Here is a 517,500-nt window from a genome sequence, read left to right as displayed (position 1 = left end):
TGGTAGGAATAGACGTAGATTAGCTTGCTCGTTACTCGGTTTTGACATTTCATTGTCATCATCGTCGTACTCATACGCTATGGTCTATGATATGCACTCTACTTCGGCTACCTGTTATGCAACGTGCAGCAGACACGACATGCGTTTCGTTGAGAGTTTGCTACTCATCGGTGCAGTAGTCAGTTTAACCCTCGTCGTCTTTTGGCCGATTGCCAAACGCGATCCAAGACGGAAATATCACTCGAATTTATATAACATCAATACGGCGCCGGTTGATTTTTTTCTTTCTTTTCCTTTTTTTTTTTTATTTCAACCCATCAAGTGATTATCTTTCGTAATTTATATTTCCAGTTTATATCCGTCACTGACGTTTGCGAAGTAAGACTTGCGTCCGATCGGGATTTTTCGGATAGGGACTCTTGTCAGGCGCCAATATATCTTGTAATAATTGTAATTATATCCATATCTCATTAGATATTTATTTCGAATTGATCGATCTTAAATTATTCAATCAATAAACACGAAACAAATGTACCTATCATACATACGTACGTACACACGTATGATTTTTGTTAGGAACGGCGCGCATTTTTCACGAAATCTTCCTTATCTTGCCGCTGTAGATGTAAGTAATAGATCTCGAGAAAATGTGAGTTAAAGAGTAGAAATTACGATTGTTGTTTCAACGATGAGCGGTGAACAGGCAACGGCGATACCTCGCGGCGTGTAAATAAATTGGCGGGAAAACTCGAAGGCAGTGACTATTATAAAATTGATGATTCATGGAATGAGGTCACGTTTCTAGCGGTAGTCTTACGTCGAACTTGTATTAATCTCAAAACAGTCGCTGTTCCTGACCCCCGCGGATGCAAACGTTGTATCGGAAGTGTGTCAAAGAGAAAGCGTTCCAAATGTATTTTCTACGGTGAAAAGATTTCATCGATTTTACAGTTCCAACATTTTATTCTGTTGGACGAGGCATATCTGATTTGTCAAGAGATAAAGAAATAAACAGAAATTCAATTCGAAAATATCGTTCTAAGGAGATCAAGATTCTTTTAAAATTCTAAACGACAAGGTGATCATACGAATAATTTAATTCGTTTCAACGATATCGTCTTCCTCGCAAAAATTGTCTTATCAAAATATTCGGTGATAAAAAAAATAATACAACTAGGATGCTCAAACGATCGTAAAAAGATCGACAATGATCATTCTATCTACGGATCAAAGGGATACTACGCACAATTGCGAATAATCAGTGATGTAATAATTATGAGGCACACGTAACTCGTACCGCCTCTAAATTGTCTCTATACCATCGTATATGGCGTTGACTGTACAGAGTACTTATTGTGCACTGTATGTTACCTCGTAACAGTGCACCAGTTCACTTATTACCAAAGCACAAGACAATATAAGCGACGCTCCTCGTTATTTCTAGTTTTCCTACTGTTTTCTTTTTTATTTTCTTAATTTCGTTTTCTTAAACGTCAACATCGTTCTTTCGTTCGAAATGGCAAAGGGAAAGGCAAAGAGAAAAGAATCAAAAGGGATGACATGCTGCGGGTGTGCACGCAGCAGGAACAGCGACATAATATGTAAATATACAATTATCCTGGGTGTTATTTCGTTCCATGCACATTATTTTATGCACGGTCATCATACGCACGTTTGTCATTATGCTTTTCTTAATCATTCACGATGAATTAACACGTATATGTTCTTCAAAATTTCAAAACTTTCGCGCCATTCATATTTAACGTTCATTCAACGATCGAAAGGAAGTATGCGTTTCTTTCACTTGTTTTTTTTCGATATGGTTATATATTTCGATATATTTCGATATGGTTAAATGCATATCGAAAATCGTTTTTTGTATATTACATAATATAAATGGATATGGAACCAATGTGACTTTGTTTTAAAGGCTTGCGCTCATTAATAAAATTTAAATAATCCTTCTGGGTGTGTATATATATATATATATATACAACGGAAGTATACTATAACAATGGCGCAGACATGCGTTCTGCATTGCAAATATAAACGTAAGCGCAAGACAAGGACAAACTATAGCACCAATCTTTCAGACACAAACAATTCGTTTTATATTAAGCCATGACCACCTCCTACTACGAATTACGTTATAGTATCAAATAGTTGCTATTTTGCTATATCGACTAAATCCTCTAGTGGTTTTACGAACATTAATGACGATAGAAATGGTTTTTATCGACATCCATGACGATACAAATGTATACGTATTTTTACTTGTATATATTTTTTTGTTTACCACAAAATAAATAAGTAGAATAAGTAAAGAAGATATAATATAGTCACATTGGTAATAATACAAGTATATGAATAGCGCGTATATGCATTCAGAAAAGTGACAAGAAGTTATTATATCTAATTAAGTTTATAGGAAGAGAAATATGCAGTATGTTACGTGAATACGACATAACGATGAAACAGACGGTTGTATCAAAATGACATAAGAAATATTACATACGACAATGACTAAGAATACGAATGTGAAATTCATCCAACCGTGACTTTTAATTTTTTTTTCCAAATCAATAACAAGATTTGATGACACTAAACGTATTATTAAAAACTATAATAATATAATCTAATATAATAATATAATATAATATAATATAATATAATATAATATAATATAATATAACATAATCTATAAATAATATACTCTTTTCGTAGATTATTATTAGACTATTTTCGTCTATGACGCTTCAGATCATCCTTATTCAACGAGATTTGATACGATTACATAGCTGATCTTCCTAGAGATGATTAGCGCGCGAACTCTCCAGAAGATATAGGTCACTGGCTATAAGATTGGCTGTTTTGTAGATAGAATCGTCTTAGAACAGGACCGTTTCAATAGCACGTGTCCTTGAACGATGGTAAAATTAGCGTTTCTATGTTACGGTTATGTTCATATCGTTCATAAAGTTAAACATATCTAAATGTGTGGACGACTTCAGATTTCGAGCTAGTTCCGCAACAGTTACCCGAAAGCTTTTCCAAAGAAAATTCGAACTAATATCGTTCTATTCATTAAGTATATATCGTTTCAAAATTACGTAGCGATTGTACGAAAAAAGGACGGGGAAAAAAAGACAAAGAAAAATGAGATTATTTGACAGCAATCATCGCGTAGCATCGACGGTTCAAGGTCTTTTCATATGCTCGATTAACTCAGCATAATGTTGTTTGTCTTTATTTTTAGATATTACTACATCTTACATGCTTTAACATACACAAGTGCGAAGAATAATTTGCTTTTATGCCGATAATATTAGATGTGGGCGGTGAATTTGTGGGTTGTCCATCTATTGAATAATTGTGGCCTATATTCTTTCAAGAATATTTGATAATATGCAATTGCAAATGCAGGAAGATTTTACATCATTCGTGTGAAAAATGAGTTTCCACTCATAATGACTGTCTTTTATTTAACGATTCGACGATAGATAATTTCGGCGAACTACAGAAGTATGATGTACTTCATTGTTTTCTATCTTAAGCGACAGAGATTTGATCAATATACTTAGAGTAAACAGTTACAAAATTAAACAAACGGAGATAAGAAAGAAAAAGAAGAAGAAGGAGAACTCGACGTGTTCTTTTCTTTGTTAAAAAAAAATATGATAGAAAAAAATTAGTCACTTGGAAAGTTCTTCGAACGCTACAATTCTGATCTCGCTTTTTCTGGCTTATTCCTAATGATTTTATTGGCAATGATATTTATTTCCTTTGCAGGCATAATCATGTCCATACATTTTATATTAGTGCATACGACTTTATTATGTTATCGTGACGTCGTATTACTCATACGATATTTATAATCTATCATTTTTTATTCATTCTAACGTAGAACATTTTGACAAGTATAGCGTAATCCATAATAAAGATGTTATTGTTCGTTTCTATAGGTGAAGATCCAATGCTCAGCGACCAACATCAATACCGTTACATGACTGTTGACGATATGAAATCTATGGGAGACGATTCCATGCGTGTCAATGTGACGGATGATGAGAGAGATAATCGACATGCTGGAGGTATGCTAAAAGATAATTTTCTTTTACCTTTTAAAGTCGTTCAACAACGAGAAATATTATTACGATTATTATCGCAAATAGCATTTCTATTTCCTCTTGTTTACATCTTTCTAGCTCCTACAATAACAGAAATGATCACCAAGGAAAATTGTCAACGTTCAAATGCCGCAATTCTCAAGCCGGACAATATAGATATCAATAGGCATCCAGTTCATGTTGGGTATGTATCGATTTATATTATTTCGTTATATACTTTATAATGAGAATTAGCTAATTCATTAAAATTACGACAAATTTCAATAAGCTGTGTTATTATTAGTAGTTACATATTATTCGATCATATAAAAAAAATAAATTTAAGTATTGACTATAACAAATAAGTTATGAAAGTATATATAGAAATAAAGACTTGAGAAGCGCGTGTGTATTTATAAAAACTTTGTACACACAGCGATTAAGTACCGTTGGCAAATTCTTGGGCGATAAAAATTAAAAATATTTATATCGATGCCAGAAACATGCATAAAATACTGCATCTCGTATATTAGCGTACTCTCGTGCCGTAATGGTATAGTGTTGATTATAAAGAAACAATAATGTTGTGTATTATAGTGTGATACGGTGTGTGTTGATGAAAGTATCCTGCTCTAACTAATCCTCAAATTATTGGTTGCTATGTAATTTATCTTCTAGTTTACTTCTAATTTCTCTCTTAAGCTATAACTGGCGATATTATCGATGTTTATAGACATTTATTAGACACATGAGAGATCATGTTACGAAGTTGAACTAATCGTATCAGAATAAATTAATTGATTGATTAAATTAATTGATGAATATTTCGAGATTCAAAAAATATATAAGGAAAAAAAAACAACGCGTATAATACGTTAAAAAGAAAATATTCATTATATCCTTGCATATATCATATCACTTCTTCTATGTATAAAACATCGCGATTCATCGATACTTTAATGCAATTCGTTAGTTAGTTAAATGAAAGCCAGTTGTTCCGTTTACACCTTTGCATTCATACGTGTTTTTATTTTGCCGCTTGTCTTGCCCGTAGCATTGTTAAACGATGTAGCAATTTAGCATGAAATGTTCATAATTTTGTGATGAACGATTCTTTTCGATAACACGATAATAATTTCGTTTAGTATCATATATATATATATATATATATATATATATATATATATCGTTTTAACTAATACGCACCGATTGAATCTCTAATATAGGTTTATGTCTGAGGAAGAACTTACGTCATATAATTCTATTTATTTCCAAAATGTTGAGTGTGATTGTTTCGAGTATATTATGAAGCACAATTTTATGAGTTTCGAGAAAGACATTTGGCATTATTGCATCAATTACAAAAGGTTCTAAGAACAAAACGTGAACTGCACGATTACAAACAGAACATTAAGCATGTGCATGAAATAAAACAATTGTCGATAATCATACACGGTTTTCTTCCGAGATTAGTGCCTCTATAGAGTTCCTAATTACATCGCTGGCTGTACTCGGTACTGTGTCAAAAGGACAAGGAATGTGGAGGGACAGGTATACCATTCCGTTTTTATTATATACAACTCACGTGCTTGATGTAATACACAATTTTTTCTTATTTTTTTCTATCAGAGATTACACGTGCATATATCGTAAATATTTTAATGGCATTCTCTATGATAGAATATATAACATTTTTTTATACCCGTTAAATTAAGCACATATTTATATCGATTGAAATTATCAATGAAAATAGTACGCAATGTGCTTAAGTTAGATTAAGGTCATAGAGAATGTTTTCGTTTTAACGTCAGAAATGATATGAATAATAAAAAATGTATTTTTCACATAACCTTTTGCACATAGCAAATCATTTTTACCGCGACCGATTACATAAATTACTGTGGCTAAGTTATCTCTTGATTATTACAAAAAGAAGAATCGTTCATCCGTCGTGAATTCTAAAGAAAAGAAAAATTACGGAATATTAATCTTTAAAGTGGCTGTTGTTCGTGCAGATATATATTAGTAAAATTATTTTTTGTTCAGCTATGTTATGCGCATAAACGGGATCTGTCGTCTTTTATGCTGCTAATAATAATAATAATAGTAATAATGATAATGATGATGATGATGATGATGATGATGATGATAATAAAATAGAAAAAAAATATTTTATATACATTATTTAGGGATTAATATAATTTCATTTTCGATAGAAAATGTTTATATATTCTTGTCGTAAATTTGGATATACTATTCACATAAAAATTTATATATTATAAATAATATATAAATGTAAATTTATATGCGTATAAATTTGTGTGTATATATATAAATATATATATATAATACAATATATATATATACACAAATATACATATATATATATACACACACACATATATATATATATATGTATTTTTATGAATGATTTCAATTAACAGCATATCATCAGGCAGATTTCGAAATTGTTCCTCTTACGTTGCAGTCCCAATGTATGTCTATTTTCCGCATAGTGTGAGTGATGTGTTACTTCACGCGTCTCTACTATAATACATAATTATTATTGTTATTTCTCCCTTCCGCAATGTGTACAATATACAAATGGTTTGCGTGTGATTATTACGGGTTTTCGAAGTGATCAGCGATTATTAATTGAGAATATTTTAAGGAATATTTAAATGATTTATTAACTATCCGCTGATATATTAAAACGTTCGAAAATCTGTAAAGTTGTGGCAGAATATAATAATCATGATCTCATCTCTCTCTTTCTCTCTTTCTCTATCTCTCTCTTTTTTTTTTATTCATCGTCATATTTATAGAACGAATGAATACTAACGCGTTTTTTATTTTGTTTCCGATCCTCTGTTATTTTATTTGCGCTACTCGCAGAATCCCACAATGGAGAAAGTAAGTGATCTTCACTTGAATCTATTAGCTTCTGCTATTAGATGTTATACTCCTGAATTGTACTTTCATGCGTTCAACACTTTCATTCCTGCTGCACATTACCCCTGTAGTCGAAGATTTTTAGTGACATTTTAGATAAACATAGTTCGTCTAGCAGCGAACACATACCAAAAGAGAAATTACGAAACGATGTCGATCGTTTGTGTAAAATACTTATTAAAAAAGTTTTATTAGAATTCTATTTTATCGGTTTATGTATTCGCTGTAAAAACGTTGCCTACAGCTAACGTATATCATACAAATTCAATCAAATGATCTTTCTTCTCTAGTATCATTAGTCATTCGTATATAAAAATTGTTGGAATGAATTTTCAATTGATACTCTTTTATATTTTTAACAATTTACCTTATCAATGTTTTCATATAGTTCACATTGGTGTGACATTTTGTTTAGCTTGCAGCTTCATTTGTTAAAAAAAAAGCAAAAAAAAAAAATAAAAGTTATAGTGCTTAGCTTTTCGTATAGCTTATCCTTGTCGTTATTATTATATGTCTTATTTAATATTCATTTTATCGATCAGAATAAAACTCTTTCAAAGAAACATTCGTAAAAAGATCAATACATATGATAAATACAGAGATTCATTTAAATTTTGTCTGATTTGTTATTCGTATTAAATTCGAAAAGCACATACATATACATATTTATTATATCAAATCTTTACAATATCAAACATATCGCATTTCTAATCTATTCTCTTGAGATTGACTCGTTTTTGCTTTGCGTTTCATAATATTACTATATCACTCTGGCGATGCATATTAAATCTTTCACATTACTACACGCTTAGCGTACAATGCGATTTGGCTATGATATAATTAATTATAAGGTAATGAATATCGTATTGGAAAAAGAAATTAACCGATCTTAATTAAATAAGTTTTATTATCAAGATTTCCATGTCCGATGGAATTAAACTTGAAATTTAATGTTTCTTCAGGATAATAGGAATGAACGAAACATCGATTGTGGTTTCATATGTTTATCCAGAAAATTATTTATTTATTATTCTTATTAAAGATTTGTATATTATATCGATGTATAGTATTCTACGGCAAGTCGTTCAAAGAGAATTATCAATATGAGTTTTCTAAAATCAATCTACTACAATAGCTTCCTGGTTTCTTTCCTGGTCGACGCACGGGGTGGTGCGATGCGGGGATGTAGACACAGTGGAGTTCGGGTTATCGTGCCTCCTCGTAAAGCGGCGATGCCGATGCGAGTAACTTGCAGGTACCTAAGGAGAGATAAATTGACCAATCCGCCTCCTTTAATGGAAGGCGAGGCTTTAGCTAGTCGTATTTTGGAACTTGGACCAGTCGGTGCTAAATTTTTAGGGTACGTTATAAAACAAAATTAACATTATATCTCCATCGTATCTATTATATTTTTAGTTCGATACAAATTTTAATCTATCATCCATTTATTTTTTTTAAATCCAGACCCGTTATCATAGAGGTGCCACATTTTGCATCATTAAGAGGAAAGGAACGAGAAATAGTTATCTTACGTTCCGATAATGGAGAAACTTGGCGCGAACACACCCTGGAGGCTAGCGAGGAAGCTGTACAGGATGTTCTTAATGAGAGCTTTGAAGGAGAAGGTATATTTCTTTTTTAGGCTTGGTTCTTCATTGATTGTTTTAATATCTTTTCTTTTATATTCTACCTTTTCTTAGAATTAAGCCAGCTAGAAGATCTCCAAACGTCACGCATCGTAAGGATACTTACCGCAGATTTTCCCCATTATTTTGCGGTTGTCTCTCGCATAAGGCAAGAAGTACATGCAGTTGGACCGGAAGGTGGTACTGTATCTTCATCAGCCGTTCCTCAGGTTCAAGCTGTCTTCCCACCTGCAGCTTTGACCAAAAAGATTAGGGTTGGCTTACAGGTAAGATTTCAAATGTTATTTGGAAAATTGTTTTCGCCATTATGAAGTTGATTTGCAATGTAGTAATCGTTATACTTCAAGAAATCGCATTAATTAAAAAAATGATACATCGACGTAGAAAATAATGAATATTCCTTATTTAAGTGACGATGTATTGACATTTGAATTTATGTTTAGGCCCATCCTATACCAGCTGAATTAGTAGCAAAACTACTAGGTAATCGAGTCGCAGTATCGCCCATAGTTACGGTAGAACCACGACGGCGAAAGTTCCATAAGCCCATAACTTTGACTATACCGGTACCACAAGCAGCTAATAAAGGCATGATTAACCAGTACTCGGGGGATGCACCGACTTTAAGGCTCCTGTGCAGCATAACTGGTAATATATGCTTGCACGTAATATTGTAGAGCAGCGTACCGTCTTACTGGAAAATCTCTTACCGATAAATTGCTGAAAATCGTTATGTCGCAATCAATTTGGGTGTCATAAATATATATCTTGTCAGATTTTTTAAGCATTCGAGTAATCGACTTGTAGTTTAGTTAGGCATGATGATAACGTCGGTAGGCAATCTCGTCTGTTCTCAGGTCGTCGGGACTGCGCGGCATGCTGTCGGTTTTTTATTTTATATCATACACATATTTAATAATATTTGCGATATTTGAGTCTTATATTCTACGATAGTCTATTATGTATTTTTAGTAACACATATAAAACTACTTATGTCGTTTTCATATTTGCGATCACAATATATTTTATTTCTTTCTTTTTTCTTTTTCTTTACCAAGTAATTTATAATTTATCTGTAGCTGATAAACACTGACTGCGGTTCACCCTTTGGTATCGGGCGAAATAATTGTTTCTTCAAATATTATATTATTATTTATATAAAGTATTTTTTCAATTATATAAACAAATAACTCAGGATATAAACTTGTTAAATATTGAGTACACTTAATGAAGGGAAACGCATAGTATGTATAAAAAGCTCGTTAATTTGTGAAATGTGAAACGTACGATATAATAGACGATACGATTATTTACTTTTACAGTTAGTTCATAATAGCTTGCAAAAATTAGTTTTTTTTTTAATAGTTGCATAAATCAGACACGTAAACGATTTTTCTCTTTTTAAAAAAAGGAATATCGATACTGAAGGGTCGAGGAAGATCTCGTCTATCGAGTAAGTGTCAGCCAAGTGAATTATTTTCAACTGTAATTTATAATCTTCTTATTGAAAGTGTATGCATCGTTTAAAGTTTTCTCGTTACCAGTGGCAGTATCCCGAAGACCTTCGGATAGAGATTTAAAAGGGAGATGGTAGCTGCATGTTCCATAGAAACATTTCGTTGAGTACCATTGTTGTATACATATCTTGTTGTGATTCATTGTTAATGCTTGCATATTGTTAGGATTGAGTCATTTAGGTATGGATTATTAATTAAAGTAGATCAAAGTCTTATTACTTAGCTCATCGTAAGCGTTAACTTAAAAGTTTTTGTTTCAGCACATTCAATTGAATGGTAATTGCTTCAATATATCAAGCTTTTATTCGAATTCAATTTCTCTAATTGACATTGTGCTTATTGTAAAATATATGCATCTCTTTGAAATCGTGGAAGTGCATTCGACGTTAGAGTATATTCTAATAATGAGGAAATGTTGCAAAAAATTGCATTTCTTTTACATTAAATTATTACATACGCACAACCACACTTTTTCGCTTATATTTTAATCTGAAGCTTCGTAGCTGTTTAACAAATATCACATATTCAATCACATTTTTCGTTATTAAAATATTATTTGATGGAATATATCACACTATATTTTCCAATTATTTCAATAAATTTGCTAATATTTGTGCGATGTCTTTTAAATATACATCTTTGAAGTAGGAATACACTCGTGTTGCTTTTTATAGGTATTTATTATAAATATTACCTTTTCTCACTTGGTGCGTATAAAAATATGCAAATAATGAAGCTTTTTTGTATTATATACGTCTTGTGTACATAATAATCCATAGCACGTAACGTTAGCACATTTATAGAGACCGATATTAAATACAAAATGTTTATAAGTTCCTACAAACAGCACATACGTACATATATTGTTCTATATGTATTTTCAGGTTTTAATAAATTTGTATTTTTTACACAATTTGTAAATGTGTGTTTGTGTGTATGTGTATATATATACACACACAAGCATATCTATACCTACAATATATAAATGTATTTTTATCATATTTTGTATATCAAGAAAAGTGACATTTCTGAAGATCATTGTTCATATTTATTATAAAACGAAAATAACTACGTCAAGCATCCTTCTGTCCTTTTTATCTGCTAATGAAATCAATATATTTGCACTCATAATCATTAAAAACAATTTCAATATTATAAAAATTACTTTATTCTTTTCACATTTATTCGAGACTGTAATTAATTTTGGTCGCATCGGATAAAAACACACGTTTCACTACTGTTATTGAGCATTTCTAGCACGGACATATTTTAATAATGTTATTGGATTTGACGTGTATGTCGTTCAGGGGGTCAGTCTCGGGCAGTCTGGGAGGATGTCACAGGTTCTACACCATTAACTTTCGTCAAGGATTGTGTCTCTTTCACTACCACGGTATCTGCTCGTTTTTGGCTAATGGACTGTCGAAATATTTCGGAAGCGACAAAAATGGCAACAGAATTATATACCCACGCTACCCATGTACCATTTATGGCTAAGTACGTTTGATATTTATACTGAATCAAAACAACAACTATTAACAAAATAATTATATTTATTTCAACGAATATATTTTTCAATTTTGAAACATTACTTGATATTATTTATAGATTTGTAGTCTTCGCGAAACGTATAGATCCTTTGGAGGCCAGGATACGCGTATTTTGTATGACTGATGATAAAGAGGATAAAACTCTTGAACATCAAGAGCATTTTACAGAAGTTGCGAAAAGTAGAGATGTTGAAGTAAGTGCGTTAAATTTTTCATTATGATAAGAAATAAAATTTAATTTTTTTTTGTTGTTGTACGTTTGCAGGTGTTAGAAGGGAAAACTCAATACATGGAATTTACGGGTAATCTTGTACCAGTATTAAAAAGCGGCGAACAGCTTCAATTACCATTCAGAGCATTTAAAGAAAATAGAGTACCGTTTACTGCGCGAATAAAAGATCCAGATGCAGCAGATATGATGGGTCGAATAATGTTTATGAGCGAGCCTAAGGTTCCTAAAGGCGAAGTGCCACAAACACCGATATGTACATTGAATATTTTGTTACCTGAAAAGATTTCTCCTGAACCTGCTGTTTCAGAATTGGATTTACTTGAATTATCAAAAAATTACAGTTTTCTACGCGATGGTGGAATCAGTATGTAACAATGATTTATTATTTTATTTTTATAATTGTAATTAGGACTATTTTTTTGTTATCAGTTACGTATTCAGTAAAGATTTTTTATTCTCTTTATTTTTAGGTCGACCAGATGCTATACATAGAGCAACTATACGTTTAAGGGATATAGCGAATTTACTAGGCAAGGACTGGGAAAAATTAGCAGAAGAACTTAACATTGCTTCCAACGATGTGTCTTTGATAAAACAGGAATATCCTGATAAACCAGCTCAACAAGCGGCAGCAATGTTCAAAGTCTGGCAAAGTAATGGAAATAAAGCAACGGGTAAGTTCAAATACACTTAAATATTATTGTAATTTCTAATATACATCGTAGAGTTATATAAATAGACATAAAATGAATTAAATCTATATTAGTAAGATGCATCATAATTATACCATAATCGTTGAAGCGCGATCATCACGCAAGGTCAAAAAATAAGATTTGCTCACTGCGATTGACTCAGACGTGTGGAATCTCAATCGTAACGTTGTTGATGATCTCATACTACATTATTATGCCTGACATAACTCACAACTCTCTCTCTCTCTCTCCCTCTCTCTCCCTCTCTCTCTCTTCCTCTTTCTCCTTCTTCTTTCTTTCCCGCTATAATGATTCCATCTTATTCTGACAAAGTACGCAAAACGTCTCTGCAATCAGTGGAACGACAAACAGTCGCGTAGTTTCAAGAACACGAAGAGGATATGGTCAAATTTATTCGTGTTTATTGCTCATTACTTGTTAGTTCTTCGTTTAAGAATTTATATTAATTACTTAGTAATAATTTTATCTGTTTTTGATATTAATATCAGTGACATTCTGAAAAGATAGTAGTGATTTTAAAAAAATAATTTTTATACAGTGCATGTTATTGTAAATTAGAAACTAAGATGTACATAACTTTATATCAAGAGTACAAAAATCCAACAACAAATTTATATACTAGCGAACTTTTGTTAATATTTCATAAAACATCTTCGATATGTCTTCACACTTCCAATGTTTCAGGTATGTTTTATTAGATGTGCGTTGCTTAGAAAAAAATTTTTAAATATAAATATTTATTTATGTTTTGTGTGTTACTTATAGAGAAAAATTTCTGAGTATAAATATTTATTTTTAATGTGTTGGATAGAAAACATTTTTGAATATGTATATATATTATTTATTTGATGGAAATTTTTCGTATTATTACATTGCTGTGAATACTTATTACGTAGTTGTACTTTAAGCATATTATATATAAGTTCATACATACATATAATACAATATAAATATAATTCTTTTTATAGGTAATACCTTAGAAAAGGCGCTCAATAAAATTGGCCGAGAAGATATTGTAAACAAATGTATATTTAACGTAGAACTTGTCACTGATGATGTCGAAAAAGCAGTTGCAAGAGTTCAGTTAGATCAACCAGGTTTTGACTCCTTGAAAGAGGAGTTAGGACCTTCAAGGGACACATCTCTTCGACGCGATGCAACCATGGATCCAAAAATGGATCCTGATTATGAAGAACCAGATAGAATGAAGGTATGCGGTATTATTGATAAATCCTGTGATACCATTGCGAAGTATCAGACATTATAATAAAATATTAATCAATCCTAGGAATCTGAATCCATAGAAGAGCTTAGTAACATCAGTCGTTTGCAGGATAAACGATGTAAGTAGAAGATTGTGAATAATGATAGCAACAGTGTGTGAAAAAAAAGTAATAACGATGTTTATAATTTAATTTTATTATAATATATGATCATAAATTTTTTATCTCTCTTAATTGAAATATACAATGAATTTTTTTTTTAAATTATTACTTAATAAAAATAATAAGCAGTAGAAAAAAAATATCTTAAGTTTTTAAAGTGATATAAATAATATATGCACGCTAAGTAATTACTCAATCATGATTTTGTGTTATCTTCCATTTTTTAAATACATCACTTAGCAGATGAATCACGTCATAATTTAACATATTTTAACACGTTATATTTTGGGCTCTTCGTTCACAACACGTTTCTTGCACTTAACAGCTAAGCAGCATGTCACAATCGCAAATGGCACTGTATTCAACGGAACCTCGACCCCTGTCAAAGATAAATATGCAAGTGATGAGAAAGAATTGGGAGATATGATGGCTGATTTCATTGAACATAAATGTCACGTTACCGACACAATGAGCAAAAAGTCACGCGACGAGCTTGATGACGAAGAAAAAAAGCGACAAAGAGTGATTGCTGACGCTAATAAAATTGTTTCTGGTAAGTGATTTAGTGTATTTCTTCTAAACTGGTGGGTTGAGGGGCCGTGCTTTATCTGCAAAAAGGATACTATTATTAAAAGGAAACGAAAAGCTATTGATGAGCAGCTACTTATTTTATTCGAACTTTCGCAGCATGTTCAGCCAAATACGGTAACGCACGCTTGATTTTAAAGTACAATTAAAACAGATTATTAATTTAATTATTAATAAAATTCTGTGAAACTTATACAGATTGCGAAATTTTCTGGTATAATAAAAATTGTTAACTATATTTATATATATATATATATATATATATATATATATATATATATATATATATATATATATATATTTAAAAATAATTCAATCATTGAACAATTAATATTAATTTTTAGTAATAAATAATTTAATGAATATACTCCGTATCGACACTTTTAACGCACTGAATAGCACGTTATCATTTAATTATTTACTGTGTAATAAGAACGAAAAATATATTTTTAATTTTCTGTGTATATAATTTTTAATTTCTGTGTATATAAGGTGTCATCTTATAACAAATTATGTTTTTATATTGTCTGATCGTAGTAGATTTTTTTAAATGAGCTTTTTTTTTCTCCTAAATTGAAGTTCTTCGTATAACAATTTAGAAGAGCAATAAATTTGAGTATTATCTTATTATTAGAATAATTAATTTATATTTAATATGTGTAAACGCGCCGATACATTTGCGTGCTAATGCACTAGAACGGTTATCATCTTGTCTTTTAATTTTACTCACAGGTTCCGGACGCCGCTGTGGATATCTTCATATTTCAGCTTGCTTATCTTTTTTAATAAGTAATGATTTATTTAATTTGCCTCTCGATCGACATTTCATATATGTATATATCGTATATGACTATACGATTTCTAACATAATTCATTTAATCATTTCGCTAATACATTTTCTAGTTTTCAACACATTCCTAGCAATTTGTTTCAGCAAGATTATGCTACAATTATTTGGCGATGCATGAACAGTCAAATGTGTGTGGTCTTACTGTGTGGACGCACGGAGCAGCCGTCTTTATAGATTGTAATAACAAATAGATACACATGCTTATTAATGAAATAAAAGAAATAGTAATCGAATAGATAGTTTTATCAAAGTTTATAGTAATAAGTAATTATTCAGGAAAGGAAAAATCCCGAGTTTTATGTATTTTTATTTAATATTGTTCATTTAAATATTTATTCCCTTCAGTGTAAAGGAATATTCAAATATTTTTCACAAAATAGAAATAGTTCCTACATAGAAAATGATGGATAATTAATAATGAATTATTTATATATATTTTATCGTCATTCATTGAGAAATAGCTTATGTAATTTTATTAGTTGAAGGATGGTTGCTCCACTGCACATACACTCTACGCACAATCCACGCGGCAATCTAACCTCTGCTCCAATCAAAGAAAAATGATGAACGAGTCGGCTTACACTAATGATGACGCAATATGAACGAATAAAATGTGTTTCTTTATATATGTTACGTTTACAGATGCCTAAAATATATAATACTTAATTAACAGGTGTAATAGCAGAGGCAGAGAAAGAAAAGGAGAAGTTAGCGAAGGAAGGGTGGTCGGTGTTTTATGATGATATGCGGGACAGTGAGAAGGTGAGAGGTGCTGTAGGGCAAACTTCATTTGATAAAGAGATAGTTAAAAGTTCAGATCAATTCAGGGATGCAGAATTAGGTATAATTCTACAACCAAAAGTTAGAGATGATGTAGAACCTCTTATAATTAAACAAGAACGAGCATATGGTAGGAAAAAGGATTCAAAAAAACAAATTTCTTTTCCAAAACAAGTAGAAATTTTAAAGAAGGATTTAATAGTAGAAAAACCAGTTGTTAGAGAGATTACGATTATAAAAGATATTAAACCCACAGTAGTTATAACATCCACAGATTCTTCTACTTTACCTCATGCTAAAGTAGAAGTTAGTGAAAAAGAGAAGATGTATAAAGAAGGTAAAGAAGTAGATGAGAAGTTGTTACAAGATGATGGACCATGTCAATCTATAAAAGACACGGATAAAAAGATTAAAATGACAGAAATAAAAACGAATATTGGAACGGATGTTCCAACAAAAAGCGAAGTGGAACAAGATGTAACATCTATTATCGATAAGCGTCTTTCTGCGTATAAAGATGTATATGATGCTCAAAATCCCGCAAAGAATCTCGACGAAGAAACAACTGATACATCAAAAAAGGTAAAAGATAAAAGCAGTGGTATATTTTCGAGTATTTTTAAAGGTCCTAAATTAAAGAAGGGTAAATCTAAAGATTCAAAAGAGACATCTTTCGATAGTGGAGATGAAGAGAGTAAAACTCCTTCACTTTCCGATATAGTATCAAAACCTATAAGTATGTCTCATGATAAAGATCCTTCATTACAAAAAGATTCAGAAACTGGCCTATCTGATATTAAACTTACAACTATAAATTTATTGGAGGATGCTAAGAATACTGCTGCTCTCTTACATGCACCAACAGAATCTAATGAAAGAAATGGATCAGTAACAATTTCTGTAGAAGATAAAAAGGGCAGATCATCGACCGAAGCTCATACTAAGCCTCAAATAGTATCAGAAGTAAAAGAAAAAATTGCGATCGTAGGAATTAAAAAAGAACATATTAATGGAACGACAACGATCAAACTAAACCAGACAATAGATTCTCTTGATGGTACAGACAAAAATATAGAGCAACAAGATAACCAGAAATTTGAAATAATGTCAAAGAGTAGTCCAACTAAACAAGACAATGTTCAAAAATCTGACTTAAAAGAATTATTAAAGAAAGAAGATAAAGATGATGGTGATGCAGGTACAACTGGTAAAGAACGTGGTGGTTTATTCGGAATATTTAAAAGTCCAAAATCGAAAGAAAAAAAAACGAGTAAAATAAAAGATTCATATTTAGATTATAGCGATGAAGAACTTAAATCTACCACAGAAAAATTCCTTGAAGAAACACGTAAAGTTGCCAACGAGGATGTAATTCATGTAGGTTACAAAACAGAGGATACAAAATCTCTTGCTACAAGTCCAGTAACTACGTTTAGTGCTGCTACTTACGATAGCTCTGATGTACCAATAGATAAAGTTAGTAAGCATTCATATGATGTAACGGATAAATATAAATTGGAATCAATTCCACTAGCGGATAAGAAATCTGATAAAGAAACTGCAGAAGAGAGTAAGGAGAAGGGTAACTTCTTTGGGATATTCAAAAGTCCTAAACTAAAATCTAAGAAAGGAACAAGAGATCGTAGTACTTCGAAGGAGAGATCATTTGATAGCGCAGATGAAGATTCCTATAATGCAGATGTAAAATATACTGAACATTCAAGTAAATCATCGATTCAAAAAGAAGAAGAAAACCAGGAATCAGGATCAGGAGATGAAGGAATTAAAGAAAAAAGCGGTGGACTTTTCGGAATGTTTAGAAGTCCTAGATTGCAACGTAGTTCTCGAAGTAAATCTAAAGAAAAAAGTTTACCTCCTGAAATACCACAAAGTAATTTTAAAGAAACAACAGCTGCATTCCTAGAGGATACGCGCAATACTGCCGAATTGATCAGCAGTTATCAACAATCACCTATAATTTCACCACGAAATCAAGAAGATTCGTTTAAAGAAAAAACTTCACCTACAAAAAAAGCAGCTGTTGATAAGGCTGATACTGCATCTCAAAGAGTTGTAAACGGTGTAAAAGATATGAAAGATGCTGTAGCAAAAGAACTGAAAGAAGATATTAAAACTGTAAAAACAGCACTCGCTGTTGATAATGGTGCTGTTGTAGATGGTGCCCAATCAGCAAAAAATAAAGTTGTGAAAGAAACTAAAAAAGCAAAGGACAAAACATCTGGATTTTTCTCAGGTATATTCAAGGGTACTAAACATACAGCTGAAGACGTTTCCGATGATGTTAAAGATTTTGTAGTAGAATCAAAAACTGAAGCAACTTCACAAGCTGTAAAAGCTACTAATGACGCAAAAAATAAACTTACTACTGGTGTTAAGGATATGAAAGATAAGACAGTAGCAGAAATGCAAGATGCTAAGGAGAAAATAGCTGCTAATGTTAAAGATGGAAAAGATAAAACAGTAACTATAACGCAGGATATGAAAGAGAAAATAGTAACTGTCACTAAAGATACAAAGGACAAAGTAGTAATTGGAGTACAGGATATGACTGAGAAAACAGCAGCTGGTGTAAAAAATGCAAAAGACAAAACAGTAGATAAAGCCGAGGATCATACAAAGAAAGCAGTAGCTGATGTAAAAGATATCAAAAATAAAACTGTTTCAGCAGTTACAGACGTAAACGAAAAAATTGTGCTTCATAGTCAAATAGCTGTTGATAAAACAGAAACAATAGCTCACGGAGTTGCAGATAATGTGAAAGATGCAAAAGATACTATAGGAAAAGAATTAAAAGAAGATGCTGAAGTTGTAAAGGGAGCACTTACTATAGGTACTACTACTGTTATAGATGGCGTCCAATCAGCAAAAGATAAAACTGCAAAAGAAACTAAGAAAACTAAAGATAAAACATCAGGATTTTTCTCAGGCATATTTAAAGGAGCTAAGCATGCGGTAGAAGATATTTCTGATGAAGTTAAAGGGTTCTTAGAAGAAACTAAAATCGAAATTGAAGAAGAAGAGGCACGTGTTAAAGAAACTGCTTCACGAGCTGCTAAATCTGTTGATGATGTAAAGAATAGGACTACTCTTAAAGTTAAAGATTTAAAAGATAAAACAGCAATAGAAGCGCAAGAAGCTAAGGAGAAAACTGTCGCTGATGTTAAAAATTTACAAGACAAAGTAATATGTGGAGGAAAAGACATTGCAGATAAAGAATTGACTCGAGTAAAAGACGATAAAGAAAAAACAATGGAAGGGACAGAAGAAATCATAGACAAAGCAATAATCATAGTAAAAGATACGAAAGATACAACTGATACAGCAGCGATAAAGATAGAAGAACAAATTTTAGAAGACGGGAAAAAATCTGTTGAAAAAATAGAAACTGTAGCACGCGGAGTTGTGGAGAAAGCGAAAGATACGAAGGACGATGTAGCAAGGGAACTGAAAGAAGATGCCGCACTTGTAAAGGATACGCTTTCCACTAGTGTTGATGCTGTTACAGGTAGTATGCAGTCAACGAAAGATAAAGCTGACAAGGAAACTAAAAAAGCTAAAGACAAAACATCCGGATTTTTCACTGGCATTTTTAAAGGTGCTAAGCAAACAGTTGACGATGCTTCTGAAGATGTAAAAGAATTCTTGGAGAAAACAAAAACCGAAGCTGCGGAAGAAAAAGCACGTGCAAAGGGAGTTGCTTCAAGAGCTACTAAATCTGCGGATGATGCAAAAGATAAGACAATTGCTGGAATTAAAGAGCTGAAAGATAAAACAGTAGCAGGAGCAGAAGATGTAAAAGACAAGACATTAGCTGGCATGAAAGATGCAAAACATAAAACTGTTGCTGCAACGAAAGATATCAAAGAGAAAGTAGGATTTGGCTTAAAGGATGCTAAAGATAAAGTAGTAAGTGAAGCATATGATACAACACATAAGGCAGTAATTGGTGTAAAGGATGTAAAAGAAACAACAGTGGAAGGAGTAGAACATGTCACGAAGAAAACCCTGGCAGACGTAAAAGACGTCAAAGATAAAGTAGTTGATGTAGGAGCAGCAGTAGGCGACAAAATGATTTCCGGTGGAAAAAAATCTGTTGATATAGTAGAAACTGTAGCACATGGAGTTGTGGAGAAAACGAAAGATACGAAGGACGATGTAGCAAGGGAACTGAAAGAAGATGCCGCACTTGTAAAGGATACGCTTTCCACTAGTGTTGATGCTGTTACAGGTAGTATGCAGTCAACGAAAGATAAAGCTGACAAAGAAACTAAAAAAGCTAAAGACAAAACATCCGGATTTTTCACTGGTATTTTTAAAGGTGCTAAGCAAACAGTTGACGATGCTTCTGAAGATGTAAAAGAATTCTTGGAGAAAACAAAAACCGAAGCTGCGGAAGAAAAAGCACGTGCAAAGGAAGTTGCTTCAAGAGCTACTAAATCTGCGGATGATGCAAAGGATAAGACAATTACTGGAATTAAAGAGCTGAAAGATAAAACAGTAGCGGGAGCAGAAGATATAAAAGACAAGACATTAGCTGCCATGAAAGATGCAAAACATAAAAGTGTTGCTGCAACGGAAGATATCAAAGAGAAAGTAGAATTTGGCTTAAAGGATGCTAAAGATAAAGTAGTAAGTGAAGCACATGATACAACACATAAGGCAGTAATTGGTGTAAAGGATGCAAAAGAAAAAACAGTGGAAGGAGCAGAACATGTCACGAAGAAAACCCTGACAGACGTAAAGGACGTCAAAGATAAAGTAGTTGATGTAGGAGCAGCGGTAGGCGACAAAATGATTTCCGGTGGAAAAAAATCTGTTGATATAGTAGAAACTGTAGCACATGGAGTTGTGGAGAAAGCGAAAGATACGAAGGACGATGTAGCAAGGGAACTGAAAGAAGATGCCGCACTTGTAAAGGATACGCTTTCCACTAGTGTTGATGCTGTTACAGGTAGTATGCAGTCAACGAAAGATAAAGCTGACAAAGAAACTAAAAAAGCTAAAGACAAAACATCCGGATTTTTCACTGGTATTTTTAAAGGTGCTAAGCAAACAGTTGACGATGCTTCTGAAGATGTAAAAGAATTCTTGGAGAAAACAAAAACCGAAGCTGCGGAAGAAAAAGCACGTGCAAAGGAAGTTGCTTCAAGAGCTACTAAATCTGCGGATGATGCAAAAGATAAGACAATTGCTGGAATTAAAGAGCTGAAAGATAAAACAGTAGCAGGAGCAGAAGATGTAAAAGACAAGACATTAGCTGGCATGAAAGATGCAAAACATAAAACTGTTGCTGCAACGAAAGATATCAAAGAGAAAGTAGGATTTGGCTTAAAGGATGCTAAAGATAAAGTAGTAAGTGAAGCATATGATACAACACATAAGGCAGTAATTGGTGTAAAGGATGTAAAAGAAACAACAGTGGAAGGAGTAGAACATGTCACGAAGAAAACCCTGGCAGACGTAAAAGACGTCAAAGATAAAGTAGTTGATGTAGGAGCAGCAGTAGGCGACAAAATGATTTCCGGTGGAAAAAAATCTGTTGATATAGTAGAAACTGTAGCACATGGAGTTGTGGAGAAAGCGAAAGATACGAAGGACGATGTAGCAAGGGAACTGAAAGAAGATGCTGCACTTGTAAAGGATACCCTTTCCACTAGTGTCGATGCTGTGGCAGATAAAGTACAGTCAACGAAAGATAAAGCTGACAAGGAAACTAAAAAAGCTAAAGACAAATCATCTGGATTTTTCACTGGTATATTTAAAGGTGCTAAGCAAACAGTTGACGATGCTTCTGAAGATGTAAAAGAATTCTTGGAGAAAACAAAAACCGAAGCAGCGGAAGAAAAAGCACGTGCAAAGGAAGTTGCTTCAAGAGCTACTAAATCTGCGGATGATGCAAAAGATAAGACAATTACTGGAATTAAAGAGCTGAAAGATAAAACAGTAGCGGGGGCAGAAGATATAAAAGACAAGACATTAGCTGCCATGAAAGATGCAAAACATAAAAGTGTTGCTGCAACGGAAGATATCAAAGAGAAAGTAGAATTTGGCTTAAAGGATGCTAAAGATAAAGTAGTAAGTGAAGCACATGATACAACACATAAGGCAGTAATTGGTGTAAAGGATGCAAAAGAAAAAACAGTGGAAGGAGCAGAACATGTCACGAAGAAAACCCTGACAGACGTAAAGGACGTCAAAGATAAAGTAGTTGATGTAGGAGCAGCGGTAGGCGACAAAATGATTTCCGGTGGAAAAAAATCTGTTGATATAGTAGAAACTGTAGCACATGGAGTTGTGGAGAAAGCGAAAGATACGAAGGACGATGTAGCAAGGGAACTGAAAGAAGATGCTGCACTTGTAAAGGATACGCTTTCCACTAGTGTTGATGCTGTTACAGGTAGTATGCAGTCAACGAAAGATAAAGCTGACAAGGAAACTAAAAAAGCTAAAGACAAAACATCCGGATTTTTCACTGGTATTTTTAAAGGTGCTAAGCAAACAGTTGACGATGCTTCTGAAGATGTAAAAGAATTCTTGGAGAAAACAAAAACCGAAGCTGCGGAAGAAAAAGCACGTGCAAAGGAAGTTGCTTCAAGAGCTACTAAATCTGCGGATGATGCAAAAGATAAGACAATTGCTGGAATTAAAGAGCTGAAAGATAAAACAGTAGCAGGAGCAGAAGATGTAAAAGACAAGACATTAGCTGGCATGAAAGATGCAAAACATAAAACTGTTGCTGCAACGAAAGATATCAAAGAGAAAGTAGGATTTGGCTTAAAGGATGCTAAAGATAAAGTAGTAAGTGAAGCATATGATACAACACATAAGGCAGTAATTGGTGTAAAGGATGCAAAAGAAAAAACCGTAGAAGGAGTAGAACATGTCACGAAGAAAACCCTGACAGACGTAAAGGACGTCAAAGATAAAGTAGTTGATGTAGGAGCAGCGGTAGGCGACAAAATGATTTCCGGTGGAAAAAAATCTGTTGATATAGTAGAAACTGTAGCACATGGAGTTGTGGAGAAAGCGAAAGATACGAAGGACGATGTAGCAAGGGAACTGAAAGAAGATGCTGCACTTGTAAAGGATACGCTTTCCACTAGTGTTGATGCTGTTACAGGTAGTATGCAGTCAACGAAAGATAAAGCTGACAAAGAAACTAAAAAAGCTAAAGACAAAACATCCGGATTTTTCACTGGTATTTTTAAAGGTGCTAAGCAAACAGTTGACGATGCTTCTGAAGATGTAAAAGAATTCTTGGAGAAAACAAAAACCGAAGCTGCGGAAGAAAAAGCACGTGCAAAGGAAGTTGCTTCAAGAGCTACTAAATCTGCGGATGATGCAAAGGATAAGACAATTACTGGAATTAAAGAGCTGAAAGATAAAACAGTAGCGGGAGCAGAAGATATAAAAGACAAGACATTAGCTGCCATGAAAGATGCAAAACATAAAAGTGTTGCTGCAACGGAAGATATCAAAGAGAAAGTAGAATTTGGCTTAAAGGATGCTAAAGATAAAGTAGTAAGTGAAGCACATGATACAACACATAAGGCAGTAATTGGTGTAAAGGATGCAAAAGAAAAAACAGTGGAAGGAGCAGAACATGTCACGAAGAAAACCCTGACAGACGTAAAGGACGTCAAAGATAAAGTAGTTGATGTAGGAGCAGCGGTAGGCGACAAAATGATTTCCGGTGGAAAAAAATCTGTTGATATAGTAGAAACTGTAGCACATGGAGTTGTGGAGAAAGCGAAAGATACGAAGGACGATGTAGCAAGGGAACTGAAAGAAGATGCCGCACTTGTAAAGGATACGCTTTCCACTAGTGTTGATGCTGTTACAGGTAGTATGCAGTCAACGAAAGATAAAGCTGACAAAGAAACTAAAAAAGCTAAAGACAAAACATCCGGATTTTTCACTGGTATTTTTAAAGGTGCTAAGCAAACAGTTGACGATGCTTCTGAAGATGTAAAAGAATTCTTGGAGAAAACAAAAACCGAAGCTGCGGAAGAAAAAGCACGTGCAAAGGAAGTTGCTTCAAGAGCTACTAAATCTGCGGATGATGCAAAAGATAAGACAATTGCTGGAATTAAAGAGCTGAAAGATAAAACAGTAGCAGGAGCAGAAGATGTAAAAGACAAGACATTAGCTGGCATGAAAGATGCAAAACATAAAACTGTTGCTGCAACGAAAGATATCAAAGAGAAAGTAGGATTTGGCTTAAAGGATGCTAAAGATAAAGTAGTAAGTGAAGCATATGATACAACACATAAGGCAGTAATTGGTGTAAAGGATGCAAAAGAAAAAACCGTAGAAGGAGTAGAACATGTCACGAAGAAAACCCTGACAGACGTAAAGGACGTCAAAGATAAAGTAGTTGATGTAGGAGCAGCGGTAGGCGACAAAATGATTTCCGGTGGAAAAAAATCTGTTGATATAGTAGAAACTGTAGCACATGGAGTTGTGGAGAAAGCGAAAGATACGAAGGACGATGTAGCAAGGGAACTGAAAGAAGATGCTGCACTTGTAAAGGATACCCTTTCCACTAGTGTCGATGCTGTGGCAGATAAAGTACAGTCAACGAAAGATAAAGCTGACAAAGAAACTAAAAAAGCTAAAGACAAATCATCTGGATTTTTCACTGGTATATTTAAAGGTGCTAAGCAAACAGTTGACGATGCTTCTGAAGATGTAAAAGAATTCTTGGAAAAAACAAAAACCGAAGCAGCGGAAGAAAAAGCACGTGCAAAGGAAGTTGCTTCAAGAGCTACTAAATCTGCGGATGATGCAAAAGATAAGACAATTACTGGAATTAAAGAGCTGAAAGATAAAACAGTAGCGGGGGCAGAAGATATAAAAGACAAGACATTAGCTGCCATGAAAGATGCAAAACATAAAAGTGTTGCTGCAACGAAAGATATCAAAGAGAAAGTAGAATTTGGCTTAAAGGATGCTAAAGATAAAGTAGTAAGTGAAGCACATGATACAACACATAAGGCAGTAATTGGTGTAAGGGATGCAAAAGAAAAAACCGTAGAAGGAGTAGAACATGTCACGAAGAAAACCCTGACAGACGTAAAGGACGTCAAAGATAAAGTAGTTGATGTAGGAGCAGCGGTAGACGACAAAATGATTTCCGGTGGAAAAAAATCTGTTGATATAGTAGAAACTGTAGCACATGGAGTTGTGGAGAAAGCGAAAGATACGAAGGACGATGTAGCAAGGGAACTGAAAGAAGATGCTGCACTTGTAAAGGATACCCTTTCCACTAGTGTCGATGCTGTGGCAGATAAAGTACAGTCAACGAAAGATAAAGCTGACAAAGAAACTAAAAAAGCTAAAGACAAAACATCTGGATTTTTCACTAGTATATTTAAAGGTGCTAAGCAAACAGTTGACGATGCTTCTGAAGATGTAAAAGAATTCTTGGAGAAAACAAAAACCGAAGCTGCTGAAGAAAAAGCACGTGCAAAGGAAGTTGCTTCAAGAGCTACTAAATCTACGGATGATGCAAAAGATAAGACAATTGCTGGAATTAAAGAGCTTAAAGATAAAACAATAGCAGGAGCAGAAGATGTAAAAGACAAGACATTAGCTGGCATGAAAGATGCAAAACATAAAACTGTTGCTGCAACGAAAGATATCAAAGAGAAAGTAGGATTTGGCTTAAAGGATGCTAAAGATAAAGTAGTAAGTGAAGCATATGATACAACACATAAGGCAGTAATTGGTGTAAAGGATGCAAAAGAAAAAACCGTGGACGGAGTAGAACATGTCACGAAGAAAACCCTGACAGACGTAAAGGACGTCAAAGATAAAGTAGTTGATGTAGGAGCAGCAGTAGGCGACAAAATGATTTCCGGTGGAAAAAAATCTGTTGATATAGTAGAAACTGTAGCACATGGAGTTGTGGAGAAAGCGAAAGATACGAAGGACGATGTAGCAAGGGAACTGAAAGAAGATGCCGCACTTGTAAAGGATACGCTTTTCACTAGTGTTGATGCTGTTACAGGTAGTATGCAGTCAACGAAAGATAAAGCTGACAAAGAAACTAAAAAAGCTAAAGACAAAACATCCGGATTTTTCACTGGCATTTTTAAAGGTGCTAAGCAAACAGTTGACGATGCTTCTGAAGATGTAAAAGAATTCTTGGAGAAAACAAAAACCGAAGCTGCGGAAGAAAAAGCACGTGCAAAGGGAGTTGCTTCAAGAGCTACTAAATCTGCGGATGATGCAAAAGATAAGACAATTGCTGGAATTAAAGAGCTGAAAGATAAAACAGTAGCAGGAGCAGAAGATGTAAAAGACAAGACATTAGCTGGCATGAAAGATGCAAAACATAAAACTGTTGCTGCAACGAAAGATATCAAAGAGAAAGTAGGATTTGGCTTAAAGGATGCTAAAGATAAAGTAGTAAGTGAAGCATATGATACAACACATAAGGCAGTAATTGGTGTAAAGGATGTAAAAGAAACAACAGTGGAAGGAGTAGAACATGTCACGAAGAAAACCCTGGCAGACGTAAAAGACGTCAAAGATAAAGTAGTTGATGTAGGAGCAGCGGTAGGCGACAAAATGATTTCCGGTGGAAAAAAATCTGTTGATATAGTAGATACTGTAGCACATGGAGTTGTGGAGAAAGCGAAAGATACGAAGGACGATGTAGGAAGGGAACTGGAAGAAGATGCCGCACTTGTAAAGGATACGCTTTCCACTAGTGTTGATGCTGTTACAGGTAGTATGCAGTCAACGAAAGATAAAGCTGACAAAGAAACTAAAAAAGCTAAAGACAAAACATCCGGATTTTTCGCTGGTATTTTTAAGGGTGCTAAACATACAGTTGATGATATTTCTGAAGATTTTAAAGACTTTTTGAACAAGACAAAAGTCGAAGCTGCGGAAGATGAGGCACGTGCTAGAGATGCTGCTTTACGTGCTGCTAAATCTGTAGATGATATGAAAAATAAAACTGCTACCGGGGTCGAAGATGTAAAAGATGAAGCAGTAGCAGGAGCACAAGATACTAAAGACAAGATAATGATTGTCGTTAAAGATGCAAAAGATAACATTGTGACTACAACTCAAAATGTCAAAGAAAATGTAAGATTTGATACTGAAGATCCTAAAGAGAAAATAGTACATGGAACTCGTGAAATAATAGAGAAAACAGTATATGATGTAAAGGATGTAAAAGGAAAAACAGTGGAAGCAGTCCAGGATCTTACAATAAGAACAGCAGCTGTTGTTAACGATGTCAAAGATAAAGCTGCTCTTACAGTTTCAGATGCAAGAGATAAAATTCTTTTTGAAGGAGTGAAAGCTTCTGATAAAATTGGAATCACTGCTCACGAAGTTATAGATGGTTCGAAAGATGCTTTAGAGAGAGAACTGAAAGAAGATGCAGAAGTTGTAAAGGGTTCATTCGTTTCTGCTTCTGGTGTTGCAGATGATGCTCAGTCAGCAAAAGATAAAGCTGTAAAGGAAACTAATAAAGCAAAAGACAAAGCATCCGGATTTTTTTCATATATAATTAAGGGAGCTAAACATGTAGTTGAAGATGTTTCTGAAGATGTAAAAGAATTCTTAGAAGAAACGAAACCTGAAACTGCCGAAGAAGAAGTACGTGCTAAAATAACTACTGCACGTGCTGCTAAGACTGTAGATGATGCAAAGGATAAGACTGTTACAGGCGTAAAAGGCCTGGAAAAAAAAGCAGTGTCAGGAGTAGACGATGTTGAACAAAAGATCGTCTCCAATGTTACATATGCTAAAGATAAAAATTTTGCTATAATAGAGGACATTAATGAGAAGATTACTGCTGGTGCGAGTGATGCTACATTTATTGTAGTAGAAGATACACAATTCATTACAGAACAAGCTGTCGGTAACGTGAAAGATACGAAAGATAAATCTATTGGTGCGACTAAAGATATTAATGAAAAGACTGAATCTAGAGTATCTGATATCACACAGAAAGCAGAGGCCGTTACAGTTTCTGCAAGTGAACAAATTTTCTCTATCGGAAAACAAATATCTGATAAGAAAGATTCGACAGCTCATGGACTTGTAGATGCGAAAGATGCGAAGGGAACAGTTTCCAAAGAAATAGAAGAGAAAATACAATCTAATAAGGAAATTTCAACTGGTGGTAGTGCTATTGCTGACAGTGCTAAAATAGCGGTAGAAAAAACTTCTAAGGAGGCAAAAAAGATTAAAGAGAAAGGATCTGGATTCCTATCTGGTATATTTAAAAACGCCAAGCATACAATAGAAGACGTTACTGATGATGTGAAAGAATTTTTTGAAGAAACCAAAGCTGAAGCTGTAGCTGAAGAGGCACGAACTAAAGAAGCTGCAGCACATTCAGTCAAAATGGCGAAAGACTCAAAAAATAAAACTGCAGATGTTGTTGAAGATACTAAAGCAAGGGCAGTACCCGAAGTATCTGGCATTGCATGCAAAATTACAAGCATCATTTCTTCTGGTAATAATTTCCTTCCTAGTGAATTTGAAGATAATCGAAAAATTAATGAAAAATTCGGAGATAGAACGACTACAACTATTAGTACTGAAATAATTCCTTCTGCAAAAGAGGTTTCTACAACATTTTCAGAAGGTTATATTTTTCCTACGTCCACAGTCGATCCAAAATCTGGTGTGAGTACAATTAGTTCCGTTGTTAGTAGTGGTCAGGATTTGATATCACGAGATAGATCGAAAAAGATTTCACGCATTCCACAACGTGTTAATAGTTCTCCTGATGATAGAACTGAACAACTAAGTACAAATTTGGGTTCAGATAGGGTAGTTGTGATATCTAGAGAATTAGAGCACCTTGAACCTCACACAAGGCAATCCGTCACCACAGTCGTTACAAAGTCTGTGCGGACGGCAGCAACACCACCACCCAGTCTCGCCGAGTTCACTGACAGTAGAATCGAAGGTATCTTGCAATAATTGCGTTATTCAAATTACATTCCAGCTGTGTGTAACATAATTAATTATGTTGTTGCTTTTCTCTGTAACTTCATTTTTAATAGTTATACAAAAACGTGCAAACTAGTTGTGCACTTTCATTACTTAGAATTAATTCTAACCTTCTAATCTAAATCACTTTCAGTCCACTAATGTTACCAACTTGTTGTTTATAGGTAATACATTCGTACGAAAAAATATAAAGGAGAGTGGAATGATTATTTCTATATTATTTCAGATTATACACGCTAGATAATAATATTCTTACATATATATTTATTGCTAATTTGGTTAACTGTATTTCTATCGAAATTTTTATCAGATTATAATCTGAACCGAAGAATACTTTGGGGTACGAATGTGTTCAAAAGATACTTGATTGGTGAAGATATATAACAACAAATTCCGCGTTTTTATTTATTGCCCTGAACTCCGTATATTTTTCTTATTTGAACATTTATTTAATGCATGTTTCCAGGTTTTCAATACAATAATTTATATTATTGTTGACTGTTATCACACTATATAAATAATTTTTCATATTTTTTAAGTGTAATAGATTTTATTTGCAAACCCTTATTTTTCTTTTTATAAAAGTATATAACATAAAATTCACATACTTTTTATTCCATAATTTATTTAATTGGATTAACAGGACGCCACAACTATAAAGAAGCATGAGCAAGGTATACCATGCAGGGAAACATCATTCATCTAATCTTTGTTACTTCATTGCTTTTTATGTTAATTTTATCTATATATCAATATTTAAGTAACATTTCTCATTTTACAGATGTAACAGAGGAAGCTGCTAGACGAGCACAAAACCTTGTTCAACAAACATATTCTGTAACAAAACCAGGTAAAGTGGAAGTAACAAAAAAGTAATAATCATGAACACAGATCGCAGGTCAAAAATCTATGTATTAGCAAATTCTATTTTGGTGCCCTCATTTATATTTAGCTTTATCTTCCATAGTTAGCACCTGCCGATGCTTTCACACTAACGGATACTGTGCGCATGTTTCTTACTAAATATTTACCAGTATTTGCCAAGAATATATATACATGTAAATTTTAAAAACACATTGCTGTAATTTACATACTGTAGTGGTTCATATGGAACGAGAAAATTATCATTGTTTTGGAAATGGCAATATATTGAGAACAAATATGGTTTACGATCTCTATGATTTATAATAGTTCATCTCATAAATGTATAATACATTATAAAGTGTTTCAACTCCTTTTTTTTATAAATATTTGTTAAAAGAATCTTTCAAAAAAGATGTCTTTATATAAAAAAATTATTTTTCCTACATCCTTCTTTACCATAATTAATTGGTAACTATTCAAGTAAGTCTTCTATTATTCTAATAATACAAAACTATTTGTAATATATTAAAACGTATTCGAGATTAAATTTTTGTAATGGTCCATTTTAGTAAGATCCAAGCGTCACAATTAGACACTATTTAATGAGTGTTTTTTTTATAAACAAACTAATCCTGTTCCAGTATTGATACTAACTAAACTTATCGTAGAAGTGCGACGTACACACCCACGTACATGCAGAAAAAATGCGCGTGAGCGTGCGTGTGTACGCGTGCGCCTGTTAGTGGGTATGGGCGTACACACACATATGAATGTCAAGCAGACACGCTAAATCTTTATGTCCAACTCACGAAGTTGGATTAAAATGATTAATTTTTAGTGTGTATCAATGTGCTTTATGTCCTTGTTCCTGTTCTTGTCCATGTCCTTTTGGATGGGTCAGGGCATGATTCGGCTGAGATTGATGGGACTGTAGAGAGGCATGCTACTTCTGCTCCAACAAAACAACCTGTTCCCGCCCCACGTCATTTCACCACCAAGTCGTCCACCAAAGCTGATTTTCATCTAGATTTTGGTGATGCCTCACGAATATCACATGGTCTTAAAATTAAGAAACCATTCGAGTGTTCCCCTGAATCTCCAGAAAAAAGCAATTCAAAATCCAAAATTCCTGTGAAAATAAAAAAGCAGATGGAAGACGAAGAGAGCGTAATTAATAAAACTATAGAATCAGATATTCGTGGCCGATTAAAGATGGAATCTCATATTCCTTTACCAAGATCAGCCGATGTAATACGTATTACAAAGGATGAATTGTTAGGCAAAGATCATTCAATCCGTTCAAAATCGAATACTGATCATCTTATTGATAAAGATAAAGATATTATAAAGACTGAATATTTGACGAAGAAGGAAAGAATCGAAACGAGTGATACGTATCCATCAAAAATATTTGATTCTGATAAAACTTATACTACAGTAACAACGATCGTGTCTTCCTCGGAACAAGCGATCGATCCTGACAAGCTAAACGAACTTATGCAAATGGATGAAGTTTTGAAAACAGTTAAAACTGTAACCACTACTTCTACATTTGAAATAACAGATTCAGAATATCCTACGGAAGTTATTAAAAGGAAAACTACTAGAATCACAGAAGTCTTACCTGATTTTAAAGGCATTGATGTTTATGAAGATGAACCCAGTATAGGATTAAATCCAAGTAACAGTAACCAGAATATTAAAACGAACGAAGATGGAACGCTTATAGAAAGATTAACTACAATAAGGCAATTTACTGGACCTTCTTATTCGGAAAGATTAAATCAATCGATGTTAGAATCGATGAGAACTGATGATGATCGATCAGATGATCCATTTTTTTCTTCAGACTTGAAGACATCGGAATGCGAGATTGATAGAAGTTATATGAAAGCAGGAAAATCAGAAAGCGATGAACGAGACACATGGACGCAAGCCGGAGTGGCAGAATACTCGTCCATTAATAATTCCGAGCAATGGGAGACGCAGCTTTCTTTAGACACATCACCTGGTTCTGGTAATGGTGACATTTATACAAAAAATGATAGTTTGCGGCACGAATTGAACAGCGATACAGATAGTGACGGTTCTCCTCGGCCAAGAAGAAGATCCCCATGCAAGAGACGTACTTTGGGCAGTTCTAGCGGGTCGGACGTAGCACTGCACGAAGGTGCGGAACTGTCCCCATTGGAGGACGACCAAGGTACCACACTCACAGCTAACCTTCTAAGTAAGCAATGTACGAATCCCGCTAACCAGTTACCTCGAATACGTAATTGCGTCCGTATATAGAATATTTTATATATCGATATGCTTTCTTTTTCATTTGCTTTTATTTCGCATGTACACGCAATCTCGCACAGGCCTCTATTTTCAACACTGGAACGTAGCTACGTTCGTAATTCGTCCTAATCTCAACGGTTCACTCTTCTACGGGATGAAATTGTAACTGGCATATTTGGATTCTTTATTCCTTCGGATCTTTTAAGGCGATTTTTGACATTTTCATTATTTTAATCTCTTCTTCGAAATAAATTTACTGTACTTACGTTCAATTAGTTACAATCTTCTTTACAGAAGAGAATCGAGTTGGTGCGATACCTGCAGCAACGCTTCTATTACTTTTCTTTCTGATCTTGAAGTAGTATATGTGCGCGCACTGATCAGCAATGTCTGGGAACTGCATGACATTAAGATTTCTACGATGTCTTTTAATTTGATGCATTCGTACAAGGTGTAGGGCAGGTATTCGGTATTTGTATGGTGCAAATTTAAATGATTGGTTGCAAAGAAAAACAAAGCTTGTGTACCAGGATCACAAACTTATATACGTGTGTGGCTCCTAAATTACATATTAGGGGTAAAATATGCGTCCTACGGTGTATTGCTCGGATTAACGTGCTTCGTTATTTGGAAATGTTGTCGGTGAAAAAAGATTTTGCCTTCCTACCGTTGGTCTTTGCTACGAAATGGACGAATTTGTCATGAGGGGCTTCTGGGGCTAATGTATTATCATTGAAACTTACTTGCAATAAAACGTGTCTGTACATTCAATTTCGTGCTCTTGTTATTAGTATAATGAAATGGCAAGTACATTCGAATAACTTAGATATTTCGACTGTTCACATTTTATTGTTCACATTTATTTTATAATTCACATTCAAGGGAAATCGAAAATTTCATTATTCATTTAGAACAGATGGATTAGTTTTTGTTTCTTTTTCTTTGTTTAATAAACATAATACTTAACAAAGAGACTTAACACGTGAATAATTTGTGTGCAAAGTCTTCAGTTTCATTAAACGATCAAATGTTGATTAAGCATCTTTTAAACGAACTTATCGGTCTATGTCGACTATATTTCATTGATTTAATTGTTTCGTCGCAAAAATATTTTTCTTAGAAATAACTTGGAAGAACGAAAAGATTTGTTGTATTGTGATTTACACTATACTCGCCTGCTGTTTCTTCATACTAATTATACGGCAGGGAGACGTCATGAAATTAAAAAAAATAAAGCATCTGCACGAAGTCCATACGCTTGAAAGAAATTTACGAAAGGCATAATCTTTAAGTGACAGAAACAGACAGTACGGTACGATCAGTTTGCTCGAGCATGCAGTGCAGTGTGATAGAGACGAAGCCTAGGACGAAGACTACCGGTAGGACGAGCTGTGCTTGTTGGATGAGTGCAGCAGCTGCTGTATTGATGGTCCTACTAGCACTTTTACTTACCGTGGAGCCACGTACATTCCAACGTGCCATCTACACTCTCTCTAACAATATCCCGAGGCAAGCTGGGTACGATTACCCTTCATTTTATTCTTCTCTATAAAGTAACCACTCAGATCGAGCTTTAATTTAAAATGAAATTTAATATACAATGAAAGTCGATACATACATAAGAGAAGTTAAAAATTTCGATGCACGAAGCATCTTTAATAAGAGCATTTTAATAAGGAAAAGTTCGTATCCATGAGCATTCCGTATCAAAAGCGTAATAAATGAACGACTTGACATTCTATCCTGTAGGTACTGGAGATATCTAATTAGCTCATAATTAAATAGCACCTTGCTACAACGAAATCGGTTCCCACTGACTCGTGCTTTTTTCTACCCAAATTTACAGTTTGCCAAATTAAAATATATTCGATTTAATTCATAGAAAAATGTCTATAATCAAATTTTAAAATATATATATATACATTCTTTGTGCTTAGAACTAAAATGCAATTACATCAATAGCAGCGAGTCCAATCTTCAGTAGCGTCGATAACCGACTGGAATCTCCAAATCTAAAGAATTTGTCGTATTAATTATTTTACGATGAATATTTGTCGCCCGCGAAATCTCTGATTTATATATGTCCATTTTCGATAAAATTAATTTTGGGCTAATTACAATGATCGTGCTGATTGATTAATCGGAACCAGATTTCTCTTTCCATTAATTATAAAAACAGATATTTTCTCAGATATTTCAAATCATTGTTCTCCTGTAGGATTCAATCTTCATTTTTCTCAACAAATCAACACTTGGTAACAAAGCTTTTTACATATTTCTAACATTTTCTCGACAACCAAAGTATGTTTAAGTACTTACAAGTTTTTTTAATTTTCTTTTTGTGTCAAAATCCGTTAAATTATCGACCATTTTTGTTTCTTCTACTACTAATACATGTTTTTGACTTTCTCATATGCTTAACAGCGGCTGATTGAGACATTTTCAAACCCTTAAGGTGTTCACAAAAAAGATATAGTTATTTCTACTTCTTTTCTCTTATTTCCGTACAAGAATTAAAAATAAAACAAAAAAGAAGGAATTAGTTGTCACCGATTGTGAATTGGGCCGAACATGTTATTATCAGATAAATTGTATATTCCCCTAATCGTAACACTATCCGATCGAAGGGACATTGGAAAATTTTCGAGTAAGAAATTTTGCGTCACCATCTAGACTTTCCCTAAGTGCAGGAAAATCTCGGTGATTGTAAAGGTGTTTTTTAGGCAAAGTTTCTATATTTTTTGTCTCGATGAATGGCTTGCTATTTCGTAGATACCGACGCGTTTATAATTTTATTACTCAGATATGCGTTGGACCTTTTTCATTATTCGGCCAGTCAATCATCGTGTCTGGAAAATACCCTTCTCTACATATTCTATTACTATCATGATGATAACTCTTATGTACGAACATATATATACAAAACACGCAAAAATACTTATATGCATACATATAATACAATTTCACCGACACAGGTATATCCTCTACAATGATATTCTACAATTTATATGCATTGAACAGGTAACTTTGATTCTTAAGATAGGTGCATGAAGGAGTAAACTCTTGAATATAGAAAGATATGCAAGCTTTCTTTTTCTCGTATTTACCGTTTACCTAAACGAAGTATCAACTGTTTTTGCATGGTTTTTTATTATTAGTACTAGTTCGCATGACATTGCCTATAATTTCTTTGAACGTTATATTCCTGTAGCATCTTACAGTTATGTGTAATCTGTGTAAAGGGCCAACGATTAATAATATGTTATTTTCATGCGTTTATCAGCTAGTGCACGTACACATTGAGAAAAGTTCGATACATCATTCTTAAGCATCCTTTAGTTCTTTTACCCTTCTAGCTCTTCTGACAATAAGCCACGCAAGATAAAGCTAAAGTGTAGAGGGACCAACAATCGTGTTTTTAGTCACGTTAGGATTGTTAGGCGAATAGTCATGTAAGTAAGCCTTTATTTGTGTATAGTATATACTATAAATAAATAAATAAATAAATAAATAAATATATATATATATATTTAAATACATATATATATATATATATATATATATATATATATATATATATAGGTATATACATATATATATATATAGGTATATACATATGAAAATTATAAAATTGCCCGTCATAAAATACTATGGATTAGCAAATCATCCGAGAACCTTGACAATTAACTTTATTATGTGCCGAAAGAAGTGAGTTTTAGCGTGACAACTAATGTAACTTTTCTCTTTTCGATGGCGCAGCTACCGAACGCTATGCAATCTGCATATTTTAAATGAAACATCCTAAGCTTGTAGAAATGCACATTTCCTTTGCTAAGTATAGCTAATAAGTATAGCTAATATAAAGCTTGCAATATAATACTCCAGTATTATTTGACCGTTCGTCTAACAATACTAAATAAGTAGTTAGTATGTGCTACTTAAAAATTTTTGATTAGTATTCAGAACATATGAGATACAATTAAAGAACAAGTTAAACAAGTTAAAAAAACTACAGTAATAAAAATAAAAAGAAAAGATAAGAAAAAGAGTATTTCCATTGGTCGACAATAGTAGAAAATAAGATGTTTTCATGAAAGAGCAATAAAAAATACTTGAGGTATAGAAAGAGTACCAATGAAAAATGACATTCAACTATTTTTTAAAACGATATCAGACGATAAATATTTTTATTACGTTAACGTAGTGCATATGTAATCAGATCTTAAGATCTCGCACATTGCACGAAATTATTTAATAGTAGCATTGAAATGAAACGGGATCAACGACTTAATTTCTAGCAGTATCTAATTTCTATTCATGTACTCGATGTTCTTGCTTCAATTAAATCGATGAATACTCCTATTAGATTGTATTGTAAAATATACATACATATATTTTGATTGTACTGATAATATTGAGTACTCGTATCTCTTACAACTAACTGCTAAATGCTTTATTCGGCAGCTTTTATCGGCGCTTCACACGAGCTCGCTGCGTGCAGCACAGTTATACTGAGAAATAACTTGAATCTCAGTTATTGACCATTAATTTTTGAGCGCTGACACGACAGTGCTACTTGCCAATATCTATCTATTGAAAGAAAATAATTCTCGAAAGACGCGTCTATATATAAGGGACGCTGTTACAGTAATTCAATTTCATTCAGAGTCAACGATATAAACTCATTTCCCTACTTACATATTAATATATAAAATGAAATGAAACAAATTTGTATATTGTCCGTTATCATATGGCTCGTCGCACTGGAATATAAAAAGTCCGTTTGAATACATCGAGGCAATATCAATCACTCGCAACATATTTTCTACAAAGTACAAAGTAAACGTGTCTATAAAAAGCGTTAAAATAAAAAAAGAAAGAAAAAGAAAAAAACAATTGCATAATGTTTGGCTGGTTGAGTGAAAATGCGTATTATATATTTATTATGTATCGTCAAATGTTTAGCGATGTTGCAACTTTTTTTTATATGTGTCTAGTATTATTACCCCTTGTTTTTGGGCATGATGTAAAATTGAAAGGTATAAGATTGGTACTTGTCTTCATGTGAACAATCGACATAGTAAACTTGCTTACGTTTTTAGAACAAGATAGTTGATTAATTTTCTTTTGTTACACAGAATCTGACTTTTTGCAACAAAGCGAGCCAACCTTTATAGAAACAACAACGACCGAAATGGATCCCTTAACGCAGGAAAGGTATTCATTTCGTTTCTTTAACTTTTTCTTTGTAATCATTCTTTGTTTTACGTTGATGTTCCAATTGAATTCTATTTTTAGAGTAACAAGAACGATGCAAGTAGTGACGACAACAACGACGATACCAATGGCAGGTGGCATAGCTGTGACGGACGATTTGCGGGAATCAATGCAGAAAATAGTCGACCAATTCATGGCAGAGGAAAGGAAAGGCCAGTAAAGATGTGAAAGATGAGAAGCTTGAAAAAAAATAATAATAATAATAACAATAATAATAATAAAACAAAACAGATTCAAAAAAGAAACAGTCGTCAAAAGGATATAAAATTCCTCTAAGGAAATAATATTCTCTTTTGCGTTGACTTAACGAAGCATCTGTTCGAACAAAATACTCCATTAAAATTCACTATCCAATAAAATAAAGCTCTTCATTCTCGCGACGTTTCCTGAGAAATAAACAAGGCATATACTATGTATGTATTGTAAGACGTTATATCGTCACGCCGCTTATGGCCTACGCTTCGAATTTGCTTGCCCTTCTGTTCTATTTCGTTGCCTTATATCTTTTGTGTTTGAACTGGTAATTATTATTAATAATATATGTATGTATGTATATGTCGTTGCTAGTCCGACTAGCTCTCTGCTAGTCTTCACTATGCCAACCCGTCCACGTACAACGCCTTCTCTCGTGTTGTTCAAAACAAAATAAGGAAACGAATTGTTTTTGCCTTCAAATAAAAAGTTATCAAGGCAAATCAAAGTATCGATCGAACAACTAAAAAATCATATTGAAATTAAAAAACGAAACGATGATAAATGCGTCTTATTCGAAGACGTCTATCTGAAACGAACGATATGCCATGGCGAAAGCAAATATTATATTTATAATGTATAATGAAATCTCGATAATATAACGAAATTAAACGACAGATTTTACATTGCGGCTTTGCTAATTGGTCGCTGGGGAATCTGCTTTAGCTTTAGAATGACTGTAATGTCTATCTGCGCAATACATCGCTTAATTAGAATAGTAAACTTTTATTCATATTACCGACAGTGAATTTCGCAGATGATCTTGTTGTCACTTGCCTCAGAAACAAATTAAGTGCACAATAAATTGTAGGATCGATGAGTCGTTTCTGATTCAATTGACAACGAGAAACGAATGTTTTTATTGATCGAGGCGCAATGTAACTGTAATTTATTTAAAGAATATTTCCTAACAATTTTTAATTATATATATATAATAATTTCTTAGCATAACTTATACAAATGTACTATTATACAGTTGTAATAATGACAAGATTATAACACGAATATTTTATTTATATAGCTAAAAAAAGAAGAGAAGAAATCATTGGTATAATGTTACATGCGTAAATCTTGAAATGAGAGTAATGTTGTTGGCAATCTGTCCATATGAATTGTATAAAATATAAAAAAAAAACGAGGCAGCACGATGATTATGAAAAATATATTGTTTAAATTTATTAGTTTGAATTTGTCTCAGTGAAAGTGTTAGCTTTCAATGTACAACACAATTAAAAAAAAAAAAAGTACAGGAAAAAATAATATGTGTATTAAAAAAAACGTTACGAATATGACATTCGATTTATGTATGATACATTGAAAGATATAATTATTACATATACGAAATTTATAACTTATTACTTGTAATAACTGTTAAACTACAATTAATAGACTTGCCTAGAGCCTATTTGACCTAAGGACCAAAGGCACAATCACGCGCGCATAAAAATGAATGAAACGCTCCAATGTATTGTAACATTTAGTGTAATTTCACGAATGTTGTAATACTGGTATTTAAAAATTCTGGGTAAATCAAACTACGGATTACATCGCGAAAGAATAACTATTTTCCATAATTTATGTGCAAAAACGCATTAACATCTGCTAAAAGAGAAATGTCTCGTAAATACAAGAGTGGTGATTATAATATAATTACTACAATTCGGGACGAAAATTAAACATAACCCTTTGACGATATTCGATATTTGATATTCATTCGCGTACGGAAAAGTTATTAAAAATATTTCAACCTTTAGCGAAGATTATCCAATTATACCAGCAGATTTTGCGCAACAGCGTATAATCAAAATAATGGTAAAAACTCCATAAATCGGTAAGTTATATTAGCATTAGATCAAGAGAGACAAAGTTACGTCAAAGGGTTAATATCTTCTACTTTGTTATGCATTGTTACAGTAAGTTAAAGAGACCAATCTATAGTATATCATTATTTCTTGTAATATATCTTATATTACATGATATATAGGTCTAAGAAGTATTTAATTTTCAATCTCGCATTAGTAGTTTTCACAGATCCTATAATTTTGTACAGTCCACTTTTTCTGAGTAACATGACATGCACGCAATCAGCAACAGCCATTTTACTCTGTGCTATTTACATATGTCTTTGCTATTTAATATATCGTGTTAAGTTATAATATTGTAATGGCATTGCACGGCATTATATCAACCAAAAAGAGAAGGTATGAAGTATATAGCACTGTGTGGTTGAATTATCAATGACAGCATAATAAACAAAATGTTCTAATGCAGTTATAATGTATTACAAAAAAAGAAAAAAAAGAGTAAAGACAGACAGAATTCGTTTTGTCTCGTTCTTTTATTCATAGATAAAGCACAAATTATGCTGTAACGTTTCTTGTCATGTTTTAATCTCATTAAAGTAATAACATTCACTCCATTATAGAAGTTTTATATTCTAATATTAAAAATAGTACATTTTAAGAAAATATTAAAAAAATTCACTTATAAACGCATGCAATCAATTAATTTTAATATTTGGTAAGTATATTAATGGTGAAATAAGATCTATAGAAAATATTGAAATCACTTTTGTTAATATATTAATAAACACTAGCATATTTATATTTTCATGTTACCATTACAGACATCTATAACAAATTCATAAATATTTTTAATGTGTACAATATCATAATATATAAAACAAATATTTCTTTATTTTACACATTGTACAGAATATTTATATATAGTCGCTATATTTTAAACTGAATAAACAAGATACATTTTATCTTCATCCTTTCGATATGGCGAAGTTGGCTGCCACTATGTCACCGCTGTATGGAGCAATTGAATCACGAGTATATATTTTACCGCAAAGTATAAGATTTAATACTTTATCGTATTATACAAATTATTGGTTTTTTATTGAAATTATATGAAATTAATATAGAACGAATTATAAATGAATATACGTTAGAAGAACATTGGTTGCCATGAAAATATTAGAATATGCTACATTCGTTTAAAGTTCTTAACTTTAGCAAAATTTTGCGTTTTACTATTTTAATATAAATGAGCATTTAACATTGACCAACTATAATCAGGAAGGAAACGGTTTATAAACTAGCTTGGAATTAAGACATTTTTTTTTCTAATAAACAGTTTTTAATGATGCAGATTAATACACATAAAAATTTGTAGTGTTATACATATGTATGTGTATATATATATATATATATCTATATATACACACACAATATATATTTGTATATATATACTATTTTTCTTCTGTTTAAAATGGTTATACATTCATATATCATCAAATTACTTACAATGATATACAAAAATGAAGAGGTATATATGAGAACATTGCTTACTTAGATCTCTATTAAGTGCATGGTAATATAATGTACTTTAGCCAAATCTATAAAATTTATAAATTAAATATAAATGATAGATATGCGTTTATAGTGACACAATTTGGATAAAAGATATCTTACAAGACTTGAGAAACAATATAATTGCAAAACAAGTACAATATTAATGGGAAACATGTTATTTTATTCATAGATACAAGAAAAATTGGCTACTTATTAGAAGCAAAATTTGCTGTTTTAGTGAAGTGTCCATAGTTGCATCTATTGAAATAAATAGATACTCCTATACCATCTGACACTATATATTTGCACCTGACTGTATTATAGATCATCAGATCTGTAAAAGTGAATGCATATATATAATTATTTTTTGTGTTTCTTTTATAAGCAGAAGCATTGAAAGTTTTGATTTCAAAACTTACATTGTCTACATCATCTTCATCATCATCACTGATTTCATCACCAAACTCAATATCTTCATCAAATCCATCTTCAACAAAGGTAACAGTGTCATTGATGCGTACTGAAACAATAATGTTTTCATATTATCAAATACTGAAACTTTAAAATAAATATGAATTAGCATAGTTATTTGATACATTTATATATAAATAATTGTTCATATATTATCATATAAAAAAATTATTATACTTACCAGTTTCAGGAAATTCACCATAAGTTTTTAAATTTCGAGCTTCATCAGATGTATATTTTAAAATAACATCTGCTTTTGCATCTTGATAATCTCGAAGACCAATTAAAATGATATCACCTTGATTAATCCAAACCTTTTTACGAAGTTTACCTCGAATGTGGCACAATCTCTTTACACCATCAAAGCACATTGCTTCTAGCCTGCCATTACCAAGCATCTTTGTTACTTGTGCATATTCTGAAAAAATTTTAATATTACTGTATATAATCATTCTACAGGTTAATTTAGATATATCTATATTCAACAGTTTACCTTGACCATCTTCTTTAAACACCAACTCTCTCTTTTCTGTTTCATTCTCATTTTTACCTCTCCTCCTATTTTTACCTCCCTTTCCTAGAAAAGTAAAGATATTGTTATAAGATGATATTAAAGATGAATCAATAATTATAATTATAACGTAGTAAAAAATGCACATTGTAATACATGATTGACACTAATAGGTTATAACAGTCTAATCATATTACACTATGAAAATTACACATGGTATAGAAATTTCTATTTGGATGTAAACTTTTAAAGTAGAAAAAAAAGGGTTTACTGACCCTTATTTTTCGGCATGATGACTTAAAATGTATTCTCGCGTATATAATCTCTTAATGATTTCACACAACGCGACTGGAAGAAGTAAAAGTACTTAGCTTACAGTTTTTCTTCTTTCTTTTTATATATAATATTCTATGACTAGATGTCACTAGCTTCGCTTGACTGACGCTCCCTATGGTCTGTGTCTATAGGCCAAAATCTACTTATCGGCCGATATAAAAGTAAATGGTATTACCAACTGTGATAAAATTTAATAATAGTAAGTGAGAGACGAAAAAGCAACCTGAAAACAAAAATCATGAAATTAATGCGTGACCAAATGCACTAAACTGTAACTTATATGTATAGTACATTAGGAACTATGAATGAAGTATCCAAATAAAGTAACATAGAATGCGGTAAATCTAAAAAATTTGATTAACTGCAAAAAAAATACAATACAGTAGTTAATTATGTTTGGAAAAAGAAAACAGAAGTAAAATGTTAAAATGTTTATTTCTTGTGACACTAATAATTTTCACTTTCTGAAGTTTGTCACAGATTCAAATTGGACAAGTTGGAAATATTTAGAAATGTCCTTTATGTTAGCGATAAATTTTAATTATACCTGCTAATTAATAATTACTATTTATTTAATAACATAATATATATAAAAAGAAATATAATAAAAAAGCAAATTAACAAGATAACTCATTATGTATGAATTTAATATTGTTTGTTATCTGTATTATTTCTAGTTTAAGAAATGGATAAAATTTAATTGGATATTCAATTGGATAAAGTTATAAAATTAAAATTAAAATTGTCCAACAAAAAGAAAAATTTTAATTAATGATTAAATAATATAGTTTTCTTTATTATATGTACGACCTTAAATATTTTGGCATATTTACCTTTGATTTTTTTTGTATCGTTGTTATTTTTTATTATTTGATGTGTATGGACGCGCGCGTGTGTTTCGTATAAACGATCTACTGACGAATGGAACGTATTGGACGGTTAGATGTGAATGTCCAAGTTCGATTTCAGTAACTGTAACGGTTGTTTCAAGAAAAGACTGAAAATTTTATTTAGAATATGTACGTGTCATTTTTGGTGATACAATATAAAATATTTGTTCCATTTCAATAGTTCAGACTATGTCCTAAACAATATAGAAACGTGTTTATATATATGTGTTTGTATATCATATATAAATATATATATATTTTTTATGTATATTTAATACATTCAACGATAAATTAAAATTAATGATGAATTAAACAAAAAAAAAGAATTGTTTGAAAATAATGACTAAAATATAATTGATATTTAATACATAAGCTTATTAAAATAACATATTGCTGGTTTAACAAATTTATAAATATCTTTTCATTCTGCTAGGTTATTGATATGAATCAAACTTTTATAAATTTTGGTCTTTAATTAATGCTTTCGTATTACAGAAACTTAATTATATAAAATGCCAAAATCAAAGGAATATGTGTCAAGTGATAGCGAAAGTGATAGCGAGCAGGTAATTTATTTGTTATATTTATTTTGGATTATTTTTTATTGTATGCAAAATACATTAAACAATTTTAAATTTAAGTTGTTATTATAAAATTTCATAACAGTCTGTTTTATATGATGAAAAAAAATAATTCCATTTATATACTTATAATTTGTTTTATAATATATATAAATTTATATATTTTACAATTACAATTTAAATATGAAATTTTTATAAAATACTTGAATATTAATTTATTTAATAAATTGTCAAACATTGCATTATTATAATTGGAAGGAAGAGCAAGTCAAAAAGAAACAGAAAATAGAAAAAGAAGAAAAAGCTGTCGCTAGTAAAAAGCCAAAAAAAGAAGTAAAAGAATCAAAAGATGAAGATGAAACTGTGTGGGATTTAGGTAACAATCGTCAAGTAAATGTTAGAGATTTTAAAGGAAAGCTCTTTGTGGATATAAGAGAAATGTATTATGATAAAGCAGGAGATTTAAAACCAGGCAAGAAAGGTATAAATACAAAGTAAATTAATTTTATGAATATTTTGATAGGAAAAACAATTATACTTCATAGTTAACAATAATTAATTAATGACTATTTATTTTTAATGCAGGTATATGTTTAAATATGACACAATGGCGTAAGTTCATGTCAATCGTGGAAGAAGTTGATAGAGTTGCAAAATCAAAATGTTGATAAATTATTTTGTCTTTGTTGATTAAAGTCATCTTACCTGATTATAAGATGTACATTTTGGGTTTTCTTATTACATTAAAATATTCTTTGATATTAAATGTATTTGTTTCTATAAGAATCTAGGTTTTTTTACAAAATAGATAATGGACATTTGTCGTTTTTTCTTCTTATATAATTGTCATTTAAAACGTTACTATTAATATTATTTGAAATATTGTTATTAATAATATTTCATGTATCACATACACAATAATAAATATATAAATATTAATAAATTATAGTAAATTATTTTTAATTTAAAAAATTAAATTTTTCTTGTTTATATTTCCCTTTTAATTACTTTAAATTACCTAATTAAAACAATTTTATTATAAAAAAAAGTTAAAAAGATTTTTGAAATCTAACAAAATTTTTGAAAACTTGTACTACTATCTCATTTAATTTAATAGATTTCTGTAATTATTTACATATATGAATAGTAGATATCACTTTTGGAGATAAGCAACACTTTACACAACATCAATAACAATAATTCATATTGAATACTATAAAGATGTAAAAAAGTAGCGTTTAGAATAAAATGTTTTAAGTAAAATAAAAAAAAAAATAAAAGTAAAATAAAAGTAAAATTGTAATTTAATTTATACTATGATACAAGTTAAATATCATTCAGAAGTATTTTATTTTAATATTAGTTTAAATACGCTTAATGATAAAATAATTTTTGTATGTTCTGTGTTTACTGTTTGAAAAGTATATTGTATATATAATTCAGAACTTGATATTTAAATTCGTTCGTATATATTCACTTAAAATTAAATTGTCACGATTAAAAGCATGAAGACTACTAAATTTTTCTATCGAAATGAAATCCTTTGAACATGTGTAAAGGCATGTTCAATATATGTGCAGTCGATTTAATTGAGCAAGTTCTTGTATTTTCATTTTGAGGATGAGAGTTCTTCATCTCTACACTGAAATCGTCAATTTTACCGTGAAAATGAAGCAATTTATTTTGTCTCTCATATTTAAAAAACAAAAATGAAGCAATCTGTGTTAGAGAAAATAAAGTAAAAAGAAGCAAACGTTGGAAGCATACGTATTGATTGTAGAAGGGATATGCGAGAAAATCTGAAAAAATGAACATCCTCAAAAGTTATACAGTGCACTTCGGAAAATGGACTTCTTCAAGAATCGTTATTATAATATTAACAAAGCATTAATGTACGTCATTGATATTTGGCATTACCAAAATTCTATGAGAACTTTTCAAATGATCTTGAGCTATACGATTTTAAACATCACTACAACAGTTTTGGTAAATTTGCTTATTAGTTTGTTCGTGTTTTTTTAATTTTTTAATTTCTTTTTTCTTTTTTTAATATCTTGCGTTAATAAAGATTGTCTAAAATGTATTTTTATCGAAAGAATTGTATTTATTTTCTTTTCTTTATTTGTTTTTCTTTCTTCAACTAGCAAAATTGGTTACAACAACGGAATACAAAATAAATCTATTTATCGATATATTTATATTTCTATTATATTTAATCTTATATATTTAATCTTTGTTATTGCTCTGATTATTGTACTTTTCGTTACAATATGAAAAAAGTAAACAATATGAAAAATGACGACATTATTAATAGAATATAAACATATATATATTTAAAATTCTTTAATAAATAGATCAAAAAGTTCTTTGATATATTAAATTCGATTAGGAAGAATTGAAAAATCCGGAAAAAATGGCTACTATTAAAAAATATGCCACTAAAAGAATATAATTAGTATGCCACTAATAATTATATAATCATTTTAATAGGTAATGAAAATCTTTTTTGACTATAAGCGTTAAATTATTTTAGATTGTTGATGTTGATATTACAATGAATTTCTTTCAGTAATATTCTTTGATTTCTTGTTCATAATTGTTTTAATATACCTCTTATCAAATTTATTGAATATTGTCATCCCATTAAATCAATCACGCAAATCAAAATCACTTCCTATTAAAACATTTTTCCAAATCGAATGTTCTATCTATGGACTTATATTAATAATTCTTGTATTAGCGTGTTTAAATGTTATAGCATTGGCAGTATATAGTAGTTTTTTACTTTTTATTCAATATGCTTCTAGAATGTTAAGTCTCACGGGATATGATTGAAGAAAAAATTGTATCAATAACATTTTTAATGATTATTTACAATATTCTACATATATAATATCCAATTATATACCATTTCGAATTTGTCTTCAGATTTATTTTGGACATGATTTTATCGATAGCGGACGATATATTTACGACAGCAATAAAAATGAAATGATTTATAAAAGCATCGTTCGAAATATCTGGTTTCATATGAAAACTTTAAAGTTACCAGAAAATGATAGACGTAATATTTTAATCAATATATTTTAATTAAAAAACTACTTTCTTATTTTTCAAGGTTTATCGTTTTCGTAAAAGATATATCCGAGGAATGTTATACTATTCAAATTTCATTAGTTTTAATCCTCATTCCTTCTATGTGAAGGTATATGAACTTAATAACAAATATTCCATAAATATGAGAATATTGTAATAAAATTCGATAATCTGGTTTATGCAGATAAAGGTGGAAATATTTAAGAATATGGATGATACAATAGTATGTATCATCTTATAGGTATAATGTTTTCTTTATTAATTAATTGCCACGATGGTCAGTAAATAATAGATCATAACAACTACGTGTTCCACAAAGCAAGAGTATTCAATTTAATATCGCTAATTCTACAATACGAAAATAAGGATTGATAATTTTCAAAAGAATTTACCGTGGTATTTAGTTTCCGTAAAGATATAAAAATCAGTGATAATAATATTAATGAGAAGTCAAAAATTATGTTACTTAGAAGTAGGTAAAACATTTGTCTCATAGTACGAATTGTTTGTTTTAGTAAGAAGAAATGTTTTTCTTTTTGTTCTGATTAATGTTTTAGAACATAACAGATATATTTTTATTTTAAAGGTATTAAAAACTTCGACCGTCCTATGCAACGGTATGTTATTCAATGTAATAAATGATATACGACTATACCAGAACACTATATTTTTTTTTAAGCAACAATATTTTATTAATTTTATTCACTAATTGTCATGTTAATCAATATATCTACATATATTTACAATATATCTAGATAAATCTACAATATATTTACATTATCATGTAAAAAAAAGTAAATTTCGATCTTTTTTTATTATTATATATATAAAATGATAATTACTAATATAATTATGAAAAATCTATATTTTCTTCATGATATGATATTTAATATTCTATAAATCAAAAAAATTGATAGTCATGATAGTGATCTTTTTTCAATATCAGTAAAATGTCGAATTTCATTTTGTAGAATTTCAGATACACACATCATGTATTTACTTACACATTATATTATACCTACGCATTATATTTACACATTAATATTATCTTTTATTAATTTATATTGATTGAAAACGATAAAAGAAGAAAATATTATTAATCTAATCACTACTATTTCATTTATTTACTTACTTATAATAGGTATCAAATTAGTGGCTAAAGGATCTTCGAAGTCAATAATTTTACATTCATCAAGAATTCTAAATAATTCTTTTTTATTCTTTTTCACAAATATATGAAAACATGAGTATATATTAATAGTTTTAAAGTTAGAATTTACTTTGAATGGATAGTACGAGCATTCGACATGCTCCGTAAAAATATCTCAAACTAAAGAAGGAGCAATGAGTGAGTACGCATGTCAAGGAATATTTTTATGCAGAGAGAAAAAGAGGGGAAAAATACCTACCATTACGAGTTAATTATGTTCGTCAAGAAAAGTTAGATGCATAAATTCGCGATCGATGAGAAACAATTATCAGTAACCCTTTTATTTTGTTATTGATTATATGTTTTCGTGTAAAAGAAAGGAAGAAAAGAATTATTATGAAAGTAATAGATGTAAATTCGAAGGAAGAGAAAAAGAGAAACGACATGAGCTCGATCGAACTTTGACTCTTTGTCTCATGGCAGATTCGTTTCAACCTTGCTAAGAAATGGACGTTTTCAAAGAGATGTGTTACTACAAATATAATCAAGTTTTTCTTTCGATAATCGGACTATGGCCTTATCAAGACATAAAAACTCGACGAATTCGTATATCCTTTGTGAGCGTTATTTTAATGATTATTCTTTCCGTTCAGGTAAATCTTTGAATAATACATTTTTTCTAATTATGAGCAATTATAAAAATTACAATGTATTGTGAATAATAATAATAATAATAATAATAATAATAATAATAATAATAATAATAATAATAATAATAATAATAATAATAATAATAATAATAATAAGCTTCAACATTGATTTAATTTTTTCTTTAAGAAAAATTTAGTTATAATTTAAAGAGATTTTATATGATCTTTCATAGTTGGCCAAATTATTAACATCAAATTGCAGCGTGAAATTACTCATTGAGATTCTATCTAATTTTCTTCTCTGTTTTTGCATCATGCTTGCTTTTATTACTGCCTATATCAATGAAGAAGGGGTATATTATTTATATTATCTATCTTGTCTCTTCTTTCTCTCGAAATATTAATATAATTTCCAGTAGATTAGAATAAATTATTTAATCAGTACCATCGTAAAACATTTGAAATCTTGAAAATCCGTAGTTGACGGAGTTATTAGAACAGATCAAATTCGATTGGACAAAATTGGAGACGGAGCAAGAACTTAAGATCTTTCAAAAGTATGCCAATGAAACTCGCATGTGTACTCTCTTCTTACTGTGTAAGATCGAATATTATTTGATAATATAATTTCGATTAAGAATATAATAAGAACGAAATTTTTTATAGCAACGCGATCAAATATTAATATTCAATTATATTACCATATTTTACTTTATTTTCAGTCATATTATTCGGATCTGTCAATGCTATCTCACTTTTAACTCTATTACCAATGTTATTAAATGTTGTTGCGCCGTTAAACGAATCACGTCTCTACGAGATTCCGTTTCCAGTGGAAGTCTTTTTTGATACTACTAAATACTTTCATACAACTTTTTTTTTAATATTCTTTCTGCTAAATATTATGGGATGTGTATCGATAGGAGTATACAGTTTAATTCTGATGGTTTTACAACATTGTAGTGGATTATTTGAACTTGTTGGGTAAGACAAGCGATTTAAGTAACATGAACAATATTTATTTTTGTTCCAAAATCTAATTCTTTCTAAATGATTGAAATTTTATCAATATTTAGATACATTTGGGAAAATTCAGTTGAGGATAAAAAAGAAATTTTCACAAATAAAGAGAATAAGAAAATTTATAAGAGAATAATACGTGGTGTGTGGTTTCATAAAAGAACAATCAAGTTAGTATCAATATAAAAAAATAAATTTTCTTAAATTTTAAAGAAGCTTAAGATTCTAACGTATGTATTTCTGAATATAAAATTTATGTTCGATCTGTTCGAAGATTCATCGCTAATATAAATTCAGTTTGCCAGAATAGTTATTTGATCCAGATTATCTTTTTTGGAATTTTAATCGATATCGACATTCTTCGAGTGAGTGATATTACTTTTATTATTTATAAAACTATAACTGTTATGATAAATAATTATATTGTTTAGGTATGACAACAGACAACTTTTATGTTCATGATATTGCTAAAATACAAATATTTTCAAATTTAAATAAAGTATCTCTTTTAATCGTTATATTTTGCGTTTAAATACGCAAATATCACGCTTGAACAATAATGTTGCAAACAAATCACATATATATATATATATATATATATATATATATATATATATATATATCGATAAGAAATATTTTTAAATTATCATAAAAGTGTCTTTAAGAAGAGTTTATTTCCCTAATAGATAGAAAAGATACATATTTTTTTAAGTAGATGTATATTATCGACGAAATATAAAGTATTAACGGTCTTTGTGACCGCATATGAAAAATTATAAATAATTTAAAAATAAATATAACTTATTTATATTAATCTTAAAAACTGAACGATGAAAAAAATATTTATTTTACATGGAACATTATTGTTATTTTCCGATATTAATTATTAATGAAGAAAGATTCATATTTCATATTCGAATATTTTTGAATCAATGGATCACATAACATAAAAGCATTATTAATAACATTTTTTATCTTTTTCTTAGATATTAAATACAAAGTTAAAGTTGGAAAATTTCAAGGAAATTATGACTTGTATAATGCATATAATCGGAAACCTAGTCTGGGCATTTATAAACTGTTATTTTGGACAAAGAGTGATAGATCGTAGTTCCGACGTACACACAAAAATGTAAATATTGAGTTATAGATTTAAATGAATAATATTTTATTGAATAAAAAAAATATATTTTTATAAAACTTTAAGATGTAATGCAAGATGGTATTTATCTTCTACAAAAATACAAAAATTAATTTTGTTAATAATAACGAAAAGCATAAAACCGTCTTACGTATCGATTGGTGGAACATTCACATCTTCGTTGGAACTTTTTGCCTCGGTAAAATCTGTAATTAGATTGTATATTCTTATCACATTCGATTATTATTAATTAATTATTCTTGTTTTTAGATGATGCAAACTTCAATCTCGTACGCCATGGTATTACACTCACTATAATAATACTTTTATGAATGTCGAGATTTTGCTGTCACTTTTTTACGTAACATTACAATTTCAATAAATACAAGGATCTGAAGACGTGTTAAATTTAATGAATAGATTATCAAGAATATTAAGATATAATAACGTTAGAAATAATTCTTTATCCTCGATTCACCAGAATTTCTGATTTCGTACTTCTAGTTAACACTCCTTTTTTTTCTTTTCTTTTATTATCTTTTTTACTTTTTTTAAATTCACGAGATAAATTGAACGCCGCGCGAGGAATCGATTGTAGTAAGTAACGAATGACGATATGTATCTGACTGAAGAAAAGTACATAGTACATACTCTCTGTTCAAGTATCATCGAAATGCGCAAGTCTTACTGAAGAGAGGGAGGTGCTTTATACTAATAAAAAATTCCCTTAATTATAGTGTGAAGAAGGCACTCATACAACTATCCTACAAAAGATTCATATAACTGCAGTCATTATCATCAATATAATATCCCTTCCTTCTTTTTATTATTTCTCGATTTCCCTCTCGATGTTTTCTCCTTCGAGAAAAAAAAATATTTTTTACAGTGTCATATTGCCATACAATTTATTATTCATTACTAAAAATACGAGAGAATCTACAGATAAAGAAAATGAAAATTATAGGAAATATTTAATAAAGAGACAAAGATAGTAAGAATTTCTCAGTTTCAATTCTCGATTTCGCGTATTATATTCGAACGTTCATCGTCAGGAATGGACTTCTTCGAAAATGGTCATTACAATTTTATCCGGATCAGTCTTTCTCCAATCGGACTTTGGCCTTCCACCGAACCAAAAACCAGATTAATTCGAAGGTTTATCGTTATACTTAATTGTTTCTCTATTTTATTGTTACAGGTATTAAAAATGTAATAAGGGATTAAAAATGTAACAAGCATAATTTTTAGTAACAATGATGACTTTACTTGCCCATCGAAGATAAGAAAGCATAAATTAATTTTTCTCTTTCAGACACTAAAGATCATTATGAATAATTATAAAATAGATATCATTTTCGAAATTTTACCGTATTTTCTTGTCTGTTTAGCTGGTATGTTTATGCACTTAAATAATTCTATCAACTCATCACAGGTACATACAACGAAAAAAGAATTCGACAGTTTTCAAATGGTTTATCTCTTTTATTTTTAAACAAAATTCTTTTTTCTTTAATTCATAATTTTTGTTTTTAGATGTATAGACTTTTAGAGATCATCAAAGACGATTGGCGCGAACAAGAAGGGACGAAAGAATTTGAAATAATGAAAAAATATGCATGGGATTCCAAAAACTACTCGATAATAATGTTGGGTAATTATAAAACAAAAAATTGTTGATAATCATGTATTATAAATTAAAATATAAAAATTTTACAACGTTCGTTCTAGCAATACTTTTTTTGCCGATTTATATAATAATGATTGCATCTATTCTACCTCTTACTCTCGATTTCATCAATCCCTTAAACGAGACTCGCCCACGGGTCCTTCCATTTTTAATGGAATTTTATGTCGATGACCAGAAATACTTTTGTCCACTGTTAATGATAATATTTATTATGATATTAATATTAGGCCTAACCGTGATAAGCAACTGTACTCTATTTTTAGTCTTCATACAACATCTTTGCGGAATGTTCTACGTCGTTGGGTAAACGAATTATCGTTCATTATCGTTGAAGTAACTTGTTATTAATTAAAATAAAATGAATTGAATTTTATTGTTATTTCAATCGTATCCTTATGTATTATTTAATTGCTTATTTATATTTTCTAGTAACATGGTCGACAATGTCTTCAACGACAAACATTGTTCTGAACTTGAAACTTATGCGAAAATAGTCCGTTGTATAAAATATCATAAAGAGGCATTAGAGTTAGTATAAAATTTAAATAGCGTATCAAGTTTTTCATATTGAAAGTTTTTCTTATGTAACTTACTGTATTTACCTATTTTAAGATTTGAAATGAAACTGCGTGCCTTATACGAACACGTTTACTTGGGATTAGTTATAATAGGGCTCTTTCTTATGGCTACTTCTATTATACAGGTAAAGAATATTTCTATAATTTCGGTAATATTCAACTTTATTACGTAATGAGTTGTTGAGTAATGATTGAGACAAATTACCAACAACGCATTTTTATTCACAAATTACTTTTTTTTAATTGTTCGTAGCTAATACAAAAAAATGCATTCAAACTGGAAAATCTGATAGAATCTTCGATATCCATCATCATTTTTATCAGTAGTACGATCATAATATATTTAAAGTGCTATTTTGGTCAGAAATTAATCGATCACAGCACTTATCTATTGAACAAAATGTAATTCTTTTTTACATATTGATTTCCATTAAGTTTTTATAAAATTAAAGAAAATTAAATTTTTTAAAAACTTATTAATTATATAAAAAAAAAATTATTATTACAAGAGAAACTACGAAATATTTAAAGAATCAATGTTTTATCATTGATTTTTCAGATTCAATACGCCTTGGTACTTGCTTACTAAAAAATCACAGATATTACTCTGGTTTATGATGGCAAGAAGCACAAAACCATGTTATTTATCATTTGGCAAGCCCTTTTGTATATCTATTCAATTTTTCGCATCGGTAAGACATGAAACGAAACATATATCATTCCGTAACATCTATTTTCAATGAAGTATATCTATGTATTTTTTTTTCAAGATGCTACAAACTGCAGTATCTTACGCGATGGTTTTTTGTTCTTTACATTAATTAATTCGTCTTACTTGCATGTACCATAATTTCGTAATCCAATATGTATTGTTATTATAATGTGAAAGTTGAAGTGATTAATTTTCTTCAAACAAACAAGAAAACCAAATAAAGAATAGCATATAAAATTAATAGCATATCATAATATATAATAATAATAGCATATAAATTCCACTAAACATTCTAACGCTTTAATTCTTTCGAACAAATCGAAAGCAAAAACGAACGTTAAAACAATCAATAATACTAAATATTATGTTTCCAAGAAAGGACAAAAAAATATTCCTTAAATATCACCCTTTTTCATCGTAAACCGAAAGAATACAGGTTACATAGTACTGAATTTCATTACCATTGACATATGTCAAGTTTTCTACTTCATAGTCTAGACCTTATATTTTTTCCCCTTTTTTTAGGGTAATATACATGCTTGTAATACATATTGCCTATTGTAGGAGTTATAAAAAGTTTCTTATTGATAGATGACGCAGGTAAGTAACATTTCAATGAAGCACAAAATGTTGGCTGATTTCAGACACGACACTCAAAAATTATATTTAATTATCGATATAAAATTTAAAGATAATCTCAATTAATTTTAAAATCGTTTTTCTCTTCATGTAAAAAATTAAATAATACAATTATACTTACATACGTAGGTAGTAGAATGATAACATCACAATGCATATCTTCAATTTTTCTCGTGAAATTATAAAATAGTTAATGTCACCAAAAAGGTAAAGATAAAAGAGGAAAGAAGGAAAAAATTATATTTCTTAAAACTATTATATAAATTTTTTACATATAGTATTTCCATATAGATTCCATTAGCTTCGATATAGATATTTTTATTTTCCTTATATATTATTTTTTCTTACTTTTCTTTGTTATATCATATTCCTTAATACGAAGTATGAATTAAAATTTCATTGCAACGAAACGATTGATGATACAGCGCACTCCGACTAAAAAAAACGATTGTACTCTGCGTTACCTTCGCTCGGACGAACACAAAGATATTGAAAATAAGGGGGAAATTCTGCTTGCAGACTATTTTTCTTTAATTATTGATTAATAAACGTAAGTGTAAAGTGGGAGTACGCGTGACAATATCATTATGATTGACATCTCTCACTATCACCTTTCTTTTCCCTTTTTTCATTACACGCATGTATATACAAAGAAGTCATTTATTATTCATCGACTGGAAAAAAAAGAGTTTGTTTTCACGAAGATAGAAGGGAAATTATTATTCGATGATATAATAGCTAACAGAAAGAACCATAAGAGTACAAAACATAACAGAAAATAAATGAAAGACACATTTCATATGGCTCACGATTGTCAAATAGGAGAAATAGATTTCTTTGAGAAACATTACTGCAAACTCAATCGAATTTGTCTATCACTGATCGGACTTTGGCCTTACTCCACACCAAAAAGGAGATTCTTTCGAATGCTAATCGTAAACGGTACTTTCTTATTTGCTTTCATAATACAGGTAAACAAATCAATTTAAATCACTTTGTCCGAAAATATGGAACTTTGATAATATCTTACTTTCAGATAATATTGATCATTACAATAGACAATTTTCAATTATTCATGGAAGTTATTTCCAATTTTTTCTTATATTTAACCTGTGTATTGATGTATTACAATAGCTTATTCAATATGCCAAAGGTATGAATGTTGAATAATTCAAATGATATTAGCAAAAATAATAAAAATAATTCTAATTAATAATTCGTGAGTAATATTATAGATAAGTCAACTATTGGAGTTTATTAAACAAGATTGGTCTGAAAAGAAAAATATGAAGGAATTTGAAATCATGAAGAAATACGCAGAGGATGGTAGAACGTACTCTTTGATAATAATAAGTAAGTCAAATAGAATAAAAAGATAATTTAATTTAAATTTAGAAATAATTAACTTAATGATTTTTCTTTTTTAGTATTAACTTATGGGTTGATCTTTTCGGCGATGTCTGTACCAGCTGTACCATATATTCTAGATATATATTTCCCTCTAAATCAAACACGATTTCATACCTTACCATTCTCGGTAGAATTGTTCATGGACACAGACAAACATTATTGTCTGGCACTGTTTATCATTTTTTTCGCATCTTCTTTATCATGTTTGGTTGTAGTAGGGAATTATACATTATTTGCAGTACTTGTTTATCACATTTGCGGAATGTTTTGCGTGGTTAGGTAAAAACATTTCAATAATTTATAATTGATTAAATATCTCATTTAGTAGTTTCATTGTCCATCTATTTTCAGAAATATGTTAGATGATGTAATCGATATCACAAAGGTATATATACGTGATCGTAATACAGAAGACAAGATCTATGCAAAAATAGTTCGTAGTATAAAATATCACAAAAAGACTTTAGAGTTAGTATGAGCTAAAATATATAAGTTTTTATGTTCCCTTTTCATTAAGAAATTTATATTTTTCAAGATTCGACTCCATCTTTAATTCCTCCTTCGAACAGAGTCTTTCGATCCTGATAGTACTTGGTTCAATTATTATAATAATTACATTTATACGGGTGAGTAGTTATTCTTTTGTTTTTTTTATTATTTAATTAAACAACAAATTGTATTTACTAAAGCTTTTATTTTTCGTAGCTATTACAAAATATCGAGTTCGAGCATGAAAATATAAGAGAAACCATTTCTTCGGTATTAAATATTGTCGTCAACTGTGGTATACTCTCCATGAAATGTCATTTAGGTCAAAAAATAATAGATCACAGCGTTCTTATATTCGATAAAGCGTAAACTTCTTTTGTTTTTATCTTCAATTAATTCTAAGACTTAATAAGATTAACTACGATGAAAATATATAATTTATTTTATTATGCAACAATTGATAATTCACAGGTTTGATATACCATGGTATATGCTTTCTAAAAAATCTCAAATGTTATTATACTTCATGATGATGAGAAGTCTAAAACCTTGTTACTTTTTGCTTGCCAATTTTTTTATCTTATCTATCAAACTTTCCATGTCGGTAAGCAATTAATTACTCGCATAATTTCATTTTTATTTTTACGTTAAATTTATATGTATACTTTCTGTTTAAGATCATTCAAACGACTTTGTCTTACGCTATGGTTATTTATTCTCTGCAATAATTTTTGCGATAATATGATATTCGAAATTGTTTTTCTAATCGAAATTTCTAAATGATTATTGATATTTAAGAAATTAATACTATGAAAAAAGAAATAACAGCAAAAGATAAAAACATAAAATAAATAAAAGTAATATAAATAAAGTTGACAAGTATTATCTTTCTGTTTCATATAATTCCGGAATTAAGTTTTTAATTGTAATTATTCTTTCTAATCATATAATTTGTTATAAAGTATACCTAGCTATAAATTAAGGACTAATTGAATATCTTGTTTGTTAGGAAAAATAAAAAAAAAATTTATTAAGAAAAATATTTTATGATTTCATAATTTTAAGAGTACGAAATAAAATACTCGACTTCCGATTAAACCAGAAGTTCAATGATTTTTAGGTTTTCTTCCGGAACCTGTATTTTTTTAATTAGTTAGACATTTTATTTAATTATCTTTAAAAAATTATTAAACGAGTATAGATCTAAAGTTAATAATTAATGAAATGACTAACACTTTCAAATGTAAACACTCTTGAGACGTCATGAAAAAATGAAAAACATACCAAACAATCTTACAATAAGTTTTATTACTACATTACTAAGGCCATTAATTGGAAATAAAAACTTAAAAATAAAACTTAAAATTAATTTATAATAACAAAAAAATATAACAGCTTATTTAATTCAACACATATTCGAAGTGTCCACCATTATTTTATATACACATTTAACATCTTGTAATCACACTTTTTAATTCTTTGTACTTATATTTTGTAACATTCCAGGTGTTATTTAATTAATGATGTTTATAATTGTTACTTGTAATTCTAGATTTCTATGTATTCTTTGGTATATATTATCTTTTATAAATTCTTACACAAAAAAAAATCTAAAGGTTTTAGGTTAAATTATCTAGTTGGCCATCTAACGGGACTTTTTTGTTAACAATGTAATGGTTATCAAATTGTGCTCTATACGATAAATTTTACTATGTTTAGTATTAATGTTTCTATCTACACAATATATTTCACACGTTCACATCTCGTTAATTTTAACGTTAGGACTATACTTGTTTAAGAATTGTTTACAGATAATTGATTAAAATATCTATTTAATTAAAACAATGCAGGGTGTTCCATAAGAAAAACTAAATATCATTAAACTTTCAATTTAACCAGAAGTCAGATGTTTTATTCCGTATTCCTAAAATATTTGACACGTGAAATCATGAAACGTTACATTATAACATATTTTTCTATTGCTCCTAAAAAAGAAAATATTCAACTGATCCGTAATGTATAATCAACCGTATATTCTCTTCTTTTGTCTTTTCATCACTTTAAAGAAGTCCACTGATTAAATGTATGACACATAAGTATGAAATACTGTAAATTCATACAAGTACAGTAATAAAAATCGATAGTAACCAGTTATTAAAGACGGCGTATATTCAACTAAAGAAGCTTAATTCACTCGTAATTTTTAACATACGAACTATAACACCGAATGTATATTCTGGTTGAAAAAGAGGGAGAAGAAAATTTTCTTGATTATGGGTTACGTGAGAAACATACACCTATATATACACGCAAAGTTATAATAACACCGATACGTGTTTGTTTCTCATCCCGCCGATCACTTTTCTATATTCTTATCTCTTATCATCATCTTTTATATTTATATTCTTATCTCTTAAATTCTTCATCTCTTTGGCTTGAAGAAAATAAAAAACATTATAATGAACATCGATACCACGCATTGTTTAAATATTAATCATAAGATAGATAGTAGAGAAAATGAAAATATTGTAAGAGGGTTAATTTAACACATTGCGTACGAGTCACGAGATATCTCGTTTTCATGTTTTTTCGACTGAATCGATAACTTAAGCAACCAGGACAAATGTTTTTGTTACGTTACCAGGGTAATGAAGCCTTGAGCGTTCTTATGACAAATGATTAGCGAAATAACTGAATGTTGACATTTTGAAAATGCAAAAATAATCAATATAGTCAGTACATCAATAGATCTGTGCCGATCGTCGTATGTACCATACCTTATAAATTGTTTTATTATTGTACATTTTGGAATTTTAAAGTTCGTGTTTTAATTTGTAAGTAAACAGCTTTTTAAAAATCATTTATATTTTCGATTTGTTACTGATAATTTATAACAAAAATTATTTTATGAAATAGGCCATAATTCTATAAAAGTAGCAAAATGACATATAGATGTAATGAAAATGAAAATCGAAGTGAATTGCTGTTTGATGATTTATCGGATGCACCAAACAACACTTGCGATGAAAATTAATTCAATGATAGCAGCAATATTTTTGAATTAAGTGATGTGATTAGACATAGAAGAAGACTGAATAAAAAATATAATTTTTCAAGCAAAAGTGAAGATTCGGAGATGGAGGCTGATAAGCCTATAATTGAAGAATGGACCGATGAGAATACTTTTCCAAATCTGGAACCTTTTAAAGGAATTTGTGGTACGTCAACATCATTACAAAGAAACTGCAGTGTGAAGGAAGCTGTCGATTGTATATTTGGCAATGAATTTTTCCAAATTATTTCTCCAGAAACAAATCGTTATCATTTACAAAATGTACATAAATATAAGGCTAATTCTAAACAAGGAAATTGTCTCATGTTCAAAAGTAAAAAATTTGTTCGGAGTATTTTAATGAGACAAATACGAAAGGAAAACATAAAAAAATACTGGTTCGTGGATCCATATTTGGCTACCTCTTCAAAATTAATGAGTAGGAACAGGTTTGAACAGATTATAAAATATTTACATTTTAACAATAAGATGAAAATGAATGAAAATAGTAATAGACTCTACAAAATAGAACCTGTTTATAATTATTTGATAGAAAAAATTTAAAACCGTTTATACTCCTTATCAGAACCTGTCACTAAATGAAACCATGATCCCTTGGCATGGAAAATTAAAATTTAAGATGTACAAACCACGAAAGCTTACTAAATATGGAATACTTGTAGGAGTATTATCGGAGAGTCAAATTAGATATATATGTAATATAGAAATTTATTGTGGACAAGGCAAAAAACTGCAGGATACTGTAACAACGATTTTTACACCGCATTTCGGATATTAGCACCACCTTTATATGGATAACTATTATAATACTTTGAATATTGATGAATTCTCATTACAAAATAAAATTCGAATATGTGGCACAATACGCGCCAATAGATTATCAAGATGTTTGAAAATAAAGTCGTTAAATCTAAAAAAAGGGGAGAGTATTTTCAAACGGAAACGTGAGATTTTTTTGCAAATTTGGAAAGATAAAAGAGAGGTACGAATGATTTCGACATTTCATAAATTTGAAATGGTTGAATCTACTGGAAAATATAAAACCATGCAGAAGCCAAAATGCATTGCAGACTATAATTTAAACATGAACGGTGTCGACCTTACTGATCAGTATCTATCAAATTACTCAATATTGAGAAAAACAATTAAATGGTCAAAAAGATAGTATTATATCTCATCAACTGCGACCTGTTCAATGCATTCAAGATCTATAATTCGTGTAATAATGAAAAAATGAAATATAAAGATTTTCTACTTGCTCTGATGAAATTATGGACGACGGAAGAAAAATCAAAGGATACAGTTATGGATATAGAACAAAGTAATACAACAAATCTACGTATCATCTACGCTTCGACTCACTATATAGACTCTCTGATAATATTAAACAGCATATACTTGAACCAATAATGAGTAAAGGCAAGAAGAAGTTCCCAACCAAACAATATAAAGTTTGTTCGTCCAATGGAAAAAGGAGTGAAACAAGATACTGTTGCAAATCGTGTCGAACACTATTGCACAATGGAGTATGCTTTACCAGATATCACACTCTAAAGCATTATTCAAGCATGTGAAATAAATAATAGTTAAAATGTAAAAAATCTTATATAATAAATAGAAGTATAAAATATATAGTTATAATTAAGAATAATTTATATAAATATAATACCAAATAGAAATTAAAAATGTACATATACGCATCCTATTACTTAACAAGCATGGTTCTGGAGCGTTCAAAAATGTGCGGGCCTTGGGAGCGCATTGAGCGCGCAGGACACCGTATGTAATGTGTTAATAAGAGAAACATTTAGAAGACTACTTTCAAAACCGCGAAGAGTTTTTTGTCAGTTTATTATTTTGATTTTCGATACGGAGAAATGAATTTTCTGGAGACTTATTGTTTCAATCCACATCGAATTTGTTTAATTACCGTGTTATTTATTTATTTTTGCGACATATCGGATAGCATTTTCTTTTCTTTTCTTTTTTTAGAATAATTTTACAGATAAGAGAGCTTCTAACACTTACTAATCATGATTGGTATGAGAGAGGAGGTACGAAAGAATTCGAAATTATGAAGCAGTATGCGGAGGAAAGTAGGATTTACATGATTATCATGATAAGTAAGTAGTACAATTATTATTAACTTACAGAATTATTTATTATTAATTATATAATATTCTTTCAGTTACTATGCATTATTATTTGCAAATGCTTTTACATCAGCTACATCTTTTATTCTTGATGTTTTTTATTCATTAAATGGAACCAGGCCACGCTTATTACCATTTCCAGCAAAATTTTTGATAGGCATACAAAAATATTATTATTTCTTATTAATAATAACTTATATCAGTGTTTCGTTATTACTCTTAGCTGGCACATTGCATTACACATTTTGTCTTTCGTTCGTACAACACGTATGCGGAATGTACATGGTCGTTGGGTAAGAAAAAAGGAAGCATTAAATATTTTACACCTTTCAATATTTATGATATCATGATATTATTATCTATTTTTATCTATTTCATTTTATTTATTTATTTATTTTTTTTTTTTAGAAATATGTTAGAAGATCTGTTTGATGATGGAAAACTCGATAATTTTAAGTCGGAGGATGAATCTTATTCAAAAATCGTCCAAAATATAAAATACTACAAAGAAGCTTCGAAGTTAATATAATATTCGTTGACATGAATTTTATCAGAGTTAATTGTAATTTATTTTCATGAATTCATTGTCCAAAGATTTAACGCTGATTTAAATTCTCTATATGAAAAGACTTACCTTTTTATGTTGATACTTAGACCTTTTCTCATGTGTTGTGGATTTATTCAAGTGAGTAACGTTTACAAGTATTTTATCAAATGACAGAAATAAAACAAAATGTATTAACAATGGATTTCTTATTTAAACGGAAATCGAATTGATCAACTAAATGAACTTATTTTATAAAATTCATATAAATATTAAAAGATGATGCATTTACAATTGAATATCTAGCAGGATCTATTGTAATTATTATAAACATTGTCTGCAATCTGATAGTAATATATGGAATTGATATTTGGGTCAAAAAATAATAATCATAGTGTTTTTCTACTTCACAGAGAGTAATTTACATTTATATATTTAGATTTTGATATATATTAATATAAAAAATAGATAAAAAGCGAAATAATTGTTTGTATTTTTATTCAACAAATTTAAATAGTTTTATTTTACAGATACAGTATGCCATGGTACATTTATCTGTTAGATCATAAATGCTATTTAAGTTTATTATAATGAGAAGTATGAGAACTTCTTACATTTCTCTTGGCAAGTTTTCTATCTTATTAGTCAAGTTCTTTACTTTGGTAAGAAATTTTTGATCTCTCAATTATTTTTATAAGAAATATAAATATGTTTATTTGATACGTTTTAATTAGTACAAACTGCGGTGTCCTACGTGACAATTGTCAACTTCATACGATAATCCTACTAAAAGAGTTTCAGAAATGTAAGAACTCATTATTTGTTAGTATTAATAGATTTAACTTATATGTAGATACGGGCAAAAGTAGTATGAAGAAAGAAATTCAATAATAATTGTAGAATCTATAAAATAAAAAGTAATCATTTGAATTACTCTTGCTAATGTAGCGTGTAATTTGAGCCTCTTCAGCATTAAGTTTTTTGAAGATCTCCGAGTTAAACTATCTAACATAACTCTCTAATTTTATTTCTGTATCACTTTTTTTTCAAGGAACTTATAGATTCAATACGTAACGAAAGACATCAGACATAACCGGCTGAAGATGGATATGTCACTTGGTTGAACTGCAACTCAAGAGCGCAAATCGTATTCAAAAAAAGAAGATAGAAATTAATATTTATAGAAAATGTCTTTCATTATAAGTTAAAGAAACATATGAAGTAGTGATAATCGTCGACAAATGTTTGAATTTTCCCCTAGAACAATTACATGTCTCTCATTTTTTCATAATAACGCATAAAAAAAAGAACGGAGAGTATAAGGGAAACATTATACCTGTTATTATTAACGAATCGGACGAGAACATAATCCGAGGGAGAAAAAATAAAAAAGCGAACATTATCATTCAGTTATTTCAGTGAAGAAAAAAAAACAAGTCTTTGAATCGCCGAAAGAAAAATAAATTTTTTTGAGAGTCGTTATTTCAATACGAATCGAATCGCTTTGTTTTTGATCGGTCTTTGATCTTATGCTAAGCCGAAATGGAGGTTTATTGGAACTTTTATCACATATGCCAATTTTTTTAGCATGGGAAAATCACAGGTGTGTAAAAGATTTTTAAAAATCTCTTAAAATATATGATATAGCGATAGTTAATGAATTATTCTTCTTTTTAGTTAATAAATCTTATTTTTAGGGGCAAATATTCTTCTAACATCAAATTAATCGTCATAATTCTTTCAAATTTCCTAATATACTTTTGCCACATCGTGATATATTACAATTACTACGATCTGTCAGAAGTATTTGTCTTATTAATTATTTTACTGCCTTGTTATACACCTACTTTAGTGAATTATTGTATAATAAGAACAATATTGGTTTATCGTTCATTTTGAATTTCGTAAATAAAAACGTAAACAAAAGTTTAATGTCATTATTGCTATTTTTTGTTTATTTTCAAGTAACTCTACAGATAAATATTCTTTTGGAACGTATTCAGCGTGACTGACATAATAAAGAAGGTACAAAGGAATTTGAAATTATGAAAAAATTTGCAGAAGAAGGAAGAGTATACATGATAATCGTAATAAGTAAACATATTTCTTTCAATGATTGTTTATTTTTTATTTACTCAACGTTTAATGCATATTTAATACAAATTTTTTCAAGTAATTTATCTTACGTCTATTATTGGGATTTCGCTTATATCGATTTTCCCTGTTTTCCGATATTATTAATCCATTTAATGAAACTAGATATTACGAACTATCTTATCTAGTAGTAGATTTTATAGGCCAAAAAATATTTTATTCACTTGACGATGCTATCTTTCATGGTCATATTAGTTATCGGTTTTTGTGGAATAGCTACAGTGTTGGACAAAATAAATCATACATCTTTCAACAAATTAAATTTGTTAATATAACTATTTTTTTTTAACAAGCAAATAGATTATTAGATACAAAAAAATGAAAGTATTTCAGAGTATTTAAATAAAGGAAATATGAAATAATAAAAAATTGTGCTGAATTTTTGTGCAAAAAAATTATTATTCAATATTGTTACATTTTGCCCTGGATAAAATAAATCATACAGTTTTAGAAGTAATATTTAACAAATAAAATTAATTCTAATGATTCTTAGTATTTGGTGTGACCGTCTTTAGCTTTTAATACCGTTTCCAATTGGCGAGACATACTTTCAACTAATTTCTTTAAGTATTCAGGATCAATATCCTCACAGGCTTGCTGGAGTGTTGCATAGTACGATGTTTTGTCACTTACGTTCGTTTTATCCACGTCCCCGTCCAAATAAATCCACAGATTTTCAATGAGATTTTATTCTGATGATTGTGGCAGTCATTCGAGCAGTTTTACTTTATTAGATTTAAAAAGGCAGTGGTTTTCTTCGCCTTATGCTTTGGGTCATTATCTTGCTGGAAGATAAAATTGTTTTCTAAATGCAATTTCAAAATAGATTCTTCCAAATTCTTGCATAATATATGGACATATCTTTCTGCCGTCATAATACCTTCAATTCGAGCCAAATTACCGATATCAGACCATGCAAACCACCCCTATACCATAATATTACCGTATTATTTTACACTTTTTTGAATATTTACTTCTTCGAAAGCCACGCCAAATTTTCGCAACACTCTAGACCATCGAATAATTTAAACTAGCTCTCATCAGACCACAATATTTTTTTCCAAAAGTCTAGAAGCATATTCGCATACTTCTTAGCAAACTCGAATTGCTTTTTCTTATTTCTTTTATTAATACTTTGACGTGAACACGCTTTTTAGTTCAGATTTCCTATCCTGCTGATAGTCAGTTTCATCAATTCCACAATGTTTCTCGATGATAGCTTCAGATTTTGCTTTACCATTCGAACGATTCTGGTATCATTATGAAAAGTTGTAGCCCACTTTTGATCTTTTCCGGAATAGTTTGCCACAATCCTATGTGTTTCGTATTTCTTCCAGATGTGCTGTACTGCTCCAACAGAGATCGATTATTTATTCGCAATTATCCTAAAAGAATCATCATTTTATCGGTTGCGAATGACCAGATTTCGAATATCAAGAGAAATTTATCTTCGATCTCATTGTTATTGCACGTCATAGTTACTACTGAATCACCGAGCACGTAAAGTCTAGTCGTAGATACAATGTAAACAAACAGTTAAATAACGAACAATAGCAGAACGACGTAATGTAAATATTAACAGTTCCCTACGTTATAGTATTTAAATGTATGATTTAATGTATGATTTATTTTGTCTATGGCAAAATGTAACAATAATAAATAATAATTTTTTTGCACAAAAATTCAGTATAATTTTTTATTATTTCATATTTCCTTTATTTAAATACTTTAAAATGCTTTAATTTTCCTGTATCTAATAATTTATTTGCTTGTTGAAAAAATAGTTATACTAAAAAATTCAATTTGTTGAAAGGTATATGATTTATTTTGTCCAACACTGTAGCTGTGCTTTATCTTCATACAATATATGCGTGGAATATTTTCCCTCGTTAGATAAGAAAAAATATAATTAAAAAATCTGCCTTGAAATATTAAATTTCTACGATCCACTTTTTCAGAAATAGGAAATGCACTAGACAGTAAATTAATAAAATCTGTGGATTCCAATAAAGAAGCTGAAATTTATGCGAAAATTGTCCACAGTATAAAATACCAAAAAGAAAAGCTAATGATTTATGCGCGCGCATAAACACTGTGTGTGTGTGTGTGCATATATATATATATATATATATATATATATATATATATATGTATAACTTATCGATTAACTTATCTATTTGCAATCATATTTAGAAAAGTTTCATATTTATTTTAATGCTTTATTTGAAACCACATTCATGTACCTTATAATAGTGATATGTACACCTATTCTCATAACTCTAGGATTCGTTCGAGTAAGCAACATTTTTATAAATCATTTCTAAATGTATTTTCATTATAGTATAGATCAACTAAATATATGTTTAAATATCACATGATAATGCATTTGAAACAAAGAATCAAATAAAAACTATCTATAATTCGATAAATGATCTATGCAACTTGTTTTTTGTATATGGAAATTGCTATTTAAGCCAGAAAGTAATAGATCAATGTGTTTTTTATTTGACAAAGTGTAATCTTCTTTTATATATTTATATTTGATTAATTATTGTTTGATTAATTATTGAAAGAATAGATTTATTAAAAGCTTAACATCAAAAACACATGTTCCATTTATAGATTTAGCATATTATGGTACTTGCTCTCTAAAAGATCATAAATTCTAATTCTATTTATTTAATCGTAATTATTATTACAATGTTTGGTTACTAGCTGTCAAAAAATTAAATAAAAAAGCAAGCATGGCTTTTTCATTGATTACAATGAAAAAAGCACATTGCATCGAAAGGACAATTGATTATTCTCAATTATATTCGACGAGAAAGGAAATATAAAATTTAAATGAAATTGAATTCCCTCAAGAATTAAGGAAACATTTATTTATTAAAAAAAGAGGTAAAAATTTTATACAATCATAATGTTCTTTTGTTTATATTTATCCAACTGGTGGACCATAAACTGGTGGCTTATAAGTGTTCCGTGTAACATCACCGAAGTTATAATTATTGTCCAGTGCATTTGTGCCAAATTGATAATTATTCTGATTGTAATTGCTACCTCCATATTTGTAGTTATTATTATTATTATTATTGTAACCAGCATTATTACCTGAAAAAATGATTCATCATCAATGCACAGTATTTTTCTTTTCTGTAATAACTTCAGATTAAACGAACAGTCCAATAACAATCAGGACAGAAAGAAAAAGAAGATTACCTCCGTTATATCCATTATTTATGCTATTCCCTTGAAAGTCGTAGCCTTGATTGTTATTATTATTGTTATTGTTATAAGCATTGTTCTGCGTATTATACTGATCAGGATAAGTCGCAGTGCCTTCATATCTCACATCTGCGTGAAAGCCAGTTCTCCAGTCAGCTGTATATGTTACAATCTGCGTCCTCCCATCAGGAAGTTGTACCCTATACTCTCCACGAACTGTTTCACCGTCACTCGACTCGCGACGACCAAAATCGTTACCTGTAGTAGCGTCTTTTATCGCATATCCGAACTCATACGATTTTGGCTATAAAAAAAACAAAATTAAGACAAAAATTATCTTCTTTTTTCATTATAATTCTAAGTAAAAATAGAGTAATATAAGAAAACATTCGAACAGCATACATATTTTATTGTCTAGCGAGACAAATCCTTTGCATAATAAAATCTTTTGATTTTAAGTATAACTACAGAAAATCCTGTATATATTCGATGCAAAGGTCGAACAGAAAGTGTAATAGACAAATTTCTCCGAAATTAATTAAGATCTTATGCATCGGATTAAATATTTATTAACGCGCTTAAAAAAGAAACAGACAATATTCCATACTTCGTCGATAATATTGCTTATGTCGAGTACTATCTGTCAATAATCAATTTTTTTAACTCTTATGATAGGTGATTTATTCATATATGCTTATAATATGTTACTTGCCACAAGAGATAAAAAAGTTGCTAGTTGATAGATGGCGTACGTAAGTGACATTATCGACATTATAGTATAGAGTGTTGCCTATTCCTAGGCGCGATGCTTAATTAGATGTAAATATTTGCGAAAAATTAACGAATAAATCTTGACGAATTCTATTTAAAACAAAAAATAATTTAATTAACAATGAAAAATCAATTAATGTTCTTGATATCTGATGAAAGTTTAATAAAAACTTCTCTCGGCAATGAAATATATTCTAATAAAATGCACTTAAATAATAATCAAATATACATATAATGCAATTTAGAGCGATATAAAACATATAGATTGCAGCGAATAAAATATTTTTCGAGCATGTAGGGATCAAAAGAATCGCAGAATAAAATGTAAACTATTTCGAAATGGCGTCATACAAGTAACGAAATTTCTTTGATCTTTACAAATTTAATGAATTTTCGAAGCTCATCTGAAATTTTGCAGAAGTGTCATTGATTGTCAAGCGCACTCACGCGATTACTGGCTGTAACAAAAGGATCAAAAGGAGCTAGTTCGGTCGTAAACCCTCATTACTCACGTAATTATCGGCGTAATCTTGATTGTCATTGTGTCCGTCATCGTAGGAGTGACCGCCATCGTGGGGCCTGTAATTGTTGTTACCACCGCCCAAATTTCCGTTGTTGCCACCGACGAAATTTCCGTTGTTACTATTTCCAGGGTAACCGTACTGATTACTCAATGGTGGCTCGCAATACGCCAGCCCAATACTAACTATCAGTAGGAAGTATATCTGCCGAAATGGAAATTCTTCTTTTGAGTGGAAAATGAATTTCGAGTAGAGATCGACTACTTGAGAGCTTATTGGAAAAACTTATAACAATGAAACCACTTGGAAAGGCCATCTCTCTATCTTTGTTCTCTATTTTTACAATATCGATTTTAAAAATTGAATGATCGTTATCATCGAAAACGTAAGATGTACAAAGAATTCATTCCTTTCCGAAAGGCTATTCACTCGTTAAAGAATAAAGGATTCGATGATGTAAGTTTTTTGTTGTTATTATGCAAAAGGAAACTAGCAATCCTGCATCTATCAAAGTGTGAAATTGAACCGACTTGCGACACTTTTCACCGAGGTACATTCTCACGACAATGAGCGAACAATATGTACGGTAAATGCATCAAGTACATAGCGTTAACTTTAATCGTTATATACATGTGATAGGTTATTTAAGCCGCAAATTTTTTTCATGTTAAAACGAATTGAAACAATAGCAAAATATGAAGGAATGAATACTCTTGTAATTTTGTGACGGAAATATTTTTCAAACAGTGTTTGAAAATCTCTTCATAGTTGCGTTAAGATTACAAAAGATAAAGAAAAGTTCTTTTTACAAAAGCTTCCGTTCTCTGAGTGGTAAAAAACGTATGTAGCAAAAGTATTCGTGGTTAAATTTATCGTTTTTGTCGATCGTAGCACCTGTATAATATCCCTTTGCGCAGGATAATATGTAGGTACTACCTGCGAAGTGAGAAAGGGGGGAGAATAAAAAGAATGAAAAAAAAAAGAAAAAAAATAAAAAGAAAAATAAAGATCACACTTCGCTTTTCCCTCATCTCTGGACTATTCACTGGCTTTTCACGTAGTTACGTTCGCAGTAGTAGGAAAGCAAGAGATGATGGAAAAAGAAAAGGAAAAAAAGGAGACGAGAAAGAAAGAAAGAAAAAAAAAATATTGTAAAATGCAAAGAAAAGTAGAAATAAAGAAACTCGCTGCTGCACACCAGCCGTTTATCTCGTGTATTTCACTATACTTTTCATTTACCTGATGACGTACTGACGCATCCATGTCGTGAAGGAGTAGAAGGAAAAAAAAAGAAAAGAATGCGACTAGATGATCCGCGGTAGACGCATACAATGATGACGACGATGACGACGGAAATGATAATGACGAAAAAAAATAAAAAAAGAACTGCGAAAATCAAAAAATCGCGAAACCCGGAATGGTTCTTCTCTCTCTCTCTCTCTCTCTCTCTCTTTTGCTCTCTCTCTCTCTCTCTCTCTCTCTCTCTCTCTCTCTTCGTCTCTCTCTTTTTTTCTATTTCTTTCTCTCGTGACACGACTCTTCTCGCGGAAAGACAAACGTTGACGTTTTGCAGGATGTTACAGTCTCTCTTATATAGCCAGCGCTCCTACTTCCACGAAGATTCCATTTCCTGCATCGGCTCGTGCTCGCGGATTCATCGTTCGAGTCTCTAGGAGGAGAATGGTGAAGAAAAAGGAGTAGGGGGATGACGAAGAGGACGAAGAGGGAGAATCCTCGGACCACTCATCGCAATTCCATAACGTATGTCGCGTGTCCTGAACTATACATATCTATGTATGCTCTATAAAAAAAATCTTTCGTTTTTTGTTTTTTAATTATTAAATATAATAGACAGTAGATAATTATCAATAAAATTAACTGTCAGATATATTTTAATCGATTTTATTAAATGATAAGGAATTATTACAAAAAAAAACCAAAATTCTTTACAGAACTAAATTTATCCTGAATTTTCTGATTTTAAAAGCTTCCTTATTTATTTATTCAAATAAATAAAAATTATAATTGTTACTACCTATTATCAAACACATAACAGGTTAGTTTAATAAAATTAACAGGTTAATTTAGAAAATTAATATTCTGTAGCATCATTTTCAGGATAATTAATCATCTTTAAAAATATAATTTTTCAGACAATTACCATTAAAAATCATCAATCAAAGATACATAAAACTTTTTCGAGGGATTGTATACGCGGGCGTTTGTTTACGTGTATACGTGTAGGCACTCCAGTTCACATAGGAACGATGGAAAGCCCGCGCTTTATTTCACCATTGTTTCAGGGCCCTCGTGTACGTGCGATTTTTGGTCCCCTCACGTAAGAACGAAGAGAGCAGTAGCAACAACAGTCCAATGATGATGACGACGACAGCTATGAGAAGAAGACGTAGGGATCTTCTCTCACTCGCACGGAGAAAGCTGATTGCTTCATTGCGAACGCGCGGTAGCCGTGTGACGCCGTGGGATAATGTGAGCTAACACATATCGACCGCCTTTTTCGAGGGAACGTTAATTAGGCAGTTGAGCCTTCATTATGACGACAGGACTAACATCCCTCTTTGCTTCTCCATTTTTTTTTAATTATTATAAAATTCGAACTCGAACATATTTTTTCAATTTTTTAACAACTTTCTCAAAAGAACTCATTTAATTTTCTCTCATTTAATTAGGTCTTTATTATGACAACAAAACTGACATCTTTCACTCACTTATTTCTTTCATTATTCAAAAATTTGTATATCATATTTTACCAAATTCAAATATTTTCTTTCATTTCTGTTTACAAATTAGTTTTAAAAAAGATTCATTCAATTCCCTTCTATTAAGATATGATAAACAGTCGAATCTTATTTACGACGAATTGTTCTATGTATTTCTTACTAGTTTTTTTATCATTCAATAATTCGAATTTGAACATTTTTTCTCTAATTTGATAATGATTATCAAACGATTAATTACACAACCCGGATTTGAAAAATAACTACATTTTCATCAACCAGATATATCGCTCCAAATAATGTCACATCTTGATCGAGCAATGATATCCTTTGATCTCGTTACGCAAGATAGGTTATTGCAAAGTGTTATCTCTGATAGCCCAGATTTTTCGAAATCTCTTAAAACATGCCTCAAGTTTCTCAGCGATAGATACGGTGAATTATATTATCTATCACTTTTCTATTTTCTTTTTATTTTACTTTCTGCAACGACCTCCAAACGAGAGATAAAGTTCTTGGATACCTACGATGAATCCTTTCCTTTCAATCTAAGCCATTTTGATTCAATTTACTCTACGTGAACGCGTTCTTTTGTTCGAAGAAAGGATATCACGAGATTGTACCCATTAAAAAACTCCTTCTACCTATCTGATTTATAAAAAAGAATTCTATCCTAAGAGTAGGATTTCATTTGTTAAAAGATTCTAATATAAAAGATAGATAGATAATGAGAAAGATACTCGAGGAAATAAAAATGATACATGAATGAAACAAGAATATTGATGTGTTATTATGATTATGTGTGATTATTGATGTGTTATATTAATTACATGAGTCAACAGGATTCAAAAGAAACATAAAGACTAACAAGATTTAGTTTTATAAAAGCGCCCACGAAAGTTACCATCATGAAATATATACCTAGGTAGCTAACGAGCGAGAACCAAAAGAGCTATTATTCTGTGTTACTAATTGTAACTCGGTCTACCTTCGAATTTAATCAACGCTTGCGTAAATCTAAAAATCCCGTGTGGATTAAGACGTTATTCAAATAATTACGCCCCTCTTTCTATGCTCTTCATGTTATTTTACGCAAACTTTACTTTTGCATGGGTGTCGAGTCAATGGGAACGTTATGAAGGCCGTGGGACAGTATGCCTTCGCATTTTGATTCTTACTATTTTTTGATGCTTCACTCGGAAATTCTCGTTCGCTGATTTTTCTCGAAATAGCAAGAAAGATAGACAAAGAGAAAGAGAGAGAGAGAGAGAGAGAGAGAGAGAGAGAGAGAGAGAGAGAGAGAAAGAAACAGGGTGGCAAAAAGGAAGAAACGTTGGCTCTGGCTGCTAATCAGCATCGAGCTGTGTAATTAGAGCAACCGGTGTGTTTGTATGCCAAAAGAGAAAGAATTCAGGCTCGCAACCCGCTGTGAGGCTCACTCTTACGAATAAAAGAAAGAAGGAAAAAAAGAAAAGAAAGAGAGAGAGAAGCATTGCGTGACCGTTATGCTCCGTTACGAAATGAATTATTCGCCGTTAGGTAATCATAGGTAAGAAGAGCATCAAATTTAAATCAGATTGTATCGCTTCGCTGTAAGTCCGTCGGCCGTTAATGGTTCTTATTTCTCTCCTATACACCTCGCATAGAAAGCAAACGTTAAATAAGCATTTACCAAAAAAATTTAACTCGCGATGGAATCTTCAAGAATGTATGAAATCGAATTTACAAAATCGCAATATTAAAATCGTTTAATGTAACTCGTCTATCCTTAAAATTATTTTATTTTTTGAAAATTACTTGTAAGTATAAAAATTAACAAATAAATAAAAGTCGGACAATTTATGACGATATAAAAAGAAATCATTCATTAAGATTGTAAAATTTCAAAGATGTTTGAACCATTATTTATCTCAATCTTAAAAATACGTTCGCGTGAGTGAAAAATATCATCATTTATCATGAACTCGTTAGATATTCTAAACAAATACTTTACGAAAGAAGCACTCTCCGTTACGATGTTATACCATTTACATGAGAGGTCACGAACGAAGAAGTACTCATCTTTCATCTAAAAACACACGTGCGATAGCATTTCATTAGAAGAAAATGTCTCCTCGGTTCTTCGGTAAGATGCGTTTACGCGAAGCAAATACTGTAGGACGTATACTATCATCTAAAAAGAAATACATAGGTACATACTTTCTTCGTGAGACACAACGACGTGCCTTTGCAGCCGCATCTAATTAATTTAATTAATTTATTCTCTCACGTGTCGTATTTTTTATAGATTTATTTCAAGCTCCCTTTAAGAGGACAAACGAAATTTTACGTCGACGATACGATTATCTATTACTTTTCTATACGATGATACGTAAGAATAATTTAATACTCTATAAAACAATGTAATTTTGATGTCACAAATTTATTTATCTGTATTTTAACAATTTTATTTCATTTCATTCAACGCAAAATTAATTGTTTATACATATCCGAAAATTAATATTTGATAAGTCTGATTATACTTAATATAGTATAATTATACTATAAATCTTTTACAATTACACATTACGTATGAATAACTTTTATTAATACCTTTTCTTTTTAAATACTATTATATTCACATATGATTTTCAAATTTAAAAATGTTTAACACATTTTAATATTTGAGTATAATACATATATAATTATATATAATTATATATAAATACGATATATAATAACATAACTGTATTAATATAATTTTTATTTTTATATAGGCGTCAAAAAATCTGACTTATCAAAGATTATTTCACTATTTTTTTATAAAGGAGATATATTTTTGTTTAATTAAATAACAAAATAAGAAGCTGATTTTTCTGAACATGTTTAACGTATTATGCAACGAATTATTCGAAAACCCTCATCGATTTTTTCGACATCTTTCGTCTTTCATCCGGTTTCATGTACAATCATAGTGATGGTAATAATGGTGGCGGTACAATTGCTATTTTCAGAGACAAATGTGTCCACCATCAATGCTCCGAAGTGGCGTATTAAAGGGTAACGTGAGGAACCGTTGAAAGATTTTTTCTGTATCTTTCGCGTGAAATCGACTGACTGGACACAAGCCTCCATTAACGAATGTAAGTTCTGTCCCTCTTCTCTCTCTCTCTCTCTCTCTCTCTCTCTCTCTTTCTCTCTCTCTTTCTCTCTCACTCACTCACTCTCTCCTTTTTTCCTTCTCTCAAACGCTCGATTTTCAGCATGGATCAAATCACCGTTACGCTGTAGAGAGCCCTTACTCAATCCTCAACTACGTAATCTATTTTTCGCATCTTCGTCTTGGCCAGCCATTCGAAAGCAGAGAACGTGAGGATCTCGAGCATACGAGCTTTTCTTTTTCCGAATCGATCATCGAGAATCACTTCCTTGATAAATACAAAAAAATCTCTTGGAAAATCCAAGTGAAAGATAATTATTGAAAATTGGATTGCGATGAAGGAAATGCTGGGAAATGGCATAGGAATAATTCCGCGATGAAACAATGGGGATCATTAAGTATTGATTTAAAAAATGAGCCTAGTCATTAGAAGATCGTACAGGGTGTCTGATTTTATTCGAACTATGTATTTCGTTGAAGCTGTTATAAATATATATATATATACACTCATGCACACACTCACAAGAATATTTATTCTTAATTATTCTTTCCAACGACTATAGTTACCAATTTTCCTTTAAGGTCTTTTATAATCGTATAGAACCTTAAAAGAGAAACGATTCAATTTCAAGTGGATCGATTGAAATCCTGTATAGGATTGAAGGACAAATCGAACGTTCCTTATAGTACAACTACATCTCATTTATTTCGTTATTAACATTTCTATCCGATGTTTCTTCATTCGACTTTACGATCAGATAAAACTCACTTTCTTTCAATCGTCCAATAGATGATCAGACAAAAAGTAATCACATCTTTGTACGCTGTATTTGCTTACCTGCTTGAGAAGGCATAGCTTGGACTCGAGACGTCTCACCGTACTGTTGTCTCGTCGTACTGACGATAGCTAGGGCGGGAAAATTTCGAATATTATATAACATCAAGTATCATTATGTAATATCATCGTCGGAAACTAGCGAATTACTCTGTACGTAATTTATATTCCCTTTATTTTCTTATTACGAGAGAATGGAATTGTTTGTCTTTCAAGAATTTACGCACATAGGTATGGAATGGAACAAAAATAAAATTTAAATTTGTACAACGAACACGTTTTAACAAGTGTCCTAATTTTCGAATCAAATTTTCAATATATTTTCGTTATGCAGTTTTGTCACATATTTCCGTCATATATCCGAAAAAATTCGTTTTAATTCATAATAATATGTTCGTAAAATCGAACTCTACATTTCCTATTCACTTTGACGATTTTTCGAAAAAAAAGAAAAGAGAAAGAAAAAAGAAAGACGAAGAAAATCCTTGAAACTGCTGCATATTTGGAGCTCTTGAAATTCTCTTTTAAGAGCAATCGAGCTTGAAATGTTACAGAAGTTGAGCTAGTTCAAAAGTCAAAGGACCATGAACATTCTGAAATCGTCTTTAAAAATGTCCTTTAAAACCTATCAATCTATCACAGCTCGACTCCTCAAATTTCCCAGTGATCTCATGAAAAAAAAAGCGATTATTTCTAATATTTCCTACGTCAGCAATTTTTGCGATAATTTATTCTCGCAATTTATATGATATCCTGCGATAAATTTCGATTAGTATAAATCGTATTTGAAGCGTACATCTGATTTAAATAATAAAATGTTTCCCGGGGAGATTGCTACTCGTAATAAATAATATCAATATCGATTTTGTATTTTGTTTCAATATATATTATCTTTGTATGTTATTAACTTTCAGTTTGATTATCTAACAATAATACGTATCATGATTGATATTCCTTCATTGTTTCATGAAATACGTCCGCTTCAAATAAGCAATATGATTGAAAAGTTGTTGAAATGTATACACATATATTATACATATATAAATGGAATGAGAAGATAATGTAGGAAATTTTTTAGATAAGAAAATGTAGGAAAAGAACAAACAATAATAAAAAGTGTATCTATATTTTTCTATCAATTTTAATATCGTATCTTTTTCGTTCAGGTAACCTGCATAAAATGCATAATAACCAGCCCACACATTGGCAACGTTACTCACAATTAGTTAGATAATAATCGCAAAAACTCTCGAATCTCCTCAAAACGTAAATACGAACATAGTTATATTATTAATTGGAACGCAGGTTTATAAATTACTTCTTTTCCGTTAATAACTAAATTAGAAATTAAAATGATATGTACAAACTGTAGTATCACACACCCGCAGTTTCTTACTTTCTTATACTGTACAACAATACGTATGTAAATATCTGGCTATACACGTGCCCTACTAAATGCACCGGAATATATCCAACGAGTTAATACAAAAAAAGATAATTGATTAGGTCCCTTAGCGATAATTATTGACGTTTTACGTATACTTTTTATTGATTATGTCAACTTTTTTCGCCATTAATTTTGTTCCGAGTTGATTTACATTATTATGATAGAATTATCTTGAGAAAAGCGTAGAAATTCTTTTCGAATTATTAGTAGGGCGATATGATCAATAAGATAAAGTTATCTATTTATTATATCGAATAGCGTAGAACATCGCATAATACGTATATATGAACTGATGTGATCTATATTTAAATATCGAATAATCATAAAACGATAGATCGTTTTATAGAAAAATAGAATAAACTTACTCGCAAAGAGGAAAGATTTTTCCACAGTCGTTTCGCTGTTACTCTCGTATACTTTTACGCTTAACAAAAGAAAGAAAGAAAGAAAGAAAGAAAAAACATTCACGCGTAAATTAATGAAATCTATTGTCTACCAAAAACATACATTTTTACGTAAACCTTCATGGAAAAACAGAAAAATCTATTTGACAAGAAAATACAACAAAATCTACGCTATGTGCCACGATTATCGAGAGAATTTTCAAAATAAACAAAGAAAATTTTACTTGCTATAAAATATTTAAAGTACTCGTTATATAAGTTGGTCGACAAATCTTAAGTACAATTCGTTTACAACGTAAAAGCATTTCTTCGAACATTGTATACATATATGCATATGCTTGGGTGTACGTCTGTGTGTGTGTGTGTGTGCGCGCACGCGCGGCAGGAGGGGGCCCGTGTAATAACAAAACAATATACTTTCATAACATGCAATATATGTATATAAAAGAGACAATATCAAAAAACACATAAAACTGAAGATCCATACAACGTCGAGGCAGTCACGCGCAAAAAAAATGAAACAACGAATGCCGAGGTTAAGGCTTAAGTACATACACAAAACTACATAAACTTTCATATAAACACGAGATCACAGTCCCGAAAGATACGTTCGAATCTACCGGAGACTTATACTTGAACGTTCAAAACGTAAATCCTCTTCGGAATATTCCCCAGAGAAGCAAATAGGATAGGGCAAATACTCCTCGAGGTATCGAAATCTCTTCTGTCCCTTATCCTCCTTCAGCTTTACTCGAAAGTTCAATATCCTCGATAACGATGAAAAAATAAAATGGTGCAGTAACTGAAAAAACATTTTTCAGTTTTTCATCTCCGATAAAAAAAAAAGAAACAAAAAAAAATAAAAAAACTTTATTTAACTCTCGCCTATTTTAGATTACTATTCAACAGCTGTGTATTCGCATTATTGGCAGCTATACGTTGCTGTTCCTTTTTCAGCTTCTGCTTCTTCCTCTTGTTACGTTTGTGGAAGCAAAATAGTACGAGAAAGACGATAACGATAAAGCAGGCAACGCAGCAAACCACAATGATCCATATATTGCGTGCCTTTTTAGTTTGAATTTGTATCCTCAGGATATTCGTACATTCATCGTAAGTCGTTAAAGTTTCGTTGCTAAAGGTAACGTTTCCACAACGCTCAAATGCCGCAGGAGTGCAATTGTACTCTGGTTTAAAGATAATCTTGCGTAATTTCAACCATCTCCGCATGGTAACGCATTCGCAGTTGTCCTCTTCGAGATTGAGTGGATTCTTCGAGGCATCAAGAACCTCTAAGTAACAGAAACGAGCCAGCTCCTTCGTTGTAATTTTACTAATCATATTTTCGGAAACGTTAAGGTTTAGAAGCGTTGGTAAGTATCCCATTTCTGGCAGCTTTGTTAGTTTGTTACGATGAAGTTGGAGAAAATTAAGGGGTGAGGTAACTTCGGTCTGAAAGACGGAGTTACCAAATTTATTCACGGCTAGATAGACCCTACGTAGGTAGGGAAGCTGAAACAGATTCTTCGGAAGATTGTCGCAACCGTTCTTCGTCAGGTCAAGGACTTCAAGATAATATTGTTGAGCAAACGCAGACTCCTCGATGTTTTGAATAAAATTGTCGCCAAGATAAATATAGAGCAGCTTCGTGTATGACGAAAAACTGTCGTTGTGGAGATCTCGGATTCTACTGAAGGACGCGTCAAGAACCTGTTGAATGAAAGAGAAAAAGGAAAAAGATTATTTTTCTTAATTAATTTATCATTAATCATAATTATTTGCACGAATCGGATATACTATTTCAATGATAGATAAAAAAGTGAAGAAAATAACGATTCTCATCTGTATTAATGGCAAAATATAAGAATTTAATAATCAATGCAGATCACAATACCTTATTTAACATACAACATTGTTAATGTTTGTATCTCTATATTGTATGTTAATATTTGTATCTCTAATGATTGTATCTCTCTAAAATCGTATCACTATTTTAAAAGGTTTAAGAAAATTATAGTATTGTGTTGTCTTATCATAGAATATTCATGTTTTAGGATATCTCACCTGTATATTCGAATTTAAATCACGAGGAATTTCCTCCAACTTTGGATCGGAGCATTTAACCTGTAGCATCGAATAGGCCTTGCTGTATCGGCAATGAACTTTAGACTCCTGTTGATTTGCGTATCCCATAGACGTGGATCCAAGAATCAATACGTCGGATGCAGTGGTCATGGTTAGACCAACCACAAAAATATTGAGAACGAAGAATGTCATATCTGTAAGATAGAGAGAATTTCACTTGTGAAAGTTATTAACGTTTAAGTAAATTGTTTTTCTCCTAATATACTTTTCACGTTTCTTTGGAATGCAGCTAATATAATATCGAAAATTAATAAAACAAATAAAGCAGTAAGCGTTTATAATTATTAGGATTCGTATCGATTCGTGAGGACCAAATATTTATTAAAAGTATAGACGACGATAAAGATTTAAGAAATGTCTAAGCATTTGTCTTATAACAAGTATTGCGCGAGTATAACAACAGAAGCAACGATGAGAATATAATGTACAAAGGAGAAGAAAAGATGGAACAAAAGAGAAAAAAGATAGAACACGCAAGGAGGGAAAGATTTCAAACTAGACTATTTTCCAAGCACTAATCTTAGGTAATTTAAGTGTAGGAAGAAACGCGTATTGAAAGTTTAAAGTGTGTAAGACTTTTTTTTCTTTATAAAGGTAGTACAGTGGTACTTAAAGAAAATGTTAGCGAACAAGAAAGAGAAAAGAGAGCTAGGCAAAGCAAGGTTGATAGCAATGTTGATGGTTGTGTTAGTCTTGCTTTACCGCCGTTCGAGACTAGAGAAGAAGCTTTGTTGGAAGCTGCATACAGAAAGAAATGGGAAAAGCAACTGCAAAACTTTTAGAAATAGTATAAAGAAACGAAAAAAAAGAATTTTCGGCGGATCCAAAGATAGCGGATCCAAAAATAAACACACGCGAGCGTACATATGAAACCTAGTTAGTTAACAAAATCTGTTTTCACAAGGGACACAAAGTTATTCTGAAATTGATTAAGTAGATTTATTTCCAAATTTGTCTCGATTTTTCCGTTAATGTCATTTGACTTATGTAAAATTACTTTTTATAAAATGAAATACGAGCTCTGCTAAATGAGAAAAACTTGCAATAAAAAAAGAAAACAAAAAAGAAGAGTTAAATAAAGAATTAATCGAAAAACGATTTGATTCAATTAGAAACTTTAACTGCAATTCCATGCGAGTATCGATTTCAAGGGATCCCCTTTAGTTATCTAAAACTTTCAATTTTGCCTATATCTCCTCCTCGACTTGGACATAAAATAATGGCTTAGAGAAAAAAAAACGAACGTAGACCAGCAAAAATCACTCCAATACTTCAACATCCAAGAGTAAATCCGACTGAATGAGAGACTACAGCAAAAATAAAAAGCTTCACGAACTCGAGAAAAACCTCCGGATAAAGGTGTTGAAGTTTCGTATCCTTGTCTCCAAAAATCCGAGATAACCCCATAAAAAGTTTTCATGGGTCACTGTAAGTATTTTATAAAACGGATGAGAAGACATAGATTAATAATCCAACTATTATTTGACAATTTAAAAGGAATGTTTCGAGGCTACTCAGTGTAATATATATAATCCAATAAACAAGACATTTCGATCAAATTTCTCTAAGTAAAACGAGATCTGGATCTGAGAACTGGATCCGATATCCATAAACTCATTTCGTATTCAAGATGGAATTCATTATTATTTTGTTTTTTGTCACAATCCTATCTGATTAAGAAAATAGTTCCACGAGCAAATAAATATTCGTGAACTCGTTATCCGAAGAAGAAATCAAATGGTTTTCTAGCTCGTTATTTTTCATCGAAATCGAAAAGAACCATTTACCTCGTTATCATATTGCATGATGATAAGAAAAAGTATTTCTGAAGAAATGATGTTCCTACGATAATACTGATAGTGCATGACGAAGCAAGGGGAATAGTGATCATCGTTTCGATGAAAGTGAAATAAGGTCGATATCAACACAACACATTTCAATCTCATCGAAAACGCGTTAAGCGACTTTTTATCGATTCCTACATAGTTTTGTCATCTTCTTATCAGATTCCTAGCATTTTCAAAAACTTGGACTTCGATACTGGAACTTCGATGAAGTTCGATACAAATAGGTTGTCGAAAATTTAATTAAATATAGTTTTTTAAAATCGTATAAGAACAAAAAAAACTTTACAAAAATTCATTGAGAATATTAGTCATTGTCAAATTCTTAAAAAAAAAAAAAAATATCGATCGAAATTTTCTATAAAGGTACTTACATAATAAAGTAAGTATTGAATAAAGTGAAATAAAAATAGTAAAATGTACAGAAGCATGGATTGACTTCGAGTTTGGTGCAAACGAAAAAGGAAGCAAATGCAATCTCAAATAAAAGAACCATTTATCGAGTAAGCATCGAACAACAACAACAGCAACGACGGCGACAACAACGGCGACGACGATGGTGTAGACGAAATTGGACAAATACCTTTTATTCATCAATAAAATTCGAGAGAGAAAGAAAGAGAGAAGTAAACGACTATTTGTTGGACAAAAGTCGACCCACATTGAATAACGAAAAAAGCGTCTGGGCGACACGCCGAGATGGGAAAGTATTGCCAACACGGTGACAAGCTGGAAAAGAGTTTGTCAAGCGACCTGATAAACTACTGTCGAAAGGCTGACAGACGCGGATGAAAAAATAGAAAAGTGTCACGAGTATAGTCTTCGAGCGATTTCACGGAAGTGGAAGCGGTAGAGTAAGTGATGAGAAAGAGTGTGATAGAAAAAGAAGAAAAGAGTGAGTGAGTGAGTGAGTGAGAGAGAGAAAGAAAGAGAGTAAGAGAAAGAGAGAGAGAGAGAGAGAGAGAGAGAGAGAGAGAGAGAGAGAGAGAGAGAGAGAGAGAGAGAGAGAGAGAGAGATAAATAGAGAGTAGGGCAAGGGACAAGAAAGGTCAGTTTTGTTGGATAAGAAATACGGAAAAGATCTAGAATCATAAAAAGCGAATAACTCAAGATAAAAAAATTATAAAATTTTAAAATAAAAAACGTTCGGTGACATCGTTTTCTCTTCATATTTGTTCTTTGATTTTTACTATCAGTTTATTTATAAAAGGAAATTTTTTATAAAAGGAAATTCGAAAACTCCCGTATCATCGTTTATCGCTTTCTTTGTAATATAATACTGTATTCGATTTAAATGTCTATTCACGAATGGTCCAAGTAATTGATTATTGACGACCACTTATAAGCGCTTCTGTAACTTATTGAATAATAAACGTCAATATATATCATAATTTCTCGCGTACATCTAGTCATGCTTGCGAGATTTTATCTTCAGAACTTTCAAACGATCGAAGTAAGCTCGTTACTTAGGATTTAACAAACACAAGAAATAACCTTATACTAAGGGACCTAATACTAAGGGAAACGAGTAAAAGTATTTGCTTAAATACAGAAAGTGAGAAACGCGTTAAAGAACCAATTTTAAAAGGGAGATAAGAAAAAAAAGATTTGTTATATCTTACGAGTATTTTAAATAAGCTAGCAGACAATTTCTAAAAAGTAAAATGATCAATGTGAACGATTTTCGTATTTAGAAGCAAAACAAAAAAATGATAAAAGGAATCCATTCGAGCGCAACTGAGCGTGCATTTTATTATATTAGTTATATTAACATGGAGATAATCGTTCGAACGTGCATTTTGCTTTCAACGAATAGGAAGTAATGCATCGATCAATATATCTATGACTTGTTCTCGGATAGCAATAGAATCTAACGTTACAGTGACATTGATTTTTCTTACAGTTGCATAATAATTAGCTATCACATTCACAAAGATCGAATGATCGAAGCAATATATAAATATATAGGTATATACGTATACATTACGGTGAACGTAAGAGTAAAAAGAAAGAAAATAGAGAGAGAGCTTGAAAAGATCAGATTGATCTTTTTATACAAATTCGAATTAAAAATAATTAAAATACCCAAACGCTCAATATAAACATCGATCTTAAAAGCAAACGGTCTTATTAACATCCTTCAATATTACAAAATTTTGTATGAAAAAGAAAAATGTTTAAGTGTGTTACATTCCAAATAAACCGTAGATATCTCTCGTTTCGCTTATTACAAGTGAACGGAATAAGAGAATTTGAGAAATTTCAATTACAGTGTCGGTCTCGTATTGAAGATGAAAGATCGAAGAAGAAACGGACATGGCTCTTGGTTCTTCTCATGTCCTCACAGAGGATAGATAGATAGGGAAAGAAAGTGAGAGTGAGAGAGAGAGAGAGAGAGAGAGAGAGAGAGAGAGAGAGAGAGAGAGAAAGGAAGAGAGAAAAGGAGAGAGTAAAGACGGATAGAAATAATGTGGAAACGACTAAATATTATTTTAACGGCCGATTTATAGAGTAAGCCTGTCAGTTCGACGAGAACCAAACATTGTTGCTCAACTATTCGCGTTTCTGTTGCCATCGTCCTCTCCTTGTGAAAACTCGCTCTGGTGGCGTAAACAATTCGTTCCTTGACACGAAACAGAGAGAGGGAGAAAAGGAAAGAGGGAGAGGGAAGGGAGAGAAAGAAAGAGAGAACAATATCGTTATAAAGCTTCAGCTCAAATGAATAGTTTTGTTAATTTTGTACATTATTTATTTCGCAAATGTGAATATCTAATGACTCAACATCTACGATGATATAATGTACTATATATATATATACACACATACACTCACGCCCGAGATGAATTCTCAATCGTTTGATCGTTTTAATTTACAATTTTTAAATGAACATTCCAGAATATTCCATTTAAAAATCACATATCATCGTCGAATTTCAATCCAACGAATATTTGTTCACTTACACGTACATTACTCCAATACGTCAAGATATCTCATCGTGACCATTTAAATCTAAAAGGAACGGAGATACGAGATTCTCCGAGGTTTCTACGCTCTAGAATAGAATGACTAATTTCTACAAGCTAATGGATCCTCGTTTTAATATCTCTTCACTAAACGAATGTGTCTCGAAATATAGAATCGTTCGTATTTACTTAAATGGCGATTTAAAACGAGATTCAGTACATCGAATAGGAAAAATGGTTTCATCTTATAATTTGGTAGACGCGAATTCACGAAATGAAGGACGTGGCTTGAGAATAAACTAAATGTCTCGAGGGTATATGTTCGAGCGAAAAAGATTCTACAAACAGGCAAACAGGAGTGTATGTATTGCAAACCTAAACGCACGAATAATTGTAACGTAAGCTATCGATCGTCGGGTCGAAAGCGAACTAACGAAATTAGGTGCACAAGATAGATACCAGAAACTCGTTCGATATCTCCAATACTATCTATCTCTCTTTCTCATGTTAAAGAGAAATAAAGAGAGAAAGAGAGAGAGAGAGAGACCGACGGGAATGACTTTTACGTGCCGACACGGCGAAACCAGCGAGTTAGTCTACGTGACATTTATGGTAACGCGTGCCGCTACGTAAAACCTTCAACCATCAAACATACTTTTCAGTTATAATTATAGATTTTACAGGAATTGTACGACTTTGACTTATTCAGATCGATGAAATTACGTGAAAATACATTAAAATTAAAAAAAACTTGTTTTATTAAATCGAAAATAAGAAATAGAAAATACATTTGAAAATATTCAAATTGAATACTCGAAAAGAATGATAATACATTACTTTAGAAGAATCGTCTGAGGTATCAATTTACGAATAAACAATTACAATAATGATCAACTCGTCATTTTTCAATCGATCGAATCGATTTAATGCGCTAAGTATATGATAAAAAATATTTCAGAAGGATCATGAGGATAGAAATGCATTCAATGAAATATAAATTGCTCGAAAATGATGCAAATAATCTTTTATATAATATCTTCTCGATTAGGTTCGAAACTCCAATATCTTCGCATGACTGAGCGTTAACTATGTGTCAAATAATCGTGCATGTTAGTCCATGCAATTATTACGTTCGCTTCTCATTTCACTTCGTATTTTTATATCCATTTCGAAAAACGAACACATAGTAAGACTTTGAAATCGTGATCTCGGAAACAATCTTAATCCTTGGACTAATTCAATCCTACGAAGACATAAAGAATATTAGGTCAAGAAGAAGAGATTAACTTCGAAGGACGATATTGATCATGGCCTAAATTTAGATAAACTATACGAAAAATTACAGTCATAAAGACACGAACACGAAAACGAATAGGAAAGCATTCAAAATTCACCAAAGCGAACATAGAAAAAGTTTATGACCGAAAAGCGGAGCAAAACTCTGTACTCGAGTTCATAAAGATGGAGGAGAAAGAGGAGGAACTACAAACCGAACGACGAGCGACGAATTCGCACGAACGATTCTCTCTGCATTTCTGTGTGTATATGCAAAAGATAAAAATATTGATAGTAGTGTTAGTAGTGCTGCTGGTGGTTTTACGCATCACTGCTCGGCCGAATACACGTATTCCATTTACCTGGGTATTTTTTCTTTAAAAAAAAAAAAACAAAAACGAAAAAAAAGAAGAAAGAAAAATTTACTTTACTCGCCAACCCCATGACTGTCGACTTTTTAAAACTTCGTTGAAAAACAAATTGCGAGTTCTTTGGAAAAAAAAAGAAAGAAGAAAAAGTATCTAACCGAAAGTTCCGCCCTTCTTTTCACGCGTCAAGTTTATTAATAAACGCTAATTAGTAATACATTTTAACGGCGAATTAACAGGTGTTCGCCTCCGCCAGTGATGTCGTTACTGTTTGTCCTCGAAGCGTATTTCGCATTTAAAAATAATGCACCGACGCGACAAGCACGCGCGAACGAGCAACCGAGTACGATGCAGCAAGTCCACAGTAGACGTCATCATCGTAATCGTCCTCGTATTTTGCTGTTACAGCAGCCAAGTTGAGGCCGAGCTTCACGTGCATACCACGAGCCAACACTACGTGAGAAAAAATGTTCATCTTCGAAAGATCCATGCAAAATAAAGCGACACCTTAACCCATATCACGATAGTAAAGATGTATGTGTATATATATATATATATATAGTCCTTTCAGAATATATAATCTTTATTTCTCCGAAAAGGATTTTTTTTTTCCTAACTTTAATAAAAATCAAAGATCTTTCTCGTTTAGTGCAGTGGAGACTTATTGAATATTCGTCATTCGATATAATCGAAATAAAATGTAGACCACAAAAGATTCTCGCTGACAATTAGAAAAGAAAATTTTTCTTTTTTTTTTTTTTTTTTTTTTTTAATGTTTCTCATGAATATTCATAGTTCGACATATGTTGATCTATTTCTTTTAAGAAAGGGAAATAATCTTTGAAAATCATGAATGTTTTGAGATTTCGTTCAGACTGCGTTTTGATCATTTTAGTGAAAGTATCAGAGTAAAGTACTTCGTCATCAGGGTCATGATTACCATTGAAGCGTCACAGTTGTTGGAGGACTCGTGACGACACGAACAATACCGATTGGCGATTTAATTACTTTCTAACGCTCGTGAGATTTACATTCACGTGTACTATTGTACTGTTTTGTTCTACGATGAACCCAAAGAGAATGGAGTAAAATAGTTGCAATTTTCTGTGTATGGTAAACTTTTACTTTTGCAGCATCCAAGCACGTAAAGTTCATTTCACATCTCTTGTAACGAATAATTAGGTAAAATGATCCTTTTGTTATTTATAAATTGTGTCTTTCATTCTATCCTTCTTTTTCTTCAATTTTTATAAGAACAAATCTATTCCTTTGAAGTAATTCGACACGACTCGTCTCAGAAATTTTTTTTCTCAACTATGTTCTGCCATCTAGCGATGATGCTTTTTACAGCTAAATGCAGTGAGAACGAAGCCTTAGATAAGGTGCACGCAGCAGCGGTTCTCAAGCAATCTGACAATCTTCGACCATCTCGTAAAGAGATGCGAATAAAAAAGCGTACTTGACGTAGCTTTAATATTGAAAGTTAAACTCCGCTTTTTCCTTCTTATAAGAATTTTATTCTCTCTGAATTCGCTTTTAACAAAGTAAAAAATAAAAGAAAAATCTATGTGAATCCACTTTAAAAATATTTTGTAAAAAAAATTACCTTCAAGATATTTAGGTCATTCAGGATTAATTACAGGGAAAGATTAAAATAAAAAAAGAAAAGAGAGAAAGAGAGAGAGAGAGAGAGAGAGAGAGAGAAAGAGAGAGAGAGAGAAAAAGAAAGAGAGAGAGAGAGAGACAAAGGGAAAATAAAAAAATGTGATTTTTCTTTTCGCTCTACTATATATCGCGTTTTGAATCATTGACAAATTGAAGTGTTATAAAAAGTGAAAAGCGAAAAAGCAAGCAAAAGAAGCAATCAGGAACATACTCTTTATAAGCAAGCGGGCGCGTGAAAGTTAGCAGCCAATCGGGAAACAAGAATACGCAATGTGCCATACTTTTGTTCTACTCTGTCATATAGGTAATCGATTTTGCCCTCTGATTGAAACGTCCGCTTTTGATCAAAGCAACTAATCTCTGCCATACGCGATTTCATCGTTCAAAATTTCCCTTCGAAAATATGCATACTTTCACCTTTATCATATATACTTCGTTGAATACTTTTAACCTAAACCATTTTCTTATACAATAATAGCAGTTTCTGAAAAGACTAATATTTCTTATTCGAATTTCCCTTCATTCGGTATCGTTGTAATACTCATCATAAGTTTTTCGAACTGTTTATATCGAATCGAAAGCGACAATCTGAATGATCATATTAACACATATAGAATAAGAAGAAATAGCAATGAAAAATATGGAGAAATGCAATTTTATTCCATATCTTTTTAATTATCTAAATACAAAAGATATTATTTAAATTATTTTCATAATCATATATATATAAAGTAAATTTTCAGACTTTATCATTGTGTTTAACTATAATCGTTTTCTTTGAAACATGAATTTTTATCAACATTCAAGGTAGCAATGAAGAAAAAAGTTCGTTTCGTGTCACCGGAATTTTCAGAAAACGTTTTCGACCCTTTTATACCGCATAACTCTTCTTCCTCTCTCTCTCTTTCTCTCTCTCTCTCCCTCTCTCTCTCTCTCTCTCTCTCTCTTTCTCTCTCTCTCTCTCTCTCTATTGCTGCACGATCACTGGCTCGCTCTTGTTCGGCCCTTCGAGAGGGGCCGTCGAACAAAACTGCATTCACCGTGTGCGGAGGTCGTAAGTAATAAAAGGGATGCACGAGGTCTTTCTCGGTATTGATCGGCCCCTATTCTCTGACGTAAATAAATGTATGTAAAACGATGTACGTGATACGTAATTACGAGTAACGCCATCCGATTAACAATGTTTCATGCGTAATCCAAAAATTTATCTTAATTGGAATCTTTTGCGATTCGGTCAAAACCATGAAGAAATTAGAAAACGTCAAACCTCGAAATTACTTTGATTTAACGTTAAACGTTAGAAATGAGAAAATATCTTTGAATTTATATTGAACGAGTCATACAATCTGTTACAAGACATTTTATCTATATCTTTCGATAAGAGAAGCAACTTGTATCGATATCTGTGACAATACGTTTAAACTCCGAGTCATTGATTTTATTTATACCAAGGAATGATCTTTCAAATTATTTAACATTGATTCTTTATTCTTTTTTACTGTATCGATCAAAAACAAATTATATAACTTATCCAGAGTAACATAAATCTTTCACGAATGAATAATGGGTTTTTTGAAGGTAACAATCGATTTTTTTTTATTTTTCTTCCACGTTTCGTATTTCACATTTCCCCTAGTGGCAATAGATTATCACTCATCAGCACACAAAGCAGGTGCGAGTTCGACCTTTCCAACTAACATATCATCGAAACATCTGTGCTTTGAACGGACAATCGGTATCACGTTATTGCACGGATACAAAGAGAAAAGCATCGGCTAGTAAATATTTATGTATGCTTCTCTATTGCTCGTTCTCTAACTCATTCCTTACTTCGATCGCCTATATCGAATAAATTGAGCGTTGTGATTTTTCTACCTGTAAAAGATCTAAACTTAGAAAAATATATTATTTTTCCTTACTTTTCCACGAACTTTTATATCATCTCCTTTCGAAGTTTTATCGTCAGCAAAAGGAATGAGAGGATCCATGAAAGAGTCGCTGAGTTCGTTATCTTTTCATCTACGAGCCAACGAAAGAATCAGCTCAAAGTTTGGTACCCAGAATGCTCGGTTTTTACGTTTTGCAATCGAACTTCTCATAACTTTTGATAAAGAAGAAAAGAAAAACTAAAAATCAACTCTTTCTTTCTCTGAGTGATATCGACGATAGTTATACGTTTATTCGTAGCACGTTTCATCTTTTATCGGAGGAGGAATTATCGTAAACTGTATCGACGTATAAACCTCGAAAGTGGCGAGAAACGTGAATAAGAGAGAGAGTGAGAGAGAGAGAGAGAGAGAGAGAGAGAGAGAGAGAGAGAGAGAAAGGAAAAGACGTAAAAAGCAACATATGTGTATCAAGTTTTTATAAGTATCTTCGATCGTTCGTCATCCTTTGTGTTATTCGAATAATCAATTCACCCACTGTTTTTTCTTCTTTCCTTCGCGATGCGCGAAAGCAGTGAATAAAAGCATGAACTCGTTCCCCACTCGAATCGGCGTTTATTTAAAGAAAACTTTCAATACTCGAGAGAGCCTGATCGACACTTAACATTTCACAACAGAAGACAGGAAATACGTTCGAAGGAAGATTTGTACAATTCTTTCTTTTTCCATCATATTTTTTCTTTTTTTTCCCTTTAATTTGGATAAATAAAAAGAATAAAGAAACAAAAGAAAAATACATTTCACGTCGTTCATTATGACATAACGATTTGTCTTCGAGAATACAGACATAACATATTTAAGCATATATCATTTTCTTTTCATGTCTTATAAATATAATTGATAAGATTGCACCTATATATATAATAATTCGATTCTTGTATGATAACTATGTTTATACGCTTCGAACGGATTCTCTCTCTCTCTCTCTCTCCCTCCCCCTCTCTCTTTTTCTATCTATCTTTCTCTCTCTCATAATTCTTTTCATTTGCGGTTTTTATTCATTTGTCTTAAGAATAAGCATGCCCGTATACGTTCGAAAATCATTTACCTTGAGTTTCACTTAAATAGCAAAGAGAATAACACGTTGGAACGAACCATAATGTTTTGAAATGAAACTATTGTATTCTTAGTCTTCGTAGAGAGAAGGCAGTCGTTTGAGAAAGTAAGATTTTTCGAGAATTTAAAAATTATATCCGGATTGAGTTTTTATCCTTGAAGAAAATAAAATACGAAAGATCATCGTAAATTCGCGAAAGAAATAAGATAGAACTTATCTTCTTGTCACATCGTACACACACACATACATATATTACACAACTACACTACAAAAACTTAGTTTGTATAAGAGGATACACATTTATTCATCCTTGATAAAGGTAGCAACTGAGAACTCACAAAACAATAAAACGCGTCGAGGTAAGTCATTCAACTTTAGGATTAACGGTCTGACAGCGGAAAAAGAATTTATCTCTACGGCCGATGAGTTTCTTCGAGCGAAACCAACAGACTTTTTTTGTGAAATCCTTAGAAACGAAGTTGTTCAACTACGACGACACGACGACGGCAGTTAGTTCCGTTGTTAATTACGAACTGCTAGGAGCTACCGTAGTGTGAAACTTCGCTTTCAGACAAACTTCTTCGACAGAAATTCGAAAAGTCCGTCTCTTCTCTGAACATACATTCGAAAAAACCGGTTTTGCCTTTCCACAGGAGAGAGAGAGAGAGAGAGAGAGAGAGAGAGAGAGAGAGAGAGAGAAATTCAACTACTCCTACTACTGTCGAAAGATTTCGACGATGAACAACTTCATTTTCCATTTTCGAATCTATCATACACGTCTCCTTACTTGTCTCTAATGCGATAACCTTAAGCCTTTGGGAACTGACAAGACAATGTAATCGCCAGCCAAAGATAAGTTTTATTCACGAGAAATACATTAGAAAGCCCTCAAAACACAAAGTTTCTCTCCTTTGTTTGCGCATTTTCTTACTATATATATACATAATAAACAAATACCGAAGTAGATCGTAAAGAGAACAAAAAAGATATTGTTGGAAAAATAATATAAAATTTATTTTTAATCATTATCGACCATCGAAACGTGCTGGAATACGAATCGTGCGATTAAGCTATAACACAGAGATGACTTTCGTAAGAGGAGCACGAGGAAGAGTCGGCTAGCAATCCTGACACATGCGTCAGCAACAATGAAAGTGATAAAGGATTAAACAAAAAGAAACGTGATCGTAACTACTCTCTACAAATCTCGATTGTTCTCTCGTTCCTTGTGATACATCGGTTTTATAGTAAAAGAATTTACTACGAAGGAAAAAGAAAACAAAATAAACGAAAGATTGTTTATGTTTTCTTACAACACATTATCGGCTTATCTCCCGATCGCACGAGATTCAAAGATTCCCTCCTCTCCCCTCCCCCCTTTTCCTCTCTTTCCATTGAAAAATGAATCTTTTCTGCGAAGTTGACTACGAGATGCTTATCGCGATTGTTAAATCGCGAAGTAAATTACGAATCACATCCTTTCACGGAAGAATTGCGTCACACCATTTCCAGATTGCAAGAGAATCAAGAATGATTCAAGAATAAGAATGCTGTCTTACCTATCTCGTTTATCATTAAATCCCTCGAAGGCGTTCTTAGTTATGAACGAAATAATATGTTTCAAAAGAGAACAAGAGAAAAAATGAGAGAGAAAGAGACACTAGAGAAGCGTTATTGCAAGAGAACGATGAAAACCGTTAAGTCGAATGCGTCGTCGTCCAGTTTCTCCTGCGGCGTAACAAGAGCGTCGCGACGCCGTTACTCATCGTTCCTTCTTGAAAACGCTCGCAGTAACTTGAAGAGAAATCCCTCTACTTCAAAAAGAAAGTGAGAGAGAAAGAGAGAGAAAGAGAGATCTAAGAATGCACGTCACTCACGACCAATAAAGATGTTGATAATGAGACGAAGACGTAATACACCTTGCGAGATATGTAGGTGCGCACGCGTTCTTCTTTCTCTCTCACTCTTCCTTTGATCTACACATCTATCTATCTCTCCCTTTCTCTCTCTCTCTTTATCTCTCTCTCTCTCTCTCTTTATTTCCTTTTCTCAAACTTTTCCACGAAAAAGAGAAACTCTCTTTTTCCCGCTCGAATGTCCTTCTTCCCTGCACGGATCGTTTCTTTCCCCTCTTCTCCTTCTTTTTCTTCTCCTTTTTCTTCTGCTTCTCGACTTTCGATGGAACTCGAAGGTCTGCTTTTATTCTTTTTTCTTTCTTCCCTTCTCTCGGTCTTCTTTGAAAGATCGAGAATCGTTGAAGTCCTGACCGCACAGGAAACACGCTGGTCACGCTATCCACTGACGGGGTGGTAAAGTTCGTTGAAAACGAACGGTTTCGTGAACGAGTGAAAGAGAGAGAAATAATATACAGTGTAATGGAATAGAAAGAGAGAAAAGAAAACACGGTCACGAACGAATACACACATGCACACACAATAAATACACAGTATGCGGTAGCAATGGGAATAGCAAAAGCTGCCTACGGCAATGTGTACCGCACTCGACTACGTCGCGCGCTCGACTGCGGTCGGTCGGTTTGCTGAGACCGAATGTCGAAGACCACCTAGCAGAGTACGGAGCAGAGGAGCCTAGCAAGCAGAAGCAACGAGTCGATTACCCGCACGCTCCATCGTACATCGAGACTCTTTTTCAAAGTCTCTCCTTACTTACACTCAGAAGATCCTGCTAACTCGACTGATTCTCTTATTCTTTTGGGATCACTCGAGATAACTCGGAATCATTTGAAACATCAGTTCGAACGATTTCCTGTTACATGCATGTGGCAAGATTTAAAAAGAAATTCTTTCTTATTAAACCAATAGAAAGACGTTTCACGTTAAAGAGTAGCATGATCTAGAAGAAAATTTTTTACTCTACGATTTGTTTTTTTCTTTTTGAGAAAAATTTCGAATTTTGAAAGTTAATAAAAATGATTACCGAATGATCATATGAGAAATTCCATGATATTTTCAAATTGAGTAATTGTTTTAAATAACCAGGTATTTCTGCTCCACGTTATACTCATAGCTGATTTAATGTGAATTGGATATTATAGCTTTGATTAATTTATTAATATTTGTTGGTAATCTACAAGTGTTGAGACTTCTAATGTATATGGTATACATATATGATATATGGTAACATATAACTAATAACATATGTGCAATCATGCATTAAATAAATCATATATAACGGACAGTTATAAATAAATTAATATCTTTCTTATTAAGGAAGATTACTTGATCCTAATCATTTTATAAAGTTTATAGAGAAAACGATGCAGCTTTCTTTGCATCCGAATTGTGTGCACGCGTGCTGTGTTAAAGCTTTACACGAGAATAAGCTTTGTCGAAAAAGGCAACATTTCTCAAACGGCAGATATTTTGAAAAAAAAGAAAAAGGAAAAAAAATCGTGCTTTAAAAGCATCACCGCGCGAGTACCATTGTTGAGCGTGTTAGATGCCTTGCGGAAACTAGGGCATAGATAATGCCGAAAATACAGGTATACATATAGTAAAGCGGCAGACTTAATTGTCTGTAGAAGATGGATTTGGATTTCTGCTTCAAATTCGCGGATCGATCGCTCCGAATTTACCGCAAAATTATCGTCCCGTTCGTTTAAGTGAATTCAATTTTTCGATCATTTTTTTTCATTGTTCAGTTTTATTTATAGTTTATTACTCTATTTTATTGGAAAACAATCAAATATATTTATAAAACTACTTATACATGAATTAATTTCACCGTTATATTTAGGTATTGTTAATAAATTCCATTGAAAGTTCAAATACTTTTAACACTGGATTTGGAATCGAAAGAATAAACAGAATAAACCTTTCACGAAATTAAGTCGATCGTCAGAATTGTTTTTGAGGTCGTTTAACGCCAAATTAAAATGTATTGTAAAGCAAAAATACAGGGGGATTAAAAATACACCGAATTTACTGACCTGGCCGTCATCCGTAGTCAGCTGCACTGATTACAACTATACAGAAGAGGCTGTTTGAGGTAAAGGGGAAAAGAATGAAAGATAGAGTCAGCTAGAGAGATAGAGAGACGAAGAAGGGGAGAAATAAGGGCAGCGCATAACGCTCTTTTTCATGTTTAGATTCCTTTCAGTGGTGCTCAACGAAACTTGAAATGATCTTCCAAATTTCGAGCGACATCTAAAGTTATCTCATTTGTCCTCTCATTTGTCGAGAACTTTACTATTTTCCAAAATAATGACTGTCAAATATACTCAATGTTTCATCTTATCATTCGTTTTGAAAAGTGTTAAATTTATATTTGCAAAGAAAAACGAAATCAATTCGCGATTTACAAATTAAAAACATATATTAAATATCATAATTATAATGACCCATAATAAATTTTAATTAAAAATTTTAATATTTCCGCATTTTATCATATCAATCATTTATATAGAATAATAAGAAATATAATATAAGAAACAGACAATAAAATTGATAAAATAATAATTAAAAAATATGTTAGAAATATATATGACAGTCACGGTCGATACACATTTTTCAAAATAAAGAACATTGTGGATTCGCAGGAAGGAGATGAGAAAAGACCTCAGATACAACGTGCAGAGGGCCAAACGTATGAATCGATAGTTCTCTCTTCCTAAAAGATCATACATTAAAGCGACGAAAAAAAGGATCTCTCTTACCCTAATGGGTTAAATATTCTCACTGCGCCATACTGCCTTAATTATTATTTAATGACATCCCTATCGCGTTCAATTCCGCATATATTGCAGAAATCCCGCGAATCGACCGATAAAGAAAAAGTTCGACGTTTAAGAGAACAGTTTTAACAAACATGTGAAGAGAACCCGATGATGCATTTACACGAAGAAAAAAAAATTGGATCGGCTTCGTGTTTAATGTTATAGCATTATAAAATATCGAATCAATTCAATTTCTACACTCGCATCAGTCTCGAAGCAAACGTCAAATTTATCCGTTCGAAATGAAAAGAAGAGAAATAAAAAAGTATACAGTATACCACATATAAACGTGTACGTATGCGTATGTATGTGTTTTTACCCCCTCTCCCCTTGTGCATGTATGTGAGTACATATGTGCAAACGAAAAATTGAAATCGAATTATTCGTAAAACTATTTGTCGAAGAACAAACGGAATCCTTTCGTTATCCTAGGTTTACCCAAATTATATATCCCCTATTGTTATTAACGTTTTACCGGCGTCGAACGTTTTCAGTTGGAAAAAAGAGTAAGAAGAGAAAAAAAAGAAAATAAGAAAATATAGTCCACAGTGCTCTTTTCATACTCGTAGTTCAAAGGCCTGCCATTCGCCCCGTTCCTCGCACCATTGTAAGCTATCTGCATCTCTGCTTGGAGACTTCCGAGGGTTGAGAATCATAATGGCGCGAAAACAAAAGATTCCCTCGACAAGGGCACCTGGAACTTTTTCTTTAAGCGTTGGTCCACCGTACCTGCGTTGTATTTGAATTTTTGTCGGACAACTGCGATACATCCTGCTCGATGTACATGCTCGATGAAAAAAATTTTAAGAAATAAAAGCAAGGTAGAAGTACGAAAAGGAAGAGGAGGAGAAGAAAGTCTTGAAAACTTATACAATTTTAAAAATTCTACTCGAAAAACTAATTAATACATATACATACATATACATACACATATGTACTTACGTGTATCGACCTGAATGCATATACGGTTTACTAATGTAATTGTGTAAAAAGTTACAAAATTACTCTTCATTATATAATATTTTTTCACTATATTCCGATATACATATATCGAACGTATTTATACCTCGTTTTCTTTTAAACATAGTCACATAACACACAGTAGATACTCGTGTTCTCGACGCGAATGTTTTATCTAGTTTTTATTTTTAAACTCTGTAAAGATTTACATGCAGTTAATTGAACTTGGATACAAAAATATCTGCTACATATATGGATATACGTGTGTGTACACGAAGACTGTATTCAATCGTGTGTGTAAAAACGCTCGGAAATATATATGTATGTGTACGCATTTAATATACATCTGTGAGATGTTCCATCCATATTTGCATGAACACACCTAAATTCCTCACCGAGAATTCTTCAAAAGGATCAAAAATATAAGAGACATAGAAAATAAAAGACGTTGCATACGCAGAAGAAAATTTTTACCTCGATCATTTTATATTCGAAGTAACCCTTTAAAATTCCTCTATATATTTCTGTATCTCTCTCTTTTATTAAAAAAATTATCTTTCGAGATGTTAGTAGATATGTGCAAACAGCAAACAAAATTAATTTGTAAGAAAGGAAAAATGTTAAAATAGAAAATAATCAAAAATAGATTTTCAAGTCATAAATTCATCGATGATCATTTTATCAAAATAAAGAAAAACTTTTTATACGTTCATATATATTGATTGTACATACTTCATTTAATAAGAAATGAATGAGAAGAAAAGGAACGTTCTGCAGCGAACAATGTAACGAAATATACATAATTAAGTATATTACAGAAAAAACATAAACAGGCAAAAATTATATATAGGAAAAGAGGAAAAATAATCCAAGAAACTACAAATTATTTTCTATAATATACAAGTGCAATAATTAATTCCGTTATGTTAGTTTCGTTATTACTTACGTATCAAAAGCAACGAATAAATCCTTTCAGGATTGTGATGAATAGGAAAGATAGGTGCAACTTGATAAGACAAAAACACACACATACGCAGCACACATACGGCACGTATTCGAGTAAATTTGAGACTAGCGATGTCGGGTTGCGATGGCGCAGTAGAAAATGATGGCCGGAAACTCAGTTTGAACCGATTCCCAACGGTAGAATTAACTTCAACTTCTATATCAAGTTGAGGTTCTATTCCAGATAGTATATTAACTTGAGACTTGTGCAAACTCGTCGTATATGAAAGTGTTGAATCTAATAACTTTAATTTAACGTATGCGATTTGTAGAATCCTTTGATAACCCATCTACACGTATAAAAATCGAATAAAAATAACAAGAAATAAATTAACGAATATCAAGAAATTATAAATTTTTCAAATTACACATGTGTCTATTAAATCGATAGGCATTTTAAATAACCTATTCGCAGTCATAAACATGGATAAATATCTATCCAAAAATCTCACGTTCTTCCATTCGTTTCTTTTTCTATTCTTGTAGTATCATATCAAACTATCAATATAAATTTACGATACTTACAGATAAAAACAGTTGGTCCTACTCGGTACATTGACTATGAACCACTTGAAAGATGTCGAAACGCACTAATGTAAATACGTAGATCTGTTCGAAGACAAATGAATAACAGAAGGAATCATTGGAAACGTTTCTTTTGATAAGCGAATAATATATGATTTTGACATATATTAGCTATAACTAATTCGTATTAGTATCATAATACATTATTTAAGAAATGTTATTACGTCTGTTTTCGAAACATTATTAAGCTATTATAGGTATGATCCATTTGATAATTCTATATTCGATTCTGTACGCGATACATACGAGATTTAAAAAGAAATTTCTAAGTACTCGAAAAATGATCAAATGCTAGCACATGCTCCTTCTTTGCTCATTCTTTTTTCGTTTAATAGCAACAAATGACGTCAATTTCAAAAATAGTCTTACACGTGTGCTGCTGACAAATTTCTATCGTTACGATATCTGGTTACTATCATGAACTGCTTACTCGATTAAATCTCACAAATAACATCGTATATACTTTAACCTGCGAGAATAAAAAACTTGAAAACAATATTTGACCCAATCTTGCTTCAAATAAAAATATATGAAAAAATGACAAGTACTAATGATTTTTTTTAAAAACATCCCTTTTTCAGGAATGAAAGAATTACATTTATTATTTTATTCGTATGTGTGTGTATATTGGGTTTAAGTGAAAAGCATTATTTCATATTGTAAAGATTATTAATATATTAATATTACAAAAGTAACTAACATAGTAAAAAAATTGCACATGAGTATTTAAATTACTATATATTTTCATATAGTCTACCAATATTGTTTATTAACGATGACATTCTAAAGATTAAAATATGTGTTATTTATAGATGAGCAAGACTCATAATGTGGAATTAATATAGTATGAATTCAATCATTTTGTTATTTTGTAAATTTGATAAATACGTTCCAAAGATTATGTTTTGTATAATTTAATGTTGGTAATATATATGAAGTAAAAGTTAAGCAGATGATAATGCATGCTATCATACTGATAATCATAAATATATGAATATGTATGTATACAATATATAATGAATATTGCATGTTGATATAAGATGAGTTGAATTCTGGAAACAATACCGGGTACACTTCATACGTCGGCTAAAAGATACAAAATATTCGAAAATATTTTGTATCAGTGATACATGTAACATTTCAAAAGTACATTGGTACATATTGCAACTGTATAAAATGATGATAAGTGACCAGTTGTGAATACATTTAAATAGTATTAGTGATATTGTTGTATCTTACTTTATATATTGAGTCTAAAATCCTAAAATCTCAATAAGCGTTTGCTTATAGGTTTTGTACTTTTTATTCATCAGGTATATTCTCCAGACCCTGTAGATAAAAAGATCTATTATTTTCTTACTTACATAATTTTATTTTACCAGAGAGAAGAACTATAAATTATATTATGTTTTTTATTACCACTGTGTTCCACGGTGCTCCAGAAATATAAATATCCCTTGTGAACGTTTGACATTTCCATGATACTTGCATTATTAATATATTGACTATAGAAATGAATTATTACTGTAGTCAAAGCCAAGTCCATTGTTAGTTACATCAAGTAATACAAGTAGAAATCCATAAAATCATATTGATGTACTTATACCTTAATCAAATATATTTATAAGAAATATTAAAAATTATAATTATTCTTACATATATGTTGTTATACAAATCTGTTTCTAAGAATCTAAAATCTTAAAAAAGTTTCTAAAAAACTAAAATCTTAAAAAGATAGTTTATAATTAAAGAGAGAAGATTTGTTGAACTACTGAACTGGAAGAAATATAAATTTGAATGTCTAAAAGAACGATTAACTTACATTTCTCAGAAGAAATTAATTTTCATTAAATGTAGCATAATTTGTTATAACCAGGTAAAATATGCTCATAAAGCCATCTTTGATATTATTAAGTATCACATTGTAACTTTAATATTGAATAGTTCGTAGCGTGTTAGAAAAAACCGGAAAACGCACCTTCAAAAAAAAAGATTCCGTGCTGCAGAATTGACGGAAAACCATAGAATAAAATAATCAAGATTTATCAGCTATAAGTGTTACCACCTTAAAACAAAAATTTCGTAAAATACCTTCTTTCCTACAAATGTTGCAATAAAAGAAACAAGCTACATAAAATATCCAATCCCATCCAATCATTTTCTTTAATCTTCAGAATATGTTAAACATGACCGGTTGTTCACAATCATTTCCAGTGATGAAAATGCTCAATATCAATTAAATTTTTTATATATAATTAACGTTTATTGGTCAATTTTTGTTTATTCTATTATACGAATATTAAAAATTACTGGAAATAAGCAACACATTGCGACAAATAAATGTCGTCTATTTTGTTTTTTTTATAATCTCATATATTCCTTGCAATTTGTCCGGATGAGATAATCAATAAATTGTTCTGTTTTGATATAGGATAGCATGTGGTTCCTATTCTCATTGGAATAGCTACTTCAAAGGAGATGCTCTGTAGAATATGTTTATATTTCTAATTGTATTGCAGATGCTTTCTTTTTAATCTTTTAACAATATTTTTAATGAACAAACTATTTGTCTGTGAATTTGGATGGATTGATATTTTTATGAAGATTTCTATCTTAATAAGAAATTTATATATTATAATATTATATATATTATAAGATTTATATCTTTCATAAAATCGTATTATATATATATGTATGATACGCATGAGCATGTGTGGAATATTATATATATTGTTATTTCCTCATTTGTAATGGGAAACATGTAAATCTTTGCACATCCCTTCATTTCCTCTAGTACGGTATATTAGCTATTGTTAAAAGTAATAACTTTTTACTGCTATACTCTATAATTAAATGCCATAAGTCCAAATAAGTTTAATTATGACTATAGTAGTTTGTTTTCTATGTTTAATTTCGATCTTCGACTAGTTAATCAATGTATATTTCTTTTTTTGATTCTAACTTGTTCTACATATATAAAAGAAAAAAATATATATATTTATAAAAGAAAGAAATTAAATATATATATATATTTTTTTCTTTTATTTTCTTTATTTTTCCATATTAATTTCGAGTCTACCATGAACAAAAAGACTTAAGTCATTGATTTTAATTCACCAAGTGTCAGGTTCGCTTAAAATCATATATATAAAATTCCATAAGGATGTAAGACATAAATGTAGGAAATCGGCCAATTGTAATAGAGTAATCCTTTTACTTTTGTCCAAAAAACTTGAAACGTAATATCAACAAATTCCGTAAAGACGAAATTTTTATACGTCTTCTGAATAAACAATCATAAGTTATCACAGAGTACGCACTTTAATCCTAAATTAATGAAATTATGTACTTAATGCATAATGTCTTATAAAATGAATGATCATAATCAATATTATATGTTTAATAATTTTGAAAATGAAGCTTCAGTAAGAAGAGAAATATAAATATAATATCTAATTAAATGTTTATTTAACGATTTAGATACTTTCAATATGAGATTACTTTCTTTTGTTAAATATAAATAATCCTAATATTCGTATATCTAAATAGATTTTATATTTATGCAAAATCGACAATTCAATACAAAATTGTTAGTAAATTATAAAAAAGAAGCGTATTTATTCTTTGGTGAAATAGCAAATTACATTAATATTTTTAGATTAAACCTTTATAAATTAAAAAGAATATTTTCCCGCTTTTGTTATTCGTTGAATTTTACATTTGAGATCAATTGTCTGTCATGAACTATACGTTTTACATTTTAAGTTTACGACCTAATTCCTTACAAAATTTTGTTTGCGATGGCTTTAAGAGCTTAGCAAGTTAAGGCTTTCACATATATACATTGACATAAAATATATAAATAAAGTACGTAAAGTTATAAGTATAGTATATAAGCGGCATCGCATACGTCTACCATAAGCTATAATTCGACCAATCACAATCATCATCGAAGAAATTACACGAAAATATTATATAATTTTTATGTATTGAGTGCTGTTTACTGCATCTTTATTTTTGTATTAATTTGTTTAGTATAAGTATACAATGATAATATATTTACAATATCATATATTTTAATATTTCTAAATTTACAATGTAAACTAGTCGTGTATATTTATATATTTTTATTACAAAATCATCAAAGGAATGAATGTTATTTATAATTTCTATATGTGATGCTGTATTGCTTAGGATTTATGATCAATTTTTATGATCACTCATTTATTAAAACCTAAAACACAATGCTCTTGTGTCGCATTTATAAAATTTCAAGGATCGACTTTAAATATCGACATAGGGAAGTAAGACATAAATAGTAAGAATTTTATGCTTACGAATTTTTTCATTGTTCATCTTACATCTAACATTAAAAAATATAGGGATGAATAATTGGTTACAATTAATGGATTTTCTTATGTCTTACATCAATGGAAAGGCCTTATAATTACTGTATTGTCAGAATGTGTGTATGAAGATTCTAAAGGTTAAATTAGAGACGCTACAACATATCATAAGGTATAGACCATGCTTGCAACGCAAGTGATGTAAATGTAAACTAACTTTGTTGTTACTTAAATGAAAGATCTGTGCTAACGGTTTTTAAGATGGGGTTTCTTTCGAATCTTTCTGCAGAACACGAAGAACAATTAGAAGTAAATGACGGGCATGAATGTTCGCAAAACGAAGACAAATTAACAAATGCCCTCAAATATTGTAACAATTTGTGGCAAACAGAAGGTTGTTTTAACAAAAATATCTTCTACCGAAATAAATTCCATTGCTATGGAATAAATAATCTGTAAAGAAATTATCAACATTATGAGAGAAATTATTATAAAAAATGATTTGGTATTGTTCAATGAAAATGATTCGAAAGGAATTTACAAAAAAGTATGTTATAGTTTTTCTGTTGCTGAAGATAAAATGAATTTTTTACGAAATGAGTTCATTTTTCGTAATTTTGTCATGCAATTTCATTTAAATTTGTAGATAAAAATTAAAGAAAATGAAGATTATGAGTCTCTATTCTATGAGCATATTTCTTTGGAATACGGAAGGTGAGAATCGTTTTTCTTGATGCTCATCTATAATTATCTTTAGTAATTATTCATAAAAAAAGTAAGCACTTAAATAGAAAATAATGTCACAAATAGAGAAAAATGTGAAGAATAATGGAACATGTTATGATAAATGATTGCATATATGAAAGAAACTTTTAATCTTTTCAAAGAAACTGGTAAGCTTATTGTTTTATCTACCCAAAAAGAAATAAATAAAAATAAATCTATTTCTAAAAGTATGTACAATATATTAATTTTTAATTTTAATGGATGATTAATCAGATAATTCAGCAATAAGCAATGGTAATGGTATAAATAAGGCAAAACTAGAAAAAAGTGTAAAGCAGAAAGTTTTGTTGCATATTATAATAATAATAATAATAATAGTATTGAATGAAACCATAAAAACTGGGCCTGGATGGAACATGCGATCTCCAAACTTATAGTACTGTACTTAACTATTGCTGGCATATGCTGATATTTGACAAATGATTTGTCTCTAACACTAAAACAGTATGGTATAATTCAAACAATAATTTCTTATTAAAAACTGAGTAGTGCATTGCATTCAAATAGCATTCGTTATTTCTATATCAATAATACATTCTTTATTTTCCATTGATTAGGTCAAATCTGAAATTTTGTTTGTTTTGATTTTTGAAACAAATTGTTCCTTATAGTGTCACGTATTTTACTATTTTGCTTTATGTTGTGAGTGACCTTGTCTGTTATTGCATTTCCTAGTGTAGTAATTTGTGAATTAAATATTTTATAGAGATATTGTATAAATGTTGTAACATGTTCTAATTAACCTTTTGTTGAGGATCCATTTGGTTTTCTTATTGCTAGTGTTAATATTGTTGGTTTTCTTAATCTTAATAGTCTACAATAATTACTAATTATCAAATATTTGATACATTATCATTTAAGCTTAATTTGCAAATATAGAATCACTTTTGACGTATAGGTAAATCCTTTGAAAAACTGAAATTGATTATATATTGCTATTATTCATTAGAAGAAATTTATTAAATAATATTAATATTTCTTATACACCTATTTGTAGAATGAAATAATTTCTATTTTTGATATTTTTCAATCATGCATAATTTAGGCATTTTCATACAAAAAAATCTATAATATATTTTAATAATATAATACAAAAATTATCTTAAATTTTTAAAAATATATTAAATTAATAAATTTCTTATTACTTTAATCAATGTTTTAGCCAGTTTTAGGACAAAAGTTAGCTTATTTTTTTTTATTGAAAAAATTGTCACGTATGCGTATAACCAACAAATGATATATTTCCGATATTTTTTGACAACAAATAGCAGTATATGTCTCATATATGAGTATATATGATATATAATAATAATAATCTGCCCACAGGTTCTTCTCGACCTCCAATGTATATATTTGACATAATAATCTTTTACATACAAATACTTATTACAGAATTAAAAAAAAAAAATTTTTTTTACCTCAGATGGCATTTGTAACTACAATTATCGATAAAGTTTGAAAGTTGCGTCTCTCAAATGTAGTCTTCAATAGATATTTCCATTTTTATATAAAATATAGAGAATAATTAATTTATTTTAAGTATCTCTATCATTATATATGTAATGCATATTCACGAATAGATTGTAAACTTATTTGTAATTAACAAACCTTCAACACAAAATATACATTTCATGATTGTTAGTTTTATAATAATTAGTTATAGCAAATAGAATAGAGCACAGCGTATTTTCCTATTCAATGACAAACTGTGCATATACACGAAAATACATGTATTAAAATAATTATAAGGTAAAAATTATTTTATCCTAACACATAAATTTATATACCTATTTCTAACTTACATGATAATAATGAATCTCTCGCATTTGTTAAATTTTTAGATTAATAGTTAATAATACATCAATTTTTTCACATAATGTCTATTACAACGTTAAAAATTATTCGATTGATACAAACATGTATGATATACAATAATATTTATAATTTACTAACATAATGAATAATTTTATCGTAAGAAAAATTCATTATAATTATCAACATTCCATTAATTCGATACTTCAATGCCACTATCAATGAAATCTGTTATATGAGTTAATGATTTTTCAGGCAAATTTCTGTAATAAAAAATAAATATAATTTAAATAATCGTTCGAATTTACAATTTTACATGGTATATACGATATTTTTTACCTAAACATTGTGTTTAATGGGAGCAAGGCTCTAGGGATGGATATGTTTGAATAGTTCTTTCTTTGTGCTCTTACTATTAGATCAACAGTCTTTTTCGGTGAAAGCATCGCCAAGATGTTCGTGAACCTGCAAAATCGAATAATTGGCAAAACATAAGAAATCTTAAGTAGCTTGAAAACAATTATATTCGTTAAGGCTGTTCAATACCTTTTGTTTAGCGACAAGTATAAACAAAATATGAAATACGGATACAAGCGGAGAACAATGTTCCCACCATACGTCTATCATATCGTTGTATAAGCTTGTGGTTATTCCTTCTCACGCATATATAATAATTGGTTTCGTATAAGTAAAATAAGTAGTTTAGAAGACTATGAACTCACACTTATAATTCTTTCATATGTACATTTTTCTTCGGTGGTAGCGTGGATCTCGCAGAGATCCATATGACGTCGGTACGCATTTGTTTAACGATAAATGCATAGAAAATAATAAATATAAATGACACATAAGAATTAGTATATAAATCTGCGATAAAAAATAAGAATTTATCGAATATTTCCTTCAAAAAAAATTAATAAATACTAATATATTATATTATTTTAATACACATTAAAATATGAGTTTATTTTCACACTACCTATAAAGTAGAACTCCCAGTGTTTTTTTTTACATGGTTTCTCCTGTAGGACTAGTTCACTCTACTATTATTATTATTATTACTACTATTGATAATAATAACAATAATAATATAATATAATAATAATAATGCAAATGTACTTAAATATTATTTATATACATCTAGTTATTATTTAATACATTTTATATTATAATAATAAAGACAATTAGCTTCGACTGATCGTGAATAAAAAACAGTGTGGAAACAAATGTATAACGATTATAAGATAGTAAGAAACAAGGAGAAACGGACGAAAACAAAAGAAACGTTTCGTACTTTTTTCATATGTTGTTTGTATTAGACGTATCTATTGATGGGCGATCATGAGTCGAAATTATCAAGGATACGATGTAAAGTGTCATGCGTCAAACGCTACGTAAAATGATACATTTTTTCTTCTTTTGTTATCATAAATTACCGTCATCATATATGTTACGATGTATACAATATAAATATTCTTCTATTTCTTCTATTTCTATAAATATTCTTCTATTTCTTCTTCTGATTATTGCTTTTATTACTATATTATTACACTACATATTATTGTTATAGTAATAATATGAAGTGAACTCTTACAGAGTAAACTATAACAAAATAGCGCTGGGAAAATTCTCGTAGATAATGTGGAAACGAACTCGTGTTATGATTTTTATTAGAAATTATGTATAATATATATGTTCACTAATTATTAATTTTGGAAAAATAATCGGTAAATGTATATACTTTATGTGTATGTCATCGAATAAAATAATACTGCTGCTGTGTTTTATCTACAATAGCATGGATTACCGCGAAATTCACGTCAGTTATCAGTGAAAGAAATAAATATAAAAGATTGGATAGTAGCAACTAACACCTTACTAAATTATCAAATAAGGAAAAAAAAGTAAATTAATTAATTATTTTCGTTTACATCGATACAATAAAAAAACCACTGGAATCATTTAGCCTCGAACCTAAGATTTCCTAAATCACGAATCTAGATGATTGTCAATGTGCATGCTCACGTTGCTTATAAAATCTCTATCTTTTTAGTGTATAAAATGTAAAAGAAATTATAAATTTTTCCAAAATTTAACAATATTTCAGAAACTCAGATCCTTTAATATAAACAATTGGATATGTATTTTCTTATTCTTACCATAGAATCATCTGGCCAAAGCTTATTAAAATGATTGAGTGAGTTACCGTAGCTTCTCCTTGCGAGTATCGAGAAACTTATCACTTTACGTTTGGAAATGTTCAAAAAATTTTAGCATCAGCTATTTACGTAACAACCAAGTAAATAATCGCTACTTCACGGACATAAACATACACCATTCAAGTGTGCATGTGAAAATCAGTGTGGAGGTACGAGCTTTATCTCTTTTGCCACAGATTTTGAGCGGCGCCATGGTACTAAACTTTTTCTTTGCGAAAAATGTCGAAAACCATTTTTACGCCATCAATCAAAAAGAACAGGAGTAATTCTTTATTAATTTTGATGAACAAGATCTCATTTTAAAGATGAAGATTTAATCTATCGCGAATTGGTTTAGAATTTTTGAAAAAGGTTTTTATTTGTGCATAAACTATTCCCAAATAATAACATTTTTTAATAAGATTTATTTTCAAAAAAAATGAAGCTTTTTTAAAAATTCGAAACTAATATGCGGGTAGATTAAATCTTCGTCTTTAAAATAAGACCTTGTTCATCAAAATCGATCAAGAATTACGCTTGTTCTCATTGATGGAGTAAACCATTAAAAAACCTGGGGTAATGAATAGCCTTAACGACTACTTTAAATAATAAAATCTGTCGTATAAATTAATATAACCTACCACCCTGAGTCCAACAATCCAATCTGCATGTGAATATAATAAAATGTAAATTTTATAATATAATATTATTATAATATTATGTGATATTTTTTATATACCAATCTTTTTTTAATTATTATTTATTAAAATTTCTTACTTTATCTTAGGCTTCTTACAGAGACCAGTATCCACCATGTACGGATAAATAGTCGTAAAGTTTATGTTCAAGTTTTTTCCCTTAGAGTATTCTCGAAGTTCTTCGCTGAGGGCTTCCATGAAACCTGTACGATATTAAATAAAATTTAATGTAATTATTATTACAATAATTCATCATTTTTGCAGATATCTGATTCTCTCATCGTTACCTCGAACTGCAAATTTCGATGCACAATACGGTACCAAGTTAGTCAGTCCAACTATTCCAGCCATTGAGGAAAGTGCCACTATGTGACCATGATTTTTTGTGATCATGTTTGGTAAGAAGGCCTGCAATACCTGCAAAACATTTGAATGTATGTATAATCTTAACTGATATTTTAGATCGATCGAAATATTTAGAATTTACCCAAAAGTGAGCCAAGACATTGACGTCAAATATTTTTCTAATTTCTTCTGGTGTGTAATCCAAAAATGAGTGGCAAGGCATTATACCGGCATTGTTAATTAGTATTGTAACGTTTCCTACTTCTTCTTTAACCCTTTCGGCAACTCTTAATACTTCTTCTCTATCCGTGACGTCACATCTGCAAAAAAAAGAAAATCGATCTTAATTATTTGTAATCGTAATATCGATAAGAATGCACAAAGATTATTTCTCAAATAATTTATTTAATTTAAAACGATCTGCGTACTTGTAAGCGTAAGCAGATGTTCCACCCATTTTTTTAATTTCTGCTACTGTTTCTTGATTCATTTCTTGATTCAGGTCCCAACACACCACTGTAGCTCCCAAAGAGGCATATTTAAGAGCAAGTTCCTTTCCAATTCCATGACCAGTCCCAGTTATCTGTTATAAAAATATATTTTTTATATAAATATCTTTTCGATATAAATCGATAGATGAATTTTTGATACTTACCAAAACAATTTCACCTGTGACGTCTTTCTCTTTCGTAGGTACGAACAATTTATATATAGCTTCACCAATACAATAAAGAATTTTCAAGAGCGTCAGGAGCACATCCACCACGACTAATGCACCTGTATACACTTGAGCCATATCCCCTTGTAATAACAATCTAAAAAAAATAATTATTCAGAAAATACGAATTTGATAATGTAAAAAACATTGTTTGTGTTGTTATATAGTGCATACGCCAAGAATATACTTCGACTGGCGTTTGTGCATATTGTTTTCTTTGTAATATGTACACTAGTAATAGTTTTACTTTGTAATATAACACTTTACCCTTCGGTAAATTTTAATGCTCAGGCGCTAAACTTGAAGTTTATTGTACTAAATATTACAATTCTCTATTGGCGACAAGAATATTTACAATCGAGGTTACACAATTAATTATTTAAATTTTTGGTAAATCTTAGGTTTCTGCGAATCTACTTTTGCAATCCTTGATTGATGCTAATATAATTGATCCTGAGTGAATCTTAGATGGTACTTTCTTCATCAGATTTTTGTCTTAACTCACTATTTAGATTTTTAAATTGTGGCGAATTTAGTTGTCGCGATTCTTGGTGGATCCTAGTTTCCGCCGATTGATTCTGGTGAATCTTAAATGCTACTTAGTTCGTAGCTTGTGTTAGATTTTTTCTTGATTCAAAATCCAATAAATGAAATAAAAGAGAAGAATAAAATTAATGAAATTAATAAATAATACTATATATTATTCTAATGTTCTAATTAATACAAAAATTTATTATTAATGAAACTAATAAATAATCTAAATTAACTGCAATTTGTAATTAAATATTTTTTAAATTATTATTTTATTTATAATAAAATTATTAATTTGCAAGATTAGAGAAACTATTCAATTAAGGAAATTATTTTCAAAAAAAAGGAAAAGAGAAAGCTAAGAATGTGTAAGAAGAGTTTACGTTAAAAGTAGAAAGAAAGGAAAGGAGTGATCTTCAATCGATCGAAGTTATGTTCGTTTCGGATTGTTCGTTTCGAGTATGTTTAAACGATTCCTCTGATTTACAACTAAATTAAATAATTAGATAAACGTTTTTCAATCCCATTCTACTCCGATTTTAATTATGTCTATACGGTATATTTACTTAAGAACATGGAACATGGAATTATGGAACACAAAAGTTCGCTTTCAATTTCACTGTGAAATATTGTCAGTATTACCAAAGTACGTATACTTCGTTAACTCACTTATTTCATATGTACATATATATACGAGAACGAACGAGAATTCATGAATACATAAACTTTTCGTTTTTTATTATCAACAATAGAAAGTTTTGATTTGTTTTTGATTATTCAAATTTTTAGTTAGCAGTAAATAAGTTCTAGTTTATTTGTATAATTATATACAATTATCAGTCCTTCTATGAAAATTTATTTCTTTGTTTATGTGCAATAAAAATATTAACGAGCATAAAAGTCGCACGGAAGAAAGTTCAAAAGTATTTAAAACAACTATTCTATGTATCTCCGCAAAAATATTATAGTTTTCATATTTTCCTATATGTTGTTACTTACTAAATGGTAATTTTCAAACAATATTTGTATTTATTTTTTGTTTCTTTTTTGTAAAAATAAATAATCATTAATCTTATCTTTTGTAGTACAAGTAGTTCTTTTAATTGAATATTCCTATAAATACATATTAAAGACAATTTTTATCTTCATGATTAATAGCATATGACATGACATACTTATTTACACTTACTTGTTTTTTTTATATAACTGATAGCGATGGTAGTAATAAAATGGGTAGAAGATCATAAGTTAACGAAACAGAGAGGAAAATAAGTAATATTAAATTGCATACTCTAACAGCATCATTGGATCAATGACGACAAAAATGATTGAATCATTATGTGTATATGACATAAAATAGCAAATATGATACCATACATTAAGACAGTAAATAATCTATTATCTTACATCTTATTAATAGCATAAACAATGTCATGGATTGCTTAAATTCAGAAATAAAAAAATTAAAAAAAAATGAGTTTATAACGTGTGCATACTATATTTAGATCATTATAGACATATGATAGTGCGAGGACGTTACATAAGTAAAAAAATAAAAAAATAATCCGAACTGGTAAGAAATGATAATACAATTTAATCTTTAGGAAAAAAAAAAGTATAAGGAGAAAAAATGAAAAAATGATAATATAATTTTTATATAAGCATTTTATGTGTAAGTGAGTACCATGGAACTTCATCAATCAATCTTGTGTATTGGTTTTTCATTTAAATGAATTTTGCTAGTCGTACGAGATCATTAAGTAAAAAAAGAAAAATAAACAAAAAATGAAATTTGAAATTGAAAACTTACTCGGCTGCAAACAAACAAGTCCTATTTTAAACTCGCCTTCCTGTTTTGAATCTTTGAAAGTACCGTAGTCAATAAGTAATCGCCGCGAAAAGAGAAACAATATAGGAATTAGGAAACAATATAGGAAGTCGTGAAGAATTGTTAACTGATACCATTCGCGTTCAGATAGCGATTGCAGACTGACTGACTGTCTGGCTATAATGCTTCTTCGATCACTACAAAAACGACGATCTCATATTTTAAGTCTCTTGCCGAGAATTCTCTCTATCTCTCTCTCTCTCTCTCTCTCTCTCTCTCTCTCTCTCTCTCTCTCTCTCTCTCTCTCTCTCTTTCTCCCTCTCTCTCTCTCTCTCTCTTCCTCTTTTCTGTACTATGGAAATATAGCAGTCGTACGATACAGTGAATAGATATACGAACAGTATGTATACTTGCGAACATTAATTTATCATGATGAGGGGTTCTTTCTTCATACGATTGAATTTCCCTTTCTGTATCTTATTTCTTCCATCTTATTCCACTGTACAAAATAAAAATGTGTCATTAATATCTGTATATAGTGAAAATACAATTAACTAATGACGTCTATCTAATAAAAACTAACAAATCGTTTTTTTTTGTTATGGTTATTTGCAATTAATGAAGATACTTGGTGTGTGTATATGAAAGAGAAAGAGAGTTAAATAGTACCCTCAAAATTAAATTGTTTATTACTTTATAATAATTTCACATAATGGATATTTAATATTTATTTATATCTTCTTATTTTAATTAAATTTTTTTTCATTCAATTTGGAAATTTTTATATTGAAAAGCATTTATTTTTTAACAAATAAATTAATATTCGTAGATGTACATACTTTTGGTATGTCTACTATAGATGTTGAGCTATAATCCTTTCTACCATGTGCTATACACCGTATAGTGTATATATATACGATGCGTATATGATCAAACCAACTTATACCTCGAAAGCAATGTTTTGCTTGTGTAAATCAATAGAAAAAAGAAAAATTTCTTCTTTTGATTTTGAAATTTAATAATGACCAAATTTAAATCTTGATAATTTCAATCTTAAATTAGTAGCGAGATTTATAGTTAAGATGATACTTCAGTTGAGATGATACTTCATTCGTTTCGATATCGATATGAATAATTTCTGAATCATATTTCAAACTTAATTTCATTATTATAAAAATAAATAACACGTTGATCGTAATATTGTAACTGATAATTTAAAATTGAGTAACATTGTTTCCAAAACAATGGTGAATTATGTTTTTTGAAATTAATTGAATTATTATTAAAAAGAAATGCATCGTATATTATGTTACTGGATTTCCGTATGTATAACGTAATAATGGATTCGTCATAATCGAAAATAAACGGCTTTGGATTAGACGAAATATATAATGGCGCGCAAATACGATATTTTAAACCATTCAAGAGATCAAAAATAGCAGAGACTTATACCAAAATATAAAATACCGGTAAACGTAAAAAATATACGAAAATAACGATGTTTTTACCTATATTTACCATTAATTTTTTTATCATTTTTATTTTATTACAATTTTCAAGATATTTGTAAGAAAAGATTTAAAATCATTATTATTTTGTTATCGGTATTATGTTAATAAAGTTATATCTAAGCCGAAACCAAAATAATAAATTAAACCATAAACTTCATAGAGCTATACAAAAATCGCAACATGAATCCTTTAGCCATTATATCACTAGTCTATTGGTCTACAACTAATCTGATGATTACACAATTTGAAAGGCCACGAAGAAAAGAGTTCAAAAGATCAACAGTAGTAGTTTTCTCAATAAGAAAAGATGATGGCGATTGAGCAAGGATTAATAAAAAAAAAACCAATGTTTTTGCAGAATATTTTGTAAAAGTATTTATTTCACTTCCATCTCAAAACATAGCTAACGAAATAGTAGTAAGGCCTTTTCCTAGTAGCTTGTGTCAAAAGACACTGTCACTGAAGGTCTTCTCATCAGCTGAAGTAAGACAAGAAATCTACAACATCAAGCTACATAAACCACCTGGTTACAATATAATATTGGGTTGGTGACTAAGTGATTGCAGATTTTAAATAAGAAAGAAAATTCAACATTTTTGCTTAAAAATATATCTTTATTCAATTAGGTATTATCCGTTTTTGCTGATGATCTTCTGCCATCTTTCAGGCAGTGTCATAATTCCATATTCATGAAACTTCTGATTTTTGCCAACAAAAAACTGAATTAAATGTGATTTTACATTACCAACGTCATTAAAAATTTTACCATTTAAGGAGTTCTACATGGAACGTAATAAATGATAATCTGAAGGCGCAAGGTCAGGGATATATGATGAATGTGACAACACATCCCAATCTAGTTCCAAAAATTTTTGACGAATGACCAAAGATATGTGGGCTTTTGCATAATAATGCCAGAAAACAAAACTCTTACGATTTGCCAATTCTAGCCGTTTTTTTTGAACTGCATCGCTCAATTTAGCGAGTTGTTGAGCGTACACGTTTGAATTAATCGTTCGATTTTTTGGTAAAAGTTCAAAGTGCAGAATTAGATAAATATTTTCAGGTTAATAAACTTATGGAATTAAACTTGAAGTTAATCTTTCCAATTGAAAACCTGCGGATTATGACAAATTCTTCATGAAATATTTCTAATCAGACACTTCACGATCTTAAGATACCCTTCATCAACGACATATTTGAACCTCGTAATAAAGCATCAGTAAGGCATAGAAATAGAAATGCAGATCATAGTAATCCATTTATTAAAGAATTAACAAACCTGAGAAAAATTAAAAGAAAATTCAAGAAAAATTGGCTGAAAAAGCTGGCTAAATAACTATTAACGGTAAAAAACATTTAGCCGTCAAGAATTTCCCTCCCTTGCCATTGTTATCAGAGATGATTCTTTCCTTCCTGTCTACTGTAAGGTGTTTTAAAGGAAACATTTTAGAATTTTTGAATAAAGAAAGAAAATGTTTTTTAGAATTGTATTCGCTAGCTGAAGTTGCTTTAGCAATGCTATCAACACAAGGTAATGTCAAAAGATTGTTTTCACTTTTAAAGTACTCATTAAAATAATCACTTACAATAAGATATAATTAAAACGTGATGCGTATTGTCACATTATGATATAATTTATCCGATGATATATTAATACTTAAGATTAACAAATATTTAAATTTATAAGTTAAATATATGTTTATTATTTTTAGTTATAGAGAAAAAAGATCATATCTTAATCTTAAGTTACCATGTCTACAGTAGAAAAATTGATAAAATATTGGTATTTATTTTCGATAACTTATCAGTTTCCATAACATATTATTTCAGCTTCGGAAATATCAATTGATAAAAATTCTGAGCAAAATATCAGTATTAAGTCTTTGGAAAATAGCAACATAAATTCATCGGTCGGGTCATGTCACGAATTTATTTAAACTCTTATCTAAATTCGTATGCTGATCTTAGATAAAATTGTATGTAAGGAGGTATTATTGGGATTTTGTATATTACATTTCACTTCAACGAACTTCCTTTCAGAAGCAAATGTATTGCATAATCCTTAGGGTAAAAATATTTACAAAAAAGATCGTAAAATCGCTGATATCATAAAGACAGGAAAGGGTTTTTAAATTTCTTTTCTTTGAAAGAAGAAAAGAAATTCTTTTTCTTCTTTTCTTTGAAGATTTACTGAAAATCATTTCTGTTTATTGAACATCTTAAAAAAAAAAGTGTGAATGTAAATATATCGCACTTTGAACTAAATAAATATTTTAATAACCAAGGAAAAACGAATTATTATAAGATTAAAAACTCATAGCAATTAAGTAATTCACATTTCAGAGAAATAAAAGTAAACAGGATGTATCCGTGATATCGCCACCAAATGGTCTTGGAATTGAATTAACAATGACAATAAATTATAATATCTACGATTGGATCTATGTTTAAAATATTAAAAATAGCACGAAGAAATAGAATCAAAGCGATTACTTTCATAATCACGACAACAGCAATGTTGTTTGTATGTTATTTAAGAAATTGTAAAATACAAATTCTATGTTTCACGAGAAGGAATAATAGCATTTTTCTTGCATGCATATTTATGCACACGCAAGCACGCATACGTGTATGATGTGTACTTACAAATAATGTACAATATATATGAGTAAAGTATTTATCTCATAAGAAGCGTAACAAAAAAATCAAACAATTCATACGTGATTGTACACTAATTATAAGATATATAAACGTATGTAAATGTTAGTGGCTCACGAAAGTTTTCGAACGTTCGCTATTAAAACTTTATGTAATAATAATATACATGTTAGACTTACGTTCTGAAAGTAATGTTGCAACTACTACAAGACGCAACTATCGAGATTATATATACAAAATTTGAAGAGAATCGAATAATATTTGTAAAAGTTATGTAATATTCATTGTAATGATGTATTGAAACAGAATCACGAAAGTATTTAAACGGTATTAATTATACGTACTTTATTTTATTTAATATTTAGTTGGACCTCCTTTGGCTTCAATTATGGCTTTGAGAAGATGTTGCATGCCGTTCACTAGTTTTGGATTTGTTGTAGATTAAATAGAATTCCATATTTCTACAATTTTCTGTTTAATACATCTTTCGAAGTTATATCATAATTTTTTAGTTTCTTGCCTATTTCCGCCCACAAATGTTCGATGAGGTTGTCAGGACTTTTTAGGTTTTTTATTACGAGTATATAATAACCATTTTTTTACAATTTTGCCTAGAGTCATTGTCTTGCTGAAAATAAAAATTTTAAACAACCCTAATTTTGTAGCAGTTTCTTTTAAATTATTTTTTAGAATATTTAAATATTTATATTTATATAATAAAATACCATCTATGAAAATAAGATTTTCAATACCGTTTGCAGCCTTAGACTCTCACATCACACCAGCACCATCGTGTTTTACAATCGGACGTAAATTTGGAACATTCATTTCTGAATTTGGTTTTCTCCAAAAATATCGACGTTCACCTGATCCAAATATATTAAATTTGTTTTTGTCAGAAAAAATAATTTTCCCGAAAAGCATTATTTTTACTTATATATTTTTTTGCAAATTTCAAATGCTTGGGTTGATTCGTTTTGTTATTAAATGGTTTCTTTCTTGGAATTCTATCATGAAAATCACTGTCGCGTCTGGGTTGTGTCATTCAAAATGAACATCTTTTTTAAAGTTATTAGCAACCATTTGAGCCAGATTTGTAGCCGAAGTATTTGAATTTTGTTTTTTATTTCGGGTATACGAATTTTATTTTTTTACTAGTTATTTTTTTCGGTTGATCTCTACGGTGATTGTTTGTAATTGTTTTTTCGGTATATGATTTTTTAATAATATAATTTATTATGGATATACATCTTTTCATTAATTTGGCCTATATAATTTCCCTTTTTTATGCAATTTTAATATTAATTTTCTCTCACATATCTGCGTTTCCGATTTTTTTAGACTCACTATATAAATTAATATCACCCACAATAAAGCACGAAACTCGCTATACGATGTCATTACATAAACTGAATCTACAAATGTTTACAGTCTTACTAAAAATGCATTGTTTAATTGCTTGATCTCTAAACGTTCAAATACTTTTGTGATCTTGTTTCAATAAATGAATATTTCTTAACTTCTACAAATATTATTCGATTCGCTTCAAATTTTGTATATATAATCTCGATAGTTGTGTCTTATAGTAGTTGCAACATTACTTTCAGAATTTAGATCTAACATGTATATTATTATTATATAAAATTTCAATAGCGAATACTTTCGTGTGCCATTAACTATACATACGTCTTTATATACTTATAGTGAGTATATAATTACTTTCGTTCGAAGCGTTCGATCAGATGCAAGCCTCCCACTGCAATATGTTCTTTTTTACTTCGCATACGGAGTACATCTCATTTCTAGATCGTTATTCCATTCACGACACCTCATTTCGGAACTAGCTCACGCTTTGTTCATGATCGTTGACTCGCGATCGCTCGTTTAATTGAAGGAAAGTTGTCTTTTCTATTTCTTTGTTTTTCTTTCGAATTAGAATATATTTTCTTCTGTCATTTATCTTTTCAATTATAATCAATTGTAATCAAAATAGTTATCAGAAATCTCTCTGGTTAACAGATTAGATATATATTCAGAACATTACAAAAATGAAAATTATTTATTTCGGCGAAATATTTCTTGATTATTAAAAAAAATGAAGTTTTTTGCATTTAGTCAATATTAATTAAATAGAAGCTTTATTATGCAAACACACATTATCTGAATACCCTAATGTCCAAACGTTCTATTAATCGAACATTCTATTATTCGCCTTATATACTATCTTTAATCATAACAATATAAACAGTCTGTCCTTAACACAGCAGGAGAAATAAAATTTAATTCAAAATTGTTTAAACAATTACGTAGTATTTGTAATGTTATACAATGAAACGTAAATGTGTAGTGCTAACTGTTGAAACGAAAACAGAAATACTTACAAAATTAGAAAACGATATTGCGATATTGCATAAAATATCAGAATAAGGAAAATGCGAAAACATTAACGTCACAGAGTAGACCAAAATATAGAATAATTCATTTAAGAAAAGTCTATATTCTATTATCCGAAAATTTCCTTATCAGAACGATTTTAGATCTCCCTATTAGTTCAAATAATAGAGTTTCTAATATATAATAAATATTTAACGAAATAAAAACTAAGAATTAGTAACTAAAAACTGAACTTACACATCTGAGTACCATGTAACCTATAAAATATATGTATGCATCACGGAAATATGAAATTAATTAAATAAATTATCATCGTACAAATATTTTAAGTGAACTAATACAAGGAAATATATAAGATATTTAATAATGTATATTAGGAATATTTTATAAGTTTGAAACGATTTTATTTTTATACAAATATACTTCTTCAATTAACAAATATAGACTTCGAAAAAAATAATTACTTAGCATATAGAATTAATAAGAATCAATCAGCATAATTAAAGAATATCTTGCAAAGTAGGATAACAGAGGAAAAGAAACCATAAATAAGAAAATACCCTGCATATGATCCCGGAGTCTGTTTTAAATATATCGAACAGTTGGAGCAGCGAACGAGAAAATCAAACTAATTCAATACAAGATGTGATTATAGTTGTATATAGACGCCTACGTATACTTCGTGAAAATGCTCACAGCCTGCGTTGCTGACTTAAATGATCATATAGATGTTATGTATATCTATATGGTGAAAGGGTATATAAGAAAAAAAAAAGCTTATTTTATTTATATTTAAATGTAATTTATTTGAACGTTTTCTTTTTAATATCAATTTTGACCTATTTGTTCAATAATTTTTATATTTTTTCCCTAGAAAATAATTATAATTAAACTTCGAATAAAGGCGCACAATTTAATTATATATACGAAAAAATGATCGAATATAATTGGATTGATTCCTTATTTTTTTTTTTTTTTTTTTGTTATAGGTATTACAATTCTACTCAAAGAAATTGTCAAATTCATTTTACTTTTAAATTATTTTTATGTTTCATAATTTAACGATTGCACATGCATAAAAAAAAGAATTCTTGATATATAAATATATCGCATAAACCATACCAGTTCATCGTGTAATATATTTAGAAAAAGGTCGATAACACTCGATAGATACGTGGATGATATGCACGTTCTGAAATTCAAAGTGGCAATCCATGGATTTATCGCCACTACAATCTACAGCCTAACAAAAGGTACATCTATTTTTGGTTTAACTTATACGTGATTTTACTTTTGCGTGCATTTAGTACTTACAGGTCAATATTTTTTTCAGATACTTTCATAGAATTTCTTCTATTGTCAATGAAATGAAATTATTTCAAATATGTTAGAAGAAAATCTAAACTCTGTTAAAAAAAACCTAACTCTACTATGTAAATGCTTTGTTTTAATTCGTTATTGTTTTTTTTGTATAATCCGTACATTTTCTAAGATATCTCGAAAGTACATTTTATTGCACAATAAAGTTTAAGATAAATTTTTATTACCGGAAAGCAAAGAAAAGAAGACAAGTCGCTTGCTATAACAAGCAATAGTCCATTGACCATTTCCAAGTGTTTTCCATGAATAGTAAAATCAATATGTACATACGTAGAGTTCACGAACCCTTGTCCATAGCAACCACAAAAACTTCGATCTTCTAAACTTGATTCTCAACAATGGTTTCATGGAAATTTCTATCCAGAATGAAATATAATTACATAAGATCCGTATTATTTATGCAAATTAATCCATGTAAATCATGTATCCGTGATTTTTAACATTTATTACTTTCCTCTAGTAAGAGTACAATTTTTACACTATATGTATATTTCTATAGAAATTATATATAATACATAAGTATGTTTTTTACAATGTAAAATATATGTGAAATATTTTAAATTAGATAATAAATCTATTCTCCCGCCAAATTGCTTTAAAAATCATTATACCCATCTTTAACAATCCAAAATCCCCAGATATTCAAAATATTTTGATATAATTGATGTAATATACTTTTGTGAAAAATAAGTCACATAATCGATTAAAAGTCTTATTATTCTTTTCATTTTTCATTCCAAAATGGATCTATAATATTACAAAATTATTTTAATTGATTGCTTTAAGGACTATTATTGGTATATTTATTTATGTATTTATATCATTACAAATTATACAAATGCTTGACTATCTCTTGCATGACATCTTTCGTCTTATTTGATCAACACTGATTCCATGTCAAAATTTTAAATTAACAAAGCGAGAAAACAAGTCGTCCAAAAATGTCGATTACAAGCTTAGATGAAAATACAATAAGACTTGTAACTACTACACAAATTATAACATCCATATATAGTGCTGTCAAAGAATTAGCAGAAAATGCTTTTGATGCAAATGCAAAAAACATTGAAATTAATCTCGTACGTATTTAATTTTAATTTATATTGCTTTTTATATACACTTTGTTTACTTATGTGTGTATTTCATATATAAATATAACTAATTAAAACTTATGTCACAAAAAATGAATCAATTTTATATATCTATTTTAATTGTTTATTATAATGTTTTTAATTATTATTAGGTTGATAATGGCACATCACTAATAGAAGTAAAAGATGATGGGGATGGTATTTCAAAAGTAGATGCTTCGTATATGGCTTTACCATCCTGTACTTCTAAGATATCAAATTTTGCAGATTTAGGTAATATTTATTGTTATAAGACAGTTTAATTGCTATTTTATATGAATTCAGTTATTAATAATAACCATTTTTTATCTTATTTATATAGATATGCTAAAAACTTATGGATTTCGAGGTGAAGCATTAAATGCATTGTGTAGAATCAGTGATGTTGTTATTATGACAAGAACAGATAAGGATGAGGTAGGCAGATTGTATAATATGGATAACAATGGAAATATTATGACATCAGAATTATATCCAAGGGCCAGAGGTATTAAAAGTTTATATTAATAATTGCGTAATGAATTTTGTTTACTTTATATAATTTTTTATGTTAGGTACAACGGTTCAAATCAAACAAATGTTTAAACAATTACCAGTAAGAAGAAAATTAATTACTAACAAAAAAAAAGCAAACCAAGATATTAAATTAATAGAATGGCTACTTAAAAGTTTTGGAATATGTAATTACACAGTAAGAATTAGTTATAAAGTAAACAATAATGTCATATTTATAAAACCAAATCTAGATAGTATCAAAGAAGCAGCAGAACATGTGCTTGGGAGCAAAGTTATATGTAATATGAAGTGGATTACTTATGAAGAAACTGAGGTATATATAAAAATATGATTTTATACTACAAGAATAAGGAAATAGTCAATCAAGAATAAGGCATAGTCAATCAATTAAAATATAATAAGTAATATTGTACTACACTTTTTATGGTATTTTAGGCTACAATACAATTAATGATTCCTGATAAAGAAATACAGGATATAAACGAAATTTGTCAAACTAATCATTACATTTTTATCAATAATCGTCCTGTTAAATATAAAGACATTGAAAAGGTATGATTTTAATTGTATAAAGATTAATTAAGCTTTGTTAGACTTTTATATTACAATTTTTTTATTGGTACACATTACTTTCTCTATAAAATAAAATATTGCTGAAAAATAATATATCATATATATGTTATATTAAAAAAAATACTTGAAAGAATTTCGTTTTTTTATTATTAGGCAGTGAATGACATAATCTCAGAATACTTTAGTCATAAACTGTCAGTAAAAAAGAAACTAATATTTCTTGTACATATTTTGATGGATCCAATGGATGTTGATGTTAATTTAGAACCTAATAAAGATGCAGTACTTTTAAGAAATCAGGTATAATTTACAGATTGCATAAAAATTATAAAAATCATGGTACATATAATTATGGTACATATATTATGGTACATATATTAAAAACTATATATATTGTAGCAAATAATTCTTGATGCTATCAATCGACTTTTAACAAATTTTTATGGTATACAAAGGGAGGAACAGAAAAAAAAAAATTCTGATGAAATAAGTAATTATGATCAAGATTACTCATTGATAACTAACGAAAATATTTCAAAGACAGAATTACCTGTATATAAAAGACGCAAACTTTCACCTAATATGGATGAAAAAGAAATTAAAAAAACTATAAACAGAGAATCAGTTCCACAAAAGTTTAATAAGAATACAACTGAGGTATTGAAATACCAAATTATTGAAGACATACCCCAGTGTAAAAACACATTAAAGGATCCAATAGATCGTATAGATGGGAAGAATAATGTTTCTGAGGATGAATTACAAGTTATCGCAAATTATTTAAACACTACATTAGCTTCACATAATTCAAGTATACATAATATAGATACTAATTGTACAGATCGTAATCAACTTAAACATGATTATACGTTAGTATAAATATTATATAAAAAATAGTTTTTAAAAGGATATGCATTTAAAAACGAAATTTAAATATTACATTTAGTTTTAGCAACAATCCAATATATACCAATGATTCATTACTATATAATTTGAATTCGACTGATAAAAAAGTTAACATTCACCAGACTATAAATACATTAGATAATCAAATTGATATTTCAAATGAAAATATTAGTCAGTTACCTGTAGTAGACCTAGGTGAAGATTTTGAGTTTGATTTTATATTAAATGAAAGAAGTAATGTAAATACACATATTAATAAGACACACGATATACAAAATAATGAAAAGGATAATAACTTAAATGTAAAAGAAAAGAATTCATTGAAAACATGGAGTAAAGGACATGTAGAAGGTTTAAAGGTATATCTACTTTTTTTAATTCAACAAAAAATAAATGTGTATCATTTTACAACAAATATACTTTTATGTGATGATAGGGAGGTACAGATGTAAAACCATTTATCGATTGTACAAACCATATATCATTAAGTAATAATTCTTACAATATAAAGACAACATTTGCCAAATTTGCAAATGACATCAGATCAGAGAGTAAATATATTGCATCATTTTCCTTTTTATATTATTAATATCGTATTCTTTGTAATTTGTGTACTACAAGTAATTATAATAATTATAATAACTTTTTTTAGTAATAAAAGAAAATCCTAAACTATCAGCAGTAGAAGTTGCTCGTAAAATAACAGATATTTGGAAACATTTGCCATCTCAAGAACATGGCTATTATCAAGATCTTGTCCATGAAGAGAAAGCAAATAAAGAAAAAGTAAAAGAAGAAAAACTAAAACAGAAACTTGATGAAGGTGTTAAGAAAAATAAAAGACGATTTTTACGTATGCTTGAAAATATGAAAAACTTGAATACACCAAAATCAGAAAATCTAGCAATGAGAACTACAGTACCTTGGGATATGAATATAGAAAAAGTTACAAAAAATTTCCAAAATAGGTAAATTATAAGCATGAGAAATTATAATTATTAAATTGAATAAATATTTTATTACATTTAATATTATTAAATATTGAATTAATATTTAATCATATAACAATTAAATTCATATTTCAAGATTAATATTTTTATATCCAGAAAAATAACAATACTTTTATCTTTTAGGTGTGATTATAATAATACTCATCATGTAGTAGGATTAATTAGTGTAAATTTATGGATCATTAAAAATAGTGCACAGCTTTGGTTACTAGATATTTCTCATATTTTGAAAGGTTTAAATAGCACTGACTTAATCTTAGATAAGGTAATTTTCTAATTGTATTATTATATTTTTACAGATATTAATTTAATTTATTTTACTTCAATTTATAATTAACAACACTTTTAATGCTTGTGTACTTACAGATACAATCTCAAGATGTTGAAAAACTTTTTAAACAATGGATTTTAGAAAAAAAAAATATGTCAATGATATTTCCGATATACACATTAACATGAAATATATGCTTATTAAATTAAGATTTATATACACATATGTACATTTAACAAAAATTTAATATAATATTAGTACTTATTACATTAAGGTTTTATTTATTATAATAAAATATAAAATATTTTACTTACTGAAAAATAAATAAAATATATTTACTTTTGTATATTATTTTTCAAAAAATATATATTTAGACAAAACATTATCAAAGAAGTGACATAAAATTATTCTTATATGATAATTAATTATTTTTATTAGTTTTACGAATATTCTGTGTATGGATTATAATTATTGATTTCCCAATATCAATAATGTCAGCACGATCATTGCATGGCGCTTTAAGAGTTATTGACAATTCAGTACTAGTGTTAAAATATGTAGAAATATAAAATTATATTGTAGTTTTAAACATTATATTCTTTAAATAGAAAATTAATATAAAAGGAAGATTATATATAATAAGATTAATTAAATGTTTAATACAAATAAATAATAAGAAATTATTCTTGAAGAATATTTTAGGTTAAGTATGGTGTCGATATCATAAATTAATATCTTGAAAACATTAGAATGGATAATGTGATAACTGCAGAATGTTTGACACTTGATTTTGGACCTTTTGAAACTGTACATCGTTGGCAACGTATGCCTGAATGTGATGAATTTGTTGGTGCTAGGTAAATTTATTTTTAATAATCTATTAAAGGTTATCATTAAACTTTAATTAACAAAATAATATTTATGTAAATTAATTCTTTTGATATTTAATTGTAAATATTCATAAAAAATTAATATTATTCTCGTATTTATGTCAATTATGCAATTATAATTACATTTAACTTTTATATATTTATATATTTATATATTTATTCTTAAAATAATATATAACAAGATTTGATTTAACAGACGTAGTAAGCATACGGTTGTGGCATACAAAGATGCTATTTATGTATTTGGTGGTGATAATGGCTCAAGAATGTTAAATGATCTGTTACGCTTTGATGTAAAAGAAAAATCATGGGGTCGTGCATTTGCAACAGGAACTCCACCAGCACCACGTTATCATCACTCAGCAGTAGTACATGATGCTTCAATGTTTGTATTTGGTGGTTATACTGGAGATATACACTCAAATTCAAATCTTACCAATAAAAATGATCTTTTTGAATATCGTTTTTTAACTGGACAATGGACAGAATGGAAATTTATTGGGGTGTATGTTATTATAATTGTATTTTATATAATTGTATTCTAATAATTGTATTTTATAGTAATCTTTATAAATTTGATAAAAAAATATTCCATTGTAGAACACCTGTTGCGAGATCTGCACATGGTGCTGCTGTATATGACAATAAATTGTGGATTTTTGCTGGCTATGATGGAAATGCAAGACTTAATGACATGTGGACAATATCTTTGTTGGTAAGATTTATATTTAGAATGTGTTAATTATTTTCACTAGCTTGAGGAATGTGTATTTTTTTAGCCTGGTGATACACGCATTTGGGAGAAAGTAGCTCAGTCTGGCGATTGCCCTCCAACTTGTTGTAACTTTCCTGTTGCTGTAGCTCGTGAATCTATGTTTGTATTTAGTGGACAAAGTGGAGCCAAAATTACTAACAGTCTTTTTCAATTTCATTTTAGAGAAAGACGGTAAATAAATGTAACAATAAATAATATAAAATATAATACTTCACATTCATAATTATTCGATTTTTATTAGTTGGACCCGTATATCAACAGAACACATTCTTCGTGGTGCACCTCCACCACCTGCACGTAGATATGGTCACACAATGGTAAGCTTTGACAGGCATCTCTATGTTTTCGGTGGAGCAGCTGATTCAACTTTACCAAATGATCTTCACTGTTACGATCTGGATACACAAACTTGGAATATAGTACTACCATCTACTGACAGTCAGGTTTGCTTAAAAATTATTTTTTATTATATTTACTATTATATCATAATTATTATTACTATTATAGGTACCATCTGGTCGTCTTTTTCATGCTGCAGCAGTGATTGGAGAAGCCATGTTTATTTTTGGTGGTACAGTTGATAACAATGTACGTTCTGGAGAAACGTACAGGTTTCAATTTTCTTCCTACCCTAAGTGCACTCTTCATGATGATTTTGGAAGACTGTTAAATGCTCGTTTATTCTGTGATGTAGAATTTGTAGTAGGTGAAGGCGATACAAAAATACCAGCACACATAGCTATGGTTGCAGCTCGTTCTCAATTTTTAAGAGCTCGCATTAGGCAAGCGCATGAAAAAAGAGAAAAACATTTGGAAGAAGTTTTAGGTTCTGCAGATGTACCAGTTAAAGATTTACCTTTATTAGAGGTATATTTTAAATAACTATCAATTTAGAGGAAAAAAAATCAATTTTTTTATGAAACATGACAATAAAATGTTATTTTTGTAGGTAAAATTAAAAGATGCTGTTCCAGAAGCTTTTGAAATGGTATTAAATTATATCTACACGGATCGTATTGATCCTACAAAAAGATTTGAGGATACATCAAATAGTCGATTTGATGATCCTTTAAGCAATGGCATCGTCCTTCTTATGATGGATGTTTATCGTCTTGCAGTTCAATTTAATATGAAACGTTTAGAACAATTATGTGTGCATTATTTAGAAGCAACTATAAGTCATGCAAACGTATTGGAAGCCTTACATAATGCTGCACATTTAAAGTTATACTTCATTAAAGAATTTTGTCTTAGTTTTATAGTAAAGGAAAGTAATTACAATCAAATCGTTATGAGTCAAGAATTTGAGACATTGGATCAACCATTAATGGTAGAAATTATTAGAAGACGACAAGTGCCACAAACGAGAAACTTTTCAAAACAATACGAATCTGGTACAGGTATGTTTCATTGAAATTAATTTCGAATATTTTTCAATAATAATTTATTTTTATTAGGAACAACTTTAGAGCAAGATATGGAGGCATTTTTAATAAGTATTGGTAAAGAATTCTGTGATATAATTTTGATGTTGGATGGTGTGCCTATACCAGCACACAAAGCTGTTCTCGCAGCACGATGCAGTTATTTTGAAGGCATGTTTCGCTCTTTCATGCCTGAAAATAATATTGTTAATGTGGGTAATAAATTTACTATTAAATCTATATAATATAGTTTATTTGTAATATTAATAATTTGTTACAGATACAAATTGGCGAGATGATTCCATCAGCAGAATCATTTGCTTCTTTAATGAGATACATTTATTATGCAGATGTTTCAATGCCCCCTGAAGATTCTTTGTATTTATTTACAGCTCCAGTTTTTTATGGTTTTACAAATAATCGGTTACAAGCATTTTGCAAACAAAATCTTGAAATGAATGTTACTTTTGAAAATGTTATACAAATTTTAGAAGCTGCAGATAGAATGCAAGCTAGTGACATTAAAAAGTATGCATTAAATCTTATAGTACATCATTTCAGTAAGGTAATTTATAATCATTTAAATAATGAATGCTATTATTACATATATAAATTTTATTATCCAACATATATTATTTATATTCATAAGGTTGCAAGACTACCAAGATTGAAGCAATTGAGCAGAGAATTATTGCTGGATATATTAGAAGCATTGGCAGATAAGCACAGCGAAGCAAGAACGTGTCAAGATATGACAAATGATTGCTGATAAATGTAAGAGTTAAATCAGTATTTATATAATTCATATATACATTTGCTTCTAACCTTTCAAGATAAATATATAGTTTATTATAAGTAATCAGGTATATTTACCATTGTTTATTATTTTCAGGATTCTAATTAACACATTTTATATATAATATATATAAAGATTATATGTTAGTATTGTATTGTATCAAATTGTACTGCTGTTCATAATTGACAAAGATTCCACTCAAAGATAACTGTGTACAAGTAATTTTATCCATTTAAAGAATCATCATATAATTTAACAATATAATTCAACATTTTTATATACCTGTATAATTATATGTTTATATCATTATAGGATAATGTACAAATTTATAATAATTTATTAATTTTGGAATATTATAAAATTATTTACAAATAATGTTCTCATATCAAATCATTATATTTCTAAAATATCAGTTATTATTATGATATTTATGATAAAATATTGTATAAGATTAACATGATAGCGTCTAAAAGACAGGCACAACATCTTCGGATCCCCTGGTGCTATTCTTTTCTCCTAGATTTAATATTACAGAACCCTACATTATGTATCAAATATCAAATATTACATATAAAAATGCTCAATACGTTTAATTACTAAAATAAATCTGTATGATTAATATATATTGCGCTAAAAATAGTATTATATTTAAGATGAAATCGATCCTTTTTTTCTAAATATATAAATTTATTCGAATTTTGTAAATATCTTATCAAGACCATCATAACCTTTCATTCCTATTTTGGTACCAGCAACATGACAAGCAAAGGTTATAGCTGCCTGTAGAATATTTTGATCAATAAATTCTGTTTGACTAAATTTTGAATTTTCAATATCATGTTTCTTTGACTGACTTTTTTTAACAGGACTGTTTGAAGAACCTTTGTCTTTATTTTTAGCAGAAATTTTTACTTTGTTCAAATAATGTATAACCCCTGCATTAAATGTATCCCCAGCACCAAGACTGTCTATTATTTTTTGTGGTGGAAAAGCTGGTGATTGTACTGTAACTCCATCCGAAATACATGCCATTGCACCTCTATCACTCCAAGCACAAATAATAATTGTTCTAAAAAAATATGTTAAAAGATACATACTATATTTCATATAATTATAAATTTAATTTTTTATTTCTTATACCCTGGTTTAGTTTTTGCACTGATATTTTTCAATGTTTCACTCATATTGTTATATCCTCTACTTCTTGCAAAGTCTTTTGATATAAATACTATATCGACATAAGATAATAAATCTAATAATTCAGGTATAGATTTTTCTATCTCCAGACTAATAGTAATAGTCATATTCCATTTATTACTTTTTTCTATATTTTGCTTATCTGATAATCTCATAGACTTATTGTAGCTTTCTATATTTTGCATCATAGATAATACTTCTGTTATATTTCTGCCCTGAAGAAAAATAGTGATTAAAACTATTAAAAATATTGATCAAAGTTAATTATGTTCCTACTTCAAAATGGATCCAACTGTAGTTCTGCAATTTCAGTTGCATAAAATCTTTTAATGTCAATTCTGGTAGATCCAGATTATAATGTAAAATTGTACGAGTTCCAGTACTTAAACTTAGTATAACTGTTGATACAGGACATCCAACACCTTTGATCTCAGGACAATGTGAAAAATCAATATTATATTTTTTCATGTCATTTTGTAAGAAATTAGTATATTCTTCTGCACTAAATACTCCTAAGAATTCACACAAATTTCCTAACAAAGAAAGAACAGTGCATGTATTTGAACTATTTCCACCTCTTTGCTGTTTATATTCAACAGACCTAAAAACTTTTATTCGATCAGTAATAATAAAATTAACGAATATTTTGTTATGTTGTAAATTAACACATACTTTTGTTCACAATCCTCAAGAGGATAATATTTACATGTTTGTACTATATCAACACAGCTTAATCCAACAGTTAAAATTTTTGTATTACTGAACTCCATTGAAGAAGAGTACCAATAATCTTCTTGTAGAAATTTGGAATTATATTGCTATAACACGAACTTTAAATAATAAAATAGTAAATACAAAATCTATCAAATAATCACCATTAAAGATGATAAACAAGTTGAAGTTCGTATTTTACTAATCTTTCCAAATTACGTTTAATTTATATATTCAGATAAATCGCCCAGCATATTTCATAAAAATAACCATTTTTTTGCATTATCTGAATATATTATGTAAATATGGTGTAAATAAATCAGTGAATATTAGTAGAATCACTTTATCATGTAATTTATCATGAGTGATAAAAATATGACTTAATGTACGATAATATTAAGTACTTATATAGAATTTTAAATTCTTAAAATCATATTTCTTAGATAAAATATTTTTACAATATTAATAAAGTAATTTAGCAATATTTACATATAAATTAACTTCGATTATAATAAATACACATTAATATTTTATTTAGATGATTGTATATGTATATATGTTATGATATAAATATGTTATAATGTGCTATAATAATATGAGTATAAGAATGTGTTATTTAATATAATAAATTATTTATTGTAATGATGAAGAAAATATTCTCAATTATGCGATTGGAAAATTAAATGAAATAGTCTTTTATGTATTGGCTGTGAATTATCTCAAGTATCTAAGATCTTAGTATCAGAAACAATTTCATTGGTTGCTATTGCGTAAAGAGGAATATTTGTTCGATTTTACAGGATTAAATTATTTGTTAAATAATAAGTTATAATTTATTTTAAATTTAGATTTTATATTAAGTTTTTATTTTAAATGAATGGAAAAATATAATTTTTTCTTTCTTTACAATTAGAGGAAAAAATTAATAAAATCACACAACCTAGTTTATTTTAGGGCCATCTAGATTTTTTCCGACATATTGCTGATGATTACTACAATCATGCATACCATACATACGTACATATATGTAGAGTAATAATTCGATAAATATATATTCAATATTTGTTTCATATAAAACAATAGTTTTCTTTCGATTGTATTGAATCATTTATATAAATTATTTGAATTAGAAAATTTATTTGTATTTAATAATATGTGGGCAGATACTATTTTAATTGTTTTCATTAGTGTATGTACAGCATTATTAGGTGAAGGTAACTTTAAACCATACAATAAATTTTAATTTTTCGAATGATGTTGTAATTGAAGTAGTTTACTTGGTTTAGTTATGATCATAAATATTATTTTTGCTCTTATATTTCCAGGATTAACATGGTTGATGGTGTATAGAACTGAAAAATATCAGAAATTAAAAGCAGAAGTAGAAAAACAGAGTAAAAAATGTATGATGTCAAATTGTTTAATATAATGAAAATATATGATTTTTAATGTTATAATATAACCTTTATCTTATTTTTAGTGGAAAAAAGAAAAGAAGCTCATGGCGATTCATTAGATAAACAACAAAAAAAGAAAATAGAACGTGAAGAAGAAAGGCTAAAAAATAATAATAGAGATTTATCACTTGTAAAAATGAAATCTATGTTTGCAATTGGATTTGCATTTACTGCCCTTTTGAGTATGTTTAATAGTATATTTGATGGCAGAGTAGTAGCAAAATTGCCATTTGTACCAATAAGTTGGATACAAGGTTTATCACATAGGAATCTACCAGGCGATGATTATACAGAGTGTTCTTTTATATTTCTGTATATACTTTGTACCATGAGCATTAGACAAGTATATATAAACAGTTGTACAAGTATATCTAATGTCAAATATTTGATATTTAAAAATTTAACATTTATATTTTAATTTTAGAATATTCAAAAAATGCTCGGCTTTGCTCCTTCAAGAACAGCTAGCAAACAAAGTGGTAGTATCTTCGGACCGCCACCTCAACAATTTAAATAATTTTAAATTATAAAAAAATAAATACATTTGTATATTATTTGGTATTAGTTATTTCAAACTATTTCAGCACATTAAAACTATTCAAGCATAATATTAATAATTAAAATAATCAAATTTTACATTATAGACTAAGTGTATAGTATATATAGAAAAGTACTTACCATACTATTAAAACTGACTTATCAAAACATTAATTACAAAGTTATTAGGAAGATACAATTGATTATTTAATGTAATTTAGCTGTAGAAAACACAAAAAAGAAAAATATCAGCTATTAGATTATTTATCAATATTTAATTATATTCAATACTAAAAAGAAAAATTGTTTACGATCATTGCAACGTTATGTTATAAATATTTCTAAATGTACATATAATAAGATTAAATTATTTGATCATGTAATAGTATCTTAATTAATTGCCTTAATGCTAGAATATTTTAAAATGAACGTAATTAATAATTAAATAAAGTCCAAGTTATGTAAAAATAAAAATTACTTTCTGAATGAATAATAATATTTTATTTTAGTTTATTATTATTATTTATTGCATTTATTGTTAATTTTATAATTTTTAACGTGGAATTTTGAAAAGTTCATTAAAAATTTTAATTTAAAATATCAACGAGATAATTGGTTATCTTTTGCCGCTTAATTGGTAATATCCAATCACTGCAAACATATCTCTATTTTTCTGCTAATAGTAAGGATTCAGTATAATTCTCAAGATGGCAGAAACAGCGAATTTTTAGTAGACTGAGAACTACGTTGTTGTTTATTTATCATATATATGGTACAATATATAAGTAACGTTATAATCTACGAAAAAATATTTTTTTGTAAATATAAGCAAAAATGTTTTATTTTTAAACAATATAGTCTGTGCAACATTAGTGTCCTTATGTGTATTTTTCTTTGCGATCTTAGAAAATAATTTTTTTACATCAAAATTTTAGAAAAAAACTTTTTTTTATTTTCGAATTATTTACAAATAAGATGGATCCACGAATACATAGGAGATTAGAGTCAGAAAAAGGGCCAGGCGATTTGGTTAGTAGTATAACCTCACATTTTAATTCAGTATTGAATATGTATATGCATGTTGACAATTGTATACATTATTATACTTGCATTCAATGTTATATAGATTTTTATGAATTAGACTATTTATATATTTTTTATAATATTGATATTTTGCAATATAAGAAAAATAAAATTTTATTGTAGTTATATAGTTATATAGTTTATAATTATGTTTCAAAACTATTTTTTTCAGTACAAAATGTATGTTTATTTTTATCTTTGCCAAATTCATACAATATATATTATTATATTACTTTTTATTGAGTTATTTGGTCCATTGTATTTTAATGGAATTTATAATATTATCAACATATAATAGTAAACAAAGTCTTATCAACTTTACTTGGTGAATATACTATTATGTGATGAAATAATAATTTAACTTATAAAAAATCTATGAATTTTCAGATTGTTGAATGGTTAAATGAAGCTTCTACGTGCCTTGCTATAGATGTAAAAGTTTCTAATTTATGTAAAGTCCAAGAAATTTTATTTAACAAGGAACCACAATTACTTCCATTGTATTTGGATGAAACCATACAATTTTCTTTAGATAGAATTGCTGAGGTTAGAAAGACAGTTACAGGGTTTATTGAGGAAGCAGGGTAATTGTTATTGCTATTTTTTTATAATATTTTGTTAAATATATTTTTATTAAATTAATTGATAACTAGCTTTTATATTATATATCTACATATCTAAGCCAAATACTAAATATAAATTATAGGGTAAAACAACCAGAAACAATACCACGAATAGTTCCAGTATTATTAAGACTTGTCTCTGATAAAGCACCTTTAGTAGCTAAAAGAGCTCTTCGAGCTAGTGGGAGAATTCTCAGAGCAGCTTTAAAATGGATTTCTTATGCAGCCGTAATAACACCAGAAATGGAAATGGCATGGACTCAACTTAGTTCTCTAAAAGTTCAAATTATTAATATGATAGATAGTGATAATGATGGGTAAGCATTCTGAATAGATATAAATAAGGATGCAAATAAATTTATAAAGTTATAATTAAAAAATATTGCATTACAGTATTAGGACACAAGCAGTAAAATTTTTGGAGGGAGTTGTTTTGATTCAAACTTATCCAGATGCAGATGCTCCAAAAAAACCAGATGATTTCTCTCTTGAAGATATTCCATTAACATTAAAAATAGCTCGTAGACGGAAATTAGAAGAAGAAGCGAATCATGTAATGGATTTACTTATTAAATTTCATGGATCTCCACATGTCAGTAGTGTCAATTTAATGACATGTATGGGTTCTTTGGCCTTAATTGCTAAAATTAGACCACAATTTATGTCTAGTGTAATTCAAGGTAATTGAATATGTTGATTTAATAAAGTAATAAAAATAAGACTAGGAAAAAGAAATATAAAGTAAATTAGGCATATTTTATCAGCTTTACAGAAATTACAACATGATTTACCTCCTACCTTGTCTGATTCTCAAGTCACAAGTGTACAGAAGCAATTAAAACTTACTCTGCTTGGATTAATGAAACATCCATCTGGTATAGAATTTGCTTCAACTATTGCTAAGTTATTAGCTCAGCTTGGTGCCAAAGAACAGGAAATTATCAAAGCTTATCCTAAGCCAGAAGATGTCAGACGCATTAAAAAACGTCAACAAGTAAATTAAATTTTAATTGAATATAATATTTAAATTAATATAATATTTAAACATTTTCCTATTGTTATTGTTACATAGGAAGCAGTTGCAATTGCTGCTAAGCGTGCAAAATTTGATACTCCTTTAATACTTGAAGAAACTGAAGCAGTAGTAAGTCCAGTTCCAGTACCAAAATTACCTGAATTAATTGAACTCTCTGAAAGTTTTATAGCAGAAAGATTAAGTGTAGAAATAGCCACAGAATTAGTAATGGATAGTATGGTATGTAAATTTTTATGTAACAAAGTATATTATAATGTATTCAATATAAAGTAATTGAAATATTATAATGTATTCAATATTTTTAATAGGCATGGGTTCCAGATACTATGACAACTATTTTTCAAAGAGAATATCAACCAACTTCAACAACAGATATAAATGTACAATGTCAAACGATTGCAAAACTTTTAGCTGCACAAATTAAACAAGCAAAGGCAAAGAAAAGTAAAAAAGATGCCAAAGATGAGGATGCTGTAATGGAAGATTTGATAAAAAATCCAACCATTAGCGTAGCCGAAGCAAAACGAGAACGAAAACGTGAAAAAGATAGAGAAAAGGAAAAAGAGGCAAAAGCATCATTAGAAGCACATGAAAAATCGCTTGCCAAAGCAAGGAATCGTTTGAAATCTTTAAAATTATCAGAAGTTACAAAACCACTTACTAAAGAAGGAAAGGAAACGATGCTATTAATGGCAGTTAACAGAATTCTGATTGCAGAAAAAGTTGCAGTTCTTGGTGGTGTTTCTGCTGTAAGGTATAATAATTAATAATATTAATATGAAGAAATTAATATTAAGAACAAATAAAAAGTATCAAAAGTAAAACAATACGATATATAATAAAATATTAATTAATGTTGTAGGTCAAAAATCTTAACAACTTTAGCAGCAACTTTTAATCCATATATTAAAGAAGCAGTACTACATTATATTACAGATGATATGAGAAATCGTCTAGATTTAGCTTTAGGCTGGTTGTATGAAGAATATGCCTTATTACAAGGTTTTCAAAGGCGAACAACATTAAGTACAAAACCACAAGAAGCACCACATCAAGCCTACAATTTCTTGTTATGTACTTTAGTTTCTGCAATAGACTTAATTCAAGGAAAAGATCGCGACACTTTATTATATAGGTAATATTTGTTTACTTATTATATGCTAATTTTGTTATGTTATATAATATTATATTTGTCTATTAAAATCGAACATAATCATAAAATCAATATCGTAATAGATTGTATTTAGAAGCTCCTTTAATTACGGAAGATGCAGTGGAGGCTTTGAAGATGGTTTCTTCAGACGAAACAAGAGGTCTTGCACCATTGCAACTATTAAAAGAAATGGTTATCAGAAGACCTACAAAGCAATTAGTTTTTTTGAATGTTCTGTTATGTCATACAGGACACGAAAATAACGCGGTATGTTGTTTTTATAATATTACTATAAATATTTTATGATATTATTTTATGATACTACTATAAAATGTAGCGTTATTAGCTGATTTATTTCTAGAAATTATATTATATGATATTATTCTTTGTTTTAATAGATAAGAGAGGCAGCAATACAATTGGTTTGTCAATTATATGGCCGACCCGAATTAAGCAAACTTATAGAAGAATATGCAGTTCTTTATTTAGGCTTTTTACGTTTGCAAACTCCTCCTGAAATAGTTTTTGGTCAAGATAGAGGAAGACCTCAAATAGAAAACCAATGGACAGAATCCACTACTAGAGCTTGCCTAGGATTATATCTTGCTTTATTAAGTGAACATCAAGATCTTATTCATGAGTTAGTTCTCTCATGTTTTCTAAAATTTTTATATGAAATCAAAATAAAAAATGTAATATTTATTTCATTAGGTTAGCAAGAGTTTATACATCAATGGGAGCTGATGTAAAACGCATGGTTCTCAGATTAGTTGAAGGACCTGTAAGGTCGTTAGGAATGGGTAGTCCACAATTACTTGCACTTGTTGAAAATTGTCCAAAAGGTGCAGAAACTTTGGTCACTAGAATTATACATATCCTTACAGAAAAATGTGAGTAAATTGAAAGTTTGATCTACCCCATGATTTATAATGATTTATAATATTATAATATATTATTTTATATGCAGCTATTCCAAGTGCGGAATTAGTAGCAAGAGTACGAGAATTATATCAGACAAGAGTATCAGATGTAAGATTTCTAATACCCGTTTTAAATGGTTTGACCAAAAAAGAAGTTATTGCTGCTCTTCCCAAGTTAATAAAATTGAATCCTATTGTTGTTAAAGAAGTAAATATCTTTTTCTCGAAGTTAATTCATGAATAATTTTTAGTCAATGCTAGTATATCAAATGTATAAAATTTATCTGTATTTGTATAGGTATTTAATAGACTTCTAGGTACACACAACAATGATAGTGGTGTACCACATACATCTCCAATTACGCCTGCAGAATTATTGATAGCTTTACACAATATTGATCCTAGCAAAGCAGAATTGAAAACTATTATAAAAGGTTTATTATTTTATTAATTCATTATATTAGTTAAAATAATTAATATTTTCTTCTTTATTTAATCATAAATTAAATTACTTTACAGCAACTTCTTTATGCTTTGCGGAAAATCAAGTTTACACACAAGAAACTGTTGCCGTCGTAATACAACATCTAATGGAAATGACGCCCTTACCAACGCTATTAATGCGTACTGTTATACAGAGTTTAGCTCTTTATCCTAGACTTAGTGGATTTGTTATGAATATTCTTCAGCGTTTGATACTTAAACAAGTATGGAAACAACCCAAAGTTTGGGAAGGTTTCGTTAAATGCTGTGAACGTACAAAGCCACAAAGTTTTGCTGTTATTTTACAGTTACCTCCAGCACAATTAGCTGAAGCATTAAAAATGGCTCCAAATTTAAGAGCACCTTTGCTAGCTCATGTTGAAGCATTTGCTGAAAATCAGGTAATTTTTAGTAATTTGCATATAATACTAATATTTTCTTTTATATCTATTAGTATTTGTTATTAATTATATGTATATTATTACAGAAGGCACACATTCCACAATCCATAATGGACGTTATACAAGGCAAATCACTATGTGATATGCATGATGAATTTGATATTGTAAATATTTTTTTATTATAACTATAGAAATCTCTGATACATTTTACTTTAATATTTATTTAATTTAATAATTAAAAATAGCTTGATTTACTATAAAAATAATTATTATAATAATTTAAATATTTTATATTTAAAATTTTATTTACAGGCACCTCCTGGTGATTATCCATCCGAACAAAAAACAGATACAACAGAAACAGATTTATCAGAACCAGCTCCCCCTGGTTTAGACTAGCATAAATTTATTTCAATTTTGGGATCTGAAGCATCCTCATTTAAGTATCTCAATTTTAATGAATTCTCATTATAAACTATAATTTATTTTCATCGTAAATACTTCAAATATGATATCTTTTTATAATATGATATCAATACTCTTTTATTCAGGAAGAGTTCTATAATTGTTTCATAATAGACCGTATAAATTTATCTGTCAAGAAAAATGCACTTTATTTGTGTTCATAATATTGTGCTATGTTGATATTTTACGTACGTAAAATACTTAATATTTTATAAAATTTTTCATATTTATCATACATATATGACATAAAACAAATCGATGTATATTACTTAGTAAATGACGTCTGTTAATAAGAACGTACTCTTGGAAAAGTGCTCTATATCTTTTATAGACAACGTCCGTATATAAATATAATACTAGAAAAGTTGAAATTCGTAATCATACCACTGTAATATGAAAGTTATTTTATAAAAACTACAAATTAGAAGAATATAAATTTTATGAAGTTTTTTCAGAGAGTTTATTTACTTTTGTAAGTAATTTAAAGAGGTTTCATATTATTAACACTATTTTTGATTGCAGACACTATAAATAATTTGTCATCCTTTTTATCATCGTACTTTTGATATATATACATTCGTTTTAATTTATTTTTTTAATTTATCTTATTAAACACATTATTCGAAAGGTTTTCTTTCATACTGTTTGTTTTAGACAAATGAAAAAAAAACAGTTATTATTGTCAAATTCTTATGTTAAAATGTATATTATGTTTATCCTTTTATTCTCTAATAAGAATATATGAGAGTTCCTACATAAAAGCTATTAATTATAACTAGTATAATTGCATTTGTATAAAATCTTACTGTTTTTTTAGTAATAATCAGTATATAATTTTTTAATGTTTTAATGCTATTTTTTTTTTTTTAATAAATTAAATATACGAAAGTTAAAGCAAATACGAATTTCAAAGTAATTAAAATATTGTAAAATTTATAAAATCGAATTGAAAATTGAAAAAGATAAAGAAGAAGAAATAAAATTTTGTATATAAAATATATTTCTTAGGTTCATTTTTTCAATATTATTTTATTTCTAATAAAATTTAACTTATTAATAAACAAAAACCGATTACTATTATCTAAACAGTCTTTATTATTTTTTGCAATAAACAAAGATGAAACTAGATTAAGAGAACCAGATCCAATAACCTTGACATGTTATCAAGGTTACTGTCTTAAGAAACAATCTAAGTTTCAGTTTAGCTGAATCGTAATTATAAATTTTAAACTGCAGCAATAAATACTACAAGCAAATTCGAAGACATTGAAGACGGAGAAAATCTTATAAATTAAAAATGAGCTTATTTCATGGTACTTTATTCGCGAAAGACCATATTTTATGGATAGCCTTTTATCTTTTTATTATTTTATCTCTTCATTCATTACTATCAACAGCTACTAATACAATAAGTTATTGACTAACAATAACAAATTGATGGACATAGAATCGTTGTTAAAATAGACGAAGCAAAATTAGGAAAAAAGAAAATATAATAAAGGTTATGTTCTTAAAGAACAACAGCTTTTCGGAAGAATAAAATAAGATAGTGACAAATTATTTATTGTTTCCGTATATGATCCTAAAGGTATACTTTAATTCTTGTTATAACTCGCTATATAGTGTTAAGATTCATTATTTATTTTTAGAGAATATATATAGCGAAAAATAATTTACCTTACGAACACAAATGTTAATCGCAAAAAAAATTTAATTGATACCATTATAAACATCCAGGTATAAAATATAGAACACTTGTGGCGTGAAATGAGAGCGACAATATCATATTATGGTACACGTATATACATAACATTATAAAATATTGTAAAATTTATATTTAAAAAATATAATAAGTTCAACGGACATATAAATGATTTTATTGTATTGGTAATAACCATATTCATTATAATAGATATTTATAATAAAAGTTTTTCTATTATATTATAAAAATGTATTAATTTTTGAATGCAATTCTCGTTCCGTTTCGAGTAAAAGTCATAAATAAAATAAATATTCGAAAATTTTCCTCGAAATTCGATAATTTCTCAAAATAATATTTTGACGTATATATGTATGATATATTTTTCACCTCTAGAGTATAAATTGCATCAAAATTGCATCTTTTTCGTATATGGAGAGAAGTGGAGCCTTACCCACGTTCAATCATTCAATTTATTACATATAAATTAATGAATGTTAAGAGTATATTTTATAAAATGTACATAGTATTTGAAAATTACACAAAAATCATGTAAATTTTTTAGTTAATAAACTTTTGATAAACAACGAATGGCTAAGATCTTTTGATTGTTACTCAGAATAGTTATCTTGACATGTCATGGCTAAGATTATTCAGACTGGTTTCCCTAATCTAAAATGTTACTCCTAAATGAATATAAATTCAACAATATATTTATGATGTATGTAAAATTAAAATAATAGAATGATGAAATATATCTATAACCTATTCGTTTATATTGACAACAAAAAAACAAGTAAAATGCCATGATATGTTGCAACAATATACTCAATATTCTTATATCATCCAAAATCAACTCCAGTATCTAATAGGTCTCTCAACATGAAAGAAGCCTTCTTGGGTAACATTCTATAAATAAGAACATAACATTTTTTTAATACACATATATATGAACCGTTCATAGGTCAAAGCAATTAATTCCACTTTTAGAATTTTTTAAATTTTAGTGCCAAAGAACTTCATTGATATTTAACTTTTTATACTTAATAAAATTCCTTAATAATGTATACAACTTTATCAATTTGCTCTACTTATTGTTTTGTGGAGTTAATCAATTTGCCAAAAAAGCAATTCATATAAAAATAATATTATTAGTATATAATATTAAAATTTTACTATATGATATTAAATAATATATATAAAAAAGAAATATATATATATAATGAATATTCACAAGTTACCTAAGTAAAAATCCAATATATAATAGATATCCTGGTACACTAAATTCTGTATAATTTTTACGAACGCCATCCAAAATTTTTTTGGCTGCTTCTGAAGCAACCATTGTTCCGAAATAACTAGGTATCCTGTAATAGAAAGAAAAGAAAATTATATATCTTTTAAAATTTATTTTTCATTAGAATATCAAAATAATGTAAAATTAAAAACAAACATACCTAAATCGAATATCTTTAACTAGTTCTGCTCTAACAATGAATGGGTATACATGAACTAAGGTAATAATAATATTACTATTAGAGTGCCTTAATTCTGTATGTAAAGATTCTGCTAAACCTTGAACTGCAAATTGTGCAGCAGATAAAGGAACATTTCCTTTACCACCTGTAAAACCAGAAAATTCTACTATAGATGACAATTTATTATACAAATTTTTATACAAATTTTATAAATATAATGTCTGTTATACCAGAAAGTCCTGCTACAGAAGACAATGTTACAATGTGTCCTCGGCCTGCTCGTTGCATACTTGGCAACACTGAATCTAATAACTAAAATATGAATTATACAATCTTTTAATTATATTATATATAATAATTTAACTTATAGAAAATAATATCTATATAAACAATGAATCAAGTATAGTTATTGTTATTTACCCAAAAATGACTAAGAACTGAAACATTAATGGTTTTTCTTATTTCTGGTGGTTCTCTTATTAAAGTATGTGAGCTAGGAAAGCCACAACAATGAAACAGCATTGTGATTTCACCTATTTCTAAGATAATTTTAGTTACTGTAGCAGTTACCTGTAAAAATATATGTATTGTAAAGACATAGTTTAACCATAAATGCATTATTATGTATAGAAAATCTTATGTACTTGATCTTCGTTTGTCACATCACAAATATATGGTTTTGCATTGCCTGATAGTTTTATAACGCATTGTACAGTGGCATTACAATTTTCTGGATTGATATCGACACAAGCAATAATCACACCTAATTGACTTAATTGAACAGCTATTTCTTTGCCTATTCCTCTTCCAGCTCCAATAACCTAAATTATTAGACATGATATTTACTATTGTAATCTTGTATAAATTTATAAATATCTGTTATAAATGATAGATATTTAGAAGCATATTTTATAAATATCATTACCATTGCTACTTCTCCATTAAGACTTTTTAATGATGGTGGATTAAAAGTTCGATAAAAAGCAACCAACATTGAACAACAAATCTCTATTAATAGGATTATGAGATCTAATATAAGAACAAGCAATGAATATAATCTGAGGAACATATTTGTTGTAGTTTTTAAACTTTTCCTATAAATGCAAAATTTTTATTACTTCATGTTGAATTGAAATTTTATTTGTAAATATTTTTATATTTATAAATATATTAAATAAAATATATTAGAAATATAAAATATATTATAAATATAAAAGATTTAGTATAATGTGGAAATGAAATTAAAGTTATATTCATTATATCGAAAACTATACCCTATATAGAAGAATTAATTTAACTTCATTCTGATAACATATCACTTTATGAATTAACTTTTCATTATTATATCGCGATTATTTAAGTTTGAAATCTTTCTATTTGTATCATACATAACCTGAATATTAAGATAAGTAGAAATAATTATTGATATGATAATTTGTTGTGCTTGTTACTCGTATACAATTTCTAATATATATGAATAAATCGTAATAACTGATATGTGTTTGATTATATGTTAAATATACAAATAAATATAATAAATTAAATAGCATATGAACCATTTCGGTTATTCAATGGAATATACATTTGTCTTTATTATATATATACATAATCACTGACAATATGTAATAAATATTATCTGATAGGATCAATTAATATTACTTACTTTTATTATGCGTTTTGAATAATCAAAATTAATTATTAAATTTATAATGCTTATTTATTTGTAAGTTGATTTAAATTATTATTTAATTTAATATTGTAATTTCGTTGTTTTATTCTGAATGTTATATTTGTTTTATAAGGACATTGAATTAAAACAAAAAGTTTTCTGGTGAGTAATAATTGTAAACACTTTTTTTCAGAATTCAAACAAAGCGCGGCAATATGTTCGAATTTAAGAATTAACCATATGTAACCAAGCAACTAAATAGTTTGTATAATAAGTGAATTTTTCTACTCGTTTACTGTTATCTCAAGTTTGATTTTTGATATCAGACGTGAAGTACTTTATATAAATATAATTTTCTTAATATTTTTCGAAAATTTCTATATAACATTAAATTATATTTTGCCTCTTTTATGAGAATGGTATCAGTAGAATCAGAAGAAAATGAAGTAATTACAAACCTTATTCTTGACCCTCCAATAGAGTATGCGAAACGAAAGAGGTAACATTAAAAATATTATGCAAATAGAGAATTAAAAAATATTTCTTTTTTTTTTACGTTTCATATTATTATCTTGCATATAAAGCATGTTTTTCTTAGAACTTCCCCACATTTACATTTCACTATTTATGTTTCTGTAACTGTTTAAAATATGTCATATAATATTAATATAACAGTTTTAGAATAATTATTCTTTTTTTTTTTTTTGAAGATATGTTTCTAAATATAAGGAATGTATAAAAGCAGAAATTAAGAAAGAAAAATATGCACATCGTACATTTGGTCCACCAAAAGTACTGTTACAACTACCATCTCAATATTTGAAAAAAAGAAGCCGGAAAGAATATCACAAAACAGGTATAGAACATGTACATATTCGTAATCCAGAATATCAACAAAAGTTACCATCATGGGTCCCAATAAAAATGAAAATTAAAGAAAAATGTGGAGAATTGCCTATAGATCCTGTAAAATTAGGGCATATCAATTTTAAAAAACAGAATATTATTGATGTTAAAAAATTTCATCCCCATAAACTTAAAGAACGATATGTAGATACACGGAATGGAGATTCTCATGATCTAAAATCTAGTGGATTATATCCTATTTATATACATAAAAAGGTATCTTGTTTGTATAAGCATGCAATTTATAAATAATTAAACATTTTCTTCTTTTCTTATTATTAAAATTTGTTCATTTTTAGGGCTTTGGAAAACTTCCAAAAATTATGAAGAAGATAAAATATGAAGTAATGAATAAGGAATTAAAAGAAGATAAATCAAAAAATGATAAACATATTGATGAACTTAATTACCACTGCATCTCTGAAGAAGAAAGAAAAGAACTTTTAGATGTATGAATATATCAGGATTATTGACATTGAAAATATTTCTAAATATGTTAATAATTTTATTTTCATTTTAATAGGGACTGAAAAAAAGGTGGGATGAAATAATGAAAGAATTTCAGTGTTTACCATTTATAATTGATACTCCACCAAAGGTACAGAGAAAGGCAAAACTAGAACATGAATTACAGCAACTTGAGAAAGATATTGCAACTCTTGAAAGACATTCTTACATATGTGTTAGTAATGATAATGAAAATGAATGAAAAAGAAAGAGTACATTTGTAAGTATTCAAAAATAAGACCACGAAAGGCTACATCATTGATCATATTTTTAACTATATGAAAAATATTTATTACATACATTTATTAAAATTTATTAATAAGTGAACCCATGACAGATAATGATCAGAAGAGATTAAATAAAATAAACAAATATTGATAAATATAAGTTTTCTTTATTTTATTAATATTATTATATAATAATGTTCAGAACTCTCTCCAAGTTTCAGTGATACTACAAGACTCATCTTTATCATAATTAACAACCACTGAATAAGATTGTGCCTCAGTTTGATGTTCTTCTGTATAAGAAAAATTTTCAGATATTTCAGAATCTTGATTTTGTGTTAATTCTACTAAGGACACTTGTGGTTTTGATAAATTTCTTGTATATAATTCTGAATTTTGTATATCTAATACACGGCTGTCATATAAAACAGGTATATTACAAAACAGACATCGTACTTCTTCATATTCTTCGTCTAAGCAGAGGTGATAAAGTTGCCCACATATTGGGCAAGATCGATATTGGACTGTAGTAATTTGAAGAAGGGTTAAAGCACATCTGGGTAACTTATGTCCTAATGGACATTTTGTAGTATTCCAAGATAAATCATTAATAATTTGTCCACATAGATTACATGATTCCACTTTTAATTTGAAATGAGACGTTTTATTTAATGCTTGACGCACGTATTGTGTTGTACTTGTTTCTTCTTCTGTATCTTCACCAGCAAGATATATTTCTAAGTACATTCTTAATAGACTTGCAGACAATTCTTGATCTTTTGATAAATGTTTTTTATTTGTTAAACGATTGAGATATGCACATGCACAATGTACAAAAATTAGTGGTTGAGCTTCTGCTATTTCACCTATATTTTCAATTCTTTGAATCATTTTTTTTTTTGTTAATACTTCAGTTATAAGTGATAGCCACATTGATATCCTTAATTCGTATAATTTAAGTGATTCTAAATTTTGTGACATCTTAGGTAATACAATCATTGGATCTGAAACTTTTGCAGCTTTGAGTCTAATTAATTCGAAACAATCCCAAGGAAAGTTAGAATTTATATCTTTATAATTTTTTATTATATTAATTGGATCCCATTCTTCTCCATCTAAGGATAATATGTATAATACGCTTGGTTCTCTTGTAATTAAATGATCGTATGTACTATTAGGACTGGTTATACAAACTAGCATAGTACGATTAGGAGAACAGGCAAGACCTAAATATTGAACACGTGTCTGAGGTAACTTATGTTTGATTGAAATGCTTTTTAAGTTATTTTCTTGTGTATCAAAAGCATACATCATACCATTTTGTGTTGTAATTAAAATACATTCAGATGCAATAACAGAGATTCCTAAAAGTAAATTTGAAATTCTTTAAATTACTTAACAAATTAAAATTTTTATTTAAATTTAAAACATTTAATTATACATGCATATATATATATGTATATATACCTGAAATAGTAAATCCTTCTATTTGTAAATAATGTGTATACATTAATTTTCCCATTATAGTCAACCCAAATAATAAAAGAAAGAAACCTTTACAAGCAATAAATTGTATTCTATTTTCATTCTGTGAAACCATAAGTAAAGAATTGACTGAGACACGATCTGGATATGTATAGTATTTTTCTATCGATGTATTCTCAAAACATTTATTATTATTGCTATACAGGATACCTTGTATCTGACCATTACAACATCCAATAATAATTAAGTATGTATTGGGTTTTATAGTACACCACAATAACACATTAATTTTTGTGTTCATATTTAATTTTATTCTAGATATTATAATTGGTTTCATATTTTTACTGGAATCGGATACTTTATGTATTTTCCAAATCACTATGTCTGAACTACGAAAAGCAGTTACAAAGTATGCATAGTAAGTGTCTTCTAATTTAAATAATTCACTCCATGTCATTGCACAAGCTTGCAATTGTCTAAGATTTTCTTGTATCTTTGTAAAACGTGATTCTTCATTTTTACAACTATCAAAATTAGATTTAATATTATCTTCAACAGTTTGTAACCATATAGATGAAATATCACATATAGAAAACCAATTTCTTAATACTTGATGTAAAAGTTCAACAGCACCAACAGAAGTTATAATTGCAAGCATGCACTTACTGGGATGGATTAAATTTTCTGGTGACCAAGATACACGGACTATTTTTGGTAATATATTGGTTGCATCATCGATCTTAGGTACTAAAGCAGCTTCCATTAAGAGTGCATATACTTCTCTGCGTTTTATATTCCATGTCAACGAAGTTATTTCATTTATAAATGCATATGCGGGCAAAATATCAGAAGCATATATAAAAGATCGTGAAAATTTAATATTTGGCTGAGGATTCATCGGAGAAGGTATTAATTCCTAAAAGTATGTATTAAATCAATGAAATTTCAACATATATTTTTCTTTAATATAATATAATATATAATTATAATTATATATATATATATAATTATTTAATATAATGTAATATAATGTATATACAAACATTTTCAGTAATATTGTAGATTAAAATAATACATTCAAAATAAGACACACACAAATATATATATTATATTATTAAATATTTGTAATTGTATTTACTTACAAATACATGAATACCTTTTTCTGTAATAACACAAATACTATTATTTGACGTCCATTGTACTGCAAATAACGTTGTAACCAATGGAGAAAACGTTATATTATAAACTTCTTCTAGCGATATCATATTTAAAAAGTTATAATTTTTTTAATTAAATAAATATATATTACTATTTATTTAATTCAACAAATAATTCTAATGCAACAGTACGCTAGTTAAGACATTCAAGAAATGAATTTTGACTGAATTACATTCAGCAATTTATATGAAAAATACATGTATATTTTTCAGAGACAAAATGTATTTTTTAATCAGGTTATGACATTGTAAAAAATAGTGCTCAAACTGTATCTCGCAAATCAAATCAGTTTCGAAATATCGTTTAACAAACAGTATCGATATCGTGTAGTCGATAGTCACAATGATGGAAGAAACGACTTAACGATGACTTCATATCTTCATCCTTATATATATATATATACATATATATATATATATATATATATATATATATATATATATACACATATATATATAGTGACAAGCAAATGCAACATGCTGCGCTGTAAATCGTCACAAGTTTCTCATTTCATTGATGTTGTGACCATCTGTCTATTGGACGATCTTCTTTTTGGTGTAATTTAATTGTTTCGGACAGGAGTAAAACGTGAACGTTAAAAATATTTGTAGTAATTAACGTTATCGATACAATAAAGATATTTTAACTTAATAACTATGGCAATCGACAAAAGTTTTATAAATGTTGTGGTCTTAAGTTTTGGTTTCATGATGGTGTTTGCGGCCTTTCAAACCATGAGTAATATCGAGGTGAGTTTATCACGTGACCGTTATATTTGCGATGTTCGATTTTCTATTGTGTGCTAATACGTTGTTCTTACGATAATATATAGGCATTCATTGAAAAAATGTTTCTTATGTTTAATTAGAACTATTTCACCGTATTAACTTTATCAATTTTAATATTTGATACTTTACCTTTTCCGTTCATTTTATATTACTTTCAAAAACGCAATATTTTTAATAAAGTAGTCCTGCTCGATATTGAAATGATTGTGAAATATTAAAGCTGTAACGAACAATTCATTTTTATGAGGCTAAAATATCGAACCACCTGTTGAACATTGCAGAATGAAGTAATAATTATTACGTGTTTCATGGTGTACCTTATCATTGTCGTAGATAAATGTACTCAACTTATTGAAAAAAGTTTTACTTTGATAACAAAAAAACATAAAAGAAAATGCGTTTTCAAAAAGCTTTAAATCGTTTTTTATTAAATAACGAAGTCGTATACTTTACATAAGAATTACGCTCATATATTCGTATTTATTACATAAATGTATGTATGTATATAAATTTACTTGTTATGTAAAATGCTAAGTTAATGTGAACAGTCACGTGCAAATTTTTGAAGATTTCCACTTTGGCGAAGAGCTTGTTATAATTTTCTTTCAAGATTATTGTATTTTACAATCGAAGGTTAATTATCGGCTCTTCAAAATTTATTATTTTATTTGAGAGCGTATTAGAAATGTAATTTTTTTAATGTTATCTTTCACGAATTACAAAAAATAATTGATATCGTTTGAGTTATCTAATGATCAAGGCAATAATAGATTTGATTCTGAGTATCTCGAGAAATGAATTTAGAACACTTTGAAATGCTTTTTGAATGATCTCTTCACAAACATTTTAAATAAAGAGAGTAATCGTATTCGTTAAACCAAATAAATCAAAGAACCAATCGAATAGGTTCCGACAGACTATTGAACGCCATAAGATTTAATTAATAATAAAAATATAATGGAGGTCGTAAATTTTTATGGATTTTGTAGTGACCAGAGGTTGTTGTCATAGTTCAATAAATTCGTTGTATTAAAAGTCAAGATCGCTTTCACTTTGGATGAATAATTATAGTGAAATGTTTTATAAGTATGTTATAATAGTGATGCGAAATAAAAAATGTTGACGAACATTTTTACAATTATGCTTTCACACTTTGTATTTAAGTCACACACACACACACACACACACATACATACACACACACAAAGAGAGAGAGAGAGAGAGAGAGAGAGAGAGAGAGACGTGCGCGCGTTAACAAGAATACCAAACGGTGAAAGGCAACTAAATAATATACGTATACATAGAATGTTAACATATTGCGTACGGGTCACGAGATATCTTATTTTCATATTTTTTCGACTGAATCGATGACTTAAGCAACCAGAGATAAATGTTTTTGTTACGTTACCAGGGTAATGAAGACTTGCGCATTCTTATGACAAATGATTAGCGAAAAAACTGAATGTTGACATTCCGAAAATGCAAAAATAATCAGTCAGTATAGCCAGTATATACCTATATTTTCAAAATTAATAAGTAGGAGCAGGTTTGAACAGGTTATAAGATATTTATATTTTAACGATAACATGAAAATGAATGAAAATAGTGATAGACTCTAAATAGAACCTGTTTACAATTATCTGATAGAAAAATTTTAAACCGTTTATACTCCTCATCAGAACCTGTCGCTAGATGAAACCATGATCCCTTGACGTGGAAATTAAAATTTAAGTTATATTTAAGAAAAATTTATGTAAATATAATACCAAATGCAAATTAAAAATGTGCACATACGCATCCTATTGCTTGCCAAGCATGCTTCTGGAGCGTTCAAAAATGTGCGGATCTTGGGAGCGCCATACTTAATGTGTTAAATTCAAGAAATATTTTTAAACATTTGTTTTAGTATATATTGTACATCCAGAGGTGAATTGAGCAAAACCGTCGATTATTTCTTGATTAGATAGCAGCTACATCGTTCAAATATCACTATTTGTTGAAATTCCAGATTTCATTATATTCTAATATTCTGAATACGTAATAAGCGAAAATTAAGTTAGTTTCTCTCACTTCTTAATTTATCGGATTCTTGGTGGTTTATGATCGAACGATTTTATTTCATTCTTAATTTCTATTTTTTTAATAAAAAATGAGGCCAATATACATTAAAAATATCATCAATGCAACTAAAATCGAAGTACGTTATTAGAATGTTATTAATGAAACAATATCAAAACACAATACATATCAGTACAAAAATAATCTAAACAATTATTTTATCATTGAAATATTTTTGTACTTATTTATTGATACTCAGATATCGTTAAAATTAGATTAATTCTATAATATTATTGAAGAGAAAAATCTTCATTAATTTTCTATTTCGCTATCGGTCATTATTGATTGTTCGTTGCGATGTACCAAATCGTGAATCTACTATTGAAAAGATGGCTGTTTCAAGTGATGTCACAGTCTCTAAAATAATTTACAATTTAACGAAAAACGATGTGAATTATAAATTAGTTCATTATGAAATAGGTAAAAGTGATATAACAATTACACTTTTCAAGCGAGATTAGAAAAATTTTAGTATGTAATACTAAAAAAGAATCATATTTTACTATGATGTACTTAAATATAAATAATATGTAAAAGTTAAGTATAAATAATGTAAAATTCATTATTTCTTAAAAAACTATTTTTCTTTGTGTAACATAGCAGTTTATTATCTAAAGTAAAACTTAGTTGTACAATTTAGTAGTGGAGAGTATCATTTATCTAATCAAATATTGAATAAGAATTATTAAACAAGTTATCAAGAAAATAATTGACGAAGTGCGATTTAAAAAAAAATTATGATAAATCGAGAATGCTTTAGATATCAAGTATCACTTCAATATGTTCTGTGAGAACTTAGCAAATGTATCAGTTTTTTGAATTTTATATGAAACAATTTATGTCTCATGCATGTACAACCTTCCAACGTTAATATCTCTGTATTATCTCTATTGAAATAGGGACGAAGTTAGATATAAACTACACTTGTTTTCATAAATGTGAAAATTGTACATAAAATTATAGCAGCATATTGATCTTATTGTTAGTACTGTGATTGTGTCTCATGAATTTTATTAAAATATTATATAATTAATGTATAAACATTCATAGTTTTTAATAATTATGTTTTCTTTAAAAGAAAATATATTCGTTCAATCAAAATTAATTTATTACATTTCGTGTATCGTTGTTTGAATAATTCACAACCATTCAATCGATATACAATCAGATATATGTTCGTTTACAAATACGTGTTTTTTTATAGATTAGTGAATGAAAAGTTTATTAATTTATTTATTTTTGCGACATAATCGTATATTTTAAGATAGATGTCATCTAGTTGTCATGATTATTTTTTTAAATTAATTTTTTGTTATACTGGTAATTAAAAATATTATTTTCAGGTTTTCGAAAATATTTTTTACAAAAATAGCTATTGTTTTTGCATTCCTTTTTTTAAATTAGTAATATTGTTATTAATCGAGTATTCTTCTAAATTGGTACTATTTTGCCGTCTTTTTTTTTTTTTTTTTCTTTTTGTCAGATCTTAGGCCCCCTGAGCCCGGTACTCAGGGGAGTGTCGGATTCAATCCACCTGAACATACTCTCAGGTTCGGTCGCCTACCGACTAAAAAACCTCCCGATGCTTAATACTAGAGAGTGAGGAGGTGGGCGGTATTGCGCATAAACGTAGTACATATTCGCCCAGTACCCCTCCTCGGTGAATCAGGTCGGTATTCGCCTTGCTCTCATTCACTCATCCACACTTATACCACAACTATTTACAATTACACCGCACTTGAAAGGGGCCCACGAGCCCCCGGAGACGCAATTACTCCCTACATATATACATATATACATACATATACATATATATACATACATATTGGCCTGATCATTACCCTATGGTGCGCTGACCAGGCCCATTCACATCTGTATACACATGAATACACTCAACCTAATATTTTGCCAAGTTTTACACAAGTCTTACATGTATACATGCGTATATCTATAGATAGTGATATGTACATAGGGATTTACATGCACACGTTCGAACGTGATAGGCTACTTCCTTCGTTCGTGCTGTGGCTATGCCTTTTTGTAGTTAAACTGGAAAGTAGAGAAAATATCGATGGCTAACGACGGCCAATAATGGCGAACACGGCACAAATGATGTATAAACTCTTACACATAAAACAATGGTAACAAATTCAGATCCGATGCGTAACCAGAACATGAAACGCCAGGGTTATATACAAATGGGCCTTTAATCATCATAGATTCTTTATAAATCATTTATTTTCATTTATGTTACTGTACGAAATACAATAAAATAGAAAGTAAATATAGCAAAATGAGATGAGTGTGGATATCATATCATTAATATGACACCCTATATGATTCAATATAGTATAAAATCGATCGGTTTATCCCGATGAGCAATATTAATATATCTATACAATCAAGATTGCCTGATAATCGACGAAATTTAGATATCTTTAAAAATGTTATTACTGAATAATATCTTTATATTGCAAAATTATATAAAAGTAAGGTTATGGAATTAAATCTATAAATAAAAGAGTATAAATTAATATGTCACCTGTTACAGACATTAACCTTTAGAGCTCTGAATACTCCCGGCCGAAACGGTCCGTAGGGACGAAGCGCGGCTATCGCTGACCATTGCTGAGCCGTAATACTTTTTCGCCACATTGAAGTGACTGTTCAAGGCGCAAACAGTAATAAATTATAGTAATTCGTTTACAGAAGATTAAATAATTAAAGACTTCTTTTTGAGCATTAAAATTATTTATTATAAACATTAAAATTTTTAAACATTAAATTTTATAATCAACTAATAAACTTAATTTGATATTTACAACAGAAATTAATAATTTAATTGTGTGTGAAAAATTTCAAAACAATTATCAATACATAGACCGACATCGCATTTTTTGCATTCGTATCGCTCCTTCTCTTACTCTTTACGCAAACAACACACTTTCTTCTTGTTTTTTTTTTAATTTTACACAAAAATGACTGCATATTGATTGAAAAAATCGACAAACGCATATATGCGCCCTTAGTCTTGGCCGATGATTTCAAGAAAACACATATATGCGGCCTTAGACTACACGGATGACTTTCGCCAAACGCATATATGCGTCCATAGAGCTCTAAGGGTTAAAAAAAAACTATTCGTGATATTTTCACTACTGGCATTAATATTTCAAAAATTAGTATAAATCGAAGACGGTCCTGTTGAGAAATTTGAATCTTTGTCATTAAAGGCTTTTAAAACGTAGAGGATAATTAGACACTATTAAAATATAAATATATATATATATATATATATACATATATATTATATGTATATATATTATATTATCGCCAAAATATATGCACTGATTAAAGTCTATTTGTTTTGTTTACAGAATACCGTTCTAACAAGTATACACAATGAAGATACTAATTTCAACGCTAATGCATATACTAGTCTGGCGATTCTGTACGCTGTGTTCGCAACTTGCAATTGGCTAGCACCATCGTACATTTTATTGACCGGCCCAAGAATCGCCATAGTCACTGGTTGCTGCTGTTACGTTCTTTTTATAGCGTCCTTTCTATGGCCGCATCCGGCCTTTCTCTACACTGCGTCAGCGATTCTCGGAGTTGGTGCAGCTTTTATATGGACTGGACATGGTCAATATCTTACCGAAAACAGCGATAATGAAACAATGTCAAGAAACGCTGGGATCTTTTGGGCGATATTTCAATCATCTCTTTTCATCGGCAATCTTTTCGTTTATTTCATGTTTAATAGTGAACATATTGAAAAATCAGTACGACGGACCGTCTTCATTGTACTCATTGGCTTAGCACTTTTTGGCACAATAATTTTAGCAGTATTGAGGAAACCATCTCAGAGATTAGCTCTGGGAGAAGCCGAAGGAGTATCCAGCGCTGATAAGGAACTTCATATACCCGAGCCAGCGAAAGAGAAACCTCTTTTAGCCGCTTGGTACGCTTTGAGAGACGCATTTTCTCTTTTCCTTACACCAAAGATGCTTTTTCTATCTTTTACATTCATTTATACAGGTCTTCAGCTCACTTTCTTTTCCGCTGTATATGCTTCTAGTATAGGTTTCACCAAAGCAATGGGTGAATCGCGCAAGAGATTAATCGGTTTATCAGGTATATTTGTAGGGATTGGTGAAGTCGTTGGAGGTACCTTATTCGGTATTTTTGCATCCAAAGTATCCGAAGCTTGCGGTGGTTCACCTGTTGTTATTATTGGTTGCTTCACTCATCTCTTCGCTTTCATTAGTATATATTTGAATTTACCAAATTCAGCATCTTTCATAGATACAGATGAAAAGAGTTTCATTGAGCCCTCTTCTGTCCTCGCTATGGCGGGAAGTCTCGCCTTGGGTTTTGGCGACGCTTGCTTCAATACTCAGGTTTATTCCTTACTAGGAATTCTTTTTGCAGTAGAGAGTGCATCAGCGTTTGCGCTCTTCAAATTCTGTCAATCGGTAGCCGCGGCAGTTAGCTTTGCCTATAGTAGTAAAACTGGTCTACATGTTCAATTATTAATACTAGTCATTTCGATTATTATTGGAACAACAACGTTCGTTTCAGTTGAACGAAAAATGCGAAATTCTCAAAGCCAAAATCAACCGGACATCGATCCAGCACTTGTCGAAGGACAAAGTATAGCAGATTGAAATAATTCTGTTTTGTAAAAAGATTTGATAAATTCTAAGAGAGTTATGGCAAGGTGTAATTCAACAATCGGTGTATCATATTCAAATTTAACAATCGAATTCTTTATTACGATATACATGTGATCATTGTTTGAACACACAAATCTTGAAATTAATTAGAACTTCGACAATAATCTATTTGTTATAGTATTGAATCAACAATAGATGTATCGATGAAGTTATTATATTCGTAAGTAGTGCTGAGTTTTCTCTTTCTTATTTTGTCAGTTGATTTTTATACTATTATAAGTATTAAAACTTAAAATAAGTGAAAGATAACGCATAACACACATGTGTTATGCGTTACATGGCGCACACATATGCATACATATATGTATTACGTATACATTATGTGTAGTTTATGATTCGTAAATTTGAATTTTCTAAAATCGTATAATTTATACAAATATTTGAAAGATATTATAAATTCGAACGATTAGATGTTATTAAATATTATTAAAATAATTATATCGATTGTTATTAATAGAAAATGATAAATGTTCTAGATGTAAGTTTTTAATCTGATTAAGTAATGTAATTTTCTACAAAGAAAAGACTGTAACAGAGTGATCGTCATTTATATATATATATATATATATATATATATATGGTTAACTTCCATAGAACGTTCAGACCAATGTTCTACAAAGAGAATCGAAAGGAATTATATAAATTTGATTTTCTTTGTAGAAAAACATTTATGCATTCGGTTATGTACCTGACGATGAGAAAGACTTCTATGATATCTTTATCAAGCATTTATAAGATAACGATAGAATTACAGTCTGTCCAAAGAGTCGATTCAGCAAAGATAAACGAATGTACGTAATTGGGACAAGGCATATCCACAACTTTCAGATACTGGTAACACTTTCGGAACAGAAAATCAAAGCAAGTCTTAAATATGACCTATGTAATTTCGTTTCCGAGTTCAATGATTCATCATTGTTTATTAGCCAATAGCTGGAATCTTTTGTATCTATCACGTGATTAATATGCGAATGTTTTATTTACCTTTACTGACTTGATTTGTTGGGTAGACTATAGATTTAAGGTATTATATTTACATGATCAATGAAGCACTTCTAACTTCGTTGTTATTACAGTTGACTTTTAAAAGGATAAGCAGTTATGTATAGATTTTCTCATTCTATGTACATATATATATATAGAATGATATTATATATATATATATATTTCGTATGAAAACATTAATATATTTGAAATGAGATAAAATATGGCGATTTGTTGCAGATAAATATATATATTTATAATAAAATCTAAAGTGACTAGCTTTTTTGTCATTACATTTTGTTTATATCATTTTGCATGGAAAACAATATTTATATAGGATAATTGTTGTAGCCAGTACAATTAAAACTTTGGTCTTATTTAAAATAAAACTAATTATTTCAGGAAAAATACTTTAATCATCTAGCTGACAAAGACTGGCGACACCTCTGTTTATCCAATGTGATTCATCGATTAATGTTGGAAGAAGAATGAACATAACAAAGTTAGAAGAATGTCCTGTAGTTGCTAAAATACCACGTCGCGCACTCGTCTTATAAATGGGACAAAAGTAAACTGATGAAAACTGGAGTTCGGATTTCAATTTCGGTTTCAACCAAATTATAGGCAAAGGATCGAACATAATTTTTGGTTTTGATTCATCGAGCGAAGCTGTTTCTCTGTTCCATCTTGAACCTTCCAGGAAAAGACCCTAAAAACCAAAAGATCAATGCCAAAAGAGAAGGATAAAAAAAATTTCTTGATGAGAAAAAATATATTATACCCTTATGTAAACTCCAAGAGGTGGTGAACTATCAATCGTCGTTTCGAATTTAGTAACTTCAAAATCAAACTCTATCAGGTCAATAGGTATCTTATACTTGCGAGCATAATTCTGTAAAACGCCAGTAAGAAAGGACTGAGTAAAAAAGAAACCGGAGATCCAAAATACAACTGGTGCGTCATTATCGATCCAATCTTGTAAAAATTCTATTCTTGCTAATAGATCGTTTATGTAACTTCCTAATGGTTTCAAAGAAGAATACGATTTTCTATTCCATGCAGAAGGTACTTTACCGATACTCATACTGATAAATATTTCCTCCAGTTCGGATGACATTACTACTTGACCTTTTATGGCTTTCTGTATATTCGCTAACGTACTCTTTATAACGTTTGTTAACTGATTAAATTTAATAAGTTCCTGACGTAAAACAGTGTTCATACTATTTATATAGAGCACAGGATATTTTTCCGTAACGTATACCATATTGAATTGAGATGGCACTTTCGATAATATATCGGCAGCAAGATTATATACCGTTTCATCCAAATCTCGTTCAACGCCTACTCCACTTATTTGTGGTTGTGTCAAGAGAACATCCGAAAGTAATTGCATCGATTCTTGATTATCTTTTGAAATATCTGCATTATCATGCAAGCCATATACTTCAGGCGTCTGATTAATAGGTAAATTTCGTATATATTCGATACAGCCTTCGTAATCGGTGTCTTCAGGTAAATGATAAATTCCACTTGGAGAGAAGGAATATCTATAATAAAATAAGTTCGTAAAAGCAAATAATCGATATTAAATAAAAAAATAATATTCGATACATAGAAACGTATTTACTTCCTATTTGTAACGACTTCTGGATTATAGAAATTTTTTAATAACGAATTAAGTAAACGTCTGTCCTTATCATCAGTTACTCGTCCTCCGTAATTGCACTCTCCTGTTAGATATAGAAGCGCTTCGAATGGTATATTGTCATAATCGTTTAGAAACAGCTGAAAAAGATCGAAATTAAAATTTTATGTTTGCGTAATTACGTTTAGAGAATATTTTACCTGCAGTTGTAAAATGCTAATGCGTAAATCAGACTCGTTAAATTCGTAAGGAATGTTCCATCCTAGCGGTCCAAAGTTTCGTCTTTCTTGAACTACAGCATGAAAGAAACATAAAGAAAATAAAAGACTTCTCCATTCAAAAATTTTGGAAGAACTATGAAAGAATTTCATGTCAGAGATAGGATCATTCAAATAACTGCGCAGTAAATTATTCTTCAAGCCCTTTGGAGGTTCGTTTGTCATTTTAACGCCGTTCTGTAAGATAGAAACGGGAAATTCATCGGACGGATAACTGGTAAGCCAGAGCCGAAATTTAAGGTGCGTGTTTTCTGGTACAATAATTTCGTCACAAATTCTATCCAATTCCTTCATCCAGGAAATAGCAAGATGGCAATTCTGCAAAATGACCCATTTACCGCTTTTGATACTTTCTTCGATCATATTGGTTGCTATTGGACCTTGACCTTGACCTAATGAAATGGTCATGAGGTCTTGTTTCGACAAGCCATTATCTTCCGCGAATTTAATTAGACCTGCCATTGGATCGGAACCCGGAGAAAGTATGAATATCAAAGGAGTGACGTTACTAGAATCATTGTAAGATCCTTGAAGATCAAACGGCGGGGGCTCAACGAACGATTGATCCATATTTTCTATTATAAATATTTGGACTGCTGCCACGATCTTGTCAGGTCTGATACATCGAATAATAATAAGTTTTTCAAGATTCCATCCTTCTAATTGTTCAAATGGTGCTGGTAAAGTTTGCTTTTGCGGATTCGAGGAGTCATAGCACTCTTTCCACATTGAAATATTTTGTTCTAACGATATCCTTAATTTTTTCATACCAGATAAAGTGGAGGCTTGCACTACTTCCGACCAGCATTTATCAGAAAGCCAAGATGGTACTGGATTCGGATAAGGATTGTCCAGCGCAACTCCGCCTGTTAGCAGAAATGCCCATAAATCCTCGTTTAATTTTTCTTCGGCACGCATAAGACCAACGCACAGGATTAGCGAAAACATCAATTTATGTTTTTCAAAGAGGGAACGACATATGTTTCTGTAAATACTTGCGGTGAAATGAGAGTTAAGATATTTTATTCGTATATTTAAACTATTGGATTGTTCACTGTTGGTTATTGACATGATATAAAGATGAATAAACCATGACAATGAATACTGATACATGGGATCGACGTTACCTAATTCAGAAATACAAAAGAAAAGAACCGAGCCATGCTTAGAGACTGGTTTATAACCATCACGAGCTTGATCGATTTCGACTGCTGTTTTAGCCGCTACATCTTGTTTAGTTTCGATATCTTCTGACAAAACTTTTGAAGTGGAAAGTATTTTTATAGCTGTTTCATCCTCCAATATATTTCCTTCCGACATCGATAAGACCTCCAATATTTTATCTTCTATCTCTTTTAATATGCGTCGATTATTTGCACCTTCAACGATTAATTGATTTTTTTTTTCTTCGAGAACCGGTAATTCCTGTGCGACAACTATTCCTAAAAGCTGATCCTGCAGACCTTGAGGTGTAATCATAAAATTTAACAGTGTTACTTTTACAACTACATCTGGTAGGTAATGAGGATTCCTAAGACGAGTCGTGATATAGAAGCGGAAATTCGAATTATATTCGAGTACATTTTCGCCAAATTTTATGTATAATACACCTCTTTGTTTATATATGTTCTTAAGCAACACAGGTTCCAATATTGCATCTATATCTTCGAGAATATTTTCCAGCAAGACTGGTGTACCAAATTGCAATGCAGTTTCTACGACTTTCACGTAGTTAGGATCGGTGAGTTTTATAACAGTCAATTTGTTTTCTTTTTCCATGTTCTTCACCCATTTATTCGCTTGATTTTGTGGATCTATCATAAGTGGCCATCGATCGGCATTCTTTACAATTATACCATTTTCAATAGAAAAATTGTCCGCAGGTAAACCATAGATCGTCCATGATCTGATCTTCACTGGTTCACCAAGGATGTCTATCAAGCTGAAATGCTTTCCACATGGAATATTTTCTCTTGTGCACGATGCATGCCATTGAGCTATAAGATCATTTCTATATTCTACGGTAAAGGCACCTAAATAAGCAACAACACCGGAAGACAACAATACATCTCCAATAACGCTTTGAAGGTTGGTACCAAGAGCAACGGCTGTTTCGCTCCACCTACTTTTTTCTCCGCTTAGACCACCTAATAATTTTTCAGCTCTATCTAACTTCTGAGTACAATAATCAATCTGATCCTCAAGCTTCTTTTTCTCTCTCATACATTCCGCAAATTCATCATTCAGAGATTGCAATTTTTGCGTTACTTCCTGGAGAAGAGCTCTTTTCGCATTTAACATTTCCATTTGAGCAGCTAATTCGGCCTCGGCTTCGGCCAACATTGCTCTTTTTGGTGCAACGACTTTGATAACGCGGTCATAAACTTCCATAGCACGCACCCATTTACAAAGACCTTCGCAAGCAGTAGATACCTTCTTAATCGCTTCAGGCTGAAAACTTCTGTCATTAATAAATTTTTCACGAATTATTTTCATATACGCAGATGGAATATTATCCTTATCAAAATTCTTTAAACTGTCGAGGAATTTCATATCACTGAGCATTCTAATGGAGGCTAGCCAATAATCTTCAACAGTTTTACCGGTTTTTGGATCCTGTACTCTGTCAGGCTTTACACCTTTTAATACACAAACAGCCTCCATAACTAATTTAACACCTGCTGGTGGACTCTTCATGGATTTTACGATAGTAATATCTGCTGGTTTTAAGGTATTCAATGCTGAAAGAGCTGCCTCTAATGCAGGCGTTGCTTCGGCTAAATCACTCTCGCAGTCATCTTTAATAGCTTGAGCGGCTGCAGCAGCTTCATTAGCCAATGCTTCATCTGCAGCCACTATCTCTTTTCTAGCTTCTACATTAATAGTATCTTGCTCGATTCTTATCATCAGTTTATCACTCAACTGTGACTGTGCTACTAATTTTGGTTGTAATGTTCTCAATTCTTCTTGCATGACAGCGACTTGACCTGCTGCAAAATCCAACTTTTCTAATCCAGTAATGTATCGATTTTGTTGCTTTGTAATTTGATTGATTTTTTCTCCGTAAAGTCTGTACAGAGATGCGATAAGTTGTAGAAAACTTGTGGGCGTTACGTAATATCTTCTATGATGATTCTTATAATAATCCTCGCTCGCTACGAAAACACTTGTGTGAAATTCTTTACAAATGTGAACACATTTTTCTCGTAATTCTGAGCCGATATTCAGATTTTGTAATGACGTTCTAGCTACTTTTTCTAGGGCATCCTCTGGCCATAAAGTGTACCAATCTATGGTACAACAATTTATGAGAGAAGGAAACATCCTAATTCGATTTCTAAAGGCATCGCCGATCGGTGACATAGTGAGAACTATGTGAAGATTTTTCTTAATTCTTTCGATGAAAAGATTGTAAAGCATCATCGGCGTCGTCTCAATTTTCCTACCACCCATCCCTCTCGCTACACTCATCATTTTTTCCAAAATCTCAGCCATCTCTTCAGTACCATATAAATTCGGTACATCGCCAGTATTAAGAAGTATATTTATGTCTTCGACGAAAGTTTCATCTTTTATTTGATTGTCTCCAAAGAGAAAAACCGTAGGCTTTCCATCGCATCCAATACGTAACAAAAGTTGCTTTAAATCTTCTCGCCATTCAGTATTTCCGTAAGTTCTAGACATTTCTACTTGATACAATATATATTCGCACATACTAGTCGCTAATTTCGTACATGAATTTCGACCTGAACCACCAATTCCAACGAGCAATGCATGGCCATTGTCTTGCAATAGCACGCGAGAAATACGAGAAATATGTTCGATGGCAAATCTAAAAAAAATAAGCGACATTGGTGTCCTCGATGTCATATTGTACTCTTTTAAATAATACTCCATTTTCTCCTGTAAATCCTCCAAGTTCGTTACTTCGTCGTAAATCTTAGGATCAGTATCGGGTTCCATATAATTTCCGAAGAACAAGTCATGAATGTGAGCGCTCTTTATTGCCTTTTCATCCTCTTTTAAGAAACTGGAAAGAACTTTTTCCAATGGTTGACGCAAGTGTTCATAACATGTATGCTTTACCATGGTGAAAAGCATTTCACGATCATCATCATCAATAAGCCTGTCGTGAAAAACTCTATATACTTCGTGTATCCATAATCTGATGAGTTTATCGGGATCTTTCAATTTTTCTCCTGGTACCAATAATATACCCTCGACCACACGACTAAAATCACGCAAATTAAAGGTATAATGACTTTTAGCTGGCGTAGGTAAAAATCTTTCAATAGCTGTAAGAAATATGTCCATGGTAGCGTTAACAATCATCTTTCCCAATCGAGAAACTTCCGGTATGAAGCCTTTTGCGAAATGCCACTCGAAAATCGAAGTAAAAATCTTACTCAATGTTGCCTCTTCGAAGAATTCTATGCCAATTATATGCATGTGACGAGTCAGTCGGTGAGTTACAACGTTGGAACCACCTCCCGGTGGTAGCATAGCTGCGATTAATAAAATATCTACTAGATATAATATACTCAATTCTTTCACATCGAACCAATAACCATGATCTATAAACTGACGTAAGAGTTCGATAGGTAGTTGTGCTCCGTATGTTTCCTTCAGTGGCATACTCAAATTGTCTACAAAAAGCACACACTTCTTACCCATCGCTGGCCCATAAACTCCTTTTCTTCTTCGATCTAGCTTTGAGATTACAATCTCTTGAGTTTGCGAAGCACTGGTACGTGCACTAAAGTTTATTATATTTTCGATATATTGCTCTCGTGGTAATTCTTTTAAATAATTGAGAATTATAGCTGATTTGCCGGTACCGGTTGGCCCCACAAATAGTATCGGAATATTCTTGTATAAAAAATTCTTGATAAAGAAATATTGCATAGAAACTTGAGTTGTTTGAATAATGAGATTGCTTGCTTTAGCATGTGCTGGTAAAGGTGCCTACGAATTAGAAATATTTTTTATATATTTTTCTTATAAATGCGTAAGGTGAAAAACAGATATTTTCATACTTGCGCTATAGTATCCATCCATGATATCCAACATCCATTGTTTCTTTTATCGTACACCCAGTCATAAACAGTATCTCTATCAGGAAATAGTTGTTGTTTCGTCAGCTTGAATGCTTTTGGTCGTGGATATTTATCTATATTACCAAGCAACAGTTTCCGAAAATAGACGTCAAATATTTTCCTGCTATCGCCGGTTAATGTTGAACAAATACCCCAAATTATACAGAATAAAAGCACACATTGTAACCAAACTGTACTAACTTGAATCTCTTCTTCTAGCATTGTAGTCAAAAGCCTTGTCAATGACTAATAACCGTAATGCTTTAATTATATATTTTATATTACTTTAACTACCAATAATTTAACTATATATAATTACCAAAAACATATGAAGTTCCGACGTATCGATGAATGTCATGCAGTTATATTTGATAAACGTTAAGACTGGTTCAATTAACCATTCAATGATTTCCACTATAAGTTCGAATTGCTCTACAAGTAATTTCTCTTTGAGATATTTCTTGTAAGATTCAAAGAAGGATATCCAGCCTAGCTGAGAAGGTTCCATATAAATCATTCCACATCTGCTAACAGTGGCTGGTGATGCATGTTCTAAATCGGCTGGCTCGAATATTATATTCATTTTTTTAGACATTTGAATAATTTCACCGGACATTAAACAGAGCTTTTTATTGTCATCCAGAACAGTATTCATACTTTCAATCCATACCGCATCCACTGGTCCATCAAAGACAATCCATTTTCGTTCAACCGACATAGATAGTGCAAACTCACGAAAAGTATTTGCCAATACACCATCGCTCCATTCATGAGATATCGGATCAAAGCTGCCATACAGTTGATTGAGTGAAATAGCTTTTGGATTGATAATCCTATAGATTGTTCTAAATTCTTTCATAGTGGCTCTTCTTATTCCAGCGAGATTACCCAATGATTCTGCTAATGTTTGATATGCTTGAGTTTTTCCTCCTAATGCACTGCCAACGATCATCAATCCATGACGTACTAATATTATTTCGTAAATTTGTATGATTTTTTCTATGTACCAAGAAGTAGGTTGAAGATTTCTCTTCTTTAGATTAATTTGGAGAAGGTCTATAAGTTCTCCACGATCAGGTTGAGACAAGACAACTCCTGGAAATAGATCACTATATATTCCCTCAAACAAAGGTACATCTTGAGCTAAAAACTTTGGAAGATTCACATCCACGATTGCTCGCAAAACTATAACTGACTCGTCTCGTGTTGGATGTTTCAGTTTCAAATTGCCAGCAGCAATAAGAACAGTTTTTACTGCTCGCATACCGTAATCATAATGATTTTGTGAGCTTAATTGTTCCGAACACAACTTGTATGTATGAACTATTTTTTCAGCAAGATTCTTAGCATTTGTGAAACCATAAGAATAAAGAGTAATCTCTCCTATCATAATGTAATCTGGTACCATCATAGCAACGGTTCGAAAGAGTACCTTCAAATTATCTGGAAGTTCTTGACGTCCAGCGTAACCAGGATTCATTGTAATCATAATGTAACAACTAGGATTTAACTTTATTTCTGTACCTTCGAATATGAATTTTTCCATTTCCATACTTATCGCCATCTGTATAGATAGAATCTGTTGAGCAATAACAGAAAGAACCTCAAGTTCTATGCGATTAAATTCATCGAAGCATGCCCAAGCACCGGATTGTGCTATGCCCTTAAAGAACTTCCCCATTGCTTTGTAATCGAGACCATCGGAACAATTAAAGACTACACATTGCTTAGCTACCGCTTTCGCCAAATCTTTTGCACTTTCAGTTTTTCCAGTACCCGCTGGACCTTCGGGTGATCCACCTAAGTTTAGTTTCAGTGCACCCATAAGCGTTCTGTAGCAACGATCTGTTAAAGGTGTTATTACTAAACGTGGTGTGTTTCCAAGATACTCAAAAGCATACTGAAGTTCAGTCGTGATCATCGCAACCGTAATGCTGTTGTCGATCCAATAATAACGCAATTGTGATATCCACTTAAAATCCATTACATCTCTAACATTTTCTTCAATGAGCAAGTTCACCACGTCTCTTGCATGTACATCGATCACGATAAGAACATTTAAAGTTACACGAGCACCTGGATCCAGCTTGCCTCGAACAAGAGCCACAGTTTTTTCTATTTGATAGCCACACTTTTTCAAATAATCTGTCGTTGATTCATCTTCGAATGATTCACATACTTCATTGGTCCAATGAATTTGATTGCAGCAAATAATTATTTGACCAGGCCAAGACAGTATCCATTCTTCGCGCACGGTTTCGAAATATGAAATTAGACTCTGCTCGGCAATATCGCGAAGAGATGCGATCATGAGTTCCTCTACTTGACACAACCATCTTTCAACCATGCCTTTTGCATCGGCAGGATAAATCTTTCCACTAAACGGTACGTATTCTTCCTCACTCGATAACATTCCGATTATATCTTCTTCTTTAGTGAAACGTAACTTATTTATACCTTCGAAACACTTTTTTAAATGTGGCTGTACTCTTTGCGGATCCTTCGTCTCTGAAAGAATCTCCAATAACTCATCGTTAGATAAGAAGAAAAATCTTGGAAAGAACAAACGTTTCTTTTCTAGGTAGTCATTTAAGCCTTTCTGTATCTCTTCCAATAAAGTATTGCAGAGCATAAATTCTTGCAACATATTTGGCTTGGTAGTAGCATCTATAACCCTTGTATTGTTCGTCACATATGTCATAATATTACGCCAAATCTTGTCAATTCGTCTAAAGTTCTTAGCCTCTGTAGGCATTTGACGCATTATATCTTCGCTACTAAATATTGGTTCAAGGTACATCCAAGTAGCTTGACATGTCAACCACTGATCAATAATATCCTGCATCATGATTAATTTTTCTTCCCAAGCTTGCATATCTCTTTCAAAAGCCTTCACAAAAACTGAACCTCTCATTGTCTGAGCTGTCAATATATGATCGTCTAATAGCATTTGAATATCATCTATTGCCGTCAGTATGTTTACACCAGTATCCCGATATAATGTTAATTCAAAATAAATTTCGGCCCATTCACTTTTCATCTTTTGCAAGTTTTTCAACAGTGCGTGTTCTTTAGTAGCAGCAGATGAAATTTCTTCAAGTTTTTCTATGTGAATAGATAGACCGTATTCAATCATGTCGAAAAGACAACTAGTATCTGAGATCTCTATAGGTACTTTAACAATTTCACTAATTTGTTCCCAATGTCGAGCTTCTAAACCAGGAGTACAAATCGTTTGAAGAACTGGAATAAACTGTTGGAATTTTTCGACTTTAGCACGTACCATTTCAGCGACGCGTCTTGCACCAGGAATATCACTGAGCACGCGAGACAATTTGTAGAGCGTTCTCCAGATCTCGTCAACCTCCTCGCGAATCTCATCGGCGTCAAGCCCAACGAATGATCCGTAAAACCATTTTTCGTAATTCTTGTAGAAATTCAATGCAATGTGCCATAATTTATTGAAGACATCCATAATAGATGACATCGCAGGTATCGTCATATATGGACTTAATTCTATCTCGAGAAGAGTCTCCTCTTCGTTAATCTCTTCTGCTTCTTTTCTTATATCCGCCATATCCTTCGATAATTGCTCAACCTCCTCAGTTGCCCGTTCCATTTCTTCCATAGTCAATACAGGCGGATCCTTTCTTTTGAATCGTTCGATCGCTATTTGCATAGTATTTATTTTCTTCTCAAAATTATCTCGTCTTGTTCGCAGTACACTTTCAAGAAATTCTTTTCTCATGTTCAATCTAGTCGTTGCTAAATCCATTATGTTTTCCATTTCTTTGGGCCACGTAATCGTACGCGAATTCAATTGAATGTCTTCATCCGTCAATGGTTGATAATTAAAAAGAAACAAAGTCAATTCCGTAGAACGTGCCAATCGAGTCTTCAAATTAAACATTGTAGTATCTCGACTTTCACAAAGATAATTATAAAGCTCCACTACTTCCTGCGTCGTTTCTGGCATTTTTGAAATATTCTCTGCTATTTCATCAAAAATAGAGCACAATTCACGATTGTTCAGTCTTAATTCATCCGCGAAAAAATCACAAATTTTTGTACGAAGTTCATGAAGTATTTGTCGCATGATATCGTTTACAATGGTGCAATCAATTTCAATCATATTCAGAGGTATCTAAATCGAAAAATATAACTGTTTAAATAATATTTTTAAGATGCTGTTTTATTATTAATATACCTTGTATCGAAACATAGATATTTCTTTGCTTAAATTATCGTAGGACACGATCTTTTGCTCGAACTCTCTCAAAACTGGAAATGGTTGAATATTAAAGAAATCATCTAAATTCTTCTTTGCTCTTCCATCTATGATGTATAATAAATCATCATAACACTTAAGATATTCCCGTGGGCCAGGAATGTGTGCGCTGATCGTATCTAATGTATCGGTAATTAACATCAATACCTGCATATATGAATGTAAATATACATATTGCACTTACATGCATATTCTATTATTTTCATAGAATTAACATCACCTCGTCTTCATATCGTGATATTGAGAACAGAAAACCCTTTTGATCCAATTCAGGAAATAAAATCACCTCGATTTTGGGTAAGACCATAGCAACGTTAAGAATTTTATTGAAACATCTAGAAATGATAGTATGTATATCCAAAATACTTGGTTTACAACACACACTCATTGTTCCAACTTCCACTTCTACGTTCACTGTTATGAAAGGGGGTCTAAAATGAAATTATATTGCGTTACATATTTGCTAAATTAAAAATTGACGAACAAATTATCATGCTTACTTAATAAACATCATATCTTCATAATCGCCTTCATAATAATTTCCCGTTCTATACTGCATAAAAAAATTTCTCAAATGTTGTATAGTTTTCAATACCATGATTCTTAACTGTCTTGACAACAAAGAATTAACAGCTCGAAAATATTTTTCGATTAAACTCGTTGATGCGTGTAGCTCCTTTTCAAAAAGTCCCGACCAAGCATATTTTTTCTTAAAAAAAATATCAGCTACGTCAGCTAACCATTTTTTTGTTAATATATTAACAGCATTGTTGCACAATTCGTTTATTTTTGATTCAATTTCCGTGGCTGCCACAGGGAATGTTCCCAAGTCTTGAATTTGTAAAATCATGATGTTATAATATCTGAGAAAAATAATTATATACTTATAATCATAATAACTATGTAATAATATTTGCATATTTTTTACTTAAAAAACTAACTTAGAAAACCATAAGTCGCGAATATCTTTCAATATCTCGTTCGTTATAAAAAGATTATGTTCCATAAAATGCTCAGCTAGAATTTTATATTGATGCCATGGTACTGGAGCACGGATAACTAAAACAGGATATTCTATAGGCATTGTCTCTATAAGCAAACGTTTTCTTTCATCGGCATCCAAAAGAATATAATTGACTATGGAATAACAGAGACTCTTTTTATAATCATCAATTATTTCTCCTTCTAATTTTTTAATTATTCCGTTAAAACTGAAAAAAAATTTGTTAAAGTTTTTGTTAAACGAAAAAATTTTTATAAAAAATTCGTTAAATGAAGAATAAATTGCATTCATTATTAATTACAAAATGTGATAGATGATAAGGACTTACTCCTCACATTTGCGTAATCTACCAATGATAAATTTTTTCGCATTCTCAATATTATCATAATTATATGGTTCTAAATGATGATCGGCAATGCATTCATTTCTTAAGTACAAAAGCCTTTCAATATCTTCGTCTCGTATCTTTCGATTTTGCTCTTCCTCAACCCGAATCATCAATTCTTCTAATTGATCTTCGATTGACCTTGGCATTTCTACTTCATTATTTCGCAAAATCTGTAATATCTTTTGTTACTTCATGCGATTGTAAATGTTAATTATCATTATAGATTATATTAAATAGTATAATCAAACAATTTCTTAATATCGTACATACTTCTTTCCCTGGAATGTTTTTCTTCAATTTATTTTTTTGTTCCTTCAATAATTCTTTATTCTCAATATTTTGATTAGCCTCTTTTTCAGCTTTTCTACGTGACCATGAACCATCTGCCAAATCTTTCAAATTAATAATATTTTTCGAAAGAATATTTCGTTCTTGTTTGAACTTCCTTGTTATTTTTCGTCGTCTTTCTTCTTTATACAATTCAATATATTCGCGTGGTGGCATCCTTAACTTGTTTTTGACTCCAAATGGTAAACAATCTAATGGCTTTTTCTTTTTTGTTAAAGTATTTACACGATATTGTGCTGAAGTTGGAGTATATATACTTCCTATTCCTTCACTTGGTTTCGTATAAGTAGACCAATATTTATATGGTACTGCCTTTGTCCATAATTGATCTTTTAATAGTTTTGGATATTTAGCATATTCTAATACCTTGGTTATTTCTGTTGCCGAATTTACACAATCTTCTACTACCGGTATCCATGATATAGTTGGAAATGTATTATTACAAACAAATCTTTTATCCGTCATTTTTTATCTTTTGATTAAAAAAAAATAATAATAAGCATTTTTAGGCTGTCATAAAGTTATGTACGTTAGCCTTCTTTACATAGAAAAGTGACTTACGTTAACTTTCCATTAATCACGTGCTAATTATGACAAAAGAAAGATACAGTTTTATAAAAAAATATTATAAATCTATATTAATGAATAATTAAATATTTGTGTCAAATTTGTAATTATTACACCTCACAATATGATAATCCTTGAACTTCGACGTATCGAACACTCATACTTACGATGTAACTATGGTAACAATATTATATTATCGTTATAAATAAAAATGCATATATATGTCATGTATTTGTAGTAATACGAAAAATTAAAAAATATTGCTTTGCAATAATTATTTATATTTTAACAAATATATCTGATATTTATTTTCGATAAAATATTATGTTTAATCTCAATAATATTTTATATTACAATTTTTTTCCTTATTTAGACTATTCATTAAAAAAATTAAATATCTATATATAATTAAAACATATATTTTCATATAAACATTATTACTTAAAAATAATATAAATGTGTAATACTTTTAAAAATATAGTTATTATTTATTTGGTTATTTCATTATTTGGCACATAATAAAAATAATACTTTCTAGATATATATATATTTTATATTTTATATATATATAAATTATCGTTAATTAAATCTTAATGAACATTAATGCTTTGTACATAATCTGCTGTTAGGTTGAAGCTTTATTCTTATTCAGTTTGGTTACCTCCTATATATTACGGTGATATATTACCATATATTATCGTAAAGTTACAATATCTCGTCACATATGATCAATAAGGATTAAAAAAAAAAAAAAAAAAAAAAAATTATATTTATATTATCATTTTATTGAATTGTATATTTCGTATCTTATTTTAATTCGTAATTTGTAAAATATTTTATCCACATTTCCTGCATGATATTTATTCTCTTTCATTTGATAAAGTAAAATTTTTTGTTTCATCAATAATATAACACTTAAAAGATCTTTAATGACTTCGTCTATAAAGTTTACCTAGCATAAAATATTATGCTTAGAGTAAATTTTTACATATTTTTCTTATATCATATATCATTTACCTGCATTAGTAATCTTAGCAAAAAGAAATTGCTTATCTCGTACATGTAAAAAGAGCATATCTTGCAAAATTGTCAACATTTCCTTATTTGCTTGTGCTTTAGCTCTAAGCCAATAGACTCCAACACTGTAATATAAAAGAAACATATTAGAAATAATTTATAAAAGTAAATTTATAAATAAAAGTGATACCTCATTGCAATCAATACAGCTGCTCCAATTGATGGTCTTGCAAGCTCACTTATAAGTAGCCAAAAATCACTATCCCTTTTTAGTTCAAGGACACCATCAACTACATATTCCCAAGTATAGTTATGTCCTTTAAAAGGCCCACATTCATCACTTCGTACATTTGTAATGATATATCCTATCATAATCAATACACTAATTATTCCAATGAATGAAAGAGCTAAAAAAAGAGTCTGTGTTTGTGCTGCTCTCCAAGGTCTTGAAGATGGCTCACAATAGTTTAATAAGCTATGCTTTTTTGCATAAAAAGTTAAAATCATTTTTACAATGATTATTACGGATAATAATGGACTAAAATAACAACCTAACCAAAAAAGCATTTGATTATAAATAAGGTTCAATGTACTACGGGCAATATTAAATTTTGTTCTTCCGACTCCTTTCCAAACTGTTAAATATATAATAGAACGCATTGCCTCAATTACATATAAAATAAAAACAGAGATAATAAAATCTAAAAATATAAGTCGATAAATTTCCTTTCCTAATTCTGTTTGCCAACAACCATCTGTGCTATGTATTAGCCAAAAAGCAAAAAGGGTACTAATTACTATAGCAGCTAATGCGTGAATTCTAATCACAGTTACATACAGTTCAGTGCGTTTACTGTTATATCTTTCAACTTGTGCCTAAAATAAAAAATAATATATTTAATTTTCTACTTATAATTATTTTAATTAGTTAAACTAATATCGCACAAAATATAATCATATACTCATTAGTCAATTAGTAATAAATATAATCATATACAAAATAGTATTATATACTCACTAAGCAAGAGATAATTATTGAAAATATATTCATAATAATTGTGATAACCACAGGTACAATCATTACTGATGTCTTCGATTTATCCGTTTCATGTATATTTAATAATACCCATAATATTGCACTAGTTCCACATATCATAAAAAAAGTGATTATAGAAATTATTATACGTACAAACATAACACAAAATGTTATAAGACAATTTTGTCGTGAATGATTTTCTGTTTCTGCTAAAAGTTCTTGTAATTCTCTATAAATTGATATAGATTGTAAAGTTGCAGCTTTCGTAGAGGATATAGCAAAGTCCCATCCACAAAATACTTTGTTACAATAGAAATAGTGTACTTTCTCACGAATTTCAATATAATGTTTCCGATAAGATAACACTACTCTACAACAAATAATGTAATTATATAAAAAATAAATAAAATAGATAAAACGTATGTTTATATACAAAATTTTAATAATGAATTTATTAAATATTACTTACTTAACAGAAAGTACAATGAATGTAAAAATATAAGCACAAAGTAATGTAATAAAATAAGCGGAAGGAATATTGTATGTACTGTTAACCATTTTTTCCACTGAACCATTATTATAGAATCCATAATACATTATCGTATTTTCAAAAAATCCCTGCGATATATACAAATAATATTTTTATTATTAATAATGAGAAATCACCTTTTTTTTATTGGTTAATAATATGTTAACAATCTTACACTGCCTGTTACAAAATCCAAAACATTAATAGATGAAGGCAAATATACTTGATCCAAAGATTGTGGAAGAACAATAAAAATAATGCTATAAATGTACAAAACTTATATAAAATTTCTCAAAAATAATTTTTTACGAAATATAAATATTAAACAAATAAAATATAAATATTAGAAAATACCTCATGAGAGAAAAAATAATATTTAAAAGAATTAGCCATCTTAAAAACTTGAAATAAACAGCTACTCCACTTCCAAACTGACCTTCTATTGATTTTATGATATGGTACCAAATTTCCATATTCTGCCCAATATCTTGAATTATTATATGTATCTAAATAAAAAAAAAGTTTATTTTATAATTAAAAAATATGCCTATGTATTTCATTGTAAGTAATTATTATATAATAAAATAAAACCTTTCGGAAACTGAAACTGATTTTATATTTCAATCTTTTCCAGTAGCTAATAGATTCCTTTTTTGATCTCTGTTGCACTGTGTGTAATTTAGACTTTACCAATCTTCTTACTGTTAAACATTGTGGCATAGATTTTAAGATATCTATTCTAAGTTGTTCAGCAGTTAAATCGTCTTGTATGAGTCGTTTGCTGCATTGTAAACGAGATACAATAGTTTCTGCATGATCTTTAAATGATATTTTTGTGGATCTTCTCGTATGACAAGTTGCATATGGGATTATAGAATCTAAATCTTTCAGGATATTATCTTCATCAAGCTGTACTATAATCAGATAATTGTTTTAATTATAATGATACAATTTTATTCTATAATTTATTATATTCTATAATTCTATAATTCTATATAGAATATAATAAATTATACAATATAAATTATACAATATAATTTATTATATTCTATTCTAGTTTATTAACATTATATATGTATATTTTTTTACATGGAAATCGTGATGAACTTTGTTGCACATAATCTTGCGTGTCTAAAGTATTATGCAATTCTGTAATATCCATCGTTGGGATATTATCATTATTCACATCTGAATCCATATTTTTTATTACATATGCTAAAAAATTAATTAAATCAATTAATTTAAAAATTATATGAAATTATTGATAATTTTTAGGAAATTTACTTTTTACTTGCGTGAACTTACATTTTGCTGTGTTTAATAATAAATATTTATGACAGATCTTCTTTAAAGATATTAATGTTGGTTATGATGTTAAGATAAGTGTCAGATATGAATTTTTTCCATTGTAATAGATATGTGGAATGAATCATTTCAGGGACGAATAACGATATTTTATATACAATAATAATTAAATCTTTCCTGTTTTCACATTATACGTAGATATAAAGTTTTTTGATTAAATTTATGTGTAAACTTTATATGTATTTAATTTATTGTATTTATGTCATTATCAAGATCATTTCAATATTTTAGTTTATTTATTATTAAAAAATAAATTTTTTAAAAACAAAATATAATTTTTTAAATACAATTTTTTATTAAAAAACATTTTACATTTCTTTGCTTAATTACAAATTTTTAATAATATAACTCTTTAACAAATATATATAATATAATGCAAATAATGTTTTTATGTCTTTCAATTGCAAATCTTTTCACATATAATCGTATAAGAAAATGTTACTATTTTATTTTATATGTAACCATTAAGTTAAATGTTATGGCTCATTTGATATTTGTTATAGAATATATTTGTAATGTATGTATACAATAATAAATATTATTTTAATATTTTACTTAAATTTCATTGAATTATATTTATTATTTAAATAAATTAGTTTTATTTGGAAAAGTATTTTTCTTCTAATTAAAAAATTGCATATTTTATCGCAAAAATGAATATCTATTTTTATTTATTTATAATAAATTAAAAATATTTTGAAATTGACTAACCTAAACTTTTCGAGTGAAATGTATCTTATGAAATGGTTTTATTGAAATGTAAAACTTTATTTAATAAGAAATTTTTATTAATCACCTCTGTACCTAGGCGAATTTTATTTTTATAGGATAGCATAAGATATAACAACAAATAATAAACTTTAATTTTATTATTATTATAATTATGAAGGTTTTTTCTTATATTAAATAAAAAATAAAACTTTTATATATATATTTATATGTATATATATAAAAGTTATATATGTACTTCATATATCCTTGCATTGTTACATTTTTTGATAATTCTATCAATAAAAAGATATATGTTTCTTATATGACAAGTGTGTTATTCTTAGATTAAAATTTATAATTTGATCATCAAGCTGTATTATGCCATCATGTTCTCTAATATTAGTGCATTATTATTATACTAGTTGATATAATATTAATATCAACTATGTTGTAATAAAATCGATTTTTTCATATTATGTAAATAGTGTACAATAGGTTTATATTGTTTTAGTATTAACATATAGCTGTTAGTCAGCACATTGCATGATTTTCTTTATCTCTCTCTTTCTCTTAATGATCTCATAGAAAACCTACAAATATACATAAATCATAGAATAATAAGCAATAATAACAGTAATTTTTAATATTTACCTTTTTTGTAAGTACAATAAAGTATCACTTCACCACATATTATAATCTACATCATCTTGTTCAAAAGTTACAAAAAATCCAACTAAGGTCAAGTAAACAATAACGTTCCCTGCTAAAGTTAAATAGCAGGCACCCCAATGTATCTGTAAAAATAAATATCCAAATATTAAACTCTAATAAGTAATAAAAAATTAAACTATGAAAAAATAATAATCGAAACTTACAACTGGATTTTCATCAGGTGCTCGTGCCAATACAATAGGAAGAGCAAATGAAGATACAACAAATCCTATTGTAATAAATATTGCCAACTCTAAACATGGATTACTATTACTTGCTGGGTCTTCTGTATAACGACGTGCAATTATTGTTGGAATTGGTGCCAATACATAGAATAAAACTACAAAAAATGGCCACCATACTCTGAAAGACATATTTATAATCAATATTATTAAATATATTAAAATATAATATTAAATGATATAAAGAACATACTCATATTGTGGTAATGCACAACCAAGGATGACTAATGTCATACCAATAGAGCCTGAGAATGCCAGAAGAACCAATCTATAATATATATAATTAGTTTATTCCAATTAACTGACAAAAAATAAAATATTTACATGTCTATAAAAAAGCACTTACGCTGTTGAATGATAATGGATAGCAGATTACATAACATGAAACAAAAAATGATATAATTTTATATAAATATTAAACTGATATATTTTATATATTAAAATATATGACTATACTATTATTTTGTTTTATATAAGTACATTTGTGTCTATTACATAAGAAAATTTTATTTTTCTGCCAATAAGCTATTAGCTTATAAATAGCTAGAGTTGTATAAAATGCATGTTAAAATTACTGACTTTAAACCAAAAACAAGTTATAACAGAAATTTCGGGACAAAGCTTTCTCTCCTCACTTTTTAATATCATGTTGAACACGACGAAGTTGACTATAATTATGACGAATTAAATAGCATAAATATGATACACTTTCGTTCGACATTGAAAAACAGATATATTTAAATTATGAAATTTAAAGCAAAAATTGAAGTATGTACAAATTTTTGACAGTGACAATTAAAGCAAGAAGGTTATGTTTCGATATTTCATATCGCGTTTCACAGTTTATATAGAAACTTCCTCCCGTTGATGCCATTTCTTCGAAATTTCACAAAGTGAAAAATCGCATATCAGACGATCAAGAACATGCCGAATAACCTTTTATTCCGGCCATTGCAGATCAATTTGACAAGTGTGTATATTTATCGAACTCTCACTTCATACATACATATGACTATATGACGTAATTTATTTAAAGTCTAACACACTATGCCAGTAAGGAATTTCAAGTCAATGTAATGAATTTAGCATAAGTTCGAATATATCTTTTCATTGGTCGAATTAAAAATTTTAACAATAGATATTATTTCATGGAAATAATTTGCAAATTGTTATAGAAGTATTTTTACTACTTATTGATGACAGAATTAAAAGTATTATGTACAGATAGATATCTTTTCTCCTAAAGATTTTTATTCAATAAGTCATACGTGACCATTTGTTATAATTGAGAAAGTGTAATCAACTGTGTATCTTAATCATCAACAAAATGATCTATTTATGTTATAAACAAGTTTAAAACAAATAAAAATTAATTCTCCTAATCATTCGAATTAATATTTATAACAAAATTCATCCAATGATCTTCCCAAAATTAAAAAAAATTTTCCAATTACATAGTAGAAGTGATACTTGTAAATTATTAATTGGAGGATTTCGCGCGCGCGAATAATGATATCCAATCATCGATATTTAACAATAAACAGTCTGACTATGCGCGCGCATCTTAATCTACAAATTTGATGGTGGGGAGTCCAACGCAAGCCATGACAGTTTCGAATGTGGGATAATCATTGGACTGGGTGATATTGTTGCTGAGTTGCGAGTTCCATAGATCGAATTGTGACCGTTGCGTATACATTTTTCCTTCGTTAAATCAGGCGTATAATGGGTGATACAAAAGGGTAAGTGAAAATATAATTACGTAGGATAAATTTCTGTACCTATGATGATTTTCGTCATTTTTGCCGCTGTTTTTTTTTATTCAAGTATAAGACACGTAGATAATTGTGCGTCGGTCGAGTCTCAATTTTACGTTGTCATCATGTCGTCGCAAGGCTATGTTTTCTAAGATATAGATATCTTATTTCTTCCCGACTGCTAGATTCCACCTGAACAAAAATCGATTTCTTTTTTTCAATCTATTTTTTGTCAGTGTTACTATTCTATATGATGCGAATGCCTCTTATCATTTGAGCGATCATGACTGAATGGTGGTAGGTTCAGCGTGACAAAGGGATTTTAACAATCAGTCAAATCAAAGTTGTTTGATATTCGAAATTAAATATTAAATTTAAATTGTATTCTAAAGAATAACATAAAGATTTTCATGAAAAAATATAGGATGCCTGAGATAATCAAATGTTTATTTAATGATTTTAATAATAATGTGATCCATGAATTAGGAATCTATATCGATTACTAATAAATGTATGTTTAAATCATATATATATTAAATATTGTAATATTCTATATCAAGCTAATTAAAGTTGAATAATCAATTAAAAGAACACTTTATAATATATAATTTATATAGTATGCATATATTTTATAATTTATTGTTAGGTTCTATTGATGACTAATTCTTATTTAAACTATTAAATATGATGAAAAATAATTTAATAAAATTATTTTAAATTAAATTATAATAATAATTGTTAAGTTTAATTACTATTATATATTTATGATATACTTTATAATTATTACAGAGAAGATTTGGCGACAGCAATCCTTCGCAAGAAGGATAAACCCAATAGATTAATTGTAGATGAAGCAACTGCAGATGATAATTCTGTAGTTGCTCTTTCACAAGCAAAAATGGACGAATTACTATTGTTTCGTGGAGATACTGTATTATTAAGAGGAAAAAGACGTAAAGAGACAGTATGCATTGTTCTCTCAGACGACACTTGTCCAGATGAAAAGATCCGTATGAATCGTGTTGTCAGAAATAATTTACGTGTTCGTTTAAGTGATGTTGTATCTGTTCATGCTTGTCCTGAAGTAAAATATGGTAAACGAATTCATATATTACCAATGGATGATACTGTAGATGGACTTGCTGGGTAAATTTGTATATATAAATTATAAATAATTTAATCCTAATATACAGTACATAATTTTATAATTGTATATAATTTTAACAATTTGATTATTTTACAAGGTATTAAAAATTATTAATACTTATTATTTAATTTAATAATATTCATTATTTTATAGAAACTTATTTGAAGTCTATTTGAAACCATACTTTCTGGAAGCATATCGTCCACTTCATAAAGATGATAATTTTATTGTCCGTGGTGGTATGAGAGCAGTAGAATTCAAAGTTGTTGAAACTGATCCAGGTCCATTTTGTATAGTTGCACCAGATACTGTGATTCACTGTGAAGGCGATCCTATAAAAAGAGAAGTTAGTATCAGATGAATATTTGAATTTATCTAATGATTCAATTATCAAATAAATATTACATTTATACATAATTGTCTTTACAGGAAGAAGAGGAGGCAATTAATGCTGTTGGTTATGATGATATAGGTGGTGTCCGTAAACAGTTGGCTCAAATCAAAGAAATGGTAGAATTACCATTGCGACATCCATCTCTCTTTAAAGCTATTGGAGTAAAACCTCCACGTGGTATTTTGCTGTATGGTCCACCAGGTACTGGTAAAACACTTATTGCACGTGCTGTTGCAAATGAAACTGGAGCATTCTTTTTCCTTATAAATGGTATGTGTATTTTAAAACAAAATTTGTAAATATTTCAATGTAAAATATAATTAAAATATTAGGTATTATATATATATATATATATATATATATATATATATATATATATAATGTTAAAATTTTATAATACATATTTTATATTATTTTATATATTTATAGGTCCTGAAATTATGAGTAAACTTGCCGGTGAATCAGAAAGTAACTTGAGAAAAGCATTTGAGGAAGCAGAGAAAAATTCTCCAGCAATTATCTTCATTGATGAGCTAGATGCAATTGCTCCTAAAAGGGAAAAGGTCTTCGTTAATTGATTAATATCTATACATTTTTAGTATAATTAGTGATACAACACCTTCTATATTTTTTATATAGACTCATGGTGAAGTCGAGAGACGTATAGTCTCGCAGCTGTTAACTTTGATGGATGGTATGAAACAAAGCTCGCATGTCATTGTAATGGCTGCTACTAATAGACCAAACAGTATTGATGGTGCTCTTCGTCGGTTTGGTCGTTTTGATAGAGAAATCGATATTGGTATACCAGACGCAACAGGACGTTTAGAAATTCTAAGAATTCATACAAAAAATATGAAACTCGCAGATGACGTAGATTTGGAAGAGGTAAGTATAAAATCATTATCAAGTATGGTATAAAAATAATGTAGATACGCTTGTTCTTATTAAATATATATTTTAATTGATTTCTTACAATACTTTAGATCGCTGCAGAAACTCATGGACATGTTGGCGCTGATTTGGCTTCATTGTGTTCTGAAGCAGCTTTACAACAAATTCGTGAAAAAATGGATCTCATTGATTTAGAAGATGACCACATTGACGCAGAAGTATTATCATCTCTTGCCGTTACTATGGAAAACTTTAAAGTAATAATCCTGATTTTCAGTTGTATAAATATTGTGTATTCATTTTAATTTTTTGATTAATTTTTCTTTTCAGTATGCCATGAGTAAAAGCAGTCCCAGTGCATTGCGTGAAACAATTGTCGAAGTACCAACTGTTACATGGGATGACATTGGAGGTCTACAAAATGTTAAAATGGAATTACAAGAACTGGTACAGGTAAGATGATAGCAATACATTTTTAATAACGAAGTATCGTATTTATATATATACACAAATATGAAATTATTTTTATTAATATAACATTTTGTGAGTTATAGTATCCAGTTGAACATCCTGACAAATTCTTGAAATTTGGCATGCAACCTTCAAGGGGTGTATTATTCTATGGACCTCCAGGTTGTGGTAAAACTCTATTAGCCAAAGCAATTGCCAATGAATGCCAGGCAAATTTCATTTCTGTCAAAGGGCCAGAATTATTAACTATGTGGTTTGGTGAATCAGAAGCCAATGTTAGAGATGTTTTCGATAAAGTAAGTTAAATTTAATATAAAATTAATATAATCAATATATATTGATATATAATGTAAAATATAATGTAAATAATATGCAAATAATAATTTATTTGTTGTTTACAGGCAAGGTCAGCTGCACCATGTGTATTGTTCTTTGATGAACTTGATTCTATTGCAAAATCTCGTGGAGGCACAGTTGGTGATGCCGGCGGAGCCGCAGATCGTGTTATAAACCAAATTTTAACTGAGATGGATGGAATGGGCGCAAAGAAAAATGTGTTCATTATAGGAGCAACTAATCGTCCTGATATTATTGATCCAGCTATTCTACGACCTGGTAGATTAGATCAACTCATTTATATACCATTGCCAGATGAGAAGTCTCGTGAAGCAATATTCCGAGCCAATTTACGAAAATCACCTGTTGCTAAAGTAATTAATGATAGATTATATAGTTTAATTGTAATATGTATATTTTTTCAATAGTTTAATAACAAGAAAAAATATTCTAGGATGTAGATTTGAGTTATATAGCCAAAGTAACTCATGGATTTTCCGGAGCGGATTTAACAGAAATTTGTCAACGTGCATGTAAACTTGCCATTAGGCAATGTATTGAGACGGAAATTAGCAGAGAAAAAGATCGTGCAAATAATCCATCTGTATCAATGGATGTAAGTATAACGTTTAACTAATATGCATGTATGTATATATTATATTTATTTAATTTATATTGTATTTATCAATGTCAGTTATAAATTCTTGTTCATTTAATATTCATAGATGGAGGAAGATGATCCTGTGCCAGAAATTACTAGAGCACATTTTGAAGAAGCAATGAGATTTGCCAGACGTTCTGTTTCTGATAACGATATTCGAAAATATGAAATGTTTGCACAAACTCTTCAACAATCTCGAGGATTTGGAACGAACTTCAGGTGTGTATTTATAATCATAAATAGTATCTTAAGAAGTCACATATAGCTTTAAAATCGTATAAATATAAATATATATTGAATATATCTATTATATGATACATATGTGCTCAAAATACTCAAGTTCTGTATTTTTACGTATATTTAAATACATCAGTTTATATTAACACATTACAGTCATCACAAGATATCTCATCTTTCGTATTATATATTAGCTAAGAATATTAGTTATAAATTGATATTTTTAATTGTTTAACTAAAAAAATATATATTTCTATATAACTAGATATAATTGTATAGTTATCTAAATATTCAAATAATATAAAAAATATTATAAGCAACAAAATATCTAATCTACAATATACGGATTGTATACCTTTATGGACATTGGATGAATAATACTTAATTAATATTTATAGATTTCCACAAAGTGCAGCTGGTGGTAGTCAAGATACAGCACAAGGTGATCAAACTTTCCAGGATGATGGAGATGATGATCTTTATAGCTAAGTCTTCGTTTCTTTCCATCTAAGTGCAGTGAACATACGACAAAAGGGCCTGTCTGTTGCTATACATTTTGCACAGAAGTGATTCAATGAAATTTAAATAACTCAAAACTAAATAAACTAATTGAATGACTGACATTTTATATGCAAAGTGTACGATTCTATGTGTGTAGACAGGGTCTGTACCTTAATTAATATAAATTAAGAATTACTTTAATGTCACATCTTAATTTTCAACGATTTAACAGTATGTAATTAAAATATTTGAATATGATCCGAAAGATTTTTATTTGTGTTAATATTTTCGCTTGTATTGATTCAATGTCACAACGGAAAAAACCATTTTGGAATTGGTACTTTAGAAAATTAGTTTGACAAACTTAGCAAACTAATTTTTTAGTCATAAAAAGTCAGTATAAAATTTAATAATATTATATTTCATGAATAATCTTTAAATAAAGAACAATAATAAAAGAAACTCTTAATTAATATACAAGCAACACATTCGAAGTATTCAGATTGCACCATAACATGATATTAAGATTGCACAATGAAAGCATTATTACTATTATTCTTTTTAATCATGTATGGTGAATGCACGGACTACATAAACTGCCCTTATAAATATTTCATCAAATTTGCGTAAATAGATGTACGCATATAAATTTCACATGATTTATAACTTTTTTTATACAATTATATATGTGATCTATGTTCATGGGAAGAATATAGTAGAATTGATTATATTTAACTATTCAAAGATAGACCCTTTTGCTGCATTATCACTGTATCCTCCAAATATGTTTTGTTATACACGCTCGAAGGATGCAGTATCATAAAAGTTTATGCTATGTCAATGAAATTGTTGTAACTGGTGATGTATATTGATGAATTTACAGATGTCTTTTAGTAGTAAATTTATCTATAAATTACAAAAGAATTTTTTCAGTCCTTTTTAAAGTAAAATGCATGGTCTTCATTATTTTGAATTTATTATATTCAATCACTTTAAATTAAGTTACGCTAATAATTTCAGCCAATAGTATAATCGCAGTACATCGCTTTCTAACACTTCGCTGTTCGAGGTCACGTGGAGCCATTATATTCTTTTATTTTAATGTATTGAAAGCATACTTATTTGATCACTTAGTTTTTCAATATTTGTCTAATTATATAAATGCTAATATAAAAAGAACTGTTAGAATTATGGCACCCGAATTTTTTTGTCATGAAGTTCATGGTTTTCTCTACTAATAAACATCGCAAGTTTTAACTTTTGCATATTTTTTTTACTTTATCAGACGGTCAACGATAATTGTCTTTTTCTAATTGAAAAAAGTCAAATGGGTATAGTTGATTTTTTAAGAGTATAAATATATCTTGATAATTCCAATATAATGAAATCAATTATAGAACAGTTTAAACATTATTTAAGTATATTTTTCCTCATTGGACAAACTTTTACTAGGTAATTCTTTGCACTTTTTTCTAGCTGATAAATAACGTCCATATTTCTCAATCTATAACTTTAAATTCTATGTGAATAATTCTATTTACAGCTGCTTCAGCGTTGTATAGAATATTTTACTTATGTTGGACATAACATCAATCAAAGATACATTATTATATTAAGAAAGTCGACGTTGCCAAACTGCGTTGATATAGTTCTGTCGACGTGATATCGAAATAAATGTGACTGACACCACTTCATCGACAAGCTGTAACATTGGGAAAGGTGTAACAGAGTCATTCCGTTGATAGATCGCTAAGTTATAACAGATCTCTGTGATCTACAGTCTACACATACTTATTAGGTTAGTAAATTTAAATAATAATTGTGTGATTTAATTAATAGTTACACAAAATCATTTATTTTGTTTTTTCTAAGCATGTATAAATATTATACTATTTTTTAGTATATTTTTTATCATTGACATTTACTAATTCTTTCACATGAAACATTGCATAATTAATTAAATTTATGTTACTCTTGCTCTTAAATAATATCAGGAAAATATGATATATTAATATACATATACAATGCAAGTATATATTGAAATAATATATATATTTTAATTTTACAGATGACAATAATACAATTACATTATTTTTTGTGCGTTATTATTTACCCTTGATATTTTTTTATTGAGATATATTTTTAAAGATTAAATAATTTTTATAAAATAATTATTTGTCATTTATTTCTTTATTGTATAATATTTTTAAAATGAAAGAATTAAATATTTTATTAACAAACATTATGAAATAAATAAACTTTATAAGAGTAAAATATATTCTATTTCCAATTATATTAATTAATAAAAAATATTTATCGGCATGATAATAAAACAAAACTTTGACAAGGAAAGATAAAGATTTGTCTAATTATCAATTAAGATTACATATATTAATAAGAAATATTAGAGGTAATATTCTGAATGCTCAAGCTATAACATGAATATATGTACATCAGATATTAGCATTTTTATTTATTTTTATAAAAGTATAACTATTCACTAAACAAGACTCGTTAGTATAAAATAGCAAAAGACACATCATTGAAATACAATTTAATGGATAATTGTTGCACCAAGTGCCTTTCATTCAAAAGAAAACTTACCAATATAATTTAGAAGTTACATAGTTCCCAAATTACTTTATACGCAAAAAAGTGTTATGACAAAATACATACAATGGTGCTTTGTTCTAATATTATTTAAACAGACATATAATATTAGAGGTATGTTTACTAATATAAGTATTGATTAAAAAGAAATTATATCTTGGCACCAATTATGAGTAGAAAAGTTATTCATAATATAAAAGTACAGTTTTTGTAAGTATAACTTCAAAAACTAGAGATCATCTAACATCTCTACATAATTATACATAAATAAATCAAGAACTTATTCTATAGCCACCATATTGCAATGCCCAAAGTAAGGGATAGATACTTAAAGAAAAATAAAATATGATGAAAGAATTTAAATGATATAAAAATTATTATATAAATAAAACTTACAATATAATATACATCTTTGTTCCAAATTAAGAGATGAACGATGCTACATCAACAAATACCAAAAACAAGATATAAGATTATAAAGAAACTGTATTTCTGCTTTTCAAAAAACCTAATTATCACATGTATATTCTCTCGAAATTTGTTTTTTTTTGACAAATGACAAATTAAAATTGCTTAATATTTCTTACACATAAACTGTATAACTCTATGTGTCAATTTTTTAATATGGAGAGAACTCCATCTTGTACATAGAAATATAAATTTGTCTGAAATTCTAAAAAAAAATGCTATAGAAATACTAAATTTTTTATCAAACATTTATGACGTAATCATTTATAATTATTTCACACTTTCATTGGAAGTTGTGATTTTTCTTGAAAAATTTTATATTACCTAAAAATTTACTAAGGATTTCATATTTTTGAAACTTTCCAAGTATAATTATTTTTTGTTTTTTATTCTTCTATTAAAAAAAAAGCTCCATTCGTTAATCATCATACACGAACAATAATACTAACTAAAAATGCAGCAATCCAAGAAAATACATGAGTAATATTTAATATAAGTATATATACTTATAAACAGTAGAATGTTATATAAACAATATATAACTAAGGACCAATGCAATTGGTTTCTGGTAAAATATAATAGCATTCCCATAACTTTATTACCGATTCCCAAGAGAGCTATGAAAAAGATAAATTTTAACTCAAACACAGATCAACTTAGAATTATAAATTGATCCTTATTAAATAATTATTAATGATAATTTAATATATTTTAATTTCTGATTGATATTTGCAAATAAATTGCTCTTATTTTTATACCTTATTTTAACACGAACGTTTATATTTGGTAAAAATAGTTTATTATCTAAATATTATTTCATGTAAATTTACGAAAACATTCTTACCAAATACTGATGATAGCACTTACATATTTTCTTCAAAATAGTATAATAAACAACCTCAATTGAATTACTATATCTTCTATAACTACTTACATGCTTTCTAATATATAGTAAAAAGATATTGCATAAATTTTTAATTTGATGATACGGTAATATTACCGAAAGAATTATGTTGGTACATTAAAAACAAATAGGTGATTATGTAAAAAGATTTACTTTTGTCAATTTCCTTATATATTAAATGTGCAACATTCTTGATAATGTCACTTAATTGTTGATCTTACTGAAGCCGAAGTGTGAAACACGTTCTTAAATTCTGAACAATCTGCACTTTAATATGCTCTTCACATTTTCCAACCACCTTCAATCTGTCCTTTGTGTAACAGGAGGAAATTCTGTATCATCATCCAGTCGGAATGGTCCTCTACTTTTTGGTGGACTTTCGGCTGCTGCTATCATCTCATAATATTTCTCTGATTCTACAAACCCATGTTTACATAAATTACAGTTCTTTATTAGTCTGTATTAAGCGGATGTAACGATAAAGATGTGTATTTTGAATATTGAATGTGTATTTTGAATTCAATGGTACATGATGTATTATTGCATCTAGACACTTTTCACTTTTATATCATACAATAAACCCATTTGTATACTACTAGTGTTTTAAAAATCATAATCACAAAGAATTTATATATAATACAACAACCGATTATCATTTACATATCTATATAAATATATATATATATATATATATATATATATATATATATATATATATACCACATGTTCAAAATAAAACATTACAAATATTTATCTCGAAAATGGCATTTTTTAAAAAAATTCAGACGAGAATTATCAAATTTCAAGAAGGCAATACAGCATGTTTTATTTAATGAATTTCAAGGTCATTTCAAAATCAACTTTAATTTTTTAAATAGGAACTTTTGTCTTAAATATCTTTTTATAAATTTTAAATTATCCTTTCAATTTAATGAAATATATTTAAGAAATTTTGGAAATTAAAAATGTCGATAACTACCAGGTTCTGAGGAAAAGTACAAGAAATAAAAAATGTTTATTTAATGCTAATATATTTAATTCTTAGAACTATCTGTATGTTATTGTGTAGAAAAAATAAAGTGTTTAATTAGCGTGTTTATTATTTCCTACTTTTTTTCATATAAATGTGCGGGCATGCATATGTGTGCATGTTAGTATGAGCGTAAACATAACGTAAATAAATAATAAAGAAATTTTCGGACGATTGACGATTGATTATAATTATTGCTTATTAGAAATTTGAACATTTTTCCTCAAAAACTGCAAGATATTTTGTTAAATATATCAGGAAATTGAAGATGGATACAAAAATATTTTCGACAAAATCTACTTGTTTCTTTACATAGAATATGTTGCTGTTATCAAAAATGTAGGTTCCTATTTCTAAAGTTGACCTTGAAATAAATGAAACCTTCAACTAAATAAAAACAATAAATGCCATAATATATTCCCTTTGAAATCAGATAACTTTCTTCTGAACAATTTTTCTCAAAATTACCATACTTCTGAAATAAAAATGTTTAACACTTTATTTTTAACATCCAGTAAATATTGTATCTAGATGCAATTAAATAATCTCAATGATCATTGTACGCACCACACTAGTGGTGAAGTGTGTTTACTAGAAATTGTTAGTGGTTTAAAAAGTATAGACCTTAAAAATCTATAATTTTTAAAATTTATGACAATTAATAAAAAAGGCACAGGAATAAATAAATGCTTTACTACAAGGACTCCTATTAATGTCTAAATATGTAAAATAATTCAGATTTATTTAAGTACGTTTTGTTTTGCAATTAATTTATAAAATAGTAACTGTACAGAAAAATATATTTAAAATTATATATAATTTTAACTTGAAATTATTTTTTTCCAAAAATATATTTATAAATGATTGAATATGCTGTTAAAATCAACTAAAATATCTGAAAGATTAATCATTGCTACATTCTTTAAAAAATTGGGATATAAATAGTGCTTTGTATTTTTATTGATTTTTTGAGGGGGTAGGATAGTTGTTTACACACAATATCAATTTTAATGCGCCAAATATTATATACAAATACCCCTGGTGTGTATCTTCAGATGTATATATACTAACTTTTCAGGGAATAAAATATTAACTCTTTCCTGTTGAAGTCCGGAATACTCCCGGCAAGACTCTTTTCTGTTATATGCCAGGATAATACCGACAAACTTCTTTTTCATTACTATCTTGTGTCAAGATAATCCTGGCAAGACCCATTTCATTACGCTTCTATGCTAGAATAATTTCGACAAGGTCCTTTCCCGTTATGGTTATATTTCGGGATAATCCCAACAAGACTCTTTTTTGTTATGGTCGTATGCCAAGACAATTCCGGTATGCCCTTTTTCCGTTATGATCGTATATCATGGCAATCCCGATAAGGCACTTTTAATCTTATTATATCTATGAAATATTAACAAAAAATGAACTTCAGATTTTTAATCTGTGAAATTAAGGTTTCCAGGCAATAATTGATGGAGCGTACATCTGTATAATTTCACTAACGAGATATCATGCCTACAACTATACGGTGGGAAAGAGTTAATACATTATCATGACTGTAATATATTAAATAATATTGCAATATAAACGACTGAAATTTCCACATTTTTTAATATATTTATAAGATTCATTTCTACTTTATGCAATATTAGACAAGATTAAAAATGTAAAGTTTAGCTTTCAATCCAAAACTTACAGTTACATTATTATTTATATCAGTGATGATATACCCTGTACTACAAACATGTATGTTTACACAATAAATTTACATCTTATTAAAAATTGCAATATAATGTTCAATATATTGATATAAAACCTATGATAATATTATTGTACTAAAACCTAGCAAGAAGTACTTTGTTTTTTTGGAGATGTAAATTATAGTGTTCGCATGCATATTCATAAAATAGAAAGCTTTTTATAAAAAACTACATAATTTCCCAAACACTGTGTTTTGTTTAATATATATTCTGGCACTGATATATACAATATTAATAACTTAACACCCAGCTAATATGTGAGCATTATTGTTATATTGCTTGTTTTTTTTCACTGTGTGTATAAATGCAGACATTTACAATAAGATGATGGACAAAAGAATTGCATGAAGGTGAATGAATTTATACATATAGAGCGAATATGAGCAAACAAAAAAAACAAGGGGCAGTATAGAGGACATACCAGTACCTGACATGGAGTCTGGCGAACGACCACGTAACGCACCCGCGTAGCTATTTATGCAGGCTTCGGTGGATAATAAAAAGAAAAAAATTGCATCAAGTAAGGTCAACTGTTGGGGCTCCCCTTTAGCCCCTGAAGAAATTGCCTGGTAATTTAATTCTGAGGGGCTAGAAGCGAGAAAAAGGAAATATAAAGCAAGTAAAAGATCTCCTCTATGCGCACACACGAATGATCTGTTCTTTTAATTTAGTTACTTTCAAAATAAATTGATCAAATGATATGCTTTTCATTTAATTATTTCTATTCATAAATATAAATGTTTATATACTTATATTTAGTATAATATCTATTATAAATTATGTTGTTGGCATATTTAATAAAGTAAATATCAATATTAAAAAAGGATACTAATATCTTTTTTTTAATTTTATGATTTTTGAATAATTTATCCATTGTTATATTTGTATTTTATTTGTATGTGATTATTTGTTAAAAATTTTTAGAATATATAATTTTATTTTAAGAATATAAAATACAAAACTACTGTAAATTATAAATATTGATATCAAGTGATGTTTTATTTTCTAAAATTGATAAAGATAATGTAGAAAAACCGAATAGTAAAGTTTGTTAATAAAGCCCTAATTTTTCAAGCTTATAAAAATACAAATTAAATGTTCAACTAAAAAAATGATGTAGAAAAATATAATACTTAACAATCCTTTGCGAAGGATTTCAATTTCCTATTATTTTATAGAACGCTTAGATTTGAAATCATCGCGTCGTCCACAAAAAGTCAAGTAGTAGTAAGTTTATAATCTTCAAATTTAATAAAAGCTTATATATGTATTGTTCAACTTAATAAGAATACTGCTTTACTAATTAAGGTTTTGCTGTTTACATCTACTAATTTTGTGATATTTATAGTAATACAATTGACTTGCCAAACTAAAAAAGAAACAGGCCAATAGCTTTAGATGCCAAGTATACCTGTGTGTGTGTATTATATCGTGTGTATGTGTGTGTGTATGCGCGCGTAAATGTAATATACCTTATTGAAAAGGTAATTACATAATATAACAATAAATGTTTTGTTAATATTCAAATACATGCAAAACTTTTTATCTTAATTTATCATTATTAAACTTCAAAAAATATTCTTAAAATCACAAATATAAAAATATTTATGTATGATTGTCTGTAGTTATTACGAGTAAAAAGTTCAGCAATAAAATGAATATTTTTATCTATCAAATTTCATTTTAATTATCAGCCTTATTATAATTTATATATCTTTATCGTCAACTCGCTCCTATTACTTTAAATAACCTATATATCTATTATAAAAAAATGCAAAAGGTATAAAAATCATACCTGAATTTTGTACTGTTTGTACAGATGCTGTAGCTGTTGCTTGTGCTTCTCCAGAACCAGAACCAGTTGAAGAAACAGTAGCACAATCTACTTCATCTTGTTTACCATCTAACCTATAATATTGAAATTTTATTTTATAAACATGTTTCACTATGATATTAACTCGCTTGAACGTTTACAAACCTATGTTGTTTTAAAAGTGTACAATTTCCTCCCTCTGTTACATCCAAATTGTATACATACAAATAACCATCTGCACTAGCCACCAACAGCTTTGGTACCTTATGTGTCCTAAAAAAAAGTTCATGTGAACAAAAAAAAATATAGAAATATTATTTATTTTAACTTACACAGTAATGGCACAAATATTTTTTAAACCATAAAATGGTAAATGAACGCTAGCAAATGCACGTCCTTGATTAAAAACATCTGTTACTTGAGAAGGCAAATAATTTGCTGATGCAGATACTGCCTTTGTCAAATAGCCCATCCAGCTTTGTGATTCCTCCGCTTGAGCTTGTCGCGGCCTATAAAAAATAATGATGCATTAAAATATATTAATATTTATATAGAAAATATTTCATATATGTATAACACTTTATTATAAATGAATACACACGCTTCCTTTGGTTCTTCCAATTTGAAAATGTGTACAGTTTCGGTATTACTAGAACAACAAAGGAACATAGAATCCATACTAAAGGCCAGACTGCTAATAGACACACATCTTTTAACTCCACGACGAAATTCAAATAATTTTGTTCCGTCATTTACCTACAAAAACATAACAGTTCCTCTTTAAGTCAGCTTTATATATATAATAAAAAATAGTAATACATATATATCAAAATCATCAATAAACATACATGAAAGACTCTGATTACAGTCCCTTTCTCAGAGGCAGTAGCAACTTTGGTGCCATTGGGACTGAATGCGAGAGCAGCAAGGGGACTATCATGTGCAGGTATCATTGTTTTCGCTTGCTGTAAATATAAATGTTAATTTTATAGACTTTTTACAACGTACCTTTAAAAGAAGTTTGAAATACACATGTAAAGGTACTTACAAGATTAATAGCATCAAATATCTGAACTTCTCCAATTGTATTTGAGCCTGGGTAGGCTAAATAACAATTGTCACTGTTTATTGAAAGTGTACAAAGTCCTGCAAGATTTGGTGGTGTATCACGTATTGTATGTAATACTTTCATGTCTCTTATATTATGAATGTATAACGATTCTTCCAAACATACTACCAATCTCTGTAAAGAATAATTTTATTGAATATTCTTTAAAAACATGACAAATTCCAGAAGAAATTATAATCTTTATATAATTATATCATTATATAAACCTTATATATATATATATATATATATATATATATATATATAAAGATGAATATTTTTTTACATATATATATGTATATAATTTGTTGTTACTATAATTTTATAACATACCGCTCTATTAAGTTTTACAGCCAAAATAGTATTAGAATAACTATAATTGCAAATTTCTGTTCCCTTTCTAAAGTGACATACTTTAAGTTTACGGGGGGATGATAAACTAACAACTGCAACAAGGCTGCTGCTGAATAATCTTTCAACAATACATATATCCTCTGTATCTGAAATCAACATATGTTACAAAATAAATACAATACAGTAAATAATAAATTTAATATATTATACTAAATATAAAAAAAATATATTTAATGACAAAACTAAGATTCACATAATAGTACGGAAATTATTTAATAATAGACTATTACCATTTTCATATATTTTCTCAAGTTGATCAAAGGAGCTGAGAGAAAAAAGTTTATATCCTGCCTTCGATCCTACTGCTAAAGATCTGTAAATAAATTAAGATTATACATTTATAGTATATAATGAAAATAAATGCAAGAGCATGGATAAATAAATAATCTTCCTCTTTCAAAATCTATAAAAAAAATTACAAATTATAAATAGTTTGTTTCATCATAAAGAAATATTAAAATATAAAAGATAAATATTAACCTGGATCTTTGACTGATTGTTTTGTAACGACGGATCGAGGAGCAAGTCTTAAAACAAAATGAAGTACATAGAGGAGTTTATTTTTTTCTAGTAGCGCATAGTAACGCAGTAAAGTAAGAGCACAAAAGTGACTCGTTAACACGCAGCTAATCAGTGAAAGGAGGAATGGAGTGACGCAGTTAACAAAAGCAACGTGAAAAACAACGACGTATAGGAAAACGCGAACGGAAAACCTCGATCGTCGTGAGGGATGACGCCATGCGCGCGGCGGAGGGAAAAACCATATCGCACGTTTTATAAATGCAAAGAAATAGCTGTTCCCTCGCCTATATTCCACTTGAATATTCTTTCACCTTTATAGAAAGGAGAGCAAGGTTAGGAAACAAAGAATAGATATCGTCGTTTTCATCGTACTTCTTTGAGTCTCTAAAGAACGTAAAGAAACTTACGTGCAGTCTTGATTAAAATTAACAAAGAAAACACCACTTGGAGGATCGGCAGTCTGATTTGTGAGGTTCATGAGGCCAGATATGCCGTATTTTAATCCTTGCGTCAATACATCCACGTTGCGCGCGAGATTTTGCATAAATCGCACGTATGGTGCTCGTATGAATGCTCCTCTTCGTCTGCTTACTCTCCTTGATTCGCTTTTCTGCCTCCCTCACGCTTTCGCTCTCTCTTCTCGCTTTCTCTCCTTCCCACTCCTCTCCTCTTTCTCCCCTTCTTTCACTCTCACTCTCAACTCACTGCTTCTTTCTCTTGCACAAACACACATGCACGCGCGTTTATATTATAGGGACCACGACCAAGTAGTTCAACTTCGAACGATTCCTACAAGTGACTGTACCCGCTATTCCATATTGAACAGCTGATGCTCGCAGCTGAATCTATGAGATGAAGAAACAACCGAATCGCTGTTCCACGTTCCGTATGTTCCGTGTTACCATAGCAATATATGGTAATTATATAGCGAGATTCATCATCAGCTGTTGATAGCCTGGCTATGAATTATTATCAAATTTTCTCAACTATAATTGTTATTTTTATTACTTGCTATTCAATTTCGTACAATAAACAATATTTTACCATCACCTTATGATTATGATATCCATTTTTAGCAAAATAAATTTTTTATAAATTATAATATATTTCAAGTATAGCTAAATTTTTTAATAGTACATACCTCGACACATGATTCTATAAAGAGATACTATGTGTATTTTATATATATAATAAATACATTGGAACATAAGTATATGTTGATCATATTCTATCATATGCTGATCTATTCTTACGAAGTGGGCTTATTTCTATCATTAATTGGTAAAGAATTCGTCTATTGGTAGAGAATTTTTAGATCGTATTCTCAACAAATCCTAGTAAACTTTAATACCAGCGACGAATGAATATCGAGTATTTCAAGTAATGCAAATTCTTTAGAATATATTTATTCTTTAGGATGTTTTTATTTAATTCTATACCAGAATAAAGATTTTTTTAAGATAGATCATATTGTAATCTTAAAAATTTTTAAATTAGCATAAGTCAATTTGTAATACAGATTTAATTTGTATATATTTAATTGTTGAAAATTGTATCGATTGATAAAATATACGTTTTAATATATTTCTTCCAAATACTATTAACTATTTTCAAGGTCTAATGTCGCTTGCATTAAAACTGTTATTACTTTTCGCTTAAAGCGTTTCACCAACGGTACGGATAATGGTATGGACAAAATATGAACTACAAATGCAACAGGGAACAGTGTTCCATCACATCTATCATGTCGGTATATAAGCTTATGTGTATACTCCTTTCGTTAGAGTATTAGTTCATTAAGTTATAGGTTAGAGTATTAGTTCAGTAAGTTAAACTCGCATTTTTCAGTCTCATATTTACATCCTTTTTTAACAATAGTATGCATCTTGCAATAATCTGTACTACATAGGCCGTAGTAAGTGCAGCGCTGATCACATTTATTTTGCAACAAAAATGCATATAAAATAAATTAATTAATACATATAATAACTAATATATAAATTTGCGACAAAAAACAAGATTTTGTTAATTATTTTGGCAAAAATAATAATTAATAAATATATTTACATATTATATATTATTTCAATAAAAATTTGTATTGTTACTATTACTACTACTATTATTGCTATCATAATAATATATAATATAATAATTTAATGTAAAATATAATAATAAAAAAAGCATATTTAAGTATTACGTACATTCTACATTATAATAATAAAGTCAATGGTGGCATTTGGAAACTTAGAATCAATGGTTATAACGATATTTTATTTAACTATTTTTGTGTATGGCTGAAAAATGTAGAATGTTTTATTTAAACATTCCTTTATTTTAAGAAAGTCTAATACGTATTTAAACTTAAACAAGTATTTGCTAAGATCCTTTTGCTGATCTTTGAGTTTTTACAAGTTCCCGAAATAAAGTAAGTCCGACTGCGATTTCTTCTTTAGAATCGTTTGGAAAACTTTTGTTACATTTATCTATTTCAAAAACAGTGATGTCAATATAGATGACTACTAAGTACTCATTTTTTTCATATCGAACAGAATTTCATACAAATTAATAGTTTCATAAAATCAACAAGAACCAAAATAAAATCAATATAAATAAAAATAGAATAAAAATAAACGCAAGTATTATGAACTGGTGATATGATTATAAAGCAGGACAAGAAGAAACGATACAGACGAAAATAAGTGTTTCGCATTTGTATCATACTTCATTAGTATTAGATATACTTATCGGTGGTTATGTATATCTCCAAATTATCGAGAATACGATTTGTTGAGAACTGCGTAAAAAACCATTATGCGAAGTGAGCCATGGAATGCACCCAAAAGGGGAGATAGGTTTTTATGAGACACTAGCAAATATAGATTGATATTGTATCTTGTGCTTTTATGTGTTTTTTCTTTTTTTATAAATCATCATCATCATATATAATTTATGATGTATTCGATGTACACAATATTTAAGTATATATTTTTTCTTCTACTTATTATTATTCTTATTATTATATTGTTATATTATCTATTATTAGTAATAGAAATAATATAAACTAGACTAGTTCTATACGGGAACGATAGAATATTATTTATTATTATTTTCGGCAAAATAAACGACAAAATTACCGAGTGAGTCGCCATTATTTCTCTGTATGAGTATTACAAACACATTTCCTTGTATTTAGAATGGATTAAAAAATCCAAGTTTAGTTTACATACACAAATAACGTATGGTGGCAATCAGCTAGTTTACGGAAATAAAACACACATCACTTAAGTGTTTATATCAGTATAGGAATAAAATCAGTATGGGAATAGAAACTTTGTCTCTTTCACCGCAGATTTCAAGCGGCGCCACTATATACAACTTATTTTTCATGAAAAATTTTGAAAACAACGTTTACATCAATAATTCTTGAGTAAATGAAGCATAATTCTTGAACGACTTTAATGAACAAACTCTCATTTTAAAGATAAAGGTTTAAATGAAGAATTGATTTTTTCGAATTTTGTAGAAAGTTTCATTTTTTGTGAAAAAAATTATACCAAAGAAAGCTTTTTTCGAAAATGGTATATGTATAAAAAAGATTTAAAATTTGAAACGACTACTCATCTAAAATTTCATATTTAAAATAAGACTTTGTTTATTAAAATTGATCAAGAATTACACCTATATTCTATGTTGAGATATACCATTATAAAACCAGAGATGGTGAACAACCTTAATGTGAACTACACTCGTTAGTGAAGATACGCCACTATATCCTGTGTGATTTCAATTTAATCGATAATAGTGATCGAGATATTATTTTGTTTAATTACTTTATACATTTTAAACTATTTCAATATAAACTATTTCAACATAATGTATTGCATAATATTAAATTAAAAACGTAGAATATACATTATTACATATTTTCAAATATTATTAACACATTTTTATATATATTATAAATGTGCATAAATGAAGCATATTTGAAATGTGCTATGATTATATTTTCATTGCATGTAATAATACTCATATATTTTCTCAAGGTCATTCAATTAATAACATTGCATAAAAAACCAGATCCTTTCATTCGTTATAACCATTCTTTGTAACCATTAATCAAATAATAAATATCTTTAGTCTTCTCTTATGTACTTCTATTCATAAAATTTATACACTGTATGTTCGCATCTCGTGAGGAAATCCTCATTCAGAATAGAGCACGTGATCGAGTAGGATTAATTATATTGTGAACGTCAATTGGTCATGTCTAAGCTGATAACTTTATCGAAGTAGAATGAATTGTTAAAAAGTAGTAAGATATATACGAGTACAAATGATATTGAAGCATTATTCTTAATAAATAACAATTTTTATAGATTTGTGTTATGTTATTTTACATTATACTTTTTTATGAACAGATTAACTCATTAATCTGTTCATTATACAAATCTTGAGTGACTTTCACTCGACAATTGTGTACTGCTTATATATATTGAACATTTATGCCCTCACATATTTTTCAAATTTCTGTTCATATTTCGCGCGTAAAATGCTCATTTAAAGTTATTCAAATGTTTTTTATATTCATTGACAGGATATATTTTCATGGTCATCTAAATAATGCTTAAGAAATTGTATATTTATAAGTTCATAATACACATACGTACTGATGAATTTTCTTAAATGTTATGTATGATCGAAAAAAAGCCATTCAAAAGAAAATACCAACAGGAGACGCAAATCGACTAATGATATACATATATATATATGTATATATATATATATATATACATATATATACATATATATATACATATATATATATTAACTTGTCAAATGTCCATTTTTACAAGTGATTTTTGTAGATATACGATTATGAAACGAAAAGATCATTAAGTTATTATTTATATACTTCTTATAGGTATCAGGCTTCAGTTCTTTGCGGTCGTGTCAACCTGAGATTGTCGCGAAAAGAAATACATATGTACCTAGTACATTTTTCTAACACACATTTACTTTTTTTCACTATCTTTCTCTGTTTCATTCTCTCGCCAAACAGTATAACAGCTGGACAGCAATTGATTACGTTAGTAGCTCGGCGATAGCTCAGCGCGCTGCTGCTTATTTTTGTTAGTAGGTTTAACTTATAAATCAATATATCATTTTTAAAATAAATTAAATAAATAATATAAGACAAAAGGCAATATGAAACAGGAGATATATATTTAGTAGCAGTAACTTTATTGATACTCTTTGTACCCATATTTAAACGAGTTAAACGTGTCGAGTAAAGTGCAACATCATGGATGAATCCTACCTCCATCAGCTTGTCGCAGAACCTATAAAAAATCTTCTTCGATTACATCGTATAAAAGAGTAAGAAGTAGATTATTAAATAGGGGTTTAATTTTTTAGAATTCTTGATTGTGTATTGTAATTATTTTGCTTTCTCTCTTTCTCTTTTTCTATTTCTTTTTTTCTGCTCTTTCTTTTATTTCTGTTTGTCTCTATCGTTCTTTATTTTATTTTCTTTAGTGTTGGTGGTATTTTCATTAATAAATTAAAAATTCTTTGGCAAGTGGTATTCTGTTCAAAAATTAAAATAGTTATATTCATAAATAAAAATTTATATCTGTATTTATAAAATATTGTATTTTATATTAGAAAAATTGTATTACTATATAGAAAATGTACAATATAGATATTTATAAATAAACAAACAATAATAAGTAATAAATGGTAAATATTTTTGATTATTCCTTTTTTATGTATTACTAATTGGTTTATAATACATAAATGGTATTGATCCTTTTATAATGCATAAAAACTTTATCTAATATTATTGAATTAAATTTGTATTTATTTTAAGAAATCACTATTGATTGCTATCAGTAATAAATTAATAATATTTTTCTTTAATATATTTCGTTAACTATGAGAAAAGTAATATTTAAACTGAATCATTGAATATCACATAAATATTATATCTATATAGTACTGTAAATAAGATAATTTCATATATTATTTTATATTAGCTTTTAAATATAGCATGTTATGTATCATATGAGAATATAATTTCAAATAAGCTATCTTTTACTAATAATTAACTTAATAGTTACCCAAACTACTAACGTAAGTACTTCACAATGCATTATTTCTACTTTATAAATAAATATTCTTTATTTTTCTTATTCTTATTTGCTTATTTTTCTCTATTTTTTATTTAGTAATATTAACATATGCATGTATAGGGTAATTTGAAGTAACTAAATGGAGTGCAAATACAATACTTATAGATAGATAGAACATCAATACTGCAGAAACAAAAATCTAAGATATTTGAGCATACAACAATAAAGGTTCATCAGCATGTTGGAGAGTATGGAGATATTTTCCTTTAAAACATAGATAATAAGTATGTACTATATTTTTTTTATGAAAGATATATGACCACAGAATATGAATGTTTATAATAAACTTTCTTAATATTTTGGAAATAAATACATATGACACGCACACACACCATGTGGTTGTATGATCTTTCAAGTTATGCTATAATTATTTTGTTAATAGGAATATTAAAATGTGATTTGAACAAGTAACTTTGCTATACTCTTTAAGTGTAATTCTAAAAGTCTTATGATGTAACATTCAATGATCTTCTTTTGTCTTATGTAAGAACATTGATCTGTTTCATTACACAATAATCTCCAAGCCATACTTTTAGTTATGTAACTATATAATGCATAAAAATGAAATTTGATTTATTATAGGATAAAATGGATGAATTCACGGGCATGTACAAATCAGGCATATAATCCTACTTCCATAGAACATGTGGCTAATGTGGCCACCCATGGAATTTGGATTGTCCCTTCTATAATTGGCAGTTTAGAGCTTTTTCGACGTTCTATAACATGGACTCAGTTTGTTTCTGCGTGCGTTTATGGTACTTCATTGATTCTTGTTTTTGTGGTATCCACATTTTTCCACAGTGTCCATTACTGTAATCATAACAGGTAGTAATGAATTATATTTTTTATGTTAGTATATTTTCTCAATTATAGAGAATTATCATATAATTATATCTTATTGTGGTTTATATTTCAGACAATTAAAAGACGCATTACATCGCTGTGACCGTGCTATGATTTATATCTTTATAGCTGCTAGTTACTTTCCATGGTTAAATGTAGATCATTTCCCAGGTGATAAACTACTTTTTACAATGAGATATGCCGTTTGGATCATGGCAATGTTGGGAATTCTTTATCAACAAATTTTTCATGAGCGCTATAAAATGCTTGAAACTATTATGTATTTGGTCATAGGTATTGGTCCAAGTGTAGCAATTATTAATGTTGTAAGTTAGAATTGAAATATAATAATATTACATATATCGAAGTTTTTTACAATGCATGATATGAAATAATGAAATGCTGGTGATTTAATATATGTTTTCATTTTACTATTTTCATTTAATTATAAAATTGTTTAATTTTTGCAGAATGATTATTACAACATTGCTGAATTAAAAACAGGAGGATTTATTTATATTCTGGGCTTAATATTTTTTAAATCAGATGGTAGAATACCTTGTGCACATGCAATTTGGCATCTTTTTGTAGCTGCTGCTGCTGGATTTCATTATTATGCAATTTTAAATCATGTATTTCCTGCAATAAGTTCAACAGTCACAATTGATCTACCAAGTGTGCCATCATTACCCCATATAGTACAATCTCATTTAGAAATTTAGATTTACATATAATATTTTTGCCATATATTTATAGTTTTGCAAAAAAGAAATTAAGATTTTCAATGAAAACTCAGTAAAGACTGTATTTGGTTCCAATCTTCCATACAAACAAAGTTTTTATAGAAAAATTTGTTGTGAATAAGTAGACTATTTAGAATTTCGATCTTTCTATCACTATAAAGGATTTTTATTATAAATTACTACAGCCAAAAATATGAAGAATGTAAATATAAGACTAAAGTTGTAGTAACAGAGTATTGGAAATATGAATGATGAAAAATAAGTATGATTTATATAATTTATAATTTACAAAATATTGAGAATGTATTTCTAATTTATTTGCTGACATTGTTTTATCTAATATAAAATATACATAATGATGATTGTAATTTTCATATATTTATGGTTAATATTATTTAATATATATAATTATATAGAAAAAAATTTTTTTATAATAATATCAAGTTTATATAACATAAAGAGTTAGAGATATGTTTTTAAATGCATTATTTTAAAAATAGAATAAACAATATGCAAATTTATATAATTGCTGATAAATAGTAACAACTATTAGTAACAATATAATTTTTCTTAAGTATGATTCCTTTTTCACTATCTAATGTGCCAAAATGAATCTTGTCATTTTCTTAATACTAAATTTGTTCAGTAAATAACTTTACAATGCTGTAGAGCATTACTGTAAACTTATATACACGAATACAAGATTATATATAGCCTATTAAAATTTTGTTTATTATATAAATTCTTTATCATATAAATTAATTGTATGTTATCATAATTACCATATTTTAATACAAATTTTATTTATATAATTAACAAAATATGCATATTTATACATATTTATGTACATAATAGGTATATTAACATTGTAAAATAATGAAAAAAACAATGTCTAAACATGTGGTGATAATATTATATTATTACAAGAAGAAGAGTACAAAACAATTACTAATTGAATATTAAATCATTTATTACATACTTTAACTGCATATAATTTGCAGTTAACCAAATATGTAAGTACGAATATGTAAAATGTATAATATTGTTGTTATTAATATGATTTTATATTGATAAAATGGTAATTATGTGAAATAAAAATATTGTAAAATACAAATAATGTGTTTTATTATGGTATATAAAATTGAATAAACTAGTATTTATTTCTTTACAAAAATAATAATAAACAAAACTACATTTACAAATACATATGTATAAATCTAATGTAAGAGCCATCTATTGTTTGAGGTCAATGATACTTCACAGTAACTATAGTAACAATATCAAACAAATTGATGATAAAGACTATGATAGATGAGAATTTTTTTTATACAACTAGCCAATATATATATTATTCCATTCATAATCAAAACTAATATGATACATACAATACAATCTAGAATAATACAAATTATATATACAATTATCTATATTACTGTTTATTATGATATATAACATTTATAACGTTGTTTATTTTGCTTTTTTGGTATTATGTGTATAAAATAATGTATATGATCTATTTCATGGAATTAAAAATACAGTGAAAAATTATGAACTGGATCAAATGAAATTTTAATATCAATTTTCAAATAAATGATTTATTTTAATACAAGGCGATACATTTTGTAGAAAATGGATCAAAGTGAAAGTAATATTACAAAAAACAATACAGTTTTATCTACTAATATATTAAAACAGTTACCATCATGGTTGATAGAAATGAATGAGTGTGTATTTAATAGTTTATATTTTATTCAATGTTATAAAACAAAGCATACATTTTTAACATATGATATATAAATATTTTATTGAAACTATTTAATTTAATAGGAATGTAAAAAAATTAAATATAATTGATCATTATAAAACATTGCAAATAGAAAAACATTCAATTCACGAAGAGCATCCATTTGAACAAACTCTTTTAGAAGATGAAATATCTTCTTTAAAGGAAGAAATTGATAATTTGTAAGTTCTATTTAAACTTAGTATAACATTTTTTAGTATGTATAAAAATAATTTTTTAATCTTTTAATAAACAATCAAGATATGGGCAGTCTTGCAAACCATTTTTTACATTAAACAAGATAAAAGATATTGATGGTGACATTTTATTACAATCATGCACTAGTAAATCTCTCTCTAATACTTCCAATCATGAGAAGATAAATATCAAGAATACTTCAACTCATGTTCTTTCTGCTGATCAAAATCCTATTAAAAGAGATTTTAGTGCACTTGATGAATATATGGAGAAAAGAAGAATAGAGAAAGTCTATAACAATACAAAATCTATGAGATTTAAAAACAATGAGAAATATAACTGTGAACTACGAACTTTTGATGATTTTGAGAAGCGAAATCATGACTATTTTCAGTCAGGTATATTAAATAAAGGATATAAAATGGACAATGAACTGTTAACACAACAACAAAAATATGAAACTTATTCTAAACATAAAAATAATGTCATTAGAAAACAAGATCTTAAAAATAATTTGCCATGTGATATGTTCATGTAGTATTTTAAATATTAAAATTACATATTTTGATAGTATGTCCGTGTGAAATTATTACTTGTAATTATTTAGAAATCATGAAATAATTAATTTCTTTTTAATTATAATAGGAATCATAAAGAGAAGATTAGATTATTTACCTGGTTTAACACCAAAAGAAGAAACTGTTACAAATGGAATAAAAACAGTACCAAATTTAATATATCATGCTGATGCAAACAATAGTGAACTAACAAGAAAAAATCATAATAAATTTATTTCTTCAATAGAAATTGGCCAGAAGAGTAGTAATAGTTCAAAAGAAAAATCCACAAATAAAAGTTTGCATAATTATAAATCTAATATTCAACAAAATCATACAATTCAAGGTAGGTAATTGCAAAAAAATTAATTTATATGTAATAGTGTGCACTATTGACATCTTAAATAAACTCAGATATGAAAAAGTCCTATAGTTTAATTTTTATATTTTTTATCATGGTATATAACTCACAGTTTGAACTTCATGAAACTCTTAGTGATCTTTTAACTTGTTTATTGTCAAGATTATAGATCAGGTCAGTGTATAAATTGATATTAAATATAAGTAATGTGGACTAAAATATGGTATTATGTTGTTCTGTCATAGATAGTAGCAGAAATTTTATTATACCGGAACTTCCTTATGGTAAAATATTAATCATTAATATTCTTAGTACTTGGGGAGATAAACATTATGTAGGTCTTAACGGAATTGAGATTTTTTCAGATACAGGTCAACTTGTATTCATAAATAAAGTAAACAATTTGTTATTAATGCAAAGATTTGATAGAATATATATATCTATTACATATGACTTATTATTTATATTTAATACCACGTATACATAATTTTGTATAGATATCAGAAAACTCATCAAATATAAATCAATTACCAGAACATAATAATCTTCGTGTTATCAATAATCTTATTAATGGAGTAAATAGAACAAGAGATGATGCTAATTTATGGCTTATTCCATTTACAGAAGGAAATCATCATTACATTCACATGATTTTTCAGGATATTGTAACAATTGCTATGATTAGAATATGGGTAAGTTTTATTAAATAGTATAATTAATTTTATGAATTTTTCATTACTGTCTTTTTATTTTTAGAATTATAATAAATCTAGAATACACTCATATAGAGGTGTTAAGGATATCACAATTACATTGGATGATACACTTATTTTTTATGGAGAAATTGCTAGAGCATCTGGAAACTTACAAGACACTTTTAATTCTTTCGGAGATGTAACATATTTCAATATACATACATCTATTGATATGTTATAAATTATTTTTATGAAATATCTGTATTTACAGACTATTCTGTTTACCATTGATGAAAATATTTTAGAAATGATATCAACAAATGATGAAATGTTTACAATTATTAATAACAATATGCTTAATTATGCAGAAAAGGAGAAAGATAGACCAGCAACAGTAACGACTAATTTAAATGTAAATAATATTGAATTATTATATGTGAATTATGAATATGTTGTGCAGTCTATTTTATTGTAGATAACATTTGGAAGGCGTAAAAATGATTGTTCAGTTGGAAATCATTCAACTGTATCTAGTGATAGTGAATATAATACATTATCCCTTGTTTGTAAAGAAATTCAATTGATTATTCTTTCAAATTGGGGTGCTGCTGGAATAGTAGGTGAATAATTCATATTGTAATTAATAGGTAATAATCATATTAACATTATATAATTATATGTAGGTCTTAATGGAATAGAATTCATTGGAAACCAAAATTTAATTTTGTCAACAACTCATGCTAACTTAAAATGCAACTTACATAATATAAATCTTTTAAAATTGATTGATGGATACAATATAACAACTGATAAAGATCATATGTTGTTAATAGATTATATAAATGAAAATGAAGAAATTATTATAACAATTACATTCGACAAAGAAGTATGTATTACTGGTATGAGATTCTGGAATTATAATGCTTCTCTGGAGTTGTCATATTGTGGTGTAAGCTTTTTCATATAATGAAATAAAACAATTAACACAGTTAATGACTACAAGCATTTGATATATAACAATTATTAAATGTAGGTGAAACGTTTATTTATTAAATTGGATGGAAAATCAATATTTGAAGAAGACTGTGATAGCTTCTTATTGAGAAGAGCTCCAGGAAATTGTCATTATAATTTTGTACAAGAAATAAGTTTTACTTGTCATTTGGACAATGAATTAATATTATCAAAAGAATTTAATGGAACTTTAACTCTGTCCCAAGAAAGTAATACCATAAAATTTTACATAACTAAGTAATTTTATATATAGTATCTATTAAAATAATTATTTTATTAATTGGTATATTACAGAAATTATTCTATTTAATAAAGATTATGAAGTACCCTTAATGCCACAGGGTTTTGTGTATCAAATAATAATATTTTCAAGTTGGGGTGATTCTTATTATGTGGGTCTCAATGGCATTGAATTTGTTGGTATCAATGGTCATCAAATCAAATTAAACAGAGATAGTGAGTATATATATATATATATAACATATTTGTCATTGTTTTATTGGACAATATTGATATATATTCCTCAGATATAGCAGCTTATCCAGAAAGTATAAATATACTAGAAGGAATTGATAATGATATAAGAACACCAGATAAATTAATAGATGGTGTGAATGATAATAATGATGGTCAACATTCATGGCTTGCACCAATTTTGCCTGGTGAAGTAAGTAATATTTATTACATATTATTTATATCTAAATCTAAAAATTGTTAGATAAGACATCAATAACACAAAATTGTTGATAATTACATTAATCTTATCATATCTTGACTCATCATCTAGACAAATCGTATTTATATTATATTTTCTTATCCTACGACTGTAAATGCCATAAAATTATGGAATTATGGAAAAACTAAATCAAGAAGAATAAAAGAATTTGCAGTAAGTAAACATTAAGCTATAAGAAAGATTATAGATGAATCAAATTTGTACAAAACACAAAGTATCATGTTATAAAATATTTTTGTCAAAAATATAATGATAAATTTATTTATCTTCATCAGATATTGGTGGATGATATATTAATTTATAATGGAATGCTGAGTAAAAATAATACATATGAAACAATACAATTTTTTAATAGTGATAATACAGACTACATTGAGTCGTCTTTAACTAGGTAAATATTATTTCATTATCTGTGTTCTTTTAGCTCGGAACAAGAAAGATATATTATATGTTTATGAAGAGCTACTTCTGTTATAATTTCTTTACCAGACCCAAATCTTAGATTTTATACATCTTTAATATAAACGATTAAAAAAACTAATTTTTAAGAAATTAATATAATATATACTTCTTAATTGATTTTACACATGCCATTTAAAATTATCTTTGTTTTATACTTTATAATATATATAATGAGGTGATCTAACATAGTACAAATCAAGATTAATATAATGAACTTACAGTAATTTTAAAGTTGTTAAGATATTCTTTTATCTTTTGTAGTTTAATTTAATTCGAGGTTTATTGAGATATCTTTCTATACTTGAATACAAATTTGCAAAAAAACATTTTTTTTTATGTCTTTGTTATTAAAGGTACTATATTATTAATTTTTTCATAGAGCTATCGTATTTAACAAAGAAAAATTAAACCATATATCTTTAACATCCTTTTTTGGAAATACTTTTGATATTATTTTTTTTTTACGTTGACTACAAATTATGTAATTAATATCGATTTAGATAATTTTATTTTGAAGAGGTAAAAAATGATTGGTTATTGTAATCATGCGCAGAAATTGTCCAATCAATGATATGTTCAAACTATGATTTTATATTACTAGTGCTAGTAATCAAAACTAGTAACCAAATGTAATCAATGCAAGCCTTTCTTGTCTAATTATATTATTAATGAAAGTTTTATAACGGAGTAGTTATGATTATGTTATGATTATTTTCTATTAAGAAGATAAACACATTAAATATAATCTATAATTAATTTAGTCATTTTATCCTACGAGTAATTATTGTGCTACTAAAATGAATCCTACGGAACCAACGAGTACTGAAACTTTAAGGTATGTATTTATTTTTTATGTTTGTAGTAAAGTAATCTATAAACTTTATCAACGCGCAAATATCGATGTTAAATCACTTGTTTGGCTGTCACTATACTCATCCGATATAGTAATACTGATTATTATTTCATATAAAGCAATTTAAAACAGGTTAGGAGACAGCAAACCTTTCTGCAGAATATATATAACAAAACTAATATTATGGGTTAGAAACGATCCGGCATTCATCAGTCGCGTCATAGTTAGATTATCCATTATCCATATTAACTTTTATGTTGATGTATTTGTCGTCAATAAATAAAAAATCTAATATAAATTCTACAAAATTTGATATTTTACTTAATAAATTTTTTTGAGAATTACTTATTTATTGCGAATACTTATTTTTAATATGTATATTAAATGTGCAGTTCAAAGATGAAAGATGTAATAGATGTATTAGCAATGCAACGAGAGAAAAGGAATACATTACAGAAAAGTATTACAATCGATTATACTAAAGCCAATGACAGTTTCACAGTATCAAGATTTATCTTCGAATGTGGTAAGTTTATATATTATAAGTTTAGTATATTATATTTTTTAAAATATTCTAAAGGAAATCTGTTTATAGGTTTAAAATTAGAGGCTCATTTTCTAACAATTGCCACAGCAGCAACTTTATATCATAGATTTATGAAAGAAGCTACTGCTCAAGGATATGATAATTATGTAAGTTATTTAATTAATTAATTAGGATATAGAAGTAAGAAATAAACAGAAAATATATAATAATATCATGATTGTACTTATTTGCTAATAAAATTATATTTTTTTTAGTTAATAGCAGCTACTTGTTTATATCTGGCAGGAAAAGCTAAGGATGATAATTTAAAAATAAGAGATGTGATGAATGTATCATATAGCACACTTCATAGAGGTTCGCAACCACTGGAATTAGGAGAGCAATATTGGAGTATGAGAGATGCTATTGTGCAAGCTGAACTTCTCATCATGCGTATGTTGAAGTTTCAAGTAAGCCCAGTGCATCCACACAAAGTTAGTACTTTTAACTAATCATATTACTTTTTCTTTTATTAAGTATTTATGAATTAATATTTTTTAAAATTTTAATTTAAATTATATGGTAAGTTTGAAAAATAACAATGAATCATATCATTCTTTTACAATTATTTCATTTTATATTTTTATTCTTCAAAGTACATGTTGCACTATTTGAGATCTTTGCAAGCTTGGTTTGGAGAAGAAGAATGGTCAAAATACCCAGTAGCCAAAACTAGTATGGCACTATTACAAGATTTTCATCATTCTCCTGCTATACTTGATTATCCACCACATTTAATAGCAATAGCATGTATCAATCTTGCTTTACAAATTTATGGTGTAGTTGTTCCTTTAATGGATGAATGTGATCAACAACCATGGTTTAATGTAAGTGTTAAAAAAAATTCTCTTTTAAATTACTAGTATTAATTTTACAATAATAAACAATAATGATTTAATATTACAGGTATTTTGTAAAGATTTAACAAGAGATAAACTCTGGGAAATTATGGAAAAAGTTATGGCTGCATATGATGAGGAACCTGAGACAAGAGATAATTGATATCATACAGAGATTTTTTTAAATGTTTGAATAATATCCTATAAATGTAAAAAATAAACAAATAAATAATTTTTTCAAAAAGTTAGTAGTATGAAAGTACAATAAAATGTTTATATAAAATAAAATTATGTCAAAATAAATAAATTAGAAATAATAAAGTATATTAGAAATAACAAAGCATGATTTGAAAGAAACAATTTATTTCTAACAATGAATGAATATAATTTATAAGTAATCATAGGCATAAAAAAAAAGATATATGTATATTATTTTTCATAAAATTCTTGTCATCATGAAGATTTTCTAAAAATATTTCAGCATGATAATTATCATATAAAAGACAGGATTTTAGTCTAATCAACTTGATACCACAGTTTGCTATTTGTACACGTATTAATTATTATATGAATTGAAATAAATAAATACGAATTAATTTTTTAGCATATAAAAATTGTATTCAGAGATAATAAAAATACTTTAAAAAATATTTATATAACGTCTTTGTAGAGTAATTTAAATATTACTTGATTTTTTATATTTTTATATTTCATATCAAATGCTATAATAAAGCTTTTTCTTTGTATAGAATTCATAAAATGTGGAAATTCATTTCATAAATTATTTAATCGGTAAAAGAAATAATTACTGTGAATATTTAACTTTTATAATTTGTAATATATATATATTATATAATATATTTTTATTATATATTTTTTATTGTATATTTTATTATATATTTTTTATTTATATATTTTTATTATAGTATGTAATATATATTTGTAATATATATTACATACTATAATATAAATATTTTAGTAGGATCACTCATACACATGTTAAAAATTTTATAAGAGAATGATGGTCTCAAATTTATAAGAAACATTCATTTTCTTAGTAAGTAATAACATACTGAAGCAAATAATCCTACAAATAAGAAAAGAAAGATAATTCAAATATATTCAACAGTGTCATAGAAGTCAGTTGCTTGCATGTATTGCTAATTTGTATACCTGGTGGACATATTAATTCCAAATATTCATATATTCACATTTTTTTTTGTTGCTCTATCATCAAGTATTAATGGAATAAGCTTTTATACAATTAATTTCTAAATGAAATATTTAAATTTTAATTGAATTAATTTTCAATTTTTACCTTTTTGATATTTTATAATTTTTGCAAAAATTTTGGAAAAACATCTATCTTTTCCACATTGAATTGCTTCTACTATAATTTCAGCTATATGTACTATTTAATCATATTTATCTCTTAGGTTTTTTTACTTTTTGAAATGATAATATATAATTATCACAATAGTTATTAAAAATAGTTTTATCAAATCTCAATAAAAAATCTCTTTATCATTTAGAATACCTTCAAATGAAAAAATTGATAATTTAGGATAACCGGGTGATTTATTTAAAGGGACTGTTTCTTTCATTTCAGCAGTAAAATTATTATTGCTTGCATGGCATGCTCATTTGAGCATGTACTACATATCATAGTTATTACATTATATAATCTTATCCTTATATAATTACACAAATTTCCTTGCTAATTATATTTATAATAACAATGAATATTATTATTCTTTTATTTTTTTTACATTATTATATAGAAATAACATTTATACATGATTAAAGTAATACATCTATCTTTTAGTTTGCATAGCCGTTCAAGATCAGGATACTCATCTAAAGCAGGTTTATTTGTTATAATTCTCTGAAAAAATATATACATTTACAGTAAATCTGAATTAAAGATATTATCGATATTGTACTATAAAATAATGAAATAATTCTAATTTTTAATAATTACTTGTAGATCATACTTACACGATCGCCTGTGCATGATAAGGTAACTATTATATATTCTCGCTATAACTAAGAAGTAAAGTAAATAATTGCATACAAAAATTCAAAAGTACATTTCCATCAAATCAACTAAATAATTTTCAATTGGTTTTTGGTAATCACCAAAATAGTGATTATTTTAAAAATATACATTCGATTTTATAATTTTGAAGTAAACAAGAATTATAAACTTGTATTTTAGAAAATTCATTCTTAAGAGCTTGAGATCGAGTTATAGGAATTTCTTCTGAAAATGCACAAGATTTAGAAGCTTCTTCAGGAAGAAGTACATGATGCAAACCTGAAAATTATTAATTATAAAGATGGATTAAAAGGCGGATGAAAAACACAGTATATAATACTTACTACAATATTTCTTAAAGTGCTTTGTTGTATATCTTCCATCTTTGCACAACTTTCTGATAATAATTTTATTGCAAAAATTCAAATGCATATACTACTAGAAATATGATATGTTTGATACATTATATAAAAACACTACAAGAACTATATTATATAGATCACACAAATACAGAAATCTTTTAATGTCGTTTATGTATCAACACTTTATGACATATTTTATGTTCTTTTGTCTTTAATTAATGACAAAAAAATGTATAATAATCTTGTAAAGCTATAAAATATTCTTAATTTTTGATAAATGTATTAAGATTTCAATAAAATATTATATCGTTATTATTTTGTTAATAATTATACAAGCATAAGATAGTACTAATGAACCAAAAAGAGAAGATCAAATATTTTTGACATTCGCGATTAATTTAGTATAATAAGTCTTTGTGCATTAATACATACTGCAGTTATAAGAAAAATAAATTTTGTGGTCTATTCATCATCATATTATACCGCTATTATAATACATATATAGTACTTAAGTATACTATTTACAAAATGTATTTTAAAACATGTATACTATTACATGCTATTATTTTATTCTATTAATTTATTAGTACCAATGTCTCATTTATTTTAAGTGTGCCTTTAAACTATTTAAAATTATTCAAAGCACCTGAGAATTTTGTAGCAATATAATAAAATAGTAATAACATATTTACTATACTTCATCAAGTCACTGTCATCCAGCAGTTTATTATTTTGAAACAATTACAAATTAAAAAAGATAAGCTAATATATGAGACTATCCTAATTTATATCTTAGTGTAATAAAAACAACAAAGTTTATAATTAAAATTAGTACAAATGTTTGTATTATAAACTATGTAATATTAAGTTTAGAAGAATGTAGTTATCTAGTCACACTTTGTTGTTTTTTCTTTAATGGAAATAAACATCTTGTTACACGATATATAAGCAGAAAGTGAAATAATGCAGCATACAATATGAACTAGCTGCTCAGTTTTCACCTGGTTTGTACACTAGTTCAGTAGCACGTGCATCAATGGTATCACCGCTTCAATGAGACATGTACATAATTTACAAAGCTTTAGTGTCTCATATTACAACGTACCTGTTAAAAAAACTGGATATATGTAAACAATCTTCATGTACTTATATATAATGATGTAAGGTTTTAAAACTGTACACGTGGGGGATACTTATAATTAATATTAGAATACAAAATACATATTCCTGATTAATGAAATGCATATTGTTTATTGATTAAGATGAACCAGTACAGCTACTGTAGTGTATAAACCTGGAGACTGAAACCTAATCTATACATTCTGTAACTATAATCGAAAGTCGAAGGTAAAAAACAGATCAGTGCCAGGTCTTGTGATTTTGAATTAAAAATACTGTACAAGCTTTATCCTGGCAAAAATGTACAACCTGTTTTGAGTAATCTGTTTTCATGTTAAATAAACAACCAAGAATCGACAAGGCATGCCAGAGATTTGTAATCTCATTGATTTTAGGAAATATTATAAAGGTACATGTATGAATATATTTTTAAATTTTACTCTCAGAATTAAAAGTATGTTGAGACATTTTTTAACCAAAGAATATTTTAAAACTATAAACTTACAGAAATTCTTTTCTTCACAGATTCCAGTTGAACATTCAATATTTACTTTCATTCTTGTTGTTTACAGTCATACTTCAAAAGTTTTATAACTTCCTTAATTTATTTAATATATTTGTATGTTTATGTATATATTTATATTTTTTATTCATACCACGCCCATGAAACATTCTTATTGCCAAATACTACTCTTTGACAAATCCCTTCTTTCGAAATATGAAACCAAATATGATTCATTTGCAGATAATTAGCAATCTTTCAATGATATTTTAATAGTTATAATATAAACAATATTTGTATTGAAAACAGCTTTTTGTGTTTAGACTGATTTCGGTATTGTATTATACCAAACCAAAGCTCATTTGTTTTTCATAAACATTTCTACTCACGTATGTACAAAGCAGATATCTGCTTACTCCTTATAACTTAACATCATATGTTTAGCTTATAAACAATTTCATAGAAAATTTAAGTGATTAAAACAATATAATAATAATTACTTGTGAGCACAATAAACAAATTTGTACAATTTATTATGCGCGTTCTAAAGGATTTTACAGCTATACGACACAGAACGCTTTTATGAGTGAGCTATATGACGAAGTAGTAATCAGATCATTATCATGTTAATAAAAACTGTCAAATGGTCTTTCATCACTAAATTCTCTTCGTTTGAAAAAACATGTATTAGTTTACTATAAAGTTGTTGATCATAATCTTAAATATGAAGTGGCACCGACTTTATATATCTGCAATTGTAGCATGCATAGTTATTTATACATGCATTTAGTACATGTATATGTTTATAGATAATGATATCACCTGTACTATATGAATTTTGAACCACAACTTATAATTATAGAAGAAAATATAAGCATTAAAATATTGTAAACCATCAAATATGTCAGTAAACATTTACCTAACATGTATGTTCTACATTTCAAATTCATTTTTATAAATCAATTTATTTCCACTTTATTATTCTCTAATAAACTTTTATATGCCTAATTTTATTATATAAAATCTTGCAAAACAGATAGATGAAGAATAAGATATTTTTATGTATAATTATTGAATGAAATAGTTTTGTCATATTTTAGATACTATAAATATTTAGTAATGATCCAATTGATCAATGTCAATCAAATAGATTCATTCCATATATATTATTTAGACCATTTCAACAGTAGCTATGTTACATCATAATTATAGTTACTTTATATTTTTTTGTGAACAAGGCAGTTCATTATATATATGTATATATATATATATATATATATATATATATATATATATATATATATATACCACTGGTAATTTATCACCAGTCTGGAATAGTTACAAGAAATAGGAAATTATAAATTCTAGTCCAAAATCCATTGCACAGAATAAGTTTGACAGAAGTTCATTTGTTAAAGGAAATAAAAATTCACACAGGTCTAATAAATATGTCCTACTTTTATATACTTATCTCTACTTTGAGTTTCAATCTCTACATGTACTGGCACAGATCATTTTTGTTACACTGCACTATTTAACTGCCAATTTTGCACTTCCACTCGTTTATAGTTACAGTTTTGATTGCTTATTTTCCCTCTGAAAACTTTTCCCTCAAGCTTTTAATTTTATGAACAAAATATGTTTCTAATGACTCCGCACACTTGAAAAATGGTGACTCTTTTGGATTGTAGTATCGACAATTGTCAAATATTTTGGTCATATCTCCAATAAATTCACTTAACTTCTTGTAGGATCTATCATTTATTCTTAATTCTATTGTTTGTAGATCTGAAAATAGAGTAATATAGACAAATAAAAATAATAAAAATAATATATATATATATTAATTTATAAAATAATATATATATATATATTAATATTTTAATATTATATATATGTATATAGATTAAACTTTATTAGTACTTAATTTCAAAAAGTACAAATGCATACCCATGGGTTCCTTTATAACTTTATAATAATCTGGAGCTTCATTTGGATCTACTGGTTCCATAAAAGGCCATGCGCTTTTATGTGCCTAATTTTAAGTTTAAAAATAAGTTTTTTGTTAAAATGGAGCACACATTTCAAAATAGAAATATAAATACCTGTATTTGTTTAATTAGTTTTTTCAGTAAATCCAAATCCTTGGCATTGAGATTTTTCATGTTTGCAAAATTAACAGATGAATTACGTTGACAATTTGGACATACATATTCATCAATATTATCTGCTTCTGATTGAAGAATACCAACGCATCTTCCATGGAACCAGTCTTGACATTTATCGCAGCAAATGTAAAACCTATTAAAAATAAAAATTAATTTTATATATGATTAGTCCAAAAGGAATTAATAAGGATGTACAATAGTAATTTAATATTCTTTAATCTTCTTTTATTTCTTTTAATTTTTAATAATTTTAAAAAGGTTATTACTTACTGAGATTCATCATAAGGTTGCTTACATAAGCAGTATAGTTCCTGTGTATCTCGTGCATGTCTACATTCTGTACAAACAAACTCTGAAAGAGACTTGCTCATTTCTTCAGTAATACCTACACAGTCTCCATGGAACCAATTATTACACAAGTCACATCCCACATAGAACCTTTACAATGAATAAATGAATTAAATTTTGTACAATTATATACATACATAACGAGTGATAAGCGCACGCACTATGCACCCTTCACACACACACACACACACACAGAGAGAGAGAGAGAGAGAGAGAGAGAGAGAGAGAGAGAGAGAGAGAGAGAGAGAGAGAGAGAGAGAGAGAGAGAGAGAAAGAGAGAGAGAGAAGAGAGAGAGAGAGAGAGAGAGAGAGAGAGAGAGAGAGAGAGAGAGAGAGAGACAGACAGACACGCACAGAGAGAGAGAGGGGGGGGGAGATGAGAGGGAGAGAGAATGCTTACTTTGTTTCATCATAAGGTGTCCTACATAGACAATATAACTTCTCTTTTTTAATTCGACTTGGAGTTGCAGTAGATGACGCACTAGGTGATGTGTTGCTATTTGCTTGTGCCTTATGTTTTTTTGGTCTTCCACCTCGATTAGGTGGACTTACTTGTGCTATTTGAGCATTTGCTTTACGTTTTGCACTTCCTACTTTAACTTCATCCTGTTTATGCCTTTCTGCCTTTGTTCTTGTTGCTAATTCTATTGATAGATCCTTCTACAATTGTAGTTTATATAATAATATTAAAAATATCATATACATGTACTTTCTGATATTAATTAATAAGATCAGGACATACCTGAATATCTATTTGTAATTCTTTTTCAAGTAAAGCTCTTTTTTTAAGTATATCTTTTTTCAGAAGTTCTTTATGTCGAAACAATAAAACTTGCATTCTTGAATGAACCTGTTGTTTCCTTCTTTGTTCTTGGTTGTCTTTTAATTTTACAATTCGATTTTTAGATATAGATTCATTTTCTGATTGTTCATTTAATTTCTGTATTCTACCATTGCACACAAAATGAATAGATGATAATTAGGTAAAAATAACGAATATTATTATGATTGTTTCTAATATTGTACAATTTTAAGATACCATATAAAAATATTATAATAATCATATTAACTATCCCGCTTACTTTGGAATTTCACGATTTTCTTGTTTTGGTGCTGATTTCTTTTTGGGAATTTCTGCCCAATCAATATCTTTTTCATTTGTTGTTAACTGTATATTTGAAGTTGTAGTTACTGGTGGAATGTTGGAGGGCGCAGGTCTCTTGCGAGATGGGGCACGCGGAGTTGTTATAATAGGTGTACTGTGAATTTGATTGCTAGTTACCGAACTCTCTATTCCTCCCTTCATTTGTTTTTCTTGGTATCGTTGTAGTTGTAATAGCTTTTCTTCTATTTCTGGATTAAGATTTTCTTGTTTCAATGCATTTTTTATTGCTAAAAAAATAACAAAATGAAATTAAATTATATCAATATTATTACATAAATTTCAGATACTAAAGTTCTTTTTGATAACTTCAAATATACAATGCATACTTTGTTGTATATAATCTGGTGTAAGAATAAATTTATTAGTTGAAGAGTCATCTTTCACAGATTGTGATGATTGCTGACCATTAACCACGTTTATTTTTTGAGATTCTTCTGTTACAATATTATTCGCACGACCTACTTGTTGTACAACCACTTTTGGCTTTTCAGGAGAATTTGGTACTGATGCTTGTGGAAGTTCTGGTATAGATTCTATACCAGTTTGAGGTTCTAAAATACAAATGTAAGTACTGTAACTATTGTAACCTTTTTTTATGATATGTGTACAAAGAAAAAATGTTATACCTGTTGCTGGTGGTGGAGAATCAGTTGGATGTTGTACTTGTTGTTTTGATGTAGGAACAGTAGGGGTACTTGCTGTTGTAGAAGTTTGAGATGTCTGTGCTTGTTGATTACTTCCTGGTGCAGGTTGAACAGCTAAATAAATTTTTGTAGGACCCAAGACTCCTTGCTTTCCTGTAGTTGCTTGAGCTATATATTACAAAAGAGTATTAAGATTTATTTTTTTATATTTTTTTTTGTTTCTGCTTTTATTTTTACAAAATTATATATTAACAATACCTTTTAGTAATTGTTGTTTTACTTGCTGTTGCACCATTGCAAGTTGTTGCGGCGTAAAATCTGCTCCTTGCAATCCTTGTAAAACTATTCGCGGTCCTTGTGTTGTTTGTATTACTTGAGCTGTGACACATTTTATGACTGTACCTGGTGGTTGACCCGCTAACAAAGAAGCTTCTATGCTTCCAGGTGGTGGAACGGTAGTAGTTTGATTTGTAGTAGACGTAGTACATGAAGTACTACTTAATGAATTAGAAGTAATATTTACACTTGTTGTTTCAGGTGTTTGCGCTATTGTTGATGTTATTACTTGAGTGGTTTGCAATACTGGAACTATAAAAATATATAGTATATAACGTAGTTTTATGAACCTGTTTTATAAAAAAAAGTAATATAGATAAGAAGGAAATTACCTTGTTTATTAGATGAAACAGCATTTTTTACTATAATGCTACTATTCGATGAATTTAAATGCACAATTTGATTTCCTGTTGGCGTACTACGAATTACAACTTGATGCCCACCTATTGTTGTTAATTGTGCTTTTCCGGATGCAAGTTGTTGAGCCAAATTAGCATTAGTAACGACTATCTGATTTCCACTTAAAACTTGACTACCCGAAGATATTACCTATATATTAATTCAAACATTACTAGACATAGTAAAGCTTATAAACTCTTTTATATCATAAATGAATTTAACAATATTATTTGATATTTTAACGATTTCATGTGAATTTAAAATAAATTAAAATACATATAGACAAATACCTGCGCTCCCTGTACAATTTGACCAGTATTAGCAACAACTATTGCACTTTTTGCAGGTTGTGTAGAAGTAACATTTGCTATTGTTACAGTGGAAGATTTTCCAATTTTTTGTACTTGTTGCGATTGTGTTTGTGATTGTTGTGGCGTTGATACTTGTGACAAGGTAGTTACAATTTTAGCTGGACTATTTTTATTAGATGTACCACTATTTGATGTGGAGACTTTAGCTGTGCTAGCTATTATCGTTTTAGTCTAAAATCATAAATTTTTACGAATAATTAATAATTTTAAATTCTTTGATCTGTTAAACTGTTAACTGTTAATTTGTTGATCTGTTAAATTATAATATGAGAATACAAAACAAATACCTGTGTAGTTGGTGCATTTGAAGTAGTACCAGTAGTAGGTGTAATAGTGGTAGTAATAGCTTGTGCTGTATTCAATACATGCAATTTTCCATCTGGCATCTGTACTAATTGTTGACCAGGCATTAATCCACGAACTTGTAATTTACCATCAGGTCCTCTTAAAATTTGTACCCTTTGTTGTATGTGCTGTACGGTGCCTGTAGGTGTTCCTAAAATGATATAGATGACAATATTCATAAATTATAAAAGTAGCATGTTTATAAAATTAAACGTATTTAAAAACTATTTTTTACCAGTTTGACCTGAAACTTTAATTAAAGATTGCTGTTGATTTCCTGATTGGGTTTGAGACGTCTTTGGTAAAATACTTGTAGGCCCGGAAACGACTTTTGTTGTTCCATCGGCTGCTATATATTTATTGAAAATATAATGATGATTATTGTAATAAAATGATTGCGATACACCAAAAAGAAGAAAAACAATTTTATAAATAACTTACATTTTGCCATATAAATACGTCTTGTTCCAATAAATGTTTTATTTTGTGTAGGTGTTGTTAGAAGTGAAGTTAATTGTGATTTACTTCCACTATTCGGACTAGCTGGTATTGCCACTTTGGAAACTAATTTAACTGAACCATCTATAAAAATAAACCAAATAATTATTTTAAACACTATTAGTCAATTGTAACTATCAAATAATACTATAACGGTACCATGGGCAGAATTTGCTGTAACTTTAACAAGTTGTGTGTTTGAAGAAGAGGAATTAGCTGGACTTTTAAGAGTTTCCAAAGCTCTTTTCTGTTGATGTGCAGCCCTTTGCATACGTAATTGTTGTTCCATTTTTTCTTTAATTTCTTCAGGAGTTGCTTTACCACTAACAAGTTGATCAATACCAGAATTTGATCCAGCATTTCTGTTTGGACCAACAACAACAGATTGTGGTACACCCGAACGACTCCTAGTAATAATCTGGGCATTAGCCTTCTCTAACCTGAAGAGACACACACCAAGCGAAGTGTTAGTATAAGATGGTGTTAGGTAAGGAAAGGTATTTTCGACTGATATAATATTCGATTCGTTCTATTTCGGCAATATTGCATGCTTTCCACCTAACTATACAAAAAGCAGTTTTATGATAAGCAAGCTAAAACATAAAAATTGTAATTTATTATAATAAATGCCTTAATCATATAAAAGTTAGTAATTTAAAAAAGAAGCAATTGTTCTACGTCACAAAAGCAGTCTTGTATTTTAATTTTCATTATAATATATGAATAATCATAAAATATATTGCTAACCTATCACCATATTGCTTGATTTCCCATAGTTCCAATTTATCTTCATCAACCCATTCTTCTGTAACTTGTGGCTCAGTGCTTTGTGGTGATTCTGGTCGTTTCCTCTTCCTTAATCCACTTCTTATAGATGTTACTTCTTTTGAATGAGAAATAAGATAGAATAAAAGAAAATAGAACAATAGAACAATATAAACTTATTTATAAGTACCTCTGATTTGTTTTGGGAGTTCTAAGGGTATAACAACTTTTCGACGCAAGTATTGTGTTCTATCTAAAAATTGGCCAACATGGCGATGTTTTAAGATTTCTAATGACATAATCTCTGTATCTGTTGTAATTTGATGTTTTCCATCTGTAGATAATGGTTTTGCTGCCATATCATCCCAACGCAAACATGCCCATAATATTCTTAATTGAAGAGCTGCTGCAGCTAAAGATTTTAAGCCAACTGTTCGATATAACCAACATGTCTTAAATAATGGTCTAGGACAAGGATATGGCCAAACTGATAGGTTTGCCTAAAATTTAGAAAAAATAAGATAATGTATTACAAATACTGATATGAAAAAAGTAATGTTATTTAGTACTATACATAATATATAAAAATCACCATACACACACACACACACACCTTAGCCATGTGATGAAAACCTTGAACTGGTATTCGTCCACCAACTCTGGCTAATTTTCGTAATTCATGTTGTGGAAGAAGTAAAATACTACGACGTTTATTTTTAGTACAAAATGTCGAACATAAAGGATATTTTACTGGTGTTCGTTTTTTCCTTCTATCAGCTAAAGAAATTGCAACTTTTTTTAAATAAACTTTTCCTTCCGTTGAGCTGGCAGTATATATTCTTTCAGTTCCATCAGCATTTAATTCCTTAGCTACTGTACTTCGTTGTACTGTTCTTCCTCTCTTGTTAATAATCGTTGTTTTTGATCCTACATTATTTATATTACTGAAAGTCATATGTTTATTATTTAAGGTTTATACCTTTTAAATACATATGAGATATGTTAAAAAGATCTTTTATAATACCTAGTTTTAGTTTCTGATAAAAATGTAGTTGAATTATGAGAAGTAATGCTTTCGTGCATACTTTGTACAATACCATCAACTGTTTTAATGGTTTGTTGAGTAGTAGTTACTGTAGCTGTTGTTACAATATTACTTTTTGTTGTAACTATAGTTTCACTTTTATTCAAATTAGAATCATTTTCTGATCCCTGTAAAAAATTATTCTTGTTATATTTTGTGTTATTACAATGATTTTTATTTTGCTAATTAATACAAATTATTTCATAATCAATCTTTAAAATAAATAAATTAATTACTAAAATATGTGAAAAATCAAATAATAATACATACTTTATGTTCCAATTTTGTTTTTTTAGCACTGTGTGCTGATCCATCTTTGAAGTTTGATGATTTATTTATAGTTACATTTATTGTTTGAAATTCTTCGGTACAGTGAGTTGCTGAAGCAACAGCAGATTCTAAATCTCTTCTAATTGCATCTTTAGCCTCATCATTTCCATCAGTCTTGTTTTGTGACGAGTGAGATGGTACTTGATTATTGTTCAAGGCATTTGCCTTTCGTAGTAATGCTATAAGGTCACGTTTTAATCTTGCTTTCTGAAGACATATTGGAGAATAACATGTAGATGTTAAACTTTGTGCTGTAATTGCAATTTTTCCTGGCATAGTTGTCATATTGCAATATTGTGAATAGCAACTTCCATTCTTCCCAAGTTTCATAATGTTTGCATATTGTCCTCTAACTTGTTGAATGCGTTTTCCTATTGCATTTAACATTTCTTTTGCTGCTGATGACATTGCTTTATTAGGTTGTTGTTTACCGGATAGTATGGATTGTAAAGAACCATCCCCACCATCAGTATCACTTTCATCATTGTTTTCTATATCAATATCAGTGTCACCATCTACTATTTTATGACCGCCTGTTTGCCCTGTAAGTTCCTTTGTTTTCTCCTGTACAAAATAAATATATTTATTTATCTAAACATGAGAAATTATAAGAATACCTATATTAAGAAATGATAAATTAAAAAAAACAAACAAAATATAGAAAAAAAAGAGAAAAAATAAATATCATTAAAAAAATACTAACAGATTGCAACAATCTTCTCTCTTCTAATAATTTTAAATGTGTTCGACGTGCAAGAAAATCATCAATTCTAGTTTTCTTCCCAATTTTTGGGTAATGAAGTCTCCCAGGTGTAGTTAATGCTTTTGTTATGTCAATTTCTTCAAATTCTTTAATTGGTGTAAAAACTTTCTCAATTTTCATGCCAGCTAAAACTTGAAAAAACATAAGATTTAATAAATTTATAAATTACTATATAATATATAAAATAACACATCATTTGATACTTATTATATATAATACACTTACAGGATAGATTCATTTTAATTTCTTGTTTGATTGCTGTTTGTTCTGTTTTAGGAACTGCTACTGGCCCATTTTTATCCACTTCTTGTTTAATTTCTGCATTTTCTTCAGATTTAACATTTTCCATTTTACATTCTTGTTTAATTTTTTTTGTACTATTATCAATAGACAATTCCTCCATTGATAAATCATCAATTTCTTTTTTTACAGTTGTTTTATCTATATCATTTTTTCCATCCGGACTTGAACAATATTCTTTAATTAAAAACTCATAAGTAGGAGGATCCAAAGCTAATATTTTTATTCCACCTTGATCTCTAATTTGCACCATAATTTTTTGTGGCCCAGTTCTTAGACCTAATTTTCTCATATTACTAAATCTATATCGTCGACTTGCTGACACCCACAACCAACCTCCTTGTCCATGAACTCTATATTCCTCACCTTTTTGTTTCCATACTTGATGTTTTAAACCTAACGTATATTTAACAAAATTAAATAATCTATTACGCTCTTCTTCATCCTCTTTTTCTTTCTTTTCTTTTTTATCTTGACGTTTTTTCTCTTCTCGCTCAAGTGCAGTCACTCTTTGTAATTTTACATGTCCAAGTTGGTCATGCCAAACACTAGCAAATACAACTGCTTTTATACATGCTTGTAATACGATGAGTGCTCGTGCAAAATCTCTTGGATTTATACATGCACCTACTGCAGTAGTCCATGGTTTGCGTAAAAGTGGCCAATTTGTATGCATAAATGGAGCTTGTATACTGCTTTCAAGTTGAAGAATAGTTTGACGAAGAGTACTAACTAAAAGAGCACGAGTTCCTGTTAAACTTCCAACCCATTTGAACTCTGATGCTTGTGTAAGCGAAAATTTATGTGATAAGTGGCGCTTCTTATCACGTTCTTCATTTCGTTGAATTTTATTCAAAGCAATAGGATTAGTGCTATACTGATTAACATATGATTTAAAATTGTTGTCCATTCCCAATTTAAAGAGATGTGTGCCAGAAGCAATCTGATGTGCTTTTTGTCTTGTCAATCTAGTACTTTCTCCTTCTTCTTTCAAACTCTTATCTAATTTTTCAAGTTCTTCTCTTGACATCGAAGCGGTACTTCGTCGTTTTAAATCATCCATATTAAAAGTGCGAGGTTGCAAAGAACCTGTTTTTGATCTTGTTACTATAGTATGTTTCTTACCTACAGAAAATAAATTCCATCTTATATTTCTATATAATTGTTTTTTATAAAAAAAAAGATTAATGTGTTATATGACATACCATCTTTGCCTATTTTTGAAACATTTTCTTCTCCTTCCGCTGTTTCTTCTTCCATCTCCTCAGATGATGATGTAGTGTTAGGTTTAACAGTATTGTTTGCCACATCAGTATTTAAAGTTGTAGATACATTAGTAGCCCCATCCACTTCAATGTTTTCAGCTATCATCTCTGGTACTTGTGTTGTCATTTGCTCTTCTACTACCCCCTTATTATCTTGTTCTGTTGTTGCTGTTAGGCGTTCTTCTAAAGAATCAGAACCTTCGTGTATCCTGCGTACCATTTCTTCAGCTTCTTGCCTTTGTTTTTCTTTCTTTTCCTCTTCTTCTTTTTCCTGCTTTTCTTGACGTTCTTTTTGAATTTTTTGTATGAGGCCTATATTATCATTAAAATGTTTATGTTATTTTTATATAGTTCATTATGTTATAAATGTCTATTACTATTAATATTATACAAATGATAATGTAAGTAACCATAGAGAGCTTAATATGCAATACTCACTATTCTCTATTTCTAAGTACGATTTCTTGTTACCCTTGAATTGATTAGTAATTGATTCTGTAAGTTCCATTTGACGTACAATTTCATCTTTATAATCTGATAATTCACGATAAAGTGCAACTTCCATTTCATTACGATCTAAACAATGCATTAATTCTTCTAACTGTAATGGTGTGCTATAATACCAAACTTCTCCATTTTCACTTTCTCTATAAAATTGTAATATAGTTATAATGTAGATAACAATATAAAATAACAATTTTGCTATCATTTGTAAAATAGAAATCTTACACAAAAACTCTTCTTGCAAGAAACCAATATTTTCTACCGTGTCTATCAAAACCTAAATGTTCTTGCCTACATAAAGAACCATTTTTTTCAACATCAGGAATGCAATCAGCAACTCCTGTAACTTTGTGAGCTTTACAAGTACTGCATTGCCAATCTTCTGTAGGAACATCTACTAATGGAGGTTCAACACATTCTAAATGAAAAACAGCTGGACAAGTTTCACAGCATAATAAGTCCCCAAGACGGTGACATACTCTACAATGGTCATCATAATGCATATTTCCTAGAAAAAATTTTATTAATATAATTTTATTTATTAATAAATAAAATAAAATTATTTTATTTATTACAAATAAAATTTTCATTTTACATGTATTATATAAAAATATTATGTATCTCATAAATAGAATATAAAGATATCAATTATTTATACAAAATTCGAATTATTTTAACATATTGTTACATTAAATGAATATATAAACATTAAGAACTATTCGATAATTTTACATTTATACTTCCATTATTACAATTTAATAGATAGAAACTAGTAATTAAAAATTATAGTGAACTATCAGCATGGTCATAATAAATGTTATCCTGCTGACTATAGCAATATGATTGTATATCAAAATAAATGATATTGTATCTTGCCAAATCCAATTATTATATAATATAAAATGTAGTATTACTATAATATTTAACATATTACTTATCATACCTTCGTGCAATAAATCTTCTCTAACTGGATTTGTTATCAGGAATTGATCTGTTAAAAATTGCAAGACCTTGATTCTGTTTTCAGTAGATGTAAAAGGATATTCAGAAGTTGTTAGAATTTGTAGAACATTTTGATCAAAGCTTTTATCACTTTCAACATAAGATCGTAAAACTTCTGGCCAAGTCATTGAATCAACAAAATACAAGCTCACATTAACAGAATCTTTCTGATCTAATGGACCAAAATGCGTTTGTTGCGAATCTTCTTCTCGTAGAAGTGCTTTGATTAGCATGATATGAATCTCAGCTAATAAATTAGTTTGATCCTCACACATTAGAGCTGCACAAAAGTCTTCAAATCTAAACGAAGAAAGACGTACCAATGTACGAAAATGTCTTAATACCTCATAAATGGAAAGTGATGGCATAACAAGTTCCTTAGGAACCAATAAGTCATCTGAAGATTTTGGTGGAGTAAGAGAAGGAAGTTCTCTGTTTTGCAGCCACAACGGCTCTGGACTTGGTGGTCGTTGTTGACTCAAAAGTGTTTTACGGGGTGTACCACTAGTCGTACTATAACTAGAGAGAGAAAAATCACTATCGCTAGATGGATCAGGTTCTTCCATACTCTCAGAAGAATCTATATCGCTTTGCAGAGGATCTTCTTCTACTTCACTCTTCTCACTGGATTCATCACCAAAATCAGATCCATAATGATATTCAGAGTCATGGTAATCCACATTCGGATTGTAACCTCGGCGCTGATATGCACCTGAACTAGAATGACCACCTTTACGCGAGTGCCTATCCCTCGGCCCACGAGATTTTCGATTTCGTGTACTACGTCTACTTTCCTCACTTTCCACTGGTGAAGAAGGTCTCGACGCCGTTGGTGTACTCGGTTGTGAATTTGGCGTCTCTGAATCCTTGTTTTGCAAATATTTTGGTTTCTTCATAAGGTGATATTGAAACTTTTTGGGCCTTTCCATGACCACCGACTTCGGTGGCCGGCCCCGTCTTTTGGAACCTCTTCCCGTCATTGTCTGTCACCCACTGCCAAAAAAATGGCACTTACTTAACACGTGTTTTGTGAAAAAGCGCGCTTGTAAACAAATACAAATGACACCGCAGCAACGAAATGGAACCCATGTTTGTACTCTGATCTTTGCGCCATTTTTCGGCTACGGTCACGTGACCAAACACAATTTTCTCATTATTAACGTCCCGTTGAAATCTCTTGAAGCCACCCCTCGATACTACCGATCGACAACTATCACTTCTTCTTCTTGATAAAAATGATTTACCAGCAATAACGACAAAACGAAGTACGGAATAGCTCGCTGACGCGGAATATAAGGGGAATTTACAACACGGCCTTCTCTAAGAGAGCGCTGCTCCAATTGGTTCATCGAATCGCCGCCATGTCAGTCCTCGAAACGCATCTGCTACAAATATAGCCAAGATCTAAACAAAAACTCGCAGTTTTCCTTTTGACGAAAGATCTTTATATGGCACACAAAATTCTAAAGAAGGCCGATTAATTAAAAGTAAACTATGCATAAGCTTTTCCTCTTTTTCCGCATTCACGCAAAACGTATGCAAGATCCAATCTTTTTCACCGTAACTAGAGAAGACCTTATCGAATCAACCATAGGTGGCGATATGTGCGTTCAAAAAAAAAATGCGATTCTAACCGCACTTCCGACGAACCGTCGTCCTCACCTTTATTCAATATGAGATTGCGATTACGCGTTCGTCAAAATTATACGTTAATCACTATTAATTAATTTTCTTTTAATACTTTTGATAAAGAAATGACTGATTTACAGACGAGAAAACAGCCGTAATCAGCGAAAGATCTGCCAATCTAACCTTAGTTTAATAGAAGCTTCGACAGAGGACACCACTTTGACCTAATCAATGACCGCTTTAAAAAATGTATATTTAAATATAATGTCTAGTTAAACAATTTGAATTTTCTTTTTTTGAATGTATATAACATCTTAACAATACATTTGTTCAATAGATCAATTCAAACATTATTTTTATACATTAAAACAAGTATTAACAACCACGCCATCTGTATAGAACAAAACTGAATGGCAAAGAATCACGAAATTTAAATATGTTTCATTTTAATATTCCTTTAATTTTTTAGATAAGTCAACTATTAGACAAATATTATCTGTCTTATATACAATACTAATAAAATGAAGTATTATAATATCTACTAATAAGTACTATAATATTTGATTCTAATAGTCAAATATAGTACGAAGAAAAATACAAAATAAGATATTGTGAAAAATAAATGATAATATATATGTATTTTTAATTCATATTCTAAGAAAATACGATTTCAGTGCGAAAATAATAATATTTGCGAAAATTAATTTATATTGAAGTTTGATCAACGATTTAATTAAAAAACTTTGAATAAATATATAAAAAGAAAATCTTTAACTTTTATGGATTTATAATTCAAAAATTACTCTCTGCAATAAATTATTTGTATAAAATATTGTAGAACATTTACACGTTAAGAATTTTCATATCTTTTTTTTAGAGATATAAGTATAAAAGTGGTAAAATGATTTTAATTAAACTACAGCAATGCCATCTATACTTGAAAATATAATAACGGATGTAGTAATGCCTGGTACAAGGACATATAAAGAAAGAAGAGGGGGACAAAGATGGCAAAAAGCAATAGAAGCAGACAGAAACAACTAATAAAGATGGCTGTCTAACAAGTTCGAAAAATACGAAGCGAGAACAAAAGTGCGAACGATTTGACGAACACGTGTAACGTGATTTTTAAATATTCGATATGAGACTGACTGAAAGAAGCGGCGAAACCACGATGTATACAATGAAACCGATCATTTCCTTGCCCGATATGTCACATTGTACGGATAGGATATACGAGATGAAAAATATTCACGGAGAAAGTGGAAAAGGCGACCATATGGGAACAGGGATCAAGATCATTGCCGATGTTACAGAGCAGGTTATCGAGTTTTTGAAGGTTTCCATCTTTTTCTAGTATCCATTATCGATATAAAATGACATTAAATAACAAACTGAATTTACCCTTATACTCGCACGGCAACTAGCCATGGCACGAATCAATGTTTCTTCTTTCTTCGACCTGTCGTGCATGACTCCTCCCAAAATTTCCACGAGTACTGATCACGATCGACCGAGAATATGGTTCTCGAAGCTTGATCGATGTTTGCCCCTCCAATTTTTCGTATAACAGGATCTAATGCGAGTGCCTACTGTGAAAAATAACTCGGCTTCTGGTAACAGTGCAATATAGTGACAATTGAAACAGAAGAATGGCAAGCTTACTAAATTAGAACTGCACTAAAAGCTACAAAAGTACAGTTGTATAACCAAAGATACATAAGAACTAAGAAATGAAACTATATAAATATCAACATAGAAAAATATTAATATAGAATGACATTCAAATGATATATTTAAAAAGCAGAGACTTTTTCATTAAAAATAATTATGATAATTGCATAGATACAATTATTATAATACAAAGGACAAAGTTTTTGAAATCTTTTTACAGTATAGTAGAATAAAAAATATGTTTTATAGTAACGATCATTTTTAGACAAGTTTATTAGTATAATAGTATGTTAACATCTGAGTATATTTATTTAGATCTAAATTGCTATTATATATTCTTTAAAAAATATAAGGTACAATTAATTTATAATTCAGTATACACTAAAATTGTTGATTATAGCATCATAGTTATACTTAAGTAATAGAACTAAATATGTACATATTTCAAATATTATGATTATTTGCAGAATCCTTTACCAGAATATGCTTTATTAGAAGCTAGACAAGAAAAAATTTTAGTTCAATTAGCAGAACTTAAGAAACAAGTATCTACTCTTTGCGACTTTTTAAAACATACAAATCATGTAAAGTTGCCAGCAGATTACAATAAAAAGGTAAATAATTATTAACTCTTATAATTTTATATATTCTTTTAAATAATAATCCCTTACTATTTTATAAAATTCTCAACAGAAAAATAATATGCTTTCTGATGTATATTATGAACCTAAATCAATCAATGTTAATTTAATAATAAATGTAAATCCAAAGAAGCCTCCATACTCCATATTAGCACTTCAAAAAGTTTGGAATGATATTAGTATAAAATTGGAATCATATGTTCATTCAAGTGTTATTGGAAATGTACCTGAGATATATATCTGTGATATACATCCACCTAAACCGAATATAATAAATTTATTCCTCATATGGAAAGAAGGTAAATTAAATAATAATAATATTAATAAATGAATATTTTTGTACAAAAATTCAATCAATATGCATTTTTATCATATTTTAATTTTACAGTTGAGGATCTTGAATTTGTCACAGGATTATATAATTATTCTTTATTTGGCGAAGTTAACTTATTAAGATATTTAAGTAGGATATTGGATATACATAATTTTGACAATTGTTTAGATCCTTCACAAGCAAACATATTTGATACTGTACTTGATTATTGCTATTGTCTACAAATAGAAAAATCATCAGAAAAGCAGCAATTGATATTGCAATTTATTACAAAAAAATTAGGAACAAATAAATGGTTTGGAAAAAATAAACCAAATATTGTTGATATTGCTGTATGGTCTGTAATTAAACAAATTTCTGTACAAAATATACCATTGAATCTTAAAAAGTGGATTAATACTTGTGAAAAAGTTTTCAAATAAATGCATTATTTGTACAATATATAAGCGTTTTTTTTCTATTACATTTAGTATTTAATTTGTATTCTTTAATACTTTGTTGTATATTATACTGCTACTATAGATATATAATTTTTATATCTTATATATTTAAATTAAAGAGATAAAAATAGGAATAAATATTTATATCAACAATTCTTTTAAATTTGCGTAATTTTTTAATAAAAGATAAATCACTTTCTAAATTGATTAATTATAAAATTGAGATAAAACTGTAAAAAAAACTATAGTTTATTGGCAGTGCTGAAAATTTTTTTTCTATCTTAATAATTTTTAATTTATCTTTTTTTAATCTAGTACAATAATTTTAATATTATTATAAAAGTATAAAAATTGTATTAATTGAAAAGTGGAAATAAGAAAGAGAAAATTCTTTGTTATCAAGAGTTTATAAATAAAATACATGTTATAAATGGAATATAATGCATTATACAAAAGGATAAAAAAGTACTTATAAGTATTTATGATTAAGTTATTAATATTATTATTACAGATAATACTGCTTTATCTAGATCTTCCAAAATCTTATTAATGCATTTATGCATTATCATTTCAGACAAATCACTATATTTAATAGGCATAATAATCATAATATAGCAATGTACATGAAACAAATACGAAACAATATTTGTTGATTTTTATCATAAATAAACATTTTGTTTCAATTATATTAATAAACAGAAAAATAAATGAATGCAAAATGATAAATTTACAAGATATAAAAGTACTATATGTACTAATCTTGCTTTAAAAACATTTAATTAATCAATCTACTGACCAGCAGAGCACTATATATTATCAAAACTTTTATTATTTTTTAATTTTTTCTAAAAACTATATACTAACGATTTTTTTAATGCATTATTAAATGCAACAGTTTTATATTACCATAATGTATTTTATTTTAATGTTTATATTTGTCTTTCTTATTTCCATTCCTCTTTTTCTCTATATAACATAGGACACATGATGGCATAATTACAAAATGGCTGTTGATCTTACATTAGCTACATATAAGCTACAATAAAAAAATTTTTTTCTTATAATTTAATTAAAATAAATGTTTTTTTACATATTTCCAAGTATTTCAATTCATCGTTTTATAAAATTTAATTATTAACTTTTCTTATATATTAAACAATTTGTATTGAATTTTTAGTTTTATTAGTAAAACCAAAATTACATATTAATCTGAATTTATAAAATGTATAGAAGCAATGATTTTACTTGCTATGAATATAAGTAACGAATTATTTTTTATTATTTATAAAACAGAAAATTGAAATAAATAGTTACTTATATAATGCTTTATAAATTTAAATATAGGCTATTTTAATTGTAAAAATATCCAGATTATTTAAATCAACATAAAGCATAGAACTTAATTTTTATGTGTAATACATTAATTTCCTTTCCAAATAAAATATATATATATATATATATATATATATATATATATATATATATATATATACAATATCACTATCTCATATATGTGTAGCATTTATGTTTTTAGATTTATCAATCTGAATTGCTTATCGGAGATATTCTAATGGATAGTAATCGTATATTAAACATTAGTGCTCATAAATGGCATTTTACAGTTTTAAAATACTTGGTATGATAATCTGAGGCAGATTTTATATGTTTTTATATGTTCCATTTCTGCATTTTATATTCTCTGTAATAATTTATAATTTTACCAATAATATATAACTTTGAATATTAATAGAGTCTTAAAAACTGATAATTATCAGTGCATTGTCTTAAAAACATTATTTATAATAATTAAATTCTTAATTAAAAGTTAAAATCCCAGATGATCTACAAAAGGAAAAACAAAATATATTTTAACTGAAGAAAAAATAGTAGAAAGAAATAAAAAAGTATTTACATCATCATATTACTTGTGTGAAATATTATACATATTATATCATATATATATATATATATATATATATATATATATATATATATATATATAAACATACATATGTGTTTGCTAACAACATAGCATTTTATGTTAAAAATCCATATAAAAAATTGTTTCATAAAAGTATTTATCATATTATTTTCTTTACAATATTAATTCTAATAATATTAAAATTATAATTCACTATACTGATAGTACTGATTTGAAAACTAGTATATATACATATATTTCACTATCGCCTGGGATTTCAATTTTATTTTTTTTTTCAGCATCATGCACATGTATTTTCTTACAAAATGTCATAACACTAAGTTTGGTGAAATAGTGCTACCCTGTCATTGATACATTCTTTCTACATCATATATGTAGTCAGAAATTTATACTTTGAAATATGATGCAAATAACATTTAATATAAATAGTAAGAAATGATATGATGGACGATATTATAAAATTGCATGTACTTCCGAATAGATACTTCGTTTATTTATATCTATGAACAGATTTCTTACGAAATGGAAAACATTCCTAATATGTAATAGACTAAACATTTCAGATGTTAATACAAAATTCATACTATTTTATCATTCACAACCAATGTTGAAACATCATAATTATTCTTTATCTTGCATTTCATATATCCTTTTGTCTATAAATATAGATCTTGAAATATTACTAAAAATTATTTTACATGTTTTCATTATTTTTGAAATAAGTAAGGAATGATAGTATAAAATAAAAAAGAGATACACATTCATTACGTATACCACAAATCTGTATGATATACTACATATTATCGAATGAAAATTATATTGTATTTGTATATGAAAAACAATATTACTTTAAATGATAAATAATGTGTATACATGAGCGCGCGCGTGTATCAATATATCACAATACGAGGATGTCAAAAGCTTTAAAGTTGAAGTTATAAACTCTACAACTTTTGCATGTGTGAAACACTTGTAAACCCGTGTTTCCATATAAGTCTTTAACTCTACATAGAAAAATGATATTGCTCTAAAGTCATGTTTTAGATATAGTTATTTTTAAAGTCATGTTTTAGATATAATCATTTTTAAAGTCATGCTTTAGATATTGTCATGTTAAGAATATACCTTAATCGTATTTAATACTTATTTAATTTTAACTATTACATTCTGATCATACGAATGATGAAAAACCAGGCAATGGAGCTCTTGATCGAGCCATATTATTCATAATGATTTGTCCACCATTTAAACTAACAACTGCACTACCTTCGGGTTCAGAATCAGTATATGAAGAATAATTCCTTACTGGTTTTTGACGTTTCCAAGATTGTCTTAATGAATCATTTACATTTGCGTAATGATTCACGAAGGAATGTGGATCTGACTGTACACTTTCATTTTCACTCTCAGAACCCTGAAACATGTATATGATGTAATTATAAATGAATAATAAATGTAATTGAAAATGATTAATAAATGATTATTAAATAACAAATAATACCTGAGAATCTGTAGAGCTGATTTCTGAAGGTTTTTCTGTGACACTACTGTCATCAGGATTTTCATCATAGCCTTTAAGACTTTCTTCATCACTATGATAAGTAACTGAAGCAGGTGAAGGTCTAGGGGGAGATTTACCTAACATTGTAGTAGGAGGTGGATGCATAGATTTTCGTGCTAATGTATTTCTTTTGCTTAAGGTTCCACAATTATTTCCTGCAGCTATCCCACTACCAGCTCCTTGTCGTGATCGATATAGTTCCAAATCTGATTCTTGTCTATCATCAGTATCCATGGCCATAGACTCTTCAAGAGTTTTTTGCGCTTCTTCTGAAGATTATATAACATTATATTACTATAACATCATAGTAAAATTATAATAATACTTATAAGTATTAACTTACGTTTATATTTGTAACTTTTACTCTTTACACATAAAACTGCTATAACCATAATTATAATAATGATTGATGTAGCAGCTAATGTTACCATAAACCAGGTTTGCCTGTAGAATGGTTTATGTTGTAAATAAGCATATTCCAAATATAACTTTGAAGGTGTTAAAATCTACATGATAAATAAAGTAAATATTAATTAACAAAGCCAATATAGTTAATAATGTTAAAAAAGTATAAACAAATCACATACTGTTTCTGTAGAATACACTGGATAACTAATGCCATATCGATTATAAGATATTACTCTGAACAGATATGAAGTAGATGGAAGTAAATTTTGATAAGACACTGTGTATTCTGTCAAAGGTCCATTACTACTGCGCACTATTGTTTGCCAACGTGTATCATCTATATAGCATAAACAAAAGAATACATTTATTTTAATAGTTATTTTAATAAATTTCAATAAAGATGAAACTAATTAAATAAATTAAACATTAAATATATAAAATGTATAATATTTATTAAGTTAATAAAAAAGTTGAAACCAATAATTATCACATATGAATAGTATAAGGATGAAATATATATTAATACTAATAAAAGGGAAATATTAAGATCAACTTAGAATTAAATCTTGCTAAGCATAGTTTTAATAATGTCTAATAAGATTTTTAAACAATGTCACGCCGGAACATGATCATGCATTTTGTTAAATATGTATGTACTAAATATTTTTAGATCAAAAAGTAATCAAATCAAAATATTTACAAAAAGATATACTTTAGTAATACTTGTATGTACACATCAAATCTAGCATATATATTTATCAAAAAAGTAACTATTTTTTTCTACTAATGTATATGTTATTATTTAAAAAATCTAATATAATGATTCATCTTCAGCAAATACACGTGCAGTGACACTTACACTGCTGCCACTCTTCCATTGCTGTATTGTTACAAAAAGATCAGAGTTAATACATATATGAAAAATAAATAAAAATATAATAGCGTATAAAATATTTATATTATAAAATATTATATTATAAAATATTATATTATAAAATATTATATTATAAAATATTATATTATAAAATATTATATTATAAAATATAATATATAATTATATATTACAAAATATTAATGTATAAGTTGGATTAATATTCTGTACTTTCTCAGAATTTGATAAATTATTAAATTATAATGAAGATATAGAAATAATTTATCAATTCTTTTTTATTATTCTTTTTCAAATTAAAAGGTATTGTAAGGTATTACAAGGAAGAAAGATTACTTTTACCTTTACGTCTCGTTTCAATGTAATATCCTAAAATAGGTCCTTTTCCAGAAGCTCCATTTGCCCATTGCAATTCTACACTCGAAACAGTTTTAGTAACAGCAAGATTACTAGGTGCCATTGGAGAACCATCTTGTGGTCCAGTGGTAACATTACCACATATTGAGGGTCCAAAATCAATAGTTTGTGCTCGAACCATGAAAGTATACATAACTTCTTCTTCTAAAGATTGAATGAGTAAACTAGTTTCTGTTATTTTTTGCTTGACTTGTTTACTAAAACCTTTAATAATATATCGATAATTTAATATAAAGAGATCAATATTTTATATATTCATAATGTAATATAAAAAAACTAGAAAAACCTACGATCATTTTGTTCTGCTGTTTCATAAGTTACTACATAACCAATTATTTCACCATTTCGCATTTTTGGAGATTCCCACGATACACGTAAACTTGTCATTGTAATTTCGGAAAATCGTAAGTTGTTAGGTGGTCCTGGTATATCCTAGAAATTGCATAAATTTTTATATATAATATATATCATGTTAAATAAATGTTTGCCATTACATACTTGTTTTGTTCTCACAGTAGTTGCTGGAGATCGTGGACCATCGCCAGCAGGATTAAATGCTAATACTTGTATACGATATTCTGTATACTTATCAAGGAAAACTAAGCTATAAGTTAAAGAAGATGCCGGTACAACTTCTATTTCTTCTTCTTGTTTTTTTTCGAATTTTTGCGGCGAATCAGTTACCAGGTAAAATATCTATTTGCAATAAATTAAAAAATTTAATATTAATTAATATAAATAGATAAAATAGTTACATAGATAAAACTGAAATAACTTGCTTTGTATCCAAGAAGATCTCCATTTTGCATATTTGCTTGTGGAGGTTTCCAACGTAATAAAACTTCTGTAGAAGAAATTGATTCAGCTTTAACATGTTGAGGCACTCCGGTGGGTACTGCTTCACCTACATATACAGTAACTGGAGGACTTGGCGGACCTTCACCCTCAGAATTAAATGGTAGCACTATAATTTCATAATATCTATCTTCTGTCAAATCACTTAATATCATTTTTGTTTCCTATAATAGAGTAAATAAATGCATTTGTTTTATTACAAAAAAAAAATCTTTAAAGAAACAAAGAAGTTTAAACAAACCTTTATTCCTAAAATGTCTTCTTTTGGAGTTGCTTGAAGAGCTATTGGAAAATCTGATACTGGTTGGTAAACTACACGATAACCACCTGTTTTGTGATCACCACTCCAATATATCTCATCAATAGTATTCCAATATACTTCTACACTTGATGTTGTGATAGGTACAACTTTTAATCCAGTTACACCTCGTGAAGGAGCTATATAAAAATTTTATAAATGATACTTAACTATATTGTATAATGTATATACTGCTTACTTATGTTCATGATTTATATTAATTTACACACCTGCTGGTAATGTCTGTACTGGAATTGATTCTGTACTCCAATCTGAGGGTCCTATATCGTTAGTCGCTTGTATACGAAATTGGTATAACGTAAACGGTTTTAAATTATTTGCAGTGTAAGATGTTAAGGAGGGATCCACTCTTTCAGGAATCGTTTGAAATGGTCCAGAATTTTCCGACTGTTGCACCGTATAATATCTATTACAGATATGAATATTTTAAATTTTCTTATTTAATTTTATACCTAATACTTTAAATATAGATCAATATACCTTAAAGGAGCAAAACCATCACGACCTGGTGTCCAACTAAATGTTATTTGACGACTTTGTATTTGTGATTTACTTATTTGAGGCACTGATGGAGGTTGAGGTCGTTCTCTGTTATTTGTTGTAAATACAAGAACATATGCTGTTTTACCCCATCCAAGTCGTGTTTGTGCTGTGACGGAAAACATATAATATCTTTCTGGTTCTAAACTAGTAGCTCTGTAAAAACAAAACGAAATATTTAAATTAATAAATAATATTTATATATATTAATATTACATCACCAGTAATTTTACCTAAAAGTTCTATCTGAAGCTGGAAATTCTTTTGAGAATTGATGATCTTGACTGTTATTAAGATGAAACATGACTTTATATGCAAGAATTTCTCCATTTGGATCATCTGGAGTGTCCCATATAATGCGTGCTGTACTAAAACTCACATCAGGAAAAGATACGTTTGACGGAGGTCCAGGAGCTAAAATAAAATTCTAATGGAAGAACTTTGCATGCAAAAAAAAATATATATATCTTAAAATAATTTATTTATACCATCTTCAAAAGTTCGAACTCGCACCGGAGGCATACTCAAAGTACCATCACCTAATCTTGTATAAGCTAATACTTGGACGTGATATTGCACAAATTTTCGTAATTCTGTTAAAGTTGTTGTGAACGTTGTATTACTTGGAATATTTTTATATTGAAACGGTGATCTAGAGTTGGCTCCATAGTAAACTTTAAAACCTTCTATTAATCCATTTTGATGTTCAATGGGTACATCACCCCATTTGACGAGTATAGTTGTAGAAGAAGTAGCATTTGCTTCTACACTAACTGGTCCAGAGGAAGGAACTATAAAAAAAATTATATATTATCATTGTTTTATATTCTGAATATTAATCTACACAATCTTGAAATTGATTTGAATAATAAATATAAAGTTTACAAAGTTACCTGATTCACGAGTTCTTTCAATAGCTTTAGGACTTAATGGAGAGGATCCAACATCATTAAATGCTTGCATCACTATTTCATAAAGTGCATAACCTTTCATATTTTCTAGAATATAAGAATTTGCAGTATGATCTTCTATAGTAATATTTTTTGATATGTTCGTTCGAAGTTCTATATAAGCGATATTATAGCCACGTGGATTTCCATACCATTCAACTTGCTGTAAAGGCTATATAGAAGTACATTAAAATTATTATATTACATTAACACAATTATTACTATGAAATATATTATTATTGATAAATGAACTACATAAACTTACAGTCCACCTAACACGCAACTCTGTAGCACTCATTGCTCGAACTGTAACATTCTTTGGAGGATGAGAAGGTGGTGCTTGAATAGTTTGAAATACTTTTGTTGGTTCTGATGGCCGTGAAAGACCAACAACATTATTAGCTATCAAACGAAGTTTATATTGCATAAAAGGTATTAAACTACCAACTGAAATTGTACTAGCATCAGGGTCGGAAACTTCATAAATGTTGTACCACGTTGAATTTCGTGCTGTTTGCGCCTAAACAAGTATCAAAACGATTTCTTCTTTTGATAATTCTAAATAAAATTATAATTCAAAAATTATTTAAAACTAACTTGTACTATCCACTTTGTTATAGAAGAGTTTCCATCAAAACCTGGAGTAAATTGTAATACCACAGAAAATGCATCAATATTAGATAATGCCAATTTAGTTGGTGGCTCAGGTAAAACAGGTTCTACACCAGATTGTATAATAGCAACTTTAGATTTACCAGGTCCTACTGAAGTCCAAGCAATAACTTCAAATTTGTAATGAGTCAAGGCCTACAAAACGAATTAAATATAATATTTTATGACATAAACAAAATTGTACTAATATAACTTCCTAAAAATAATTACTTGCAAATGTTCCACTTTTGTTGATTGAATATCTGCTGTGAAATTTTCAGTTTTGAGAGATTCTGGTAAGTCCTTGATCATATATTTTAATTGATAGCATATAAGTACTCCATTTATTTCTTTTGGAGGATTCCATTTTACAGTAAGAGCGCGATCACTTATGTCATCAAATTGTAAATTTTCTACTTCTTCAGGTACTTTAAAAAGTAAAACAACATAAATCAAACAATGCATCAAGTAAAATTTAGCATTAAAAATATTTATAAGTATAATATATCGCATAAACCATAAAATAAGTTGTAAATAAAAAATTTATACCATCTTCACATGTGCGAACTTCAATAGGAATGCTTCTTTCACCATCTCCAGGATCAGTAAAACATAGCACAGTTATATTATACAAAGTATATTTCTTTAAATCCACAAAAATAGCACTTTGTTCAGCTAGAGGATCAAGTAAACTCGGTGGTACAGTCATTGCTTTGTATTCATTTGCTTCTGATAAACTATTTCCTGTCCAAGCTTGTAATTTATAACCTTGATTTATTCCATTAATTTTTTGAGGATTTGGAGGTTTCCACCAAACTTTTACTGCAGTAGAATTAATTGCTTTTGCCTTAATATTAGTAGGTGGAGCTTCAGGTACTAAAGTGAAATATATATTCTATATAAATTATTTATACATATTTCTTATATAAGTCAACAATAAAACTATCAGTTGACTCTACCTCCTTCTTTTGTCTTTATCTTTAATTCTTCTGTAAATACACCTACACCCTTGTCATTATATGCTGCAATTTGCACTATATAATCTTTCCATGTTATTAAATCACTTATTAAATAATTTCTTTGAGCTTCATTGGTAATATTTTGAACAGTCCATGGGCTATCATTATATCTATATAGTCTATATCTTAGTAAATATCCTAAAATATGACCATTACGAAATTCTTCGAGTGGTGGTTGCCATTGTGTGATTATTTCTGACGATGATCTGGCAGATCCAACAAAACCTATTGGTGACCCAGAAGGAGCTGTGAAATATATATTACATAATAATTATAAAACTTTAATAATATAACCATTAAAAAATATAATATATATATATAATATTTACGTTCTTGTGGAAGAACAACAACATTGCTTGGATCCGAAGGAGGTCCTTCACCGACACTATTTTCTGCACTCACACGAAATTGATATGCTGCAGCTGCTTTCAGATTATTTAGCAATATCCATCGATTTTGAGCTGATATATTGTCTCTTTCAATAGACCAATTTAATAAAGGGTCAGGTATAGGTCCTGAAATATGTGTTTAAAAATCTTGTATTGATATTATAATTGCTTCTTTATTATATTGTATAAAACTTACCTAATTCAGGAACTTCACGATGTTCCACTTTAAACTTCTTTATAGGACTGTTTCCATCGAATCCTGGCACCCAAGTAACATTTATTGTACGAGGTGAAATTCGTTCTACTCGATCAGCCATAACATTTATAGGAGCAAATGGTATTTCTATTACACTAAGTCGTGCAGAACGTGTTTCATTACCGCCTGGAGAAACGACAGAACACGTATATTCTCCTACGTCAGAAGCACGTACGGCAATAATTTCTAATGTGCCATCATTACGCATTTTTATTCTTTGACTAGCCTGTGTATTTATCACTCTAAAATAAAAACAAAATTTTAATAATCATGCATGAAAATGTAATACCTTCAACATAAAACTATATATAATACTATAATATTTACATTCTTATAATTATAAAAAATACTTACTGTGCATTATGAAACCATGCAATATCATATAAAACACTAGGATCATTTGAAACTTTACATTGTAATTCAGCAGTATGGCCAAGAAGAACAGAAGTATCAACTGGAGGCTGAATAATTTGTGTTCGAACTGTAACACAAAAAAATTATATAATATATAATTTTTTAAAAGCCTTATGATGTTTCAAATAATTGTTTACAAATTTACCGAGGACAGTGACAAACGCTGACCCATTAACAGAACCAGCTTCATTTGCACGAATACAAGTGTATTTACCAGCATCATTTAGTTTCACAGCTGCAATTAAAAGATCGCCATTTTCTATAACTTGTACTCTTCCAGCAATTTCAACAGGCATTGTATCTAAAAAATACAATATAGGAAGTGAGCATAAAATTGATTTGAATATTAATAATCTAATTTTTTTATATTTTAATTACCATTATAAATCCATGTAGAATTAGGTATTGGTGCTGCAATAGCATTGCAAGTTAATACTATATCCTTTCCATCTAACACAGTTAAATTTTGTGGACCATTTTCCATAATTGGCCCAGATGCTGTAAATAAAAATATTCATGTGATTATTTTATTTATCTTAAATCATATCATATAGTTCAAAAAGTACCTCTGAACTACAGAATATAAAAAAAGGTTTTCTATACCCATACTTCATCAACTATTAATAATAATTTATACATATAACTCATAAATTATCTTATCTGAGGATTAAACTTTTATTCAGATCTATAACTGAAACGATATACTATTTAATAAGCAAGTTAAAGAAATTCAAATCTAAGCTAAAGATAAAACGTGCACTTCATACAAACATTCTAACTGTGCTATTAAACGTGCTTCTAATAGTCGGGAAGTGAAATAAGAATGTGCAAACATACAAAAAAATATATTTCTCTATTACCAAGATTTAAATGCTTGACTTTAATTAAATAAGATCCAGCAAGCAATATCAAATATGTTCAAATACTTTTAAAAGCAGTAGAAATATGAAGAATGAATGATCAATTATTAGACCATTCATATAATTAATAACTTATACCACTCGTGAATGAAAATATATAACAAGGCAAACTTTTTTAAATATCTAGATATTTTAATATACTTTTAAAGACTACAAAAAATTCGTACCTTTTAATAATTATAAAAAAAACTTTTTTAATAATATATAAAAATAACTAGTAAGACCATTAATTGACAATATGGATTCCAATATGTGCTTAAAAAACAAATATAAAGAAATTTTTAGTGCTGAAAATACATGTCTCTTACTGGCTAAATATTGAGAGAACTTAAAACGGCGATCAGGCTGGCGAGCTCGGACTACACTATAGCCAGCTGCCCAGCGAATAATTCTGTTTTTCAGATAGCTTCTCAATTCTTCTGTTCCGTAAAAAAAGTATAATTTATATATATAGTATGTTGATATAACAAAATGTAGAAAACGAATTCCTTATGAAATAGCTTACAAAATAGCTTACTTTTAGCTTTTAACCATGTGTAACTAGATGCTTCCCCAGCATCATTTGAAGCAAGACATTGAAACATTCCAGAGTCATCCATAGATAATTTTTTGATTATAAGAGATCCATCTTTTTCAATTTCATACCTAAAAAATATTATTATTACATTAATATAAAGAAGATTTTTATATATAGGGTATCCCAATATTTAAAGACCAAATTTCAGGAGCACATTCTACAAATGGAAATAAGAAAAAAATATTATTTGAAGTTCGATTAGAAACACTTTATTAGAAAGTTACAAACAAATGAAATTGAAATAGGTAACAGTGTATTTTCCTTCGCAGAATATGAAAAATCAAACGTGTTTATCTTATCACTTTAAAATATCTTCCTTGCATGTGAATACAAACTTTATTACAGCACAAATTTTCTGAAAATTTTATTTCATTTCAGTAACAAAGTTATTAATTCGTTGTATTAATTCTTCATATGAAATCACTTCTGTACGATAAATCTTATCTTTTAAAGTTCCGCATAGGTAAAAGTCAAGAGGTATTAAATCTGTTGATCTCAGAGGCTATAGAACCGATCCCCTTCGATCAATTCACCTGTAACTATAATTTTCATCCAACCAATTTCTAACTGGTCTAGCATAGTGAGATGGATAGCCATCTAACTGTATCTAACTATTTTAGCAAAACTATAGTGGTACGTCTTTTATCAAAATTAGTAAATCGTTTGATAGGAATCTTCAATCTCTCAGGCAGAAAAAATGGATCAATGAGCAGGTCACTAAGCATACCCATCCATCGAAATTCATATTAAATGGTTTGAAAGGAACAATTTTTTCATATCCTTAGTAAGAAAAAATTGTTCTTTTCTACTGCTTTCATATACCAATTACAAAATTCATTTAGGAAAATATGCTGTTACCTATTTCAATTTCATTTGTTTATAACTTTGTAATAAAGAGTCCTAACCAAACTTCAAATAACGTTTTTCTCTTATTTCCACTTGTAGAATATGCTTCTGTGGTTTAGTCATTAAACCCCGGGACATCCAGTATATATATTAATCATAAAAATCATTAAATTTGTAATATTGACATTGTTCAGAATATTACCTAGACCCTAGTAGATGATTGATAGGTTCAGTATTGAAAAACCAACTTATTTTTGGAGGTGGAACACCAATAGCATCACAAGATAATGTAACAGTTGAACCATAATCACTCAAAGTTTCCCTCTTTAATTCTGTTATAAATGTTGGTTTTTCTATAACAAATATTTTTTTAGTCAATAATAATAATAGATAATCATATGCAAAATTACTAATATTAGGTAAATATAAAAAATATTTTTTATTAATCATACCATATACAATAACTTTAGCACTTGCATTTACAGTTGGATAACCACCACTTCTTAAATCAACATGACAAGAATATATGCCATTATAAGTTATGTTGGCAGAAATTAATATTAAGGTTCTATTCCATGAATCATTGAAACTGTATGATATTCTGGAATTCTCAATAGATATACCATCTTTTGTCCATAACGTTCTTAATTCATGAAGTGATCTATATAAAATATAAAGTTTTATTTTATATATATTATATAAGAAAACATATAGACTCATCTTGTAATTTATAGATTCATTATACCTAGCATTTGCAATACAATGTATATATGTAACATCTTGATCCTTTAATATTTGAGTATTTTGTGGTTTTACTATAATGGTAGGAGCTACTTCAATGTTGGGATCTCCTATAACTTGTAATTTGAAAAATGGACTATTCTCTTCCTTTCCTAATTGCGTGTTAATAGCTTTGGCTCTAGAAAATATTGAACATAGTAAAAGATAGCAGTTTGCCTTTAAAAAATTGTACTATAGGTTTACAAACCTGTATAAACCTTGATCTTCTTCTGAAGCATTGAGAATAAGTAGTTTATGATCTGTGGTTGCATATTTTATGCCATATAATAATGATCCATCAGAAGTAAACCATGTCACATCAGGTATTGGATGACTTTCAATTGGTGGTAGCTCTAAAATGGCAGCACTACCTGATTCTACAGTTACTATTCTCTTTGTGAGATCTTCAAATAAACCCATATCTAAAGATATAAAAATGATAATAAAATTTTATATGTTATCGGTTATCCAATACTATTATTTTTTTCATGGAAGATATGAAAAAAACTTACATGCTACTGTGAATGTAATTCGTTCACTAAATATAGATCCTACACTATTTGTAGCAACGCAATGATATACCCCTGCATCTTCTCTATGTGTACTTTCAATTCGAAAGTAAGGTTCTGAAGTGAGCTCATTACTAAGGGGTTTACCATTTTTAAACCATTGATACTTTGGTTGTGGGTATCCTACACAGGGAAATTAAATTATTATAATTAGATGAACATAATTAGATGAACATAACCTTTTATCAATAACTTATTAATGTTATTTATTGAATTTACATATTTACACAATTTAATTTTACAATATTGTATACATAATAAGAGTATTAAAATAAATTATTTTGAAGTAATTTTATATTCACCTCTTGCTTGACATTGTAGAAATTTTTTACGATGTTCACTAAGAATATTACCACTACTGGAAGGTTGTGTTGTAAATCGTGGCTCTTGAAGCGGTTCTACAAAACAATATGTTAAATATTATAAAACAGAAATATATATTATTCAATGTTAATAATTATTATTAATATATTTTATGTAAATTTATAAATTTACATAATCTATCCAATTCTACTATCCAACTTTATTTTAAAGTCATCAGACTGTAATAAAGTTGGGGTTATCACGTGTCAGTTTACATCTACGTGACTTGGCTCTTTAATATCTACCTATTCACACTTTTCTTTTGTTTTTAATCCTTAGCAGTAATAATGTAACAAAAAATCAAATTTTTGACACCAAACTTCTTTATGGATTGTTATGTAAATATTATGTTATATAAATAATTGTTAGATTTTAATAGTGAACACATATATTCTACGTAACATCAATTGCTATTATTTTTTTCTGTTCATATAATCAGTAAAGCAGAACGCTGTTACGCTATATAGAGACACGAAGTGAGAATATAAATTAGTATTTTATCATCTTAAAAATATAGTATAGTATATAGTAATATATATTAAGTAAAATCATATTGATTTAAATATGTATAGAATTAGTAGAAAAATGGTAGTTCAATGTGTTCATTATCGTTTCATAGAATTAGATAAAATGTCTTTATATATCTTGTAAAATGCATTAAACTGATTTAAAAGACCAATAAAAATTAACATTTATAATATTATTTAAAATATTTATTATTTTATTAAAATTATTACTCCCTGGAAAAAAAATTCAAAGATATGGAATAATAATCGATATATTCATTTTATTTATTATTAATTTACACTTGAAGCCAGTGTTTCCAGTATGCTTAAACTCAAGATATATGCTGATGAAGTACCGAATCTCTCTCTATTTTAAGCGATCCAGCTGTCACACTAAAGTGGAATGAGTGCATTTAAAGAGGGCAAGTTTAGAGTGTCAACGATGGATTTTTATCATCAGTGAGTAGTTTATCTGTAGAGCATTTTTAAAAAACTTTCATTTAGTTTATAAAATAATGTGATAATGTTAGGATTTGGGAAGTTGATGTAACTAAAAGTATCATCTCTTTCTGTAAAACTGAAATATGAACTTTTTAGCATTATTGACGCTGCTTGATTTATATATTTATCAAGAAAAAGAACTAATAAAATTGATTCCAATTTCTTATTGTTTTTATATAATATAAAAACAAGGAAAAATTAAAATGAGGATATTTGATTTTTTTCTATGAAAAATAAAGTGCATAGGAAGCCTGAGGTTGATCACCCCAGACTGCAGGGAAAGAGCTATGCACACGAACGAACAGCGGAAGCTATAGCAGGGACTGCGTTCCATAAGACGCAATGCGCAACGTTTTGCAGAGGCTCCCCACCGATTATCGGTCGAGATATCTCACGCGAAGCCGCCCGAATCGAAGTGAAATTCGCAATCGTATCCGCCGAATGCAACAACGGCGCATTTATTCGATCTTTTTTTTTTAATTTTCATCATTTTCACAATTTGAATATCACGCTATTAGCAACTTAACAACAACGAGAGTTATTCTGAATTTAAGGCATGTAATACAAAATTTGAAATTCTTTCTTTAAGTCAAATAATTACTTACAAGAATAAATATTATCTTATAAAAGAATTTTATATATAAATATCAAATAGTACATATAAAAATAAATATTCCAAAAGATATAAATAATTTTTAAATATATGAACTTCTGGTATTTTAACGAATATGACAATCATAAGTTACTTGCATCAAACACAAATTCTTTTCCCGATCATTTTTACGACAGTTATTTCGACTTCTCAGAAATATTCTCGATTTCAATGCCGACTATGAACGTTCGTTTCGCTTTATTATTGGCAACTAGCCAAATGTTTCTCAGTAACGCGTTTCAACTGCCACCAATATTTCTTCTTCTACAGTGCATACATACTACATGTATGAGTAAAATTCGTATCGATATAAGCTCGCGATTGAGCATCGTCTCAGCTATAATCGCATTCAAGTACATTACATTGAGGTTCAATGCCAGTCCAGATCGCCCAGTGTTTTACTACATTCTAAAACCAGTTTTGTGATAGTCGTAATCATATGGGTGTCACGTATGAAATGTCGCCAGTCTTATTGTGTTATGTCATTTATTAGTATGCCTTCTTCCTATTCTTATTCGAGCATATGCGAATTGCTTGAAATAATAAAAATTATTCTTGATACGAATAACTCGAGAAAATGGAACTATCTTCTAAACTATGTTCGTTGTAGTCAACACATCTTTATTTTTTTGTATATTTAACATCCTTTCAAGCTGTTTTCATTCGCGAAATATAATGAAATTTCGAAATTTGATCGCAACTTGATGAGAATCGCAGAGATCTCTTGTTGAGTGAACGGGAAAAGTTCCTCGATATGCAGCAACCATCTTGTGATGTGAATTTTAAATTGCTTATTTTCCCAAGGTGAGTAAAAAGGATCGTTGAAAGAAATGTGAAGAAATAATATTAATTAGAACACAGAAATTGGGGAGGATCCGAATTCGAGAGTTTTTCTAGTGCGAGCGACGAAAGATCGATGACTCAGCGGTGAATACTAATATAGAAAGGGGAGAAGAGTCAAGTCAGCCTCTTTTTAGAGAGTTTGTTTTGAAATAATCGCCTATAGACTCGCTCAGCAATGAAGTGCACTTATATACATACGTCAATACAGTCAGAAAAAGAGCTATGCATATGGTACTGAGAAATGCATTCGAATTAGTACGCGCCACGTGTTTGCCCAGGGTCGTCGCACGGTTTACTGCCGGTCCAGCATAAAAAAAACTAGGATTTAGTTAGGATAATCGCCTCGTATTTTATTGAGTGTGAACAATGCGGTAAGAATATAACAATGCAGCAGATTTAAATGACCGCTTGCTGTTAATCCTTAGTTGAAAAATATAAAAGAAATTCATCCATTTTAATGCGTATTTAACGCGAATATCGAACCACTTGTCTCAAAAATGGACTTAGAAAATTATTGGAAATAGTTTAGCTATTTTAATAATGTTCGCCTTTTATGAGAGTCATTTGAGAAACGAATGTACGTATGTATCTACGAATTTACATTACAGATAGAAAACAATTTGCATACGCATATCGTGTTATTTATCTTTGTGCAGCTATCGTTATCTTTCCGCATTTCTTTTTCCTATCGCATGATTGCTGTAAATAAATCAGAAATTTTTACGGTATTCTGTCAACAATTTACGAGATTTTCTGTTCCTTTAAAAATTTAACAAAGAAAGCACGAATTCACGTAAACACTTCGTAATGTAATGTAATCAACAGCATTAAGAAAGTTGACTTGAAACAAACTATGTTCACCCGATAAGTTCAGTTAGACCATTAGTACTTAAGGTTGTGGATTTTGTTATGCATGCATGAATCCATCACATATATAAGAAGAAAATGAAGCCGATCAAATACAAACAAAATAAATAAATAAACAAAAGAAAAAAGAGAATACGGTATAAAAAGAATCTCCTCTTTCTCTCGTTTCTCTTTTCCTTTCTCTATTTCTCTCTTCCCTTCATTTGTAGACACTTCAGGTTCAATGAACAATCGACTAAGAACGAGGCAGCTGTCAGTCCATGTGCCGCAGCGTGATATGTAAATGGGACGTAAATTCGTAAGCATGGCGATGGGGTAAGCTGCCCTTTAGAGGGAAACCTTTACGGGTTAAGGCAGACGCTGTACACTATTATTTTTACATCGATGTCACGGATCCGTCCGCATTTTAAGCCAGTCAAATACACTCTATAATGGGTATTCACTTTTAAGTAAAAGACAAATATTCGGATATTATTTGATAAATAACTATTTTGAAATAACATTATTATTATTCGTGAAACAATTTCGCAATAATTGCTATGAAATAATATCTCAATACGAAATATCTATAGTAATGATTTTTTTTAATTGTCAAATTATTTAGAACATTGTTATAGATTTCAGAGTTTTCCGTTGATAACTGAAAACGAGAACGAATATCACGAGACGTCCAACGAGTTTACGTCATTAATCGATAATATTAACCAGAGTTTCTACGGAACGGTTATTGTACCCTACTGAAATAAGCACGTAAAAAGTCTCGTAAAGAAAGTAAGTTATACTTCGATTAAAAAGCCAAAGTAGAACAAAAAATATATCATTAGTGGATTAAAAGAAGATCAATTTATATTGTACAACAAAGAAGCTGTTGAGGAAAACGTCAGAGACCTCATAAAAGGAAATATATGCATATATATATATATATACATACATACCACGAGACCAGCTTATAAGCGGACAACGAAGTGCTCTTATAGTCTGTCTCGAAAGATTGTTTCGCATTAAAGCGTGTTATATTACGACCTTGAGTAAATTCTATCTCGTCAAAGAAGTTCTTTAAAGCGACAATAGATTGCTGGAAGTGAGATAGTACAAAATATTGAAGACTCTTCTGTTTTTTACGATCCAGATACTTAATACTTATAATAACATTTTTGTGTTAATTTTTATCGTAATATATCATACAAATCGGGAAAATGATGATACTAGAGCAATATCTTGCCTGCCTGATTGTCAAAAAAGAAGAATTCGAGAGACAGGATGGCTTGTTAACGTTAGGTCGGATTGTCTTTTAGATCGTACAGAACTTAAGGTCGCAGTAAACGCCAGTTTCTCAGGACTTCTCCCACTTTTCTCCGTTCCTAACTAAGGCTTAATCGTTTCTTCCTTAATCTACCTATCGAGCAACTAGAAATTTTCTTCCATTTTTCTTGCTTTCTTTCTTTAACCTGCTCTTTGTACATCACCTTCGCGAACTTAGCTCACGGCATGACTGTCTTGAGCTCTACTCCCCTCTCTTATTTCCCTTTCTTTCCCTTTTTCTCGACCATCATTGCCACTTTCCTCTCTTTCTCTTCCACAATTCAAACCAACTCTCAAGCATAGTACGTCGTACTCGTGTACCATAAAAGGATAGCGATTATAATAAAAATTTAATTTTCTTGATGTTAAGATCATCTACGATGGTATTTGCGATACAAACTGGGGAAAGAGATAGTCAGATCGTTTCAATATATGGCAAGATCATTCTTTCAAAAAATTCCTTTCTCAAATTGTTCTATTAAAAATCGATCATTCTTATTAACAAACCACTTATAACTTTATCGCATCTATTCAATCAAGTCACAAAACAAATAGAAGAATTTAACCTATAATTACATTATCGGTTAAAATTTGTAACCACCATGATAATATATCTGTTATAAATTATTCTTGTTTCAACGATGATTATTAGCGTTATAACAATATTCCTTTGTAAGAAAGTTGAAAAATCTTACAAGATTGTTTTATAAAAGTTACAATCGTATTATATATAATGTAGTTACATACATTGTAATTACATAGTACAAGTTATATAAAACGACCCAGAAAATTCCGTTTTTATTATCCTTTCCTGTTCGTGCTCAGGTAACCGAGAATTTCCGTTATTGATAGAGACCTTGAGAGTAAATTGTGCAATGGCCGACCGTCGATGCATTAGTCCATTCACTGGTAGTACATATTTTCACTTTTCACTGTAACGCATTGAAGATGATCACTGCCGTAACGAGAAGTACGCAAGACAATTGAATTTCATTTAGAAATGTAGAAAATTTTGAAGAATAATTGTAATACTTCAAACAAAATTATACTTATTTTCTACAAAAGATTTTTTACATTTTTAACAAAAACTATATTAATATATTTTCAAAAAATAAATTTTTTATTATGTAATTTAAATTAATGTTAATGTAATGGAAAATATTAATTTAAAAAATAATAGAAAAGCAAAATGCAGAATAATGTTGCTTATGTTTTTATATGGTCTTTGTCATCGTTCTGAACATTTTTTTTGTTATACAATATAAATTGGTCTCTTCTTGATCCACAAAAGGAATTTTTCTTCGTTTTGGCTTTTTATTAAAAACAATACTTTTAGTTTTATCGCGTACTTATTCTAATCGAACAAAATACAATAATCATCCTGTAGAAAGTCTGATTGATATTATCTATTAATGATACATAACTTACTGCACATTATACATCCCATGACATTCGTTTTGCTTTTTAACTATCAACGTAAAGCTCAGAAATCTATGAAAATGTTTCAAGCCATTTAACAATTACAAAAAACTGACTATTATTTAGCTTCTTGAGTTAATGTTGAAACAATAGCTCCAAATGGATTTATTGCAATTTGCTCATGAATTTCATAGTCGTTAATGATTACACAGATCCAAATCTTATTTAGCAAATAAAAGTTCATAGAATAAACTCGTTCTTTTGTTTTTTATTTAGGACATTTTAGCTTCCTAACAGACCTACGTACATTATGTTATGATGTTTCACAAACATGAAGTAACAAAAAATGAAGAAACACGTATAAAAAACACAATTGAATACAGTGACAGTTCAAAGGAAAAAATATTCAACGATATAAAAACATACGAAAAAATAAATGAATATCATTATCAAATCCTTATTGTGTTATACGTATCTATAATATATATACATATATATATAGAAGCGACTAATCAACTTTGGCAATGTATCAAAAGGCAATTTACTGTAAAGAAACCAAAAATGTCGAATACCTAGTTGTAAATTGAAGGCGTTCGAGACAGTCTCTTCGTTCGACAAGAATCTGTATCAGGCCTAAACAATTTTAGACCGTAGCAATACAAGTTGATAATCCAATTTATTTAACTATTAGAACACGTAGACTCTCAGGTCTTGAAAGGATTCCATTGAGACGAGTCACTCTATGAGAAACTCACCACTTTTATATTGAGTTTTAGTTGTGTTAAAAATATTCCAGACGTTGATATTTAAGTGTATAGAAACATTTCATAAAATTCTAAATGTAAAAAGTAAGATTTATTAGCGATGTAAAGATGAGAATATTGATCCTCATTAGAAACTCATGCGAGCACTATACACACACACACACACACACAAGTATAGTACATAAATGAACTTCACAGCCTCTTTTGAAAATGATATAGTATAATACACTGTCTTAAAATATAGTACGTCAGAAATTACGAGATTCAACGATTTCTTTTATCTCGTGGCAACAGAAATAAAGCTACGTTATAGAATTAATACGTAATGAATTTATAAACGATAACGAATTAAAAATAAATCATTGTTTTGATCAATGTGCTATTTCCGTATCGTTATAAAGGGGGAGGGGAGTGAATGAGTGAGTGAGTGAGAGAGAGGGGAGAGGGGGAGGAGGGAGAGAGAGAAAAAGAGAGAGTACATTTTATTTCGTCAATCGTTTTTAATTCTTCTCCGAAATGAAAAAAAGTATTGCCGTCTTTATAGTTTCATAGAATGATTCTTGGGGCTCGTCCATCATTCGGAGACCATTACTTGGACTCTTAGATGCGTCTACTAAAAGCACGAATGCATACATATCCATGCACACAAACGCATACTCTTCTATAGGAAGACGAAGAATAAAACCAAAAAGGACAAAAAGTGGAAGACGAGAAAGCCTTGCCGGGGGCGGTCAGTGGCCTCTGCACTGGCTACCATGAGACTCAAAACCGGCATTACCCCACTCCTGCCTGAGAAGCTCCATTGGGAATAATAATGGGAATTATGGTAAATGCCGCCTCTATCAAACTCTACGGGATCACTCTGTTCATCTGTCTTATCGATAAGCATATTAATCAATGATAAAAACGATATGATTCTCACGAGACTATTGAAAGACCTTCTAAACTTTCAAGTTTTTCGTATATTCATCCTGAAAAAAAGGAATAACAAAGACTAGAAAGAAGTTTTTAAGTTTCGCAGAAACAAATCACGGTTCAAGAAGATGTACAATACCCTTAAAAGTAAGTCTTTTTTTATCCGCTTATGCACTTATTCGTGCTGAAGTGAAGTTTCACTATGGCTAATCATTGACCAATGAACTTCGAACTAATGAACAGTAGTGCCGAAAAATTTACGGAAACGTCGATCTTTCGATTTTTTTTAAACATATATGTATTTGTATAGATATTTCACTAATTTCCTCAGTTAATGGCAAAAATTATTGAAACAAAAACGATTATAATTCCGAACAAAAATTGAAAAGCGCATCTTTATGGTTTTTTTTAAGTTATTTTTATTATCTATCCTCTTGAAGTAGATCATACGTCATGTTGAAATCTATCTTGAATGCATATCAAAGATGTGCGTGTCCTACCAGAATTATAAAAAAAAGATTGGAAGGATGCGGCCAATGTTATTAAATGTCACGAAGAGAGGAAGACGGTGATAACAAAGAGCGTAAAGTTGAGAAATAAAAGGCGTGGATGAGAGAGATCGGAGAAGTACGGAGGGTGAGAGCATCCGGTTTTGTGTAGGAACATTCAGACACGTACATACCTATTTCGGCTTCAGCTATAAGAGCAGTAGCACAAGATTGCTACCGTTTAAGATAAAAAAATGAAAGACAGAGGGATAAGACAGTGATAAAGAAAAAGAAAGAAGAGAGACAGCACCGATATTTTTCGAGTAGGCCGGAATTGCTAGCGTTGCAACGCTTCTCTCTCTCTTTCTCTCTCTTTCTCTCTCTCTCTCTCTCTTTCTCTCTCTCTCTCTCTCTCTCTCTCTCGCATGCTTATCATAAGATTACACTTTAAAATCGACTCGATTTTTTTCTTTCTTTCGACTATACCTATATCATGCGATATATATCATTATGATAAAACAAAAATAACTGTTTGTATGTTACTTTCATGGTAGCATCATGGATGATAATTGGTGAGAAAATACGAAAGGTGTATTGTGTTGATGGAATTAGGAGAAGATATTTACAGTACCGTAAAGAAAAATTACAGCGAATTATGTCTTTCATACAGGAAAACAATCGCTAGTTGAACATTATATTGGCGATCATCGGTAGCATCTCGTCTGACAGGAAGCAGAAGAGAATTCTCGTGTTTCCAGGTCGATGCGGTCGCCATGATGTATCTGCAGGCTGACGCACGTAAAAAGGGCGTAGGTACGAAGAGGTTCGGGTAAGGCTGCACTGTGTAAAAGGTAGATGCCGGTAGTATGGGTGTATATAATGCCAGGAAAGGTATCTATCACTGACGTCAGCTCAACCAAGGCATAATAGAAGACAAGAGCCTTTGCCTGGTCCTCGAGCAAGCAGGTTCCCCTCTTCATGTACTGCCCTCCGTTCTTCTTCCCTTCCTCCTCCACTACCATTTTCTATAGCATTCTTCTCGTTTTACCAGCTATCTACCACTTTCCTATGCTGCCGTCGTCTTGTGGCTTCGCTCGATGATTCCACAGAACGTCATATTGAATCTAGACTTAGATAGACAACACGCAAGATTCGGTCACCAATTTTGTCGAAATTTTGTAAGATTTATAATATTACTATAGAATTAACAAATGCTATTCAGAAATGATGCATTACTCAACTGTTGAAAAAAAATCACTGTTTGAATTTTAGCATAATGTTTTAGTATCACGGCAGTAAATCATCTATCAAGTGTATTATTAAAATTAATATTCCTTGAAATATTTATTTTTAGGTTTTTTTAATGTTTTTCCTTCTGAATCACGCTAATACTTAGAGAATGATATACTGCCGAGATACTAAAGCAGTATGGTAAAATTTAAACTGATTTCTCTTCAACCATAGAGTACTGAATCGTCTCCAAATAGCATTTATTATTTCTATACCAATACTATATTCCTACGAAATTTTGGTAAAATCGGTGATCTGAGTCTTGTATGTTGTCCATGTTAGATCAAAACAGAGTATTAATCTTAACTTGTATTTTGATTTTAGTCGTATTCTGGATCGTACTTCGTAAACATTGTTTGATAATAGAATACTAACTCTAGTAAGATGTTAATAGAGATATGCAAATCGTAGAAAATTAAAATACAAATTGAGTAAAAAATTTGTTATTATTATTATCTTAAATGAGTTATGAAATGAGAAATGGTTTTAAACTATTACAACATCCATTTTATGATTATTACTGTCCTTCGTCGAACAATTTCCTTATGCAGCACATACCGAGAAAATAGTGATTATTTAAAAAATGAAAATGAGCTATCTACCAATCTAATACGCATATTGATACTCCTTCACTTTTCCTTTCGCTTTCTTTTTACGACTGCACGATCATTAAATTGTGAACAGATGCTTACGCACTCACGTTATATTTACCAATTTACTTTTATTATCCAATGCATTCTCTTATACTCTGAAAAATATTAGATTGTACATCAATCTGAAAAATATAGGAATTTTTTACTCCCTGCAATACAACTCTCATTAAACATGATCGATACATTTAACGATCAGAAATTATAACAAAAATCAAAAAACAAATATCTATGATTGAAACCATTGAAATTACATGATCGATCAAAATCTCTATTTTTTACGTAAGTAATCGCACCCTATCGAACATGCATTCGCCCGTTGTACCTTTTGTATTCACATATGTATTTACGTATACACAAAACTTCAACGTATTATATGATACACATATGTTCTGTCCCAATATATTGATGAACAATATCAGAAACAACAAAACCTCAATGTTCTGATGCAATATCGCCTGTTGCAAGAATTCTCAAGCAATTATTCCTTCTTAATGACGAGCATTGTTAGTTTATTACTCATATAAACGTTGGAAAAGATAAAACGTTGGAAAAGATAAAACGCTACTGATAAAGAGATAACCCTTCAAAGCGTCTGACATGAAGGGTTAACCCTTTTCCTTCCAGTATTATTTGCCTTTTGCTTCAAACTTAACACTTAAACAAATCTAGTAACAAAACCACGAAACTATCAATTTTAGACACCATATTGTACAAGTGACTAATTACTGGTAATTTCAGTAGTTAATATCCACAACGATTGTAACGAATATGTCAAAAGGTTTGTTCCACTAATTTTCACATTGAACCACGAAATTTGAATAAGTTTATGGTTTCTTATACTTTATTCTCCATGGATTATGAAACATGGAGAATGCATAATGAAAAGAAAAAGATAACAGACCCTCCGTATGATTAAAAGAGACTTATCGAAATTAGGTCATAAATCCATGAGAAACATCGATAACTACTACGATAATATCGAGACGAATTGAGAATAAACGCACACTTGTTTCTGTGGTTCTTTCCAGTCGTAGATGTATTATCTCGTCGGTTGCTGAATTTCTCTCGGCACGAGGCTAAATTTCCATCGGCACGTGCTCTAGTATCCTTTGTAATCGAGACAAGAGGTCAACGATTTAACTTCATTCATACAATTGGCCGGATTAACATCGGTAATAAATCTCAATTAGGATGACTCCCACGTAATGACACTTGACATATATTAAAAGGAGATATTCTCAGATTTTTTGCTTCCATGTTAATGAATTATGATATTATGAGGATGAAAATTCTCATGTAAATATGTAAATTACTAGTCTTCGTTCCAAGTGCAAACAGGTAAAATCTAGATAATCAATGTTAAATGTCACGATATTAAAGAAAAAGGAATTTTAAGTGAGCTGATTTCCAATCTAAAAGAAATCGACGTATTTTTCCTTTTTTTCCGAAACTACGAAACGCATTTACGTAAAGTTAGCTTTGAGGCCAGAGAAAGACAATTTCCAGTTGGATAGTTCTTTTCATCTAGCTTTTAAATTAATATGAATTTAACATAACTCCGATCAAGAAGTAAACACATATATGTTACATATATACATATAAAGTTACGTTTCATTATACATATGTATATCTTTTAGACAGGGCTCGTCTTTATCAACGATACAAAAACATTTTATAGCATTTTGACGTATGAAAGCATACACACACACGCGTGCGTGTATATACGTACTTATATATCCTGCTCTCATGCCATTCACATGACGCAGCATGCCGTATACCGTTGGCACGCAGCTACAATACTAATTACTATCAACTGATTTTACCGAATACCGGATATCTAGCAATGATTGATGTAAAAATGGAAAACGAATTCGAAAGAACGTTTATCTGAATAAAGAAGTTGATTATGCCATTTGAATGATACTCGACATCCTATCAATATTCGATTAAATGATAGTTCGGTTAATAATTTTTTAATAAATCTCAAACTAGAATTATCTTGAATCATAGTTATTTGAAGCTTCGTATACCGTTGAAAATATTAGTATCTTTGCTTGTTATTAAGTAATGTTTGGGAAATGAAAAGTACGGTGTAAAAATTGGGTAAATTCGAAAAAAGAAGCAACCATTAAAAGGCGCGAAAACTCACCAGTGGCGCAGGCGCTGCTCATGATCCATGCGATGCAGACAGTGGTAAAGAGAAATTTTCGTATCCTCGCGTTTCTCTCCGAATCGGATCTCTCATCCGACGGATATACCGACAATATACTTATCCACGGTACCTTCATTCTTATATTTGAACTATCCGAGAAATTATTGGCGATGACGGCGTTCACTCGCACCGTACGTCGCACCGAGCTTCTCTTGGCTCGTTTCGATATCTTGAACGCCTTCAATTTTATCGTCGAACTCGTAGAAATTCACGCGACAGCTACCGAAATCACACCTACGTTTACGCGCTTTTCCTCTGCGTTCTCTCGCATCTTCAAATTTGTATTGTCACCTATTCAACACTAATGAGAGTCTTTATTTTTTTCCTAGAAACGCTCGGGTATAGAAAGAAGTATATTATGTATACACCTGTTAACAAGTAGCATTCCTTTCGCTCTTAGTAAAATACGCGTCGATGCTATGTGCCTCGATAAAGAAGCGTCACTTTATTCACTCTCGATCTCTTGTTTGCGAAATTCTTGGTTCCACCTAATAATTTGACTTTTTTGATTAAGTGAGATCGTCGCCTGCATTTTTGAGATTTCCCGTTGATCTCCGGTTCTATCGGGTTGTCAGGCGTGCCTCCGTACGTTCTTCCATCTTCGTCTTCGAAAAAGCAAACACGTGAATCCTCACAAATGTAAACTGCCCAACCTGAGTAGTTCGTACAATTGAGAAACCGTTTACTTTTATTATACGTTTGCCTATTATTTTTAAAAATAATTCAAATTTATCGTATATACGAAGATATTCTTCAAAAATCTTTTCTATTAATATTCCGTTGAAATTGTTAACGTTTTCAAACACTTGCACAATTTTCATAAAAAAATAATACTTTTCGATAAGCTTTCGATCGGTTGTAAAAATTCTTCTCTTCGTTATTTCATACACAATTCCTTGTAGATGTTTTTTCGCAAGGGTGCCAGGTAGTACAGCCCTAATAGTCACATTCACCTGGTAACACCTGGCAACGTCGTCTTTTACTCTGAACACATTTCTTAACGATTTTGATGAACACAAGTATCTCTGTAAGAGCATGAAAAAAACAAAACCAAAGCGACTTCGTTGTTCGACAAAAATGTACACACAGAGATCGGAATGGTGCAAGAGTAGCATTCGAATTATAAAGTTTTGTTGACTGTCCGGTGACGGCTCTGTTCACGCGCAGAAGTGCAAAGTTGAAATCATGATCACGCGCAGCATCGCTATACCTATACTGTACCAGCGGTGTACATATGTACTGACAACTACATTCCACTAATAGCTTGCCGGAGTGTAATAATGCATTTCGAATGTGTTCAGCTAACATACCTGTGAAGCCATCTAGCGTTTCGCGTTAACAATTATAATGAAAAATGAAATTTGGACTCCCTTCACAGTATACAGTTAATCGCAAAATGAATGTTTGCCTTTCATGACCAATCAACATTCAGAATTACTTATACCGTTGATTCTAGTGGAAACCTATAAGAACCAATAGCAATTTATCTTTGAATTATATTTAAAATAGTATAATCACTGCAATATTTAATTTAGTTTATCACGTGTAAATTATCTTCCTTATAATTATCAAATGTACACGTAAGAATAATCATTTAAGTTTTACGTATTATTAGAAAACATTTACAATAGTAATGTATATATATAAATATTATACATGCGTACATAACAATACAATTCTTCTTGCGTAATTTATTCTTACGTGAGGTCAATACTTGATTTTTCACTAAATATTAAACAATCAAAAAGCATAATGAGTATATACATGTACATAGGACAAATTACATTTTACAATTTTTATCAAAAAAGAAAATGAAATATGTTAAAAATAAAATATATCCACAAAAAAATATGAAATATTTTATATTTCTAATTAGATATCCTATGAATGTTTATTGACGGTCTTTTTATTAAAAGACAGGATAAAAATTCTAAATCAATGCAATATATCCAATGATGATATTCTATTCTTCAGGAAGAGACCTTTCCGTATAAAAAATATCAATGCTGTAGTAATAAGATTTAAAAGTACGTTCTTATAATAAAAAAAAAAACGTAAAAACAAATTTAGAATCTTTTTATCAAGATAATTTTTAATTTGCTAATTTACTAGATATTTTTTTCTGTTTTTCACGAGAATCTTAGCAAAATTTTGTCAAATAACATATATATAATATTCTTTTATTGCAAAAAAAATATCGAATGTACTAGTGAACAGCCTATTTTTTCTATGTATACGATACTGAGAAAACTGCGCGCTATATATTCTGTACGACTTACGATGTGCGTATAGCTACTGCGCATAGATTGGCCATACGTAATCCATTGAAACCGACACAGTGACATTATCATTTTTCATTATCATCGCGTAACATTCCGTTGTCGGAACAGTTCGCAGTTGTTCGACAATCGTGATTCAGCATTATAAAAAAACATCTTTGCTTTAAAGCGAAATATATATAACGTGGTCATTTTTGCCTTATTAACTTAATAAAATAACTGCAAATATGCCGGTTAAAGCCGTTTGTGTATTACAAGGCGAATCCATTAAGGGGACTTTATATTTCGAACAAACTAATGAATCTCAACCGGTACAAGTAACCGGAGAAGTTTCTGGACTTAAAAAAGGATTGCACGGATTTCACGTACACGAATTTGGAGATAATACTAACGGCTGTACAAGTGCTGGTGCTCACTTCAATCCTCATGGAAAAGAACATGGTGGTCCATATGATGCTGTACGTCATGTTGGAGATTTGGGAAATATTGAAGCTGGAGATAATGGCGTTGCTAAAATCAACATAACTGATAAGATTATACAACTTCAAGGAGAACATAACATAATTGGTAGAACCCTTGTTGTTCACGCTGATCCTGATGACCTTGGTAAAGGTGGTCATGAATTGTCGAAGACAACAGGAAATGCAGGAGGTCGTCTCGCGTGTGGTGTAATCGGAATTACAAAATCTGGTTAAATATATCATATTACAAATATGTGGTACAATTATATGTATGGCTTTAAGGATTTAAACAGCTAAATATATCAAATATACTCTCATAACTATATGTAAAATCTTTATCCAATTGCCATGAAATTCTTAATAAAAAAAAAAACGATTACTGATAATTGGGAATTTATTAAATATTATTCAAAAGATAATAATCAGCATTAATGTTGTAAAGACATTTTATTTACTTAAATAAACAAAAATTAAAAGAAAAATCCAAGAATTTTTCCCCCTAAATGTTTCCTCCTAGCTTCTTCATGATCCATAATGCCGCCACTGGTTGTTAATACGACATATCTATAAAATATAAAATTTCAGTTTTATTATAGATAACAACTAGTGCCAAGTTTTTATTGTCATTTATAAATGAAAGAAATTAAAAATTCATATTTACTTACCCAAACTGTCTAGATGGTAAAAGATTATTAGTCCATTTTTCTATGTCATTGATTGGTACATCGAATCTTGGAGATATAACTCCACATTTATTTAATCTTCCAGTAAGATTTACAACAACCTTACCACTACGATGATCATCGACAATTTCAAATTCACCAATGTATCCTATAAAATAATATTAGAATCAACAAATACTTGCATATTCATCATCTTAGAAGCAAATCATAATAATTTTGATATATTTTACTCACCATGTTTCATCATTACTCCCAAAAATTTAACAATTACTTTAGAACATGGACGTAGTAATACTTGTCTTTTACCACGCTTTTCTGCATTGTTAATTGATTTTAAAGCATCGCTAAGAACATTCATTCGTACCATGGCTGTCAATATAAAAATATAAACTATTATTATAAGACACAATGCATTATATAAATAGTATAAAAGTAATATTTATTCTTATAGATTTAATTTAAAAAAGTATAGTGTGTATGTAAAGTACAATTATTTTCTCATCAAAACATGTGTTTTGAAATGTATTTATAACTTAGTTTCACATAACCTACAATCCATGAATACAGGCATACTTTACTAAATATTATTAAATACAAAAAAGAACATAGCATTTAAATATAAATTATATATAAGATATATATATATGTATATATATTTATATAATATACACATTACATTATGTTATGGTATATTTTATATAGATATAAGTAACTTAAAAATATATGTTAAGTATCCTTTTACTGGCACTAGTCACTTTACACATTAGTGTCATATGAATGCTATATACAAAATAAAATAATCCCACATAAATTAGAAAATTATGTATTACGATAAATTTACCGATTATTTTTAGTGGATGTATTTCAGAATAAGGGATTACCTGCGATTTATAATTTGTTTATCACAACAACATACACGCTTGCTGTCGAAGGAAAAAGAGAGCTTACGAATCTACAGGACAGCCTTACTAACGATATACTTTCCCCCAGTATCTAGTATACTATTCCTACTAGTATATTATTCCCTCAATATCTAGTAATTTTATTTTACTTTTCATTTTCCAATTGATAAAACCAATACAATTATAAACAGTTACATTTATTTATATTTAACATTAAATTTTTATAATTGAATTCTTATAATCGTCAAAATTCTCTGTATTAATAGAAAAAAAACTATATATTTATATTCTCAACTATATATACCATTTCTTCGGTTTGTTACTGATGGAGCGGGGAAAAAGAAAGAAAAACTAAATAACATCAAAAATATTTAAGAAATATTAGTGCATTTAAAAATAATGAAACATATAAAATTATTCTTTAATCAATTCAATAATTGATATATCATATCAACCAATCACAGTATAGTATTTTGTCAGAGTTTACATGGAAATCTTGAAGAACTGCAACATTTCTTTAAATCCAATCACTTATCGTTATTAATTCTAGAATACGTGATAAGAAAATATATCTGTCGGTAAAGTAGGGGAATATCACGATCGAAATATTGAAGATTGCCGAACGATTCTATGACGAACAAACTACGGTTAACTGGATGAGTGGTGATTGAGTGCTTCTCTCAGCTTCTTTCCTTCCGCAATTGTGGATTTGTCTCAGTTTTTGACGATAACTGATATTAAAGCATTATACGTTACTTGATACGATAAATTTGCGAATCGAAAACGATACATAGTTCATAACAATAGTGCACGTTAAAGAGCTGCCTGATATTTTCGTCATGCTGTCAGAATTGGCAAAGGAGACAGAATTGACGGGAGATTCTTGTTGATATGGAGGTTGCCGAGAATTTACTGGTCTGTGTTTTGTCTTTTCTTGGAAGGTTTCTCGGAAGTTTTTACATCAAAAGGTCATCGGAAAGCGTGAATTGCATCACGAGAATTCACGGTGCTATTGGTACCGTAAAATTATAAGGAACGGAGTTGTCTTTCAATCGTTCAACTGCACCTTGTGTACTTTAGTGACCCTTGAATGCCAACACAACGCATTTAATTATTTTATCTTGCTTTGTCAAGAAATATTAATTGCAAAATGGCATCAACTTCCAGTGCTTCGGCACAGGTGTTGATGAATAAAGGAAAACGTGGTGCTGCTGCATATATTCATGCAGAATGTAGCAATCCGACCATTGATGCAGCAGGTCCACCACATTTAAATGAACTCTTGGATATTCTTTTGAATCCCAGTAAACCTATTGATGACTGGGAAACTATCGATTGGTGTAAATGGCTAATGGCAGGTGGCCGTACACCAGATGAATATGCAAATACAGGTCAGAGGGTCGCCTATTTATATTACTAATTTTGTGCTTTAAATATATCATTATAAGCATATGTTGAATATGTTAAGTAAATGTTATAATATTAATTGAATTGAATTAAGTATATTTATGAAATATTCTGTTGTATTGAAGCGATTTTATGATGTTGTATAATGTATATGTAACATATAAATATAAATTTAGTATATAGAGAAAAAAGATATATTATTAATTTTCACATATTACTCGTATAAAATATATATAATTGAATAATTAAAAAAAAAATAGTAGTCCTTTATAATTCATATGTCACTTCATTTTATTAATTTGTTATAAATTTGCTGAAAGTTGTGTATTTGGCATCTGTAGAATCTTTTTATCTACAATATTACAATTGGTATATAAATGAATTGTGACAATTAGTAGATATATATATGAATATCCAATTTGAAGTATTATTTACCTATTTAGAATTTTAATTCTTAATTTATATTATTTTATTATTTATATTATTTTATATATTGTATGAGTACATAAATATACTTTTTAATCTATTCTAAAGTTAAGCTTTAAAATTAAAGAATTTTTCAATAGTAATGTTATTATTTGTACTAACAGTAACATTGAAGTTTTTAATGTTTTAAATTTTAAGTAATATATCAGAATTTTATATCGCATTAAACAATTTCTTAAATATATACAGGATATCCCTGAATAAATGAAAAATATTTTAGAGGTGACTTAAATACATCTAAACAATAAAACAATTTATAGAAACATATATTCTATTTGATTTTATTTTTGAGTTATAGTGAATTTGATTTTCAAGAAACTTTATCTGCTTACTTTTATAAAAGATGTTTGAAATTACCTCTTTGCATCTAAATACAAGCCTATAGACATTTTATTAATGAATATCTTATTTTCTCTATATATCCAGATATTCGAATTTTTGACATAGAAATTTTTTTAATTCTTTCACACAATCTTAACATTGTCAATGGGGATTCTAGACACAATCAATTTTAAATAACCCCACAAATAAAAACAAAGTCAAATAGGACATATGTTTTAATATGTTGAAGCTATCCTTAAAATATTTCCCACTTATTCTGAGATATTTTATATATGTATGTATATATTATATTTTGAGATATTGAAATTCATAAGTATTATTATATTTCAGTACGAACTTATGATAATGCTACTACATGTGGATTAGTGTGGACTCCTAATTTTGTTGCATATCGTTGTCGTACTTGTGGAATATCACCTTGTATGTCTCTTTGTACTGAGTGCTTCAAGAAAGGAAATCATCATCGTCATGATTTTAACATGTTTCTTAGTCAAGCTGGTGGTGCTTGCGATTGTGGTGATGCATCTGTTATGAAAGAGACTGGGTATGTTATTATCAAGATTAAAAATTTATGAATTGAACTGTTCTAAAACTTGAACTCTTGAACTGTTACTAAGCTATTTGATATATTTTAAAGTAGTAAGTAATTGTTATAAATGTTTACAAATTGAAAATTTCTTGAATATAAATAATAATGTGATTCTTATTTACAGTTTCTGTGATAAGCATGGACCAAAAGCTGCTGTTAATAAATCTGCTGCACCTTCAGATTTAATGTGCGTTGCAGAAGCAATGATGCCCAAAATTATTTTGCGTCTTATTCAACATTTAAGAGAAAATTGGTAAGTCAATATTTTTCTAAATATTTTGTTAAATAAATAATTAGAATATTATGAATTACATTTTTGATTTTAGTAAAGTCGGATTACCTAGTATACGAGAATATACAGATTATAGAGTTGCTATACAAGATGCAGATGTTTATTTAACTATGCTTCTTGATTTGAACAATATGGGTGCACTAATGAGGCATGTTATGACAACAGCACTCACTAATCCACAAAAGTATAGAGGTCTTATGGATCCTTCTATCTCTACTGGTCAATCAGAGTATGATAACTATTGTCAAGATAGCAACAAAATATACCAAGATGCTGTGAAATCTTTGCCAAATCCAGAACCACCTGATGAATACAAAGGTATATTATAAAAATTTTTGATAAATAATACACGCAGTTTTATTATTATTATTAAGTATTGATGTACTAAAATGTCAATTTTTCTAAATTTGCAGAATGTGCATCTTTACAAGAACATTTAGAACATACAACCTTTTTGGAAGAATTAATGTTTTGGACTGTTGCCTATGAATTTCCACAAAAATTAGTATGCTTATTATTAAATATGTTACCTGAACCTGATTATAAAGAAGCTTTAACTCGTGCTTTTGTTCTGCACTATAGCAGAATTTCTATGATGTTAGAACGTTCTGCAGACCCAGATACTCTTAGCAATAGGGTTGTGCATGTTAGCGTACAGGTAATTATTATTAATTCTAATATTTTTTTATGGTTCTTTTCAATTCAATTAATTTATAACTGAACTGGTTCCTTTTTATTTTAGTTATTTAGTAATGAAGGTCTTGCATTGAGGATGGTTGACCAATTGAAATTATTACATGTAATGGTTATTTCTTTGAAATATATGATGAGTAAAATATTAATTCAAAATACATTACATGGTATGTATTTTATATAAATATGAAATTATTTATATAGTTTATTTATCCATATATGTTATGTTGTAAATTATCACATTATTAAATTAAATTAATTTATTTTGATTATTCATATTGCTTATTTATATTGTAGATCCAGATAAAAATTTTCATTATGTTGTTGATTGTGCACGCCAAGTAATGAAAGAACATTGCTACTGGCCTCTTGTGTCAGATTTAAATAATGTTCTTTCTCACAAACCTGTTGCTGTAAGATTTATGAGTGATGACACACTTTTGGAAATGTGGTTTGATTTTCTTTCTATGTTTCAAGGTATTAATAATATATTCAATTATCTATTACAACAGAGTTTTTGTTTTTATGAACTAATTTATTCTAATCTCTTTTTCGTAAAGTAAGATTCACATTTTCTATGCAATGTAATAAACAAATTTTTTCTTAATAATTTATTGAAATTATTGAAAACCTTGATAATGTTACATAAAAGATAGATTCTTTGATATTATATTATTTAAAAGAGATTTTTGAAGCAGGAACAATCTATATTCTGTTCAATGTACTTATATTATTAAAAAATTATTTTATTTAATAAGAGTAATTATATTATGTATATTGTAGGAATGAACGTTAATCAGAGAGAATTAAGTCAACATGTTGAATTTGAACCCAACACATATTATGCAGCATTCAGTGCTGAATTAGAAGCTAGTGCTTATCCAATGTGGGCATTAGTTTCACATCTGCGTGGACCTGAAAGTGCAACTCTTAGTAGAAGAGTTCTTACATTTTGTCTCATAGCTTTGCAAGATTGGTTAGATGGAGTGAATTATACTCATCCTAACGTGGTAATGATACTTTATTATTAATTATTTTTTAAATTGATAAATGTTTATTGTCTCACGGATGATTGTTTTGCGGAACATTAATTTTTTTTCTACTATAATGACTGTAATCGCTATTTACGTACTGGGCGACTAAAGTTACTCGACATATAATATAATTACTAAAATAGTAAATATGCATTTCTTGATGTATTAATATTTTGACTATAATATATTATTTGTCGTCTTGTTCTTTTATTTTTATTACTATAATTTTAATTTTTATTATCAAAAAAACTTTTCAAGGCATAAAAAGCAAATTCGATTTGCTAGAGACTGTCCGCGAGTAAATTGTATACTTATGGCATACAATCCTGTTCAACAGTGGCGTTTTGGCAGTTAGTTCTGTCGTAACGAAACAGTTAAATTTAACATATGATCCAATTTGATTAGTTTGGATACATTTTTACGTTTAAATTGAATTAGATAATGAAATATCATTGCAAGTATTATTAAATGTAATTATTTTACATGACAGACTAGATAATTGTTTTTAAGATTAAAATATTAAGTATACTTCATTTTTTGTTTCAGAGTGATAGTCTACAAGTATCATTTCATCTTCCCCTTCATAGATACTTCGCAGTATTTATGTGTCAAGCAGTTAGGCAGCAAGGTGTAACACTTCAAGATTTGTTACCACCCACTGACATGCTTCATCTTCTTATGATGCATCCACTGCGAGTTCAGGTAAGTTTTAATTATTCATATAAAATATGCTTATAAAAGTACTCAATAAAATGAAGAGATTAACTTTATGAAGGTAAGGTTAAAGATATATGTATAAAAAAATATAGAATTAAAAAATAGTATGTCTATTTTACAAAATCAACATGCGTTATAAATAACACATAGTATTTTGTACATGAGTAAACATTGCATAATTTATACTTAAATTATTAAAAAAGAAAAAATTTATAAAACCAACATACACAATATTACTGTTCTTGTTCTTCTTATTATTATTTATATTGTTATTTATTTTGTTTATATTTTTTAAAAAGTTGTATACGTACAAAATTAATAGTTTTAAAACAAATTTTTTGGAATAAGGATAAGATAATTCTATTTATATGAATTGGTATTATAAAAGAAAAATAACACTATCATTAAACTACATTTACGATTGTTCTAGAGTAATATTAATTATTTAAAAAAATTTTAATACAAATTAGTTGAGTACTGCTGTTATTTCATTATATGTTTCAATAACGGGTGGTGAAGGTGGCAGGTCAGTATGTAGATGTGGAGCAAAATTATACGTTATTAATTTTAAAGCAAGAAATCCTCCAGAGCCTGACCTACCCTTATGAAAAATCCCAGCACCTGCTATAGGTATTGATGGGTTTGGCTCCACTGGTTGAATGTCTAAAAATGGTATAGTACTCTGTGCAGCATCTTTTTCGCGATCACTAGGAGCGAAGTTTAGATATTGATTTACATCCGAATCAGAGACATGTTGTAACTCTGAATGAATTGGAATATCTGGATTCTTGAGTTTTAATTCCGTCCTAGAATAGCTGAGATATAAATAGATATCCTTTGCAATAAATACTATTTAGAAAATCTAATTTACCTGTCAGTAATGTCATTACTTATCCAATAACTTTTCTGTATTGGTTGTATCAATTTGCCTGTTGTGAAATTGAATGGAGTTACCATTATCTCCAAGTTTAAGCGAGTACCAATCATACGTAGTTTTATGCCTAAAAATGTTTAATAAAATAAAATTATTAAAGATAAAAATATATAGCAGGTGATAAAAGACACTTAAATTTGATATAAAATACCCGTTAAAAGATGATTTTCAGGAGATTTTAAATCATCCATATCGATTGCTCGTTTTTCCCACACTATAGTATGATAATCAATCCCATTCTTAACATCAGAATCGTAAACAGTATATGTATCTACTGGCTTCCATGTAACAGTAGTTGAATTTATATCTCCACGTGGAAGCAGTTCTCCTTCTTGAATTTGAATATGTATTATTTGGTTTAATTTAGTTAATTTGATTCCTGTTATTACTCTACAAATTTAAATATAATCAATTTATGAATTTGTATATAGAGTATTTATACAAGATAAGGAATGACATTACCTGTTATTTTTAATATCTGCCATAACTGGCCGTAGGTTAAAATATCGATCTGACCTTGAATTATGATCATCACAATAACAAAAACAATAACTGCAATGCCAAAATAGCCAACGCCACCAGCTATCAATTTTAGTAAGAGATTTTTGACAAGTCTGTTTTCGTCCATATATTTTACCATTTTCATATTCTATGTATTCATATCGTCTTGAACTGGCTTTCTACTTAATCACAGAAAAAAAAGAAATCGTATGTATTCGATAAATAGTTTGAAGAAAAGTAACAAATACACATACCGAAGGACAAATCCACATATCAGAGTCAATGTATTCACAATTTACAAGTTTACCACCACATGTTCGTTGTTGTGCACAGAATTGATTGTCATAACATCCATGAACTTTTGCATATCCATAGTAAGCACAGTTTTCTCTACATGTAGATTCACTATTCATATCAACTTCATTAACAATATACCCTTGAAACAATTGTTTTAGCTCCATATATGTCTTGTCTAGAGAAAGAAAAAAAAACGTATATTTAATAATTTATTTACCAGTTTAAAACAGTATTTTTATAGTTTCTATTAAATAATATAATTATTGGATGTACCCGACTCATGTTTAGTTGGATCACATCTCCAAAATTCCTGAGGAGCAAAAGCCATTGCAGTTTTTACTGCCCTTAATATTTCCGATGTTCTTTCAGCATATTGTTGCTTTAATAATTCCAATTCTTCATTAAAATTTGAACCTAAAGTATAATGAATTGAAATATATATTTTAAAGCAAATAAGTAGTAAATGTTTTAAATAACTCATATTTTTATGAAAGAAAGATATACCATTGATATATAATCGTAACAACATATAAGAAAATTGCATCATTGTATATCCTTTAATTTCTGTAAGTGCAATAGCATTGTACAAATTGAATAGTAATTGTTGTGGAGATTGTTGTTCACTACAGATTTGAGATGAAGCTTCCTGCATATATACAGAAAGAAAGATTCATATCACCAAAAATAGCTTATAATAATATGTTCTTCATAATTTAAAGTTTTAGTATTATTATATACATATAAATAGTTCATATAGGAATGCCTTTATAAAATGTTTCCTAACATCAGTTGCATTAAACACACTACCTGATAAGCTGAAATGAATAATTTTTGGTTCACAATATAGTCAGCTATACGCTGTAGTGCTTTAGGTATTGATGCATTTGGTTCGTTTAAAATAGTTTTTGCAAAATTTGTTAGTCGTTTCATATTAACTGTTATATTTAGATCCACAACTTCATGTTGCATTTCTCTAAATATCATGTACAATTCATCTATGCCTGTTGTTTCTTGTTGTGTTCTTGCCCAAATCCATAATGAATTTAAAGAATTTAAATGAATCTGACGATTATTTGGAAATAACTGTTCAATGTAATTACAGAAGTTTTTATAAAATTTTATAATATATAAATATATATCATAATCTTTAGCTAAAGTCCATTTAGGATTATCCAATTCCTTTTTCAATGTTATTTCAAGCTCAAGCAATTCATGTCTTAACTCGTCAATCAAAGAGATGTCATTTTTACTGTCACTTTTTATTGTCCATATTCCGATCAAAAAAAGCGAACACATCAATAACTTTAACAGTATCATTTTATCCTCTTTCTCGTAGCTTCTTTGGTTTTACAACAGGCCACAATTCACAATGATCTTTTAATAATACTGACTAAACTCTTACATAAAAATTTTCAATTAGAGGTCTTGAAAGCGCGGAAGACTTCCAAGGTTCAGATACTGTTGTTAGTATTACATACCCCAGATGGAAAATAAAGGTCACTACGTGATAGTTATACATCGGCGATCATTTGTCGATCTTTCATGGTAGTTAAAATCGATAAAATCTAACTACTTCCTGTTTAACAATGTTCATATAAAATAAGAATATATATTCAAATTTTTTTCCGTGACGCTTACTTCTTCTACTGTAAAATTAAAACAGTCATATAATTACGGAATTATGCGCAATAAAAAATTTGAAAAGAATTCTTAATTCTCAAGCTAAATGTGCAAAATCAAGAAAGAATCCTTATAGAGACACGTGATAAATCTTTCGAGTATATATATATTTAAATAACTGTTATTAGATTGTTAGGACATTCAAAGTCGATCGTCGTCAAAAATTAAATATTTTAACAAATATTAAATCTTATACTGATATTATTATGTTGAAATATTTAGTAACACATCTGTTAATTTCATAATTATTAATCATAATTAATAGAACTTTAAATAATCAACGAAGATATTTTATGTTTATTCGAATTGTAAGATTCATTTATACGAAAGATGCGAATTATATAATTACGATCGCATTTTTGTCTACAATATGTACGATTTCGTAAGCGATATTTTAATAGTTAAATTTAATAGTTTAATTTAAAGCAAAATAATCATATTAACATACATTTCAAGTATGAGTAACAAGGAATTTAGTTCTTTTCTACAACATTCAATTTAAAATAATAGGTGAAATATTATACAAATATTGTCACTCTACTAAAGAGATAAAGACTTCACTCATGTCTTATAAATGCATAAACGTTTATAAAACACAACAAGAAATGAGAGAATGTTAGCATTCTTTGCGTCTTTATCTTATAGTTTTCTTTTTATTTTTATTATATAAAGGAAGAAATATGTTGACTTTCACGATATCTCATATTTATTTTTTATTTTTTTAAAGTTGAAATTCGCGAGGAATCTTGAAAAAGAAAAAAACGAAACGCAATCTTACGGTTTATCAATTACTTTACAAGCATGCTTGCTTTTTAAAAGTTTTCTTTAATTGCACATTAAACTTATTTGCGATATTTACGTATTCTAGTATTTTTTAATTTTTCTAGAAAATGACTGATAATATGTGTAAATACTTCTTCACGAAAGATTCACGGACACTCCTTTCAAATATTTTAAACTAGACTGGGAGATTTCTTTTTACTTCTCATCGTTTCACTCTGCCCCTACTTCTCGAGTAAGTAATGTTGTGTCCTGCGCATGTCCCTCATACCGTTCTCATTCTTTCTCTTTCTACTTCGTTAACTACGTTGCATGGATACAGTTTGAATCAAAAATTGTATACATTGGAATCATACATAGAACTTGAATATTTTCTAGTTCAATTAGCGATTCGAAATCGTTGTGTAAGATGTTTTGATTATTGATGTGCAAGATGATTGAACGAATTCCAAAGATCAAAGTCGCTTTATCTTTTTTCTTTTTTTCTTTCTTTTCTATTTTACAGAATAAATAGAGTAACATATACAACAGGTTTTTAAGAGTAGTGAAAGGTTTTATAGTTAAAAATCATACACTTTTTTTTATAAGTCGTTTTGTATTGTCATTATTTGTTTTTAGTATCTTAGATTTAAATGGCTTCTATTTTAATAGAATACGTGTATAATATCGTTTTTACTTTATACGTTTATATATGAACTTATATCACTTCTGTAATCGGATATATTATATAAATTAATTATTTGATTCTTTTATTTAATATTTGAGTTTTTTGTCTTTGGCTTAAGTTACAACGAAGTAAATTGTGGTAAATATAATTAATTGCAAAATCTGCAGATTGATTGTTTACTATTCACTCATATGAAAGCATTTTTATCATGTAATATATCACAAAGTTTTGATAAACATTGATATGTGTAGATATTCCTATGACGTTTCACCAATTTATTTATTATAATTCGTCGAATAATGAACGATATACTCTTCAATATCTAATGACTTGTTCATATGATACGTAATACGACTAGGGATTATCAGAGTCGATTGAGTGACAGGATATTCATTCATTTGTCGATCTTTTATGGTAGTTAAAATTGATGAAATCTAGTCACTTCCTGTCTAACAATATTCGTATGAAATAAGAATATATATTCTCCGATTTTGTATTTGGTTTACATCGCTCATGCGATAATAATCGAATCATTTCATTGTTATACGAATGTATTTATACATTTTATTGGGTTGGCAACTAAGTGATTGCGGATTTTGTCGTTTTCTTCTTATTTGAAATCCGTAATCACTTAGTTGCCAACCCAATAATTTCAAAATTAAAGCCTGATGATACCACGGGTAAAATACTTTGAATTTACAAATATTTATTTTTTTAATGCGCATATCTCTCTCTACATAAATAATTTAATGTCGTTTAAAAAACTTATTAAAAAAATTCTAGTATTATAATTATCAAATTTTGAAAGTTTCTCCTACACCATCAAAATATACTTCATTCATCGAAAATAGCACAAAGAAATGTGCACTATTTCTTGTGGACTTACCTTCATTTGATTTGAGAAAGAGATGATAATACTTCTATTGTATAGCTGTGATTCAGTCGGAACGACTAAACGATGAAGTGTTTTTAATACATCCGGAAGAGCACCTAGACCAGGCGAGATACTGGCTTTTGCAAAATCTTCGAGCGTAAATCTTTCGTATGTTTCAGGCGCTGTAGCATACTTCACAAATACATCGTAAAGGTCATTGATCTGACCGACGTAGTGATCAAAATCACGAAAATTTTCTTCCATAGATAACTTCTTTGGTAAATTAGACATTAGTTGCTCTAATACTTTCTGTGTTCTAGCCTGCGTCCTTTCCTCGTAAATATCAAGTTTATGCGACACCTCGTTTATGCGATTTTTTAGTACCTTCTCCATTCTCTTTACAAATACAATATTATCTTCCGCACCGGGTACAGTATCTGCGATAATATCCAAAGTTTGGAGCAAATTATGTATAGTTTCTTGGCCAAATCTAAGTATTTCGCCGATGTCACCAAAGGTGAAGTCTCCTAGGCTATCATTTGGTTGAAAATGAAAGGATATTAAAATAATCAAAATCATTGAAACCACTTCTCCACTCCATTTTCTCGTCATTTTTGAACAGTTCTCTGTGATAATCTTTTGCAACTCTTCGCAAATGGTAATAAAGTTCTTATTTTCTTCCTTTCAATTTTTTTCTTTGAATTTTAAACCGATATATCATACACTTTTCAAAGTTAATAAATGAAATGGTGCAAGATAGCATGAAGGCTTTTAAAAAAGAAAGAAGAAAAGAGAAGAGAGCATGACATAGCTTACGTTGAAAGGACCGTTGCGACTGACGCGTTGCGACCTCGTGCGTGATTCAGTCTTCCTAAACTACTTCGGATTGGTGGACATATTGAGAGATTGTTATATTGGGTTGTTCAGAAAGTTCATAGCGTTTTTAACAGATGTTACTAAAGCTTTTAATGGTCGTCATTTATTGTATTTAAATATAATTTCAAAAGCGATAATTCTGAAAATTATATTTAAAAAAGAAATAAAATATATTGTAACAACGCTAAAAGATGAAAAATAGGAAATTGCATTTTCCGCATTTAATGTTCTTTTACTATCGTAAGAATAAAACTGCTACTGAGACGAAGAAAAAGATATGTACGGTTTACGAAAATGATGCTATTGGTAAAAGTACGGTACATAAGCGGTTTTCATATTTCAAAACCGGTAATTTTTGTTTGGAAGATGCAAAATGCTCTGACTGATCATCCGTCATTAAAAACGATGAAATAAAGACATTAATCGAAAATAACCCATGATATTTTACTTAAGACATTGCGGAAGTGTTAAAAGTATCAAATAGTACCGTATATGAATGTTTGAAATGACTTGAATACATCAATCATTATGATGTATGGGTGCCTTGATAAAAAAAAACTTAATAGATAATATTTTTGTGTGAAATTCATTATTAAAATATAATGAAAATTGTCCATTTTTGAAATTGATAATTAAAGGGGATGAAAAATGAATTCTGTACAACAAAGGGCAAAAGATGAATTACACTTGAAAAGAATTTAGCTATGTATTCGGTAGGATTATAAAGGAATTATTTATTATAAACTATTGAAAAACAAAGAAATCCTTAATTCTCATAAATACTATTTTTAGTTGAATCTATTACATGAGAAAATGAAAGAAAACAGTCAGAATTGATTAATAAGAAGAGTATTGTTTTTCAGCAGGACACTAGATCGCTTGTATGAATGATCTTTTATCTTATCGACATAATACTATCCAATTATTACTTATTAATCTTCTTCCAAAACTTTTTTCCGATAATGGATCTTTACAAAATTTTTTAAATGATAAAAAATTCAATATATTAATGATTTACAAAAACCACTTGGAATAATTCATTTTTGTAAAAAATTCAAAGTTTTTTAAAATAATGAATAAAATATTTATTTTCCATGAATATATCAATTGAATTTTTTAAAAATTTTGTTAAAAAATTTCCAAACTCAATATTATTATTATTATAAGGAAATGAAAATAACGTGTTATTTTCTCTTATTTTTGTTTAGAAGTATTTTAATGTAGGATTGAATGAGAAGAATTTTATGTTCTTTTTTTCGTGATTTAAGAAATAGGTGGACTATTTGAAATATACCTTTCTAAAGCTTTCAATGAAAATATTTTTAATTGTCAGTTGAAATAATTTTAAAAAATTACCTATCAAATAAGAATTATATATAAATTATAATATTTAAACATAAAATTATCTCCTTTTAGGTAGCATTTTCTGAAATTTTAAATGGATTATGGGTACGTAATGGACTGCAAATAAAAGGACAAGCTATGACATATATTCAGTGTAATTTCTGCAATTCAATGGTTGATGCAGATTTGTATTTATTACAAATTTGTGCAACAAAACTACAGCCAGATGTTTTTCTAAAAACTGTTATTGAAAAGTAATATACTTTTTTCCAAAATTGGTAATTATTTCTGTATAAACATACTATATAATATGATATTTGTTATTCACATAGATTTCATGTACGAGAATGGATGAGTCTGAGTTTATATCATGCACCCCAAAATGAATATTTAGAAGGTGAACATGACACTCTTATGTTAGAAAGCTGTTTAACATTTTTGGCAACTCTAGTTAATGTACGAACGAATTTAGGTGTGTATATATTGTTATTATTAAGTATGTAGTACTTCTGTTATACCATTATTTGTGAAAATTATCTTCAGGTTTGTCTGATCCTGAAATGTCCTGTCTTGAAATGGTTACTTTATTATGTATGGGAGATAAAACTCATAGTCAGTTAATGGAATTAATGCCAGAACGGTGTGGCACTACACAGAATAGAGATTTTGAATCCGTTTTAGCTGAAGTATGTTTTTGTTATTTTTATATAATTCTTAATATATTATCTCTTTTTCTATTTGTATATAATTACTTTATAGGTAGCACAATATCGAGCTCCAAATCTTGAAGCTAGTGGATATATGCAACAAGGCATGTATGGTCCTAAACCACGAGTTTGGGATGAATTATTCGATCCATTACATGTTTTACTAAGGGCTGTTCATCGAAGAGATTTTCAAATATCTATGGATCGTTTTACTGAATAGTAAGCTTAAAAATTTAGTAATGTGAAGCATATGAACAAAACGATAAAATTTATATACAAATATATACATAATCTAATATTGTATTATTTAGTGTAAAGCAATCAGGTAAATTAAAAAATAATGCAACGCCGTGGCCACCTTTTCGATATCCTGCACCAGTTTCACCAGACTATGAAGATCCACGTCTTGTCCTACGTACTAGAGTATTCCATGCTATGATATTTATAATATTATATAAGGCTGTGAATGGACATAATATATCAGAGCATGTTATGGCATTAGCCATTTATCTTCTAGAAATGGCAGTTGTTACTGCAGAATTACCTAATAAGTCTGTAAGTAGCAAAACTTTATTTTAGTAATTATTAACAAATTCAATAACAAAACTTTTAGTTTTATAGTTATATAAAAACTTTTATTTTAATAGTTATATAAAAAGCTATTTAATTTTATTTCACTTGATTATATAGATCAACCCTTTATGTCAGTATATGGGTGCTAGTTCAATTCGTACGATTAAAGATATGGACTTAGCAAGCTGGTATGAAAATGATAATTTATCGGAAAACTTGAGGACTGTGATACCTCAAGTAATTCTAGTCCAAGAGCCAGAACCAAATAGTTCAGATAGTAAGAGTAATTTTCTTTGAATAAATTTTTAGAATATATTATTAAATAATAATTGTTTAGTTATATACATAAAGTATGTAACATTTATGCGTGTATTTTAGGTGAATTTGAATGGGAAATTCAAGGTGAAGCAACTGAAGTTACTACTACTTTAATGTTAAATGATGGATCTGAAGAAGGTTCATTGGAAGTATTGGCTCTACCATCAGTAGAACCAATTAATGATAATAATGATATATTAACCACTGTAAATGTTGGTTCTCTTCCAGCTTTGCCACCAGCAAGTGGTAAGTTATAATTTGTATTTTTTAGACAGAAGGGAAGGGAATCTTAAGAAATGATTTGGTAAATATACTCCTTTGTAATAAATATTAAAAACATTTAAATTGACCTTAGACCCAGATATATTATAACATTAAATTTTGTACATTATTTGAGAGATTGACAATATGCGTGAATGTGAACATTCAATTTGACCTTCTGATATTCTAACCAGACTACCGAAGATCCCCTTTAACCATGTTTAATTTTAAATATACTTTATTAAGTTTATCTTTACATAGACAAATAATATTTTCATATTTTGTATAAATTATATGGATTTTATTATAAATTTACGTATTAAATTTGATCAGTGTCATGAAACATTTAAGATAAGAATAGCAAAAGCTGTAAAAAATAATAATTTGAAATAATAGTTATTTGGTAATATTACATAGCATCAGAAATAGCTTAGAAATATTACTCACTTTAGAAAATAGTCGTTTTGCATATTTTTTTTTCTTATATTTTAGTCGACTTTGACATGGCAATTATACCTGAAGATGGAATTGTTGCTATACAACATGGTAACATTGAAGGTGATTTAATGCCTCTACAAAGAGCTTTACTACCATCCACTGAAGAATCCATGGCCCTTGCCCTTGAATCACCTCCTTCACCAAATAGTATGTTATTTTTAATTGTATCCACTCTGTCACAATTCTCTATCCTTACTATAATAATTTATAATTCACAAGAATTATTACAAGAGAATTATTACTTTTTATTTTTAAATAACAACAGAAAATCCTTTTTAACACTTTATTGTCCATTCTTATATCTAGGTAAATAGTATATAACTTAACATTTCAAAAGTATCTACTAAAACATTCCTTCTATAAAAGAGTTGAACAGAATCTCAAAGTTTTTTGATAAAATCCCAAATATTATATGAAAATGTGTATCCTGTAAAAATCCAATTTTATACATGTTTAGTTATTAATTAGTAGCAAACTTATTTATATTTGTAATTTTTAATTAATCAGCAGTTTCTGCAATAATTAGAATTTACTTTAACTAGACAAATATGAAATATATATTATATATCATTTTTTTTATAAATTTCACATTTACATGACATTAGGATATTCATTTTTAGTTTCATTTATGTTACATGCAATAAAAAATAATTTTTATTTAATTATAACTAGATACGGTTGGTGGACAGCCTGCATTACCGCCTGTACCTCAACGTCCTGCTGTTATGGCTGGTAACGAAATAATTAGTACACAAACAATGTATTCACGACTTAATACTACTGGAGCAACAACGACGGACATTGTTCCATCAACATCAAACATGCATAAGCATTGCAAGCGAAGAGAACCTCAAGTAAGTGTCATTTTACTGATATTGTTAATTTATTTTTCTCTTATACTTGATACTAATGTAAATTCTTTACTAGGTTGGGCCACAAACTGTGAAAGTAGGAGAAAGCATAATTTCATTGCTTTTGAAATTACATTCTCAATTATCAGGAGTACCAGATAGTTATAATCCTGACCAAAGTGTAATGGTAGATAGTGAAGCAAGTAGTAGCACTGCTGCACCAGCAAAAGAATCTAGGATTGGTGATGGCCCATTCTTTATTTCACAACTTCTTAAAAAAATAGCAATTTTAGATCCTATGTGTAGAGATACTATTATAGAAAGCAGAAATAAATTATGGCCACGTATGCAAGATTGTGAGGATGAACAACGTGAAAGAGAACATCGAGAAAGAGAAGAAAGGCGTAAAAGAGCAAAAGAAAGGCAACAAAAACTTATGGCAGAATTTGCCAATAAACAAAAACAATTTATGGAAAAAGCAATGAAAACGGGTAAGATTTATCCTTCAAAAACAAAGAAAGATTATTTTCTTGCATTTAATATTCATGAAATGTTATGACATGAAATTGTTCTATCTTATTTATTATTATTCTTTCATATTTATATTAAATATACAGATGAAGCAGGTGTATCAGGAATGGATTGGGATCAAGAGGATGATACAACAAAATTGACTAGACAAAAGGAATATGATTGTGTAATATGTAATCAAACTACACCAAGTAGTGAAGACAAACCCATGGGTCTAGTTGTACTAGTACAGGTAATGTATGATATATAAGTTTCTTTATTCAATTTTTTATTATTGAATATATATATATAATACGAAAGAATCTTCTTCATTTAATATTAATTTAATTATAGGCAACTAGTGTTATTGGTCACGGAAGAAAACGATTAGACAGACTTATTTTGCCTACATCTGATGAAGATCCACCTATACCAAAAGGTGACACACATGGTGCTCATTTTGATCATAGAATAGATGAATTAAATCGACATTTCGATACGGTAAATCATTTGAATTGTGTATATAAATATAAAAATAAAAAACATTGTAATATAAATTTAATTTATATATTACAGTTTTCATGGTTACTATCTGTTAATTTGGGTTGGGAAGGAGGTGTTCATGTACAGACATGTGGTCATCATTTACATTTAGATTGTTTAAAATCTTATTTACAATCATTACAAAGTCAACAAAGGCAACCAAGTCTAGCAGTTGATACAGGCGAATATTTCTGTCCGCTTTGTCGACAATTAGCTAACTCTGTTTTGCCATTATCACCGCAATTAGGAGAATGTGCAGCAGTAGTACGATCTTATCAAGCATCTCCAGCAATAATACTTTCAGAATTAAATAATCTTTTAAAAGAGATACAACGAAATCCAGTAAGTGTTAATTTATTATAAGTTTTTTTATAGAAATTTTCGATAAATTTAACATCTTTAATAATCATTCCATAATTTTAGGTCTCATCAAATTTAGCTGTAGCAATGGGAAAAGCCATGGAAGATATGACAAGTTGCACATATTTAAAATATAAGCAAAAGAACTGTTCTCCTAGTCACCAAAGCTTGTTCCTTTTTGTAACTTCTATAGCCAGAACTAATTTTGAGGTTGAACTCGTACAACGTGGTGGATCGTTATATGTTCCTTCGCCTAATTCTATACCTTTAACACCAAAACGTGACTGTATTGGTATGATTGGTTGATAATATTCATCATTTTTTTAAAATAGCTCCATATAAACGTATTATACAATTATGTACTATTTATATATCTTCTTAATTATCGCCTACTGTAATTTCAGTTGCTCTACTTCATGTTCTTGCAATGCACGCAAAAGTACTAACAACATGGCCAGTACATCATACTTGGCAGCAACTATCAGGCATACCAGCAGAACCCTGTGCACCACTTGCATTAACGCCACATGAAAGAGAAGTTCCATTGTTACTCAGAGATCCAACTGCTCTTCTTATACAATTTATATTACTACTTCCACTACACTTGGATCAAGGTAAATTGTATAAAACCATATTGCATAATTTTTTCATCTTATTATATTGTAATTAATTTTCAGCATACTTCTCGAGCGTTGTGAAAGTTATATACAACTTGCTATACTATCAAGTCATAGTGCAGATAAGCTGTGATCTTTTACAAGCAGAAAGAAATACAATTTTAAGAAGAGGCCAGTGTGGTGAATGTACCGCCACTTCTTTAGAGATTATATTGTGCAGAGTAATTGAGTATTTTAGTGACAGTGATCTTTATCGTACAGACGAAGCTATTCATAAACCATCAACTTCATCTTCTGTATCTTATGCCAGAGTTAAAACACATTGGATTGAACGACAGGTAAGTTGGGAACATTATTTAAAAATATTATACATTATTATACAATTATTTAAAAACATAGATACATTTGAATTTGGTTCTTTTCATATTTATCATGTTTCTTTCAGATACAGTCTTTATGCTTACCATTTTTAAGAGTGGCTGCATTACTCCGTTATCATCTATATGAACAACCATTGCCTTTTGTTAGGTCACGCCAATTTGAATTTGTCAAATTAGTGTATTATTTAGAATTAGTGGCAGAAGGTATGGATTGGGATAATTTCAATTCAACAGTGGCACTAAATTGGCAAGATGTAGATGCAAGTATTTCGGTTCCTCGTTTATGGTGCGATCAGTTACTTGCTTTTGTTAATAGAAGTGATGCAGCTAGAAATTTAATAAAGGAACAGCATGTATCTTGGCAAATACCAAAACTGCTCAATCTTCCAAGAGAATATGAAAAAATCTTTACGGTAAATAATATGCATTTGTAATGTATTATATTATTATTTTTTGTTTCTGTGAATTCATAAATTAATAATTTCTTTTTTAGTATTATCATGAACGGCAATGTCGTCAATGTCATTCAGTTCCTCAGGAAATTAGTATTTGTTTATTATGTGGTGCTATTGTTTGCCTAAAGCAGAATTGTTGTAAACAGATGAATGTGTGTGAAGCTGTTCAGGTATATTTATTTTTATATTCTTAACTGATATTATTATCAATTAACGCTAAAACGATCATATGATTTTTTAAATTCACATGTATAAATACTTGTTTATAGCATTCAATTGATTGTGGCGGCGGAACTGGCATATATTTAGTGGTAACATCAACTTATATTATTGTAATTAGAGGTCGAAGAGCTTGTCCATGGGGATCTTTATATCTTGATGCATTTGCAGAAGAAGACAGAGATCTAAAGTAAGTATTAGTGTAGATAATTTTATTATTTTTTAGTACTTTTTGAGATTTTATTATACATTTTACTTAGATACTTTTCTAAATAATTTAATTGTATCTTTATAATTGGCATAAAGTAAAGTTAAATTTTTCTCATTTATGTAGTTTGTGGTAATAATATATATATAAACATTTTAGAAAGGTTTATTTAAAAAGTTAATATAATATAATTTATCCCTATTTTTATAGACGAGGTAAGCCTTTGTATCTTAGCCAAGATAGGTATCGATTATTGGAACAGCAATGGCTAGCTCATAGATTTGATCACACGAAAAAAACATGGGTCTGGCATCGTGATTCTCTGTGACCTTCCATAGTACTGAATGCTCATAAATTTGAAATGAAGTCAAGACTCATTTAACTTGTTTATTATTATGCAATCTCTCGTTAACGATAACAGCGCTTAATGAATAAACAGGTTGTTCAAATACTTTACGAATATTATATTTATTATGATGCAATTGATAAGTAGGCATGACAATGAATGAAAGTATTATCCTACAATGGACACTGAACTAAATTGTCTATAGTCACAATTCTTGAATAATTATATCGAAAGCGTATGTTTGAAATCGACCATTGTATATTTTATTTAAATATATATAAATATTATGTCCTAATAAGAGGAGAGTACTTATCTAGCATCTAGTGTTTGTACTTTATAGAGGATGGATAAAATTTTAAGTGACAATAGCAATTTAGAAAAGAAGATAAATATTAAAATTTGTCCGAATAATTATTTGTGCAAACAAATTATGGAACGTTTAATTAATAAGACTTATATTTGCATCTTCTTTGTTATAATATTCATAGGCAAATCTATTACATTTGACTTCTCTAAATGCAATGCATGTTTTCCGAATCATATTATTGGACTAATATATAAATAAATTTGATATAAGCTAGATTAATATTACGAATACATTTTATATTTGGTTATAATATCATAAAAAATATAAATCATTGAGTTTTTCCAAATTAATGATAAAGAATATAAGAAACAAAACATTCTAAAATGTATTGTGTTATAAACGCGATGAAATTAAAAATTAATGTCTTTTCTTTAGGTATTTTTTATGATTTATATACATTATAATTGATACTATCAAAATTAATTATTTTATATTGGATATATACAAATGAAAAAATTAATTTGGTAATTTAAATATAATTCTATGGTTGAAGGTATAGTATAACTTTTGTAAGAGAATTGATTTATTTAAAAAGTTTCTCTTAGTAATTTTGTATTTTGAAGATTTACTGAGAAATGTTGTTGTTTATTCACTTATTAATTTAATATTGTGTCTTATATCGGATTGTTAAGAATTGTTTAATTTTTATTATGTAATAAAAAAATATAATCATAATTTATAATATAATAGGTTTTTTGTTTAAGATGCAGATAAGAAAGAATGTAACAATAAATAATGATTATTATAAATATTTGTTTGCGCAATAATAATTTGCTTCATATTGATGATTCAATGAAAATTAATGTAAAATTTAAATTATAATTAGAAATATATTAATATATGTCAGAAAAGAAACGTTATAAGAACGATACTTTACATTAAACTTAGTGATCAATATGTGTATACGGTATTTTTACGATAATAAGAATCCTAACACTGAGATAAATAACATATACAAATGATTTGCTGATTAAAGTGCTGCATAGTGCTGTTACTATAAGAATTGCTTCTTTTACAATAGATATTCATAATCTGTAAATATGTAATAATTATAGGATATTGCATATTGCATTATTAGTCAATGCTCAAAATCAGATGATCTGTACATAATTAATAATTATTTTTAGGAATCTTTCTGCTTATAATATAAGAACATACAATAAAGCATTATACAAAAAACTGAAAATTTATTAGTAATGGCAATTATGAATCATGTTTAATGTATAAATACAAATGATTCTATTAAAAATACTAAAATTTATTATTTTATCCTTTCAATGTTTTTTTTACAACAGTTCTAATAACATAGCGAAAAAATATTTCATCGATTAAACTTATAATTACAAAAAATGAACAAGTGTTAAAGAGAGGATTTTAAATAAATACACGAAAACCTAGTAACTTGCCAAAAAATAGTACTTATTTTTATTATATAATTTATCAAGATTCAGACGAAAAATGTGCATGATGTATTACAAATACAGAATTAAGAAAACATTATAATGTAAGGTTTATTTTTATGAAGAGGTATCAGCACTTCCACGCTATTATTTTGTATTCCTTTTTGAATGAGTGTGAAAAGAAAATAAAGACAAACATTATTCATTCTTTAGTGTGCTGACTACTGGAACTGCTTGAACGTGAATGTCGTTTAAATTTTGGTTGATCTACAGAGTCAGAAACATTCTGATTCTTCTTTGGTTTATCCCTATTAAAATAAGATGTATTTCCATCTGTATCATGTTGTGTATTAGATGTACCTCTCCTGTAATCGTTGCGTCTATCATAATATCTATAATTATCTCTGCCAAATCTGTTCGTTCTGTATGAATCACGCCTACGAGGAGAATAATTTCTCCTACTTCTTCTATCACGACTAGATCTGCGATCATAATCTCTATCTCTCGATCTCTGACGACCTCTTGATCTAGAGCGTCTACTGCTGCGTCTCTTGGTTCTATCTCTCGAATCATATCTATCGTATCGATTCGTTTCGTGTTTGATAGACTTCTCATTTTTACGTTTTGTATCTACTTTATCATTTGATGTAATCTCATTAATATCCAAATTTTTATTTACATTATCTTCGTTCTCTTGTACACTTTTATTTGTAGTATTTTTTTCTTCTGTTTGATCATTTTCTTTATTTTCCAATTGTTCGGGTATACACGCGCTACTTTCAAATTTTTCCATTAAATAATTATCTTTATCAACTCGCTCTTCAAACTTATCTATTTTATCATCTTCGGATTTGCCTCCTTCTTCTTCTTTTTTTAATCGTTCCTTTTCTAATTTCTATAAACAAGATTTGAATAAACGTAACAATTAATCTATATTAAATGTCATAGTTTTGAAACATACCTGAAATTCATGTAATTTAATAGTACGATTTTGTGCTTGTTTCCAATGTGGTGGAGTTACACTTCTAGAGCGGCTTCGCGAAGGAGTGTGATAACGCTGGAATTTGTAAAAATTAAAAATAGTACTTTATGATGTATTACTTTTTAAATTTATTTTATGATGAAATTGGCATTAAGTCCCTTTACACAAATATTCAATCATTTTAAAAGTCTTCTTACAGATGTACCTATTCATCTATGTATTACTATAGATGTAAAAAAAAGAAATCGTATATCGTTTGCCTAATTTGTAGATTAGTAAGATAAAACAGATTATTAAAAAAAGTGATATGAGATAAATCATTATATTTTTACTTTTAAAGTAAAAAAATTACGAATACTTACAAATACACCTCGTCCCTTAAAGACACGTCCAGTTTTTCTACGTAATCGTATACGTTCCCTGCCAAAATGTTGTCGAAATTCCTTTTGATTAGCATTATTTGTAGGTCCTGCCCTATATAAAAATTTATTTGCAGGAACCTCAGGTATCTCATCAGGATCAATTTTTGTAACAGATACAAGTGGATGAGGCTTCTCATTTTCATCTTCGTTTGAATCATGGATTTCACCATCTTCTGATTTAGCCCTTTTCTTACTAATGTGTAATATAAGCATATAATATACGAAATATAAAAGTCATGTTATGTTACAATAATAACGAGAATAATTTTAATTTTCTTATACCTCTTCTTATTTCTTTTTTTTTTGCTTTTCTCTGCATGAGAATCTGAATCTGATTCTGAAGAACTACGCTTTGATTCGTGTTTTTTTCCTACAAACAAATTTATTTATTTAAGGATTATTATACTAAATATTCTTTTTTATATTCCCCATATATCATCTAAAATTGAAAATTTCATAAAAATTCATATTACTGACCTTTACTTTTAGTTTTCAATATTAATTCTCCACAATTTACAACCTTAGCATCCTGCAATGGACGAGACATACGATCAACAGGTAAACCCTCAATGTGCATAACAACTTCCTGGCCAGACACTACTTCTCCAAAAACGACGTGGACACTATTTATTTTATGAGAATTCCATTAAAAATCTATACAATATCATAATTTAATTATTCATTTTATTATTTACTCACTTGTCGAGGTGAGGCGCTGGTTGTGTTGTACTACAACAACAAAATATGATTAAGGTGATGAGAGATGAACAGAAAGAGCCAGCGTTCAGTGGTCATTGTGTTGTAGTAGTGGTGTGCAGACCCTTCCCTCATGACTACACAAAAACATGGCTATAGTTATTCATTCTTTCACATTTAATATTATTACTATTCTTTTCAAGATTCTCTGCAAGTCCTATGTGTAATAATGAACGTTCCAAATACATTTTAGTGGAACAAGATAAGTAGTATGATAAAACTTAAAATTAAAAATGTCTATTTAAGTTTTATTCGCTTTATACTATGTAGCATTACTTTTTATAAACATAACAATTTGCCCAGCTATTTGTATTTAATTTCACTCCCTTTTTTGGATATCTAGTATCACCACCATCAACTAATATAGATAATAATTTCTTAATTATATAAAATATCATATAAATTGTTATTAAAATTGTTATATAAAACTAATAGTAACATGCAAAAATAATCTTAATAAATAAAAAAACAAAAATACACTATATGTATGAAGAACTTTTTTGATACATTTATAGAACTAGTATAATACAGAATGATAAGAACTATATTTCTTTTTTAATTACTTGATAAAGTAGTATATGTCATCTATTGGCGGATTTAATCTTCAATTAAAGCCTGAGGCATTAGCCATATTTGGGACCCCATTAAAATAAATCAATTATGTATAATATATATTTTCTCAATCCAACTGTTCATGCAAACGATGAAATGAGAAATACGTTTTCCAAAATCGGTAATAGTCGCAAAAATAGAAATAAAAATAATATACCAGGACAACTATTAAATTAAATTTAGTTTGTCGTGTGGGGCCCCTATCTTATGATGCTTGAGATGATTGCATTCACCTGTGTAAATCTGCCACTGATGTCATCATATACAAGTAACTTTTTTATATTCAGAAAATTATTATAAATGAGACTACAGACAAAGAACAGTTTTGTCAACTGTTAGTGTTTAAATAGTTTAGTAATTATATATATGTAATATATGTAATTTGTAAATATAAATTTACTAAATAAATCTCCATTTTAATACACGGAACATATTGTTGTATTAAATAAAGGAATAGTCTACAATACCATTTTATATACTATAAAGAAATAATCTATTGAGAAAATTATACACATGCATATACTAATCTTTTTACTTACATAAAAAATTGTGATCCATTTGTATCTTTACCACGATTTGCCATTGACAATAAAAATGGCTTATTATGCTTCAAAATAAAATTTTCATCTGTAAGAATATTATTATTAACAGAGAGAGAGAGAGAGAGAGAGAGAGAAAGAGAGAGAGAGAGAGAGAGAGAGAGAGATAGGGGGAGAGAGAGAGAGGGAGAGAGAGAGAAAGAGAGAGAGAGGGAGAGAGAGAGAAAGAGAGAGAGAGGGAGAGAGAGAGAAAGAGAGAGAGAGGGAGAGAGAGAGAAAGAGAGAGAGAGGGAGAGAGAGAGAGAAAGAGAGAGAGAGAAAGAGAGAGAGGGAGAGAGAGAAAGAGAGAGAGAGGGAGGGAGAGAGAGGGAGGGAGAGAGAGGGAGGGAGAGAGAGGGAGGGAGAGAGAGGGAGGGAGAGAGAGAGGAAGGGAGGGAGGAAGAGAGAGGGAGAGAGATTCAAAAATATTAAATTATTAGACAAAATATAACGTTATTTATACTACATTAAATTTATATTTTTACCTGCAAATATACCGCCATAGATAGACTCTCCGCCAGTACCATTACCTACTACAAAATCTCCACCTTGAATCATAAAATCTTTTACAACTCTATGAAACACAATTCCTTTGTAATGTAATGGTTTCCCTGTTGTTTTTCCATCTCCTCTTTCACCAGTAGATAGTGCACGAAAATTTTCGCATGTAATGGGACATACATCAGCAAAGAGTTCAAAGATTATACGGCCCATAGGAAGGCCACCTACTTCTATATCAAAGAAAACTCTTGGATTGACGTTGACCATGATGTATCTTTTTATATCCTACAGAATAAAAAAAAATTAGTTTTAATCTAAGTTTAATGATCAATACAGAAATATAGGTTACGCTAATGAATTATTAAAAATGATGAGTTCAATAAATGAATGAAATATCTGCCATTTTTAATACGTGATTAATGATTGTATGTAACTTAATGTACTACCACTATTTCGATATCCAATTATTTGCCTCTTTCTATGCTAAATATCTGCTTAAACCGGAAAACCGTACAAACTTCACCTAAGCGTTAAGCTTTATAAACGTGGCAGAACGTTGAAAAATGGTTGCTAAATAAGTACAGTTATATCAAGAAGTAATGAAATATATACCGTCTATATTTATAAACTTAACTACTTTTTTCTTCTGATACACTTAGAACATAAATTATTTATTAACAATACATTACAACTATTCGAATTTGTTTAACGAAACTCCTATGTATCACCATTAAGAGTATCGAGGAATGGAAAGAGGAAATTATAGTAGTTTGTACTTCGTATTGAAGAGGGCGATGTTAACAAGCAATTTCATCACGCACGTAAATTGTCATGTAGTCACATGGAAACAAGCACGGAGCAAAAATCTTTTGGCGTCATGATACAAAACGAGAGCATGAGGATGCTATTTTAAAAGTAGTTTCCTTTCGTAAATAGGACTTTAAGATATAAATAACTGTTCTCTAAGATTTAAATTTGTAATAATATTTTTATTGCTATTCTTTACTTTATTGCTATAGATTATTACTATTCTATATCTCATTCTTATTCGTATATGGATGAACGTTAAATTGTACACAGTTGTTTACTCAAATTAGAAATATATTAATTATTTCTTATAAATTCTTTTACACACCTTACTGAACTGAAGTTTTCTGTTATTTCCAATCTTATAAATTATCAATTTTAATTTAAATTATATATATATACAATTCTATTTTCCTCTGTCTAATCTACCTTATTACGTTTTTGATATCTTACTATTGAACTGAGATCTTACGACATATTGCACTTAAATAGCATACTTTTACTATATTGTAAAAAATGTCGACTGATGTACAAATATATCGGAAAGGCATAAAGTGATTGGTGCTATTCAATTAAAAATCTTACAAGTTGTAAAGCTATTTGTTCTGCTGAATGCAACCAATAGCAATTGTTTACATCAAGCTAGCAATAATCTGAGTCTGAAATTAGCGTTTGATGAAAGTTCGCATTTAAATTTATTTCTATTCACTTATTTAATATATATCATTTTTTCTGGATAACGATTATATTACATTTATAAATAATTATATTATCTATGTTGGCAAATTATTTGAAATTTAAGCTTTCGTTTAGTACCAAATTAGTAGTAATAGTTATCCAGATAAAAACAGTTATGTACTAAAATTTTGTATATCATTTTATATTATTTATGTATTATTCGAAAAAAATACATTTTCCGTTAATTTAACTTAACAGTTGATTAAAAGATAGTCTATCATATTTTTTAAGAATAAAGATAATCATGAAAAAAGTAAATTATTTCTTTTATTAGAATCTTTGATAGAAATAAATTCTCAAACTTTATTTCTAGGAACTTTAGTTAAAGCACTACATATTTTCTGCAAATGAAAAGTAAGCAAAGCTATTGATGCAGCGAGTATATACATCGAATATATACACATACGTATTTTTCTTTCTAATGACTCTAGTATATTACTTGCTAAATAAGGACCAATCTTCAAAAATATAAATTATCAATATATAAATATTGTTGAAGATGATCACCCATTTCCTTAATAATTTTTTAAACATACTGTAAATAGATACGTAAGTTTCCGCTATCATTTACTACATACGTATTTCTATGGTTTCTTGCTTTTTCGTATTGATAACAGCTTGAACATGTTTCTTAAATAATATATGTTGCTGCTTGTCATAAAGTATCTACGTCATGCACAGATGTATATAGATACGATATTTATAGCTGTTTTGTCAACTATATTTTTTATTGTATTAAATTAGTTATGATTTTTGTAAATTAATACAACCACGGCCTTGATTGTGATATAAATAAATATAGTCGTAAACAAGATAAAAAAAAGTGTAATTTAGTATATAATTTACAATAACGCGTGTGTTTTAATATGTAGAAAGATAAAGGCTTTTTAAATTTTACTTTTATTTTATCTTTTCAAGAAATGTAGTAATTGTATATTTCTTTTTCTCTTTTTTCTTAATATTTTTCCATATTGCAATAAGAATTATATATAGTGCCCTTAACCTTCAATAGCAATTTGGTTGCATAAGGAAAAATGATTTAAACTAATAGGAAGGTCGTCTCTTCGTTTATAAGTTTTTTATTTATTATCTATAAATAAACAGTTTTTTTATTGATTTCAACATAACATATTTAATTTTTCTTTTTTGTTTTATTTTTCAATTGCAAATATGTAATGAAATTTTATTTAAAAGATATTATTTACAAATCATTTTTTATATGTTCTTGCAGATTACTAAAACAAGATGTCTTTAATAGAAGGTGTTGGTGATGAAGTTACAGATTTTTTTATTGCTTTGAGTATCATATTGGTGGCTTGGTTCGCATGGTGTTCTACAAATATTGCAGATCAACCAATAATACGCACAGTACTTATATTGCAACATCGAACACGCACAAGTATTACAGAATTAAGACCAAATCAGAATACCAATACTTTTAATCAATCTCGTAATTTGGAAATATCAGATGAAGATTCTATGGAAACAAATACTATTGAAAGTAATAATTCAGAAGCAAGCTGTCCGGAAACGTCTATTGCAGGTATTAAGTATCAGTTGTATATCAGCAGTATATAATAATAATAATAATAATAATAATAATAATAATAATAATAATAATAATAATAATAATAATATATGATTCGAATTTATAATTTTTAATTTTATATCTATATTAGATGTTACTGCTCCAGCATTACGAAGAGTAGCAGAAGCTACAACTTCTGAAGAGGTCCTCATTGAAACTATGGATTCCTTTAATAATGAAGAGACAATAGTGTTAAAAAAATCTAATGAGGAAAATTCTACAGATGAATCTAATAAACCCGAGTCAATGTGTCCTAGTACAACAGGATGTACAACTGAAAACTTGTCGACTGCCAATGCTAATGAAATTACTATAAAACTGAAATTCATAAATGATGATCAAAAAGTAGTAACCGGAAGTCTTAAGGAAATGCTTGGAGACTTCAAAAGGTAAATTATATTTATTTGTAATACTAATTATAATGAATATATTGATATAGAAAAATCTTATTTTACTCATAATATTTTTTAGGCGACATTTTCGAGTAGAACTTGATTCACAAAAACTGGTGCGCTTAGTATTTAAAGGTCAAGTGCTTCAACCAGATAGCCAAACATTAGAACGATGTGGTCTTTATAATCATTGTGTAGTTCACTGCTTAGTACATCAACCACGGCCAGCTACAACATCATCACGGCCGCATACATTAGATGAGTCATCAATTTATTTCAATCCACAGACTTTCCAAGATCTCCCTGCGGGTAATGGAATCAGCTCAGTACATAATGAATGGGATTTAAGCAGGCTTTTAGTGAGCATTTTGACTCTTATCTTAGGTCTTGCTTGGTATTCTCGTTACCACTATGCGCAATTATTTACTGCGACAACTACACTTGCATTATATGCACTCACTGCAATATTTACGGTTTCTTTATTTAGCAATTTTTTCCCTGATCAAGATAGCATTAGAAATATTGAATGAATTGATGTTACTGTCTTATTATTCAAACAATTGTGTGAACAAATTTTATCGATTATAAGTAAGTAAAAGAAATGGACCTTCAGCACTCATCTTACTTATTGATTTATGCAGAAACATCGTCGGATATAATGAATAAACAAATAAAAGAATTTGATTTTTTTAATAGCTTGCAAGTTTAATACTTGAAATAAAACGAAGAGTAAAAACTTAAACAAATGATTAATATATATGTATAATAATGTAGTAAAATATGAAATCTTTATTGAATTATTTGTTAGCTTTAATGATTATTAATAATTTCTAAAGAAAAGAAAAAAAAATTCGAAACATTTATATACTAATTGATTATTTTATGAAAAAAGTAGCAACCAAGAGGATAGAATGTGGTTGCATGCTGGTGCTTTCTTATGTTATTATTTGTTCAATTACTTTTATGTATTTGTCAATATAATTATTACTTTTGATATTCATGGTTGATACATTGGATTATTACTTTTCAAAAGATATTTATATTTATAAATACATTTAGAAAGTCATTACTGGCATTTGAAACTGTTGATGACTGTTAAATGTAATAATATATATTATTGTAAATGTATTAATAATACAATTAGTAAACAAAATAAATTATAAAATATATATACTTATCATATGTCATAATTAAGTATGAGTATTAAAAAAAAAATATCTAATTATCTTATGTTGCAGCTATTTCTAATGTGAAAATATTTGCAAGTGAAGTGATCCAGACGCAAGTAATAAGTCATTTTATTATTGAAATGATTTAAATAAGTGTAACTTTGCTTTTTAAACATGAATCATAGTCACATTCCAATTGATATAATAGTACTTATTATGAAAAGAAATAACGAAATTACGATAATCACAATTTTAAAAGTGTTTCGTGTTATTTCTTAGTTTTTAAAAAGGAAATGATATATTTACATATTAAAGTATATCACATGATATATAAAATGTCTTCTTTATGTGTTTAGTATAATTAAATATTTTTTCTCTAATAATTTTGTTTGTTTTAATGTTGGTGCAATTAAAGCAAAGTATATATAATTATCTCTGAAAGAATTTATAATAGGAAAATAATACACGATATAATGACTTATTTATAATTTTGTAAAGTATTACAGAATAAAGTGATCTATTATGTAATTATTTCTGATATTTTTGATATTATTGGTCAATGTTATTAAAGTATAACAAAAAAAATCTATATAATATTTCAAACGTGTTTCTTGCATTCATGTGTTGTGTAAGAAATATAGAAAACTTGAAAAATTCAGTTAATAATAAAATTGTAATTGTTTAATATAATATGAATAAATTTTTATTTATTTGATATTTTTTTACATGTCTATTTTTATGAATCTACTTTAATGATTATGATCAGTTGTATATTATGTATATTATAATTCTATAAATTATTTCAATATCATATTACATCGTTTATTACAAACATTTATTAGATAAATTAAAATATTAGAGATTAAAAATCTATTATTTCCACATTATTAATTGTTTATTTATTTATGTCTCCTTACAACGTATTTTTTTTCTTATGTTATTGTTTTATAATGTATAAATAGATAATATTTTATAAATTTTATGAATAGAATAAATAAGTGATAATGCATGACAATAGATAGTATATAATAAGTAATTTTTATTTTTGATTTATTTGTAACAAATTGAAAACATATGATGTGATTTTAAAAGAATTAATCAGTTGAATAATATATGTTATTCATATCTTTTTCATATATATTTTCATATATATTTTCAAAATTTGGGTTATATTATTTTCACAAATGACTGATATTTATTGTTTTAGTATGTAATTCTAATATGGATGATACATTTGGAAGTGAAAATTGATCATCATTTGATGTAAATAAAGCTTGTATATATTGTTTTAATGAAAGCATATCTAATGTACAATTTCCTTGAGGATTTTCTAGAAGTATACTAGTTTTTTTTTTATTATTAATTATATTAAGAAAATGACAATTAGGAGACTTAAAATCAACTATTGATGGATTTGCTAATGTGCCAATTTTAACCACTTGAATAGTTTTTTTATTTAATGAAGCAATATCTGTATTATTTGTAAGTAGCTTTCCATCAACATATAGGTCATAAGTAAATCCATAAATTCCAAATATAATATCTATATTCTGTTTTAATTGTTCATATGAAATTAAAGTTGTAAGTTCAAGTGTTTCTACTTCTAATAAAATTGTACCTGCAGGATTAGTAGCACCAAATCTTGGCTTTATATTAATTAATTCGACATTAACATATTTTGAAAATGGTTCAACTTCTGTTATATTATTTTTAAGTGTGCTTTCTATTTTACTCTTAACAAGTATAAGTTTCATATCAATACCTTTAATGTTCTGCATTTCTTCAAGAATAATATTATTATTATTTGACAATTCAGATATATGTTTTTGAGGAGTTTTAGTTGCATTTTCAATAAACTCTTTATGACTGAGAATTACTTTAGCTAAATTACTAGTTACATTTGGAATTTCATAATAAACAATTGCTTCATCAGATGGTACCAATTGTGCTTTTTTTCTTAATTTCTGTATTCTATTAATTATTTCTCTTGCTATTCCTTCATTTTGCATACATTCATCAGGTGTAATACCTAGAAGAATCAATATATTTCCTTCACTGTGGGCTTCATATTGCTTAGAAAGTTCTTCAGCCATTGGACCAGTGAAATTAAACATTAAGCGTAAATCACCCTCACTAAGCTTATGACCTTGTATTATAATTTCCTTTGAAGTTATAAATTGTTGTAGTTGCTCATCCGACAATTCTTTAATAGCTTGTGTAACAGATTTAAATTCTCCTTTTAAACGTGCACCTAATATTTTATGATCAGGTTCAGCTCGTAAAGTTACACCATATTTTTCTTTATCTGTTGTAATTATTAATTCTTTTACATTTAATTCTTCAAGTATGTATGATTTTAATGAAACAATATCTTTCAAAACATTGTTATCTTGATGAATAACAACAATATTTGGTAAAGGATATTTGACAGGAATAGTTTTTCTATCTCTTACAATTCTGCCTAATTCAATGATAATTTGCATATAGGATACTGATTTTTCAATACTTTCATCAATTAAATGGATGGAAGGATCAGGAATCATTTGATAATGAACACTATCCATATTAGTATTACAATCAGGTGGAAGTAGTTTTGACAAACGTTGAAACATAAACTCTGTTAAAAATGGAATGAATGGTGCGTTAATTTTCACCATTGTGTAAAGTATACAATATAAAGTATTCAATGCATTTTGGCAATCAATAGTACCACTTTCACCTTTTATTCGTCTTCTGTTCATTCTTACATACCAATTAGTAAGATTATCTATGTATTTAATTAAATGAGGCACTACAGTATATAGTTTATATGCTTGCATTTCTTGTTTAAGAAGTTTCAGCAATGTTTGTGTAAAAGATATTATCCACTTATCCATTATATTGTTAGAGCAGCTATTAGTAATATTCTTATATATAAATTTAGTTTTTTCCTCTCTTTCAAATCTTTCAATATTTTGCATTAAAAATCGAAATGCATTATACCAAGGAAGAAACACATCTTTTATTATATCTCTGACTCCTTCTTCTTTGAATCTTAAATTTTCTGCTCTAACAACAGGTGAATTGATTAAGTACAATCTAAGAGCATCTGCTCCATACTTATCAATAACCTCAATGGGATCAGGATAATTCTTCTTGCGTTTTGACATTTTTTGTCCATCAGATGCTAAAATTAAACCACTGGCAACAAGATTTTTAAATGGTGCTTTGCCAAAAAGTGCAGTAGATATAACAAGAAGGGTATAGAACCAGCCTCGAGTTTGATCAATGCCTTCTGCTATAAAATCTGCAGGAAAACTTTCTTCAAAATTGTTTGGATCTTCAAATGGATAATGCATTTGTGCATATGGCATAGAACCAGATTCAAACCAACAATCAAATACTTCTGGTACACGCCGTAAAGGTGGATATCCTGACCGTACAGATGGAATGGTCAAATGATCTATATTTTCTCTATGGATATCAGTCACTTTTGTATTACTTAATTTCTCCAATTCTTTAATACTTCCAACACATACAATTTCTTGACCATCTTCAGAAATCCATAAAGGTATAGGATTACCCCAATATCTATTTCTACTAATTGCCCAATCTCTAGCATCTCGCAACCAATTACCAAATCTCTTATCTTTGACATAATCTGGTACCCAATAAGTATCAGCATTGGCCATTAATAATTTGTCCTTTATAGCTTCAACCCTAATAAACCATGATGGTACAGCCTTATAAATTAATGGTGTATCAGATCGCCAACAATACGGATAACTGTGTTTAATAGGGTTACTATAAACTAGTCTATTATTAGCTTGAAGATATTTTATAATATCTTTATCCGCATCCTTCACATATTTCTCTTTAAAATCATAAACTGGATCTGTAAAACAACCACGACTATCGATAGGACATACAATTTCTTGATCCTTTGTTATAACACCTGCATTTAAACAACACCTGTAATCATCTTCTCCAAAATAAGGTGCTTGATGTACAATACCCGTTCCACTTTCTGCAGTAACATAATTATCATTTAATATTACAAAAGCACCTTTTTGCCTTAACTGAAGAAAATAAGGAAAAAGTGGTTGATATTGTTTCCCTTTTAAATCTGATCCTTTTCTTTTTCCACATACAGTATAAAGATCTTTAGATTTATAAATGAGACTTAAAGAAGATTCTAATAAAATATAGATATTATTAGATTTATTATCCTTTACTTCTATATATTCAAAAGCAGGGTTACAACATAACGCCAGGTTGCTAGGCAAAGTCCAGGGAGTTGTTGTCCATGCTAGAATAGATATATCTGGTTCATCTACCAAAGGAAATGCTACTACTACAGATGGATCTACAACATCCTTGTAATTTTGACCAGATTCAAAGTTTGATAGAGGTGTAGTGCATCCAGTAGAATATGGCATTACCTTAACACCTTGATAAACAAGCCCTTTATTGTATAATTCCTTAAAAATCCACCATATAGACTCCATATACCATGGGTACAATGTTTTATAATCATTTTGGAAATCTATCCATCTACCAATTCTACCAACTATTTTCTCCCATTCTATAGCATATCTCATTACAATACTTCTGCATTCTTTATTATAGTTTTTAATACCAATTTTTGCAACATCATCTGAACTTTTGATATTCAAAGTTTTATCTATTTCAAATTCGACAGGTAAACCATGTGTATCCCATCCAAATCTTCTTTCAACATGATACCCACATTGATGAGCATACCTTGTTATAATATCCTTTATTGTTCCAGCTAGTATATGTCCATAATGAGGTAAACCAGTTGCGAAAGGTGGACCATCATAGAATGAATATTTCGGTTTACCTTTCGACAATCTTAAACTATTTTGAAATACATCCAATTTTTTCCATAATTCTAAAATTATTTCTTCTTCTTTCGAAAAATTTATTGTCTCTGATAGTTTCTCTATCATTTTAAAATGATTTTTTTATGCACCTTTAGTCTGTATCTATTCGACGTCTGTTACAAAACGTAATAATGAAATTCTATTAGGTTATGAATTCATGTATTGAACTACGTAGTACAAAATCATAAAAGAAACACAAAATCTGTAAAAGTTACATGTAGGTGAGGTTATCGTATTCATTTAGAATTTTCGCATACAGTGCAACCAAATATAAGAACGATCTAAATAGGATACTACTTTTTGATTCGTTAAATGCCGACGTATCCATATAGACCTTTAGAAAGAAATATTTTTTTTGCACCAATAGATAAATTTAGGTGAAAGATTTTAGTTACGTACCCATTTCTGATAGGTGCACTAATAATGATAATTTGTTGCTTTCTCTGATAGTTAAGTTTCGTACGAAATGTAATAAATTATTGTCGTGTTATGTACTAAAAGAAAAGTAACAATTAAATGTGTAGGTTATAGCTGCGCAGACGCGTTATGTGTGTATAATAGAAGCATGTCGAGTAATATTGAATGTTAAGTTTGATCCCCTAAGACAGCCATTGTGTTATTATTGTTTTGCGCATAAACTTTTAAGAGTTTATGATCATTAAATTTTGTAACATACAGAAGGAAACTTTGAAGATTATTTTATTGTATTTTTTATACGGAATCATTACTGAATCACAATCATGACTGATAGATCAAGTAACGGAGATTACAAGCATGAGAGAGAAGAATCTCCAGAAAACAATTCTAATTTGCCGATAAATAAAGAGCGAGAAGAAAAGGATCATCAGGTTGATAAAGCCGGAGAATATGTAAGAGAACTTTTGCAAGAGAAAGTCGAATTAGATTCACAAAAATGGCCCAATGCAACTCGGTTAATTGATCAAGGCAAGAATTTATTTTTTCAGATCATTTTAAAAAATGTTCGAGGTAGATTACATTGAAACCAGAACTTGATAAATTATTTTTTTTTTTTATTAATTTATAGAAATACAAAAAACTCAAGCTATTGGAAAGCCATTAAGAGATCCAAAATATGTAGATATTTATCGTGAAAAACCTATTCGCATTTCTGTTAAAGTTTTGGTGCCTGTACGTGAGCATCCAAAGGTGATTATATTATATCAATATCATTACAGCAAGTTTGATACGTTATAAAACTTTTGGATATGTTATAAAACTTTATTCGTAGTTTAATTTTGTGGGGAAATTATTGGGACCAAAGGGAAATTCCATGAAACGTTTACAAGAAGAAACTATGTGCAAAATGGCAGTTTTAGGAAGAGGATCAATGAAAGATCGGCAGAAGGTATACTTGCTTATATTGCATTTCAATGTCTATGCTAATATGTACATAAGATATTTTTAATACCAAAGATGCTTACTATTGCTGTTTATTATTAAAAAATTAAAAGCATACTAATATATTCTAGGAAGAAGAATGTCGTATGTCTTTGGATCCGAAGTATGCTCATCTGTCGGATGACTTACATGTAGAAATAACAGCTTTAGCACCTCCAGCTGAAGCATATGCTCGTATAGCATTTGCACTTGCAGAGGTTCGGAAATATTTAATTCCAGATAATAACGATAACATACGGCAAGAACAAATGCGTGAAATGGAACTTAGTATGGCTGATGATTCAGCAGTTACAGAAGATAGAAGACCTTCTATTAGAGGTGTTCCTCCCACAGCAGGTGGTATACTTAGACCTACCACAAGGCCAACATTGCAAAGATCATCAAGAGGTTTGCTGTTTTGAATACAAAATATTACATCTATTAACATCTTTTACGTGTGTAAGATTGAATCTGTACTGCTAATCAAAAATTTTGTTAGTTTTTCAATCAGTTTCAGCACCTGTTCTTCCTCCACCATCTAATCGTGGACCAATTGCTCGATCGATGCCTGCGAAGACAAAAGTTTTTTCAATATTAGACCGTGCGCGAGCTGCCATGGATCAGAGTTATGGGTAAATGTTTAATGTGCATATTATTTCTAATAAATAGTAAAGGAAACATTATATAATATATTTCTTTTTAAAGCTATGAGACTCCAACTCCGCCTTTAAATAATCGCGTAGGAACACATGATTATGAATATCATCCATCTTCAACTACAAATACTCGATATGCAGATCGTCATTATACATCGACTGCAAGGTATGTATAATTCATAATCAGAATAAAAGATTACTCTCAAAGTAAAAATTAATTTAGAAAATTTAATTTAAACACATTTTATTAAAGTTAGTTCAGGTATTTTGCTAGATATCGCATGTTATTTTGTATCGCCTATACACACGCATATGTATGTGCGTATATACATATGTATGTATGTCAGAGGTTTCTTTTAATATGATAAATAAATGTCTTTTTATAGAAGAAAGTTTAACTAAAACTACGTCATGTTAATTATCGATAGGTACGTGAATAATTTTGCTTTTATAAAATGATCGTTAAAGGTTTTTTTGTTTTGCTTTAATATCATACAGTGACGACATGTATCCTACTTCAAGATATACAACCTATGAATATGAAGAAGAAGCTGTACCACATACATCTCATGATTATTATGAAATGTCAGATTATGCAGGTAAGAATATATATTTTACCTTAAACTCTCTGATATTTAATATATTTTTTTCTGAAGTACCACTTCGGAAATCAGCGTAAAATTTAGGAAATGAGCAAAATACTTATAAAAATAATTGATGATAGCTGTATTAATAAAATCAATTGTTGATCCCTATAAAATCAATTATCAATACGATAATTAATACGTTAACAATTAAAAATAAATGAAATGAACTTTAATATATCAACAAATTTATGAAACATAAAGACAGATAAAAACTTAACATGTGGGTGGGTGATCGTGGATAAATCAATACCTCTACGGGATTTTTTGTTAAAATAATGAATTCCTTATAAAATCTATCAATAATTGAAGTACATAAATCCGTAAAATTCGCAGAGGATACAACAAGCCGCGCATGGAAATCATACAAGACTACAACAACGTCAGGCTCGAGTTCGCGATATCGCAGCGCTCCATACACACGACCTTCCAAGTAAACATCTGCAAAAGTTCTTTAATTTTCTTCTTGATCTAAAATTATTCACAATCTATAAATACTATTTTCTGAACATTATTATTTCATAGCCCTAAACCATTGACGTGTAATCTTCCTAATGTACGGCGACCTATGATGCCGGCAATTCAGAAATCCATAAACGAGCGTATGCCAGATCGGCTTTGAGCTAACGGAGGCATGAAGCTTAATATGGTAAATTATGATCAGGAATAATTTACACTTTACGTCATATTTTCAACGTATTTTCTACGTTTCATTAATACGATAAAAGCCACTAGTTACCATTTTTTTATCATTTTTTAAATTGTAAAATCACACCAATTTACTTTTTTTTTCTTTCTTATTACTCATTTGATTTCACTTGTTTTTCATCTCTTTCGCTTAATAAGGTCCACATCGATTTCAGATGAGTATTTCGCAGTCAGTGGATAAATCAGAATATATTAATATGATGAAACGTATAATCAAAGCATAAGAAAATTCAAAGTTTTTAATACAAGTTACAAGTGAAAGTTTTACTCTCGGCAACCTTAAATCACAACACAGTATTAATAGTTCCTAATTTTTTGTAAAGGTATAAATTTCAATTTCAAATCATTTACCCAAAATATTATGTTACTTTGGTAATGAAGTAAATTATAATAATAAACAAAATAAGATATATCAAACATTTAAATAAGCAAGTAATAAATTGTAATAAATGTTACAACATAACGCGAATTTTGCAGATACTTTTTTAATTTTCTTTTTATTAATATACTTAATTTTGTATATTTGATTGTTTAAAAAGATTTTTAATGATATTCATAAATATTTTTGTTTCACACATAATACACTTTTTATCAATTATTGAAAAATCTTCGGATAATTAATAATTATATTCAAGTGTAAGAAATAAAATTTAATTTAAATAAGATAATTATTTTACTTAAATAATTATATTATCTAAACTAATATATAGCACCATGGTGGTAAATCAATGATTATCTAATGATATATATGAATATTATAAAAAAATTTTCATTCAAATATATTAAAAAATATAGTATTAAAACAAAATTAATAATCACATGACGCGTGTATACATGAGAAATATAAAACAATAATTTAAGTACATTTAAGTACAAAATTTGAAATATAAATTAGCATGAAATTATTGTTTAGAATAAAAGTTAAAATAATATAAATATTTAATAAAATATAATAACTGTAATTTCTAAATATTTTGTCGTATTAAAAATGAAATATTCATTTGACATATGTAATCATCATAAACCAGAATACATATATCACATAAAAATAAAAAGTCTACTTAAAAAAATACAAAATAATACCCAAATAACTAATAATTTTTGTTGTTTTAAACATGGATGAAAAAAGCTTTACAAACATAATTAATGTGAAAATTATTAACACCTTACCCATTATTGTTCAAACCATAACTACATCGTTAATGAACTAACAATAAATAATCTTTAACTCTCGTACGACCATATTCCCATTATTAAAATATAACATTATAATTAAAGCGATGATTTAAAAAGAAACCAATTAAATGGACGATGATGGAAGACCGATTATTGACAAGTTTGCATATTTCTAATCACGATTTCATATATCTCCCTTAGGTGTATGAGAAAATTCGGAAAATCGCGTGGGAACGCGTTCTTTTCGATTGAAATATTTTTGATCCTCCTGTGATTCACGGAGCATGTCCCGATGAAACGTGAGTATTTCAACTGCATGCATTCTATCCCTTCAACCTTTTTCTCTTTTTTATCTATCAATTTTCTAGAAATATTAAAATACTAGAAAACTTGCAATGATAAACGAACAAATCCTAATGGGAAAATTGTAATATTTTATTGGCAATACGTTTTTCTTTAAGTCTACGTTGTTTCTCTTTATTTTGTTAATCGCATGTGACAATTACCAGAAAGACTTTTTACAGGCAAAAGAAACATCATTGTTTATTATGTGATGAAGAAATTACATCGTTAAAGTTTCAGTGTGCATAAAACTAATAAAGACATTTTTTTTTAAAGTGTATTTTTTAAAAATTAGGTTCACGTCCAGCAGAAGAGATCTTAAAGTCTTCGGAGCAGCACGGTGTTTTTCTCGATTATTTTTCTTTTTTGAAAGATAATACTAAATCAAATAGAAATATAAGGAAAGAGACATAGTTGTTTAATAGAAACATGTGCTTTAAGTTTACCAGTGAATTGAATTTTCGTTCAAATCTTTCGTCCGGGCCCACCTTGAAAAACACTCAAGAGGATCTATTTGAAATCGGACATTTTTTAATTGCTTAGAAACAATATCCTTATTTATTTATCACACACCAATATACAAAAATGAACTGTATAATTAATATCAGAATATAATATACTACGAAAATTCAAATATATTTAATAAAGATATATCTGAGTATCTTACAAGATTAGAATGATGTATCCAACTTGAATCAAAATCTTCTACAACATTCTCTTTTGCGGTTGGCACAGAATTTCTGGTAGAAAATTGTTTTTTCTACGGCCGTTTTAAAGATTATAAATAAGTATTAATTTATGGAATCTTAATTCTAACGAAGTTGCCTAAGTAATCTCGAGTGAAAATAAAAAGATGTTACGTCTTCTCTTCCTTTCTCCTAATCTGTTTTTTCCTAACTAATCCATTCTGTGAAGTGACTTTAAAATCGAATGTACTCTCTTTCATGGAGTGCATCGATCTCGACATAGTTCACGATTGACGAGTTCATGATGATTCCCGAAAATATTCGTACGTACGTACGAAGTATGTGTCGAGTAACAAATGCATCAGCCGTTGTTTTATAGTAATCGGTATCGCGAGGTATCATACAAGGAGGGGGGAGGAGAGAATATTCACTGTGCGTTTTGCATGGAAAATATTGCATAGAAATTTTTCGCTTCTTTGTTTATCAAGGTTTACTATTTAACCTTTACTTTCGAAATTCAGCAGGTGTAACTTTTATCTCGATGGACCGAATCGCGAATCGGAAATAAAAATCTTCGAACTCCGATATTTAGCAATAAAATTGTTGAGGGCACAACAACAGGCTAGAGCACGAATCCGCGCTACGATTCTAATTGAGAGCGCAGAATAAAGGGAAGTGATACTGGTTTAGGAGATGGTTTAAGGTAGTTTTTCGGTTTATTTTCTGCTTTAACTCTCGCACTGCTTTGCGACCATGCTAACACCGTTTCTATGAAAAAACATGGAATGTTGAGTAAATCGTTATTTTTGTCTTCTTTTGAATCGGTTTGATATCTTAATAATGTACGATTATATCACAAGAAAGATTCGAATACTCTGTACATAGCCCGTGAAGTGCGACGCACTCGCGCTGGAGCATAATCTTACATTTACATAATTATACGCCTAAAGATTTAATTACAAAGTTAGATATGTCTCAGGTTCACCTGGTGTTGTACTTCATACAATGCCCTTTTCTATCTTCTTTTTCTTTTTCACTTTCTTCCTTTCCCATTAAATTCTCCTATTTTTTGATAATATCGATCTTTCATCGTATTATATAATACACATGGAAACAGAGAAAAATCGATTCCGTTAACTCTCGTTTCCTCTACATTTCTTTTTTCTACTTTTCTTTTTCTTTTTTGTTTTCGTTCGATTTTCTTAATGTTTATAAATCGACGTTAATTGGCACATTTCAAATGGCAACTTTTGTCTCTATATATTGGCACGATAATCGTTTTTTCTCCCTGTTTTTTTCTCTTCCATATTTTCTTTCCTTCCTCTTCCTTCCTTCATTTTTTTATGTTTAAAGAAGAAATTCATGTCGTTTATCACGACGAACGCGGTACGTGACGTTTCCTTCTTCTCGAATTGTTCAGGCGTGTGATGAAGATATAAGAATAACGATATAACGATTATAAATTAATACTCATAGCCTCAGACGGCTCTCAGAGGTGTTTGCATCGCGCATTGGTTTTGAACTTCGCTTCCTCCATCACGACCTTGTTATCTTCTTGGTTGTATTCTTTTTTAAGTTAGAAAAAATTATCTTTAATAAGAATATATAAAAAAAGAAATAGTCCAAATGTAAAAGACATTAGGAAATATATATATTTTATTATAACTAGATCGATTGTTCGGTAATTAACGATTTATATCGGTCGAAAAAATTGTACATACATAGATACTACATATAGAAAGAAACAAGATCGCTGAAGAGGAATGCGATAAGCTTGGGCATACATACATACATACGATTGATCTTTAAGGGATTGCACGTAGACAGAGGAATGAGATTGTTGTCGCAAAAAACTGCATTCTTCTATTTACTCCGGCGTTAAGCCTAACGCGCATCTATCGATCCGCAAGTTCGAGAGACGACAAAAAGAGAGGAAGAGAGGAAGAGAGACATACATAGTTACGTTTTTCTTCAATATGTTCGTTTTCTCTTTTTCTCTAACAATAAGAACGATTCTACTTTTTTCTAAACCAATGAGAAAGAAAACGGTTGGTCGTATAAACGAGACAAGAACGATTGTTTCTATCTTTTTTTTTCATTTCTTTTCTTTTCTTCCTATCCTCGCCATCAAAATATTTTACGACGAGCCGTCTCCTATGTCACGTTACATATGTAAATATACAAGTCGCATTTATTTTAATAGGATTCAACGCGTGAGACCGGCGCGCAATTAATATTTAGTATATGTAGTATGGATTGCACTTTGGATGTCTGATAAATATCACAAAGAGCCTGCTCTGTACGAGCAGCGTCAATAAAATAATAGATAATAGTCTTGTTCAAAAATGAACATTGTTTTAATCTTTTTTTCTTCTCGATCTACATTCTACATGGCTATCGTACGAATGATCGAAGTTCTCGAGCTAACTTGCGAAAGGAACTTGCGAATCGGTAGGGACGAAAAAACATGTTAATTACGCGTCACCTCCGCGTAATATACATAACCCAAATACATATATATATATATATATCTGGTTTTTAAATATAAATACCAGTTTCTTATACTGTTAAAGATGCGAAACAAAATTTTTTTATACGAATGTTATCTGGTTCGAAGGGTAAAACATGAAAAAGTAGATTTGAGTTTCTCTATAAAAATGTAATACTTCGTATATCATTTAATTTTTCTGATATTAATTAAATATGTTACAAAAAATTCAAATCTGCTATCATACTTTCCCCCTTGAATCAAACAAATCTCTTAGAAAACATTTGTCTGCTTTGTTAACGGTCTAAGAAATATAATTGCCTGTATATATTTAAACCGCGTGCGCGCGGATATATTATGTGTATGTTATACGCGTATTTCTTTCCACGTTCGTCGACGAATCGGTTGATGAAATTTGCAAAAGTCGATTCGAAAAACGATATTCGATCGTAATTACACTGTTTTCGTGTCTTCCTTTTCGTCCTCGATCATTTCTTCCTTTCCTTTCTTCTTCTATCTTTAGCCTTTGCTCGTCCTTTTCAATTTTTTCTTTTTTTCTTGTATTTTTTCTTGTATTTGTGTCTATACTTCTCCGACCAGCCAACCTCAGTGAACACGTGCACCCACGCCTCATTTCGATGTGAAAAATTCGTGTAGATATGTGTGCACGTGTATCTAATGGTCCACTGTCAGCTTCTCTATCGCGTGTGAGAGGGAGAGAGAAAGCTCAATTGTACGGCCAGGAGTGCCTTATAGACGTGACCACGTTCGAGGTAGGCGGGTCTTCCGGGCGTCACTTCTTCATATCGTTCATTAACGAACTGTCCTTGCTCTTATTCGTATCGAGATTCGATTGTTGACTGCTGGTCACACCGCTACCGTTTCCCGGATACATCTTCTCGAGATGATTTAGAGATTCGCTTAGGAACTTCTGCAAGGATCAATCATGTCGTGAAATATTAGAGAATCTTTTTACTTGATGTGTTCTGATAAATTAACATATATGTATATATACAATATTTTTCTTGAACTTAGTTTTTCCTTTTCTTTCTATTTTCTAAAAAATTCAAAGATTTCTAAAATATTTTTTTTCTCACATTTTATATTAATGATTTGTAAAGAGAAGTAATCTAATATAATGATCGTACAATTAGTACTTTTACAGTGTTTGTACATTTCGAAATTTTATATTTATAAGATTTAATTATCGATTTTATCTTCTCATTGATCTTTTATTATTATGTAATAGTCAGTTGTATTATCTTGTACGCAATGTATTGAATCGCAATGTACGTAATAATGAAATAGGATAAATGTGTACCTGTATTGCCGTGAGAGCGGCAACGATCGCTGGACTTCCAAATCCGTGCGATATGAGGGAGAAGTGCGTGAGATGTCTTTGTATGCTCGGATCGAGTATGTGTTGTGGTCGCGTGTTACAGAGTGGTGACCTATCCTGATTAAGAAGATCCATCAGCTCTTTGGTGATTTGCCTGAAATGATGAATTTTAGTTATCGTAATGAAATCGAACTCGTTTTGATGGATAAAGGCAAAAGAAAAGAGAAGAGGAAGGAAAACTCTCTTACTTGGTGGCATGAAGAAGTTCTTTTCTCCTATAGGAATCTTGCGGTTCGCAATGTTGTCGACTGAGGTATTCGGCGACCTGTTTCGCAGGGAACTCGGTTTCACAAACGTAACCAAAGTCTCTGGCAAGGTGAATAGCTTCTCCTAGAACATATACATACGTGAAATTTATTTTTTCTTTCCTTTTTATTGTGTTTGTACCAATAAGAGAAAACATCTTATCTTTTTTTCATTCTTGGTATTTAATAATAATAAATGATAGGAAAAGATATCTATATTGAAGTCGTCGGTTTTTGTGTCAGTCGAAAGGGATTACGGTCGAAACGAGATTTTACAGATGCGTGTTCCACATTGGGGAGAGCGAGTTAAAAAGGAGAACGAGCGAACAACCTGACCGGCCAATATACTAAACAAGTTTCCGTTTGACAACTTCACTGTAATGAACGCGCATCGGCGATGAAAGTTATTCCAGCGCGGCGGCTCGATATAGTCAGGATATGCGTCATTAAGGCACTGAGAAGTGGCCAGAGCAGTCATTTTTTGCCAGGAATTATTATAACGCGATTTCTATATTATAGATTAGTATGGATTAATGATATTAAATGCAACGAAGATAATGCCTCCAATTACGTACTCATATCAGAGGAAATCGCGATTTACGTGAAAATTGACATAATTAGCAAAATCATAGCGAAAAGTAATTTTCGCGAGTTCTTCAAAGTTCGAGTTCAAGGAGTTAGTAAATTGCATTCGATTACATATTTTTTTATTTTAAAAATCCAAATTGTTAAATCGATTTCTTTTAAGGAAAAACTTAATGACATTATCAACTATTTTAAGAGTTTACATTTCTTTACATACATTTCTTTTCATCTTCTTGTTGTTCTTATTTTTCTTTCTTTCGACATGAAATATCTATCTTTTATCAGAATGAATAAAAAAGAAAGATAAATTTTTTCACAAATTTTCCTAAATAAAGTTTTGGCACAGAATAAGGAGCGGGAATTGTTTCGAGAATGTTTTAGTGAATTTTTGATTCGGTTTTTTCAAATGGTACCACTGGACCGAACGAGATGAAAATTGATTGCATGTCAGTAGGGTTAAAGAACTTGACAATAGGGCAACGGCATACTTATGTACGTAATCTTGGGTGTATTACGTCATCACTTCTTTGCCGCTTAACCAATCGCACAACGAATTTACGCCTGAATCAGGTAGTTAGGTGGATTAGTATATGTATGTATGTTGTATACCGGGTAAGGTTCGAGATAGGTGTTACTTACACATCTGCCGTTTCGAGAGAATTCCCACACTTTCGCCTTACTCGACAGCCTCTTTGACTTCTCCAATACATGATGGAGAAGTATGCCTGGCTTTACATCTCTCTCTCTCTCTCTCTCTCTCTCTCTCTCTCTCTCTCTCTCTTTCTCTTTCTCTCTCTCTCTCTCTCTTTCACTTATTCCGTATAACTTAACTGTGGAAATAATTTTAATGCCTTTAATGCCTTAATAATTTTAAAGCTGTGTTTTTAGAATTTTATAAAATTATAAGTAAATCTTCTTTTTTTTTGTAATACATTTTTAACGAACTAGAAGAACGTATCTGATTAAAAATACAGTTTTTGATTTTACTTTTGGATATTATAAGAGTATATTAATTTGAGAATGAGTATTTCAAGCAAAATATTTAATAATATATAAATATTTTAATGAAACATTCGATGGTGTATGGAAAAAAAATTTAATTTTGAAAGTATAGCAAATAAAATCATAGTAATTTATTAAAATCTAACTGTCGTTCGTGTCTGCCATGACTCAAAGATATTGTAAAGATAAGGTCGAAGGATAAACTGGGAAAGATAAAATGGACGACTCATGCCGACGACGAAAGTATAAATCAGGAATCGTGCGTATTAATGCAGTCGTTTCTCGGTACAAATCGAGCAATGGATGTTTATTGAAAGGTTTAAATTTACAATGCAACCTTTTCTTGTTTGAGGGGGATGGAGAGAGAGAGAGAGAGAGAGAGAGAGAGAGAGGGAGAGAGAGAGAGGGAGAGAGAGAGAGAGAGAGAGAGAGAGAGAGGGAGAGAGAAAGAGAGATAGAGAGAGAGAGAGTAGTTTCCCTCAATATTATTTTATTGTAAGTGACATTAATCTCTCACTGTTTTTCTTTCTGTTTATAAGAAAAATAAATGTCGAAGGTAGCTGTAAAGCTGCATGTGCGTTTTGTTGGAGTGAAATGATTAATTTATAATTTCAATTAATGACGCGAGTTACAAATTTATGATAAATGAATGGAATCTGACGTTCTGTCCAATTCATGAAAAATTCTGTTCAATTTGTGTTAAAAGAAAATAAGAAAATTTCCTTTAATACAAAGGTAAACTTTAATTGTTCAGAAATGTTCAAAGCATTAAAACTTTCTAAAAGTAAAAAAATTAAACTAAATCTTTTAAAATTCACTTTACCGAGTTTGTTGGGCGTATTGTCTCGCAAGTAAGAAGTTATCGCGACTGGCTGATGAATCGTGGAAGCGCGATGGAAGAAAGTCTTGCCTCGGTGTTTTATGGAAGCCCACCGACAATAAATTATAATCAACATCAGTACCAACGACTCTGACAGGCCATAGCATAGCGTCGTTAGAGTTTTGCCGATAGAGGAGCGTGCCTTGCGATCTCTTTACAGACGTAAGACGAGCGTGCGAGAGGATCATTAAACGCTCGAGTTGGTATCTCTTGCCCGAGTATTCTTGATTAATCGAGGTTTGCTTTTTAGCTCAGAATCGAAAGAATGAGTAAACGACATGAGAAAAATATTTCAAGTTTTGTTCAAAGTTGATGATGACGTTATCAGCTAAATATTTCAAACGTCAAACCCTTATAGCGATAAATTTATGTTCAATTATATGTTCGATTATATTATATTATGTCAACTGAAGAATGATCGTTTTTCTTAGAAAATATATATATTGTTATACCTTGCGCAACAATTTATAAGAGAGAGAAAGAAAACTCAATTTATTTGCAATAAAATTTACAACTATTTACAATAAAGGAGTAAATATATGAAATATCATTGAGTTCGTAGTCGCACAAAACTTTTAAATCTCACGGCTGCCCCCCGAGAAATCCTATTGTTGATGTTTATAAACAATCCTTTAAGAAAAAAATGTGATGGACAAAAGTATATTCCTTCTAGTTAACAAGCTATGTTCTGAGCCAAGCTAAATCTCTGAGCACTTTCGTAACAATATATAGAAGACAAATCCAATTTATTCGATTATTAAAATTTAATCTCTCATTAAATTATCTTTCTTTTATCTTTGTAAAGATATCATCAGAAATATATTATTACCACGATAATGTCCTTGCTTCGTTTTTTTTTCTTTTTTTTTTTTTTGAAATAAAAGCAATAGATGAAATTTTCACTTAAGTGCATCGATCGAGAGAAATCATTTAAATGATTCACTCAAAACGAGAGAGAGAGAGAGGGGGGGGGGAGAGAAAGAAAGAAAGAAATGTCGGAGCCTGTAAAGTAAACGTACTGTATATACTTCAAATTCCGCGACTTCCGATTTTTGATTGAATTCATTCCTAATACTCGATTTTAAACTCTTCCCTCGTTACTTTTGCGAGAGTGAATTAGAAAGAATATACTTATTTGTCGGCCGAAATCGACGCGTCAGAAATGTCAGAGTGATGATGGATTAGCGGCGGTATTATTTAAGGAGATGCAAATTTATCCTACGCGAAGGATATCCATAAATAATGGTTGGTACACGTTAAGGCAGGAATTCATTGCGCGAAAGAATTAAGAGCCATTCTTTAACTGACATACTTGAAGAAATGCGAGTCAACGTATGAGATAAAATGTTAAGGGCATACATTTGTGCATAAGAGAAGATCTTGTCCAGGATTTCTTTTGGGAAATTTTTCAAAATTTCCTTAATCACTCGTCGCATTAAGAATTCTAACGATATTCGAAACAACAAAAGAGGAATGAATGTAAGTAATGAATGAAAAAAGGAAAAGTCCGATCTTTATTTTTATCATATTTTAAAAAGTAATCTGAGAAAAATCAAAGCTTTTTTAATTGTTTCAAAAGTGACTGTTAGAGTCACATTTATAATGATAGGTAATAATATATATTGCAATATTAAAACTAGAACCTACCTTCTACCAAGGATGTTAAAAGTGTGACGTTGGCAGCCTTCCTTCTACCGGCTGGTAGATTCAGACCGATCTTTTCTAATTTTTCCCTTAACAGTCGTCCCCCATTTTTAGATTTCGCTCTATAAACAAAATATACAAGATTAGTTAGATATGTTTTATCCCGAAAAATACGTTCTTTTTGAGAGATTGAAGTCGGATAGACGAATGTTTGAAGGAACGTAGACGAGTGTCGAGGTATCATCGACCTTCATAGTTACAAGACTTTCGAAACTTTTGACTCCTTCATTAATCATTTTTGCGGCAATGCTTATAAAAAAAAAAGAAAAATAAATGAATCAACGAATGCGGAGAGGCAAGAGGATAATATGAGGAGAAGGAGTTTGGAAAGAGGAAGGACAAAGAGAAAAAGAGACAGAGAGATAGAAAGAGAGAGAGAGAGAGAGAGAGAGAGAGAAAGGGAGATGGAAGAAGACATGAAAAAATTAGCATAATCCGAGGGTTTCACGGGTGTAATAGATGATTGAATAACTCGAGCAGCGGGAACAGCAGCAGGACGACGAAATATACTCTCTCATGAAGAAGTCCTGCTAGAGGAATTTCTTTAAACAAGAGAAAAACTAGAAAGGCGAAGATTACGATCGTTGTAAATAACGGGAATCTCGAACGATTGAGGGCGGTTCCTGCTGGAAGGGCAACGTAAATGCATGCTAAAATATTTGCCTAAGTGGAGAATCAAAGAATATCTCTAGCACTCTATCTTTCACTCATTGCAAGGTTTAGTAGATACTCACTGGCGAAACGCGGACGTTAAGATTGCTTTTAGAACGTTAAGTTGTTAAATTCCACGTTGCTCTCATAAACTTTTCGATTGGATAACTTTAAATGATTTAGGTATGAATTTCTTATGTAACTCATCCTTTTTCTAGAGCCGATTCACCGTACAAAGGAAAATCTTTGAAGTTCGAGATAGAAATTAACCGATCGGAAAATGTAGATTTCGATATTAACGATTTTGGTTGGTTGATCTTGTATGACACGAGGACGATGGCAAACCGTCCGTGAAGTATATTTTCTCAATGTGGTATTACAACGAGGAGCCGATAATAGTAGTAGCCAAGTTCTTTCTTAACACACCCTGTCCATCCATCATTCTCCGGCTGGCTGTCATAACGGTAACGCGTATCGTCCAACTTTGTTCGCTTCGGTACCGCCGACTCGTTTGGTTTCCTTCGGTGATCTTTCCTTTTGCTGTGGCAATTAATACGTTTTACTGCTATAACTTTTTAACATAACCGCAACGCATGAACTCAGGACTCGTTTAATCGTTATTTCTTTTTCCTGGCTATTGAGCATTCATCTTCTTTTGCGATTGACGATCTTTTATTAAATGTTTCGTTAATTGTTTTTGATCAAAAGATAATATATATGTAGGTGTATATATGCGCGCGCACACACATACACACACGCACGCACGCACGCACGCACGTACTAACACGGACTATTTTCTATTTATTATAGGAGAAAAAAAATATGTTATTATTAAAAATGATCTCTTTCTCTCTCTTTCTCTCCCCCCCCTTTCTCCCTCCCTCTCTTTCGCGTCATTCCGCGGAAGAGTTCAAATCGATCCTAATCTTGTCGTAGATCGATTGTCCTTGTATATTTATAGTGTCGATTCGAGAAGAGTTTTAGAACCGCGATAGTCAATGTTACATGTACTGCGTGTTTCAACGACAGGTGTATCGCGCTCAGTTTTAATTGTTCTATGTAGACTCCATTAAATATTATTCTAGTAACCTATGGACTATTCATCGAAACATAAACGTTTTTTAATGCTATTATACTCGAGAACTTCATATGGAGTTTCACAGTGATAAGTACGTAAGTACGTAATTACGACCAAAAGGTATGCTTGTTTATCGCTCGAGCTGCAGATCTTACAGAATCGAATTAATAAGAATGCTTAATAACACGTCGCGTTACGTCGACTTCCTCCGTCAGTGTGTTTTTATAGTAAGAGGATTAGAGAGATATATTAGTAAGCTCATTGAACGAGAATTATATGATGGCAATACATAGAGAGGCGTGATTCAATTCGGCCTTCTGTTTCTTTCATTAAAAATTATTACGATAAATTTTCGTAGTAATTATCTAGGTGATATCGCAAACTATTTACGATTTATATTTGATTAACGTGTCGTTTTCTCTCTTTTTCTTTCTTTCTCTCTTTCTCTCTCTCTCTCTCTCTCTCTCTTTCTCTTTCTTTCTTTATTTTTTTCTTTTTTACGAATAACTCGTAAATATCTCCTTAATAGAATATTCTTATAATCATACAAATAGTCGTTTCACTCTAACAGTGACATGCTTTACTGTCTGATTCGTAATGATCTTATACTATTTTTATTTCACAGCACTTCGTAAAGTATGTATATGAACATATTTAAGTACGTACGTATTACTTATTATTGATGATAGTTAGTGTTATTTGTTGCGTACGTGACAAGAGTTAGAATTCGCTAATTACGGAGACTTGTCCTTACTGAAGACGGATTTTCGTCCTTATCGAGTATTCGCGATATTCCTCGAACCCTTCGAAGACTTTCTCTCCCTTTGACGGAATATTTGGGAGACTGATTTCTTGTCTACCATGATTACTCAGGACCTTTCCTATAATATCGGCATCATTAATTGTCGTGTGATATTAGTAAACCGAAGGACTTTTCATGATTGTAGTTCATTCGATATTCATTCGAGCCGTTTTAATTTTCCTTATTAAACGGAGTACCTGAACATCCGAAGAATCTTAATATAATATTACGTTAGTATTGTTCGCTTCGGAACAAGTATTTCCAGAAAGTCGAGATTCCTTGCTACCCGATTATTCTCGAGGCATCCTTGAATACCTGTATCGTTAATCGTAAATGGCTATTGGCTGACATTAGCAAACCGAAGGACTTTCTACGATCATGACCCGAGAGAAGCAAGTAAATGTCTTTCTTGAGGATACTTTGAAGACGATCGTATCATCGATATTTTTTTGTAAATCGCATAAAAACCTAAACCTCGTGGAAGATATGCGCATTATCAAGTTATCCTACTATCCGAATTTATTCGCTATGTTATACACAATTCGTCCATGTTATTAAACTAAAAGAAGAAAAGAAAATGAAACGATTTTGTAATAAACTGATTTCGAAATATATTTCAAGGGACAGTATTCTCGGACGGACCATTTGTCGAAGTAAAATTATACGCTGATCTTAAAAGCTTTGTGAGTACGTTGGAAATTGTAGAGCGAGAAACGAAACGAAAGAAGGAAAGAAAAAGACAAAATCAGTGTGTGCGCGTGCGAGCGAGAGAGAAAGAGAGAGAGAGAGAAAGAGAAGAGAGAGAATCTATGATGGCAAGTCAGAGCAGTGCATGTAATTATCAGTCCGATCACTATTCGAATGAATGAATTATATCGATGGTGTGCGAGGTGTATCGTGGCAATGGCGACAGCAAGATGAGCAGGATTGCACTTGGCATCCTTGCGACTTGCCTAAGGCTTACTCGCATGGGATTGATACTCGAAGCTATGAAATTATTAATACCTCATTTGCATGAAGAGCATAGATCGGTCGCTTTATTGGTACTTTCTTTTCTTCTTTCTTTCTCTTTCCATCTCTTTGTGAGATTTCTTGGAGGTAAAGATCTCTTGACCATCGTCCTTACAGTTGCCCGAGGTCCTTCTTAGCAAGGCGTTAAAGCGCTTGTCCTTTTATTATTCCGAGTAATGCGTTAAATCCAACATTTTCTGCGGATCCCTCGAAGGTATCACGAAATGAGAGGATATTCAAGGAAAAGTCGTATCCAATTATGGTCTGGGCTTTATAAGGAAAGCCATTATTTTCAAGGGAATCATGGAAATGGTCGTTCGGGGCGGCACCTCCGGTCAATAACTTGCCGTTCAAGAGATTACGGAAGTTTCCTCGCGATAAAGTATCGTAAAATGAATGGAGTGTTTACGAGAGTCTGTGTACGAGAAACTGTGCTTACGTGTTTATAGATATACACGTTTACAGGTGTAGATTCTACGCGCACATGCACTTCTCGTTGCATATACGCTTTATACGCATAATATAATATGCGTTACTACATTGACGTATCCGGCCGGCTCCTCTGTACAACGATTTATCCGTGCCTCCGCTGATAAAACATTGCGCAACTTATATATGTGCTCTGCTACCCAAGTAAAATGGTGAATCAGATAAAGCAGAAGGGGAGATCATTCGCGCATGAGAGAGAAACTCATAAATCAGACTACCCTGTCCGTGTTGTTTCGAATACAAGACGTCCGGTCAATATAGATCCACCGTTTATTAATTATCTTCATAGATAAAGACGTTTAACGGTGAATCTCGATTCTTCTTTATTTGCGATGTATTCTTCATCACGGAATGATATATATATATATATATATATATATATATATATATCATATATATACCTACTTACGCGTGCTTTCACTTCGATAACTCGTTTCTCCAAAAGATAATTTCATTTGGATTTCCAATCAATGAAGATCGATTTATCGCGAAAGTGAATGATTCTTTGTGTAATGATACTTTTTTCTTCTTAGCGGAATATAATTAATATTAGAACTCACATTGATTTCTTACCAAGAAATCTTGCTAAGAGGCGAGATTTTTTAAAGGACTAATTATTTTGCTAACGTAAAATATGAATGATCCTAATTGTAATAATAATATATGTGTGTTATTATATTGGTGAAAAACGACGATCGAATATTCGAAGTTATTTTAATGCTTAATAATCGCTTTAGCGTAAGGTTAAATTATTCTAACGGTGCACACGTAAGTTTTCTCGCGATATTACGGTGAATAGCTCGGACGGTTAAGACACATGAATGAACCGCTTTCTCTCTCTTTCGTTCTCTTTCTTTGCCAAGAAGAAGAGTGGGGATCGGAAAGAAAGAAGCGAGATACAGAAAGAAAGAAAGAAAGAGAGAGAGAGAGAGAGAGAGAGAGGGAGAGAAAGAGAAAGAGAGAGAGAGAAAGAGAGAAAGAGAAAGAGAGAGAGAGAGAGAGAGAGAGAGAGAGAGAGAGAGAGAAAGAGAAAGAAAGAAAGAGAAAGAGAGAGAGAGAGAAAGAGAAAGAGAAATCGGAGGAAAGAATTATTATACACTTGAATGAACCAAATGCTTACTCGATTCGTGACGCTTTTGATAGAAAAAATAGAAATAATTTACGTAGACTTTATTCTTTTTTGGTATTATTTGGAAATTTTATTTTTTACTTTCCTTTTTTTTTTTTAATGAAATCATTTACTTTTGAAAAAGATATTAATGACTAAAAGTATGAGTTTGGTTCGGTAATGAGTCATTCGATAAAGTGGCTTCTTATGTTCCATATCTATCTACATTCCATACATGACAATATTACCGTTTAGATAGTTTTCAGAATAATGCCTTGTATAATATAATTTAGATATCATTAATTAAGGAGATACATATAAATTAATTTTATTTCTATAAGAAACGAAATTAATATACCGCATAATTTGAAATGGTCATTTACTAGTATTCTTTTTTTTTTAATAGTGTAGAAATATTGTACGAATTGTTGAAGAGGTATCTTTACCTTCGTAAAACACCACCGAGGAGACTGGCATTTAGACATTCCGGTGGCGAGAGTCGTCTCTGTACTTCGGCTACCGTAACTTTGTACTTGCTGGTGCTGCTGAGTAACGATAATCGTCCTGGGACTGAACAGAACACGTCTGAAGGTTGCGCGTTCCCTGTCAGCATGGCCTTTTCGCTTCTCTCCGAAGGCTTCATGTCTGCAAACACAAAGCACATGTCTTTTTAAAACTATTCATTTTTTCTTTATTTCTTTCTAATTTTTATTTCTATTGTGTTTTTACCATGCGAACATTACAAACGTCATACTCTTTATTATCGATATAATCGTACAATCATTCGCGACGTGGCTCGAATATGATTTATAGACCAGTTTTGTAAAGACACCTTCCCGGTTTAACTCCCGATCAAGATTAATCGTATCGACCGATTTATCGATAAATTAAATTATAGACCTCCGTGTAACTGGTCATAACGTAGCGATAAATTTACGTAATATGCCGTTCTATGTGCTGCTTCTTTTTCTTTTTCTTTATGCGTGTGAAGATAAGAATAAAAGAAAAAGAAGAAAAGGAACTGTCGAGTATCGGTGATCAATTAATACTTTCTTGTGCCACGAAGAATGTAATAATAATCCGTATTAATATTGGTATCGAAGTAGCTCTTCTAACGTTTGGAAAAGGTCGTTGTGGAGATTAGCGATTTCACGGTGAGGAGCCAACGAAATACCGAAAGCCATGCGCTCTCTCTCTTGCCTGAAATTATCTTCTCTATCTTTCTCTCTCTATCTTCTCTGCGTTATATGTATATAATCGCGAACGGGGCAATATCTTCAGAGAAATATTTTAAATTCGCCAGTATACCATCGTATTTTCCTTCCTATGCATCAGTAGCCTCGCATTATTGGATGGCCGTTCTCTGGAATGCTTAATATCAAATCTCGTAGGGGCTACCGACAAAGCGCGTTATTGCAGTATAGCCAATGGTCAACTTATATAAGAGTCTGGACTCTTCATTGTTAAATTTGCGGTAACCGCATGCGATATTTGAACGTTTAAAATGTTAACTGTCAGAACCAGTTTTTCATAAAATCGTATGTACATTTATAGTATATTTTAGATTTTTTTTTTTTTTAAATGATAGATTCGATAGCTACAATGTTATTTTTAATGGATGAATGTTATAAAATTTGGCGAAAGTTTCGTAAAAGAGAAGAAAGAGAAAAAGAATTTACGCTCGTTAATCTTTGTTTTTGAATCATTATTTTACTTACGAATTATTCATTTGTACGATGTGAAATAATTATAAAATTATCGCTTTGAATTTGGCACAGGAAATGTAAGTTAAGTTCTGAAACGATTTCTCATCCACCTTCTCGTTTGCGAAATAGGGTGAGTTATTTCGCAACGGTTGATTAGAGTTGAGAGCAGATAGATCTTTTTAAAAATCTTCGAAAGAATTACGAATGCGTAAATGTTTCTAGTGAGCTGCGAAAATTTCTTTATTATTACGAATAAGTATCCTTGCGAATTACGTTTTGAATAATTTACATGACTTGAATGATGAAATTTGTGTACATAGAAAAGTTTACGGTTGGAAGTACTAGTAGAAAAAAATGAATCATTAATTTCTAATCATCGATCTGTGATGCTTTTTAAATTTTACCAATTTCTTTATCTTTCACTTTTGAATTATATTATGTTATTATTATTGCTATTTTTAGTTAAAATTCGAAAATGCGTTGGGTGCATAATTATTCGAAAAAATAGAATATTCGATTGTAATTATTTATACATATCATCTAGAATTTTTTAACGGTGTAAATAATAGTGTTAACCATTTGCGGTGCAAAGAAATTCACGGTTGACGTGCCATGCACGTCATTTTTCTTCCTGCAACAATTGCCTGACGACGTGTGTAAGACGTCGCTGGCGTTCCGGTAACAGAAGCATCTCGACATGCGTGGCACGTCTTTCTACCGCAAGTGGTTAAAATAAATGTTTCATTTTTAACTTGCACAACTATTTTTGATAATATATAAAAAAATAGTTACATATCAGTCTTGTATCGTAAACATGTCCAGTCCGAGATTTCATTACATAAGTCAGTTAGATTAGTCCTTGGTTGATTATCTAATCGATTATTATGTCATTTGTTTTATTTATTGTTGGATCGGTTACGTCAAATGTAATGGTGTGGGAAAATGGAGGATCGCAAACCGCATGTGTCTCCTAAATAAGTACTTACTTGCCTTTTCTGGTAAGATGGGAGAAAACGATCGCCACTATTTGACACCGTCGTGTTTTTGAATTGCACAGCTTTTGTTTCTGTTTATTTATGAATAATTGGTTAGAGTGGTGGCTAGTAAACTTAAGTAGTGGGCACACGGATTGATTGATAGCAAGTGGTTCTTGGGTTACGTTATTGTTATTCTGAAGTCTCGAAAGACTTCCTAGAAAATATATTCTAATGTTTTTCTAATTGTAAGTATTGTTACGTAGCCCAGATCGCTACGTAGTAATAGTACGTATGATGAGCATATATAGGTGTATGTATGGCAACGTTAGACAAGTTGTCTATATTATCTATGGACCGCTAGAGAGTCAATAATATCGAGACGATTGACGGTGTCTGGATCGAACAGGTCAAATGGGTAATAAATTTCCGTGCGGTCCAAATAGGTCGATGGTTGCGTGGCTCGCAGCAACGCTCATAAATTATAATGCTTAAGAGAGCAAGTCGAAGAGAGCAAAGTGAAGAGCGAACGGAGAGTAAATAGAGAGAGTAAGAGGTCTATGGTATCACTAGCTTCAGCGATCAAAACTCGCCGAAAGGAACGGAGACGTACACGCGTGTTCTTGATTTACATTACGCGGATCGCGAAAGTTGATTAAAAAAGATCCAGCCTGTTTCTCTCTTTCTTTCTTCTCTTTCGTTTTACAATAATGTCTTCGTAAATTTTCATTTACCAGTTTTGTTTATTTATTGCTGTACTCTTTAATCGTATAGATTTTTCTTTAGCGAATCGGTAAATGATTGACTCCTTCTTTTATCCTTAAAAGTACCGACTAGAACACCTATACAAATATGTATAAGTAATATCAAACAATCACGAAAACGGTAGATCATATTTAAAATACTTAATATTTCCTCGTGCGTTTTCAAATCTGTATAAAGAGGCAGCTCGTCGAAAATCAATATAATAAAGAAGAAGAAGAAAAATAAGAAGGAGGAGAAAAGAAAAAAGAACCTCATTGCCACTTATCGAATTTTTCGATAATCCTCGAACATTCACGAAACTCTAAAAGCGTACAAATATCTTCGTTGACAAAGCCCGTTATCTTGGTTCCCTTCCGCGTTCGAGAGGCTACATAATTACGAACGCGGTAGCCTTCCACGACACGTGTAGGGGCCTTATGAAATATTATTTAGAAATAATAAGCGCTTTGGGCACTTTCCATCATTCATTATTCGTATCTCTTTCTTTCCTTTCTCTTCCATCTCTCATTCGCTTATCTTCATCGTTCGCTAACGGCTAAGGTGTATTAATTTATTTAATGGGAATAACTTTCGCGTTTGAGCTTCACGTATTCACTCTGTATGATGTGAATACACACACGCACACGCACACGCACACGCACGCGTGCGCGCACACATACACGTCTATGTAATGCATACATACAAATCTACTATGTGTAAAACATGTAATTATCACGAGCTGCCGTGTGAATTGTGAAATCGTCTCACTCATCGATAGTACTCTTGCTATCGGTCAATCTCTATCGGCGAGCGAGTTAATTACTCGACAACGTATCTAGCGATTCTACGGGCATAATAATGAGAACGAACGAAAGATCCATGACATTTCTCGAGAAATCATCTAAGAAGATATATTTCCATCTTATTTTCAGGCCCATCGAAGTATTCGTGTTTAAATCATATGGACGAGTTCGTTGTTGTTAACTAGCTTTTATCGAGAAATTCTCGTTGAAAAATCATGAATCGATCGATAGATCAATTTGCGACTAACGCTTTCATTGACAACGATCAAGTATCTTGCCTTTTTGAATTATCCAGCAAGTTTAATGAGTACCTTCTGACATGATGGAAAAGCCAGCAAATTTAAAATACATCAAAGGTTTTGCGTGTGGCTATCTTCGCTTAGTTATTTTCTAAAGTCGTTGCTTCGATTGCATAGACGTTTAAAGTATTTCTTCGATCGTTATCGATAGAAACGAAAGCGAAGTTACTTGGAATTCTTCATAATGCGGAAATAAGAATGTTCGTCGAACGGTCAGCATAATGAAAGCGGAGAAAAAGAGAAACCGAGAGAGAGAGAGAGAGAGAGAGAGAGAGAGAGAGAGAGAAAGAGAGAGAGAGAGAGAGAGAGAGAGAGAGAGAGAGAAAGAGATTGAAAAGAATTACGATAGAGATCTTTTATACATATAAGAATTTCGTTGTCCGTAAGTTGACGCTCCTTCAAGATTTCCCATGCAATCATGGAGTTTGTGTAGGGAGATGTCTCGAGAGAGCTAATCGTTTCTCACTGGTTCTTCTTGATGCTACCTCCTTGTCCGTGGCGAGATAACGTCTAGGAAGTGGCCACTGGATAATTTGTCATCACGGATGAGCCGTGGATGCATCATGAGGACTAATAGACTCCCCAAACGAGATACCAAGATGGTTCTGTATATAGATATCTTTCTTGCGTCCCTTCGTAAAAATGGCACGAATATATAGTTGATTAATTTCCATATGTTTTAGCCCGTCGAGTTTCAAATAATCAACCGAGTGTACGCATATAAAAAGATTCACGCAAGCTCGTTTCAGCTTCGAAACAACCGAGAAGCCGTGAATCATTTGCATGTTGAGTAATTGTACTCTCCGAGCTGGTAACGCCTTGATCTCATCTGGATCATCCACAGCGAAAGCGGATCACTCGCGATCTCATTTTCGTCATTGCCTTCGATATCTATAGCTCTCTCTTTCTCTTTTTTTTTTCTTTCTTAATCGATCCAAGATTAGTTAGCAATAAGCAGTATGGCAGGTATATAACGTAATACGTAGGCGTAACTTGTCTCTGTTATATTCTCGCTAACGGTACATGATGTAGGTTTCTATATATCGTATAATAGGAATTGATCGGACATTTTTATTTTGCTTCCTTGAAGAACACTATTATATTGGAAAAAGCCTCTTAAAAGATATAACACGTTCCGTGCGATATGTCTGTAACCTCGCTGTAAATCGCGAATGAGAAACGGATGATAAATTGACACGTTGAGGTTTAAGCGGACAGCTAAGTCCCTCATTTTCTACGCCAACGCTTGGTGAGGGACGCGATCGGACGATGACTGGAATCGACGACGATGAGAAATTAAATGCATCCGCTCGTTTGGTTTTGCCTTGAGTAAATATACTTTCGAAAGCGTCAATGGTGCTACGTCAGTGCTACGATAATCTACGAGGGACAGAACTCTATGTAATGCTTCATTGCGAAGGTCGAATCTTCGAAAGAAAAAGAAAGAAGAGAAGTTCGTAGAATGTTAAGGAGCGCTTGACATTTCCAAATTCATGGCAAGAATTAACCAAGGTGTCGGAGATATTTCTACCGATATATTGATCGATTTCTCAAGATCTACGATTTTTCGAGAATTTAAATGTTCTTGCTGTCGTTTGATATGTCATCAACTAATTTAACAAATCAAAACGTGATGTCCAAATCTAAGAAAATATTATTCGATAATTAATTATTAATCATCAAGACTCGAATTTTCCTTTCATCACGTCGAAAAAAAAGAATTCGGAATTCGTTCGATTGTGTATCGCAAATGATTCATATGGCAATTCGACGCTTGAAAAACGACAGTGTATAGTGGCAGACTGTAGCCGGAGGTAAGTAACGCAGACCTGCAGTCTGCGCGTTGCTCAACACCGGACGGTTTTGATTACAGGATTCACTGTTGTAAAGTCGCAATTCATAGAATATTTAACGAGGTGGATCATAGGCAACAATGGTTAGTAAAGGTGTTTCAAAGGAGGAGTTTCTCTCGCAACGAGTCGCGAATAAGATTGTAATTGTTTTACGAGAGTTAATCGATTTTCGCGCGATCGATTGAAAAATTTTTATTTTTTCTCTCTCTCTCTCTCTGTTATCATTTTCATTATTCTTATTTCTGATCATCCAATTATCCTAACAATTTCATCGTATCGTATCGTATCGTAAAGTGGAAGTATTCATAACTATTGTAATCTCTTCTGAATAGAGAAAAAATAAAAAAGCAAATGAATAATAAACCTGGTTTAGAAAATTAATTGTAACGTATCGATACATGTTTGTCAAAAGTACTCGCACGCGAACGTTCATCCGACCACACTTGTTATTCTTCGGATGATCAACTTTAGCTCTCAATAAAAAATCCACCGCCTCGTCCCGTTTTCTTTTCTTCTTTTCACCGGCGAGTGAATCACGAATAGCAAATTGAAGTAAAAATTTCTCTCTGTATCTTGGACTCGTCTTCACCTGTCATTGACTGGATTCTTTTTCGTTAAATGGTAGCCGAATGAGACACGAAGGCGTGCAGGAGGACGAAGTAAAAGAAAAAGGTGCAAGAAAAGTGCAACAGGTAATAATGATTGCAATTCGAGTCCGTATAATTTTCATACCAGCGGAAATGGGAAACGTCCGACCAACATGCATTGAGAGCACGTTAGCCGGACTCTTGCTCGTCGTCAACGAAACGAGCTTCTTTCCTACGTAAAAAAATGAAAGACACTCTCCTTTTCTTTTTATTTTATTAAGTTTAATCTCTCCATTATACTTATACTATATATATATATATATATATATATATATATATATATATATATATATAATGTTTCATTATACATAATTAGAGTATATTAATTATTACCTGTATACCCCTCTTAATCGGTTTAACTTTATTTTGTATATTTTAATTTTGCTATATTTCATTATTTCACATTCTTCAACTTTTCTTTATTCTTAACTATTCTTTATTCCTAACCCAAGTTATTACATTAAATTTATTTTCCAAGTGTACGTAAGACTCAACCCAATTTTGAAAGTGAGGTCGGATTGCTTGAAGAGAAAGAAATTCCATGGAAAACCGCACGTATGCATACACATCAGATTCCTAGAAGGAGATAAAGCTCGTCTCGATATCTACAAGAGATTTGTGGAAAAAAATTCCTCTTCTCCTGTAGTTTGTTTTCGCACATGTACGACGCGATAAAATTGTCGGGAAAATTAAAAGTCGTCAGCGAAGAAAAAAGCCGAAAAAAAGAAAACCTGTTCCATGCTTTATAAACGGGACATTCCGAGAAATCGTTGTGGTATTAAGAATCGAAACTCATTGAGAGTCGCGTTATTGCGTAATCGAAAAAAGAAGAAGACAATATCGTGCTCGAGATATATGCGATTACTGCATATTTGCATTACATTAAACCGTGCGACGTGCTGCGCAGAGCAGTTCAAGAGAAACTTGTTATTTGAGGAAATCTCATGGACATATACACATGCACGCACCCTTATATATGGCGAAGTGTGTGTGTGTATTCATTTTGTCGTTAACTTTACATTCGCTTGATTTGTATGATATCGTGGAATCATCGGCGGAAATAATAATGCATTTGTTCGTTCCTCGTTACAAAATCTTGAGGAAAGGGAAATAAAGAAGAAAAAAGAAAAAAAACAAAGAAAGGAGAAGAAGAAAGAGGAAGAAAGAAGAGAACATCTTTTCGAAGCTGCTCACTTTCACGTACGATCCTCTGTCTACCTTCGTTTGCTTTTTCATCTTCTTTTTAGTTTGATTTTATCTCTTTGGTATCTTTTTCTGTCTTCCTCTCTCTCTTTCTCTTTCTGTTTTTTTTCTCTTTATCCATCTTGTTCTTTTTCTTATAATCATATAAGATTAATATCGATTCTCTCTTCCTCATTCTCTCTGTCTTTTTTTTTCTCTACATAAGAAAGCACAAAATTTCAGCTTCGATTCTTCTGAGACCAAACAGGGAAGAACGTATGCTTGCTAGTATCTACATGTATGTGTGTGTGTGTGTGCGTTACGAAATAAACTGTATGTATTAGCGTGCGAGAGAGCAGAACATTAGAAATTTGTACAGCACGAGTAATATGGGCGAGGCGCTTTCTTGGCCAAGGTTCGACCAGAGAGAGAGACTCTTGCTCGTCATGTAGATTATTGAGTACCACGCAACACTACCCGTGAGAGGAAGAATCTTTCAGAACGTTAAGATTAATAACGTTCGTTCCTTTCTGATTCGAAACTCGATCTTGAATATCGGGTGTCTAAAAATAGAGAAGAGTATTAGAAGAAGATTGGATTGTTGTTTTCTATGATTGATGAATATTAAAGTTAATCTCCAAATTTATTGAATTTTCGGACAAATTTTTAATTATCCTTTCATAAATCAGATCAATAAATGATATGAAAATTTTTTATTTCTTTCGATATTTTCGCCGCGTATATTATAAAATAAAAATTGAAATAGAAAGATTGCGTATGAATTTTCGTTAAAAATCTTTATCACTCACTAACCAAAATAAATTGATCCATATTGTTTTTCACTATTCAATACAAATAACAGTTTTAAATGATTGGAATGGTGAATTAGCAACGTGGTGAGATTAAGTCATCAATTTCGACGTTTACGCGATTTTCAAAATTTGAAGTTTTAGATAGAACGAAGACAAAGACAAAGACGAAGACGAAGACGAAGACGAAGACGAAGACGAAGATGAAGACGATTCAATATTATCCATAGCCTCGGGCTATTTAGAGAAATCATTTCAAACGAACTCGATGCAATTTCTCTTCTTTCTTTCTTTTTGAATTTTAATGATTGGTCGAACCACCGACTGATCATGCGAGCTTGCGTTTATTTCCATCGTTTCTATGATTTATAATGCGATTGTGTAATGCAATTATTATACAGGTGTATTGATAAATTAATATTACGAGCCAGTATCGAGAAGAATCACATTTACAAATCGACGTGACTATCGTCGATTCGTCACAGATATCACTCACTTGTCAAGGTTATGTGGATCTTTGCGTCAACGTTACGTAAATGCATCGTTTAAGTTTTCTTCGTTAGATAACATATATGAAACTTAGAGGATGATTTTTCATTTGTCTACGTCGAGCTTTTTCGAAAGCCAATTAATCGTATCAAAAGTATTCGGATGTTTGTTTTGAATTTTAAATGAAATAATCTAGAAGCATTTATCAACTAATTTCCAAAAGAATTATGATGTTAAAATTTATTCTATTGAGACGAGAAGTGTTATTAAAGAGTAATTAATGTAATAATTAAATTGATGAATTTGCTTCCCATCGAATAAGAAAAAAATATAAATTAGATAACTTGTTTTTCAATATAATAAATGTAATTTTAAATAAATCTAAGTAATGTGTTACTTCTTCGTTACCATTGATACACTGTCTTTTTCTTCCAACTTGTCTATGCTGATTTATATCGGTCTGTATTACGTCTTGTTAAATCGACCGAGAAAAATGAGCACGTTTTCGCTTTGGTGACCGTTAAAATGTATAATTACGAGGCATCTTTGTTGATATACAACGGTAATTATCGTGATAAATCACGGTGAGGCTTGTCAGGCGGAACGTCATAACGCTCGAAGATTGAGCATCCTTCATTATTATGTTTTCTCTATATGAGAAAAAGGAAGAATTGTTATTGACACGGATAACTATGGACGCAATGTAATATTTATTATTACAAATCGGTTCTAAATATTGTTTGAAATTTTTCAAACGTAAATGAAAGAAAACAAAGCACAGTTTTTCTTTAAAAAAATAAATTTATAAATATTCTATATCGAGTTCTTTTCAGAAGGAAGATCCCTAAGCTTAAAGCTCACGTTGAAGTTATTTCTTTTTGCACGTGGATATCGGTTGGTGAAAAAAAAGAGAGAGAAAGAGAGAGCGTACGCACGATTTCCTGGGCAATCAACGCGCCGGAAGCTCAACCAATCGGCATGGTAGAAACTACTTCGCTTACTTCTCGACCTTGATTGGTTAGTCGTATCGAATGGGGTGTGACTTTTTGAGGCCGATGGTCTCTCTCTCTCTCTCTCTCTCTCTCTCTCTCTCTTTCTTTCTCTTTCTCGACAACAGGGGGTCTTTTAGTGCAGTTTCGCTAGTAGAGCAGAGGATATCCACCTGGCCCTGAGGCGACAACGAACGATGCTGCTCCTTCATTCCTTCGTTAATTTCATTAGACCGACTGATTTTCCTACTATGGCCCTTTGGCCCCTTCCCAAAAAGATGGTGGTGCTGGTTGAACTATCAGAAACCCCCTGAAGAGAATCTCCTCCTTCTGGGTTTGTTCAACGCGGCGGGATACTCGTTGGGTCGAACAACGAGATACGACAAAGAGGTCCGTGTCTTTACGATTCGGTCGTGCACGACCATCTGATAATGATCGATCGATGCACGATTTATTAACGCACGGTTTAACGCTCTCCTTCGAAGTCATTCTCGAACAAACGTCCTCGATACAATCGAGATGAAGAAGGGTTCTTACCAATTTTATATATGATTTGAACAAATCGAACGTCCAATGAATTGTGATCGAATGAGTACAAGAAGAACATTTAACTTCTCTAAAGTTTCTGTTCTACGTTGAATAAATATCATTGTTAATATATATGTCTTTAGTAAATGTAAGTTTATACCTACTTATATTTAAAGTAATACATTTTTGGATTGTTTTATTGTTTTTTGTTATCTTTATAAAATCATAATTGATATTATTATGTTTTCTTGTTCATTGGAGTATATTATACTTTCTTATCATATGTACAAAATTTCATAGTTACAGTAGTCATAGAACAGAGTGTGAAAATCAAATATCAAACATCTTCTAAGAATTTAATAAGGATGACATATTTTTCTGTTATTCTGTTAATGAAAATTAACGAGAGGAGATAAATACATCTAAAGGTCGATGAATGGATTAGAAAAATCATTAACATGGCAAAAACGAGCCGTCTTCCGATCTTATTTGAATGATTAATCTCTTCTAATAGCGGTACCATGCATTTCGATAATCGACCCGATAGTTGGGTCTTCGAGGCCGGTCGATTAACCACAAAAACTCGTTCGCTTTCCTTATGCGAGCCGAAGCGTACGTTCCTTTGCCGGTTCTACTATCGGCACGCCTGGTTAAATAAGAAATCGGAGAGTCGTGGACTCTCGATCGAATCAAAGGAACATGTTAGACTCGATAGCACGATAACAACGTATAGATATATTCGATGATAGATAGAATATTGATAAAAAACAAATAAAAGAAAAAAGAAATTAAACTTGTAAATTGTATCGCATTGAAGTTCCTAGCCTGTAATTAACATTTCAAGATCGAATCATCTGAAACACTTAAAATAAGTTTCAGAGGTCCGTGATACGTAGAAGAAATGTTTTTAGCAAAACTAAATCGCTGAGAGAGAGAGAGAGAGAGAGAGAGAGAGAGAGAGAGAGAGAGAGAGAGAGGGAGAGAGAGAGAGAGAAAGAGAGAGAGAGAGAGAGAGAGGGAGAGAGGGAGAGAAAGAGAAAGAGAGAGACAGAGAAAAAGAGAGAAAAAGAAAGAAAGAAAGAGAGCAATAAGCTTGTTTTTGATAAGTCCGACGTATGCTATGGCTAACAAACTGGAGCACGTTTTGAAACGACGAGGCAGCCAAGGTAAACCGCGGTAATTGTATAACCGACTTCCGAGAAGCGGAACGCGTGTCGCTATACAGGGTGTTAAAAAAAATGGTTCAGAACTTAAAGAACATATAGTAATCTAATTAAGATATAAGTTGCTATTCAATTAACTGATCCAAAGATCCATTCGAGAAAACTAAATTTACGATATCGTATAAAGGACGATTTCTCGATTTCGTTAGAGATCTGTCGATTGAATCTCGATTTCTATCGATTTCTATTTTTTTGCATAATTGAAATGACCGTAAACGATGTTATCAATGATAACTAAGATTAATTCCGACGTTCGGAATCATAAAGGAAAGATTGGTTTTAACAATTGAACATTTTTCCTCATTTATCCTCGAACGTTTCTTTAACGAGATTCTCAAAATAAAATAGGAAAATCGATTCGAAGTAACCATTTACTTAAGAAGACGTAAAAGTTTCCAAGTTTTCATGCTTCTTCGAGCGAAAATAAAGAAGAGTTGAAAAGTAAGAATGCAGAAGGAAGGACTGTCCAAATAAGCTGGCAAAGAGAGGGCGAGTAACGAGGCATATAATAACCCTTGGTGACGTTCGAACAAACAACCATCTGTAGGTAATGCCCCTATGGCAAGTAACGCCCCGAAAACTACACCCCGTCAAGAAAATTACAATGACAATAAATGAAATCCGATCCGCCCGGCGGGCACGTACTCTTTTCTTTTCTCTTCTGCTTTTTTTTTATTTCTCGCATCTCTCTCTCTCCTTCTCTTTTTCTAGTTCTCTCTCTTTTACTGACTATTCTATCGGCACCGGTACTTTTCTGCTATTGTGTTGCCCATTCGAGAAAAGTAAAGAACTATAACGCCGAGGGTTATATCCTGTGTGCGAAATAGGTATATTTTTGAATCGTTCTTCCATTTCCAAGTTTGACATTTCGCTTTTATAAGGTAGAAACGAAGACGCAACGAGCGTGAAAAATCGTACAATTGTGTTACAGGAAGCTTTTCTCACTTCGTAATATTTTCCCTCTTTCGGGGATTGTATATATTCTTAGGTGATTTTTAAAGAGAAAGGATGTTAGTTGTCTAATCTCATTGTCTAGAATTAGAGGATGTTTCTTATTTCGACGCAACGTTGTCAAATTAGTTTTTCTTAACGAGCGTATGGTTAAAATACGTTACGTAATTATTCTTCCTTTTCTTTTTTCTTTCAAAATGCCGCGCAATCGAATGAGTCGAAAAGTCGAGTCTAAAAGTCATTCGAGAATCACATAAATTAGATTTGATCTACGTCAGGGATTTCCTTCTGAGAAAGGTAAGAGAAAAGGAAGCGGGTTAATTAATTTCGGTTCTTAGGAGTAGATAAAGAGAGCCGATAAAAGTACGGGGCGGAGATTAAATTCGATCGATAGATCGATCGTATGAACGACTGAACAACCAATCGATCGAGTAGAAGTCCTGCATGCGTGACACTTTCGTAAGAGAGCAATGTCGTTGGCCGCGATTGGTTCGTTTGTTCCTTCGTTCGTTCACTCGTACGCTTACTTGATCGCGAGTTTGACGTGACGGCTTACATGGATAGTTAAGAATCGAACGAAGCGCGCAAGTTTCCTTATAACCCAGGCCTTTGCCACGATCCATGTAGTAGCTAAGACATCTTCGTAACGTTGGCTCGGATGAACGGATAACTGGTTCAGCGTTACGTAATTCGAGTTATCGAGGGGATCCACTCCTGTTTTTATCTTTAAGTTAGTCCGAGTACTTCTAATAAGCTCTTCATAAGCTTTGTTCTTATTCGGCATTTCAAATTTGCCGACGCGTCTTTTGATAGCCTGATGATTTTTAGCATGGTTTTTTTCTTGTACTATCTCATTATGAGATTCTGACTTTTCTCCTTTCTTTCTTTTCTTTTCTTTTTTTTTACTTCTAGATACTTCTTCATCACGTATCTATACTATTTTGTTCTTCAAATCGTTCGGCAAGGGGATAAATTCTAATTAAGAACGACAAGCCATATGTAACGGTTAATTTATTTTATATTTCCATTGTCGATGATATGATATATATATATATATATATATGACTCTTTCATATCGGTATTATAGGTACTATTACGTATAGATTCGTCTATATTTTCTATTTTGTCATTATTCTTGTGTATTATTGTAATAAACTAATTGTTAGAATAAATTTTGTACGAATTTGTGAAGGGCTATTGAAACTTATTGTAATTTCATCTACTTTGATAGTTCAATCGAATTTCAGTATATTTCAATATGATGTTTATATAAATGACTTACTTTTCAGAAGTGGCAGGTCGTTCATAAAACTTCCATCGTCTACATTCGTGTTCTGTAATTAAAAAAATGAAAAAAGTTGTTAATAAAGAAAGATACAAAGATCTATAGTGAGAATAAAAGGAAAGCGATTCGTACACCTTAGATCAATAAGTTGTAGACATAGATAAATTTTAAGAATTAACGACATGAGAAAAAGAGATGAAAAAATCATAAAGCCAAAATACTTTCACATCAAGCTTTTCAACGTTTGCTGTTGTGAAACAATTTTTATGATTCCTTCACTAGCTCACAACTATCATCGAAAAGTGCAAACGAAAAGCTGACAGAAAAAAATGAACATTTGCAAAGGCAAAAAAACACCTAAAAAAAGAATGAGAGATAAAGATATCAAAAACTCATAAATTTCATGTTATCCACCCACTTTTCTCTCTTTCTCTCTCTCTTTCTCTCTATCACTCATCTCATAAATTCAAAACATTACGAGCGTGGCGCACGATCTTAAATCTGTCAAAAATTAAGCTATAGGTCATCTTGACGGTTGAAGTAAAAATGGTGTCTACGGTCACGTGCTTCTCGTAAAAAAGATTGCGAAGGTAAATTTTCCGTTCTTTTTTTATACACCATGCATAAAAAAATAAAAGAATAAGAGATATACAGAGAAAGAGAAAGAGAAAGAGAAAGAGAGAGAGAGAGAGAGAGAGAGAGAGAGAGAGAGAGAGAAAGAGAAAGAAGGTGAGAGTTAAAAGAAGAAAGGAACGTAGTACGAAGTTGCACGAAGGTAATAGAGAAAATGTCTTGCGATTACGTACATCGTCGCTCACCTGGGGGTCGTCAACAAGGCTGGTGTGTAGAACGAGGTCGGTTTGATCGAGGCCCGGGGGCGGTAGGAGGGCATCGGGACGACGTACAGCACCATATTCGACAGCCCTTCCGCCACCTCCACCACCGCCTCCGCCACCTCCACCACCACCGCCGCCGCCACCTCCTCCGCCACTACCGCCACTGCGTCCGCCATCGTAAGGAAAGGATGCGTGCATGTTCGTCTGTGAAATCATTAATAATCTCATTTTAGTCATTGTTCTAGTCGTTGAATCTCAATTGTACAAAATGAGTCGAATTAGAACAAGATATTTATTAAATTTATTTGAGTATTCATTAATTAATTATTATAACATCTGAAGTAATTTAATAGGCACCAAGAAATCTAAAATATTTTGTATTATGTATAACATATATATATATATATAGCGATTTTCAATAATTTGTATAAAATAAATATTTATATAATATTCAAGAGATATTATTGTAACTACTTTGATGATTGCGTATTTATTAACTTAAAGGAAAAGTAAATAGTTAAGATAAATGTTGAATAGTTTAAAATGGTCTGTACGATGACACCTTATTGATTCCGATAAAAAGCAAAAGTTGATTGTTCCATTTTAAAATTCAATCTTGATGTTTTTACACTTATTCGAGATATTTCTCTTTTTATCTCCTATAATTACAGAGCAAAAACTAAACTCTCCAATCGACATCGATTAACGATCGACATATGCATCCAACAAAACAGACGATCAATATGAAAAACTTGATGTCTCTTGTATGTAAATATCAATTAAAATGCGATAGAATTAGTTCATGTATTCTTTCACGAGAAGCGATAAAAGGCGGGAAATTGTGGAAGTAGAGAAAGGAAGAGAAAGAAAAGTGGCTCTCTTTGGTCAATTTTGCACACGAGTGTGAATGATCTTTTTTTTCGTTTGCTCCTGCAACGATATTCATACTCAATTACTTTCGATATAAGGATGGAAAATATGAGAAGAAGGTGGGAAAGAAGTTGATCGGATAAAAGGAGACCAAATTCCTACGTGGTTCAAGATGACGAACAAGATGATAATGCTTTTGGACACAGGAAGTACTGCATACGTATCTATGGTATTGGTATATGTATATATATTTTATTTTATTTTTTTAGCAAATATAATAATCATTCAATGTGGATAGACAAGAAACGTCTACATCGACCCTGTGCTATAAAATTGTATGTCCGGTTATGTACTTGAGATCGGTAATGATCAAATGTCACTCCAATTAATCTTTAAACGCTTGTAATTAAACAAGTTAGTTAAGCACACGATTTTCGATCCTTTGAGTCTTTTACGTTTTATGTACACCTACATAGACGGAAATATCAAAGAAAAGTTTCTTGAAATTCTGAATGAATACGTAAGAGATTTCGTTGAAAAGATAATTTTTCGATCGGTTAACGAGAATTGTTATTAACGATGAACTCAGACGTAATCATCTATCACAAAGATAAAAGATAGGAGAAATCTCGATTGACTTTCAAGCACAACACAAAAGTACGCTTGCGTACGGTTAGATCGTTATCTCGAATCCATTTTCGTAGCGATCCTATTACAGGAACGGATCGTATTCGAAATGTATTAAGGAGAAACGAAAGTTCACTAACTTTTACCACCTTTGACTCTCTCTGGGATAGATTACGTATGGTAGATAGTAGTTATCGATTTCTCAGTTAAAATCTCTATATATACGGATCTGCCGTATAATGACAATTCTCTTGAAACTTTGATCAACGATCCACTTCGATCTTGATCGATTTCGATAAAAAGAAAATGAAGCGCGCGACAATGACTCGAGCATTCTATATGAAACATTAACATATTATATTACCCGCCGAACATTTCGACCGTATGATTACTATGAAAGTACGTCCTTTATTACCTGTCGATTAAGAAACTGCAGGTGGAAATGATTTGCAAGTTTGCTAACGTCCTCTTTGAGACATTGTAACTCGGCGCAATTTACGCGCTTATTCGCGATAACTGTGAGGTGCCAACTTGTGGACAGCGAAATCGACAAGTCACCATGGTGGTTCCTAAGAAGATTTTTGCTTCTTTTATTGTAATCGAATGTGCTCGAAAGTAATGTCTTCGTAATTTTAGTCGATGTAATGATCATTTAAAAATCACATGGAATCGGTGATAATAAACTAATTACGACTTAAATAATCGCCTATAAAAATATTCGAATGTATAAATGAATGAACGAACGAAATAATTTATTTACAATATAAATATTTCTTTATTATACAAATGCGTATAAACATATCTATATAAAACGTGTGTGCGTACGTGTGTATATATATATATATATATATATATATATATATATATCTTACAAGTTATGTTCGAGGAACGTATTACCAAATGAAGTTAGTTACGAGGAACCGTAAAATATCGAATATTGACTGATTCGATCGATTGATTGGTCGATTGATCCATCGGCAAAGTGGTTTTTAATTACATCGAGTAAAGTTATTAAACGTTTTGACCGATCGTATCAGTTCGTTGCGGCATTTGGTTCAATCTCCGATTCCCATATCGCGTTGTTCGTTTAATCGATGGAAGGGACGGCCCGTTAAATGGTCACTAACGTGGCCATTGTTCTGCCGCGTTATATGTTGTCGTTTCGACGTTTCTACCGAGATACGAGAGTTGATAGAAATGTATCGTTCAACGGATATAAAACGGAGGAAAGTCTTTTAAGAATCGAAAGACAAGGTGGATATACGCATGGAATCTTAATCAAAAGGAGAGAGGAAAAGCCGAGGTCTTATGTGGACCGCGGTCTGTATCAAGCGTGGACCAACAAATAAGGTTTTCTTCTTAGAAACTCTTGTCATTATTGTTCAACGTCGCGTCGTAGTTTCGACGAGTATCCATAAATTCATTTTACCTACGAAGGAAATCTTGATATGGTATTTTGTCGATTGATGAATCGCTTTTCTTTATCGTATTCCGTTTTCTATGAGCAAAGTAAGTAGATATGTATATGTAAGTTAAAGATCAAGATTTTTAATCTGAATCGATCTTTCGATAGTTCATGAACGTTCACCAATATTTTCTAATTTTATGCTGTTTTCTATCAATTTATGACGAATTGAAATTGAAGTTTCGAAAATGTTTCGTCGATATTCTTTTCTGATAGAACTCAAAAAACGACGACGTTCCTGGAAAATTGTTTTTTAAGGTACGCCTCAATTGAGACCAGGGCCAACAAAAATTTTAAACATTATCAAAATTATAGACTATCGTTTCTAACGGTGGATCATTTCTCTTGGAGTCATTAAAACGCTGTACTTTCACAGCAATAGAAAAAAAGAAGAGTAGTGCTAATTAACTTGCCGCGGTGAAGCCAGTGCTCCTATTTGACGAGTCGCGTTAGTTATAAATCGATATAACCATGCCAGTTGTCGACTAATGAGATGAAACGTGATCGCCTTTCTCTCGTTAAACGCACTGCGTAAAATAAAATCGCCTCCTCTCTGGTATGCTATACCTTAACGTCTCTCGCGTTACGCTGATTCTGATAAATGGATTTATCCGGTTGAACGTTCGAATTAATCGTTCAAATCGGAATGCTTCACGCTTGTCTCCGGCGAACGAATTTTCATGAAATTATTTCTAGAACGAACGAACGCGATAAAATCCTGTTTTAAATTTCATTCAGGTGACTTCACCAGCATTTTTCACAAGAGTTATATAAATATTTTAATATAAGCATCGCGGACAATATATACGTGTAACTATCTATGTATGTATTCGTTTTATATACTGTATAAACGATATAAAAGGGCAATTAATCACAAAGTAGAATGAGGCAAGGAAAATCCCTCTTTAACATTTACTCAACTAGTAGCTTTGTTTGCCTTTTAACGTACTAATATTTATAATACATACGGCTGGAGAGGAGTAACGCGCGAAAAACGATGACAAAGGTAAATATTTTTACTGGTTAAATAGATTTTCTCGATTTATTGTTAAATAATCCGATTAATTTGTATGATTTCTTTCGTATGTATTTTTCACGACGTCGGACCATTTTGTTGCTAAAACTGAAAAGAAAAAAGTCTTTGACGAACGTTGAACTGAATTGTTTTTCGTCTTATTCTATTTTCTAATTTTTCTTTTAGAGGAGAATTCAGTGTGCTACACGTAAAGACGAGAATGCTACGAAATTTTGTGAATTCGAGGATCTCTAGCTAGGAACTCACGTCCTCAAGGCATATAAACGACGGGCTTCTTCCCGTTCGAGATACAATATTTCGCGATAGAGAGGGGTAGATATCAGGAAACTCAGGCTTTCAAGGATAAGGCTATTGGAATCTGTCGATCCACTCGGGTGATTATTGGTATTGTGGTCTTCTCGAGGAGCACGCTTGTTTTCTTTGTTCTCTCATCGCGCAGGGTGGAATCGAACAATTCGTATAATTCGTACATTCGTTCTCTCGTTCGAATCAATATAACATATATACATATACATATATATACACATATATATATATATGTATGTATGTATGTATATATATATGTATGTATGTATGTATATATATATGTATGTATGTATGTATATGTATATGTATGTATGTATGTATGTATGTATGTATGTATGTATGTATGTATGTATGTATGTATGTATGTATGTATGTATGTATGTATGTATGTATGTATGTATGTATGTATGTATGTATGTATGTATGTATGTATGTATGTATGTATGTATGTATGTATGTATGTATGTATGTATGTATGTATGTATGTATGTATGTATGTATGTATGTATGTATGTATGTATGTATGTATGTATGTATGTATGTATGCGCGTGTGTATATTTTAAGTTTTTTGTAACGATAATGAACGTGCTTCATGAACGATGAGATCGATAAAGTGAGATTTTTACGGAATGACTTTTGATTTATCGAAACGATATCTATCTATTTTAATATAACGTCTGTGTAATGAGTGATTTCCGAAAGAAGATAACAGGAAAGTATTTAGATTCTTTCGTTTAGATTTACTTTCGGTATCGTCTAAGACATCGTAGTGTTTAGCATATTTGCATCAAAGCAAACGTTCATGGCATCCTACCCGAGGAAATGCCGAAGGTCAGTCAAAAATTTAATAAGTAAATTACTTGAGCGAGGGGAGAAAACGTTCCTTCGCAAAAAGGGGTTTATTTTGTCCGTTGATCCGTTTTCAATTTTATCTGCAAAGCTCGTTTGTCGTCTTCTCACATGATCTAATGTCTTAAAAAATGTTTTCGTGAAAATTTCAAAGTTAAACTTTAATTGTAGATAAGTAATACTTATACATAATACGTAATAGTACATAAGTAATACATAAAACATATATTTATTACTTTCACCAGATGATAGTTGAATTAATTAACGAAACGACACGTTTCTCGTCTTATTGTTTAAAATTAATGTCCAAAGAAGATATTGAGAGCGTAATACGGCAAATTTCTGAACTATGATAAACTATGCAAGATGTTGGCGAGTATAGTTTCCAAGTGGAGCTTAAGACCGCGTGTCCCTGGAATACTTACCTGTCTTGGATTCTAGGAAATTCTAAGTCACATGTCGACATACGCAAGCACGAAGCTCTCGTGTCTGCTAACATTCTCCTTGCTAACGATATAAAACTTTAAACAACGTACTCTGTGTAAAAATCATTATCTTATTTTTCCTTTTCTATTCGTCTATCTATCTTTCTTGCCTTTCGTTTGGACTATTTTACAAATATTTTTTACGAATGAATTCCATAAAAATCCGAATAGAACTCGAATCGAACGAATTCACGAAAAGCTCTCGTCTTTAAAGATTGGACACAAAGGGGAAGATTTGGGGTACGTGGTTTGAGATAATCAATAACTCGGTTATAAACTTCGAAGGGTGAACGTGTCTTGATGCAGTTTGATACTAGTTCTTTCAGTGGGTTCAGATTTTAGATATTATAATAAATAGATATTTTTTTGTATTTTAGTGAAAATACGTTCGTTTAAAAAAAAAAATAAAGACAAGAACGAAGAATCTATCAACATCTATAAAACTCAACGATTCGAAACTACATATGGTCTAAGGCAGATGCCTTGGAAAAGTTCCTTTTCATTCAGTCACCTCTTGGAAGTGTGCGAAAAATGGTTTGATGCGTTTGAAAACGTATTTTTCGATCCTGCGTCTCATATTTCTTCGAACTTTCTCTTTTGCATTTTCGTCACATGACACCCGACCGCCCAAAAACGTAATCCATGTAGAAACGAGCATGTCATTCGATGTAATTAGGGTGGTGTTTTCATAAAGACTTGAAGGGGAATAAGGTGGACCACAAAATACTATTGCTATCCTGGTTATTAGGGAGGGAAGGAAAAGCTAAGGCTAACCTTCGTTCTACAGTTCGATGGTGTAACATTATCGTAATGCGATCCGAGTTTGCATCAGTCAGTCTGCTTGCAAACTTCGTTTGAAAGAAACGAATGGGGACTCTTTGTATCGTTTAGTTCGACTAGTTATTTTATCTTAATAGAATAAAAAAACTCACTCTTCTTTTCTAAAATCATTTCGTGGATCTATAAGTATTCCGTTGATTCAACGTGTTTCTATTATTTTTTTTACAATAATATATAAGTAAAAAGATAAATATGAATCAGTCATCTTGTAAGTAGCAGCATAAGAAACGTTACAAACGTTTTAACTATAAACGTTTCACACGGCGTTATATTGAGTTGTACGATGTAAGAGATAAAGAAAAATATTTTAGTCGCTTAAGTTTCAATTCTTCCCTTGATCTCGAGTGTTTAATCGAAGATGATAAGCGATCTAACTCACGATCGAATGTCTGTACCGATTTAATAGCGATTGAAGTATTGAAACAAAGGAGATACGTTTTTCAATCGAGGAACGTTCAGAGAAGTAAAGGTTCGCGGGACTATGAGACAGAAGGATCACGTGAAAGATCACGTTCGTTTCGAAGTCATCCCTTGCAATCATCGATGTCACGGTGCGATTAAGATCCATCGCGATAAAAGTCGCGATCGTTCGTCGACAGTAAACTGTTATTACGTGTCCCATTGAAAAATACTACGAAGAAGGAGGAGAGAATGTTTTTGTCTCGATAAAACGAAATAAAAAATAACATAATGTGCGTACACGTGATTTGTGATTTCTTATTTGGCGAACGGAAGGTGAGTTTTCTATTGATAATAATCAACGGATGATTGTGGATTTGAAAATCGTACGTATCTCCGTTGATTTCGAGTAGTTTAATTGAAACGGACAGCGAACGCTTTAATATTACGCGCTATTCGTTGCGCGTATTATATGTCACGAACTAGAGTATAAGTCTACTTACGTGTGGACAATTAGCTTTTTAGAGGATAACGAAAGCTGTACACTCGATAAAGAAATTACCGTTGATACCTACTATTACCAATTGGGCTTTACATTTAAAATAACTCACTAGAAAAGTGATTAGAAAATGACCCGTTGTTATTTAAGTTGTGTGTTACGTGTTGACAACTGGACGAATAAATATTTACATAAATACGTACGTAACTATGCTTTTGATTAAATGTATATTTAAAAATTTGGATACTCTTTATGTTATATACATGTTTACACACTGCACTATTTATGCGATTAATAGTTCATGTAGATATAATAAATTTGTTAAAAAAGATAAACGTGTTCAGATTCAGGTTTATTCAAGAGAATCTCTGATTATTCAAAAATTAAAAAATAGATTAAAAAACGAAGTAAAGAAAAAGAAAAGAAGGATAAAGAAAGAAAAGTGTATCGAATTCTTACCACATGGATGCCTTCGGTGTCTCTTCTGAGATCACCACTCCTCTGGCCTGCCGTAACAGCCGCGCTCAGGTGATTATAGTGATGCTGATGAAGCGTGTTCAGTGTCTGCGTGTAGGGATCACCGACGAGGTAATCCAGGTGTTGAGGCTGCCCAAGACCCGGATGTTGTGGGCTGGCGGGTGCATGATGATGCGATGGGAATGGCGGTGGAAAGTACGGGGGTTGAAAATCCGACGCTGTTGGCAAAGATGCACCACCGTGATGTGGCATTCCGCCACCATTTCCATTCCCTCGATGACCGTGATGATGAGCACCCGAGTAAGGCGACGAGTTTCCGCCGCCCAGCGAGGAAATGCCTCCATGACCAGTCAATCGGTCCTGTGGACATAACATGCACGTTTTATCTATTTATCCTTTTTACTTTAGGTAAACCACTAATCGATGTTAGTCGTGAATATGCGATTTATTAATTATAATGGAGTTTACTAAAGTGGTCATTCTATTTAAAGATGTTTCGAGATTAGATAATTAATCGATGATTTTTGGAACTCTTCATAGGTTCATTAATTAAATAATAAGAAATATATATAATTCAGATAATGCTTTCAATAAATTGATATAAAATCAATCGCATGAATCTTTTGGAAGGTATAGTACTTCTTTCAATAATATATTACATAGTACTTCTTTTAATAGTATAGTACTTCATCAATAGTACTTCTTTCCTAACTTTCTTTTTTATTTTTTATTTTATCAAGTTAATTTCTTTGGCTTTTGAGAGTCTTCGTAAATATTTTGTACGTATTTTATCACTTCAGCTATTCCTATCCGAAAACTTGAAGAATAATTTCAAAATGATTTTAAACAAATACGAGGCGATGATCGATAGTTTGATCGAGTTAGAAGAGTATCGAAATGGATTGGTTTCCGAATAGTAGCGAACGACTGGCTTATAAATCTTCGATTTGTCCAAGACATTGACACTCTTGTTGGATGCAACGAACGCGCGATGAAATAATACCAATCTCTTTCGATCTTGACGATCGTGGAGTATTATTCACAGTGGAGATAATATCGTACTTCTCGTATCTATAAATCGGGGGAAAGGCTTTTGCTTCGGCGAGGAATATTCAAGCCATTAGGTGTTTCTCTCTTTTTCTTCCATGCGATACCATCTCGAATGTCTTTATAAACCGAGTCGATGTAAGGGCTAAACTGACAACTTTTATCTATGCTGACTTTTATCGTCTCTTGTTCCTCTAACTGTTTCTAAAACGCTCGAACACATTCGAACGCTTCGGTATTTCGTGAGAATTGAATGACACGAGTAATTTGTAAGATTCGACTAATTTCTCGTAGATCTTTCATAGATTATATATCCGAACTCGTGTTGATTTTTTGTCAAGCAAGATATTCTCGATTGATATTCCATAGAAATAAACGATCTCGACGACGTGACGTAACGTACTGAAAGAACTTTACGAGACTCTTAAAACAGCTATCTCCGGAAGGGATAATTTCTCTCCTTTCGGCGCTGCTTTATGACCGTGGAACCTGTTCGCGGGAATTCTTTTTCCTACGGGAGCGGCCTTTACCGAGCAACAAAATTTGCCATGCTCTTCCAAGACGATCGACGGAGTCAATGATCTTCCGAATATACTTCTCTCAATTGCCGGTTCTTAAGATAAAAAAAAAAGAAAGAAAATTTCAACGCGGTAAATATTGCGTTCTCTAGATTATCTTTTATGAATCAAAGAGACATTAAATCATTGCACTTCTTTTCTGGATATTAAAAGACACATTAAGAAATTTAGAAGCATTTACGGAAAGCCCGAAACGTCTAGATAAGAATCAAAGAGTATGAAACGTTTCTCGTCATGATTAAATTCGATATGTACTAATGGCTATTTAAATGCGTCGTTTCAAAATTAAATGTGAGATTCGTTAAAAAAGGAAACTTCATTTTTTTTTAACAATAACCACATCGACCTTCGTTTTTAATTTACGAAGAAAAATTGTATTGCCTATTTATTATTATTATTATCGTCATTGCTAGTATTATTAGAAAGGATGTTGTATATTCGTTTAATCGAACGAATCTTCGAAGATCTCAAATATTTTTTCTATTTTTTTTTTCGTTCGAATTGAAGAGAATTCACTGCATATTTAAAATAACCGATAGTTACAAAGATCTTTACGAGTACATACATATTTTGCTAGAATTTAATAGCTTTTAAATAAACACGTTTTATAGCGGTACTAACGTGTAACGATTCTTTAACGAGTACTGCTCATGGAGCGACATCAGAAACGAAGAACTGTTGTATATTTAACAAAAACAGTAACAACGTTACGCACATATACAAATTATAACAAAGAAAAAAATTATATATAATTATAGTCAGTCAGTTTTATTGAACTTTTTCTTGGTTTCTCGATATTCTTAATTCGACAATATCAATTACGTTAAGTTTTTATTTGATCATAAATTTAAAAATTAGAAGGTTTCACAAGGAGTTAATCGGCATATAAACACAATTAAACTAAATTTGAATATTTCAATGTGTACGGAAAGTATTTGTACGTTTAATCGATTAAAACCTGATCCAGGGAACTTTGGAATAGTTTTTCCTAGAAAATGTTTTTATTTGTTTCGATAAATTAAATGAAAATTCGTTGACGAAATACCGTAATGATTTCTCTTAAAATCGTTATTGATTTTTTTCTGATCGAATTGAAATTTGATAAATATTTCTCAAAAATTTGAAAGATCGATCGTGGAGTTAGAAAAGTATAGGAAATAAATGATAAAAGGTATGAGATCCCACCTCGACTTCGATGACCGTGGTCATGTCAACGTGTGGCGCGTAACAGAGCGCCAGCTTGTCGGCTGTTGGCGCTTCCGTGCGCGGCGGAAACATCCCTAGGATCTCCAGTTTGCGTTTTTCACGAGATCTTCCTCTCTCGATCCACCCAACTCCTTTTCATGTGAAATCACCTGATATAAAATGAGTTGAGTAGAGCGTACAACCACACTTTCTGATCTCAAGAGAACAAACACACTTTCAGATCTCTTATATATATCTCGCACTGATATCTTTCTCTATTTCTTTCTCTTATTCGTACACATCTCACAACACAAGATTCACGAGCGAGAACACAGCACCCCTCGTTCCATCACCTTTCTTCCTTGCTTCGTACGAGACGCAAACAGAAGAGGCATTCGAGCACTCGGACGAATCAATTTTTACCGCGGGCCGCATTCGCGTATTTCTACCTTGCTCGCATGTCTTGGGATTTTTTAACGATAGGATTAATTGATCTCAGTGATCATTGCATGAAATTCTAATAAGGGAAAAAATAAAAAACAGGAGGAATGGTTTATTGTTTTCTCGATGAAAATATTAATCGATCGATCGACATCCTTTTTTGTTTTTTCTCTTTCGTAGACGACAAAAGTTTATAGACTGGATGCTGTAGATTTTTAACTTAAGAGAAATAAAAAGGGGTTGCTCGCAAGTAGGTAGAATGGATTAATATCTCTCTTTTTTTCTCTCTTTCTTTCTTTATCTGTCCTTCTTTCTTTCTCGTTGAAAACGTAAAGGTGAAAGAAACAGCTGATCGGTTGCGATAGTACGGTGTGTCGCGATCGGCCGACTGAACGACGACGACGACGACAACGATGACGATGACGACGAAACCTTACGGGAGGTGCTACGGCGTGCTCTTACCGAGTGGTACTACCACCACCATTTCCACCACCACCATCATGACTAGTACTACCACCACCACGACCATTGCCACTACCAGCAAGCACCGACACCAGTTACCAACGATCTCTTGCTCTCATTCTCTCTCACTTTAGCAGTATACGAAGAGGCTCAGATAGACCACGTAGTTTCAGCATGCGCCTAACTACTACTTCGAGGACCGAAATTTTGCCTGAGGATACGCTGTACACCACGTGGACGGCTTCTACTCTCAGAGTACCGGTGCTCCCACCATTTCGACGAACACCGACCGTCGGCCGTCCCAAACGAGAGCCAAGCGAATGAGAAGGAACGACTCGCGCGCTTTTGAACGACGTTTGCCGATTTCTCCCGACAGCTAGGAAGGAGAGATAGAAAGAAAGAGACGGAAACAAACAGACGGAAACAAACAGACAGAGACTAGAAAGAGATAGACAGTTAGACAGAGAGAGAAAGAGAGAGAGAGAGAGACAGACAGATATAAAGATAGAGATAGAGACAGAGAGAGAGAGAGAGAGAGAGCGAGAGAGAGAGAGAGACAGATATAGAGATAGAGATAGAGAGAGAGAGAGAGAGAGAGAGAGAGAGAGAGAGAGAGAGAGGGAGAGAGAGAGAGAGAAAGAGAAAGAGACAGAGAGAGAGATTATGAGTGAGTAGACCGATCTTTTTTTTCATTGATCATTGAGGAATGAGTTTATTACAAGCAAACTTCCAATAACCTTTTCTCCATATTCGTAAATTATTTTTCTTATTATTTATTTAACAAATGTGTTTAGATAATCAAGCTACTTAACATTAAAAGAATCATGCTTTTACGGAAACTGATGTCGAGTTATTGAAGAATAAGTAAGTACTTATGCCGATCTCATTTGATTTTTTCTTATTGAGTTTGAAAATCTCCGTGGCAGTGACAAAGTGTTACAACATGTTTCCTGATCAAACCGTCGTTGCCGTCGGCTAAGATTTTTGATCGTTTCCTCATGTCTTTGTAGAGATAGGCGTGGTTTCCGTGATTGTGTCACTTGTCAACTGTTGTCGCAAGTGTAAGATTAAAATACAGAATATTTTACGATATTTAGGAGTGTAGTGAGTACAAAATATTCTTAGATTGTTTTTTAATATATACTTTGAATTTTATTTAATATCTACATGAATCTAAAACAACTGACGATCAAAATTATTTATAATATCTGCTATAAAATAATCTTAAAAGACTTTGTAGACCTGCACTTAATAGAACTTTTTTGTTCTATTTTGAAATATCGAAGTGTAAGTGTAAATTTTCATTTTATCATTTTAAAAACAGTTTATTTTTTCTACGTAAGACATACGATATGTGTAATAAAGGTTATCTATATATATAGGTGGAGAGAGATTAATCCTAGTTACAAAAGTGAGATAGATCGTGAGATAGATTTTTCGCATGACTTATGAGCGGACAAATTCGTTTAATGTTCCTATTTGCACGATCCTTCTTGGTGTTGCAGCGGCGACTTCATGACGCATCTGTAGATATGGATCTTCTGAGATTTTTCCTTCGAGCTCGCTCGAAGTATCATTGTACTTCGTAGCTTCGTTCTTTTATTGGCATTAAGCGAAAATATCTTGATTTGTGTTCAGATATGAAATAAGAAGATACATCGATTCAGAAAACAAGGGATCTTTGTCTTTCGAAATCGTATATTTTTCTTTTATCTAAGATATCTTTCCACTTTTTTTTATTATGTACTTTACGAGACTGCATATTGCTTATTGAATAAGAAAATATTCAATGAGAGAAGGGTAAAATATTCGAATAAAAAATTATCTTGTTAAAGGGATAGAAAGAAAATATCGGTAAAGTTACACATTGAGCGCGACATCGATGGAATAAAGAAGTAACGGTCGACATAAACGAAATCCTTCGGGCTAGTGTTAGCCTCTGGGTACTCTCGTATGGAAATTTTGATATGTAACTGCTCGTGATATATTGCTTGTTTCTGTTATCGTTTCTATGGGCTACTGTACTTATTGCAAGTTGTAATTATTAGGTAGAGAGTCAGTATATACGCTCACGCGAATTAACCATCGACGTTAAAGATGTATAATACGTAAATCTATGTGTATGTTGTCCTCCTTACTTCCTTTTTCATTGGATTCGCACGGTTTCCAGTTTGTTCCTGATTTTGTCGTTGTCGAAACGATGGTAATTATATCTTTGCGATAATCGACTTAGGTGTGGCAAATTTTCGACTTTTTCAAAGTTAGCAATTATTTCTTCAGTACTTTATAAAATAGATATATGCATGTATGTACATAGTGAGAATAAAAAAAAAATCAGCACGATTTCCGATTTTTCAAGATGATCGTAAAATTATTGTGCTATTTTAATGTGTATCGTAAATCCTATTTCGTATGAAACAGACTATAAAAATGCTTTATATTTATGGTTGGACAATTTTCAGACACGAATTAATCATGGATTCAACATTATTGTTTTAAATTCTCATTTTTAAACGTGGCAATATACATCTTGCAGCATTTGACGATGCTTTTGTCTTTCTTTTTTTATAATAAAAAAGAAAGAAGTAGATAGAGAAAGAGAGAGATAATAGAAAATTGTTTTGAGAAGGCTGTCATTTAATTTGAAGAATGCTTATCGTGTAAATACTGGCCACGAAGGGTTTAATTTAATGTCAATGGTTTATAAATATCAAACTAGGCACGACCATTGAGAGAACGTCTCGTGATCGGCTTAGTCAAGAAAACGCAACGCTTTTGCATGATGTATGTCGATATTGCAATTCGACTCATCTAGCTAAATAAGAAAGCTTGATAAAGAAAATGTAAAGAACTATTGTATTTTTATTTGAACTTTTTCGTATTATTGATTGTGATGTTAAATAATTTATAGAAATATTATAGATTCATTTAAAAGATTTATTTATGAAAAAAGGTAAGTAACTTTGCATTTTAATCGATGAAAAATATATTTCTCTTGAGATACTTGTATTTAAAATCGAAAAGAAATTTGGTGATATTGGATATTTAATTTTGATGAATACTCTCGAAAGAAAGGTAATAAGATTTCATAATTTATAGTCACCTTCATCTTCGACCGAACATAATGGAATCGTTTTGATTTTGATGAGCATATATATCAAATATTCGAAATAGAAAAGAGATACGATTTCGTTGATTATTGTGCCACAAACTGGACTACGATGGAAAAATAATACGCGGTCTCTCCTGATGCTATTTTCGAGAGAGAGAGAGATAAAGAGATAAAGAGAAAGAGAGGAAGAGAAAGAGAGAGAGAGAGAAAGAGAAAGAGAAAGAGAGAGAGAGAGAGAAAGAGAGAGAGAGAGAGAGAGAGGGTATCTGATTAATCGCACCTTTCGTTCTACTGGATAAAAAGCTAATGACTATAAATCAGGAACGGAAACATGTCGGACAAGTAGCAAAATAGGAAAATGCAGTTTAACGCCTGAATGTGTCTGGTAAGAAACCTGGGGGCTAATTATTCTTCTAGTTGACCCTGTCTAAAAAAAGGAACAACAAAAATTATCACGATACCTGAAGTCAGTTTGAATTTGATAAAATTCTTGTTTATTAATTTTTTTTTCTTCGGTCTTTTATTTCGTTTGACGTGTTTATTAAACTGTTGACGTATTTATGAAAATTGATTTTTTTTTTTTTAAATCTATTCCTTTTATATATAAAATATGATAATATATAATATAGTTACAGAGTTTACCTACAACATTTTATTTTATAATACCTATCGTAAATATTATATTTGTAATTAGAATCAATGTTCTAATATTTAACACGAAATTCGTATTGGCCGAGATTCGATAAGTCAATGAAAAAAACGAAAAGATGAAAAAAATATTCCGGAACTGGGAATTCCTTTCCGTCATCTCTTAGCTCGCGTAAATCTGTTTTTCTCCGAGGGCTTTTCTAATAGTTTTTTGTTGCCGGCAGCAGTCTCAGCGTTTCTTTACCGTTTTATCCTGTTTTTGGACATATTCATTTATGCTAGCAGGCAATATTATCGATAGATTCCTTTAATAAAACGATTTTTGCATAAACATGTTCACATATCTATGACGTATTTAATAAACTATATCCTTAACTATTATTTAGTGAGTTTCAATTTAGAGTTCGTGTCTCTTAAAATTAAACAGGAATTGAATGAAAATTCTAGTCGACGATTTTCAATTTATTTAGCGCACAATCGTCCTTGATGTTATTAGAAAGTGACTTGATACGAAAAATTATAAAACTTTAAGTAAAACAAACGAGGAATCAATAAGTTGATTTTTTTAATTAAACAATGAAATTCCTAAAGTTTCGTTTTAATTGACGACTGAATTAAATTTGAAAAAAAAAGAAAATGCACGGAAAAAAGCCGAAGAATGCAAAATGGAAATGTGCTACACGTCGGAGGGTAGAAAGTTTGAAGAGGATGGGCCAATAATCGATGGCTACGATACGCACCCGTATTCGTGCCATGAAAGGAGTATATAAGGAGAAAGGAGAGAAGGGAAAGAGAAAGATTACTTGCGTATATATGTGTGTACGTCTTTGTATGCGTGTATAAGTATAAAAGAGAAAGATGGAAAGAGAATGAAGAAACAAAGAGAGAGGAGAAGAGGGTACACAGAAAGAGAGAAAAAGAGGATTCTGGATGAACGTATGGTGGGAGAGGGAAGTCGCTAAACGGCATTCCAAGCGGACCATCCAGCGCCACCCAACGGTAACCAACGCATGACGCCCTTATCTTATTCCTCTTCGAGTTACCGCACCTTTCCTTGTGTTACCTTTACCTTACTTAACGGATCGCCGATGTCGAAAGAGGACGTTGATTAACCGTCAAACTGCATTCCAAGATCACAGATCGATCGATCGTTGCATAGACGACAAGTAGATTCTTTATGAATTCAAAGTCGATGGGATCGAATATTAACAAAATGAGATTAAGATTGACAAATTTTAGTATATAGGATTAGTATCTAGTATATCAGATTTCTTGATTCAATCCATCATTATTCTTTCTCTTTTATTAATTTATTTGAAAATATATAACCGAATGAATACGTCTTGGAATAGAATTCATTTCGTTTTTCCTTTCATTCTCGTGATTTCACGCGATCATATAAGCCGAATGGATAAGAGAATATATTAATCGAATAGGTACGAGTAGAAGAGCGAATTGCTGAAGATTTTACGACGAGGATGATAATTTTGTTCGACGAATTGCTTCTTTGAGAATACCTCGAAAGGATCTATCAGGCTTTATTTGAAATGAACTTCACGAACGGAATAACTTCACAAAATTCGACACTATGATATTCACCGTTAATTTGAGCGGACTCATGCGTGTTCCTTTTCTCTTCGTATGTGTATGTGCGAGTATATTCATGCGCGCGAGCGCGGATCACACAAAGAGACATATGTTCACGAGGTAGGAGGCAAGAGAGTCCGGTCCAGAGGGTTCAAGCTAACGGGACTAAAGTCGATCGTAGAGATGCGATGGTGTGAGACTTCTCTCTCGCACACACCTGCATTCCCATACACACACAAACGCACAGAAACGCACACACGCATGCATATCTATACAACTGTTTACTAAACCTTCCTACTAAACTCTTTACTTCCAGGCTTCCACGAGATCGCAAAGCTTCTGACGAGCTTGTATGCGAAAGAAAAATTGCGAGGAGGATTTTATTCAATGACGTATGAACTCTGTCCATCAACTTCAGTTCGACGTTAAGTTAGAGAATAATTGCATGGTAGTTCGAAAAACACTTCATACCTCGTAGATTTTTTCCAAATACGATCTATGTATTTATCGAAAAAATCTTATTAATTACATAGGTATAATGGTGACTTTGATGATCTTTCATCCCTCTTTTCATTATATAACTTTATTTATCGTTACCGCGGAGTTTGAACCTGTTGCTGTCCACTAGAAGAAAATGCAAGAAAGAGTCAGAGATATGAATCGCTAAGCGAAGGTGGAAGCAACTGATTACAGTTATTAAACGTTTACTTTACATAATGTTCACCGGCATACAATTTGCCAGCCATACGCACGTACCTATTAAAGAAGGTACCTTATACCTTTCGGAGAGAATCTTGTTGTGGTTCCACGATCGTGAAAATATTCTTCTATAATAATACATATGGTATTACTTTTAATTAAACCTGATGAAATGTAGTTTACTTTGTTTTCTTTCGTGAAAATCACTAATCGATTCGTCGTTCTTCGACCATTTTCACACGGTTGAGTTTCATCAAAGTTCATTGAACTTTATTATGGAATAGTTATCATTCGAACGAAGATATCGAAATCCAGTCATTGAAAAGATGTTAATTTTTTTAAATAATTTACGACTATTTATGCATATAATAAGCGTTATGATGTTTTTATATAATATAATAAAATATACGTTGTCAGTCCCGAGAATACTAGGGAAACTTTCAGGTTATTGATTTTTGTGATTGTCAGACGTTTTCAACATAAAATATAAAGAGAGAGAGAGAGAGAGAGAGAGGGAGAAAAACAGACAGAGAAAGAGAGAGAGAGAGAGAGACAGACAGAGAAAGAGAGAGAGAGAGAGAGAGAGAGAGAACTCGTGATAAAGTGGATACATCGAAGCCTGTATTATTCCAACTCGGTCGATATATCTCTTTACCATTTCGATCAGGTACACATTAGGAAGTTGTTCAATACAACAACGTTGCCTTCGATACCGGAAAGGGTTCAGGCGACATCAACGTGCTCTCGAGTCTTCTTCTATCTCTATTTCTACCTCTTTTATTACGTCTATTTTTACTTCTTTTTCTTCTTCATCATTCTCTTCCTGTTCAGAAGTTAAATTCCAATATTCGTAATACCCACATCTCGTAAAGCTTTGTTCATTACGAAGCAAAAGTATTCGGGAAAGAACTTGCTCAGTCGTGTAATCGAAAGAACGAAAAATCGAAACGTTTTTTCGTTCTTTCTAAATCCGCAAAGTAAAGAACGAGCATAAGTCTTAAGTACTAAAGTTGTATGATTCTAAAATGGCAGGGAAACAGCTTTCGAACTCTCGATCTTGTGCTGCTAATTTGAACGAAGAGCTAACGAACGAGTGCGGTCTTTCTGCGAGTCTCAAAGGAAATCTATCGCTTATTCATCCACGATAAAGCGTGGTAATATCGAAGGAATTATTGTTATTATTATTCTACGCGATACAAATCATCGACAATGTACAATTAGAAGATACCCATCATTCGAGCGACGATGACGACGGTTACGACGACGACATCGATAGAGCGAAAGAGGAGTTCTAGCATGAGATAATATTCCGTTTTGAGCGAATGGAATATTATCTCATCTGTTTCTATTATTTCATCTCATTTATTTCTAATCTATTTCTATTATTTCTCTCTCTCTCTCTCTCTCTCTTTTTCTCTCTCTCTCTCTTTTTTTCTCTCTCTCTCTTTTTTTCTCTCTCTCTCTCTTTTTCTCTCTCTTTCTTTTTCTCTCTTTCTCTTTTTTTCTCTCTCTCTCTCTTTCTCTCTCTCTCTCTCTCTCTATCTTTGTCTCTCTCCTTCTTCTCTTTTCATTTTAGTTCTTTCAACATTGACGCTTTCTTGGCGTTACGTTCACTCCGTTCGTCGATTTCTCGGTCGAAGCAATATATAAAGACATATATAAGTACTTACAGACGACGTCGTTTCAGCATGAGCAGAATCGCATCAATTAGATCGTGTTATGCTAATTCCAAACTCGCGCGGTCTCACTACCTTCCTTAGAAGCAATCATCTCTTGTTGCATGCCGGATCGTAGGCGGCTGACAACTATAATCTGTTCAGTGGATGTAGGTTACGTAGCGAGGCAGGTGACAGGTGCACGAACGTTCTCTATGGTAGGTGAATTCGTTTCCTCTACCTTCGTCGGACAAGACGGCCGAGCCAGGAAATTGATATTTTTTTACGCTTCGGTGAACTTCCGTGACACATTTCCGGGCTCCCTGACTTGTAAAAATTATTTTCGAAGATTTCGTTCTGATCAAAAGGATCTCGGATTTCGTTTAGAAGTTTAACACAATAAGAGGTAAAATGAAAATTTTTTTCTAACTTTGCAAGTGAATTGATCAAAATATTAAAATTAAAAAAAATAAATAATATTAAAACTTTGGCTTCTTTTTCTTTTATCAATCTGTCAACAGATTCATTTGTCAATTATCAATGAATATGTAAACAATTTTAAAAAATGATCGATGAATAGATAATAATATGTTTATTCTCTTATCGTGAACTTAATTAAATAAAAATGAAATAATTTTTTCGATTCGTTTTTCGAAATTAACAATTAAGAGAAGAAAACTCCTCCATGTTCACTTTCCAATCGTATCCGATCGATATTATTTCGAGAAGTTTAAATACAGACAAATAGATGAATCTCCGAAAGATGAAATTCATGAATAAAAGTTGATGTCTTAAGGAACAGACAGGCGGAGATAAGCGAGAGATTCTGCCGAGGAATGGAGACTTTTAGTCTTTAGACGCAATAAAGGGAAACTTATAGTCATCGATCTTTTAGCCTTAGCTGCAATCAACGGCAAGCTATCGTATTGGAATCAATCGGAGGCACGTTATTTGCGAACGTTAAGATGCATATCGAAGGTGGAGAGGGATGAGCAAAAGTTCATGGTTACGCGCTTTTCCTCGCATTTTTTTCTTGATAACGTTTGCCCTTTACTTGTATAATTCTACTTGCATAATGCTAATAAAGATTGGCGATATGTGTATTCGTGATATTTGTGTATATATATATATATATATATATATATATATATATATATATATATATACGAGACTGGCAAAGTTTCGTGTGTCTCGATCAAGTAGATTTAACGTTCCTCAGAGTTATTAATAATATTCAACGCTACGGGTAATCCGATCCACTTGCTCGCTTACTGGTGTTTGAATGGTTCGAACGACTAGTCGATATCGATACAGTGCGATACGATATCAAGACGTCATCGATATCGGTATCCATCGTTGATCTTCTCAAAAGTTTCAAATACTTTCCGACTTTTCTCTTTGCATTGAAATAGGATACTAATCGGGAAGATTATTATTATTATTGAATTTTAGCCTTGCGCGATATCTATTTATTATTCTGTTCCTCATTTTTCTTCTTTATTTTCTTCTTCTATACTTTGCAAATTGAAAATAAATTGAAAAGTATAGTAATTGATTCTTCTTAATAGTGAAGACGTTTCGTGGTAGTGTGAGTTACTCATGACAATAAATCAATCGAGTCTAATTTGATAGGCAAATGTCTTTTAATTTGTCGATCTTTCTTTCTCTACGGTGACCTGTAAGAATATCTCGTATATTCTTGTATGATTTGTAGAGTATAACTGTATCTCGCATATTCATTCGACTGCACTTTAAACATCTCTAAATCTTTTTCGACTTATGTAGAAACGTATGTATGATCGGTATGTCAATATCGTATCGACAAAAGTTTAAATTCATTTTTTGTGCGTAGAACAAGACGGAAATAGAATTTTTATTAAGCAGGATAATTCGATGAAATTGTCGTACAGGACGTAGTTAAACATATAGAGATTACTGTAAGTTAACTGTAATAATTATATTAGATTAATTAGTAATAAGAAAAATTAGAGCATAACTTAAAAACAAGATCAAATGGCTAGGATATTTGTATATTAATGTTTCCGTTGCTTTTGTAATCTTAATGCACGTTTTAAGTGAATCTAATGCAATATGTGAATACATAAATGAATTCCTATAAATATACAAAAAAAATTATGGAAGTAATATTAAGGAGAATCGTAGAGAAAGAAAGAGCTCAATCGATCTGTTTAATTCATGGACTGATGGAGTTCAAATCGAACCCGCCTACTTGAACTGGTAACAGGTTCCACGCCCTGTCCTATAACGTGGCGGCAATATTTAAACATTCACGCTCACCGGTTCGGCCTGCTTCTGTAGGTAGTTGCATGTGTACACACACGTTTGTCACTCTCTCTCTCTCTCTCTCTCTCTCTCACTCTCTCTTTTTCTCGTTCTCTTTTTTTCTTTCTTTCTTCTTGTCGAAGGTGTGCACATGAACTTTTCGGAATGGCGTAGATAGGCTTCCTTATGTTTAAATCCATATAGAAGAGGTAAGTACAGGTAGATAGAGTAGAACGTAATCTGCCGAAGGGTATAGGCCGACATGTTCAGGTGCTTTAAAGGTTCTGCATGGCAATGCATAAAATTTAGCGGCGAACACCCCCGAAGCTGAAAAGGTTCTTTATTCTGGAACCCTTTCAGGACAAGCGACACACCTTCCAGGCTTCCGTATAGTCTGACGACGTCCGATCGACGAAGATAGACAGAGAGAAAGAGAAAGAGAAGAGTTAATCATCTCTTTCTATCTTTCTTCCTTAAGCGAGAATGCATTTTTCTCAAGCTAATTTTGAAACCAGCTTGTTATATACAGGCTTTTACCGAAGCTGTCGTAAACGAGCGGACATTGCATTAACGATGTCGATGATCGATGCTTTGTAAATCTTTGGTCGTTAAAAAGTTCTCGCGATTAATCGATTTTCATAGTTTAACAGTTCTTCGTCGTTCACCTCTTTGTCGTTCATCTCTTCGTTGTTAGGTATATAATTACATTACGTTGAAGAGTAATTGAGATAAAATTCATGATTCGTCGTTGGACAAAATGTTTACATTCTTAAATTCTCTCTCTCTCTCTCTCTCTCTCTATCTATCTATCTTTATTTCTAAACAAGAATCAACGGTAATATTTCGTTGGTCGTTTTGACAAGACATACGATTTATAAGTCATATTACTTGGGAGAGAATCTATGAGTCATATTCAGATGTACGCGTCTCTACAGAACATCATTGCCAGTATCCCCCCCTCTCTCTCTTTCTCTCTCTCTCTCTCTCTCTCTCTCTCTCTCATTGGAAGTAGGACAGCAAAAGGTTAACGGTTGTATCCGCATGCGTAAGTTCGAGCATCGATACAAGAATCGACGATGGGGCCTCCACGATCAAGAGAGACAATGCTTGGCAGTTCAAGGCTAATCTCTTCTCCTTGGAAGAAAGAATACGTAAATAAGTAAGTACTATGTACGTATGAAACAAAAGTGAGATGAACTCCAATCGCCTTTGTCTTGCCTTCTTCCGAAGAGAGTACAATGGGCTAATAATAATGAGAAGTCAAAAAGATGAAATCGTAATGCTTCTTGTTTCTTTCTTCTTCATCGTCATTAGAAAGTGTCCAAGATGTGTTCCTTTTATAAAAGTATAGGAAAATCATTTCATAAATATCTTTATCGTCCGATACGTCATCATAGATTTCAGTCTTTAGGACCACTTAATTGCATCTACGGTCGTTTAGTGTTAACAGGTAATTGTTCATTGAGATTATTGTATCTTCGTGACGATAATTGTTTTGGTATGATTTCGTTAATAATTATCCAGTTTTCTATTTTATTTCTACGATCACACTTAATTGTTATATATATGAAAGAGCAATAAATGAATTTCTAATGTTTATCGTACGTTGAATATACCGAGTGTCTTGTAGAAAACATTTATAGTTTTTATATGAATTCCACGAGATATAAATATCTTTCTCTCTTAAAAGTTGCCATTACCAAATGCTTCGTCGTTTTCAAGTATTCACGTAGATCCGTCGACTCGTACATACATGAAAAAAGACGGGCAAACTGCGCTTTGACAAAGATAGAGTGCATATAAATGAGTGCAATAAAACGTTTAATCGCGGTACCGAGTCTACGGCTAGTCATCGTCGAATGGAAAAGAAGCAACGAGAAAGAGCACAAGAACCTTTTATGACACGGCTAGCATACGTTTATTATCTTCCATGGATGGCGTTTGTCGACGATAAGTGAGCTTATGTTTTTAGATGATGGAGATCGGCCATTGCGGTTGCCGAATGAAACATAGAAAGGTTAGCGATTCTTAAATTTCCTTTGTTAAATTTGTTAAGAAACATCGATTGGATAAGCAGTAGACAGTAAATAATTCGAATAAGTTACGTTCTTAATAATAACATAAATAGGAAGATCTAATGAAGCAGAAGACGAAGAGAACGAAGAAGAAGAAGAAACGGAAGAAAGTGTTACGTTATATCGCTGTATAGTTTTAACACGAATTTATTTTATATCATGTTACGCTTCGTTATATTCACTTCACGATGCGACTATTAGCATCGAGAACACGCGATTCTCCTTTAGGAGAAAGGAACGATATATTTCCAACTATTTCTCTATCTCTATCTCTTTTTTCTCTTTAGACGAGCCTCCTCGGCCTTCCTTTTTACATTGATACAACTCTCAGACGTTATCGAAAGTCCGCGCATATTTAATAGCAGCTCCTAATAAAATCTCCACAAGAAATCAAATGATTGTATCATGGCATTCTTTTACTTTTTGTTACTGAGCTACAAGACGACTTGCAAGGGTTATTTGTATCATCGGTGTCGATGATGGCGGCGCTGAGCGCCGACCAACAGAGCGAAAACTTACGTTCCTTGTCGATTTATTTGCTATCGATAAATTTCTCTCTCTCTCTTTCCCCCTCTCTCTCTTTCTCTCTCTCTTTCTCTTTCTTTCTCATTTGTACTAACAAGTAAAAAGTATTTACTTGCCACCAAGCGAGAAATAGGAAATATCGTAGCGCAAACGTTTTACGCGAATCGACGTGAGCCGGAACGTGAACCAGACAAGGAATCTAATTTACATCGTTATCGAAGTCGTCGAGAAATGAGTCAATTTGTCCATAGAAAAGACGAACGCTTAAAGTTCGAGCATAGGAATAAAACGTATTTGAGTAAAATAAAAACAATAATCTGATCTATGACACCTTCGAGTTCCTTATGCGTTCTCGTACTTTAATAAATCCGAAATATGCAAATTATTAAATAAGCCAGCTAGCAAAGAAACGCATAGCTTCAACATTTTAAGCCTTTGGCTACTGCACCGGCGCGCGCGCACGCTCCTGTTTGGAGATAAACCAGAAAGAAAGAAAGAGAGAGAGAGAGAGAGAGAGAGAAAGAGAGAGTATAATAATATATTGTGCTGGTATAAAATGGCTGTTACACGGATAAATTTGCCCTCCTTTAGCCTGCCATTTATTGAGTTCCTGTTGTATTTTCACGTAAGAGAGAGAGAGAGAGAGAGAGAGAGAGAGAGAGAGAGAGAGAGAGAGAGAGAGAGAGAGAAAGAGAGAAGCTGCTTGCTTCCTACGTGCTTTGGCTATGTTTATACGTTTTGCGGTGCGTACGGTGCGAATGGGATTTAATCCAGATCTTTATTGCCTACCTCAAAGCCCGGCTCTGGCGGGAAAAAGGAGCGCACAGTGCACGAGCACTGAGAAGACGACGGAGGACATAGTTAAGATCCGAGTAGTGTTTCCTTTGTCCTCTCGCAGCTTCCTTCCTCTTCTGTGGAGTAGGTGTATTTTTTCTCTCTCTTTCTCTTTCTTTTTCGGTAGAACACGCTTTATTTACTGCCTTTTGGGCGAAAAGTAGGATTTGTTGAAATTTACAGGGGTAAAATTCGTTTTTTGAATATTCTGATATATGTGTCATCTACATGAGTACGTTAGTTTCTATATATATAGGTATATAGATTTCTGTGCTTATGTATAAATATATATATATATATGTATACAAATTATACACTCTACTATACGAGGACGCATTATGTACTTCGTGCATAAGCAGAACATCCTATGGAATCTATGTAAATATGGTCCAAGTTATCGACGCAGGTTGGTATTTGTAAATTACAATGTCTGTAGAAAGAGAAAGAGAGGGAGAGAGAGAGAGAGAGAGAGAGAGAGAGAGAGAGAGAGAGGCAGACAGACAGACAGACAAAGAAAGAGACAGATAGACAGGCAGACAGAGGAGGCAAAGAGAGAGAGAGAGAGAGATTTTTATTCGCGAGAATGTAACTTTCTCTTTACCTTTTGCCTCGATAAATTCTCGTAAACGTATCGCGCGACAGTATCTCGGATTACGCATGTGGTTGTGTACTGTGATTTTGTTCTGTTTTTTTTATCTTTTGAAAGAATGAAAGCGAGGCCACGAAGTTGTCAGTGCTTTGTACTATGTTCTATGAAGGGTTAATATAGTAATTACTCAGATAGTTTTCTACCTTTTTCTTCTCTTTTTTCTCTCTGTTCTCTCTGTCTTTCTTTCGCTCATTTCTTCATTTACTCTTCGTGGGGTTCTCACGTGCTACCTACGCATCTTCGAGCTCGCATAAAAATTCGCCGTCATCTAATGTACTTACGGCCCGCGTGAAATCACGTTTACGAGCATAGCAATTTTGATAATCGTTTGGCAATCTTCGCGTTGGCACCGTCTCAAGATCTTGCTTGGAGGATAATTTGCGTGGGGCTTCATAAGAATTGTTTAACAATATTGTCCGTCTATATCTGTGCATTTATCTTCGAATTTCTCTCGACTCTTGTCTTCTTGCTTGTATCTACATGATCGTTCATACTCCTCCCAAAAAGTCGTTGAAGCTATCTTGCAAATGCTCTTGCAAGTACTTACTTGATTCCCGTTATGGAAGGTTTCGAAATATCGCGTGGGTGTGAGCGCTTAGTAGGAACAGAAAACGACTTTTTCGTCAATGACTTTGAGGAAATATGCTGATATGGCACAGTTTGTCTAGTTGCGTAATAATTTCGAATAACTTTGTCATATAACGGTATAATTTAAATAATAATTATTAAAAATATCAAAGATTTATTAAATTAAAAGTAATTAATTATAAATTAATTATTGATAATTTTCAAAAACAATAAATTTTATAATTTTATAATTCTTTTTCGTAGTTTTAACGTCTTTTCGTAATAATTAATAATAAGCTGTTTTGTGAGCAAATAATTACAAAAGAGTAAATCTGAAATTTCTACAGTATTTGAAATTGTATTCCGGAAATCACGAGTGCAAACGAACGGCAGCAAGCACGGTTTATCATTCACGGGTAAAATTTTAACGGCTACCTTCCGAAAGCACAAACAGTATATCAAAAACCGCTGCACGCACGGCATCGTGCATACCTATCATTATCTAAGACGCCACAAGTGTTTTATAACTGGCCTTTAGACTACCGCGAATCGTGGTTAAATTTTCTTAGTATAAAATTAGTACCCTCGAACTAAAACTTTGCGACACTCTCTCGTGCGAATAAACATTTATGATCTTGCGGGTCGATCTTTGCCCTCCCACTCTGGACCATCGCGAGAGCGTTATAAAAATGTCATAAAATGTATGAACCGTAGAATTATGCGGTTTATGCGTATATGTTTCACGTATGTATGCATTATATGTATTATACGTATTATACGTAGGTATACACGATTGTTTTTTCAAATAAAAATGATTTCCCTTAATTGATTTGTAAGTACAATGTTCTTTTATAGATGCAAAATGATAAAGATTTAATTTTCAAGGAGGCAATCTTTTGAGATTTTATCGTAACGAGTCCGAGTTAATGCTGCCACTGAATTTCAATTTTATAAAATTGAAAATATTACCTATAAATAGCATTTATTCATGTTCGGAAGGTCTGGAAAGTATATATGCTATTTGTACACAATATATTGTGTAAATAGCTGAATTCGGTAGCTGAGATCTTACGTCATGTCCGGCTGAACGCGTTTTGTAGAGAAAATTTTTAAATGTTATTTTTTGATACAAGTAAAATATTACGTATACGATTTACGTATAAAAGCCAAACGTTCCTGAAAGTTTGGATAAAGTAGAATGAAATTGTCGAAAAAAATATGTAGACTCGTATATATCTTTGATCTTCAATTTATTCTTGCTCGATATGTGATCTATCGATCAATCTTGATGATTATTTATCCAAAAGCAATCGTTCGTCATTTTTATTCTTGTCATGATCGCTAGTTAATTGAGATTTAACTCTCTGTAAGCTTAATTACTTTCGTGCTTTGTAGTTAGCTCTGTGGAAATATATATTTTGTTCATATTTTGTTAATTACATTGATAGATTCGTCGCAATATATATCTAATTTTGTTTAATATTGTTATGTGATATAAATGTTCGCTTCTAACAAATATAAAACAAGCTTGTCTCGGCAACTTTACTCTCATCATTAATGAATGTCGTAAGAAATGAAATAGGAAGAAAATTAATAAAATAAAAAGACTTCCTATGTAGATTGCCGATAATAAGCAATTAATCGATCAGCAAATAAAAGGATAACTGCATGCAAAGATCAAGAATTATTCGAGAAGATCGACTCGCGATCCATGGGAGAGTTGAGGAATGAAAATTAAGAAGGCAATATTTAGTATGTAAGTACACATGCACGTTTGTATATAGATATTACGTATATATACAGGTGTAGGTATATGTATATCAACGACTTTGTGAAAGGCGATAACTTCACCTTTTGATTGTTTATACATATTCCTTCGAAACCAGGCGATGATCTACGCATGTTAAAACTATCACTTCGGGATTCCTTTAACTATGAAATTCAAAGTTTATCATTCTCTTATTTTTCTTCAATCGAGGCAAGATAAATTCGTCAATCGCGTAGAAAAGTAAGGGAGACTGATAACGATCGTTGCAAATTATTTATGAAATGAATAGAAGAGTAATATCAATGTTATTCTTACGATTATTTAGATTGTTTGAGCTAGTCAACAAATCTACGATTATGATCATTAATGATGGAATCGTTAACATCAAAATAACTATGTTAAAGATAAAGTATCTATACATCCTATGTATGCCAAATAATGCATCGTCATGTATCGAAGCTTGATTTTTCCTCAAACTCAAACAATTTGATCATCTTGTAATTGGAGTTTACAGAAGAATTCTACGAGAGGTCAACGACGATGATGACGACGACATCAACGACGTCAGTCCTGCCTACGCAAATACGATAGCTACTATAGGCTTACCGGTGCCACCGTTCGTCCTCGTTTTAGAGCTGGACACTTTCGTTCCTTGAAAATATATCGTAAAGTCAAACGATACTGAAGAGAGAGGAAGAGAACGTATTGATAGAGAAAAGAAAGAGTCTTGCTTCTATAAGCCATCGTGTTATATAATGTATATAACTCTCTAATCTATTATTGATTATTCTTGACTTCCAAAATCTACTAATCGGAACGGTGTATATCATATTGAGAATTCACTATAATGAAATTAGCATTTCCTGAAATTATTTTACTGAATCGGTTATCCCTCTCCCATTCACTTTTGAAAGTCAAACGTAAATAATGTATTTAAGTAAATAAGGTATCATTGAATAGGTAAGAAGAATAAGAAGGAAGAAGAATAATTTCCATGCAGAGAAATCTGCGCCTCTTTAAGAGAACTAGCCTCGATTTGTTCTAGTCCTCAATCTATCCACCTGATTTGTTGCCGCGCGTCAGCCTCGTTGAGAGTTCTCCTACAGAAAGACATTGGAACAGGTATGAGAGTGATATACGTAGGCGGACACTCGGACACCGACAAGTCGAGCTTTGTTCAGCTATTTTTCTCTTACCATGTGAGAATTTCCTTTTCTATAGCTGCGAAAGGACAAACAATTCGTGCGGCGTTCCTTCGAGTCGAAGGACTATTTCGAAAATAACTTGATCCGAAGGACGATACCGTTACCTTGAGATCGCTATGGTTTCCAATTTTTATCGAACGAAAAGAACTATATTCCCAAAGTATCCTCGAGGACTTACATCGTCACGTTCGTCTTGCAGTTCATCGTCGGCGCTATCCTCGAGGACGAAAGCCACGTCGTTGTTGTTCCTTGTTAAAGAAGGTAGCTTTCTCGGCGTAAGTTCTTCGCCATCCGTGTCTCTTTTACGCTTGCCATCCCTCTGCTCAACCAGCGTGCTCGCTTCGTGCTCTTCCAACATGTTGGTCACCATCAGTTTCGATTCGACGCTCGTTGGAGACACGACTTCGTCGAGCGGTGACATTGTCGTCTTGTCGGCTTCGTTGCCTTCGAGAATGGACATGATGAGGCAACCGTTTCCTTCCTTTCTGCCAGTGAAAAGGAGTTCTTATTCTTTTATCGTAGAAAAAGAATGTTTTATTCCGACATTGTGAAAATCATAGTAGCAGGTACTTATTCACTCCATCACCGAAGCCGACGACATTTCATTCGCATTTGCAGGCATTAAACTCTCCGACGGCAAGCGTGAATACGCGATTGCGAATCTAGATCTTTTTTTTCTCTTTCTTTCTCTTTTTCTTCTTGTACAAATCTTTCCTCCAGGCATCGAACTCACCGGGCAACGACGTTCAACTTACTTTCGCTTTCTTTCGAATCATTCGTGCCATTGTCAACCTCGTACTTACACATTTTTGCCTCGTAGCTTCGCTCGTCTATTACAATATAGTTACTTGAGTTATGTTTCAGTCGACGATGGACACTCAAGTCGTTCTCTTCACGGTCCGATTTCACTTAAGAATCGAAGCGTTACCAATGAACCTACGTTTCTATGAGCACTGTTTCCACCTCGCGGAGACTTTGTCATTATTTCGTCGATTATGTTTTCCGGTTTCTTTTTTCGAGCCTAGCGCCGTTGATTTTTGCGACGTTTATGCGAAATTCACCAAAAATTAAGTTCTTCGTCGACATGCTTTGTTAGGAATAAAAACTTCGTTCGATTCTTCTTTCGACGTTTAGTCCGTTCGAAGTTCAAGGTAAACGATTCACGTGGATCGTTATGAAGTTTGTTGGAGTGCCTCCGGCGTGTCGATCGTTATGTAATTGCTTAGATGTATTGCACTGGTGCGAACAAGAGGAAAAATGAAGTTGAAGAGGAACGGTAAGAACAGCAGCAATAGTAGCAACAGCAGCAGTAGCAAGAACAATAATAACAAAGTCGACGACGACAAACGTGGATGAGAATCACTTTAAGAAGAGAAAATCAATACGAAAATCGTTCGACTCAAACGGACGTTGACGTACGCGAAGGAGTAATCACGTGGTCGCATTCCGGCTGTCACGCGATGGTGGAGAAAGAGAGAAGGAGAAGGGGAAGAGAGAAGAGGAAGGAGATTTTGCCCAGGGGTGTTTTGAAGGAATCAGAGTTCGAGTAGGATGAATGCACAGGTGGGTGTCACGACAAAAAAGAAAAAGAAAAAGAAGAAGAAAGTGGTGGAGGAAAGGGAAGAGGAGAGGAGGGGAAAGGTGGACGAGTTTCGGAAAAGTCTATCGGGAAAATTCTGCGTTGGCACACGCACGTAGCGAGTAGAACGAAACGCGCGCGTATTGGTCGAAGGTCGGCGAGAAGCGATCGGGCGACACCGCGTTGGCGCGCGCGCCTCTCGAGAATGGCCTAGAGGCGAAAAGAGGAAAGGATCTCCTCGAGTGGCGCCGCCCGCGGCAGGAGGGGGCAATCTCTCTGTCTCTCTTTCTCTCCCCCCTCACCAAGCATCGTGCGTGCAGCAAGTGTTGTTGGATATGCTGGTTTACCACCACCATTACCATCGGCTGCCCACCACTACCAACGTCATTGTGGTCTCATAGTGATATCACCAACACCGTCGAAGACACCAGCTGTCTTCTTCCTCCTTCTTTTCTTCTCACTCCTCTCTTCTCTCTTTCTTTCTCCTATCTCTCTCTCTCTTTCCTTTTTCTTTCTCTCTCTCTCTCTCTCTCTCTCTCTTTTTTTTATCTCTCTCAATGTATTCCATCTCTGTCCTACCACTACTCTTTCCATAATTTCCCCTCTCCTTCCTCCTTGATGTTATCCAACGTACATGGTGTCTCCGTTCTGGTTGATCCCCGACTGGACTGGTCATTCTTTCTTCATCTTGCTTCCTCCTTCGCAGATAGTGTCCTCTTTTTCTTTTCTATATCTCTATGCGATACTTGCATTCAACAAAAGAATCGACCACTTCGAATGCACCCTTTTACTTCAACTTGCGTTTTCATTCTTCCTTCTCTTCCTATTTTTTCTTTTTGTTTTCCCTCATAGCCTTTAGCCTCTATTAGTACTGAGTTTCCTTCTTTTTTGCAAATTTCAATTTATCGATTTTTTTACATTCATCTTATATGATCTTTGTATGTAAAAATGAATTTTTCATTATTTTTATGATGATCTTTTAGATTCTATCTAAAATTTGTATGATTCTTTTAAGAGATCTCTTTCTATCATCTTTATACAAATCTAAGTGGACTTTCTCTGGTTTTCTTTTTCCTGTGATCGCTTGTAGTAGGCACATGGATGAACGGTGCGCCTACGCATAGGAACAGGTATCGACAAGTCGCTGCTCGAGTTCGTTCGTTCGTTCGTTCATTCCTTCCTTTTCTCTGTTCTTTTGCGTGCGCCGTTTTGCTGGCAACACGACGTACGACGTGTCGCTTCTCTCGTGCACTGCGCAACGATCTGATCTAATACTAGATCTCTTTCGGAGACCGGTCTCTCGTTACCTTCGTTTTCCGCGCCTGTTCTCCCAATTAGTCTCTACGTCCTCTGTAAATACGCGCTCGCGCCTCGATGGGCTACCAATGAGTGCATTCAAGTGCCATTGGCGTAGTGTAATTTTTCTCTGTATCATAGATTAATCAATCATACTATTTTAACTTCGAGCGATAGATTCCATCATTATTAAAAAAAAACTTGCCGATGAATTTTACGTTGCTATTTCGAATTAACAAATTTTATTATAAAATTCATTTCAACGTTTAAATGTTCTAATGTTCAGATTCCAATATTCTTATCGATGATTTCTTTTTTTCTTCGTTTTTTATTTTCCATTTGCTTACCCAATAGATAGATTGATCATACGCCATTGAACGACTAGCATACTGGGTCGCGTGGCTTCTACGCGCGTCTAAAAAGGAGCCGAGATTTCTTGTTGGGTTATCCGCTTGCACCGATCCTTTAAGAAACTTTAGAATTTGCCGGCGTATTCGGAAGCAATACGATGGTAGATCGATATAGATAAGCGCGATCGCTTATAATTTTTCTGTATTCTGTGCTCAGGTATTAATAAAAATATCTCAATTTCAAAATTCTACATTGGTTGGTGCAGTTACCGTGCGTTGTTGAAATACTATCGATAAAGTCGTTAGATTTGCAGCTCGTCAAAATACCAAAACGATGACGAAGGTTACGAACACTGATTATTTTTTTCTCATTTTTCCGTCTCACTCTCTCTCTCTCTCTCTCTCTCTCTCTCTTTCTCTTTCTATTTTCCTTCTCTCTATACTCTTTATTCGATCGAATGCGAACGTAACGAAGCGAGACATCATCTCTGCATGATTAGGTTGTCGCTGATACGTCGGCTTCGATAAGGGACTACCCGATCTAGTGTATTTATGGGCGAGGACATTCCTGCATACGTTAACCCAAATATAAGCGAGAACGAAGGCGTAATGAGTTGTTCATTAAGAAAGAATGTATCTCTTTTCTATGGCAATCAGGTGAGTCTATATAATTTAAACAGCAATAAACTCGTTCGTCACAAGTGAGACATTACGTGTACTTACTTTATGAGTTCTAAAGGAAAAATACGAAATAATACTAGCAGAGTTTGAGTTAAAAACTTTTGTCCCTTTGCCGATTGAAGGAATGATTTCTTCTATATATATAATCTCTTTTCTTTTAAATGTCTTCGTCTGTTGTTGTAATCGCTCGAGGAATTCGTTTCTTATATTAATTAGCAAAATATGTCAATCGCGTGGACGATTAGCTAGTCTAGAGCGTTTTATCTGTTGAATAAAAATATTCGGGTCATGTGAACCGGCAACTGGCAACAGTGGACCTTGGATCGGTGGCTTCCGAGACAGAGGCTGCTCCCTTCAGCATACCAAGACAGATCACCTCTTTTTTTCCCCTTCTTTCCTCCCTCGGTTTTACGCGCACCTGTCCAGCCAGGATGGACGGTATTCTGATCGCTCTACTCCCTACTTGTGGCTCCGCTTCTCTATCTTTCTTTTTCTCCTTTCTTTCTTTTCTTATTTCTTTTTTAATCCGCTATATAGATATGCTTCTAGAAACCGCAAGTGCATCTAACAAAATGCGTCAACGTCGTATTACTCGGACGTTTTCTCTTCTCATCAAGAGTCAACGATTAAAATTAGATAGCAGACTCGTTTCACACTCTCTTATGCCTGTTAAACATAGATTAAAAGAAAATTTTACGTGATATCGACTATTAAAATTTTTTTAAACAAATAAGATGTACGAAGGAAGTGCAATGATGTGATTCAGATAGATATAATGTTGTTAATGAAAGAAGAGACATATGATTTCAACTCATATCAGAGAAAGAGAGAGAAAGACTGAGAGAGAGAGAGAGAGAGAGAGAGAGAGAGAGACAGAGAAAGAAGGATAGGAAGTCGGATGATAAGTTTTTCACTCGTTGTAAGAGGTCCTTTCGATAATGGAAGAAAGTTAGAAGAGTGATCGTATCGAAAGAGAGTATGAAACGTCGTTGTCATCCTTCTCACCTTCCAGCTTCTCTTTTGACGTTCCCGGGAGAAATCTTTAAACATATTTTCATGTCTCTCGCGAAGTGCGGGGGTTCGAGGACGAAGGAAGAAGAGGAGGGGGAAGTTGCGGCGTCTCTGCCGGATGCAGATAGCGACGTCCGTGTCATACAATATGTGGCCACGTATGGGTGCCTACACAATATCCCCTTGATGGTAAAGGCCATATAAACTGTACGATAGGACGTCGTATTCGCTTATATAATATATTGCTCTACAGATGGTCCCTTCTCGTCTTCGCTTTGGAATCGCGTTCACTCGTTCGAGTTTCGATCCCAATAGACATCCGAGACTTATCTTAGACCTCTCGATTTTTTCTCCCTAAAGAAGAGCACGTTCTCGTTGATTCCAGGCTGAAAGGCATATTTAGCGTGTCGCAGTTGTATATCGACTGAATACAATCTCGTGGAACCGATGACTCTCACGGATTTCTTCTTTTTTTTTGTGATGCATCTTTAAAAGGTCATCGATAGAAAATCGATCGGAGATGTTCTAACTCTGAAAGTACGATGATAATTTTACTAATTTCTCTTAATAATACATAATGGAAATTTTCAAGATATAAATTTCGAATAGATAGTTCGAGTATGAAAGGAATTGAATATATTGGGGTAAAGTTAATTGATCAAATTTCCGAATATTTGAAAAGTCGTATGAAAAAATAAAGAACAAGAGAAAGGAAGAGAAAGATATTTTTTATTAATAGTAGAGAATATCGATTGAAGGTGGTTCGATCGTATGTAATCTTAAGTAAAGATAGGCGTGAAGAAACGCGAGGCGATAAGAGCGTATCGATAAATCGAAAGAACGAAAGTTGAAAATGGTGCGGATGTTACGTTGCGGAGCGCGTGTCGCCGCAACAATCGCTGCCAATGCTCTGCCTTCTCTGGTCTCGTTACGATCGCAATCACGATCGCGCTGCCCCGACCATTCCCATTTTGCTTCTTTATCTGTTACTCTGACCAATAATAATGGTAGATAGGCGTGGCCTCTTCGAGATTTGTTATTACAATCACATTCTGGGAGTGAGAGCATGAGCGTGATTAGGCGAAACCTGAGTTCTCTACAAATATCGTTTCCATTACTTGTTCGCTGTTGTTTAAAATGATCGTCAAAAAATCATACCAATTAAGGCAAGTTTGTCGAGACCATGTTTTATACGATTATTCATTATAAAATAAGAATTATGAAGAAATAGATATTAATTATAAATAAAAGTATTTGCGCAAAGAATGTAACTAGATATATTTTTTAACTTAGTTATATTTTTCTCAATTTCAGAAAACAAAGTACTGTGTTCGTTCAAATAATTATATTGATACTAAAGAATTATTTTTCGTATACGTCAAGGAGAATGTGATTAATTACGATGCATGGATTCAAATAATTGTATTAATGAAAAGAAATGAAAAATATCAATATTGATTTGAAATTATTTCAAGTAACAAAATTTGTAATCGGCTTTTCATAGGATAAGAAAATATCTAGTACAGGAGATGTTACTCGATTGATGGTAGGAAGGAAGAGTGTAGACAACACTCGGCCATTAGGACACGTAACATCCTTCGACGAAGGCTGCCTGCGGTTTTGCGATGAAGAGATGGTTGCTTTGCAAGGTAGATGAATACTGCTTGAGCTCTCAAGAATTGCACGTTGCGATATCGTGTTCGACTCGTAACGTATCTACGCTCCATTCTCATTATTATAACTTACTCTCTTTGCATTTCAATGTAATCGCGTTTCGTTTCTTGATTCTCCTCCTCTCTGCTTTTTTTCAATTTCTTTTTCTTCTTTATTTGATCTTACTCGATTATGTATCACGTCGAAAAGTTTAATAGGCTGATGGATTATGAACTCAAAAAAGCTTTTGACCATACTGACGTGTGTGTGTGTGTGTGTGAGAGTGAGAGAGAAAGAAAGAGATAGAGAGACAGAGACAGAAAGAAGATGAAGCCGTTATTCAAGAAAGCTTGCTGATAATTGCAAAAGAAATCGCCCTTGGTAAATTTACTTCAGTCGAACATTCTTAAGTTGAAAAGGAAGGAAATGTTGATCGATTCAATGCGAAGAAAAGATAAAAATCAAATTTTACACTCCGATTCTTTTAACGTCGAAAGTCTTCAAACAAACAAATACGTAAATAAAGCAAGTTGATTTCCTTTGCGTAACAGATTTCTGATATTATTTCCAATAATTGCGAGAAAATGATTCGATAGAGAAAATCTTTCAAATCTGAGCTTTGAGATATCTTATATATCTGATCGAAAATCACGAGGTATCGTTAAACGTCAACAGGCGATATCCACGTGTATTATTGCCAATTATGATTCGATCCAGAGATAAATTTATGTATCTACGTGACAGATGTATCAAGCTTAACGAATGTAGAAAGATGTGACTTGAGATGATTCCGTGCTCCTTGTTGCAAATGTTAATAATACGCGAAGAGAATATCGTTTGAGATTGAAGGATGGAGTAGGGTAAGGGATATGAAGAACAAAGTTAATATCGTTATAGATGTATATAAACGTGAGTATATATTTACTTACATGTATATATGGTACATAAACGAGTTACCAACTCTTTTGAGTTACGCGACTAGTGTATCCGCGAGTAGCTAGAGAACGGAATAAAGATCAGACAAATATTAACGACGTGCAATGAATGTGCCTCGTGTCCGGTTACGTGCTAATGTGATTTTACATGCCGAATGGCTTAACAGTAACAACTTTGTAGTATCCCGTTAGGTCGTACCACGTATTACGATCACGGTTTCGATCGTTAAACAAAGTAAAAGAAAGGAGTGCATGCACATAAAGGAGCAGTCGTAACGACCACCGGGATATAATGGTTATAATCTAAAAGTAATAAGAATAATTTTGTTCGATGCGGTTAAAGCGGATGGGAAGCCGTGAAGGGGATGGTTGCGATATCGACGTCAGAGATATTGAGAAACTATGATGAGCATCAAGAACACAAAATCGTATTCTGAATTAATACATATACATACAGACATACATCTTTAGTTTCCATGTAATATTAATACTTAGTAATTATGACTTTTAGTTCTATTTTATAATGAACTAAATATATAAATACTAAATATATAAATAATTGTATAATGGAACATTTGTAAATAGTATGCGTATTTAAAGTAATTGGTAAGCTTCAAATAATAAAGATTTTATTCAATGAAAAAAGTTCGTTTACATTTGTGCATCCTATCAGTGATAAAAGAATAATTACATTATAAAACAAAAAAATTATAATAAAAAAATATTTATATAATGAATTATGATTTTTATAAATCACAACAAATAATTTTTTGGATATTTATTTTTTTCAAGAGGGAGATTTTCAAGTCGAGTGGAAAACTTGAATCTCGAAGATCAATTGTTCGAAAGGTCGGCCTTCGCATATAGTAGCAGATATTTATATACATATACATACATAAGTTCATACGTATATACACATACGATATTTCTGGCATTTACGATGAGATCCGGGAATGACGAAAACCTGTGCGCACGAGTTTTTGTCAATATGCGTGGCGAAGCAGGTATAGAAAAGAACAAAAACCACGATGGGAAGTCGTTAGACGGAACTCTTGCTCCTTGAAAATATAAAATGTTAGGCGATTAATTGCTCTTCTAGCAATTGATATCTCTACGAAAGCTAGTCTCTGTAACGAATGAAGTTCAAAATAAACCAATAAAAAAAAAGAGTAAATTGTACCTACAGTTTTTACATTACTTTTAAAAAAATAAAAGGAAAGAAAGAAAGAAAGCAAAAAAAAAACGAAATGAGAAAAAATAAGGAAAACAAATGTATGAATGAAAATAAATGATTCTATCAATCTTTCCAAAATCTCAATGATCAATCGAAATTTCTGATCTCTTGTGTTCCTCATGTCTTTCGAGCTTTTATATCACAAGCTGAAGCACCGAAGATGTCGAAAGAAATTTCCGTAGACGGTTCTGAACGTATTACTTCGTTTTCTACTCCTTTTCTCTCTCACTCTCTTTCTCTCACTCTCTCACTCTCTCTCTCTCTCTCTCTCTCTCTTTCTCGTTTGTTTTTTCTTTTCTCCAACCACTCATCCAGCCCTTCTTCCTCTTCGAGTCAAGATTCCGCTCTGCTCGCGCTCGTTTGGTCCAGCCCAGCATCAGGTCAATGCCCTAGTGACCAACGCACCTTGTTCCTCTGGCTCGTCCGTTCATAAGCCGTACGTGTGATCGCCTTCGTCCGCTCACGTACATAAGTGTGCGTATGTGTAGATAGTATCGTTTCTCTCTTTCTCTCTTTGTGTGTGTGTGTGTGTGTGTGTGTGTGTGTGCCTATCCATACGTGTATGTGTACGTGTACGATGAGTCGATCCTGCGTGAAGTCTCTTGGATAGTACACGAACATTTTGCTCTTCTGATATTTCTTGATGAGTGTGCGCACTCACGAGCACACTCGCGCGCACCTATCTTCGTAAAAAGAGAGACACGCACGTTCACAAGCGCGTGCTCGATCTAGGGCAACGAAGCCCGCGTTGGAGAGTACGACTTTTTATCATCCACTTAAGCTAGCTGAGATCGAGCGAGATCCTTAGAGAAGAAGGAAAAAAAAGAGGAAAACGCCCCATCGAGACGTTGGGAAAAACTTAACTCTGACAAGTACGAAGCGCGTATCCGTCAAATTGAAATCGTGACACTTTGAGATCGGAGATATACGGAAAAAAGAAATCATTTTTCTTTTTGATTATTTGGATAAATATTCTTTAATCATGTAGATAAAAAGATATAAGCGGTGCAATAGTTATACTGAAGTAATAAGCAATGAGTTATCATTTAAAGAAAATTTGCTTTTTATTATTTGAACATAATTTCTAAAGAATCAACTCGTATTTTGATTAGTAACAAATTAAATGACTCCGCCTATATATTCGTAGTCCTATCAAGAACTTACCTCGATTTGAACTGTCGCTAAAATTTCAAAAGCGGATACTACGAGTAGTACGTAGACTGTTGTATGCGTACTTCTCTCTCTTTTTCTCTTTATTTCTATCTTTCTGTCTATGTACTATAATAAATATGTGTAAGATCTCAAACTAGTGCACTTGTCTTCCGTTTGGATGCAACGAGCGATGCAAGGAGCGTCCGTATTATACGACGCGACTTGTTCCTTTTGTCAGCAAGGGATCCCAACAGGAACAGGATCGTGATCGAGAAACTCATATTCGCGAGGAAAGAAAAGGAAAAGAATAATAAAAAGAGAGAAAGAACATATCTCGATCGTATTGAATACAGGCACTCGTAAAACGAATGTATAAGGAATTATCTTAGATTCGCTTTAGCTATGAAAAGAAAAGCGATCCGCGCAAACGTAATCGCGAAACCGCAAGATCACTCTCGGAAAAAGGCAATGGCGTAGATACTATGTCGTTATCGAAGCTACGTATGCGGGGGCGTTTCTTAAGTTTAACGAGACCGACGATCCGTCTCTTAATGCATTGGCGACGGCTACAATTTTATTCAAATATTTTTACGTAACGTACAATTATTATCACATGTATCTATGTAATATATAAATATTGAGTGTATCTGTATTTTATATATATATATATATATATATATATATACTTTACATAATTTATATTATATATAAGTATGTTTAATGTATACTATTAATTAAAAGTTATTAATAAAATGTGTACGCGACTAAAAATGATATTTATCGTTTCCAATCACCTATAAATAGATCATTAATAAATCAATAAAATAATTATTAAAAATGATTTAATGAGTGTTGAATTTCCTATAAATTCAATATGGCTGTAACAATCAAGTAATGATTGATTACGAATGTTGATCCCAAATCATGACCGTTTCGGACGAGTTCTGATACGATTACTGATTATTTATTTTTTCACGTCAATGATAATTCTCTCTTCTCGCAATTTACAATTTTGAACGAAGGAAGAGAGGAATGAAAGAAAGAGGCAAGGTGAAAAGAATGAAAAAGACAGTCGCGTAAAATGAATGATAATATAAACGTTAAAAAAGAATTCATACGAACGAATTTTAAAAATTCGTAGTAGATAATCGATCCAAGATTTTTCCTTTTAAAGATGGCACCGTCACTATATTAAAAATTATTGTTAAGAAGAAGAAAGAGAGGGAATTGATTTTGAGATATTCGTAAAACAAATTTGCGAAAAGGGTCGAAGATGTCTACGCCATTGCAAAAAGGAACTAGACACAGGGTGGTCGAAGATTCCTCGTACATCAGACGATTCCGAGCGTTGCTCCGGCACGTAGATAATCTGCAGGTTTTACCGTGCATTATACTACAACGTCGAAGGCGTCTCCTCCTCCTCATTCTCTTCTTCCTCCTTTCATGCAGCCAATGACACAGGACACGAGGGGGACGCGAATTACGTGCCGTTTCGTGTCCATGCGAATCCCTTTCCATTCAAGCTTTTAATTTCAACGGTATGCCGCTTCTTTTATTCCTTCTTTTTTTTTTAAATTAGATTTGATTTTTTTTTTTAATCAAAAGAATATACGATATATTTGTCATTTATCGCAGAACATATTCGTTTGTTAGATCAATTTTAATACTTTAATTTAATATTTTAATTTTCTTGCTTTCTTATCATTTATCTCTTGTTTTAATTTCACTTTAATTCGAATTATTTCACATGATCAATGGTATAAAGTAATTTCTATTTTTTCATTCTGTCATCGATTAATCGAATAAATTGAAAGACGTTCCATTCGTTCCAAAGATTCGCTTTTTTAAACGAGACGCTCACGATTCTAAGCTTAGATTATAAATGTTTTCCTCGTAGCCTCGTCCAAATCGTTATTCCATCCAAGTTGATTGTGAAACTACTTTGTTGCTATTCCCGATTGCACGGTGTTTCTCGACGAAGTTTACATTCGCATTTGTACGGCTATTATATGTGAGAGATCTCTTTCAATGAGCTTTTATCTCTCACTCTTTCTCTCTGTGTATAACTCGCTTTGCTAATAACGCAGTAGTCATTGAAATCGGATGTAGTATAGAGAATCACGCGAGCGGATATGATTAATGCATGAGAGACATTTTTGAAGAGCGGAGTGAATTAGTAGACATGCCGTACTTTCTAGTCGACTGACAATATGAAATATTTGATTATACTCGTTCCTTTTTGAGATCATTGATCGAAGACAGAGGTGACACATAAAGGAGAATTCGTAAGAGAATTTCGTTACACGCGAACGACGTATAGCTAATTTATCTATCTATTCCCTATTCCGGTTCTGTCGCACTGTCCAATTTTTATTTCATTTATCGTTTGTTTGGAATCTTGTTGGAAAAAAAGCATTTTATAATCGACGATGAACAAGAATTCTAATCGTTCGATCGACAAGAATTCTTCCAAGAATCTTCGAAGAATCGTTCCATCACGATGTCCGACGTATAATTATTATCGAAATGATCAAATAAGAATGATAACGCTATGTTAAACAATTATAAATGAAGCTTCCAAGATTCTCATTGCACATATATCGCAGTCTCCACGTAGAGATTAATGTATGTAAGTACTAAAGCATGCGTTGAGTCCCGAACGCTTTTCACTGCGTAACGTCCATCGTATTCACGATGTCGGGCATAATTACTTGGCAAGATTTAATCGATGTGCTTCGAGCTAATGAAAAATTTTTCAGTGCGTGTGCCGCTATCGATAAGAAGATATTATCTCTATAACAGTAAAAAATATTTTTGATCTCTTTATTCTTCGTTAGATATTGAAAAAAAAAACGGAGGTAGTTTAAAAATATTGTAAATATAATAAATATATTGATATAATGTAATAACATATAATGTGATAGTAATTTATAATACTACTACTAATAATAATTAGTATATATTATTAGTAATAATGATAATGATGATAATAATAAGTAGAATACACCAACAGAAGTGATTATATTGAAAAAATAATATCTACATATCGTCCTCATAAACAAACACAAACTCATGATCATCATATAGTCATATTACAAATACATACCATGTTATAGAAAATATACTAACAATCCTATAGTAACAGACAAAACAAACACAATACCAACAGTTTAGGTATCATATTAATATACAAAATAAATAAGACTCATTGACATAGCCATATCCAACGACTACAACATCAAGAGCAAATACTTTGAAAAAATGAAGAAATGCACACGCTAGCTCAGAAAATCAGAAAAATATGAAAATAGGACAAAGTTATAATAGTACCACTCGTTATATCGACCATAGGAATAATAACACAAACATTCATTTAGAACCTACAGCTACCTGATACATTTATTCATAAATACAAAAAACAGTAATATTAAATACAACAGTAATAGTTAGAACATTCCTGCAATAATTACATTTATATGAACTTAGATTGTACGATCAAAGAGGAAAAAGCCTCTGTGCGAAATATACATATATAATATGAATAAAAAAAATACCAATAATAATATACAACAGTTTGAACAGTTTCGGTTAAATTCAGACATACGGATCTATTAAAAAAATTTATATTCTAAAAACATGTAGCATAGATAGTACATTAATTTAAACAAAATTAATATCCTCCTTTCAAATTGATAGGAAAGACCTGTTTAGAAAAAAGGAAAACCATCCAAGGTGAAAGTAAATCGATGAAGATAATAATAATAATAATAATAATAATAATAATAATAATAATAATAAAATTATTGCATGTAAAACGAAAAAAAGAAATATAAAATATTAAACAATGAAATCCTTTAGAATTTAAACCAACAAGAAACATATAAATATAAGGGCATTCAAGAAAACAAGGATAGAACACAGAAACAAAAATTAAAAAATTAAAAAAGAGCAAGATAAACCTCCATACTTAAAAACAAAATAAAACATATGCAACATATTCAAAGCTATTAATATTTTTACAATAACAATTTTAACATATTCTTTCAGCATAGTAAAATGAACGAATACAAATCTGGAAGAAATAAATGGAATCAATAGATTCCAATTAACAAAAAATAAATAATTCCCAATTTGCGTACTGAAAGAATAATAATAAGCAAAAAAGAAGGAGGAAAAGGATTAATGAACATTAAAGATTTATATGTAGGACAAATAGATATACTACTCAGAAGAGCATACACTGCACAAAGCAATAGTAGGTAAAAGATACACACTACTTAACCTATCGTAACTACAAGTTTTACGAAAAATAAAAAACATAAATTAACGAAAGAAATTAGCACAGTTAAAAAAATTGATATATGAAAGACATTATACAAACGTTAACGATGATAATATCAGTAAAAGTCTAACATAAAAATATTCGCAAAAAGGTTATTCGCAGAAAAAGGGATTCGTAATAGCTTTACGGGACTAAGTAATTGCCATAAAAACTACAGAAAATATATAATGAAAAATATAACTATAAAAGATGATACATTTAAGCAATGTCATCAAACAAAAAGCAATAATCTGTATCTACTAACAGAATGTAAACTAATAATAGAACGGGTTATAAAAGTAATATAGAAAACGGGAAATAATTGACCAAGCAATAACACAAAAATATAATTTAAATCCAAACGATACATCATACTAAATATATAAATTACAGACAATAATCGGAAACAAAAATTACAAATTATACTAGGATAAAACCATATGCACGGACAAAACGATATCACATTACTGATTACACTACACAAGATAAAAAGCAAAAAGTCACTTACTCTTAAAGATATATCAATATCAAGAGATATAAATATATTAAAAAAATACAGAAAAAAGTAGAAAAATATGATCAACTAACAATAGAAGTGTAGAGAATATGACAATAAAAGTATCACATATCATCTGACTCAGTTTGGTTTGAACACAACATTACGTCAGAATTCAAACGGCAACCATTTTAAAAACATGTGAAATAGTACGGAAATTTTTAAATTAAGAATATGCATGCAATAGTAACATCGGAATAGATCCGGCAAAGTCTGTTTATCAAGATAATCCCACCTGATGAAACGTTGGGCAAACATACTTATATAAACAAAAAAAAAAGAAATAATAATAATAATAATTAGTAATAATAATAATTAATAATAATAATAATAATAATAATAATAATAATAATAATAATAATAATAATAATAATAATAATGATAATGATAATAATAAAGTGTAATAGATAACAAAGAAGGTGAATGATTAATCTTTGATACGAATAGTTTTGTATTAACAAAACGAATAAAATTAAATTTATTTGATACTTATTAACAAATATATAGGCTTATAATAAAGTTGTCATCTTGTGTTTGAAGTTATTGTGTTGCTTCGACATAAATTTTGGACGAACATTGACGGCTAAGGATAAGATGTTAGATCGACACGCGGAATTACTCTTATTGGCTTCGTCTTTTCTCTTGCACGATGTACCATAAATTGCCTCATTAAGTGTATCTATTTACGCAAAGGTATAGAGAAGAACTAACATTTTTCTCGATGAAATGTCGAAAAAGATTTTAACAAAACTCTTGATGTTTTACTTTATTTAATATGTAAACCTTCGCAATTGTTCTAAGGAATCGTAAGAACCGTAAAAGCAAAGAGGAATATATAAATTAATTTTCATACCCTTTTTCTTTTAATTTATTTGTAATAGAAATGTTACTGATAAAATGTAATTCAGTTTTGTTATTTCAAAGTCGATGAAATAAATAAAGAAAAAATAAACTATTATGTCACCAGAGTGAATTAATGTTTATGTTTATAATTAATTAATTTTCAAATGAATAATGAATCTAATATCCAAATGTCGCAGGATACTAAAACCATCTGTTGATTAAGTTGAACTCAAAATCTCTTGTTATCCTCGTTGCTGGTTCAATACTCTGTTCGAGATATAGAGATCTTACTTACCGACTATATTACCGACATTTGCTTTTTATCGGATGGGTTTACGCAGCTGAAATTATAGATCCCTGCATTTACCTCTCGAAACATTATCTGTATTATCTGAGGAGTAAGATTTATAACGTTAAATAAAATGCGTGTTTAACTTTCATGTTAAGCAAAGATTATTTTCTAGATATTTAATATCTAATACTTTAACAAAAGCTATATTGATTAAGTTTCTTAATTCTCCTTTGTAGCCATTTTACAACGTTACTTGAGACCTATAAGAGGACATCAATTTTGGAAGGAAAGCCGGTCGTACCTGACGAGTGTAAACCGGTTTTACAACAGCTACTTTAAATACGATTAAAAATTATCATGCGTAAGGATGCTTCAATATTATAGCGATATCACGGTGACGATCAAGAAAATTTGATATTTTAGGTTTGTAATTTATCGAAGAAAAAGGAAACAGATAAAATTAAAAGTGCTTTGATAATACGTCTAATCTAAGAATGATAAAACAGCAAGATTTCATCATATATACGTATCACAATAGGTCATATATTAAAAAGAGTTTTCTGTCCTTCAAGAAAACACCGATTTGTATCTAACGTCATCGACACACGTATTAGATACTATCAAGGTTACTGGATATGATATTACCTCACGCCGATTCACAGAAGTTGTAGGCCATGAAGTCGCAATAACCTATAATTTGTAGTTATTAAGCTAAATGAACGAGCGTTCGATTCTGTGAATGGCCTGTTATAAGACTTTTGTTAATGATTGTTATATAGCGTTCTTTCGAAACGATTTAATGCGTTGCTTGAGAGAGAGAGAGAAAGAGAGAGAGAGGGGGGGGAGAGGGAGTCAGTGGGTTATTCCAAGCTCAACTATAATTACTGCCATTTCGTGATACTTTGTTTAAAAAAGTTTACATGATAAAAGAAAAATCTCTCAGCTGTCAAACGAATGGTTTACAGAAAAGAACTTTTACGTTGAGCGATTCTTCTCGAAGAAAATAACATAATTCCCATGTCAAAAATGATTTTCGTCAGATTTTTCGAATTTGTGGAAGCTCGTAGGATCCATTCTTTGAGATAGATCTCGAAAAGAAAGACGAAGGAAACATTAAGTAAGACAAGTGAAATTTCCTTCTCCAAGGAAATTAAGATGTGCGACAAAGACGTAAAGGTTTTCCGTTTCTCACGTAGGAAGGCAGAGAATTCCACGAGAGAAGAAGAGTGATCATTAATCCGTCAGTATAGTGAAGGCGGAGGCGACGGTACGCTTGGATGATCACGCGAGTAAAACAGGACGAATATAAGAGAGAAACACCTTGTGATTAACGAAGATTCCGAAATATATTTGGTTTATAGATGATTTTCTAGTCATTTCATCACTCGTTATAGGATTGTAATTCAACAACGTAAAGAAAAATCCAAGTATTACTCACAGTGTAACATATGTATCTATAAATTATTTTAAATTCAGACAATTGGAATTAAGATATATATTATCTATATATATCTATAATAAATATGAAATACGTATGTACTTCGTTCCGTGTGGATTTATTCAAGGTGAATAATTGATATTAAATGATTAATGTATAATGTTAACATGTAACTTTTCGAAGAAAAAAAGATAATCAAATGCCCAAATGACAAGGTGAATTATTCGAGATTTTCGAAAAAGTGGAATATATATCAAGGAGTTCATTACATGATTGTAAACAATTCAATAAAAATCGATAACACACGCTTATTTATAGACTTTATTAATGATTTATCCAAACCAAATGCAGTTTAGATTGAAATAATTTGAATAAAAATAATTGTATTTGACGACTGAACTATGCCTATATATGTATGTCTTTTTAAAGCAAACTATCCGTCTTAAGATCGTTCGCGAGACGGAAAAGGGCGTGTAAGAGTCGAGAAATCGACTCGAACTTGCTCTTGAGCCAGTCACGAAAGAAGGATCGACTCGAAGGATAGGCACGATCGGACCTCTTGCAGGAGTGGAACGCATAAACGCTGTTAATGAGACGGTTCGTAAGTCTTGCCCTGGTAACTTGGTAACGCGAGAGAGGTTGAGAACCCTAAGGTGGCTCGTGCTCGATGATGACCTCTGACCATGAATACCGAATAGTGAGACGAGGCCATGCTTGGGCACGCGAGGCCCAAGACGTTGCCGCAAGGCACGCGCAGGATCCACTCCTCCTCCTCCTCCTCCTCCTCCTCTTCCTCCACCTTTTTCTTCTCCTCCTCTTTCTACTCCACCTTCTTCTTCTCTTTCTCTTCCATCTTCTTTCTCTCCTCTTCGTCTTGTCTCATCGTTCTGACATTCGCTCCTTCTCTCTTCTCCGTTTTTTGATACTTGTTTCTCTCTCTCTTTTTCTCTATCTCTCTCTCTCTCTCTCTCTCTCTCTCTCTCTTTCTCTCTCTCCCTCTCTCTTTCTCTCTCTCTCTCTCTCTCTCTCTTTCTCTCTTTGTCCACGTATTTCTACGCGATTGGCCAGTGTGTCATGGCGCGCAGCACTCTATATGCAGGGACCCGACGCTAAATGGAAACCCGGGAGAATCCTAGTATGCAATCGGTTCTCGTTTTCCTTTTCGTGCCGATGCACGAAACGATCTAGTCTAGCAAGGACATTTGTTATTACGAGTTTAATTTTTTCTTTCGTCTAATTTAATTATAAAAATCTGATTTTTAATAAATTTTGATGTAGAACTTTGTGAATCAAAAAGTTATTGTACAAGTATAGATTTTAAAATAAATAATATTTTTAATTATGAATTTATCAAACGATTCAATTATAATGGAATAAGAAGACAATAGTAATTTAAATGAAACAAGTTCGAACTTGATGATTTTTCAAATTTCTCGAACATAAACTATTAGATATAGAGATGAGGATCGCGTAAGTCTCGTCGAGTATCAAGGTGAAGGATATATGTATGCCGTGGCTGGTATCCGCCGGCTAAAGTTTCGAAGGGGCGGTGTGAAAGGCGTAGCCCGCTAATTATAATTATACTACGGCGGTATTAGCCAGCGTGAAACGCTACGTAAATTCTAGCGAAATACTCGCCGCCCCTGCGGCTCTTTCGGGGGATGACTCTCTCTCTCTCTTTCGCTCTCTCTTTCTCTCTCTCTCTCTCTCTCTCTTTCTTTCTCTCTCTGCTTCTCTCTGTTTCTCTGTCCCTCTTGCTTTTTCTTTTTTTTACATATCTTCCATATGTCTTTTGTGCGCGCGAGTAAGCGAGCTTTGTTTTGCGTTTCACGCCCGAAGAAGGACAATTTCAAGCCATGTTGTTATGAGACTGTTTAGATGAGATAACGGATTAGTTGTTTACAGCTAGCCAACTTCTTCTCTGCGCGTAAATATTTGTTGAACTTCTGCTGAACTTTTTTATTTTTTTTTATTCCTTTTTTTTTTGCTTCAATTGTTAAGCTCGCTGCTTTTCAAAAGAATTTTCGAACGAAATATTAAACTGAGTTCAACTCGATAATATTTACTTTGTAACTATTTTCACTCGTTTAAATCCACATGATTCAGTCGATATTACTCGCAATTTAAATTGATTGTTTCCGTTTTATCTAACTCGAAACAATCTTAATGAATGTCACTGACTCAAGTATTTGACTCATTCTCGTTTGGAACTTTTCGCAAAAGCTTACTGTCATATTTCTCTCTCTCTTTCTCTCTCTTTCTCTTTCTGTTTTTCTGTTTCTCTCTGTTACGTTATTGGAATAACTACATCGCGTATTAGTGATACTTTTATCATAGATTACGGTGTTCGAATCGGTAATATCGGACGGACGATCGCGATATGCAACAGGTATGCTATCCATTATCTGATAACAGTAATTACATCTACGTGTCACTCTGAAACATATAAAAGCCCTCTGGCAGATCGTACATATGCGTAGATATGTACATATGTACATATTACTATAGACGGATATACAGATCGAGCGAACGAGGAAGAGAGAGAGAGAGAGAGAGAGAGAGAGAGAGAGAGAGAGAGAAAGGATAAACGAGAGACGAATAACATAGAAGACTACGAAAGCAACGTTGGTATTTATCACGAGTGACTTAAGAGGGCAGACTTTCGCATTGGACTTCTCTCTTGGCTGGTTTCTTTCTAGTGCACTAATAACATAGTGGTGAGCTGATAATTAATAATGAAACTTGGTAGAAAAGAGAGAGAGGCAGAGAGAGATAGAAAGAGAGAGAGAAAGACAGAAAGAGAGAGAGAGAGAGAGATAAAAAAGAGAAAGAGAGAGATAGAAAAAGAGAGAGAGAGAGAGAGAGAGAGAGAGAGAGAGAGATAACATAGCCTACTTGCCCCAAGATTCATCGATAGTGGAGAATCACGTAAAAAGAGGAAGAAAGAGAAAGAGAGTGGGTGGATCTCTTTACTTCGTATAATTGTAAGGTACAGACTAGCCAGAGCACTACGCGCGATTCGCTCGAATTCTCGACTCGAATGGTGGCTCGATTCAAGATCCTTTTTCTGGTTGGAAAAACTGCGGGAATATTTTCTCCTGTCGTTTATTATCCGAGCCCCAGATGAAAAATGTTTATCGCAGGGAAAATGAAATACGTATTGCATCGAATCATCGATGAGCATGAAAGAGAGAGAAAAAGAGAGAGAGAGAGAGAGAAGAAAGATGAAATATAGGGTTTAATTAAAACCACACATAAAGGTCGAGCGTGGTAGAAAAAATTGACTACAGAAACATTATATGGTCTTTTCCCTTGAGAATTTCTAAATATTGCTTTTAATCTGTGTTGCGTGGGATCAATGATTTTCTTAGGTTAGAAAATAGAGTATAAAACGGAAATGAGAAATGTGTGCGAGTTGGAAAAGAGAAAGAGAGAGAGAGAGAAAGAGAGGAAGAAAAAGGGAAAGAAGAAAAACATTTTAGGTTTTGTTTATACAAAGCAACCGAGAGAAACAAGAGCGAGTTCGACATTTTTATTTGGAAATACGTGTTCGTTTTCATAGTTGGCATTGATATCGGTTCTCTATCGTTCTTCGCCGCTCGTAATAAGTGGCTTATATACGGGGGGTATATTGCTTGGCCCCCTCGCTGGGTGAGTGAAACTAATATAATAACGATCATTTGTATCGGGAGTCATATGGAGTATCGGCGAGCTTGTGCTCGATTGCGATTCATCTTCTAAATGCAATGAGCGCGTTGCACCTATCGTAACATTCGATACGTAAGGTGTAATCTCGAAAATTTTTTTACAATATACTCGGTGAATTAGTTATTAACATCTTTTATAGAATTATAAGATAATTTTTTTCTTTTCTGATAGGCGACCTTAACGCGTTTATTACCGTATTAATATCGAATCAATCGATACATTTATTGTCTTCATAAGAATCTTGTAAATAATACGAGAAAGATATAAAGAGTATAATTTTTAAAAAATTTATCACGACGATGAACATGTTAATCGACTTGTAATTTCCATATCATTCTCTTTCAGGACATGAAGCAATTTTGTTGTCGAAAGGAGAATAAGAAACGGAGAATTAAACTTCAGTCGTTTCTTTTTTCATGTCTCCATTGGCTTCCCTTTTTTAAAAGAAAAAATAAGGAAAAGAAAAGTAAAAGAAAATCATTTAGGTGACCTTCTTCCTCTCTTGCTCGCGATTTTCCCTTTTTTATACTTTTTTCCTTCCCCCTTTTCCTTTTGCGTTTCGCCATGCAACTTTTTTACCTCCACCCACGTACTGTGACTTTACTGAAGAGAAAGACGAGTCTCAATACAAATAAGATAATCTCCATTATAAACTTGGGGTAGGGTAAGTAAACGATGAGGAGTTATTTACTTGCCTTGGAAAGAGGGATGGAAGATGAGAGAGAAAGAGAGAGAAAGAGAGATGATGAGGGATGGCGAAGAAGGAGAAAAGGGAACAAAGTAATAACAACGGAATAAGAATAAGAAGGAAGGCTTGAAATTCGCTAAGGTACCTAGAAGAAGTTTTAAGTCGACTGACGCAAGATCCACGGTAACCATCATCCTTGAATCTTTCTTTGCGCACAGGGATTATTATCCCCGAGCAAATGGCTTCTTCCAACATGCTTTTCCCGTTCTTCTCTTATTCAACTTCAGAGAAAGCGCGACTGCTTGTGATCAACTATTAAAGATTTGACACTGTCTCGAGAATCATCGAGACGATCTACCATTTTAGTTTGAAATGTCGATATAATCGGTGTCTTTGTTACATTTATTATTTGTCTCTTTTTTTCTTTCCAGAGAGGTCACTTTTTTCGTAGGTAATATTTATGATCTTAGCTACTTTGCTTTTATTTTACTTATTCTTTTTTCTCGTTACAAGTAACGAAAATAGAAAATAATTTTCTTTTGAAAGAACGACACTCTTTCTCTTTACAATTTCCATGTATTTTAATTAAGATAATTACAAATATTTGATATGAGAGTCGAACTAAATTTAAAGCGAGGCAAAAGGCGAAGAATAAATTACGACGATAACACGATGATTATATTGTAGTACAGAATCCGGTTTAAGTGTCGAACGCGAGCTCTCGAATGCATAGCTGGACGCGATGGGTGGTCTAACGTGGTAAAGGTCAGCCAACGTCATTATCTTCACTGCCAATCACATTAATTATTCCTTTAAGAAGCATTCGTCGATAAGGGTAAAAAATACGGCGGAGATAAATATATATATAAATGAAAGTCGATGTTTATAATACTTCAAAATAAACAGCAACATTTTGTGTATATTCCGCGCCATGAAAATGATCAGAAATGTTGGGAAAGGTCAGAAGAGATACCATAAGGCGAGATCGATTCTAGTGAGATGGCAAGAAAGCAAGACGTAACTAACTAAACAAGTCGATTTACGTAAGTCGATCTATCGAACTCACCCAAGACGCGCCGCAGTCGCCAGCTCCGAGTGTCTGAAAGGCCGGCATGCACCTGAATGTCATTTTGAACTCTACCGCCGAAATATTATCCAAAGGTCGAGCACCGTTCTTCGGTCACAACTTACCTAGAACAAAGCCAAATACTTAGTTAGCAATCGAATGGAATGTTGCTAGTATAGAAGAATATTTATAACAATTCCTCATTCAAATATTCGAAGTTTGAGATCAAACAAGATGGTAGTTAACGTCGTCATTGATAGACATTTCGTACTATCATAATTCTACATAATGAGAATTTAGCAAAATATACTGGTATTTTTAACTCTTTCTCTTTTCCTATTCCCACCAATTCCAAAGTTATCCGTCTGCATTTCATACACTCTTAAAGTTTCTGTTCCGTTTAATACAGAAATTCTTTTTGCGAGAACTTTTACTTCCGGTTCTTTGTAACCTTTATTATTAAATAAAATTTGTGCTAATGTAATGCTATTTGACCATAATGCCCGAAAAGCCGACGAATTTTTCTATCCTTAGTGGTAGTTAAACCCTGTTGAGAGGAACCATCACAATAGAATGCTAATTTCAAAATGATTATTGACGTAGTCTTTCCACAATGCCTTTGGATGCGTTTTGACATTTTATTAAAAAATGATTTGCCATCACTGAGCAATAAGGAACGCTCTGGCAATTACTCGAAAAAGATTCTGAGCTGGAATCCTGCAGTGGAAAGATCAACGATCGAATTTTTAGAGAATTGAGAAGTCGTTTTGATCGTAAGCCCAGGATTGCTGCGGGTGTTCCTTAATTTTCTCTACGTTTTTTTATGCAATTTCTTTCGCTTTTCACTTCTCCATGTTTTTTTATATAATTTATATAGAATATGTATATGATGTTTCACTGATAAAAATGTAAAGATACTGATAAAACAAAAGATAACAAGTTCTAACGGCCTTTGATGGATCGACTTTATCGATCTTACTTTTTCCTAAGTGAACTATACTTGATCGATCGTTCGATTTCAATGATCCAGTTGCACGTGGAGCAAAGATTTTTAAAATAAAATTCATGTCATTCTGAAATTTTTTCTAAGCAATTTGTATTCTATATATCTTGAAATTACGATCTAATATTACGTATTTAGAAAGGTAGAGGGAAAATCAGTATCCCCAAAGATTCGAATATCCACAGGGATCGGACGAATAGATGCACGTTATCTCTAAATGTTCTAAGTCCCGCCAAATTTGTATAGCATCGTACAGATTCTTTACGATACTTATACGCGTTTTCAGAACTAATAACACGAAATTGGAGATGGCGTGTACGATGTTATTGGGGAGACGGCGTGGATTATACATATAAAGGACGCTTCGGTCCAAAGCGATTATATTTGAAGATATCAGTAAATTCGATTATATAGTTGAGTACTTGTTAAGAGAAAGTGAGACAGAGACAGAGGGAGAGATAGAGGGGGAGAAAGAGAGAGAGGAAGAGACAGGGGTCACAAAACGCGCGAACGCACGTGTCGTTCGAGAGTCGTATAGTAGTAAATTAAGATCAGTTCTTTTCATTCAGTTATATTCTTCTAATTGTGATCATATTACTTCTTATCTGACATCAATGACGATTTCGAAGATTTTATACACTTTGAGACTGTACGAGTTACTGCAAGAATGTGGACTGATATCCTTTTTATATTAATATTAACAGTCGATCAACGATTAGAAATTTCTTTTTCTATAATTTTTTTTCGTCAATTAAAAGAATAATTTAAAAAATAAAAGATCACCTTTAACGGACATTTTCAAAGTCGTAAAGCTAATTTAGAAATGCAACGTCACTCTTTCGCAATCTCTTCTTTTTCTTTCACAATCTGGTCCATTCTGTGTCTAATCTACTCCATCTAAGATTCCGTGGAGTCAGCTTCATGCAGCACGAAATCGTCCTAGAAACTGTGAGCAGTTGTTCGATACTCGCGACTCCAAAATCTTTGATCCTTTTCACGATGCGAATCTTAAGAATGGCAAGTAAGATAAAGACTGGATCGATTTGGCGAAATCATAGATCGCCTCGATAATAATTTCTACCTTCCGATCTATTCGTCTCTCGTCTGATCTGAATGAGAGAGAAAGAGAGAGAGAGAGAGAGAGAGAGAGAGAGAGAGAGAAAGGGATCGTTCGTTCCACGATGGAATCTGAAAAATTTTTAACGGAGACCGTTGCATAAGCGTCCTCACTCCTTTACCCTCTTTCACCGCGTCTGGAAGCGATTATTAGGCTGAACGGAGCGCATTCTTCCGACCGACGAATAAAACAACGGAGGATGGGTTCGGGATATGATGGAGAGGGAAAGGTAGAATAAGAAGGTGAAGAAGATGATGGTGAAGAAGAAGGAGAAAGAGAAACAAAAGAGACGAGAACAGAGAAAACAGAAAGAGAAGTGAGAAGAGGAGAAAGATCACGCACTTAGATTCTCTCTTTTTCTCTCTCTCTCTCTTTCTCTGTATCTATCTATCTATCTATCTATCTATCTATCTATCTATCTATCTATCTATCTATCTATCTCAGGTATAGGAGGAGGAAAAAAAGAAAGAATAAAAAGAAGAAGAAGAAGAAACAAAAAGGACGAGGACGAAAAAAACAGGACGAGAAGTCAGAAAATAAAAAAGACCTTTTTCTCACTTTCTCTTCCTTCCTCTCTCTCTCTCTCTCTCTCTCTCTCTCTCTCTCTCTCTTTCTCATGCTTCGTCCTGACGTGTTCCATGCTGGCGGGGCGGAAAACGCAGAAACGTTGCTGCAGAAATGAATAATGAATCTGAACGCGGCCATGCCAGGTACCCGGTTGAATATTCATAATGCGCTTCTATGCGCGGATGCTACACGGCGATATTCGGCTGTTGAGAATTCTGGTATGCCCAGCAGCTTGTGCGCGCAGGCGCACGAACTCGCATGTGTGTGGGCGCACGCGCGCGTGCACGCGTCTTTCGTACTGTGTCGTGCTATGCGCGCTGTTGGAACGTAGACCGAGTCGAGAACGGCTTAGCATACATGTTGGGTCCAGAAGAGATCGACTAGTCGAGAGGACCACTAGCTACCTGCTTGTGAATCGTTCGAAAAACGTAACAAGTGTGCTTTTACAAATTCGTATCGTTCTTCTCTCTCTCTCTCTCTCTCTCTCTCTCTCTCTCTCTCTCTCTCTCTCACTCTCTCTCTTTTTTTCTCCCTTTTCTGTAAAATATGACTCTTGTCTTCTTCTATTCTTTTTTTCCTTTTATCTTATTTGAAAAAAAAACTTTTTCTACATCCGATTTTTTATCGGTAATTAATAATATTGTCACAATGTAAATATCTATTAATTTTTCAGTAAATTATATTTAATTGTAATTCATATTTAATAAACTCGATCGATTAGATATATCAACTTTTAAAACTATGTTCCTTCAAGTGGAAAATATCTTTAATTTTTTTATTTGACGAAAAATAATCATGCACAGTATCATTATTTTCGAATGGAAAACTTGTTTTTTTTTAGATCTGCAATCTCTCTGTATGCTTTTTTTATAGTTATTCTTTTCGATAGACCAAGCGAGCGAGCGATAGAAAGAGAAATTTAGAATCGAATGAGAGAACTGGTAAGGTATCATAACGTCGCACTCTGGTATGCTCCGATTACGTTTAGAGTGTTAACGATTCCAAGGATCCCAAATTCCGAGTTGCACTCCTTTTTTATGATCACCAGCGGGCAACATCGCATCGAGTATACGACTGCTAACGACGTGCCATTAAATCGAGTTAACGAGGGGAGCAGCGCTATTTACTGAGCTGTTTTCTAGCTCGAACGATCGTTTCGCCTGGCTATCGGTAAACCACAAATGGTGGTGCCTTTCAGGGAAACATCCGCAGAAACGGCCGTTTCTGTGGACACTTCTGCGACGATTCTCTACTTTCGTCTTTGTCTCTCTCTCTCTCTCTCTCTCTCTCTCTCTCTTTCTCTCTTTCTCTGTCTCTGGCTCTTTCTCTCTGTTTCATTTTTTTACTCTCCAAGTACCTCTCTTTTCGATATACACTAATTGTACCTATTTACTTTCGAACGAGATAATCCTCTTCTTCTCTTTCCACTCTTTTCCTTCCTACCCCCTTTAAAGACAAACACCATGATCCGTGATCTCATCCTCTACCATAAAGATCCGTAATAATATTTTTGTTCGGAAACATTTGGATACGTCTAATAAGAATTGCTTGATGAGAACAAATCAAGAATAATTCTATATGTGAAAAAAGAAGCTAAATCTTCATCGTTCCGGATTTGTTTCTCTTGGTTAAACGATAAAGTTATTTCGAGACGAGAAAATACAATATATCGAAATTACTCCAAGCGATCTTTATTTTGTCCCTTCGTACGAATGATATCGTTGTTGAGATAGATGTAAAACAAAGTGCTTACGAACGCAATATATTAATTTTTCTCGAAACAGCAGCTTTATAGGCCGCTATTATTCTATACCAGGAATGCGAGAACGTTTACTACCGTATGGTTAAAGGCGATAACAGTAATAAGTTCCAATGATTTACTTGCTGCCCAGTATTTAACCACTTTTCCACCGTGAAGGATTTAATTATTGTGCGACAATGAGTTAATTGCTCGTTTCTGGCTGGCCGAACGAACGAGCAACCAAATGAAGAGACGCGGTCACGCAAACTGCCAATTTTCCATGGTTACAAAGCTTTATCTCTGCATTATAAAACGCTAAACTCGGTCACGATTTCCATTTAAATCGAAAATATTTTCATATTAAACGTTGCTATCGTTGGACGCCTTTTTTATATTTTTTCTCTCTATAGGAAGCCCACGTGTCTCAACAACGCCAGCCACGAACGTTGTTACTATTTTTATTTTCTCTCTCTCTCTCTCTCTCTCTTTTTCTCTCTCTCTGCTTGTCTCACGACAGTTCATTTTCTTTTATAAAAATCGAGGCCGACAATTAACATGATCGTTCGCGTGATAGAAATTTTATTACCTTAGTAAAGTATCGGTGTGAAATAAATTCAACTCTGGTGAAATCAATGTTAATCGTTCAATCATCGTTGAATTGTATATACAACAAAAAAGTTTATTGCTTGTCAAATAGCATATTATGTTTGATTAGGAGTTCTTGTGAAAAGATTAGTGTTCGATCGATAAAAAATTTTATAGTCGTTTTTTTCGACGATATGTTCAAATCAGAAAAAATATTTTCATGAATATTTGAAAGTAGTAATGTAACAATTAAAGACGAGCTAAATGTATGAAGTAGGACATAGGTAGGCAATTTCTTCGCTGCAGGCTGCACGTTCCCCACCATCAATCAATCCATTTTCTCACTATTTAAGTTCACTAACCATTATTCCATACTTAGAAACAAAAACCTTGTAGTTCATGAGAAGATCTTCCCCTTATCGGAATAGGATAGGAATAGATAAAATATAGATATTATATCTGTAGTTGTAAAGAAAAACGCCGTATATCACTTTTTGACTTTTGAGATATTGTTTAAAAGTTCTGAATAGCAATTTTTATTAGCAATGTTTTCTTGTTTTCTTTTTAGTATAGAAATGTAAATAACAATACGAAATCGACTATTCATACAAAAAAGAAGAAAAAACAAATAACAGAAACGATAGCTGTACAGTTTACGAAGCACGGCGGTGTTAAATAGTGAGATCATTTTCTCGCATTTTACGAGAAAAGACGCGAATTGCATGCAGGCTGCAGACCGCCAGTTGCTATGCCATGAAGTAGAAGATATAACGAATCGTAACGAAAGGAATCGATCCATTTCCAGGAGTTGAACCAACAATTTTAGAAACCGTTGTCGAAAAGTCAATTCAGAAACGGTTCACGTACGTCGGAGAAAAAGTATAAAGAAACACAAATGGAATGCGAGGAACACACAAAGCTCATAATCACATGTTGAAATCGAGCGTGCGTTGTTTCAGATAATAGCAGATCAAGAGAAAGAGATAGCTATAATAAAAAAGAAAATCAAGAAAATAAGAAAGAAAGAGAAATGGCAAAGGTGTAAGACAAAATTGTTTTGGCAGAGGCGAATCGCTGAGCAAGACTGTCTTAAAGAATGAACGCGCAACATTCCGATCCATTACAATTACCAAATAATATCAGTGTTGGTCCACATTGAGGCGGAGAAACCTGAAATTAGATTGATTAGAGGCTACCGTTCGTGAGGATGACCACTACCGGAATTTAAACAGTTATTATATAGATACAAGATTCGTGTACGCGTCAAAATAAAACATGATTCACAAAATTAGTTTCTCGAGCGTTGCCTCCCTTGTATCATCCGTTACGGATCGATAAATATATTAACAAGAAGACGAAAAAAGCGTGCATGGAAATTATTGATGTACTGCGTAGCTTCTCGATGTAGACCAACGGCTGTATCTCTATTCGTTGAAGTAATTTAAAACAAATTTTTCCCAATTTTTGGTATTGTTGAAAAATCACATGAAAAATTAAGTATTAAAAATACTTTTCGTTCAAGCTTATCATAAAAAGAATTATAAGCATTCCGAAGTATGCAACTTTCCAATCATGTGGGTTATGACATTAAATCGCGAATTCTTTAATACTTGAAATAGCTTCGAAACCGTTTCGTTCAGAGGTTAACCAGGGTCTTTCGAAGTACTTGTGTCTGGCAATTCGGCCGCTTTGAATGGCTAGTTAGCGCGAAGATTGGTTTTCTTCGCATTATTGGTCCCTTCTTCGAGTCGGCGTTATTGGGATCACCCAAACACCACGGCAGTAAAATCAGCTAAGCTGGCGGTTATTTATTGCTCGCGGTGGCACAGGTGAAAGAAACGGGCCTCTTCGTATTTCTTTTCTCTTTTTTTTTCTCTTGTATTCTTTCCTTTTCCGGCATCTTCGTCTCTTTCTCTCTCTCTCTCTTTCTCTTTCTCTACAACTTTTTGAGTAGTCTCCATTTATGTCTTTTCTTTCTCCCCTTAAGTAGAACTATTTATGTGACGGAATTTCAACCTTAAGATGAACGACTTGACAAATTTAGTACGTGCTTCTGAGAACATTTTCGACGATTGAAAATTTAACAATTTCGATACAATTTTGTTATTTCAAATTTTTATTTTCTGATAATAATTGTTCCTATTATTTCAAATGAAGATTCTTCAGGCTTTTCAGCAAACTAGAATCTCAAAGTGTTGACAACTCATCCGCCTATTGACTTATAAACCGCTTGTTAGAACCTCTAAGGTATTGTCATTAATACAGGTGTTAACGAGCTTTACAATCGTTCTCCATAAAGTCGGCCCGTGCAACAGCTACCTGAGCCTGATTTATGTTTCTTTAATGGTACGAAGAAATGGTCACTTAATATTTTCCTATTCTTATAGACATTCAGTTTCGAAAGAATGACAAAATGATAGAGTTTCTTGAGAGTAAACTTTCGTCTAGACAAGCTTTTATAAAACAAAAAACTCGAAGAATTGTATTAAAAATTTAACAATCTTTTTCATCTCTCTCTCTCTCTCTCTCTCTCTCTCTCTTTCTCTCTCTCTTTTTCTCGAATCTTCGTAGTTCTCGAAACGTTTTGTCAGTCGCGATGAGAAGCGATCGATTCCGTCCTATCGTGTGTCAACGTGTCAGCGAGAAAGATACGCAAGTAGAAAAGTCCTTCTGCGTCAGACAAAAGTAGTCGACGAGAAATAAAACGCAAGGCGCTGCTGATTGAAATGTCAGAACTCAGAAGTTATGTTCCGACGCTAGGTCGTACTTAAATATTCTACCCTGTAGAATCTTTTCTGCACGTCTCTACGTCAATGAGTACTGGATGTTTCGAAAATTGATAGCCAAACTTCGAGAAGCTATCTTGGCTAGAAAAATAAAAACTATCGCTTTTTAAGAATGAATTATTCTAGAATGTTTAGAATATTTTACCGATGATTTACAACATACAAATTAATTATCTGACGTGTTAGTGAGGTTTTCGTTTATCATTTAAGATGGATTCTTAAAAACAATGCAATATTTCATGAACTTTTCGTGTGCATACCTATGTACATGTTTATGTATATTGTACAAACGGCGTTAAGTGGAAGAAAGATCGATGATCCACGGATGATCGATCGAATGTACGTATCGATACATTGTCCATGACGAGAATGTCCAGGTAATCGAGAAAGATACGAAAGTGCTGTGATCGCGTGCACGTAGGGCTGAACATGTATACCTCTATATGTTTACATCTATATGTTTACATCTATATGTTTACGTGATGAAACGTGACCACGAAGCGGCGAAAGAAGTAATTGGAGATCGTAAAACATCGAAGGAGCCAACAACAACAACGGAATTGTTGTTCATGCTGTCTTTTGCGTAAATGTATATATATATATATATATATATATATATATAAAGTTTTGTAAATAATGTAAATGAAAAACTTAAATTTAGATTGCATACTTAACATTAGAGAAAATAGATATATATAGGTATATAGAAAATACAGCCGAAAAAATGATTAATTGACATAAATATCGGCTATAATAAAATGAGTATTTTATTCGAATATTGAGATTTATATCTCTATTCCATACGAAAGATATTTCTATTTGCAATATTAACTTCATACTCTTTGTTTATATTTTAAAATCATCAATCGAGTCACTTTTGTATATTAGAAATATGTAATTATCAAATTGTTAAAAAAAATATTAAGAACTACTAACTCGAAGAAAAACGAAGAAAAGTCGTAATGGTGAGTTCACACGATATGTTCTCGTATATAGGAACGCCATCGAAATATTCGTGAACTAGGTACATACAAGAACGATTCCATTGTGGCAAGATTTTATGAGTTCTTCTTTAAAGCCTGTCATTACGGCGTCTGGCGAGTTGCTCCCGCTATGTGCATACCTTTTACAAAGAAAATTTGCCCTCTCTTCCTCCATCTTCCATTCTCTCTCTCTCTCTCTCTCTCTCTCTCTCTCTCTCTCTCTCACTCCTACTTGAATGATTTACCGCTCAATTTTATGAACTTATATTCCATAAGGCTGACATATCTATTTCACTTAAACGCGTCCCGGGGGTGCGTGACGTATCGCTTCGTTCTTCTTCTTCTTTCTTCTCCACTTTTCTCTATGGTCGCCCGTACGCACGCGCGCGATCTCTTCTCGTGCACGACCGGCTGCGGTATATTAGATAAAGTAGTAATTAGCGTGACGTTAATTAAACACTTCTGGTTTCATAGTAATTAATTAATAGCGATATTAAATCAAGAGACTGCTAGAAGCTATTCAACTCGCTGCATGCAAGCAATCGCCGCGTAGGTTTCGTGATAAATGTAGTGTTGGATATACGACAAGAATCGATATCATTTGCCAAGAGCAACTTTTCTAGTTCGTTGATCACCTGATCGTATAAGAAATGATGTGTATCTCGATAAGTATCATTATTTAATTAATGTAAACTGTCCTGCGTTATATCTTCGCGAAGCGAAGCTCTAACAAAGTAAAATAATCTATTGTATCTTGAAAAGAGTTTACCATTTGATGCATTCTCGCGGTGTTGTAGTAGTCTAGGTTCGGCATTCGGCTTCCTCGTAAAGTATACGTTTGTTCTCAAATCTGTATTAACGACAACGCGCACGATCTGTACAAATAATTTACTCGGACTTGCTTAATCACTTTGTTGGTACATAGTTTGCATGTAAACAAAAAGTCTAATGTAAACTCTGTCGAGTCCGTTTAAAAAATCGCATGTGTTCACACTGAAGGACACTGTACACGCACCACTTTTCAAATCTCAATTGTACCGTAAAAATGAAAACAATTCGAGTTCACTTTCTTTTGAAAGAATTCACTGTCACCAAGAAGTACAATAACAATGAATTCTAAATAAAACAAGTTTCCTCTCAAATAGTTCAAGAAGAAAAAAGGGAATACGAAAAATTCGTCGATAGTTTCGTTGAAAATCAAATTATCGAAGCAATTTCAATTCGATGTGTTCTATGTAAATTTGAAACGCCATCCATCCATCCATCCCTCCATTCATAAAAATAATGCCACTTTTCCTCTTTGCCTTGACTCAGAGCCTCGAGGACGTAAGAGATAACTCGAAATATAACGCGTGGGCAAGGTGCACAAGCTCGTAAATGAGATAAGGACGGCGTAAGTAGTAGGATGAAGAAGAACGAAGGCACCATAGACGTATTGAGTTACCGGTGCACGGTGGATATTGTTTCCTGATATTTTGAGACCTTTGTATAGGTATTCCCCTTAAACCGTCGTACACGCAAGAAGACTCGAGGGTTACTGCGCCCGCGGGCGCCCGCGGGGCCTTAGCTACCAGATAGACGCAAGAGTCGAGGAGACAAAGTGGTGGGGTCTTAGGACGGGCCTTAAGGCCAGGATCAACGAGAGTAACGTTCCGATTGGTCAACCGGTCCCAACTGCGACCCAATCGTCTCATCGCTTACGTTCTCCTGTACTGTTTACCAAGACGCCCAGCAAACTTCTCATTGGTTCAATCCTTCCTACAACCTATCTCGTTTCTCTTTCTTTCTCTCTTTCTCTCTCTATCGCTGCAAACTTCACGGATAAACGTCGTTGCGATTTTATTTTTGAAATAAAGGATGAGCTCCCAACTCATACCTGCTTCCATCGGCTTCTCGAGCGCTCTAATCCCCCTTTCAGTTCTTTCTACTTCTCCTTGATGCTTTATCCTTCTTGCACCCGACCGTCGGATGATCCGACGCTCGGGTACAATATAACGGTTGAATACTGCGTCCGACGATAATTTCTTCGATAATTTTAAATAAATTCTTTTGGATAGGTATGCAACTTTTTCTGGAATGTTAGCTGAAGTTTAACATTTTTTAATTGAAGAATACAAATGAAATATGAACTATCCTGATAAGATTTTGCAGAAAAAAATAAATGTACTGGATCGTACATATAAATATGCGATGAAAGTAAAAATCCGTCAAATATTGTCGAGAAAATAGTTGATATCGTAGGTAGAAACGTAGAAACACGCATCGCTACCGAAATTGTGTAAATTACAGCGGCTAGGAGTCGGTCGGCTTGACGGAAATGTAGATTACTAATGAGAGACACATTAGGCAGATAGACATCCAGTCAAAATTGAAGTGCAATCGCGAAAGAGTAGCCTCTGGTCGCGAATGTTTCTGTATATGCATAAGAGATGCAAGAACAGGAATTCCGACGATGAAATTACGTTACGAGGAATTCCTGAATCGGTTGTACAAACGCGGCAGTTAGCTCCGAATCGTGACAGCCCAGGGCGTACACGCGAGCTTACAAGAAAATTTCAGATCGACCTGGCGAAATTGGAAGGGAAGTCTTTTAACGAGATGCGGTCATCGCTATAGCTCGAACGCGCGGTCATCTCTTTACGCTTCCTATACCAATTCTTGTTTTCTTTTTCTGTCCTCTTTTTTCCTTCAGTATCACGAGTTTTAAATAACTATTTGTTTCGGATTTACGAACGACAGAAATTGTAACAATTGATTCGCTTTTGGAAAGATCATTACATTCTCATTCTTCAAATTATTCAATAAATTATTATAAAAATGGTATTATTTAATATAGTTCAATAAAAAAAACTCTTTTTTTCTTTTATAAATCGTCTCTGCAATTGATCTATCTAATCCAAAGTTAACCAGCCACGGGAGATTTCTTTTCTAAAAAGACGGTCATGGTAAACATTTTCTAATAATTTGAGTTAAACGTATAAAGTGAAACGTCAAATTTACCTCTGCGAAAGTAGACATAATTTTTTGTCCTCTTCTTTTTATATTTCAACGTGTAGTCGGACAACCTACCATATGTTACGAAACATCTGACACGAAGCTCATTTTAAAGGATTGAAACGCGTGTCTCGTCGTTTTATTTTTGTAGTAGCCGTGCTAACTCAGTTTAGAAAGTGTACAATTTTTATTGGAAAGAATACGTGCGCAAAATAATATAAAAACGGCAGAACAATGTGTTTTTAGTTCGTACGGAAAGCACTATTATAATCAGTGTAATAACGAAATGGATGTAATAATAAAACAATGTAGGAAAGTGTAACGAAAGATAAAAAGCGAAAAATATACCTATGAAATATTGTAAATGTCCAAAGATAGGGAGAAAAAAAGAGACAGGGAGAGAAAGAGACAGGGAGGGGAAGGGAGAGAGAGAGAGAGAGAGAGAGAAAGAGAGAGAGAGAGAGAATGTATTTTACAAATTTCGAAAATCTTTGTGCCGATAAAACTCATTGACATGTTTGATCGTAGAAAAGCGTATACGGTACATGGATCGAATACGAGGCATAGTATCTCAGGGCGTAACCAAAGAGGTAGGTAGGTATAAGGGATCTTATTGATCTGGTAGCCCGGGGCGTGTCATCCTGGGCTGTTGGCCGCAGGGAGGACCGCGGCTAACCCTAAAGCAAAAGGGGGATTCTCGTGCTTGTCGGCGCATGCGCCTATCCGAACGTTTTCTCTGCCCAGAGGGCTAACTTACACCAATCACCAGGAGCTAGAAACTCTTTTCGCCGACGGGGGTTCGCCCAAGAACTTCCCTCTCTTCAAGGGAGAGACAAAGTATTAAGCCGGCCGGTGCCTACATCCGCTCGGAGTTCGTTCTGGCTTCTCCTAAGAAGAATCTTCATTTCTTTTCCTCTTTTTCTACGATGTCTCTGACTCCTTACTTCGCTGACATAATCCAGGTGAAAAGGATAGGAAACGACGACAAGTGGCGGCCCTCGAGGGACTACCTCTCGACCTTCACTCCAAGAACACTTTAACGGATTCGGATCAATTTTTTTTTTCTGAAGTTCTCGAAAGGATTTATCTTTCATCGATGATATTAATTAGTAGGACATATCATCATTCCCAGATTGAATACTATTAAACTCGAGAGTATTTCGAGTGGAGTGCTTAATTAATGTTCTCGAATGAATATGATAAAAGTTTTATGATTGTTTCCTGATTATATCCGCTATACTAGAAGGTACCTACGTTATTCTGGGATATAAAATTAATCGCTGGAGTGAAACAGTGAAATTGTTTTTATAATCGAGCATCGAAACCTCCCGACGGAATTGGTTATAATGCAAAGTTTAGAGGCCGTGGAAAGGATTTGATATTCACGATCGTACGAATGAGTTTATTGCGTCTAATCGTATAGGCAATGAACACTCTTATAACATACAAGTGGCATTTATGTACCAGTCGTAAGATAATAGAAAAAACATCGAAAGATCACATTCTCTTACTTCGTCTCGAATTCTTATAATTCGCATGTGATTATCGGAAGATTTATGCATCACTTCCTTTCGCAAGCTGTATTTTCCCTGATATTTTCCTCCTTTTATCTTTATCCTCTTTGCGCAAACTACCATTTTACAAATCTCCACTCACTCGCCTTAGCTTAGTCTAAAGACTTTTGTTACAAACAGCATAAATATAAGTGGTACGAGTTTATATTCAGTCGTAAGTTTCATTCAAGCGTATAAAGAATAACACATATTACAAGTACCTTAATCGTGTACTTGAACAACTTGAAATTTTATGATCCTGTAAAACCTGCGGGATGTCGTACTGTATCAATTAACAAATAAATTATCAAATAATAAAGTAACTCCTAAATTTATTATTGAATATTTACTGTATACATCTTTCATTCCTGATATTTGAGAAATTGAAAACTTAACAAACCGGAAGATATTTCTTATTCTCTGTAAGCATATTGGCGAGTTTAATAAAATTGACAATACGAGCTGCGACCCGATGATCCTTTTCGCATGCTCGTTTACGTAACTATACGTTTTATCGACGAAGTGATCATTTCAGAGAGTCAAGCAACGTCGTTTCCAAGGCGTCGTCACCAAGCAGAAGGTCGACAAATTCGACCCCTTAGTTAGGTTGTAGAGGCGCACGCGTACACGTTGCAATGCGATCGTACGGAGGAAGTTACGAGCTGATAGACGACAGGAACATCTTCTGCGAGAGTGAGATCGTCAACGAGCATGACTAAGAGATGGAGGCGTGCGCGACTCGATATTTAACGAGCTCGCTTAACCATCACGCTTTATGTGTATGCGTATATAAGTATGTTTATTTTACGAACTTCTTTCTTTTGAAGATTTTCTAGTCGATCTGAAACATGATCGTAAATCATTGAGACGTGCCTGTTGCGCTTCCTCGTATTCCTGATCTTTGGATCCTTGTGAAACGAAAAGAACAAACTTTCAAATTGTCCTACGAGTTTTATGTTTGAAAAATCCTCAAGTACCTATTGCTTTCCAAAAATAAATTACAAAATTCTGATTGAAAATTGATGCTATAATTATAAAGTTATTGATTTTCTACTGAAAGAAATCTTTTTCTATTATTCGATTACGAAAAAGATGATCTCATGGTCGAAACACTCGTCGAATAGGATTTATAGAAAAGTAGTACTTACATATTTGGAGAGAAAGAGAGAGAAAGAGAGAGAGAGAGAAAGAGGGACGAGTGATCTTGCCAGAGGCATTACGAACTCTCCACTCGAGCAATCGTTATCGTGCACCAATAAATCGAGAACGTTTTATCGTTTGGACGATAGTCAGAAACGGGAGAGTAAGTAACTCGGCGAGCGTCTTGTGAAATGTCGTAACGTGAAGGAAAGAAGGTAGGTAGATATATACATACATATATAGAGATGCGCTTTTCAAAATGTCAGAGGACGAACATTCTGGTTGTAGTAAGGCGAGTGAACGACGATGTGCTATAAAATCGATATCTTATCAAGTACCAAGAGAAATTACCAGGTTAGAAGTAAGGAAGACCCGGGAAATACTCATGTTCTTTCAGAAATTTCACGGCGGATCATTTTCGTTGACCCTCTCTTTGATTTTGGTAAATAACGAGTCAAAAAAAAAGGAAAATAAAGAAAGAGAGAGAAAGAGAGAGAGAGAAAGAGAGAAAGAGAGAAAGAGAGAAAGAGAGAGAGAGAGAGAGAAAAAGAGAGAGAGAGAAAGGGAAAGAAAGAGAGCCGACGTTCATCTCTCCCCTCGGCGTAATCCACCTCGCGTATCTTTTAGGTTGAGTATAATACAGCATACGATCACGAGAGAAGTATGGTCCAGGAGGAGGAGAAGGAGGAAAAAGAAGAAGAAAACGAAGTATGTAAAACGGAAGATGAGAGGAGAGTGGAGAGAGAAGGGAAGACGTCGGTGCATAATCGATGATCACAGTCATAATAAATGAAGTATGTCTTGGTAGGAGGTGGGTACGGTATAGGTACCTGACGACGGCCCCGGGCGGCCACAGGAAGATCATCTTCTACGCCCGTAATCCGAGGTGTGCGTCCGCGTATCGCATATCCGATCGGAATCTCCAGCACTCCTCGGGACTGGACCGAAAGTAGCTAATCATAATAACGTGCCGGTACCCTAGTACCCAGGTGCGTGCACGCCCTGCCACGATTACCCGACATTATAAATTTCAGTTGCCCTCGACGCACATACATTCGTGTCCTGCTCTCTTTCTTTCTACTTTTCTCTCTCTCTCTCTCTCTCTCTCTCTCTCTTTCTCTCTCTTTCTTTTTCTTTCTTGGTCTTTACTCAATCTTCAGTATCGGAAATCCTGTATATGGTTTTCTTTTTGTTCATGTTTTCGTGGAAGAAAAAAAAAAAGAGTTAGGAGAATGAACTAAAAGCACGAGTTTTCGTGCCTCTACCGATATTCGCCTCTTCTCCATTATCTCCGATACCTTCACTTCTCCTCGATTTTCTTTTAAAATATCATCTGTGCCTGATCTGAATGTTGTTATATTGATACATTGATTACATAATGCTACTGCTGCTGTCTTTGTCAGTAAAATTATACTAAATTCGTTCAATACGTGTCTTTGATAGAGAGAAATCGTAAAGGTCATAATGTACTATGTATTATTGTACGATATAGAGGTTTCTACCTTCATATTTTCTCTCTTTCACTATCTCTCTCCTTCTCTCTTTCTCTTTTCCTTTTATGCGTGCATGTAACGAATTATTTAGTTTTAAAAGCGTTACGCGTCAATTTAACGAGTCGTTTCAACAAAAAATGTATTCGTTTTCAACGACGCAGTTCTTATGGAACGCAACAATGAGGAAAGATTCTTCGTGAAACTACTGGAAATATAGCCAGATAGCTACCTACTGTGCGAGCGTTGGAACGTTGGAGTCTTTTTCACAGTTGGACGGTGGAAAAGATAGTAGAGAGAATTTAAAGAAGAACTGAGTTCGGAGAACGAGAGAAAGAGAGGAAAAGGTGAGGATGACAGGACGAAAAATAGACGGAGAGAGACATTCAAAGAGAGAGAGAGAGAGGGGGAGAGAGGGACGGGGAGAGAGAGAGAAGAAGCGGAAAAGAGCCACAGAGATACCGAAGTTGGAATTGATCGGAGGAGGAAGGATTGGAGGGACGAACGGAGGGTTGCCCGCAGCGCAAGCGCCCCTCGGGCGACGTCACATTGATTCCTCCGGGAAGAGCTTACAAAATGGCCGCCGGCGTTCCATTCCTTCCTTGCTATTCGTACGGGGTAGGCTTCCGTCTATCTAGGTCTCTTTGTCTGAGGTATATGCGAATATGGGCGGCTGCCGTCACGAGGGTAGGGTATGAGAAAATCGATGCACCTTAGAGAAACCACCGAGAGAGCAGCTTTGCTACGCTTTCTCGTGTTAGCTCGCTACATGAGAGTCTCAACCGGCTGGTGGCTGCTGCTTTCCCGCCTGCCAGCGCTTCGATGGATGCCGAACGAAGGAGAGTTGCCAGAGCGGAAGGAATTGAATTATCAACCGAGCTGGAAGGTGCAACCCCTAAAGATAAACTGGCTGCCTAAAGTGAATCTTAATCCGATACCGCCTACGTAACGCTTTATCGGATAGTGCCAGTTAATAAGGTTGCTACCTTCGCCAACCGGAATGAATTTGTTTTCGAACGACGAACTCTCAATGTAAAATCTACCTTGCTAGCTAGGAGACAAGAATGAGACGTAGCTGTTATGTGATTTTCATTATTTACCTCGTCTACCACGGTCGATGTGGTCCTACCATTCGAGTTTCTTCTATCACTGAGAACAAACGTGTTTATCTCGATCATTAAATCTCAATGTTATTTCAACATATCGATTTTTATGAGAACTTTGTTATTTCCGTGATATCGAATCTGTAGACATAGGCACAATCGTTGCGCATTAGATTGAACGAAGATGAACTTTTCTCGCACCAGGCAAATTGCTGTAATGACTGGAAAGCTATTCAAGTAGGTGGAACGTTTTGCTCTTAGCGGCGCCGCGGTATGATCGTTGGTGTTGGGCCTTGAGGCTATAGACAGCAACAAATGCTATAAACACGGTCGTCGATTAAAATAAAATGATCGATAATATCGTGCATCAGGTACGCCTCGTTCTCGAGCGACTTATCATAAAGTCACGGGTACCATTATATATCGAAGAAGATAATTGGACTTAAATATTGCACTGTATACGGTAATGAACATGAGTTATAAGTGCAAAATCATGACGCTCGATTATAATCTGATCATCATAGAATTCGAACAATTTCTAAATAATGCTTCTTCCGTATTATGTCCAATACTGAAGAAATAAATTCGATTATATCGTGTACAATATTCCTAATAAAAGAAGGAAAAATGTACGAGCGCAATGGTGAAAAAAATTGAATCAAATCAAGTACTTACTAGGTACATATAACATTAATGTAGCGTATTAACCTACTAGCATGCACAGTCGCCTATCAGGTGAGATATTGTGGTCATTTCTTATTAATTTAAGAATTTTGTCAAGAGATAGTATGATGCAGAAATGGTCAGTGTAAAAAAAATATATATATAAGTGTGTGTGTGTGTGTGTGTGTGTGTGTGTGTATGTGTGTGTGTATATATGTATATATTAATTATAATTTTGTAAATTTATTGGTTTTAAATAATGAACATTTTCTAATTTTACTTATTAGAATTTTATGATCTTCATAATTTTTTTTCTTTTTATTTATTTCTCATGAGTCTTCTTTTTATCCATCTCGTATATCAATAAAACAAAAAGCAAAGTTATTAACAATTACGAAGATAAACGATTTAAAAAATTTACATCAATGCATTATTCTTTCACAATTCGTGGTCTCCACGTATCTATTGCTTTTCGTTCATGAGAATTCGAGAATCTTTGACAGTGATAGAAATGGAACTTCAATATAGCGATCGGAGCAATGACGTTATTATTCAACACACGAAACGAAACATGTATCTACGTTGGAAGGACAGAATAATTCTTTTATCGAAAATGGCAGGTATCGGGCAGCGTGTACTCGAAACGCTTAGTACGAGAGTTTAATCCCGTGAGCGATAATCGCTTCATGCATATCAAGCTTTCTACACGAACAAATATGTCTATTTCGCATATACACGCACGTATGACTGCATTTGCAATGTCATGAAAGTGATGGTACACAGACGGACATCCGTTACTATGTATTCGTAATACTCTCGATGAGAACAAGAAACATGAACGTAATGGTTCACATGGTTAATCCATCAGCCGGAATGGTCGAATGCATTTTTCAAATAGTAAAAGTCGACATGAAAAAATCCTAATGGATAACAGGACCTGTGGATGGATGGATAGCAAAAGTTTTAGAATGATTCCAATACACAATCCAATAAGAAAGGGATAGAATCGCGTTGCAAATAATAGCGTTACATAATAATTTCAAAACAAAATATAGTTACATAGCAAAGATCTAGAATGCGGGTCTGTTTTAATTTTGAATTTCTTAATAGAATACAAGTATTGAAATGATTAAAATTCGATCGAATCCCAACTTCATATTGTACATCCTTTCAATCCCTATATTCGATTGTTGTAAAAATAGTTGAGAAAACAGCAAACGTAAAGATAAAGTAATTTTATCCTATTCACGTGGTAGTTATGAAATCATCATACAACGCAATTCCCATGCAAGAACTTTATCGATTCTTTCAGAAACAATCCCTTTTACCTGAAAGTGATCAAAAGGGAGCAAGAGACAAAAGAGAAACCTTGCAGCAAGTTAGAGAGGGGGAGGGAGGGACACGTTGAATGTATTTACCGTTCGCATATTATGCACCTGCACCGAGTTATTTGCACGACGTATAAATATCCATGAGATGCAACGAGCTCGTCGGTGCAATTGGCGTCGATCGAGCAGCGTTTCCGTTGTAACCGGGGGTGTACAGCACGAAGTTTCAGTCTGCGGTGACCATGAAATGACGCTTCAATATGCATGCGGTACGCCGTTCTCTCACCCTTTCATTCTCTGCCCACAGCATCCACTAGTATATTCTCTCTCTCTCTCTCTCTCTCTCTCTCTCTCTATCTATCTATCTATCTATCTATCTATCTATCTATCTATCTATCTATCTATCTATCTATCTATCTATCTATCTACCTACCTACCTATTTCTCTCTTTCTCTATTTGTATGTGTATGTATCTATTTTCTATTTGTATGTCTCTCTTTTCTTTCCTACTATGTATGTGTGTATGTGTATATATACATACTCACATATGTATACATATTCTCTTTCTCTATTTTGTACTCACTCTTTCCTTTTCTCTGTATCCTCTTCTTTCTTTCTCTTACTGAATCCCTCTCTTTCTCTCTCCCTCTCCTTCTCTTTCCTTTTCTCTGTTATCCTCTTCTCTCTTTCTCTTTTCCTCTCCCTCTCTTTCTCTTTTCCTCTCCCTCTCTTTCTCTCTCCCTCTCCCTCTCCCTCTCTTTCTCTCTTTCTCTCCCACTCTTTCTCTTTCCCTCTCCCTCTTTCTCTTTCTTTTTCCCTCTCTCTCTTTCTCTCTCTCTTTCTTTCTCTCTCTCTCTCTTTCTTTCCCTCTTTCTCTCTCTTTCCTTTCCTCACCGTCATATTTGTCGAACGCGTGCTCTACGAGAATAGTTACTAGCAACACTACTGCTTGGATCATTATCTATTCCCTCTCCTTTCCTACGTATCAACCTCTTCTCTTCTACTTCCCTCTTCATCGGGAGTACCTAGTGCTTCTCGCGATCTCTTTCGCGTGCACACTGGAACATACACATTCACGTACACAAATATTCCTCCTACCTCCTTCCTTCTCTCTCTTCCTCTCTCACACACACACATACGGTCCTCCAACTCACCCTCCCGCACCGCCCAGCAATCGTGATTTTCCGTCCCCGCGTGGACGCCCAACGTAAACCGAGAACTGCCGCCGCATGAGAGCCGGGCCAGATGTGACTACATTCCGCTTTGTGTCCCGCGGGTTATTGAAATTCTCGCTCGTGTCTGTCCGCCACCACCGATCGCTGCATTTTCTCTTTCTTTTTCCCTCCCTCCCTCTCTCACTATTTTTTACTCACCGTTACGCAGCTACTACTAATACTAGTACTATTAGTGATACTGATGTTGATATTGATACTGTTGGTTTAGTTTCTTTTCTTTATCGTTCGTATTTACTGGAGATTCCTATCGTGAAAAAAGAGAACGTATTTCTGGTGATTCCTATCGTGAAGTCGAACTTGGTGAAAGACAGAAAAAAAGCTCGTCCAAGTTACGGCACTATTTGTTTTTAATGTGAATAAATGGCTACTTGCACGTCGAAAGTGAAAAATGTTCTGCCTTTTACTTTGATTACGTTTATTCGAGTTTAATAGAAAGGAGAAAATCTTTCAGTAAAAATTCTCGTGATCTCTTTTCCTTTAGGACGATCGTTTATGTGAAATAAATAAAAACTGAATGAGTTCTATTCGATGATAGGAAGAAAGAAACGTTTCGATATCGGATTCCTGTGTACGAATCGTATTGATAATTTGGAAAGTCGATAATAATTATAATCAAACGATCATAAAGCAAATGACAAAGTGTTTCATTGCTATTGAGAATTATACAGTAATAAGTATTACATGTGCACGCACTTACGTACGTAGGTATTGGTACGTAAATGTACCAATTGACGGTAAGTTCATGCTACGCAACGATCAAAGCTTTAACGTTTTTTTTTTTTGATTCAAGGATAATTTTGCTAATGAATCGTGTATGTTAACAAATTTGCTTGGATTAATCGTATTTGCTGGTGAAACATTTAATCGAAATGTTGAAACGCATCGGTGATTCTCTCGCGTTTTCTGCCTTTCATAATCTTGTAATCGTTATATATGCTTTGCCCTTCATTAAAACTGACATTACGAATAAAAGTGTTTATTCAATTTACTCGATACTTTATAAACGATCGGCTCATGTTATGATATTTTCCAATCGACATGTATATCGAGCTGTAACTCATTACCGAAAATATTATACAATCAGGAAACGTTGCGATAAATGATGCTTCATTTTTTTTTTGTAACACTATTTGAAAATCTAACAACATTTTAGCTGCGTCAATATATACGTAATTTTTGCATCATCAAAGTCGACGAAACGCGAAGTTGATTGCATTTCCGAGGCGACCTCTCGACTCTGCTTTTTACAAAGCTAACTAAACAAAAAGAACACACATGGAAATGTAACAACGACGTGCAAATCGTTTAAACCATAAAAAGCTTTCGTCGACGGTCGGTAAAAGGTTGAGTGGAATGTGGCGTGTGCTCTAGTAGGATCGTACGATGAAATTATTCGTTAAAAACGATAAGCAAACACACTTTCCAAGCAAATTGCTCGTTTCTAGAGTGCAATGTGCATGTATATTACAAGCCATGTGGCGAAAAGTAGTTCTCAGTCTCTGGCTTCACTACGTTCCGAAGCTTCGGCCGCGGAAGCAGAAACTGCGGCGGCACGGCGATGCATCCATCGAAATATACGTGTCTTTTAGCGCCGTACCAGCAACAAGATTGATGTTGCCGGTGTCAGCAACATAATTGAATGAGTAGCTCGTAGCTGTGTGTCGGGCCTCGCTCAGAGTGACCGCCGACACTGCCGCTGTCCTCGCTCTTAATTTTGCTGCTTGCGGGGACGCGGCCTAGGACCTCGAACCCTAAACCTTCGATTAATTACCAGCGAACACCTGGTGGAATGAAAGACGAACTAAAAAAGAGAAAGATAAGAAAACAAGCGAGTAGACGATCAACCTTGAACGTGCTAGTGTGTTTGATATCGTACGTTCATATATGCTTTTTTCTTTCAGACGTGCTTTATTCTTTTTTTATCTTTCACTCGATGATATCTACTCATTAGGACGGTTTCATGCGCGAAATCACAATGTTTCGGTATGTCCATCGAATATAGTACAAAAGACAAAGTCCTTTAAACAGTGTTAAAGAATAATGTCGGTAATCACGGTTGTGTATTACTATTAGTACTCTTGTCGGCGGTTGAGATTGAGAGATAGCCAAAACCTATGTTTCGAGTAAGCGTCCCTTATTAGGCTTGCACGGTTCAATGATTATGGTCTTAGAGCGGCACGCATCGATACTTCGAATCTCGAATATGAAACGTATATTTTCTACATACAGAATATAGGGTTTTTTTAAATGGTGTCACAAAATATACGAGATACTTTAGAACTTGAAAGTAAAAATAATGAACTTGGTTCTGATGATATAATCACTATAAGATCTAGTACAAATACACATAGTTACAATGTTAAGATTAATTTAGTAAAAAATTTTAAACACTTAATATAAAGTGTTTTATTAACATTATTTTTCATTCGGTATTTTTCATTCATTTGGTGGTCAATTGTACCTTTACTCTTACTTACTATAAGACAAAGTAATCATTTTTATTTTATCTACGTCTTTCGTTTTATCGATCGTAGCTCGATTTTCATTACGAGGAGACTTACTGTACTTTAAATTGCAACACTTACGTATGTATCACGGGCACAAAACGAAGTTCCTAGCAAAGAGAATATATTCTGTAAAACGTAAACTTATATCTGATGGAGTTGGTGGTAATCATAGAAGAAGCCGAATTGAATAGAAACTTTTCAATTCGTTGGTGGTAGGACGAAAAATAAAAAGGGTCATTTCGCTATCTGTGAAGGTTTTCTACATTTTACGAGTTTGGTTTTCCTCACGTGGATTTGCGCGCACGCTCCCGTGTGTTCCACGTCTTTCTCTCTGCGAAAGACAGCTTCTTTGATGCACCTCGTGACCTACAATCTTAGAAGCGATTCTATTTTTAGGTAGCTTTAAAAACTTTGATATATGCTGACGCATGACCAAGTGTCTTGTACGGTTCGTTTCGTCGTCTCCGCGTCTCTTTTTAACGAGCAACCTCATTTTTTTCTTTCCCCACGTTGAGGAGATCAATCAGTCGCTTGATGACGAAACGACTCGGCACGGAATCTTTTTTCATCATTTATATTTAAGAAAATTTTTATCGTTGGAAGAAAGAAAGGAAGTTACGTTTTTATATATCCCAAGTGGAGGCTAAAGATGAAAGAAAAGAAGAGAGAGAGAGAGAGAGAGAGAGAAAAAGAGAGGGGAAGAAAGAAATGTACAGATCGAAAAGATGCACCTTCGTGAAGTTAAAGAAATATAGACGGTGTGGGAATTTCACGTACGCCTTGGTGGAATGCGCGGAATGGAGGGCACGAGTGAGCTAACCAGCCATTAAGGGGAGCCCTAATCTCTAATTATTTAATAAAAATATGTTTACGACGTGGCGCATAGTACGCCCTCTCTGAACTCTTCTTTTACCTTTTTGCCTCGCTTCCAAGAGCAGAAAGAGAGAAATAGAAGGAAGGGTTTGAAGGGTCGAAGGTCGATCGGACGAAACCGAGGTAGAATGCAGGCGGTTGAAAAGAAAGAGGTCGACTCGCGTGGGCCTTATTGTTCGGTTAATACTCGTAAAAGAAGTTTCTTCTTCTTTTTTCTCAAAATTAAGGATAAAAGTAGCAAACGAGATCTTTATATTTACAATGTGTCGATAACTTCAAATTGTATTGTTTCTTTTTTTTTACTTATCTTTTTTTTGAGATCGTAGTATATCTTTCTTCGAATTTTTTTGTAAGATAGTTTTAAATAAAACGATCCTTCAGTTAGTTTGTTTCAGAGAAGAAATCCAGGAATGATTTTTGCTCCGGGATGGTTCGGCGCGTATGCGAATTGGATCTCTATGATGTTGCTTTCGCACATACACTCCTAGAGTATAGAGATAGAAATAGAGATAGTATAGAGATAGAGACTTAGGATCGGTACGATACAGTCTACGAGCTACTTTTGGAAACTTTGCTTCTCAAGTTCTCTTTACGTAGATATAGGAAACCCACACGTTTGTAACGTAAGTAAGCAAATATAGTCGCGCGACGAAACTGGTGAGGTTCAATATCGAGAGGAGGCTTTGTCGCATTTGTTTACTTTAGTCCGTTCTTGTCGGCATCGATCTTATCCTTCTCAGCTTTAAGAGGTTCAACAGACGCAGAGATAAAGATAAAAAAAAAGGAAAGAAAAAGGGACGAATTCAAAAAAAAAAGAATAAAAAAATTCGTCCGATACGATGAATACACATGAAGTTTCTTCAATAAAATCCGTTTTGTTCTGCCTTTCTTTTTCACCCTCTTGTCTGAACTTGTTCCACCATGGTTAGGATCATCTAACGTCGCTCTATTGCAGACAAGAATATACCAACATAGATTTCCAAGAGAATCGCTACCCGAGAAAGCGAGGGAGGGAAATACGGCACGGAAGAGGGAACGGTTGCCTAGACGGAGAACCAAAAACTGTGGTTATACTCTTGAAGAGCCACTAAAAGGGCGCCTACCTGCCAGAACCATTGATTACCGAAATGCTTCCCACACAGTCTCAAACAGTCGGAACAAGTCAAACTCGACTAAAAAGCTCTAACAGAGTTCACGAGGCAAGGTAAGTATATCCTCACGCCACTTAGAGACCACTGTAATTTCCATTAGGGATTTCATGTAATCGTTCGGAGTACTATGTGTCGTGTTCGTGAGTAATCCTTGTAGTTCCCGCTTTCTGGAATCCCATTTACTGATCTTTTCGCGACCAGCCAAAATCTTTACTGGAACTGTTCAAATCTCTCGAACACTTCCTAATGTTATTTCTTAATAACAAGTACTTTAATTTTATTACGAAAAAGTAAAAGTAAAGTTTACCAAGATAATTACTACAAGATCATAATGATTCTCATTCTTTGGATCAAAAGAGATTCAAAGAGAATTGAAAACTATGATACCTGGCGATACCTGCTATAAAGACGGGATAATCTTGAATGACAAGGGTCAATCATTTATAAAAATCATTGGTTAGACATTAGAAATCTTTCACCTTCGATGAAACTCTGAAAAAAGAATCAAATTTTTTCCCTTGAACAAAGAACTTTCCCTCGAATAAAACAAGAAGAAGTCAAGACAATATATAGAATATATGTACTTCTCCGACATCCCATCGTTCTTCGAGTTCGAATCTTCCTTGGTTTATTGGTTCCGGCGAAACTTGGACTAGAACTAGAAATTTCGTGAGGATCTATGTGGGAGATATCCGGGGAATCGTCATTTCCTCGATAGAGAAAAAGAAGAATTTCACGAAAATCAGTTGGAGGAGAATAAAGGCAGCGTACAAGTATTTCTTACGAACCAAATCTCGCAACCCTCGCTTCAACAGTCTGAAATTTTTCTTCTGTTTTTCTCGGAAACGTTGCGGAACAGAGAGAAATGAAGAAAGGGATCTTCTAGCTTCAGAGAAAAGAAGAAGAAGAAGAGAAGGAGGCGCTAGGGCGTTTTGGTGGGGTTAACTAACCTTTTCATTAGCTAACTTCGCATTTGAGTCCGCTCAGCTGTGGACTACGAAAGTTCCAAAGCGCATTGATACGAACACCAGAAAGAAAGGATTCTCTATCTTAACCTTACGAAACTCTATGTAAAGCCTGCAGGATTCATGGTGAAGTAGAGAGGTGGACTGTATAATTACCAAGCGTGCCGAAGATAAGCCTAATAATTTGTTGGCGCCATGGAACTAACCGCTTGCCCGTTTGGAGACACGCGAACGATAATTATCATCCGCAACAAATGGACGAGCATCGTTCTTTGATCTATACGTTCCTTTACCTCGATCCTATCTGGTCTCCGCCTACGCATCAACCCTTTTTTCTCTTCTCTCTCTCTCTCTCTCTCTCCATCTATCTATCTATCTCTTTCTCTCTCTATCTATCTCTTTCTCTATATCTCTCTCTCTCTCTCTCTCTCTCTTTCTCTCCCTCCCTCCCTTTCTTTCTTGATCTTCCTCTGTATCTGATATTTTATCCTTCAAAATCGAGTCCCGAATCAACCATCATTCAATTTTGTAAACAACTCGATATGTTTATGAAACCCGTTAGAGATTGAGCAAACCCATTAATTTGCTGCTATCGTAATCTCGTTGTTGATGTCATTTCCCTTTCATGTCTATTCTCATCAGTGGTTAAGCATATGGTAATTATCGGTCCTCTGATTGTATTTCAATCGTGTCATTTTTACGAAATACGAATAGTGTGACGACTAGGTAATATGTGTCATTAAGTATCATTTACATCGTTCGATTGACGATTATCGACTGTCACCTTGCAAACCACGATAATAATAAAGTGTCGTTTTACGATCTAATTGAAAAACTTGACAAGATTACATAAAATATGTTATAAAAAAAAGAATAAAGTTTCAAGAAGTCCGCTCATGATATAAATTTCTATTCTTGCGTTATTAAAGCATAAAAATACTTCCTACGTGACGAACTGTAATTGAATGAGATAAAAACGTAAACAGATAAAGGATTATGCGAAGTTAGCTCGAAGGTAATACGACTAAATTCTATTTCTTTTCTATCTTGTCATTGTTTCGTATTATTTAAATTTGTTTTATACGAGGATCACTCACACTTATCATCTACAGATATAATAAAATCATACTGAAAAATAATGTGTTCTTTCAAATTGATTTTACTTATGTGTAGATCCACCAACCGGTGCCATTTACCGGTTCTTCATTGTATCGTTTTCACGGACAAGTATCCAGTCTATCAGCATACACCGTCGGATCCTTTATCTTTCTTGCCCTTAGGACGTACACGTTCTTGGTTTTCGCAAAAGAAAGTAGCGCCGAAGATCCGACGAACGGATAGATAGACGGATGGAACGAAGGAAGGAACGAACAGACGGACGGACGATGGAATGTGCGTGCGTGGGTGGAACTCCGTTTTACGCCAGTTTCAGCACGAAACTCCGACGTGCGGCGAAGAAGGAGCACTCAGACGAGAATAAACCTTTTGCGGATTAGCATGTTGCACGTTCCTTTGTGCCAAAGTATCTGCAGTATTACAAAAGTAGTACCTTCCATCGTAATTCAACTTGATACATCATCCTTTGTTAAAATTTCCTTTCCTTCGTTCTCGTTTATTAGATTGGCGATATCGATGTTCATATAAATTTTCTTTTTCCTTTTCGTTTGATCATATTATAAAACGATTACTAAATTTTACATATTAATGTATAGACAAATAATGAATATAATAATCCAAATGAAAGATATTATCTATTAATTTGTATATGTTCCTTATGTTTCAAATTCGCGAATTGAACGAGCCCAAGAGATTTCATACGTGTACGAGTTGTTCAATTATGAACAAAATGCATACTACGAAGACAAGCGCCGGAGTTAAGTTTGGCGGAAATATCGAATAAGAGGTTTCGATGTATCTCAGTTTCAAGGGCTTCTTTTCGCGAGATAACTTTCCACGCTTTTGCTTGAGTGATTTACCATCGCAGATGATTTATATGGCAGTCAAAGCAGAGGGTAAAGGAAGGAAAGAAGAGGTAATACCCAACAAAAGGGCAAAGTGGAAGATTAGAGGCGATTATCGTGGATCAGGTGCGCGCACATTTGGCCGTAACTCAGCCAGGCTGACGCGTGGGTGGTTAACCTGTGTCCAAACGATGAAACAAGAAGTTCTTCATGCACGTAGAGTCCCAACTTCAATGCGCTTCTCTAACAGACCTTCGGATCGGAGCTATATGCAAATGTATCGATTAGAAAAGATCGCTTAAGGGACCATGACAGATTTACATCAATACGATCAATCTGATTTGTAACGCTAGAAACGACCATCGCATTTCCGTATGTCTATTCGTAAATATTTGCCAGTTAATTTCTTCCGCAAGTACTAATTATTTTGTTAGAGTGATCGATCAGGAATGTATACCAGATGAATCTACACAAAGTTTGCTATTTTACTTAAGTTTTTGCATTCCTATTTTGTTTTCTTTTAACCGAGATTTCGTATAGATTTGTACGATATTATAGAATATCGTACTATCAAAGATAATATAAGTACAAATATTTCTTACGATTAGAATTACGAAATGGCAGTGAACCGTAAAAGAGGCCTACAATGAAATGACCTCATCCGTAAGTTCGTACGGGCCTCATATTTCGGATATTTGAATCCGTTTCTTTCTTTCTCTCATAGGGGTGGAGACTATATCATTTGCCGGATTAGCATAATGACCGGGGGATTTATATCGCGCACCTTCGCGAAAAGGGCGCGCTGGTGGTAGCAAATGCGCCGAATGAAATAATGAATAGTATAGTTTCTGGTATTCGATGATTATACGCATCGCAAGGGGCAAATTATAGATTTGTGGTTTCAACTCTTCCTCTCTTTTCGTCGTATCGAGTTCTGAAGAGAAAAAGAAAGGGAAGATGAAGCGCAGGATGTACCAATGGAAGAGAGGATAAAGGACGGATAAAGAGAAAAGAAGAATGAAGAGGAAGAGAGATGAAAAAAAAGAGAGAGGTCGCGGGCGGAGCTCTTACCACCCTACGAGATGAGTCCGAACTATGAAGAGTCGTTACTACCGAGAAACCTGTGAGAACAAAAGGACCATCTTTTCTTTCCAACAGCGATATATGTACGTAAGTTGTTGGAGCCGCACTGAAGCGCTTTATATAACCTGTTAATTATATTTTCCATAAACTTCTTCCATAGTGTTCAAGTGCTTTATATTCGTGCGAAATCTGTTGCCTGACCGTATCACAACGAATTTATGACAACAACCCTACCGATTTGCGAGATAAAAAGCCGATTGTTTTATTCTTTCATTGTTGTATCGAAATCAAATGCGTTAGCAAGTAGCTTTATAAACTAAAGAGTTTCGAGTTATTTGAAACAGCTTCATATTTGTCGAAAGTAATGGATTTAGGAACGAGTAGTGGATTTTAAACGAGTGATATCAAAGGAAAATGAGAAATAACAAAACGAGGAAAGGATACCGAAATACCTGACATTAGGTTCGAAATTTTGAAAATCACTGTTTATGGTCCTTACGTCGCAATTATTATCAAATAAAGACTCGTTTATGAGGGCCAACCTCAAATGACATATGATATCGTTACAACCGGTTATTCCGAAATCGGTTGAAATATCTCTTGCCACAGGAAATAGATATTTTGAAATTAGAAAAGTCGTTCTGCTCTTTGCAAGCACGTATGTGAAGATATCTCTGACAATTTTTTGTCATAAAGATTGACACTATCCAGAATTCATTCACGAGTCTATCGTATTCCGCGAAGTTTAGACGATGACAACAAGTTGACGGTAATGAAGAGTTTTACGACATTATCGTCAGTGCCAGGTTAACGATGGAAGATGAGGGTGGACTATTAGAGTATTATCGACAAAAGCGAAATTGGAAAATTACAGGCAACGCGAGCAGAGTGGAAAATTATTTCCTTGGACGACGTCTGGGATGTTTCGTAATAGCACCGAAGCTACGAAAGATACGCCACGATTTCAATGCCGTGACTAACTCACGGTAACAGGTGGGTTCGTCTAGGCCAATTATATGTCTGTAGACTATTAAGTTCCTACGATCCAATATACGATGCCTCGTCGTTGTCCGATTCGCCAATTCCAAGGGAAGCTTTAAGATTTAAACCGAATACTTAAAGACACTTGCCGACGTAACTAACCTTCAAGGAATAAATGATATTATCTATCGCAATAATTATACTAGTTCATCTTATCGTTTCACTCCCAATTATTAAAAATCTTCCATACATAATCCGATAATATGTCTCAACTATCTGCGTGTCTAATTCCGAAAAGTTCATCATTTGCTCTATCTTTCTCGGATCTACGATATATATACATAGATATACCTTCGCTATGATTACATACACGGCAGCGGTATGCATTGCCTTAGGAATCAAATAGTATTCTTAACAATTATCACTTTTTGATTGTACTATGTACATATATAATCTATATAAATCATTGATATCAAAGACGTGGATACAAATATTAATATAGTAAAGTATTGAAATATTGAAATAGTGAAATATTTCAAAAACGAATGAAATATCGTTTAAATTATGTTCACCAAAGAAGGCCCTCCTTTTTTCCCCAGCTCGTACTCGATTCTTCGGCGAAGCGAAACGATGGCAAAAGGTGCATCGACGAAGTCTTAGGCGGGCAGTCGGCTGTGTCGACGGGACTTGAACTGTGCGGGCGGTGATACGTGCTGGGCCTGTCGAGTCATGAACAAGTAGAGGGGTTGGGCGTCGAAGTAAGCGAGCAAACGTTAGGCAGGCAGGCAAGCAGGCAAGCAGGTAAGCAGCGGAGAAGAAGCGGGAGCGGAGAGAGTGGTGTGTAAGAGGGGCCTGACACGCGATGCCTGCCTCGGGGAAGCAATCATGCGGCGGGTGGCGGGGGCGGCTTGCGAGAGGGGACTCCAAGTTCCCTTTCCTCTCCCCCTTTTCCACCGACGCGATGTCTTGACAGCCCCACCGCCGCTTCCGTGCCCCCACCCGTCTTCCTCGCCTTCGTCGAAGTCCCTCCAGCCGCCTCTCTCAACGATTCAACCTGCCAGCCAACGCCTCTTCTTCATCTCTCTTCTCTCTTTCTCTCTTTTGCTCTGTCTTTCTCTCTCCCTCTGTCTGTCTGTCTATCTGTCTGTCTCTCTCTCTCTCTCTCTCCCTCAGTGTTTGGAGAAAAAATAGCCCCTACTCCTCTCTCGAAGCAACCCTCTCGCGACTGCTTTACTACGATCTTTTTCGACTCGGGAGTAGCGCTATGGGGCACTGTGATTATGCGGACCAAGCCGATAAAACAAAACACGAACTTCGTCTCCGTACTTACTCCTTCGTAGTGATCTCTCAAGAAGAGAGAAACCCTTTTTGTCGATGAGTAGCATTGCGCTAGAATAAATTCTGTGTACGGTCGAAGGAGAAATTTTATCGAGATGGACGGTTGATTAGATCGAAGGATGATACGAGAGGTAGCTCTACGAAGTTGAAAGAGTTGCTATCTTCAGATGGCTCGAAGATTCCGAGAGGAGTAAGAAGAGCCATAGGAATATAAGAAGGAAGAGGAGAAGAAGGTGGAGGAGGATGAAGAGGAGAGGGCATCTGCAGCTTCGGGGCTAACTATGTAAATGAGAACGGAGAACGGATCGCCTCAGTTCAATAGACCTTCGACCCTTGGGTCCGGATAATTTGTTTATGAGCAACGCACGCGGCTATCCTCCGTATCCGCCGCGGGGTAAGGAGCTGCACGGTCCATTTCGCGGCAGATTCTATATATATATATATATATATATATATATGTATATATATGTGTATATATATATATGTATATATATATATATGTATATATATATATGTATATATATATATGTATATATATATATATATATATATATAGAGAGAGAGAGAGAGAGAGAGAGAGAGAGAGCCTCCTTCTTCATCCAGGCGGTCGCGCGACTACGACGGGAGAGATCTGCTATACGATTTACATACGATTACCAAGCAAAGTGAAGGCACGCACACCCACGCCACGCAAACGAAAAGAAGGGAGCACGAAAAGAAGGGAGATCGGTGAAGCCGACTTTTCTCGTCGGTCTGCCAGAGGGATGTTGGACCTCTCCGGAGATGAAGGTGAGACGAAGAAGTAGAGGGAGGATTCGCGAAGAAGAAGAAGAAGAGAGAGGAGGAAAAGAAGGAGGAAGAAGAGCCATGGGGAGGATCGTAGAGAGGATCGTGGAGAGGAGTTCTGAGTCCTGGGGCTGTCGGAATGTCGATGAGCGGCAGTCGGCGTGGGCCGCTCGGTAGGACGCCAGCAACCTGAAGAAGCCCGCGCCCTTCGGGCGAACTTTCTTGGAAACAATGCTCACAACCTGCGGACATGGACCGCCTCCTCTCCCTTAACGGGGCCACCTCTTTTACCATTGTCCGAAAAGGAGACTCATGAGAGGGTGGAGGGTCAAGGGTCGAGTTAAAAACAAACACGACAACGTCGCGACGTAAACGTAGTTTAACTCCGACGTTTTGTCCCAAGAATTATCAGGCACTTCTTTTCTTTTCGGGAAATATTCTTGCACTATCCACAATTTTTCTATGTACTATAACTTCAGTCTTATCGATCCGATGACATGATCGCTTTGTCAAGATGATTTTATTCGAGCTAACTATACTCGATCAATTCCAACTTAGTCCGTTCCCACTGATACATTGTTTTTATATAAATTACTCAACATATCTATAGAACAACGTAGTATAATTCGGTCTCGTTATGTGGCCGAAAATCCGTTAAATATACATTCATGCATTCATACATATGTATGTGAGCGTATACATATTAGAGCACTATTGTCTCATCATTATTCATTCCACTCTTCCGCTAGGAAAACACGATAGCCTGCATACTCAAACACGGAACACCTTCAACAATATCGCCCTTTTTGCTTTTATATTGAGAACAACGATATCGACATCAACACCATCGAAACTAGACAAGATATCTGTTGATACACTGATCTAATCTTTGTATAGATTCCATTTTTCTGTAGACGAAAGACTTTGTCTCACTTCAAAGGATATCATGAAAAATTAGAAAGAATTTATGGATGTAAATTTACTGAGGGAGGAAAAGCTATAACGTTTCTTAGGAATCTTCTTACGAATCTTAAGAAACTTTGTCGGTTATATACTGTTACTGGACAGCATGGCAAAAGTTCAAATGTCAGGCAAAAAAGAATAACATTTAAATCTTTTTACTTGACCATTAATTTCGAAGCTTTCTTACTCAATTAGTTTCAAGAAATTTCTTACACACAGCTACAATTCTCGAACTTTATTCCGAGATAAGAATCCATCAATTGCTCCGAATAAAAAGAAAATAATTGTAGATAATGAAAAAGTAGAATTCATTCGTTTCTTTAAGACGCCATTGTAGATAAGTATCAAAGATACGTGGGAATAAGCTAAAGTGAAAGAAAAGAAAACGTAGCCTCAAAGATGGTTGAAAATTCGAAAACTACGTAAATATTCGTCTTAGTAAAAGAAGATATCAAATTACGGGAAAATCGTGGCATTTCTTTACACGCCATAAAACTCGGTAAATAGTAGGATTTCTCGAAAAACGTTCGCGGACGCGTTTCCACGCAACGATTCGAACGCCATTGCATCGGCTCGACTATTCTATCCGTCTCTCGCGAGAAATAATGACTAGGTAGGTACTCGTCGATACCGCATTGCACGCCCGATACTAGTAAAGAAAAACAAAACGATGATAGTGAGTTTAGTGAGAGCTGAAATCGGTCGAAGAGAAACGAATACGTACGCAAGAGCCTCTAGAGAAACTGCGTAAAATATTCGGACGCCATGTAGCCGCAACCGCCATCTTGTAATTAGGGGATCAAGAAAGCATCGCTTTAATGAGCCGCAGATCCCACTCACTCACAAGCAATAAGATAAGAGTCTCCGAGAAAGAGAGAGAGAAAGAGGGAGAGAGAGAGAGAGGAAGTGAGAGAGCAAGGGAGAGAAAAGTGTGTAAGAGTAAAACTTGTAATATAAAAGCATATAGTCAACCAGGGGCGCAGAAGCAAAAAAGGTATGGTCGAGTAAAATATTTCATAAGGAGAGAACGGGGACAGTGGTAGTGAAGAAGGATGAAGTGGAAGGAAGAAAAGAGAAAGAGAGATGGAGGTGGTGTAGGAGGATAAGCGAAAGGAGATACAAAATAGAAAGAGAAAGAGAATGAGACGAGGGAGGAAGCGCAGAAGAAGAAGAAGAAGAAGAAGAAGAAGAGGAGGAGGAGGAGGAGGAGATGAGAAGAAGGAGAAGAGAGGCGGAAAAGATCGAGAGAAAGAAAGGGTAGAGAGGAGAAGGAGAAGGAGGGGTAGGGATTCAATTGCAATAAAAGCATCGTGCCCGTAATCTTAGACAGCGAAACGTAGGAGAAGGAGAACGGGGCCTGGTAGGTCGAGCCACCGCACGAGTTACGTATGAGGAATCCGCCACGGGCGTGGCTACAACGATTGCGCGCGCGAGAGCAAAGCTTCCCCGCGCGCGATATTTTTCTCTGGCGAGCACGTTTCGTGCCGACACGAGAGATGGTGTGCCTTAGTCTCTCTCTCTCTCTCTCTCTCTCTCTCTCTCTCTCTCTCTCTCTCTCTCTCTCTCTTTCTCTCTCTCTCTCTGGACCATAGATATAGCAGCTTGCAACAGATATATAACACCCTGGCATTGAGAGACCCGAACGTAATGAAAGACCGACATTGTGCCTATGCGAACGCACCTTCCAGCCAGATACGTATACCGCTTTTTTCATGAACCCGTGCTCCTAATGACAGGGTCATGCAAGACAATGGAGAACGTTTACCGAATGGACTGATATCTAGAAATGTGCTTGTTTCCACGCTCTCAACTATTTTTTGGATACTTGTAACTAAAATGGATTGAATGAACCCTTATATTGATTTAATGATTTGACTAAAAATATAAGAAATCCTTTGATATGATCTTTTCTTCTTGTAAAATGATATTGAATTTATGGCGAGAATTTACGTTTCAAAAATACTGCTGTTGTAAGATCATATAGTCTATTCATAGTATTGCTTTATTAAATAGTTCGAATATTTCTAACAAACTTTCCGTGTAACTCCCTGTACATTTGTATTCTATAGTGAAAATAAACACGAGAGATATACTTTTTGATCGACTGAATGCAAATTTAAGGCTATTTTACAAGCCTATATGTCAGACACGAACAGACAGAGTACATTTTTAAATGACGAATAATACATACGTATGTATAATTATCGATAACCATTCGATAAAGCACCATTGCAACTGCTCAAGACTTTTCGATATATACTCTCGTCTCGTTAAAAATATCGTTCACATAGAAAAAAGTGAGATCATATTAATTATGGAAACTTGCGCGTTTTATAATGCACAAAGGGTGTCATCGCAGAGTTAAACGGTAGGTGCCGACAGTGGCCTTTCTTTATACTTCTCGAGAGACACGACGCGAGGAGAATACTTTATGCAAGAACAAAGGAATTTATAATTGCGTTGGGTTAACGCGAATACAAAAGATCCAGGAACGTAATTGGGGTCCGTGCGCGCAGATGTCGGAGTCACGAATCGCTCTTAGCGGACGTTCGACCGTGCGTGGGGACGGTGTTGCGATCTTTTTTTCCCTCTTTCTCTCTTTTTGATGGAGTCGAAGCGATAGCAACTTTCGATTGCCGATAGTCGGCTGCGCGCGGCACGAAATACCTTCATCCTTGAATTTTGGTGCGCCAAAGGTACAAAGAAAACGGAACTCAATTCTGACTGCTTGGATATAAACAATTTACGAAAAAAATTCTATGTTTAAAGTATAACTAATCTTCGCGTTAGACCATCGTTATTTTTCTATCGATCTAGGATGGATCCACACGAATCCAACAGATCTCGTGAAACACACTTTTAAGCGTGCGATCGAAAAAGTTACTCCGTTTACGGCGGCTTCACCTCCTGAATCAGATACAGGTATCTGCAGCATAATATATCACACAAGAACGTTTGCCTCCAGGCCCTCGGGACATGCGGGTGTATAATCTTTGGCCGGTTGAGCGGAGCTAAGAGTTTGGGCCCAATTACAGGGCCAGAACGAACGAACGAACGAACGAACGAACGAACGAACGAACGAACGAACGAACGAACGAACGAACGAACGAACGAACGAACGAACGAACGAACGAACGAACGAACGAACGAACGAACGAACGAACGAACGAACGAACGAACGAACGAACGAACGAACGAACGAACGAACGAACGAACGAACGAACGAACGAACGAACGAACGAACGAACGAACGAACGAACGAACGAACGAACGAACGAACGAACGAACGAACGAACGAACGAACGAACGAACGAACGAACGAACGAACGAACGAACGAACGAACGAACGAACGAACGAACGAACGAACGAACGAACGAACGAACGAACGAACGAACGAACGAACGAACGAACGAACGAACGAACGAACGAACGAACGAACGAACGAACGAACGAACGAACGAACGAACGAACGAACGAACGAACGAACGAACGAACGAACGAACGAACGAACGAACGAACGAACGAACGAACGAACGAACGAACGAACGAACGAACGAACGAACGAACGAACGAACGAACGAACGAACGAACGAACGAACGAACGAACGAACGAACGAACGAACGAACGAACGAACGAACGAACGAACGAACGAACGAACGAACGAACGAACGAACGAACGAACGAACGAACGAACGAACGAACGAACGAACGAACGAACGAACGAACGAACGAACGAACGAACGAACGAACGAACGAACGAACGAACGAACGAACGAACGAACGAACGAACGAACGAACGAACGAACGAACGAACGAACGAACGAACGAACGAACGAACGAACGAACGAACGAACGAACGAACGAACGAACGAACGAACGAACGAACGAACGAACGAACGAACGAACGAACGAACGAACGAACGAACGAACGAACGAACGAACGAACGAACGAACGAACGAACGAACGAACGAACGAACGAACGAACGAACGAACGAACGAACGAACGAACGAACGAACGAACGAACGAACGAACGAACGAACGAACGAACGAACGAACGAACGAACGAACGAACGAACGAACGAACGAACGAACGAACGAACGAACGAACGAACGAACGAACGAACGAACGAACGAACGAACGAACGAACGAACGAACGAACGAACGAACGAACGAACGAACGAACGAACGAACGAACGAACGAACGAACGAACGAACGAACGAACGAACGAACGAACGAACGAACGAACGAACGAACGAACGAACGAACGAACGAACGAACGAACGAACGAACGAACGAACGAACGAACGAACGAACGAACGAACGAACGAACGAACGAACGAACGAACGAACGAACGAACGAACGAACGAACGAACGAACGAACGAACGAACGAACGAACGAACGAACGAACGAACGAACGAACGAACGAACGAACGAACGAACGAACGAACGAACGAACGAACGAACGAACGAACGAACGAACGAACGAACGAACGAACGAACGAACGAACGAACGAACGAACGAACGAACGAACGAACGAACGAACGAACGAACGAACGAACGAACGAACGAACGAACGAACGAACGAACGAACGAACGAACGAACGAACGAACGAACGAACGAACGAACGAACGAACGAACGAACGAACGAACGAACGAACGAACGAACGAACGAACGAACGAACGAACGAATGGAGATATGTACACCTCTATCGTCGAACCTTCGTAATTGTCGATTGTCCTCTATCCATGTGCAATGTACGAGCACTCGTGCATATTTTGTCGTGCTGCATTCAAAGATTAGAATTTGTATAGAAGTCTCGTAGAATTCATAGTACTATATGACTAATGTTATATTGTATTCCGATAAACGATTATGGAATTTTTTTAAATTAATAGATTATCGCGTGAATTTATAAGAAAAACACAAACCATCGTTAACGATAGAAGAGAACGCAAGGAAATAGCATTAATTGTTGCATTAACATTATTACGAATCGGATCGAAGAAAGTTAATAATCAATGACAATGTCTACGTGGATCACGAAGAAATTGTATTGTCAATGGGTGGTCGAGCACGATAGAACCAAGCCGAACGAGAAGAACTCGTGAGGGTTCCTTTTTCTCCAACAAACGAAGGCAGGACTTCTCGGGCACATAATTAGCCAACATCTATCAGCCTGGAGCTATCAGCTCTGTATCCAAGCTCAAAACCACCCTCGAGTCAACGACGTAAGCAGCATTTTCTATCTTTTTATGGGCATAAGTGATCGACCCGATAAGATTCGGAGAATTTCTCGAATGTATACATAATACCTTTCATATAAGGGAAAAGGATGAGTTGTACTTCGATATTTATTAATGTCTGCGCTGGATTTTTATATCTTTATCGTCCGACGTTGAATTCTTCGCACTGTGTATATTATAAAAGCGATATTTGACTTATCAATATAAAATGAATCATCAGTTAAAATTTTTTTTATCCCATATACATACATATATACTGGCTTACAAAGAGAAGTTCTTTCGATTTTTAAATCGCCTGCGGGCCTAGCACGCGCACGTTACAGCATGGATCTTTAAAATCGGATATGCTGTCAGAAGTATGTCATGAGTTTGAAAGATACGACATTAAAAACGCGGCACGAGTTGTCATTGCATACCGTACATATCATTGTATCTTACGGTGTGATTCTATTTTGTTCGTCAATAGAAACTGTTTCATAAACTAACATGCATTGTGTTAAATTTTAGAAAAATTATCAACCGTTTGGAGCAATCCGGTCGAAATCATGATGGGAGATATAATTTTCTCTAACGTCTTCGAGAGAACAACCAGTCCATTTCTCTCTCGTCTAAAACCGGCTCCAATTTTGTTTCATAATTCCGCGACACGCGATTTGGTCAAACGAATCCTCTTTCGGTCAGAGTGAATCCAGGAAACTAATTATTTTGTCAGCTGCATTTTGCCAATTCGATGCCGGAACTTCGACAGGTGAACGTTCCGACTGATTTCTCATCCGTCAAACGTTCTGTCCCTCAAAGGCTTGAAACATTGATTCCTCGTTTGACGAAACTTCGCTCTTCGCGTGCTTTGATATTGGTTTATTTCGTGCGGTTGGCAGGATGAAATAAAAAGAGTGTATTCTACGGTACCATTTCAAATTAAATTTATCGACCACACATAGGACACATACTACGTTGCGTTTCCTATGTTCGGACAAGCGTAACGTTAGAATTTTAAACGAGGAAACGAGTTATTCTTCGTCTTTTCCTCATTCAGCTTTTACGTTTCATTTTTCGTTATACGAACTGTCTCTTTTTATGCTAGGAAATGACGTTGATTTGATTAAGATAATACGATGATTGATTCTATGACGTAATCTTCGTGCATTCGACAATTGTATAATACAACGTCTTCGTCGACTCGTTTGTATACAAATTTCAATTTTCTTTAATTTTTTCCGGATTATTACTATCTTATTGCTATTTAAAGAAAAAAAAAAGAAGAAACATCTGCTTCTTGTGTCGTGTTTAACGCAAACCATATTCTTGAAACTGTCGAGCTATGCAACAATGTCAACGGTTGAAAGGCAATGACTATGAACTTTAATTATCGTTTCAGCTATGGAGAAGTCGTAGCATGAATACTAAGGGAATGACAGCGCTGGTTTATCAGATCGGAAGAGATACAGTAGTATTTCCTCGAAGCGATTGCTCTTGACACCTGCAGCCAATCAAGTTCGAAAATGCGTTATTCAGAAAGTAAATTACTCCGACTATTCTTGTCTTGTGACTGATTTCTCGTAATTTAACGTATGCGTCTTTATTGAATCGTTTTTCCGATGATAATCCAAACCTTCAACAATGAACCAATTAATTAAACGTTATATACAAAATGTCAAGCACTGTAATATTGTCCTTTAAGCAATTTCGAAAATTACAAATATCTATGACCGATCAGAAAATACTTCTTTCAAGAAATTAACAATGATCAGTAACAAAAGAAGTACATGAAAATGTCTCCAAAATGAAACAGCTATCAAGAGATACAAAGTTGAAATGAAATTTACGAGTCGATCGAATATCTCGCCGGCGGAGTTGCACCTGCGGGCATCAGATCATGAGCAAAAACACAGACCGAAATATTCGTGCCGTGAGGCAATCTAGTGCCTTCGTACATACACTCACGTGACATACGCTCCTGTGAATCCTTTTGCGAACGGACCACGAGCATTTACCATAATTCATGTTAATTGTCCTCAGCATGCGTGCACCTGTTCCAAATCCCACGCGTTTTGATTGCATTTTGCATTTGTAGAAATGTTTCGCACGTTGGATCCAGGTCAAAGAAACTGCACTCATATTTCAAACGAAAAGGACTCGTTCATTTGGCAAAAGTAGAGAGAGAGAGAGAGAGAGAGTGAGGGAGAGAGAGAGGGAGAGAGAGAGAGGAAGAGAGAGAGAAAAAGAGAGAGAGAGAAAAGGCTTCTCTATAAAATGGAGATGTAACAATTTTATTATTCAATCTCTTGGGAGACGATAATAGTTGCCTTTTGCATCCATAAAAGGATTGTGCACATAACACCGACTATATAGTTTATATATGTGTATGTATATGTGCTGTTGAACACAAAAAAGCAAGAGAGAGAGAGAGAGAGAGAGAGAGAGAGAGAGAGAGAGAAAGAGAAAGAAAGAAAGAGAGAGAGAGAGAGAGAGAGAGAGAGAGAAAGAGAGAGAAAGAGAGAGAGAGAGTGAACAAGAGAGGAGAGTGTATATGCATATTGGTAACACACTGATTCAATACGAGCCGCTGGTTGCTCGTTTCCTTTTCACGTGGTCCGCAACAATGCCACGTGGCAGCGCGTGCCGCAAACTAAAAAAGACCCTTCGTGCTCTTTCCAGACCAAGTTCAGTTGCTGGTCGAATATAATTAACCATCAGTTTTGGGTTTCTTCGGAGAAGGAATTCTCCACACTCCGACGTGTGAGCGAGCTCGAATGGATCGGGACACGTCAACAGTATAGAGTGGCTCATAAGAGACACGAAGAGCTTAGAAAAAGGCGGAATACATTTCATAAATCGGTTGGTTTGCATAAAAGAGAGAAATATGAGCCACCGTCTTGAGATAGACCTCGCGTACAATGTGGAAAACAAGAATTAGGGATACCAAACGGCATGTTTATATAGTGAAGGTCGGACACACTCTTTCCCTATGAAAATAAAAAAATAGTATTAACGATGGCTTTTATGACGAATAAAATGGTTCATCCGAGCTAGAAAGTTTAAATATCTCCTTCGAAAGGAGATATTCGAAGAAAAAGAGAGATGAACATTGTCTGACTTTCACGAAAGTGAAACGCGAATTATCAGCTAGTTAGATGTCCCTTTTTTGAGCTCGTAAACAAGCTTCTCGATACACATCGCCTATGTAGACGACAGGACAGCTGGCTCAGAGGCGATCTTGATTTAATTAGCAAAGTAATTGCAGGGTCGAATCTTTCGATATCGCTCAGGGGGACGTTGACGGCTTGATTGAAATGTTCCCTGAAAAAAATAATCCAATTTGGGCTGGGCGGTAGTTAGAGTGCTAATTGCGTATAATCTTAAACCCCGAAAGCTATAGTGCATCGATGCGGTTGGCGCTCGTGCGATATACTTTTCGCTCTTTAAAAGTCCGATTTTAACGCTTCCAGCTGATCCAGCTCCTCCTTGTTCTTTTCCTTCTCTTTTTATTTTCTCCGAACGCGACTACTAAAAGTATTCTCGGATGAACCGCTCGAAGGGACTCGAATAACGAAAGCGAAGGAAATGAAGCGATTCTAACGACGGTATTCGATTTAGTGTTCTAGTTAGTGTTCGTGAAGGTAGAATGATATTTGCCAAAAGAGAAAAGTTACCGTGAGAAAATATGGCAAAGATGAAAAGTATGTTGTAATAACAAATAACAGAATATAAGATAGTAAAATATGAATAAAATAAAAATATAAAAAAATAGAATTATGTTCAATTAAAATAAGTCAATAAATAAATAAACAAAAGATCTGATCAGTAATATAAATGCTAAACACAAAAAAAGACTAGACGTGTGTCGTCGTGTTACTTGAATAATTTGCTCGATTAATTAATCAAAATCACTTATACTCGCAAAAAGAAACGATACGTAATCGAGACTACTTCTACTCTCGATTCAACAAGGAGCATTCTACAAGCTGTACTCGAGTTCGAACGAGTAGTGAAGCGCGCTTAATAGTACCTTTCGATAAACAACGCCACCCTTCGTCTGCTTAACAAACAAAACATACTCCTTGCGCACGTGCAAAGCTAAAATCATGATACTGTAAGCCCCACTTTTATTACGCGAAGAAGTAAGTGCTTGAGGAGATTCCGGTTAAAAAGCGTTAATGTCATAACGAAACCAGTGCGTCGTATTTTTCGAAACGATCCCATTTTATATTTCATTTGATATGACGCACATATTCTCAGGAATTTCATTAATGATATCTCAATATTGATAGAAGTTGAGACGGAGGTAAATGATGTATCTATGTAGGAAGCGATGCGATAGTATTTCAAAACCGTTCAAAATATTTGCAAATTTTCGCGAAATGCCGTATTTCCCTTTTCTCTTCGTACAGCGTTATTAATAAAATAATTGTTACATTATGTCATAAAATGCATTATTATATTTCAACGCTCTCACACCAGAACACGTACATACATTTAATTGCATTTATCCTGGGAAGCGATGGGTGCGCTGATGCGACATCCGCCTCTCCTCATCGGTTTAAATTCAAGCCGAAAATTAAACAAAGAGCAAAACTATTGCGTTTTCGCACTAACTCGACGACAAACAACGTCGGATTGGTTTAATTCGAGCTACGCGAGCTCGTGCATCGTTTAATCATTGCTCTTAATTATCGGTCAGCCCGATCAAACGAAGAGACTTTATACTACCGATGATTATTGCCGAGTAATGTAACTAGGGAGAATGATTTACGTTAACCCAAGATTTCGAAGCTCTACTTCCGATTTTCGGATACATATTCTCGAACAGAAGGAGACCGCTCAAGGCGTCTTTCGCCTGGGGGGTTCCATGGCCTTAAAAATAACCAATAAACGGCCAATAAAAACAAACCGTTAAATGGTTGGAGTTACGCTCTCGTGAGTAAAAGAGCTACCGGTTAATTACAGGTCTAATGCCGGCACCGTAGCACAGCATACAGCCCAACGCACGGCCAAACATAACCTGGAATTTTAATAGATCCGTGTTTCGTCGAGTTCACGCCTTTTCTTCGTACTTTAATCGCATAGTCGAACTTTCTGAATAAAAATTTACATTTATTTATTGTTTACAGAAGATGCGATGTTATGAAGATTTATTATATAAAAATTTGTATCTAACAAAATATATGTAAAATATACAAATTTTTGATAGAACGACATGCTTTTCTTCTAAGATTTTTCACTTTTCTTAAGTTTCAAGAAGCGAATTTGAATGGCGGACGTACGTATCTATTTAATATGACCCGTTCCTCATCAATTTCGCTAGCCTTCACGAATTAATGGCCGACAGGTTGATTTCAGTGAAGGAGGAAGCGCAATTCCCAAACGGAGGCTCTTTCAGGAGTCGTGTGTTCGCCACGGGGGTCGTATCCCGCAGGGCTTCAACACCGACACCTTTGCCCCTTTTTATCGTTCTCTCTCTTATTTTCTACTCCTCTCTCTCTCTCTCTCTCTCTCTCTCTCTCTCTCTCTCTCTCTCTCTCTCTCTCTCTCTCCCTCTCTTTTTCCTATAAACGCAAGACGAATGTGCTCACTCAATGGAGTTGCTTTCTAATCACAAATATATACATACGATGCCTACTTCGTGTTCAAGAATGTGAATACGTTTATTTTATATAATTGATTGCTATGACAGCGAAGCTGAAACAAATTTTAACGATACCTGTGTTCGATCTTTCAACGTGATTTTTTAATTCAAAAATGACGAAAAAACCGATGTGGGATGTTCCTTCTGAGAGGATGTATTGTTCGAATTATTTTTTTGTGGAGATATCTAAATAGAAACATAAGTAAGGCGAATATCGGTAACTGGTTTGACCGTAGTAGCGTATAAAATGGAAAGGTACGATACGCAGGGCGTTAATGAATTAATTAAAAAACGAAATGAATCACGTTGCTGAAATTCGCCACTAAAAACTCATTAAGCTAAAGATTCACCGGATGATTTATCATGGATTATCGTATCAACTACCTGCACTGTAGACACAATATTAAGCAGAGTGAGATATAATTTATTAGAAAGGTCTCGATGTCGTGTGTTGGAAAAACAATCGTGGCTCAAGAAATTCTACTCTGTTTGCATCGGTTTACACGTAGAAATAAGAAAAATAGATATTACATTATCATCAATATAATTTCCTTCTTAATGATTCCAGGACATCTCCAATAATAAAACGCGTTCACGAAAAAATATATAGGAGATACACAACTTTACGTTCCATCAAGCGACAATAAATCCCCGTTACCAACGTGGTAAGTATCGCTGGGTCGGTTATATATCACCACAGGTTGCTATACAACAATATTTTATAGCTGTTTTAATAAATGTTTTTCTCGGTGAAAAGGCACCGATGTAGCAGTACCTTGAACATTGACGCATGACCGTGTTATATCGATGCCCGCGTAAGAGCATCAATACACATACAGCCGCATTTACACATATATACACACACACACACACACTGTCACATCTTTTCGTATATCAAACGCTTTTACTGTAAACTCGATGCTCAAAAATTCTGATAAATAACTCTCGATAAGTCACATGATGTTTTCGGTGCGTTACATTTTCTTCGACGTCAGAGATGCTCATCGAACGAAATCGAATTAAAATTGGTTTTCCGACAACACTGGAATATATACTTATCTATATAGAAATATCGTTGAGAGACCGATAGAAATTCATGCCTAATAAATGAATTCTCGCTTTTCACGAGAATGCAACTAACAGTCAACAGAAAGTATTCGCCCATCTCGCGAATACTTCTTATTTTGTTTTGCATGGATGCCATCCTACGAAATAGTGCGCTACACAGGTATATCCGTTAAACGACTCGTTAATTGTATTTTTAGGGGGCTTCCTGCGAGAGCTTTCGGTTCCTAATTTACCGACTCGCCCGTTTGGTTTATAGGGGCCCGATGTAACATTTATAGTATAACCGACACCACACCTCGTTAAATCAAAGGATTGGAATATGCTTATAGCTACACGTCCCACTAAGAATTATAACCAAACGAGAGAAGAGAGAGAGGGGGAGAGAAAGGATGCTATCTCTCTTTTCTGCCTGATCGAAACCACCGGCACTGCTAGACCAACGACGATCCGTCGATGGAGTTACCACTATTTCCATTTTCTGTTATAACAAACGCACGAATCGTAGCAAAGAGAAATTTAATTCTTTTAGACTTATATATTTAGAAACGCATCAGATAATTTTGATAACGTTCTGGGCTTTTTCATTCAAAAGTTCATATATTCTATTATGTTATTATGTTCGAGATAGATTGTAAAACACATTAAAACTCACTCAGTTTTTTCTGTCGCTTTCTATCTTGAACGTCAATAAATCTTTTTTTGAACGAGATGAAGAATACACCTCCGGGAATGTTCGGAACTTTAGTGGATGTCACACATTCGAGTTTTGTACTTTATTAGGTCACCCTGTACAGAAGTTTACGGAACGAGTGGAAGCTCGAAGGAGACGATGTTGGAAGTTGGAGGAAGTAGAAAAAGGAAGAGATCTTCGTTGAGTCGTGGAAGAGAAGAGAGAAAAAGAGAGAGAGAGAGAGAGAGAGAGAGAGAGAGAGAAAAGAGCGTCAGCCATATGGACTTATCCGGGCAACGTAGTCCGAAAATAATAAATCTCTGAACGTGCTGCGGGATTATTAAAAGAGTCTCTGGTTCGTTCTCTCCCCCTACGTTTGAAAAGAGGGAGAGCCCATGTAGAAGAGAAACAAAACGCATTACCGTTTCTTAATGAAGCTGAGGGATACGAACGAGCCGAGGCAACGAACGAACGAAAGAACGGTGCAAATAGTATCGTGTGGACGGCTCGACGAACGAAGGAACGAAGCAGCAACGGACAGACGGACACGGACGTAGAGGACGGATAGACGGACGGACCGACGTTCAGAACTAATTGGAGCCACGAGATGTTAAGAGAGCGAAAGAAGGAAAGAAAGAGAGAGAGAGAGAAAGAGAGAGAGAGAGAGAGAGAGAGAAATAGGTGTTCTTGGTGGACCTTTCTCAAAAAATAAAGCAAGAAATAGAGAAGAGGATGCGTACGGCGACTAGCGAATATCCACATTAATGACCGCTTCATCCATCAGTCGTTCGTTTAACGATATTGCATCGATGCGTCGATGTACTTATGCACGGAAATAGACAATCTCTATCTTTCCCCTTCTTTTTTTCCCTATCAACCATCTATTTATTTGTTTAAATTCCGTACACTAACATAATCTTATTCCCGGCAATATAACAACCCACGCTTAATTACGTCTCTAATCATTAATTCGTGATAATTCGGTATATGTGCCTTTTTTTATTAATTTGTATTGATAGATTATAAATCTTTTTTTTTTCATATATTATTTGATAGAAAAAAATAGTAAGAAAAAACATGAATTCTCAAAAGTGGAACACTGAATGCAGAATATTATTGCAAAGTGCGAGCTGACAAAAGCAAACGGACTTTTGTGTTAGAATATTACGTGGAAACGATCTATGATAATATTTTAATACCTATTTTTAAGTGCTCGCAAATTATAGTCATCTGGGGCTTACGACAAAAGCGGCATTAGCATGCTTCTACGATGAAATCTCGACTGCCCTCGTATGATTATCGAATTATGCTCCTTTTAAGATTCTAATCGAGCTAGAACGATTCGTCTATGTGCACGCCCACGATTTCGTAACTTTTTCTTCTTTTTCCTTCTGTTCCAAAAAAAGTACAGCTGTGGGCAGAAAAATGTGAGAAAAATTTGAGAAAGTTCAGAAATAACAAATAAAAAAATTAATCTTCACATTGAATCTATTTTTTCTTCGATTCATAATCGGTCAGGAGGTCTCTCCCGTTTTGGCACTTTAAAACATATATTCCTTCGATTTTCCAGTCGAGTAAGCATCGCTTGAAGAACCCTTGTGCGTCTGGCAAAGCGTGCACTATCCTGTTACGCGATCTCTTCCAGGCCGCAATCAAAATTCAAATCACACTTTTACAGCCGGGCATAAAATCAATATTCGCTCTCCAGACGCGTCCCTAAATTCCATCGAAATCAAATCAATATGATTCACGGATTTAAAACCGGTATTATTACAGACAATTCGCGACCACGAATTTATGCTGAAGTTGTCGGAAAGAATGAATAAATAAAAAATGAATAAATAAAAAATAAATAAATAAAAAGAAACTTAATCATTAAGATTATTAAAGAACGAAAGAAGGAAAACAAACAAAATAGTAAGCGTTGTACGTTGTATCACTACTTCGAAGTGTCACTATTTATCAGATAAATCTCGACGTTATTGCTTATCTCATCTTAAAGTCATAAAAAATTTCAAGGAGCAATGAAAACAAGCAGCTCAGCTGAGACTCATCTGTATCCGCGCGTTGGTACGAAAAAATAGTTCGCCTGACGGTCGTGCAGAGTCCAAAGTATAACAAAACGAAGAGAGAAGGTTGTTTAGGCATCCGGAATAGTGCCCTTATAAATGGTTTTTCTATATTGCCTCGCGTCTGGCTCGCGTTGGACATGGACATGGGTTACCAGTTCATTTAAATAAGTTAAGGGTCTCGCTTAGTGCCTTAGCGGGTCCATTACAGTTGGGCAAAAGCGGCTAATTACCTGCCTGACGTGAGTTATAAACTCTTCTACGGCCAACGCTCCCATCTTTGAATATTTTTAACCCGATCTCGATTTTTACTATAAAAACGCGACCTATTTGTACCAGGTGACTTTCAACGCAACATTAATATAGAAATCTGTCTTTTCATATTAAGCAAATGTCTCGAAGTAAATAATTTTTTGAACAACTTTCAGAACGAAGTTCCATACTACGAATACTTTCGAGCAGTTGGAACTTTATTAATTTATTTTGACACATGTGAATTTACGGCAGCGATAATGGCTCAGATCGTCAGATCTTTTTTTCTCTCTAACAAAAGAAAAACTCGAAAGAGAAATGCACAGGATCGCGCGAGTTAATTTCAACGGGACGTCGAAAGTGCGATAAAAAAATTCGTAAATGAGATTATGTTCGCTGATTATGCAGCTTAGTTTTTTACGGCGGTCGAATAAAATGGCAATCTTCGGGTAACAGAGAGCACGGGAACACGATAAAGCAGTCTCTGACAGTTGAAATTTCGTAATAAACGATCGAGAAGGGCGGTACCTTTTGGACAGAAAATTAATCTAGTTTGTCATAACGTGGGCGGTTTAGTTCAAAGTGCCGCTAATGAGAAAAAGGCTGGCCTACGTCCTTCTTATTTGTCAATGGGATCATCGTACCCATGAATCACGGGCAGGAAAGGCTCATAGCGTTCATAGAAACGTGTAGAGATTCTACTTTCTTTGCTTTCTAACAATTTTACGTATTGTTGAAATTCTGCTATTATATACACTATATTTATATATTAATTAATATCATTTTTATGTTATAATCAAACAATGAAAGTAAAGTACAACAATTTCAAACAGAAATAAGTAATTCGTAATTTTGTTTTTTATTTTTTTTTTTTTTTTTTTTTATAATGTTTCCTTAGCCTTCACCCTACGAACGAGCAAACTAAACGGCCCTACGGGACTAGTTAGCTTTGGTTAGCGGTCACGGAACGATGCGAACGACACTAGCGACGGATAAGATAGACAGACACTAGGGCGGAGGTAGTCTATTTCATGGTTAATTTAACTAACTCGATTTCACCATCACCATCGTCCCTGTTACGATCAACTACTACCACCACCACAACCATGGCAATCGAGCTTGGGCACTACCACTCTTTAAAAAACCGGAGCATCAAGTTAGATAGGGTAAACTCGATGACCACCCTCCTATTTTCTACCACGCACGGTTCACGAATTTTTCCCGTAGAAGGGAAACCGTCTACGAAGTTTTGCAATCTTTAAACCTGACCGTTTTTCTGTTTTCCAACTATTAGGCGAAAACAGAAAAGACAAACTTCGAAGAGAACAAAGAAGATGGTTTAAGCAAATGAAAAGCGACAGTGCAGACATGAAGTGCACGTTCGCAAAATGGCTTGTTCCTTTATTCGAGTCAGTGCACACATGAGAAAACAACGGCAGCAATTTTAGACTTGGCCTTTCAAAGAGAAAAAGAAAGAAAAAGAAATAGAGAGAGAGAGAGAGAGAGAGAGAGAGAGAGAGCCGAGTCGAAGGAGTTACGAAGCGGCAAGCAGCATGAAACAGCGACGAAGCACTTTCCTGACAAACCGAACCGGGCCATCGTCGTCAACGTCGTGTCTGCGTTGGCTCTCTCACTAACAAAAGGAAACATTCTCCGGGAAAAAAATCTCCTGAAAAAGTATGAAGCAAATATTAGTTGAACACTGGACTAGTCATTATTTCTCTTTGTGCTCGCAAATGCTACTCGCTACGATGTCTTCCGCAAAAGGGCAGAACAAAGGAGCGTGTCATCGTATAATCCAACCCCTTACCCTTCTTCTAGCCCACCCCCTCACGTTTCTCCATCCCACCCGTTTGCATCCCTCCTTATTCTCCTCCTTCTTTTCTTCCTTCTATGTTGCCTCCATTGCCATGCTATCCTTCTCCTTTTTTATGCTCCAGTCTTAATTACTGGAAACAGAACGGGTTAAAGACAAACAAAAACCAACGTTGCTTGACTGATCATGGAGCATCTCGTTTGACGGCCGTGCCAAATGAAAATGGTCTAGAAACATTATTATCACAGAAGTTTTTCATTGAAAATACTGGAACGAAGAGATATCATCAAGATTTATCGATATCTTCGAATTTTTACAATTCCCTTATAGTCGTTCTGATAAAAAATTAATATCATTTCAAATAATCATATCTTGTCTATTTAATTGCCTCGATTTAATGAAAGAATCATTTGTTTCTTTAATAATTAGGATTAATTACGAGAACAGAAACGATTTCTCTGGTCAAAAAATAATGGTTGAAGTGTGAATGCAACTAAAGTATCGAGAATGATAACATGACCGTACTACCACTTGAATTTATCTTCTACATTATGCAAGAATGTGTCGCTTGATACGGTTGGTACCTAGGCTCGTATGGACAAAGTACTCGGCACCCTTTGTATCCGACGGGGCGTGACAATAGAACTTGCTCGTACTCCCTCTCTTCGCTCATTGTCATTGGGTTAACCAACGTTTTCAGAGTGTATCGTAAAAGACTTGCTATCCTCGTCCTCGGCCAAACATCAACGATCTATACTTTATTTAAAGCCTTTCTCGTAACCACCACTTGCACACTCACGATGTAACCAATCTGAATATTACAAATTACTCAAATATGCGCGTCGATTTTACGCAAGGAAAGAACCACCAGTCACGCGAGTCTGGAATCACAGTTTTCAAAAGCGCGAAGTTCGTCTTTTTATCTCATTTACTAATTTTTTGTAATAGGCATTAATTTTTTCCTAATTTACATAGGTATTATATAATATCATTATCAATTTGCTTCAGTTAATTTAAAAAAATTCTAATATATACAGAGTCTAAATGAAAAATGTCGATCAGAATTACTATGACACCTAACGATTTTTTCGAAAAATGTTGAGATAGGTCAATATTCTTTTCAAAGAGAACAGATACTTGTCTTAAATTTATTCAGTTTGGGAACCCCCTAAAGAGAGATAACAACCCTCCCAAAAAATCTTGAATGACAACAGGAATGAAATGACATATCATTATTAATGGTCTTTTAATTTTCTTTACAATGGTGCTATTTTATTTTTTTTCTTTTTTTTTAATTTCAGTTAATAGTTTCCAAAAAAATGCGTTTCGTGACTTCAGATACAATAAAATGCAAATTTAGTTTGGAAAAAAACTTTTATTTTATTAAATTTTCAAAATGTGTACCGTTGATTTTCATGAAGTAGTAAAGTCTTTGCTCAGTGTTACGTCGAAAATTCTGAAATACATTCGCAGTAATCTGACAGCTTTCTTCGACTATGCGTTGCCGAAATTGTCTAATTGGATGACATATATTATGGATTTTAAATATCTCTATAGAAAAACATCCAAGAGTGTGAGATGAAGCAACCTGGATGATCACTCTATAAAATCTTTTCTACCGATTCAATAATAGGGCAAATGCTGATTTAAAAACTGTCTTATCAAAGCTGTATAATGTGAAGAAGCTCCATATTTGTGAAAAAAACACTTATTCTACCATATTCTTGTTATTTTCAACGATTTCTACGATGAATAAATGAATAATGAATAAATGTAATTCTCAAAATTGAATTTTATTGTACCTGAAACTTCGAAACGCGTATTTTCTCGGGAACTATTAACTCAAATTAAAAAAAAATAGCATCATTGTAAAAAGAATTAAGAAACCTTTAATAATAATAATATGCCATTTAAGATGGTTATCATTTAAAATGCTGTCACCAACTTCAGGGAATAAGTTAATCCGATGTCGATAAATTTATGACAAGAATCTGTCTTCCTCGAAAATAAAATTGATCTGTCTCAATGTTTTTCAAAAAATTCATTAAATTTCATAATAATTCTGGTAGACAATTTCGTTGGAATACTTTGTATATGTAGTATATCTAAATATAATATAATCTTTTAGAATAAATATAATACGTGAGCATTAGTAATATGATAAATTAAAAAAAAAAAATGTTACGTCAATTGTTTACAAACAAAAAAACAGTTCTCTATGCGTAAAGGTATTAGGTATATGTATTCGAAACAAAAGTTCGAAAGAAGCAAAAAGACGAAAAGTTCGATTACACGCTTGAAATGTCCCGAGTTCGCAACACTTCGAAGACTCCTTGATCCCGGCTCACGAACATTTCCGACCAAAATGAAATTGAAATGCAATTTGTCGTCCCTGGCGATGCGACGACTACTACCCTTTGCTTACCCTCTTTTCTCCTTCTCCTTTCGTTACTTATTGCTTCACGTACTCCTCTTGGCGTGGCTTAGTAATCGTAACATCTCCCTTGCAAACCATCACGCGATTACGCTAATTCGGGTATCATTTATTTTTCGTTCACCCTTCCTCTCTTTTTCATTTCTCTCTCTCTCTCTCTCTCTCTCTCTCTCTTTCTTTTTTCTTCTTCCTCCCCATTACTCTTACGCTGCGCAAACGAATCCGTCGCTCTCGATCGAACGGAGAGATCAAGTCCGCGACTTTGAAGTACACCAGGGCTTTTTGATGTAGCCACCAACTGTTCCTGCCCATGCAAAACAGTGAATCACGCATTAAGCACATTGTAAAATGATGATGACACAATTGAAGAGAACATTCTATCGAAAATAAGAGATGAGAAAGCTATAACCTTGCAAATATTTTCCCTCGAATTTCACTAATCACCTCAACAAAAAATGGCAAGTACTTTCCATTTAACCTACGTTTGTATACGTGATTTTGTTAACTCTGCGATTATTTGCGTTGCGAAATTAGTACGAATTCAATTGAATTAAAAAAAAAAGAAGTATTTAATAATGAACGTGAATCTTTCATTTGTTCGAACGATCTCGTTGTGAGTATCGTTCAATAACAAGTGTAAAATATATCCTCTTGGTCTACGTATTTATAGAAAATTTATTATCGCTCGAGGATGAAAATTGTATACATAAAAGCGAGTACGTTTTTTATACGAAGAAAGAAAGTGTCCATGCAAAATCGAACTTGCATACGTTTGATAAACTTACGAAAAAATTATACTTCCTTGTATTCTATGATAGAAAGAACTACTTTCAGAAAAAATAAAATTAATTAAATTTGTAGTCTCTTTCATTTAAAACGCATTGCCGATCGAAACAAATTAAATTTTTATAGACACTCGAAATTCGAAGCTTATCGGGATGCCAATCAGATTATACATTTAAAGATGTCTTCGATATATAAGACTAAATGAGAGGGAGGGAAAGAGAAAGAGAAAGAGAAAGTTGAGAGCATCTCGAACAAAACAAATAAGCGATGGATACATAAGCGGCGTCAAGTGTGGGTACACGCGCCCGCACAAGCGATGAAATATAGCCAACCCGTTTTTCGTACATCCCCTGGCCCTTGTGTTTTTCTCGTCACTCTGTATATTCGCGGTGACACGAAGAGGATCTCGTCGAATCCTGGGCACGTGGAAGCAAAGTATTAATTCTCGAGCATCCTCGGACCCTTGTTATTTCAACAAGAAGACACGGCCTGCCACTCGGCTTTGCCACGCGACTAGATCATACTTTATTGAAAAATGTGCAAATACTTGCTTTTTTCTCCTCACCCACCGATCGTTTCCTCCCTTTCCATTTTATGTTCCCTCTTCATCCTACTTGATTTCACGCAGCTAAAGCTATAGTTTTGTGCCCGGTATCTTTCTCTCATCGGAATGAATATAAAAACGATGTACAATAATATGAAAAGATTCTCTGTGAATTGTTGATGAATCAAAAACACTGAATCGAAAGAGAAGAAAGATAAAGATTGCAGAATTGGACATTGGTCAGACGTTTCGATGAATATGAAAATAAAGTAGGTACTTTTATGAGAACAGATCTAAAAATAATAAAACGATACCATCGTGATCATAGTACGCAAGTCGAGAAAAATCCCTGACATGTGTTGCACTTGCTAAAGACAATGTTGTCACAAAGCGAGTTAAATTTAATCAGTATCCGTCGTGGCGAACTTGCTCGTGCGAGAGCACTGCGATGTAAAGACCATTAACGTACTCCTTTCGCAGCATATAACTACGCGTAGGTAAAACTAGAGAACTCGATAACAGACATAATCCAATAGGAGCCTACCTAAACTCGTTTCCGCTATCCGTTGTCGTGGTCGATCTCTTACATTTCCTGCCGTGTCTATGTGATTTCCGGGACCGAGCACCACCAAAAATGGGGGAGAGTAGAATCTCGATACTATGGCATACTGTGTCGAACGCGTTCCGTCAATTACTTGCCCCATTTTAACTTTTCTTTTCTTTTTTTTTCTTCTCTTTTTTTACCAACCACGAGAAAGTAGTTTCTCCAACAAATAACGGACCCTCCATGGAACTCACGGTTAATTTGTTCCGCTGATGGAGGAATGTTTTTCCTATTCGCTTCGCTACGCATTGAGACGACGTAATTGATCGAACGGTACGTGGAGAAATTGCTTTCTAGTATTTCTCTCGTCGTTTACCTCGAGAAAACGTATCTTCGTCTTCGACAGCGAATATATTTTGACAAATTTATTTAAACAAAAGGTTTAAAAATTCAATAGCTATTAATCAATAAGCATTATGGATTCTTACCCATCTCGATTACAGAAAGTTGATAAAACGTTGCTTGTACTTCAAGATACCCGAAGTAACATTATCTCTTAACTATGTAAATAAGAACAAAGACGTAGGTAAGCCAATGGAACGTCAGTGAGCATTCGTGATCGCGTGCGTGGATTACCTAACCTTCCGTCGGCTCTTTTTCAATGTTACGCACGCGTAATCACATAAACTCGTTCCTTCGTATCTCGCATGCGGAACGCTGGAACGCGGATTGACCGTCACTAATTTACCCCGATAATGACTGCAACCTCGCTGCGGCGTATTAGCTAAAAAAAGAAGAAAAAGAGGGAGATGGGAGGAGAGAAGGCTGATCCGTATCGGACAAGCGGTTGGTCGCTCGTCTTATGAAGGCGGAGAAGTCTCCTCGTTCGTCCTTCGATCGCGGAAGAAGATAGTTAAAGTGATGATCCTCATAAAAAGGAAAAATAGTTTGATAAAACGTATCGAAGGCTCGCTTTTATCGCTTTCGTCTTTACGTTAAATCGTATAAGGACACGCAAATAGATATCTATATTTGCGAAAAAGAGAGAAAATTCCTAGTTAAAACATTTCTGTGTCTAACGGTATCGCGCGTTTTGCCCCGAGTGCTCTTACAAGTTTCAAAAAGAAACAGTTTATAGAAACGTCGGATGCTGTCTTATAGATATATGAACACTTTCTATAATATAGGTAAATCGCGTAATTTATATAATTATATTTACTATTTCCTGTGACACAATTAAAATTCGTTAATTCTGACATTTTTTCATCTTATCTCGTGAAAAAATCACAAACGGTACCTGGTAACCGTTCATAAAACGATCGTCGACCGTCGACGATATCAAACGCCATCTCCATCGTCAATTCTGCGCGCTATGTCGGAAACGTATAAAGTCAAATATTTGAATACTCATAATGGATGAATTGCAACTGACGTGCAAAGGAAAATGAAATTCTCACGAGTCGTGGTAATTCTCAATATTCATCGTATAAATATTCATGCGACATCCGACAGAAGCGAATCTGTATGTTCTGGATGTATTCACGGGAGATAATACGTTTAGTGTGGCGTCGGTTCTTCAATATCTTCTCGGTGAAAACCGTGTAATAATGCTAACCCAAGAGATTCACCTTGCCATCCTTGAGCCAAGAAATAAGTTATAGTCCGATGCGAAGGACTCGAGGCTATACTCTCGAATAGGGAACGATTATAGTTCGATTGAAGATATTGCGGACGATTCGATTAAAGCTCGATATAGGACAATAACAATTTTTAATGTACCTCGAATTAAATTTATTGTCTAATTCAGAAAGATGATCGTGCTCAAATATAAAAACTTACCTGCCACGCGTTAGAGTCCAGAGCAAGATAAGACATATTGTTGGAATCCTCCGTATTGCTAATAATTGTTGAGTTTTTCGGGATCAGCCGCTTATTGGTACTTTATATTAATACTCAATTTCTCACTCACGTCCTAAGACGATCGACGAGCGACATTTTCCATCGGTACCCTTGACGAGTCGTTGACGATCCTAAAACATAATTAGATCGTTGACGACCTCTCCTAACTTAAAAAATTCAAGTAGGTAATATAAAGGGAGATCGAATTTTGACATTAAATCATTGACAGGAAAAGCATGTTATTCGATCAAAGAATAATAAAGGAATAAGTAACATATTTTCCTAAACTACAAATAATAAACAACGTACCACAAATTTCATACGTGAACTTTTAAAACAAAAGACACGGAGATGTATGTGAAAACAAATAGCAAGTCAAGACAATCGTATGAAATAAAACTTAATTTGAGACGAACTAGAGAGTAAATATGGAATCCGGAAACATTACTATGAAAAGGACAAGGAGACGACAGATGCGCGCGGAGAATGACAAAACCGGCAAAAATGAAGAAAAACCGTGCTAGATAGAGATAAGACATCCGAAAGAAAAACGAAAGAAAAAGAGAAAGACAGACAAAGAGAGAGAGAGAGAGAGAGAGAGAGAGAGAGAGAGAGAGAGATGGCAGCGTTGATGAACGACGAGGACGCGAAAGAAGGAGAAGACGGAAGGTCGAAAAAAACGCAAAATCTTCGTCGACGTCGTCGTCATCCCGAGTCCCCCGGGCGTCGCGTCAACGGATCCAGAACTTAGTTAAGCAAAGTTAAATACGGCTCCCAGAGGTGCCACGGCCGTTCTTTAATTCCAAACACTTTCACAAAACGAAAAGATACTCACGAAAGGAGCCTGACTGCACGCCACGCTTATTATACCTCCTCCTACTCTTTTTATATTTATCTCTTTTTCGTACTGATTCCAGTTATTTTCTTACATTTTTACTTTCTCGGGATGCAATTATTGGGCTCTTTCAAAACGAAAATTTGTAAAATTTGTTAAATTTCCAAACTTTCGTTCTGTTGAATTATATCGCGCGCCATTTCTACTTTATGCGGGAGGAAAGCATAAATAACATATTTGCGATTTACGAGCGTCACTCGTCGTTGAAACGTATCTCCAGTTTTATCTTTTATCTATCGTCTACCAGCTTTTGGTTCTGCATTGTACGTAAGGCAAAGACAGAACTGTACAACCAAATTATTCGACAACATGGCGACGCTTTAACTAAGGTGTAACTTTGCACGCAACATCGTGAAAACCACAGATTTCTGTGATTTACCACGACATACACGAAGAGGAAAGACAATTAAATTAAAAGCCATGACTTTCGTTGCTAGATACCGTTTTTGTAATTATTAGGAAAAATACTGGAACTCTTCTTTCCCTTTCTCTCTCTCTTTCACTCTCTTTTTCTCTCTTTCTCAACGCTTTGTATTGTCAAATAGAACAAATGGAAAAGAAGTTAATTAGATTTTGTTTATTATACGCGTTTTAATAACGACGATATATTGCAAACTTAATATAATGGAGTAAATTAAATACTGTAAAATGCATCAATCATTACTCTAATTAATACAAATTTAGACTTTTTTGTATGGTTTATGCTGCGGTATACATTACGTTGATATCGTGAATTATTGACAGTTAAAATCTATGTAATTTGACACACTGCGAAATTTACGTGAACATTAAATCAATCGTTCCAACAATGGTAAACATATAACTACTCCAAATAGGTGAAAATTAAAATAAACCAAATAACACGTGATGTACGTGAAAATATTGTATGAAAAAAAAAGGATTTCATAATACTCCTTCACCTATTCTTTATAAGATCACTATGGAAATGAGATATTAACTGAGGATCTTGATTCACTGATCTCACACACTTTCTAATCACTTTAAATTAGATTAATATAAAAATTGACTTGATATTACGTGGTGAACGCACGAATCACGCAACGTTTTCTCAGTTTAAATAGAATTCGTAAGTACGCGAAGAAACGACTCACCTCGTCGAACGTGTGCCTTCTTCTCTCGTGGAAAAATTCCACGTGAGAGAAATATAAGAAGTCAATGCGTATGTGTACATTCACCAGCATAAGAAGATCGTTCATGTACAACGAAGACGAATAAGTCAGAGGATACGTTGCGTCGGGTCGCGTCGAGTCGCGTCACGTTTACGGCCACCGAATGTGTGTCGACATTAGTTGAAATTAGTGCTATTCTCCGAGGAAGAAAGAACAAAGCAAAGATAAGGAACGTTCTCTCTCTCTTTCTCTCTCTTTCTCTCTCCCGGATTCCCCTTGGCCGTCAGTGGCAGAAAAAAAGAGGAAACCAATGTGTTTCACTCGTTCGCTTGCACATTCACGAAGCGCGGTGACTGTTCTGTGGAGGCATGCACGGGCGCGCGCGCGCGCACTCGTCCTCGTTTTCGCGAGAGAGAATCACATAAACGCGTATCCACTTAGCCCAATCCTTAACTGCATTAGTTCTGATTCAAAATATGTTTCGTGTTATTCTTTTTGTCTATCTCTCTGTCTACCTGTCTCTTTTTCTCTCTCTTCTTCTCTCTACTTCTCTCTCTCTCTCTCTCTCTCTCTTTCTCTCTCTCGACCTTTCTTCTACGAATCTCTTTTTAACCCTCTCTCCTTTCATAGAGTAGATCTAACCACTGCTCACCCCACCGTCGCGATTCCTCAACTTTTTCTTTATTTTTTTATTAGCTTTCCATCTTTTTGTACCGCTCAAAGCACTTGTTTTTCTTCTTAACTTCCTCTTTCCCTCGTTGATTCCGACAACGATAACAGCGACGGTGACGGCGACGTGAGAAATCGTTTTCGATAAAAGAACGTCCTTTCACTATCGTGAAATTTCTTGCGAAGCTCAGACACGATGAGAGACGAAAAGAGGATTAAAAGAGGATTAAGAGGGAGAGTGCAAACGAAAGAAGACGAAGACAAAAATGAAGATGAAGAAGAAGAACGAGAGGAGGAGAAGGAAGAAGAAGAGGAAGAGGAAGGAAGCGAGTTTCATAGGTCGTATCTCTCCCCCGGTGTATGTTGCACCGCACGTGGCGCGTCGCGACGTCGCACTGCGCTCGAGGCAAGAGAGGCGCCGCGACGCCCTTCCCTCTCATCCTTCTATACCTCCTTCTCTTCTACCTAGTCGTCGTCGTCGTCGTCGACGTCGTCATCGCCGCGACCATCACCACCACTACCGGCTCATCTGCGCCGCTATGCGCGCCCCTGCCTCCCTCGGGGGTGTGGTGCCTCCGCCTCCAGTCGGCAGCGCGACCGACCCTGCGCGTCCGTCGTTCTGCATGCCCTTCTGCTTACCCTGCCAAGCCTGCCACCAAGAGGAATAGCGCTACGAACGCAGAGGAAGAGGAGAGACAAAACCCAACCTAATGCGAGCATGCCGCAGCGAATACATATATATATATATATATATATATATATAGCTATATACACACAAGCAAGCACATAAATACACACACACATGTGCGCGCAAGTATGTGTACATAAGTACATACCCCAGATGTATATTTACTAATATATATATATATATATATATATATATATATATATATATATATATATATAAACACACTCATATATACACAGGTGCACATACATAGATAGAAATTTATATATACATATACACCGTATATACCCACATGTATACGTATAGATATGAAAAAGCCACGCGAACGAATGGCTCCCCTTCTTTAGCCCCCTACAGAAACGGCAACTCGCACGCGAACATCCTCTGCGCATGACCAATCGATGTTCCCCTCTCTCTTCTCTCCTCAACCGATCCAGTCGAAACATAGGAAGGGGTAACGGAGGAGAGGACGTCGAGTAAAACGCCACCACGGCAACTACCAGCACCCGTCGTTATCGTCGTCGTCGTCGTTGTTGTACCACCATCCCTTCACCTTCTTTCCCTCTCCAGTTTCACTAGGGAAGATGAAGATGAAAACGAAGAAGAAGTCGAGGGTGGAGCCTAGCATCCGTTAAGAACGAGTGCTTCTGTTTTCCACCCGCTCATTTCACTTGCTTTTCGCGCCAGCTTTTACCCGTCGTTTTATCTTCGTTATTCTTCTTCTCTTTCTTCCTTCTCCTCCTTTTCGAACTCTTTTATTTACTTCATCCTTCCGAAATATATCCTGTTTTTTCTTCTATTCTGAAGGACCTTTCTCGTCATTTATGGAATTTTATTTGTATTATCACGTCTCTATCTTCGATTTGATGAATTTTACAATGATACTAAAGATCGAAATTCTTTTTATCTATCTTACCGAAATTACTGATAAAAAAATTCTAAAGAAGGATCTTTTTTCGAAAGAGCTTAAGAGAACTCTTTTTAATAACTGATTTGATACACATATACCTACATCGATTAGCAAATTGAAGCTTTACCGATCTATTTATCAAGAAACCAGTCTTTCACTTTAATCATTCTCAATGAAGAAACTGCAACCTTTTGGCTGAAGATCAATTCGATCGTTGTATGAAGAAAGTTTCATAGCCGACATTGGATAGTGGCAGCCATCGCGCTTGGAATATCCTCTTCGATCAGAGGTACCAAGGTAAGGCGAGGAAATAAAGAGAGAGAGAGAGAGAGAGAGAGAGAGAGAGAGAGAGAGAGAGAGAGAGAGAGAAAGAGAGAGAGAGAGAGAAAGATCGAACCGTCCATCTTCTTACCAGGGAATGCATCGTACCACGCCTATGCTAAATCGTGACTCAATCGAGAAGCAGGAAGCGCCGGTGTTATATTAACGCCCGAGAAAAAGCCGACGCGATCCTTCGGGGTATCCATGTTGCTTCGTGTATCATTGATCAAAACGAGAAGAGAAAACGAAGGAGTAAGAAAGAGCGAGAATGGCAAGATCGACAAACGACGAACTCGCGTTGCACAATTAACGAGGCGGACGATATGCTTAGAATCGGCTTAGGGTCGAGAAAGAACAGAGTAGGAGAATAGTACCTCATGCTATACGATCTAACAAGAATATCCAATATCCTGACTGCAATTGCAACGAAAGCGGATAGACGCTCGCTCCGCTGTTACCCTTCTCCTCTTCCTTGCAAAACTATTCTAAGAGCAAAAGTAGGGATAATACTTCTTCCCCTCTCTTTCTCTTTTGCTCTCTTCCTCGACGTATTCCAGTATTCAACACTTAACAACACCTGCTTATGTCCTGATCTCGCGAGTAAAAAAGAAGTATCTTGAAAAAACGATCGAATATGATATAGGAAGCGATTCGTTTCCTTGTCATTTATTAAAGTTTGAAATCATTAGAATACTACCTTCTTCTACGTCATCCTGATTATTACCGACTATCAAAGCGTATTGATCATTTAGAAACTGAAACTTTAAGACTGTTGAGGAAAATATATTTATCTCATAAACTTCGTAATCTTCTTTTATCATCGATCGATTTATATAAATTGTTCAATCGATCGTAATTGATATATCTTTGCCGATAAGATACGACCCCAGCAAGGACCATCTCTGTTGCTTCCCTTATAGACCGTCGATCTTGTGCAAAAATATTATTACTTGCTTCGTAAGCTAAGCTTTATTCGGTTAACGGAGAAGTTGTTCGGCAAGAAATCCATCGTAATCCACTTTGTTCCAGGGCACATCACGTTATAACGTCGTAACTCGCCTGTGTGATGCAATTTAACTACTACATCATTACCTTCCCGAAGTTAAGCTGATGTAAGTTCGAAATTACCAGTTAAATTGCATATATCTATGCAAGAGCCGAGAGCGCCATGTAATCTGCTCATGTGTTTGTCTATCGGTAGGTAGTCACGCGCATATAACCTGGCTCCTCCATCATCGAGATGGTCACAAGGACCATCTTACCCTAATTACCTAATAATCTGAAGCGATGACCTAACTTTGGCCTTGTCTAAGTGGTCTTTACGTAGCGACGATGTAGATCGATGTATCTATAACTCTCTCGACGAAATTGCGATATCTTCACGCAGTGAAAATTGGAATTTGCTTAAGTCAAATTATTTGTCCTTGATGACTATGCTAACATAATTCTTTTCTATCGCTAGCAATAGAGGTATTGAAGAATGGCTTTGAGAAATACTCGTGAACAGAGGGATCCTTTTCCTTTACCATTAAACCAAAAAATATTTTTATATATAAAGCACCCTACAAATAGCTTTCCGCTATTTATATTGTAAGTATTTTCCCCCACAAAAGGTTTCCACCCACAAAATACTTACTCCGTTTACATGAAAGCTCTTACTTAAAATACAATGAATGGTTCTATTGACGAAATCCTTCGATCATCCTTTTGCGCATCGGTAAATGGATTCTCGTAAGATCGATACCGATCCCCTATTGATCTGTAGGACTGCAAACACGGTGCGTCCTCCACCAAATATCCTTTCACATTTCGAACGCTCGAGGCTGTCAGGTGATGCTACGACCTTTCTCTCTCTCTCTCTCTCTCTCTCTCTCTCTCTCTCTCTCTCTCTCTCTCACTTTCGTTTAATGAAAAAACGTCAGTATCGAGAGTTGATTTTTCTCAAAACATTCGTGCTCAAATTTGAAAGCCCATCGAATACTACTCTCTTTTTTATTCACGTTCGCTCGATTCGAGAAACGAAAATCTTGTTGACTTAAGCGCGTGGCAAATGCGACCCTCCCAAACATCTTTTTTTTACACAGAACGTATCCCAAACTTAGAAAGAATACTGCACCCACTTCAAGTATTTCTTTTTGTTATGTGGTTCCCTTAGACCAAGTGTCTCGATACAGTTTTCCATCATCTTTTCTTTCCTCCCTCTATTGTTCCTAACGAAGGTAAAATTCGATTTTTTTTAAATTATCAAATCCACAAAAATACATGCTCAATGTTCATACCATGACTATTTTTTTCGTAGTCTTTCGTAGTTAAAATACCGTGTTTGTCTTTGAGTAAATAAAATCCAGACCTATATATACATATATATATGTACATATATATGTGTAATATATATATGTATATCACACAATCAAGAGATTAAACTATTAATAATTTAAGAGTTACTATTGTTCAATAAATAACACGAAAGAAAGAAATTTTCGTTAATTCGATTTATCGAGATAATAAAGATCGTGGAATCAAGAAATCCATTCTTTTGTCTCTTTTTAGAAGCACCTTGGCCGAGGCCATGATAGTAGACAAAGGAACGAAATAAGAAGTGGAAGCCAAACTTTCGTAATTACAATAAACAAGTCCCGGTTGCTGCGGTAAAATGCTTCTCCCCATGAAGCACAAACGCCTTGCGGTAATAGCATGCAAATTGTCGGCTTACCTAACGTCTGGACTTCGTGGGTTCTTTTCGAAATGTGATTTCTTGCTACTTTGAATCCAAACGGGGTTTCTCGGCCTTTGAAGTTCAACGATATTTTTATAAGAGGGTCAGAATCCCTCGGTAAGAACTGAAAATCGACTAGTATTTTGATTTATTTCTTATCATTAAATTGTATGCTGTATTATAAAACCTTTGAATAAAATATTTAGAAAATAATTCGTCGATTATGGATAATTAAAAAATTCTCCAATCGTAAGTTGAAACTTAACGCGAAAAGTTAAGTTTTATCATGTTATTCCTTACATCGGCAAGTTTTTTTCTTTCGGGAAGAAAATTGCTCTTGTCGATTTTCATTCAGCCTTCAATTAATTTCAGATGCTCCTTCTTAAGAGTTTCGATTCTAATAAGAGTGATAACAGTATGCTGAGCTATTCGTTCCAGTTATATTACACCGAGAACGCATTAAATTGCCGTTAGCAATATTTGAAACCCTAACATTTGAAAAGACCTAGCTCAATCCCGAATGATCATAGGTTTTAATTTGTAAAAGGATTTCGATGAACTGAATAACAAACGGCGTCGTCGATTTCGATTTAATTTCGAGTACCATCCGAGGATCGTACGATAGATTTTTTAGCTTCGATATTGTGTCGTAGACTCATATCTATATTTACAGAGCGCATAGCCGACGGGATAGCGTGATCAAGTAGCGTTTGAAAATGGTAGCCACGTTGGTGCGGTATCGGTTCGTATGAATTTCAGGCACGAACGAAATAATCAGTTTCCGTACCGCTTGCAATGACTCTTAATTTGCGATAAAACATTTTATTTAGTTCTCAATTGAGCATCCACAGTACGAACATGTTCGAAACATATCTTCAGACTGTTATTTCGCTGCTGAAAGAGTGTCCCGAGAAAGGCACGTCCTAATCCTTTTTTTTCCTTTTCCCGTTCTTATGCATGATTTATTCCTTCTCTCGGAATTCCTTTCTTAGAAAATCAAACAAATCGAAATTTGAGATATAGTACGATACACGTATACATAAAAAATGCTTGATGATAGAATAATGCGTGCACGTAAATATATGCAAACAAAAATGACGTTACATGAATAAGACAAACCGTTATAATTATTTTTCCATTTTATTATAAAATTAGATATGTATCTACTATTGATCAAATACCTATAACTATCAAATAAAAAACTCTATCGAAGATTTTTATTTTACAATATAGAATAAAAATCAATTTGGCTTATACCTGCAAATAGACGAAGAATGATCAATGGCTAAGAGAACTAAAATTATCAAGCATGAATCACAGGTCGATTGAAATCACTTTAATACGTACTACGAAAACGTACCTACTTAACATTTAATTGGCACTATATTATAAGAAATAAAATAAGTTCTATCTCGTAAACGAATCTAAGAACGATGCTCGTTGTTATAGCAAGATATCGTTGAATCAAAAAAGGGATTCGGACACGTCGAGTATATGGAACGAGCTTGCTCGGCGTGGAGACTTTATCATCGCGGTCGCTCGCCTCTCTCATTAGTTGGTTGGCACGCCGCCCTCGGGCCGGACTGTGCGTGAGTTTAATCTCTGCAGAGCGAAGGGCGCGTATATGTGCGAACTCTTTCGTTCAAGCAGCGAAGCCGCCGCTGCCGCTGCCGCTCGTCATCGACGTCGACGTTGTTGTCCTCTTCTTCTTCATCGTTTTTTCATCCTCTTGCACTTATGCATTTCTCTATGTGTACGTTTCTATAGACATACGTGCGTGTTGCAGCGTGGGCGATGTTCATGCTACGACATTCCAATTGGCAGCACGCGAGACGAAAAAGAAAAAAAGAAAGAAAGGGAAACACTGCGTAATATGGAAATCCAAAGTGGTTCGATTCTTGAGGGGAAGATGAGTGAGAAAGAAGATCGAAACTGCATGATTTTTTTTTCTTAATCTCGACATCCAAATAAACCTCAATTATCAAAGAATTCGAAGCTGATCATTCGTTAAACTCATGGTTAGAAGCGCTAACCATTGCTTTAATACCGTGAAATGTAAACGTTCTTCTGATTGTCTGTTTCTTTCTCTTTCTTTCGAAAATCTTTGTAATGAACAATAATGTGATCAAATGCAAAAAAACATATACAATATATATACATATGGGCATATCTGTGATGTCAAGAAAAATTAATAAAAAATGAAAACTTTCGATTCATTATTCAAATGACTTATATTCGTTCATTAAGATATGAGCAAACGAAAACCGCAATGTCTCATGCAACCCTCTTTAACAAAGACCACCCCCATTTGTTGCTTCGAAAAAAAAGAGCGCACTCGTCATTATGGTTCTACGTGACGATCAAAAGGAGGCCTGCGGTATTTACACCGCACCGCGCGGCACGATCGCGATTGTCGACCGATCGATCGTTTTCTCTACTCTACGAATCGCGGGGACCCCAACGGCGTCGAGCAATTCTCGTTCTTCAAACAACGCCAATATGTTGCTTCGTGGGTCACTGCCTTGGCACGAAACTCGTACACATATAGTCGATCTATTAGAAAAAGGAAGAGAGAAAGAGAGAGTGAGAGAGTAAGAGAGAGTTGAAAAGAACCAAGGGATGATGGCGGTACTGGTGGTGGTGATGATGGTGATAGTGATGGTAATGGTGATGGTGTTGGTGGTAGTGGTCGGCGCTTCGTTTCTCCGCGCTCGCGTGGGGTATATAGGGTGAAATTTAGTAGGGAATAAGGGGTCCTTCCGAGCTCCTGCCTTCGCCTAAGGCGAGGTTTACAGCCCTTCTTGTGAATCTGGCCGTGTGCGCATACATTTTCAAAACTCACTTCGATCCACCAGGTTGGAAGGGATCGCATTGAGAGAGACGAGTCTTGCTTCTCTTCTTCTCCCTGCTATCTTTTTTATACTTTCTTCTTTTTTCCCCTCTCTTCTTCCTCTTTTTACTCAGTCTATCTTCTTTCTTCCGCATAGACACGGATCACGCGTCTACCGAGCACTTATTCGTCAGAAAGCAACGCCCTCCTATTTCACATCGAAATGACATCGAAGAGGAGTGTGAAATTGATTTTAACATTGTCTCGTTCTTATGCAGAAAGAAAGAAGAAGAAGAAATAACTTTTGAGCTTGGCCGAATAAGATATTCTTATCTTTTTTCCGAACAAATTAAAAATTTTTTACGTACTCATAACACATCTATTATCTATCTTCTTTGACCTCATCGATGGAAAATTCAGAGACTACGAACACTTCAAACTCCTCTCTTCATCCTCTTTTTTTCATCTCTTTTCTATTGTCCCTTTCGTATTCTTGGTCCGACATAACGAGTTACGACGATGCCTTGCGTCATTAACAGAGGAAAGAACGCATCTAAGAAATGTTACTTCTCTATGTTGCCTTTGCATTTAAGTGTAATGATTTAGAACGATGAAAGCTTGTCTTACGACCCAACGGCGACGTTATGAATAATGAGAAAGTGTATGTTACTTACACATAGATACCTACGAACTATGTTCATAGTACATACTACTGTAACATATTATGTACCAGAGTACTTCACCAAAGTTGAATTTGCATATGTAGTTCGATGCGTTATCATTTATATTTTCGATTTTTACGTTATTTCTTTTCACATTTTCTAAACAATCGATCTTCCTTCTGCTAGAAAGTTTTATCGAAAACAAATCCTATATCCTTGATAACTCTCTCGCCGTGGCATGCGAGTCCAATTAAAAGTTTCCGCGAGAACTTAGCAAAGTGAACTCTCATTATATCTATCCCGAAACTCCCGCGTGCCCCAGTTTAATCCCTTTCGTGCAACCGCAACTCCGTTGTGTGCAACACGAACTTACTTTAGTTTCATTGATAGTATCCGGTAACAGCTCGCGAATCTTTCGATTCATATCTTCGACAATATTTCGTTGAAAAAATCAAGCTTCATGTCGGTTGATACGATTTAAGTTGGCCACGTAGATATGAATTCGAAAGTGGTTGCTATCTGAAACTGAAAGAAATACGAGAGTACTTCGGATTCCGCGAAACATCGAACGAATGATTTACATACGTTGCACATTGCGTGAGGACCGCATACGCAACGTCGATGTCATTCATAAATATCATATAAATCTTCTACTTTTTACGCATTCGCAAGATAATTATTATATAACTCGTAATAGCGTTATTTATACAAAAATTATTACATGTTGTAGGAAGGTAACATGTTGTAATTAAACGCTAGAAATCTTTTTTTCACTGCGCCTATCATATAATCAATTTTATCATTACAATAAATAATCGTAATGATTTGAAAAACTTTACAATTTCTACATATTGCTAACGTTTTTTATCGTATTGATCATCGCGTTGTTATTAGAATACATTGTAAATGACCATCTCTAATGAGACTCTCAATTCTTCGATCACATCGATTGGCTAAAAAAATACAGCATCACGAGATAAAGAGAGTAAGAGAGAAAGAGATTCGAACTCACTAATTGCCCCTCCTCCCTCCTCGTGTTATTTCATGCGGAGAACGTAGTCTTTACTTCGTGATTAAAAGTATCGTTGGTTCCATAGAACGTAGCTCTTGCGGCTATTGGAAATTTCGAATAGAGAGATCGATATTCGTGCGAGATTCTACCTAGTCTTTTTTCGAAGGATGGTCATATTAAACGCGTCATCGACGGTCAAGGTTGGGTCAATACCGAGCGAAACAGTCACGAACTTTGTTTGCCGCTGCTGTTAAACGTCAATATTGGATTGTCGTTAGCTCGTTGGCTCGATATCCGCGAACAACTGAACGACCAATGTGCTAGAACGCTACGAGTTAACCCTTTAGGTACGAAACATGTTATCAAAAATTCGTATTTTAAATGTCTTTTAATGACTAATTGATCGAAATTTCTATCCGGTCAAGGTCATACGTATGAATGTATGAAAGTATTTGTTATATTATATACTACAATTTTATACTTCGAATTTTCTATCTCTTTCTTAAAAATAAAAATAATATTTAAAGTATATATTCGGCATATATGTAAGATTCATTTAATACTTATAAGAAAGAACGGAAATGCAGAATTAACTGCAATTTTTTAAATTCCATCGATACGATTTCTACATTTTCGAATGCAGACTATAAACTTAACGTGACTGTAATATTGCACTTTATTAAAAATTATTTCTCTTTTTCTCTCGCTATTTGCCCTGCGTTGATCATCTCTTTTAAAAAAAAAAAAAGAAAAGTAGAACGAATGGGTAAGGAAAAATGACGGTAGACATCGAACTCGTTGGCGAGTATCACGCGATACGCTTGCGTATATCTCGCACGATCTCTCTTCCTCTTTTTCGCGTCTTAAGAGAGTCGATTTACAAATGCACGCACACAAATAGATATATCATAGCGGCGCTCGAGAACGCCGCAGGCGGTCTCCGAAAGTTTGCCGATTTAAGGATCGAGAGGAACATAAATTGAAAGTAATAGCTGCACGCGGGCATACGTGTCAGGTCGAATGTCGGCGTATCCGCGACGACCACTCGCAGCGTGGCCAACCGTCCTGACCCGTTGACTCCCATCGCGCGACTCGCGCACGCACGCACGCGTATCCTTTTCAAAGATTTTTCTCCCTTTTTCTTTTCTCCACGACGACGATGGTTCTTGGTGAACTCAATCTTCTTCTTACAGATCGACCGCTTGAAAATATGCAGACGTGAAAGCACAACTGTCCCTTCAAGCAAACATATGCATTTCGACGCGAGTCGAGAGAGAATGTTTCGTTTATAGATTAAGGGAATACTAAATATTCCATGAACTTACTTTTCCATGATGAAGCTTAGAAGCTATCGAAAAAAAAAGAACAACGGTAATTTGCTTTGCTCTATTCGACGATCTGCTTTGAATAAATTAAATTGAAGAAAAACAAAGAACATACAACTCAACAAAGTACATTTTGTATAAAAGGTTAAGTAGCAATCATGATATAATAATTCGAGGATGGAAGTTCATGGTTGTCTCGTGACATGAAACCAACTTGTAAAACAACGATTGCAGTTTCTGCTCGTGCGAGAATAGTTCCGTGAGATCAGTAAGCCGCTGAAGGAAAAAGGAAAAAAGGAAAGGGGACCAGGGCCTGTTTTCGAAAGGGATGGGGGAGGGGTTAGGATCGTAGTGGGGAGAAAAGTAGGCGCGATAAGGTGTCTCGAGCCCCGGGTGGTGGCCAACCACCTACTGGGAGTTAAGAACTCTAAATTACGCGTGGACATGGGTTTATGTCTTCATCGGTTACAGCCAACGACCGGTCTCCGTCGAGCGTACGTTCCAGCTATTCCTCGAATGTTTATCATTGATTATTTCTCGTTAATGCCTACGCTCTGTCCGTCTCTACCTCCTTCATTTTTCTCCTTTCGTTTATTGTTATTTCCTATTGTTCGAATTTAATCGTAATTTAACTTCCAAAAGTACTCATCCTCGCGATCACAATATATTGAGAAATCGAGAAATAAAATGATAGAACAATTCGAGTTCGAGATCTTTGACTGGAAAGCTGTCCCACTAGCCATCGTTCTTACCAGGAGAAGACCTTTAACATAATCTAATATCCTAACGCGGTTCAGTCATTTCCTGGTAGCCATATAGTCGGCCCTAAAGCGGACTCCCTCGGGAGAATTTTGTCAAAGGATCTTTATTCTACGTGGACGTATAATACGCCATTGTGCCTCCGGCAAACGTAAGGGAAACACGATACGAAATGAGACTAAAAGAGAGAGAGAGAGAGAGAGAGACAAAGACAGAAATAAAAAGAAAAAGAGAATAGAGGAAGATCGAAGCTACACACGCCACAGAAATTTCGGTTACGAACGATTGTGTCGAGAAGGCGTTGTCTCATTCCTGGCTATCGATCGAAACGGCGATGATATAGACGCGATTTGTCGTTGAGAAAAAGATACACTTGACGATGAGATTTTCTGGAGAAGAAAATAGAAAGAATAATTTCTCTCTCTCTCTCTCTCTCTCTCTCTCTCTCTCTTTCTCTTTCTCTCTCTCTCTATCTCTTTCTCTCTCTCTCTCTCTTTCTCTCTCTCCGACTCTATCTTTATTTTATGATTTTATCGTTATGATTTAACATATCAATAATATTAATTATCACTTATCGATTCGATTCTTTTTAAAATGTATATCATCGATCTCTTAAACCTGTTCAAATCACTGTATTACATATCATTTGAATTTTAGAAATGAATATTGAAGCGTTGAGTGTCAAGAGATGGGCAACTTATGTGGAACTAAATGACAGACCCTCGTTTTATATTTTACGTTTCGCCACGACATATTTTCAAAAATTTTTAACGTTCTACATTGACTAAAAATTTACTTCCGATCAGTAAAATCACAGGCGAGAACATGCGACTGAAAAAAACGTATCTCCAGACTGACGTGTATAGAGTTCAAAATATATATATAATATATATATATACACACAGAGACACAGTCACACATCTATATAGAGTATATATAGAGAGTGGGGATGGAGGAGGCATTGTAGCGCCGAATAGTAGTACACATAAAAAAGTTGAACTCGTTTCGAACGAGATACATTTGCTGCATTTGTTACAATACGCTCGGCGATGCCTACAGTGCTTCCCGTGTTTACAAAACGTAACTAAATAATCGAAAAAATATGGAAATAAAAAAAGAGAGAGAGAGGAAAAGAAGGAAATAAATCAAATAGGCAGCTTGCCGAGGGTAACCCGTGTTTTTTATTCTTTTTTTTCTTTTTATTGTTTTTTTTTTGTTCATATCTTTGAAAAATAACGTAGGTAGATAACTTGTTTAACGCATGTTATTCGGTTAAAAATCTGCCTCAGAGAAGCGTAAAAACAAATACGTACAGAGCAATTTGTGCCCTTTTCCACTATTCTCCCTTCGATCGTGTCTCTATCTTTCCCTCTCTCTCTGTCTCTCTCTCTCTCTCTCTCTCTTCCTCTTTCTCTTTCTCTCTCTCTCTCTCTCTTTCTCTTTCCCTCAGAGTTAGCACGTGCACGTGGTTCGAGATGTTCCTTGAAATTCTCTAAGGAACGCAGCGAAACGTTCTCTTCGCCCGCGGCGAGCGTAGCTAAATTCGTTAGTCGATGCGAAGGTGTAGTACCGACATCTTTATTTTATATCACAGTGAGTCCGACGTTCCGCAGGAGAAAAAAAAAGGACTAGAGAATGAAATAGAAAGAAAAAAGGAGTGTCGTACCTTAATTCATCGGATCCTTCGTAATCCGATTCTTCGAAATTGCAAAAGTCAGTGGCTAGGGATGATATATCGAGCTTCTCGAGGACGAACTACGCTTTTCAGACTGCTCGTTATAGAGTCTCTTTTTTCCCTCTCTCTCTTTCTCTTTTTCTCTCTTTTTATCTCTCTTCCTTCTTGATAATTACAACAAGAAAAAACAATGGACTCAATCACGCCGCGAAACAATAGGGAAATACAACAATTGCGTGTAGGACCCCCCATGAAGATACGCGCCCAGCTGGTAATTGGACGTTCTCTCGCAGGGAGCCCTACGTGCCAAGTGCTCAACCCCCTTTCTCGTCGGTGTAGATACTTGCATTGTTTATGCCTCTCGCTCCTTTTACTATGTGGATATCCTCGTGCAACTCGAGGCGAACGAGTATACACTCTCTTTCTCTCTCTGTCTCTCTCTCTCTCTCTCTTTCTTTTTCTCTTTCTCTCTCTTTCTCTCTCTCGTTCTCTCTTTTTCTCTTGGTCATCCCTCCCCTCCCTCCTTCTTCCTCCTCCACGTACTGATACGCGATTAAGGGCAAACGATTCTGGCAACTTATTCCATCGTGCGGTGAAGAGGAGTGATCAACGAGTACAAAAAAAAAAATGAAAACAGCGACTTGGTAAGAAAAACGAAATTTCATGGAATAACATTAAAAAATGAGATGTTTCCGTGACATATTTCCTTTTCAGATCAAAAGAAAAAGTGATCTCTTAATTTTTTTTACACCATAGAGTTCCTGCATCGCCGAAGGCACACGACAGCTTGCTAAGTCATCGATTGAAATTGATGCCGGTTTACCACATGCTTCATCTTGTGCTGTGGTTCACAATCGTGCCAATTTTCGTTACAATTTTCGTTATAATCATCGCGATCCCCTTTCTAAAGAGGGATGGCGAATCGTTTAAATGCGATTTTGGATTCAACTTATTCGAGATTTTTCATGATTTTTCCTATTCACTCAATATAAATAAATACGACTCTATTATTCGAGGAAAGTACGTTTTCGAGTCTATTTTTATGTGATTATTTCTTTTTCGAATGTTTTTCATAACTCTTCAGTCATTCCAATTTTCCATCTCCTGTGTAACCTGTTACACATTGCGAAATTGAATTCTTCCAATTAGAACATAAAGAGATTACCCTCCGTTGTTTGGATTGTAAACTTTTTTCGAAGCTTGAATAACCACTATTTTTCTCGAGATGCGGACTTTTATTTCTTGGACTAAGGAAAGAAGACCGAAAGAAGAGAGAAAACGAGAGGAACTAAGGGAGAAAAAGCAAGAAAGAGAAAGACAGAGAGACGGGCGGTTTTAAAGGGAAAAAGTTTTAAACTGTGGGAGCGTAAGAAAAATGCTTTTCTTTTAATGCCGGGTAAATACAGTAGAGACCGCCGTCTTTTGTCTCCCGCAGCAGGTTGAATCTGTAAAAGTTTGCTGGTAATTGAGACATCCCTTTGTACGTTAATTGAACGAAAATTTTGCACGAAGTACGTATTATAGAATTGTAAATTTTTCTTCCTATTGCATTAACGTGAACCGGAAAGATTTTTCAAACTTCCCACTCATAAAGTATTTTACGAGGAATGCTTTTTGAAGATGTATATACGAGTTTGTTGATCAGTAGTACAATGTATTTGCAACGTCGAATTGTTCAAATGGAAAATACTCAAGAAAGGTTTCAACATCGAAGACAATCTCTCAACGACACGAAAAAAGAAACGTTAGCAAAAATGTTAGAGAAATTTCGAGTCGCCGTCGTCTACGATGTCTCAGAGAGACCATCGAGGAGAAAAAAAAAAACAAAGTGGAGCACTCAAAGCGCAACTTTTCCATCGGCAGTTAGCCGGAGGATGTAAAATCGTGAGGTCGAAGCATCCCTTCAGTCCCCGTTGCCATGACGCAGTCGCGGCCTGAGGTCTGAGATTCCAGCCATCTGTCGAAAATCCTGATATTTTACATTTTCCTTTTCTTTTCTCGGTAAGTAAATCGCGATCCGGATAGGTAGACATTACCTGTAGCGTTAATTCATATGAAAACAACCATTTTTTCAAAATAAAATTACTCATTTTTTTCTCAAAATCAAATATGTTATAATCCTTAATATCCAATAGCTATTCCTAAAATAATTCCTAAAATGAAGTATCGAAAATAACAAATTATAACCTTTAGAATAATTCAAAACATATTTTATTTCGAAAAAGCAATCGATATAACAAGGACTAACTATCGTCCGAATTAGCCATACAAGTTTTCCGAAACTTGTCAAATATCAATAATTAAATATTTGACGTATTTATTAAAAATATACAGCATATAATATTAGGATATAATTAGCAGAATAATAATTGTTGTCCCAAATGTGTCCTAAACTATGTCCAAATGTAATATTTACGCTAAGATTAGATATATCGTAAGCAATATCAATTTCTCAGGTTTTACCACTTGGAGATTGCTGCATGTAAAGATCCACAGCGTATATTGAACTATCTTTCAACCTGATTAAAATTGAACGGATAATACATCATCCCTAACAAAGCTCTATCTAAAATTATTATGTTCCTTTAAAACATAAAAAAAAATATATTATATATATATATATATATATATATATATATATATATATATATATATATATATATATGTATATATGTATATAAACATACGAAAAAATTAATATTGTACATCATTTGACATTTATCAGCACATGAACTTATCTAATTCCTTTATTTATTCTGTTTCCTATTTTTCTCCTGTCAACGAATTAACGTTTAATTAACTTAACTTTGTCATTATAAAATAAATCAATAAATTGTAAAGCAACTAATATCATCTAAACAGAATTTTAAGAAAGAAATTGTTCGAAATAATTTTATAAACTATATTCTATAAAAATAAGTATAATATATCACAATAAAAAAACTAAAAATGCAATTACATTTTAATATATTAGTAGATATTATACAGATCAATAATACTAAGCTGGACTCTAAAATAAATAAAAGATTCCTATTAAAATAAGCTTTTAATTATAAATATTCTATAACTAATTGATTATATGTGCATTTTTTCCATGATACAAGTACGTCCTTTAAGTATCAAAACAAGAAGAAATGATACACCATCTCTGATAATAATAATAGTAATATATTATACTACTAATACATTTAAAAATAACCACGCGATAAAATATAAAATAATAATATTATGAATATTTTCTCAGACAATTAGAATATATTATAATATTTTTAAAAAGATAACCAACTTCTTTGCTTCCTGTTCTAAACAGTGCTAAGATCATCTCTTACATGCAATGCACAAATTAGCGCGCCGAGGTACGTTTATCGTTCAAATTTTGTAATTAATACAATATTCCTAATTATTATATATAATAAAAACTATCCATTTCTGAATATCTAATATCATCCTAACGCTCTAATACTAAATCCCTTATCTGTCTCACGTAAAAAATTCTCCCTCTTGATAAGAAAATAAAACTTTTTACATAAATTTTCATTTCTAATCAAATGACATGACCATTATAATATACGAAAACAAGTATGACTGTTTAAACGATGATTTGACACATATGTATTATTAACTGCATATTGTAATATATTTTTTCTCTGTTATTCATTATTATAAAGAAAATAAAAATACAAAAGAAAAATTTTATTATCTATCCTAACCTATGAACAATCAAAGGACTTAAAAATCTATTAATCGTGTATATTTATACAGATACGTTTACTTAAATGTAAAAATACATTTACGATTAAAATACGTTTACTCCCCAGCTGATATTCATTCTAATCGATTGATCTATTATAACTAGAATTACTACAAAAGCTAGAATTAAAAAAAAGGTACATTTTGTAACATTACGATTTTAATTAGATCTACATATATATAGAAAAAAGAAAGAAGAATTTAAGACGAATTTCATTGATGAAAAAAATATAAAAATATTATATTTAATAAAATAAATAGTTGAATAAGTAACAAAACAGTAAGATTTTCTTAAATATCATGATTACGCTATTATCACGCTTCTCTCATGCGCTTCTTTCAACGTCTCTCTACTCATAGCTTTTTTTTCTTTTTTCGATCATTACTACTCCACACGCACACACAAAAGTCATTATTAATTTTAAGTTTAAACCACATTGTTATTGTTAATTTTAACGATACATAATCCACGACCAATGATACTGTAGCTTCTTTTCTTCTAGATGACCTAATACTTGAAAGAAATAAAGCAATAGATATTATGAGATAAAAATTTCACGAAGGTCTAACTTTTGTCTCTTGTTTAACATATAATAAACAATATATTTCATAAATCGCGAATATTCAAAGCGTTACTTAATACAATATTCGAACAAATTCGACAAAAATTATGAACATATTTAAAAGACATCACAAATTTGGCAGAATTCAATTCATTAAAAAATTTTAAGTGTTTTAAACAATTTGATTTTAGTTAGAAGATATAAGATTACAGAATGTTCACAAATCTTGATCCTATCCAATTGAAATTAAAATCATATTCGCAAAAAAGTTATGCTATCCGCCTAATTATTCATATTTTTAAAAAATGACAAAACATCCACATCGACTCATACACATTACGATTCTCACACGTACCATAAGGATGAAAAAACTTACTCCAGGGAGTAATTTAACATATATATATATATATGTTAAATTATATATATATATATATATATATATATATATATATATATATATATATATATATATATATATATATAGTATATATAGTACTATATATATACGTTATATGTATAGTACTATATTAGTTGAGATACTTACGTACCAAATTGCTACAATCGACTACCAAAATTAATGACCATTACTTAATTAATGTAAGGAAATACTAATATATATGTATATGAACAAATGAGTATTTTTGTAATTTATTATAAATATTCATTTTAATATTCCGAACGATTTTACACGTTATGATTTTGTAAGCATCACATTGACAGTCGTTGAAAACAAGAATCCTGAAATTAAATCCGTAATAATAAAGTTTCGTTAATACAAGTAACACTTGAGTCTGCCTGAAAAATTATGGCTATTTTTTGAAATACTAAAGGAATACTGCTAATTGGCTGATCTTCATAAAGGTCATACGATTACTGGAGAGTATTATCCTAATTTTTTAGATTGACTAAATCAAATAATTCGCTAGAGAATGCTTGGCTTATCGAAAATAAAAAGATCATTCTTCATTAGGATAATACGCATCTCTACACAACTTTGTAACTACGATAAGAATCGTTAATTCAAAGTTCGATTTGCTTCTCCATCCCATTTATTGATTTCTTCTGATTTCTATTTGTTCCTAAAATTGAAAAAATTTCTTAATGGTCGACGCGTTTCGTCAAATGATGAATTGATAGCTACAGTAATTAGCTATTTTGAAAAACACCAAAAAACAGATTTCCTAAATAGCATAAAAGTACTAGAGCATTGCTGGATGAAGTGCATTGAAGTTGAGGAAAATAATGTTGAAAAATAAAAGTGATTTAAAACTCAAAATGGTGTTTTTATGCTTAAACCAATTTTTCACATTGCCTTCATATATTAATTGCTGAAATTAATATATAATCTAGACCTAAGGGTTAATTTTTGTTTTTGTTTTTTCATAATATTGTATATTGCGATATTACCTTTATAAATATATATTCAAATAACTATTTTATTTTGAGAAAAAGAAACGAACTATAAGATATATATTTAAAACATTAATAATTTATTTTTACATAAAAAATTCTCGAGCGACTCACTTCAAGCGACTTCTAATTAATTAATGTGATTATACTTAGTCAATTAAAATCCAGAGTCTACTCGTTGTGTATGTTTTCTTGTCTATTTCGTAAGTATACATGTATCAATACATCTTGATAAATCTCATTTACATTTGTGATCTATTATATAATACAATGTAAAACATGATAAAGATTACACGCTCTTTTATTCAATTTTTTCACTAATCTCACGAGACGTTAAAAGAATTGTAAAAATATACAAATCTCTCTCTCTCTCTCTCTCTCTCTCTCTCTCTCTCTCTCTCTCTCTCTCTCTCTCTCTCTCTCTCTCTCTCTCTCTCTCTCTCTCTCTCTCTCTCTCTCTCTCTCTCTCTCTCTCTCTCTCTCTCTCTCTCTCTCTCTCTCTCTCTCTCTCTCTCTCTCTCTCTCTCTCGAAGTATCGAAGTACGAAAGGTTAAAAATATAAATTAACAAAGGATGACTATAATAATGATCTAAAGAAAACAAAAAAAAATGTATATCTTTTAACAGATATTTGAAAAATTATAAAATATAAAATTTGGAAATTTACTTATCTCCCAAGAAAAAAATTATGATCTTAAGGTATACTTATTTTCATTGTTTTCTCTGATGGACTGATTCAAATATGAGATAGTTATTTATTAGTTTCGAGCAGACACTGAATTTACTTTGCAAAATTTGTACACTCTATATAACTGCTAACGATGCGAGCAAACACTGACTTTATGAATATTTTGCGCACAATAAACTAATGTGTATATCTAAGAAAATTAGTTAATTCCCAAAATGCATAAGAATCTAATTTATCAAATAAGCACTGACTCTATTATTCGATTCTTCTTTTATTGCAATATAAAAATTACTTCATCTATTAAGCGATGATAATAGTAATCCAGAAAGATAAAGAAACTCAATTTAAACATTCAAAAATTTACTTACTTGAATTTTTATAAATTCTCACACGAGCCATCGGTTCCAGGATACAGGTCTTACATATGTTAAAGGTTCATTTCTTAAAACTTATTAACTAACTATAAAACAAAAACTATAAAGCAAAGAACTATGTAACAAAAAATATCTATTAATAAATTATCTTCAAGGATAGAAGAATTCTCATAATTATAATATAATTAATACTACTTATAAAATGATTAATACTATTTTAAGAAAGAAATTATATAATTAAGTGTTATTAACTGTAATTATTAAAAAATAAATATTTACTTTTATCATGTAGCCCATTAGCAATGTAACATTAAAAATTTAGTATTATATCATTAAAAACATAACCAAAAGAATAAATAGTTAAAATTATAACTACATTGAAACCAGCAGACTGCACTAGTTATTTCCTAAACATTAAATGAATTTCTATAATTAATTATTTGTGTGTTTATTTTTGTGTGTGTGTGTTATCAATATTCATAGAATACTTAATTCGTTCTATCTATGCCAAGAATTCTATAAACAGATCTGTATCAAATAAATGTATTCATTATATCAACGTGCATCGGAAACGATAACTGTTATTTCCGCCACTTCTCATAACAGGTAAATTATATCTTTTTTGTATTTCAGATAAAATAAAATAACTTGCATTTTCGGTAAAGTGACTAATGTTTACCTCTGTATATTAATACAATACAACATTAGAAACGTATCTATTTAAAAAAAAAGTCTCAATCGATGTTTTTACTCAAAAGTAAGACATTAGAATATATATACATATGTATACATATCCTTATATCATACCTATATATATTATTTCTGCATTATATATATTTATGTATATATATATATATATATATATATATATATATATATATATTAGAAATGTGTGTGCCTGTGTGTATGTGTATGTGTATGTGTTATAAGCGAAAATCGATTGATTATGATTTAAACATGAATCGTTAGAATGCGATTATTATGCAAAAAATATTAATTCACATATATTTATATAATACCACTATATTACCAATCCCCGTCAGTGAAAGGATCACCAATAAAATGAGATAGAAGAATATATTTTATTTGTTGCGCAAACTGTTGTGTACAAGCACTTTAACTATGAAACTGAATTATAAAAACATTTGTAGAATATAACATATAAATAAAATTATAAATTGCATTCATTCACAAATATTTTTCTATGATCAACAAATATATTAAATACAAAAACCGTATCTTTGAGATAATTTGTTAATAATAGGTAATAATAGTAAAGTAATTTAATAAAAATAGGTAACTAATATTAATATAATATAAAATTAAAAATAAAAATTGTATTTCTTCATAAGAATGTGTTATACAGACATTAACTATAGGTATAACAATAAAACAAAAGATTTTGAGATTATAAAACATAATGAACATTTTATACATGAAATGCATACAAAATGTAATACAAAAATAACAATAAATTTCACAACGATGGTCAATAATAATTATTAATAATCTACAATAATTATTGATTATTAAATATATAATACATCATTGTTTAAGTTTAATTTACGAACATTTGGCATACAGTCATATCCTTTGAAAAATTGAAATTGATTAGACATTACTGTCATTTATTAGGAAAAATGTATTAAGTAATGAAATGTTCTCTGTTTTTTTATACTTTTCAGTCACACAGATAGCACAATTTAAATATTTACATAAAAAAGAAAACTATATCTAATAAATTTTAATAATAGGATACAAAAGTTGTCTTAAATTTTTGAAATATATTCAATACATTTCTTACTGCATTAATCTCCAAATAACATGTTTTTAAACAATTTGTCGATACCGTAATATTTTCAATATTTTCCTGTCCCTAACCGGCAATATAATAGTAATACATTTATACAATATAATGATAATAAGTCTCAAAAATTTGAGAAAAAGCATAATACTACTTTTTTCTTCCATCCTCTCTAAAAAACATCAAGAATATCAATTTTGTATTTTCACGAATATGCCCTGATTAGTGAACACTGTCCCGCGAAAATATGAAGAGATATAAATTCTTTTGTCACTTTCTTTAGTAGCGTCTGAAAATCCAGGATGACGCCTATGTGAAATGCCAAACAGTTAAACGATCTGGCCCACCTTATGGCTACCTAGAAAATACCTATTTCTTCTATCTATAATAATATTTAAAAGTATAGAAACTTTATAAACAAAATATGATAAACAAACATATAAACCATCAAACTATCTAAATCATGTTAATACGATATATTTGAAAATAAGATCCTAAAACATGAAGAAAAGGACAATAGTACTGACGTCAATGTTTTGTCGCAAATATTTTGTAGTCACGATGTTTTTAACGTGATTTCCTGGAACATGATTAGCGGTAAACATAACGTCATTTGAACTTCGCGAGAAAGTTGATGATTCTCGCCATCTATAGTGTGCTACCTTAAATATGTACATACATCTTGAAAATATTTTCTTTCATGATCTTAAAAAAATACAAACGTACAAAAGTAAAAACCATTGACAATAAATATTTTATTATTCTACTATGAAAATAAATGTTTAAAGTGCAACATCTATAAAAATAAAATCTTATAAAATGATAAAAATGTTAATCTATTATACAAATAGAATTTATTATTAACTTATTATTATTTTAAAATACATATGAAAGAATATACTAAAAAATATATCGCCTAATGATATACATCGGATATTTTCGGCAGATTTTAAAAATAATCGTGTAGTATACTAGTAAATAGACGAATAAATACATATATGCACTATGCTAAATTGTGCTAACATGATTAAATTCGAATTCTTGATTCATATATCAATGATATATTATAATTTTATTCAGATTTAAAAAACATTCCTATATGCTTTCGCAATCGACAATTGTTTGCTACAAATAAAACAAAATATAAAATAATATTTTTCGCAATTCTATTTTGTGTATGAAATCTCTAATTATTTCCGTATACGATTAGAAAAAGAAATACTTCTCCGATAACTCATCGAATGCTTACGCAAACGTTGTAAAGTAAGTTTTGGTAATCCGCTTGGCTAGAACGAAGAATCGAACTTGTGGTGTATAGAGATCGTTACTTCAACGTTTGAAGCGCAAGATAAACAGGTATCAGAATCCAAAGATCGTCAAAGCGTCTCAAATTCGCATCGTTTCCATTACACATGTAGGAAAGGTATATATGTATTGAAAAGATGAGTATATATAGAAGGGTTAATATCTTGCACGCGAACGCCAACGAAATCACAATAGTTTTCGCGCAAAACATAATTTAGGTTTGAAATATCTGTTACCGGCACCATTATCAACTACACGACTCGAATTCGCGCATAGCTTTGTCCATTCAAGCGAATGGCGCCCACGAAATGTCTGAGGCACTATGGCCTCCGAACTTCGGTAATCACACGGTCCGGTGCACCACAAAGTAAATCTACGCGCCGTAATCTCCACTTCGCGGAAGGCGGTTATTTGATAAACATTAAAACAATAAATTAAGAGAGAAATAGAAATAGAAAGAGAGAGAAAGAGAGAGAAAGAGAGAGAGAGAGAAAGAGAGAAAAGAGATAGAAAGAAGGGGAGAATATCCTTTCTTACTTTCCTAAGTTTTACTTACAGAGTCTTTCACGAAATGATAAGAAATCTTTATCACGTTATTGAATTAGAATGCTTTTGTCTGTCTGTGTGTGTGCATGCGTGCGTGTGTGTGTTTGTGTGTGTGTAATATATAAGATATGTACGTAAATATAAGAAGACCATCTATGATTGTAATAATCTTAAAAAAACCTCTCTTAAAAAATAGATGGTTTAATATTTTAATGAAAATTTAAAATAAATTATTTATCAAAACTTTTCTATAAAATATCAATTATAATTCTATAATTTCGATAAGGCAGAGAAGATAATACCATTCTTTTAAACAAATCTAGATGGGGTAGAAGCGAGAACTCCCAGAAGACGTCAAGATCGTCGCAACCACAATCACTCACGGTGTCCACCTCGCTTACAGTGCTCATACGTCCTATGAGAAATCCCTTTTCTTTTCTCCTCGTGGCCGGATTATAGGACCGAAGAGTATAATTGATTAACAATTCGGACTTAACTATTTCGAAACCACGCTCGTAAAATGTCTCTCTCTCTCTCTCTCTCTCTCTCTCTCTCTCTCTCTCTCTATCTATCTATCTATCTATCTATCTATCTATCTATCTATCTCTCTTTTCATATCTAATCAAAGATTAAATTATACAAATATTATTTTTAACTCTGTAGTGAATAATCCGAAGACTTAATAATTAAAGAACTTGTAATATAAATTAAGTAGCTATACATTATTATCAATTTATTTTTCTTTCTCTAATTATAAATAAAGCAACGGAATGGAACACTCGGTAAACAATTAGAACGGCAAAACGTATTCTCCCAATTTTAACGAACAGCACCCATCAATGCCGATATCATCGGGACTGACATCGTCTGATATTGACATACGGCACGGAGAATAACATGCGCGTCATGCATGTTATTCAAAATATCATGACGGTAGAACGGCTGCTGCCTCTGTTGGCTACCGTTGTTGTTACGATTGTTGCGACAGCAGAAACGTTCGAGCCGGCTTTGAGCTTTATACCTGTTCTCTTGCGGTATGTTACAACGCTGAATTATATCCCTCGACCACTGTCGTGCAACAACAACAAAGCGGTCAGTTTCGTTTACCCACTACTATGCTTCGTCTGTGGCTATATCACTCGGCACTCACCCTCGGCCAGCCCTTTGGAGAAGGTTAAAAAAAAGAGGACGAAACTGTCGCGAGTGAACACGAGCGTTTGTAAACGAAGCGATCTCGTTGATGAAAGCAACATTTCAATGGTAGGACGATTTGTTAAAAGCTAACTCAGGTCGCCTTTTATACGTAGAATTGTTTCACGATCGTGAATATCGCTGGAAAGGAATGTTTCGGTGCCGTGCGTGCACGAATATGAAGGTCCTAATTCCAGAAAGCAAGAAATATGGAGAGAGAGAGAGAGAGAGAGAGAGAAGAAGAAGAAGAAAGGTCAAAAAGAGCCGTTAAATCTAGTGGATACTACAAGAGCCGGAGGTTTAACGCTACATTTCAACGAAATTCTAGGTTCGACTGGTCCACCCTCACTTCTAACAACACATAAGCGGTACAAACTTATATATAAGAATAACCTAGTATTTTATACGAAAGATCTATAGAGTCTAGGCAATAACGTTTAGCGATAATTCTAGGGTACTTTGACCGGACCCCTCCAGGCCAGGACGGATGACTTATGTATGCTTATCAGAATTATTTCGACTTTCGATGCATTCGAGTAATAATCAATCGAAGACATAATCGATGACGTCAATTTTTCATTTAATACTAATCAACTGAGTTTTTCCAAATAAATAGCTCAATAAATGATTCATTATCAAAAGCACCCATTCCACGGGCACGGCTTGAAGCTAAAAGCCTCGTCGCTTGGGTTCTTATTGTTTTAATCCGAAATCCTCTTTTTGTTACTATGTTCCTAACGTAAAGAGGTTTCGTACTCGCAATAAAGGTAATTGCAATTTAATCCCAGCATCTCTGGTCCGAGAGTACAAAGTAAGGCGAAGGAAGACAATCTCTCACATCTAGAGAGTCTGATCAGACCCGCGTACTGTGCACAGAGGAAAAGACCGAGCAAGAGGGAAAAAGACCGAGAGAGAGAAAGCCAGAATCCCCTGCCTCCTGGCGAAATTCTGCTAGATGACAAGGCGGGGTTAGAGGACAGGTGCTACTGACGCCTTTGATCTCTTCCGCGTTACACGCTCCCGAGTATCGCACATAAAAATGGGGAATTATCAAAATATTCTGCTGCTCGGTGTTCATTTCCTAAACTAACGTTGTGATCGATAGCTGCTTGCATATCCTCTATATCGATCTTTTCGTAGACTTCCATTTCAAATTTTATTAAATTTTATTAATATAGAACTCTTTTAAAACAAAAATACGCAAAATTTGTTAATACACCTGTTTACTTAATATTTACATTTATGTCTGTAAGTCTGTACACATGTACAGATATATATGAAAAGAAATATTTAGATAAAATAAACACATTTATATGAAAAATGCAACGTATTATATTATTTCTTCTGCTCCAAAATCTTCTCTATCGTTTCGATATAATTCTTAATAGAGTTAATGGACAGGCACTTTCTAGTCTCAGGTACAAAACGATCTCCCTTTACTTTCTATCATTATTCTTCTTGATGCTAATCAGCACATGTCGTTCCCGTAACTGGCAGACAAAAACCTAGCAGTGAGATTCCCAATGGGCTTAGAAGCTGTTGACGACAAATCGAGGGTTAAAATACTATCGGTAAATAGCGACGTCGATGTGAGGGGTGAATCGTCTATCAGATGGCACGAGGGATTATAACCCTAATTTTGGCTATCCGCATGACACTGCACTTTAAACGGAACGTGAACCATCGTGTCTGTCTCCCTACGATGGGACAATTATCAATTCGAGCTTCGGGGAGGGATATTCGAGTATCATCGGTTTAGATAAAAAGAATCTAAAAGTAATTAGAATAATCATCGAATAATAAAAAATAAAATAAGTGAGTATATACTTTATATAAAATAATAGTAATAAAAAATAAAAGTATTTCGACAAAAAATAAAATAATATACATTCGATGATAATAAAGATCATTTTCGATATAATGCCGTTATTAATCACAAGTCTGAAACATTACCAAAGGTTCAAGACACAATCATTAGATGAACCTTCGTTGGAAGGATCCCAAAAAGAGAGAAATCGCGCAACGTTTCGTCCAAGAATACCTTCTCTTCGAGGTCCGATCATCACTCACTTGATAATACTCGTGATTTTCATTAATTCAACACATAATAGCACGCTTTCGATTAGATTAAATCATTGTAACCTTAAGTGTGTAAAGCGGTCAAAGTCATTCCTATCGCGGTCGAAAGTCATTCCATAAATTATTTCGCGCGGATACTCTCTTAAAAAGTATCTTCCGTAATTGCACGTGCTCTCGGAACAAACTCAAGAAATTAAAGGAGACGAAGAAAAAAGTCATTGTGATCTTCAATATCTACGAAAAATCCTGCTCATATACGAACGTGGGAAAAAAAATAATTTTTTTTTTTCGATGATGCGAAACTCGGAATCATTCTTGCGTACCTATTCTCGCTGCATACCTCATAGCCCAGAAGATAATTATAGTTTCTCCATCAAAGCAAGAATTTCCGAGATTTTTGTGTGCTGAATATCTGCGTGCTTTTCTATGTTAACAACAGAGGAAGAAAGGAAGAGAGAGAGAGAGAGAGAGAGAGAGAGAGAGATCGAGAGAGAAAGAGAGAGAGAGGGAGGGAGAAAGAAGAAGAACGGAAAGTCGAAATTGTGGGTGGTTGTCGGCGTTAAGAGCGAGAAACGAGCACGAAGTGAGAGAGGAAGAAAGGAAGGAGGTGGACTCTAGATTTACCCAAAGTAAAGGGTTCGTTGAAAGAGAGGAGAAATTAACGGACCGCTCTCGAGACTTTCGTGTTTCTCGGGATACCTCCGAGAACCCGTAGATCATGATAATTGTGAGAACAATTCATCAGGTAAACTTCACGCTAAGCGATCCTCGATTCGTCGGTATAGCGCCAATCTATGTCGATCCTATTAATCACGATCTATGTATCTTCAAGAAAATTCATCATCTAGCTGATTCACAAAATACGTCTTGATATTCTGAAAATATTGTACAGCCTGAAATAAAATTGTAAGAGAGTTGTTAATTTAAATATGTTTTCCATTTAAAAATAATATACACGGCAAATCATTCTATTTTCAAATTCACAATGTTTTATTAAAAACATGAAAGCAAATAAAATTTTATGCATTTTATTTATCAATATATTTGGAATCTAGACACGTTTGATAATCAATACTTTAAATATTTATTAGAATATAATACGTACTTGATAAGATCATGAATAGAAATAGTATAGTTTTTTTTACCGATATTTTCTCTCAAAACGAACACTTGATCAATTTGATTTCTCCTTCGAATCTACACTGATATCAACGTTTCTACGTTGTTATCAATTGCGTTTCTTTGTTCTTTAAAAAGTTAACGAGAAAAAGAATCTTTTGAAAAGAATGCTCGAAGACATCGCATTGTGAGTCGTGGGAGAGTTACGCGTTCGAAAAACGTAAGCTGCCGATTTGGACACTCTAAGTGTAACCCTAAAACTTCGAGAGGCAACGAATGGAAGAATGTATAATTACGGGGCATAAAAGTAAAGCATCGGGCCCACTCGACGCAAAGCATGAACTCGTGCTGAGTTTTGCCGTTGCTCGGCGCACCCACGACTCGGCATTCAGGAAGATTCCCATCGATTTCTCGAGAAAGAAAAAGAGAGAAAGAGAGTCTTTTGACCTCAGTAAAGAATTGTTCAGTAATTTTTTCAAGAACGATTATCAAAAAAAATTTGATGCACAATAAATCAAAAAACTTTACGTCTCTTTCTCTCTCTCTCTCTCTCTCTCTCTCTCTCTCTCTCTCTCTCTCTCTCTCTCTCTCTATTTCTTTCTTTTCGTTTCAAAAGATCATAACATTCAGGCTCGCGACTTCTCTTCGTCCCGATTCTTTCTTCTATCTGCTTAAATTCTATATTCTTTTTTCTCGATCTGCTTAAAATTTTTTACGATTTCACACGATACATGAAACGAATTTTTGTGTCTTTCCTGCGTCCTCTAATTTCATAAGGCAATTTCTCAAATCCGAGAAAAATCGACATACTTGATCGAGCGTTGTTATTATTACATTGGAATCAGCATCTGTCATATCGAGACGCTAACTCGGTTATGCCTAGCGCATATCAAATCGTTCCGAGCATGGTTCATTTTTAGCCACGAGATAATGCGATTTGTGTATATGGAAATAGAAAGAGAGAGAGAAAAGAAGAGCAAAATAAGAGATGGAAAGAGAGAAAAGGAGAGCAAAATGAAAGATAGAAAGAGAAAGAGAGAGTATATGTCTGGTGGGATAGTACCGATGATGAAGAGTCTATTCCCTAGTGTGATAGAACAAATGATATGCATATGTAAATACATGGTGACCGTGCATAATCGGATTTAAATCCGTAGAAAATACAGTTAATCGCGAAAGTTTGTGAGAATCTTTCCCAGCAAAAAGTTTCACTGATCTAACGATACTACATTCACGGATTCGTATAGCAAACCAACGTAATTCATAGTCACAAGTAAATTGTTTTAATTTCGTCGATGAAAGCGAGCAAAGCGATCGCGTGCGTCTATCGAAAGCACGTACTTAATTAGAAACGCACGCATCGTTTCATGCTCACGTTATTGTTATGACCTAATTATTATCTGTGTTCTCATCCGTATTACGTTACCGTAAAGTTTCTGCTTTAAACGAATTGCGTAGATATATATACTATCTATGTCTATTCGCGCTTATCGATAACAAATCGTTCGTGTTGCTGAAATAAATCGAGCGTGTACGTTACGTTTGATTTAACGCAATGATTTCCAAGATATTTACCTTTTGCAATATATTAAATGAGAAGTTTTAAATTCGACAATAAAAATGATATAGGTACATATATATATGTATGTAGGTATCCTTTTTTTCTTAAGAGAATCCTCATCGTTTGCCGTGTTTGCCTCGTATTCATGTAAGCAAACAATGGAAATGTACGACATGAATTCTCATTCGAGATGGGTACGAAAGAATACGGTAGAATGTGCTTGAATATAGTGGAATATGTCATGGCACGTCGGAGAATAATCCAAACGCATCCGATTCTATCTCACGACCGGTTAGTAAAGCTTCCATCGATGCGTCGGAGAGTAGGATGATCCTGTTAACAGGATCAAGACTTACGCTAGTCGAAGGGTTCTTGTTATTCGCGATTGTTTCCTCTCCTGATCCTCAGGGATCTTGATCCCTCACATAGTCAGCGAGACGCGATTCTCTTATAACTTGAACTCGTTTATTTGTGGAATAATAAACAAAATAAATTATTTCTCATCTCGAACTTTTTTTTTTGTTGAATATTTTGCTTCCCCCTCCCCACTAAAATGGCTAACGATTGGCAATTTATTTCATACTCGTGTACGCATATGATATGTCAACGGGAAACATTTAATTAAAATTGCCACGCATGAGACATAAAATAATTAATTACAAATGTTCGCTCTTTGAAGGATATACTTTAGAGATTGAAATTAATATTTCATAGTATTTATATTATACATTTGAAGTATAGCAATATAACTTTAATGAGCTTTTAATGACTTCGCATGGTAATATTGATAACTGAGTACTAATGACGAACAAAATGATTCTTTATAATACATACATATCCCAGTTTGTTTTTCACTCGTAAGATATAGAAAAAAGTCAATAATTCTTTCTCTTAGCTCGAGCTCTCTTTTACCGTCGACTTAATGATTTGCAAACATAGTCTCTCAACTTGTTTCATTCATAACAAAGTTTTTGCTAGGCACGTTATACGAGAACAAGGCCAGTCACTTTAAGGAGGTCGGAAAAAATGAAAATAAAGGAGACTCTCTTATCAAGGAAAAACTACCTGTTCGTCTTCGCAATAAGTAATTAATATAAATAAGATTTATATAAATGAAAGATATAAAAAGATAAACGAAAGAATATGCATAATTCCTTATTATCAATACGTTGTATACATTAAAAGATTAAGTTTTCTTAAATTTAAATAAAGATCATTGTTCGTTTGTATGACCAAAAATATTTTTAATTTAAATAATAAAGAGAGAAAAACGAACATTGTGCCATCTAGTGATCAACAAAATGAAGAATAATTTGTATTTCATATTTCAGTCTTCAAAATTGGAAAAATTATTAATCAAACAAATTATATTTTGTTGTTTTCTTTAACTTTTTGTAATTTTTAATTTTACATATCATATATATTCAAGAAATTAAAATATTCATATAATTGCCTATATGTAATTAAATTTGATGAAACGAGTACACGAAATAAGATAGGAAAACTTCATTTTGCTATACTTATATAAGAAGAGAACTTACTTATATACTTATTTTCACTAATTTTCTATAATATTATCTATTAATTTATTAAAATTAATTATTAAAATACCAAATAGTAAGAAAAAAAACAGGAAATAAATAAAAAACTTGTTCAGATAAGTAAAGATCTAAGTTATCAAAAATATTCATTTAATAAATTTCAACGAGATCCATTAAGAATATCGATCGATCGATCTTACATACTAACTACAATATTTATATTTATAAAAAATCTTATTAATATCAAACAAAAATATCATATTATCTAAAAAAAAAAATAATTTATTTATATATCGACAAGTCATTCCGATATAAAAACTCAATTATCTATAGATAAAATCTTGATAAAAATAAAAAACCATAGTATCAATTGTAGGTACGATCGTATACATTTCTAATTGTTTTTCTTTTTTTTAATTTTTAACGATAAAAAATAAACCGATCTTAACTTTTGAAAAAACATTCATAGACATTGGTCGTAAAGAAAAAGCACAATCTTGTCTTTTAAATAAGAACTACATTAATAACAAATAATATATGAAAAATATTAAGTAAATAATGATAAAAAATAATGAAATATTTTTAAAATTTTTATTCTTTAATCACAATTCCAATAACTTAAATAATAATCTTATTGTTAAAAATCGTCTACACTCAATAACAAGATATAATGATAGCAGCTATGATTTTAATTAATTTTATCTTGCTGCGTTAAAGAGTTCATATCTAAGTCAATATCTTGATCTTTCACGCAATGAATAAATCCATCTTTGTGAAAGATAGACATCAATATGAATAACATACATAAATCGTAACGTATAAACTTTTGAGTATTGTTTACCAGAAATACAAATCCAATTAAAAGGTCAATATAAATTGTCAAATGCAAATCTACGTAAAGGTTGCATTGCCTGAAATAAATATAAATTTTTTATTCACAATTTTTTTTATAATTCTTTTATTAGACGATATTAAAAATAAAATATTCCAAAATCGAAATCATGTTACAAGAGAATGACAACTACCTAGATTGAAAATTAAAATGGTGTACAATAAACATCATAAAATTAAGATATAAATACGAATTTATTTTATTCCAATAAAATAAAATTAGAACATAGAAATTATAAATTAGAAAATAGAATTTAATTAATTCATTCGTAAATCCTCTTTCATGCGAAAGTAAATCAAGACTTTTGATTGATATCATTGTTGTCTTAATTTTTATTCACGTGATAAAAATTATCGATCTGACGTATGAGTACTTGTCGATCAATTGATATATTTAATACTTTTTATCTCTGGAATCCCTCAAGGATGGGATAACTTCCGTACTTTCCAAGTCCAACGTCATTGTACCCATTGTTACACAGCTACTTGTCGATATAATTAATCTCAAGAAATCTGAACTGATTTCAGAATGGATTAATTAAATTTATGTCTCTTCGCAATGACTACTTGAAAAACGTGTATATATACTGAAGAAAACACTGACGATCATCAATAACCGCATCACCATGCAGGGTTTAACTACTTTGTTAATTCTTTTTCTGGCAACCGCCGCTTACAGTAAGTACAATAAATAAGTGTATATATTATTGCTTTTTCACATTTTACACAATTTTTACAATTACAAAATGCCTTTAAAATAGAGAAAAACGTTCTTGTCAAGCAACAATTATTCTCATTTGTAATGTAATTTATATATAATTTTCTATATAATTCTCTAAGGTGTACCAACTGGCCGTATTGTCGGTGGTACTAATGCACCACGGGGTAAATACCCATACCAAGTATCATTGAGAGCTCCCAAACATTTCTGTGGAGGTTCCATCATAAGCAAACGTTACGTTCTCACTGCGGCTCACTGTCTTGTTGGGTACGTTTATTCAATTTGTTTTAATCATCTAATAGCACAATGAAAGCATAAATCTGTAGAAGAAATATAAGTGATGACTATGTGTCAACAATAATTTACAATATTAATACTTTTATTTTTACAGAAAATCGAACCAGCACGTTACTGTCCATGCAGGTAGCATACTTTTGGACAAAGAAGAAGCAATTTACAATGCAGAGGAATTGATTGTCCATAAGAAATACAACTCTTATAAACTTGTCAATGATATTGGTCTAATACGTGTGTCGGAAGACATTTTATTCACTCAATTAGTGCAACCAGTAAAACTACCAGTCAGTAATACTATTAAAGCTGGAGATCCAGTTGTTTTGACCGGCTGGGGAAGAATATATGTAAGTAATCAATAAGATAATAATTTCTTACTTCTATTTCATCAAGGAATGATCTAATTTTTTTCTCCATTATAGCTGAATGGACCTATCCCTAACAACCTCCAACAAATTACTTTGTCCGTTGTAAACCAACAAACTTGCAAATCCAAACACTGGAGATTAACCGACAGCCAAATTTGTACTTTTACCAAACAGGGTGAAGGAGCTTGCCATGTAAATATAACTTTCAAATTGACTTTTCGATTCCATTACACATCATTATTCTTTCTCGAAAATAATGAAAGATAAAAATCATTTATTTAATCTATCTGTACAGGGTGACTCCGGTGGTCCACTTGTAGCCAATGGTGTCCAAATTGGTATTGTATCTTACGGACATCCATGCGCCGTTGGATCCCCAGATGTCTTCACCAGAGTCTATTCTTTCCTTGATTGGATTCAGGAAAACCAATTATAAACGAAGATTAATTATAAACAATAATCTAATTAGCTTTTGTTACTGTTAAATAAAATGACGACTTATGGTACTTCATAAGAAATAAAATCTTATTTCGATTTAATCCTTATCTTCACATTCATTCCATCTTAATTTACTACTTTAATATCTTTGTAACGACGAAATGAAATATAATGATGTAATTTAAAGAAACATTTTATCTTAATAAACTTCTATTGTTTTCGTATTGATGTCTTTTCCATGAGATAGATATTTTTGTCAATGATAATGAGGACTAGCATTATCGACAAGTAATAACGTACGAATATAGCATTGGAACTTGAACATTTCTAAACATTTCTTTAGACAATCCTTAATTTTCGATAATCGATCGAAATCAACAAAAATTGTCCATATAATCTGTAATCAGTATGTTCTTTTATATCAAACAGACTTACAATGATATAAATAAGACACTGATCAATGAGAAGGTCAATGAGAGGAAAGACAAAGTTTACGAAAATAACATCTAAAAATATATATTATAAATAAAGATATTAGTGTTTTCATCTTATTCGATGTAAAAATATATTCAAGTTGTCACATTCATTAATTTCGATAAATTCAGCTTGTAAATTTTGAAACGTTTCACCTACAATTGCTATATTTTTTAAATATTGCTATTATATATACATATACAAAATGTTCAAAGAAAACATTCAATATTTATACAAAGCAAAAACACACTATAGAGAAAAAGTCTTAGTAAAGATAGATCGAAAGGTCAACCTTTCTGAGATTTAAACATTTTTATATGTTATTATTATGATTGACTTACTGGGTTTTTGATTTACAAAAGTTATTCTACATGTCCTTCCATTTCCATACACGTTTAACATCTTCCCAAAGAGTTGTGAGTTCTCTCAAAAATTTTACATCTCTGTTGGATAATTTCATAAACATTGCAAATTCGATTTCATAATTCTTCTAAGTTCTTTACTGGTGAAAAATACATTTTGCTTTTCAAATATCCCCATAAAAAGAAATCCAAAGAATTGAAATTGGGAAATCAAGGGTCACACAACTGGTCCACGACATCCAATCCACCTTTGACTAAAATGACCCTGATTCGTAGACTTTGGTAAATATTTTGAAACAGTACATGAAAGGGAACTCTCCGATTAGGAAACTTTTCCATCAAGAAGTCCAAAGACATCAAGTTGCTGACAACTGACTAATTGTCGTTGTAATTTTAAAAATTGAATGAGGACATTTAGAACACGGTTTATAGATACTAAGGAAAACTTTGTAGTAAGTCAATCATGATACTAACATACAAAAATGTTTATATCTCATAAACGGTTAACTTTTCTACCTGTGTTTACTAAGACTTTTTTACTCAGTATAGTGTGTTATATGTATTGTATAAATATTAAATACTTTTTCTTAAACACCTTGTATATATATTAATTTTTTTCGCCATTACTTACTAATAATCGTAATACAAATGTATCATTATTTATTAAATGAAAACAACATGATTCTATGAAAAATGATGGTCATTATTATTATGAAATAATAATTATTTATTAGGAAAAAGAAAATGTTAATTATTATTAATAAAAAGCAAACATTTGTTAATACATCCACTTTCAATAACAGTCAGTATTTTATTTTCTTATACCTGTTGATCTTTTGTTTACTATTACTAATTAAAATACTTCTTAATTGAATAATTACTCAAAATTTACAAAACATATTTATTTATATTTTTTATATTTTTATATTTATAATAAAAGTTATTTATTAAGTATTATGAAGAACTAAATAAAGATACAAGATACAAACTAAAAAGCCGAATCTTGATGATTTTTCCAAATAAATACGAAGTATGTAATATCAACGATACGTTAAGTGTACTGCAAATAAGTGATTAAGTGATTAGTGAATTAGAAAGATCTATCAGAAAGTCTTTTGATAGCTAATCTAATATTCCTTGTCTTAAGAGACACTTAACTCTTGCATTAAAAATTTCCCATTTCAAGTTTCAAGTATAAAGGTATTGTACGCTTTATTTTAATAATAAATCAATAGAACGAGTCCCGATAAAATGTTATTTTTTAAATTCATTAAATCAGTTCGATCACCTTTGTATATTTACATATATATATTATTAATGTTAATTATCATCAACATATTTTGTTAATGACAATTATTTTCGATAAAACTATGTAAATAATAATTTATTTATAATCGTCAAATTTTCTTAATTCTTTTTCCAAATATTAATAATTCCTTTTCTTAATTTTCTTAATGTTAATAAAAATTAAACATTAGTTTCGCATTCGTTTATTGAGTATTAGAATTAATTACCATCTGACATTTTTCTTGTATGATTTGTTCAGCACGATACACCTTCCAGCAAACAAGATAATCTCTGGTTACTTTAAATAAAGTGTAATAATTGATTACAAGTAGCAACGTCATTGATAGTACTTGATACCATTCTGTTGTGCGTATTAAAATAAATAATTGTGCCCCCACGAGTAGAAGTTGAAGACCCAACAAAGAACATAGAAGTATTGTAGGATTGCTAAATAAGATCTATGTGAAAGGTAAATTACAAATATATTTGAAATAATCCTATATATTTTCTAAATAACTTAATAAAAAGCAATGAAAATAATTTCTACTTACATGAAACCTACAATGATTTCGATTTCCTGGTTCCGCAGCAGTACAAAGACCATCCGAGCGATATATTTCTTTATTATATTTTACAATCGATCCATGGGGCCATAGAACCGCATCATTCCATACTTGCGCATATGTATGATTATTATGATTCTCAATTTTTATCCAACGCCCTAAATGTAGAGCTGCTCTATGTAGTACATCGCAATACCTAGATTTAATAATCAGTCGTAACATCAAAAGATTAGTACAAGTCTATTAAAAAAAAATTCATTGTTATTTTATATACCTTACTGGATAAGCTTGTGCGAAGTGAGCACTTATTCTTCCAAGCCAAAACAGCACAACATATTGTACTACCCATGGCACATTGAAATGTAGAGATTGTGGTACAAATATGATAGGAGCGATACCACAGACATAAGCGGTACTACTTGACGCAAATAATGCTCTTTTCAACCGACGATTAAAGTCTGTACTGAAGGTAGAAACTTCAGCTCTGATTGCTGATGCGCTTAATGAACAGTTATGTAAAGGTGTATCTGTATAAAAGCTTTAAAATTTTACTGTCTTATCAAGAAAATTATAAAGTTAAAGTATCAAATAACATACCCAACAAATATTTCATTCTTTTATCTTCTTTTACATGTCGAGGTGCTGCTGACATATCAAAGAAAGGTGATATACTGACACCAAACATTAAAAAATATACAAATACACTTCTGGAAATAAATAATTGTATGTATGTGCGCGCATACATGTGTGTGTGTATATTATATATTCTATATATATATATATATAAAATAATATAATATATTATATATACACACACAAAATGCCATAACAAGTTACTAAAAATAAAGTTACAAAAAATACTAACGGATAACATAAATAAAAAATTTTCATTATATTGTGCCTTTCTGCCATATGATATAAACACCAAAGTAATATGCTCAGAACTATAGATAACAAAGTTATCCTGAAATATAAAATATTCATTATATATTCAACCTTACAAAAATTAAATTAATTCAATTTACTCCATTATACCTCATTAATTTTTGAGCGATGTGGAACCAACGAGTTGGAGATGAAACATCAACAAATCGTCGTAACAAAGTATAAACAAATCTTCGTGTTACCATAGTAATAATAAATGTAAGAAGATAAGGATCTATAAGATAAAAATTCTGAAACAAAGTATGCATAATTGTAACTATAATAAGATTATATATTAATACACTATAATATTCTGAGTAATATATTCATTGCATTATGAAAGAATTTAAAATATTTAATCAAAATAGCATACCATACTATATGAATTATATGAATGAGATAACCACCAGACAGTCCTATACAGATTTAATAATTGTAAACATGCAGCAACAATTGACACAACTAATGATAAGGCTTCAAATGTTAATGGTCCGTCTACTGGTACCATTGGAATAGGTACATGTTTTGGGGCTAATAACTTTCCATAATTATCATCTAGTTTTTTTTCATCTCCTCCACTTCCAAGTATTCTATCTCCGCTATTACTTCTTCCAGTGGGTGAAGCAAAACTAAATTGTGATTTACTAGTCGGAGCACTCCGACCACTAGCATTACGACGTCCACTAGGCATAATACAAAAAATCACATATCCAATACTTTATATCTGAAATAATAATTACACAAACATTAAACTTTCTTATTATATTATTTAAACATTGGATCTATATTATAATATATTAAATATACATAAACATTAAGAACACTCTAAGTATAAACAGAATTTTCTTACTATTTTTATGTATTTTCCAATATGTGTTGTTTAATTAAGCTATTTTGCCAAAACATGGATTTTATTAAATGTCCATTTTAAACTCATTATTTAACGTCATCTACTTTATTATTTACACTGATCATCGAATATTTAACACGAAAATAACTAAAAGTACTAACCACAAAGTAAATATAATATAGATACACCTATAAAATTTGTATGTTTTTCATATAAATTTCAAATCGTTCAAGTATTGTTAGAGGTCGCTGAAATCTAATAGCAATGTTCATGTTGCTGCCAGAATGAGTACATTGGAAATCTTATAGTATATATACTTATTGATATTAAGAAAGCAGACAAAGAGATTGGATATACCTTGTAATGGATCCATGGATGAATCTTACAGTGACTGGTAACAGTAGTCACAATTATTTTATGATAAAAATTAAGAATGGAAGATTATTACCATATTCACTCTATCCATCGAATCTGTCATATTTAATTAGTTATTAATGTTTGAATAAGTAAGTGCTGAAATACTGTGCAGTATTGGTTTTGAACTTCAAGGAACATTTATTAAGTGAAAGTGTGAGTATTTTTCATGTATATTTTTTTTTAGACTTATATTTTACTTAATAACACCTTGTTGCTGATGTTTAAATCTTTTTCATTTAAAGTCCCAGAAATATTAATTTTTATGTGCATAGCTATGATAAATTTGCTATCAATTTCAGATGTCAAAAATATATTTTAGAAATATGTATTTACAGATGTTTAGTCCTATACCAATAAAGTACGAATATGTAGGAGGAGAAGATGTCAGTAGAAATGGTAGGATTGATACTTCAGATAATTCTAAATATCCTTTGTTTATCAATCAAGATCCTGAGTGTAGATATCGTCAGTTACCACAATTTTGGGATTATGCACAATCATCTGTAAATCTTCCTCAAAAGATGAACTTACAACTGTCAGGATCTGCTTCAAGTACAAGTAAATAATCATTATAATTGTAAAGGATACCTATTATAATATAACTATTATATTACGCAATATATAATAATGACTATTTTTTTCTTCTAAAAATAAGAATTTGACTGTACTTATATCATACGATAAAAAAATTTCTTTGACTTGGAAACAGATATATAATTTATGTTACATCAAGTACAACTCATTAACATCATGTCAACATATCAACATTTATTTTTCAATGATTCTTGAATCAGCTGGTTGTTATGTTGATATTACAAGAAAAGCTACAAAAAAAAAACATGATATTATTTAGGAAACTGGTTCTTTAACATATGTGAAAGATTACTTCCATCATGATGGCCTATTATTTCAACTTAACCAACATCAAGAGGAAGCTGCTACACAAACTCAATTTTCTGATCAGAGCCAACAGAATTATCAGATGAAACGCAATCAACACAAGGACTACAATATTCGCAACAGTCTAAAGTGTTAATCAAACTACAACAACTGTACAACCAATTCCATCTATGAAACATAATCGTCCAGGAAGACCTCCAAAGAGTTCTTCTGAAACTACAGTGACAAAGAAATTAAAGTGTCAGTGTGAAATTTGTTTCAAAGAATTCGGACACAAGAGTAATTATTATTCATATGCGAACTCATAATGGGGAAAGACCCATATAACTGTAATCAGTGTGAGAAATGCTTTACACATAGTGGAAATTTAGCGATACATATGAGGACTCATTCAGGCGAAAGACCATATGGTTGTCAAATATGTGGTAAAATGTTTAGTCACAGTGGAAATTCTCTACACACTTGCGTACTCATTCAGGGGTACAACCCTATAAATGTTCTGTATGTGGTAAAGAATTCAGACATAGTGGGAATTTATCAATACATGAAAGAATACATTCTGGAATTAACCCATTTCAATGTAAAGTCTGTGGCAAAGATTTTTATCATAGTGGAAACTTAACAAACTCATATGAAAAACATACAGTAAACATAAATACGAATGTGGAAATTTGTGACAATGGTACAAAGCAAATGCAAAATACAAAAGATCATGATGATGTTCCTCATTCAAATTCACTAAATAATGTAACACTGACTTCCCAAATAAGTGATATTGAAATAATACACCATACAGTTAATGTGTTCCTGTAAAAATGAATGTATTGACTGAGCCTAGATCAGATAATACTTTAATATCAAAACCAACGACTACATAAATTCTTAAAGAAAAAAGAAACTATATTATGTATAAAATTTAAATTTTAATAATATATCTATATATAAGAATCTCTTTCCGTGTGTGTGTGTGTGTGGTGGTGTGTACGTGCGTACGTGCGTATGTGTGTGTCTATATATAATAATGATTTATATAATAGAAAAGCTCAATATGAGATGTATCTAAAAAGGAATGAGACTGGTTCTGTAAAATGTTTATATGTCATTTAATTAAAAATGTACACTTATCCTTCAAAATAGTTCCCTTGAAAAGTATACAATGTCAAAGGCATGGCTTCCACTCCTGAAAATAGTGCTAAAACACTTCTACTAAAACTGCTTTCAGTTAGTCAGTTATAATCTTTTGAATGTTATCCACAGTTCCAAAGTGATATCCTTTGGGATAGTTTTTGATTTTCTTGAAAAAAAAAAGCCACGAACTCAAATCAGAAGAGTATGGAGGTTGTGGAACCACAGAAATATCTTTGTTGGCCAAAAACTCATTTATAACAGAGATGTTTTGGAACCAATTTGGCACAACTCTTTTGCATGCACAAATTCTAAATCAAAAAGTCAACAATTCAGTAATTAAATTTAAATTTAACTCGTCATCAATCATTCTAACTGTCAAAACGATGATCAAATCTTTGAGAGTCTTTACTTTTGCAACATTTCTTTTAATTTTTGAAGTCCAAGGTTTTCCAGAATGAGCTTAATCTTTTACAGTCTCGAGACTATCTAAAACTGCTTTGTGCTACCTAAAACTTGTGCCTTGAATAAGCTTCATTTTGTAAGCTAATTTCAATTTATTTATAAACGTTTCTGTTGTATTGTTTAATACAAAATTAATCGATTTTCTGCGAAATCATTCGTGTTAGCTAAATCAAGTTTGAAAACTGATACAGAAAGAAGACATACAATCTCACAATATGTTGCAATATTTATAGTGTTGCCAATTCCGAAGAACCGAGATCAGTCTCATTATTTTTTAGACACACCTTGTATATATGATTTTAACACAAAGATCTTTTATAATAATATAAAAATACATTTTTATAAATATTTGAAAGCTATTGTAATATGAAATCTTTTTTTTAAAAATGTATATTTATGACATTGATAATTAACGAAAACCTCAACATACTATTCTATGAATTTTTGTTTTATCTAATTTTAACTTATCCTACTAATTGCAAATATAATAATAGTATATATCTTTATTGTCTAAAATAAACTTTTATAAAGCATTTCTTTTATAAACTATTTATTTATATTAAATATAACATTCACCAAATTGCTTCTAAAAGATCTAAGTAATGCTTTGCCTAACATATGTCTATAAGTTAACAAGAATTGTAATTTCATATGTTTGCACTTATAAAACAAACCGATTAATAAATACTATAGCATGCGATCTGTATTACTATGTAAGATTTCAATTTTCCCATTAGATATATTCTTGAAATAAATAATCATTTTGATTAAGAATATATTTTCAATTTGGACAAATTCACTTAAGAGTTTAAATATGATTAAAAATTAATACAAGAATCAAGTATTGAATATAAATAATACAATTAGAAAGTAAAATACTTGTAATCTGTGTTAGCAACAATTATGGTATATACAACTTCCTTAATAATTGTTGGCCTATAACATTAAATTGTTAATAAAATCATTGGTATAGACTCGGTATAATGTAAATAACACAATTTTTCATCATTATAATGCATTTACTGAAGAGAAGTATTATTTTGGTAGTATAAAATGTGGAAATTAAAGTACCATTTAATGGCACGGGTCATATTCGTGGGTAAACGAGTTGTAATAGCTTCTGCTGTATTTTCTGAGGCTGTGTACCAAAAGTATTTTCCAATAATGGGTACTCTTCTACGGTAACTAAAAGACACTAATAATGACAAACAAAGACCATCTCCATCATGATTTCCACTAAACTCAACCAATAACAATCATGTGGTTTATGTGGTGCCAGGTCTGTCCCAAAGATTTCCTACATACATAATTAATAATTCTTGTATATATAAGCCAAGTACATATATACACATAATTTTTTTTACATGACTATTTATACATAATTTTGAAATAACACAGTTTAGAAACCAAAGAATTTTTACCTAGTATATTCTGATTCAAGGACGTTTTCAATAGTGTGTATTTTTTAAAATTTCGTTTTTAATTCAGTTAAATAAAATATTTCCATTATAATTATTATTTTCTAGAACGGTGATATGTACTTAAACTATTTAAATTTGACTTTTGATGAACTCTCTTGCTGATTTACTCTTTTGGTTCGTTTTTGTGTTATACTGTAAGGATCTAAGTTAAAAGGGATAAGCTCAAAAGAAAGATGATAAATAATCGTTATTCAGTTTCTGAAAAGAAAACACTTTAGAATAAAAGTCATCATTAAATAAAGATTACATTAAATTAAAGAGGTTTATTTATCGTTTGCATATTTTTTGTTTGAAAGTAATTATTGTTTGTATAGGATTCTCACATCTGAAACTATTCTTCTATTTTTCCATATACACTGATTTTCTTTTTCACACACTTTTCATTTACACAGATTTTTTCAGGAATAAATCTATAGTGTAAATGAAAAATTAGGTACGGTGTGGTGTATGTGTATTTTATTATATTTATATTATTATGCGTTTATACAAATAACAAAATTCCATTAATACAGATTAAAGCAAATTAAAACAATATTTAATTATAGATATATATTTAAATTCAGTACTTACAGTCATAAAGTTGTGCAAGGTGGAAAGGACGACTACGATTAGGTGATTCACAACAGGCAAATGACGCAATTCTGTATCCAATATAACTACATGTAATTTGTTCCTGCGAATAATATAATTTTTAAAATGTAACAAAATATTTGACATTAGTCTTACATAACATATAGTGTAATTGTTGACAATATTTTAGAAAATGCTACATACATATCAATTTTTAAGAGTAATTACATATATTATACGTGTCAAGACTGTCTTTCAGCATTTGTAAAAGATCTAGTTACAAGAATATTTCTATAAATTGTAATAGTTTCCAAATAATGTTTTGTTAACTCATATAGTTTTTAATGTCGTATTTGCAGGTAGCACAAATATGACTAATTTATTAATACTGAAAGTTAAGCTCTATATAGTATAAAAGCATATGACGATATAATGATTAATATAATTAAAAAATTAATAATGAAGATTCAACAAAGAACATGCAAACAAAACATCGCATTAGCAATAAAGAATAATTTAAGTAGAATAGAAATAATTTAAATAAATATGAAATAGATAAAAGTAAGAAAGTGCCATGCAAATCAGGTGTACCATTTAGTAATTGCAGATTAAGATAAAAACATTCTTAACCTAAGTGCAGATGTCTATACATATGTGTATATCACGGTCAATCCAATTAATCCATTGTCCACATTCACATCTAATTGGAATATCTTCTTCGTGTTAAAAAAACTATCACCATTGATTTACTTAAACTGAAAGTGTGAATACTAAATGGAAAAAAAGATAGCAGTGATATATTTATAAATGAGTAACCTTTTAAATTTGTTGAACTATTCAATAATAATAAACTTACGTTGCTCTTTTTTTGGCAGTAATAAATTATTTGTAATATAATTGGAAAGTGGTTTTTGATATGGCATTAAATATGGATGTTGTCGGCCAGGCTTATCAGAATATAATTTTTGCCTCTTTCTATTAGTGGAATAATATCATTAGATCTAAGTGGTAAATCTTCTATATTATGTACCCAAACGTGGCTTGTAAGATTCTTCATTTGCTTGATCCGATGTTTTTCTATTACCACAGATATCTCACCTATAAAGACAAAGCGAAACCACGACCCGACTTGCACATTCCACTAATATTAATGTTTAGGTTCTATATAAGTCCAGTTTCCTCTAAACTTCTCTTTTCACAGCATCTAACTAAATTTTTCATTGCGTTCAACTCGACCCAGCAGGTTAAATACCATTTGCCATACAGGAAGCCTTTGCTTCTGCATCATTAATATTTCATTTGATCATTTATAACTACAGCAGCTACCACTATATGTCACAGTTTTTGACAAATCTGGTATAATTTGTATCTGTAGTAGTATAACACTTTTTTTTACCTACAATAATACATTCAAAAAACATTTTTGTACATAATTCTAACATAATTTACTTATAATAAGAAAGTCATGTTTACATGACTTTAGTGAAATTTATAAATTGAATATAGAAAATACAGTACATTATTATAGAAACATATCTTCGTACATGTATTACAGAAATAATTACTTTATTTTTCTATTTTATACAACCAGTATATTAATGAAACCCTATATACAATAAATAATGTTATTTAATGATCAGCTATTTCTAATTGGTATTGATAAATCTTTTGAATATTGCATACTAACCATCCTCTCATGTTGAAACGGTATGTGCATATACGTGTCATCATTTAAATTTTGTCCGCAAATAATAATCGAATTTGTTCGTCAAGTTTTTCTGACATCTTATTTATTTGGTAACGATTTAAATATATTTATAACAAATACCGTGATTGGTAACTACGATAAGTAAAAATTATTAATTCTAACAACGCTCGGTGCCATTGTTTTACTTTTTTAAGGTTGTAAACAAAGTGAAAGATGAGGATAAGGATTATGATAGAAGTTCTGTAAATTCCTGACTTATTAGTTTAGAAGAAAAATTCCCTACATGAATTAGGCCTAGGCAAAACACAACATAGAACAACAACACTAACTCTGAACATGTCTCGAACATTGTGTGACGTTACTTGTCGGCTAGTAAACCTTCATATACAGTTGCATAAAACGCTATGAATTTCAGCAAGTAAAAGATGTAATTGTTTTAAAGCGCCTTGAAATAAGATTTATACTTTGATATTGAAAATCGAAACATTAATAAATTAAAGAATGGATATTTTAAAGTATTGATCGTAATTGGTCTTATACATTGTTCGTTATTTTTTTTTCGACACAATTTTTCAAGGTAAAATGCTAAATATCATTACGAAATATTTAATAAAATTGATACATAATCATATATTGTTTAGACCTGTTCACATTTTCCATACATATATTTTTTTAAAAAAATATGGATTGGAAGTTCAGTCTAATGCGAAATAAAATGGTTACTACTGTATCAATCGCAAAATAATCAAATGGGGCACTGGATCGCTCCAAATTTTTGGACAACATGGTCAATGTTGGAGCATTAATAAGTATTATTATTTTTACCATGTTGTAATGATTGCAATTCTAAGAGTAACATTTAATATATGGGTGCTGGACCATTTACAGATATAAAAAACAGTATATTACTGGAAACCAATGGTATTACAAACATATAATTAATTTATTGCTTATTTTTCATTTGCTCTATACTTATGTTTATACATAATTGCAATTTCTTTTTTTCCAGTTGCTGGACTTGATATGCCATTTAATGAAATTGGATATTATACAGTAACATGGTAGTTGTACCATAGTTCATGAACTTGGTCATGCATTATAGCTGCAGTCAGAGAAGATGTACAGTTATATGGCATAGGAATATTATTAGGCTTTTACTATACCAATAGCTTATGTCAACATAAATAATGAACAATTTATATCATTGCCAATTACGTAATCAATTGAGAATACATGTGCAGGAGTTTGGCACAACATAATTCTTGCAGCTTTAGCTGCAGTAATCTTGTGCTTTTCAACATGGTTCTGGGTCCTCTTTATAATCTTTATAGTGGAGTCTATGTAAAAAACATTTTACCTGTGAGTTAAAAGAAATAAAATGATCAATATAGAAATGTTACACTTTTACGCAAATAATATTTAATTTGTAGAATTCACCTGTAAGAGGTCAAAACGGTCTTTTTAGAACATGATATAATATATAAAGTAAATAATTGCCCCATTAAACATAATGAAGGACTGGTACCACTGTATATAAATATTATTCATCAGCCTGCTCCTGGATATGTGTTAAACAATCTTTTATTCAGGTACTACCAAGAATATCAACAATAAAAAATTTAATTTCTGTTTACTAATAATTTTTGATTTCATTTAGGACTATGACGAACTTCAGTACCATCTATACAAAGAAATAATTGGATGTAGTAGTAAATTGTTGTACTTTAGATAGCGAGACAACTGGAAGTCTATGCTTTGAATACCTAGAAGGGCCACAGGGTGCACCTCTCCATTACCACCACATTCCTGTCTTCCAGCAAGAACCATGATCAATCAGTCTCAAAACTATTGCCAAGCAAGCCATGAGTGTTCCTCTCAAGATACACATTGTATAAAACCGTCTTTAGATAATGTAATCTAAGGTATGTAATATCTAGTTTATTATAAGTTTTGTAAAAATTCTATACTTTAATGTTTTTACAATGCTTTACAGATCGTAACTAAAAGTAAGATGGGAAAAGATGTATTATTTTTTGGGCATCCAGCTGATATTACAGAACAGTCGATGTATCAGATTGGGTTCCTAAATACAGTTTTTTAAATCCTAGCATTCCTGAATCTCTAGTCCCTACTTGGTAAATATATCACAATGTTTTCAGCTGGATTGGCTGTTATTAATGTGGTACCTTGTTTCTTTTCAGATGGTCAGTACATTATAAATATAGCTTGCTCTTTGTATGTATCGGATATAATCCCTATATAATAGAAATATTAGGAGAAAGCGTTAACTCCTTGACAAGAACAAGTATAGGTACCATACGTTCTTAGCATAAATAATAGTGTATTTTACTTATTAATAAATTATTGTATGTGTAACAATTTAATCTTTTATAATGTTGGGCGGTAAGGAAGTAAGAAGAAGTTTATGCATATTTTTGGCATTTGCATGTATTTTCTTCAAATATTTTGCTATTGTAATAAAATTGTATATATATTATATATTTATATATGATCATATAAACTATTTAAAATTATAGAGATATAATAGTATATATTATTGTAGTACTTAGAAAGCAATAGGCAAAGGTTTCTTATAAATATGAGATAATCTAATCTCGCTATCGTTTGCTGCGGCATCTGCATCTAATGCTGAAAAAATTTGAAATACGTTTTAGTAAAAGAATTTGAAAAAGTAGTTAAATTATAACCCTACTTACTTTTACCCTCAAAGCAACTATTTTTACTTTATCCACTACAGCAATCTCTTGAACTCTCGACATCAACATCATTAGCATAAATGTCCAAACATTATCACAAAAATCTGTAGGTATTTAATTTCCTGCCTAAAATATAAATAGAACGATTCTTTATTTATAGTATACTACTTATAAAAATATAGTATATCACAACAATTATTACTACCTTAATGTAAGTCGTGATTTAACTCTAGTAGCAAGTGCTTGGTGCTAGCTTTGTCAAATTGCAATAATACCTTTAGGAAGTTGTGGCGTAACTTTGTCCTACTAAAATAATATTTTATTCTTACAGTGCTGTTAACTTCTAATTAATTTATACTTTATTTATATTTTTATTATGAAAATATACATAAAAAAAAAACAAATATCAAAGGTGTAACAAAATATTTTATTATACCTAACCTTAATATAAAGAATCTCTTACGTATACATACCTGAATCAATTCATCAAGATCTTTCTTGGGATAACGTATTTCCTAACGTTTGTGTTTCTATATAACCTGATAAGACCATCTTATTTTCAAAATATATTTAATATAATATCAATGTACAAAATATCTTAATTGAAAGATTGAAACGTGAAATCAGATTATTTGTGGACACGATAAATCAAAGAAGCAGGGCGCATGGAATTCTTGGAAACCAATTACAATGTTTAGTGGTAAATTCAAAGTTTTTTATATACTTATAGTTGTATATTTTTAGTATTTAATTAATATACTACACTATATTTTTTTATAAGTTTTACTTATGGTCTAGTATTATAATACTAAAAATATATTGCCTATATCAACGGAACACTAACTAGAGGCAGAAATGACTAATTTACAATATCATAGATATTGTAAAGTTATGGCGGCTTGTAAAATAGTTTAATGAACCGTCACTTGAGAGCGACATCTAATTTGAAGACTTTACTTCCGTTTGCTCATTACTTGTTCTTCCTTTTCTGGCTATTGTACTTTGGTATGCTTTGATTCGATGATCAAATTCATACAACAAACGAATGAATGTTATTATATAATATTTATACTTACATTTATTTATTTAACAAATTATATAGTTCGTTAAATGTGCAGCTTATTAAATGCTACAATACAATCTAATATTATAAATATTTAATTTCATTATACGACAATTCTGTGAAATTCTATCTATTTTCATACTTTTCCTAATAAATCTCAATGTACTTCCGGTACGTTCCTGTTCCGTGCTTGTGATATACCAATAATACAGAACATTGTGAGGTTATGCTATAAATGTTAATAATAATTCATAATAAATGTATGATAAACCAAAACGAAAATTATTGCACATTTTTTTCGGTTCAATAGCTTTATTTATTTTCAGAAAAAAAGGAAAGACATTAATTACAAACTATATTGTATTAAAAATATACCCAAATATTTTCGTACAAAGTTATAACCTACGCATTATAAATCCACAATACCTATCTTATGTGTGTGCGTGCTAAATAAGGAAATTAATATAAATTTTACCAATAAAAACATACTTGCCCCTTCAATTTTATTAATTCTTTTATTCAATAAAATGTAATCAAATACAGTATTTTTTTAAATCCATGTATGTTATAATATATATCTTATTTATTTATTTTTTTACCCGATAAAAGTAAATCAGTACAACAGGAAGGGTATATCAATTCAGACTACTACAGATTATATGTAAAATCTCGTGTCAGAAACACATGGCATTTTCATATTGAATCATACGCGGACATACATTGCGAATAAATTGTAGAATAGATTGCCCAAGCATTCCATAATGGTACGAAATCTCAAAAACTTGACCATATATGAAAGGATTTGTTAGTTTAATTGAGACTTTGTATATTAAGGTTTTCAAAGTCGTTGATTACGAATCAAAAGTTAAAATTATAACAAACAAAATGACGGATCCAATATGGTGGATATACATATGTATTACAAAAATAAGAAATTTCGAGGAGCGCCAAAGTACAAAACTTTTTCTTCGCGAAAAATGTCGAAAACACCATTTACGCTATCAATGAGAACAGGAGTAATTCTTGACCAATTTTGATGAACAAGATCTCATTTTAAAGACGAAGATTTTATCTAGAATCCTGTGTTTTCGAATTTTTGAGAAAGCATTTTACTTGTGTATAAACTATTCTCGATAAAATACCATTATTTAACACGATTTTTTTTTCAAAGAAAATAAAACTTTTTCAAAAATCAAAAAAGTAGGTTCCTAGATTAAACCTTCATGTTTAAACATGAAACCGTTTTCAGCAAAATCGATCAAGAATTAACAATTGTTCTATTAATGGCGTAGATCATTATAAAACCAGGTATGATGAACAATCTTAAAGCGTATTTAAACAGACATTAGCCTGTATTATTTGCGACAGAATACATGATATATAAAATACAACAGATAAAAAAATAATAGCAACAAACAGTGACTCTACTCTTATATCTTTATTACTATTATTATATTTAAAAATGAAAGCAAAATCAACAGGAAAATCTAAATTCTAATAGAGAAAAGAAATTTGTTTTCTCTTATTAAAAACTTATACTTATCTAAATAGTTATAATAATATGTATATATCTCATTAATGAATAAGAATAATAAAAAAAATTTGAAAATGTGTTTCAAGTAAGTGTAAGTGTTTCCCTAAGAAATTATTTTACTAATCTAATTCTATCTAATTCTAATTCTAATATAATTCTATCTAATCAACTTATCTACAGAAGCGTAACTAGTAATGTATATATAAGTACTTTTTAAGTTTAGTTAGAAAGAGAAAGAAAAAATTTTAGAAACGCATTGAAATATGCAGCCATTTATCCGGTAGTACTTGTGTTATATATCTAGATTTAGATTTCAATATATTGCAAGTAATACTGAACCAGATTCTCACCATGAAGTTGAGGATGTTGCTGCCTATGGAGATCCACGGACTCTACTTTAAAAGCTGGGATAACATGCAACTTTGGAGATTCAGGATTCTCGACTAACAGCCGCGTTATCATCAGCAGAGTGATGAAACTCGACTTATGGACTCCACCATCCCACATCGGAAGTTTTAAGTCATCTCTATCGACTACGGCGGTAGTCTTTTCGAAATTTCGAACATTAAAACGGAGTCTACAGTAGGACTTAATCCACAGTAGAGTGCCCGCGAACACATACGTCTGTGTCCACTGACAGTTTACATTGAATGTTCTTCCTATTTTACCTGTACCGAACAATGGATCTCCGCACGTTCCACGCACAATTGTAATGGAATTCTGAAACAGAAAATAAACACAAAATGATTAGTATTATTTTTATAATAAGAAATTATGGAAAATATGACCGACAAAAAAATATTGGATATTAAATATACTTACCTTAAGTCTTTATAGTTATTATGCAACGACTATCCTGCCCCAAGAAAGAAGAACCGACAGACAACCGATTCTATTTTGTGATTATAAGAATAATTCTTTAAATACTAGTCAGTTGAACGCAAAATAATAAAATTATAAATTGTCTTAGCTACCCGCAAAACGAAACTGGTTCGATAACAATCAAAATCAGTCAAATTTATTTTGTATTTAGCGCATTGTTACGAGCTAGGTAAGAAAATATACTAATATACTGTCTACAGCGAATGTACTGTCTAAATATTAATTTAGTGTACTCTATATATATTATATGGATACTATTTAAATAGTTATACAGTTATTCAGAATTATATATTATTTCTAAGAAAATAATAGAATAATTCAGCGAAAGCTCATTAAATACCGTGGTGCTCCATGTATCGAACGCTTTCACTTGCGTTTAAAATGGATCAAAAATATAAGCGTAAGTTTATGCACACAAAACAGGAAGTACTTGTCTACTTTACAAAAAACAGAATTTACTCAAGCATTTATATATAAATTAGTAGTGATGGTAACAGCTTCTTTTTTGACGCAAAATTCAACGGGCGTTATTATACGGAATTTTTTTTTCATGAAAGATGACAACAACGTTTATGCCAACAGCGAATCTAGGCTGTTGAGTCAGAATGTGATGAACAAGGTCTCATTTTAAAGATGAAGCTATAAGCGACATACTTTTCTCGAATTTTTGAAAAAGCTTTTTTTTATGCATGAAACTATTGTCAGGAAAATATCATTTTTACAAGATTTTTTTCAAAGAAAATTAAGCTTTTTTAAAATATTTCAGATTAAACCGTATCTATGGAAACATAGTTGAAGCAATTAAATACTTTGAGAGATCTATTAAAGAACTCGTAGATTCCTCGGTATGATAATTTTCGCAGATGTTTCATTCCCAAAACAGTCTAAGCGCAAATGTCGTTAAACGCTTTTTAGTGGATGTCAAGAAGACGATAATAGGTCGATCATTTGGATCTCAGATGCTGAGACAACTTTCGAATCCTGCAAGAAGCAATTGACAAAAGTGATCTTTTCTTGCAATCCGCTTAAAAGAATGCATCGGAATGTATCCATTATTGCACACTCGAACAGATTAATGTCTCAGGCAGGCAATCATTATGATTTTTTCATCAACTCTAATTAAATTAAATACAATATTTACGACCGTTATATGAACGCATTTTTACAAAAATCTTCGAAGGTATGGCCAAGGTTATTCTGATAGTTTGATTTTAACAGCCAGTTACAAGTCGTATATAGTACATTGCAGACCATGATAATATTATAATAGACTCTTTCAAAAGTAGAGGCAATAATATGCCGTGATTGTAACAATTCAGAAATTTAAGTTTCAGAAAAACTCACGAACGACATTGAACTCATGAACATTCTGCAAATATCATCTTCCATTCAACTTTTACATTTCTTGTCAACATCTCAGAGAATGTGCACATCGGAAGATGATCAATTGCAATTTTATATGGCCAAATAGAAACTAAAGATCAATAAATGTAATCATAAAGTTCTAATACATATTGACATATTCCAAGTATTCATTTTCAACATATACACATTAATGTTATTGATCCATTTTATTCATCTAAAGATAACAAATATGTACTATTTAATCATAATAAACCATCTTAGCAAGATCATCACTATCAGCGGACACAATAATGCATGCATTTTTTAATACCTGAACCGCAAAATTTAAAGCTCGGACGTTAATCACAACTGATAGAGGCGCTTAATTTAAATCATAGCATTTCGAATTTCTTGTCGAAATATCAGAAGAAAAAATATACGCATAGCAGCTTATCATTCTAAATTCAAAGGCATCATTGAGAAATGGTATAGATCTTTTAAAGCTGCTATTAGATATCTTAACAATAAAACTGGTGCGAAATCTTCCCCAACAATCAATTTTTGGATTTCATAAAATTTTAAGGAGAGAATTCAAGTTTTGTGGCTGAGATAATTTTCGGAAAAACATTCGGATTACCAGAATATTTCATCAATGAAGAAACTCATTATAAAATCATATATATAAAATGTCAAGTCAAAATTCACAACTCATCACTGTGAAAGAAGACTTTGGGCATAAAACATTGCATATAAGCTCGCATGCGTTTGTACACGTTGATTGCTCTAGGAAAAAATTGATCAACTATATGAAGATCCATTCAAAATTTTAAATACAAAGTGAGACTCTGTTTCAGAATCTTGTACAAGAAATAGCCGGTGAATATCTCCACTGACAGGCCTTTATAGAAGTCATTTTAATGGATGAGGAGAATCAAATGCAATAAGGACAACTTTAAAACCTTATTCAGCTAAACGTCTGTTAAATTTATGCGCCAGCCGGAGATAATACGATTGACGGAGAGTGTGACCACTGTCGTGTGACCAACGTGAGTTAGTTGCCAATCAGCATGCGATGGATTTCGTCCAACGATATCGTTTCAGCAATTCTTGTCCCTGTGGTTGCTAGCAACATAGGAAACACTTTTTTGTCTCCTTGTTGAGTTGTATGAGTTTAGTTATACACTTTGTTTTATTAAATCTTGTATAGATACCAATATATTTATTGTTTTGTTAAGAAAAAGTTTGTGTTATTCTTCTCAATTAAAATTAGAAGTGACTTTAAAAAATGTGACAAGTTTACTAATAAATAACTAATAAAAAATGTAGAATAAGTACAAAAAATAAAAAGTAGGAAAACAAAAATTAATCTATTCTCTACTTATAATCACACATTTTATGAAACCCAAACACTTTAGACAAGAATTCGGATTAATAAGTATGAACAAACGACAACTTGATTTCATTGAGTTACAACATCAAATTATCTAATGTCTTAACAGAAAACACACACTTGTTTACATCTTCTCGTTTTCTAATTCAACATTAAAAAAAAAACGAATTTCTTTAAGTATTATTTATTTCGATAATATAGTACAAACAATTCAGATTAATAGAATATATTGAAAGAGATAAATATAGCGGGACCAACACAAAAAAGACGGTCAAGTGGAGGAATTAATCACAAATGTTTATTTTCGTTGTTTCATCAAAATGTTTTTATTTTCTTGGTTTAAATGTACCGAATATATTTCTATAGAGCAGATTAGATTCAACCACAAAGAGCTAATAAAGTCAGTTACAATATTAAGAAGAATTCAATGTTATATATAAATGTAATAAGTAGTTTACTTATGTTTATATATCTGTAATCTTTTATGTTAATTTTTTGTGTGATTTATAGAAAGAGATGTTATATATGGACATAAAAAGTCATGTAAAAGCAATCGAAAAAATATTTGAGGATAATAAAAAAATCAATTAGTAAACATTAGCAAACCAATTGTTATATCTGTTGATATCTTATGTGTATATTCTGATTTTAAGATATATCTTCTAGTATAAAATAATTTTTAATAAATTTTATTAAATTGGAATATAATTATGTCTTTTCTTTTTCATAGATATGTAAATATCCTTATGATCAAATAATATTTGATTTCGATCCTGCACTAATAAGACATTCTATAATTCAAACTACTGTTCAAATAGAAGAGATATCTCAAGCAATGATTCAGTAAGTGATTTTGTATCTATCATTATTTAATTTAATTTACTTGTAGTGTGTGTTCATGTTTTATTAATAATAAATCTTTTTAATATATAATTTCATAGGAATAGAAATATCATGGATGAGAGTGGTGAACAATTTCTAGTATATTTATTACTTTTAGAAGAAACAGAAAAGCGGAGAAGTGATTTTATATAGAAGTGAATATAAAATAGCTACAGAATATAATTGGAATATTAAAACCAAAGTTCTTAAGGTATATGAGAAAAATTATTTCCTTGTTATACGATAAGATAGGGTACATCAAAGATGAAGTATTTCTGCTGAAATTGTTAAAGTACTTATTACTATTATATTAATTACTCTATTCATAATTTCAGGTGTACTATAATGAATTAGAAACTCGCATACAACTTAGTAAACGCAGACAGAAAGCTGATCAAAAGCCAAATAATATACGATTAATGATTCCAATTTATGCGTTATCGATCATAAAATTTCAATGAATTCAAAAAGCAAAGATACAGCAAAAAACAATTAGAATCACCGGGATAGGAGGACGAAGAAGAGGAGGAGGAGAAGTAAAAAGAAATGTAACAAGAAATTGAAAAAGCAAAAGAGAAAGGTTATATATATTTTTAACTTTACAATTTTTATCTGATCATTATTATTATGCTTTTTTAGCTGGTTCTAAAAATGAAAATGGTTCGCGTACATCATCTAGGGCAATCTCTCGTGGTTCCAGCATAAGGTCTCATCCTCATTTTTCGATACTGTCGAAATTCACATCACACTCCCGTTCAGTATCTAAATCTTCATTTCATTCTCCTTCTCTATCACAATCGATGTCACACTCTCCATCTAAATCACACAATAAAAGATCTAGATCAAGATCTGAATCAATTCAATAGAAAAATTTGTCTAAGTTGAAATCTCGATCAAAATCTGATTCTCCTGCCAAATTACAATCACAATCTCGTTCAAGTTCAAGGTTTCGGAGTGAAAGTAGCAATTCTTCTGTTAGCGATACTGCAGGAAGTAGTTTCGAAAACGAATAAGTAATATTGTATATATATACATATATATATATATATATATATATATATATATATATAATTTTTTGTATGTATATGTATATATATAATTATTTTCTACACCTGTATCAGTATTTTTGTTTATACTTGCAATGTCCTATTTCAGATGCTTTCAGAATAATATTTATAGCAGTACATCAAAAAGTTTATATAAATTATTTTATGAAATATTTTTGTAGAAGGTTTAACTTTCAACACATTTCCTAACATATATAAAATTGCAACTTATATATAAATTAACAAAGAAACATGTAAAAAGTAGTGACGATGTAGTTATAATTTTTATAGGATAAAAAGTTGGAGAATTTTATTTTTATAAAGATCAATTTATATTGTTCCTACATAGAGGAAATATATATATACGTACACAATACTTTTTCGACCATCGAATTGTGTTCATTAATAAGTAAAGCTGTATAGTAATTCTTTATTTTTTTTTTTTTTTTATTTTGTTTTTATTTTTATGTTTTCGTAACTCCAATAATTCTTGTCAGAGGGCAGTCTATTCTATTTGTGGATCACCTGCAACTTGCATTGCGTCATCTTTGACCTATCCAACTGGATGGTATCGTGGGACGTCTCGTAATGTAACGTGCAATATGCGATTAATAGTGTTGAGTTTTTAATATATGCGTTGATATCGTATTGAATATAAGAGACTTTTAAATCATAGAAAAAAATAATAAAAAGGTAAGTGAAATTATAGCAATGTTTACAATGTGTGATTTTCGTTTTTGTCGATTGAATTTTTGAAATCTATTATGTGTTCCAAAAACATTGACCCTGATAAGAAAACAATGCATCTTAAAATGTTATTGTGGAAAATACAAAATAAACAACACAGAAATGAATGAAGAATATGTGATATATGAAAAATGATTGATGACATTATTCCCAGGATATTTGTGTGGATTTCATATAGAATTTTATTTATGCATATTCATATATTTGATTGTCTACTTTGCAAAAGATAAAGTACAAATATATATATATGTTTCAAATATATATTAACTCTTTGAAGTCGATTTTTTTCAATGTTGTGTGTCTACTAGTGTGTTTGGCATATGAAAGAGAAACGAAAAGATAATTATTTGTTGCGTGCATTGGAATAATGATACTAAACTAATAAATAAAAATAATCGACTGAAAAATATGTCACTATAGCGAATGATAATTGTTGTCACTTCAAAGGTAACATACAAGTTTTATAGCAAATTTGTATTGTCTTATCTTTTCTTCCAGCGTGACATACGAGTTAAAAGGTTTAAAAGTAGAAGCGATATCGGTTTTAAATTATTATAGCTCATCCATAAAAAGATAATAATAATAAATAAAATTTCATGTACTTCGATATTTCGTATAACAGATTTAAAGATTTTTAACATGATCTGTTTATTATTTTCAGTATTTCTTTAATTACACTAAATTTAAAATATTGATTATAATTTGTGCAACAAAAAACTACATGCATATTTGTAGTATGATTAAACCATACCATCTTGTTAAATGTAATAACTAACGACGTGATTAGATGTATTAAATAATATATATCTGCAATAATTAATTGTATAAAATATATAATATAGCAACATAAAATATAAATATTATATTGTTGGGAATAGTATAATTTTATACATGGTTTACGATTAATCTCACGATCGTGTCATCGTAATAATGTCTCTACTGCATTTAAAGTTGTGTCGCAATATTTAAGGGGCAACAATAATACCCAACGTATTCTGTTGAGATAGTACATAAATAGTACAAAATCATAGTTTTAAACTTTTTCTTTCATATGGAGGAGTTTATACCGATCTGGTAGCAAACGAAAATGTCAATTTCAAAAAATTAAAGTATTAAAATATATGTAATAAAATTTCTAAACTTATAATTATACTATTTGTTTGATATAACTTATAGTTATACTAAATAAATATATATAATTATTATAATATACTAAACTACTATAATTATACTACTAAAGAATATAAACTACTATAAATTACTATAATATAAAGTACTATATATAGTATAAAGTACTAAAATATATATTACAAAAACATCAATATCATAAATATTTCTTAGATTCCTATCGTCTGTCTAACGAAGAAACATAATTTCCAAATTTTAAGATTTTACTGAGATTATGTGGCTGTTATTATTGTTACATCGTATCTTATTTGGATTTGCTCTAAATAACGAAACTTTAAAAATTTACTACTAGGTAGCGCTTTATCACTATGGATTTCGGCTTGAGATATTATTTACCCTTATCTCAAGTCGTATAAAGAAATCAGGGTCGATTTCTTAGCTTTTTGAAAAGTTTGAAAGTTTACTATCATTTTCCAAATGTCATCTTCAAAATTATATTTACAATTAGATTAATTTATTATTCATCGACCAACAAATCGAACCATGTAAAGTAATTGCGTAAATACCAAGCATCATAATAATTTTAATGGTTATATATAATTAATTATCAATTTTAAGAGTCGTCAGTTCAGAAATAACATCTTCAAATATATATTTTAGATGGCGCCGAAAAATAAAGAAAATAACTCTGGTAACAAGAAAAAAAGACAAGTTTCTGAAGAAGAAGATGATGAAGATTATAGAAGGCGCCGTGATAGAAATAATCAGGTAGAATTATTTTACTTATTTCTATATTTCATAATATAGTTCTCATTTTCAAAGTAAAATTATTCTCTTTGATACTATTACAATATAAATTTCATTATATTATTGTAGGCTGTAAAACGATCAAGAGTAAAAAGCAAATTACGTACACAACAAACTTTGGAACGTGTAAATCAACTTAAAAGAGAAAATGAGTTATTGGAGGAAAAGATAAAAATGCTTACAAAAGAGTTAGGCTTCCTTAAGGACCTTTTCCTTGCCCATGCTGGTAAGATCGAATCCAGTTCAAATTGAAAAATACTTTCTACAAAGCATAATTCAAAAAATAGTCTATTATCATATTTATTAGTGTGTGTGTTGTGTGTCTTTAATAGGTGCAAAGATTATAAATCAAAATTATTAATTTTGCAGAAAATATATATGATAATGTTTAAAATGCAATGTAAGTAAAATGTTAGATTTTGGATATGATAATTGATATATAACTTTTCTTGCCCCGTTGGATTTATATAATATACATTAAACTAAATTTTAAAATATTCTTCTTCTTTTGAAAATGAAGATATATTATTTTGACCAAAATTTTCAGTCTTTTGACTAAAGTCATAAGCAATATACTTGCACGTGAAATATGAATATTTGATAGTTAAACTTTGTGGTTATACTGTACACAATATTATAAGTCATAAAATGTTTAATAGTTTAAATAATATAAGTGTATTTATACTATATGAGTAAATTAAAAAAATAGGGATAAAATAGAATAACTCAACTTATACTGCTTTTTTGCCATTATTATACTGTATTTTTGATATATATTATTAAAATCTCAGATAAAAAAGTGGAAAAGAAATGAAATTAACTTGTAGTATTAAAACTATAAGCAAAGAATAGCAATGTAGAATACGTTAGCATGCTACTTCTATTTTGGCAAAAATTTGACTTATACTCTTTCGCCTGCGAACCAGAAATATATTTTCCTATTGCAATAATCCAAAATGATTTACAGGTTCCAGTCAACATTCTATGAATTTTCAAGATATAGATCTGAATGCTCTTCTAGCAGAAGATACAAAACCTCTAGAATTGGCTAAAACAACTGCTGAGCTTTAATTCAAACTTTTTGCCACGTGAAAGAAGTAACGTGGATTTGATAGAATTTGAAGCAAAACGTACTTTAGCTCGTATACTTCAAGTCCCTAGTTGGACATCTTGGAAGGATGCCAACTTCGAGTCCATTCAAAAAATTATAAGAGCTGGACAACTTCTATGTTGACTATTAAGCAGCATCATTAAGAAGATTAGATAAATGATATCAAATAAATGTTGATTAAAATGTAAGAAGAATTAAGCACGATAAATGGCATCGTATAACAACAAGGATGAACGCAAAGTTGATATTTTAAGATCGACATATACAGATCAAATTTGATTACATAAAACTCGATTGATGGAGAAAGTATTTTCTCAACAATTTCTCGGAGAAGATATAATAATTGTAATAGTGGCCATGATTAAACATGTGCTTTAAAAGTTATGTACGAGATTTTTCTGAAAAGTATCTGATCTATGAGTATATTTGTGTATTTATATATATATTTGTATGAATACAAATTATACATAGGTTCACTTACAAACGTTTCCCCTAAATGACGAATACTCGTAATAGCATATCTAGATGCAAAAATGTGCCCATAGGTCGGATACTTTCTAGACAGATCTCGTATACAAAATAGATTATTGGATAAATTTTTAAAAGAGTGTAATGAAAGGATAGAGCGAATAACGAAAAAGTATTTCCTATTATTTCGTTCGAATAAATTCTAACGATTTTATACTTTGAATTTTGTAAAATCGTTAGATTTGTGAAAAAATAAAATAAAATAAAACATAAATGAACATTCCAATAATAAGGCATGAACATGCCTTCTATAACTTTTTATTTACAGAAATTTTGAGGAAGTGTTCTGTAAATATTTTTATTTATTAAAATAGAATGCAGATGAAACAAATCAATATGTAACTCATCAATAATAACGAATTTTACCTTATATGTTTCATATGCTAATTTGTAATAGTGAGAGAGAGAGAGAGAGAGAGAGAGAGAGAGAGAGAGAGAGAGAGAGAGAGAGAGAGAGAGAGAGAGAGAGAGAGAGATTTAACAAATTAGATATCATTTATTGTTCATTTTAAAAAAATAATAAAAAAATGACCTAATTGTATTCAAACTGTGAATACTAAAGATGCTGTGTTAAAAAGTTTTTTAAAAAAATCTATTTTTTGAAGTAGGATGATGAAAAATAAAAAGAACAATAAAAATTGATGTATTTTTTATTATTTTAAAAACAATAATAAAGCATCATAATCAAAAAATTAAATCATTCGAATCAATGAAAAATTGTATAAGTTCATAAGATTATTTAAATTATTCATAAATATATTCATATTTCGAAGATATACAATTTCCATTCAATTGCCACTGTGTGCTGAATAATTATTAGAAAGGCGGGAGACAAATATGTTTTTTGTAAATTCAAAAGACAAGTGTAAATATAAAAAACATGTATACATTCAATGATTATTTTATTAAGGCTATATTCATTATTTATTTTCGCTAAATATATGCATTTTTATAGAACGATTCACTCTACTTCATTAAAAAAAATAATCTTTAAATACGCAAGGTTACAATGAATGCTAGAAAAACATTGGCGACACCTGTATGCTTCGATATCCACTTGACCGAAAAGATCCGATCAATCTTCGGTCTTCGTTCGGGAAAGCCAATATCGTCGTGTTGAATTCGCGTACCCTACACTATATTTCAAAACGCGATCAACAATTTATCTTTTTTATAAAATGATTTTTTCTATCATTGATCTTATTGCATTTCAATTCATACGTCGAATTTGTCACGAATTAAATATTTTCTTGATAGTTTACAATTATATGGTTTCATAAAAAACGTAGGAAAGTGTATAAGCGAGGTATTAACCTTTACTACTGATAAAATAAAAGAAATTTTATATTTATAAGAGACATAAAAAAGATCAAATAAAATAGTGAATTTTCATCGATGTGCTTATTCGATTAGCCTGATCGTTTTAGAAAGCAAATAAAAGAAAAAAATATCGTAGTAAGGGTTTCGGAATACTACGGGACGGAGGTGAACTGCTCGCAAGCGCGATGAGCCGGCGCGCTAGTACGCCTAGCAGACGACATGTTGGCTGTAGGGAACACCTCGTCTCGGACATTTCGATCGCGAGTTTCCTTGAAAATTTTTAAGTGAGAGGAGAGTAAAAAGGATCGGTAAAAACGAGGTGGATTGAGAAGTGACTAGATCGTGGTATTGAGTTCAATTAATAGTGTTGATGTAGTGGCGGTGATTGTGTCCGTGGGATTTTAAAGGGATTTTAAGGAGGCAGAGGAAGGCGGCGGTGGCGGTGGCGGCGGCAAAGCAGACGGCATTAAATGACGAGAAGGGGTTCGAACGTGCCCCCAAAAAAGCGGGTATTCAGGAAGGATTCTCGTTCGAGTGGTTTAAAGCACAAATGAAATGATAGTTCGTGGTCACGAATGAAAGTGAGAAGAGAAGGAGAAAAAGTTAGAAGGAAAGGATGGAAAGACGAGGAGAGGACTGGTAACAAACAGGTGTAGAAAGGGAAGGTGGAAAAGGAGTAGAAAGAAGAGGAGGTTCATCGTTGGATTTCTAACACATTGACTTCCCTTTCTGTAGACGAAAACGAATGATTATTCCGACTTGATTCGAAATCGCGAGGAAGCGAGAGCAAGTGTGTCGAGAGCCGATCTATTTTAACGTCTCAGTGTTTCGTGTCGGCCGTCGTCAAGGGGGGAGAAGTAAAGAGGGTGGTGGTTGTGGCAGTGGAGGTGGTAGGGTCTGGGAGGTGGCGAGGTCGTGTATACGCGCTGTATCCCTTCCTTCCTCTCCTGGAACGGATTCGCGCGAGACGTCGTCATTGTCAGCCTTCCTACCCAGGTGCTGTTTCTGTCTCTTTGGCACCCCTCGCGATCGAAAGACTGGTCGGTGAAAGAGGAATAGACTATTCTCGTTGTCGTCGTCGTCGCTGTTGTTGACCAGCCAACCGGCTAGCCCAAGCGGTTGCTCAGAAATGTTCGTTGACTCATCAATTCATCGACGATAGTAATGCTGGTAGTTATGCTTTCGCTTTCAGTTATGGACCAGTGGAAGCTGTGGTTAAAGAAAATATGAAGTGAGTATAGTGTGAGATATTCGTCGACGTACGCACGTATATATCAAGTGGAAAGGTGATAGAGAAAGACAAAAAGCAGAAGGATACTCCTCCGAGGCAGAGAGAGAGAGAGAGAGAGAGAGAGAGAGAGAGAGAGAGAGAGAGAGAGAGAGAGAGAGAGAGAGAGAAAGAGAGAGAGAGAGAGAGAGAGAGAGAGAGAGAGAGAGAGAGAGTGAGAGTGAGTGAGTGAGCAAAGGTGTGAGTAACGGTGATCGTTGCAAAGCCCTTGTATCCGACGAAGTGCAAAAGAAACGGAGTGTAAGTTTGGAGGTACAAGCAAATTGGCGATAAAGCGCGATCCATCACTGACGAACGGAACGGAGAAACTGTACGTGGGAATTCGTGGAAAAGGAACGTGCCTTAACGAACGGCGGGAGAGGGTGCGCTTTTCGAACATCCTCACGTCGTCGATGTCGTTGCCGTTGCCGTTGCCGTCGTCGTCGTCGTCGTCGTCGTCGTCGTCGTCGTCGTCGTCGTCGTCGTCGTCGTCGTCGTCGCCGCCGTCGTCGTCGTCGTCGTCGTCGTCGCCGTCGTCGTCGTCGTCGCCGTCGCCGTCGCCGTCGTCGTCGTCGTCGTCGTCGCCGTCGTCGTCGTCGTCGTCGTCGTCGTCGTCGTCACCATCGCCGTCACCGCCACCGCCGCCGTTGTCGTCGTGGTCGTCATTGTGGTCGCCGTTGTATCGTCGTCTCCGGTGTAGCCATATTCTCGTGTGTGTTCTAGCGGTCCTGTAGAAGTACGCGCGCGCGCGCACTCTTTTTATTCGGTGGAGGGGTGGCGTCGATCTTTTCCTTGTCGATAAGAAGAAAAAAAGGAAGATCGGCAGAAGTGGCAAGGAATAACGAGAAGGGCGAGTCACGTGTGTCTTTCTCGTGGTGTGTCATGGGGTGCTTCGGCAGCCAAAGCAGTAAGGCCAGTCAGGATGATAGCAAGAACCAGAAAAGACGCTCGGATGCCATTACCAGGCAACTGCAGAAGGACAAGCAAGTCTATCGAGCTACTCACAGGCTCCTCTTACTCGGTAAGCATTCTCTTTTTATTTTTTCTTTGTTTATTTTCGTCTATTTCGATCTCGAAGGTTTGTGTCGAGATATTCGTGACATCTGCTTAATTAAATTTATTCGTGAACGCGTTTATAAATTTGATGAAGTCTATGTTTTTCATGATATATTGCTTTTTGCACATTTTATTTATGCTTACGTATTAACGAATGATTCACATCTGAACGCTATGCACGTAAGAGAGAACAAACTTGTGCAAGATGTGGTAAAAAATGGCGCCATTTTTATGATCAAGAAATATTGTACATTATCGACATAACACCGATTTTCGATCATCTTAACAACGTGGAGAATACGATAACAGAAATTAATTGCAAAAAATATATAAAATAAATAACAAATATTTTCGAGGATGTACTTGGGACACGTTTTCACAAAACAATTTGCTTCCACCATGAGCTTGTAAAAAAGGCGGGATATTCGGAATTGAATCAGATTTAAATAAAAATGTCTTGCGTCTTTTAAAAGCGTGTCTATTTCAACAGCGAGTGAACTTAGATATAAATATTGATTTATAAGAGCTTCTACTTGCTAATTACAAGATATTTTTTTAAAACTATAATCCTTTATGTGAGAAAATTTGTCGAGATAACTTAAAATATTAATCCGAACGGTCGGCTATTGCTTTTGGACAAAGAAACGCGCGTTCATTGAAGACAGGCCGAACATTATCGTAATGTTCATCGGCGCGTTATTCGATTTTATCGATTATCGTACAAGCCGGCACCCACGAATATCCCAACCGCTGCTTCTGTCGTACCTTTTTCATGTTCTCTACCTACCTACCTACTCACCCACCCACATCCTACCTACTTACCCACCCACCCCCTACTCCCCCCTCTTCCTTCCCTTCTACCTACCTACCTACCTACCTACCTACCTACCTACCTACCTACCTACCTACCTACCTACCTACCTACCTACCTACCTACCTACCTACCTACCTACCTACCTACCTACCTACCTACCTACCTACCTACCTACCTACCTACCTACCTACCTACCTACCTACCTACCTACCTACCTACCTACCTACCTACCTACCTACCTACCTACCTACCTACCTACCTACCTACCTACCTACCTACCTACCTACCTACCTACCTACATACCTACCTACCTACCTACCTACCTACCTACCTACCTACCTACCTACCTACCTACCTACATCTACCTTTCTCTATCTCTCTTACTCACGCTTTCATTAACTTCCACATCCTCCTTTCTGTCTCACTCACTTTTCTACCTCTTTCATGTATATCCCATTTTCTTTCTCTTTTCGTTTTTAACCTTTTTTGTTGTCTATCTTTTTGTCTCCCATCCCCTCTCCCCCTCTTTCTCTCTTGTTTCTTTTTTCTCTTTCAAGCTCATCTGTCATAGGCACGTGTAGAAAAATAAATGCATAAAACATAAAGGCGTACGTGTGCACGGACACTTTCCAATGTGTCTACTGATCGCGATATTTAAGAATACCGACACGTCGGCGTTACCTCCTATTCTTCACTTATGTAGATTGTCACTCTAATTTGACGTGAGTGAATTGTCTATCCGTGTATGACTGGCAGCCGAAAAGCAACAGCTGTTAATGCATTGTTTTTTCTAGCGCGTGCATATAATTACTGTTGATACTGTACTCCGGTAGAAAAAGATCGCTGTAATCGAAAACTCAGCTTTATTGCTGTTACTTCTTGTTCGATAATTTTATTTCGAAAGCATGCACGACATTTCTATTTTCGTAATCGATCAAAAAAGATTCTGCAAGAACTGTATAAAATGGCTTGCTCTTTCTCTCCTTCTCTTTCTCTTTCTCTCTTTCTTTTTTCGGATAAATTTCGATATTGTTGTTTTTTTTCAGGAGCGGGAGAATCTGGGAAAAGTACAATCGTCAAACAGATGAGGATATTGCATGTCAACGGTTTCAGCGAAGCGTAAGTTTTCTCGGATTTAATGCCAATGATCGAAAGACCATTATTTCAAGGTGGTCTTGCATGTGCAATGTAACGAGTTGCTTTTTCAATTAACTCTTTTTTATTTTCTTTTTTTGTTTTCACTTGTTTTTTCATTAATACGCACTCGTACGAAATGAATCATTCCGGCAATCAGTTTGAACCGCAATGTCAATCTAATATCAACACGTGGTTGATACGAATTCGAATCGTTAATCTTTCACGTTTCTTTTCGTCTCGATTTTCGACGATTTTCTTTGTTGGCCTACTCTCTCTCTCTCTCTCTCTCTCTCTCTCTCTCTCTCTCTCTCTCTCTTTCTCTCTTTCATTTTTATATTAATGTAGCGAACAAATGAGGAGAAAAAATGTTACTTTTTGTATTTCCCTTTGCGAGGATTTTTGAAACAATTTCCGTTTCAGAATAGCGATATAAAAATAAATATGGAGGTTAAAGAAAGAAGAAACGAATACCGTTATCGCTAATGAGTTTCTTATTACATATATACGTATGTACGTACGTAAAAAATCAAGAGCAACTAGATAGGATGAAAACGACGTGCAAACAAACGGTCCGCCTCGTGTGTGTCGTAAATTCTGTCTGCTTGGGGAACTGATAACGTTGTGTCTGAAAGGCGCCTCATTGCTTTCCTTTCTTTCTTTTTTTTCTTTTTTAGCAATATTAAGCGATCGATCGTCGTAGGAATTATAACTTTATTATCTTTCGTATTAATCAAAAACAAAATTTATTCGTTATTCATCTTTCCCGATGGTTTATCATGTTTCAAAGAGTCTTCGATGGAGATTATACGTATGTATGCATGTATGTATACACGTACGATACATATTGTATCGTATTAAATCTCGTACAGCGGAAAAAGAAGTCACCACGAAACATGTGGTAATATAACGGTGAAATAAATCGAATTACGTTTTTGACTAAAAGAAGATTGGTATGATTTGGTAAAAAGTTACGTTGTATTTATACTGCAAAAAAATTTTGAAAGAAAGAAAGAAAGAGATGTATATTAGAATTTTGTTAGTATGTGCTTACAGTGAAGTAAGTAATCGAAGCAAAGTAGATTGCTGTGTCAAATCAACTGTCGTATACTTATGTATACGTACGTATATACTTTGTCGAAGAACACGCATGATAAAACTATGGAGTATCTTAATGACGATAGTTCGCTACTTCAATTTGATTATGTTTTTATTGATATTATCCTCTGATATTTTGATATTTTGATCAATTGCTTCATAATCCATTTCCTTTATTTTTTCCAGAGAGAAGCGGCAAAAAATTGAGGACATAAAGAAGAACATCAGGGACGCAATACTGGTAAGAATCTGTTTGTTCGATTTTTTTTTGCATTTCTCTTATTCTTTCACAATCCGATTTTTTTTTTACTTTTAAGCTCGACAGTGGACATGGATCACGCATCCTGCAAAGCGTACAGTTGTTATAAAACTTACAATATTATAAAAACATAAATTAAAATGGTATAAAAATATATACAAATATTATTATTACACACTAAAAAAAAATATTCATTCGTATTAATTTGCAATAACCAGCAGTATAAAAAGTACTCATGTGTCGCATAGCTTATACTTTGATTGGTTTAGTCGCTTTACGGGAAGTATTGACATGTTAATCAGTGATATTTATCTTTATTTTAGGATCATGATATTTTGCGTTTTGGGATATATCTAATTTAATGAACATTGCGTACGTCAATTCTTTCGAGTAACAAATTATATGTAGTACCATTTTAATGAACTATTCAGAGCAACAGGTTTTTTCTGTTTTTTCATTTTTTTTTTCTTTATATAGGCATCAAACATTTCGAAGCATAGATATGCAAAGCACGAATTTATCTATTGAATATCATGCCTTATACAAGATGGAGCACAAGTTCTTAGGCTTGTAGTTTTACAATTTGAAAAAATTAGCCTAAATCTCGAAAAAATATAACTGATTTTAAAAATCACTTAGGAACTTTTGATTCTGTATTAACGTTACGTAATGCAATATCCGCGAACGAACACATAACATTTTATCATTAATTTGTCTTTCATGTCTGTATTTAGAAGCATATAGTTAAACGTAACCTTGTTTCCACTTTCGTATATCAACCAAATATATATAAATGACATTATATGCTCGCGGATATAGTATTAATAGTGTAGAGAAACATGCAGTTAGAGCTTATATAAAATATTGATGTGATTACAAATTTCTAATTAATTTGGTACATATCGGATGGAAATGTTGAAAAATGCTCATACTTCCGCACCAATCGTGCTCGTAGTTTTCAAATTTTGACTTTCTTTAAGGGTGTATTCTTTTCGACTGAAAAAAGATCAATTTCTTTTTTTTATATTTTCTGAAAGAGTCTAGTTTCAATAATACTCAACTAAATATTCATGTACAAATTAAAAAAAAAAAAAAAAGAAAAATTAGCTAAGTTACAGCGATAATAGTAATAGTATAGTTAACGCTTTCAAATCGGACGATTATTCCATCCCCCAATTTTTTTTTCCATTTCTAAATGTTTCGAACCGTTTTATTTAATTGTAATACTGCAGCAATTATATGTGCACATGTATATATAAAATTTGCGAGTATTGGAAAATTGAAAATAACTGTCGGGCATGAAGAATGGACAATAGAGCATAAAAATTCATGTATAATAAATTACAAAGAATTTTCTGATAAAATAGAAGAAGATGAAATAATACCACGTTAATTAACTTTTTACCGTTATAGTTTCATGAATGAAGATTTATAACATTATTACTATTTACATGGCCCAGAATCATGGTGCAGTTAGTAGCGCGCGAATGCTAAAGGTCAATTAAACAATATTAAGAACGAATATGAAGCTTTAAAAACGTCTTGGAGAAAGTAAGGTCACTCTGTGAGGATCTAAGTAAAGATATTTTGTTGCCTTGTTGTCTTGGTGAATTTACATCCAAATACACAGCTACTAGTGAAAATTTTCATTATCTTGTATGAACTTCGGCTCCAAAAAATATCAATTGAGTAATAAAAACAATTAAAATTGCACTGAACGTTACAAAAGAGACTTTCATTTTGGCAAATGAAGGTTCATTATATGGTTCTGAAATCAATGACTCATTATAAGTATCCAAAAATAATTGTTACCTCCTTATATATGCAATTCATTTTATATTATTATTTTATTATATATAATTATAAATACAATTTTAAATACGTTTTTCTCGTGAATTCGATATCGGTTCGTACAATTTCTTCTAGAAACTACTAAACTGATTAATTTGAAATTTTCATAGTATTATCTGCATTAAATTTAAAGAATCCACTCCAGCTGGCTTTTTTTAAATGTTTACTTTTTTCTTTTTTAATAAGAATGACAGCGACTTTCTCCTTAAAAGCATAAAAAAGTCTGCTATTTTGTATAGAAATAAGATTTTAATTTATCTGGTTTGAAAGAAGCTCATCTTTTTTTCTTATATTTTAAGATTAAATTGTGTTTCTTTGTTTTACGCACCCACATAGATATTAATAGAAATTATCGTGATACCGCATTTTTACATATGTTTACGCCAATGTCTCTTTCTCCACCATTTTTTATTATTTTTGATTAAAAACATTTTTAATTTTATGTTTAAAGTACATTCTACCATATAAAGAAAGATTTAATCTTATAAATAATGTTTATAAAAAAAAGAGTTTTTTCTGCTCAAAAATCATATATACGTCCTTAAATACGGATCTATCGTTGTGTGTGTCGTTCATCGTGGGCGAGATTGTACATATAGGTGACATGCCAGCTTCAAAGTGTATTTGTCGAAGACGAGTTAAAAGACCACACGTTGCTCACAGCTAATATTAGCAGTAATTCGCTGGACAAATACAAGTACCTCATCTAGCGTACTTCCCACGAAGTTTCCTTCCTTGAAGAATTTTATTTTGTCAGTTACTTATATATTAAATATTTTTTTTTTTTTATTACGTACATTTAATTGTTGATGAAAAGCTTAGAATTGCGTGTGATCATTTAATTTTAGTCTTTTAGCTTTATTTTCTTTTTTATTTTTGCCTTCTATTAATTACACGTGAGTTGAGCTGACAATTTTTTTTCGAAACGAAAGGCAATCTAGAGTCTCATGATGCGAGTAACTTACATCGTCTCGAATTATCATCAAAATTTTGCCGTGATCGGAGTAAACGATGATATTAATTTATGCCCTATTCAAGCTAACAAACCCGCCTTTTTATATGATTTGAATCGAATTAAATCATTTACTATAACTACATTAACAAGCATCTTTTCTCCACTTATTTCAGTGAGCTTCGAAGGGATTAGAAAATGAAATCAAGAAGACTATTTCCGTTTTTTTTATTTTTTCAGACGATAACCAGTGCTATGAGCACGTTAACGCCGCCCGTGACGTTGGAGGATCCTGCAAATCAGAGTAGAGTCGACTATATCCTGGACGTCTCGTCTTCCCCAGACTTTGATTATCCTGCGGTGAGTGAGTTAATGAAAAATTTAATTGACAATTAGCATTCTTAATGATGAGAAAGAATGCAAAAGGCTTTCTCGATGTCATCGAACGAAACAGAAAACACGTGCTTGATACGATGTCTGAGCTTGATAATAAACTCTCTTGAACATTTTTGACCATATACAAATATACGCGCGCGTGTGTGGTAATGAACATATGCAGTCGTTGAGAACTACTACCTGACATGATTAATGTTTACAGTGTTTACACAGCAACACATGTTGATGACTCGTATAGGATACCACATTAGGATATGCTACACTATATTCTACGCGTATTTGCATATAATACTCAATGTCGATTACGTTCTCTTATATTAAATGTAAAATATATCTATGCGCTTCTGAATAGACCAACAAATATCTTGTGAAAATTCTTCGATAGCTACGATTTTATATGTACGATTTCATTTAGCGTTGCATTTGTAATGTCACTTTCAAAATATAATTTGTCACGTATCTATGTTTTCTACACTTAACAAGATAATTAACATATATAAATAATAAAAATAGGAAATATTCTGAAGTATCATACAAAAATTATTTAAAGTGATATTTAAACAAAAATATTTATAATTGTTGTTATTTCATAAACTTACAATAAGATCACATAATCGTCTCGAAAGTAATATCTTATACGCTGGTTTTATCACGTTGAATTGCATAACTTTAAACAGGAATCTGTAGAAAAGAATTAGGACAATAATAAAACTAATTTATAGGTGGGATTAGTTTAAATTGTTATCGAAAAACGTGTTACAAGACTTATTATGTCCTCATTGTAACGAGGGCGCTTATTTAGTCCATTTGGTCATTTCGTATTCAGGACAAGTGTTTCGCACCTCTTTGGAAAAACATGCACTGAAACTTACGTGTGTCAACTATCGACTCACAGTACACAATTTTCATTTATGTGATATTTGACCGAAAGCATGAAAAAAATTCGTAGTTTTTTGTGTTTAGTGAGTGTGTACATGCGTGTGTTTGTTAAGCCTCTTCTCTCTTTCTCTCTCTCTCTCTCTCTCTCTCTCTCTCTCTCTCTCTCTCTCTCTCTCTCTCTCTCTCTCTCTCTCTCTCTCTCTCTCTCTTTCTCCCTTTCGATAGTAGACAGACATAGATCTTATAGAAAGGACGATTGATTAGAATAATACTGGAATGCAAGTCTATTCTTATGTCTCTCTTTGTGCATTAACGTTCAATCATGAGATACGGAAACTTCCAGTTCGCGGTAAATCAATATCTCTTGCATTTTTTTTCTTTCTTTTTTGCCCAAGAAAGAGAGAGAGAGAGAGAGAGAGAGAGAGAGAGAGAGAATTTGCATAGATTTTATGGATTTAAAAACAAAAGCGGATACGAATTCGATGCGACGTGTCTCTTAAAATAAAGTCGCTACAAAATAATTCGCGTATTTTGCGTCATTCACTCCACGAGTTGTGGCACATATCTATAATACCTACCTACCTATACATGTAAGGTACGTATTCGAATGTACATACATATACTCGTATGTTCAAAGTTGTAGATGAGCGGTTGGCCGCCGATTTCGTATATGACCTTACGTAATATATACATGAGTTTTCATAAAAAGGTACGCACATGAGTGCATATACATGTGCATTACCATACACTATTATTTATGGTTGCACAATGTTTGTACATGTCCTTGTCCTATTGTAAACGAAACACTCAAATTAATTGAATTAAATCTTCTCACCGATAGCGTGCTTTACGTTCACCCACATGTTTTTGTGCTGTCGTCGTCGTCGACGATGATAGGGCTTTGTCTATCAGGATACAGGATTCGCGCGAAATGAATTTTTCGAATTTTCTATCGAGTTCACATCGTCTAGTAACGGAGTGGCGGTAGCAATCTTTTTTATCGAAGAACATTTTTTACATAGACTTAACAAAATTATTTACATAAAAATGAAAAAGAAACGAGTTATACTCGATTCGATTATATTCTCAGAAACTCTTCGAACATATGTATTTTGTATTTATGATTATCCTATATGACTGTTTATTTTTAATTTAACAAATGTATTGCTACCTTTCAATATCATCACCTTAGAAAATCACCAGCGAAATAAAGAAATATCTGAACCAACGATTCATGCGGATTAAGTAACATTTTTAAAAACATTTATTTATTTGTCTTTCTTCACATTTTAGATAAATTTTAAATGATGCGCTCTTATACGTTGGTATATAGCTTACTTACTTTATACATTGTATACTTGTGTATGTGAGGTAGAAACAGTAGGTATACATACACACAAGCAGTCGTAAAAAGACAGTGAGCTTATTGGATTTGGCAGAAGTCTATTTAATGGAAATGTCTCTGTTTACCGACTTTTCTTTGGTCGTTATTAAAAATAAAATGTTTTATGTTCAAATGTTAAAGATATAATTGCATTATTTTCAATGGTACATTTAGGAACAGCAACAGGCGGTAATAGTTCTCGTAGAAGTAGTACTTACTTGCTTTTGTGTTTGCAGTTTTCTTTTTGATGCGATTAAGTTGTCGTCGACCGATGAAAAAGGAGGATTTAATAAATGAAACTGGATCGGAATATTTGAAATACATGTTATACATATATCGCTATAAACACAAGCAAACTTGGAACAATCCGAGGATATATTCGTAATTCTCATAATTAAATTTATCATGCATGTAACAGCGCTTTCCCTTTATCCGTTCTTGCCTTTGATGATTTTTTTTATTAATTTATCACTGTTAACTGGTCTTCCAAATATCTAGAAGAGACCCTATCAAGGATACGAAAGTTTATATCAGGTAGTATCCAAGTCGAATCTCTCTTTCTCCCTCTCTATTTCTCATGGCAGGTCGATTTAAAACATACTTGTACTACGGTGGCATGCAATCCTGACACACATACACACTAATACAGGCGTATATTTGGAAACTATGAGCATGAACGCTTACGAATGCATCTTCATATATCTAACGCATATCCATTGCATAAAATAATATTACGTATGAAAATCCAAATCGTCAGAATAAATAAATAAATGCTAGATTTAAAGATAAGTACGACAAATTATTTCTTCTCACTTGTATATTTCTCCCTCGTCAATTGATTTTTCCTTTTCCCGGTTTCTAGATAAAAATTTATGTGTAGAACTGGTTTGCTTGCTAATCAAAGAGTTATCTTAATAGCCTATCGTAATTAAAATTTGTATCATAATAACCTAATGCGAAGGAAAATGAGATCATCCAAACCAGATCGTCAAAATCGTTAAATGATCGTTCATATATCTTCTTTTTCTTCTTCTTATTCCTAAAATAGGTAGGTAAATACGTACGAAGAGCCAAAATGAAAAGCGTGAAAGTAATTTGTTGCACACTTTGGTGCCGCACGTAACTTAATGATTTATCTTTCTTGTTCTTGTCGATTTTTCTATTGATATTTTGCGCCAGTGATTATTCAATAACAACGCCTGATGGATGTTAATTAATGATAAGTGATGAATAAATCTAATAAATGTAGACCAGACGATACTCTAGGTTTTTTGCGTTATAATGTGCTTTTTGTCATAATTCAATTGCGAACAAAAGTAACCTTTCATCACATCTCAGTGTATTTTGGTACTAGTAGCAAGTTGTTGCGGAAAGCCGTGCCAATGTCTGTCTTTTCTTGAAAACCGCCTTCAGACATAAAAGAGAATAATTACTTAAAAACTTTTAAGCCCGACATATCTTATTAGCAACATGAGATACTACATGGCTCGACGATAAATGACGAAAGTTGTAGGACAGTTCCAAAGTATATGTTCATTCTCTCTCTCTCTCTCTCTCTCTCTCTCTCTCTTTCTTTCTTTCTTTCTTTCTTTCTTTTATTATTAGTCACATATGGTAAAAAATAGGTATATATGAATCATTTCGGTATTCAGACAAATAAATATTTATTTTTAGTTCCTCGCATATTATCGTACGTGTTTGTTTTTACAATGCCACTGCATCTTCAAGAGAATGTATTGCGCCGAAAGAGATTGTTTCTTATTAGAGATAAAATTCGATGGTAAGATATCGAATTGTTCTTTTATTATTTTTTTTTTTCGAGACAAAGATAGATAGCAAAATAATATAGAAAGTTGGAAAAACAAACAAGTAGGACAACCTTTCGGCAATAACTCGGATGTGCAATGATAATTCAGAGAACTCGCTATAATAAAAAACTAATAAAGATAGTATAAATAAACCTCGAATTGTTTTTATCCTAAATTTTTTGCGTTGTTGACCATGTGGATTTAATTTCGTTCGATGAAGATCTCTAATTTCTAGATACTCCTATGGCATTGCTATGTAGACTTGCCAATTTTTCTGGTTCTCGAGAGTATAACACCTGGCACTTCTCTCTTTTTTATTCTTTTATTAATGCTATATCATTTCCTGCTTTTCAGGAGTTCTACGAAATCGTCGAAACATTATGGAAAGATCGAGGCGTTCAGCAAAGCTTCGAGAGGAGTAACGAGTACCAGCTCATCGACTGCGCCAAATAGTGAGTCACGTTTAATACGATTGTTTGCTCGTCGATGAGAAATGTTCCGAGGAAAATACGGATACCAACGTGCTTCCTCTTTTTCCTCTCTCTCTCTCTCTCTCTCTCTCTCTCTCTCTGTCTCTCTCTCTCTCTTTCTCTTTCTCTTTCTTCTCTTTTCTTTCACTCTTCTCTCTTTTTTCTACATGAAAAATCAGTGAAAGATGAGAAAGGATAAATTATTTCTTATCTTCATCATATTGGAATCGTCCTTTACTTAGGGTACAATTTTTGTAATCTACCCTACACGGTGATATCACGATTATGATAAGAAACTCGAACGATAACATTCACGATTCGATAATAGAAGTACTGTGTAAGATATCATCTCCATCTCTCTCTCTCTCTCTCTCTCTCTCTCTCCCCCACCCTCTCTCTCTCTCTCTCCCTCTCGCTCACTCACTCTCCCCCTCTTTTCCTGCTTTTTCTCATCCCCTCTTTCTCTCTCATCCCCCTCTTATCCCACTCTTCCTCATCCCCTCTTTTTCTCTCTCTCTTCTTTTTCCGGGAAAATTCGAAGACAAATCCTTCGATAGATTATTCTCAATGATGTGTCGAATGTATAGCAAAAAGGTATCACTAAAATAGAACCGACGGAAGTGAACGTCCAAGTTTTGTGTCCCTCGAAAACACGACATGAGAGATTTGACAAAACAAATAACTTATGCAACACAGATGCGGAGAAGCTTAGATAGATGAACCAGCAAATTTTCATATCATTATTACTCCCATTATACACACACACGCATATATAGACTATTCTTTAAAAAGTATCGAATTTTTATGATTCTCAAAGTGTTTACGGTGTTTCAATAATAAAGTTAATTCATAACTCTTATCGTTTCGCTCGATCCATTATTATAAAGAAAATAATATATTTGTTTGCGATATATTGCGCACGAGAAACAATAATTACAAAAGAGCGACATTCAAATGTTTTAATGTAAATCATTATGTAACAGTTTATAGAATCAATATATTTTAATTCGAAGCACTATATTTTATTTAATGCTTCTTTGTTTTCTTCTTGTTGGATTTAAATTCTTTTCGGAAGGATGTAGGATATTTAAAGAATATTATACCGCGTACAATACGTAGGACGTGTATATACATAGGTTTGTAACACCGATCTAATGTCAATGGAGACAATGTTTTAACAAGGTAATCGCTTTAATAGGGGCCACTGGCTTATCTAAGGTTCTCAGCAAACCTGCTCACAATCAACATCGAATTTTTTCGAAGGTAATTTGTCGCTTATGTTGAAGGTAGTTATGTCGCATATTAGTTTTATTCTAGTATAAATAAGTAAGTAAAATTCGTTAAGCGATAGAATAGGAGTTTAAAAATCGCTAAGAAATCGTTCTTTCGAGGCAGATAGGTTGTTGCACCATGTACCTACTGTACACGCACAATGAGGGAAAAAGCGCAAATCTCCTATGTAAATGAAGACTGATACGGTTCTCCTATGTAAATGAAGACTTGATAGCAAATCGGTGCATGTGATTTCATTTTACGCCTAACCAAACATTAAACACGATGTACATAGTTAGAGAGTGCAAACTATATTTGGCTAAAATTCCGTGAGATCCGTTCATAATTTATGCCACAATATTACCTATAAGTCTATGGAATCGTATTCGAGATATTCGTACATTGAGAGAAGTGAATATAAAGTCTAAGTGTAGGCATATGTATGTATATATGGAAACGTATCATTTTCTTTGAAATTATTACCTTTACATAACGGTAGCTGTAGTTCTGTCTCGACTTATACATCATTCTTTTTGACATATCGAAACAAAGTTGTACGCTGTCTTCTCTGCGTATAAATACCGTAAAGAATTTTACAAATCTGAAAGTAAAAAGTCATGTGACTGTCAGTGGTCTTCTTTTTCAATTTCTATCCTCATATCGCGAGAAACGCCTCGTTATAAATAGCGAATCGTATTTTTAGGAAGCGCTGCTTCAAATATATCGAAGGAATGTTGCTCGATGAAGGAAAAGCGCATGCTTTCAGACTTCCGATCATATTTATTGGCCGTAATTACACCCGCGCAATGATATCTTCCTCATTCTCCAATTCGTGAAATCAGTTCATCTTGTCGACCAAAGATTCTTCTCGTTCTTTCTTGCAATTATTGTAACGAACATATAAGACCAACAATAAAACAAATAACAACCACTATTTTAAAATATCTATCGAATCTGATTATTATTGATTGTTGAACAAATGATGTATTTTATGACGTTAAAGTAAGAACAGAAAAGAAAAAAAACACATTAATTGT

General features: G+C 31.6%; 44 protein-coding genes, 8 long non-coding RNA genes and 1 pseudogene across 164 annotated transcripts in view; 30 read left to right on the top strand and 23 right to left on the bottom strand.

The window, feature by feature from the left end:
• LOC124951526 (ankyrin-3-like) overlaps positions 1-39,181 on the top strand; it is a 66,811-nt gene extending 27,630 nt beyond the window's left edge. For 4 of the 35 annotated variants that reach the window (XM_047500770.1, XM_047500091.1, XM_047500272.1 and 1 more), the window contains 20 exons: positions 3,963-4,091; positions 4,206-4,311; positions 5,580-5,657; positions 8,194-8,418; positions 8,523-8,683; positions 8,759-8,970; positions 9,148-9,352; positions 11,529-11,718; positions 11,830-11,965; positions 12,037-12,367; positions 12,474-12,677; positions 13,685-13,926; positions 14,005-14,059; positions 14,427-14,654; positions 16,213-29,283; positions 30,109-30,177; positions 31,093-32,421; positions 33,767-33,992; positions 35,831-35,926; positions 37,613-37,691. In XM_047500770.1, the coding sequence (XP_047356726.1) occupies positions 3,963-4,091; positions 4,206-4,311; positions 5,580-5,657; positions 8,194-8,418; positions 8,523-8,683; positions 8,759-8,970; positions 9,148-9,352; positions 11,529-11,718; positions 11,830-11,965; positions 12,037-12,367; positions 12,474-12,677; positions 13,685-13,926; positions 14,005-14,059; positions 14,427-14,654; positions 16,213-29,283; positions 30,109-30,177; positions 31,093-32,421; positions 33,767-33,992; positions 35,831-35,926; positions 37,613-37,619 (17,300 nt within the window). In that variant the 3' untranslated portion in view covers positions 37,620-37,691. Of the gene's footprint in view, positions 1-823; positions 1,602-2,911; positions 2,931-3,962; positions 4,092-4,205; positions 4,312-5,579; positions 5,658-7,001; positions 7,020-8,125; positions 8,419-8,522; positions 8,684-8,758; positions 8,971-9,147; positions 9,353-10,115; positions 11,255-11,528; positions 11,719-11,829; positions 11,966-12,036; positions 12,368-12,473; positions 12,678-13,684; positions 13,927-14,004; positions 14,060-14,426; positions 14,655-16,212; positions 29,284-30,108; positions 30,178-31,092; positions 32,431-32,554; positions 33,743-33,766; positions 33,993-35,813; positions 35,927-37,612; positions 37,692-37,772 lie in introns of those variants that run through there. The other 31 variants (XM_047501961.1, XM_047502053.1, XM_047500530.1 and 28 more) reach the window with 31 other exon arrangements.
• A 2,341-nt stretch (positions 39,182-41,522) lies between these two features.
• LOC124953187 (eukaryotic translation initiation factor 1A, X-chromosomal) lies at positions 41,523-42,777 on the bottom strand. The gene is made up of 5 exons (XM_047504232.1): positions 42,620-42,777; positions 42,327-42,410; positions 42,015-42,251; positions 41,782-41,882; positions 41,523-41,696 (listed from the first exon to the last, which is right to left on the bottom strand). The coding sequence occupies exons 1-5, from the start codon at positions 42,633-42,635 to the stop codon at positions 41,691-41,693; spliced, it is 444 nt and encodes a 147-aa protein (XP_047360188.1). The 5' UTR covers positions 42,636-42,777; the 3' UTR covers positions 41,523-41,690.
• Positions 42,778-43,539: 762 nt separating this feature from the next.
• LOC124953237 (activated RNA polymerase II transcriptional coactivator p15) lies at positions 43,540-44,872 on the top strand. 3 transcript variants are annotated; one of them, XM_047504358.1, is made up of 4 exons: positions 43,540-43,699; positions 44,066-44,136; positions 44,410-44,632; positions 44,737-44,872. In XM_047504358.1, exons 2-4 carry the CDS (start codon positions 44,083-44,085, stop codon positions 44,817-44,819), a joined length of 360 nt encoding a protein of 119 aa, XP_047360314.1. In that variant the 5' UTR covers positions 43,540-43,699; positions 44,066-44,082; the 3' UTR covers positions 44,820-44,872. The 3 variants fall into 3 exon arrangements, with proteins under 3 accessions (XP_047360314.1, XP_047360405.1, XP_047360492.1); XM_047504449.1 differs by having other exon boundaries at positions 43,679-43,797; XM_047504536.1 differs by lacking the exon at positions 43,540-43,699 and adding an exon at positions 43,783-43,801.
• A 3,526-nt stretch (positions 44,873-48,398) lies between these two features.
• On the top strand, positions 48,399-54,270 carry LOC124948028. The gene is made up of 15 exons (XM_047491099.1): positions 48,399-49,050; positions 49,528-49,645; positions 49,770-50,031; positions 50,124-50,237; positions 50,342-50,432; positions 51,054-51,199; positions 51,275-51,446; positions 52,179-52,406; positions 52,521-52,640; positions 52,742-52,859; positions 52,937-53,198; positions 53,325-53,423; positions 53,508-53,598; positions 53,727-53,875; positions 54,033-54,270. Exons 1-15 carry the CDS (start codon positions 48,904-48,906, stop codon positions 54,214-54,216), a joined length of 2,301 nt encoding a protein of 766 aa, XP_047347055.1. The 5' UTR covers positions 48,399-48,903; the 3' UTR covers positions 54,217-54,270.
• A 1,318-nt stretch (positions 54,271-55,588) lies between these two features.
• LOC124947987 (odorant receptor 4-like) lies at positions 55,589-57,451 on the top strand. Its single transcript, XM_047490966.1, has 9 exons — positions 55,589-55,766; positions 55,861-55,977; positions 56,060-56,177; positions 56,252-56,513; positions 56,586-56,702; positions 56,770-56,860; positions 56,940-57,088; positions 57,195-57,327; positions 57,401-57,451. The coding sequence occupies exons 2-9, from the start codon at positions 55,900-55,902 to the stop codon at positions 57,449-57,451; spliced, it is 999 nt and encodes a 332-aa protein (XP_047346922.1). The 5' UTR covers positions 55,589-55,766; positions 55,861-55,899.
• A 1,811-nt stretch (positions 57,452-59,262) lies between these two features.
• LOC124948633 lies at positions 59,263-61,358 on the top strand. Of its 2 annotated transcripts, XM_047492521.1 has the most exons (4): positions 59,263-59,557; positions 59,640-59,941; positions 60,032-60,224; positions 60,362-61,358. In XM_047492521.1, exons 2-4 carry the CDS (start codon positions 59,860-59,862, stop codon positions 60,372-60,374), a joined length of 288 nt encoding a protein of 95 aa, XP_047348477.1. In that variant the 5' UTR covers positions 59,263-59,557; positions 59,640-59,859; the 3' UTR covers positions 60,375-61,358. The 2 variants fall into 2 exon arrangements, with proteins under 2 accessions (XP_047348477.1, XP_047348468.1); XM_047492512.1 differs by having other exon boundaries at positions 59,640-60,224.
• A 6,152-nt stretch (positions 61,359-67,510) lies between these two features.
• Positions 67,511-70,463, bottom strand: LOC124946655 (probable serine/threonine-protein kinase clkA). Its single transcript, XM_047487670.1, has 4 exons — positions 70,404-70,463; positions 69,156-69,368; positions 67,867-68,176; positions 67,511-67,758 (listed from the first exon to the last, which is right to left on the bottom strand). The coding sequence occupies exons 1-4, from the start codon at positions 70,425-70,427 to the stop codon at positions 67,586-67,588; spliced, it is 720 nt and encodes a 239-aa protein (XP_047343626.1). The 5' UTR covers positions 70,428-70,463; the 3' UTR covers positions 67,511-67,585.
• Positions 70,464-78,141: 7,678 nt separating this feature from the next.
• Positions 78,142-100,308, bottom strand: LOC124946640 (toll-like receptor 4). 6 transcript variants are annotated; one of them, XM_047487645.1, is made up of 5 exons: positions 100,095-100,308; positions 99,692-99,878; positions 98,213-99,601; positions 79,789-80,003; positions 78,142-79,434 (listed from the first exon to the last, which is right to left on the bottom strand). In XM_047487645.1, exons 3-5 carry the CDS (start codon positions 98,241-98,243, stop codon positions 78,613-78,615), a joined length of 1,068 nt encoding a protein of 355 aa, XP_047343601.1. In that variant the 5' UTR covers positions 98,244-99,601; positions 99,692-99,878; positions 100,095-100,308; the 3' UTR covers positions 78,142-78,612. The 6 variants fall into 6 exon arrangements, with proteins under 6 accessions (XP_047343601.1, XP_047343566.1, XP_047343610.1 ...); XM_047487610.1 differs by lacking the exons at positions 98,213-99,601; positions 99,692-99,878; positions 100,095-100,308 and adding an exon at positions 97,629-98,192; XM_047487654.1 differs by lacking the exons at positions 98,213-99,601; positions 99,692-99,878; positions 100,095-100,308 and adding an exon at positions 92,547-93,545.
• A 1,868-nt stretch (positions 100,309-102,176) lies between these two features.
• LOC124948744 lies at positions 102,177-104,113 on the top strand. 4 transcript variants are annotated; one of them, XR_007100826.1, is made up of 4 exons: positions 102,177-102,790; positions 102,880-103,165; positions 103,265-103,511; positions 103,618-104,113. It is a non-coding gene; the product is annotated as an uncharacterized LOC124948744 (long non-coding RNA). The 4 variants fall into 4 exon arrangements; XR_007100825.1 differs by having other exon boundaries at positions 102,179-102,790; positions 102,908-103,165; XR_007100827.1 differs by lacking the exon at positions 102,880-103,165 and having other exon boundaries at positions 102,181-102,790.
• A 512-nt stretch (positions 104,114-104,625) lies between these two features.
• Positions 104,626-112,596, bottom strand: LOC124948733 (short-chain dehydrogenase/reductase family 16C member 6-like). 5 transcript variants are annotated; one of them, XR_007100821.1, is made up of 10 exons: positions 111,517-111,754; positions 109,113-109,272; positions 108,886-109,040; positions 108,600-108,777; positions 108,400-108,529; positions 108,192-108,315; positions 108,056-108,078; positions 105,939-106,083; positions 105,556-105,681; positions 105,466-105,479 (listed from the first exon to the last, which is right to left on the bottom strand). XR_007100821.1 is itself a non-coding variant. In XM_047492807.1 (9 exons), the coding sequence occupies exons 3-9, from the start codon at positions 109,251-109,253 to the stop codon at positions 105,410-105,412; spliced, it is 924 nt and encodes a 307-aa protein (XP_047348763.1). In that variant the 5' UTR covers positions 109,254-109,272; positions 111,945-112,033; positions 112,374-112,596; the 3' UTR covers positions 104,626-105,409. The 5 variants fall into 5 exon arrangements, 3 of the variants coding, with proteins under 3 accessions (XP_047348763.1, XP_047348753.1, XP_047348745.1); XR_007100822.1 differs by lacking the exon at positions 105,939-106,083 and having other exon boundaries at positions 104,626-105,479; positions 111,517-111,753; XM_047492807.1 differs by lacking the exons at positions 105,939-106,083; positions 108,056-108,078; positions 111,517-111,754 and adding exons at positions 111,945-112,033; positions 112,374-112,596 and having other exon boundaries at positions 104,626-105,479.
• Positions 112,597-115,422: 2,826 nt separating this feature from the next.
• LOC124946802 lies at positions 115,423-117,512 on the bottom strand. The gene is made up of 3 exons (XR_007100181.1): positions 117,426-117,512; positions 116,459-116,572; positions 115,423-116,334 (listed from the first exon to the last, which is right to left on the bottom strand). It is a non-coding gene; the product is annotated as an uncharacterized LOC124946802 (long non-coding RNA).
• A 2,835-nt stretch (positions 117,513-120,347) lies between these two features.
• On the top strand, positions 120,348-124,194 carry LOC124948179 (PMS1 protein homolog 1-like). Of its 2 annotated transcripts, none has more exons than XM_047491581.1 (12): positions 120,348-120,559; positions 120,724-120,844; positions 120,933-121,097; positions 121,357-121,439; positions 121,562-121,678; positions 121,853-121,999; positions 122,099-122,568; positions 122,646-122,964; positions 123,042-123,156; positions 123,258-123,573; positions 123,739-123,880; positions 123,982-124,194. In XM_047491581.1, the coding sequence occupies exons 1-12, from the start codon at positions 120,422-120,424 to the stop codon at positions 124,072-124,074; spliced, it is 2,226 nt and encodes a 741-aa protein (XP_047347537.1). In that variant the 5' UTR covers positions 120,348-120,421; the 3' UTR covers positions 124,075-124,194. The 2 variants fall into 2 exon arrangements, with proteins under 2 accessions (XP_047347537.1, XP_047347462.1); XM_047491506.1 differs by having other exon boundaries at positions 121,165-121,439.
• A 174-nt stretch (positions 124,195-124,368) lies between these two features.
• Positions 124,369-128,394, top strand: LOC124949309 (leucine-zipper-like transcriptional regulator 1). 5 transcript variants are annotated; one of them, XM_047494191.1, is made up of 11 exons: positions 124,369-124,743; positions 124,973-125,281; positions 125,377-125,491; positions 125,556-125,722; positions 125,793-125,994; positions 126,059-126,418; positions 126,501-126,951; positions 127,009-127,146; positions 127,368-127,540; positions 127,625-127,749; positions 127,868-128,394. In XM_047494191.1, the coding sequence occupies exons 1-10, from the start codon at positions 124,637-124,639 to the stop codon at positions 127,742-127,744; spliced, it is 2,142 nt and encodes a 713-aa protein (XP_047350147.1). In that variant the 5' UTR covers positions 124,369-124,636; the 3' UTR covers positions 127,745-127,749; positions 127,868-128,394. The 5 variants fall into 5 exon arrangements, 4 of the variants coding, with proteins under 4 accessions (XP_047350147.1, XP_047350166.1, XP_047350153.1 ...); XM_047494197.1 differs by having other exon boundaries at positions 124,370-124,743; positions 125,107-125,281; positions 127,009-127,187; positions 127,256-127,540; XM_047494186.1 differs by having other exon boundaries at positions 124,370-124,743; positions 127,009-127,187; positions 127,256-127,540.
• LOC124949328 (ketohexokinase-like) lies at positions 126,357-130,063 on the bottom strand. Its single transcript, XM_047494224.1, has 5 exons — positions 129,844-130,063; positions 129,641-129,786; positions 129,245-129,569; positions 128,912-129,183; positions 126,357-128,840 (listed from the first exon to the last, which is right to left on the bottom strand). The coding sequence occupies exons 1-5, from the start codon at positions 129,844-129,846 to the stop codon at positions 128,459-128,461; spliced, it is 1,128 nt and encodes a 375-aa protein (XP_047350180.1). The 5' UTR covers positions 129,847-130,063; the 3' UTR covers positions 126,357-128,458.
• A 579-nt stretch (positions 130,064-130,642) lies between these two features.
• LOC124946405 (calcium load-activated calcium channel) lies at positions 130,643-131,690 on the top strand. 2 transcript variants are annotated; one of them, XM_047487061.1, is made up of 4 exons: positions 130,643-130,887; positions 131,005-131,082; positions 131,160-131,479; positions 131,561-131,690. In XM_047487061.1, the coding sequence occupies exons 1-4, from the start codon at positions 130,833-130,835 to the stop codon at positions 131,651-131,653; spliced, it is 546 nt and encodes a 181-aa protein (XP_047343017.1). In that variant the 5' UTR covers positions 130,643-130,832; the 3' UTR covers positions 131,654-131,690. The 2 variants fall into 2 exon arrangements, with proteins under 2 accessions (XP_047343017.1, XP_047343005.1); XM_047487049.1 differs by having other exon boundaries at positions 130,646-130,893.
• Positions 131,691-132,366: 676 nt separating this feature from the next.
• On the top strand, positions 132,367-138,287 carry LOC124955175 (symplekin). Of its 2 annotated transcripts, none has more exons than XM_047509223.1 (16): positions 132,367-132,702; positions 133,144-133,340; positions 133,463-133,696; positions 133,773-134,059; positions 134,144-134,373; positions 134,452-134,634; positions 134,724-135,169; positions 135,278-135,550; positions 135,652-135,835; positions 135,967-136,208; positions 136,280-136,458; positions 136,536-136,696; positions 136,787-136,922; positions 137,008-137,372; positions 137,459-137,536; positions 137,685-138,287. In XM_047509223.1, the coding sequence occupies exons 1-16, from the start codon at positions 132,649-132,651 to the stop codon at positions 137,769-137,771; spliced, it is 3,336 nt and encodes a 1,111-aa protein (XP_047365179.1). In that variant the 5' UTR covers positions 132,367-132,648; the 3' UTR covers positions 137,772-138,287. The 2 variants fall into 2 exon arrangements, with proteins under 2 accessions (XP_047365179.1, XP_047365188.1); XM_047509232.1 differs by having other exon boundaries at positions 132,428-132,445.
• A 1,411-nt stretch (positions 138,288-139,698) lies between these two features.
• Positions 139,699-142,719, bottom strand: LOC124955191 (17-beta-hydroxysteroid dehydrogenase 13-like). 4 transcript variants are annotated; one of them, XM_047509303.1, is made up of 8 exons: positions 142,678-142,719; positions 141,940-142,108; positions 141,659-141,835; positions 141,435-141,584; positions 141,245-141,326; positions 140,994-141,159; positions 140,778-140,903; positions 139,699-140,445 (listed from the first exon to the last, which is right to left on the bottom strand). In XM_047509303.1, exons 2-8 carry the CDS (start codon positions 142,081-142,083, stop codon positions 140,379-140,381), a joined length of 912 nt encoding a protein of 303 aa, XP_047365259.1. In that variant the 5' UTR covers positions 142,084-142,108; positions 142,678-142,719; the 3' UTR covers positions 139,699-140,378. The 4 variants fall into 4 exon arrangements, with proteins under 4 accessions (XP_047365259.1, XP_047365269.1, XP_047365250.1 ...); XM_047509313.1 differs by lacking the exon at positions 142,678-142,719 and adding an exon at positions 142,571-142,593; XM_047509294.1 differs by lacking the exon at positions 142,678-142,719 and adding an exon at positions 142,289-142,418.
• Positions 142,720-142,799: 80 nt separating this feature from the next.
• Positions 142,800-146,085, top strand: LOC124955207 (enkurin). The gene is made up of 4 exons (XM_047509327.1): positions 142,800-143,182; positions 143,394-143,805; positions 143,889-144,038; positions 144,113-146,085. Exons 1-4 carry the CDS (start codon positions 143,094-143,096, stop codon positions 144,296-144,298), a joined length of 837 nt encoding a protein of 278 aa, XP_047365283.1. The 5' UTR covers positions 142,800-143,093; the 3' UTR covers positions 144,299-146,085.
• On the bottom strand, positions 144,310-147,354 carry LOC124955181. 2 transcript variants are annotated; one of them, XM_047509247.1, is made up of 3 exons: positions 146,951-147,354; positions 145,791-146,724; positions 144,310-145,687 (listed from the first exon to the last, which is right to left on the bottom strand). In XM_047509247.1, exons 1-3 carry the CDS (start codon positions 147,071-147,073, stop codon positions 144,522-144,524), a joined length of 2,223 nt encoding a protein of 740 aa, XP_047365203.1. In that variant the 5' UTR covers positions 147,074-147,354; the 3' UTR covers positions 144,310-144,521. The 2 variants fall into 2 exon arrangements, with proteins under 2 accessions (XP_047365203.1, XP_047365212.1); XM_047509256.1 differs by having other exon boundaries at positions 146,965-147,354.
• On the top strand, positions 146,351-158,497 carry LOC124955214. The gene is made up of 3 exons (XR_007102799.1): positions 146,351-146,730; positions 156,058-158,261; positions 158,355-158,497. It is a non-coding gene; the product is annotated as an uncharacterized LOC124955214 (long non-coding RNA).
• Positions 147,498-155,527, top strand: LOC124955190 (UNC93-like protein MFSD11). Its single transcript, XM_047509270.1, has 2 exons — positions 147,498-147,775; positions 153,310-155,527. Exons 1-2 carry the CDS (start codon positions 147,683-147,685, stop codon positions 154,600-154,602), a joined length of 1,386 nt encoding a protein of 461 aa, XP_047365226.1. The 5' UTR covers positions 147,498-147,682; the 3' UTR covers positions 154,603-155,527.
• On the bottom strand, positions 150,450-169,528 carry LOC124955170 (dynein axonemal heavy chain 3-like). 3 transcript variants are annotated; one of them, XM_047509209.1, is made up of 13 exons: positions 168,627-169,528; positions 168,297-168,526; positions 167,907-168,176; positions 167,466-167,828; positions 167,186-167,396; positions 166,885-167,112; positions 162,997-166,821; positions 162,618-162,923; positions 157,504-162,546; positions 157,286-157,443; positions 156,437-157,205; positions 152,475-156,364; positions 150,450-151,981 (listed from the first exon to the last, which is right to left on the bottom strand). In XM_047509209.1, the coding sequence occupies exons 1-12, from the start codon at positions 169,167-169,169 to the stop codon at positions 156,068-156,070; spliced, it is 12,243 nt and encodes a 4,080-aa protein (XP_047365165.1). In that variant the 5' UTR covers positions 169,170-169,528; the 3' UTR covers positions 150,450-151,981; positions 152,475-156,067. The 3 variants fall into 3 exon arrangements, with proteins under 3 accessions (XP_047365165.1, XP_047365154.1, XP_047365143.1); XM_047509198.1 differs by lacking the exons at positions 167,466-167,828; positions 167,907-168,176; positions 168,297-168,526; positions 168,627-169,528 and having other exon boundaries at positions 166,885-167,084; positions 167,150-167,447; XM_047509187.1 differs by lacking the exons at positions 167,186-167,396; positions 167,466-167,828; positions 167,907-168,176; positions 168,297-168,526; positions 168,627-169,528 and having other exon boundaries at positions 152,492-156,364; positions 166,885-167,164.
• A 216-nt stretch (positions 169,529-169,744) lies between these two features.
• LOC124950187 (transmembrane channel-like protein 7) lies at positions 169,745-173,384 on the bottom strand. 2 transcript variants are annotated; one of them, XM_047496589.1, is made up of 10 exons: positions 173,159-173,384; positions 172,943-173,068; positions 172,445-172,767; positions 172,208-172,359; positions 172,029-172,113; positions 171,794-171,942; positions 171,307-171,694; positions 170,479-171,164; positions 170,289-170,413; positions 169,745-170,223 (listed from the first exon to the last, which is right to left on the bottom strand). In XM_047496589.1, the coding sequence occupies exons 2-10, from the start codon at positions 173,049-173,051 to the stop codon at positions 170,198-170,200; spliced, it is 2,043 nt and encodes a 680-aa protein (XP_047352545.1). In that variant the 5' UTR covers positions 173,052-173,068; positions 173,159-173,384; the 3' UTR covers positions 169,745-170,197. The 2 variants fall into 2 exon arrangements, with proteins under 2 accessions (XP_047352545.1, XP_047352553.1); XM_047496597.1 differs by having other exon boundaries at positions 172,029-172,033; positions 172,290-172,359.
• A 515-nt stretch (positions 173,385-173,899) lies between these two features.
• On the bottom strand, positions 173,900-175,956 carry LOC124948836 (leptin receptor gene-related protein). 3 transcript variants are annotated; one of them, XM_047493058.1, is made up of 5 exons: positions 175,518-175,908; positions 175,076-175,150; positions 174,805-175,003; positions 174,581-174,723; positions 173,900-174,519 (listed from the first exon to the last, which is right to left on the bottom strand). In XM_047493058.1, the coding sequence occupies exons 1-4, from the start codon at positions 175,601-175,603 to the stop codon at positions 174,610-174,612; spliced, it is 474 nt and encodes a 157-aa protein (XP_047349014.1). In that variant the 5' UTR covers positions 175,604-175,908; the 3' UTR covers positions 173,900-174,519; positions 174,581-174,609. The 3 variants fall into 3 exon arrangements, with proteins under 3 accessions (XP_047349014.1, XP_047349032.1, XP_047349022.1); XM_047493076.1 differs by lacking the exon at positions 175,518-175,908 and adding an exon at positions 175,229-175,303 and having other exon boundaries at positions 173,902-174,519; XM_047493066.1 differs by having other exon boundaries at positions 173,905-174,519; positions 175,819-175,956.
• A 510-nt stretch (positions 175,957-176,466) lies between these two features.
• On the top strand, positions 176,467-182,246 carry LOC124948827 (transitional endoplasmic reticulum ATPase TER94). The gene is made up of 13 exons (XM_047493045.1): positions 176,467-176,624; positions 177,429-177,785; positions 177,940-178,132; positions 178,216-178,450; positions 178,610-178,743; positions 178,820-179,068; positions 179,167-179,331; positions 179,405-179,527; positions 179,629-179,841; positions 179,947-180,255; positions 180,336-180,497; positions 180,607-180,761; positions 181,178-182,246. The coding sequence occupies exons 1-13, from the start codon at positions 176,608-176,610 to the stop codon at positions 181,266-181,268; spliced, it is 2,403 nt and encodes an 800-aa protein (XP_047349001.1). The 5' UTR covers positions 176,467-176,607; the 3' UTR covers positions 181,269-182,246.
• Positions 182,247-184,757: 2,511 nt separating this feature from the next.
• On the bottom strand, positions 184,758-192,956 carry LOC124950599 (WD repeat domain phosphoinositide-interacting protein 2). Of its 5 annotated transcripts, none has more exons than XM_047497590.1 (11): positions 192,317-192,956; positions 191,618-191,700; positions 191,307-191,473; positions 190,914-191,108; positions 190,714-190,830; positions 190,467-190,621; positions 190,198-190,374; positions 190,031-190,138; positions 189,848-189,960; positions 188,474-188,536; positions 184,758-185,678 (listed from the first exon to the last, which is right to left on the bottom strand). In XM_047497590.1, exons 1-11 carry the CDS (start codon positions 192,451-192,453, stop codon positions 185,563-185,565), a joined length of 1,431 nt encoding a protein of 476 aa, XP_047353546.1. In that variant the 5' UTR covers positions 192,454-192,956; the 3' UTR covers positions 184,758-185,562. The 5 variants fall into 5 exon arrangements, 3 of the variants coding, with proteins under 3 accessions (XP_047353546.1, XP_047353629.1, XP_047353729.1); XM_047497673.1 differs by having other exon boundaries at positions 188,480-188,536; positions 192,317-192,953; XR_007101424.1 differs by having other exon boundaries at positions 185,586-185,678; positions 188,480-188,640; positions 192,317-192,949.
• A 3,826-nt stretch (positions 192,957-196,782) lies between these two features.
• Positions 196,783-199,926, top strand: LOC124950749 (monocyte to macrophage differentiation factor 2). Of its 4 annotated transcripts, none has more exons than XM_047498182.1 (5): positions 196,783-197,285; positions 198,206-198,324; positions 198,683-198,928; positions 199,020-199,272; positions 199,417-199,926. In XM_047498182.1, exons 3-5 carry the CDS (start codon positions 198,693-198,695, stop codon positions 199,666-199,668), a joined length of 741 nt encoding a protein of 246 aa, XP_047354138.1. In that variant the 5' UTR covers positions 196,783-197,285; positions 198,206-198,324; positions 198,683-198,692; the 3' UTR covers positions 199,669-199,926. The 4 variants fall into 4 exon arrangements, with proteins under 4 accessions (XP_047354138.1, XP_047354227.1, XP_047353958.1 ...); XM_047498098.1 differs by lacking the exon at positions 196,783-197,285 and adding an exon at positions 198,483-198,583 and having other exon boundaries at positions 198,309-198,324; XM_047498271.1 differs by lacking the exon at positions 198,206-198,324 and having other exon boundaries at positions 196,783-197,038.
• Positions 199,927-200,063: 137 nt separating this feature from the next.
• Positions 200,064-205,686, top strand: LOC124947941 (katanin-interacting protein-like). The gene is made up of 15 exons (XM_047490827.1): positions 200,064-201,413; positions 201,517-201,654; positions 201,734-202,205; positions 202,273-202,573; positions 202,834-202,982; positions 203,086-203,280; positions 203,345-203,482; positions 203,555-203,695; positions 203,759-203,903; positions 203,967-204,232; positions 204,317-204,506; positions 204,592-204,753; positions 204,825-204,964; positions 205,085-205,186; positions 205,309-205,686. Exons 1-15 carry the CDS (start codon positions 201,319-201,321, stop codon positions 205,426-205,428), a joined length of 2,754 nt encoding a protein of 917 aa, XP_047346783.1. The 5' UTR covers positions 200,064-201,318; the 3' UTR covers positions 205,429-205,686.
• Positions 205,687-206,139: 453 nt separating this feature from the next.
• Positions 206,140-208,017, top strand: LOC124950896 (cyclin-Q). 2 transcript variants are annotated; one of them, XM_047498402.1, is made up of 6 exons: positions 206,140-206,330; positions 206,741-206,874; positions 206,944-207,041; positions 207,150-207,368; positions 207,531-207,761; positions 207,841-208,017. In XM_047498402.1, exons 1-6 carry the CDS (start codon positions 206,293-206,295, stop codon positions 207,934-207,936), a joined length of 816 nt encoding a protein of 271 aa, XP_047354358.1. In that variant the 5' UTR covers positions 206,140-206,292; the 3' UTR covers positions 207,937-208,017. The 2 variants fall into 2 exon arrangements, with proteins under 2 accessions (XP_047354358.1, XP_047354449.1); XM_047498493.1 differs by lacking the exon at positions 206,140-206,330 and adding an exon at positions 206,363-206,480.
• Positions 208,018-210,865: 2,848 nt separating this feature from the next.
• Positions 210,866-225,712, bottom strand: LOC124947897 (nucleosome-remodeling factor subunit NURF301). Of its 4 annotated transcripts, none has more exons than XM_047490675.1 (27): positions 224,023-225,712; positions 223,305-223,587; positions 223,014-223,222; positions 222,516-222,887; positions 221,236-222,435; positions 220,951-221,141; positions 220,188-220,811; positions 219,858-220,045; positions 219,447-219,777; positions 219,024-219,333; positions 218,816-218,951; positions 218,228-218,508; positions 218,012-218,152; positions 217,806-217,916; positions 217,513-217,721; positions 217,145-217,396; positions 216,788-217,004; positions 216,378-216,707; positions 216,102-216,287; positions 215,802-216,026; positions 215,393-215,702; positions 215,053-215,257; positions 214,711-214,970; positions 214,233-214,400; positions 213,900-214,095; positions 213,745-213,829; positions 210,866-213,582 (listed from the first exon to the last, which is right to left on the bottom strand). In XM_047490675.1, the coding sequence occupies exons 1-27, from the start codon at positions 225,059-225,061 to the stop codon at positions 213,380-213,382; spliced, it is 8,262 nt and encodes a 2,753-aa protein (XP_047346631.1). In that variant the 5' UTR covers positions 225,062-225,712; the 3' UTR covers positions 210,866-213,379. The 4 variants fall into 4 exon arrangements, with proteins under 4 accessions (XP_047346631.1, XP_047346650.1, XP_047346642.1 ...); XM_047490694.1 differs by having other exon boundaries at positions 217,806-217,919; positions 218,228-218,475; XM_047490686.1 differs by having other exon boundaries at positions 217,806-217,919; positions 220,951-221,135.
• Positions 225,713-226,682: 970 nt separating this feature from the next.
• Positions 226,683-228,800, top strand: LOC124950091 (probable aminoacyl tRNA synthase complex-interacting multifunctional protein 2). Of its 4 annotated transcripts, XM_047496321.1 has the most exons (5): positions 226,907-227,049; positions 227,138-227,737; positions 227,852-227,998; positions 228,078-228,324; positions 228,414-228,800. In XM_047496321.1, exons 2-5 carry the CDS (start codon positions 227,672-227,674, stop codon positions 228,779-228,781), a joined length of 828 nt encoding a protein of 275 aa, XP_047352277.1. In that variant the 5' UTR covers positions 226,907-227,049; positions 227,138-227,671; the 3' UTR covers positions 228,782-228,800. The 4 variants fall into 4 exon arrangements, with proteins under 4 accessions (XP_047352258.1, XP_047352249.1, XP_047352267.1 ...); XM_047496302.1 differs by lacking the exon at positions 227,138-227,737 and having other exon boundaries at positions 226,683-227,031; XM_047496293.1 differs by lacking the exon at positions 227,138-227,737 and having other exon boundaries at positions 226,683-227,049.
• Positions 228,801-231,209: 2,409 nt separating this feature from the next.
• On the bottom strand, positions 231,210-258,377 carry LOC124956993 (protein sidekick). Of its 4 annotated transcripts, XM_047513548.1 has the most exons (35): positions 256,245-258,377; positions 255,814-256,177; positions 243,404-243,499; positions 243,045-243,224; positions 242,741-242,954; positions 242,498-242,671; positions 242,205-242,413; positions 241,955-242,105; positions 240,847-240,974; positions 240,638-240,748; positions 239,788-239,907; positions 239,555-239,710; positions 239,350-239,476; positions 238,936-239,237; positions 238,680-238,865; positions 238,291-238,596; positions 237,881-238,207; positions 237,563-237,759; positions 237,278-237,487; positions 236,946-237,200; positions 236,624-236,852; positions 236,219-236,521; positions 235,964-236,144; positions 235,671-235,886; positions 235,400-235,596; positions 235,113-235,309; positions 234,796-235,035; positions 234,515-234,712; positions 234,307-234,448; positions 233,942-234,220; positions 233,570-233,590; positions 232,890-233,047; positions 232,646-232,808; positions 232,243-232,571; positions 231,210-232,155 (listed from the first exon to the last, which is right to left on the bottom strand). In XM_047513548.1, the coding sequence occupies exons 2-35, from the start codon at positions 255,950-255,952 to the stop codon at positions 231,913-231,915; spliced, it is 6,684 nt and encodes a 2,227-aa protein (XP_047369504.1). In that variant the 5' UTR covers positions 255,953-256,177; positions 256,245-258,377; the 3' UTR covers positions 231,210-231,912. The 4 variants fall into 4 exon arrangements, with proteins under 4 accessions (XP_047369504.1, XP_047369513.1, XP_047369521.1 ...); XM_047513557.1 differs by lacking the exon at positions 233,570-233,590 and having other exon boundaries at positions 255,814-258,376; XM_047513565.1 differs by lacking the exon at positions 240,638-240,748 and having other exon boundaries at positions 255,814-258,376.
• LOC124957031 lies at positions 233,982-235,982 on the top strand. The gene is made up of 3 exons (XR_007103427.1): positions 233,982-234,420; positions 234,532-234,703; positions 234,808-235,982. It is a non-coding gene; the product is annotated as an uncharacterized LOC124957031 (long non-coding RNA).
• LOC124957026 lies at positions 243,598-245,152 on the top strand. The gene is made up of 3 exons (XR_007103425.1): positions 243,598-243,802; positions 244,348-244,429; positions 244,711-245,152. It is a non-coding gene; the product is annotated as an uncharacterized LOC124957026 (long non-coding RNA).
• On the top strand, positions 245,203-250,638 carry LOC124957033. The gene is made up of 3 exons (XR_007103428.1): positions 245,203-246,337; positions 247,043-247,148; positions 249,831-250,638. It is a non-coding gene; the product is annotated as an uncharacterized LOC124957033 (long non-coding RNA).
• LOC124957013 (superoxide dismutase [Cu-Zn]) lies at positions 258,177-259,002 on the top strand. Its single transcript, XM_047513588.1, has one exon. The coding sequence runs from the start codon at positions 258,383-258,385 to the stop codon at positions 258,848-258,850; it is 468 nt and encodes a 155-aa protein (XP_047369544.1). The 5' UTR covers positions 258,177-258,382; the 3' UTR covers positions 258,851-259,002.
• A 42-nt stretch (positions 259,003-259,044) lies between these two features.
• On the bottom strand, positions 259,045-260,312 carry LOC124957020 (40S ribosomal protein S15Aa). The gene is made up of 4 exons (XM_047513600.1): positions 260,181-260,312; positions 259,534-259,668; positions 259,282-259,447; positions 259,045-259,180 (listed from the first exon to the last, which is right to left on the bottom strand). The coding sequence occupies exons 2-4, from the start codon at positions 259,664-259,666 to the stop codon at positions 259,087-259,089; spliced, it is 393 nt and encodes a 130-aa protein (XP_047369556.1). The 5' UTR covers positions 259,667-259,668; positions 260,181-260,312; the 3' UTR covers positions 259,045-259,086.
• A 497-nt stretch (positions 260,313-260,809) lies between these two features.
• Positions 260,810-285,793, top strand: LOC124951103 (E3 ubiquitin-protein ligase Ubr3). Of its 4 annotated transcripts, none has more exons than XM_047498917.1 (29): positions 260,810-261,592; positions 262,767-262,980; positions 263,150-263,278; positions 263,352-263,635; positions 263,731-263,975; positions 264,060-264,177; positions 264,308-264,487; positions 264,794-265,020; positions 265,591-265,746; positions 273,787-273,968; positions 274,047-274,186; positions 274,258-274,400; positions 274,474-274,640; positions 274,733-274,976; positions 275,112-275,271; positions 275,373-275,558; positions 276,066-276,131; positions 276,744-276,925; positions 276,999-277,413; positions 277,540-277,685; positions 277,787-277,933; positions 278,009-278,317; positions 278,399-278,627; positions 278,740-278,949; positions 279,013-279,290; positions 279,398-279,745; positions 279,826-279,957; positions 280,057-280,196; positions 280,425-285,793. In XM_047498917.1, the coding sequence occupies exons 1-29, from the start codon at positions 261,352-261,354 to the stop codon at positions 280,540-280,542; spliced, it is 5,736 nt and encodes a 1,911-aa protein (XP_047354873.1). In that variant the 5' UTR covers positions 260,810-261,351; the 3' UTR covers positions 280,543-285,793. The 4 variants fall into 4 exon arrangements, with proteins under 4 accessions (XP_047354873.1, XP_047354864.1, XP_047354882.1 ...); XM_047498908.1 differs by having other exon boundaries at positions 276,066-276,218; XM_047498926.1 differs by lacking the exon at positions 276,066-276,131.
• Positions 265,851-272,341, bottom strand: LOC124951129. Of its 3 annotated transcripts, XM_047498973.1 has the most exons (9): positions 268,972-269,131; positions 268,301-268,890; positions 267,998-268,139; positions 267,767-267,907; positions 267,451-267,668; positions 267,158-267,375; positions 266,847-267,085; positions 266,633-266,762; positions 265,851-266,567 (listed from the first exon to the last, which is right to left on the bottom strand). In XM_047498973.1, the coding sequence occupies exons 2-9, from the start codon at positions 268,808-268,810 to the stop codon at positions 266,228-266,230; spliced, it is 1,938 nt and encodes a 645-aa protein (XP_047354929.1). In that variant the 5' UTR covers positions 268,811-268,890; positions 268,972-269,131; the 3' UTR covers positions 265,851-266,227. The 3 variants fall into 3 exon arrangements, with proteins under 3 accessions (XP_047354929.1, XP_047354914.1, XP_047354921.1); XM_047498958.1 differs by lacking the exons at positions 268,301-268,890; positions 268,972-269,131 and adding an exon at positions 271,507-272,341; XM_047498965.1 differs by having other exon boundaries at positions 268,301-269,034.
• Positions 282,326-287,454, bottom strand: LOC124951176 (peptidyl-prolyl cis-trans isomerase G). 5 transcript variants are annotated; one of them, XM_047499074.1, is made up of 9 exons: positions 287,314-287,454; positions 286,163-286,463; positions 285,639-285,726; positions 284,431-284,460; positions 284,209-284,354; positions 284,014-284,101; positions 283,672-283,924; positions 283,289-283,384; positions 282,326-283,222 (listed from the first exon to the last, which is right to left on the bottom strand). In XM_047499074.1, the coding sequence occupies exons 2-9, from the start codon at positions 286,443-286,445 to the stop codon at positions 282,530-282,532; spliced, it is 1,677 nt and encodes a 558-aa protein (XP_047355030.1). In that variant the 5' UTR covers positions 286,446-286,463; positions 287,314-287,454; the 3' UTR covers positions 282,326-282,529. The 5 variants fall into 5 exon arrangements, with proteins under 5 accessions (XP_047355030.1, XP_047355022.1, XP_047355010.1 ...); XM_047499066.1 differs by lacking the exon at positions 287,314-287,454 and adding an exon at positions 286,628-286,943; XM_047499054.1 differs by lacking the exon at positions 287,314-287,454 and adding an exon at positions 286,791-286,943.
• Positions 287,455-288,104: 650 nt separating this feature from the next.
• LOC124951195 (transmembrane and ubiquitin-like domain-containing protein 1) lies at positions 288,105-291,587 on the top strand. Of its 5 annotated transcripts, XM_047499176.1 has the most exons (5): positions 288,105-288,272; positions 288,955-289,266; positions 289,403-289,700; positions 289,783-290,062; positions 290,942-291,587. In XM_047499176.1, the coding sequence occupies exons 2-5, from the start codon at positions 288,969-288,971 to the stop codon at positions 290,954-290,956; spliced, it is 891 nt and encodes a 296-aa protein (XP_047355132.1). In that variant the 5' UTR covers positions 288,105-288,272; positions 288,955-288,968; the 3' UTR covers positions 290,957-291,587. The 5 variants fall into 5 exon arrangements, with proteins under 5 accessions (XP_047355132.1, XP_047355092.1, XP_047355112.1 ...); XM_047499136.1 differs by lacking the exon at positions 290,942-291,587 and having other exon boundaries at positions 288,106-288,272; positions 289,783-290,876; XM_047499156.1 differs by lacking the exons at positions 288,105-288,272; positions 290,942-291,587 and adding an exon at positions 288,282-288,406 and having other exon boundaries at positions 289,783-290,876.
• A 261-nt stretch (positions 291,588-291,848) lies between these two features.
• Positions 291,849-296,003, bottom strand: LOC124951121 (probable isoleucine--tRNA ligase, cytoplasmic). The gene has a single exon (XM_047498948.1). The coding sequence runs from the start codon at positions 295,822-295,824 to the stop codon at positions 292,051-292,053; it is 3,774 nt and encodes a 1,257-aa protein (XP_047354904.1). The 5' UTR covers positions 295,825-296,003; the 3' UTR covers positions 291,849-292,050.
• A 169-nt stretch (positions 296,004-296,172) lies between these two features.
• LOC124951188 (KH domain-containing, RNA-binding, signal transduction-associated protein 2-like) lies at positions 296,173-301,333 on the top strand. 5 transcript variants are annotated; one of them, XR_007101543.1, is made up of 11 exons: positions 296,173-296,703; positions 296,804-296,925; positions 297,008-297,124; positions 297,249-297,564; positions 297,656-297,788; positions 297,862-297,978; positions 298,311-298,411; positions 298,793-298,889; positions 298,982-299,105; positions 300,542-300,639; positions 300,978-301,333. XR_007101543.1 is itself a non-coding variant. In XM_047499123.1 (10 exons), exons 1-9 carry the CDS (start codon positions 296,499-296,501, stop codon positions 299,076-299,078), a joined length of 1,293 nt encoding a protein of 430 aa, XP_047355079.1. In that variant the 5' UTR covers positions 296,173-296,498; the 3' UTR covers positions 299,079-299,105; positions 300,542-301,333. The 5 variants fall into 5 exon arrangements, 3 of the variants coding, with proteins under 3 accessions (XP_047355079.1, XP_047355054.1, XP_047355069.1); XR_007101546.1 differs by having other exon boundaries at positions 300,959-301,333; XM_047499123.1 differs by having other exon boundaries at positions 297,668-297,788; positions 300,542-301,333.
• On the bottom strand, positions 301,222-441,044 carry LOC124951151 (transcription factor AP-2-epsilon). 7 transcript variants are annotated; one of them, XM_047499029.1, is made up of 11 exons: positions 439,971-441,044; positions 437,904-438,094; positions 382,106-382,225; positions 337,965-338,342; positions 330,099-330,332; positions 329,290-329,341; positions 315,257-315,455; positions 309,615-309,733; positions 305,444-305,585; positions 305,178-305,349; positions 301,222-304,787 (listed from the first exon to the last, which is right to left on the bottom strand). In XM_047499029.1, exons 3-11 carry the CDS (start codon positions 382,166-382,168, stop codon positions 304,650-304,652), a joined length of 1,497 nt encoding a protein of 498 aa, XP_047354985.1. In that variant the 5' UTR covers positions 382,169-382,225; positions 437,904-438,094; positions 439,971-441,044; the 3' UTR covers positions 301,222-304,649. The 7 variants fall into 7 exon arrangements, with proteins under 7 accessions (XP_047354985.1, XP_047354975.1, XP_047354995.1 ...); XM_047499019.1 differs by having other exon boundaries at positions 382,106-382,138; XM_047499039.1 differs by lacking the exon at positions 382,106-382,225.
• A 31,509-nt stretch (positions 441,045-472,553) lies between these two features.
• On the bottom strand, positions 472,554-478,861 carry LOC124946811 (transmembrane protein 39A). Of its 3 annotated transcripts, none has more exons than XM_047488093.1 (9): positions 478,659-478,861; positions 478,182-478,532; positions 477,920-478,059; positions 477,750-477,848; positions 477,482-477,591; positions 477,159-477,411; positions 476,873-477,080; positions 476,549-476,779; positions 472,554-474,595 (listed from the first exon to the last, which is right to left on the bottom strand). In XM_047488093.1, exons 2-9 carry the CDS (start codon positions 478,497-478,499, stop codon positions 474,455-474,457), a joined length of 1,500 nt encoding a protein of 499 aa, XP_047344049.1. In that variant the 5' UTR covers positions 478,500-478,532; positions 478,659-478,861; the 3' UTR covers positions 472,554-474,454. The 3 variants fall into 3 exon arrangements, with proteins under 3 accessions (XP_047344049.1, XP_047344069.1, XP_047344060.1); XM_047488113.1 differs by lacking the exon at positions 472,554-474,595 and adding an exon at positions 474,605-476,094 and having other exon boundaries at positions 478,659-478,850; XM_047488104.1 differs by lacking the exon at positions 472,554-474,595 and having other exon boundaries at positions 476,509-476,779; positions 478,659-478,845.
• LOC124946819 (chymotrypsin-2) lies at positions 472,844-474,299 on the top strand. The gene is made up of 5 exons (XM_047488129.1): positions 472,844-473,055; positions 473,218-473,365; positions 473,490-473,739; positions 473,815-473,952; positions 474,056-474,299. The coding sequence occupies exons 1-5, from the start codon at positions 473,004-473,006 to the stop codon at positions 474,194-474,196; spliced, it is 729 nt and encodes a 242-aa protein (XP_047344085.1). The 5' UTR covers positions 472,844-473,003; the 3' UTR covers positions 474,197-474,299.
• Positions 478,862-479,410: 549 nt separating the features above from the next.
• LOC124946823 lies at positions 479,411-482,098 on the top strand (annotated as a pseudogene).
• LOC124947891 (8-oxo-dGDP phosphatase NUDT18) lies at positions 481,198-484,837 on the bottom strand. Its single transcript, XM_047490693.1, is given in 11 exon segments — positions 481,198-481,411; positions 482,445-482,501; positions 482,637-482,823; positions 482,826-482,862; positions 483,617-483,719; positions 484,473-484,495; positions 484,497-484,652; positions 484,654-484,703; positions 484,706-484,742; positions 484,744-484,780; positions 484,782-484,837. Coding segments are annotated over 11 exon segments (957 nt in total).
• A 1,353-nt stretch (positions 484,838-486,190) lies between these two features.
• On the top strand, positions 486,191-487,593 carry LOC124947840 (membrane-bound transcription factor site-2 protease). The gene is given in 13 exon segments (XM_047490560.1): positions 486,191-486,245; positions 486,334-486,382; positions 486,384-486,423; positions 486,426-486,473; positions 486,475-486,631; positions 486,634-486,683; positions 486,755-486,784; positions 486,786-486,927; positions 487,002-487,115; positions 487,118-487,260; positions 487,318-487,372; positions 487,375-487,448; positions 487,450-487,593. Coding segments are annotated over 13 exon segments (1,095 nt in total). The 3' UTR covers positions 487,588-487,593.
• Positions 487,594-490,653: 3,060 nt separating this feature from the next.
• On the bottom strand, positions 490,654-493,454 carry LOC124957416. Its single transcript, XR_007103534.1, has 3 exons — positions 491,613-493,454; positions 491,461-491,530; positions 490,654-491,358 (listed from the first exon to the last, which is right to left on the bottom strand). It is a non-coding gene; the product is annotated as an uncharacterized LOC124957416 (long non-coding RNA).
• A 2,241-nt stretch (positions 493,455-495,695) lies between these two features.
• Positions 495,696-496,695, bottom strand: LOC124957410. The gene is made up of 2 exons (XR_007103525.1): positions 496,553-496,695; positions 495,696-495,952 (listed from the first exon to the last, which is right to left on the bottom strand). It is a non-coding gene; the product is annotated as an uncharacterized LOC124957410 (long non-coding RNA).
• Positions 496,696-496,701: 6 nt separating this feature from the next.
• LOC124957394 (CCAAT/enhancer-binding protein gamma) lies at positions 496,702-503,169 on the top strand. 4 transcript variants are annotated; one of them, XM_047514423.1, is made up of 4 exons: positions 496,702-496,875; positions 498,718-498,825; positions 498,934-499,090; positions 499,832-503,169. In XM_047514423.1, the coding sequence occupies exons 2-4, from the start codon at positions 498,718-498,720 to the stop codon at positions 499,933-499,935; spliced, it is 369 nt and encodes a 122-aa protein (XP_047370379.1). In that variant the 5' UTR covers positions 496,702-496,875; the 3' UTR covers positions 499,936-503,169. The 4 variants fall into 4 exon arrangements, with proteins under 4 accessions (XP_047370379.1, XP_047370397.1, XP_047370389.1 ...); XM_047514441.1 differs by lacking the exon at positions 496,702-496,875 and adding an exon at positions 498,428-498,615; XM_047514433.1 differs by lacking the exon at positions 496,702-496,875 and adding an exon at positions 498,429-498,602.
• A 450-nt stretch (positions 503,170-503,619) lies between these two features.
• The window catches only part of LOC124957388 (guanine nucleotide-binding protein G(s) subunit alpha), a 22,092-nt gene continuing 8,211 nt past the window's right edge, over positions 503,620-517,500 (top strand). For all 3 annotated transcript variants that reach the window (XR_007103515.1, XR_007103513.1, XM_047514392.1), the window contains exons 1-5: positions 503,620-504,111; positions 506,007-506,079; positions 507,379-507,433; positions 510,495-510,614; positions 515,076-515,173. Coding sequence is in view for 1 of the 3 variants with exons in the window: in XM_047514392.1 (XP_047370348.1) it covers positions 503,973-504,111; positions 506,007-506,079; positions 507,379-507,433; positions 510,495-510,614; positions 515,076-515,173 (485 nt within the window). In the remaining 2 variants the exon portion in view is untranslated. The remainder of the gene's footprint in view (positions 504,112-506,006; positions 506,080-507,378; positions 507,434-510,494; positions 510,615-515,075; positions 515,174-517,500) is intronic.

The sequence above is a fragment of the Vespa velutina genome, chromosome 1 (genome assembly GCF_912470025.1).
Source record: "Vespa velutina chromosome 1, iVesVel2.1, whole genome shotgun sequence".
Taxonomy (NCBI): Eukaryota; Metazoa; Arthropoda; class Insecta; order Hymenoptera; family Vespidae; genus Vespa; species Vespa velutina.
Note: the sequence above shows the minus strand (reverse complement) of the source record. Positions and strands in the feature narration are given on the sequence as shown.

Coding starts and splice junctions, on each gene's coding strand:
- LOC124951195 (XM_047499136.1), top strand. CDS start 288,969: ATGTCTTTAATAGAAGGTGTTGGTGATGAAGTTACAGATTTTTTTATT. Junction 289,267..289,402: donor TCCGGAAACGTCTATTGCAG/GTATTAAGTATC, acceptor TATCTATATTAG/ATGTTACTGCTCCAGCATTA. Junction 289,701..289,782: donor ATGCTTGGAGACTTCAAAAG/GTAAATTATATT, acceptor AATATTTTTTAG/GCGACATTTTCGAGTAGAAC.
- LOC124947941 (XM_047490827.1), top strand. CDS start 201,319: ATGGATCAAAGTGAAAGTAATATTACAAAAAACAATACAGTTTTATCT. Junction 201,655..201,733: donor AAGGAAGAAATTGATAATTT/GTAAGTTCTATT, acceptor TAAACAATCAAG/ATATGGGCAGTCTTGCAAAC. Junction 204,754..204,824: donor AATCAAATTAAACAGAGATA/GTGAGTATATAT, acceptor TATATTCCTCAG/ATATAGCAGCTTATCCAGAA.
- LOC124947987 (XM_047490966.1), top strand. CDS start 55,900: ATGGAAGTTATTTCCAATTTTTTCTTATATTTAACCTGTGTATTGATG. Junction 56,861..56,939: donor TAATAATTACATTTATACGG/GTGAGTAGTTAT, acceptor TATTTTTCGTAG/CTATTACAAAATATCGAGTT. Junction 57,328..57,400: donor CTATCAAACTTTCCATGTCG/GTAAGCAATTAA, acceptor TTTCTGTTTAAG/ATCATTCAAACGACTTTGTC.
- LOC124955170 (XM_047509209.1), bottom strand. CDS start 169,169: ATGACGGATAAAAGATTTGTTTGTAATAATACATTTCCAACTATATCA. Junction 168,527..168,626: donor AAAACATTCCAGGGAAAGAA/GTATGTACGATA, acceptor AAGATATTACAG/ATTTTGCGAAATAATGAAGT. Junction 162,924..162,996: donor CGGAACTTCATATGTTTTTG/GTAATTATATAT, acceptor TACGGTTATTAG/TCATTGACAAGGCTTTTGAC.
- LOC124948633 (XM_047492512.1), top strand. CDS start 59,860: ATGGAGGCTGATAAGCCTATAATTGAAGAATGGACCGATGAGAATACT.
- LOC124951129 (XM_047498958.1), bottom strand. CDS start 272,106: ATGACGAGAAAATGGAGTGGAGAAGTGGTTTCAATGATTTTGATTATT. Junction 268,140..271,506: donor CTTTCTCAAATCAAATGAAG/GTAAGTCCACAA, acceptor GTATATATGCAG/GAAGCTTCATCTCAAATCTG. Junction 267,376..267,450: donor ATATGTGGATTTGTCCTTCG/GTATGTGTATTT, acceptor GTGATTAAGTAG/AAAGCCAGTTCAAGACGATA.
- LOC124951121 (XM_047498948.1), bottom strand. CDS start 295,824: ATGATAGAGAAACTATCAGAGACAATAAATTTTTCGAAAGAAGAAGAA.
- LOC124950599 (XM_047497590.1), bottom strand. CDS start 192,453: ATGCAAAATCTCGCGCGCAACGTGGATGTATTGACGCAAGGATTAAAA. Junction 190,622..190,713: donor CTGTAATCAGAGTCTTTCAT/GTATGTTTATTG, acceptor ATGTTTTTGTAG/GTAAATGACGGAACAAAATT. Junction 188,537..189,847: donor ACAAACAGTACAAAATTCAG/GTATGATTTTTA, acceptor TATCCACCGAAG/CCTGCATAAATAGCTACGCG.
- LOC124946640 (XM_047487610.1), bottom strand. CDS start 97,977: ATGGGTTATCAAAGGATTCTACAAATCGCATACGTTAAATTAAAGTTA. Junction 80,004..97,628: donor TTATTCGTTGCTTTTGATAC/GTAAGTAATAAC, acceptor TCTATCTTACAG/ATATGACATTCTTCGTTCTC. Junction 79,435..79,788: donor ATTTAAATTCGAATATACAG/GTGAGATATCCT, acceptor TTCATTCAACAG/GTTCTTGACGCGTCCTTCAG.
- LOC124951151 (XM_047498985.1), bottom strand. CDS start 359,762: ATGTCCATTCTCGAAGGCAACGAAGCCGACAAGACGACAATGTCACCG. Junction 330,333..337,964: donor ACACCGAAGGCATCCATGTG/GTAAGAATTCGA, acceptor ATGATTTCACAG/ACGAACATGCACGCATCCTT. Junction 304,788..305,177: donor CCGCTCTCACGGCAATACAG/GTACACATTTAT, acceptor TGATCCTTGCAG/AAGTTCCTAAGCGAATCTCT.
- LOC124948827 (XM_047493045.1), top strand. Junction 178,133..178,215: donor GCGATCCTATAAAAAGAGAA/GTTAGTATCAGA, acceptor TTGTCTTTACAG/GAAGAAGAGGAGGCAATTAA. Junction 178,451..178,609: donor ATTCTTTTTCCTTATAAATG/GTATGTGTATTT, acceptor ATATATTTATAG/GTCCTGAAATTATGAGTAAA.
- LOC124955175 (XM_047509223.1), top strand. CDS start 132,649: ATGGATCCACGAATACATAGGAGATTAGAGTCAGAAAAAGGGCCAGGC. Junction 132,703..133,143: donor AAAAAGGGCCAGGCGATTTG/GTTAGTAGTATA, acceptor ATGAATTTTCAG/ATTGTTGAATGGTTAAATGA. Junction 137,537..137,684: donor TGCATGATGAATTTGATATT/GTAAATATTTTT, acceptor TTTTATTTACAG/GCACCTCCTGGTGATTATCC.
- LOC124946819 (XM_047488129.1), top strand. CDS start 473,004: ATGCAGGGTTTAACTACTTTGTTAATTCTTTTTCTGGCAACCGCCGCT. Junction 473,366..473,489: donor GCGGCTCACTGTCTTGTTGG/GTACGTTTATTC, acceptor TTATTTTTACAG/AAAATCGAACCAGCACGTTA. Junction 473,953..474,055: donor AGGGTGAAGGAGCTTGCCAT/GTAAATATAACT, acceptor CTATCTGTACAG/GGTGACTCCGGTGGTCCACT.
- LOC124951103 (XM_047498908.1), top strand. CDS start 261,352: ATGGCATCAACTTCCAGTGCTTCGGCACAGGTGTTGATGAATAAAGGA. Junction 264,178..264,307: donor AATTCAAAATACATTACATG/GTATGTATTTTA, acceptor TTTATATTGTAG/ATCCAGATAAAAATTTTCAT. Junction 279,958..280,056: donor ATGTGTGTGAAGCTGTTCAG/GTATATTTATTT, acceptor ACTTGTTTATAG/CATTCAATTGATTGTGGCGG.
- LOC124955181 (XM_047509247.1), bottom strand. CDS start 147,073: ATGATATCGCTAGAAGAAGTTTATAATATAACGTTTTCTCCATTGGTT. Junction 146,725..146,950: donor AAAAAGGTATTCATGTATTT/GTAAGTAAATAC, acceptor ACATACTTTTAG/GAATTAATACCTTCTCCGAT. Junction 145,688..145,790: donor AGAAGGATTTACTATTTCAG/GTATATATACAT, acceptor ATTTACTTTTAG/GAATCTCTGTTATTGCATCT.
- LOC124946811 (XM_047488093.1), bottom strand. CDS start 478,499: ATGCCTAGTGGACGTCGTAATGCTAGTGGTCGGAGTGCTCCGACTAGT. Junction 478,060..478,181: donor CATATAATTCATATAGTATG/GTATGCTATTTT, acceptor ACTTTGTTTCAG/AATTTTTATCTTATAGATCC. Junction 477,081..477,158: donor GCACAAGCTTATCCAGTAAG/GTATATAAAATA, acceptor TATTAAATCTAG/GTATTGCGATGTACTACATA.
- LOC124946405 (XM_047487049.1), top strand. CDS start 130,833: ATGTGGGCAGATACTATTTTAATTGTTTTCATTAGTGTATGTACAGCA. Junction 131,083..131,159: donor AGAAAAACAGAGTAAAAAAT/GTATGATGTCAA, acceptor TCTTATTTTTAG/TGGAAAAAAGAAAAGAAGCT. Junction 131,480..131,560: donor GTACCATGAGCATTAGACAA/GTATATATAAAC, acceptor TTTTAATTTTAG/AATATTCAAAAAATGCTCGG.
- LOC124956993 (XM_047513548.1), bottom strand. CDS start 255,952: ATGAAGGTACCGTGGATAAGTATATTGTCGGTATATCCGTCGGATGAG. Junction 239,477..239,554: donor AGCGTTTGTCACTGTCCTCG/GTAAATTTGTAA, acceptor TTTGTGTTACAG/TTCGAACACAAATTATTCAG. Junction 233,591..233,941: donor CATTGAAACGAGACGTAAAG/GTAAAAGTAATC, acceptor GTAACAATACAG/CAATGGAAGAGTGGCAGCAG.
- LOC124953237 (XM_047504358.1), top strand. CDS start 44,083: ATGCCAAAATCAAAGGAATATGTGTCAAGTGATAGCGAAAGTGATAGC. Junction 44,137..44,409: donor GCGAAAGTGATAGCGAGCAG/GTAATTTATTTG, acceptor TATAATTGGAAG/GAAGAGCAAGTCAAAAAGAA. Junction 44,633..44,736: donor TTTAAAACCAGGCAAGAAAG/GTATAAATACAA, acceptor TTTTTAATGCAG/GTATATGTTTAAATATGACA.
- LOC124955207 (XM_047509327.1), top strand. CDS start 143,094: ATGAGAATGGTATCAGTAGAATCAGAAGAAAATGAAGTAATTACAAAC. Junction 143,183..143,393: donor GAGTATGCGAAACGAAAGAG/GTAACATTAAAA, acceptor TTTTTTTTGAAG/ATATGTTTCTAAATATAAGG. Junction 144,039..144,112: donor AAAGAAAAGAACTTTTAGAT/GTATGAATATAT, acceptor TCATTTTAATAG/GGACTGAAAAAAAGGTGGGA.
- LOC124951176 (XM_047499074.1), bottom strand. CDS start 286,445: ATGGTCAACGTCAATCCAAGAGTTTTCTTTGATATAGAAGTAGGTGGC. Junction 284,355..284,430: donor CCAGCGCCTCACCTCGACAA/GTGAGTAAATAA, acceptor TAAAATAAATAG/TGTCCACGTCGTTTTTGGAG. Junction 284,102..284,208: donor ATTGAAAACTAAAAGTAAAG/GTCAGTAATATG, acceptor ATTTGTTTGTAG/GAAAAAAACACGAATCAAAG.
- LOC124948028 (XM_047491099.1), top strand. CDS start 48,904: ATGGACGTTTTCAAAGAGATGTGTTACTACAAATATAATCAAGTTTTT. Junction 53,424..53,507: donor TATCATAAAGAGGCATTAGA/GTTAGTATAAAA, acceptor ACCTATTTTAAG/ATTTGAAATGAAACTGCGTG. Junction 53,599..53,726: donor TGGCTACTTCTATTATACAG/GTAAAGAATATT, acceptor AATTGTTCGTAG/CTAATACAAAAAAATGCATT.
- LOC124950091 (XM_047496293.1), top strand. CDS start 226,852: ATGAGACTGACTGAAAGAAGCGGCGAAACCACGATGTATACAATGAAA. Junction 227,050..227,851: donor AGGTTATCGAGTTTTTGAAG/GTTTCCATCTTT, acceptor GATTATTTGCAG/AATCCTTTACCAGAATATGC. Junction 227,999..228,077: donor CAGCAGATTACAATAAAAAG/GTAAATAATTAT, acceptor AATTCTCAACAG/AAAAATAATATGCTTTCTGA.
- LOC124947897 (XM_047490665.1), bottom strand. CDS start 225,061: ATGACGGGAAGAGGTTCCAAAAGACGGGGCCGGCCACCGAAGTCGGTG. Junction 222,436..222,515: donor TTCAAAAATAGGCAAAGATG/GTATGTCATATA, acceptor TATTTTCTGTAG/GTAAGAAACATACTATAGTA. Junction 215,703..215,801: donor ACCAGATTATATACAACAAA/GTATGCATTGTA, acceptor TTATTTTTTTAG/CAATAAAAAATGCATTGAAA.
- LOC124955191 (XM_047509285.1), bottom strand. Junction 141,160..141,244: donor TTCTGTAGCAGGACTTTCTG/GTATAACAGACA, acceptor CTGGTTTTACAG/GTGGTAAAGGAAATGTTCCT. Junction 140,904..140,993: donor GTTAAAGATATTCGATTTAG/GTATGTTTGTTT, acceptor TTTCTATTACAG/GATACCTAGTTATTTCGGAA.
- LOC124957013 (XM_047513588.1), top strand. CDS start 258,383: ATGCCGGTTAAAGCCGTTTGTGTATTACAAGGCGAATCCATTAAGGGG.
- LOC124953187 (XM_047504232.1), bottom strand. Junction 42,252..42,326: donor GTTTAAAGAAGATGGTCAAG/GTAAACTGTTGA, acceptor AAATTTTTTCAG/AATATGCACAAGTAACAAAG. Junction 41,883..42,014: donor TGGTGAATTTCCTGAAACTG/GTAAGTATAATA, acceptor TTATTGTTTCAG/TACGCATCAATGACACTGTT.
- LOC124949309 (XM_047494186.1), top strand. CDS start 124,637: ATGGATAATGTGATAACTGCAGAATGTTTGACACTTGATTTTGGACCT. Junction 125,723..125,792: donor TTTCATTTTAGAGAAAGACG/GTAAATAAATGT, acceptor GATTTTTATTAG/TTGGACCCGTATATCAACAG. Junction 126,952..127,008: donor ACAATACGAATCTGGTACAG/GTATGTTTCATT, acceptor TATTTTTATTAG/GAACAACTTTAGAGCAAGAT.
- LOC124948836 (XM_047493058.1), bottom strand. CDS start 175,603: ATGTCGAACGAAAGTGTATCATATTTATGCTATTTAATTCGTCATAAT. Junction 175,151..175,517: donor GTTCAACATGATATTAAAAA/GTGAGGAGAGAA, acceptor TATATATTATAG/ATTGGTTCTTCTGGCATTCT. Junction 174,724..174,804: donor CACCTGATGAAAATCCAGTT/GTAAGTTTCGAT, acceptor TTATTTTTACAG/ATACATTGGGGTGCCTGCTA.
- LOC124950187 (XM_047496589.1), bottom strand. CDS start 173,051: ATGGATTCAGATGTGAATAATGATAATATCCCAACGATGGATATTACA. Junction 171,943..172,028: donor TGGATTTTGTAACAGGCAGT/GTAAGATTGTTA, acceptor TATATATCGCAG/GGATTTTTTGAAAATACGAT. Junction 170,414..170,478: donor GCTGTATTGATTGCAATGAG/GTATCACTTTTA, acceptor TTTATATTACAG/TGTTGGAGTCTATTGGCTTA.
- LOC124949328 (XM_047494224.1), bottom strand. Junction 129,570..129,640: donor CTTGAGGATTGTGAACAAAA/GTATGTGTTAAT, acceptor AAAAGTTTTTAG/GTCTGTTGAATATAAACAGC. Junction 128,841..128,911: donor AGTGCAAAAACTAAACCAGG/GTATAAGAAATA, acceptor ATATTTTTTTAG/AACAATTATTATTTGTGCTT.
- LOC124948733 (XM_047492807.1), bottom strand. CDS start 109,253: ATGGCTCAAGTGTATACAGGTGCATTAGTCGTGGTGGATGTGCTCCTG. Junction 108,778..108,885: donor ACATCTGCTTACGCTTACAA/GTACGCAGATCG, acceptor TTTTTTTTGCAG/ATGTGACGTCACGGATAGAG. Junction 105,480..105,555: donor CCATTAAACACAATGTTTAG/GTAAAAAATATC, acceptor TTTTTATTACAG/AAATTTGCCTGAAAAATCAT.
- LOC124946655 (XM_047487670.1), bottom strand. CDS start 70,427: ATGGATGCGTCAGTACGTCATCAG. Junction 68,177..69,155: donor AAGATTACGCCGATAATTAC/GTGAGTAATGAG, acceptor TTTTTTTTATAG/CCAAAATCGTATGAGTTCGG. Junction 67,759..67,866: donor AAATAATGGATATAACGGAG/GTAATCTTCTTT, acceptor TCATTTTTTCAG/GTAATAATGCTGGTTACAAT.
- LOC124950749 (XM_047498002.1), top strand. CDS start 197,212: ATGGATGAATCCTACCTCCATCAGCTTGTCGCAGAACCTATAAAAAAT. Junction 197,286..198,682: donor CGATTACATCGTATAAAAGA/GTAAGAAGTAGA, acceptor GATTTATTATAG/GATAAAATGGATGAATTCAC. Junction 198,929..199,019: donor CATTACTGTAATCATAACAG/GTAGTAATGAAT, acceptor TTTATATTTCAG/ACAATTAAAAGACGCATTAC.
- LOC124950896 (XM_047498402.1), top strand. CDS start 206,293: ATGAATCCTACGGAACCAACGAGTACTGAAACTTTAAG. Junction 207,042..207,149: donor CTCAAGGATATGATAATTAT/GTAAGTTATTTA, acceptor TATTTTTTTTAG/TTAATAGCAGCTACTTGTTT. Junction 207,369..207,530: donor GCCCAGTGCATCCACACAAA/GTTAGTACTTTT, acceptor TATTCTTCAAAG/TACATGTTGCACTATTTGAG.
- LOC124957394 (XM_047514414.1), top strand. Junction 498,826..498,933: donor GCCGTGATAGAAATAATCAG/GTAGAATTATTT, acceptor ATATTATTGTAG/GCTGTAAAACGATCAAGAGT. Junction 499,091..499,831: donor CCTTTTCCTTGCCCATGCTG/GTAAGATCGAAT, acceptor AATGATTTACAG/GTTCCAGTCAACATTCTATG.
- LOC124957020 (XM_047513600.1), bottom strand. CDS start 259,666: ATGGTACGAATGAATGTTCTTAGCGATGCTTTAAAATCAATTAACAAT. Junction 259,448..259,533: donor GGGAGTAATGATGAAACATG/GTGAGTAAAATA, acceptor ATTATTTTATAG/GATACATTGGTGAATTTGAA. Junction 259,181..259,281: donor TTACCATCTAGACAGTTTGG/GTAAGTAAATAT, acceptor TATATTTTATAG/ATATGTCGTATTAACAACCA.
- LOC124948179 (XM_047491506.1), top strand. CDS start 120,422: ATGTCGATTACAAGCTTAGATGAAAATACAATAAGACTTGTAACTACT. Junction 122,000..122,098: donor CAGTACTTTTAAGAAATCAG/GTATAATTTACA, acceptor TATATATTGTAG/CAAATAATTCTTGATGCTAT. Junction 123,881..123,981: donor CTGACTTAATCTTAGATAAG/GTAATTTTCTAA, acceptor GTGTACTTACAG/ATACAATCTCAAGATGTTGA.
- LOC124951188 (XM_047499098.1), top strand. CDS start 296,499: ATGACTGATAGATCAAGTAACGGAGATTACAAGCATGAGAGAGAAGAA. Junction 296,926..297,007: donor CTGTACGTGAGCATCCAAAG/GTGATTATATTA, acceptor CTTTATTCGTAG/TTTAATTTTGTGGGGAAATT. Junction 297,565..297,655: donor ATTGCAAAGATCATCAAGAG/GTTTGCTGTTTT, acceptor AAATTTTGTTAG/TTTTTCAATCAGTTTCAGCA.
- LOC124955190 (XM_047509270.1), top strand. CDS start 147,683: ATGGCAATCGACAAAAGTTTTATAAATGTTGTGGTCTTAAGTTTTGGT. Junction 147,776..153,309: donor AAACCATGAGTAATATCGAG/GTGAGTTTATCA, acceptor TTTTGTTTACAG/AATACCGTTCTAACAAGTAT.